At 47.5% G+C, this 576,716-nt stretch overlaps 3 protein-coding genes across 6 annotated transcripts; 2 read left to right on the forward strand and 1 right to left on the reverse strand.

Annotated features, from left to right (window-relative positions):
* Positions 1-53,573: 53,573 nt before the first annotated feature.
* On the forward strand, positions 53,574-438,228 carry SH3RF3 (SH3 domain containing ring finger 3). 3 transcript variants are annotated; one of them, XR_015550333.1, is made up of 11 exons: positions 53,574-54,131; positions 281,214-281,489; positions 294,590-294,685; positions 324,425-324,760; positions 344,988-345,067; positions 356,644-356,814; positions 359,010-359,263; positions 373,710-374,044; positions 424,604-424,938; positions 430,009-430,197; positions 435,109-435,153. XR_015550333.1 is itself a non-coding variant. In XM_087426348.1 (10 exons), exons 1-10 carry the CDS (start codon positions 53,574-53,576, stop codon positions 435,275-435,277), a joined length of 2,610 nt encoding a protein of 869 aa, XP_087282474.1. In that variant the 3' UTR covers positions 435,278-438,228. The 3 variants fall into 3 exon arrangements, 2 of the variants coding, with proteins under 2 accessions (XP_087282474.1, XP_087282475.1); XM_087426348.1 differs by lacking the exon at positions 430,009-430,197 and having other exon boundaries at positions 435,109-438,228; XM_087426349.1 differs by lacking the exons at positions 294,590-294,685; positions 430,009-430,197 and having other exon boundaries at positions 435,109-438,228.
* A 54,212-nt stretch (positions 438,229-492,440) lies between these two features.
* Positions 492,441-549,639, reverse strand: SEPTIN10 (septin 10). Of its 2 annotated transcripts, XM_087426351.1 has the most exons (11): positions 548,555-548,724; positions 525,355-525,423; positions 519,986-520,106; positions 519,383-519,578; positions 512,355-512,541; positions 508,506-508,667; positions 506,822-506,918; positions 505,473-505,641; positions 499,678-499,810; positions 494,283-494,470; positions 492,441-494,206 (listed from the first exon to the last, which is right to left on the reverse strand). In XM_087426351.1, exons 3-11 carry the CDS (start codon positions 520,074-520,076, stop codon positions 494,047-494,049), a joined length of 1,383 nt encoding a protein of 460 aa, XP_087282477.1. In that variant the 5' UTR covers positions 520,077-520,106; positions 525,355-525,423; positions 548,555-548,724; the 3' UTR covers positions 492,441-494,046. The 2 variants fall into 2 exon arrangements, with proteins under 2 accessions (XP_087282477.1, XP_087282476.1); XM_087426350.1 differs by lacking the exons at positions 525,355-525,423; positions 548,555-548,724 and adding an exon at positions 549,421-549,639.
* A 641-nt stretch (positions 549,640-550,280) lies between these two features.
* SOWAHC (sosondowah ankyrin repeat domain family member C) lies at positions 550,281-554,567 on the forward strand. Its single transcript, XM_004435893.3, has one exon. It carries the CDS (start codon positions 550,394-550,396, stop codon positions 551,972-551,974), a length of 1,581 nt encoding a protein of 526 aa, XP_004435950.2. The 5' UTR covers positions 550,281-550,393; the 3' UTR covers positions 551,975-554,567.
* The last annotated feature ends 22,149 nt before the right edge of the window (positions 554,568-576,716 follow it).

Here is a 576,716-nt window from a genome sequence, read left to right on the forward strand (position 1 = left end):
GTATTTGAATACCTAGGGTTTCTGGGGTTTTAGGCAAGACATTTGTAGAGATGTCAATTTCTGTTCCTACAATGTTCATGTGAGAGAATATCACTATGCATGATAAGATCTAATTAGTTCCCTTCAATCAGTCTTCAGTGTCCCCCGTACACCTACCATTTTAATACTTTAAACTAGAGCCATTTATTTTTCAAGAAAAGGGTCAGCGTGTTTTTTATTTGATCTATGGCTGTATGAATTATGTAAGGAGAAACCGGATTTCCATATTTTCAGTGATATAAATGACAATATCATACCTCAAATTATTTCTAATGGGTCTTAGTGATGGATGACAATTCCATTCTTGACTCTGACATTTACGGTCGGATAATCGCCCTCTAATAAATATCATGTACCTGAAGCAGCGAGCAGATGGTGGAGCTGAAGGGCACAGCGTCTTCAGGTCCTAGGGTGTCTCTCTCACTGAACTTGGTGGGAGAGCCACTTTCCGCGGTGGGCTTCGGGCCGTCGGTGGCTAGTCAACCGCAAAAGGAGTTGAGATGAAACCCAACTGCCCATCCTTGCAGAGTCTCTGTTAGCTGCTTTCCCTTTTTGGGCAGCTGGTGGCTGAGGGGCTTGGCTCTCCACGGTGAATGGTGCACCCCCGACTCCTCCTCAGCCCGATGCAGACTTGAGAACAGACCTTCGCAGTCTGCAGTTACCGCATCCTCTGTATGTCGGCCCTCCGTATCCATGGGTTTCATATCCACCGATTCAACCCACCGCAGAGGGAAATTTCGCGGAGATGGAGGAATTGAATGGAATCTGCGGATGTGGAACCCCTGGATACGGGGCCGACTGTCTTCACTGTACTGTGCCATTTTATATCAGGGACTTGAGCATCCGTGGATTTTGGTATCCACGGGAATTCCTGGAGCCAGTGCCCGGCGGATACCGAGCCACGACTGTATGTGCTTTCCTGTCTGTGTCTGTCCGGTTGCACCCCTGTACGGCTCCAGTACTGCTCCAACAAGGTCCTTAATAGCTTTTCAAGGAAGATGATAATGAGGTACTTCGGTAGTTACTCATGTTTATTACGTGCTTATTAAGCATGGCAAGGAGAGGCCTTTGCAGTGGTGGAGGGCTGTGCCGTGGCAGGAGGAGGATTTTCTGCCGAAACTTAAACTAGAGATGCTTTGGGCCCCCTGCAGGCTTGAGGGTCACTGTGTGGTGGCCTAGGCCAGCCAAGTGGCCAGGAAGCTGCGGCTGGCCTGTGTACCAGCAGCAGAGGCCACGAGGCCCATCCTGCCGCAGCTGCACTGTCCGTGGCAGGTGAGGGTGTGGGGTGGGGGGACTCAAAGAGCCCCATCTGCACTGGGGAGGTTGAGCCGCCCTCAGTGCCTGCCCCTTCTCGCGGCGTGATAAATGACACATCAGTCCTCTGGTGGTTTAGCCACGGTGTGAAGAGGGGGCAGGCTTAACAGACAGCTGCAACCAGACTGGAGGCATCAGATGTGAACCAGGGTTTTAAAAACCTCATGTTCTTATTGTAGTTTCTGCCAGTGTGCCCTGTTGGGCCTGCTGTCCCTCTCCAGGCTCTCCACAGGGCAGTGAATTTACCCCAACTGGTGCCCCACGGCCCTTTGGAAAGGCGGCCTCCAGGGAGCTCTGAGACGTTGTCTCAGCTCTCTTTTCCTGAGATATTTATAGGCCCTTGGAAGCAGAGAGGAGATTATGCAACTGGCCTGAGATATTTGCATAAAGGTGGTGCTCATTTAATGGTTTTGTCCAAGCCGGGCATCTTCGCCCTGCTCTGGCCCAGGTCCTCCATTATTCTGCACTTATCTCACCATTTTTGTGATGCGGTTCATTAAACAGCGACAATTCTCACTCAGGGCTTGTGCCAGGATGCTGCTGTGTACTGCCCTGTCAGCCCAGGGAACATCCTATCAGGATTTGGAAACAATCATTTTTATAGACTTGGTAATTACGATAAATACTTTGGGCTACGGAAGAGTCAGAAGGGTGGAATTGATTAGAGTGGAGGGAAGGAAGTAAGGCAGGGCTCTAGGGAATGGAAGGGTGACATCTCAGGAAGAAATGGGGGGCAGCCAGTCAGAGCAGAGCCAGAAAAAGTGTGGTCTCCTAGGGGGTCACTTTCACCCCTGCTGTGAGCGCCATGAACAGATACAGTGGGAGGCAGAGAGCTGCCCACAGCTGGGAGGCGGAGCGGGACACAGAACAGGAGAGGCTTGCGAGCAGCCAGAGGCTGTGGGGCAGGACAGTGGACGGAGGGGAAGAAAGCAGTGAGGAGATGGCCTTGCAGGACAGAGGAGCCACCGGCCTCCTCATTCCGAAGGATGGGAAGGGAGTTAGAGGACCCTCATCCACAGCTGGGACCTGTGAGCCAGTTTCATTGAAGGCATAGTTAAGGAAGCAGAAGCCACTCTATTGTTCCAAGGAATTAGGAGCTCACAAAATCACTGGATGGCCCAGAGGAAGGAAAGTTAGGCAGCCCCCCTGCCCCAACTATTAGTGTCAAGGTCGGACTGCAGGGCCGTTCTCCAGGGGTCAGGCAGCGGCAAATTCCTGCCAGTCATCGCCGTCACCACATGTCCTCTGGTACTGGGATGTGAGACCCAGCACCAGAAACACTTTGTCTGCTGGGCTCACTCATCAGCCACCAAGCTGCAGGATGAGAGCCTCTGTCCCTGGTGTGACCCACACCTGATGGCCACGCATCTTGCTGGCAGAACCTCAACTGCAACTGGAGCCCTGGGAAATTCGGTTATGGCTTTAAGCCCCACGATGTAGGGAAGCGGAGGGTGCACTCGGACACAAGCCACAGCACCCCAGAGGACCAGGGGACAGTGGGTAGCATTCTGCTGCCCCACAAACCCCAGTGTGGTTGATACTGGCTCAACACAAGGTTGACTTAAGGGAAGCCATATTGTAGAAAAGAAACCTGTTGTAATTTTTTTTTTTTTTTAAAGATTTTATTTATTTTTTTATTTTTTCCCCCCAAAGCCCCAGTAGATAGTTGTATGTCATAGCTGCACATCCTTCTAGTTGCTGTATGTGCGACTCGGCCTCAGGATGGATGGAGAAGTGGTGCCTCGATGCGCACCCGGGATCCGAACCCGGGCCACCAGCATTGCTGTGCGCGCACTTAACCACCAAGCCACAGGGCCGGCCCACCTGTTGTAATTTTGAATGACCTCTGACTAACTAGCCCAGACATGCTTTGTGGATTTTATGTCCCCTTCCAGCTGCTATAAGTTGATAACTTTGTTCTCTTGAGTTCCTTAGGAATGTGATGACCCCAGGGCAGAGAGTCTATGCTGATAGCCATCAATGAGGACAACTGAAAGATCTGGGTATAGGGCATTGCTCTGGTCTCTGATGCATATCCAGTAAAACCAAAGACTATCAGGAACTAAGATCAGATGTCTGCCCCCACCTGGAGGTAAGATGGATGCCCCACCTGGAGATCAAATGGAAGCCCCCACCCAGAGAATAGATGTCTGCCTCCACCTAGACGTCAGATGGATGCCCCACCTGGAGAGCAGATGTCTGCCTCCACCTGGAGATCAGATGGATGCCCCCATCTGGAGAGCAGGTGGATGCCCCCATCTGGAGAGCAGATGCCTCCTCCACCCAGAGACCAGCCCCCTATATACCTGGCTGGTAATCTTTGTTCTGGAAGATGGTTCTTTCAGACATTAGTCAGCCATCTTCCCTCTTGCTAGCAAGCTGTAATAAAAAGTCCTTTCTTTCCTACCACCTTGCCTCTTGACTATTGGCATGTCTTGCGGTGGGCAGACGACCCCACCTTGGGCCATAACATCGTCATTGCCCCGCTCCTGGCTGTCAAGACTGACCCAGGTCCCTCAGGCTCCCAGATGCTGCCTTCCCAGACCTGCCACTCATCAAATGAGAATCTGATTCCCACCATGGAGTTAAACATTTTGATAACGTGTCTTCTTGAGATATGCTGAGTAAATCCTTAGAATATTTTGCAGTTATAGCTGATTAAAAACAGAGAATTTAATACGTGTATTTAGAAGCAGAAAATGCAGAAACAAGGAACTGAACTAGTATATGCCTGTCACCTTGGCCCCATCTCCTGGAGCCATTTGTCTAGTTTCACGTTGGATTGGTTACATGGTGCATGAATGTCCCTTTGGAACAAGCAAAAAGCTGAACTGAATGTTGACCGAGCTTCCACGTGCTGTGGTAAATTAGGTTTCTGGACCCAATTCCAACGTGTGTGCGTATGTTGGGGTGAGGTGGGGGGCTTCCCACACAACACCACGCAATTCTTGGACACCAGCAGGGTCTTCAAGAATTCAACTCAATTCTGACACTATCTACCTGGAGATAGCATCAGCTCCCATAGGTTAAGGGCTCAGTCCCACAAGACTGACTCCCACCCCCTTCAGATGCCAATCGCAAGCCCAGGTTGTTACCTGTGCTTCTGACCAACTGGCTATAGATCAGAGGTTTCCAAGACCCCCTCCTCAGGTTCGATTAATTTGTTAGAGTGGCTCACAGAACTCAGGAAAACACTTTACTTACTAGATCACTGTTTTATTATAAAAGGATGTAACTCAGGAACAGCCAGATGGAAGAGATACATAGGGCAAGATATGGCGAAAAGGCACAGAGCTTCCATGCTCTCTCCAAAGTGCCGTTCTCCCCAAATCTCCAAGTGTGCACCAACCCTGAAGCTCTCCAAACCCTGTCCTTTTGGGTTTTTATGGAGGCTTCATTACATAGGCATGATTGATTAAATCACTGGCCATTGGCAATTGACTCAACCTCCAGCCCCTCTCCCCTCCCCAGAGGTGGGGGTGGGACTGAAAGGTCCAACACTCCAATGTCATGGTTGGTCCTCCTGGCAACCAGGCCCCATCCTTAGGTGGGGTCCAAAAGTCACCTCATTCACATCACAAGAGATACCTTTATTACTCAACATTTAGGAAATTCCAAGGGTTTGGGGAGCTGTGAGCCAGGAACTGTGGACAAAGACCAAATATATATGAGAAATGTATTTTGATCATCTGGAAGACGAAATATATATTTCTTATCAATCACAATATCACAGATGGTTTCCACACTCTACTAAACAGGGAGCTCCTGCAGGAGAGACATAGCTGCCCTTCACCCGCCACCTCCCAGCCCTGCTTAGACGGGCCTGCTTTGCTCTCTCCCATGCTTGCGTCTCTCCATAGCCTTTTGAGAACCTTGTGAGTAGATCAGACTCAATTCTCTAAAAAATTTTCTATGAAGATCTAGTAAAATCAGTGTCTGTGCCAGGAAGTGGTAGAGTTGGGCTCACCTGAGTGCAAACTGCTCTCCCCGCACTGGCTTCACTGAGCAAATGTGCGGGGACCACACACAGCACATCCACCACTCCAGGCCCGGTGCCCCTGTGTCGCTGGATGATGGTTTTCCTTTTGGGCTTTTAACTACTTTCTCACGTTTTATGACTTTCTCTGAGATTAATGGTCCCATTGTAAGTGTAATATACACACCTATAGTTAATTTACACGCTCGTTTTAGAAAATTTGGAAAAAGCCAAAAAGGTAGGAAAAGATCATTCACAGTCCTAGCACCCCAAGGAAGTCAATATTGATGTTTTTAGATGAGAGGGCATCCTTCTAGTAAGACAGCTCTTGAAACTCGCTCCATTTCTAGGAAGAACTAGGTATAAAGAAACCTATTTGTCCCCTGCCCGAATACCAGTTGCTTCGTATATATATTTGAATAAATATATATATATATATTCATAAATATATATATAATATATATATATTTTTTCTTTCAGGGCATGTCACTAACTAGTGCCCCAAGGAACTCAAGGATGGGTTTGGAAGCATTTAACTGTTTTTCTGTTTTTTTTTTATGGTAAGGAGATATAACCAGCAACCACCCTGAAGCTAACCAATCTTCCCTGCAAGAGCTACGCCCATGACCTTGCCTTATTTTTAATTTGAAGATCTCTTCAAGAGGAGGTTAAGCCTCATTACCATAATCTACAGTGTACCTGCCTCTCCCTTTTAAATATTCATTCCCCAACCAAAATAAAAGTTCCTGCTTCCCTTTGTTCGGGGACGCCATGACTTTGGAAATGATTCCTCGTGGCCTCTTATTTGCTGCAAATACACTTTACACTTTGCTTTGTGAGACTACGTCCACTGGTATAGAGTCTTATTTAACTCGCCAGGAGGCGAGCCCACTTGGTTCAGTGTCCGGCAGGCTTCCTTTTCAGCTGTGATGCTGACAGTGGTTGTCAGCATCTTCAAGTCCTCACAGGATTCTGAGTCCCACACTCTCCATGGGCCTCACGGCCTGTTGTTGTTCTCCAGAGCTGCGGGACTCAGCAGCCCTCTGAGCTGTGGCCCTGAAGCCTAAATTAAGGGAGAGTTGTATCACACCTTCTGCCTGATTTTTGGTCTTAGTTCTTTTGTGTTTCCTTAATTTCCTTGGAGTTCTGGGGATTTTGCTGAGGTTCTTATTTGCTTTGAAAAGTGAAAGCAGAGGGCCACAGCTGGTGATCTCAGAGACCACCTGTTCTGTGGCTTCCTTTGACAGATGAGGAAACTGAGGCCTCTGAGGTGGGGCCCAGGCCCCAGCACAGGAGTCCAGCCCAGCGTCCTGACCAGGGTTGGCCTTCTGCCTTCTGCCCAGCACAGCTGCGTCCTCTGAGTTCAGGACGATGCCCTGGCGCCTCTATCCACATGAGTCTATGGGGTGTAGATTACTCAGGTCAAGGCTCTGGGGAACCCTGAGAGTGGTACAATGTCGGTGGATGAGTGTGTGTGTATCGTTGTGCACACACCTGTGCACACAAGGATCCCCAGGCCTAGGCTGAATTCCCCCTCACAGCAACATTGCTGGGAAATTCTAGGTCTGTTTGTAAACATAAAAGCTAAGGGAAGCCGAGTGGCTCATCCAGCACGGGAAGATTTGCTCTTGTCACGTGTCATTGCTGGTTTTCCCTCCCTCCAGGTCGTCTTTCCCATCAGTCAGGTTTCATTTGCTTCTTTGGTGGGTTTCCCTGCAGCCCACAGCCCCTGCTGGCCTGCAGAGGAGGGAGGCATGGTGGCAGCTGTAGACTGAAGCTGTCGCCTCTCAAACTTACGTGGAACGATTTTTCAAATACAAGTAAAGTCATGGCCATAAATGCAAAGTAATTTAAAAATATCACCAATTCATAGTAACTTTGGACATTATGAATTTTCTACTAAGGATACAACTCCTATTACATGGGAGGATAATTTGGGGCATCAAAATGTGGGTGTGAGCTTCCCCCGGAGCCCACAGTCTAAGGAAGGCCTGGTGAGTTTCTCTCGGGTTGGTTCACACGCGAGCAGGGTCCCCCGGAGCTCCATACACACCCCAGCAGCCAGGACCGGCCGCCCTCCCTCGTCAGGGCCCAAGCCCCAGCCCTACTGGCAGAGGGCCAGGCAGGGCACTCATTGCTTCTTGATCTGTTCCCCTCCCTCTCCCAGAGGGAGGAGCACAGCTCACTACTCCCACCCACCTTGACTTCAGCTTCAGGCAGAGTTATGACGTGGGACAACGTGTTAGCCTTCCCTCTCCACCCCTGGCCAGCTCTCCTCTGGGATAGGAGACAAGCACACTTCCTACTGTAGCTATCGCTGACACAGCTTTAAACCAAAGGTGTTCATCTGTAACAGCAGAATTTCCAGCATCAATGCCAGCGGAACAAAGGTGGAGTGACTGTGTCTGGGGAGGAGACATGCCCTAGGCCCCTTAAGCCAGACCACGCTGGAGGTAGCCTCTCCCGCTGAATTCTAAGGCAGTCCCTTATTTGCACATGTGGTGAAGTGCACAGTCTTATATGCAGAGCTGCGTGAAGGTTTACATACGTGTGCACCCAGAGAATCACCACCCAGATCAAAACAGAAGGTTTCCAGGACCCTGGAAGGTTCCCTGACACCCCCGCTCCCGCCTCCACAGCCCCTCCTCAGCTGGAAGTATTGGACCCATTTACAGACAAGATACCTGAGGCTTGGAGAAGGCACAGCTCTGGATGGGGGCCGGGTCTGGTCCCGCTGCACGCCCTCCTCCCAGCGTGAGCAAACCCTTACTTACGCCGCCCTCTCTTGTGTGGCTGAGTACAGTGCAAGACTGCTCTTGCATCCCCGGGAAAAAATCCGGAAGCTTTTGGACCCCAGGGTGCTGGGATGGTGCGGGGGAGGGTGCTGGCAGCCCCTTGCATTTGTCTGCCTCAGGGCGACCACCTGTGCAGAGAGAGCCCCTGCCAGCCCCCAGCAGCCCACCCACCCACGCTGCCCCTGTGCCAGGCTGTGCAACAGGGGAGGGATGGCGTGCAGGTGGGCCTCTCGGGACAGGAGCTGCCTCCCGCATCTCCCCACCCCTTCCTCCTCCCTTCCCACCTTGTCTACCTGCCGCAGTGTGCACCTCCCACCCCCACATGCCAACCTGAGAGCCACAGTGCCTTTCCCCGGGGCTGGCTGCCACAGCCCTCCCCTCCACTGTGCTTGTTGGGTCCCGGGTCTGAGTGAGATCTGGAGCTTTTCCAGCTGTGCTTGTATATCCCCAGGGGCTGGGGAAGGCGGGAGTGTGAGCCACCCACTCCCAGCTTTTCATCCTGCTTCAAATTACAGGCCGAATCTTGGAGTGTTTCCTGGCTCCCTCCCTCCCCAACTGCATGGTACCCGGGTTTTCCTTTCCCTTCTCCACGTGTCCCCGGGCATCTTGACACTGTGGGGCTCACACCTGCAACGTTGGCCTTTGCCGCGGCTTCTCCTTCAGCCAGCAAGGAGCCTCCCATCAGCTCAGGAAGTGAGTGAGTGGAAGGGAAATGTAGCAGAGGCCCCAACACACAGCTCTCCGGCCAGAAACCCCAGCCGCCTGCTCCCGCCGCGTGCACTAGGGGAGAACTCTCGAGTCATCTTGCCCAATAACGAGGCATAGCATTGGCTTGTGAACAAACAGCCTGAACTTTCCTGCAGGCACCTGAGTACACACCCACCCACACACGAGACAGATATACCCCCACACATGTGCTACAAACTTCTAACTGATTTTCTCTCTTAAATGGAGATGCAGCTTATGACAAATCATATCTGGTTAGTGGTTAGAGATAGGGCAGGCTGGCTAAAAGGGGCAACTGCAAGTAACTGAAAAACCAGCTTAGTGCCTTTAACAAATAGGATTTTTTTTCTCATATAATGATGCTAAACTGTGGCTTTGGTTCAGGGGTCCAGTGATAATTGTTGACTAATTCTTACGGTCTTATCCTCATACTTCTTGCTGCACAGCTACAAAATGGCTGCCCTGGCTCCAGCCATCATATCCATTCAAGGTGGTTGGGTTGGTTTCTGGGTGTGGCACACTGAATTTATAAGAGAAGAGACAACATGAATTCTAAGTGCCAAGCATTGTACTTATGAGCTCTATCTCATGTAATCCTATGATAATTCTATAAGGCAGGTACTAAAGTCGTTCCCATTTTAGACATGAAGAAACTGAAGCTTAGAGAGACAAAGAGCTGGTAAGTGGCAGAGTTTGGACTTGAGCCCAGTTCTCTCAATGCACTCTTGACCTTTAAATGTGAACTGAGCCTTCAACACAAGGTAGGGAGTTAAATGCGCTCTAATGGGAATGCATAGAAAGTGTTATGGCCGCCCGCCCAGTCGTGTAGTGGTTAAGTTCACGCTCCGCCTCAGCAGCCCGGGGTTTGCAGTTTTGGATCCCGGGTGTGGACCTAAGCAGTGCTCATCAAGCCATGCTGCGGCAAGCGTTCCACATCTAAAGTAGAGGGAAACGGGCATGGATGTTAGCCCAGGGCTGATCTTCCTCAACAACAACAAAAAAAGACAGTTACGAAAATTGTTTAAAGAGCGAAAGATGGCTTCTGGCTGGAGAAAGGAGTGAGGAGGTGGTAGAGAGGCAGGGTCTCGGGGACGGGCATGACGGGGCAGGGGGTGCATGGAGGAGGGATGGGCGTCCCCCCACTTGGCTTCCTCCTCCTTCTGTCCAGGAGAATGACTTGCAGTCAGTGATGGCTCCAGCCAGAAGGCACTTCTCACCGCTGTGCCGTCTTCACCCCTGGAGCGGGTGCTTCTGCGCCCACAGCCCTGCTCTGCACACTGCAGGGTGCGACCTGCCGCGGCCTGGAGACACGGCCTCTCAGCACGTGGGCGGCTCTCGGGAGCGAGGGCGCAGAGATGGGGAGACAGCATTAGCTCAGCGTTCTGAGCGGGAAAGAGAGAAATTAAAGAAACTAAAAACCTCTTGCGTGAAGTCAATTTTCAGCAAAAGTCTAGAGTAGATTTTTAAACAGAGAAGTCAAGCCAAAATAAACTACTTCTTTTCTGAGTGCCATCTGCTGGGGCGTTAGACGCTTGTGTGGTTGTAGCTGATGGATAAACGCACCCACGGAGCCAGAGTCACTCCAGTGGAGGCCTCTGGTCATGTGCCTGGGCTCTGTATTGATCCAGTCCTGTCAGACACTTAATCAATAATTTTAAGGAAGACATAGACAGGAGGCTTTAGAAATCACAGAAAACACAGATCTGGGAGGGATAGCTTCTGAGCTGGAGTATAAAGTAAACCACAGGAGCCTTGGGGCTTAAATAAATAAAATGGACTATGATAGGATTCATATAATGTCAAGCACTTCGATTCAGAGAGTGAACAGAGGCGTACAGGGGCAGGAGTCCTGCTTGGTCGGTCAGCCGGATGGAAAGGGCAGAGCTGACCACAAATCCAGCACTAGCCGGCACAGTTGGCCCCACGTCCAGCAGAGCCAGCCTCAGCAGCGTGTGCTAAAGGCTGCGTTCTTTGCTGTGTGTGCTCTCGGCCGTCTCTGGTCCTCTAACTTGTGGCCAGCTCCTGGTTTGACGGAGATTTCCTTCAACACTCTCTTTTCTTGATTTGGCATTCGCTTGCTTGCTGTAAACCTTTGACTATTTTCCAGAGTTCCAACAAGGTTGATTCTGACAGTTGGTGCTCATTTTTTCGAGGTTCTGTGGAGGGATGGGCCCTTGGAGCCGCCCACTCTGAGGTGTTTGCTGTGGTCACTCCTGTCCTTGCTGCCTTCTGTCTGGAATGTAGGTGACAGCTCTGCGCTGCCCCCAGCCAGTGCTGTGTCACATGCAGCCCAAGAGCCAGGGACCAACTGGAGGTGAGGAGGAAGTGGACACACGGAGGCTGTTTAAAAATCGTATGGGCCTGACATCTGTGTAGTCCCCAAGAGAAAAGTGCGGACCTGGGTGGGGGGCTGCAGAGACCTGGAAACCTCGTGCAGACGGGGAAGAGCCTACCTGGCGGCAGCCCTGCGCCTCGGAAGGTGCTGCAGCAGGCGGCCTGGGAGCCCTGCGGGCAGGGCCAGCGACGGCGAGGCGTCCATCCTGAGATGCTGTCCTCCTTGTCCGCTCTAGTCCTCAGCTTCTGTCACCAGTTCGTGCCGATCCTTCTTCTAAAGGCCTGTCCAGTTCAAGCCTTCTTCTCCACCCACGCTGGACCGCCAGCCCCCACACAGACTGCCAGGAAGCACCTGAACTGTCCCTCTCCACTGGCCCCTCCCCAGTGTGGACGGAGCTGGTGCTCCAAACTCCACTGCGACTCTGTCTCCCTCCTGCTGAGCAAATGCACTCAGTTCCTGCTGCCCTCAGAATCAATTCTGAATCTTCAGGGGAAGGCCATTTACAACTGGCCCAGCTGCCTTTCCAGACCCAGGTCCTGCGTGTCCCCTCCGCCCCATTGCTGCTCAGCCTCTGTGGAGATGGTCACAACGCCATATGGTGGGCGCCTGGACTGGGGTGGAGGAGCACAGGGGATGGAGGCTGGGCCAGGACTGCCTGAGATGACCTTAACCTGGGCCTTACAGGAAAGACAGCCAACAGGTGACCAGGGGACAGAGAGCAGCCTCAAAGGCACTGAGATCCCCTTGATGGGTCAGACTTCTCCACATCCGCGAGATGACCAGGGGCTCTGTCTTCTATATGGAGGCGCTCCAGTAATAGTATTGCCTGTCCACATGCTGATGCCCACCCTCTCTGAAGTGCTCAAGAGGCAGAACAGAAAACCTGACGTTTCATCCTGGGCATAGCCTTTGAACCTTTCTCCACAGAAGACAACAGATAGCAGAGGGGCAACATAAAAAGGAATACAGAAAGAAAAAAATAAATAAAATCCGACGTGGCAAAGAAAGAACGCAGAGGCCGGGAGAGGCCAGCGGGTGGGCTCGTCAGCACAGCGCGGTGAGAAGGACGCAGGCGCTCCTCTGCCGGGTCCAGGTCCGGCGTGCTGTTCCAGGGGAGGCGGCGGAGCTACGGAGGAGGCAAGTCAGCCGGTTTTGTCCTGCTGGATATGGCTACCTCTCCATCCATGTAGCCATGAAGAATTAAAGTGCTCATTCATCCTGAAAACCACAACGGGCAGCAACACCTCCAAAGATGGTCACTGAGTACTTTCAGAGGCTCTCGCTAGGTGTGGCTTCCACGGGGAGACAGCAGTGACACGGGACCACTGTCGTTAGTTAGTCATTACGGTCGAGAGCGGGGCTTGGGAGCTGCTTGCCAGGTGCCAGTCTCCCAGCTCTGTGTGACCCTAGGCAAGTCACCTCACCCCTGTCTTCATCTGCAAAGTGGGGGTGTAAGTGTCCATCTCCTGGGGTGTTGAGAAGCCACCACGAGTCTCTATCTCTATGCAAAACACTACATCTAACAGAGGCCTCTAGCTCCCGGTGAAATCAAACCGCACTCCTCTCCCCAGACCCCTTCCTTTCCTGGCGTCTCGATACTTCGGCTGCTCAGACCAAGATTCTCAGAGGCATCCTTGATTCTCCTCTTCCCCCCACATCCCTTATTGAATCTGTCAGCAAATTCTGTTGGCTCCAGCTTAAAATTTACCCAGAAGCCCCCCTTCTCCCCACCTCCGTCACTGCCACTCTGCTGTGACACCCTCATCTCTGCCAGTGCTCTCCCTGCCTCCATCCTTGTCCCCACAGAATTTTCTAAGCAGAGAGGCTTTGGTATGTGCTTCCTCTGCCCACACTCTGCGGGGTCACCCATCTCACCAGCAGAGGAGGATGTGTCTGGCTCCCTCCCTCCCCTCCAGCCACACCTGCCTCCCTAGAAGGCCTGCTTTGCTGCTGCTTTCGGGCCTCTGCCTGGACCGCTGTGTCCCCAGACTCCTGCCTGCCCACACTCTCTCCCCGGCAAGCCTTGCCCCAGTGTCACCATCCTAGGAAGGGCCCCCTTGACCGTTGCCACCCACGCCACCCACGCTCCAACTATCCCTCCTTCCTGGCCCATTTTCATCCGCAGTGTATATTAACCTCTAGCACACCATGTCAGTTACTTCTTCCTTTTCCTGCTGACTTGCTCTTCCTGCTAGAACAGCAGTTCTCAACCTGTTTGAGGACATTTGGCAATGTCCGGAGGCGTTTGGGGTTCTCATAACTGGGAGTGGGGTGTTACTGGCACCTGTCAGGTAGAGGCAGGGATGCACAGGACAGTGCCCTGTGTGTTATCCCCCAAAGAACCATCTACCTAAAGGAGTCAATCATGCCCATGCTGCGAACCCTGATGGAGAATGTAAGCTCTCTGAGTGCAACAGTTCCTTTCCCCTGTTTGCTCACTGTTGCATCTCTAGCTCTCAGAACAGGGCTTGATATCGAGATGCTCAGTAAATGTGGAGCAAGCAGAGATGGCACATCCTTAGCACTTAGTAAACATTAATTTTGGGTTTGTGTAGTTTCCATGCCTAGGGTTTTCAGAAAAGTCTCTACCCTCCTGGGCACCATGACAGAGTGGGGAGGATGCTGGACGTGGAGTCAAAGCTGTCTGAGCCCCAGCTCAGGGGCTCACATTATGAGCTGTGTGTCTCTGGACAAGTCCTTTAACCCCTCTGAGATTTCATTTCCTCATCCATTAGATTGGGATAAAATTTTTTTTATTTTTATCTGGAAAACTGATAGGATGAGCAAATACGATAATATTTCGAAGTGCTTGTAACCACTGAATACCTTTAAATTATTGCCATTATGTGGTGCCTCCTACAAAATGGAAAAACTAATTGATTTTACCATGGCTGACAATCTTACATTGGTTACAAGGAGCCCATTATTCAGAGTCCATTTTTCATAATTTGAGAGAGTTTCCATTTCTGCCCATATGGCACTCCTTCCTTAGACAGGTATCTTAGAAGAAAAGGAGCAGACAGACCTTTAAAACGCATTGCACATATATTTCACTGAACAACTGTTGCATTTAAAATTCAGACAATATGCTCAAAATGGTACTAATAAATTTTCTATCTTGGGTAAATTTTCTCAGACATGCACCAAGGGAAAAGAAGTGAAGAAAAACCCAGTAAAATAGAGATTGTAAGGTAAAAGGAGGGGATTGTAAACCAAGGGCCTGGGCTTCTAGCTGTAAGTGCAGCGCCTTTGAGGGCAAGGCCCCCCGAGGCTTGGTTTGGACACACACGTTCTTGCAATGTGATCACATTCTTCTAGTGACTGGAACAGTAAAATGCACGTGTCCCAGACGCCAGCGTGCAATAACGCTGGCAAACATGTGAGGTAAGGGCGGAAACGGCCAGCGTAGGGCCCCCTCTGTCATTCTGGAAGCTGTACATGCAGAGCCCTGGAGAGCGCGTCTGCCCGCCGCTGGCAGTGAGCAGCCTCCCTGACCGGTCGCCCAGGGGCCTCCGGTTAAAGACCTGCAACATCAAAGAGCGAGTGGCGGGGCCTGGCCAGCTCCTGAGATGCCGCAGCTTGCGCCCGAGCACAGAGCACAGATCACGGCTTCACTTTCTGGCTTAGTGGGGATTAGACCTGAAAGAGCCTTTGGAAAGTAGGATATCAAACGAATGTAAATATTATTTACCTAGCAACATAATTCACATCTTTGTTTCTTCTTCTTTCATCTGGCTCCTTCAGAGAGTCATTATTTTTTCCTCAAGTCATCAGTTCATTTATTCATTCAACAATATTTATTGAAATCTTATTTGTACTGGGCAGTGTTCCAAGTCTCAAGAATCTTGTGGAAAACAAGACAGACAAGTACGTTGCCCTCACGAAGCTTATAATCCAGAGATAACAAACTGATAAACAAACGAATGAACAGTACAATTTCAGAATGTAAGAAGTGTTCTGGAGGGAAGAGGCCGGTCTGGAAAGTGATGTTTGCCGGAGCCGAGGCCTGAGTGGGAGAGGGAGCCAGGCTGCAACACCCTGGGCAAGCAGTGTTCCCAGAGAGGGTGCCGTGCGTTCAAACGGTCTGAAGTAGGAATGAGTTAGCAAGAGGCGAGCCGAGGGCCTGGGATAGAGTGAGTGAGGGGAGAGAAGCAAGGGGAGGGTCTGGAGAGGTAAGCAGGGGCAGGATCAGGCGGAGCCTTGGTGACATGCTGTGGGGTGAATCTGTATGTTGTTTAAGGGAAATGGAACGTTATTGAAGTATTTTAAGTAGAGGAATGAAATGCTCTGATTTGCCTTATGAAAGGAGCTCTCCGGTGTTTGAGAGAATGGATTATGCAGGTGGAGGGGAAGCGGGGTGACCAGCAGAGGCTGTTACACACGGACAGCAAGAGAGGGGGACGCTTAGACTAGGGTGGTGGCTGGGGAGATGGGTTTGAGATATAGTTTAAGGAAGAAAAACAGGCCTCGTCAATGGAATTGTCACAAACCATAATGAAAAGGGAAAATCAAGGATGTCTCCTGGGTCTTGGGCTTAAGTAATTAGGTGCACAGATAGGGAGGCTGGGAGGGTGTGAGATGTCTGTGTGTGCAAACAACAGTTCTGTCTGATGTGTGAAGTTGAGATGCCCGTTAGACATCAGAGTAGAGGTGTCCGGTGGGTAGTTGGATAAAATCTTGAGTTTGGGGAAGAGGTCAGGGCCAGAAATGAAGAGTTGGGATTCCTCAACATGCAGATAGTAAAGTCACAGGAGTAGACAAGATAACAAGGGAGACGGTTAGCTGAGGAGGGCCGGGAGCAAGCAGAGAGCACTCCGGCCTGTAAAGGGTGATGGAGAAGGAGGAGACGGCAGAGATGGCGGGAGAGGGAAAAGCAGAAGAGGGCTATCGTGGAACGTGACAGCAGAAAACGTGTCAGAGAGGAATGTGTTTGAACGTGTCAGATGCTCTAAATGTGCTACAGCAGAAGTGAGTGTGAAGCGCGCTGAGGACACTGAGGGCAGGGTTGCCTCTAGGATGTGGGGCACCTTGAGAACATTGTTGTGGGGCCCTCATCTACCGAAGCAATTTGATTTAAAAATGTGTTACAAATCCTTGGGCCTTTGTATAGTGGTCTATCAATGAAGATTTAGAATAATGGATAGGAAGAGGTACTTACGTATTTGTTTATTGGACAATTAGTGTGTTTGAAGAGTCTTCATCCTGTGCCCAAAGTGAGTGTGTCTCTCCAAATCAGTGCGTTGCTATCACTGTGGTGGTGGTGGTGAGTGGCACTCTCACGTGGTCTCATGAAAGAAATGCTGTGCTGGGAGATGCACACACGCCAGCCGGACTCTCCTGAACAGCCCTGCCCGGGGGCCTGGGTACGAGGGACAGCTGTTGACCACATGCATAGTGTAGAGGAGAGCACCAAAAAGGTCCTGATTTGGTCTCAGGGTGATACACCCAGATGGCACAGCCGGCCCCGTCAGTCCCAGCCGCCAGAGGGGACTTAGAAAATGTCAAGGAAGGTACTCCAAAGGGCGGGGTCTGGGCAGAGGGTCTGCTTGTCCCAGTGCTGCCTGAGGAGAGTGATGCTGAAGAAAGCTTCACAGAAGTGACAACAGTATTGGACAGTCATCGTTCATCAACAGCTTTGGGCATTTACTTCATTTTGATAATCCTCCATGTTCTGAGTCCCGCCTTCCCAAGGTGGAAGCCAGAAGACTTGCAACTGCAGACCCTCCGGTGGGCACGGGACAGTAATGTAACTGGGTTCTGTCCATGGGACACAGACTTAGACTTCGAGTTAGATTCAGAAATGAGCCATCTGAGGAGGGGCCTGCAGGCAGGGAAATCAGTCTTCTAGGGGAGGAAGCTTGGGCTCTGGAGTGAATGACCACAGGCAGGCTACCCCACCTCTCTGGGCCTTAGTGTCTTCAGTTGTGGAATGAGGATAATAATAGCACTGCCTCACGGGCGTTATTAGCTACTATGTGGAAGGCACTTACAGCCACATGTGGCACGTGTGAGAGTCACGTAAGTCTGCCCTCTCTCATTGTGATTCTGGTAAGCCTGGTGGCAGAGGCATCAGTGCTCGGAGTTGACAGGGCAGAGCCCCTGTAATGGAAGCATGAGTCTTGGAGGTGTCCAGAGGTGTTGGCCGTGGTGTGTTTGCTAAAGGAGGAGGCAGGCGTGGGCGGGTATCATCCTTGGAGGTGTAACTTCGGGGTCTATCTGTCTGACCCTCCTGGAGATTTGTGGGTTTATCTTTTAATAAATTACTTTTCTGCTTAGACTCCCCCGAGTAGATTCTTCCATTTGGACTAAAACTTCTGACTGACATGATGACATGCACACTGGGCCTTGAGGACATTGGCTTTGCCGTGTAGATAATTAGGGATGAATGAGGTGGGAGGTCTTCACCAGGAGACAAGGCCCCAAGGCATGAAGCTCCATGGCATGTTGGTAGGGGGACCATATAATTTATCATCTAAACTGGCACCCTTCTCGGGGTGAAAGCGGTACTGTTAACAACTAGCATGGGGCAACCAGCTGAAACTGGACTGTTTTGGGTACATAAGGATGACTGGCCATCCTAGGTGTCTGGAGAAGGGGGAGTTATCTGACACGACCCTGTAACCCGGAAGTCAGCTGATCCAGTCACACAAAAGGCATTAGTGAGCAATGGAGGATTAGTGACAATTTCATAGGGAAGAAAGAATGGATTTGCCTCTCATATCCCATATCCCACAGCTCACATCCAGCAATATTTTTTGTTAGCAATATTTTTTATTTGAAATGTGTCCTTAAGGGGCTCAATCTCTGAGCATTTTATCAAACTATCCCTTTCATACACATAGGGTCCTTTCCCAGAGAGGAGTTTTCATATTAGCTGCAAAGAAAATCTCCCCATGTCTTGCTACGGGGCATAAAGAGCACGGCACAGCAGTAACAGATGATTGGAAAGCTCAAGTGTGACCAGATCATAAGGAACCTTGAGTGCCAGGGTAAGGAGTCAGGGTTGTAAAAATACTTCAAAATATTCCCATTTTTCTTGGAAGGGAAACAGGAAGCAGGGAGATGACTGAGGGGCCTTTGTTTCAGAACGAGCCAAACACGAGGAACATCTGAGTGGGATATAGGAGACATTTCAGAACACAGTGAGAAGAATCTACAGATTGGGATGAGGGATAGCGGGAGTCAAATACGATTTGGACACTTCACACTCATTAGGACGGCTATTATCGACACCTCCTCCACTCCCCCCAAAAAGCCCAGAAAAGAAGAAGTGTTGGCGAGGTTGTATAGAAATTGGAACACCTGTGCACTGTTGATGGGAATGTAAAATGGTGCAGCCACTGTGGAAAACAGTATAGCAGTTCTTTAAAAGGTTAAACATAGAATTACCATATGATCTACTGTTCTACTGTTCTATTGTTCTATGACCTGGCTGTTCTACTTCAGGGTATATCCACAAAAGAATTGAAAGCAGGGTCGCAAAGAGATATTTGTACACCCATGTTTATAGCATCATTTTTGACAAGAGCCAAAAGGTGGAAGCAACTCAAGTATCCACTGATGGATGAATGGATAAAGAAAATGTGGTATATATATTCAGTGGAATATTATTCAGCCTTAAAAACGAAGGAAATTCTGACAAAGGCTACAACGTGGATGAAACTTGAGGACATGCTTCATGAAATAAGCCAGTCACCAAAAGACAAACACTGTATGATTCCATTTATATGAGGTTCCTGGAGTAGTCAAATTCATACGGAAAATAGAAGGGTGGTTGCCAGGGGCTGGGGGCAGAGAAGAGGAAATGGGGAGTTGTTGTTTAACGGGTACAGAGTTTCTGTTTTGCAAGATGAAAGAGTTCTGGAGATTGGTCGTGCGGCAATGTGAATATATTTAACAGTACAGAACTGTACACTTAAAATGGTTGAGATGGTAAATTTTATGTTATGTGTATTTTAACAATTTAAAACAAAAATGATTTGGAAAATTCCTACTTGAGTGAGTGGGCAAATGGTGACATTGTTGAATAAGATATGGAAAGCAGGAGGAGATGGGGGTGTGGGGAGGAGAAGGAGATACTGTCAGGGATGCCAACGTGGGTGGCACCTCATAGTTGAGGGCTCTGGCAGGCAGAAGAGTGTGAGCACTGAGGGGGAGGAGGTTGGGGGCAGAGAGAAACAGAAAGAGAAGGGCAAAAGGGTCAACGAGGATCTTGACCTATTTATAATTTCACTTTTCATTTACTAAGTATCAGATGAGCTGTTACGGTGCTGCACATTCCCAGCTATGTGCTAGGAATATAAAGATGGATAAGGCCTTATCCCTGAATTCGTGGTAGAGAAGACAAATACCTCCCCCCCCAAACCTGCAGGTGTAGACATGGCTCAGGCACTGATGGAGCCCATCCAACTGGGCCCCAGGCCAAAGGGGAAGGCTTCCTGGAGAAGAGGATTGCAGGGGGAGCAGAAATTACCGACAGGGGCAGGCGGAAGTTTCAGGCGGAGGGGAGAAAAGGAAGGCTGAAACGCACTGGGGGCTGGAGGCCACTCGGCCACTGGAGTGCCACCTGTGAGGCAGGGTATGACTGGAGACCCACAGGGGTGAGTAGTGGAGGGGAGAGAGGCGGCATCCCTGGGGACTCAGGAGTCAATCTGGAGGGCCACTGGGCCTGCTAGGGGCACGGGTGCACCCTGGCTGAAAGGAAGTCAGCACAAGGTTTAAACCAAGAAGTAATCAGAATAGAGCTCTAAACTCATCCTGACGACTGAGGATAGGGGCTTTACAGCACGAAAGGCTGAGGCTTCACATGAGGCCACTGGCAGAGGAACGGAAGAGGGACACGCAACCAATGAATATTTGCAATTGGGCAAAACGCAGCAAGATTGTAATGGTTAATTGAAAATGGGAAGTGGTTGGGAGAAAGAGGAATTAACAACCATCTCCGGATCTGGTTTCCAGGATGGTGTTGCAGCTGAGAGAGGGAAGCCAGGGAGGAAGGAGCTGATTGGGAATGGTAGTGATTTCATATGTTGAGTGTTTGAATTTATTTATTTATTATTTTTGTGTGTGTGTGAGGAAGATCAGCCCTGAGCTAACATCCACGCCAATCCTCCTCCTTTTGCTGAGGAAGACTGGCCCTGGGCTAACATCCGTGCCCATCTTCCTCACTTTATATGGGACGCCGCCACAGCATGGCTTGACATGCAGTACGTCAGTGCGCGCCCGGGATCCAAACCGGCGAACCCGGGCCGGCACAGCAGAGCGCGTGCACTTAACCGCTTGCGCCACCCGGCCGGCCCCTGAGTGTTTGAATTTAAAGTGTGATATTACAGTATAGATGTCCAGCAAGCAATTGGATGTCAAATCTAAAGATTAGAAGAAAGGTCCAGGATTGTGAATCACTTAGGATTGCTCTAATGAGTATGAGTGACAGAAGGCTGGGCAAAACAGTGACCTAAACAACTAGAGTTTTATTTTTCTCATGTAACAAGAAGTCCTGAGGTTGGCATTCCAAGCCTCAGTGACGCCGTCAAGGAGCCTGGCTCCTTACTTCTGTGTAGCTATCTGGCACGTGGCTGTTGTCTCCGTGCTCTCTGCTCTAACACGAGTCCTTGCTCAGGCAGGAAGAAGGAAAGGAACGAGACCAAGACGCATGCCTGCCGAAATTTCGTCCGCAGTTGCTGTCCCGAAGCCCCACTGAGCAATTTCCTGTTTCATCTCATGTCCGGGGCTGTGTCAGCGGTCACCCCAATTGCAAGGGAAGGCATATCCCCAACACCCAAATCAGAGTTCTGTGATCAAGGAAGACTGGATATCGGGTAGGCCGTGAGCAAGATTGCCATAGACTCAGATGAAATGCTGGGAGCCGTCAGTGATGGGTATGTGGGAATTAAAATGATAACGATATGAGACACAATCACTCATGGAGAACGTCTTGAGTGAGCGGAGAGGTGGGGAGGGGGGTGGCTGACAGAAATTGGGGCACACCCACATGTACTGAGCAGCTGAAGGAAGAGGAGCCAGAAGGGAGATGAGAAGGGCAGTGAGAGCCGAGAGGGAACCGGGGTCCTCCGGAGAAGGAAGTGCCGAGTCAGAGGGAGTGGTCAGCGATGTAAAGGCCCCGCGGGGTTAAACACCTTAGAGCAAACACCGTGGGCTCCGACAGCATGGTCACTGTCAGTGTCGGCAGCACGGTGGAGGGTGAGGAACGGAGGAGGCAGGAAGGAGGGCCGCCTCTCTCAGGAGCCCGACGTGAGACGGGAATGGAGAAGGGCTAGAAGGACGTGGACCCTAGGGAGAGGGTTTGGAGGGATGGAAGAAACTGAAACCTGTTGATAGACCAAGGAGAGACCGTGGAGCGGGACCAACTGAAGAAACAGGAGAGGCGGGAATGATGGGAAGAGCCGCCCCAAAGACTCTTGAATCTTCTGAGTCGTCCTCTGTCTTACTTTTATCTAATACTGGACAGGACATCTACAAATGTGTGTGTGTATTTATTATAAGGTGCATTTTTCTGGAAAGAGTGACCAACTTTTCAAGAATTATTTTTGAGTATGTTCTATTCTTTAATATCTGTGAAGTGAACGTTATGGAAGCCTTTACAATGGATGATGTATATTTCAGGTTAACACTGGGAAAACCTACAACATTAAAAAGCCTGTGTTCTAGCAAGTAAAATGATGTATGTGTGTAATCTTGTTTCTACATTCAGAAAATCATTTAAATAGTAGGGGGGGGGTGTATTAATCAGATTCTCAGTTGCAAGCAACAGAAACTCACTCTGGATGATTTAAACAGAACAGAAATTTATTAAAAGGATATTGAGTAGTTTAGAAAATCTCCAGGAGAGGTGGAGAACCAGATTGGATGCTATGCCACTGAAAACGATATTTAAAATCCATGAATTCCATTGCTGGTGCTGCCCAATATGGCAGCTACTAGCTACATGTGGCTATTGAGCACGTGCGATGCGGCCAGTCCTAGCTGAGATGTGTTGTCAGTGTAAAATACATGCTGGATTTCGAAGACGTCACCATCTTGGAAAAAAGAGTGTAAAATACCTCACTAATACTTTTAAAATATTATGTGTTGAAATTATAGTATCTGGATACACTGGATTAAATATGTTAAAATTTCACCTGTTTTTTTTTTACTTTTTTTAAGTGGAGTTAATAGAAAATTTTAAGTTACATATGGGAAACTGGCACATCATCATTTCCTCTGTTTTCTGTTGATCAAAGCAAGTCACAAGGCCACTTCCGATATCCAGGGGGAAAGGAAACAGACAACAGCTTGGACGCAGCTGTCGGAGGCTGTCTTTGGGAGTATCTGAGTGTCTCCGACAGCAGCGCTGCCCCTGCTTTCTTTATTTTTTTTTGTGAGGAAGATTGGCCCTGGGCTGTGTGGGCCCTGAGCTAACATCTGCCTATCCTCCTCTTTTTGCTGAGGAAGACTGGCCCTGGGCTAACATCCATGCCCATCTTCCTCCACTTTATACGGGATGCTGCCACAGCATGGCTTGCCAAGCTGTGCGTCTGTGCGTGCCCGGGGTTCCGAACCGGCGAACCCCGGGCCACTGCAGCGGAGCGCGTGCACTTAACGGCTTGCACCACTGGGCCGGCCAGCCCCTGCTTTCTTGATGAGGATGGGGATTGGTGTCTGTGGGCTGACTCAGTACTGGGCTTGGGAGAGATGTGACTCTCGCAGGACAGGTCAGGTCTAGCCTCTGTCACGTCTAGAGTTTTTGTTATACACATCATGCAGGGCCTTCCTGGGCTGCCCATCTCCTTCGGTCCTAGAGAAGCAGCCTCAAGATCAGGTCTTCACCACACTCCCCATTACAGGTCAGAGCCTCTGGTGACCATGTCCACCCTCCACCTGTTATGGTGGCCTCACCCCTCCTTGCTCTGGCATCCAAGTGCCACAGCTTTGCCCCTGCCAATTCAGGACCTCACATCCTGCCCAGACCATGGAGACTGCTGCGACTGCTGCCACCAGCAGCTCAGCCTGCAGAGAAGGCCACCTTGGCACCCCAGTGTGCATGTCGACAAAGCGTCTTCTGGGCCCTCGAGGGATCAGGATTGGAGGACGGTAAGCAGTTTTCATAGGATCCTCCACTCTGACATTCCTAATTCTTCACATCTTCTTTCCTCAACATTGTTCAGGTGGATTTCTGGTATCTCCATTTCAATAGGGATTGTCTCTAGGTTTCAGTCAACAAATAATGCAAACTGTTAAAACCACCTCAGCTGATGGACCTGGCACACCCAATCCAGAAGCTCCCAATCTACAATTAAATTCTTCCATCCCTGTTCTAGCATACCCAAGAACCCATGCCCTCATGCACTCACCAGACTTGGTGGCTACAAAATAGGAACAGTTTCTAAGGCTTTGGACATGCAGGACAGCTCCTCCTGGGCTCCACTCTCCTCAGACAGCAGCTCTGAACAAAGCTGATGACTCCAAACCTCAGCCAGCTGCCAGCATTCCATGGCTTTCCTTTTTAAAAATTAATATTCTTTATTGTGACAACATAAACATAATACAAAATTTACCATTTAACCATTTTTAAGAGTACAGTGCAGTTCTGTTCAGACTGCTGTGCAATTGTCACCACCACCCATCTCCAGACCCTTTTTTCATCATCCAACCAGCAACTCTGTACTTATTACACACTAGCTTCCCATCCTCTGCCCCCAGCCCCTGGAAATTATCATTCTACTGTGAATTTGACTTCTCTAGGGAACTCCTATAGGTGAAATCATACAGTATTTGTCTTTTTGTGACTGGCTTATTTCACTGACCTAATGTCCTCAAAATTCCGTCCATGTTGTAGCATGTGTCAGAATTTCCTTCCTTTTCAAGGCTGAATAATATTCCATTGTATATATGCATCAAGTTTTGTTTATCCACTCATCCATCAATGCACACTTGAGTTGCTTCCATCTTTTGGTAATCATGAATAGTGCTGATATAAAACATGGGTCTATAAATATGTTTTTGAGATTTTGCTGTTGATTCTTCTGAATATATACCCAGAAGTGGATTTGCTGGGTCATATGGTAATTCTCTAGTTTTCCGAGGACCTGCCAGACTGTGTTCCACAGTGGCTGCGCCATTTTCCATCCCATCCACAGTGCACACTGTGGCAGTCCCCTTTGCCCAATCTCATTGCCTCTCTGTCTTATTTTCTTTCACAGCTTTTCCAAAACATATTTCAATTTCCTCAAGCTTCTCTCTTTCCTGACTACTATTCCTCCTCCAAAAAAACAAAAACCAAAGCCCAAACCCCATGCTTGCCCAGTAGACAATTCAGCCTCATTGTGAAATTCCTGGCAACATTAGTGGTTTTGAGTGACGTTTACATTTTACCCTTTTGCATTGATCTTAAGGCTTTGTGCCGCCCTCCCCCCACCCCAGGCGCCCTAGGAGTACTGCAGCTGACTGCAAAGTGGACGTGTGTGGGACCGGAGTAGTCAAGCTCCTCATACAGTTCGCTCCTGAGTAAGCTCCAACCTGTGTCTTCTTCTGTTGTCTCTCAAAGACCCTCCTTCTCCCTCTTCTGGAGGAAAACCTACAATGAAAAGATCCCAGATAGAGAATGAACCAGCTCGGTGCCAGCACGCCCTTATTTCTCCAGAGTTCTAACTTCAGGTCGATGTCAACCAGACTCCCCTGGCCTGTTGATATATTAAAAACATCTAGGCAAGTCTTCACATTGTGAGAAGGGTGGTGAAAATTCGGAGACTGAAGAGCTACGGAGATTTATTTTCAAATGAGAAAGGCACCTGCAAAGCCAACGGCACGCACTGTGTTCACTGAGAGCAGCTGCGGGTCTTTCAGGAAGACAAGAGGCAAATGTGAAAGACCAGACAGAGCAGACTCCCTAGTCCTTCACATTCCTGGAACTCTCTACAGCAGGAGTTGGCCAGAGACCCAGTTGAGGCTGGCTGTGACATTGCCTCCCTGAAGGAGTCTCAAGAGAGTGGGCGCTCATTGCCACCTCCTGCAGAGGTGAGGGTGGTGGGGTGACTCAGATTTTGTCAGAACCATGCTAGGGAGGTTCCAGATTAGAATGAGCTGAGCCTTCCGAAACTGTTAAGAAAAACACAAGAGGGCTTTCCTGACCCTGAGGTGGAGGAGGAAGGCGTAGGGCCCACTGCTTGTCGTCAGAAGATGACAGTGTGAACACAGAAGGACTCTACTCATATTTCGTTTGCTTTCTCTATCCAAGAGCACTATCTTTAAATGATGGAGGTCAGAAGGGACACCGTTAAAGAGGAAATTGAAGCCTAAGGTAGAGGAGAAGGTAGCTAGCTGCAGGGAAGTTCACCTCCACAGGTCTTGACAATTTACAGTTGGGTATTCTGAGAGAATTGGTGGTGATGATACTTGACCACTAGTCGGCCATCCTTGGGCAATAATAGAGCAGTTGTTCTCACCCAGAGGGCATAAAATAATCACCTGGGTCTTGTTAAATAATGCAACTCTACCTCCTGCCAGTTAGGTAAAGACATCCAAAAGAATAAGAGAATCCACAAGGCTGAGGCAAGAAATGTCCTAAATTTTAACAAGGGGGAAAATGTAGACTCAGGGAACATCCAAATGTTTCCCACCAGACAGAAGCTCTGCCTCTGTCCTGAGAACTGTGGTAGCAGCTTCCTCGGCTGAGAAAGTCCTGTGGGAGCATCTGAACCACAGTGGACTCAGGAGAGTGTGGGTAGGAGAATGCGGGTGTTCGCAGCCAGGCAGGCCCTTGCTGGCTCAGGCACTTCTGGCTCAGCTGAGAGGAGCTAAGCCACTGTTCCAGTCCAGGGGCTGAGTGGTCTGCTTCAGGCTTTGCATTCCACAGTGTAGGCACGTCGCTGATCAGATCATCGATTTTTTGTGTGTGTGTGTGGTAAAACATACATAGCATAAAATTTACCATTTAACAACCATTCTTAAGTGTATGGTTCAGTGGCATTAAGTACATTCACATTGTGGTGTAATCATCGCCACTATCCCCTCCAGGACTTTTTCATTATCCCAAAATGAAACTTCATACCTATTAAACAATAACTTCCCATTCCCTCCTCCCCCAGCCCCTGGTAGATCCCGTTTTGCTTTCTGTCTGTATGAATTTGACTACTCTAGGGACCACATATAAGTGTAATCATGCGCTGTTTGTCTTTTTGTGACTGGCTTATTTCACTTAGCGTAATTTTCTCCAAGTTCATCCATGTTGTAGCATGTCAGAATTTCCTTCCTTTTTAAGGCTGAATAATATTCCATTGTATGTATATATCACATTTTGTTTGCTCATTCATCTGTCAATGGACCCTTGGGTGTGTCCACCTTTTGCCTATCGTGATTAACACTGCTACAAACATGGGTGTATAAGCATCTGTTTGAGTCAGTAGGGTATCATTTTAAGCATAGTGGTTCATTCCTGCCATTGACAGAGTTCTTGGAACTCTTGGAAGCAGGAAGATTCTGTGTGAAGTCCTTTTAAGTATGTGATCTCATTTAATTCTCCAAACAACCCTAGGAGCTAGGATGTCAATCCATTTTACAGATAAGGATCAGGTTGGAAACTTGCCAAAGATCTCGTGATGAAAGGTGACAGAACCCGGATGCCCACCAAGCTGGGCTCAGGCTCTGGCTTCTCAGCCATCCTTCATCTGCACATCGAGTGAGTCTCCTGGGACCTAGTTAAAGTGCAGGTTCTGTTCCAGTAGGTCCCAGGCTTGAGACTCTGTATTTCATAAGGCTCCCGGAGTCATGCCAATGTTGCTGGTTGAGACCACGCCATGAACAGCAAAGGTTTAAGTAGTAGGTCCTGTCGCCATTCCACTGTTCTGGGAAATGCTTTCTTCCTCACCATTTCAGCTGCACACTTGCTGGTGTGTGGTCACATCTTTTTTTTCCATTGAGCTGCCTTTGCTCCTTGGTCAAAGATCAGTTGATTATACTTGTGTGGGTCTATTTCTGGACTCTCTTTTCTGCTCCATTGATCTATTTGTCTATTCTTTCACCAGCACCACACTGCCTTGATTACAGTAGCTTTATAGTAAGTCTTACAGTGGGATAGTTTAATCTCTGCGTATTTGGGGATTTTCCAGCTATCTTTCTGTTATTGATTTCTAGTCTAATTCCATTGTGGTCTGAGAACAGATATTACGTGATTTCTATTCTGTTAAATTTTTTAAGGTGTGTTTTATGGCCCAGAATGTGATCTATCTTGATGAATATTCCACGTGAGCTTAACAAGAATGTGTATTCTGCTGTTCTTGGATGAAGTAGTCTATAGTTGTCCATTATATCCAGTTGATTGATGGTGGTGGTGTGTTCAGCTATGTCCTTACTGATTTTTGGCCTGCTGGATCCGTCCGTTTCTGATAGAGGGCTGTTGAAGTCTCCACCTATAATAGTGGATTCATCTGTTCTCCTTGCAGTTCTATCAGTTTTGCCTTACATATTTTGATGCTCTGTCGTTAGGTGCATACACATTAAGGACTTTTACGTCTTGGAGGATTGATCTCTTTAACATTATGTAATGCCCTTCTTTTTTTTTTTTTTTGTGAGGAAGATCAGCCCTGAGCTAACATCCATGCCAAACCTCCTCTCTTTTTGCTGAGGAAGACCAGCCCTGAGCTAACATCTGTACCCATCTTCCATCACTTTACGTGGGACGCCGCCACAGCATGGCCTGACAAGTGGTGCATTGGTGCACGCTCGGGATCCGAACTTGGGCCGCCAGCATCGGAGCACACGCACTTAACTGCTATGCCATGGGGCCGGCTCCTGTAATGCCCTTCTTTATCCTTGATAACTTTCCTTGTTTGGTCTGTCTGAAGTTAACATAGCTACTCCTGCTTTTTTTGATTAGTGTTAGCATGGTATATTTTTCTCCATTCATTTACTTTTTTTCTTTTTTATGAGGAAGATCAGCCCTGAGCTAACATCCATGCTAATCCTCCTCTTTTTTTGCTGAAGACGACTCGCTCTGAGCTAACATCTACCGCCAATCCTCCTCCTTTTTTTTTTCCCCCAAAGCCCCAGTAGATAGTTGTATGTCATAGTTGCACATCCTTCTAGTTGCTGTATGTGGGACGTGGCCTCAGCATGGCCGGAGAAGCGGTGCGTTGGTGTGCGCCCGGGATCCGAACCCGGGCCACCAGTAGCGTAGCACGCGCACTTAACCGCTAAGCCACGGGCCGGCCCCTCCATTCATTTACTTTTAATCTATATGTGTCGTTATATTTAAAGCGGTTTTCTTGTGGACAACATAGAGTTTGGTCTTGTTTTTTGATCCACTCTGAGAATCTGTCTTTTAATTGGTACATTTAGACCACTGACATTCAAAGTGATTTTTGATATAGTTGGATTAATCTCTACTGAATTATTGATATAGTTGAATTAATGTCTACAGTGTTTTCTATTTGTTGCTCTGTTTTTTGTTCCTATTTTTGTCTTCCACTCTTTTTCTGCCTTTTGTGGTTTTAATTGAGCATTTTTATGATCCTATTTTCTCTCCTTTCTTAGCATGTTGTTTATACTTCCTTTTTAAAAAATTATTTTTTCGGGGCCGGCCCAGTGGCATAGTGGTTAAGTTTGCATGCTCTGCTTTGGTGGCCCGGGGTTCACCCCTTTGGATCCTGGGCACTGACCTATGCACCACTCATCAAGCCACGCTGAGGGGGCGTCCCACATAGAGCAACTGGAAGGATGTACAACAATGACATACAACTATCTACTGGGGCTTTGGGAAGGGAAAAAAAAAAGGAAGAAGATTGGCAACAGATGTTAGCTCAGGGCCAATCTTCTTCAAAAGAAAAAAAAAAAGGAATGTTAAAAAAAATTATTTTATTGAGGTCATCTTGGCTTACAACATTGTGTAAATTTCAGGTCATCACCATATTATTTCAGTTTCTGTGTGGACTGCATTGTGTTCACCACCAACAGTCCAATTTTTATCTGTCACCATACATATGTGCCCCTTTACCCCTTTCACATTGCCCCCACCCCCTTCTTCTCTGGTAACCGCTAATTTGTTCTCCTTATCTATGTGTTTGTTTTTTCTTCCTCATATGAGTGAAATCGTATGGTATTTGTCTTTCTCTGTCTGACTTATTTTGCTTAGCATAATACTCTCAGGGTCCATCATATTGTCGCAAATGGCATGATTTTGTCTTTTTTTCTTATGGCTTAGTGGTATTCCATCATGTGTATGTATATATATATATATACACCACATCTTCTTTACCTATTCATCCATTGATGGGCACTTGGGTTGCTTCCACATCTTGGCTATTGTGAATAATGCTGTGATGAACATAGGGATGCATAAATCTCTTTGAATTATTGATTTCAAGTTGTTTGGATAAATACCTAGTAGTGGAATAGCTGGGTCATATGGTATTTCTAATTTTTTGAAAAAACTCCATACTGTTTTCCATGGTGGCTGCACCAGTTTGCACTCTCACCAGCAGTGAATGAGGGTTCCCTTTTCTGCACATCCTCTCCTACATTTGATATTTCTTGTCTTGTTAATTATAGCCATTCTGATGGGCATGAGGTGATATCTCATTGTAGTTTTGATTTGCATTTTCCTAATAACTAGTGATGTTGAACATCTTTTCATGTGCCTGTTGGCCATCTGTATATCTTCTTTGGAAAAATCTCTGTTCAGATCCTTTGCCCATTTTTGGATTGGGTTGTTCATGTTTTTGTTGTCAAGTTGTATGAGTTCTTTATATATTTTGGAAATTAACCCCTTGTCAGATATATGATTTGCAAATATTTTCTCCCAAATATTTTCTTTTGTTGTTTTAATTGAGCATTTTATATGATTCCATTTTCTCTCCTTTCTTAGCATGTCACTTATACTTTTTTTTTTTAACATTTTTTAGTGGTTGCCCTAGAGTTTGTAATATACATTTACAGCTAATCTAAGTCCACTTTCAAATAACATTACTCTGCTTTACAAGTAGTGTGAGTACTTTATAATAACAAAATAATCCCAGTTCCTCCCTCCCATCCGTTCTATCATTGCTGTCATTTCCTTCACCTGCATGTAAGCATACATAAGGATATATATATGTGTATATATATGATATATACATAAGCATACATAATTGAATACATTGTTGCTATTATTTTTAACAAATTATGTTAGATAATTAAGAATAAGAAAAATAAGTTTTATTTTACCTTCATTTATTCCTTTGATGCTCTTCTTTTCTCACTTATTTCTAAGTTTCTGACATATTAGTTTTCTTCTCTCTGAATAACTTTTTTTAACATTTCTCACGAGGCAGGTCTCCTGGCAACAAATTCCCTCGGTTTTTGTTTGTCTGAGAAAATCTTTATTTCTCCTTCACTTTTGAAGAGTATTTTCTCACAGTACACAATTCTAGGTTGGTGGTTTTTTCCTTGCAACACTCTAAGTATTTCACTCCACTCTCTTCTTGCTTGCATGGTTTCTGAGGGGTTGGATTCTCATCTTTGTGCCTCTGCAGGTAAGGTGTTTTTCTCCTCTGGCTTTCTTCAGGATTTTTTATTTATCTTTGATTTTCAGTAGTTTGAAAATGATATGCCTAGGGGTAGTTTTTCTGACATTTATCTCACTTGGTATTCTCTGAGCTTCCTGGATCTGTGGTTTGGTGTCTGACATTAATTTGCGGAAATTCTCAGTTATCATGTTTCAAACATTTCATTTGTTTTTTCTCTTTTTCTTCGCCTTCTGGTATTCCCATTCCATGTATGTTACACCTTTTGTAGTTGTCTCAGAGTCCTTGGATATTCTGTTCTATGTGTGTGTGTTTTTTTTTTTTTTTTTCCAGTCTTTGTTCTCTTTGCTTTTCAGTTTGGGAGGTTTCCATTGATATATCTTCAAGCTCAGAGATTCTTTCCTCAGCCATGTCCCATCTACTAAGTCTACTAATAAGCACTACAAAGGCATTTTTCATTTCTGTTATTTTTTATTGCTAGCTTTTTTTTTTTTTTTTTTTTTGGTTCTTTCTTAGGATTTCCATCTCTCTGCTTACAGTGCCCATCTGTTCTTGCCTGTTCTCTGCTTTACCCTTTTGAGCTCTTGGCATACTAATCATAGTTGTTTTAAATTCCCAGTCTGATAATTCCAACGTCTCTGCCATGTCTGGTTCTGATGCTGGCTCTCTCTCTTCAAATTGTGTTACTTGCCTTTTAGTATGCTTTGTAATTTTTTCTTGATAGCCCAATATGATGTGCCAGGTAAAAGGAACTGTTGTAAATAGGTCTTTGTAATGATGTGGTGAGGTGTGGGGGGAGGAGCACGTTCTATAGTCCCATGGTTAGGTCTCAGTCTTTAAGTAAGCCTGTGCCTCTGGACTGTGAATTTCAGAGCGTTTCTCAGGGCTTTTTCCCTCTGCTTTTAGGTGGGAGAGGATGGCCAGAGTGGGCTGGAGTTGGGTATTTTCCTTCTCTCCTGCGGAAGGTAGAGCTGACTGGAGTTGGATATTTTCCTTCCCGCAGGTTAGTTAGATTCTGATAATACTGCAGGAGGTTAGGTTCTGGTTAACTAGTTTCTCCTGAGGGTAGGCCCTTGTTAAGAAGAACAGAGTAACTTCATCTTTGTTACTGTGTTTTTCATTCCTGCCATTTCCATTGATTCTTTCTTATAGTTCCCATCTCTCTTCTGAAATTATCCACCTGATATTGCATAGTCCAACTTTTCCATTAGATCCTTTAATATATTAATCATAGTCATTATAGTTATTTGTCTTATTGTTCTAAAATCTGTGTAAAATACATTGATTTCTTTGTCTTTTGGCAATGTGGATATGTTCTCTTGCTTTTTTGCATGCCTTGCAGTAGTTTGTTCTGGGGTATTTCTTTCTTTCTTTTTTTTTTGTGAGGAAGATCAACCCTGAGCTAACATCCATGCCAATCCTCCTCTTTTTGCTGAGGAAGACTGGCCCTGGGCTAACATTCGTGCCCATCTTCCTCCACTTTATGTGGGACGCTGCCACAGCATGGCCTGACAAGCAGAGTGTCGGTGCACGCCCGGGATCCGAACCCAGGCCGCCAGCAGCAGAGCGCGCGCACTTAACTACTATGCCACGGGGCCAGCCCTGGGGTATTTCAAAATGGTTCCTTTTTCCCTCCCCCCGCTGGAAGCACAAGGGGATATTTCTCCAATATTTACTGTGGGAACCTGGTCAAGCTCCTGGAGGTAAATCTCACAATCTTGTGTGCCGCCCTCATGATTGGGTCCCCCTGGAGTTTTTAACTCTGCCTTGTCCACACTGAGCCTTCAGCAGTGCTTCAGTTATAGGTCGGGCTTTCCTACGCGGCACTGGTTCCTGTGGTGGTTTCTGCTTGTGTCTCTGCTCCGGTAAGCCATGACTCCCTGTATTGGCCTGTCTGTCTCTCCAATCTTGGGGACAGTGGTGTGCCCTGTGTCCTCACCTCTCTTACGGATCCAAGAAGAGTTGTTGATTTTTCAGTTTGTTTAGCTTTTTATTTGTTTTTAAGATGGTTTGGAGACTTCTAAGCTCCTTCCTTACATCTGGAACTGGGGATTGGAAGTCCTCTCAGATCCTGCTTTTATTTAAAATTTTGATGTTTTTTTCATCACAGATTTTTCATATTAATTCTGAGTTTTAAAAATAAATATTGCATTAATATATCAATCACTTGAATGACTGAGTATTCTGCCCCTCCCCTTACATTTTGTGCACGAGGTGTGTGCCTCCCTCCCCTACCCTAGTCCTGACACTGAATGGAAGCTTCTAATTTACATGGATTTTATCATTTTTTTCCCTTTGTAGTCAAAAATGTTTGTGTAGTGTTTAAGAAATTTTTGCTTACTCTGAAGTCAAGAAGATATTCTTTTTTTTTTTCCATACTATAGGTATTTATTCAAGGTATAACTTTCTTTTTTTTATTTTTTGTTTATTGCGGTAACATTGGTTTATAACATTGTATAAATTTCAGGTGTACGTCATTACACTTCTGTTTCTGCATGGATTACATCATGTTCTCATGTTCACCACCCAAATACTAATTACAATCCATCACTACACACGTGCGTAATTATCTCTTTCACCTTCCTCCCTCCCCCCTTCCCCTCCCCCTGTGGTAACCACCAATCCAATCTCTGTCTCTATGTGTTTGTTTGTTGTTGTTATTATCTACCACTTAATGAGTGAGATCATACGGTAAAAGAAGATATTCTTTCAGAAACTTTATTGCTTGCCTTTCATATTTAGAATTACAATCCATTTGAAATAATTTATTTTGTGTATAGTGTCATTTTGTGACACTATACACAAAATAAAAGTTTAAAAGGTATCACTCCACTAAATTTTGACTTGCATCGTTTCTTGACAAGAAGTCTCTTGTAATCTTTGTTCTTTTGTGTGCAGTGTGTCTTTTTCCTTTGGCTACCTTCAAGATTTACTCTTTGTCTTTGATTTGTAGTAGTTTGAATATGATAGGCCTAGAGATGTGTGTGTGCAGGTTTGTGTGTATGTGGGAATGTGTGTGTGTTGGTATTTATCCTGCTTGGTATTTCTCAGCTTGTGAGATTTGTGGTTTGATGTCTGTCATCCATTTTGGAAGATTCTCAGCCTTTTTCTTCCCAAATAATTTCATCTGCTCCACTCTCTCCTCTCCTTCTGAAATTCTAGTTACATATATGTTAGACCACTTGACAATGTTCAATAGTTCTCAGATGCTCTTCTGCCTGATTCCTTTCTTGGCTTTGTCGAGTCTGCTGATGAAATTTGGAAGGTATTCTTCATCTCTGTTACTGTGTTTTTCATTCCTACCATTTCCATTTGATTCTTTCTTACAGTTCCCATCTCTCTGCTGAAATTATTCACTTGATATTGCATATTCAAACTTTTCCATTAGATCCTTTAATATATTAATCACAGTTATTATCATTATTTGTCTTATAGTTCTAAAATCTGGTCATATACGTTGATTTCTTTGTCTTCTGGAAATGTGGATCTTTTCTCTTGCTTTTTTGTATCCCTTGTAGTATTTTGTTGAGTGCCTGACATTTGTGTAAGCCAGTAGAGACACAGGAAAACAGATTTTGTGCCTGGAGATGGATGCACCTTCCTTCCTCTGAGCCGCTAGTGTGGGCAAATTGGTCTAGTCAGGAGCTGAGCTGGTGTGGGAGTTGTTGTTGCTGTAGTTGCTCTGAGTGCACCACAGGCTTTAAATTCCTCTAGTGTTACCTTGTTACCTGGGGTAAGGTGGAGCAGGAGATGGGTGGCTCCCTGTGGGAGAGCTCCAGGGAAAAAGAAGGACTCAGAAGAGTAAATTTTATGATATAGTGCTTTTCAAAAAAATTGAAGTTATAATAAAGGCAAATAATGTAAGAAAAAGGGAGACAATAGGAATTCCAGAAAAAACAAAAACAAAAGCAGAACCAGAAATTCATAGTTCAAAGAAAAGACAATAAAAAGCTAAGGCTGCTTTCATCACCAGCTTCTAAACCCCTAGCGGGGCCCTGCTGTCAGCATTGCTGGGGCTGTAAGCAGAGTTCAGTCAGTTCTGTCATGTTATCAGTGAACCAACAGAAGAGCTACAACAGGAGGACGGACTGTCCAACGATCGAGAAGAGTGGGTGAGGGGAAGCGCGAGGGGGACCAAACCCTTGTTATTCCAGATGACTGCCCGGGGTCTATAGCCAAGAAGGGTAAGGGTGTGAGCTAGACTTCAGGAGAAGTGTGCAGAAGCACAAAGACGGGAGCAGTGGAAGTGGAGTGTGAGGGGAGGGCGTGAGGCTGTGGCGAGTGTGGAGGCAGCTGCTTTCACACTGAGCTCTGTCGTGCTATTTTATTCATTACCTTGTACCTACTTACTTTGATAAAAATGTAAAAGAACCCCATGCTGGCTAATTCATCAATATTATTTATGGAGTTACTGTGTGCAACACATTGTTAAAAAGATAAAAATGAAGATCCAGAAGCAGAAATAGTGAAGAAAAGAGAAGGAAGGAGAGATCTGTTGTCAAATCGGGTCAAGATTATAGGAGAAACGATGGATCAAACAGGAGTAGAGGCCCGTCCTAAAGGCGTCTTGAGAGGGAGGAGCTTTTGGCTGGTGCCCGGCAACAGAACTGTGGCAAATTCAGGCATACAATTTGTTGCTCTAGATTCTTTTAGACTCTACTGAGCCCAGTTTTGTATCCAAAAGGTGACTAACGCGGTGCTTCCAGAGACTGGGTGCCTAGACTGGGTGGTCTTAAGATTGTGACAAAAATCTAAAGTATGTATACAGTAGCAAAAAAAAGAAAAGACCAGAATGGCAAAATGTATAACACTGTGTATTTCTAAAAGAATCTACCTTTAAAAAAAAAAAAGAAAAGGAAAAAAATCCAACTAAAATAAAGCATCTCAGAATGTATCTTAAAGGGCTGGCCCTATGGCTTAGCGGTTACGTGTGCGCGCTCCGCTACTGGCGGCCCGGGTTGGGATTCCGGGCGCGGACCCACTCACCGCTTCTCCGGCCATGCTGAGGCCACGTCCCACATACAGCAACTAGAAGGATGTGCAACTATGACATACAACTATCTACTGGGGTTTTGGGGAAAAAAAGGAGGAGGATTGACAGTAGATGTTAGCTCAGAGCCGGTCTTCCTCAGCAAAAAGAGGAGGATTAGCATGGATGTTAGCTTAGGGCTGATCTTCCTCACAGAGAAAAAAAAAAAAGACATTAAAAAAAAAGAACACTCAAAAAAAAAAAAAGAATGTATCTTAAAAATAAAAACTCTGCCAAGTTTTCCTTAACCTTTAATCCCAAAATACTTAGATAATTTAATGAGGAGAGAACAACACTTACAAATTGTGCTCCATTGACATAACTCTTCAGTAGTTAGGAATAATAATCTTAAAGATCTAGAGGTATTTTCTCAAAACCATCACCTGTCAGAACGCACATGGCGGAGCCTGGCAGGAGAGCGAGGTTGAGGAAGAGCCCTGAGCCTGTCAGCTGATGAGTACAAGGCGCTCCTTCTCTCCTAGCCTTGTGAGAACTTTAAATTTCAGAAGACGTGTAACAGAGGATGATGCAGGCTACTAAGAACTTTCGAGAGAACAAAAGTATTCCATAAATTATTGAATGAATTGCTTTGCCTAGAAAAAGGAATTTGGGAAGGGAGTCTGATGGGTGAAGGGAAGCCAGCTGAAAGGCAATGAAGAGTCTCGTAAAATCTTCAGGAGAGGAGTGAGGCATGGTGCTGGAAACAGTTTTGAACAAGAACCCTGCAGCGCGTTGCATGACTGAAGAGAGAAGGAGACTAACATTTGCTGAGCACCAGCTGTGTGCCGGTGCTGCGCTGGGCTGTCAGCGCACAGCGCTCAGCCGTCTGCTCCTGGCGACGGACACCCGTGGTTGGAGACTACGGCGCGGACGGCAAAGTTGGGCGGCTTGTGTTCTAGCCTCAGTGAGACCCTAAAAGTGATAATGATCATGATGGTAATAAAACGTAATGGTCACATGTATGGAAAGCTTGCTATTTGCCAGATCCTGTACTCAGTGCTTCACACACATTAACTCATCTAGTCTTTGCGAGAACTGCGTGTGGGTGGTACTATAATTACCGCATTTCACAGATGAAGGCCTATAAACTACTAGCTATAAATGTAAGTGAGCCACATAAATTGGTTCAAGAACTGTACTGTGCCTTTGTACAGGATCATGTCTTGTACGATAACCGTCATGGGTCATAATGCATCTAAGCAAATCCCCCAACTTGTCCTCAAATAGAACGGCCCCCCTGGGCATTCACGACCACCTGATGGGGAGCATCTTCTTTTATTTGTCAACTCAACTTCTAAAATTAGCCACTTTTTCAGGGAAAATAATCCTATTTCCTTAGTTTCTTTCCCCACTTTTCCTGTTTATTGTTGATGTTCTGTGGGCCTTCTCCATTTTCTGTAGCTGCCAAAGACTTTTAGTGTTCAAAAAGACCTCAGTGACTTGAGGGAAGGGGACAGAGTGAGGGATTACCACCCCTCGAGTGTGGCTAGACCCACGCTCCCAGGAGTAAACACAGGTCCAGACTCGGAGTCTGCAACTGGGGAGGGAAGACAAAGTGAACATAAAGACAGGAAAGTGGAACGAGCCAGGCTTTCTCACCTGGGTCCTGTGGGGGCGTGTCTGAGTGGACCAGGAACAGTGGGCACGCGGTCTCCTGTCGTATGACCTCCAGGACCCTGGAGGAAATGCAGGTACTCTGCCACCTGTGTGTCTTCCTCGGGAGCAGACCGGTTCCACGTCTCTCTTTACCTCCATTCAGATCTTACTGATGCGGTTCTTACCTCTGCATGGCTTATGCTTATCAAGCCGTGACCCAATGGTCCGGTCTCAGGAAGACTGGATCAAAGAAACTCAGCCCCAGCAACAAAAAGAAATTTCAATGTAAATTCTTGTGCCTTTAGTTCTGTGAACAGGATATTTAATCCACAACAACCGTTTAAAAATCCCCCCCTTTCCCATCAATTTATACTTAGGTGAACAGTGTATCATTTAAACCAGGAAGGAGCACTAGTAATAATTGTGCTGAGACAATTGTGTGGCCAGGGTTTGATTAGAGAAGCAGAGCCACTAGGAGTGGTATAGAATAAGGATTTGCTATAGCAACTGGACCTATGTAATTGTGGGAGCCGATGGAGAAGTCCATGTGAGGCTGTTGCCTCTGCTGCTGGTGTTGGCCTGAGGCTGGTGAGTTGGGAGGAAAGACCACGCGAGAGAGAGCAAGGGCACCTCTGGACCACCTGTCTCTCGCCAGCTCCAACCTCAGCCGCGGGGCTGACCGGCAAGAGCAGCCGCGTGCTTCCGGCCAGCGACACACACGCACCTGGCCAGGACCCAGGGGTCCTGATAAGCATAACTCATGCAGAGGTAAGAACTGCATCAGTAAGATTTGAATGGAGGTAAAGAGAGACGTGGAACTGGCCCCAACAACACGACCAGCCCTCGGATCAGGGTGGGGGTGCAGGGGCTCCTGGCCCTCCACCAACCTTCAGCGCGTCAGAAAGCAAGCCTGCGGCTTGCCTCTGCCTTCCAAATGCGGCACACGTTTGTTTGTTTTGTGCCAACCTTACCCTGGAAACATACAGGAAAAGGGATTCTGGCAAGCAGAGCCCCTGCTCAGCCAAGTGGACGCAGTGCCAAGTCACTGGAAGAGAAGACAGAGCTGGCAGTGTCCTGGCAGCCAGATGTGTGCTCACCCTGCTAACACACAGCTCCGTGGTCCCCTTCCTTTCTCAACGCCTCAGACCTCCTTTCTGAGTCTTTGCCCACCTACCTCTGGGCCTTCCCTTGGGGTGCCCCAATTTCCTCTCCTCTGTATCACAAGGCCCGAAGAACTGGCCAGAAAATCTGGTCTGGGAGGGCGCTGGGGCAGAGCCGAACTCTGTAGCCCCAGTGAGAGGGAAAGGCTGGGGGGGGCCATGCATTAGCAACTCGTCTCCTCATATCAGGGTACAGCTGGACATTTTAGGGTATTATGCAGCATAAACGCTGCCCAATTCTTACTATGTGCTGTTAATTTTCAAACTTCTACCACTTTATTACTTGAATCATTTATTTAATAAATGTTTACTTAGTGCCTACTCTTTGCTGGGCAGTCTGCTCCCTGTACTAGGGGCAGGGGGAGTCCTGTCTTATTGGTATTGGGTCCTTAGCAAGCGCCTGACTGTGCTCGGTATGTTTTCAGAATGAACATAATGGAGGGCTCTTGAAAGGTGAGGACACCTTTCTGAGGAGGTTCATTTTTTTCCAATGAAAAGTGTGGAGAACGTTCTGAAACTTTTCCTTAAGGGCATTCAACTTAAGCACATGCCCCTCATGGCCCTCTCACATGTAATGCAGGGCACAGAGCGACCTAAAGGAGTTGCAGATAAAAGTTAATTCAGGACCTTAATGGCATTTTAACATGGGTTTTGTATGTAATTGTAGATAACATAGGTAAGTAAGGCAAGCAATTACTTAAAGGCAGGCAGACACAGGAAATCCGAGGGCACTAATAGGTTTTTAATGACTAGTTATTTATTATATTGCAAGTTTAATTAAATTACTTCCTTCAAATGCAACTCACTGCTGATTAATAAGGATATGTTTTCTATCTATGTGATATGAGTGCTTTTTATCCCATCGCACTTCACAGGCCAGATCAGACTTCATAGATGTGGTGCAGATTGCATTAGCTTGTCCCAATAGATTAGTCACCTCCACTAATCCTGATGCAACTAGATGAACTTCAAAGAACATTGGATCAACTTTCTTTTCCTGAAGATAATAGTTTTGGAATGATTCTTACCTTTTTTATGGTCCTTATACTCTTATCATTATAAAAAGAACTTTTGATCTTAAATTCTGCCACCCTAAATATGGAAAATTGAGCACACAAATCTCACAGCTCTCCCTTACGCTGGCTCTGTGCCAAATGTTTAGACTAGGCGCTGAAAATTGACGCCAACCATTTGTGCTGAGCCACACCTGTCTCTCCTCTCAGAGATGGAAGATCCCAGGATGGTCCCTTCCTCTGCCTCCCTTCTGTCTCTGAGTCTTGCCTGCGACAAAGTGTGGGGAGGTGAAGGAAGGCTGCTGGAATTGATACACACGGGCATTTTTGTACAACAGGCATAGAGTGGGTTATAAATGAAATCCTACTTGCCCAATAATGCCTGGGTATCTATCCTCTTGGGGTACTTGGTAAGCAGGATTCATTGCTTACCTTCCTGGCAAGTAGCAATAGCTCTGTGACTGGTGGGACTGCTCCAGGGGCAATGGGGTTAGGATGTCGGCCTGACTGACTCTGAACCACTAACACAGGCAGAAGGCGTTTACCATCAATGGGACTTGGCAGATTCCAAGATATCCATGTCCTTAATCTTGTGATCACTTATCCACGGCACTTGGAGATGGTCAGGGTATGAAGGTTCCCTTCCCAGCCATACTCCAGAGCCACAAGGGAAATGAATATCATCATCCACCAAAATAACACTGAGTGAGATATCCTCCCTACCCCTGTCTTGGCAATGTTGAAAATTTAAATATACTATTGTGAGAATTATAGACTCTTAGAGTTGTAGGGACCTTGAAGATAATTGGCCCAATCTCTTGGCCAATGCAAGAGTTCCATTTGCAGTCTGACTGTGTCAGAGCCAGTTGGCTGGTCATTAAAAGTTCAGGTTTCTTCTTCCATGGTGTGGAGTTGTCGTGGGAGGCAGCTATCCACGCCCTCTTGCATTAGGTGAGCTCAGGTGACTAGTTCACACCAGTGCATGAGAGTGGAGGGGATGTGTGTCACTCAGGCACAGTCCTCTGGCTGGAGGCAGAGGGCTCCAAGCCCTGCAGCAGGGCAGAGCGGCACGACAGAAGGGGGGACCCTGCATCACCCTCCGCATCATCACCCTGCCAATAGGGATAGCCACGGTGGACATGAGTCAGAAATAAACTTTTATTGTGTTAAGGCATAAAATGAGGCTACAAACTCACTGTATTTGTGAGAAGTAATTGGGAGATTTTCCCAATAAAAGGTACAGCAATATTTTCAATCCCATACGTTCTTCTAGGAGCTTGCCACTCCTCCATCAAAAGGTAGAGTGTATTTCTCCAGCTCTTTCACCTCGATGAGCTCTTGTGACTATTGCCGGTGACTGCCTGGATGAATGGAATGCAGTGGAAGCAATCCTGGGTGACTTCTGAGGTAATGAGCCTTCCGCCTGGCTCGCTTTCTGGGGACACTCACCCTTGGGACCCAGGCCACATGGAGAGGCCACATGTAGGTGCTCTGGCTGACAGCCCCAGCCAAAATCAGCCAGGCCCGTGGGCCTTCCTATGACTCCAGGTCCCACCTTCAAGATGAGCGGAGGAGGGACATGCTCTGACCCAATGACAGATGTGTGAACAGAATAGATAGTGCTATTGCTGTAAGCCGTTACATTTTGGGGTGGTTTTTCACTTGACAATAGATAACTGGAACATTTCCCTGTGACATCCTATGACAAACCTACATATGCCTTTCCTGTTCTGGGTGAGTAAGACAAGCATGGCAACAGAGTTCACACCAGGCCCACCAGATGATTTCCCCGCAAAGGAAACCAAAAAAGTCACGATTTCAAGTACTTGCACAGTCAGGTGGTCAGGGACCACATTCATTCCCAGGTGCTTGGAGAAGGGAAGACAGGTAAAAGTTCCTGGAAGGTGGATTCTGTTGGTCACTGGCAATGTCCATGCAGAGGTGTGTGGCCACCGTGCTGTAGGAGTGTTGACGGGAGGCGTGAAGGCTCAAGAAGGGGACATTTCAAATTTGATTTTGTAACTGAATCCCCTCTGCTGCCTTCGCAAATCTCCTCTGGGAAGCATCATCCTAGGCACACACGAGGCTGCGACCTGGCTTTTCAAAGACTGTGTAAGACACTTCTTTCAATGGTAGATCTGAGGAAATGCTGAGAACGGTGTGTCAGCCCTGGAATCTCTGGAAGTGATGTTCATCGAGGCACATACAAACTTTCGGTATGCATTTTCTAGAAGGGTCTATGTGTTTCCCCACAGCTCAGAATAAACACAACTCTTGGCTTCACCATTCACAATTCTCATCTTTCCTCAGAAGGAGGCGAGTATCTTATCCATGAAAAGAGTCCATTACTCTTTCTCATGAGATTGATTATTCTTCTTTAGCTCTATATCTCTCATAAAGTATTTCACATTTTTAGAGAAAACACATCAGTATTATTTATAACTGACAATCTCCTCTTGGGTGATTTAGGATGTACTTCTGCCAAGACATGAATTCAGATATTAAATATTATTCAATGTCAATTATGGTGTGATTATTCTGGAAGCTTTTTTTATATTCAATTTTAATTCATTTTGCTTATGACTGTGATTTAAATACAGGGTTTTCTTAATTGTGTTAACGTATCACCAGGGCAGTGCTTTAGCTTAATAACTGTACCATGCATGTGGGTTTAAGTATTTTTCAAGATCTCGAGCCAAACTAAAATAAAGTGTGCTATGTCTCCAAATTGGAGGAGAGAATTTATTATAATTCTTTTGAAGACTGTGAAAGAAAACAGACAACTGCAGGATTATTTTTAATACCCAAAAAAGAATTTGAAATATATTTGTCCCAGTGCTATGGAAACTGCAGCCGTTAATGAGGAGCAACCTCATCAGGGTGAAATGTTCACTGCTTTACAGTTGAAGAAATAGTGATTTATTCATTTCATTGAATGACCTGTTCCATCGTTTGAACAAATTCATGTTCAAAACGTCGTTCATGCTTCAAAGAATCACTGAAGCCGGCCCTCCCCCAAGCCCCCCCCACGGCCCCGTTCCCATCAGATCAAGAGAAGTGCAGAGGCTTGTCTTGGGACCTCCTTCTGCACTCTCTGAGAATTACCCCCTCTGGAGGGGCAGCTCTGTTTCCAAGGCATGCAAGGTGGGAACTGGGGGGTGTGAGGGCCCGCTCCAGGCCCCTGGCACCTGCTGCCCTTGCTCCTCATGGTGGCCCTGCTGGCCCCAGCCATCCTGCAGAGTGGCAGTCACCCTGCCACTGCTTGTCTGTGACAGAAGGGGGAGGACCCCAGTGTATGCTCGCCTGGCATGACCACCCCTGCCAGGGCTCTGGGCTCACTCTGTTACAACCAGGGCAGTGGTGGATGATCACGAGACATTCCAGGTGCCAGTCCCTCCCCTCAGGCTGCCGTCAGCCAGCAGGACTCTCCAGGTGGCGTCTCTTGAAATTACCCTCGCACGTTGTCCCACAGGATATTGGGTGGGGAAGGTCTTCCAGCCTCAGCCACACGCTCAGTTGGGTCAGCCGTCCCACGACCACCAAGACCTGCGTCATCAGACCAACGGTGCTTCTCTGTGGATGAGTAACCACTTGTGCTCTGGGTGGGTGGCCTCTCATTCCAGCACACTTCAGTCAAAAAAGCATCTTGGTAAAGGGCGGAGGAGACTGTGGAAACTCACTCATGCCTCTCAGCTCTATATACCAAGAGGTTCAGGGAGGGGTGGCTTTTGTCAAGTCACAAAAATGGTCCTATTGACTTTGCCCTGGGCAGCAGATACCTACCTGTCTCACCTGTCCAAAACCAAAGGGAACACTCAGATATTTCCTCCCAGCACAGAGAAGCCCTGCCCGAGGGCACCGCGCATCCTCACCTACACAGTCAAGAGGGCGCCAACTCACATGGGGCAGTTGACTCAGGATAGAAAGTAGTTCAAGTTCTGCCTCAGCAGGTCCAGGCGTCTCAATATTTAAAGACAAAAGTAAGCTTTGGTAGAGCAACAACATACCCTGCCCTTGAACTAATGATATTTACATCGTAATTATCTGGAACAACAGCTTCAAAAATGAAATAAATGCATGGCATATATTTTGCAAGCTTAAGAATGTTCCCCTGTCACCCTCTCGGCAATGGGAATGGTAACACTGGAGCAGCACTAAATCACATCTGTAAAGGCTTTTGCAAGCTGCAGCTGGAAAGTGTTATGAGTAACTGTAAGTGACTGATGAGCCCCCGCCGCAGGCTCCTTCCCTGTCCTCCAGTGAGAAGTGGGGAAGATTCTTCCCTGCAGGAACTGTACTTATTCTTCTCACCCGCGGCTTCATCCATCACCTCCAGGAAAATGACTCCCACATTCACATCCCTAGCTCTGATCTTCCTCGAGCTCTGTTTGAATCACATCCCTAGCTTCCAGACAGCTGCACCTCCCTGGCCTGCCAGCACGTCAAACTCCTGTGCTTACATTAAAACTTGCTGCCTGGCCCCTAACGTTGGTCCCTCTGGACTCCCCTTTTAGGTCGAGGTTATCCATGATTCCTCCTGCTCTCTTCCCTCCTGTATCTAACCAGCGACCAAGGAGGTGTTTCTTTTTTCATGTGTGTCTCCAACAGCGTTTACTGAATACCTGCTGTGTGTAAAGTGCCGTGCTTGCTGGTGGGGAGGATACAAACTTGAATCTGGTTACTCAAGGAGCCTAGATCCAGGAGAGGGAGACAAAGTGTCTCTGTTGCATGGGAGAGAGGGACAAAGTCAACAGGAAAAGAACCGAGATAGTTCTGAGGAAACTGGGAGGGGACACACTTTCAGTGAAGGGGGTTCACATGTATCAAGTGCCCTCTCTGCTCGGTGTACTGCACACTGCTCTGGTTTGGGTTTCCCCAGAAGCAGATCCAAAGAGAAAGATTTGAGGGTGTTACCTGCACCAGTTGGATCTCAGCGGTGAGGTCCCAGGTTCTTGGTCCACAGACACATAAGAATTTGAGAGTGGACAGTCAGCAGAAGTTTTAACAGAGGAGGATTTATTAGCAAAGCGAAAGTACAGCCCCAAGGGGAGGGGTGGGCAGGCTTGAGGGGGAGCAACTGCACCGAAATTGTGGTGGTTAGTGGCTTTGGAAGGTCGGGTCCTGGGGGTGGGTGAAGGTCTTGAACGTGTGCCAATCAGGGCATTGTCTCCACCCCCATGTCGAGAGGGGGAGATTTTTTCCTTACATAGGCATCTCCGGAACTGTCATGGTAGTGATCCCCCGAAAGGGGGGTCAAAACCGCAATGCAAATGAGGGTATAATGAGGCTTGGGGCTACTCTCAGTCAGGGTCGGAGGGAATGTTGCACATCTGAAGAGCTGCTGCCAGGCAATAGGACGCTGCACCTGGTGGAGTGACCTTGCTCCCAGTTCATATCTAGCTTCCTGCCTATCTCAAGGGCAGGTGGTTTATTTGGGAGGGAATCCTAGGAGACATCTGCTGGGCATAGGAAAGTGAGCAGAGAGGGGAAGTCAGCCAACAGGGTTCCATTGTGGGCAAGTGAAGCTCAGCCCTGCGGGGGCTCAGGGAACCAGGGTAGAGCTCTCCTTCCCAAGGGGGCAGTGAGCTGTCCTTTGGCAGTGTTGAGGATGGCTCTGGTGTCAGAGCAGGCTCTGGGCGGCCAGAGAAAGCTCCCAAGTTCCGAGGCCACCAGCGCAGGGCACGAGCTGGGCAAGAAGGGCCGAGAGCACGTAGGCAGGGCTATGACAGCCTCCACCCACTCGCATTGTCCCACTGAAGCCTCTATCACAACGGCAAGGCAGGTTTAACTCATCTCACTTTATTTATTTTTTTTTATTTTTTTTGTGTCTGAGGAAGATCAGCCCTGAGCTAACATTCACGTGAATCCTCCTCTTTTTTTGCTGAGGAAGACTGGCCCTGGGCTAACATCTGTGCCTATCTTCCTCTACTTTATATGGGACGCCGCCACAGCACGGCCTGACAAGTGGTACATCGGTGCACGCCTGGGATCCGAACCCGGGCCGCCAGCCATGGAGCGCACTCACTTAACCGCTACGCCACGGGGCCAGCCCCATAACTCATCTCACTTTAAATTGGTGGCCGAGGTCACTTGCACAAAGACAGTGAAGTGGTCATGGCAGGAAGAAGCCTGACCCCATGGCGGGTTGACTCTGTGGCCACTATCCCGGTTCCGCAGCACACAGCTGGGAGATGCAGCAAGCTGCATGGGGAGGCGCCCCCAGAGACGGTCGTGACTGTGCGTGGCTGTCCAGAGGCCTGCAGGTTGACGCTGCTGGTATCAGCCATGGCTCTGAGTCAGTCATACCCTCACACTCGCCTCTCTGTTGTGTGCCAACCAGTGAGGTGACCCTCTCTAGTTCTTTTCCGACCCTTGCGGCCATTCCGTCTCAGTCTTCACTGTTGCTTCTCCGCGCCCTGAAGTGCTGTGCTCTGCAGGGCTCTGCCTAGGAAAGCTTCCTTTCCTCTTCTCCACGGATGAAAGCATCTACTCCCTGCGGCTGCCTACTGCCTATAAGCTGATGACTTCAAGTGTGCATTTTTAGCTCTCACCTTGTCCATCAGCTCCGGGAGTTTGTCGATATAAAATAGACTCTGGAGTTCCACCCTCTGGAAGCAAATCCCGGCTCTTCCACTGAGCAGCTGTGTGACCCTGGGCAAGGGCCGTAACCTCTCTCTCCTTATCCTCAGAGGGTGTGTGGAGGACTACATGATCCACACGGAGGGCCTACGACTGAGCGCCCAGCTGGTTCTCACTCCACGAGCTTGCACGTGCTCTTCCCTCTGCCCTGGGGTCCTCTCCCTCCTGCAGCCCAGGTCAGTCCAGCCCATCCCCGAGGCTGCAGCACCTCCTCCCTGGAGTGCTCCTGGCTCACTCTCTCCTTTTGTCCTTCCTGGTGACGTGTTTCAGCAGCTGGCCTAGCGTCACAGACAGACTGCACATCCTGAAGGTGGGCTGTGAACTTTCTACCTGCTGATTCTCTGAGGCCTGGGACAGCACCCTACAAACCGAATGGGTGCTCACAAATATGGGTAACGGACTTGAAGGGCTAATTATACCAGGGGGCTTGCTCAAGAGAGTGGAATGATAGCTAAGGATTTGGTGGGGCAGATGTTGAGTGAAGAGAAGTCCACGTGCTTCGCAGAGGAGAGAGAACTGATGGCAAATGTGAGGCATTTGCCGGGAAAGTCCCAGGCCTGTGGATGGCATGGTGGCTGAGGCTTCCTCCCACCATCTCTCTAGCCGTGACAGATGCAGCCATGATAAGTACTGGAAACTGTGACTACCATAGCTATTATTGCCTCACACCCACACACACAGTGCATACTATGTGAAATTAACTTTGAGAGCTTCATTCCTTTTTATGAAAAGAAAGTGCAATAGAAAGTCCAGATCTCAGATGCTCAGAAGCATTTATGATGATCTCATGCAGTCTTGGAGTGAAAGGGAACTTAGAGGTCAACCAGTTCAGCCTCTTCAAATTCAGTTTAGCCTAACTCTGCAGATGTTTATGAAATGCCTGCTATGCTCAAGACATTTCCTGACAGGTCTTAAGGACCAATAAAACATAGTCTGCCCCTGAGGAGTTAGTGGGCTGGGAGAGACTACATTACATTACAAAACAAATATAAGGTAAGGCAGAATGCGAAAGAGGTAGGAAAAAAGAGCCAAGTCAATTCAAAAGAGAGCAATCAGGAAAGGTTTCCTGGAGGAGGGGGTCTGTGAGATAGATGGGGTGTCAAAAGGAGCAGAAAGATGCAGGACGAGTTTACACACAGAGGCGGGCAAGTAAGGGGCGGGTCTGGGAAAAAGCCTGGAAGATGAAGAAGAGTCACAGCTGAGGGAGAAATGGCTAGAGGGGAGGCGGCAGCCCCGTGAGTTGGGGAGCAAAGCTGGCTCCACAGTGTAGACGGATGGGCGGAGGAGAGGCCGAGGATGGAGGAGCCAGGGTCCAGTTAGAGACAGTGAGAGGTAGAATTGGTGGCAGTGGAAATGGAAATGGGAGACACTTGGGGGACATGTCTATGACGACGTTGGAAAACTGCAAAAATTGGCAACTAGATACATATGAGGGACTGAGGTTGGGGAAGGCTTAAAGGTGTGCTTCTGTTTTAAACTTGGGTACCCAGGGAAATGATAAGGTCAGGGCACCCACAGGAAGGTGTGCTTTTGTTGAAATTCTTTTGGTTGAAAGTGACAGAAACCCACCTCAAAATAGCTTCAGCAAAAGTGAGATTACAATGGCTCATGAATGCTATAGACACAGCTTCCTCCATGGACTCAAACGGTCAATGATGTCATCAAGGCTCTCTCTTGCCTCCTCCTCCTCCTCCTCCCCCCCTCCTCCTCCCCCCTCCTCCTCCCCCTCCTCCTCCTCCCTCCCCCCCCTCCCCTCCTCCCCTCCCCTCCTCCCCTCCTCCCCTCCTCCTCCTCCCTCCCCTCCTCCTCCTCCCCCTCCTCCTCCTCCCCCTCCCCCTCCTCCTCCTCCCCCTCCTCCTCCTCCTCCTCCCTCCCTCTCTCTCCCCCAACCCCTCTCTCCTTTCTCTTCTGCACTTACCTACGTTCTAGCAGGCCTTCTCACCATGGCAGGAAAGATGGCCACTGAAACCCCAGGGTCTACATCTTTTTGTGTGTGTGTGTGTGAGGAAGATCAGCCCTGAGGTAACATTTGTTGCCAGTCCTCCTCATTTTGCTGAGGAAGACTGGCCCTGGGCTAACATCTGTGCCGATCTTTCTCCACTCTACATGGGACGCCGCCACAGTATGGCCTCACAAGCGGGGCACAGGTCCGTGCCTGGGACCCAAACCTGTGAACCCCGGGCCACCGCAGCGGAGCGCACGCACTCAACCACTACGCGAACAGGCTGGCGCCCAGAGTCTACATCTTTAAGGCTTGGAATCTGAAAGGAAGAGAGAACTTCCTCCCTGTTAATGTCTATACCTCATTATATACCAAATTTCAGGTTAGAAGCTCACTGGTGCTGCTCAGTTACGTGCCTGCCCTGAACTGCTCATCTCAAGGGTGAATGACTCTGATGGGCCAGCATAGGCCACAAGGCCTGTCGGGGACACAGGTGCAGGCACTGGCTATCTGCAAGGGCCATGTGGACTGGGGATGCGGAGGCTCCCCAAAGGAAGGGAAGCTGGCCTGACCAGCACCCTACGTCCACTAGAGAGGTGCTTTGTGGAAAGGGTAGAAGAAATAAAAATTGATCTCTTTTAAGAGATTCTTTACAGACATAATTTGTGCTTGAAATCTTTCAGTGAGGGGGGCTCCTCCTTCACAAGACTGCTGATGCTGACAACTCAGCCTATTAAAAAGCCCTTCTCTATGCTGAGCTGAAACCTGCCTCCCTGTCACTTTAATTCATTTTAGTTTTCCCCCGAATAACAAGGCAAACCAAATATACTCTTCCAACGTGTTATTCAATCTTAGAGATTCAAGGGCCTCAAGCTCTAAGGAGATGAAATATTTTCATCTTCCAGTTTGCAGAAGATGTAACTGAGGTTCGCAGACGTCATGTCACTTGCTAAGTTAGCCCAGCTGGGGTTCCTGCAGCCCTGGAGACAGGCTCCACTCACGACGTCACACTGCCTGTTGTGGTCAGGAGGCTCTGCTCTCACCCACTGCCTGAGGCTGGAGAACACACTCAGAAACTATTTGTGAATGACTGAACAGTGCTCTGAGTGGCTCACCTGGACACTTTTCCAGCAGGAAGGCCAAGAGCAGACAGTGACAACTGGCTCACATTGAGGGCCTTCACTGGTGTCTGATTAATAATAAATAATGTGTATCAATTAAGGATCCCTGTTGAAACAGCAGAAACTGACTCTGGCTGATTTAACAAAATAGGAACTAATTAAATAAAACTGGGAAACCCACAGGATCACCAGGAAGGCTGGCAAAGTGGTGCAGGCCACAGCCCAGGCTCACCACCCCAATTGTGCCCTGGCTGGTCTGGAATGACAGTCACCCCTTGTCCCGAGACACCAGCTGGCCAGCCCCAGACTCTGGGTGCTGCTGCTGCTGGCCCCGCCAGCCTCCGCCACCTGCCCCTGCAGCTGGAGCGCCACGATGCTGCATCTGCCTCACTCCCTCCACCCCTCAGGGCAAGGGGCGGTGAGGAGCAGCTTTTGACTGACTAAGCCTGAGTCACTTTCCCGCACACTAGCTGGAAAAACGAATATCTGACTTCCACCAAGCAAAGAATCTCCCAAATCTAAGAAGGAGTTCAGACCTTGGGCAGCCAAAAACCTGACACAGTCACCCTATCCTATTTCCTCTGATCTTTCTCTTTGGACAGATGCTCTTCCTTTATCCTAAATTCAGGGACAAGCCTTCTAGATCCCTTGCCACCCTGTTCCCGTGATTGAAAGTAATGAGGTCTGACAAGCCCGAGGTACAAAGGGGTCATTTCTTTCCATATCCTGACCCTTCACTTCCGTGAGCTCTTCATAAGACCTCATTCCTTTTCCAGGCAGCCATACTACATTGATGACTCATGTTGGCTCATATTACTTTTGTGGTCGACTGCATTCCCAAGATCTTTTCATATGAATGGACATTAAGCCAGGTCTTCTCAATCATTTGCTTATATAATTGGCTTTTTGAACATGTGCAACCTTAACTGAGTAACATAAAACTGTATTTGTAATACTTCACCTATTTAGTTCACACCCTTAAATTCCTTTATACTGTAGTACATTTTACTTGGCTGCTTCAACCAGAAATTTCAAACTGGTGGCCTATGGGCCAATTTGGCCACGCATTCACTTTGTTTGGTTATCATGGTGTTTTTTTGAGAACCAAATTGGTTGCCAACTGTGGAACATCGGGATATCTCACATGAAAAGCAGGCCTTCCAACTTCTCTGGAGAGGTGGACCAATCTGGCGATCCTAGGCCCTCATTTCCTCACAGCGAGGCGTGACCGGCTGGGGCTGAGTAGCAGCCACGCCCTTTGCCAGGCGCAGGCCAGGTCGCTGCAGTCCCCAGCACCCTCTGCCGCTTAGCCTACCGCTTGTCATCAGTTTCCACGTGCAGCCCGCCTCCGACTCGTTTGAGGTGCGGCCTGCCTGTGCTGTGGGAGGTGGTTAAGGCAGGGCTAAAGGGGTAGAGGGGGAGCAGGGGAGGTCTGAGGAAGGTGGGTTCAACAGCCTGCGTCTGCGCGCGGGTGGCCTGGATTGTGCATCATAAAGAGGAAGCTGAGGGCAGAGGCGTGTGTCTGGGCCCCTGGCATGGGCAGCTATTGGTCTGTCCACCTAGCATGCCACTTGTTCCAGAAACTCTCACTTCTCCTTGTGTGTGACTCCTGAGGCTGCTGCCAGGTTTCAGATGATCTGCTCCTGTGCCAGCACACACTGGTCCAGAGAGTGACCACCTGGGCCAAGCTAGGCGATAGGGGTTTAAAACTTCCCAATAGGACAGTGTCAGATGAGTGTCCTTTGTCGGTGGCTGAAGCCACCAGACGAAATACTTCTGGAGCTTTGGCTGCATGTCCTATCCTGTGGGCTGAGAAGTAGAGGCAGTGGTACAAGAGAGGGAAGGAGCATGTCATCGTACAGAGAAGGCTGGAGAGCCAGACACGTGGGGTCCCACCTACAGTCATCTGGCCCAGCTCTTAGTCTGGGGTCCTGTGAGGTGCCTCTGATTCTCATAATCTTTTCTGCTCCTTTTAGAACCCAGCGAGAGCTGGTTTCTGTTGCTCACAACCAAAAGCACCCAGGGCATGTCATCACAGGCAGCCCCTGCCTCTGCGAGCCTTCCCAGTATCTGAGGGCGCCCCTTCACGCTCTCCCTTGTGTTCTGCGTCCATGCCGCCTTCTTTTGGATCAAGCTTTCTGGGTCCTCTTGAAAAGTGTCCTTTGTTGACCCCCCTAGCAGGGGTCAAAGAGTAAAAGGAGGATAACGTGAAGCTGCTTCTGTGCACTGTGATGTGCATGCCCTTCCTCTGGTCCTCCTGGGAAGCCTGCTCCCAGGTTCCAGTGAGCCTTCCATCTCAAACGGTTGCCAGCGCTGAAATGAACAGTACACGCAGAAATCCGCACTAGTGAGAGATTCCACGAAGCAGGTCGGCATGGCAAAGCACCCCACTGCCCCCAGGATGAGGTTTCCAGGCACTGGCCCCCTGCTGGGAGCTCAGGCTACCTGGACCTGAGATGCTAAGCTCTGCCTGCGCTCAGATCACTGCTGGGTGATGATCCATCCGGAGACCTGTTTTTCATTAATTCAACAAACATTTATTGAGCACCTACTGTGTGCCAGGCACTGCCCTAGGCACCAGGAATATTACAGTGTAACATTACAGAAGCTCATATTTTAAGGGAATGCGATGTTTTCTATGCGTCAGATTCTGCAGACAGAAATTAACAACATTCAGCGTCAATGACGTCACAATTACAAGCCTCATCTTCCTTACATGTAAAGTGCGGTTAGAATAATCTCACAGGACCGTTTAGAAGATTAAATAAAATAATGCATAGGCATGTTCTTGGCATTTAAGCCTCAACAAATATTACTTCCTCCCTGAAAAGTCAAAAAAGTTACACTTTACTTCACAAAGCACAGGTTAGCCTGTCCGGTCGCCGGGCCCTTACCGCCTCTTCTGACGTCAGCCCCGGCAAGAACGCACGGCCCTGCAGCGTCTGGCCCAGGACCAGGGTTTGTGCAGGGCGGGGACGAGGAACCGGAGCGCTGGGAACACGGCGGCCACGAGGGGGCAGCGCGCGGCAGGGAATCCTCGCGGTCGACCCCAGCCCACCGCCAAACTTCCCTGCGGCTCCCGGTCCTCAGTACGTACTTCCGTTGCTGTGACGCTCCCAGAAGCCGGGGTGTCGGGAAGGAGAGCGCGAATTCCCCTGCCTCTGCGCCTCCCGAGGAGACACTGGAGCGGGATTCGCGAGGCCGCGCCGCCGTGGGAGCTGGAGTCCCCCGCACTGCGCCGGCAAGGGCGCGGCGCGGAGTCGGGTGCCCGCGCGAGGGTGCGGGGCGGCGGGCAGTGGGCAGCCCCCGACCCAGACTCCGGGGAGCGGGGCTGCCGCCGGGAGGAGCACGAGCCGCCCCGGGGCGCCCCCGCCAATCCGAGCGCCTCCCCCTCCTGCCTCGCGGGGCCACCCTGTACCCACACCCGCAGCTCCGAGGTTCTTCGCGCCGCCTCGAAAGGAGACCGGAGCGGGAGCACTCTGGGGAGTCGTCGAGGATCTGCCGTGGCGTTGGCTATGTCCCCAAGCTGCTTGCCGGCGCTGGCGAGGAAGGCTGTCGGGATAGCACCGCCCAAACTTTCCTCCGCGGCAGTGTCGGGGGGGAACACCCCTCGCGGAGGCTCACCGAGAGCCGAAGGGAAGACTCAGAGCACCTGGAGGGGACAGGGCCGAGCCTGCGCAGGAGGGCGCGCTCAGAGTGCTTCGGAGCCCTGAAGGTGTCCTAAGGGGCAGGACTAGTCGCCAGCGTTGGCCCAGGCAAAGGGAGCTCCAGCGGGCGCGGCATCTCCTTTCCTGCGCCCCGCAGTGACCGTGACCTCCGCGCGCTCCCCGCGCACGTGCTCGCGGCCGAGGAGGAGGAGGAGGGGTCTGGCTGAACCCGCCTGGGGGCAGCGACTAGCGGGCAGGCCCAGGGCGCATGGAGGCGCCGCGGGGTAGCGCGCACGCAGCGCCCCTGCCTCCGCTGGGGGCCGACCGGCCGCTGCTCGCATTTCCTGCCGCGGGGCTCCGGGTCGCGAGCCGTCTCTCTCAGCGCAGAACCCGCTGAGTGTGGTGCTCGCCGCGTCCCTGGACCCTGGCGCGGGGCGGGCGCGCGGCGGGACAGGTGTAGCCGGCAGCCTTGGGCGCCGCGCTCCGAAGGACTGGGTGGCCTCGGCTGGCCGCGAGTTGGCTCGCGGGGCGCGGAACTCCGGTCCCTGCCACGCAGGCGGGTCGGCGCGTCACTTTGCACCGCCGCGGCCGGAGCCTTGGGCCGCCAGCTTGGGTGAAGGAAGTCGCGGCGGAGCACGGCTCTCCGGCGGCTGCCCGGCCGCAATCCTGGTGCCCGCTGCTCGCGGCGGGCCCCGCGCCGGCCCCCGGACCTAGGCAGCTGCGCGCGGCCGCCGCCGGCGCCTCCCCCATGCTGCTCGGAGCGTCCTGGCTGTGCGCGTCCAAGGCGGCCGCCGCTGCTGCGCAGAGCGAGGGCGACGACGACAGGCCGGGCGAGCGGCGGCGGCGGCGGCGGGCGGCAGGCGAGGACATGGATGAGTCGTCGCTGCTGGACTTGCTGGAGTGCTCCGTGTGCCTGGAGCGCCTGGACACCACGGCCAAGGTGCTGCCGTGCCAGCACACTTTCTGCCGCCGCTGTCTGGAGAGCATCGTGTGCTCGCGCCACGAGCTGCGCTGCCCCGAGTGCCGCATCCTGGTAGGCTGCGGCGTGGACGAGCTGCCGGCCAACATCCTGCTGGTGCGCCTGCTGGACGGCATCCGCCAGCGGCCCCGCGCCGGCGCCAGCCCGGGCGGCAGCCCGCCCGCGCGCACTGCCCCCGGCTCGGGGGCGGCCACCGCGCTCGCGGATGGCGGGGGCAGCGCGGCGGGCAGCGCTCCTGGCTCTCCGGTCTTCCTTTCCGGGTCGGGGGGCAGCGCCACCGCCAGCCTGCGCGAGCTGACGACCACCAGGAGCGCGCCGGTGGCAAAGGTGGGTGTCTGCTTCCCGGTGCAGCGCAGAGGGCTGTGTGTGGACACGCGTGGATGTGGGGGCAGTGATGGCGGGGGGGTAGACCAGAAGTGGCTCCACAGTGCTCCTTGCCTTGCTCTTCTTTCTCCGACTTGCTTTCTTTCAGGGACTCGTGAGTGTAATCCTTCAAGTCTCACTTGTTAACTCTTGGACACCTTGTCTCCCTCATCCCGGCCCCTCCCCGCTGAACTTCCTGTCCGCACCTGCTGCCCCTTCATCCTCTCCCTCTGGAATCCCTTTTTTCCCCACGTGCACTTGCTTTGTGGCGGTCTGTGGTCCTAGGGAACCTTGCCACCTGTCTGTATGTGTACCAACACCCCATTCTCCCGCGGGGTGGGCACGTCTTTCTGTCCCCTCCTCACTTCCAGTCCCTCTGCTGGCCCGACGTGTTTCCTTGCCTTTTTAAGTTTGCTGGGCCCCCCTTCTTCCCAGAAATAGGTCTTTTTCCCTTGAACCCCCAGACTAGTTTTCTGCACACTCGCGGCCGGCCTGGGGTAGGGTTGGTGCTTAGTGTTTCCCAGGTCTGATAGCTGGGAACACCGTGTCTGGTAAAGGAGGATTGGGCAGAGGCAGTGCGAGCGAGACTGGAGGTTGGAAGGACACTGATTACAGACTGTGTTTACAGGAAGGAAGGAATCAGCTGGAGACCGGAGGAGTGGTTGGCCCTGGACTTGGTCGGCCAGGAAGCCCTGGGCCTCTCTTGGGCTTCTGGGCGGGGTTGCATTCCCGCGTGGGTCCTTAGTTGAGTTTTTTAATGCAGCGACCGACATCATGTGGCGTCCACTGCTGCTGTTTTAGTTGAAAGACCTTATCTTTAGGATTTCAGTGATTTAGTTTCAAAAGCTTCTTAGAATGTGGCATCTCATACCCTTTGCCACCTTGGGAACTGTTATTGGGGGGGAGGGGTAGCCCATGGGACCCTGATTTAAGTGAGAAACAAGGTACTCGTGTTTTACATTTTCTTTGCATGTAGAAAAGCCCCATTGAACGGTAAAAAAAATACATTGTTGATCGATTGCAGTTATCATTCATTTTAGAAAACACAACCTTATTTGTCTATTTTTGACCCTTTGAGGAGTTGGTGGTACGTAAATCGTTTAGATAATCCTTCCAACATGTATAATACTGATATGCTGGGAGAATTTTCCTGTCTGAATCACTCAGTCCTGCAGCATCTCTGCGGTTAGGAACTTAAGCCCATGGATGTTGAGCTTGAGTTAACTGCTGTTCTCTGCCAAACGGGGTTTTGCTGTGGATCAGGATGAACGGACAGTCAAGAGGAGTCAATGACTGTTTATACTTGGGATCACTGCTGAAGGAGAGTTAAGTAGTTTTTCTTTGGTTTTAATTGTGATGAAATCCAGTTACGTGTGTTTTTGTTACAGATTTTTAAGCTTTTCCTTCCTGTCCTTGCTGTGTTTATCTAAGGTATAATAATTAAAGGTCTTTATTTGCAAAATAAGTGGGTTACCTCCTCCTGCTCGGAGAATTAAATGATTTTTGGAATGATGCTTCTAGTAAAAGATGAGGACATTTTGACAACGACGTGTTGCAGTGGCCTCCCAGTTCATCTCAGGTGAACAGTATTTGATCAGGAGGTCAGGCGGTAACCTCTGAAACATGAAAGGCCGTAGCCTTGAGGCAGCTCTTGGAACTCAGTGGCATTTGTAGCATTTAAAAATATTTGTCAGAGGGGTTGACTCTGTAATGTTGAGTGCTGATGCACAGTGACAAAGAATTGACTTTCTGTTGTCTGGGGTTGTAGCTAACTTTCTCTAGAGGCGCATGTAACTGTCAGACTATGTTGATGCCCTCTGTGCTTTAGGAGACTTGAGACACATTTTCTTTCTTTTTGTTGTGTTAACTAAGTGTGACCCTCAGTCCTTTTTTCACAGGCCCACCTTATAAGGACTAAGTTCAGGGTCTAGGAAGGAGTCTGAATTATATTCACATCATTTTCAGAGAGGAAGAAGGAGTGGAGGTGGTGATGGTAATATCATCCAGCTGTGTATCCACTGAGTTTTCATAGTGGTGGGTCTTCCTGGGCATCCGGAAGACCTGCATGCCGCACTTGTCCCACCACTCTGGGTGAGAGCATTCAGGGCCTACAGCAGCATCTGGGGGACAGGGGCAAGGTGGGAATAGGGAAAGGGGTTGTAATAGAGTGTTGCACGTTAAGCAACTCTAAATTTGGCTGGCAAAGATGTCAGCTGAAAATTACTTCCAAATTGGCTCTTGGTGCTTTACTGTCCATTCGAATTGCTTTGACTCCTCTTAGCAAAGCTGAATGCCGGCTGTTGCTGCACGTTGTTTAATAGATGGGCACTCATGTTACCATTCAGCAAATACCATCTATGCCTTAATAGCAGGTGACTGTAAATAGAAGACAGCCTCTGTTTTCCCAATGAGAGGCTCTCAAATCTTCTTTTGGGCCAATTGGGATATGTAAACTATTTAGGTATGCAAGTAAACAAATATCTGGTTAGAGTGTTTATAAATGTAGTTACAGTTAGGCATTGGGAACGCATGGTGTATAAAATGTATTCATTCCTATTTGGTTCTACTTGAAGTTCATGAAACATTTTTTTCCCAAACTCTTCACTTGTGTCTTTTTTCATCCGAGTTTTGGTCGTCTCCAGAGTCATTTGGAATCCTCTGATCGGGTTAGCAGAGCCTCTCAGATCTGCTTTCACCTGAGCCATTTGAGATGAGGCGTGTTTTAAAACCATTAATGATGCTGCCCCTGGAAATTTTAAACCAAGTTACAGGTACCCACTGCCTAAGGTTAGGACTGTTGGTCCCTTCATTTGCCTGTTGGCACATCCTTGTCGTTATGTGTTGCTTCTTAAAGTGAGCTTTAAGAAGCTGTGTTTTAATGATACTGTCCATTGCAGTTGCTAAACGTGCGCTCAGTTTCTCAGCCCAAATTGTTGGTTGTTTTATTTTATGGTTTAGCAAGGTGACCCTTTTAACACCCCTAACTAGCATTGATCGGGGTATTTCAGGGCAACGTGTCTTTCTAAAGGGGTTTTGGGGTTACAAATTGAGTCATTCAAAGAGTACTTTTTAAATATGCTTTACTCATATATAAGGCAATTCCAATTTTTTTCTGAATGATTTTTCTTTAAATCCCTTGCCTTATATTTGGGCGTACACAGAATTTCTTATGGACTTACCCTGTGCCGGACACATTCTTAGTAAATGGGGCCAGCGTGGACTCTCTTTACGGAGCTGACGTTAAGGGGCTGGAAGCTGTTCTGCTCTTGGCTCTCAGGAGGTGCCCTTGGGCACAGGATTGGTGTCAGTCCAGAACTCCATGAAGGGGAAGAGGAAGGACATTTTCACAAATTAAAGAACTATAGGAAGCTTGGGTAATGCTTTTGATGATATAAAACGTGGACATTAGGGGCCTAATTAGTTTGTTTGTATTGTGTGTCTTGAAGTACTTTGGGATATGTTTAACCTGGAAATCTCTTTTATCTCTTTCAGCCATGTGACTGGGACCCAGTCATGGAAAAAGTCAAACAAACTGGAATATATCTATTAAGTATTTTATGTTATAGACGTACACATATATGTGTTTGTTCACCATTTTTTGGATGCAGGGCTAAGGACTTTTCTTTGAGTTCAAAATTGTCTTTCTAGCTTAAACCACAGCCGCAATTTATGATTTTTCTATTTGTTTTTTTCAAATGGAGGCAGAACTAAGAGACTTTCAAAGAATTCTGAGTGGAGTACCTTCTGGATTGAAATAATGCCCCCTCCGTGTTTTGTGTCTTGCTCAGGCCGACTAGACGGTTGGAAGCTGTCTGCCTCTGGTGAGCCTCTCCCAGGCAGGTGCTTTTCCGAGGAGTGACTTTTTTTGCACTCACACTTCTTTAGTTTACATAATATTTAATTAAAATGTGTGTTGACCGTTACAGGTGTGCAGATTCCTGGTAAGCACAGGCCGCCGGGCAGGCCTGACGCCTGGACAGCAGCCTTCTCTGGGGACGGGCGCCTTGGGCTGTCTTACGGAGGAAATGGAGTGTTGGCTGGTCTAGCTGGGCAGCTAGCTGGAGTCCAGTTTAGAGAGTGTCTGCGCTGTCTGAAGCAAATCAGCGTGCTCTTCAGTTGTCGACAGCTGAGCAGTTTATGCTTGAGACTTTTGTTTTCATGGTTACCAAGCGCCTACCAAGCGCTGGGCTTTTGGCGTGTCGCCTTATGAAAAGTTCACAGTGATCCTGCGAGGTGGGTGGCATGGTTACTATTTTGAGACTTAGAGAGGTTGATCTATGGGCAGAGTGGCAGAGTCAAAGGGCCAGGAAGTGACTGGGTCAGAGTGTGTTCTTAGGCTCCATCCCTGCCCTTTCTGGGCTGCTGGGCCGTGTCATGGGGGTTTGGTTGTTGTTGTTTGGTCTTGGATGTAATTACTCCAGAAGAAAAGGCCCAGTGCCTGCCGTGTGCCAGGTGTTCCCTGAGTGCCTGCCGTGTGCCAGGTGTTCACTGAGTGCCTGCTGTGTGCCAGGTGTTCCCTGAGTGCCCGCTGTGCCAAGTGTTCGCTGAGTGCATGTGGTGTGCCAGGTGTTCCCTGAGTGCCTGCCGTGTGCCAGGTGTTCACTGAGTGCCCGCTGTGTGCCAAATGTTCGCTGAGTGTGTGTGGTGTGCCAGGTGTTCGAGTGCCTGCCATGTGCCAGGTGTTCGCTGAGTGCCTGTGTGTGCCAGGTGTTCCTGAGTGCCTGTGGTGTGCCAGGGGTTTGCTGAGTGCCTGTGTGTGCCAGGTGTTCGCCGAGTGCCTGTGGTGTGCCAGGGGTGAGTCAGGTGATTACAGGGTATCTCATCTAGTCCTTACTACAGCTCAGTGAGGAGGTGAGTTACATAAATGGGGAACCTGAGGCTCCAAGGTTTCCTTGCTCAGGGGTACACAATTAATAGGGGTGTACTTGAAAGATAAACTGTGGGCTGACTGGCTGACTGGTCTTGTGGGTGGAGGATTCCTCTCACTCTCTGACAAAGTCAGTTAACTAGAGACCAGGGTCCCAAGCTTACGCAGCACTGACCCCTTAGATCCCCTCTGCCCCGGGGCTGCGGATGCTCCTCCAGTTCCAGGCTGCCGCCCTGTAGAGCCAAGCTGTGAGTCTCAGGGGCAGTTGGCAGGAACTGTGCCGAGTGGTGTGGCCCTGAGGAAAGAGCGCCGTATCACTTATGGCTTTGGCAGCAAGTAATAGGCTGCCCCACGCAAAGGACGTGAGCGGTGTCTCTGGAGTCTGAGTGGGCTGGGTGGCTGTCTAGGTGGCTCTGTTCTGTCCTCAGGGAGGCAGACTCATCCATCCTGCTCTGCCACCCTCAGCGCCACCCACTAGGTCTCAAGATAGATGTCGTGGCCTCAGGCATCACTTCCTCGTGATAGTACCCAAAAGCAGAGAAAGGAAGGTTTCTTCCTCTTGTGCTCCTGTTCCAAGTTGGTGAGCAAACCGTGACGTGGCTAGCCTCACACACTTCCCCTCACACCTCTGGGGCCAGTGCTGCATCCCAGTCTGGAGCCTGGACCAGCCACAGCTTGGCCAGGGGCTTGGGACACAGGATTGGCTTCCCCTCCTGGGGCTGAGGTCCCACCAGCTCCGCTGTGCACATGGCTGTAGACAGGGCAGGTCCCTGGGCTCTGTGGAGCCCCATGAGGAAGGAGGGCAAGGGCGGGTGGCCGAGAGTGGCACAGGGGCTGGGTGCCCAGCACAGGTGGTTTTAATCCTGACTTCCTCACTTCCTCCCCATGTGCCCCTGCGCAAATGGTCCAGCTCTTCTGAGCCTTCTTGTCGATGAGTTAGGGATCCTCTCTGCTTTATTGGGTAAATGAGATGGCATCCCTGCAGGGCCTGGCACGCATGGCCGGCTGTCATGTTAGTGCCTGTTACTACTACAAGAATCTCGAAATTCCGTCTTACCAATGAGGCACACTTCACAGGGCCCACCTTACTGCTAGTGGGTTCATTCATGTGGTGTCCTGAGTTGAGGGGTGTCTGTGTGTGTGGTCTGATCCACGCTGTGCCTCTCTATTTGAAGTCGGCCTGTGTTACAGGGACCGGACTGTTGAGCATTAATGGCATCTAAGCCAAGTGCTTGAATCTGTTTGTTTCGACTTTTATCTTTGTTATCAGAGGTCGTGTTCCTGATCCTTACAAGCTTCGTTAAAGTGAAAGAAGTCCACACTATAATTTATTTTAAAAAGGCGGCAGGGGAGAGCGGTCCTGCTCAGTTGCTGACGCAGCTGGTTGGCAGGCTCCCCAAAGACGCAGCTCACCTCCTCGTCCGGGACACGTCGCTTGTCTACAGCTGCCTGGAATCAGGCTGCTCCGTGCGGGTGAGCTGAGCAGAGTTATATCCCATTGTCCCTTCGTTCCGGCTGCTGAGAGCCCGCTTGCCTGCTGGAGCGTGACGAAATTGGGTCTCAATTATGCGTTTGCTTCAAGTTGTATTTCAGTCAATCTGTATTTAATCTCTGTTTTTTTGCACTTAACATGCTGTTTTTCGAGGTACATTTGTGAAATAAAACAGCAGCAAGGATTTAGTTAGGGGGAAACGCTCTTTATAGCATCATTTGAAGAGGCCAAGGTCACTTTCTATCAGATTTGCCTTGCTTGGAAGATCTTCAGATTTGATGAATTAGAAATGCGTGCTTGATGTGTATCCTGTTGGAATTCTAATTAACCTTAAAAGAACAGGGTGTCAAACGGAAGGTGTTGGCAGTGGTGAATGGTTTAAAATTGTGCTGGCACACCATAATGTGGGCTCCGTTTTCCCATTGAGTGAAGCAAGAATAAACAAGCATATAAAATAGTAGCACGGTTTGGATCTGCTCACAGACTGCTGCTTTCTTCTTTAAACTTGACTTTGGCTCTTGATGGCTTATGGATGTTTAGAGGCGCAGTAGTCCTTTGGGAGACCCAGAAGAGCGTCTGGGAGGAGTTGCTGTGGTCGCTTGTTTCTCTCATCTGCCACATGTGTTTACATTGTTAACTGCTACGATGGTCATCTGCAGACATGAAGATATTATGATATTTGCATTTCTGCTTAATGGAATGTGTGCATGATGCTCATGTGAATTTATTTGAGTGAGTTAGGATTTGCCGCAGGAATTCAGGTAAATAGAAGTGGTGAGAGACTTGAAGAACAGGCCGGCACCAGGAGTGGGTGTGAACGTTCTGGAGCCAGAGCACTGTGAGCCGGAGAGCAAGTTCTCGGCAGCACTCAGATGAAGGAGGCGCCCAGGAAACCAGGGTGCACTTCGCAGGGAGGCTGTGACACCGCGGTTCAAGGAGCAGGACTGTGTTTCCTGTCTCTTCTGCTTCACTGCACACGTATTTGTGTACCTCCTGTGTCCCAGCCACTGCAGGAAGCACCGGGGGTACTTGGGATAAAAATTATATTGGTCTTTAGGACGTGGGATCAAAATCTGCTTCCCACCTCGCCAGCAAATGGAGCACCAGGCTGATTTTTAAAGCAGCACTGCCGTCCTGGCAACGAGAGCTGCTGTGCCTTCTTGGACGGTTGCACTCCCAAGCATTCATTTCTTCCACACACAGAATTGAAGCCCCACCACCTTATCTCTACATGGTTTTTAGAAATGTCTACATAAGAAATAAATATTTACTGTTTATGGATAAGCCATTGGGTTCCTTAACTCTTTTTAATAATTACCTCAATTCTACATAACTTAAAAATTGCACCTATTTCCCCTTCCCAAGCATAGCTAAAGGTAATTAAAGCCAGACGCGTTTGTGCAAGATGAAGCGTGCAGGGTGTCAAGAATGGTGTGGGCACACAGCCCGTGCTAAATTAACATCACTGTAAAACATAACCAGTGAGACTCGCCTGTACCTACCAGGTTCTCGATGCCTGTGGGTTGTGTCACTGGCCGTAATTGTCTGGACCAAGTTTGGAGTCTAAACATGTGCAGAATGAAAGTACTTTATTGACCAGAGATAGTGACTCATAAAATGTAGCAACAGTGTCCACCTAACTCAAATGACAAGGCTGGGTGAAGAGCACAGGCCAGCAGGCTTCCCATTAAAGCTGGGCAGGCCTCCCTCCCGCCGCCCGTTGGTGCAGTGGTGGTCCCTCTCAGCCCATGAGCCGATGTACATGGGGGGACGCCCCTCTGTCCCCGCATCAGCTGCTCATGCGTGCTTCATTTGTCGTTTGTAAACCATAATTCTGTTTAAGGTCCCTTTACATACTGATGTTCTTCTGTTTTCTCAAAACTTCAGCAGTTTCTTGCATTTTTAAAATTTAGGTGTTATAGGAAATAGAATTTTCTTTTTTCTTTTCAGCAAAAGGCATATGTACTCTACACGGTGTTAATGTTAGTCTGTGAAGTGTGGTTTATAATCATTGTAGCATTTCCTCTGTGTCCCCAAACTAATCAGTGCATCAGCTTTAACCACCCAGTACCTCAGTCTGGCCTGGATGGACCAGTTTTCCACTAAATGCTTCATTTACCATAAACAATGTCCTGGGCTTCGAAAACCTTTCTTCTATAACCCCAGGCTGTCCATTTGGGTTGTTACGAACTGAACAACCCCTAAAGCACCCCTGATGGCTAGGCCCTCTGTGGGTGGTCCTGGGGCCAAAAGGGACGTCACATGCCCCCCCAAGACACCTGGGGAGTTGGGTGGCTTCTGGGTTGGTGTGGGCGGCTTGCGTTGTCTATATGGAAGGGATCATTCTAGGCCAGGTTGGTGAACCAGGTCCCGGTTGACTTCATCCAGGTGAAGAGATGTTGGCCAACACACCAGCCCACCTAAGCAAGCCGCCCTCACAGCCCCTTCTTTTGTCTCTTCCGGGCATTTTCTGGTCCTGTTTTTGTTTCCTCAGGCTGTTTTTGGTGTTCTTTCTTCACTGTTCCTTCTGTGGGCTGCGCGTTTTCCTGACAATCACTGCTTTGTTGGCTCTTTAAAGTTTGGATCTTCTGGCTTCCCAGAGGCAACAGTTAGTCATCTTGCCTCAGCTTCTCCTCCTCCAGCTTTCTTAGTGATTGACAGCCTCACTGAGGTTGTGCTCCAAGAACGGGCCTGAGTGCCTGCACACAGCCTTGGACCAGCCCTCCTTCCCAAGTGCCCAGGGCTCGCCAGGGAGCTGAGCCCCAGAGCTGCAGAGATCCTTTCCAGATGCAGACAGAAATCTGTGTGAATTCAGGGTGCAGGTCTCAGAAAGGGTGGGCAACACTTGGGGGTGACAGTGACTCTTGAGACAAGAGTTAAACTTCTACGTCAGCATCTCCCCAGAGAAAGCAAAATATTCATTTCCTAGGCTCAGGGAACAGGTCTCCTGGAGGCATCCACGGGAGGTCAGACGTGGAGAGAGAGGGGGTTCTGAGTGGCCGTAGGGGCCATGAGGAGTGTGTTCAGGCCAGTTAATTCAGCTCAGTAAGACGTGGACTTCATCTCCTTCCATGTTTGCTGGGCCACTGTGTGGCCTCCACTGGCTCTCCAGGTGTGATCACACTGAGGATGAGGGCATCCTGTTCTACGCAGAGGTAGTGCCCCGGTGACCGAGGACATCCTCTTTCTGATTGCCCCACTGTCCCATGATGTTATCATTGGCAGTGGTTTTGGCCTTTGAGAAAACACGTCTGGTATCCACAGCTGGGAATGCTCCTGGCTGTCGCCCTTGCGAGGCACCCAGCAAGGTCATGCCACCCTGAGAGGTGGCTGCATGCAGCCAACTGGCCGCTTCCCCTCTGCAGGACTCCTTAGGTAGCACAGAGCTCCCTGCTCTCACCAGGAGAAGTTACAGAGGAACTTCCTCTGATGTCACTCCCCCTCACATCCTTCCCCTACCACCCTTCCGCTGCCGGGTCTTTGTCAAGTTCCATGAGTCTCCTGGGGTGTCTCAGGGTGTTCCCAAAGGGCATCTCTGATCTCTTGCTCCGACCTTCTGCCAGTCCTCCCTGGCCTCCACCCGCCAGCTGCCCTCATGGGAAAGCTGCTGCCTGCTGGATGATATCTCCCAGCTCTAAGGAGCCCACCGTGCTGAATTGCCAACGTGTTCCAGAATCCCTGTGGGTGGACTTGAAACACCACATAAAACGTTGACCAGCTTAAACTAGTTTTGCTTTCTTAAAACAGGTTATTAATTCATCAGACCTTGCTCAATAACAGATAGCACTGTGCATGTGCCAGGCAGGAACCCATGGCCCCAGGATGACCCTGGAACCAAGGATCTTCCTTCAATAGGGAAAATCTGGCTGCCAGCAGTCCAGGAAGCTTGGTTACAATATACAGACTGATTCGAGACTAGCCAGTCAGCTCACATTGGTCCAGCTGTAGCTTAGTAGCCTGGTAACTGCTTAAATTTTGCTCTGAACCTTGGATTGGAGAGACAGATTTGAGAGCCTTGCCTCCTGTCTCCTTGCCAGTTGACCTTGCAATAAATAAAGCCTTTTCTTTCCTCAAAACCCAGTGCCATAGTATTGGCTTCAATATGTGTCAGGGAGCAAGCCCTTCGCTCCGTAACAGTTTCTGGTGACTGTGAAGGGACCAGGGTCCTGTGACCACCTGCCTGAGGATCTGCAGCCTCAGATCGGGCAGCCTCAGATCAGGCAGCCTCAGATCAGGCAGCCTCAGATCAGGCTCTGCATCTCCGTTTCTTTGCCGGCTGCCCCCTCCCCACCCATACCCTTTCTGCTGATGTTCTTCTCCTGTGTTTATTTGTGGTGTTATATTTTCTTCTTAAAAATTCACATGAATGTTGTGTTCTACTTTAGAATGTGCTTTCTCTGATTTTCATGGTTTTAATCATGGGCTTATCTCCTCAAACTTGGAATCAGATGTTTCCCGTGACTTCCCACAGCCCTGGCCCACCCCAACTCCCCTCTTGGGTTCCCCATCTTGTTGGGCAGAGCTGTGGGGGGCTGAGCTCCACTGAGCAGAGTGGGGGTGCACTGGCTCCTACCAGCAAGAAAGGGCTGCTGCCCAGGACAGCTTCTCTGAAGATGAGTGGAGCAGTGTCTCCTGTACCCTAACGGTGCTGTTCACTAAAGCAAGGTTTTAGATGTGACTTTTCTGTGGGCACTTGCTTTCTTCTCTGGATGAAGAGCTGCCGTTGCCCTGTTACACTGCATGCCTCTTCTTTCTAGAGTGAGGTCAGGCCGAGGTTTATTTTCTGATAGTTGGTGCTCAATTGGCCTTACCTGCGAAGTCATCAGGGTTTGCTTTTGAGTGGAGGAAGCACTGTGGGCTTGTCAGTAGATGTGGGGAAAGGTGGCTGTCATTTGGGGATGCTTTTACTCCAAATGTAAGTGGGAAAAATTCTGTCAGGTTGAGGGATTTTCAAGGGTGTCAGTTTTCAAGGTAGACAGTTGTGTTGACAGACATAGTGAGGGGTGTTACAGTGGAGTGCCGAGGACTAAGAAGTGGCATCCTGGCTGGTGGAGTGTGACCTGGCACGGAAGACAAACGAGGAGAGTGCCACGGGGGTGCTGGTATGTCTGGTGGATGAAACCCTCCCTCAGCAGAGTTGGGCTGGGACCCCGAGGAAGGACGTGGGGCACAGATGGGGGACCCCACAGAGTCTACCTCTGGGTACCTTTTCTGCAATCCTTCCTTCTCCAAATTACAGATGCCCTTTTTATCTAGTTCCGTATCACCCACCAGTCCAGACATTTTAGGGAGCTCAAGGTAAAGTAGTGTTCTTGTTAGGTCCCACCTCTCACATCTACACCACCACTACCTGCACTCTCCCTTGGCACCCGGAAGAGGCCATGTGCACCCAGAGGAGTTGGCTGGCTGTGGGGCAGGGGTCCAGCCATGGACAGGCCGTGTCTGTCTCCACAGGAGCCTCGGTCTGGCGTTTTGAGGGTCACATGACGTTGGCTGTAGCCTTTCTGAGTGTGGTGGGAGACCTAGCGACCCCTGCCAGTCTCTCAGGGGGTCTTGGGGGCTGTATATTCTCTCACGCCTCCTATGGCTCAGGGTCTCTGCCGCTGCAGGATTAGTTCACTTCCTGTGGTCCTGTGGATGCGTTCAGGGACTCTTTCAAAAGGCATCGACTCAAAGCTTTACTGAGGGTCGTGGGCACTAGAGGGGCTTCACACAGCCTCACGCCAGCCCTGTCATGTGGGACAGCCTCCCCCACTTGTTGGTGTCGCCTCATTCCTCTCCCCGCTCCCCTCCCCTTTCTCCCAATTCTATCCCAGTCTCAAAGTTCTGTTAGGAAACTTCCAGCAGTTAACTCTTTGTTTTCCTCTCTCCTCCCAAAGCCTTTTCTGGAGCCCCATCTTCCAACACTGACTTCTCAGGCTTTCTCCTCAGCCGAGGCTCTCACCTCTTTCGCAGCTGTTCAAACAAAGTTCTTTCCCTCCCTGTCTCTCATCCTTTTTGCCCTCATGGTGACCCTGGAGTGAGTCAGAGAATAGTGGTTCTCTTTGTCCAAAAGGGAGAGGTGTTGGCTGGCACCTTCCTAGAGGCGCCTGGAAGAAATGGCCAAAATACCCATTTCTTGCCATCACAACCTTCATTTGCTCCTGAGAGGTTTGTTGGAAGGAACTAAGAATAGGGAGACGATGCTGCAGTCTGTCAGGGAGCACGTCAGTGGATCCGGCAGGCTTTTACAGACAGTATCGGATCTGTGCGTTGACAAGTAGCCTTGCTGTCACTAGGGCCAAAAGAAGGCAGCTCTTGAATGGTCACTTCAGTGTGCTGTTTGCACAGTAAAGAAACACTGTATTTGTGTGTATTTATTATTTTCCATCTGCTGCTTGGTCAACAGATCTGATAAGAAGCCAACACTTGAGTAAATTATCTTGCAGTGCTAAATGGAATTCTAAACATAGTCCTGTAAATGGTCCAAGAAGAGACGCTTTGTCAGTTATTCGAGAGGGACATATCAAGGTCTCATAGCTCATCACTGATTCCCATTTCTTTCAAACATGATTTACTTGTTAATTGTCCATCAGGTGACCTTTCCAGTTATATTTTCCTGCTTCTAGGTCTTAGGGCACTTGGTTTAGTCATTTGAGTTTCTCTTGTGAGTATGCAGAAGTCAATCATCAGTTGTTTAGATAAAATGTCCAGAATTTGAGGCTGACCCTTTCATTTCTCACCCAATAATTAATGCATTTCAATATATATAAATACATTTATATATAATACACATATGCATTAATACATATAGAATGTACACATACATTTATAATTTTTATAAAGTATGCATTTACAATTATTAGTTGCATTGGCAGTTTATTGCTTTGAATGAAAGTTTGGGGACGAGCTGATTTCTGCTGATCTTTAGGTTTGTTTCAGATCACTCAGCTGCTCAGAATATGTTGGATAGTGACCAGGGTGGTCCAGGGGGATTGTGCTGTGGTGACTGTGGGAATCAGGTTAAGGAGGGCCCCCCGCGGGGGACTGCCGCTCTGCCACCTGCCTGCAGCAGGCCTTGGGCAAATCGCTTACCTAACGGAGGATGCATTTCCTCTTCTGTTCAGGCCACCTGTGCAGAGTGTGTGCTGGGATGGACAGGGACGTGTGCACGGCTCCCAGGGAGAGCTCAGAGCACCATCAGTAGTGAGTAGTGTCACTGGGCCAGGACTCACTAGAAAGGCGGGTTCCTTAAAAAATAGTTTTTTTGTTTGCTTGTTTGTGTTTGGTGAGGAAGATTGGCCCTGGGCTAACCTCTGTTGCCAATCTTCCTCATTTTTTTTTGCCGAGGAAGATTAGCCCTGAGCTAACATCCATGCCCATCTTCCTCTATTTTGTACGTGGGACACCGCCACAGCATGGCTTGATGAGTGGTGCGCATAGGTCCGTGCCTGGGATCCGAACCTGCGAACCCCAGGCCACCGACGTGGAGCATGCGAACTTAACCACTACGCCACCAGGCCAGCCCCAAAAGATAGTTTTTTCTTTTTGGACACATTGGTAAGAGCTGTGGCTCAGACTGTGTACAAATTTCTGCACGTGCAGGCTGGTATTTTTGAAGAATAAAGGAAGGGGTGAGTAATTGGCTCTGAGGAATACTGTTGCTGACTGGAGCCATTTCGATGAGCAGTAGACCCCATTAGATCACACTAAAATACTCGATGATGTATAATTAAAGATGGCATTAGTCAGGCAGAAACTGCAGCATTAAAAACGTGAAAGGGATCGTTTCTAATGCTGAAAGTACATTCACGACTTAGGAAGCAGAACATAATGGGGTGTATTTGAATCACGAAGTTACTAAGATGCGGTTATAGACAGGCTGCTTGTTTGCAGGACAGCTGGTCTCCTTTTAAGTCTCAAATATTTGTAGTGACAGCGACCATGGTGGTTTAACAAAAGTATTTTAGGTGAATTAACAGCTTGTGGAACAGTTGTGATTGATGCTTTTACCAAAAAAAGAAGTCCTCTTTTTTGTTCTTTGTGAAGTAGGCGGAGTCAGGAAGCTTTGCCGGAGCATCTTTTGCAGGCCAGACACGGTTTGGGCTCCGGGGAGAGAGCAGCCAGCCAAGCCGAGCTCTGCGCACGGAGCCCACGCCCCAGTGAACACAAAACACGGGGAAGGCGCGCCCCGACAGGGAGCGGCTCGCTGTCTTTGCCCTTCGTCCACGCCTGGCTTTATTCAGGCTTCTCTCGTCAGCCGGTGAGAGCAGTCCCTGGTGCCCCCGCAGGTCTCGGGCTCGAGCTCCGTCACTCCATTTAATCAAGAGTCAAGTGTCTGGCAGACGACTTCAGCTATGAATAATGCTGCTGTTAATATTCATATTGACAGTCATTTGCACTTCTAAACCTCTTTCATCTCAAAGGTTGCCACAGCATTTCATAAACCGGAGATGAGGGACTTGAAACAAGGCACAGGGCTCTCTCCCGCGCTTGCCAGGCTCGGCAAGGAGCAGCTCGGGGATCCATCTGCTTAATGGCCAGGTGCTATTAAGCCAGCCTGGGCCTGTCTCTGTGCACTGTGCAGGTGTGCTCCCGGGCCCGAGCTCCTATCACCTGCGTCTGGGGGGAGGAGTGCTGCACATCGCGTCGAGGTGTCCATGTGTGTGCCGGGCAGGGGTCATCGTGCTGGCGACACAGCAGAGAGCAAGATAGCCTCTGACCTCCGGGAGCTCACATTTAGTCGGCGTGGTGGGGGTGCTAGCAAGAGACTGTGAATAAAATGCCAACCGAAGAATTTCAGATACAGTGGAGATGTTTTGTAATGCATGATTTTTATATTCTAATTGGACTCAATTTAGATTTAAAAAAATCAGTGAGTTCTGTTTGCAATCAACAGATGATTTTTTTTATCCTATTGGAAGATTGAAATTATCTTTTAAAATACTGCAGCTCTCTTCCTTTCCTAACCCAGCTGGTCTTGATGTGGGCTGCAGGTGGAAATCCCCTGGGGGACTTGCCCAAACACGAAGTGTAGTCCCAGCCCGGAGGTCCTGATGTGCGTGATCTGGATGCAGCCTGGCATTGGCTTGTCAAAGGTCCCCAGGTGAGGCTAATGCCAGGGTTGAGCAGTACTGGTCTAGACCGCAGAAGGCCTAGGAAAGTTGGTCGAGTAGAGGAGACTTTTCCTGGCAGCCCATTCCCAACTTGCAGGGACGTGTAAAGGGTTGTCAGAGCAGAGGCTAGGAGAATCCTACAGATCTGTGCCTGGAAGGATGAGTAGGACCTGGCCAGGTGAAGAGGGAGGAAGAGAGTGTTCCAGCGCAGGGAACAGCAGGCACGGAGACCTAGAGTACTGAGGTGCTTGGAGCAAATGTGGAACTGTGAAAGGAAATGTTTGGGGCCCCATGAGGGGCCAGGAGTCCAGCTTGGGATACAGTTAGAGGGGAAGGTGGAGGCAGATGGTATAAGACCATGCTAGAGAGTTTGGTCTTTTACCTAATGACAGTTGGAGCCATTTTATTTATGAGCCTGGCACTATTCTGCTCATTAATTCAGTTAAAAAATAATTCCTTAGAAAAATAATTTTGTACAAAAACGATGAATTCAACTCATTAATTCACTTATCCTTATAACAACTCAGTGAAATAGGTAGTATGATTACTCCCATTTTGCAGACGGGGAAGGTGAGGCCCAGGGAAGTTGAGTAGACTGTCACACAGCCAGTGGGGGGCTGCAGCTGGGACCGGAACCCAGAGACTCTGGCTTTTGCTTTGGGCTCCATGTTTTTGTCAGATTGGTGCTATGAGCCTTGTTTCACAGAGCAAGAAACCAAGGTGTGAGCTGGGATTAGAAATCAGTTCTGATTGCTTCAAAGTTCACATAATAATCTTCCTTACTGGGCTGCCCAGACTGGGGGGAAAATTAAAATATTTTATGTTATCTTTTACAGTATTGTTAAAAAAAAATAGTGCATGCATAAAGGTGCAAGCCAGTGGGGGAATTTCATAGCTGAACATAAAAAGCATATATACATAACGAGGAGCTGATGAGAGAAGGGATGGGAGAAAGAAGATTCCACCTTTTCTGTTGCTGAAATGCTGATGAATCTGGCCCTGTTTTTGGGCTTAATGAAGGAAGAGGCTTTCAAAGGTAGTCTTGTGTTGTTGCACAGAGGCCGCTGTGACATGGGATGTACTTGTCCTGTGTTTGGGGAGGTGAGGTGCTTGGGTTCTTGCTTATGTTCGAAGGGTTCTTGATTCACACGGTGAAATGAACATGGAAAATGTGTGCACAGTGACCCAGGATATCCTGAAGTGTCAATGCCATCTTGTTGTTCAGTTTTCTTACATAGGTAGCCTCTCCCTGCCATCTCAGTCTCCATTCCTCTTGAGTCTTAAAATCAGGGCCAGATGTTTGTGGGGCTCCACATTTGTGGCCATGGAGACGGAATGAATACAGATTTTTTTTCCCCTGGACATCTGCGCTTACTTGTCTCAAAAACATTTACAAAAAGCTAATGGATTAACATGTGTTCAAATAGTCTTTTGATGGCTTGAATTCTTCATTTTATATTCCAAAGCAGCAGTGTCCATAGCAATAGAACGCGAGCCACATGTGTAATTTAAAATTATGTAGTAGCCTTCTTACAAAAGGTAAAAAGCAACAGATGAAATTAGTTTCAGTAATGTGTGTTGTTTAACCCACTGTATCCAAAATGTTAACATGTAAACATTAAGTACTATAAAAATTATTAATGAGGTCATTTGCATTCTTTTCTCCAGGCTTAGTGTTTCATACTCGCGGCACCTCTCAGTTCTGACGCCCCCTTGCAAGTGCTCGGTGGCCACACGGGGCTGGTGCCTGTTGGACGGTTGGGCTCTAATGGATTAGAACACTCCGGATGCTGGAGTACAGGTTCTGACGCTAACATACTTTTTATGACTCTAACAGATTTGTATCCACATAATGTACTTTCAGAAGATTTATAAGCAACAATGTGAAGTTTCCTCTGATTTCTGAATTGTCATTGTGATAGAATCTGCAAACAGCTGCAGGAATTTTTGGTTTAAACTTAATGTAATAAAAGCCTGGAGGGCTTATAAAAGGCATGCTGAGAAATTGGCCTGAAAGCCAGAATATGCCTGTTTTTCATACGCAGCTGATGATTCAAATTTCCCAGCGGGGAGTTCTTCCTTCTCTGAGGAGTCTCCTTGTCAGCAGGCTCTTGTCAGTGGTCTTGATGGACGTGGAGTCTAATGTTTTTTTCTCCCAGCCCCTTTTTGGAGGGAATGAAATTCAGTATCTGGATCGACATTCCTTCCTAGGAAGAGTGCTCAGTGTGTCAGACGTTAAGTGGCTGCGAAGCTGTCATCTGCCAGGTTGTCCCTCTTCACAGTTTTGCGTGGGAGTGGCCTGCGCTGTCCCCGAGTACAGTGCTCTTGATGGCTGACGCGCACGGTACGCTGAGTAAACGATTCTGGGCTCAGTCTCCAGTAAGAGCCAGTGTGAAAGAGCCTTGATCCGGGCCCCATGTGCCTGCAGTAGCCTGATAGCGCTTAGAAGGAAAGCTAGTTTAATGGGAACAGCGGAGTGTTTGAATGTTCACTATGTGGAAATTGGATTTTTGCCTTTTACTTACATTGTATATTATCAGATTTATATTTAAGTCTGTGGGGATTATCATTCTCTTTAAATGGCATTATTTAATAAAGAATTAGCATTTCATTGGAAATTCAATTAACAGGTTTGGGCAGGAGTGGGCCTGGCTGGGGACCTGGCGTTCCCTGGCGTCCTCGCCAGGCTGGTGGGGGTGCTGGTCACCATCCCCTGTGCAGCCGCCTCTCAGCGTTGCGTTGCTCAGCGACTCACCTTGTCTTTCAGACTTGAAAGGTGGCTCTTAGCACGCACTCCCCTTCCCTCCAGTGGAGGCCCTGGGCACCCTGTTGAAAGCTTTAATCTTGGGGACAAAAACCCCTGGTAAAGGTAGCACTGAGGCCATTGCTGTGACAGTGCAGCTGCGTCCGAGCCCCTCTTGGAAGCAGGTGCTGATGGGCGGAAATGGGCCTCGTCCACAGGTGGTAACTGGGAACGTCTCTTGGAAAGCCTGTTCCCAGCAGAGTGGAACCCAGTATTGTAGCAAATATTTCACCAGAACAGAACTAATGTTGGCCAAAACCTGTGCACTACGCTGTTAGCCCTAAACCCTGCCTGCGAGTGAGGCCAACGAACACATTCCTTTCTGAGAAGAGAAATTAAAGCCATCCTCGATGGTAATGTGGGCGTTTAAGGAGTAACCGAGAACCCATCACTGAGAAGAAGCTGAATTGTATGTTTTTTTCTCTATCTTCTTAGTGATTTTTTTGTGTGTGTGTGTGAAGGGGACTAGCCCTGAGCTAACATCCGATGCCAGTCCTCCTCTTTTTGCTGAGGAAGATTCGCCCTGAGCTAACAGCCGCGCCCATCTTCCTCTACTTTATATGGGATGCTGCCACAGCATGGCTTAACAAGCGGTGCGTCGGTGCGTGCCCAGGATCCGAACCTGGGAACCCCGGGCCGCCGAAGCCGAGCGTGCACTTAAGCGCTTGTGCCACCGGGCCGGCCCCCTTAGTGATTTTTTAATTTATATTTTTGTTGAGAGTTGGAAAGGCAGTTACGCTGATTTTGCCTGAAATTTGGACAGATCGGCTCTGTTGAGAAGGAAATGACGAGGGTATTAAAAGGGCATAAAATTTACTGTGATTTGCTGAGAAATATTAAGGTCATGTGTAGATGAACACCAGACTCAGCCCAGTGTGACGTGCCTGGTACTCGACTTGCCTGCTTCTGCACACTGGACCAACAGACGCTATGTCTGTGTGTATGGGAGCCACTACAGTGGAGGGGCATGTCATAGGAAAAAGTTTACCCAAATGACCCTGCTTCTGACACACTGGGAATGAATCGTGACTCGGTCCTGCCGAGGATGTACTTCTCACTGTGTATTTTATTCCAGCTGAGCTGGGATTTCCTGCAGACCTGCTCCCGCCGTGCCACCCACCCGTCTCCCGGCACTCTGGGACGTTCGTAATCAGGACCCGGTACATCATTTGTGGGGCCCAGTGCAAAGTAAAAGTTGGGGCTCCTTGCTCAGAATTATAAGGAGCTTTACCATGTGACCACAGAGCAGGTGAAGGGGCCCAGTCTGTGACTCCCATGCCTTGGGGTGCAGACTTGCAGACCCCAACCTTCTGTGTCAGCGCATCAAAGTATGGAACTACAGTAGGCTGTGGTTCCCACCCCCTGATCTCATGAGTTTAAAGCTCTTGCTAGAGTGCCTGCCTTGCTTCACTTAGGGCTCAAAACGTCTGCCCTGCATGGGGCGTGGCTGATGGGTCTGGGCAGCTGAGCTGCGTGCTGGTGTGGGTGGTGTGGGTCCTGCGTGGTGCTTTCCGTTGTTGCTGTGCTTACCCAGGTGACCATGTTGGCCTGACGTTGGGAAATGCAGGGACCAGGCGAGGGAACACCCCACACTTTCCCGACATAGGATTGGGTTTGTCCTGGTGGACGTGGCTTCGGGGATGGTGTGGGGAAGGTGGTATAGGTGAGGTGGAAAGCGTTTCCCAGCACTGCTGCCTCTGTCCTCCAGTGGGGTAGCAGAGGCTTTGCTGGGCGGGGCTCCTGAGAGGGGCCATCAGCTCTTCTTGGGGGCCAGGGCCTTGAAGGACCCCTCAGCCAGCTTTAATTTTTCATCAGTGGGAAATCAGGGCTCACTCTTGAAATTAGAATTGTCCCTAAGTCGTGCCCAGACAGCTCAGCTGAAAGTCGCAGGCTCCAGGGGTACCCTCCTCCTTGTCCTAGCTCTCCTGGCTTCCAGGTGAATATTTTTGGCCTCATAGTTGAGCCGCCCCCTGTTGGCCAGGGCCACCGTGGGGCCAGGCAGGTTTGGGCTCTTGCCCAGGAGTCTTCGAGCACATGTTTTTGGAGGCTGTTCCCCAATTTGGGCTGCTGGCGTTCTCGCCCTCGTCCCTAAAGATAGCTTTGCACTTTCCATTTGTCACCTTGACTGACTCCAGCCAGTCGTTTTTCTGTCGGACCCGTAAAATAGAACGGAGTGTGTTTCATGGGTGCAATATGGCATGCTGAGGCTACTGCTGCTCTGTGGGGGTCAAGGTGACTGTCGAACAAGCTGGGAAAAGGTGTTTATAAACTGCAAATTGCTGTGCTAATGTGAGGTGGTGTTCTCATTGATATGTATCTAGTGTTTAGGCCTATTTTATGGTACTTGTGCTATAATTTTACTACTTTAAATGATTATAGAATTTTGAAGTTCTATCGTTGCTTGGACGACACATTTTTGGTTATTTATGATTTATTTCAAGCACAGTGCCTGACCTGTAATTCATCCTCTGTTATAACATTGGACTTTGATATGGCTTCCAGCAGTACTTTAGAACAGAAGTGAACACTGCCAATGCGTGTGGTACAGTGTTGATGTGTATAAATAACATAAAATGGAGTAGACGCTTACTCTCAAGTTGCAGGGTCTTATTGTAACTATTTTGTTGGGCGTCTGTCTAAAATTGTTTTATATACACTGTACCAAGTGTATTGGATTGGGTTAGGTTTGTTCGGTGACTTGGGGTCATTCTGCCTGTCAGTCACTGAGGGGCGTCCCTGGGGGCTCCCCAGCCCCTGCACGAAGTAGCCCGTATTGTTGAAAGCAGGGGTCCTCTCTCCACCTCTGCTGCCACTTTAGAGATTGCTGGCTGCTGGCCGTCCTCCCAGTCTCTACACTCGCTGACTTGCAGTCCGCCTTAGCAGTCGGAACCAAGCTTGTAAAGTCGATGAACTTGGCGCTGGGCATAGAGTTAACCTGATGAGTTATCGACAGGAGGCTCAGACACAGTCTCACCAAGGTCATGTGCTTGCGCTGCTGGTAGCTTCCCTGGGTCTGGGCTGTTGATCTTTCCTACCTGAAATAAGGGTCTTGCAGGGGGAGCGAGTGCCCACCGAAGGTGTTTGTTTAGGGACCTTTGAATGACTCCGGGGAGAATCACTAAGGATGAACGCTAAGGTATGAATTTTAAGTTTTTAAAAAAATGACGTAAGGGCTAGCCTGGTGGCGCAGCGGTTGAGTTCGCGCACTCCCCTTTGGCGGCCCGGGGTTTCCCGGCTCAGATCCTGGGTGTGTACCTACGCATTGCTCATCAAGCCATGCTGAGGCGGTGTCCCACGTAGAACTAGAAGGATGTACAACTATGACATACAACTATCTATTGAGTTTTGGGGAGGAAAAAAAGGAAGAAAATTGGCAATAGATATTAGCTCAGGGCCAGTCTTCCTCAAAAAAATAAATAACTAAATGAAAATAAAAAATGATGTGAAGGTTGTTGCAGCTGACCTGATGCGAGTGTAAAACTAGTCCTGCGCTGAGCAAGGGGGCCGAGGGGACGTTCCTGATTGTCGGTAAGGGCTGAAGTTCGAACACCGTCTCTTATTTAAAGACTACCAAACAAAGGTGAATGAAGGTTGATTTCCCCCTGAAATCACACAGAGGTTGCATATGAGTTCACTTGCTTCCTCCACGTGGAAGGGTTTGTGTCTCTGACCTTGGGAGGGGCTCCAAGAGTCTCTGTGGTGAGCAGAGGCGGCTTCATGCTGATGGCACGAGCGCCTGGGACGTTCTTCCCAGTTAGGATGAGAGCTCTTGAATTTGGTTTTCCAGATTGTTATAATGTTATCCAGGAGAATTATCTTATTGACTGAGGACCTGTACATCTTTCGTCTGACTCATTTTATTCTATAGGTTCCTGTGCTGTGTGTTGTCCGTAGAATCATGAAGCAGGACCCCCATTTTACAGATGGCAGCAGAAGTCACAAGAGGTTACATGATCTGTCGAGGGTCCCATAGCTAGTGAGAGGCTGAAACAGGATTGTGACCTAACTTGAAGGCTCGTGCAGTTTCCCACTAGGGCACCGCGTCAGGACTGAGGCTGGGAGGGAGGGCCTTCCAGGTGGTCATCAGCAAAGCCAGGCTCGCAGGACTCCCACGCAGCTCTTTGTGTTGTAAGTGAAACAGCGGTGGGGACAGTCGCCCCTCAGCCCTCGAGCAGAGGTCTCCAGTGCTCACTTGGTCCATTCGTGGGCTGCAAGTGTCGGGGCGGCGTCTGGTCCCCGAGCCTCAGTGCTCTTCCTTCACATCACCTGGATGGCAGTCAGGTTTGCAGGCTTCACCTCATTTAATTCTCATAGTAACTCAACGAGGGAAGTGTGTTTGTGAGCCCTTATTTTCCAATGAAAAACAAAATGAGGCTCACCCAGGTCCCAGAACTCAAAAACAAGGAGCTAGGGTTCAAACTCACCATCTCTGACTCAGAGGCCACGCTCCACCCTCGGCTGGCACCGTTCTGGAAGCCAGGTCTGGAAGGCCCTTCGTGCTGGCCCGGGAGTGTGGACTCCACCCCAGGCTGAGAGGAGTCGCTGAGGCATGGCTCCCGGAGATGCACGTTTGCATGGGGCCGGGGGCTGGGAGGTGGGCAGGCTGCAGGTGGGCCCCCCGGCAGTCATCCAGTGCACGGAGGAGGAGGAGAGCCTCAGCCAAGGGGCCAGGCCGAGAGAGGGTGGGGTGGGTCCTGGGAGGTGGGGCCTGCTGGGAGAGCTGAGCCCAGGTCTGCCTTGGATGTGGAAGGCCATAGCTTGGAGAGGGATGCAGAGGCAGGTACCTGTGAGCATGAAGCAACAGACTGTTTCCTTAGGAGAGAAGCCCTTTGAGGCTTCCTGATGTGCTTTTTGCCTGCTCCACATGGAATCACGGTCAGCACCAGTGAGACTGTTCTGTGGCTTGCAGTAGCAGATGAATCACACAGGGCAGCTGAAGGGCACGGAGATCCTCACCTTCCAAGTCGGGCATGTCCATGATGTGCAGTTTAGGTGAGTTTAGGCCACTCGGGGACGTCAGGACACTGCAGGAGTCAGGCATAAGGAAGGAGCACAGAGGTGGGGCCAACTCAGGCTCATCTCTCCCACCGCCAGCTGTGTGACCTGGGAGTGCGGTGCAGCCTCCTTGAGCCTTCATTTCCTTTCTGCCCAGTCTGAGCGGGAAGCTTCCTGCGGGTGTGAGGATTCGGTCTCTTGTATTGCATATCACAAGGTGCTTAACGTGTCCATGGTGTCGGCGAGCACGGCGCCTGCTCCAGCCTTCTCCTCGGGGGCGTCCTCAAGATACGGAGGTGCGTGGGGGCTGGTTCAGGACTCTGCTGGCTGGCAGATATGGGAGCTGCAGAAGGATACCACTTGTTTCCTCGACAGATGCCTTTGGCACTAAAGGGGACTGTGGAGAGACCAAGGACACGTGCCCGGAGCTCGCCCACCTGTGTGCCTAGGGATGGCCTCCATAGACGTCACCCACCTATGTGCCTAGGGATGGCCTCCATAGACGTCTCATGAAGACGAGCTTGCCTTCTCTGAGCACGGGACAGCTCAGCTCGGCTGTTAAGATCCCTGCGAGGTGCTGGTGTAGATAAACCACCACGGGAGGTCGCTCTGAAAACTCACGAGCACAGAGCTGGGGCCGCGCTCCCCTCCCCCAGGGGTCCCCCCAGCCTTTGATGTGAGAGGAACGGTGAGTTCCTCGACCAGGTCCTTCTTAATTTTGGTGCCACAGGGCTGGAGACCGCAGACAGTACTGGAAGAAGCAGGCTTTTCATTAATTTTGTTTGGTCATGAGACCTTCTTGGCTGCTGCCTTTGAAGACGGCCGAGGTTGTCACCTGTCTTAGAGATTTACAGTCTCTCTCAGACTGAGAGGCTGCTCTGGTCTGGAGGGAAAGAAGCCCTGGGTATTTATAGCGATAGAGAGGCAGGGCCTGATGCACAGGTTCTGCCAAATAGGAGGCTGGAGTGGAGTAGACTGCAGTGGCGACCTTTGCTCACCTTGGCAGCCCAGGCGGCATGGCGGCCCCAGCCGCCAGGGCCCGTGGAGTTGAGGGCCCAGCTCACCCTGGACACAGGAAGAAGACCCTGTGGGCGCTCTTGGGCTCAAACATGGTTCTTTTTTGGTGTATGGTGTGTTGACTGTAGGGCGCCACCTTGGTTTCTTCTCTAATGAAATAGGTGCTTACAGTGTTGGAAAAAAAGAAGCTGTAAGTGGAGTTTTAAGGGCCATCAGAGGGCAGACAGGGGCTCTTCCTAGACTCACTAAGGACAGATGTTCTGAAGCTTGGAAGTTTTGTGACTCCATAGTCAGTAACTGATACACAGTCCCGTCGGTACATAGTTGGCAGCTCAGCATAAGAAGGAAACGTCTTAGGAATTGCTCCGCTTTGCTCCTAAACAGTGTGTTTTCCGTGATCTCTCTGGTCTATTACCAACTATTTGTGGTTGGACCAAGTATGAATGGAAGAATGCACTTAGGGTTTGGTAGATGGGCTGGGCTGATTTCAGTTTCGTGATCTGGCTGTGTTACTTCTCCTTCCCCTGCACCCTCCCTGGGCCTTTGACTCATTTAGTACAACGAGATTCTGATCGTTGTGTTTACGTATTTGCCTCTAAGATGAACCCCACTGGCTATGGGGGGAAGAGGGGCTCTCTCTTCTTGGTTTGAGACAACTCTTATGCCCCTTTTCTTTTATTTTTTCTGTGGACCCTGTGGCCAGACCTGGCTGTCTCCTGATTTACTGCTAGTATTCACTCTTCTACATATCCAGCTTCCTTTTCCATTACTTTCCCAGGGAGTGGTGTTCTGATAAAGGTTTAAAAACTGGATCTCGGGCCGGCTCCGTGGCTTGGCGGTTAAGTGCGCGCGCTCTGATGCTGGCGGCCCGGGTTCGGATCCCGGGAGCGCCCCGAGGCACCACTTCTCCGTCCAACGCGAGGCCGAGTCCCACGTACAGCAACTAGAAGGATGTGAACCTATGACATACAACTATCTACTGGGGCTTTGGGGGGAAAAAACTGAATAAATAAAATCTTTAAAAACTGGATCTCTGGGAGGGGAGAAAAAAGAGCACTGATTTGTAGCATTTGCCAATTTTCAAGGTGTAAAGACTCTCATCACGGTCAATTCATGCTACTAACATGATGTTGCCTGGCTTACAAAACCTCTGAAAATTTAACAGTCTGCCCTTGAGTTGGTGAAAGCTGGCCCCGGAACCCTGCTGTGCCAGGACACAGGTTTCTAATGATGCTGCAAGTTGCTTGAAGCTTCAAAGGGGTTGACTGATGACAGTCACTACACCACAACTGGACCATTGCAAATGAAAATAAGAAACAATGGGGAGGTCGTAATTGTTTTGCTTTTCAAAGCCTCTTAATCAGAATCTTCACTGGAACGTAAGTGAAGATGGCTGGTTTCCTCCCCGGGATCGATTCCATTTTCACTGGCAGTGGGCCTTGACAGAACTCAGTGTTTCTCTCCTGGGGTCCCCTCTTCTCTTTGGATAAGGACAATGCAGCTTTAGATCATCAGCTGCCTGCCAAATCCAGTAAAACCATCACCCACAGACGCTGAGGGAAGAGGGTGCTAATCCCACAAGCAGATCTTACTGCATGGGTCAAGATGGTTTATTTTTGTCTTGGAGGAAAGAGTAACGGCTGGCGTGGGCTGCCCATCTGGGGCCATCCCAGCGTTTCCGCACACACGCCCCCTCCTTCCTGCCTCAAGTAGGGAACACTGGCGGGAACGAGGACGGTGTGCTTCGTGAACCTCGTTGCACTGTTAGAAGAAAAAGGAGGCTTGGGTGGGAGGGGCGCAAGAAAAAGCCCTAAAACGAGTTGGCAACCTCCAGCCAGTGGTAGTTGGAACAGTGCCACGCCCGCTTGTTTACTTATTGTCTCAGGCTGCTTTCCCTGTACAGAGAGCTGCGTGGCTGTGACAGAGACGTGGGGCCTGCAAAGCCTGGGCTGTTTGCTCTCTGGCCATTCTGCAGGCTGTACTGCCACGGGGATGGAAACGTCACACCCAGAGCCTGACTGGCAGGCCCCAGGGACACTGCTGGACGGGGGCTTTTCACTGCCGGAACTCCGCCTCAGTCTTTCTTTTTTACATACACAAGAATCGTCACTTGGTGTGAGTGGGATGCACACATTTACTTTAGCACATTTCAGTGTATCTGTGACTCTGTGTGGATGTTTTCACGTGTGCCCTCGGCTGGGCGCTGTGCCGTGTTGTTTGAGAAATGGACAGTGACTGATTTTATTTTATAGGTTCTGACTTAAGCTCTGTCGTCCTTTCCCCTCTTTTTCCACTATTGGGTTACTCATTTTCCCTTTTCCTCCAGTTTCTTGCTCATTCTGTAGATAAATACCCTTGCAAGCTGCATAGCCAAGCTGGGGGCCTTTCAGAAGGAAGACCAGCAGGGGCAGAGTTTAGGAATGGGCCTTCACATGGTTGTCTCTGTCCTAATTCTAATGTTAAAGGAAATACACCCCTTTCCTATTGTATTGAGTTCATTTGTTGTGTTACATCTCTCTCTATTGAGATGTTATCACCCATGCTGCATCGTAGCTGAGTCAGTAAGAAAAGATGATTCAGGAAAAAATTATTCCAAGTCGTTATTTTGGGGGAATTCCAGTGGGGGAGGTGAAGGGGAGAAGTCCTGAGCAGAAAGAATATAGGGAACGGGAAATCAAGAGAAAACCTTAAATTCTTACTCAAAGCAATGTGGAATGTCTTTTTTTTCCTTTCATCTTATTGACAATTGCCATGGATTCTGGCATTTTATAAGACTTGAGCTTCAGTTTTTAACTATATATGTTGAAACTATAAGTATGAAACTGTACTTAACTCTAAAACTCTGTGCCCCCATACATGATTTTCAGAAAGATTATTTTTAGCTGTAAGTTATGCTCAGATCTTACTACTTGAACGAAAACAACATCACTGTGTGTGTTATACAGCCAACATGATGTGTAAGTCTGCCTTCTTGTAAAATGCCCATTCCCTCAATCCGGCCTCCAGCAAGCCAGCTCGCATGAGCAGTGCCAGGAGGGCAGACCAGCCTCCCGCGGGTACCCCGCTCCGCCAGTGGCGATCCAGAGTCGGATTAACAGCAGAGCTGGCTCAGGAGTAGTTCTGAGTATTCCTTTATGATATGGTTCTTGGCACATGGGATTTTATTCTTCCGCTTTGCCAGAACCAATGTGGCCCTAAAACAAGGAGAGAAGTGGCATTTTAGTCCAAGACATGGCTGCCAAATCATTTGGATAAGAGAAATCACAGGAGCGGGAGTTGTGGTCGAGCGATTAACACAAGAGGGCTTCTCAGCATTGGCGGCCCACAGTGTGACTTGAATTATGAGCTCTCTCTCCTCTTGGCTCGTGTTTGATTAAAGAATATGTGGAGACCTGATGGCTTGCAGCCTGGTGAGAGGCATCAGTGGGTAGGAGCCCCCACCCTGTTTGCGTTTTCCTTCAGGCACACCTGCGCTCCCCGTGGACCGTCACGGCTCGTCTCTATCCGTCTGTGTCCAAATTCCCCACTTGACTTGAGCCTCATGAGGTAGGGAGCTGTGGCTTTGTTCATTCTGACGTCTCGCCTCTACCACAGAAACATTTATTAAATGGATGAGCATGTAACGAGGTGATCCCTCTAAAGGGTGACTTTGGAGAGAAGCCTGTTCTGTGCAGGGTCTCTCTGAAACTTTGATTTGCTAAAATGAAATCCTACAAACCGAAATACGGTAGGCCTCTTATGCTTAGAGTATCTCCTTGTGAGGCTTAAAGTGTCTCCTTGCAGGGAGTCAGAACAGTGATGCATACTCTGATCTGCAAACATTTCATCACGGGGTTACGAATTCAGAGCCTTTCTGGAGGGGTTGAAACTACACATTTTCATCATCTGCTGGAGAGTCTGGCTGTCGGGAAATGACACTCCTGTTCTCACCGTCATCGTGGCCATTTGGTGGTTGATCTCAGAGCACAGTGCTGGCAAGAGTCGTCCGGGGCTGTCCTGCCTTTGTTTAGATCCCAGCTATGGGGGTGACAGGAAAGGGACCCTTGCTAGTACTGGTAGACTCCAGGGCTTGGGAGGTGGGCTCTGCACAGGAGGGAGGAGGGGCCCTGGTCAGAAGGGCACCACCTGCAATAAATCCTTGTGCTTGACTGTCGCCTCCTCGCGACTTCTGGTGGCTTGTAGCTGTCCGTGGTGAGCTGAGCCAGGCCTGACGCGCCGGGCCGGGGGCAAGGCCAGGTGGAGCCCCCTTGCAGCTGTGCTGCAGCAGCCGTGATGTCGCCCAGACTGACTGCTTGGGCTGCGCGTGGTGGTTATGATCTTGCAAATCCTTGCTCGTCAAATCCTTGCTCGTCTGGGTCATTAAATTCTCTGAGCTCCGACTTCAGGTCACGTGGGTTAAAGGCAGCTTTTCCTTCAAGCAGTTGGTGCTCTCGTGGGGGAAGACACTACGCATTTGAAAACAGATGCAGACCTCACCGATGTGTGTGTCCGGGGTGAGTTTCGTATCTCATGCACCTAATGAGGAAGGTGGGAAGAAGGAGCGGGTGAGGGGGCGAGGCTGCCTGCTGGGGTCACTTGGGGCGATGAGAGACGACAGTCCTCTGAGGCTGTTGTGTGACCTCTGGTGTCACTCCTGGGGCTGGGAGTGGCTCTGCCTGGAAAAACCCACTTCGTCTTCAGAGTTTCCCTGGTCATACTGTTAGAATGAAGAGGCAAATCATTTCCAGACTTCTAGGTTAAGTTTATAATTTATTAATAAGCCTGTGGAAGCCGCGCAAGTAGGTCCTCACTGCCTGGCTGGGCTTTGGCATGATTTTCACGTTAAATCCTTGTAGGTTAGGGTTGATTATAGATCCTTATGAGGATTTGTTTAGTTTTTATCCTCCAGCAAGGATGGGTATCTCTGCTCTCCAGCCGTGGACTGGCAGCCGCGTGAACTGAAACCGATCGGTTCAGGAGCGAGTCCCCTTCTTTTTTTCTTGACCCCCTTCACCCACCCCATCTCCTGCCTCTGGCAAGCACCAATCTGTTGTCTGTATCTATGAGCTTGGTTTTATTTATTTTAAATTCCACATATTATGTGAAATCTTATGGTAATTGTCTTTCTCTGTCTGGCTTATTTCACTCAGCATAATGGCTTCAAGGTCCATCCATGTTGTCACATATGGCAAGATTTCCTTCTTTTTTATGACTGAGTAATATTTCATTGTATGTGTGTGTGTATATATATATATATACACACCACATCTTCTTTATCCATTCATCCATTGATGGACACTTAGGTTGTTTCCATATCTTGGCTATTGTAAATAATGCTGCAGTGAACATAGGGGTGCATGTATCTTTTGAATTAATGTTTGTGTTTACTTTAGATAAATACCTAGAAGTGGTATTGCTAGATTGTGTAGTTCTATTTTCACTTTTTTTGAGGAAGCTCCATACTGTTTTCCGTAGTGGCTGCACCAATATACATTTCCACCTGCAGTGCACAAGGGTTTTTTCCACATTCTTGCCAATACTTGTATCTCTTATATTTTTGGTAATAGCCATTCTGACAGATCTGAGGTGGTATCTCATTGTCATTTTGATTTGCATTTCTCTGATGATTAGTGATGTTGAGCATCTTTTCATGTGCCTTTTGGCTGTCTGTATGTCTTGTTTGGAAAAATGTCTATTCAGATCCTCTGACATTTTATTTAATCAGATAGTTTGGTTTTTGCTGTTGGGTTGTGTGAGTTCTTTCTATATTTTGGAGATTCACTCCTTATCAGACACATGATTTGCCGATGTTTCCCCCTGTTCAGTAGGTTGCCTTTTCACTCTGTTGATGGTTTCCTTGGCTGTGCAGCGTGTACCCCCTTTTCAGCCTGTTGTGATGCCTCTTGGGACTGACTTGGTGAGGGGCCATCAACTCTGGAAGGTTTACGGCTTTTGTAAAGAAATGGTGCCTGAAAAGAACATTTCTGTCTTCCCCGTGTTAAGATCCCTAGTGAGAATGGCCTCTGCAAACAGATGATGCCGCCGCACCCTGGCGGGCCCTCTGCTGGGTCTCCAGAGCGCCTCACCAACCCCAAGCTTCCTCACGGCCTTGAGGGGTCACAGGGATTGAGGGCTGGGAGAAAGGCAGCCCATAGGTTTGTGTAAGGGAACTCTCCCTGGGTCCCTGAGGGCTGCTTGCTCAACACCTCGCAGCTGAGGAGCCCTTGCAAGAGGCAGCCTTTTCCACAGGGCAGCGTTGCTGGGGTCTCTGCACATGTACTATCTAATGTTACGGAGTTGTAACTTTCTTTGTGGTTAAAAATCAGCTGTGAGACAATGCTGGTCTGTCTCCAAGAATTCAGCCTCATTTGAGTGTATTTGTACTTACCAGGAGGTAGTATATTGTTATTGCTGAGTTCATAGCGCCTTCCATTGGTGGCATGAAGTTAATTTCTGAGCCCACAGAAATTTCAGGGGCTCCCTTGCTCTATGCTGTGAGGCTGATGATGTGGATGATGAAGGTGATGATGGTGGAGATCAGCACCCCCAGCTCCCTGAAGTGGAGGAAGGGTGTAGTCACAGGGAGTGAAGGAAGCTGCAGGGGGCTTCTTGTCTGCTCTGTGCTAACTTGTTCGCTTGTGCTAACTGCTCTGTGCTAAACCATTTTCTTTTCTACTTCCTCTAAGGGGTCCAGACTGAAGGCATAAAATTACTTTTTGCTGAACAAATTGACCTTTTATAGCAAGTGGGATAGCTCTCTGTAAGTATGATAGATTTGGGCAACATGTCTGGACACAGTAGGTATTTCATTGTTTCTCTGACTTTTTATTTAAGTGGCAAAAATATGTGTATTTCTTTAACTTAGAGACCTTAATGTGTTAACTGGTAAAGAACTATTACATGCCGTTTCCTTGACGGTACTGGACTTAGGCCTTTGTTTTCGTATAGCCCAGAGCGATTACGGTTTTGACAACCATGGCATTTTGGCCAAAACACTTTAGCAGAAACTACAATTCCCATGTCTTTAAAACTTTCCTCAGGATGTAAGGTGTTCCAGAGTGTGGTTCGAGGGGGGCAGACAGGACTCGGTTCAGAATGCCTGGATTCCAGGACGCGGTTTGCCATTAACAAGGCTTGTAACTGTACACACACCTGGTACCATGGTTGGCTCTTATTTCCTTTACTGCAGGTGGCTGGGGTGACATTTTCTGAGGATTGGTCCTGCTCCAAGTTGAGGTAGTTACTCATTCATTACACAGTTGTTTCTTGAGCACCAACTATGTGCCAGGACTGGTGACAGTGGTGGAGAAGCCCTGTCGGCTGCCTCAGGAAACTCCCCTTTGGTTGCACAGGGCAGATTTCCAAGTGGGCAGAGAGATGGCGGAATCTTTCTCTTGGAAGGCCACCTGGGCTCACCTGCCCCCATTCAGAGAGGAGTGAGGGGAGGCCTTCTCATCAGACGGCAGCCCCTGCCCGCTGTCACCACACAGGGCTCAGGGCTCAGAGCACCAGAGAAGCAGGATGTGCTTCCCAAGAGCACTGGGCCTCGGGGAGGTGTGGATGCTGATGCCATGCGGCCAGTTCTGCAGACAGCTGAAGTGTGTCCACGCGTGGGGTGGGAGGGAGTCTGCACCCACCTCCACTCACTGAAGTCCTGCTTTTGTGTAGCCTGCTTGCTACTCGACTTATCTTTTCCTGGTAATTGACAGATTTTAAATCAGATGTTTGTTGGTTGCGTATTTGTCTGCTTGCATGTCCTTTTATCTCCTTGCCATATCTGTGTCTTATCTATAGCCTGTTAAGAATTTAGAGCTTTTGTCATCTTCAAACAAAATGATATGATTTGCTGTTAGTTACTGTGCATGTGCAGGGAAAATTGGATGTGTATCAACTTGAAATACTCTTTTATACCAAAGGTGATTTCCCCAAGCTCCGTGCTTGTGCTTCTTTGTGTCTCTCTGATGAGGACACTCGGCCTTGGGCTTGCGGGCACTGTTAGGACTCTTATGCCCGTGGTGGGACAGGAAAGTGCCTTAGAACACAGAACAGATGGTGTCATTTCCTTCTCGCCATCTTTCTTCAGTGCAGAACCGCCTCGGAGACATTTCTTGTTGGGGACTAACATCCAGGGCTCTCCAGGCTTGTTTTTTCTGGGTCTTTGGGAGTTTGGTCCTGGTGATGCCTTCCAGAGGCTCTGTCCCTCAGAGTGCCACCGAGGCTCAGCCCTCTCCCCAGATGGCCCTTCAGGGCACGTGGGGCCCAAACACACTCCAAATTGGGAGGAAAAGAGTGGATTGCTTGCTCCGAGTTGGCATCTCTTTCATGGAATGAAGACGTTCTATTTGTGTTTTTTATGGATTCATCTGTGAAAGCCTCATTTTGTTCCCATAAAAATACATGAAGGTGCAGAGAACTGAGTCATGACTCCTTCCGCTGGTTGTGGTAGAATCCTTCCTCTCCAGCGCATTTGGAGCTGAGTACCTGTTTCCTGATCAAAGGCCGCGTCCAGGGCTGTGGGCTTCATTACGGCCTGTTGCTTTCTTTGGAGCAGGGGAAAAGCTGATATGCATGGCATTTCCATTGAAATGGCCCGAGGCAGAGTGGGGTGGAGAGCATTTCTCTCCCTCAGAGCTGTCTGGAATGTGCTGATGAGTAAGCTGGCCATCAGCCCCAAGTGGCAGGATTCTCAGGCATCCCAGTTTCTTGAGCACAGCTGCTGATGCAGTGAGTCAGCAACCCTCTCATCTGCAGGACAGGCTTCTCGGACCCTGTCCTCAGTGCTGGACGTGGTCTGGAAAAATACCTCCCAAACTCCCCTAGGATTTAACCAGGCAACTGGTGGGTCTGAACACCTCTGTTCGCGACGCACTACCTCTCTCCCTGTCTGCTGGTCTTTCTTTTCTGTGGTTCTGGTTGTAACTTAAAAGCATTTAAAAGGAGATATCAGTCTTTTATCCTCCTTGGTGTTACAAGTGAAAAATACCCTTTAATTGTGTAATTTTCCCCTCCCTCTCCTCTCTCCCCCTCCCTGCCTCCTGTGGGAGATCAAGGTTGGCCACCCTGAAATATGTCTCTTTACCTTGATTGTTGACCTCTCCCAAACTGCCTAAAGGAATTATAACTCTGGGTGTAGACAGACTGGCAGGGTCCTTGCTAAGCCCATTCTTAACAAAGTTCTGTTTACCAAATATTTACATTTGTAAAGGTATCTCCCTCTGTGTAGTGGGAAGAGGGGGGATGACCTTATCTATGGAAACTCTTAGCAGGACGGAAGAAGAAGACGACTTAAATCTACATACTCTTGATTACTGTGATTTCTGTCTCTCCGGCCACATTCTCTATAGGTGGCCCTGCAAGGCATTGTCTGACAAACATTTACATTTCCCTCTTCATGTAAATTGTCTTCTTCCCCTCTAAATCCCAAAACACCACCCACCCCCAACATCCTCCTTTGTCTTTAGCTGAAGATAGTATTTAAGATGAGAATCGCCGCTATTATGTTGAGAAACTCAGTTTCCCTGGTTTCGCCCATGTATACATGTTTATTAAACTTGGTATTATTTTCTCCTCCCAACCTGTCTTTTAATTATTTGGCCAGCCATAAGAACCTTAAGGGAAAGGGCGGAGGGGGATTCGCCCTCTTCCCTGACACTCGCTTCCCAGCGCTGTCATTCTGCCTACTGTGCGCTGCTCCGCGGTTCTGCCCTACCATCGTGCTGATGTTTTCAGTCGGCTGCACAGTTGGCTGGAGCCCATGGACGGGCAGCAGTTGCTGGGGGTGTGGCCAAGCGCTGTGCTGGAGCTCTTCCTTCCCCTCCTTTTCCTGGAAATGACGAGGCACATCTGCTCGGGGAGAGCCCTGCCTGGGTGCTGGAGCACAGAAGTGGGCTCCTTGCTTTCCTCGTCCCAGCACTTGACCTCAGCTGGTGTATATTATAGAAGAGCATTGCCTTGGGTGAGGCCAATGTTTCTTTCCCAAAAAGAACATGCAAGTTCTGAGTCCTGCTTGGCTGTGGCTATGACTGTGGCTGCTGTGTTTGTATAGAATGTTGTGTGTCTCTTTACACAGGTGTCAGCAGGAAATCACCAAGATGCTGTGTCGGTCATCTCTGGGGAGGTGAGACTTAGGAGAAGTTTACCTTTCTTTTCATGTTTTTTTGGTCTATTTAAGTTTCCACCGTGAGCATATATTATTTTTTTAAATTCAGATTTTAAAAATTTTCTTTCAGAATCTTTTTTTTCTTCATGGAAATCGAATACACATTGAGTCCCAGGTTTTAGAATAACAGAATTGTAATTTTAATTTTATTTATTTATTTTTTCCCCCAAAGCCCCAGCAGATAGTTGTAGGTCATAGCTGCACATCCTTCTAGTTGCTGTATGTGGGACGCGGCCTCAGCATGGCTGGAGAAGCGGTGCGGCGATGCGCACCCAGGATCGAACCCGGGCCGCCAGCAGCGGAGCGCGTGCACTTAACCGCTAAGCCACGGGGCCGGCCCAAGAATAACAGAATTGTAGAGTTGGAAAGAACCTTAATGACGGCTGAGTTCAGAGCCTGTCATTCAGATGAGAGGTGGCAGAGCCTACCCTTGGGTTCTCGCCTTCTGGTTCCAGCCCCTGTGCCCTTTCAACCATCAACCAACCCATCCCTGATCTGGGCATCTGTATGTGACATTTCCAGATGAGGTTGGGTTACTCTGGTTTGGGATAATTCTTCATTTCCTTCACAGCTAAGGCCAAACTCACAGACAACTCAAGATTGGGGCTTGGCAAAGTACGGCCTATGGGCTGGCCTCCTGTTTTTGGAGATAAAAGTTTTTATTTCTGGAACACAGCTGCACCCCTTTGTTTATGTATGTCTGCGGGTGCTTTGGGGTTGCAACAGCAAGGTGTGAGTAGTTGCAACAAAGGTTGCATGGCCTGGGAAACCAAAAGTAGTTACTATCTGGACCTTTCAGAAAGTTTGTTGACACCTGTTAAGACTCATAAGATGGTAGAATCTTAACAGGAGACCTGTGACAAGGACCATCAATGTCAGAATGGGCAGTCTACTCTGTGGAGTAGAACTTTCCGGGAGGAAACAGAGACTAATGCTTGCCTGTGCTGTTTTCGATGGTCTCAGTTTAGCTCCCCTTGACCAAAGGTGTGAGATGGGGCTGGAAAGCTACTGTTGTCCTTGGGAGTGGATGTTAAAACCCAGCTCTCTTGAGCTTCTACAAGGCGAATGAAACCAGGATCAAAATGAATAGACAACTAACCAGCTGGGAGAAAATATTTGCAAATCATATATCCGACAAGGGGTTAATCTCCATAATATATAAAGAACTCACACAACTGAACAACAGAAAAACAAACAGTCTGATGAAAAAATGGGCAGGGGATATGAACAGACATTTTTCCTAGGAAGATATACAAATGGCCAGCAGGCACATGAAAAGATGTTAAACATCACTAATCATCAGGAAAATGCAAATCAAAACTACACTAAGATATCACCTTACACCCGTTACAATGGCTATAATCACTAAGACAAAAAATAACAAATGTTGGAGAGGTTGTGGAGAAACGGGAACCCCAATTCACTGCTAGTGGGAATGTAAACTGGCTGCAGCCTCTATGGAAAACAGCATGGAGATTCCTCAAGAAGTTAAAAATAGAAATATCTTATGATCCAGCTATCCCACTACTGGGAATCTGTCCAGTGAACCTGAAATCAACAATCCAAAGAGGCTTATGCACCCCTGTGTTTATTGCAGCATTATTCTCTATAGCCAAGAAGTGGAAGCAACCAAGTGTCGCTTGACTGATGAATGGATAAAGAAGATGTGGTATATATATACAATGGAATACTACTCAGCCATAAAAAAAGACAAAATTGTCCCATTTGCACAACGTGGATGGACCTGGAGGGTATTATGTTAAGTGAAATAAGGCAGAGAGAGAAAGACAAACACTGCATGATTTCACCCATATGTGGAAGATAAACTAAGACAGAGAGAACTGTTTGGTGGTTACCAGGGGCAAGGGGGTTGGGGGGTGGGCACAAAGGGTGAGGGGAGGCATTTATATGGTGACTGACAAATAATAATGTACAACTAAAATTTCACAATGTTATAAACTATTCAGACATCAATATTAAAAAAAAACCCCGTTAGACTACAAATGGATGAACCTTGAAAATATTATGCTAAGTGAGATAAGCCAGAGACACACATACACACAAGCACACACACAAACCCAGCTCTTTTGCTGTGTTGCTTCATCTGGAATGTTCTCATTAGGAATGTGAACTCTGGTGTGGGCCTTTAAAGCAGACGTCAAGCTTAGGTGTGGGTGCTGAGTGCTGGGGACTGGCATCAGCAGTGGGAAACACTGTTTGGGCTTCGGTCAGATTAAATATCAGAGGACAGCCAAGCAGTGCAGTGTGATAGGCTGCTCCTGCAGTGTCCCCACAACCATCCCCATGTGTGCAGTGTCCCCCGTGCCCTCAAGATAGGAGGGCAGTGCACACGGCAGGGCCTCCCAGCCAGAGGCTGCTGGACGCTGGGGAGTCCCCCAGGCCAGTCTAGTGTCTCCAACAGTAAGTGGACACTTGATGACGATCTATGACAGAGCAGCACAGGCAGAAAGAAAGGTCACGTTGCTTTGTTTTGGCAAAAGGAGAAAAGGAACACACGTTTGGGTTCACTTCCTGTGTACCGGTCAGAGTGCTGGATATTTTTATTTCGTCTCCTCTTTCCTTTCCCGATACCTCATTGCGATTGGTAGCTGATATCTCCACTTGGTAGCTGGGGTGTGTGGGGGGTGGCAGAGCAGTGCTGAAGCTCAGAAGTGAGGCGTCCGGGCCACACTCGCTCAGTTGGTGAACGGCCCGGCCACGACTACAGCCCAGTGCTGTGGTCTTTCTGCTGGATCCTGTGGATCTGGAGTTCCCTCAGTGTGGCAGCAGTGCTCACATCCAGAAGGGCAGAAGCCTTGATTGGGAATTGTATGTGTGTGATACGGAATGGGAATATGAATGCTTAATAAATGTGATTTATTTGGAGGGTAAAATCTTTTCAAGGTAGAGTTCATGAATTGAGGTAGGGGATTTTAGTGGTGTCTACAGAGGAAACGTTGGGAACTTAGCCTCATTGCATAGAATAATTCCCTGGAGACCTGCGGCCAGACCCTGGGAGGGCAGGGGCTTGGAGGGCAGGGGCTTATAGGGCATGTTTTGGGGCCTGCAAGAAACGGGCAGTTTCTCTCTTGCTCTCCGCATATTTCAGATTGTCTTTTGGGCTTGTTCAACACTGATGTCATCTAATGGGGAGATTCTTTCCAGTTGCCTAAAAGAAAATATACTTAGAAGGTGGTTTCTTCCTTTTTTCAAAATAACGTGCAGTTGTCTTTAGGCTTCCTTGAGTAGACTTTATTTGAGTCTAGCAAGAAAAATCCCTACTTAAAGGATTTTGAGATTCTGCTAAAAAATGCATTCATGCCTGCTTATAGTTCTGGTCCTAGTCAATCCTAATGAAGCCCTGGGACCCAGTCTCAGCTCAGACTGGGATCTGACTCATCATTTCAGCCTTGACGGCGAGATCGTTTGGTGCCGTGGGCTGTGTAGCTTCCCTGTGGCTTGGCCTGCTGCTTCCGTGTTGTCGTTTCCCCTTTGGTGCTCTAATCTTTGCAGCTGTATTTTGATGAAATCTCTGAGGGGTCTGTATTTCCTCCTGTGTCATGGAGACAAAGAAGGTTAGCTCACTGAAAAGTAAATGCTGGAGAAGTTAGACACCTTTGAAAGTAAATATAAATTCTTGACAGTTGTCTGTTCAACCAGGAAGCATCATGATTGGCAGGTGGTTTGTACATCCATTTGTTCATTTACTCATCAAGTGTTTACTGAGAGGGAACAAGGGTGAGCTCATAGCTCCCCTTAACAAGGCTAGTCCTGTGACTGCTCAGTGAGCAGCAAATCTGAAGGCTTACGTTATTGCTTTGGCTTAGAATGAGATCTGAGCAGAAACCTTGTTTTTAAGGATATCCAGAATCAGTAAAAAGGCACATTTCAAGTCACCTTGATTAAGGGTCTTTTCTAGGTAGAGTGGACTGGAGTAATTTTGCACAATGTGACCTATAGGCTTAATAGAAAGACAACCTGCAGTAGGGGTAATTTACTTTTTACCAACTTTAAGCTGTCATTCCTGTAGATTAGTTTTTTTTTTTTACATGCATTTTAATTATTTATTGGATAAGCACTGACTTATTTTTTCCTGGAAGTTCTTTGAACATTTTATGATAATAGTTCATTTATCTGGATCACTTTCATTGGAGCAAATCAGAGAGCAAGCAGAAGAGATTCCCGTGGTCCAAATGATACTCTGTATTTACGTCCATGAGAGACCCTGTCTGCACTTGGGGCTGTCTCCTGCTTTTGGTTAGCATATTGGAAAAAATTCACTTAGTTGACCTGCATTTCCTGGGTGCCTGCTGTTTGCTTGGCACAGTGCTAAATGTTGAGAATTCAAAGGAAAATAACCAATATATAACTTAGTAGGGGAACAACAGACTGTATGATAATTATTTTGTAATGCTTGAGTTAAGTGGTAATTGTAGCGGTTCATAAAATATATAAAAGTACAGAGAAGGAAGTCAATTAATTGAAAGGTCATTTCAGAGCAGGCTCGATGGAGGTGTTTTGAAAGAAGACGAGCGAATAACAATGAAAGAGATACTCCAAGTAGAAAGAACACCGCTGCAAAGGCATGTTATGTTTCTAGGAGACCAATACTTGTTTACAATTTCTGGATCAAAAGGCGTAAAGGGCATAGAGCAAGAAAGGAGGTTGTTATGTAGGCAGAATGAGGCTCAGCTGTGAGCCTTATTTTGTAGGCGACGAGGCCTCCTTGAATGGCTTTCAGCAGAGGTGATGTGCATTTAGAGGAGAAAGATCCCTGTGGCTGGAGGGTGGGGTGGATTTGTCAGGTGAGGCTGGTGGAAAGAGATCACATATGAGACTTCGTGTTCTAGATGAGACATGACGGCCTCCACTAAGGTTGTGGTGGTGGGAAGAGAAGAGAAGTGAGGACCAGACAATGGTGTAGTGGAGAGAGTCCTCCACTGGGGTTGGGTGACCAGGCTTCTCCCAGATTTGTCACCCTCTTGCCCTGTGATCTGGGGGCAGTTACTGTTAAATGTTCCAAAATCTGAGACAATAAGCTTTATTTTTCTGGAAAGGTCACTTATGTGGTGACCTATTTGTTAGTGATGGTTAGATTAATCTCAAAGAGAGGTCTTTTCCTTACAGACGCACTCAACCCTGGGGTCAGGACAATGGAGACTGTTTTCTCATATGTAAAAACAGGAGGAATGATAACCACTCTTCAGGATTATTAAGCAGGAAGATTAAATGCCTAGCCTTGGGCTGGTGCATAGAAGGTCCCAGTGAATGGTGGTTTTTTCTTTCTTATCTCCAAGGATATTTGTGGTGTAACCAACCAGGTCCCACCTCACGTGAATTAATTGGACATGAAATAGTTTGGGGCAGGGATTTCTTACCTTGGGGCCTTTGGCTCCCTAGAGGGTCCATGAATTGACTTGGAAGCCCCATGACTCCTTGGGATGGTATGTGACATTGATGTTACCATTGCAGGCTCCTGGATCTTTTGTTTTCCTGGGGATGGTGGCCATCAGATTCTCATGGAGGTACATGATCCCCAAAAGGTTAGAGTCAGTGATCTAGAGGAAGAAGAAGGATCACAAGGTGTGTGGGTGGGCGCTCTGGGATCAGGCTCTTGTAAGGGAATCTAAAAACTCTTCACATAACGTAGGATAGGTATATTCCGGAGGAATGTACAGGAGCCCCCTTCACCTTGGTCCTCTAGTAGATGTTAGATGTAAGGAATATCAAAGCCTAGGAGACAAGGCAATCCGTTTGATTTATTTTGGCTGACTGCCTGACGACTTGTGGGTCAAGAGTGAGTAAGCTTGTTTGTTTAATCCATCCTCCTCCCTTGAGGTAGGATTTCATTACTAAACTGGAAGTTTCTAGGGAGCAGAAGTCTCATTTAAGTTTTCTTTCGGTCTCCAAAAGCATCTAAAACAATCAGAAAGCCGGAAGACCTAACAACCTAAATCTTTTCTCCTGATTGTTCAGGTATGTCTCCATGTTAAAGTAAAGCAAATAGACAAGCACATCCTAAAACCAAAAAGCACCTTCCCTCCCTGTTTCTAGACAAATCTGTCCTGCTGGACTCAAGTCCAGCCCTTCTTTGGGTGAGAAAAAATATGAGGCACCATGCTACCAAGCAAAACAACTCCGTGTGTATTTCTTCCGTTGCAAAGTCATCTTCCAGACTTCCTTCAGGAACACGAGGGTCACATGTTTCTCCTCCTGTTCGCTTTAATTTTTAGAGCTCTTTTGTGAATGTTCTTCATTCCAGTTTGAAGGGCCTAAATGATATGGTGCCTGCAATAAGCCTGGCACACCCTGAGCATGTTGGAGGGATGTTGGTGGGTCCTCTTCAATTTGCCTCTGTTCTGTAGCAGGGCACTGTGGCTCAGCATGAGCCCTGGATCATCCTGTGGTGGGTGCTGTAGAGACATCATATTTGGATCGTTTACATTCTCTAAGTATATTACTCAGGGATTATTCCCAACATTGCTGTATATCATTTATTATGTCAACTTTTTGTCCCAAGATCTTTGAACTCAAATATGATATTTTTCAGAGTCCGTGATGGGAGAGTAAGGCAGAGCTGATGGCATGGCTGATGGCTTACTTAACATGGCATGTTCTTCCTTGCCCTCCCTGGAATTTACTTTGTTAAATTTCTTGTGCTGTTCACTTAGCTCTAATTAACATTTTTGATTGGCTTGTTGTGTAGTTCTGGAAACTGCTTATTAGATTTCTTAGGTGTCTCTGGCAGCACAACATGTTTAAGGAGCAAAATAATTGTGTTACAGTGAAATGAATATGTACATATTCACTGACTTAATAAATGAATTAAATGATGACTTCATGGAAACCTGAGAAAGTGGTTATGGACTGTCTTCTCAGTGTAAGATTGAAATTGACTTTGTGTGTGTGTATGACGGTTTTGGAGGAAATAAATGTGCTTTTTCTTTTAGATTGTAATAATATTTTGTGTGTGTGTGTATGTGTATTTACGACAAGAATGAGAGTCTGTAAGTAAAAAGGGATTCATGTCCTTTGACTGAGCCTCAGAAGAGTGTGTAGAATGCCCTGGCTGCAAAGAGGAAGTGGGTAGGATGTGCAGTGTCTCTGACCAGGGAAGTAGATACCTCACAGCTCTGTAGAAATTGAGATGATCAAAATTAAGTTTACTTCCTGTTTCATCAGGCAGCCCTTTTCATTCTCTGATTCTGGAGGTGATGGCCAAGAAGTAAGAGGATGATGTAAAGAAAGGTGGTCAAGAGACTTTGGAGCTGCTGAGACCAAGTCTAAACTCAGCCTGCAGTGGATGAAGAAGCAGAATCCTAGAGGTCCTAGCTTGCCCAGCATCATAGTCCCTGAGCACGTGGAGTCCTGAGAGCTCTTAACCGCCAACCCAGGGCCCTCTTGGCTGAACCATCCTGACTCGTACCCTTCAAAGTGTTCGTTGTAGGAGGAAAATAGGGGGACCAAAAAAAAAAAAAATCAGTGAAGAAAGAACAAGGGCTGTCAAACAAGCCAGAGGTTGGATCATTCTGGCCCAAAGGTATTTTTTAAAGATTCTTTTGGTCACATGAAACAGACTCACTCAAATCCTTCAAGTGGTGGGAGCTTATAGTAAGGGTTCTCCTGCATGGGGACCCAGGCACAGCTGAACACTGGGCCTCAGGAGGGGCAGGAACCACAGGAGAACCCAGCTGAGGGGCAACTGTCCCCTTGGGTTGTGGGATTCTCTGTTCTGCTAGTCACATGGCTGGGCTGCACCCACCTGTTAGCTTCTCTCTCTTCCTGTCCTACCACTGACTCCTCCCACCTCTGTTCTGTTCCCTCCTCTTTCTGCTCACATTCTCTGCTTCTCTCTGCCTCTAGTTCATGCCACCTTTCCTGTTTGGGCGGATAGTGTCAGTGGCTGTCCTTGTTCTGTTTCCTGATTCTAGTTCCCAAAAGGGACCATCATAATGGCGGCAGGATCATTTCACAACAGCCGCACCAGAGGCCATCAGTCAGCCAATGAACTGGCTCCCCTGGGGCCAGTCAGCTGACAGGGCAGTCACCTGGGCCTCGGGGGCTGAGTGCAGGCTCGCTGGGGAGGGACTGCGAGGCACACGCTGAGAGCACTGACAGAGGCTGTTTCCGGCCTCCTCAGGCACGCAGTAGGTGCACTCTGAAGCAGGCTTCTCAGGTTGACAAAGTTCTAATCCCGCTTACCTCAGTATCTGTCCCTTCTTGACAAGTCCCCACTGATGGGCTGGCCTGCTGTGCTCATACATATGCCAGGATAAAATTTTAAATTATACATACAGGAATTCTCAGTACTGTTTTTTCGACTTTTCCATAAATATAACATTATTCCAAAATAACAAGTTTATTTGAAAAATCTGACACGGAAGTCCAACACTGAAAGCAGATGAGCCGGAAGGGCCTGCCCACTGCACTCCTCCCGCTCACTGCCTCCTGCCTCGGCCCCGGTGGTGGTGGGGTGTCCCTGGCATATGTATGAGCACAGCAGGCCAGCCCATCAGGGGGGACCTTGTCAAGAAGGGACAGATACTGAGGTAAGCGGGATTAGAACTTTGTCAACCTGAGAAGCCTGCTTCAGAGTGCACCTACTGCGTGCCTGAGGAGGCCGGAAACAGCCTCTGTCAGTGCTCTCAGCGTGCGCCTCGCAGTCCCTCCCCAGCGAGCCTGCCCTGTACTCAGCCCCCGAGGCCCAGGTGACTGCCCTGTCAGCTGACTGGCCCCAGGGGAGCCAGTTCATTGGCTGACTGATGGCCTCTGGTGCGGCTGTTGTGAAATGAGCGAAATGAGCGGGAGGAGTGCAGTGGGCAGGCCCTTCCGGCTCATCTACTTTCACTGTTGGACTTGCGTGTCAGATTTTTCAAATAAACTTGTTATTTTAGAATAATTTTATGTTTATGGAAAAGTTGAAAAAACAGTACTGAGAACTCCTGTACACCCATCACCCAGTTTCCCCTAATGTTAACATTTTACGTTACCATGGTACATTTGTCAACACTAAGAAATTAACATGGGTACCTTGCTGTTAACTGAATTACAGACTTCATTCAGATTTCACCGTTTTTTCCACTCATCTCCTTTCTCTGTCCCAGGATCCAGTCCAGAATACCACATGGCATGTAGCTGTGTGACATTTTGTGTGAAGAAAGGATTCCGCTGCTAGACACACACATGTACACACGTACCACCACCACCAGCACAAGGAACCTGAGAGTCTGCAGCCCCTATCTCCTCCAATCCATATCATACCACAGACTCTTACCAGATTCCTCTTTGTTAAAAGCTGCTTTCGTTACCTTCCTCTCTGGTTTAAGAACCTGCAGTAGAGGCCTATTGCTGAACACATCAGATCCAAACTCTGCACGCGGCCCCTGGGCCTCCGCCCTGTGACCTAGCCTCTCCCGCCCGCCTTCTCCTCCAGCGTGGGGACTGGATGCTGGGGTTCCAGCCCTCCCCGCCTGTGGTTTTGCTGTCTGTCTCTTTGCATCTCTGAGCCTACTTCCTCCATGTCACTTTCTGAAGACCGTTTCTCCATGAGCTACACCCCTTTTTTTATGTCCTGGCAAGTGTTAAGTTGACATTGTTAGTATAATTCTCTGGTTTTCCTTTGAGATCTTAGTGCAGCTATCTTGTCATGTCTGTAAGGGACTTGAGTGGGCCTTCCCAGACCTCCGAGCCTGGCAGTGACGGGAACCGTGAGCTAGTTCAGTGATGTTCACTCCTTCTCAGGGGAGGAGGAGCCTGATTTTGAATTTAAAAAAAATTCTCCATGTGATAAATATGTATATGCTGCAAACTAGAATAATGTTTAAAAGTGGGTTAGAAGCCAAACCCGTGGTAGCGTGGAGAAGTCGCAGAAAGCTCTCTGCACAGTCTCGTCTCACAGTTAGCTGTTTCTCTGGGTGTGCTTGGGATGTGGAAGGTGCACAAGGCATCTGTCGGGTGAACCAGTGAGTAAGGGGATGAGTGAAGGGATAAATGATGGCTCCAGTTAAATTCTGAGGCTTTGAGGCTAGGCTGCTGATCACATCCTTTATATCATCTACAATATTTGTCCGAATATAAAACGACTCTCAATTTAAATTATTCCCTGTTTTTCCTATGTGACGATTAAAAAAAGTGTCAGGCCAATTTGGACATTTGAATTTCTAGGAATGTAAGTGGAATACTCAAATATCTGCTTTTCATATTTAGTTTATTTAATTATACATATTAAAATTATGTACTATTATATTCAAAATATTTTTTCACCCTCACATTTCATAAAATAATTTAATTCAAAAATTTCCCATGAGTCTTTGACATTGGTGGCTTTAACATCAAAGAACTCCTTTTTGGGGCTCGTAACAGGTTTCAGAGCAACATCGTCCTTACATATGACTGCATTGTGGGATGTTGGGATGTATTTCTTTTGCTTTTTTTAAATGAGTTTATTTCATTTATTTATAAAACTGCACTCATTCAAAGCCTCTGTGAAGTTTGAAAAGCAAAACACAAAACAACAATAGAATACAGACAGAGAAAGCTCAGATTCCATTACTGGTCAAGAACTTCGAGCCCATCTGATATCAGACTAATTGAATGGCTCCTCTTTGAGTTACGGCTCTTTCACCAGGAGAGTATTTTCGACAGAGTTGAGACTTCGTTCTAGTGTTTTAGATCAGTGTTGCCCAAAAGAAATACAATCTAAGCCACAAATGCAAGGCATATGTATAATTTAAAATTTTCTAGTAGTCACATTAAAAAAAAGTAAAAAGAAACAGATGAAACTAATTTTTTTAAAGATTTTTATTTATTTTATTTTTTTCCCCCCAAAGCCCCAGTGGATAGTTGTATGTTGTAGCTGCACATCCTTCTAGTTGCTGTATGCGGGACTCGGCCTCAGGATGAACGGAGAAGTGGTGCCTCGATGCGCACCCGGGATCCGAACCCGGGCCACCAGCATCGCAGAGCGCGCACTTAACCACCAAGCCACAGGGCCGGCCCCTAATTTTTTAATAGTACATTTTATTTAACCCAATATATCCAAAATGTTATCAATTCAGTATAGAGTCAACATAAAAAATTGTTCAGCTGTTTTGCCTGTTTTTAAAACTGTCTTCCAAATTTGGGATGTGTTTTACCCTTCCCTCATGTCTCAGCTAGGACAGGCACGTTCACGTGGGCAGTGGCCACACGGGGCGAGTGGCTGCTGTGCTGGACAGTGCCGCTGCGGATGTCACTGAGCGGGGGTTGGATTCAGACAGACCTGGGTGTGCACGCCTGTTCCATCACTTCTTTCCTGGCTGACTGTGAACAAGGCTCCGTCCTCCAGAGCAGTAATGAGCCTGAGGTGAGATGAGTCACATGACAGCGCACCTGCCCAGCATCTGGCCTGCAGGACGTGGTCAGTGTGTGTTAGTTCTCTTCTCAGCTTTTCACACTGAGGGGAGAGGGGCATGGGGAGGGGGAGGAAGGCAGAGACTCGAGAAGCAGGAAAACCTGGGTGAGTCTCCCCACTGCAGGAAGAGCTGAGCACAGATGCGAGGACTGGGTGGTTAGAGAAAGGGTGGAGGTGCCTGCGTGAGCAGATGGAGACCGACGGGCATCTCCAGAGGAGTGCTGCATGGTTCCTGCAGAAGCGGGGGCTTCTGTCTTCTCTGTGCTGACTAGAACCTTAGGCAGGGCAGCTCTGTTCAGAGTGCAGCTATCAGGGGTGATGAGATGACTCTAAATCGTGCCCTGAAAAGAGTGGTTTGAAGGAGGTGGTTATGTTTCCATGGAAAGAGAGAGAGAGAGGCAGGAGAGGACTGGAGGAGAGCATGACATTTCTCTTCAAATAAACCAGCTTTGTCTGGCCTTAAGAGGCAGCGCTCCTGTGGGAGCTACAGGAAAGAAGAGTGTAGTCAACCAGCAAGGACTCGTAGGCAGACGTGTTTGACAACGGGACGGGTTGCCTTGTAAGGTAGGAGCGTTTTATCAGAAGATGAACTACCACTTTATGCTTGATAGGAATACCATGAGGAGGATTGAGTCAGCAGCACACATGAAACACTGTGATGTGCTCTATACCAGTATTGTTATTATTAATGTCAGGTAACGGCGAATTCAGTGACCACTTAACACAGGTGTGTTGGAACTAGATGGACTCAGGCCCTTTGAATCCCCAGGGTCTCTAATCACTGCTCCTTTCTTGGGACGGTTGCCTAACTGTCCAACACTGGGCTCTACACTCTTTTTCAAGGATGTGACATAAGAGAAACTTGACTGTCTTTTCTCTGACTCTGTGTGAAGATTGACTTCCCAAGGATCAAAGAGAATTCACCTTTTGCCATCTGATGAGCTTTTAGTTGCAGCCACATAGGCGTCAGTGTGTCTCTTAGCATGACGGGCCCTGGAGGAGTTGGAAGGCTGTCCTGTGCTGGGGCTGCACGTGTCGCGGTGTCTCCTTGAGAGCCTCTCACACCCTGGTTTCTGGGTGCCTCTTTCTCCTGGTCGTCTTCCTGCTTCTGACCCCATCTTCCCCGATCTCTACTCCTCAACCACAGAAGTTTTGAGGGTCTAGTCAGGCCCCATTCTCTGCTCTCTCCCCAGCGTGATCTCACCTATTGTCTCTGCCCTGCTCTTGCTCCCACATCTTTTCTCTGAGCCCAGATTTCCACCTGGAGCTGCCCACCTGGTGTCTTCCCCCATGCCTCACAGCCTCCTCTCACCCGGCAGGCCAGACCTGACGCCTTGTTCCCCAAACCCACCCACCCTCCTCGGCTGCTCAGCGGTGAGGGCCACCATCATCAACTCAGTTTATGACGTATTTTCTAACCATTTTTATCCCAAGCTACAATGACCAAGTCACCCAACACTGGGATAGTTAATTTTTTTTTAAAGTGATCTTTAAAGGGTTGTTTATAATATAATCCAGCACTTGGAATTGCGGGTCATTCCTTTCTGGTTAATTACTGACTCCGTTAACTTTGTCTCTTGTATAGTGAGTATCCTAAGACAGCTGTTGATTGAGTTAGTTTCAGGCTTGCATGTTTCTTCCAAATACTACTATGGTGTTGCTCATAAAGTCACTGGTAGAGTGCTTTGCAAGATGAGTCTGGTAGGAAACCAAAGGGAAGGTGGCTCCTCTCTTGCTGCCTGGTGATTCTGGAAACGAAGCATTACCCTATATCTAGGCATGTAAAGCACTTCAACTCCCACACCTGAAAGATCAGAGACTGAAGCCTGGAGAGGTTTCAGTGGCCTTTGAAGGCTGTGGCTCCTGTGTGTGAACCAGGACTAGAACATCTGAGTCGTCCACCAGCTCTTCACAGTTCAGTCTTACCTTTTTTTTTTTGGTGAGGAAGACTGGCCCTGAACTGATATCTGTTGCCAATCTTCCTCTTTTTGCTTGAGGAAGATTGGCCCTGAGCTAACATCTGTGCCCATCTTCCTCTGCTTTATATGTGGGACACTGCCACAGCATGGCTTGATGAGCAGCGTGTAGGTCCACGCCCGGGCTCCGAACCTGTGAACCCTGGGCCGCTGAAGCGGAGCGTGAGAACTTAACCACTATGCCAGCGGGCCGGCCCCCTTAGTTTTTTTTTAATAGAAGAATCTAGAAATTCACTTCTTTCTATCCTGCTTGTCCACTCACGCTTTGATTCTGAAAATGTTGTTAACCACCCAAAACAAAACTCAAGCGTCTGCAACTTGCCCGCACTTTCCTACATGAGTATTGGAGCCTCACAGCAGCTCAGTCAGGTCAGGAATAATGGATTCACTTTATGGATAAGGAGGTAAGGCCAGAGAGGTTCAGTTACCTGTCCACAGGCATACAGCTAGTAAGGAGTGGAACCAAGGGCCCACACCAGGTCACTGTGTTGTCCCGCGGGGCCACACTCTCTCTGGGGCATCATGCGGAGGAGTGTGGGCTCCAGAATCCCAGAGCTCGTCTCTTAGGAGCTGGAGGTGAGCTCCTCAGCATTCCGAAGCCTCAGTTTTTCTCATCTGTAGAATGGAGATGTAACAGTCTTTTGTGGGCTTAAGTGACATGACTCGTGTTGAGTCCCGGGAGCTGTCCTGGGGACCATGGTCTCTCCACGGATGTGGTGTGTGTGTGAGGCTGCATGGTAGCGTCACGTGTCATGCTTCAGGGCGCTGCTGGGCCTGCCTGCTGGCGCCTGACTGTGGTGTTTGGGTGGATCGGTATCTCCTCCTAGGGCGGTCAGAATGTCTACTCTCTCCCTTGGGAGTTCTGGGAGACTTTGCATTGGCCAAACCACTGTTAAACTCAGTCTCTGCCCCCCTCTTCAAATGAGGAGGTTCGGATCCCTGTTCCTAAAAATAAACATTTATCACGCGAAGGCCTGGAGTTTCCTGGCGGGATGCAGCATGGAAAGGGAGTGTTCCAGTGATGAAGGCAGATAGAGCAGGTGTAGGCTGTGCTACCAGCAGCGGTTCCTGGGGGGAGCGCTGTCCCCAGGGGCTCCACTCAGTCCTGTGGGCAGAGGTGGGAAGTGGGGGGTCTAAACCATGGTTCAGCCTCAGGCTCCCTCCTTCCCAGGTTGTGTGCTCACCTCCACCCAATCCTGGGGTGCTTGTGTCCCTTCATAAGGGAGCATGTCCCCTCAAGCCCCCGCCCCACACTGGGATGGGTCCCCCCCCGCCTTCGGGAGGCAGCTCCCCCGTCTTTGTTCTTCCTCCTGAGGGTGTGCCGGTTCCTGCCCTGCAGGGCTTTCTGGTTGGGGTTTGCTGAGCTGGGGCGCTGCGCCACGTTTGAGATCGTATTTGCCAAGCCCAGTGAGGCCGTTGAGTGGTTGTCCAGAAGACTGGGCAAAAATTGGTGTTTGTCATTGAGGCAGGTTCTAGGAGACAATGGCCTCATCCAACAACAGAGAGTGTGAGAGATATTTACAGTTTCCATTTATTTCCGGGTGGAAAGCATGAAGACAACTGTAGGTGTCCATGAAGAATATGTAATCCCCTCACTGCAGCTGCAGCAGCCGTGATTAACATGTGGAGCCTGTGGATCAGCTGTCTGTGCTCTCCCTTCCATTCGGGCCCAGTTAGGCCGTCAGGGTCATCAAGTGGGATCAGAGTAGACTGCGTCTGCTGGAGGACAATTTGGATTGCATCTGGAATGTTTTCCTGATTGCTAAAAATTCTCTCCTGTTAGGGATTTGAAGGGTGATTAATTTTCTGTATATTGACCGGAATAACTTGGCAGACACATACATACTGTCAGGGAAATGGTTCCTTTTGAGTCTATGTGAATGAAACCCCATGTAAGACAAGTTCAGTGTGTGTGCATTTTTTTTTCCCAACAATAAGCCATTGGATTGTTAGAGCTTCAGAGAAGAGGAAAGACAGCTGTGTTTGTTTTCTTTGGGTACTTAAATAAAAAGTCTTGTTTTAAATCCTGGATCTGAAGAGGTAAACTAATTCAACAGGATAGAGGGAAGACGTCACGTTTACTTGAGAACAGAGTGTGTTGAGAAGCGTGGATGCCACGAGGCAGAGAGAGACATGGGGGCCTCTCAGTGTTGGGGTGGGGTCCCTAGTGCCTTTGGGCGGGACTTGGTGTTCCTGCCCCCGGGTGGCAGCGAGCTAAGGCCTGGATGGATGGCCAAGGACGCCCCGAGTTCCCTCGGTTCACTGGGCACGCGGCTCTAGGGGAAAGATATGTTTTGGACAGGAAGTGGAACTTCATAAATTTTAGACAAAAAAAACTCAGCCAGAATTTTATATTGTGATTTTAGATGATTAAATTGGCACCTTAATAATTTTGTAATTAACCCTCTATACTACGGAGGAGAAATGGGGTGACAATGTCCTGTAATTTAAAGGCTTTCTTGTGCCCTTGGAAGCGGCCGAGTCACTCATCAGTGTAGACACGGTCTGTCCTGCTGTTAGTCATTGTCCCCACTGGCTTCGTGCCCCTGAGCTTGGCCGGCAGTGGTCTGGCCTTGGCCGCTGTGAGCACGTTCCACACCATTCTCTGTGGGTTTTAGTCCCTCAGTCACTGGGGTGGCTATTTTGTACACTTAACCCAGTGTTGTCGCCTGCGTTTCACATTCCCAAGTGATCTTACTCAGAAGAGGACAGGCCATGGCTCTGCGTACTGGACATGTGCCTTCAGTAATCTTCCTGGTGTTCGGAAATGTCATTACCGAGACTTACTGAAACGAAGGTGATGATAACTGGAGTACTTACTGCGTTCTTAGTATTTGCACAGATTAATTCATAGAATCCTCACAACAACCCTAGAGGTAGGTATTGCCATCATCTCCATCCTGCAGATGAAGACACTGAGACGCAGAGAGGTTGAGTAACTTATGTGAAGTCACACAGCACCAAGAGGGAGAGCCAGGATTTGAACTCCGGGAGTGAGGCATTAGAGTACATGCTCTTTACCAACATGCTGGACCGCCCTTTGCAAGTTCAAGTCATATGTAAAATAAAAGTAGTAAAAGTATGTAGGGCCAGTTACTCAGACTTCAATTTGGAAACTCATTTGTGTTTAACATTTCCAACAACTGCTAAAAAAATACCGCCCCCCCCGACCCCCAAATGAACCAAAAGACAGTTCATATTTTGAATGGGGTTTTAGATCGAGATAGAGAATCCTATGATGTCGCTGCAGGAGATCTATCTTATTAGCTTTTCTCCTAATAAAGGAACCCCATATGCAACTTCGAGGTGAACACTTCTTACCGCACATTGGTGAGGATTTAGGAGCATGTGGAGAGAGAAGCCACCTGGCAAATATTACTTGCATTATATTCAACCTACCAAGTTAGCTTCTGTCTTACTTTGCAGCTGTTGGGCCCGAGTTTAGTTGCATTTTGTGATTCTGTGGGTCTACTTATTTTCGCAGTTGATAACATAAAAGAATGTCAGAACTGGATGAAAACCTGAGGCTCTTAGCTGGCTCCTCGCCTGTGGACCTAGGAGGTTTGTGTGGCTCCTGCAGGCCCCTGGGCCCTGCTCCCCAAAGCGCGGCCCACCTCTCTGGTCAGTTTAAGCTCTCTGTTGAGCAGCGTGGCCACTCTCTGTCTGGTCTGGAGCATGGTTTTCTCTGTCCTCTCTCCCCCAAAGGGATCGCTGCCTCCTCAGTTCCCAGGGGGCTGCTGTGCTCCCAGGGCTGAGGCGCTGTGGGCTACCGTTTACACCTCAGGACTGGACAGCGTGTGGCACTTCGCCCTCCAGGGCTTGTGCTGTCTCCAGATTTGGCTCATGTGCAGATGAAGGACCAGGTCCAGAGAAACAGCACCCCCGTCGTCACGACTGCATCTGGAAGGGGGCGTCAGGTGGTCCTTTCCTCTCCCTCAAACAGCTCTGCTTGCTGGTGACAGGGAAGCCATTCTTGTCCCGGGCTGCCTATGGGACCATTAGGTGCCAAGTGCTCGGGGCTGCTTGAGGTTTTCGCCATCACATCACGTGGTGCTTGTTGTCAATGTGGCTTTTGAGACTTTCTGAGAGACATCATTGCAAAAGCAGAATATTACAATTTGGTTTTTTATAGACAACCATGAATAGAATAAAAATGGTTCCTGCTTTCTAGGCTGGTTCTTTGAGTGCAATGGAAGGGAGAAAGGCTTTGCTTTTCTGGGGCATTGTATAGCAACGGGCACGTATTCTAGCATTTTTTAGTTAATAAAAGAATCTGAAACTATGTTTAAAGTACTCTTTTCAGTCTGAAAAATAGAGGCTGCTTCTGAGGGAAGGAGGCAGCTCCCCACCAGTGCCCTCCAACTTCCCCACGGCTGATGTGAGGGGAGAACGTAGGTGTTGACTCTAACAGAGACCTGCGCGCTCCAGCTGGAACCTTCTGGAGGCTCACAGATTTGGGGCAGGGGCTTCCGCGACCCTGCTTGCAGAGGCTTCTGGTAGACTCTGATCAAGCTGACAGTATCGTGTTTCTTCTGGGATGGAAAACGCTGCTTATGATGCCCCGCAGTGATAGAGGAGCCTCAAGTGTCTTAGGGAGGACGCAGAGTGAGACCTGGCCAAGAGCGTGTGGAGTTACTCGCCCCGGGAGCGCGGGCAGCAGCCCGAGCTGTGGGTCGTCAGGCTCCCCCTGACACCTCACTACCCCGGAGGTGTGAATGTATGTGTTCAGCCCTTTGACTTCCTATGTCATACCTCTTGGAGATAAATGACCCTCTCAGTCAGATTATAATTTCTCCCCAAAGAGTTTTATTTAGCAAAATAAAAAAGCCTTATGTTATTTTTATCAATGTTCTCCATTTTTTATATTCTCCCACCAAATGACTTCCTAGCTTATCACAAATATGTACCTTGGAAGTATATCAATTTGATATCTTATTAAGTAACCAAAGTTGAAATTAAAAGCCCAGTAAAAGTAGCTTTTATGTTTGCATCACTGTCAGCTCCTCGTCTGGAGCATCTAGCAGTTCTGACTGTCTTTCATGAATTCCCCCAAAGTGATGCCCACTGGGAAAGACTGGTCCGAGTTCTCAAGCTGACAGGGACAGAGGTCCCGTCTGAGGCGCAGCCTGGGGTTGCCCTCAGGTTGCAGATCGTGCTCTCTGCACAGAATTGCGTAATGATGCCTCCAGGAAGCTGGAAGCAAGCTGTGGTTGTGTGAAACGGGTCCGGAATGTTGCTGTAACAGATCTGTTCAGTGCTTATGATAAAGGAAGTTGGCAGAACTAAAAAGGAGAGGAAGCTTCCATTGTAACTGTCGTTGCTTTCAACTTTCCTGTCATCGAGTGGGAAACTTGTATGTGTGAGCTTTGACAAAAACCGTGATGGCAGTCGTCTTTCCCTCTGTTGCAATCAAATCGGCATCTCACTTTTATAGGTTGTTGCTGATGGGTTGTAAACTTCCCAAGTGTTGATTCTTTTCCTGTGGAATTGTATAACACCTGAGTGAACAGATTGTTAATGGAGATGGTAAATTACCAAACTCCCATTGCACCTAATGAGGTTGCGGCAGCTTACTGCAAATTTTTCTTCTTGTTTTATTTCCACAGCCTCTCTGCACTTAAAATCATCTGCAATGTTAAAAAAAAAAATTTACCAGATGTCTAGTGTCTCTCTTCCTTTTCTGGTCAAAAGACTTGACCCTCATGGGATGGGATAACCAAGAGATGTCATACACAAGACTGAGGCTCAAATGAATCACTTTTTAGAAAGTGTTCAATTCAGAAAACATTTGATTAAACACTTACGGTATGCAAAGCGCTTTGCTATACATAATGAGAAAATATAAAGAGTATTGTGATATTTCGCTCACTGGAAGCAAACATTTTTGTGGGGGAGATAACTCCCATTAATTTTAGTAATGGCTTTAATACCGGAGTCAGCAAATCTTTTCTGTGAAGGCCAATAGTAAGTATTTTAAGCTTTGTGGGCTACATATAGTCAGACCTCTGTTGTAGCAGCTGGAAGGCAGCTGTAGACGGCATGTAAGTGAATGGGGACGGAAACGAGGAGAGACTGCAGGTGAGCGTGGGGGGGTCCCTGAGTGCCACTGCAGGGCAGAGGAAGGATGGTGACCATGCCACTTGAAGGGGCAAAGTGGAGGGTGTATGCTTGACCCGTGGACGGGACATCAGAAGGAAAGGGGGTGATTGTGAAATGGAGAAGGAGGTGTTTGGTGGCTGATAGAGAACCAGCTGGAGGTTCCATGAGGATCCTGCAGAGGCCTTGAGGTCTCAGCTGAGGTGTTGGTTAGCTTGACTGTTCGGTACCTACCGTGACTCCTGTTTAGAAGAAAGTGGGATCAATTATGAATCGATGGATTTGGGGTGGAACAGTCTACATTTTTGAGTTATTCCTGATTATTCTCAGCAGCCTAGGAGTAGGGAGAAGGGAGGCCAGGAGGCCTAGGGTGATCACTGCCATGAAGAAAAGGAGCCACGCCCTCTGGGCGGCTGCTCCGCTTGGCAGTGTCTCTGTGTGATATTGCTGGAGGTGCAGGCGTTTCCCACCTTTTTACGTGAAGAAACTGTACTTGAGGAAAATGCAGTCCAGAAACGTGGAGCGACTTGCCCATGGTCATCTAGGTAGGTAATATACTGGGCAACAATGAGCTCCTTTCTCATCGTATGTGCTCACTCTCGAGGAAGCTTACATTCTGGTCTCCGTTGTGGATCACCAGTCATTTGACGGACAAGGTTAGCAGGCTGAGTCTGAAGATCCCTCTTCTCTGTGGTTAGAAAAAGAATGGCCTTTCAGGATCATTTAGGCCAGTGTTATGGAAATCTTTATTTATGTTTTCAGCAGAAGATTCCTGTGATTAACAGAAACAGTTGAAAGTGGAGCTTTCCTGGTTGATGAAAGGGGACTCAGTGTCCAGCTCCTTCAACCCCTGCCATCATTTTGGGGGAAACAGTTTCAAAGACATTGACCTTGTCTACCCATGCTCTCATTTTGCAAGTGAGGAGACTCATCAACTGAAGTCAAATGGGTTCATTTTGGACTCAGGATTCTTAATGCCACCCCATTTTAGTTCCTTGAGAGCAGGTTGGCATATGGCACTGACCTGTTTGTTCAACAGGTTGCCTAACTTCTTGATGGTTGTGTCTGTCCTAAAAAGGGAGCTTTCACTGGCGCTCAGTCTCATGGGGAAGTTTGGGGACATCATGGCTTACCAGAAAGTGATTTGAGATGTTTGGCCACAAAAAGCAGGACAATGAGTTTTAAAAAAATCTCTTTTCTTGAGCAGGTACCATTTTAAAAATGTCAAGTCTTTATGGCATTTATTACCCATGGGAAGAAGACTTCAGTCACTGGGAATGGAGTTTTCATCAGCCTGGTGCGCATTGTGTTGAATGTAATTTCTGTAACTGTGCCAACGTGGTGTTCAAGTTGGATTTCTATCTTGGAATGGATGCTGGCCCTGATAACAGTTGCTCTGCGTTAAACCCGGTCATCACCTTCCCTGGTTCTTTAAGTTACATTCATATGTAAATATTGGCTTTTTTTTTTAAAGGTCTATTTCTTTTATTTTTTCCTGTTTTTTCTTTCTTTTTTTTTTTGTGAGGAAGATCTGCCCTGAGCTGACATCTGCCAGTCCTCCTCTTTGCTGAGGAAGACTGGCCCTGGGCTAATCTCCGTGCCCATCTTCCTCCACTTTATATGGGACGCTGCCACAGCATGGCCTGACAAGCAGTGCGTCAGTGCACGCCCAGGATCCAAACCTGGGCCACCAGCAGCGGAGTGCGCACTTAACCGCTTGCGCCACCGGGCCGGACCCAATATTGGCTTTTTTCAACCTTTGTATCAGATAGAAGTTTGTATCAGATAGAAGTTACAAATTGTTAAAAGCCCAGGTGGCCTCACGCTGGGCTCACACTGAAGTTTTGGCTTATTACTGGTTCTTGAGGTTTGTTACAAGAAACTGATAACCAGAGAATATCAAGATGCTGAAGCCTCCCAGACCCCAACTCCTTGGCTTCCTGGCACCAGAATCCACCCTCCACCATGGAGGCAGACAACCAAGGACACCCACCTGCGGATTCCCCTGTCTCGCCATCCTCCTCCCTGCCAGCAGCCTCACAAGGCCAAACGCAGGCTGGTGGGAAAGCGCCACAAGCCCAAATGCGGCCAGGCCACAGGCTCCCCTCCCTACAAGGAACCGCATTCCTCACAACCGTTAAAACCCCTTGCCTCCCATCTTTGGGGCAGACGAGACAAATTTGAGGGCTCACTCTCATCTCCCGGCTGACGTCACCTGAAATAAAAATCCTTTCCTTGCCATAAGCCTGGCGTTCCAGTTTTTACTTGGCCCCTCTTGTGTGGCGGGGAAAGAACCTGCATTTGTGTCTGGTAACAGAATGGCGTGTGAGATGAGGAGGAAAGCCATAACTAAATATAAGAAAGATACTTCAAACATGCATTCCAACTGCAGAGCAAGACTTTGTTGAGCTGTATTTTCCAAGGACTTACTTTAACATCTGGAAACTTGTTTCCGTCCCTGGGGCCTTCGGTGCTGCCACCACAGGGGAGGTTTGAGTGGTGACAGATGAGCTCGGACTTGGACAAGTAGGAATGGACATCGGAATTACTTCAATTCACCGTGGAGCTATTGAGCGCCTGTGTATGTGATTTTATGAATTTTCAGTTTATGACATTCTTCTGGTGAGATGCCAGATGCCTGCTCCTGAGGGAGCAGGAGTTAAATTCAGGGCAGTCCACAAAAGGAGGAGAAGAGTGATGAACGCTTTTGTGACGTGGAAACGTGTCACCTGGGAAAGTTATGATACAGATCTATTGACGTCTGAAATGTCAGTGTGAAAAGAAGCGACTTAATGTGGTTCAAAGGTGAATAAATAGAGGTAATAGATGAACATTATGAAGAAAATTTCTTAATAGTTATCACAATTGGATTTTGGATCCTAAGGGAATTGCCAGAGGTCTCACATTTTAAGAGAACTGGAATCAGATTAAACACTTTCCAGTCCCTAGGAAGGTAAGCTGAGGGAGTGAAAAATAAATTCCTGGTCATTTCACCTATGTTTACTGTTTTTTTCTTTTAACAGTTTTATTGAGATGGAATTCACATACCATACGATTCACACACTCAAAGTATACAATTCAGTGGTTTTTAGTATATTCACAGATAGGTGCAACCATCGCCCCAGTCAGTATCAGAACATTTCATCACTTCAGAAAGACACTCTGTACCCTTTACTGTCACTCCACTGCCCTCCGCCATCCACCACCTGCACCCCCAGCCCTGAGCAGCCGTGAAGCTACTTTCTGCCTCTGGATTTCCCTATTCTGGGCTTTCATAGGAATGGATTACAGAGTATGTGGCCTTTTGTGATTGGCTTCTTTCACTTAGCAGAATGTTTTCGAGCTCCATCCATTGTGGCATGAATCAGTACTTCATTCCTTGTCGTGGCTGAATAATATTCCATTGTGTGTATGTATCACATTTTGTTTATCTGCTCCTCCGTTGATGGATACTTGGGTTGTTTTCTCATTTACATTTACTTGTAATGATTGTGTAGAAAGATAAATATACATGATACATTTTGAGACCCAAATCATTCTTTTTTCTCACATGAGAACTAGCTGTCCATTAAAGGGAAAATAGTAATATAATGCTTAGTTCCTAACAAAGGATGTTTCCTACACGGCACTTCACTAACTCCTCACCTAACCCTGGGTCAGACTGGTTTAGCAAATTACAAGACTTTCCCAAGGTCTCCTGGCCAGTGAACAGTGATGGCAGTTTGGACTCCAAATACAGTGCTCCTCTGGTGTACCCAAATGAGTGGTTGATTCCTAAAAATAAACTCTGAAAGCTTTAGAACCATTTCTTCCGTCTGTGTATGTACAGTACGCCTAATCTCCGTGTCAGGGTATTCTGATGAAAGCTCCCCAGGACGGTAGATTCATGGACAGTGGCTGTGGTGACCTGTCCTTGAACTTCCCCACACTCTGGCCAGCTCTCCGAGGAGTCCCTGTGGCGTGGCTCAGGTGCTTTTGTCTCAGCGCGCGTTCGGGAGCTTGGCACCGGTCAGCTCAGCCCACGGGCGCGTATACGCAACTGGAGCCGCAGGCTCCTGCACTTCCTGCCTCCGGGAAGACTTTCTAAAGCTCAGGCAGGGACCGCCCTCGGACGTGCCCCTCCCCACCTTCCCCTGCTCCCGGGACCCCAAAGCGCGTGGTTAGTTGTGAACTCTCCCCACATGTGCAGGGCCCCCATGAGCCCCGCTCTGCCGGCACGGCGCCTGCTGTCCCCTCCTGGTTTTTGAGGGGCAGGCTCGCTTGTTTCCTGTGGTCCGTTCTGGTGCCACCTCACCTCCCTCCAGCACGGTCTTGGGCTGAGCTGTCACCTGGCTAATGGCAGCCGTGTCACAGCTACTTGTCATGGAAAAGCCCACGGCTGTGCCTGGGCCCCTGCACGTCTGAGGAAGAGGGTCGTTGCTCCGGCAGCTGGTGAAGGACCCCGACTGAAGGGGTGGAGTGTCCGCTCGGCAGAGGGGATGTGCTGGTGAGGCAGTGCCCGCACGCGTGGACACAGACGTGGGCTCGGTCATTCCCCCAGTGCAGGCGTCAGCAGGGCAGGTGACGGGCTTCCTGGTCTCCACCCCAAAGACTGCGGGGTACGCAGGGGACACTCCCTAATGCTGAGTGCCTGGGGCAGCCAGGGCAGTGAGAACAGGAGCTCACAGTGCTGGAGATGCTGAACAGAGGCCCTCACGCTCACGGCGTGAGGCGAGTCCCAGAGGGGGAGAAAGAGGAGGAACCTGTGGAATGAGACGGTGGGGAAATGCCGCCAATCTCCGGTCCCCGGGCCGTGGATGTGCAGACACACGGCTGTGTAGAAGCAGGGGGAGATGAAGATGAAACAGCGAGCTGATGTTTAAAATGAGCCCTAATATTTTGGCTCCTTGACTAAAAAGGAAAGCACTTTACAGATGTATTTGCACCTGGTAGATGGTAAAAAAAAAAAAAAAGACACATTTGGTTCTCTCTGCAGCGAGGGAAGCTCACTGGGTGCCGGTCTAGGTAAACAACAGATGTCTCTGGCTTCCCGCTCACTCCGGTCCTCCGGCAGCAGAGCGGTGGTGAGAGCGTCTTCAGGCTGGGTTATGTGCCGGGCAGTGGGCTGGGAGGTGACCTTCAGTGCCCTGGGAGGGACAGGAGACAGAGGAGCTGCTCAGGGCTTCCTCGCCCCCATCCGGGGCGACCCTGGCCCTGCAGACAATGGTGTCTGCTGTTCATTCTGCCTGTCCAGCCCTCGGGCACCTCCCCTGTCCTGGGCCTGGGCGTGAAAGAGCTGTCTGTTGTATTTGGGAAGCCACGTTCTCTGGAGACCTGTTTAATCAAGTTCCCATTTGCACCTAACCCTCGTTGAAACTATGTTTAGGTGGTTTTCTGGAGAGATGCCACTTTCCCTGCAGACAGCCTTGACTGTGTGCCCGATAGTCAGCTTTTGCATTTTATTTTTCTGAGCACTTGCTATTTTTGTCCTTTTTGGTATTCATTTGACCTGAACTTCTGATAAGGTGTTTTAAAGTAGCCTTTGGACCTCCCACCTGCTTTTTGTGATTGCTTAACTCTGGAACGGAGTAAGTCCAGGTATTTGGAGGGTTTCTCTAGTTTCCTTTCCACCTCCGGGTGTTAACTTGCTTTGTTACCTAGACTCATTCCACAGCAGAAGGGGCCAGGTGACATGTCTATCTTGTGGGCCGTCTGGAAACTGACACTGGAAACTTCCGCAGGGAGGTTGCATCTGCTGCTCTGTAGGAGCACGTGTTTTCAGTAGAGGGAATCCCTGTTATGTTACAAGTCTACAAGAGGCATCTTCAGGCCATCTTCTTCAAAGCCTCCTTTGTGGGATGAAGGACAGAGGCTAGGAGGGGTCATGGCTCACTCAAGGTCACTCAGGGTCACATGGTCGGTCATTCGTGGTGGAGCTGGCTATCTGGAGTCCCGTCTACCATAGAGACCGTGTCAGGTGGTGTTTGGGGTGGTCCGTCACTGAGACCGTCACAGGGCCTCCTCTGAGAGGGGATGAGGGTCGAAACTGTCTCTAGGCTGTGGGTGCCATCCCACCCCTCCCTCACCCAGGGCTTCCCTGGCTCGCCTGGGCTAGGTCACAGCTGGGTCACCCTCACGCCTGGCATTTTGGTCGTGGCCTGAGTCCTGCCCCTGGCATTCGCTGTCATTGAACCCCTGGCATGCAGCCTTCGGCCCTGAGTCTGGTTGCTGCAGCTCCACTGCTCCCCTGGGGCAGCCCTAACGGGCAGAGGGAAGCAGACATTCCTGCCATTTGGTTTGGAGAGTACCTGGGACCAGCTGCTTAAAACATGTGCTTGGAAGGCCAGGCTTTGTCATCCTGTGAGGGTGGCCCAGGTATGGGACTGGATTTGGACGATGCTCATAGGACCCAGCCTCGCAGCTCCAGGAGTGCTGCTGTTGTGTGGTCTCAGGCTGCACCCTGAACCAGGTGGCTGAGTCTGGGCACTGTGACTGGGGTGGATCCTGGTGTGAATCTTGTACGAGAGTTTGCACCAGCAGGGGGAGGAGGATGCTGCACCACATACCCTTCCAGGCCCACCTGTGGCCACGACAGAAAACCGGGGCTCAGCGGACCAGACCGCATTGCTGCTTACAATCTGACTCCTGACTTTTTGGGGCACAACCCTAGGCCGCGGGATTCCTGCACAGAGGCGCAGGTGAGCACAGAGGAACATCCTCTGAGACCCTGCGCAGGTGTTAGAGGCCGACGTTACCTGCCAAGTAGTGGAACAGCTCCCACGTAGCCACCAGGGCTCCCGCGTGCTGGGCCCGGTCACAGAGCACACCTTAACTCATTTAGGCTTCGCCATCGCCCTGAGCGGGGGCTCTGTGTTCCCTTTTATGTATTTATTTATTTTTTTTTTTGTGAGGAAGATCAGCCCTGAGCTAACATCCATGCTAATCCTCTTCTTTTTGCTGAGGAAGACTGGCTCTGAGCTAACATCTATTGCCAATCCTCCTCCTTTTTTTTTTTCCCCCAAAGTCCCAGTAGATAGTTGTATGTCATAGTTGTACGTCTTTCTAGTTGCTGTATGTGGGACGCGGCCTCAGCATGGCCGGAGAAGCGGTGCGTCGGTGCACGCCAAGGATCCGAACCCCGGGCCGCCAGTAGCGGAGCGTGCGCACTTAACCGCTAAGCCACGGGGCCGGCCCTCTGTGTTCTCTTTTTACACACACGAAGGCACAGTAAAGAACTTACTCGGGTAGACGTAGGGTTTGAACCCAGGCCGTGGTGTCGGTGCACTTCCCACCATCCACCGTAGCCTCTCCACGTGGGACTTGGATGCCCCCGTGCACACAGGTGCTCCTCGACGCAGGTCGCCTGTGGTGGTGCCTGAGCAACAGGCTGCCTGGAGAAGCAGCAGCAGGCCCTCAAGGGGACCGAGCCTTACAGCTCTGTGGGTGCCGTCGTAATGTTCTTTATATCTTATCTTGAGTTTGTGTTTTGTGAGGTACGAGTGGACAGTGGGCCCCCACGTGGTCCTGCCTCTCCAGGTCAGCTGCCCCCACTGCAGCTGCCACCCAGCAGGGCCTCGTCCTTGTCCAGGGGAGGAGGGCGCCTGCGGGGCTCTGCGCCAGCCCTGCCTGGTCTCCTGCCGGGGGACCAGCATGAGGTAGCAAATAGAAAACACTATGACAGGTCACAGGTAGGGAGAGAGACCACGGAAGAAAGGAAAAAAACCTTTTTCCTGCTGTTTGCACAAAGGACCTGCACTTAGATTTTGCACTGGGTCCCGCCGGCTTTGTGGGTGCCCCAGTTGGCAGCCTCGGTTATTTGGGATCTGGGTGAGGGCTGAGAGGAGAGAGGTGGGTTTTCCTGGACCTGTCGTTAGTAAGAGTCAGGTTTCCAGAGAGGCTGCTGCTAAGTTCAGCTCCTGTGGGTGGACTCGGCAGCCCGTCAGCTGTGCTGAGCGGTCCAGCCTGGTGGGGTCAGCGCCGCTCTCGGGAGGTGCTCAGGAGCATGGGGCCCTGTGGCCAGCACTTCTCTTAGTACCTGAACAGCACACGTGGAGGTCCCTCTCAGGTACCAGGGGTGGTCACATCAGGGACCTTCTGGGACTGTAAATGACAGTGACTGCATGGAGTCGTAAATGAAAAAATAAAATAAACCCATGATCTAAACCCTGTGAGATTACAACTGCAGAACAGTCTACATGGCAGTAAAATTTATGGCCCTAAAGAATAAATTCTCAACAGTGCAAGACAGGGATTACTTTAAACACCCATGTGACAGATAATCTAAAACTCAGTGAGCTAGTGGTGTATGTGGAGGAGGGCACAGTGGGCTGCCTCCCAGAGTGGGGAGACCGGGCCCTCAGGGTGTGGCCCCAGGGACATTTGGCAGGGTCTGGGACAGTTTTGGTTGTCACAGCTAAGGTGTGCACTGGCATCTGGTGAGTGGAGCCTGCAGGTGCCGTGGAGCACCCCACGGCGTACAGGACAGAGCCCGCCCCAGCAGTGCCACCCGTGCTGAGGCTGCAGACCCAGCATCTCTCTGTAGAGCCTGTGCGGCGGTTGCCCTGGCGAGTTGGGAGAATGTTACGTATTGTCTCCACATACTCTTAACACAGCCCTGTGAGTACAACCATTTCCAGTTTACAGAACAGAATGAGAGCAGGAACTCCGACACCCGTCTGCAGAGATGACCTCTGAGGGGGGCTGTGCCTGCGCCTGGGGTTGGGCCTCTGCAGCAAGAATCCCTGCAGTTTGCTCGAGCACCTTCACAGACCCCAGAGCAGACGGCAGCCTCCTCCACCTCCCACGGAACCTGGCCTTTCCTCGCAGCCTGTCCTCCTCGTGTTTCTCGTCTTTTCTGGCCCTCCCTTGCTCTCTGATGGCTCAGTCTCCCTTTTGGTCCCTGGCTGTGGCTCTGGCCCCGTTTCCTGTATGGTCCCCGTGTCCGGGTTGGTTCGAGGGCTCGGAGCGCCTGCCCTGGCCTGTGTCTGCAGCCCGGGACTCCAGCCCTGCTGGTCCAGTCGCCTGCCGCCCCTCTCTGCCTAGAGATGCTGCCGGCCCCCAGAGTGAGCTTGGCCCACGAGCCTCCCTGGCACAGTGGCAGCTTCTCCCTGATAGCTGCCCTCTTGGCGATACTGCCATGCCTGTGCAGTGGTCTGCTCCCAGTGTCGGTGCTGTGCGGCCCCTCCTCACCCCCACATATCTACTCCATAACTGGGCTGGCTACAAATCTGTGGGGCCTGGCGCAAAATGAAAAATAAAGTACAAGGCCCTTTGTTCAAAGAGAAGGAGAAAAGCCTTTCCTTCTCCGTGGCTCTCGGCCTCTCAGCCTGTCATGGGATTTTCTATGTGGAGGCAGTGCAGACCTTCACAGGAACCCAGGTGGCCCCCTGTGCCTTGGCCCAGGGCCAGGGGCCAGACCCCTGCCCTCCCTGCACTGTCGCCTGGGTGCTGGTGGGGACAGATGGTGTCAGGGGAATGGGAGTCGGGGGCTGAGGATCAGACAGTCCCGGGAGGCAGGCGGGACCACCTGTGAGCTGAGGCTGCGCGCCCGAGCCGCAGACCCCAGCATTCTCTCCATTCACCCCCGCTCCCTCAGCTTGGCCCTTCTTCTGTGTCAGGTTGCTGCGCTGGCTGCACCTTTACCTGTCTTCCCGCTAACCCGTCCCTCACGTGACTGCAAGGCTAAGGGACCTCTTGTCTCTTCTGCACTTCAGAACTTACTGCGCACAGTGAGCACGCATTGGCCCCGTGTGTAAACCGCCCACAGACACACCTGGCGCTGCTCTGCGTTGCTTCTGCTCCGTGTGCTGTCAACACGGGCACAAGCCCTGGCTTTGGGCCTCCGCCTCCCACCTGTGTGGCAGCCTTTCCCGCTGCGCCCTGTCTCTGAGGCCTGGCTGCTCACCACGCACGCCCAGCCCCGCTCTCCCCTGAGTCACCCTCCGTTATCTGGGAACAGTCTCCACTCAAAGTTCCCCTCCCCCTCCCGGTTTGAGGGTCTGTGAGGACGTGGTGTGTGTGTCTCTCCTGGGCCTTTCACTCCATGGCCTTCATTAAATCTATGTAATTTCACGAGTGAAATCGATCTGTTCACGTGTTCCTCAGCTCAGCCCGCGGAGCTTCGGAAGCAGCTGCACTCCGCAAAGCAGATCCACAGTGAGGGGTCTACACAGTGGGGTGAATACTGCTTTGGGAAGCCAGTGTAAATGCTGCTCGGCAGGGGAAGCCAGTGTAAATGCTGCTCGGCAGGTCTCTTCACGTTCTTTATACGGGAAGGGAATGCTCTCCTAAGAGAATTACGTCCTGTGTTGCTAAGCCAGCCAGCATCCCACCAATTCATCCAGCCTGCTTGAAATCAATACTGGGGTGCATGGAGTCGAAAACAAAGTGTTAGTTGAGGAGCATATGTGTTGATGCAAGTCACTGGTTATATATCCAAAGAAAATAGGGACACAAGTGTGACTGCAGCCACATTTAGGTTTGCCTTGAGGCCTGGCCGGGTTTGTCACTGGGGGGCTCAGAACAGGTACGCTGATGTTCCCTGGGAGGTGACCTTGGCCCATCAGCTGTGGTCAGTCAGAGAAGGTGGCCACTGTTCCTCTCACACTCCCGGGACAGAACAGATGGACACATCGACAGCTCGTAGACAGAACGGAGAGTCCTCTTCTGCTGTCCTGGACCACACAGGCCCCCGACCGAGCCCTCCTGTGGATCGCAAGAGCAGCTCGCAGCTCTGGCCTGGTGTGTCGGCATCCACAGGCTGCCCGAGTGTCCCAGTCTGGCACAGCCCCAGGAGGTTTAAACGTCACCTGTTTTTCAAGTTTAGGAAGGCAGGGTCCTGGACTCCTTTAAGAGAGGGGTTGACAGTGAGATTCTCTGGAGATTGTGTTTCAGCTTCTCCAGGGGCTTTCCAGCGTCCAAGATTTCCGGGTGTGAAGCCGTGATGGGATGAACTTAGTGTGTGCTTTCAGTTGTGTTTTCTCTTGGTGTCACTGGCGCTGTGCCCCACGTGTCTGGGTAGCTGGTGGACGATTAGCAGGCCATTTACTCCCCTGGCCCCCTCCTCTGCCTCTCCCTTCCTCCCTCCTGGCAGTCAGCAGGATTGTTCCTGGAAGACCTGCTTCGGAGCTTGGAAGATGGAGCATGGGGCTTGGCCCCGTGACCCTGGATCCCGGGTAAACCAACCGGCAAACTGCCTTGGGTGAGCGCTCTCCCTCCCTGGCCTCGACTTCCCCATCTGTAAAGGCCACATGACAGCACCTGCCTTGGGGGCTGCTGACAGCCCTTTCTAGGAACCGCAGTTCTCTTAGGCGTCTGTGCGCATTCAGTGTTGGGGAGAGAGCCTCCTTCCTGGGGAAGGGCTCAATTTGAAGTCTTTGTTGCAGAATTCACAGAAATAACAACTGCTTGGCTCATTAGCACATTTTCTGGTCCTGATCATAATATTTTAGAGCGTAGGTTACATGGAAGAAATGAGAATGTGATCTCACTGTGGTGTATAGTGGGAGTCCCATCTTGTCCTAACTGGTGTCTCTGGGGGCATAGGCCCCGGTCATAGTGTTGCAGTGACGACAAGGGAAGAAGCTCTCTAGTCAAGAGCATGGCGTTGGGCCCTGCCCGCAGCCAGCCTGTGCCCCAGGCCTGCTCTGCTCTTGCCCTCATCCGTCAAGGAGCACAATGACTCCATGGGAATGCTTTACTCCAAGAAGGGGAGGTGAAGAGAAATGTGCAAGCCTCTTCAGGAAGCTGCGGGACAGCCGTCTGGAAAGGCAGAGGCATCACTGTCATTAAGAGGCTGGAAGTGGCTTCCCTGGCTGGACCACAGGCCACGGTGCAGGAGCAGAAGTGCTTTCTCGTCGTCAGTGCTACCCTACTGTGGAGTGGATGGCCTCGTCCCGGGTGTTTCCTCGTGCCTGCGAGTGTGTAAGCCATGGCCAGGCGATCATTGTATCACTGCTGGAATCGCGTTCCTCAGCCACTTCTCTCTTCCAGAGTCTGAGGCTCCCCACTGCCTCCTGAATAGAGCCGCCCTGATCCCCTGTGGGCCCCCACAGCTGCCTCCTGTGCTCCAGCTGTATCTGACCCCACTCCTTGTCACTTTGGTGCAACCAACATCATCACTCTTGCTGTTCTCTTTTGCACCCCCTGTACTTTCCCAGTCCCGTGGCCCAGAAGCTCCCTCTGCTAGTTCACACGTCCACATGTGCCCGTCCCGGAGGAACCAGCATGACTGCCATGTCTTACACGAAGCCTTCCCGGGCCTTTTTTCTGTACACACAGACCTGAACCCCTGTAGCGTTTCTTCCCTCCATGTCTTGTTGCTGTGATGGATTGTCACTGTCTTGAGGGCGGGGGCTGATGTGGGCAGTGCAGGCCTCTGGAGCCTTCGCACAGAGTGTCCGCAGGGTACTCAGATGCACAAATGGTGACGTGGAGGAAGGGGTGCTGAGTGTAAAAATCAGAATAGTCTACATTTGTGGAAATGGCAGAAGGCCATTTGCCTGAATTTCTACCTTCCACCAAGTAATTGTCATGAACCTTTTCAACAAGACGGAAAGATGAAAGAAAAATCAGGAGAATGTCTATATCTTTATCACTTATATTCAACTATTAACTTTGCCACATTTGCTTTTTCTTTTTATATGTCAGTCTGTCCATCTCTGTGTCTGTCTGTCTTGGGTGAACCGTGAAACTTTTGTTTTGCAAATGTCATGTTGCCTCATTGCTAGATAATGCAGCATCCACCTCTGAAGAATAGGGCTCTTCTGTCACACTGTTACCCACCCGAGAGAACAAACACCGATTGCCTAATATCAATCTCAAACACCCGGTTCACGTTTGCTTTTCCCCAATTCTTCCTTAAAAATCTCTTTGTAGGTTCTGTTAAAACTAGGTGCACTCATTGCCATGCCCTTGACTCTCTCTGATTCTAGACCAGAGTTTGTCCACAGCCGCACTGTTACTCAGATGCACACAGATGTGTGTGCTAAGCAGCATTGCTGGCTCCACCCTCCACGTGCAGGTAGCACCGCCTGCCTCCTTTGTGACAACCAGCACTGCCTCCAGACACTGTGCCCGCTGGCACGCAGAATGCCCTGGTTGGAGAACCACTGTTCTACAACAGTCTCCCCAACTTTGTTTTCCAAGGCATTGACCTTTTGAAGACGCAGGCCAGTTGTTTTGTAAAACATCCCACTTTCTGGATTTGGCGGGTCATTTTTTGGTGGTGTCATTTAACTTGTTTCTCGATTCCCTGTATTTTCTGTAAACTGGAAGTGGGGGCCAAACTAAAGGCTTTATTATGTTCCAATTAAATAATCTTGGAAGCCTAACTTTTAAAATAGAGCAATTTATGTTACTGTTTATGCTCGCAATGGAAGTACCTTGTGGGGGTGGAGCAGGGCACGTTTCTCACACGTGGGAGAGAGCAGCCGCGGGGGAGCTCCTGGAGCAGGGCGGGCGGGCACTGTTGGGGACAGCTCTCTTGGGGCCGCAGGGCTGTGGCTCGCTGAAGGGAGGGCGGTCCTCTTCTGTGTTGCCTTGCAGGTGGCCACCTGAGGCAGGTGAACAGCTCTGGGTCTGTGTGCTTAACACTCGTGGGGCTCAAGCTGAAAGTTTTTCCCCTCTCCCTCCTGTTTCTCCATGGAAACCAACTGCAGGGTTGTGTATTATTTGTTTACTTAAAAGAAAGGGGGTATGTGTTTCTCTGGCTCCGTGCACTACTGAGATGATCATGTTTACGTTTTAAAAAGTGTTTGAAGGCGGTAGCTGGGACGCCCTGGGTGAGCGGTTCCTCGGGCTCTGAGGTTGCTCTTCAGGCAGGCGTTGCGGCTCTGGGTGTTGCATAAGCTGGAAGTGTGTGACTAGGAGGGCCCTCTCCCTCCCTGGGGATGCCGCCTGGTAGCGAATGTTATTACGGGGCCTCTTTGGGGTGTTGTTGTTGACTGTGGTCACAAACTAGAGGGTTTGTGGTAGGGACACTAGGAGTTGCTGAACTCTTGCTGTGCTGTCCCTATACCAATTATCAAAGTTAATTGAGATAATTCTTAACACCTTTTCTGCCCAGTTCTGGGCCATGAGCTTGCGTTTGGGTTAGTGAGTCTGTTACGTGGCTGAAATCACCCTTGGCACACCTGTGATTGCTGAGCTCTGCCTTTGCAGGAGGCAAGAGTTGTACACGAGTCCCTGGGCCCCGGAAGCAGGGGCTGTCCTGGATCATTTGAAGGAAAGGGCGTGGGGGGCTGTATGTGCCCAGAATGGGGGGTGATGTGGCCGTGTGTGGTTACAGAGGATGATAGACAGGGGATGAGGGCGCAGGGGTGGTAGAAGATGAGCACTGTGTTTTATAATTATACTCTTGTCGAGTGCAAACAGAGAGGTCTGTAAGAACCTCTGTAAGAGGTTCGTTTTTATGAGCTACAATTATTATTTTTGAATAATTTTGGTGTATGGTGTATAGTAATTATTAGAGTAAGCTATGTATCAGATTAAAGAATTTGTCTCTAATTTATGCCAATTTAAAGATGTCATCTGTGTTCTCTTTGTCTCTGGGGAGGGGAGGCAGGTTGCTATGGAGACAACATAAGTAAAAGTGACAGGCGAGAAAGCTTAGCAGTGTCGATTTTGAAAATATTTGTGATGTAGGTAATTATATATGTAGTAATGTTATGCAGCAGAGCCATCTGGCTTTGGAAAGATGTGTGTCATGGAATTTTACGGTAAAATAGTGTTTCTATAAGGAACAAAATGCTATTTGTGTGTTATTAGGATATTGAAATTGTGAACAGTACAGATAGAATGGAGCTCTAAAATTGTCTCCGGGATGCAGCTGCTGTGTGATGTAATATGTCACCTATAGAATTCGGAAAGCTATTTTCACTTGGAAATAAAATGTTTATATAGTAAGACTTACCCGAGACTAATTGAGTGTGTAATTTTGTAAGCAGCTAAAATCAACTTTACTCTGGTTAATAACTGATTTTGGTCTGTAAATGGCACATTTTTTTCTGTCTCCTTTTTTATTAAAGTATATCTCATATTGTTTGCGGACCAGTTTAACAAATTGACATATGGCTGTTTCCCTCTATCATTCTCCCAGGCATTTCAGGTTAGTTTTGCTCTAATTTGGAATTCTTTCTTTCACTTATATGCAGTTGGAAATCTCCTCTCTCCCCCACCCTGGTTTTAGAATTCTGATGTGATTTAAAAGAAAAAGAAACCTTAGCGCAGACTTGTTAAACTTAATGATTCAGCAAATATTTATTAATGCCTATGCGGGGCACTGTCCTGGTTACTCAGTCTTTATGGAGCTTATGCTATAAGTTTAAGCTCTGCTAAGACATGATGTGACTGTCATATGGTTCCTGAGTGACAACTCTGCAGAGCTGAGGTTGTGTAGTTCACATCTTAATGTGGTAGATGTGAGATGGATGCAAATTCATGGACATTCTGATACCGAACCAAGTGGGCTCGCCTCCTAGTGAGTTAAATAAGACTCGACACCAGTGAAGTTGTCTCACAAAGTAAAGTGTATTTGCAGCAAATAGGAACCATGAGGAATCATTTCCAAAGTCATGGCATCCCCAAACAAAGGAAAGCAGGAACTTGTATTTGGTTGGGGATTGAATATTCAAAAGGGAGAGGTGGGTATTCGCTTGCGCAGGCTCAGCTGGAGAACATGCTTAATCAACCCTCCAGGAGGAGGCCTAAGCTCCTCCTGGAGAGATCTTTGCATTAAAAATAAGGCAAAGGTCATGGGCATAGCTCTGGTGGTGAGGCTTGGTCAGTTTCAGGAGGGCTGATGGTTACATCTGGTTAACAGACAAAAGGAAAAGAAACAACTTGGAAAAACAGTTAATTGCTTCTGTGGGGGAAGAGGGAGAATCCATCTCCGCCCTTTCCTTAACGTTCTTGTGGCTGTCCAAATAATTACAAGACAGGTTAGCAGGAGAAGATAATACCAAGTTTAATAACATGTATACATGGGAGAAACCAGGGAAACTGAGTTTCTTAACACAATAGGGGCAATTCTTATCTTAATTACCATCTTAGCTAAAGACAAAGGAGGATGTTGGGGGGATAGTGGTTTGGGATTTCAAGAAGAGGACAATTTACATGAAGAGGGAAATGTAAATGTTTGTCAGACAATGCCTTGCAGGGCCACCTATAGAGAATGTGGCCGGAGAGACAGAAATCACAGTAATCAAGAGTATGTAGATTTAAGTCGTCTTCTTCCGGCCTGATAAGAGTTTCCATAGATAAGGTCATCCCCCCCTCTTCCCACTACACAGAGGGTGATGCCTTTACAAATGTAAATATTTGGTAAACAGAACTTTGAAAAGAATGGGCTTAGTGAGGACCCTGCCAGTCTGTCCATACCCAGAGTTAAATTCCTTTAGGCAGTTAGTGGGGGAGGTCAAATGTTGTCTGTCAGAGAAAGTAATCAAGGTGAAGAGATATATTTCAGGATGGTCAATTTTGATCTCCCACACTTCCAAACCCACCTTTGAGTTTCTCAGATCACCTAGTTGGTGACAACTCCTGCCATCTAGAGGTGGGGGCATGTCTCTTTCCCTTGAACCTGGACTCTGGCTGCTCTAATAGAATACAGCAGAAGTGACTTTGTGCCAGTTTCTGGGCCCAGGCCTTCAGAGATCAGCAGCTTGCACTTCCCGTCTCTTAGAACCGTCGCCCTTGGAACCCAGCCATCCTGTGAGGGAGCCCAAGCAGCCCGGTGGAAAGGCCCACGTGGAGAGGAGCCTCAGTTCCAGCTGACAGTCTCGGCTAAGCTCCAACAGCCAGCACCACCGTGCCCCCATGCACGTGAGCTTCGAGAAAAGGCTCAGGCCCCATTGCCTCACCAGCTGCTCTCATGTGGAGCAGAGACGCGCTGTACCTGCCAAGCCTGTTCAAGTGGCACATTTGTCAGCAAAACTGACTGTTGTTGTTAAGCCACTGAGTTTTGGGCTGGTTTGTTATGCAGCAAGAGATAACCAGAACACTTACATTTTTCTCTAACCTCTGTACTGTTGCTCTGGGAATATGCCAGTGTTGAATAGTCTTGTCATAGGAAGTGAGGTAAAGGGAAACCTGCCTAGAAAATACACACATTGGACAGATGTCTCAAGGCTGAGATGCACAAGCATCTCCAGTAAAAAGAAAATCAGGATAATTATCTCTTACCAGGAACTTTTGTCTTACTGACCTGCTAGAGGAGATCCTTAAAGCGGGCCAGAGTGGGTGGATGGAGAAGGTTTGAGGGATGTAGGTCACCTGACAGAGATGCCTTTGGCAGAGCAGCTCCCATGGAGGTCCAGCATTGATGGGGACACACCCAGAGTGGACAGAGCTGACCCCACCAGCTGGCCACATCAGCTTTCCATGGCAGTGGGCGCCCCAAAGCAAACCCACAAATGTTGCCCCATGTCTTCCTAAATGCTGCAGGTTGGACGAGGTCTTGCTGTATGCACAGCCAGTGTTCTCAGTGTGCTGGGCCAGGGTTCTGTGTTTACTCGGCCGCCTGCTCTGCCCTGCGCTGAGCATCCTCAGGATGAGCGCACTGGGCCTTTGGTGAGTGATGCGCGCAGACGGGGTGAAGAGGGGGCATTAGTTCCCTCTCTCTCCCTCTGTGTGGTGGTCTGTCTGGCACTGTAGCTGTGTGACCAGGCCGATGGTCTGATGTCCTGTAGAGTCATAAGCTCTTTCCGGGCTGTAGGGAAACTGAGAGGTCATCAAATTCAGAAGTTCCCTCATGCCAGGGCATGTGCAGGTGACTTTGGCAACCGTGACCGAGTTGCCTCAGCTTCTCGGTGTGCTGGCAAATGTTGAACAGTCAGTTCTCTGGGAAAAAAGCCCTGATAGCAAATGCCAGTTTTGGGGTGTGAATACTCCTGCCATGGCCGACTCCAGGCAGCTGACGTGGTGTCACTGAGTAGGGAAGAGACGTGCACACACGAGTGGCTCTCGCCTGGGTACAGGGAGGGGCGTGGGAACAAGGTGCTGTGCGCCTGTGTGCATGCAGGGCCTGTGTTAAATGTTGTCTGAGTAAGGGCACCAGCTGTCCTTCCTTCAGTTTGAGCTTTCTATCCACTCCCCATTTTTGGTGTTAAAACAGCCTTTCTGTTATGACTTGGTGGTAGGAGTGGATGGTTTGTTTAACCCTTGTGCTAACTCAGTAGAGTGACAAATTGGAGACACCAATATTTAAAGATTTATTATTATAATTTTTATTATGGTAAAATATACATAACAAAATTTACCATTTTAGCTTTTTTTTTTTTTTTTTTTTGCTGAGGAAGATTTGCTCTGAGCTCACATCTGTTGCCAGTTTTCCTTTATTTTGTATGTGAGCCACCATCACAGCATGGACACTGATAGACGAGTGGTGTAGGTCCACGCCCAGGAGCCGAACCTGGGCCGCTAAAGCAGAGCGTGCCATACTTAACCACTAGGACACTGGCACTGGCCCGCCATTTTAGCCATTTTTAAGTATACAATTCAGTGGCATTAACATTTACAATGTTATACAGCCATCATCATTACGCTTTCCAGAACTTTTTCATCATCCCAAACAGAAACCCTGGACCCAGTCGGCAGTGGCTCCCCATTCCCACCTCCACCCAGCCCCTGGTAACCCCACTTCTACTTTCTGTCTCTATGAATTTGACTACTCAGATAAGTGGAATCGTGATATTTTGAAGCATGTGTCGGAATTCCCTTACTTTTTAAGGCTGAACAACGGTCCACTGTATGTATAGACCACATTTTGCATATCCATTCATGCATCCAGGGACATTTGGGTTATTTCTTTTGGCTACTATGAATAACGCTACTGTGAACATGGGTGTGCAAGTATCTGTCTGTGTCTCTGCCTTCTTTTCCATTTAATATATACTTAGAAGTAATATTTGAAGATTTTTAATGCAGCTGGCCTATTAAATCCAAAGTGGGGGACCACTGGTCTTGTCTAAGCTCTTCATTTTGTCTATGGGAGTCGAGCCCAGAAAAGGCCGTATGCTCTTTTCACAGTTGCCCAGCTAATGACTAGCACAGTGGTTGCTGGACCCCGAGTCCCTGGGGAGCAGGGTCGGCGGGAGTCACTGAACAATTGGAATGGGACATCTGAGGTTTCACAGAGCTGGAGCCAGTGGCCTGAGCAGGGCGGTTGTTGGGTTGTCCCTGACACTGCAGGCACAGGCAGGAGGAGGCTGTGGGCAGCCTGTGTCCCAGCTCAGGCCGCACCCGGCCCGAGCCTGGAGTGGGGAGGGGGAGCCTGGCAGGTTTTGCAGGTGGGAGTCACAGAGAGAAAGCTGGGTTTCCTACCTTAGTTCTGTCCTGGTTCCAGCAGGGAGAAATGCTGCTTAGCTTTCAACTGCTCCTCTGGCCAAGTCCCTGTTTTTAAAGCATGAATCACAACAAAACATGATGCTTTAAATTAAAAAATCAATTAACAATCCCTAGGTGAGAAAATTTCTTTTTCTTTTTTTTTATTGTGGTAACATTGGTTTATAACATTGTATAAAGTTCAGGTGTACATCATTATACTTGCTTTTCTGCACAGACTACATCATGTTCACCACCCAAAGACTGATTACAATCCATCAAGGAAAACACCCCCACTCTGCAGGTGGTGGAGTTACTGTGGTCTTCCATGTCAGGGGCATCCTTCGCGGGGGTTAGATTGCAGGGGTCGTGAGCTCCCTCTGTCAACTCTTTATCCTTCTCAGGGGTGGGGATTGCTGACAGCGCTTGAGTCAATTTTGTTTTGCTCTGGTCCCCTGTAAAGAACGCATCTACTTTGGTTAGTACACCCATTTATGCATGTCGGTGGGGCCTCTGGAGAAAGCATTACTTGCAGAATTAAGCGCAATTAAAGGAGAGGTGAGCCCTGCCACGTGGCCTGTAAGCTGGCGGGGAGGGCTTGCTGCCAGGGATGAGAAGCAGGAGGCGGCTGTGGTGAACAGCAGCACAGAGGAGGGCGGGGCGGCCCGCCATTGCAGCAGGCATTGCTTACAAGCCTGGGTTTTAACATCTTTATTAATGATGCTGGAAGCATCAGTAAATAGCAATTTAATGAAATTCACAGATGAAGCTAAATCGGGAGGTGTTACAAACAGCAGTGAAGGCAGGGCGAAGCCCTGGAGAGGTTAGAGATACGGAGAGGAAATAGCACGCGCCTTGTCTAAGAAAGACTCGGGTGGGCACAGCTGGAGTGCAGGGGTGAAACCTGCCTGCAGTGTTTATTGGGCGAGCTGAGGACCATCATGGAGGAAGGGGAGATGAGCTTAGAACCCCAGGCCCGAGGGCAGCATTGGAGAGACAGACACAAATGATGTTCCTTCCTGGTTCTCCACCCCTCTGTTACCTCTTCCCTGAGACCTGAACCTGAACTCCGTTGGACTCAAGAAAGAATTCAGTGAGTACTTGCTTTGGTGCAACTGGGCTAGCTTCTGAATTCCAGGAAGAGGTTGAGACTTGGAGGGCTCGTTGGGTGACTCTGTGTTGGTAACTGGGCCGGTTGGTGTGGCTTGCCTGATGGTGGCTCAGAATCGTGCCCCTGCACGGGGGTTTGCTTTTGTTTGGCTTCTAGCTGACTTGTCAGGGTCCCATGCCGCTGGTGCCTCCCCTGGAATTTTCCTTCTCCTTCCCTTACTCCACATCTCCCTCCAGTCCCACGAAATAAGGCTCCACAGACAAGGCTGAGGAAGGTCAGTTGGCTTACTATAGTGGGGAAGAGTTTTCAATTAGACTGATACAGTCCCCTAAGTGGGGGAGCTGCTTCGGCTGATTGTAGCTGGTTATAAATCCCAACTGGACAGCATTTCATTTAGGACCCCCAATAAGGAAAAACAATATAAAAACCTCAAAACAAATCCATTCTAGTTGTTGTGGCAGCTTGTGGGGCTTAATCACAGCACCAGGGCAGGCCTTGGCGTTGCTTTCCTGGCTGGAGAAGTGGGGTCAGCTGATGAGATCGTGTGGAGGAGCCACTGTTCCAGGCTGGGCACTGGAAGAGCAAGGAGGCCCAGACGCAGGGAACTTCTGTCTGCACGGAAGACACACGATTGGAATACAGTGTGGTCAGAGAGAAGACGGACGCCTGCCCAGGCTCCCTGCAGGAGGCCTGCACTGAGAGGTGCTTGGGTGGGAATGGCCTTCTAAGCAGGCAGAGGACAGGGCCGGGGGAGGCTCAGAGCAATCTGATAACACAGTCGAGTAGAGAGGTCATTTGGTAGCTCTTGGCTGCAAGTAGCAAAAACCCAGCTGGACGTGGTTTATTTATTTATTTTTAATTTTTTTGTGAAGAAGATCAGCCCTGAGCTAACATCCATGCCAATCCTCCTCTTTGTGCTGAGGAAGACTGGCCCTGGGGTAACATCTGTGCCTGTCTTCCTTCACTTTATATGGGACATCGTCACAGCATGGCCTGACAAGCGGTGCCACGGTGCGTGCCCGGGATCCATACCTGGGCCGCCAGCAGCGGAGCGCGCGCACTTAACAGCTATGCCACGGAGATGGCCCCTGGACGTGGTAGGGAAACTCATGGCCTCGTTTGGCAAGATCTCTGGGCGGAGGTGGTGCCACTTTGGTCCTGGGCTCACAGATGTCATCAAGGATGCAGGCTCTTCCCACCTCTCTGCCCTACCTGACAGTGCAAGATGGCGGGTGCAGCCTAGGCATTGCATCCTTCAGTGACAATGTCCGACCATAGGACAGAAGGGCCAGGGCTCCTGGAACCGCTTTCATTTTATTAGGGAAGAAAATTTCCCCCAGAGTGGCCAGTACACTTCCTCTTGTATCTCACTGGTGAGAATGCAGCCATAGGATCTGCAAGAGACTCTGCGAAAGTGAGGATCTGGCATTTTCAGCCTCTGTCATGGGCTCTGGGCTCTTAAAGGAAGGAGGAACAGGTGGGTGGGGGGACGGGACTGGGTCTTGGGTGGGTGCCAACTGTCTGCCACGGCAGGCACCTCTGAGCGCTGGGTGTCAGGACTGCAAACCTGGACAGGCAGGTGGGGCTGAGGTCAGCGGGGGCGTCAGACGCCACATTACGGAGCCTGGCTTTATCCTTTTCCTGGAGTGGGAAACCATGGGGCAGTTTGAAATAGCAGCAGGCATGCTCACTGTGCTTACGGTGTGGTCGATGGCCTGAAGGGGGCACACGTGAGTGATGGTAACAAAGGCACAAGGGGGCAGCCCGATGACACCTCTAGGAGGCTTGAAGCCAGGCACTGAGGCAGGATTCGATGACTGGGTTGGATGTGGGGGCCAGGGGAGGGAGAAGGTCTGAGATGAGCCCTGTGTTTTTGGTTTGAGTAAATAAAACAGGGAGAACGGGAAGGTGATCGAGATTGGAGAGGGGAGGAAACAGTGTTTTCTGTGAGTCGTCTTAGATGTGCGGGCTGGCACCTGTGCGGCATGTAACGTCAGCAGGCTGGTGGACAGAAAGGGCCAAGACGTAGACTGGAAATGGCACTCTCGCCTCGTGGTTTGTAGTTGAGACCACAGGAGGAGATAGGTCACCGAAGGTGGGTGATGGGGGAGCTAGGCAGAAGGATTCATTCAGTCCTTCCGGGAGCACCGCCATGATGGCTGGAGGATGAGGAGCCCAGGGCCAGCCCGTGAGTGAGGAGAGGGCCCGGGAGGCCGGGGCTGGGAGCGCCGCCCAGGAGTGGAGACATCGAGAGAGGAGTGAGGCAGGGCTGCAGGTGTGGGGAGTCTTTGTGAAGAAGGACATCTGACTTGGACTTCCCCTGGAGACACTGCCGGTGCTCCTGTGAACTCGACAGTCCAAAAGCTGGGGTCTGGTTACTAATGAGCTGTGTGACCTTGAGCCAGTCACTCCCTGCCTCAGCTGGCTTCCTCACCCACCAAAGGAACAGCGTCCGTCCATCTGTCCGTCTGTCCATCCGTGCACCCCAGAGGCCTGGGCTCAGAGGCCTGCTGGGGAGGAGCGAGCAGGGAAGCTTTGGGAAGTGTAAGGCCCAGCGGGGAGGCACGGAGACACAAGGGCAGAAGTCCTGCAGCAGAGCTGTGGGGCCAGGCGCCCAGGCCTGGGGGCCCTGCCCTAGACGGTCACACCTCTCCTTAGTGGCAGAGGAAGGTATCAGAGAATCTGGGAAACAGCGTTTGTACTCCTGAATCTAGTAATTCTGGCCTTTTAAAAAAATGAGCAGCATTAAAATTTCAGCTCCATTTTTAACTTCCATGTGTCACAGTTTACCGTGCTGACGTCCACGTCCCCGTCTCTCTGTGTCTTAGCGTGTCTCACGTGTGGAAGAAGGGAGTCTGTCGCTCAGCCCCTTGCTGATGCCAGGTGTGCAGGGGCTGGGCCGGGAGAAGGCGGCTTTGGGTCAAGGGAGGAGAAGGGAGAATGAGTCTTCATTGAACAGGTGTTTTCTTGGTTGAAGACAACAGTCAGTTGAACCCAGCGGAGGGGAGGTTGCTCTATCAAGAAGAAGCGTTTGGACAAAGATCAATGAACCTGGGTAATCTGTAAGATATAGGCTTTAGGTCCAGCCTCTTCACAAACCACTTCAGACCTTGGGAGGAGGAGCAGGAGGAGATGAGCCCCAGTTTAACTAGCGTGTCCTCGGAGCGCATGGAGTCCTATGTGCGTCCCCTCTGTGGAGAGCCGCCTGTCTCCACCCTCACTCGTTGCTCTGGCGAGTGCCTGGTGAGGGCTCCGGGCTCCCAGTGTGGGAGGTTTGTTCCTCCCTGGAAGACACTTGCTGGGCTGCTGCTTCGGGAATGTACCGTGTCCCATGCGCTTGACCCCACAGCAGACAGTGCGTAGCTGTCGCCAAGGACCGGGTGGTGGCTGGAATTGGCCCCGTGTGCAGACTGCACTGGTTTGTCCCACTTCCTTCTTCTGACATGGAAGCGGGATGTTAGGAATCCCGAGACACGTGCATGTGGGGCCCATTCAAAGCTGCAGATGTGCTCTTGGCTCCTCCGTTGCCAGGGCCATGGGAGATGGCGTGGGCCTTCAAGCCCTGGTGCCGACTTCCCAGGGCTCCTTAACTTCTGTGCCTCGCTCTTTACCACCTACACAGTCGGGGGGCAGAGGGGGTTAGAGACAGGTGACACTTGTTAGTCCGAGGAGCTGCAACGCCAGCCTCCAGAGGGTGAGCCCAGAGCGGGATGCATGGGCTCAGGTCCCCAGCCCAGCATCAGATGGTGGGCCAGGGCTGCTGTGGGTCAGCCGGGCCAGCAGTGGGCGTGGTCTGTCTGTGAGCTAAAGGCCTTCCACAGAGAGACTTAAAAACAACTGGCTGAGCTGCAGAGAATCAGTGTTAGATATCTTGTGCTGGCAGTCAGCTGTTCAAAGGCAGGTTTCTCAGGCCATCTGCTCTTCCCTCCCTGCCCACCCACCGCTCATCCCACACATACCTTTCTCCCGTTTCCTGCCTGTTCTAAATGAGGGGAGGTGTCCCGGGGTGTGCTGTCCTCTGCGCAGCCTTGGCTCCTGGCCCTCTGGCTGTGCCTGTGGTTCTTGGCAGGCCAGCACGCCTTCACGCCAGTTAGCCTTTGTCACCACAGTGAAGCGCAGTTCACAGGGCACCTGGAGCCTTCTGCAGACCAGAGTCCTGCCTGTCCCCGATGATTGATGCGGGGGAGGTGGTCCAGGGCTGCCCGTGCTCGCTTCCCTGGGGCCCATTCTGACTTGCCCCTGGTGTGGCTCAGACAGGCTGAGCTCTCGCACAGACGTGATTGTGTTGAGAGCATCCTCCTCTGGCTCATTTGTTTATGGCTTATCTAATTTCCAACTTTGAAGCTTCTTACGAGGAGAGAAAAATACAGTAGAAAAGGAAATACAGGAAATTCAGTTCCTGTTGAAAGTGGGAGCGTGGGGGCAGCCTTTAGGGAGGTCTCTGGACTGGGAGGCGCAGGCCTGGACCCGCGCAAGCCCAGCACGTAGTCAACACAGAGCAGCCAGGTGGCTCCAGAAGGACTGCTGTCCCAGTGGTCCTCATGCTGGGGGCCTCCCCCCAACACAAGGATCTCCGTTGTGGCCTGGCCCCAGGGGAGCTGCTTGACGGCTCAGCCAGGAGCACACACTCAGGCCCTTTTCCTTGAGGCTTTCTGCTGTTGCTCCTGTCACCTGCCTTCCCTTGGGCCTGTGGACTTTGCAGAGAATGAAGTACGCATGAGGTTGGGGCATGGTGAAGATGACCACAGGAGTTGGGGACTAGAAGGTTTTGGAAACTGAATTGAGACAGAAACTGTTTTAATCTCCTTTTCTGCCCTAAAAAAATATCCTGACTGGCCTTACCAGCTTTCCGAGATGCACGACAAAACCTAGTTTTAATCAGGGATCATTCATATGACTTGGCATATAACAGGACACTTCAGTATTTAGAATTTCTTGGCTCTCCTGCCCTTGTTTTTGTGGCTTAAAGGAAGGTGTGAATTTCTTCTACTTCACCAGAAGTTGTCTTTCTTTTGGTTTGACATATGAGCTTCTGAGTTGCTGGATAAAAAGTTATAGCAACAGCCTTTGAGTGACAGTGTTACACTTAACAAAACTGGGCTTTCCATTTCCACTTCCTTTGTGCTGCTGTACGCACCTACATGATGCTGCTTATAGGCAGAAACACAGGAGCAGATGGAAGGGTCTGTTACTGGCCCCTTCTGACCACAAAGTCAAACAATAGACCTTTTTATCTCCCGGGCAAAACACAGCCTCATCACCTCCCCTCTTAGTCAAAAAGCCATACACAGGTGCACTTTGGTGCAGGCGCGGTCCCGCCGGCCAGTGGGGTGTGTGGGGTGTTTGCCCTCTTGCGGTGGCCTTCTCCAAGTGCGAACGGAAGAGACACTTCCTGGGGCTCTGACTGTACTTGCTGTTTACTTAGTGCTCCTCTGCCTGGCTGAAAATACATCCGGGGTGATTTATTTTTAAAAAAACCTGTGATTAGGGCCGGCCCTGTGGCTTGGCGGTTGAGTGCGCGCGCTCCGCTGCTGGCGGCCCGGGTTCGATCCCGGGTGCGCACTGACGCACCGCTTCTCCGGCCGTGCTGGGGCTGTGTCCCACATACAGCAGCTAGAAGGCTGTGCAACTATGACATACGACTATCTACTGGGGCTTTGGGAGGAAAAATAAATAAATAAAAATTAAAAAAAAAAACCTGTGATTAGTGCAGTTAGAAAAATGTAGATGAAGAAGGAGATTAGATCAAAGAGGAAGAGGAGGTGAGGAGATGATGTGTACCCAGAGAAGAGTCAGGTTAAGATTCAACCCACTTTCCAGATTCCAAGTTTAGAGCCTCTTAGCGGCTAAAGAGAAAAGGCGGGTTGAGAGTCCCAAGGAGCTGGGTGTCCACCAGGCCGAGGCACGCCGTCTCCAGCAACAGGAAGACATGCGGGGGCACTCAGGGCAGACGGGCCTTTCCGTTTTGATCCTATGAGAGCCCACAGTGTTGACCACCGGAGTGTGGCCCCCAGTTCCATGGAGGAGATGGACATGGAAGAGAGTGAGCAGTGGTGAGGATAGCTGGGGGTTCTCGAAGGCCAGCTCTGTGCTGAACCCTTCATGGGCAAGGCTGCCTCTCCTCACAGCAGTCCTGTGACGGAGGGATGTTTCATCCCTATTCTATACTTGAGAAACGGGGTTCAGAGAGGTTAAGCAGCCTACCCACGTAGTCACAGCCTACCCACACAGAGCAGAGATTTGACCCTGGAGACAGGTTAACTGAGGCCGTGAAGCTTGTCTTCACACCTGCAGGTCAGAACCAGAACCTGTGTGTGTGTGCCGAGTGGTGCTTCTAACACTTGTGAACGGGTCGGGGCCACCCCGGGCTTGTGAAAATGCAGATCGCTGCCGCCTTGAGTTTCCCATGCAGCAGGTCTGGGGTGGGGCCTTGTTAGAACCTGCCTTTCCAGCAAGTTCCCAGGACCCTGCTGCTGCTGGCCCAGGGACCCCCCTCTGAGAGCCCCACTCCTCCTCTGCGCCCGTCACTCCCCTTCCATTGGTGTTGGGGTTGTCATGTGTTTTGTTTGTTCTCCGAGGTGGGGACCACTGATCTAGACCAATCCCTCCTTTACAGGTGGTGGGACTGAGCACCAAGGCTGCAAGGGCTGTCCCCAGGTTCACAGGGCAAATCCACACAGAACTGGGACCAGAGCCCTCGGCCTGAGTCCAGGCCAGGGTTTCTCTCACTGGACCACAGTGAGCAGGACTCCTTCCTGCTCGGTTAAAGCGTCCCAGCCTTGCCTGGGTGCTGAAGGAGCAGGGGCACAGTGTATCCAAGGAGATAAACGGCATTGGGTAGGGTTCAACTCCCCATAGGTATTAATTCAGGTCTTGTGTCCCATGGCTCTCCACTAGTGACGTTGTATTGTAGAGTGCAGCAGAATTCTCAGAGCAGTGTTGCCTGCATTGCCATATTTATCCTCAGAACACTCTGTGGGTGGGCTGGATGGGCTGGGTGTTAGCCCCACTGTGGACATGAGAAGGCAGGGATCGGGAAGCTGACCAGCTGGGAGCAGGCTCACTGCTGTCAGTGAGGCACTCCACTGCCTCTCTCTTCAAATCTTAGGGCTCCCATCCTGGTCTGAGTCTTCTAACGCCTCACCGCCCCTCCTGAACGGGACTCTTGCCCCTTCCCGCTGCCAACTTCTTGCCCTCCAAGCCTTTCTTGCTTGCCACTGCTGCCTGTCCCTGGCCATGTTTCTCAACATGTGACACACATGAGAGAGGTGGGATTGGGGAGAGCAAGGGGCAAGGCTCCCTAAGGTCCATGTGACCCTTGGGGGCCAAAAGTGACAACGGGACAGGCGAGGGGGGGATGGCATGGTCATCCTTCTGTGTGAGAGGAAGCACATGCCAGCCTCTTCAGAGCCCCCATGTGCTTCCATCTTGTTTACTCCCCTAGAACCAGATGAGAGCTTTGCCCTAGCATCTAAGCTTGTAGGCTGGCATGTCTCTGTTCCTTTCTTTTCTGGGATTATGCCCTTTATGGGAACTGATCCTCTTCCTTGGTTAGAGTGCTCTTTGGGGCTCAGGTCCTCCCTTACTGAGCTTGATTTGGATGATTTCCAACTTGCCCTCCACTGGCATCCCACCTGATTGGTCTTGTGGAGTCCCCACCTCCTGCGTCTCACGCCTCACCTGCAGGAGGCTTCGGGGGCATGTGGGCTGGAGAAGCAGAGGATCACAGGCCTGCAGGGGCTTCCCTGAGACTGTTTAGCAGTGTTGTTATCACACTTTTGTTTTGATCAGTATTTGTTTTGGCTCATGTCCAAAATGCTGTGTATGCTATGTAGTTCCCAACCTCTTCATTTTGCCAAGTAAAACATAAAAAAAATTTCACCATCATTTACTAAAATAGTGAACATTTTGATATCACAAAAGTAGAAAGGACAGCCATTTCTATTCAACATAGTAGTGGAAGTTCTAACCAGAGAAATTAGGCAAGAAAAAGAAATAAGAGGCATCCAAATTGGACAGGAAGAAGTAGAATTATTTCTGTTTGCAGATGACATGATCTTATGATAGGAAACCCTAAAGAATCCTCAAAAAAATTTTGAGAGCTAGTAAATGAATTCAGCACAGTTGCAGAATATGAAATCAACACTCAAAATTCAGTTGTATTTCTATACACTCGCAATGAACAATCTGAAAAGAAAATTTTAAAAAATTCTGTTAATAGCATCAAAAAGAATAAAGTACTTAGGGATAAATGTAACCAAGGAGGCAAAAGACTTGTACATTGAAAACTACAAAACATTTATGACCCAAATAGATGACACAAATAGACTCCCTTCTTCATGGGTTGGAAGACTTAATATTGTTAAGATGACAATACTACCCAAAGTGATCTACAGATTCAGTGCAATCCCTATCAAAATCCCAATGGTGTTTTCTGCAGAAGTAGAAAAAACCATCCTGAAATTCCTATGGAATCTCAAGGGATCTCAGATAGAGAAAATGATCTTGAAAAAGAACAAAGCTGGAGAACTCACTTCCTGATTCCAAAATGTACTACAAATCTACAGTAATCAAAACAGTGTGGGACTGGCATAAGAACAGGCAGTCCAACGGAATAGAAAAGAGCCAAAGAATAAACCCTTGCGTGTGTGGTTGGGTGATTTTCGACAGGGTGCCGAGACCATTCGTTAAGGAAAGTTCTAATCAACAAATGGTGCTGGGAAAACTGAATATCCACATGCCAAAGAATGAAGTTGGACCCTTACCTTACACCAAATATAAAGTTTAACTCAAAATGGATCCATGACCTAACTGTAAGAGCTAAAACCTAAATATAAGTGTTTTATAAAACTCTTAAAAGAAGACACAGGTGAAAGTCTTCTTGACTGTAGATTAGGCAATGCTTTCTGTTTTTATTTTTTTTTTTAATTTTATTTACTTATTTTTTCCCCAAAGCCCCAGCAGATAGTTGCATGTCATAGTTGCACATCCTTCTAGTTGCCGTATGTGGGACGCGGCCTCAGCATGGCCGGAGAAGCGGTGCGTCGGTGCGTGCCCGGGATCCGAACCCGGGCCGCCAGTAGCGGAGCACACGCACTTAACCGCTAAGCCATGGGGCCGGCCCAGGCAATGCTTCCTTAAGTATAACACCAATAGCACAGGCAAAAAAAGGAAAAATAGATAACTTGGACTTTATCAAAATTAAAAACTTTTGTGCATCAAAGGACACTAGTAAGAGAATAAAAAGACAGCCCGCAGAATGGGAGAAACACCTACAAATCATATATCTGATAAGGAATTAATATCCAGAGTAAATAAAGAACTTGTACAGTTGAACAACAACAACAAAAACCAAGCCAATTAAAAAATGGGCGAAGACAGCCAAATGGCCAATAAGCAATGAAAAGGTGCTCAACGTCACTAATCATCAGGGAAATGCAAATCAAAACTGCAATGAGTTACCACCTCACGCCCCTTAAGATGGCTACTATTAAAAAAAAGCAGAAAATAACAAGTGTTAGAGAGGATGTAGAGAAATTGGCACCCTTGTGCACTTTTGGTGGGAATGTGAAATAGTACAGCTGCTGAGGAAAACAGTATGGTAGTTCCTCAAAAAATTAAACATAGAATTACCATATGATCCAGCAACTCCACTTCTGGGTATCCACTTCAAGACCCTGAAGGCAGGGTCTTGAAGAGATATTTGTATACCCATGTTCCTAGCAGCATTATTCACAATAGCTATAAACATGGAAGCAACCCAAGTGTCCATTGACGGATGGGTGAATGGGTAAACAAAATGTGATATATACATACAATGGAATATTATTCAGTCTTGAAAAGGAAGGAAATTTTGACACAGGCTACACAACATGGATGAACCTTGAGGACGTGATGCTAAATGAAATAAGCCAGACACCAAAGGACAAATATTCTATGATTTCACTTATATGAGGTCCCTAGAGTAGTGAAATTCCTAGATAAAGAAAGTAGAATAGAGATTACAAGGGGCCAGGGGAAGGGGAAACGGGGGGTTATTGTTTAATGGGTACAAAGTTGTTGTTTGGGAGGATGGAAGAGTTCTGGAAATAGATGGTGGTGGTGGTTACACAACAGTGTGGATGTACTTAATGCCACTGAACTGTGCACTTAAAATGGTTAAAATGGTAAATTTTGTTATGTGTATTTTATCACAAAGAAGAAATTTTTTTTAAGTAGTAAGGACATAATCTGAATGTACAAGTCTTCCTGAGAAAAGACCCTGAGCAACTTTACAAATACATCCTAAAGAAAAGAAAGAATGTGTTAGGTTTGAATGGAGAAAAATTGCAAAGTAAAACGTCAATATGTGTAATTGCTTTCTTGATACGAGATTTTCAGTTTGGGAGCGTTAATCGAAGCTTGGTTAAGCTCTTCAGTTTTTCTCCATTATGGCCCATAATCCGCTTTAAGACAGGTGTGCCACTGCACAGAAGCACACAGTCTCTCCACACAGTCTGGGTTGTTCACATGGAGTTATCGCACCCACTGGAGCCAGGGCCTCAAGCCCCGCTCCTGCAGAACTCTGGGTGAAATGGGGCCGAGAACGTGGTCAGGGGCCCCCAACTCAGAGTTATGGAAGTGGGCTTTGATTGGGCATTCCCAGTCTGGTAACAGGAACCCTTTCTCAACATCCACGATGAGATTCCTGCAGAAAGCATGTGGAGACCCTTAGGGCACTGGCCTTGCCGCAGGGCCCCTCTTGGGCCCATGGCCTTCTCTCTCCAGCAGTGCTGAGTTGTGCCAGCCGCATGCACGTTGTGCACAGTAGGACTGGGGACTGGTCTCCAACAGCTCAGAAATAAACAGCTTGGCCCTCGGCACAGCGAGTCCACAGCCGCAGAGTGAGGTGGGGTGTGGTGAGTGAGGCTGGGAAAGGAGGGCACTTCACTGAGCTGCCAACATCCGCGGCATGGGCATCCTTGTCTAGGGACCTTGGAGGGAGCGTGCTGCCCTAACAGTCCGGGGGCAGGGGCTTGGGGACGCTCTGGGGACCAGTGCCAGCCCTGCAAGGGCCTCCCTGCTCCTGGCCTCGGCCTTCTCTCTGTAAAACCCTAGGACTACATTGGCTCAGCTCTTCAGATGCTGACATCCCAATGTTTCTGTGAAATCAAGTGATTTGCCGAAAGACTTTTCTGACTGCCAAAAAACGAAATAAAACACATAGCAGGTAAAGTGCATTTCCCAATTCTCAGCCAGAAACTGTTTTCCTGGACTGCATGGTGTTCCCCAAAGGCATCCTGGCTTCTGTGGGTGTCCCCTGCTGAAATTCAGCCAGTGTCCCCCATGACGCTCCCTGTCAAGGCACTGCGCCCTCAGTGTGAAGGGAGGTGCTGGGTTCATCAGATGTCCCGATTCTGTTTCTCGGCAGAGGCTGGCACTCCCTGCCCTGCTGCGTCTCTGTCCACAGCGGGTTGGAAGGAAGTGGCTGGAGGGAGGCTGGAGGATGTGGCTGTCACCTAATTACCTAAAACCAAACTTGTGCTGGTAAGGATGAGGAATGCTTCGTTCCACTCCCCTGCCATTCCACACACGGTCACACGTGCCTTAGAGCGAGTGCTGGTTATCGCTGTGACTTCAGAGCCCTCAGATGGCCCAGTTCACCCTCCACCAGCTTGGTGAGCAGCCCTTGTGGGTTTGTTTCCCAGGCCCATGAGGTATCAGAAGTGTTGCAGGAGGTGCTCTGGGCTGGCTTGGACTGAGTTGTGAAGTGCTTTGGTTACCAGATTATTTAAGGCAGCCCCCTTTGGGAGGAGGAATGGCCTGCCCAGGCCAGCCTCTAGGTCAGCAGCTGGACATAAGCTGTCAAGAGTCTTTCCTCTCAATAGCCTGGAGGTAGGTGGGCACGTGCTCAGCTGTCCGCTCAACTGAAGTATTCTAAGGGCCAGGGGCGTGCATGGGGACAGCTGCAGTCACTCAGAGCCTGGTTGAGTGCCCCTTTGCAGCCCCTCCATGCCCTCCTCACCATTCTGCCCATCGGTGTGACAGCGTTCTGTGTAGTTGCCTCTCCTGGTATATAAAGTGCTCAGCACATGTTTGTGCAAGAAGTAAAATGAAGATTTGTCAGCTCGGCTCATATGTGGGTAGGATGTTAGAGCTGCCACATGCCCAGGCCCCTCATTTTACACAAAGAGAAACTGAGGCCCAGTCTCCTTTCTGCCTCTTGGTTGGCAGATGTGATGAAGCGTGGGGGCATATGGAAGGAGTGTGTTAGTGAGAGAAGACTTTGCTTGTGTAGCTAATCAAACATATCAGATTTAGACTTTTACTTAGCAAACCAAGACTGACTTGGCATTATTATTAGTATCATGCTAAAGCTGTATGTTGTATATTGGTACATAAGACGTGTCCATATACATGCAGGTTTTCAACTGCATGCTGGGTTGAGTCCTTTTAACCTGCGTTCTCTTCTGTCAAGGGGCCTGACGGTGCCGCCTGGGAGCTGTGCACGTCTGTGCTAACGGGAATCTTCCAGGTGTGTTCTGTCTAGTACAGTGGCCACTACCACCTCTGGCTGTTGAGCTGGTGAGATGTGGCTAGTGAGACCCAGGAATTGGATTGTAATGATATTTACTTGTGATCAGTTGAAATTGAAATTGAAACAGCCACATGTGCTTTGTGGCTACTCTGATAGGGGATTGTAACGTGATCTTGTCTTATCATTCTTTTTTTTTGTTTACTTTTAAAAGGAATTTTGTGGATTTGAAGGAAAGATTAGGTCTGGAAGAAGGTGGTGGCCAAGCTAGGATTCGTCACCCCTGGTCTGGAGCTTCTTCCTTGATCCACCTCTTATAGCACCTGACTCAGCTGGATGAGGTCAGAATTGTCACTTAACCTCTCTGGCTTCATGTTCCTCATGTTTAAAGTGAGGTTCCAAGGCTGCTTCTAGTTCTGGGAGTCTGTCTCATCTTGTTCTTGGCTACTGGGGACTCAAAGAGCTTGATTTTAGTAGTAGTAGTAGTAGTAGTAGTAGTCAAAGAGCTTGATTTTAGTAGTAGTAGTAGTAGTAGTAGTAGTATACAATAATAATAATAATAATAATAAAAGTTTACTAAAGACTTGGTGGCTAGGCTGGATATTCCTTAAGTTGCTTCCCTCTCAGCTGGGTGGACAGACCTGGAAATAGCCAGGATGATTTCAAACTGCAGGTTCCTGGACTCCACCCAGATGCTCTCAGAGGCAGGAAATCTGCATTTTGACAAGTTTCCTAGCAATTCTTACACAAATGACCCCCTTAAAGGGAGCTTGAGGGTCGCCTGCCCAGCCTGGTCAATGTGGGTGCTCAGTGTGGAGTGTTTTCCTGAAAGTTGGGGCCAGAGGATGGTTTTCCGGGTGGGATACTCCAAGTCCCTCTCCAGGACCAGCCAGTGTTAGAGCCTCAATTACCTTCATGCTGGAATTCAGGAAACTGAAAGTTTGCCTCATTCTTTCCTATAAATATTGCAAACAGGGATAAGAGCATGTCTGTGTGTTTGTCCTTGCCTTAGCTTTAATGTTTGTGAGTGAGCTTCAAGTTTGCTTTTAAAGAACCCTATTCTAATCTCCTATTGTTGGAGAATAATAGGACTCTATTACAGTGAATCACCAAATGGGATTTTAATATTAGAATATTACTTTGTCTTGAAAAACAGACCTAAACAATTTTTCTGCTTACCTGTGGTCTTGTCATTTTTTACTCAGGCCAAACCACGTCCTCATTTCTAGGAGGAGATGTAGGAGGCATCCGTCCCAAACAGAAGCTCTTCTCTGTCTCCCAGCCCTGTCAGCCCAGTTCCCAGTGCTACTTGTCACCGTCTGCAGAAGGAACCTAGAGAGAGATTAGCTCCTTTTACATGTCTTAGGATAATAGTTGATGTCGGATCTGCCGTGTAAACAGATCTCTGAGCTCACTTTAAATGTGACCTTGCCAGTGATTTCAAAGCTAAGGGCCCACTGGATTCTGAAAACGGGAGTTCTCTTGGCCGTGCCGCCAGCCACAGAGGACCGGCAGTGTCTGGATGAGCACGGCCCATCGCAGGCGCTGGGTTAAATGTGTCCTGCTGACCTCTCAGGACCTGCATCCAAAATCAACTGTAGCAGCGACCTCTTTTAAGCCCTTTGAAGGTTTAGTTCTTTCCTGTTCTTTAGGATGACTTTGTGGCTCGCTCTGGATGACTTTTTGGTCTCTCGTAGCTTTTCCTCATTTCTGCTTGAATCCCTGCTCTTTCTGAGTCTCTCTTCATCTCCCTCCGGCTTCTCCTCACTCAGCGGCTCACTTCAGTCCTGGGAGCTTGCAGGATCCACCATGTGGAGGGCGTTATGCTGGTTCTCTGGGGACACTGAGATCTGTACGACATGACTTATACATTAAGTTTATGGCCTAGTAAAAGAAATAGCTGGTTATAAAAATGAACCAGGATTCTTACAGTTGCAAGAGACAGAAAATCTAATTTGAACCAGCCCAGACGAAGAAAGAAAGGAAGAAATGTAGTGGCTGAGGGGACTGAATGTCCTGAGGGGGGTGGTATCTGTTGGGGCCGGCTTCATGGTCCAGGTGATGCCTTCAGGACTTGGTTCTTCCAGCGCTGGGCCTCACTCGAGGCTCCTTATGGTGCCCAGGGCTCCAGGGTCATCCTCATGGGAGCAAGATGGTATAGGGTCTTTGTCCCTCTGGAATCCTTTCTGGAGTCTTTTCTGGCAGCCTCTTCAGAACACATGAGTTTCACTCTGTTGGTGACTGTGGCAGCAGTTGGCTTAGACTTAGGTCCTGTGTTCCCTCTGGAGATTGAAGGGATTCCACCCAGGCCTGACAGTTGGGGGAGGAGTGGGTGTGTAAGAGAAGATGGGTGGCTGTTGCCAGAGGAGGTGAGTGAATGCTAGGCTAGGACCATACATGACCACTCCAGGACATTACTATACTAGAGACTTTAGAAGAGTCACATGTCAAGTAAAAAACACATGTAATGGAAGTGCTGAGGACGGAGACATTGGGAGAAATCGGGGACTGTTAATTTGGGTTCCCTGGGTCTGACCAGGTCCCTGACCTTCATCCACACCTATTTCCTTGGGAGAACACTGACCTTTCGGGATCATCTTGGTGTGGAAGATTCCCCTCCAGTTAGCGTGGCTGTGCCACCGGCTCTTTGGTGTGCTCTGGCAGCCCTTCTCGCCCCCTGCTGCCCTGTCACATTGTCCACTCCTCTGCAGGTACCAGAATTCCACACAGTCCTTCAAGGTCCAGCTCGAAAGGGCCTTCTTCTGGTAGACCACCCTCCCCTGCCAGCTGAGGTCAGTGCTGCCTTCCCTGAGTTCCAGCTTACTCTTGCTGATCATCCTTGGCCTTCCTGGTGGCTCTTCCTTTGATCTGTGGTGTCTGCAGTCACACTTACCTCTAAGCTCCCATGGATGGTGGCCATCACTTGTGATGCTCCGCCAGTCTCCTCCTGGCCCCCAGCCCAGTAGACACTGATTGCGCATTGGTGCCATCCTGGCTCAGAGGGGCCTGGGATTTACGTCTGTTGTGGGTGGCAAAGAGAGAGGGAGCAGCTCAGTATTTTCCTTTATTTGTAGGATGGTGGTCCCTGGACACTGCTGCATGTATCTAGCCTTGATACTTTGGCTCTTTCCTCATATGTACAGACCGTCTCAGTGGTAAATTTTCGTGCTGCACATCACGTACTTGCAGTGTTGGGCAAACATTGCACCACTTGCTTATAATACTGTCAAAAATTCAATCAGTGGCCTTCACAGTCCCTGGAATGTGCTTGGTGGCAGGTGTTACATGGCACGTCTATTCCCCGTGGGCTTTTATTGTCTCATTAATGAGCAGGTGTGATAAACTGTGTTGTAGACAGCATCTCTGTTAGTCTGCAGATGTTTGGGGGGTGTGTTCTATCTCCATGTCACCCCTTCCCTTTCCGCTTTTTAATAACCTTTTTATTTTAGAATATTTGTGAATGTAGTGGAGACAGTCCCCATGCGCCCACATCCCATTCCCACATTGTTAACCCCTTACATTAGTGAGGTGCTTTTGAAACATCATTATTAACTAACATCCGTCCTCTACTTGGGTATCTTTCGCTTCCCCCCGACGTCCTTTTTCTCTCCCAGGAGCCCCCCAGGAGACCACATCACATCACATCTCGTCCTCATGTCTCCTCAGGCTCCTCTTGGCTGTGACAGTTTCTCAGACGCTCTTTGTTTTTGATGACCTGGACAGTTTCAAGGAGTGTTGGTCAGGTATTTTGCAGAATGTTCCTGAACTGGGGTTTGTTGGATGTTTTCCTCATGATTTGGCTGTGGCTATGAGTTTGGGGAGGAAGACTGTGGAGGTGAAGTGCCCTTTTCATCACAGCATATCAAGGGTACATGCTGTCTTCCTATTGTTTGTTTATCCATCTGTCTATTTATTTATTTTTATTGTGGTGAAATTACATATACACAGCATTTACCATTTTAACCATTAAGTGGCATTGAGTATATTGACATTGTTGTACAACCATCACCACCTTCCATCTCCAAAACTTTTTCATCTTCCCCAACTGAAACTGTCTCCATTGTACACTGACTCCCCATCTCCCTCCCCCAGCCCCTGGCAACCACCATTCTACTTTCTGTTCTATGAAATTGACTGCTCTAGTGTTTTAATATAGATTTTATTATTTTCAGGTATGATGAGACCAACAGACCAGGAGGTGACTGCCATTGAAAAGACAGCTGTTACTTACTGTTCCCAAGAGGAGGGGGCACACCACATTGTGCAGGGCCACGTGGGGAAGCACCAGGGTTGGTCAAAGGAGTGGGAGGTGCTGTGGGCAAGAGCCTTTATTGTGGTTTCTGGGGAAGAAAGCGGTGAGGCAGGGTAAGCAGGCTTAGGATTGGCTGATTTGAATGATTTCAGTGGGCTCTGGGGCATAGGGGCTCTCCCTAGTTATCTGGTACCTGCCCTGGTGTGATTATGGCAGATGGATAGTGGTCTGGAGTGTGAGAGCCCCATGGAGGAGCTGGGGGTGGTGTGGGCTCTGCACTGGTTGCTTTGCATTTGGAAGGCACGCTCACAGATGAGCTATTTACTATCTCTAGAATTGGCTGATCCTGGAAGGGGCAACCCCTCCAGGGTCAGCAAGGCCCCAGATGTCTCAGCATCATAACACAGGAAGTAAGACATGGCTAATATGTCTAGGTACTTATATAAGTGGAATCATATAACATTTGGCCTTTGGTGTCTGACTTATTTCACTTAGCATAATGTCTCTAGGTTCATCCAGGTTGTAGCATGTGTCAGAATTTCCTTCCTATTTAAGGCTGAATAATATTCCATTGTATGGATATACCACACATTTTTTTTATCCGTTAAATATATTTATTTTTAAAGAAGACAAAAAATTCCATTTTCATTTCTAAATCTCCTGGGAATTCCCTGGCTGATTGGCTTCTGTTTGGGGGCTTCTCCCGTCTCAGCTAGGGGACAGCACACGCAGGAAGGCAGGAAGGGTCAGACTCACTTGGGGTAGGAGTCAGGCTGACTGTGTGAGACAGAAGTGCACGTAGTTATGTGTGGTTAATCCTCACGGGTCCTGAATGCCAGCCTTCACACGGGGCAGGAGAGTTCGTTTCTGGGAAGCAATTACTGTTTGCCAGGGTGGCTGTAAAGAGGCCTTAGGTGGCTTGCCTTACCTCTATGCACGTGACCTGCCTGTCTCACCTCCAGGAGGGCCTGTCCAGAACGCCTCTGTAGAGGTCTCGGGCGGACTGTCAGGCTAGAGCAGTTAATTCGTCCAGGGCTGTTTCCTGCTCTAATTGCTGCTGTTTCTTGAACAGCTGAGAAGAATTGGTGGGCAGATCTGGGAAAGGCCAGCTAATGTGATGACGTTTTGACAAGTGTGTTAAAAAATAGCTCCCGTAGGAGAAGGTTAATGCAGTTATCAGCCACGTTAGCATTGGCGTCCTTAGATTTGTGTCTCGTTGGGGCAGAATGCTTTCCTCTTCTCGTGCAGACCAATCTCCCTCATATTCTAACGTATAGTGCTTGAATTCTTTTTCCAGAAACATCTACTAAGAGTGAATATTGCTATCTGTTCGTCAGTTTGTCCTCTGGGGGTCTCTGCTGTATTTCTTTATTCTGTGATAGGCTTCTTCTTTCCACTTCCCTGTTAACTAGGCTGCTTCCCTCTAGTCTCACCTGACATGTAGCCAAGGACTACATGCTAATTTTAACATTAGCCTAAGTAAAAATATAGTTAGTGTGAAAGTCTGCTTCCAAATTAAATCTTAGCATGCATTCTAAAGGCAGCTCGAGTATTTGGGATTTATTTTTTGTGTTGGATCTTCTGTTCCTTGTTCTCCTCTTACTCATTTTTAGTAATGTAGAATTCACTCTAACTGGGGTAGGTACAGGCCATTTCTTAAAACAGCCTTATTGAGATGTAGTTCATTTAGCATATAAGTTGTCCACTTACAGTGTATGAACCAATGGCTTTTCATGTCTTCACAGAGTTGTGTATCTATCACCACAATCAACTTTTGAACATTCCTTCCTTTTATTGCTGAATCATGATCCAGTGTATGAATATATCATAGTTTATCCATCCATTTACTAGATGATGGACATTTGAGTTGTTTTCACTTTTTGACTATTCTGAATGATGCTGCTGTGAATATGCATGTATAAGTTGCTGTGTGGACTTATGTTTTCTTCTTTCTTGGGGACATACCTAGAAGTGGAATTGCTGGATCATGTGATAACTCTGTTTAACCATTTGAGGAACTGCCAGACTGTTTTTCAAAGTGGCTGCCTCATTTTACATTCCTCTCAGCAATGTATGAGAGTTCCAGTTTCTCCACATTCTTGCCAACACATATTACTATCTGTTTTGTTGTTTATAGCCGTCCTAGGTGGTATCAATTTTTTAGCGTTGGAAAATGATATAGAGTTGCCAGGAGTATGGATATGGGTTCAAGTTACTGCTTGACCACTTACCTGGGTGAGTTGCTTCATTTCCCTGAACCCTGGTTTGCCTGTCTATACAGAGAAAATAACTATACCTGTCTCATAGGATGCTTGTAAGGATCGACAGAGGGAACGTGAACCAGCATGGCGTCTCACACATCTCAACGCTTATAAATGTGAGCCTTTATCATTATGCATAAAATGATGCCAACTATGGGTGCCTACCCTTTCCTTCTACCCTGTCTATCCCTTCTTTTTTTTGAATGGGGTAATGAACTAACTAGGTTTTAGAGAAATGTGGGATCATCCCACATGATCAGCCTCATGTGGGCTGAGCAAAGATGGGCTAATTGGATACATGAGGTGATGGAAACCAGGAGCTGTAAGGGCCGTCCCTGGATTTTCCCTGATGATGCTTATAAAAGCGTCACTTAAACACATCTGGCCCTTCATTTTATACCTGAAACTAAGTTAATGATACAGTTTTTATTGAGGTGTCATTTATATACCGGAATTCACAATTTGGGGTTTACAGATCTGTGAGTTTTGACAAATAATTGCAATTGAGTGACCACCACCACAGTCAAGATACGTAAAACTCTAAGGTTTGTCAACTCTGAACACTTCCACCCTGCCTCTTTGTTGTCACACTTTCCTCCCACCCCTAGCCCCTGGCAATCCCCGATCGTTTTTCTGTTCCTGTAGTTTTGCCTATTCCAGAACGTGATATAAAAGGGATCACATAGTATGTAGCCCTTGAGTCTGGCTTCTCTCACTTGGCATACCACATTTGTGATTTGTCCATGTTGTTGTGTCTGTCAGTAGCTTGTCCCTTTTTACTGCTGGGTATTAATATTCCACTATATAGATGTACCACAGTAGTATGTCCATTTAACATTGAAGGACATCTGAGTTGTTTCTAGTTTTTGGCAATTATTAATAAAGTCACTGTAAACATTCACATAAAGGATTTTGTGTGAATATAAGTTTCCGTTTCACTTGGGTAGATATTTAGGAGAGGGATTGCTGGATCATATGGTGATGGATCATATGGTGAGTGTATGTTTAACTTTTTAAGAAATTGCCAGATTGTTTTCCAAAGTTAGCTATACCATGAAATTAATAATGTTTTAACCAGGCCACTGAAATCCCTGAATTGGTTACTAATCAGTTACTGAGAACATACTCATGTCTTGATGTTCATATATACTTTTCTGAAGTGACTAGAGTTTTGATTCTCAAGCCGTTGGTAGGTCTGCTGTGAAATGCTCATTCTGTGGACAGATTCATGGAGGAAAACTTGAGGTTAAATAAAGTTCATCTCTTTCTTTATCGCAAGACATTGAGTATCTGACTAACACTTGGGGCCCTTCAGCAGGGAGATGAAGGTAGATAGTTTTTCTAAATTTATTTGACAACAGATGTCTTATGGAGCCAGTGTCCTTTGGAACCAATTTTGGGAAACACTAAGCTAGGGACACAAATTCCTCTCAATGCGTTGTTCTCTTTTGTCTGAACTCTGTATTGGTCAGGATGGGCTATGTTGTGTTATAGTAACAAGCAGCCTTTATTCGCAGCTGTCTAAAACAATGAAGGTTTATTTCTCATTCCTGCTATATGTTTGTCTCAGAAGGTGAGGGCTCTGCTTCTTGTTGGTCGCACCCAGGGGCACAGGCACATAGCACTCTGGCTCTTGAAGGCTTCTGTCTAGAAGTGACACATGCCACATCCACATGACCTAAACAAGTTACATGACCACACCTGACTTCCTGGGGAAAGTCAATCATAACATGTGCCTGGAAAGGGGAGAAATGGAATATTGTTGAACAGTTCTTGTTACCACCTCAAATTCTAAAGGGCTCAAGCAAAAGGCTTTTGTCCTATTTTATGTATTTCTGTATTTGAGGATTGGACGAGTGCCCTGACCTCAGCGCCTGTTGTCACTTGATCCCGCAATTTACTGGGCTATTTATTGGGTGTGTGTGTCGGGCACCTTCGGAAGCTGCCCTAATTCCTTCAGGCCAGTAGGATATCATTTTCTTCTTTTTAGGAGGCAGAGCTTTAGAACCAGACCACAGAATGATACTGCTTTAAAGTTGGGGGGGTCCCTTGGAGACTGTGTAGCCTATGGTTTCCAAACACATTGCAGGAGGAGAAATCTTTCTTCAAGAGAAAGCTTACAAGGAAAGTTAGCGTGTAAAATAGAAAAACTCTGAGTGGTTCTGGGAGAAGTGAGGTGGGGAGGCCCAGAACCCTGACCCTGGAGTCTTCCTTCTCCCTCTCCTCCTCCTCCATCCCAGTGATCTCTAAGGGCCTCAAGAGTCCAGTTTGAGAGACCTTAAACTTTCCTAACCCTTTATCTGGTAGCTGAATAGAGTAAGCATGTACCAAACAAATCAGGACTCAGGATGACAGGTGTAAGTGGGCACATCGGACCGTCTGGTCACCTAGAGCTGAGGACACAGGTTAGAAGTGACTGGGAGGAGGGCCTACGGCTGGATGTGAGGGACGCTGTGGGCACTGGGCCTGCAAGGCTGCTGTCTGTTGAGCTTTTGCTGTTTCACAGTGTCGGTAGAGAGAGAGAGGGAGAGGGTACTTGTCTACTGCTATAGAGATTTCAGATCTGCGGTCCAGGTGTCCCTGGCAGAAGTGTGGGCTTTGATGACAACATTTATATGACTCTATCATGCATCTCCCTGTCCATTCTTGTCTAATCTGCACATTCACCCTGCACCTGAGTGTCCCTCCTCCCTGACCTGCTCAACCACATTAACCTCTTAACTCTGCAAAACTAAATTGCCCAGAGGACAGTCTCCCAAGTTCACGGCCCTTACTGTGAGAGGCTGTGGGGTTTCACTGTGACCTCCTGGAATATGCATTAAACCTATTTAAGCCTTAAACCTCTCCAAGATTAATGATTTGTTTCTGGGGGACATTTTTCAAGCAGTTAATTACTCTGCCAAAAAGAAAGAATCTCTTCTGGAAGTGAAACTGGCTCTCGATGACAGTGTTCCTTTGGACCTTTCGCTAATGACCAGACTCCCCTGGGCCAGAGGGACCAGGGCATTTCTGCAGTCATGTCTGGAGAAGGTGATGCCCAGAAGGTGCCTGCGAATCTCCCAGCGAAGCCCTCTGGGGCGCTCTGTGATGTTCTTCCCTTTCCTGTGTGGCACGGAGCATCACCAGTGAGGGAAGCCACTTCCCACCGTTGGTGTAAGCTGTTCCTCACGCCCACTCTCTTCCTCCCTGAGATGTACCATGTGCACTTGATTGTAAGCCCTGTTTATCAGGAAGCAGGAAAGAAAGTCTTCTTGGGTCAGTGCAGTTGAGGAAATAGATGGTACATTTTGTGTGGTTATTCCTTTGCATGCACTTGGTTGAAGACGACAAGGAATGAGGGCTCTGTTTTGTTTAGAAACAGGGACAGTGCTGTCCAACTCAGTGGAAACTGGAAGAAGCTGCTTAAATGGGAAGTTTAAGGAAATCTCAAGGTCAAGGTTGAGGAAGGGAAATCCTGACTGACCTTACCCTGCCCCTTATTTTATTTTCACTTCCCGACACCCATGGAAGTGTTTCCTGTTTGCAGATTGGTGTTGCGGCTGAACTGTGACGTCGGTGGATTCACGAGCCTGAGGAAACAGCCCACACAGTTAGGGGGCCTCCAACCGAAGGTCAAAACCACAGTCACGGGCCGGCCCCGTGGCTTAGCGGTTAAGTGCGTGCGCTCTGCTACTGGTGGCCTGGGTTCGGATCCCAGGCACACACCGACACACCGCTTGTCCGGCCATGCTGAGGCCGCGTCCCACATACAGCAACTAGAAGAATGTGCAACTATGACATACAACTATCTACTGGGGCTTTGGGCAAAGAAAAAAAAGGAGGACGATGGGCAGTGGATGTTAGCTCAGAGCCGGTCTTCCTCAGCAAAAAGAGGAGGATTAGCATGGATGTTAGCTCAGGGCTGATCTCCCTCACACACACACACACACAAAAAAAAAACCACAGTCACCGTGACAGGTTGTGAAAGCCTGTGGGTGACCTGTGCTTGTGGGCTCAGGTGACAAGGCCAGACTGTAGCTAGAGGATGGGGAGAAGCAGCCCCCAAATAAATTTCAGCTGGACCAAGGGGTACATACTAAACCCGCCACAGAGAGAGCGGAAGAATCAGCGCCTGGTGCAGGATAGCTGTCCAGACTTAGAAGGGAGAGAAGGCAGCGGGTGAAAACAGTGTGGTCATGTCGGCTGCATACAGTCGGGAACTAGCAGCCGGGAACTACCAAACAGAAAAATACACACGGGAAGAGATGTTTACAGAGTATATTTCAAAGAGTTAATTTTTTTTTAAAGTTATTTTAACTTTATTTGTTTATTTATTTTTTCCCCCAAAGCCCCAGTAGATAGTTGTATGTCATAGCTGCACATTCTTCTAGTTTCTGTATGTGGGACACAGCCTCAGCATGGCCGGAGAAGTGGTGCGTCAGTGCGCGCTGGGGATCCAAACCCGGGCTGCCAGCAGCGGAGCGCGCGCAATTAACCGCTAAGCCACGGGGCTGGCCCTAAAGAGTTAATATTTTTAATAAATGAAGAATTTGTTAAAAACATTTGTTTAAAATTACCAAAACCTGATCATATAAAACAGCAAAGAACATATATAAATAATTCATAATAGAAGAAATGACAGTAATTAACGTTAGAAAACATTTGATCTTGGTAATCTGAAAACATATGGAAAAATGTTTGATTTAAGTAATCCAAGAGGTACACATTTAAGAAAAAATAATAAAATGCCATTTCTCAACTGTCACATTAGCAAAGAATGTAAAAAAGTGCAAAGTCTTGATAAAGCTGTGGTGAAAAGTAAGTTGCATGATCCTTTTGGGACCCAGCGAGGTGGACTTTAAAACGTGATTATACTTGGGGATCCGCCGGGAGAAAATAATCCTCAGAACAAACAAGTACAAAAATGAAACACGTTTTACACAAAGTTTTCATTTTAGTATTATGAATTATAGCAGAATAATAATATTGAGGACAACCTCAATATTATTAATTAATAGTAGAGATTACTAAATAAACTATTGTATATGCAATTAGTTCAATGTTATACACCCAATTTAAAGTGATTCTTATTAAGACTAATTCAATAGGGAAGTATTGGCTGTTAAAAAGAAACAGGATACCAAATGGTATATACACTGATACTATGAAATTTTTAAAAATCTTGTAGACCTATACACAGAAAAAAGGCTGGAAGACAGCTAACAAAGGCATCAACAGGTAGATTATGGTGCTCTAAAACAAATTTCACATTTTGTATATTTCACAGTTTTCCTAATTATTATGTATTCTTTTGATAATGATGAAAATAAAACTTAATCTTTAAGCTCTTGACTGCCAGCTATGCAATGTAGTGTCAAGATGTCCTTGTTCTTATATAAAAGGTTGGTCTGAGGACTCCTGACTTAATAGCGGTTATGATGTGGATTCCTCTGCCCAGTAGCTGAGAATTAGTAGTTTTGTGTGATGGTCATGGAAAAGTATTTTGTGCAAGTGTCACTTCCCTTTCAAGGCAGCCCTCACCCATGTAACAGTGCTTGGGAGAAAAAGGTGGGTGAAGAGGAGGTCCCATGGGGGCTCACCGCTGGGCCCTACATGTCCAGCAATGTGGTGACCGTTAGGAGGTGGGAGAGAAGAGAGGAAGGAGCGGGAGCTCTCGGCCGCCTGGCAGCTGAGCTCTGCATCAGCCCTGCTCACCACAGATACTCCAGGGGCACGGAGCCCACTAGGTAGCAGGGAATGAAGGCTAGTTTTCCAGACTTTGCTCCATGCGAGGTGACCGCAGCTTGGAGAAAGCAGAATGCTCTACTTTTTGTGAAGCGTGTTAGCAAACTGTGTGTGACACCTTATTTTCCCTAATTAGAAAATATGGGGAGGGGTAATTTTTCTACAAGAGCTATTTTTAGCTTTATTGATGCCTTTGTTTCAGAGCTTCTTAAACCCAGAGTGTGGTTTAAGTAAAGGAGATGGCTTACGAGATGGTCTCGCTCAGCAGTAAATAGGGGACGCGCCCTGTCCCTCCAGCATCTTTTGCTCGTGTTGTTTCGTGCGTTGTTTGCCTAGTAAATGAGGGGAAGCTCTGATCTCCCCAAACGGGCTGGTGAGGAGTGATGTGCCCTGGAGGCAGCAGCCCCAGGGCTCTCCTGAAGGGGTGGTCTGCAGCTCGGCGGCGGTCAGCCAGTTCTGGGAACAGCTGGGGACCAAGAGGCTGCCGAGCAGCCATTGGAGAGGGAATCCCTTCATTTGACTTTTCTGCTTCCTGTTCTTTCTACTTGTGGAGAAGGAAAAGCTCCTGTAGATGGAGCCATGGGAAATGCAGTGGGAATAAATGAGTGCGCTGGGTGTGTGTGCAGGCTGACCTGCAGGGTGCTTTGCACGTTTAGGGATTCTGTGGCTCCACAGCATCCCAGAACTCCGAGTCCTGTGAGCGCGCTGAGGTTCTTGCTCTAGCACGTGGCACCAGCTCTGCACAGAGTTGGGAGTCAGTAACCAGAACTTTGAATCGATGACAAAGTTCCAGCTTGGTGTCTTGTGTGGAGGTGTCTCCTGAGGCCTCTGTGTGGGACCTTGACGCATTCCTGCTGCTTCAGGGGGGTTTTGTAAGTCTCAGTGGGTCCGTTCCAGGGTACACGGGGTCACGTCTTTCTCCTCGCACAAAAATGGACGCAATAAGGATACATTTTGTGAGTGAAAAGCTGGGCCTTTTTTCCCCTATCAAGTAAGAATTTTTCAGATCAAATGAACTGTGCTATTCTGAAGAGATTTTGAGTTTAGACCTTCATTTGACTTTAAATCTGACCGAGAAATGGGGTTAATGTGCAGACACGTTGTTTGCAAATAAGAGGCTGGTTGTCGAGCTCAGGTTTGATCATCCCATACGGGCGGATGAGGGGGCTGATTGTGAGGGTGTTCTTAGTTGAGTCATAGATTTTAGGGAAGGCAGTGCTCTGCCCGGCATTCCAACTCAGCAGAGCCACCTGTGGAGCAGAACTGGCTGCTCCACTCTGGTGGTTGCACATCCGTGGGAGAGAATTTCCGTGGCCACCTGCCTTTCATCACTAGAGGTCTAGAACTGAAGCAACTGCCTTGCACAGCATCTTCCAGAATTTCTGACGGTTTTCCTTTGAGGTTTAAAAATACGTGTTCTGAGGGATGAGGAGTCATTCGATCCCCGGGAGCCTGGCCATCATGACTTGTTTTGGACGTGTTTTCTGGTTAGTGCTGGGGTTTGCAAAGCAGGATGCTGGGCTGTTCTCAGAGGGCTTGCTGGCTAATAAGATGGATAAATCACTTAGTCCCTCAGGGGCTGCCAGCCTCTGGCCCAGATTCCTGTCTTAATTTGCTTCCTAGCGTTAAGGATGTTGTATTGCAGAGTGGGATGAGCCACACCTGAGGATTCCAGACTGGCTCTGTCATTTCTTCCTGGAGAACCACAGGTTACCCACCTAACACCTCGGGGCCTCAGTTTCCTCACATGCAAAATGGAGGTTGGACACGATGGTCTCTTTCCGTTTCCTCAGTAGGAGGCTCACCTGCTACAGACCTACAGTCCTTGAACTTAGTGATGAAAGGGTTTTCACGGCAGGGTTTCAGACCTTCCGCGTCTCTAATCTCCCCTACCCCTGGCGCACTGATTACTTCACACACGTGCAGGAGGCCGTGAGGTGGGAACGCTCTCACCTTCCCTCTGCCCACCTCTGAGCTTGTTCGTGTTTTCTCCGGTGGTCCTCCTCTCTAACCCGAGAGGTTTCCTCTCCTCCTGGAAGGCCAGATCCTCCTCCTGGACTCTCGAGTGCACCTTGCCTCCTTGGGAGCTTGACCCACTGATGGACACTTAGGTTGTTTCCATGTCTTGGCTATTGTAAATAATGCTGCAGTAAACATGGGAGTGCAGATGTTTCTTCAATATCCTTTTTTTATTTCTTTTTACCTTTTGAAATTTCTTACAATGAGCTTGTATAACATTTTTTTAGCAGAAAAATCAAATTTAAAAAGTGTCCTTCTCCCTCTCCTTTCGCCCCTCACATGTACCCCTCAGCCCTCTCTCGTTCCATCAGCTCTGCGGCCACCCTCTCCCACTTGGCTTTTTTCAGTGCTTTCCCCCATCCCTGAAATTCTTTCCTCTTTGGCTTCAGTATCTCCCAGTTTTCTTTTCTCTGTGTGTGTGTTTCTCTAGTCTCTTCAGGAATCTTTTTATTCTGCTTGGGTCTGATACCGATGGCCCCAGGGAGCTGTCCTCATGGTGGTTTAGGTGTCTGTCCAGGTGCCCTTGAGCCATCAGACTCGGACTCCCAGTATTTCTTCTGGCAAGTGGCTGACTTTTGTATGAAAAGGGGTGTCATATACAGCCTGTCAAATCGATAGTTTTCCTTTTAATGTTAATTCTCTGTCCTTCCATTTCCCCTATCATAACCTGCTCCCACGCAGAATCAGTTCTCCCATCCGTGCTGCTGTCCTATCTTACCTCTCCCTTCCTCCCAGTGTTCTCAGTTTTGGCAGCACATTGGTGTCACCTGGGGGAGCTTCAGAAATCCTAGGCCTGGGTCCCAGCCCAGTGGTTTCAATGTTATTGGTCTGGGTGGAAGCGAGGCACAGGGTGTCTTAAAGCTCCCAGGAGTGTCCGTTAGCAGGGCTGAGAACCTCCTTCTGGCGTCTCTCTGTATTGTGGATGGTCACATGCATGGCGCACGTCAGTCTCTGGGTCCTGACCCCTGGATGTCAAGAATGCCACCAGGCCTTACTGCTCTACAGATCCTGGTGCTGGGCACTGAGTGCTTACTGGAAAAACTGAAGTGAATGGAAACGAGCCCGAGCGAGGATGTCTGTGTTTCTGCGCTGACCGTCCTGCCTTGGTACTGGTCTAGCTGGGCATTTGGTCAACCCAAATTGACCTCTGGCCTTGGCTTCACCCCACTGGGGCTGTGCCTACTAGCAAAATCAGCTCTGGGTGCACCTCGGTGAGAGGTGAGACCTCTCCAGGGACTGATCATTGGTGGCCATTACTGTGACCTAGTACAGGTGTGATGGCACAGATGCTGGCTGACGCCATTGGAGTTGTTCCCTTGGCCTGCTAGCCCAGGGTCTGCCCCACCCACTAGAGTACTGACTTAATCCAGCTCAGCCAGAGTAGGCAGCCGGCACTAGGGACTGGCCCCACCCAACAGCAAGCCTTCAGGCAACTTGTGGGCCCACATAGGCAGGGTGCCTGGAACCTCTGCAGCTGGGCCAGTGGGCCTGCCTCTGCAGGGCAGGGCATGCGTGAGGAGCGGGTGGAGTGTGGGGGGCATTGGTGGAGTGTGTGGGGCCTCTGCTGTGGGGTGACAGGGTCTACTTCAGTGGGTCAGGGCGCAAGCATGGGGCAAGACTGTGTTGACAGGGTGTGTGGCCCTGTGGGCAGTGGGGCCTGACAGCTGCAGCATATTTGTGCTCCTCAAACAGCCACATAGGGGATCACCCCCACCTTCCAAAGCCTGAAGCAATTGGGTGCTCCCATGTCTGGGGCTGGCCCCACTCAGCTGCAATCTTGAGAGAGCTGACAAAAACCTTGCAAGCCGGAGGCAACTGTAATCCCCTGAACTTAGCAACGAGCCATGCTGGGGGCCTACTCAACAGAAAAACTGCAACAGGAATGTGCTATTAGACCTTGCATCCAACTGTGCTGGGGCTCCCCATGCTCAGTAAAGTGACTGAAGGGTCCATAGCAGCCACATGCAGCTGAGCATTACAACCAGCCAGCCAGGGAGACAGCCTAGCCACCCTGGGTGCCTGCAGCAAGAGCAACCCTGCCACAACAGAAGGACACACATAGCCCAGAGAGGGGACACTCCTGGAACATTTGGAACTGGTGATGAGAGGGAAGCACTCTGCTGGGTCTCATAAGGCATCTCTTATATATAAGGCCACCTCTCCAAGATCAGGAGACGTAGCTGACCCACCTAATACATAGATATAAGCACAGAGAGAGGCAAAATGAGGAGACAGAGGAATAAAATCTAAGTAAGGGAACAGGGCAAAATGCCAGAAAAAGAACTAAATGAAACAGCAATAAACAATCTGCCTGACAAAGAGTTCAAACAAAAAGTCATAAGGATGCTCACTGATCTTGGGAGAAGAATGGATGAACTCAGTGAGAATGTCAACAAATAATTGGAAAATATAAATAAGAACCAATCAGAAATGAAAAATACAGTACTGGAAATGAAAAATTCACTAGAGGGACTCAATAGCAGAGTATATGATACAAAAGAACGGATCAGTGAGCTGGATGAAAGACTAGAGGAAATCACCCAAGCTGAACAGAAAAAAGAAAAAAGAATTAAAAAGAGTGAGGACAGTCTAAGGGACCTCTGGGACAACATCAAGCGCACTAACATCGATGTTATAGGTGTCCCAGAAGGAGAAGAGAGACACAAAGGGGCAGAGAATCTATTTGAAGAAATAATACGTGAAAACTTTCCTAACCTAAGGAAGGAAAGAGACATCCAGGTACAGGAAACACAGAGTGCACCAAACAAGATGAACCCAAAGAGGCCTGCACCAAGACACATTATAATTAAAATGTCAAGAATTAAAGATAAAGAGAGAGAATCCTAAAAGCCATAAGAGAAAGTCAATAAGTTACATACAAAGGAAACCCCATAAGGCTATCTGCTGACTTCTCAGCAGAAACCTTACAGGCAAGAAGGGAGGGGCACTATGTATTTAAAGTGCTAAAGGGAAAAAAAACCTGAAGCCAAGAATACTCTACCCAGCAAGGTTATCATTCAGAGTGGAAAGAGAGATAAAGAGTTTGCCAGACAAGCAAAAACTAAAGGAGTTTACGCCAATAAACCAACCTTACAAGAAGTGCTAACGGGACTTATTTAAGTGGGAAAGAGAACATCATGAATAGGAATAAGAAAATTATCAAAAAAAGAAAAGCAATAAAATCACTGGTAAAGGCAAATATACAGTAAAGGTAGCAGATCAACCACCTATGAAGATAATATGAAGGTTAAAAGACAAAAGTACTAAAATTATGTGGTTCCATGATAAGAGGGTAACGGATACACGTGTGCAAAAAAAAAAAAAGAGGTAAGATATGATTTCAAAAACATAAAATGTGGGAGGAGGGAAGTAAAAGAGTAGAGCTTTTAGCAAGAGGTCAAACTAAAGAGACCATCACCTTAATATAGATTGCTATGCACGTAGGTTATTATATATTAACATCATGGTAATCACAAACTAGAAACCTATAATAAATACACAAAAAATTAAGAGAAAGGAACCCAAACATAATACTGAAGAAAGCCATCAAACCACAAGGGAAGACAGCAAGAGAAGAAGAAAGGAACAGAGAAGAAGTACTAAAATACTGAGGAAAAAAAGTTTAAAAAATGGCAGTAAGTACATACTTATCAATAGCTACCTAAATGTCAATGGACTAAATGCTCCAATCAAAAGGTGTAGGGTGGCTAATTGGATAAAAAAACAAGACCCATATATATGCTGCATACAAGAGACACACTTCAGACCTAAAGACACTCACAAACTGAAAGTGAAGGGATGGAAAAAGATACTCCAAGCAAATAGCAATGAAAAGACAGCTGGAGTTGCAATACTTATATCAGACAAAATAGACTTTAAAACAAAAACTGTAACAAGACAAAGAAGGGCACTACATAATGATCAAGGGAACAACCCAACAAGAGGATACAACACTTGTAAATATCTATACACCCAACCTAGGAGCACCTAAACATATAAAGCAATTTATTATTAACAGACATAAAAGGAGAAATAGACAGGAACACAATATTAGTAGGGGACTTGAACACTCCACTTACACCAATGGACAGATCATCCAAACAGAAGATCAGTAAGGAGACATTGGCATTAAATGACACACTAGAAGAGATGGACTTAGTAAATGTATACAGAACATTCCATCCAAAAACTGCAGAATACACATTCTTTTCAAATGCACATGGAACCTTCTGCAGGATTGGTCACATATTAGGCCACAAAACAAGTCTCAGTAAATTTAAGAAGACTGAAATACTAAACATCTTTTCTGACCACCATGGTATGAAACTATAAATCAACTACAGGAAGAAAATCAGCAAAGCCCAAATATGTGGAGATTAAACAGAAGGCTACTGAACAATGATTGGGTCAATGAAGAAATCCAAGGAGAAATCAAAAAATACAAAAGTAAATGAAAGGAAACAAAGGTAAATGAAAATAAAACGTGCCTGAATTTTATGGGATGCAGCAAAAGCTGTTCTAAGAGGGCCTTTAGTTTGTTGAGGCCTACCTCAACAAACAAGAAAAATCTCAAATAAGCAGTCTAACAATGCACCTAAAGGAACTGGAGAAAGAAGAACAAACAAAGCCCGAAATCAGTAGAAGGAAGGAAATAATAAAAGTAAGAGCAGAAATAAATGAAATAGAGACTAAAACAACAGTAGAAAAAATCAATGAAACTAAGAGCTGGTTCTTTGAACAGATAAACAAAATTGACAAGCCTTTAGCTAGACTCACCAAGAAAAAAAGAGAGAAGGCTCAAAGAAATAAAATCAGAAATGAAAGAGGAGAAATTACAATGGACACCTCAGAAATATAAAAGATTATAAGAGAATACTGTGAAAAGCTATATGCAAACAAATTAGATAACCTACAAGAAATGGATAAAATCTTAGAATCATACAAGCTTCCAAAATTGGATCAAGAAGAAATAGAGAATTTGAATAGACCAATCACCAGTAAGGAGATTGAAACAGTAATCAAAAACCTCACCCAAAATAAAAGTCCAGGACCAGATGGCTTCTCTGGAGAATTTTACCAAACATTCAAAGAAGACTTAATACCTATCCTTGTCAAACTATTCCAAAAAAAAGAGGAAGATGGAACATTTCCCAGTACATTCTACTAGGCCAACATCACCTTGATACCAAAGCCAGACAAGGACAATACACAGAAGGAAAATTACAGGCCAATATCCCTGATGAACATAGATGCAAAAATCCTCAACAAAATATTGGCAAACCGAATACAGCAATACATGAAAAAGATCATACACCACGATCAAGTGGGATTTATACCAGGACACAGGGATGGTCCAACATCTGCAAATCAATCAATGTGATGTACCAGATTAACAAAACGAGGAATCAAAACCATATGATCAACTCAGTAGACACAGAGAAGGCTTTTTGACAAGATGCAACATCCTTTTATGATAAAAAACTCTTAACAAAATGGGTATAGAAGGAAAGTACCTTAACATAATAAAGGCCATATATGACAAACCCACAGCCATCATACTCAATGGGAAAAACTGAAAGCCATCCCTCTGAAAACAGGGACAAGACAAGGGTGCCCACTCTCGCCACTCTTATTCAACATAGTACTACAGGTTCTGGCCAGAGCAGTTATGCAAGAATAAAAGGAATAAAAGGAATCCAAACAGGCAACTAAGAAGTGAAACTCTCGTTGTTTGCAGATGACATGATCTTATTTATAGAAAACCCTAAAGAATTCATTGGAAAGCTATTAGAAATAATCAACAACTGCAGCCAAGTTGCAGGGTACAAAATTAACTTGCAGAAATCAGTTGCATTCTATATACCAACAAAGAACTAACAGAAAGAGAACTCAAGAAGACAATCCCATTTACAATTGCAACAAAAAGAATAAAATATCTAGGAGTAAATGTAACCAAGGAAGTGAAAGACCTATATAATGAAAACTATAAGACATTATTGAGTGAAATCAATGATGACGTAAAGAAATGGAAAAATATTCCATGCACTTGGATTGGAAGAATAAACATAGTTAAAATGTCCATACTACCTAAAGCAATCTACAGATTCAATGCAATCCCAATCAGAATCCCAATGACATTCTTCACAGAAATAGAACAAAGAATACTAACATTCATATGGGGCAAAAAAAAGACCCCAAATAGCTAAAGCAATCCTGAGAAAGAAGAACAAAGCTGGAGGCATCACAATCCCTGACTTCAAAACATACTACAAAGCGATAGTAATTAAAACAGCGTGGTACTGGTACAAAAACCTACACACAGATCAATGGAACAGAATTGAAAGTCCAGAAATAAAATCTCACATCTATGGGCAGGTAATCTTGGACAAAAGAGCTAAGGACATACAGTGGAGAAGGGAAAGTCTCTTCAATAAATGGTGCTGGGAAAACTGGACAGCCACTTGCAAAAGAATGAAGGTAGACCATCCTCTTTCACCATACACAAAAATTAACTCAAAATGGATCAAAGACCAGAAGGTGAGACCTGAGACTATAAAGCTCCTGGAGGAAAATATAGGTAGTACACTACTCATCATCGGCCATAAAGGAATCTTCTTGAATTCTGTGTCTACTCAGACAAGGGAAACAAAAGAAAAAATAAACAAGTGGGACTTGATCAGATTAAAGAACTTCTGCAAGCCAAATGAAACCAGCATCAAAATGAATGGGGAACCCAGAAGCTGGGAAAAATTTTTTGCAAACCATATATCTGACAAGGGATTAATCTCCATAATATATAAAGAACTCACACAACTGAACAACAAGAAAACAAACAACCTGATCAAAAAATGGGCAGGGGAAATGAACAGACACTTCTCCAAAGAAGATATACAGATGGCCAATAGGCACATGAAAAGATGTTCAACATCACTAATCATCAGGGAAATGCAAATCAAAACCACACTAAGATATCATCTTATACCCGTTAGAATGGCTATAATCACCAAGACAAAAAACAACAAATGCTGGAGAGGCTGTGGAGAAATGGGAACGCTAATCCACTGCTGGTGGGAATGCAAACCAGTTCAGCCTCTATGGAAAACAGTATGGAGATTCCTCAAAAAATTAAAAATAGAAATACCTTATGATCCAGCTATCCCACTACTGGGTATCTACCTAACGCATCTGAAATCAACAAATCAGAGAGGCTTATGCATCCCTATGTTCATCACAGTATTATTCACTATAGCCAAGACATGGAAGCAACCCAACTGTCCCTTGACTGATGACTGGATAAAGAAGATGTCATATATATATATGCCATGGAATACTACTGAACCATAAAAAAAGACAAAATCGTCCCATTTGCAGCAACATGGATGGACCCGGAGGGTATTATGTTAAGCGAAATAAGCCAGAAAGAGAAAGACAAACAGTGGATGATTTTACTCATATGTGAAAGATAAACCAACACATGGACAGATAGAATTATTTGGTGGTTACCAGGGGCTAGGGGGGTTGGGGGTGGGCACAAGGTGTGGAGGGATGCACTTATATGGTGACTGACAAACAATAATGTACAACAAAAATTTCACGAGAAAAAAGAAAAGAATACAATCCCATTCACAATTGCAATGAAAAGAATAAAATACCTAGGAATAAACTTTACAAAGAGATGAAAGATCTTTACACTGAAAACCATAAAAGAAATTGTTGAAAGAAAATAGAAGATAGAAAGAAATGGAAAGATATTTCTGCTCTTGGTTTGGAAGAATGAGCATAGTTGAAATGTCCATACTTCCTAACCTAAGGTAATCTACAGATTCAATGCAATCCCTATCAAAGTTCCAACAACACTTTTCACAGAAATAGAACAAATAATCCTAAAATTTATATGGAACAGCAAAAGACCCTGAATCGCCAAAGCAATCCTGAGGAAAAAGAACAAAGCTAGAGGTATCACCCTCCCTGATTTCAAAACATACTACAAAGCTATAGTAACCAAAACAGCATGGTACTGGCACCAAAACAGGCACACAGATCAGTGGAACAGAACTGAGAGCCCAGAAATAAACCCACACCTCTGTGGACAGCTAATTTTCAACAAGGGAACCAAGAACCTACAGTGGAGAAAGGAAAGTCTCTCTTTAATAAATGGTGTTGGGAAAACTGGACAGCCACATGCAAAAGAATGAAAGTAGACCATTTCTTACACCATACACAAAAATTAACTCAAAATGGATTAAAGACTTGAATGTAAGACCTGAAACCATGAAACTTCTAAAAGAAAACATAGGCAGTATGCTCTTCGACATCAGTTTTAGGAGCATATTTTCAAGTACCATGTCTGACTGGGCAAGGGAAACAAAAGAAAAAATAAACAAATGAGACTACATCAAACTAAAAAGCTTCTGCACAGCAAAGGAAACCATCAACAAAACAAAAAGACAATCTAATAATTGGGAGAAGATATTTGCAAACCATATATCTGATACGGGGTTAATCTCCAAAATATATAAAGAACTCATACATCTCAACTGCAGAATAACTAAGAACCCAATTAAAAAATGGGCAAAAGATCTGAACAGTCATTTCTCCAAAGAAGATATACAGATGGCCAACAGGCACATACATGAAAAGATGTTCAACATCATTAACTATCAGGGAAATGCAAATCAAAACTACACTGAGATTTACCTCACTCCCATCAGAATGGGTATAATTACCAAGACAGGAAATAACAAGTGTTGGAGAGGATGTGGAGAAAAGGGAGGTCTCATACACTGCTGGTGGGTGTGCAAACTGGTGCAGCCACTATGGAAAACAGTGTGGAGATTCCTCAAAAAATTAAGGATGGAACTATCATATGATCCAGCTATTCCACTGCTGGGTATTTATCCAAAGAACATGAAAATGCTAATGTGTAAAGATTCGTGCACCTCTATATTCATTGCAGCATTATTCACAATAGCCAAGACTTGGAAGCAACCTGGCTGTCCATCAAGGGACGAACGGATAAAGAAGATGTGGTATATATACACAATGGAATACTACTCAGCCACAAGAAATTGTGAAATTGGGCCATTTGTGACAACATGGATGGACCTTGAGGGTATTATGCTAAATGAAATAAGTCAGAGGGAGAAGGTCAGATATTGTATGATCTCACTCATAAGTAGAAGATAAAAACAACAGCAAACAAACACATAGAGAGAGAGATGGGATTGGTGGTTACCAGAGGGGAAGGGGGTGGAAATGAAGGGGAAAGGGGTGGTTAGGCACATGTGTATGGTGATGGCTTGTAATTAGTCTTTGAGTGGTGAACATGATGTAATCTAGACAGAAATTGAAATATAATGAGGTACACCTGAAAAGAAAAAAAGCCAGATGGGGGCAGGCGACATGGTAATAATTAACATTATAGGAAAATATAATGGAGAAGGGCAAAATGATGATTTTTATGTTTGGTGGCCCGGGAACATCTTTGAAGAGATGATGTCTAAGCCAATAGCTGAAGAGCTGAGTGATGAGAAGGAGCCAGCTAGGCAAAAATTAAAGATGGGGGAGGGGACACCTGGAGCAAAGGTGCTATGGTGAGAACGACCTTGGCATTTTACAGGAACCACATAGCAGCCTGAATGGTTTTGCAATCCAGGGAAGGAGTTTGGATTGTGTTCTCAGTGCATACGGAAGTCATTGAAAGGCTTTAAGCAGAGCAGTGCTTCATCTGACTTGCTTTAGAAAGATCTTTCTGGGTGTTCCCCAGGGGAAAGATTTGGGGAGCCAAGTTTGAAGCAGGTGACCAGATGTAGGTGATTACAGTATCACAGGCCAGAAACGATGATGACTTAGGCCAGGTTGTAGTAGTAGAGATAACAATAAGTGGCCAGACTTAGAGTTTGCTTGGAAGAATGATCAACAGGCTTGTAGATGCATTAGATGTTTGGCCTGAGGGTGAGGTAAATCAAGGATGACTCCCAGAGTTTTGGCTTCGGCAACTGGATGGATATTAATATTACTTGTCAAAGTTGCAAAGACCGCTCAATATCTAAAAGGAATATAAAAATTTCTAATTGGAGCATGTGAAGGTTGAGGTATATGTTAGACGTCAAAGTAGAGATGTTAGTAGTCAAGTGGTTATACACATAGAGACATAGATTGTTGGAGTCAGCGGCATTTAGAAAGAGTGACGGTGTGTTCCTGTTTTCCCAGGACAGTCCTGGTCTACGCCTGTTGTCCTAACATGGTTATTAAACCTTTTCACTCTCAGCAGCAGACCTGTTTGTGCTGTAATTTATATCATCATCTTTTACAGAGATGGTATTTCATGCCAGGGGAGAGAGGATGTAATATAGATAGAGCACTTTGATGTGTAGATGTGGGAGGAGACCAAGGAAGCAGCCACCAAAGTGAGAGAAAAGTCAGAAGGAGATGGCTCATCCCAGCCCAGAAAGGAATGTGCTTGGGAAGGAAAGAGTGTCACGTGTGACAGAGTGAGATGAGGACACACAGTGAGCATTGCATGTGGCAGTCTCATAAGGACACTCCCAGTGGCTGGGGAAAGGTGGAAGCCCACTTGGACTGAATGAGGAGATTGCTGTGGATGAGCTTGCTACATTCTCCCTGTCCTCCACTTTTCAGACCAAAATCAGACTTACTCTTAAGGAGCTAATTTCAATGTCATCTTCTCCGTTGAAACTTACCTCAGGTTCCAACAACTAATTTCTTGGACTTAATTGCCCTTCTGTGTTCCCATAGTACTTTGTTTATAACTTTTCATGTGGCAGTTTCTTATTATTCGTTGTATTATAGTCACATGTACATGGCTATGTCTCCTTATTAGACTACAAACCACTTGAAGGCAGGGATTATTTCTTTTCCATCTTTATCTTTCCTCTCAACCCTAGCCTTCACAATTCAATGAAACTATCAGACATTTGAGAAATGTTGCATGGATGAGTGACTGGATTTGTGAATAAATGAGTGAATGGACGAGTTAATGAATGAATGGACCAGCAAGTGAATGAGTGAATGAGCCAATGGATGAGTGAATGGTTGAGTGAGTGAGTGGATGAGTGAGTGAATGGATGACTGAGTGAGTGAGTGAATGGATGAGTGAGTGAGTGGATGAGTGAGTGAGTGAACGGATGAGTGAGTGAATGGTTGAGTGAGCGAGTGAAGTGTTAGAACCCCAGGAAGTCGGTACCAAGTACACATGCAGCGTGACAGCCATGGGCAGTTCATATTTCTGTTTCCCCCTGCCCAACTCGTTTGTTCCTAAGCAAAAGCTTCTGCTGCCAGCAATGATCATTACACACTGCAATGGATAATTGAAGGGAGGTTATTTTCTATTCTTTTGGTCCTAGGCTGCCTATAATTCTGAAGGAAACAGTGGTTTCCTTGAACTGAAAATTTAGCAAATCCTCTTTGGCTATTTTTCTGTTTTTCTTATACTGTTTGAAGGATATACTATTTATGGGCTGCAAAACAATAGATTCTAATCTGAGCTAGAGATAAACTGTAAGAAGAGCATGAAACATTTAAGAAGCACATGCGAATCACAACAAAGCATTATGCAAAAGCTTTGAGGCAAATGTGCGCATTCTGCATTAGGGGCAGCTCAGCAAAGCAGCAGATAGCTGATGTGTTGTAACATATAAACCTCTGGCAGTATTAAGAAAATAAATGCTACAGTAAGTCTCTAGGCAAAGCCATCAGGACTGGTTTTCACTCGTGAATGCAATCCTGTCTTCCTGATGCGTTGGAAATATCCCAAAACAAATGCCAAATGTGAGAATGAAAGTTAAATTCATAGAGCCCTAAGCTGTGGGGAACTATGTTTTTAAGATGAGAGCTGTTCCACCTAAAAGTTGTTCTAGGAGTAAGCTGGCAGAATGAGGAAAACCCAAGAATGCCAGTTAGTAAGAGATGTTGTCAGAATTTCTGTTAGGCACATAGAGGGAGGAAATCTGGGGATAGTATTATCTACAGCCCTGAAAACCACAGCCTCAAGAAACTGGAGTCCAAGACGTGCAAAGCCTTGATGCTTGGCCCTAGAAACAGCCTGTGGCCCTGTCACTGGCCTCGGCGGGGGGGTGCCTGAGAACAGCCCTCCCTGCAGGAGCCAGGTGAGGTCTCACACACTTTGCACACTGCAGCCTGCACTGCCGTCACCAGTGGGGTCCTGTTCTGTTTGGTGCAGACACAGGTGGAAGCAAGGCAAGTCGGCCTGGGGCCTGCCCTTGGGTTTCACCCCTCACACAGATGTCTGATGTCGCTGAGGAGGTGAGTGGAGTTCTCGCTGTCCTTGCTCTTGGAAGGCATCCCCTTGAAATGTTCTGTTCTGCTGTTCTGGGCAGCCTTCTGCTGAGGGACGCACTGCCAAGGCCCTCGTCTGCCCAGCTCTCTGCAGAGGGGAAGGAGTCGCAGGCTCCTCTCACCAAAGGCTCCCAGGGCCCGGCACAGCTATGCATGTGAGGCCCAGTCCCTGTGCTCCCAGGGGACCCACCCACCCCGTCTCTCTGAGGGTCAGCTTGCAGCTCTGCTGAGGTTTTCAGACACCAAGACGGTGAGCAGAGCTGCCCACTGCCGTGCTCACAGTGAGGCCATGCCTGTGGTCACTTCCTTCTGTGGCCAGCTCACGGCCAGCATCGGCCTGCGCTCTAAGTAGACTCCCTCTTGGTGCTCAGATGTAATTTTTGTTTGCTTGTGGTGATTTCAGTCTGGATACTCAGACCCTCAGAGTCTGGAAAATCACTTACACATTGGTTCTTCCTGTGCCAATGGGTAATTTTCCTCTCCAAGTGTCAACTGGAAATTGAAAGCAAATTAATTTTACTTTTCTTTGACAAGCTGCACCTCTTAACTGACTTCTTATTGTGGGAAGTTGGACTTCGAGGGAGACAGCTAGAGGCTGAGAATCTGCATGTCTTCTCACCGTTGCTTCTTATCCCTTGAGCTGAGACCAGATTCATTAAGAATTTCCTTCCAAGTTGGCCACAGTAAATATATTAACCAATCCGGGAAACTCATCGTAAGTCATTATTTTTGCCATAACTCCTTGCCCGTCAGATTTCCCAGTTAAAGTTGCCTCCAGGAGGGGTTTTTACGGAGTCCGTGAGCTCCTTGAGGCTGAAGACTCTTAGACGTGCAATCTAGAGTACTTAACACGATCCTGGCATTGTTTACTGGACCCGGGAAATCCTTTGAGGGAACGAAAAGCTATGCCCTGTAGTGAAAGTTGCTGATTCACAAAGTGGCTCATTCACACAGGCGGTGGGGCTGGAGCGATCTTGTATTCAGGACACCTGAGTTCCATCTCTTTCGTCCCTAGGTCTGTGGTGACAGTGGGCAGGTGACTTAGCTTCTTTGAGCTTCTGTTTCCTTGACGTAGGAGGGCTGGGGAGTCCTGCGTTGGTGTTGCCTGTCGCTCCTCCATGTGCAGAGCTCCTGTCCAGCTGCACGCAGGGCCTCTTCCCCGGATGACCGTAATGTGGTGTCCCAGCTCCTGCTTTCCGACAGACTGGCTGTGGAGTCAGTTCTTCGTCAAGGCTCCCCTTACTGGTGTAGTTGTATGTATGTACGTACGTACGTACGTACGTATGTATGTGTGTATTGTGAGGAAGATCAGCCCTGAGCTAACATCCATGCTATTAATCCTCCTCTTTTTGCTGAGGAAGACCGGCCCTGAGCTAACATCTATTGCCAATCCTCCTCCTTTTTTTTTTTCCCCAAAGCCCCAGTAGATAGTTGGATGTCATAGCTGCACATCCTTCTAGTTGCTGTATGTGGGATGCGACCTCAGCATGGCCGGAGACGCGGTGCGTCGGTGTGCGCCCGGGATCCGAACCCAGGCCGCCAGTAGCGGAGCGCGCACACTTAATCACTAAGCCACAGGGCCGGCCCTACTGGTGTAGTCTTATTTTTCATATTAGCAAACTGAGCTTTTAATTATTCCTCGCAGGTATTTTAAAAATTTTTAATTGTGAAATATAGCATATAACAAAATAACATGTAAACATTATGCTAAGTGAAAAAACCAGCCACAAAAGACCATATATGATATAATCCCATTTCTGTGAAATGTCCAGAATAGGGAAACCTATCGACAGAAGTAGACTAGTGGTTGCTTAGGGCTTGGGAGGAGGGTTGGGGATTACTGCTAAAGGGTATAAGGATTCTTTATGAGAGGATGAAAATGTTCCAAAATTGTGGCTGTGGTGATGGTTGCACAGCTCTGTGACTACACTAAAAACCACTGAATCACTTTGTGGGTGATTTTTATGGTATATGAACTATATCAATAAAGCTATTAAAAATGAAGGCAAAATAAAGATATTTTATGATAAATGAAAAAACTTATACCATTTAAAGGACAATAATAAAATGAACAGCCATGTACTCACCAACTAGAACCAAGTAGAACATTACAGCCCCCAGAGTCTCCCGTTTTACCCTCCCTATCCCGGTAGGTAACCACTGTCCTGTGTACTGTGTTAATGGCCGTGTCTGTACCTATCCCTAAACTAGGTGTGGGTTAATGTTACCTGTCGGTGAACATCGTATGTGTGGATTCATACAGTACCTGTTTTGTGACGTGCTTCTTTCAAGCACTGTGGTTCACATGTGTGTTGTAGAGGATTATTCACATTCAGTGCTGCATATAATTCTAGTGTGTGAACACACACAGTCCAGGCACCCAGTCGAGTGTTGACAGCATTTCAGTTGTTTGCAGTCTGGGGCTGTCATGGTCATTGCTGACATAAACATACTTACATTTACCTCCTGGTGCACATGGGCACGGATTTCTCTAGAAATACCCTTAGTAGCAGAATTGCTAGACTGTAGAGTCCATGCATTTTCATCTTTGACAGATAACCACCAAACATTTTTTTTCAAGGAGGTTGTACCAATTTATACTCCCAGTTGATGCTCCACATCTTCAACAACACCTGGTATTCTCCATATTATTAATTTTTGCCAGTCTAGTGGATGTGAAGTGGTATCTCCGTGTGTGCATTTTCCTGATTGTCAATGAGACTGAACATCTTTTGTTTCTTTTTTTCCTGTGTTGGTTAGCATTTACTGCAAAACAAATATCCCCAGAACTTAAAGCTTAAAATAACATCCATTTAGCTGACAATTCTGTGTGTTGGCTGGGGTTACTGGATGGCAGGGACGGCTGGGGCTCTTTCCACGTGGCTTCTTGTCCTGCAGCGGGCTGACCTGGGCCTCTTCATGTGGTGGACTAAGGGTTACAACAAGCAGCACGGGGGGGGGGGGGGGGGGCAGACCGCAGTGTGCAGTCACTCTTGAACCCTCTGCCTGCGTTGGGGTGTTGTTGCCTCATTGGCCAGAGTAAGCCCCGTGGCCGCCCAGGCAAGGGCAGTGTGGAGGGAGCTCTCCAAGGCCCTGCAGGGAGAGGGAACCCACAGGAGGCTCTTCCTATGTAGCCCCCACAAAGCCACTGCCTTTTTCTCTTTGGAGTTGTTGGTCTTTTATATTGATTGGTGGGAGTTCTTTAAATAGTCCAAATACTAAATCTTTAATAGTTATGTGTGTTGATTGTGGATCAGTAGAAGTTTTTAAATAAATGAGGTCAACAAAATAATCATAATAATGGTGTGTTTTCTGGGCTAAATTTACAAAACTTTGCAGTGTAAAACAAATACAACTTTTTTATCTCAAAGCAGGCACTGAGATCAAACTACTAGAACTCACCAAATCCACCTTCTGCATCTGCTGTACTTCATAACCAGCTATTTTAGGAAGGGTCCCTAAAAGGAGATGTGGGTTTGCAGGACTGGTGAGGCAGAGGAGCAGCTTGGCGGTGCTGGTTAGGGAGGGCAGCACCCCAGCACTTAGGGGAGTCAGCTCAAATAAGTGCACCTCTCTTTGCAAAGTCTCTTCAGAATTTCTAAATTAACCGTGTTCATTTAGGAATATACGTTATATTCTGCATAACTTGGTTTTCATAAAATTATCTTTAATACAGAATTTAATATACTAAGAGAAATGCGAAGTTTTTAAAAAATGTTTTCTAAAAATACGCTGAGGTATAAGAGGATGGATATTAAGGGTCTAGCTTTGAGTTCTCTTCCCCTTGTGCTTAAGTGGGCAAAAATACCCCCCAAAGCCAGGCGGGTACTTCAGGGTTGCGTCACGCGGCGCCCGAGGGCGGGGTTCCGCGGCCGGCGCCCTGGGAACCGCACTTCCCCGCCCGCGCCGGGCGGGGGCGCCGAGCGGGGGGCGCGCGTGGCCTGTGCGCCCGGTGGTGACGGCCGGGGGACACGGGGGGAGGCTGGCGCTTCCTCTGGAGATGTGAGGCGTCGCCAGAAGCAGTTTCCGTCTTCAGAGAAGGGTCTGCGTGCAGACTGCAGGTGTGCAGGCTCGAGCGTGCACGGCTGAACCGTGCCCTGGCGGCGGCCTTCGAGGGTCCCGGGGGTGCCCGGGCCGCCGCTTTGGCCCCCGCGCAGGTCCGGGGCTGGGGGCGCGGTCGCCCCCCGGGAGCGCGGACGCAGCACGTGCCCAGCTCGCCTCCGCGCTCGTGCTGTCTGGCGGGCGGAGCGTTTGCGAGGCCGGAGGCCCGGCGGTCGTGCCGTGGGGGGGGGCGCGGCCGTGGGGACGGCCCCTGCGGCCAGCGCTGACCGCTCCCGGGCCGCGCTCGCCCCTCGTCGGGCGCCATCGCAGCGCGGCCCGCAGCACGGCGTTCGTGCTCCAGCCGAGTTTCGAAGCAGCCTGTTCTGATTCTTTTCGTTTAGTAGTCACTCGGATCCGATTGTGCTCTGGGCCGTACTGAGAGTTTTGATAAAAATTGATTGTATCTGGGTCGTTTGAACAGGAATTTGTGTGGAATGGAGACTGTAGAGCAAGTGGTTACTAAATCACCAGGCCAAGTGCAGCTCACGATTTCTTTGATTTAGATGCAAATATTGCAACATGGATTAACATATAAAGATTCATAATACATTTTAAGAAGATAATTATTCAGGAAGTAGAAACCAGGAAGTGACATATGAGCATTTTTTCTTAACTGTATTTTCTTTATTCTAAAACCATTATACTCTTTAATTCCCTTCCCATAGCTTGGAGGGCTGCCATGTGAGGTTGTGCAGGTTGTGCACTGCACAACTTGGAGGTGGGCATTCACATTACATTCACCTGAGATTTGACGTGAGAAAGGAGTGCTTTTTCTGACTTGTGCAAGAATGCTCCTGGGCAAGTGGCAGTCAGTGTGACTACCTCCCCCTGCCAACAAAGGTACTTAGAGGAAAACATGAAGGAAATCAAATTTTTCTTCTGCTAATATTTTGCAGCCTTCTCTACCCCCACTCCAGACCTTCATGTCTCTAACCTCAGCTAGCTGATCTGTGCGTAGTGGTATAGAGCACAGAGCGGGGAGCCAGGGCCACAGTTGTCTACCTGCATTATCTAGGGGAAATGCTCTGTGCCTCAGTGTCCTCGTCTGTAAAATGAGGAGGGGACCTTCGTCAGTGGGCCATTGGGAGGGTTAAATGAATGATAGTGTAAAGTATTTGCAGCTGTGCCTGACACGCCACATGTCCGTGTTCAGCTTCCGTCTGATGTTGCTCTCACGGCGCCTGTGTGTAGCAGGACCGCATCTTAAACACGGATGAACCTTTGAGGGCACAGGTAGAGAACCCACTATCTGCTCCCTTGATCCCAGGAGAAGCAGCCCAGGTAGATAGTCGATTTCTTTGCCTGTTTTCTTCTGGGTTTTGCTTCCCCCTGTCTCAGCAGTCCTCTACCTGGTGTGTAGTTGTTTATGTGCCAGCCTCTCCCATGAGATGGAGCCTCTTCTGTGGCAGAAGCTTTGGTTCTCGGGCCTCACGGGCACGTGGCAGGCTCCGGGGCGTTCGAGGTCAGTGCGTGGGTTGGCGCTCCTTGGGGTTGGGAGGCCCTGCCTCCTAGGGCAGTGTTCTCTCTCTGTGTCCTGATCCTCCTGGGCAGGCTCAGCAGGGCAGCGCTTACCAGCTGCCCCATTCTGCTCTCGACATCTAGAAAATGCTCCGGGAGGATGTTGAACGTGCACGCGGGCTCTGTGTTCAGATTAGATCAGGGCATGCGTGTCATCTCCGTCAGAGCCGAGATGGCAGTTTTGACCCTGGATCAGAGTGAGGAGACCTCTCTGAGGCTTTGTATAAGCTCACAATCCTTGTGCGGCCAAAAGAGAGTATGTTGTGCCTGTGGCACTGTGTGGGGTTCTAAAGATTGGTGTGTGTGCACGCACACTCATCTGATTCTTTCTTTGTGTGTGTAGGATTTCTCTTTCCTAATCAAATGTGGGCCACCCACTGGGGCCACAGAACAGTGCCTTCAGGGTTGCGTTTCTTCTCACTGTGAGTCCGTTGCGGACTCGCCAGGGTGCCGGTAGACACCATATCATCCCCTGAATGAAACTTGAGTAGAGCTGCTCGAAGAACACAGAGCATTGCACATGTCTTTTTGTCACCTTTGCTATTGATAGTGAACCTCTGGGTTGTTCTCATGTTAGTGATCTGTGTTATATCTGTCTAGTGTTAATATAAAGATATATGAGGTTGTGGACACATTTAGAGTCCGACAGGGGTTTATATCAGTCAACTAACTGGATATCTTTAGTTATCCAGTTATATCCAAAAGATACAAAAGTAGCAAATAATTCCATTAAAATAATCTTGACAGTTCTTATCAGAGACGCCATAACCTCTGTAGGTACAAAAATGTTAAATGATATGGGCCTGAAAATTTGGATAACGTTTTTTTTTTTTTAATGAGGAAGACCAGCCCTGAGCTAACATCCATGCCAATCCTCCTCTTTTTGCTGAGGAAGACCGGCTCTGAGCTAACATCTGTGCCCATCTTCCTCTACTTTGTATGTGGGATGCCGCCACAGCATGGCTGACAAGGGGTGTGTAGGTCTGCACCTGGGATCCAAACCTGGAAAACTTGGGCCGCTGAAGTGGAGTGCATGAACTTAACCCCTATGCCAGTGGGCTGGCCCCTGTGCCCCCATTTTAAAGAGCAAGAAACTGAGGAGTCAAGAGGACCACTGAACCATGTGAAGCCGGGGTTTCAGTAAAGGTATCTCAAAGCTCAGAGCCCATAAGCTCTGTTTCCCCTTGGGTGTGGGGAGAGCCTTCCTGGGGGTCCTCAACTCACTCCTGTCAAGGCCAAGCCTACCTCGTAGACTGGTGAGGGCGGTGAGCAGCCGAGTGACGTGGGCATGGTGTTGCCAGCTCGAGCCTCGGCAACCGAGGCACGCTCTGCTCCTGACGCTCGCTCCTGCCCTGAGGCGGCAGGCCCCTTGCTCCTCCGGAAGCCCTACTTTGGCAGCCAGTGGCTGAGCCATGGCTGTCTGAAAGTTCCAGTTCGTAGTCCACGTGCACAGAGTGGACGCTGCTTAAACCAGGTCTGCTCTGCTGTTCATCACTCTGAGTGCAGGCTCTCTCCAGGCCAGAGCAGGCTCGTGTCCAGGCACAGTGGCCTGGACCAAGCTCCCAAGAGAAGGTGTTTGAGCCCCTTGGCTGATTGTTGGGGAGCTGCCGTAAGAGCTAATTGGCTGTGCTGTATTCTGCCAGGACATTCTGTGTTCAGGGCTTCTGCCTCTTGTGGGAGATCAAGATTTGGCCACCCTGAAATATATCTCTTTACCTTGATTGTTTTCTCTGAGGGACATTTGACCTCCCCCACTAACTGCCTAAAGAATTTGACATGGTGGCTCCTTCCTGGAACAGATCTTCTATCGTGATGGCTGTAAAGATAATGTAGGATAAATGTTACAATAGAAAAGGCACCAACAAGCCCATCTTATCAGAAGTTCTCTCTGGCCACATTCTCTGGATGGCCCTGCAAGGAGTTGCCAGACAAACATTTACATTTATAAGGGAAATCTCCATTTGTAAAGGTATCTCCCTCTCTGTTTTGGGAAGAGTGGGGGATGGCCTCATTTCTAGAGGCTTAGCAATGTGGAAGGTGAGGCCTTAAATCTGCATAATAACCTTACTCTTGTTTACTGTGCTTTAGTGGTAATCTCCTGTAACTGACTCCCCCCACCCCCAAAATCCTCCTTTGTCATTGGCTGAACGTGGTATTTAAGACGAGAATTTCTGCTATTGTGTTGAGAAACGCAGTGTCCCTGGTTTCTCCCATGTATACATGTTATTAAACTTGGTATTATTTTCTCCTGCTAACCTGTCTTGTTAATTACTTGGCCAGCCATAAGAACCTTAAGGGAAAGGGCAGAGAGGGATTCTCCCTCTTCCCCCGACACTCTCAGCAGGAACTGCAGAGGCTGTCTCTAGGCCACTGCTTTCCTTGATTCTGTCCGTTGGGTGCCCCCGTGCCCTCTCTACCTGGGTGAGCAAGGGAGAATGGCTCTGCATCTGCTTGGGGGTGAAGGCTGCCTTCAGAGAGGAGTAGCGTGGCCTTGGGCTAGGAGGGGATCTGGCTTCATGCAGCTTCATCACAAGGTTTTTGACACAAACCTCCTGCCAGATCATAAATGAGAGCCACCACATAGCCGCACAGCTCGAGGGTTAAGTCACTCACAAAAGCTGGTGTTACTGAACCAAGTGGGCTCGCCTCCTGGTGAGTTAAATAAGCCTCTACACCAGTGGAAGTTGTCTCACAAAGTGAAGTGTATTTGCAGCAAATAGGAACCATGAGGAATCATTTCCAAAGTCATGGTGTTGCCGAACAAAGGGAAGCAGGAACTTTTATTTGGTTGGGGAATGAATATTCAAAAGGGAGAGGCGGGTATTTGCTTGCACAGGCTCAGCTGGAGAACATGCTTCCACATAATGAGGCCTGAGCTCCTCCTGGAAAGATCTTTGCATTAAAAATAAGGCAAAGGTCATGGGCATAGCTGTGGTGGTGAGGCTTGGTCAGTTTCAGGATCGCTGGTGGTTACATCTCCTTAACACACAAAAGGAAAAGAAACAACTTGGGAAAACAGTTAATTGCTTCCAAACCCACCTTTGAATTTCCCGAGGCGCCTAGTCGGTGACTCTGGGTCGTGACTCTGGGTCGTGACTCCGGGTCATGACTCTGGGTCGGTGACTCTGGGTCAGTGACTCCGGGTCGTGACTCTGGGTCGGGGGACGGGAAGGCTTGGCTGTCACATAGGGGTGTGTCTGTGTGCTTGTGCCTCTCCGGCCCCTGGGGTCAAGTGGAGGGCGCCTCTGGGCTCCGGGGAGCACCCCAGGCCATGCAGGTCCTGAGTGAGGCTGTGGCTGGCTGAGTGTGCACACAGAGGCCTGGGCCTGACACCCTCTGGGACCGCCACCCAGAGCTGTGGGGGTACTAAAACCTGCAAAGGGCAGGCTGGGGTTCCCATGGCTTCTCTGTTCTGATTCTCCTGGGTGGTGTGACTCAGTGACACGCTGACCCTGTGGACCTGCTGGGACTTGGAGTCCTTTGAGAGGACAGCTCCCTGGCCCATGGTCAGGCTGCAGTACCACCCCCCAGCCGCACTGCCTGCCCCCAGGGCTCTCCGGAGTCCTGTGAGCTTTAATATCCTAAGAGCCTGTTCATAGAGCACTTTTTCTCGAAACGCCCTGGAGATAGCTTGTTTCAGAGGCACTTTATTTAGAAGTTGGTGACAGGGAGGAGAATCTGAGCTAAATTAAAATATAATGATTTCTGTACTTGTTCTCACCGCCGACAGAAGAATTTTTTTTCTTGATTTTGTTCATTTCACTTTTGCTACACGGAGGCTTCAAATAAGTGCGTGTGGAGGGAGCCGTGTGCCAAAATGGGGCTCCCCCCGACGTGTCTGGGAGGTCTGTGCCGCCCGGCTCCGTGAGCCTCCAGTGTTTGCACGGTGTCTAGGCTGGGGGACAGGACACTGGGAGTGTCCGAGCTGCATTTGTGACCTGCGTCTATGAGCAGGGGCCCTGGCTGATGCTGCCGTGTCTCGGGTGCCCTGGGAGCCACTGCTTCTGGTCTCTTCTCCCCCGGCCAGAGAGAGCCTTTGCAAATGGTCCTCTGAATGTTTTCGCTAGAGAGCTGCATGTGATATATCCCAACGCTTTTTGAGAGCAGAGAGGTTCTTTGGATCTTTTCCTTCTCTGAATTCTCAGGGCGTTTTGAGAGTAAATGCCTTCCTGAGACTCTCCTGGTGGCTGTTCCTAAACTGCGTACACTAACTAGGTTTGGCAACCCTGTAATTGAGCCTTCCTCTCCTCAGTGGAAAACCACACAGACTGTCTCCTCACCTCCCAGCCTGGTGCGCAGTCTCTGCCGACCCTCAGGGGACTGCTGGTGAGGGAGCGAGAGGGCACGTGTGACCTGGTCAGGGAGCTGCGTGGGCCTCCCTGGTGGACACAGGCAGAGGGTCCGAGTGCTCGTGGGCCCAGGTGGGATTCAGTAATGAGACAGCAGGCCGCTTAGCAGTGAGACTGAACCCTGCAGCAAGCTGCAGCCAGGTGGCGGCAGCGCGGGAGGGGCCTGTGCTGCAGGGAGCCGTGGTGTGCCTCTCGTGGGCTCTGAGGAGGGGTGTGGGCAGGACTGAGCCCCGGCTTCTCTGGGAAGCTGGAGAAACAAGCTTCCCTGTCCGGTCTGGGGTGGGCTTGGGCCGAGGGGAAGGGGGCAGGGCTGTCAGGATGCCCTGCCCATGTGAGCCTCCTCCCCAGGTGAGTCCTGCTCTGAGCACTCACATTCGCCTAATGCTTGAGGTTCAGAGAGCACTTTCAGAGAAGGTTCTTCCTCCGGTAGAGCCTCTGCGGGGCTGTGAGGCCTTGTGCCAGTTGTCACCTCTCTGCCTGTCGGGGCGGGGCCCGGGGCGTGCCCCACGAGGCGCCAGTTCCAGTGCACATCCCTCTGGGAGCACCACAGTGGCCCGGCCCCGAGTGGAGACGAGCAGGTGGAGTCAGCTGTGCTGGCTCAGGTTTGGGCCATGGTGAAGACAGCACTGCCCCAGACCTGCCGACCTGGGATTAGTCCCCACCCTGTGCTGTTGTGGACGAGCCGCTAGACCTCCGCTGAACTCGGGGTTCTCCTCTGTCAGGTGGGCACAGGCACGTCTTTCATGTAAAGTGCTGAGCCGAAGGGGGTGATTATGGATGAGAGCTGGAGGGTCGTCTGGGGCTGGAGGAAACGTGGGAGAAGCTACTGCCGCCGTCCGTGGAGTGAGACCAGCCTCCAGCAATCCGAGTGGCAGAGTGAACAGAAGCTTCCGGGGACCTGCTGTTGTGTCTACACAAAGTGCCTGAGTGCACGGTCCAGCGTGGTGGCGAGTTTCTCCTCTCCAGAGAACGGCAAGGGTGAAGGGACCGGACTAGATGGCGCCTTCCCAGCCCTGCCTGTCTAGTTCTGGAATAGGAAGTCCACTCTGTGAAGAACCCTGCATGGCTGGTTTGCATAAGCCTCCTGAGCGCTCGGTGAGCCCTGATCTGGGTTGTAAAGCCTGTCCCTCCCGCGTGCCCTACAGTGGGCTAGAATACATGATGTGGCATTCAGACGTGTCTGCTCCATTACACAGGTCTGGCCGGTTCACCCCAGAGAGTGACCTTCCATTTGTAGTGGTGAAGATACAAGGAGAGAACCCTCTGTTGATGGCTTTTCCTATCAGGAACAAAGCATTGATGAAGTGACTGTCCCCTCCCCAGGGCCTGGGGAAGCTCCCATCCTCACATCGTGCTGAGCAGCACGCAGCAGGGGTGCTGATCAGTCGCGAAGAGTGCATTTTGTCTGTGCTAATTGTGATGACAGCAGAGCAGTAAGCGCGCTGCCGGTGAAATTAAACTGGCAGAGCCAGGGTGAAGACGACACGGAATGACGATGGTCAAGACAGATATCAGGGCAGGGACCCTTCACGGCTCTGAGAACATCACACGCTATAAAAGTGGCACTCGTGAAGTACCTTCAGGTGGCCGAGACGAGTGCATGCCGCCCCTGCCCTGTGTGGGGAAGGGACCAGGAGTCTCCCTTCTGCAGTGAAGGACTGGAAGTCTGTAAAACACCAATAGACCCTTCCAAGGGGAGGGATCCTCAGATGGAAGTGTGTGGGGCTGTGAGACGTCTTTACCTGGTCCTTGACCATTTTATATCTGGCTGTGACAGTGTGTGCTGGTGAGCCCCCGGCTGAGCAGGTGAAGTTAGGACCCTGCTAGGTGGGCGGGAAGCCCCTTGGCACCCCACCTTTGCTCATCACACACAGCAGAATCCTAGCACTTCCTTCCTTCCCTGTTTTGTTTAGAGATGCAGGTCGCCCAGGCTGGATGTGTGGATGTGTGCGCATCTCTCCCAGATGGAGAGGAGAGGTTTCCGTCCATTCAGCCTGGAGTTGAGAAAGTCATGTCTGTGCTGTTTGGCTTTATTCCCATTGACTGAAATCCATGCCACATCATGCAGACCTTTGCTGCCCAGCACCGGTGTGAGGAAGCGGCAGCCCCCCTTTGAGCTGGGTGATGACAGAGCAAGGAAAACATATACCATTGGACGGGATGGGCCCTCCACCCAGAGCCCAGGCCAGCTGCAGAGTGGCGGGCACAGGAGCAGTGCAAGAGCAGGCATGGGCAATGGATGGCACCCGTCAGGATGTGGCTGGGAGTGGATTCAAGAAGGGGCCTGGTGGGCCTCTGCCCCTGCCCCAGAGCGACCCTGCGCAGATATCTTATGGGGTAGCCCACCTGGCATTCAAGCAACACCCAGAGAGTAGCTGGGGGTCTCTGGTTCTCTCTGTGAGAGACGTGCCCATGTTTCTTTCTGAGCTGTTGGAGCAGGGCCAGAGGCTGCAGTGAGTTAAATGCAAGTGAAGTTGTGGATGGGACCAGTGTTCTAGGTCCATCTGTCCACCCTCACGTAGGAGCAGTAGTTGAGAGCTTCTTGTCGGGTAAGAACTGGTGACTCCTCACACACTTGCCCCGGCTTTCTGGATGTTTCCATAGTGTCTCTCTGCTCCATGGGAGTCAGGTGAATGATCCCCATCCTCCAGAAGTGGGAGGGAGCCCAGCAAGGTGCAGTCTGCCCAGAGAGCCAGGGTCCAGTGTGACGGAACTAAGGAGCCGCGTTTCCTTTGAGAGTATTGCAGAGTAAGAGACAAGAAAGCAGAACAGAACTCCCAGCTCTGGTAACTCCATCTGTAAACTCTCTTTGTCCAGCACGCTCATTTGTGACTATCTCCTGCTCTGTTGAGTACGCATAGCACCAACTGGGTGCTTCACTTGCCAATGAAAATATGCGCCCCTGTAACATCTGTGCTATTTCCTGCAAGACTGTTACGTCCTCAAGTGTTCACGTCCTGTTTCTTCCCTAGATGTTAGTTGCCTGGAAGGCAGAGAGCCTGTTGCCCTCTGCATGTTGAGATCCCTAAACACTGCTGAGATTCTGTCACTGTCCTGCCTGGGAATTGCCTGGAGAGGGTGAGAAATTCCTGTTTCATAAACAGGGATTTGTGTGCTATTTGTGTGCATTTACTGGTCACTAGTCTTGTCAAATGGGGCATGTCTGTAAAGTTTGGCCTGTTGAGAACCAGTGTAAATGGTAGGCATTTCCAGGCCTGCGTCATGGACCCATGCAGGTTTGGGAGCTGGGAGTGCCCTGGAGGCCAGCTGCTCCAGCCTTTCCTCCTTACAGCAGGGAAACTGAGGCCCTGCTATGTTCTCTCTACTCTGTTGCCACAAGAGACATTCTGATGCATGAACTATGATCTGTATTAAAAACCCTTCAGTGGATATGAATATGCAGCACTTTATTTTAGGTCAAGAGGAAAGGCCATAGGATTCCACAAAACCAGGTCCCCCGCAGGACAAAGTGTGGCCAGAGCAGGAGGGCAGCCGCCGATCCACGCTGACAGGCTGACAAGAACACATGAGCCCACAGGATCCTCTGGGCCCTGGTGTGAGAAAGGCTTGGGACTCTTACTGCAATGCTGGGGTCTTCTCATTAAGATTGCAATTGTATTTTTCTAACAAAGTCTTATTTAAAGAAGACCATCATTAAGATTCTGCATTTAGATATCGGAGGCTTGAGAGCTTGTAGAAGAATCACGTGGCTAACTGGTTTTGCAAATGTGAGAGATGCATGTCATAGGTGAGCATAATTCAGAAGCACCCGACAGATGTCGTAATGAGAACCGGGAGCTCCTCACCGCACGCGGGGGCCAGCCTGGTCTGACTGCAGAAGCGCTGAGGTCACTGCCTCAAACTCGGCTTTTGATGCCCGCTGTGGTAGCCTCCCGGGGTGCCCCTGGGGAGCCCGAGGGCCCAGAGAGCAGCGTTCAGCCCCCACTCTCTGCAGACAGGTCAACCTACCCAGGCCCTGCCCTTGAGCCTGGGATCTGAGGCTGATTCAGGCCTCATCCCTTCAGAGATTTGTGAGAGCAAGTAATTAAGTGGCTGGAATATGGAGACTTGTAAGAAACCTCTTGTGGGCTAGGGTGCTGAGGCGTGGAAAGATTCATTCTCTACGTTTTTTTCATGAGGAGTCAGGCAGAGAATTTGCTCAAGATTTCCATTGTCTGAGCAAAGCCGACTGATGAACTTAGCTCCTTCTCCCAGGAAAGCTCCTCAAGGAGGAGACAGCACTGAGAGGGCTGTGAGCTATGACATGTCAGGCCCCGATCGGGAGCATTTAGGAGCCTCACGTGGTCTGTGGGTGCTCCCAGTCTACCTTGACACCGCCATCCCCTGAGCCTGTGGGTGCTCCCCGTCTACCTCGATGCCACCATCCCCCCGAGTCTGCGGGTCCTCCCTGTCTACCTTGATGCCGCCATCCCCTGAGTCTGCGGGTGCTCCCTGTCTATCTCGACGCCGCCATCCCCTGAGTCTGCGGGTCCTCCCTGTCTACCTTGACGCCGCCATCCCGAGTCTGCGGGTGCTCCCTGTCTATCTTGACGCCGCCATCCCCCGAGCCTGCAGGTGCTCCCCGTCTGCCTCGACGCCACTATCCCCCGAGCCTGAGGGTGCTCCCTGTCTACCTCGACGCCGCCGTTCCCCGTGTCTGTGGGTGCTCCCCCTCTACCTCAACGTGGTCGCCACATGTCCCACTTGGCTTCCCAGTGATCTGGTGCTCACGCTGTGGAGTCAAGGGTATCTGTAGACACAGAAGATTTTGTTAGATACTCAGTTTTTATGCATGAATAGGTATATTTTTAAGTTTACTTGCTGTCGGAATGCCTCAAGGAAAAAGCCCACGAAAGACTCCGGGAGCCAGGAGAAAGAGCTAGAACTTATTAGCCGAGAATGGCTTTCACTTAGCAGAGCATGTCCTTTCCACCCAGTGGTGACACACCTTCCACAAGGTTCCACCCTGGTCAGTGAACTGGTTGTTCCTGCTTCCCAGGGTAACTCAGGTCAACTGCCCCTGAAGCAGAGAGCAGATTCTCGGGGAGAGGGGTTCACCATCCCCCGAAAAAGTGCACTCTTAGTAGCTTGTGGTGGATTGTCTCCACAGTCATTCCAGCAGTAACTAGAACTCTAGCGATGACTTACGTTTGTTCAGGTGAAACGTTCACTATCTTCCCCAGCCCACCACGAAACTCAAAGACATATACAGATTGGTCTCTATGTCTACGTAGTGGGGCAGAAACCTTGCTTCTTACCCAAAGGATGTAATATTGTTTGGAATGGTTTGTTGAACGTACTTCTCTTCCTCTCCAGTCTCACCCTTTAGAAAGTTGTCTTCTGTCTGTCTGGGTTTGCTCACTTATGCACCTAAGAATGTCTACAGTTACTGATGCAGTACGACAGTAGCTCCTCGGTGATACATAGACTTCAGGGGTCTCCAGGAAGCTGTTTTTCTCCTCTTTGTTGATGTTTGGGGAACATAATATGCTCCAGTGTGTGGAGTGGTCATCAAGCCCAGATCCTGAAACTTGCACGGATGTATCCCAACCCCAACAAACTTAAAAACAAACAACCAATCATAACCTAGACTCCAGCATGTTTCTAGAAGCCATGGGATCTACCTGGGAAGAGAAGCAGTAGATGGATGGTGCTGAGAGTGGCGTTAGTGGGATCACTGCTCCACCCGTGCCCGGCATTCTCATAGGCACCGTGCATCACTTCCCATCTTTGCAGCAGCTCAGGGAGGTCACTGACACCCCATTACAGATACACTGAGACCCAGGGAGGTGACATCCCTGCCCAGCAATGTCTGCTGTAAGTGGTGAGCTGGGAGTCACATCGAGGCCCGTCTGACTTCGGAGACGTGACTGTGACTGTCCTGTGGGGACCTTTGACTCCCTTTCCTAAGACAGCAGGGCCCTCTCTCCTGCATTAGGAAACCTGCTGTAGAGATCACTGAGTGCCCAGTCCAGCGCCTGCACGGCCTGGCAGAGGGACCCCACCTCTACCCCTCCCCGCCTCACCCCTCCCCGCCATGCGCCATCTGGCACGGGGGACTGCACCGGCCTCGTCCTCACATGGTGTTCTGGGATCAGTGAGAGGTGGCTCCAGCAAGCCTGGAGGTCTTGCAGTGGTGCCTGGTGGTCACCATGCACCCTGGCATTACACTGTTACCAACTTTGAAGTGTGAGAGGAGTTTTGGGCAGTTCTTACCAGGAAAACCTGACTTGAAATAGATTCATCCTAGGTTTCATTTCCTCTGTCTTTTAGCACAGACAGGAATCTTCTCACAAATCTGGAAGTGTCCTGCAGCAGCTTGCCGGTGGACGGCGCTGCAGGCCCACCGTAGCTGCACCGTCACTCGGGTCGCCGAGAGGACGAAGGTCAGTGAGTGCACGGGGGACCCCAGCGTGTCATAGCTGCCTGTGCCTTCCTCCTCCCTCCTGGTCGCCACGAAAATATAGGCCCTTCGGAGGCAGCAGGCTCACTTATCACGCAGTTCCCACTCATCTCAGGCCCCAGGGAAAGGGGAAGTTGGTATCACTGTTCGCAACAGAAAACCCAGGGCCCTAGGCTTCCACTACAGAGAAATCTGATCCTCCTTGGACTACTTTGAGATCAGCTTTATTTATTTATTTTTAAATTATTTTATTGGGGTCATAGTGGCTTACAACATTGTGTAAATTTCAACTGTACATCACTATATGTCAGTTTCTGTACAGACTGCATTGTGTTCACCACCAACAGTCCAGTTTTTATCTGTCACTATACATATGTACCTTTTTACCCCTTGCACCCGCCCATACCCCCTTCTCCTCTGGTAACCACTAATCTATTCTCCTTATCTATGTGTTTGTTTATTTTCCACATATGAGTGAAATCATGCAATATTTGTCTTTCCCTGTCTGACTTATTTTGCTCAGCATAATACCCTCAAGGTCCATCCATGTTGTCACAAATGGCACAATTTTGTCTTTTCTTATGGCTGAATAGTACTCCATTATATACATATACCACATCTTCTTTATCTGTTCATCAGTTTATGGGCACTTGGGTTGCTTCCACGTCTTGGCTATTGTGAATAATGCTGTGATGAACATAGGGGTGCATATATCTTTTTGAATTATTGACTTCATGTTCTTTGGATAAATACCCAGTAGTGGAATAACTGGTTCATATGCTGTTTCTATTTTTAATTTTTTTAGAAATCTCCATACTGTTTTATGTAGTGGCTACAGCAGTTTGCACCCTGCAACTTTACTGTATTCATTGATTATTTCTAATAGTTTTCCAGTGGATTCTTCAGGGTTTTCTACATACAGAATCATGTCATCTGCAAATAGTGACACTTTTACTTTTTTTCCTGTTGTGATCCCTTTTATTTCTTTTTCTTGCCTAATTGCTCTGGCTAAAACTTCCAGTACTATGTTGAATAAGAGTGGTGAGAGTGGGGACCTTTGTCTTGTTTCTGTTCTCAGAGGGGTGGCTTTCAGTTGTTCCCTGTTGAGTATGATGTTGGCTGTGAGTTTGTCATATATGGCCTTTATTATGTTGAGATACTTTTCTTTTATACCCATTTTTATTCAGAGTTTTTATCATAAATGGATGTTGGATCTGGTCAAATGCTTTCTCTGCATCTATTGAGATTATCATGTGATTTTTATTCTTATTTTGTTAATGTGATGTATCACGTTGATTGATTTGTGGATGTTGAACCATCCTTGCATCCCTGAAATAAATCCCACTTGATCGTGGTGTATGATCCTTTTACTGTATTGCTGTATTTGGTTTGCCAATATTTTGTTGAGGATTTTTGCATAGATGTTCATCAGCAATATTGGCCTATAATTTTCCTTCTTTATGTTGTCCTTATCTGGTTTTGTAATTTTGGCCTCATAGAATGAGTTAGGAAGTGTCCCATCCTCTTCAATATTTCAAAATAGTTTGAGAAGGTTAGGTATTAACTCTTTGAATGTTTGGTGGAATTCACCAGAGAAGCCATCTGGTCCTGGACTTTTATTTTTGGGAGGTTTTTGATTACTCTTTCAATCTCTTGTGATTGGTCTATTCAGATTCTCTATTTCTTGTTGATTCAGTTTTGGGAGGTTATGTGCTTCTAAGAATTTATCCATTTCTTGTAGGTTATCCAATTTGTTGGCATATAGCTTTCCATAGTATTCTCTTATAATCCTTTGTATTTCTGTGGCTACATTGTAATTTTTCCTCTTTCATTTCTGATTTTATTTATTTGAGTCTTCTCTCTTTTTTTCCTAGTGAGTCTGGCTAAGGGTTTTTCAATTTTGTCTGTCTTCTCAAAGCACCAGCTCTTAGTTTCATTGGTTCTTTCTATTGTGTTTTTAGTCTCTATTTTGTTTATTTCTGCTCTGATTTTTATTATTTCTTTCCTTCTACTGACTTTGGCCTTTGTTTCTTCTTCTTTTTCTTGTTCTTTTAGGTAAAGTGTGAGATTGCTTATTTGAGATTTTTCTTTTTTGTTGAGATGGGCCTGTATTGCTATAAATTTCCCTCTTTATACCACTTTTGCTGCATCCCATAAGAGTTGGTGTGTTGTATTTTCTTTTCATTTGTCTCTAGGTATATTTTTTCCCTTTTGATTTCTTTATTGATCCAATGGTTATTCAGTAGCATGTTGTTTAGTTTCCACATATTTGTGATTTTCCCAGCTCTTTCTTGTAGTTGATCTCTAGTTTCATAGCGTTGCATTTGGAAAAGATGGTTGATATGATTTCAATCTTCTTAGATTTATTGAGTCTTGCTTTGTTTCTCAACATATGGTCTATGTTTGAGACTGTTCCATGTGCACTTGAGAGGAATGTGTATTTTGCTGTTTTTTGATGGAATTTTTATATATAGCTATTAAGTCCATCTGGTCTAGTGTTTCATTTAAGGCCACTGTCTCCTTGTTGACTTTCTGTCTGGATGATGTATCCATTGATGTAAGTGGGGTCTTAAGGTCCCCTATTATTATTGTGTTGCTGTCAATTTTTCCCTTTAGGTCTGTTAATAGTTGCTTTATGTACTTTGGTGCTCCTGTGTTAGGTGCATATATATTCATAAGTGTCATGTCTTCTTGTTGGAATACCCCTTTTATCATTATATAATGCCCTTCTTTGTTTCTAGTTATCTTTTTTATCTTGAAGTCTGTTTTGTCTGATATAAGTAAAGCTACACCTGCTTTCTTTTTGTTGCTATTTGTTTGGAGTATTGTCTTCCATCCCTTCTCTCTGAGCCTGTGTTTGTCTTTAGAGCTGAGATGTGTCTCAGCATATTGTTGCATCTTGTTTTTTCAATCCATCCTGCCACTCTGTGTCTTTTGATTGGAGAACTCAATTCATTTACATTTAGAGTGATTATTGATATATGAGGGCTTAATACTGTCAGTTTATCTCTTGTTTTCTGGTTGTTCTATTGTTTCCATTGTTTCTTTTCCCTTGTATTTCTGACTGCCATTTAGTTTGGTGGTTTTCTCAGTTTTCTCTTTATTTACGCTTTGTGACTCTGCTCTAATTTTTTGTATTGTGGTTACCATGAGGTTTGTATAAAAGATCTCATAGATGAGATAGTCCTTTTTCTGATAGCATCTTATTTCCATTAGCTTCTGCAGATTCTGTCCCCCTCCTCTTCCCCTTCTGTGTTTTTGTCACAAATTCTTTTTTGTGTTGTGAGTTTGTGAGCAAATCATATTTGTTATAGTTATTTTTGATACTTTCTTTTCCCTTTACCTTTTATAATTAATTGTTTTCTATCCTATTCTGATATTGACCTGCAATTTTCTGATTCTGTCTGGGTATTTATTTCCTTGTTCAAGGTTTTGTAAACCTTTGCTTTTTAGTTTCAGGTAGGAGGACTTCTTACAGCATTCTTGTAAGGCAGCTCTAGTGGTGATGAACTCCCTCAGCTTTTGTTTGTCTGGGAAAGAGATCGGCTTTATTTTTATTTATTTTAAATACTATTATGTATTCTGGTTTGCTTGTTTGAGTATGTGTGTTTCAAGGGTGATAAATTGTAAGGAAAAAAACCCTAACTACCCATGTGGCCCCTAGAGGGAGAAGAGTGAGGGGCCCTGGGTGGGGGGACGTTCATGTCCCCTGAGTTGGGAAGGCCATTGCATACACACACACACCACTCTGCCCAGCACCCTCGTATTAACTCCCCTGGGCTGCATTAGTGCAGCACTTGGCACTAATCCCTCTTGCTATGTTAGGCTCCCTGGAGCTTAGGTGCCTGAGTTGCCATCAGAAGCCGCAGACTTTCTTTGTCAGAGTTGGGACTCCCTTTGTCATTTCTCCAGCATCTGTGGTCACTGTTGGAGGAGGCCCTGTCCTGACACAGCAGCCTGTAAGCCTGGGGTGGGAGGGTGCAGTGGGAGACAGATGGACTTCCTGGACAGAGGTGATGGCCAGCCTCTGCCTGTGGGATCTGGGGTCCAAACAGTATTCCTTGGCAGGCCTACCCACGTGACTGAGGCCAGCCCGGCCCAGCCTGGGTTCTAGCCCTTCCGCCCTCTTCCCTCTCCCCAGTGGGGATGGACCTGATCACCAGGCATCATGTCTAGACGCTGAGGAGGAGCTGCACAGCACCTACTGTGAAATTGATGGGCCTTGACAAAACCACTGGGGCGTTCAGACTCTCTGGCTTGTAGTAAAGCCCTTTGATTGGTGGGTGCTCACGTCACTCAAACTGAATCTTTCTGCTCCTCGCTCACTAGTCATTCGCATTTCACTCAGGCAGGGAGAGATTATAGCTCAGGCTCCCGGAGCCTGAGGCCAGGAAGCTTGGTGCCTCTCCCTCAGTGTCTCACGCTTCGTGGGTGCTCAGTAGATAAATGAGGGCTGAATTTGTTGAATGAATCAAGTCTCAAGGCAAGTGCCACACTCTGTTATAAGATCTCAAGGTGGGATTTCAAACCCAGGTGCACAGGCTGCCAGTTGGAAGTCGGAGTCTGGGTGGTGGTGGATTTCCTCAGGGAAATATGACAGTAGCCACTCAGAATACGGCCAGAGCTCTCCTGAGTGCTTTCTCTGCAGACCCCCCTTAGTGCCCGTCTCAGCCTCCTGGTCAGCACCCTCGTTATTACCCTGACTGTGTGCATGAGAAGACGGAGCCTCAGGGAGGTCGAGGAACTTGCTGAGGGCGGAGCCAGGCTCAGCTCCACGACTGACTCTGAGGCCGGGGCCTGTACCCCAAGGCTTACCCTCCCTGGCCTCTCTAGAATGAGGTTTCTCCACTTCCCGTTTGGCAGTCTATTTCCAAACATCTCAGACTCTCTTCCAGGCAAAGTTCTTCTTGTAAAAAATCTCGGGTTTTGGGGGAGGCAGTGCATCATGGGTAGTCTTGTGTTTTGCATTTGAGGCACCATCAGTTTGGGGAGCACACAGCAAGAAGGCCTGCTCCCCAGAGATGGTCCTGTGGCTTAGATTCTGGCTCTGGAGGCTTTTTGGGATGGGATGGTTGTCTTTTCATGTTAAAAAGGAACAGATGAGAAAGCCGTGAGGGTAGTTGGTGGGAAGGAAAGTGTGGAGAACAGCCAGGCATTAGGATTAAAAGCCCAAAGCTGGAAGAACCCGAGGCAGCTATCAATGGCAGCCTGTGGGCTATGTCCACCAGCTGCTGAAAGGACTGAGATTTGAAAAACAAACCTGATAGTGCAGAATGGGAGAAAAGTTGACCTTTCTTATTGCTCTTTTTCTTCATGTAATTAAAATCTCCTAAAGTCAGATGGTGGAAACAAACACTCTGATTTTAGACATCAGCCAGATACTAACATTGAGCCTGGTAATGGCACCCGTAATGTCAGAGATGACCCAGCGCAGACCACTGGGATTCTGCTGCGAGTCCTCGGGGGATCCGTCTGTGAAATGTGAGGCTGTCTGAGGCCAGTGGCCTGGCTCGGGGTCCCCCAAAGCTCAGGTCCTGTTCAAGGCGGTAAGGGCTCCTCTCCCCGATGATGCAGACAGCACACAGGAGCCCGCATTTGCCTCAGTGAGACGGCTGACCCTGACACACAGTGTGTCTTTGCTTTGGGTTGAATTTGTAGCCACAGGTTATCCCATTATAGTTGGAAGCTCTGATGAGCAGTTGCAGGTTTTTTATTAATAAAAATGGAAAACTATTTAATACAAGATATTGATGCATAAAAGCTTTAGTATGTATGGTCTGGAGGGCAGTGTGGAATACCAAGAGGTGGACGACAGAGGTGGAAACTGCTGAACTGGTCACTGAGGTGCCTCCAGCTCCAAACATGTTTAGGTCTGAAATATTTCTGGGGATTGAAAGGAGGTGGGAATGACCTGCCGAGTCCTGGAGAAATTCTTAGGAGTACAGGAGTTTGCTAGTGTGAGTGCATACACATGTGTGCATGTGCCTGTGTGTGACCACAGGAGATCCAGCCAGTGCATCAGATCAGCTGCTGCCTGAAGCCAGAGCATCCTCTGACACAAGGAGTCTTGTTCGCATCCAGAGGACATGACAGGGGACCCATATTTCGAAATGCTTCCCTGGAGGCATCTGTACTCTGTCTTTCTTCACTGCCTCCTGCTCTTGTCACTCTCCCAGACACAGTCGTGCGTCGCCTAATGACAGGGTTAGTTCTGAGAATGCATCGTTAGGTGATGTCGTCGTCGTGTGAACATCTTAGAGTGCACTCACACAAACCTAGATGGTACAGCCTACTACACACCTGGGCTATATGGTACTTATCTTATGGGACCACCATCGTTTTTGCAGTCCGTTGTTGACCGAAATGTCATTTTGCAGCGCATGACTGTGGAATGAGACCCTTTAACCACTGGTGACACCGAGGGTGCCCGTGGGCCTGACACCGAGGCCGCATGAATAGCACTGCTCCAGGCGGGCTCAAGGACAGCCTGTGAGTCCTTCACACTCAGAGGTAGCTCAGGAGCCAAGGCAGAAACGGATTTAGAAGGCCTTCGTTTCAGGCCTTCCCTTCCCTTTGTCACTGAGCAGTGGTGTGGCCCCCAAGCTTGCTTCATTAGCAACATACTAATATGTACATCAAAAGTAGAATGACTAACTAAACTCTGGTTTATTCAATTAAAAAAAATAAGAAGGAAGAGTGAATGTGTGTGCACATGCATGTGTGAGCCTCAGAGAGATTTATCCCACGTTATTTAATCACCCTCCACATGGTCAGAGCTAAAGACCAATGCTGTAGGTAGCCGTTCCGCTAAGGACAGGGTCCTTTACGTCCACCGAGCAGTAACCGTTATGCTCTGTGAGCCAGTTTATTTACAAATCTGTATAAGCAGCAACTTCTGATTCACAAAACTATAAAATATTTATATGACTTAAAAAGAGAGTAATACTACCTGTAGACAGACATGGATGAAAGTGTTGATCAATAATTTCCCAGTTTTATTGAGATATAATGGACATATAACATTGTATAAGTTTGAAGTGTATAACATAACGATTTGATATATGTATGTATTGTGAAATGATCACACAGCAGGGTTAGTTAACATCCATCACCTCACATAGATACAAAATTTTTTTTCCCTTGTGATGAAAACTTTTAAGATCTCTCTGAGCAACAGCATTTATCAGTAAGGAAGTTAATGATTAATGAAAGCATCCTGAATTCCTTTGTCCCTGAAGGGGCCTCTCATTAGTTGTCAGTAACCAGCTGGGGAGGTTGTTGCATTAGGAATCCCTACCTATCCGTGATTTTCCCTGTGTGTGCTGAGATTTGTCATTTTGTTAGGAATCTCCCTCCCTCCAAATAGGAAATAGATGTCAAGACAAACGGAGGAACCAGGCAGAGCCTCCTGTTAGATCTGTGGGAGGGGGGCACCCCTTAGGGAAGAGGGCAGGGTGCGAACACAAGCACTGCCAGCAAACCCAGATGATGAAAACTGTGTGGCTTGTAAAAGTTCTGAGTGTGCCTGTGTGGCCGCGTGCACAGTTGAGCAAGCAGTGCAGGATAGATTGCAGAGATACCAAAGAAGAGACTTGGAGACGGTGTACAAGACATAAGGGTTTATTTGTTCTTGCAAACAGAGTGTCCAGGGGTGGCTGGCTGGACGGAGTTGTGCACCCGCTACTGTGGGCAGAGAGGGGCTTGCATATATAGGCAGGGGAATAAGGCTGCGTGCTTGCCAAGAGGGACGGGCCTTGGTACGACCAGCATTCCCAGGAACAGTAGCTCACGTGGAAGGGCTCTGTGTTCCTTCAAGACGTGTTGTTCTTTGAGTGAGAGAAGTTAAGATCTGGGTTGGCCAGGCCCTGGATTGTTACACATCCCAGAGTGTTGGAGTTGCGCCCAGAAGGGGGCCAGAAGAACACATGGCTGTTATAGGGCACATAGGCTAGTGTCGCTATAGTGCCAGAGGAAGAAACGATGAGCAAAAGAGAGATGATCACTGCCCCCACTTGGAGAAAACCTTGTTCCTAGGCTTTGTATAAAGACAATATCCGTGTCCCTAAGAGAAGGATGAAAAATCTGACTTTTGTGCTTATTGCATTTGATGTCTTCACTGCCTTTCCACAGAGCCCTGTTCCTCTCAGGGGGCTCCTGAAGGGAGGGGGAGGGTGTGATGCATCCATACAGGGGGAGAGGGAGTGGCGGCCGACTCAGTTCTGGGAGCAGGAATCCCTCCGGGAAGCCCTTCCCCCTTTCTGTCTGCTCCTGCAGAGATCGTCTCTGTGAGGGGAGAGTCAGACAGACACCTAGCTGCGGGTCTGCCGGGAGGCCCTGCCTGAGGACTGGAGGTCAGAGGAGAGCAGCCCCTGCACAGGAGGGCGAGCCTGCGGGGCGGGCGGCAGGGCAGGTCTCCTTCGTGGGGGCGTTGCTGGGGGCTGGCGTGCACTGGGAGCTCGGAGCTGCAGTGGTGCTCCCTGGGCTCTGGGCTGGAGGTGGTCACGCTCCCCAGCTTTCAGTCCTGGCTGTGGGCTGTGGTTGAGCTGGGTGTCCAGTGCAAAGGAAGATGGGGAGGCAGGGAGGAGGTGGGGTGGCTGAGGGTCAGCTCCAGAGGAAAAACTTCCCTTGATATTCGCTTCAGCTGATTTTTATGATGTTAAAAAAGACAGAGGGAAAGTAGCAGGCTGGGATAGATTCATCTTCTCCAAATGATTTTGATATGGAATTGAGAATCCTGAGTCCTGATTGTTGAAATGATATGTTTTTTCCTTTCTTTGAAAAAATTATTTGTTTTTGCTTTTGGTGTCAAATCCAAAAAATCATCACCAAGACCTATGTCAAGGAGCTTACAAACCTATGTTTTGTTCTAGGAGTTTTATGGTTTCAGGTCTTACATTCAAGTCTTTAATCAATTTTGAGTTAATTTTTGTGTGTGGTGTAACATGGTGGTCCGGTTTCATTCTTTTGCATGTGACTGTCCAGTTTTCCCAACACCATTTATTGAAGAGACTGTCCTTTCCCCTTTGTATGTGCTTGGCTCCTTTGTCATAAATTAATTGATCATATATGCGTGGATTTATTTCTGGGCTCTCTATTCTATTCCATTGATCTGTGTCTGTTTCTTGGCAGTACCATACTGTTTTGATTACTATAGCTTGTAGTATAGTTTTAAATCAGTAAGTGTGGTGATTTATTCTTTGTTCTTCTTCCTCAAGATTGCTCTGGCTGTTTGGGGTCTTTTATGGTTTCACACAAATTTTAGGATTGTTTGTCCTATTTCTGTGAAAAATGCCATTGGCATTTTGATAGGGATTGCACTGAATCTGCAGATTGCTTTGGGTAGTATGGACGTTTTAGCAATATGAATTCTTCCAATCCATGAGCATGGAATATGTTTCCATTTATTGGTGTCTTCTTCCATTCCTTTCATCAGTGTCTTATAGTTTCAGTGGATAGTTCTTTCACTTCCTTAGTTAAATTTATTCCTAGGCATTTTATTCTTTTTGATGCAATTGTAAATGGGATTTTTTCTTTTTTTGACAAATGTCCAACAAGGACTTCTCAAGCCATAAAACATGCAGTGATATTGATGACACTTATACAGAGCTCCATCTCTAGGTAATAGGTTTTTCTTTCAATTTCCACGACGCTATCACCTTACGTAAACACAGGCACAGGAACCGTATTTGGGATTTTGAAATAAGTAGGCTGTGGAAGAGTGTGCCTCGGAGGCAGGTCAGAGGGGTCAAAAGCAGTATGTTCTCTTTCGCTGTTGTCTTGGGAGAGGCTACTGGGGATGGAGTCAGATTCCTGAGTTCTCATTCGTAATTTTTTGACAGTGATATAAAATGACTGTCAGTAAATCAAGAATGATGGCAGTGAAGATTGGATAACCTTGCTACTCCCTTGGGAGAACAGAGAGAAGGCCTCTAACAACATATTGTTATTTCCAGAAAACACTGATGTCTCGTCATTGCTTTGTTGACCATGTCATTCTGGGGTTTTCTTGTTGGCTGACTAAGCTCTACGATTTCCTCCTGTTAACCCTTTAAAAAGCCAGCTCCCCTTTCTTCTGATTTTAAGCGCCAGACAAAGATAGTTGCCAAAATACTTGCACATTTTAGGAATTGGGACCAAGACTCAAGAAAAAAACTCATCAGTTTAAGTCCCACTATCCCCCCACAAAAAAGCAAAATGTAACGACTGCTAATAAGCTGGTTGTACAGAGAATTCTTGGCTGTACAGAAAATTAATGAAGCGCTAGAGAAGGGAATGTGATGAAATACTTAATAGATATGGATTGAAGCTGCTAAAGGTCCGGATCTGTCCAACACTGAAAGAAGAAAACACCAGCAGAGTTTTTCCAGTGCATCAGTTCCCTGCCAGAGGGCCGGGGCGCCACACCCTCCTCTCCTAACCCTGCCACCCGCCTTCCTGCAGTCCTGGCACCCTCCCCAAGGGCCACGGAGGTGTGTCTGCTGTGGGTTTAAGCTCAGCGAATTGGGATGGCATGCAGCCAGTCAGAAGAACGATTTGGAGGGAGTGTAAGTTAAGCTGGAAAACCTGAAATGTGTGTCCTCCTGAAAGGGAGTCTCCGGTCACCTTGGGATGTGGAACATAGCCCTCTCCTGGGTGGAAGGGTGGTCCTTCAGAAAGCAGCAGGCTGTGCAGGGACAGGGAGGGCAGCTCAGCAGGTGGTCATGGCTTGTGCCATTGGATGGCCAAGAAAGCCTGAGGCTGCCACAGGGAAGGGGAGGTTTCCTCTTGCTTCTGCCACGTCCCCTGGAACTCAGATCTATGTGACTTACGTGGGCAGAAGGCTGAATAAGAACGCACGCCTTTCTGTGTGCTGGGTAGCCAAAGCCCAGGGCAGTGTGAGGACAGCAAGTCAGAACTGACGTTCTCCCAAGACCCTCGTGGCGGCGGGAATGTGGCTACATAGACGTCAGCATCTTAGCCTGCCTCCAGGCCGCCCAGGCCTGTGTTGGGAACTTCCTTTGGGGATCAGTCCTGGTTTTCCGACTTTTTCCTGCTCCTACCCAGTTTTACCTTTCCCTAGTGGGAGTGGGGGCCAGCCATCCTCCCTGGGGACACCAGGCCCAGAACTGTGTTAGGATGATGTGATGGCGGAATCTACAGCGAGCCCTCTCCAGGCTTATCCACGGAGCGGCCCGCGGCCCACACAGGCAGAGAAGGTGCAGGCTGGGCTCTCCATGGCTGGTGTTGTCCTGGGCCTGCGTTGCAATTTCTTTTTAATTTTTATTCAATTTTTTGTCACCGTTTGTTGAACGTTTACTATATGTCTGACACTGTCCTGAGTAGAAGTTAATCTAAGTCTGTCGATCTTCGCTTTATTCCTTCCCACCTCCACTACCCACCAGTGAGCGTGGGGAGCAGGAGCCTGTGCTGAGACAGCGGGTGCTTGACTTCCTTGAGTGTCTGCCGGTGGACGAGACAAGGTGTGTTGACTTGAAAAGGAAAAGTCACAGGAAGCCAGCAGTGAGCTGCTCCCAAGAAGCCTCTGGATCCTCTCACCATGCGTGGTGTGGGGTCTGTCCTTAGATACTTGACTCGGAGACACTTAACCTCTCTCACAGGGGACCTAAATAGATGTGCAGAGAAAACTGAAAGCAAAAAGATCAAAAACATGTGTAAAACACCCAGCATTTGGTTTTTTGGAATAAGAGTTAAAAAAATTGATTGAGACCATATTGCTCATCCCTTTCCCTGAAATCAACTGAGGGTCTTGCTACCAGGCCATGGTGAGAGCAGTGAAGAGAGCTGTTTGGACACCCTTGAAACTGATTATAAACTGATAGACTGTGATGATGGTATCGTAGCCGGGACTCCAGCCATGGGGGGCCTGTGCTCACTAACGGGGCTGCACTGGGACCCTCGTACCAGGTCCTCTCCTACGGCTCACCCATTGCCTGTTAGGCACCACAAATCCTGTGTGACCTCACTGGACTTCTGTGGTATCACTGTTGAAACCCAAGATTGAGTCTACCATCCTTAAAATGTGGTGCAAATCTGAACTATGTTTATCCTATAACTTGATTACTGAAAATGGCTAGGAAAATCCAAAGGGGGAGCTGAAATTCTGACTGCTACCCACATGCGCTCTCAGTGCAGGGTTGTCTTTCTCATGTGTTCTTTCAGGTGCCTGTTGATAGTTTTCAGACCATGGGACCTTCGGGTTCATCTGGTGTGGGTAAGTGCTGAGCAGCTGAGTGACCCTGTGGTGCCCTGTGTCATGGCTGGGCCTGTGCCACCCACCAGCCTGGGCAGCCCCATCTGTCTCGGGCCAGCTGTCTGGACTGGCAGAGTGGCCATCCCTGGTCTGAGGGATCAGACTTAGCAAGATTCGGATCCCCGGGGGCCCTCCTCCGCTGACGGTCTGACAGTCCTTTTCCTATTAAGCAGGTGCTTGCTTTTCCAGACCAAATCTCTAGCAGTTGCTGAACCAGAAACTGCTTCTTGGGGCCAGTGGCTCCACATCCCGTGAGGATGCTGCCTCTGAGAAGCAAGAGCTTCTGCAGAATGGAACCCAGAAGAACCGGAACCAGAGCGGACCATGGCCAGACTCACCTGGGGCTCCCGCTGGCACGGTCCCTCTCGTGCAGTGTACTGCGGTGCCTGTCCCCAATAGGTGCTGGTGGCTTGTTTGTTTGTTTTCTTTTAATGATGCTTCTATTTGGGCTGAAAGGAGCTTTTGTTCCCATGGAAATCCTGCCTCAACTGAGGAAAAGCCTCTGCTTTTAGACCCACATATAGTCACTGACAGTTCTCTGTGACCTGCAGTCTTTAGTCGTCATGGAGACGGTCAGGCCAGGCTGTTTGTGGTCTGCGAAGGGCAGACGGCCATGCTGACACCCTGTTGGGGAGTGCCGAGATCTCACGCATTTACGGAGTTTGCTGGGAGGGTGGGTGAGTGAGAGCATCTGGGAGCATCAGAATGAATGCATCTCAGTAAAAAGTACCTCTAAGTACTATGGTGCGTGGCGTGACGTCGGGCCTTGTGATCGCAGGCTTGAGGCTTGCTTTCTTCGTTGGCAAGTGCTCTTGCATGTCCCCTGAATCAGGGCGTGCTCACCTTCAGAGCAGAGGAATCACAAAGGGCCCATTTGTTTCCTGTTAAGCTGCTGAAAGAAATTAAAAGAGGAAAAGAAGATGGTTACTTTTTAAAAATTGGTCTTAATTTTACCAGTGGGGTAGAGACTAGTCCAACAGAAGTTGTTTACTGAGTATTGAGGGTTGAAGAAGTATTAGTTCTTGAGGACCATCTTGGTGACTTAGGACAAACTTTTAAATCTCCTGTATAGAAATAAAGGCACTGCCCATTAAGTAGCGAGATCATAGGCCTGTTCCAGGATTATTACGTGCTTGTTGTTACTCAGTGCCAACTGTCGGGCTGAGGAAGGCCCACTACATGTGTCCCTGTAGACAGCAGGGGCAGGTGGGCACAGGGCCCTTGAGGCAGAGGCTTTCCTGGCCTGTCTGGGAGGAGTGTGTCCTTGGGCAGCCCGGGTGCCATCAATGAAGGAAAGTCCTGAACCACGAATGAAGAGGAGCAAGATCCTAAAGGGGACATATGGATCCTTGTCTGCCCCTGAGAGGTAGATGAAGTCGGACCTAGGTGATTGAGAAAAAGGTAGAAACTGAGAGCCTGCAGGCTGTGCCATTCGAGGAATAGGTTACTGCAGCCCTGCTCATTCAGCATGTGCTCAGTGAGTGCAAGCAAGGTGCCAGGAGTCGTGCCGTGCGGGGGTTTGGTAGTGGGGCAGGCACAGATCCCTCCTCTCCTGGAGCTCATGGTTTCCTAATGACAGACATTAAACACAGACAACTGCTGAAGGGGATCCGTGAGAGCTATTGCTTGCAGAGTAGGATGTCATGGGGTTTCCCTTTCATGTGGTGACAGGAATGTGCATGGTGACTTAAATCCAGAAAGTACTCAGCATAAATACTGATTGCTTATCAAGGGGTTCTTTGATATGCTTTGTAAAAGGTGGCCTACTATTAAGAATATGGGCTCTGGAGTGGTGGGGCAAGTTTAAGACTCACTGGCAGTGCGCCTTTCTCCATGAAAAGTGGGAATATGTAATAGTACTGACAGGTGCACTACTGAGCATAGCGCTTGACTTACAGGAAGTGTCAGTCACTGTTACCTTCTATGTCTTGTTATTGCCATTGCTATTATTATTGTCTTTGTTGTCATGTTGAGCAGAATTGCCTTTGGTCCTGTACCAAAAGCAATCTTGTAGCTCTAGAAATCTTCTAGGACCTTGATTTATTAGAAAGTTGAAAATTCATCATCCCTGGGAAAAACTTTCCAGGTTTGAGATTTCAAGTTTATCAGTCCTAAGCATACTGTAACACTGGGTATTCTGTATATCAAGAGCTAGTTCTAGCAACTCCACTTCTAGGTATATGCCCCAAAGAACTGAAAGCAAGTGGCCAGATAAGTGCTGGTTCACTCATGTTCACAGTAGCACTAATCACAGGAGCTAAAAGGCAGAAACTACCCAGCGTCCGTCAGTGGATGAGCGGATCGACAAATTGTGGCATATATGTACAATGGACTATTATTTAGCCGTAAAAAGAAATGAAGTACTGATACATGCTACAACATGGATGAACCTTGAAAACATTATGCTCAAGGAAAGCCAATCACAAAAGGTCACATATGATTCCATTTATATAAATATCCAGAATAGATAAATTCATGGAAATAGAAGGTGGGTTGGTGGTTGCCAGAGGATGGGGGGAGAAGGAATGGAGAATAATTGCTTAATGGGATTTTATTTTGACAAAATGAAAATATTTTGGAACTAGATAGAGGTGGTAGTTGTACAATGTTGTGAATGTGCTAAAAGCCACTAAATTGTTCACTTTAAAGTGGTTAATTTTATGTCACGTAAATTTCACCTCAATAATAAAAAGCTAGTTCTTAAGTACCACTTACATTATATTTGTAGATTACCATAATACCTCCTTTATATGACTTCAACCTTTACAAATAATGCAAAATTGCCCTCTCTGAACATCCCACTCAGAGCAACTTCCATCATTAAAAACAAATGTTGTCTGTGCTTGTCTGCCTTGTTCCACCAACAGCTAGGAGCCCAAGTTTAACCTTTTATGAAGCTTTGGATAATCACCATGAGTGTGTTTAACATACTTTGCTGCAATATGGTGAGGCTGCAGGGGCTGCCAAATGAGACAGATATCCACCCTACCCCTCTTCTGATCCCGAGAAGCAGAAGAGACTTGGCGCATCCCCGGGGAAGTCAGGTGACCAGACTCCACTCTGCACGTTTGTGATAATATTGGTGAGCTGCTCAGAGCCGTGCCTGGCCCATAGGACAGCTCCCTGGCTGCTTGTTATGTACTCTGAGGAGGGTCCCGGGACCCTCCATTTGGTCCGACAGACACGGGAAGTCTGCTGGGGGCCAGGGGCTGTGAGGGACTGGATTGATGAAGGAATCAACAGCCCCTGCCCTCTCAGGCTTTCCCATCTCCTGTGGACTATGGGGCAATGGGTTTTCTTACTGATTTGGGGCACTGTTTGTTTATTTTGGGGTTGTAGGTTGTTCGAAATGATGGAGGTGACTAGAAATCTTAATAAATGTGTAAATCAGTTGATAGGCACTCAAATTGTACCCTGCACCTACCCAGCCGCCATCGTTTTCTTCCCCTGCCTGTGGGATAGTTGCCACTTCCAAGTTCAGGGATCAGCCAAGGTTATCTGGGCACTTGATTAGCTGAGGCATTATTTTAAGCAGTCCATCCTTCATTTCACTGTTTGCTGGCCTCCCTTCCTCTCCATTTTAGCCACCTACCTGCTTCCCCTCGCTAATAGTAGTTGATGGAGCGAGGCGTCAGTGAGAGAGATCTGAGGGTTCAGGTGGAGCTGGTAATAGGATCGAGGCTTTCCCTTCAAGGTCAGTTGGTTTTCTAAGTCCACTCTAGGTTTATGGAGAGTAAAATTCATTATACTCTGACATTCTTTGGCTGCAGTTATGGAATGGATTTATAGCCCATGTCAGTTACAGCTGGGTGAAGGAAGACAAAACATCCTCCCGTTTGGTTCTGGTGGCAGAGCCCCGTGTTTTCACCCTGGGGAGGATTTCATGGTTGGGTGGTCAGAGAGTAACTCAACACCCGCTGGTTCAGAGGGCGTTTGCTATCCCCAGTGGCTGAGCTCCTGACTGGAGATGTTGAGGGCGTCTTCTGGCGGAACCTGCCCAGCGTTAGAGTTAGGAAGCCCTTGTTCTCCAGGGCTGATGTCTGACTCTACAGGAGCAGGCATTCACCTGAAAACCAGGGAAGGCACAAATATTCTCCCACATGACCAGGTGTGCAGTGTGGGTGTTCTTGGAGAAGTACAACTCTCATATCTTAGAAGAATAAAAAGTTATTCTAGAAAAGGGTCACGCTTAGACCAAAATGGGATTAGATCTTTGGGATACGAATGGCAGTGATGAAAAATATGTCCCTCAATAACCATAGCAGCTATTTTTGGGCAAGCCCAGTGGCAATGGCCCGAGAATGACTCTGTCAGGGTCCAGGCCGTCTAAAGAGTGTAAATGCCCTCCAGGACCCCCAGAGAGCTTGACACCTTAGTCCAGTCATTGCTACATGGAGGGCCTTGTTCAAGCCACTTAGTGCCTTCTTTTCTCTATCTGTAAAATGGATGCAGTAACTGAAGAAATCTTGTATTTCACGTCTGTATTGTGAAACCAAATGATACATTGCTATCATTATGCCGTGAGTGCTTTGAGCTAAGGTGCTGGGCGGATCTGAGCTGTTTGACTATGCAAATAGTCAAAGTCTGATAGAGAACACCTTTAAAAAATCACCTCCTTTGTTCCAGCATTGTTAACATCTCAGCTTCCTCTGCTGTTTTGTATCTGGAGAAGTCAGTTTTGATTTACTTACATATATCCTTCCTTGTTTCTGCAAGGATTTAAGGTGCCTTATAGAAATACTACAGTGAAATCTTGACATGAGAAAAGAATGAAGTGAAGAGAGTGGAGATGAAGTATGACACATTCAGCCCAGCTCCGTGTTTGGGGGAGAGTTTAAGATGGGGAGTACTTAGCTCGAGAGCACTCTGCTCCCTGGAAGGAGGGTTGGATGTGTGCACGTAATCCGCCAGGCTTTCGCTGAGCACCTGTTGAACGTTCAAGGCCCGTTCTGGGTGCTGGGTGTACACGTGCAGTCGCACGGCTGGCGCTCAGCTGCTTAGAACCCTCAGGGCCTGAGTAGGGGTGGTGGCTTGGCCCTCCGGTTGTCTCCATTATTTAGTTAGAAATGGATTCCCAGGATTTTAGCTACATGAGTGCCAGGTGTGTCCGTCATCTTGGCATTTTCACACTGGCCTGTCCTCCGTTGGTGTGGTAACCTAAATGTGGTTCTGCGATCCATATTACTGAGGTTTGCAGATAATGGTTTGATTCAATTTTGAACTGATTCTTTTTCTAGCGTCATTTCATTTAAGCCTCTTTATGTGACCCATGACTTGGTTATGGAAATCAGCTTCATGCTCTCAGTTACTACAACTGTGTAATTTCATAAGATTTAGTGTCTTTTGTGAAGAGTCCTACTTCTGTTAGGGCATTAGCAGCTGCCTGCACCTCTGAGCAGTCCATGGAATACCGAGGAACAGGCGTCGATTCAGTTGACAGTCCCTCCCTGAGACTTCCTGTGTGCACTGTCGGTGTTTATTCCCTTTGCTCCTCTGCAGCACGACTCAGATTTAATTTGGGATTAAACGGTTGGTGCTTGGGTTGGGACACTCAGGGCACCTCCTGTTCTTGAGGAATCCCAGATGTACTGTGTGACAGCAGGATCATTGACCCCATGCATAGCTGGGGGAGGATGTGTAGGTCTTGGGAAATGATTACATGGAAAATTACATTCTTCTGCCTGATGGTCTCACTTCTCGAAAATGGAGAAACAGTGGCCAAGTAACTTAGACTCTTCCCTCATGAAAATGAATTACAAGGACATTTCTTTTGCTTAAAGCGGTTTCCATAATTCACCCGGACTATTTTGTCTGCATTCATTTGTGGAGGATGTTTCCAGAGTCCACAATGGACACCTCATTGGCAGGGCTGGTGCAGGTGCAGAGCAGGCTGGAACCTGTGGTGAGTGTGGCCAAGGAGCGTCGAGTTGGGGCTTCTTGATTTGCAGCGGTGACGACACTTCTGAGAGAACGGGGCAGTTCTTCTGCCTCGGTGTTCAGTGCTCTCTGTTCAGCTAAAATAGATGTGCCCAATGAACAAAGGCCCGTGGTTGCCAGTGAGGCACATCGATTTGACAATGGGGAAGGCTGACTGTGTGATTGCAGGAATGCGAGACAGTCTGTCAGTCCACCAGGGCCCCAGTAATGCTGCATAACCATCCACCCAAGAGTGCCTGGCACACAGCAGGGAGCATGTACTGCTCACCACACTCGTAAGTTTTGGCTGACATGTGCTGGGCTTGGCTTCAGGCAGGCTGTGGTTGGGTCCAGTCTACTGCATTTGACTTTTACCTTCTTTGGACCAGCAGCAGCCTGAGCCACATTCTCATGACAAAAGGCAAGACTGCAAGAAAGCAAGCCCACCTGTGCCCACCTGAAACACATTTCAAGCCTTTGCCTGTGTCTTGCCCGTCAGCATCCCCTTGGCCAAAGCAAGTCACGTGGCTAAGCCCAAAGTCAAGGGGGGCGAAGGCACCCCACGGAAGTGGAGGGGGAGGAGTACTTGCTGAGGAATGACCTACCCAGGCACTGTGTGAGCGTGTACTTTCAGCAGTAAAGGGAAGACTGAACATTTTCGGCTTGTAGGTTTCCTCATCCCAAAGTTGGTGGGGGTGTGCTTGACTTGGAGGTGATTGTCCTGCCTGGGTGTGAAGCATGAAAGACAGTCAGGGGGTCTTGGAGACTGCTGTGACCATTAAATTTACAGCAAATGCATTTATTACTTAGAAGATTATCCACGTGGTGTTGAGGGGCAGACTAAGAGATGTGGTCTCAGATTCCATGCATGCCTTTTGGGAAGAGGCTTAGCTGTTCTGTGCTAATTAGCTTGCTGGGCGGTTTGCTCACTCCTGAAGGAGGTGACTTACCTCCACCCTTTACACCGTCTCTGCTGCTTTTTCAAGGCTGACGGCATGACAGGACTCCAGTGGCCAGTGAAGGGCTGGTGACGTCGTGAGAACATGAGACGTGAGGCCGCTGACAGTCAGGCTCAAGCTGCAGCTGCAGGGTCTTGTGGGAAATGCCGTCGCCTGGCTGGAGGCCTCCGTCTCAGGCCTCGTCCTTCCTCCGGCTCCTTCTCCCCCTCACTTTGATGCTGTGAGACCCCTGAGGCTTTGGCTGCGGAAGTCGCCCCTCCCCTCACTGACGTTCTGCCTGTCCAGGGCTGGAGTGAGGAGCACACAGTCGCCTGTTTGGTGGGATTTCTGCATTCCTTTCCCACCCCTCACCTTTTCCAAAGATGTCCTCACCACCGTTTCCTTTTGGAATTCTGTTGTTGGACTTTCCCATGTTTGCAGCTCTTGTCAGCTTCCATTTGCCTTGAAACTCAGTACCCTTGGGAACAGTGACCCCAGACCCTTGCACACACTGACCTGCTTGCCAGCTCCACTTCTGCAGATGGATTTCAAGCTAAAACGGCTCAGAGCCAGGCCCGGAGAGGAGGACGAGGAGGACTGCCTTTGAGGGGAAGGGTTGGGGATCTACGAGTATTGTGGGACACAGGCAGGGCCTGCCCTGTAGTGGGGATTAGGGGTGGGCCCCTGGGGGCCACTGGGCAGCCGGGGAGTGAGAGGGGCTGGAGAGGACAAGGCACCAGAAACAACTCCTGAGGCCACGCCCTTTCTTAGGCTGTGCTGCTTTGGGGTAAGAGTGGTAGAGACTGGGGACTTCAGGCTCCCCCCTTATTTTTTTTATCCTGGAAGACAACATAGTTCTTTTTTCTGTGCTTTTCAGGGGCTCCTTCTTTCTTGCTGCAGTGCACAGAGTCATAAACCGCTGACCTCTACGGTTAACTCTAATGATCTGCACTAGCGGAGGGAAGAAAAGACACATGAAACACACACCACCTGGTCCCTGAGAACTCGGCATCAAGTCCTAGCCTGTTAGCACTGCTGGGGAGCCAGAGGCCTCTCCGTTGAACCCCCTCATTTTACACACAAGGAACTGAGGCCCAGTGAGGGGAGGACTTCCTGGGTCCCAAAGCCCAGGTGGCAGTCAGCTCTGGAAGGCTCTGGATAGCAGTGTTCCTGCTGGCCGCTGCTCCGTGCCCCACAGCCCTGCACTCGTGGCGGGGCAGGGCCGTCAGGGCCCCAGCCTGATGGACAGTCGGCAGTGGGGAAGGGGAAGCAATGGGGATCCCTGTCTGGGGGTTGTTGACCAAATGGGGCTTGACTGGGCGTGATCCAGATCCCACCCCAGGAGAAAGGAGATGCAGGGATCCAGTGTCCCGATTCTGGAGAACCTCACGTAAGGAGTTTCCACAACATACTGCACACCGGTAGACCAGCCAAATCGTCTCAAAAGATTATTTTGAGACGATTTGGGTGATATAAATGATTTTTCTGCTGTTTAGCACTAAAAGGTGAGAGTGCCTGTGTGATATGTCTGGATAAGTTGAAATGAGGTTCACCCCACTTGGGCCGTGAATCCGTGACTCACAAGTGTTGAGGATTTCGTTTAGACGAGGACCCCGTTCTCCCCATTTATTGAGCACCTGCTGTGTGGTCAACTGTACCATGTCCATTACACATTATCCTGCACAGTGTATGATAAGCCTTTGGGAGTAGATGCATTATTCTCCTTGCAAATGCAGAAACTGAAGTGCTGGCCCATTAGGAGCTTGCATGGGGTCACATAGGTAGAAATGGTGATGCGGATTCAAACACACATCTGCGCGGCATCCCTTGGCCAGAGCAAGCCACGTGGCTGAGTCCAAAGTCAGGGAGTGGGGAAGTGCACCCCAGGGAAGTAGAGAGGAGGAGGTCCCCACAGCCGCAGAGTCTCATGCTCCTAACAGCTGAGCCACGTTAGAGAGAGACGGAGAGAGAACTGATTACTGGGAGACAGCAATGGACAGCTTCACCCATGTGATAAGAAGGAGAGTCCCCACCTTGGCACAGTGCCGGGCTCTCTCCAGTCCTTTGTGGAAGGTTTGTTGGGTGGGAGTACTTTCAGATACCTCCTGCCTCTTCCAGGTGCCCCTTCATTCTCCATCACGAATTCCATTGCCGGGGCGAAGAAGTGAGGAGAGGGGATGGCCCGGCCTCGCTCTGCTGGTGTAACATGCCTGGAATGGGGCTCCCTCTGCCCTCCATGCCAAGCACCTGGGTCCAGCGGAGTTGGGCAGTGCTTGCGGGTGTGACTCTGGAGCCTGCTTTTCTCCGCTGTTGGGCAGCAGCAGGGCATGTGTGAAGCGGTGGTGATGGGTGTTTCCATGCTGGGGAGTTAAGGACGGGAACCTCTTAATCAAGCTCTAGGTCTGCTCGTTGGAAAAGTGCTATACTCAGCTTGAACATAGTGTGTTCTGAAAGAACAGCTGCCACATTTTCCACAGTTCTCAGACTCAGGCCAGAGCTGAATCGAAAGGCTCTGTCTCTGGTTCCACGATGATGGGGTGGCTGCAGACCCGAAAGGCAAACCTGCAGGGTGATCCTGTGCTGATGAGCGCACCAACCATCCTGGTTGCGGGGGGGACATGCAGACAGCACAGGGAGGTGTGGGGGGCACACGGACCTACCTGGGTGGTGGGCTAGAGCTGACCTTTCCTGCCTCCAGGGAGGAGAGCCTAGATTGGTCGTGAGCCTGGAGCTGGAAGGCCGTGGCTGGCCCTGGGTTTGGAGAGCAGGAGCCCTGGAGAAACCTTCCTGGCTGAGCTGATGGTGCAGCCGCCTTGGAGGTGAGCCAGCACTCAGGTTCCAGATGCTCCCTGCTGTCGGTGTCAGGAGACGTGCGGAAAGGACCTGAGCTGGCTCTGCCCTGGCCAGAGCCTGTCTCTGGGGTGTCACAGCCCAGGGTGGAAAGGTATCAACTATGAACATGACTAAATAACACAATCCCATCTACACACATCCGCAAAGCATCTCTCTCCCTTCCTTGATTTGTAAGGATGAAGGTTTATCCCAATAAACACGCGTGGCAGTATGATGAAATGAAAATAGCTGCTATCCATCATCAATCAGGAATTGCTCCCTTGGGAAGGTAACAAAAACCAAAAACTGTACAAACAAGCAAGCAGACAAAAGCACAAGTTGTCTGCTTTTTCTTAACCAAAAGAATCCACCTAGGGGCCGGCCCGGTGGCACAGCGGTTAAGTTCACACGCCCTGCTGCAGCGGCCCGGGATTTGCGGGTTCGGATCGCAGGCGCACACCGACAGACCGCTTATCAAGCCGTGCTGTGGCAGCGTCCCACATATAAAGTAGAGGAAAATGGGCACAGATGTTAGCCCAGGGCCAATCTTCCTCAGCAAAAAGAGAAGGAGTGGCATTGGATGTTAGCTCAGGGCTGATGTTCCTCACGCAAAAAAAAAAAACAAATGCACCTCCGGGAGGCAGTGAGCTCGGGTTTTGCTGAGATGCCAAGACACAGGTGTGGAGAAGTGGGCTAGCTAGAGGAGTCCTCCTGCCCTGCCCCACGGCCCCCAGTTCTTGACCACATCGAGAAGGCACTGGGTTCTCTGAAACAGGGACCCCCCAGGCCTTCAGAGCCCTCACCTGTGCTGGGAGGTCCCTGCTGGTATAGGATTGGGCCCAGATCACTGCAAGGCGTGGGGACCGTCAGCTGGACAGATAGTGTAGGGAGCCACTGGACTCCTGTGCTTAGCCATGATGAGGATGTGTGTGCACCCTCATGCACTTGGATTAAGTCCCTTAAAGTGGGTTTGGCTGACCATTTTCTTTTACTTTTCAACTTTGTTTTTTGTTTTATGATTTAGTAATCCGAAAGGCCAAAGGAGAAAGATGCAGAAGAACGGCATCAAGACGCGACAGTCCATTTCTGTGTGCTCTAGGGTCAGCCGTGGGCGAGGTGAGGGTGGGCTGGAGGCAGCGCACCCCTCGCCCTGGGCAGGACAAGCTGGAGTGGTCCTGACCTAATGGGAGGAGTCTGGTGGCCCACTGTGGACACAGGCAGGTCCATGCGGGGCCTTAGGAAGGCATGGTGGAGACGTGGTATGTCAGCTGTGAGGGTCATGCGGCGGGCTGTTCATCCCACTGAGCCCCGGGTTCCTCACATGTAAGAGGGGGTCAGAGTGAGTGCATCAGGGGTTGGATGAACATTACGCGGAACTGTGTTCAGATAGAAGGGGAGTCAAGGCTTGGCCCAGGGCTGGGTTCACGGGCGGCAGTGATGAAGGCCGTGGGATGATAAATTCTGAAAGTGAATTGAAAACAACTAGTTTTCAAAAGTGGCTGGCGTATTCCGAGGAAGATGCCTGGGCACTGTGGCCCAGCTCTGCTCTCTGCCTTCTCATTCCCGACACAATGGTCTTCCCACTGCAGAGCCTGGCCAGCTGCCTCCCCTCCACCGGAAGGCCCTCTTCTTGGTGGCCCTCTTGCTAGTGTCCTCAGTATAGCCCACTTTTCACTAGCTGGAAATCTAGGCTTTGAGTGTCTTTCCTCCTCAGCTCTGAGCTCCCTGAGGGGGTGGGAACTGCACTACCCCATAGACAAGAACTCAGAAGTGCGGGTGACTGTGAGGTCTGGGTTGCTGCTGAGGGTGGCATAGGGTACGTGGGAAAGGGAGGGTGGTGATAGCGGTGAATTTGGGCTCTTTTCTAATAGTCGGGGCCGTGAGAGAGCATTTGCAAGGGAAGTGTCCTGCGTTGTGTCTTTCAGTGCTCACAGTGACCCTGGAAGGGGAGCACATTAGCTCCTTCTGTAGATGAAGAATTTGAGAACTATGTTCAATAGCTGTCCCAAGTCACAGAGATGTTATGTGGTGGGCTTGGGATTTGAGCTTGGCTCTGGCTGGCTCCCGTGTTAGTTTTCTTAATCCCCTCATGCGACTCCCTTACGGAGTCAGGAGCGTCCGTGCCAGGGAGGATTAGCCAAGGCTGGGTGCCTGGGTGGAGGGTTCTTTCGTAGGTACTTGCAGTGAAGTGCGCATAAAATGACTCTCAGGTTCCATTCAATGTGAACGTTCTGTTTCAGACCCCTTCTCTGCCCCGCGGCTCTGTTTAGAGGCGTTAATCTATGAGAGCTTGAGCCTGCCATAGGAGAAAACGGGGGGGGGGGGGGGGGGGTTGGGGGGGGCGGGTGCAGCAGTGATGTTACTTCCGTGTACATCCAACTCCCCATTAATGTTGTCTTGAGTGTTCCTTTGTTGCTGGCGAATCGCCTTCCTGTCTCCACTCTTAACCAAGGATCTGAAAGAACGTGATCCCCGGGTCCTGAGCCCACAGGTCTCACAGAGGGGCAGCCCTGGGCGGATGGGTGGGGCCTCCAGTGTTCTCATCTGTGGTTTGCCCCTCAGGGATTTCTGTTTTGGAGGTCACATCATTTGAGTGTTGTTGGTTTTCTGGAACACCTTCATTCCCCGGATGACAATGAATATCACTAAAGGGCGTTTTTGTTCCTAAAGCATTCAGGCACTGATAGTGACCAAAATTATAAAATAAGTTGTAAGAGGTGAAATTTGGTGGTTGTCGGGACAGGCTCCTGCCTCTAAGGCTAGGACTTTATTCTCGAAGGTAGCTAGTCTTGGGACCGTGGGTTGGGAGGTGGGCCCCTGAAGAAGTGGCACAGCCCTCCTCCCCTCGCATTCTCACAGTCTGGCCTTCATGCCCCCAACTTTTGGGAAGCCGCTTGAGACATTTTTGACTGCCGGAGACCTTGTGTTTGAGTGCCCTGCGGAGCAGTGACAGGGTGGTTCTGGCTGGAGGAAGGGTGTGGAGTGGGCTCTGTGAGCATGTGGGAGACCACTACCCATTTTAGGGGCCCAGCAGTGTTGTTGAGGCTTTGGTGCCTTGTTGGAACTCCGCCCCGGGCCAGGCGCGCAGATCCACGGAGACACTGATCTCTGAGGGCCGCCCCTCTGGGTGGCTAGTCTCTGGGCTCCATCTCTGTGCAGTGTGTGTGTGTGTGTGTGTGTGTGTGTGTGAGAAAATGATCTGTGGCCCTGTGTAGGATGATGCTCCTGAGTATACTGAATTAAAAAAGTCCACTCTGGGCCAGCCCTGGTGGCCTAGTGGTTAAGTTCGGTGCGCTCTGCTTCAGCGGCCTGGGTTTGGTTCCCGGGCATGGACCTACACTACTCATCTGTTCGTGGCTATGCTGTGGCAGCGGCTCACATAAAGGAAAAAAGAGGAAGCTTGGCAACAGATGTTAGCTCAGGGCAAATCTTCCTCAGCAAAAAAAAAAAAAAAAAAAAAAAAATCCACTCTGGTTCAACGTCTGCTTTCCTGATGATGGGGATTTGGGAAAGGAACGGAAGACATCCTGGCCTCGCAGTGTCGAAAGTGAATGCAGTGTAGGAAACAGTGGGCTTTCAGCATGTGCTGCCCGTTTACCTTGCTGCACGTGCCCTCACTCTGCCGCCAGGCTGCACCTGTCCTATCCTTGCCCAGAGGAAGAGCGAGGCACAGGAGCGGTTTGTCCCACCCACTGTGGAAGACCCCTGGGGAGGGGCTGTGTGTGAGGCGGGGCTTTCCATGGAAGCTGCGCTAGAGAGAAGACAGATGGCTGTCCTGCCCTGGGGAGCGTGATGTCCGTCACATGCGGGGTGCCATTCAGTGTGGAGCTGAGCCCCCGGGGCTCCGGGCGGGCTGAGAAGCGTCTAGCCGGATTAAGCATGAATCCATAGCATGCCTTTCCAAAGCAGTCAGACAGAATGTTCTGTTTTAATGAGACTTAAGGTAGGACCCATTGATTCTCCTGTGTTCTGCTGTCTGCCCTTCTGTGAGCCTATTGGGAAGGGGCGTGTTCACAGTGCATGCAGGGCACCCATACTTGCGGGGGCTGGAGTGCTGGCGGCGGGTGCACAGTGGGCTGGGTGGGAAGCTTGTCTGGTCATGCCCTGGAGCGTGGCCGTGCTCTGCCCGGAGCCTGATGTGTGTCTGCCTTGTCTGTCCTGGGAGTTCTGTGGGACAAAGGCGCCACGTATGAAAGTTTCTTTCTGCATCTGTCAGGGACCCATGGTCCAGTGTGAGGAAGCCACGCCTCTCAGACCCAGCGCTCTGTGAGTCTGAGGACTAGGGACGGTTGCCTCCGTGCTCGTCCTGGCCTCGCTGGCTTCATGTCTGATCGTGGAGACCACGCATCTACGTGGCTCATGAACTCTTCTGCCTCGCCCGGGCACCTCTCCACGGCATCCCCGTTTCTCCCTGCACTCCTGTGGGAGTGGTCTTATGTGCCCAGTTTTCTCTCTTCCTCTCTGGGTTCCAAGGTTCTGTGGCCTTGAAGACAGTTAGCCTAAGATGAGCTGTGGTAATTAAGGGAGGGCTTGGTGAACACCTGAGCTCGCGCTTGCGCGTAGAATGGGGTTTGTGACGCTGAGAGGTGGGTGTCTGGGCGAGTGTCATGAAGTAAGGGGTAGACAAAAGGATGAGACAGTTTCCAGTCACTCTGAGGGAGGAAACTTGAGTAAAACACAGATTTAGTTGTGATGACTAAAACGTGATTGAGGGATGTTTTCCGTCTTCCTGGAAGAAACTGGAGATGGCACTCTGCCTGGCCGTGTTGACCCACACCCCACCTGGCAGTTTTGAGGCTAAGTGACAGACCAGAGGCCTAGTGTGCGAAGCGGGTGGGCCTATTCGGTGTCCTGTGGTCTCTCAGCACCATCTCCCACAGTCTCACAGAGGTTTTGCAGGAGGCTGTATGTCCTACACCGAGCAGGGCAGGTGAAGTCGCTAAGGCCAGGCAGCCTCCGAGCCTGGGCAGGAGCTTGGACGCGGGCCCTTGGGGCCGTGTGGAGGGCAGGGTTCCTCACAGCTCAGCCCCGCCGGGCCGCAGGGCTTGGGCTGAGCATGAAGGCTGGCTCCCTGCGGTCCCTGCGATGAGCGAGTCCTCGATTAGAGTGCACAAGGAGCCTCCACACAGGTCCTTCACTGTAATTCTAAAACCCCAAAAGCGCTGAAGACTGACAGGTTTTCTCCGCTATGTTTGGCACAAAGTCATTTCACAGCAAAACTTGACCTGTGCTGTCATGAGTCCGTGTGACTTAGTGATGCCTAAGTTTCCTTGCCCAATAGCTTGCGTGGCAGGACCTATAGGGAGGAATTATGTAATTATAGGAGAGGGTGCTATTCTCTCTTTCCAAAATGCAAACGTTTTTGAATTCCTGGGCCCATCTGTCCCCAAGGGCCTTCGGCAGTGATGTGGGTCTGCATTTGAAAAGATGAGTATGCAGTTTTCTGATCGCGCAGATCCCGGTGGTGCCAGCCTCCCCTGACTGGGAACCCTGTGAAACACGAATTGCCCACTTTCCCCATGCTCAGCCCTCCTGAGCTGCTGTCTCCAGGTTTCAGTTACTTATCTGTAACACTCAGGTCATGACAGTGGTACCCACCCCGTGGGGAGGCTGTCAGCTTGTCAGAGATTAAAAAGAGGCAATGATCATGTGACACAGATTTTGCATCGGAAATTTACATTTTTAAAATTTCTTGAAGGGACTGCTTTCTGCTGAGGTCCCGTGAATAGACGCTTGGTCTCCCTTGTGAGGGTGTATGGTGGCCCCCAAACCTGCCCAGTGATCGCAGGCGTTCCCCGATTCCTGGTACCCTGGTAGAAAAGCTGTGCCAGTGTCTGCAGACCATCTTGGCTCCAAACCACAGCTGTGACTCAACAGACACGTGTATTTGTGGGCTTATCAAGAGCAGAAGAAAATCATGTTTTTGAGGTGCTCGGGCATCAAGAGGCTGCCCAAGGGTTTCTGAGAGCACTGGGCGTGGGCACCACTCTCAGGTGGTTTCCACTGGGTTCTGCAGAGCCACCCTCCCCCTTGACCCTGTGTGTGCCCAGGAGGCTGAGTGGTCAGGACCACATCCCGGGCACGGGGTTGGATCTGTCTGTTAGTGCAAGAGGAGGAAGCATGGACCAGGATGTTTACCTCCCGCTGCCTCTTTCCGTGGACCTCCACTCCTGTCAGGAGACCCTCTGCATGGGGCGCTTCTCTCTGGGCTCTGCAGACCTTTCTCTCCTCCCCCTCTGGGCCCGGGGTGGTCAACATATCCTACTGTTGCCGGTCCTGCACTGCCCCTGATGCAATTTCCCAACCCTGCCCACACTCCTGTCAGTTTTCCTTCTACAGACTCTCCTCAGTTACCCAGTGGAGTGTGTCCTCTCTCTTCTTCCAGGACCTGCCTCATAAAACTACCACGCCAGAAGATGGTTCAGTTCTTGGCGTTGGCAGTCCTGTGGCCCTCTGGCTGATTGCCGCCAGTGCCAGCAGGTTGAGTTGTCTTGTTGTAACATTGTTAGTCTTAACTATTGCATCAGTCTCATGCCCCTAAGCTATCTTGTTTGCTGAAAAGATGAGGCTACCAAGAAAACACTTTGAATTTCTGTCTCCAAGAAGAACTCAGGAGACCTAGATAAACTGCACTTGCAACCATTCAGAAAAGGCAAAGGATCCAAATCCCTGGGCCTCCTAAGAAAAGGAAGTGAACAATCAGAATGACTGTCATTAGCTGTAATTGCCTTTGCATGACTCGCGCGAGAGTCACAGGAGGCCTGGAGTCCCGAGGTTGCCTGAGTTCTTAATGGATTAGGGCACAGGAGCACTCGGAGGTATTCTCCTCTGAAGACCAGTTCATGAAGGAGGCAATTTAATGTGCATATGCCAGCTCTTAAAATTGGATGAAGCCAGCAAGTATATTAGCCTACAGAGATGTCATTAAAGAAATTTTTCCTTCCCTATGTTATTAGGCACCTCAGGTGACTCCTAGAACAGAATTTTTGTCATGTAGGACTAAAGTCGTCTCCACTCCCTTTCTGTCGAGGGTTGTTATGCATTTCCTGACAGCACACTGGGATTTTTGCAAGGCAAGGCATTGTCACCAAAGGAGACTGACTTATTTTCACTCTTTGCTGCCATTTTTTTCCTTGCATGGTGGAATCCTGCCAGAAGCCCCGGAGATTGCTATCTCTGATCCTTGCCTATAGAACAGGGGCAAAAGTGGTTGTCATGATGGAGGACACATGGGATAAGATGGCAGATGGCTAGAGAGCTACTACAGGATGACTAAAATCACTTTCTGATTTAGTAGCTTCTGGAAATTTTTATGCCCATGTGGTAGAAAAACAGATGGAGGTACCATAAAGAAAGCGGTACCAGTGTCTGCAGAGCATAAGAGAATGCATCTTGACTCCAAACCACAGCTATGAATAAATTGACGAATTTATTTGTGGGCTTATCAAGAACATAAAAAAATCATTCTGGCTGACAAATGAAAATGGCATTGTGTTGCTCACTAACATGCGTTTGTCAACTGTTCTTGGAATGGGTGTTAAATTAGAACTGAGGAGCTGGCATTATAAAGCTGAACTAGGATTTTCCAAGCTGTCAAATGAAAAGAAAATCATTAACTCTCTCTCTTCTTCCGTCCTTCCCCTACCCCCTGCAGGAAGAGCCCTTTCTCCGCTGTCCTATGACTGGGCATGCACGCTCTGTGCACAGAGTGTTGTAATGGACGCCATGCTATCTCCAACTGGCTGGAGGTGATTCTTCTCAGTATTTAATCCCAAATGGAGGAGGATTTCAAATTCTTTGCTTCTACACAAAGGAGTCTTAAAAACAACCATTTCAGATAGATACTTGACGTATCTTCTGTAGAGAAATTGTTGTTTGTATATGAATTTGGGTTTTCTTGATGATGTATATCTCATTTTGACAGGAAATGAGTCTAGGAGGTGCCACTCTTACAAGAAGTACCTTTGGCTAAACATTGGGCATAGTGGAAATCTGTGTAAAGATCTCGTTAATCATGGTTATCGTTGAGGTGCGCTGGGATGTCTCACCTTGTGCTTAGATGTCTTTGGTTTTGCTTTTGAGGCACAAGGGAAGCTGTGTTGACTTTCGTCCCCTCTGAGACTTTCTTGCTCTGGGTGGCACAGTTGGTGTGGCTTCATGTTACAAAATGGAGGATGAAGAATGGTAGGCACTTGATTCCCGGGAATGCATGCTGAGGGAGGGTGTGCTGTCATGAAATAACACCTTGTTGTTGATGATTTGGGTTTTTTTAGCCCCAAACTGGATGGCAGTGAAATCTTCAAAAGGTGGAAAACTGGAAAATCAGTTAACTTCTTCAGACCTTGGTTTCCTTATCTAGCACCTTGTGGGATTGAACCAGATGATCTCTGAGGTTCCTTCCAGGTCTGCTTATAATTCTTAGATTCTAAGCCTTTGGGGCTCTTTGACCTGGATCAGTGCTTCTAATCTTTAAGAGGCTAGCAGACCACTGGGGGATCTTATTAAAATGCAGATTCTGATTCTGTGGGTCCAGGGGGACGCCTGGGAGTTGGCATTAACCAAGGAAGCTGGTGACGCCAATGCTGCAAGTCCACGGACCACACTTTGAGTACCATGAATGTACATGGCCTATGTTGTGGGGTCCTGGGCGAGCCAAATCCTTTCTTCATCTTCAGATTTTCAGTGCTCATCACGTTATTCCTTCTCTTTGGCAATAAAGAGAAACAAGGAGGGCAAAGTGAGAACTTCTGTTTCTAGTGATCCAATGCATTGCACCCAGGCACACAAGAAATATTTCTTACATTAGTTGAGTGGGAGAAGACGTGTGTATTCAGGCATAAAATACTCAAAGTTTCCCCCTACCTGTTCCCCTCCTCCCCCTATGCATGCGTGCTCTCGCTCTCTCCCTCTCTCCCCCTCTCCTCCTCTCCTCCTCTCCTCGCGTGTATGCGCGCGCACACACACACACACCAGATTCTATTACCTGGAATCCCCTGTTACACATCCAGCTCGTGTCTGTATTCTGCAGTACTCAGCTTCCATTTTCTTCGCCCCTTTCTAGACATACATTTCCTCTGACTAAAATGTCTCTTCACCTACCCCAAGCCTGTCATTTTTCTAGATTAGCTCACATCCTAACTCCTCCTTGAAGCCCTCTGACCCCCTTCCTGTTCTACCCTGGTCTTTGGGGCGAGGGTGCAGACCTTGGCCTGGTCCCTGCTCTGCCCTGGCTGTACCCCTGCTGTTGCTCACACACCTCTCCTGGCCTCAGGAGGGGGCTTCAGCATCCTTCCCAACACAGTGCTCTTGATAGCCTCTAACAATTGCTTGAAACATCTTTTCCATCTGGTTTAGGGCTCAAATATTATCTTTATTCTTCATGTATGTATTTTCTGTCTCTTTGGCCAGATGGTAAATTTGTTGAGGATGGGGACTGTGTGTTTGGCTATGCATTTTGTTGCTGTTTCCCTGGGGCGCCTGGCAGAGTGCTGGGTGTGTGGTGGGTGCACAGTAAGTGATGACCTGACCACCTGGGGGTGTTTCCCTGGGGCAGTGCTGTTTCCCTGGGGCAGCTCTGGGTCCTGCATCCCCACGTGCTCATCTAGTTCCTGAGGGAGTCCATAGTCCCCTTGACCCAGGAAGTGTCGAACTGGTCACTGAACATGTCCAGTGGAACCTAGTCTGAGACACTTGTTCTCACGAGTCTGCAGTGGGAGGGAGGGCACCACTTAACACGAGTTCTTTGAAAATGCTGTCAGGATAATACGGAGAAATGCCAGAAAAGCAACCACAGAAGGCTGTCAGGAGAAAAAGAAGCTGAGAAACTTCGGCTTTTTTGCATTATGTTTGAGGAGGAGGGAAGTTGTTTTGATTTTCAGTGTTCTACTCGCAGCTGCCTCTATCATGTTTGGTTGGACAAGGCCCATCTGCCACAAGGCGAGTGCAGATGGTGTGTTTCATTTCCGGTGATTGCTGGGAGGGCCTCGCTGCCGCACAGGGTCGGGAGGGTGGGGCTCAGGTTCAGGTGGCTCTTGGGCAGGATGCTTCTGAGGAGCGCCGTTTCCATCCTAAGAATGCTCTTGGAGGACGCTGCTGACCCCTTGGTCTCCTGAGCCCGGGCTACCTCTGCGTGCTGGGGAGATGGTGGGAGGAATTTGGGAAGACTGAATCACTTTGCAATGGGGCATGGTGCCCGCCTGCTCCCACCAGTTCCTCTCTGCTCCCAAGCTGCTCCTGGGCTCCCGGTTCATCCACAGACTTCAGAGTGGGGCATCAGCTTGGCAAGGACACCAGTTTCCAGTGAGTGCTGCATCTCAGCTCCGTCGAGGAGCTGCCAGAAGCTGAGCCGTTTGATGTCTCTTCAGTCTGAAATAATTATATTTTAAAATGTTTCCTAATTAAAATCATTATTTATGCTCACTACAGAAAATGTGGAACGTATAAATGTATAAAAATAACGTTTAAAGAAGGAAATAGAACTTGCCCTTTCCATAATCCTGAAAAGCCCCTTGTCGGGGGAAGAGGGAGAATCTCCCTCTGCCCTTTCCCTTAAGGTTCTTCTGGCTGGCCAAATAATCAACAAGACAGGTTAGCAGGAGAAAATAATACCAAGTTTAATAACATGTATACATGGGAGAAAGCAGGACACTGCGTTTCTCAACACAATAGCAGAAATTCTCGTCTTAAATATCTTTTTCAGCCAATGACAAAGGAGGATTTTGGCGGTGGGGGGAGTCAGTTACAGGAGATTACCACTAAAGCACAGTAAACAAGAGTAAGGTTTATTATGGAGCTCAAGGCCTCACCTTCCACATTGATAAGTCACTAGAAATGAGCTCATCCCCCTCTCTTCTCCAAACAGAGAGGGAGATACCTTTACAAATGGAGATTTCCCTTATAAATGTAAATGATTGTCTGGCAACTCTTCGCAGGGTCATCCAGAGAATGCGGCCAGAGAGACAGAACTTCTGATAAGAGGGCCTTGTTGGTGCCTTTCCTATTGTAACATTTACCCTACGTTATCTTTACAGCCATCATGATAGATCTGTTCCAGGAAGGAGCTACCATGTCAAATTCTTTAGGCAGTTAGTGGGGGAGGTCAAATGTCCTCAGAGAAAACAACCAAGGTAAAGAGATAGATTTCAGGGTGGTCAAATCTTGATCTCCCACACCCTCATTAATATCTTGGTGTTCTACATATGCGTTTGTTTTCCAAACGCGATTGGGATCATGTTAAACATGAAGTTTTGTATCCTGGTCTTTCACTTAGTGCTATATTTAGTTAGAATATTTTTACTTCATTAAAATGTTTTTAAAATGAGATATTTAATAACTGTGAAACAAATCATTACAAATATTTCCCATAATTTGTGTAACTATTCACGTATTAGATATTTAAGCTTGTTCCAGTTTTTCTCTCTTTTAAATAATGTCCCATTTTTCAAGTTGTATTTCCTAATTTCTGTTTTGGATGTTTTTCTTGTGTATACATTTATCTTTTCCCTTTTGCCAGTGTTCTATCCACATGCTTGCCTGAAAAGCACCTGTCTTGTTGAGATGGTATGGGAGGGAGGCCCCACCTGCCTGGTTTGCTTAATGACTGTTGGACATTTACGCGGAATGTGTCAGCCCCACAGTCACAGGGGGGCTTGTGGAGGCATGGCCCGGGGCTGCTGCTTTGTGGCAACCTCTGAGAGGCAGTATCCGTTAGGCCCCCTGGACGGCCCCACGCCAGGAGACGCACCTGCAGTCTGTGCTGCCTCGGGGTTGGCACAGTGGGGGAGGGTGAGGAAAGTCCTCTTCTTAAAAATATCTGGAATGTAGTGCAAATACACAAGTCCACACAGCTAACTGGAGTCTCCTTCTTCCTGCTGGGTTTGCACTATAACTTGTAGGACACGGCAGTGTCCATTCACGTGGAGTCAGAGGCCACCAACATCTGGCAGAGAGGCTACGGCTCTGGTGCTGCTTCTCTTGACCCATGTTGGCATTCGGTGCATTGCCAGTCACTGACAGGCCAGACCAGGCCACTAGACAGGTGAGAGGCTGGCCAACCACGGGACAGAAGGGGGCCAAGGAGGGCTCCCCCTTGCCTCAACCAACCCTGGTGGAAGTCAACTCCGCCAGGTCAGATGGCATCATTGCTGAGCCCACTGACCACTAGAAGACGAAGGGCATGAAGACCATGCAACCCAGGGAGCCCTCTTCTCAAATTAAGTTCCGTTTCCCAGACTCATTTAGTTGTCTTTGGGGCAGGGTCCTCTGCAAGTGCGAGTGTGTTACGCCCGAGAATCAGTGTTGTGTCTTAGCGTTCCTGCTTGGCTGTCAGCTCTTCTTGAAATCACCTGCACAGTTTCAATGGGGAGCAAAATACTCCCTTGCCCAGATTTGGGCAGAATGCTTGGGATTTATTGTCAGACCCGGAGTCAGGATAACCAGGAGTGTGGCCCAGGATCTACTGCTTGTGCACATGTCCTTGCCACGAAATGGCTGTGGCTTGAGTAGCCACGGGGTCCAGCATCTAGGGGCCGTGGCTTGGCCGAGTGGCTGGTGATGTTGTGTCCCTTCTCATTGTGGTCTTTTCTCTGCCTGAAAAGTGACCATGGATTCTTCCTTCTGACCCACTAGGAGAGAGCTGTCTGCGGTTTATGATTGTTCCTTGGGCCCCTCCATGAGATAAGGTTGCTCTAGTCAGTTGTCTTCCTTCCACTGTTTCAAAGGAGGAGTCTGTGTGTCAGATAAGATCCCTTGGTAGGAGATTTTGCTCGAGCCATTGGAGAGCTTCTCTGAAGACAGGTGTTCTGTCTATATAAAGAATTGTTGTTACAACCATCCTTGCATTCCTTCACCTGATCGTCAAATGTTTTAGCATCTACTGTGTAATCTAGGACTCAGCTGGGAAGAAGACTCAGCTGGAGGTGCAGGGCCACACCCAGGTACACAATGTCACGACCCAAGGGGAGGACTGCTCCGAGGGAGGCCCACCTGGAGGAGGTGCTGGCTCGACAGGGGTCTCAGCCAAACCCCTGACACAGAGCCCAGCACACCGGTGTGCTCAGAAGAGGTGCTGAATGAGTGAGAAAGAGGACTTAGCGAGGAAAAAAGGGGCGGGGGAGGAGGAGGGTGTTCGGCAGTGGACACAGCATTTTCTGAATTGTTATTTTAGCTAATATTTGTTGAGTGCTTACAATATGTAGGCTGCAATATGGATGAGCTAGGCCTGGGAGCCCACCCCCAGGGTCTGACCGTTTACCCATTTCCTCACTCATTCATGTAGGACTCACTGAGTGCCCACTGTATGCCAGGCATTGGGGCTGGTCCTGAGTATGTGGTGGTGAGTGACTCAGCTCCGATTCTGCTCTCAAGGGGCTTCTGGTTCAGGGGGGAGAGACACCCAGGACGGAAACACCTGAATACACGTGGTAAGTGCCGTGAAGAACGCGAGCAGGGAAGAAGGATAAAGAGAAGCAAGGAAGAAGTCTGCAGAGTGGGCAGCAGGAACAGTGTCTCTGAGGAGCTGACTTCCAGGAGGAGTTTGCTGTTGACTTGTTCCCTTTTCATTGACATTATTTTTGTTACTACTAATGCTGTAAATGATAGAAAAGACTGATTTCTGTTTGCCTTCTTTGAGGATACCCTTTGCTAAAGCAGTTGAAAGGAAGCCCACAGAACGGGGGAGGGGAAGAGGTGAAACTCTGCCACCTGGGGGATCAGACTCTGAGCAGTCCCCTGGAGAGGAGGCGCCCTGACCCTGCCCTTGCCCGGCACAGGTCACTGCCCCCCAGGCCTCCAGGTTTTCTCCTGAGCAGACCAACAGCCATGCCGTATGTAGTGTGGCATGAGAACGTGTCCAGCAGGAGTGTCCTCCGCTGGATAGAAAGGGACTGTCCCAATCAGACCTTCTTAGGGGAGGGATCCAGGATGGGCAGGGTGGCAGCGGGGGAGGGACAGGGTATGAGCTGGTGGAGGTGGGCGTAATGAAGTCACCAAATAGATGGAGGGAAGGAAGGGAGAGGCAGAGCGCGCGGGGCATGCACACAATCTTAGCTGTGTTTCCAAGGTGGGGCTGCGTGGGGGCTGGAGGTGGGAGGAGAACTGCCTGTCCATGAGGTGTCTCATCCAGTCAGGTTTCTGCAGTCAGCAGAGAGGTGCTGGCTGCCCTGGGCCCCGTGGCCTGAAGGAGCCAGAGAAGGAGAGTCTCCACAGCGCAGGCAGAGGCCGTTTCTGAGGACAGGCTGGGTTCCTTTTCTCCCGGGCAGTGAGCCCTGCCCTGACTTTGGCCACCTGTGCTGTGCCGGGCCTGGTGGAGGACGAGCCCCGGGTGGTAGAGCAGCTGCGTTCATCAAGTGCTCCCCGCAGGACCCACATTCTGGTGCCACAGCTCTTCTCCCACGAGACAGGCCATCACAGAGGCCGGTGACCCTGGCCCCCTCTCTGTCCCTTACCCTGCATTGGCACACCCGTCAGCTTTCCCCACGAGACACCCATGGTCTGGCCACTTCTCTGGCCACCTTCTCCTCTTCCCTGGATGGTGGGGCTGCTCCTGACCCTTTCCTCCTCCTTCCCTTGCCCTACATCTGTTATCTCAGGGTGCCCAGAGCGATCCTGTTAAAACAGAAGTCAGATCATGCCAGTCCTAGACTCAAAATCCCCCAGTGCCTCCTGTCACAGTCAGAGAAAACTCCAGAGCCTGTAAAACGGCCTACGAGGGCCTGCACCTCCCACCCCCCGCCACTGCCTCTCAGGTCACTTCTCTCCATTCTCCTACTCCCTCACCCCCTCTACCCACTGCAGCCACACTGGCTCCTGCCTTTCTTGTAACTCACCAGGCAGGCCCCCACCCCAGGACATTTGAACATGCTGTTCCCGTGGCCTAGAATACCCCCTCAGCCCCAAGTCATCTTCTCAGTGGGGCCTTCACTGACCACTCTTCTTAAAATTGCAACTCTGCTTCTGCGTAATACTTCCCGTTCCCTTTCTCTTTGTTAATTCTCTCTAGAGGACTTCTCACCATTTAGCCTTCTCTGTATTTTATTTGTATATTTTGTATTGTCTGTCTTTTCCCACTAAAATTTGAGGTCAAGGAGAGCAGGGATATTTCCGCATTTTGGTAGATGCTGTAACCACATATTCAAGAGTGGCACTTGGCACACAAAGTCCTCGACACACACTTGGGTGATTGACCATAAGGTCTGAGGGAAGTCTGCCTGCCTCCGGGGCGTTTTGAAGCAAGGGGCCATCCCCGTGATTCACCCCCCACAGGCCTTTGACCTGTGCTCCCACCCCCCCACAGGAGGACTGCTTCCCGGGGGAAGCTCCGGGAATCGCCAGGGGGTGAAATTGACTTCCATTTCATGAATTTCCTTGAACTGTAAGGCGCCTCTTTTGCCCTATACTTGATGAATCTAAACGCTAGTTCTGTCTGGAATATTCTAAATAATCGGAGATAAAAAACAGAATCCTCAAGCAAGGCTTTTCTCTGCTCACTCTCTGCTCTGTCGTCAGCACCAGATGGCGGATGTGGCCCTGGTACAGACTAGTTTATTTATTGATTAAAATGCTACAAAACCCAGTGTGTACAGCCAAGCTGAACATTCAATTAAAAAGACTGAAATGAAAAATCAGAACTGCTGAATGACAAGTAGGATGTGCAGAACCAGCTAAGAAAAGAATAAAATGATAAAACTTAAAGCAGGTGAAGATTTATTCTATTTATTCACCTTGCCCTTTCTCGTACGGTTTGGAAACTGGAAAGCGCGTAGTCAGTGAGTGAGTGAGTGAGTGAGTGACAGCTGCACAGTCAGGGGGTGACCAGCTGTTCCGTGGAGCAAGAACATGAGAGCACAAAGTTGTGAGCGCGGGCACCGCTGCGTGAGCTCCTGCACACGGGTGGGGGAGAGCAGTGACCTGAGGTCTGCTCTTGAGACGTGGCGTCGTGCACCACTCTGGCCCTCGCGTGAGGAAGGACATGAATGCGCACCCCAGGGATGCTGGGCATCGCCTCCACGGTGGGTGGCGAGGGGTGCGATGGGTGGAAGTGCACTGGGAAGTCACCCTTCCTCTGACGGCTTCCTCTTCCTCCTCGCGCTCTGCCTGCAATATGAGCAGACTTCAGTCGGCAGGTGAGAGTGGGCTCAGCGGGGGTTGCCCGCAGCGCATGTTGCACAAGTGAGCGTGTGGTCCGCCAGCCCACAGGCCGCCTCACCTCCCTGGGCTCCTGCTGACTTGAAACAGCCCTTGAAAGAGGCAGTGGAGAGCTCTGCCCTCCACGCCCTCCTGACTCTTGGGGGCTGCCGGGCTGTGGCCCGGGGTGCAGAGAGCAGAAGTAATCTGCTCTCATGGGATGTCAGCAGGTCTCTGTCCCCCTCTGGTTGCTCAGAGAGCTGGCAGGAGAATTGGGGTGTGGGCGTGCCTCCTGCCTGGTTGGTTTGTGGGCTCGCTGGCTTACGAGAGCACCAGGGTCAGGGTCCTCACAGTCAGCCCGCAGGAATGATCCTGGAGATGCTCATCAGAGTCTATCTGTTCTTCAGACACCAGATTTCACCTACTCCTCAGAGGCTGGAATTAGTTAAATGGGGGCAGTCTGGAGTGGAAGGGAAAATTCTGGTGATCTCTACACAGAATTTGAAACTGTATTATCTGATTTCCTTAGTTTTTAAACTCCACTGTAGCCAAGGAAACTTGAGAGATTGACCAGCTCTCACAGAGGAGTTTCTGTCTCTGTTGGGGCTCCTCCCCACTATGGGTGCTTCTGAGTGAAGTGCCCGTCGCCACAGGATCCACCGACGACCCACATTCAGTTTGATTGAGGGTGAGCACTGTTCTCATTTCGGGCAAGGCTTTTCTCCTCCGGCTCAAACTACATTTTTAGTTAAGGTGATCTTTGTGTAGACTCATAGACTGCTGCACACTAAAAGTGATGAAACTTTTTGTTTAAGTGAAATATTTTTAGGCGTAGGATGTGGCAGCCAGTACGTATGGCGATCCTGAGATGCTTTCTGTTCCCTCTGAGCATCAAGGAAGAGAGCGCAACTCTTGTCGCATGAGTGACAGGGATAGGGCTGCTACACAGGTCCAGCAAGACGTCAGGGAGGTGGGCAGAGCCGTGCGGCCGGGCTCAGGCCCATGTCGTCTGCTGGGCGTCCTCTGTCCTCTCTCTGGTGGCTTCCTGAGTCTCCTTCGTCCTTGCCCAGGGCGCTGGCACCAGTGAAGGCCTCCAGAGAAGCGTTCGCTGAAGCTCTCAGCCCCGTTAGAACTGCCCTCTAGCTTGTTAGTTTACGTTTTTGGAGCTGCGCTGCCCAGTGCAGTTTAAAGCTCTTCAAATTTGAATGTAAAGTGATTAAAATTAGATAAAATTCAGTTTCTCAGTTACACTAGCCACTTTTCAAGTGCCTAAGAGCTAGTCACCATGTCCCACACAACACGGATGAGGCGCGTGTTCATCATCTCTGAAGCTCTCTGTCCAGTGCTGCTCTGCACTGTGAGGCTTTGCCCAGCTCATCGCTTTGAATCGGGCCACGTTGGGGCGAGGGTCTGGCCAGCCAGTGGAGGGAGCCTCCTGGATCAGCTCTCCTCTACTTTGCAGTCGGTCCTGGCTGCTGTCATCAGGGCTGCCATTGGTGGGGTTGATTTTCGGAGAAGTAGGGCATGGGTGCAGCAGCTGCCCTGCAGTGTAGTTATTGTCTTGACCCAGATTGAAAATCTACTTCACAGTAGTGCTGTCAGTCATGCTCGGTAGCAGTCTGTTCCCACCTCGGTCCCCAGCACAGTGGTAGGATTGTGTAAGTAGAGCAGAAAGGACCCCTTGAATCAGCTTGATGTGGGTAGTCAAACAGAAAACTAGCATTAAACTATATGTGTTGGAGTCCTTTGAATCAATAGGGTCCAGGGAAACCTTGCCCACTGTGGGAGAATTCTGCTGCCCTGGCCAGTGCCCTGAGGACACCAGGGTTAAGGGAACGGTAAACGCCAAGCCAGCAGATGTGAAGGGCCAAGCTCCAGCCTGAGTTTCCAGGTTTCTCTTGTGAGCAGCCTGGCCTCCCTCTGGGGAGGCATTTTGTCACCGCCCTGCTCAGCCCCACACTTGCCAACAGCGGCAGGTGGACCCACTGCTCTGGAGCACAGAGGAGAACGGCTCGGCCAGCCAGCGCATTCTGTCCCCCGGTTGGGTGGGTGAGTGCCCAGCTGGGAGGGGTCTGTGTAGTTGTGACCCGGAGCAAACCTGAGCAGAGATGGCGCTCCCCGCCCCCACCTCAGTCACAGTTGCGAAACAGGAGGTGCTGGGAAAGAGCAGCCACCGAGAGCAACCTTAGGAGGCAATGAGAATCGCAGAGACACCTTGAGAAGACAAGGGGGAGCTGCTGAGGTCACGGGTCAGAGCTAAAAGCCACCTGGCTGGTTTCAGTCCCATCTGTAAAGTCAGCATCAGCTTATACAAAGGAACGTGTGATCCGTTCATCACCTAACTTCTTGAGTCGTCTGGTCGCTTGGGTACTTCTCAGGCAGGGGGTATTTCTCCAACTGAATGTTATCTGGGTCCATGGAGTGAAATTGTGCCTAAGACACTTTTGATTACTTTGATATTATTAATCTCTTAGGAAGGAGTCCACAACTGGGGTATGTTGATCTTCTCCTGAATTAGCTCCCAGAGTGGTGACGTTTTAATATATCTGTTCTTTAGCTGTTTTAACCTGCTGACTGTTTGTTTCTCTGAAATATGGTGACGTATACTAAAGTGGAAAGGGTTTACTGAGGCTCATTGTAAACTCTACCAAGAGGATGGAGTACCATTTCCCTTCTTGCCTGCTCACACGGGTATGGCTTCCCCACACCTGCGTCTTCCCGTCAGTCACTTCACGGAAGCAGGAGAACATTGATAAGCCAACAAATATTTTCATTACTTAAGGACTGCAGAAACATATATTTCATTGTGTTACCTACAAAACCCAAGTTTCCTGCCCTGAAACACTCAAGATAAAAATTAGGGCACAATCATCAAGGAAAAGTTACATATGACAGGCCATATTTGGTGATGTAGTTCCGCCAGACAGACAGGTTTAGAAGAGGATACCTGGCAGACATAACCCAAACATATATGGTCAACTGCTGTTTGACAAGGGAGCCAAGAATACTCAATGGAGAAAACACAGTCTCTTCAATGAATGGTGCTGGGAAAACTAGATATTCACATGTAAAAGAATGAAACTTGACCTCTATCTTATATCACTCACAAAAATTAACTCAAAAGGGATTAAAGACTTAAATTAAATGTAAGACCTGAAACCATTAAGCTCTAGAAGAAAACAGAAATAAAGCTCCTTGACATTGGTCTTGTCTGTGGTTTTTTTGGAAATGACGCCTAAAGCAGAAACAACAACATCAAAAATAAACAAGTGGGGCTATATCAAAGTGAAAATCTTCTGTACAGCAAAGGAGACCATCAACAAAATTAAAAGACAACCTATGGAATTAGAGAAATTGTTTTCAAATCATATATCTGATATTTGGTTAATATCCAAAATACAGGGCCAGCCCCGTGGCTTAGCAGTTAAGTGCACATGCTCCGCTACTGGTGGCCTGGGTTCGGATCCCGGGCGCGCACCGACGCACCACTTCTCTGGCCATGCTAAGGCTGCGTCCCACATACAGCAACTAGAAGGATGTGCACCTATGACATACAACTATCTACTGGGGCTTTGGGGGAAAAAAAAGGAGGAGGATTGGCGATAGATGTTAGCTCAGAGCTGGTCTTCCTCAGCAAAAAGAGGAGGATTAGCATGGATGTTAGCTCAGGGCTTATCTTCCTCACAAAATAAATAAATAAATAAGTAAACAAAATACATAAAGAACACACAACAGCAAAAAACTAAATAATCCAATTAAAAATGGGCGAAGGAACTGAATAGATAGTTTTCCAAAGAAGACATACAGGTGACCAACAGGCACATGAAGTGGTGCTCAACATCATGAATTATCAGGGAAATTCAATTCAAAAGCACAGTGAGGGGCTGGCCCGGTGGCGTAGTGGTTGAGTCCGCACGCTCTGCTCCAGTGGCCCTGGGTTCACAGGTTTGGATTCCGGGTGTGGACCTATGCACCACTCATCAAGCCATGCTGTGTTAGGCATCCCACATATAAAATGGAGGAAGATGGGCACGGATGTTAGCTCAGGGCCAATCTTCCTCAGCAAAAAGAGGAGGATTGACAACAGATGTTAGCCTAGGGCTTATTTTCCTCACCAAAAAATATATATATATAAAAATAAAACCACAATGAGATACCACCTCACATCTGTCAGCATGACTATGATCAAAAAGACGAACAAATAATGAGTTGGTGAGGATGTGGGGAAGAAGGAACCTTTGTGTGCACAGCTGGTGGGACTGTAAGCTGGTGCAGCTGCTATGGAAAACTGGAGTCTCCTCCAAAAGTCAGAACAGAACTGCCATGTGATCCAGCAGTTCCACTTCAGGGAATGTATCCAAAGGAAATGAAAACACTAACTCCAGAAGATAACTGCCCCCCATGTTCATTGCAGCGTTATTCACAATAGCCAAGATATGGAGGCCACCTAAGTGCCCACCGACGGATGAATGGGTAAGGGCAATGTGGTGTATATATACAATGGAATATTAGCCAGCTGCAAAAAAGAAGGAAATCCTGCTGCTCGCAACAACTTGGATGAACCTTCAGGGCATTATGCTAAGTGAAGTGTGTCAGATGGAGAAAGACAAATACTGTATGATCACACTTACATGTGGAATCAAAAAAACCCCGCCAAACTCGTAGAAAAAGATCATCTCTGGTTACCAGAGGCGGGGGGTGGGGGGGTGGGGGTGGGGGGGGCGGGGATGAAGATGGTCGAAACATACAAACTTCCAATTATAAGGTAAATAAGTACTAGGGATGCAGCATACATGATGACTACGGTTAACACTGCTGTACGTTATATTTGAAAGTTGCTAAGAGAGTAGAGCCTGAGAGTTCTCATCACAAGGAAAAAGTTTTTTTTCTGTTTTTCTTGTATCTTTATGAGATGATGGATGTTAACTAAAGTTACTGTGGTAATCATTTCACTATATATGTAAGTCGTCATTTTACTGTACACCTTAAATTTATACAGAGCTGTACGTCAATTATACCTCAATACAACTGAAAGGAAAAAAAAGAAGAGGGCACCTGGGCGCCAGGGGGCACAGCTGCCCGGCATGGGTAGCAGGATTTTATGGGGCGTGGAGCACAGAGGGGTGATGTCGCTGCAGCTGCGTGGGGAGGGTGCTGAAGAAGAGGTGGGATTTGGGCTGAAATGAGTGGAGAGGAGGAAGCCAGAGGCACGAGAGTGTGGTCTGGCCAGGTGAGAGGGGCAGGCGTGGGGAAAGAGGAGGGAGGAGGGTTCCGGTCATCATGCAGGCAGCCTGGAGCAGGGAGGACGGCTGACAGGCTCCAGCTTCCCCCGTGTGAGTGTCTGCCCTGAGCCCTGGCGGCAGGAGCCAGGACAATGAGAACTGCACAGCATGTTTCTTAACTTTATTATGCTTGATTAAAAAAAAAAAAATAGCACCACTCCCAAACAACAAGAAAACCCCCCACCTTGCTTTGTGATTAAAACCAGTAAAATGAACAATCGTTGTTAGAAAGAAGAGAAAAGAAAAAGTTGCCTAAAAGCTTACTGAAACAGGGCCGGCCCTGTGGCTTGGTGGTTAAGTGCGCGCGCTGCGATGCTGGTGGCCCGGGTTCGGATCCCGGGTGCGCATCGAGGCACCACTTCTCCGTCCATCCTGAGGCCGAGTCCCACATACAGCAACTAGAAGGATGTGCAGCTATGACATACAACTATCTACTGGGGCTTTGGGGGGATAAAATAAAATAAATAAAAAAAAAAAAAAAAAAAAAGCTTACTGAAACAGAGCTGGATCTACTTAGGATCTAAACCCGGCACACCCCTCCATGGTGCATCTAACCCGAAGACCAGGACACCTGAGAGTGCCGAGTGCACACGGGTCCACACCAAGTCCCACTGCTTTGTCTGTGGCACTTCCCAAAGCTGGAACGGAGAGGCCATGCAGCCCAGAGAATGCCTGGCAGCGGCTCGGCACTGGAGTCCTGTTCTGTCTCTGCCTGCCGTTTCCTCCCCACGTGGCAGGACGGAGTGGCGTTCTCTCAGTGGGCCTTGGGTTTAAGCCAACGTGGCAGCAGGATGTGCCCCAGACGCCGGCCCTCCTGCGCTGTGTTCTGTGACCATGTCCCGGGGGTATCATGCAAGCACATGGCGTTGTATTGGACGCTGAGGGTGTGTTCCGTTCGTGTAGGATTCTGCGGTGTGTTGTTTCTGTATGGCACAGAGCTGGGGGACCTGTAAAGGAAGCTGTTGCAGGGGTCTGTGAGCACAGGGACCAGAACTAGGCCAGCAACAGCAAGGACAGAACAGATGCTGATCCCCTCAGAAGGGCCTGGGATTGTCCACGCACACTTTTTGTGGCACTCCTCATTCCACCTGCTGTCGTAAGCTGACCTGACCTAGACGTGGATGAGAGCGGGAAGCCCGGGCAGGCCTTTGTGATGCTGGGCCCCCCTGGCAGCAGGACTGGTCAATTCCAGTGGGCACCGTCACCTTACATTTCTTCCTGCGCAGCGAGGACCTGAGATTGGGGAGGACGCACATTCCCGGCAGCGCCCTGAGAAGCCCCCAGGCTTCCTAGATGTGGTCTTGGTAGCTCTAATTGAGACCAGCGCGTGTGACACAACAGAAGGAAATCCACGTGGAGCCCTCCCACATGCCTGGTGCTTCTCTGGGCTCAGCCTCTTCGGGCTGCTTCCCTGGCTGTTCCTTCCTCCTTCAGCCGGCACAATATTTTTTGAGCTCTCAGTAGACCCAGGCATTTCCGAGTTGAGTGACTTCAGGAATGGCTTAGTGCCGTCTCCTGGGCTCATACTGGCCACGGTGGGATGTGTCAGGAATATTGCTTTTGTCCTGCGTCATGCTGTGGTTACATCATCTAACACCAAGGAAGCAGATGTCGCATCATCTACATTCTCCTTTCAGATAAAAGCCACACTAGGCAGGATCCATTAAAACACTTGGAACAGACCATTTCTCAGAAGAGATGCAGAGTCAGCAAAGCACAGGCCCCAAGAAGTGTCAGGGTGGGGGCTGGGACACAGGATGCCTGGAGGGTGCCCCTACACGCAGGCTTGCAGCTGTCCTGTGCCGTTGGTCGCTCGCAGGACGTCTGTCCCACCTTGAGCAAGCCCGTGCTCCGGCAGCACTTGGCAGAGCTCTGTGATTCCTCCTGGGAGCGTGCCCAGGCACCTGTTCCCACTCTTGCAAGCAGGTTACACATACAGCAGAAGGTGTGAGGGCAGAGCAGAATGAAGGTGGTTTTAGGAGAAACGTTCTCAGAGAGAGCCTGGCAGGGCACTGTTTTTCACAGGGTTCCCCTCACTGTCATTATCTGCCTTAGCACTTGAGGTAGTGAGATGAAGACTCCCCTTCTTAGCACCTGGTGACAGGACACATCATGAGCAAGCAGACGTCAGTGTGCATGGAGATACATTTCTCCAGCTGGGATCCTGGGCCCTGCCCCCGACCAGGGCCAGGACCTTTGTGACGGGAGCAGCTCGTTGTGATGATGCACTGCGGTTTTAGGGTATACCCACCTAGAGCCAGCCGCAGGGCCATGAGATACCTCTATCTCCCATGACCCGTGGAGAGAAGCAAGGCAAGTTCCCTCTGTCCCTGCATCCATGTCCTATGGATGTGTTCTCTCACTTGCTGTGGTCGCTGGTGGTGGTCTCCACGCGAGAAGCTGCCTGCACTGACCACGCCCCACTGTAATTTAAGTACACAGAATAACTTCAGAGTTACCAGCCAGTTGACTCCAAATGCATCCAGCAACCTAGGACATTATTTACAACAAATCCAACCTGAGATGGGAGGATCACATTTCTTGTTGTTTGGTGACTCTTTTAGGGCATGGTCCAGGAAGAAACTTAAAAACCACAGGGCCGTTTGGTGGATTGGTTGATAGTGTAGCAACCTGGGTTGAGCAGGTGGTGTATATTTTGAATAATCAGCGAGAGAGCTGAAGCGTGGTTCCACCGTGTGCTCGGCGTGCACTCCACACCCCAGCTGGTTTGTGATTTGGTCATAGAGGAAGGCTTGGCTCAGGTGTTTGCATTTGGTATGTGGCACTTAAGGGACATGATTGAAGGCACTGTGATTACTGCAGTACATTTCTAAGATGTATTTCTTGATTCTGTATGTAATCAACAGGAGTTCTTTATTTCTCTTAAAGTGGTTTGAAATAGAAAAATACTTGTGCCTTCCATACTATTATCAAATAATGTTCACATTTAGTTTCCATTGCTGAGAGATGCCTACTTGGGGATTGAATATACATAAGTATCTTGTCACAAATTGAACTTTTATGTAGCCAAATTGATTTAATTCTTAAATCCGCATTGTAATCTAACATTGAAGATGTTCTGCTATGACCATTACAGGAGCTCTCTCCCGGGGAAGTCAGGAAGGTGTCATGTTGAGGGCAAGCAGGATGTGCCTTCTCCGCTTGGCTCCCTTCTGTGTTCTGTGCTATAGCTTGCAAGACATGTCTATCCCAGGAGTAGTGGATGTTGAAGGATGATTTAGTGCTTGACTGGAGGTCAGGTCTGTGGAAGTACCTTTCCAATTGATGTGCCCTGGTGGTGGTTGTGTTTTTCTCTGTCTGGCTTCACTTTGACAAGGGCACTGATTTCAAGTGATGCACGAGTCACATCAAGGCTAATCTTATGGCACAATTAGTGAACTTTACTAAAATAGTGGCTTCTCCTGTTCTTCTGCATTATTATTATTATTTTTTTGTGAGGAAGATTGGCCCTGGGCTAACAGCCGTGCCCATCTTCCTCTACTTTATATGGGACGCCTCCGCAGCATGGCTTGATGAGTGGTGTGTCGGTCCCCCCCGGGAATCCGAACCTGCGAACCCCGGGCCGCTGAAGTGGAGCGCGCAAACCTAACTGCTACACCACCGGGCCGGCCCCTGTATTAATTTTTAATGATAGCTTTGAAGCTGTTTTCTGATTCTCCTCTTGCCGCAGCTGCACTGTCTTCTAGTGGGTGGCGTAGAGTCATGTAGACTCTAGAGCTGGTGTTTCTACACATCACACCTGTGCTTCCATCCAGAATGAACTTATGGTGAGTCCGGCCCAGGGGAGGTCAGCCGCTGTACGCTGTCCTCTTGTTGTGCTAACCTAGGCATCACGGCGGCCAGTCCAGCAGTCAGACGCCGACCAGGGGGACGTTGGGCTGTGTGTTTCTTGGTTTCTTTTAGCGTTGTCGTTGTTGGTTCAAAAACATGTCAGCTGTCTGGAACTGGCAATTTGGTTATTTCGAAACTCAAACTCTTACAAAGAATCACAAAGCATTAATAAATGAAAAATACAAGGCCTAAAGGACAAAAATATCGTAGCTCAGGTTCTAAATCCCTCTTCTTGTGGACAAGGTACTCACTCAAAGTCCACTTGTTCCTGTCTGTGATAATTCTAACAAGTTTAGTTTTTGGGTTTTTATTATTTTTTACTGTGGTAAAATACGTATCATATAAAATTCACTATTTTAACCATTTTAAGGTGTACCTTTCAGGGGCATTTAGCACGTTCACAATTTCGTGCGATCATCACCTCTGTCTAGTTCCAGAACCTTTTCATCACGCCAGAAGGGAACTCTGTATCCATTAACCTGTTACTCCCCATTCCTCTCTCCTCCCAGTCCCTGGCAGCCTCTATTGTTCTTTCTGTCTCTGAATTTGACTTCTCTAGGGACCTCATGTAAGTGGAGTCATACAGTATTTGCGCATTAGTGTCTGGCTTCTTTCACTTGGCATAATGTTTTCAAGTTTTATCCATGTTGCAGCGTGTGTCAGAATTTCATTCCTTTTTAAGGCTAGAATGCCATTGTGTATATGCACATTTTGTTTATCCATTCATTCACTGACGGACGTTTGGGCTGCTTCCACCTTTTGGCAATTGTGAATAGAGCTGCACTGAACATTCCTCTGCGAGTCTTTGCTTGAATACCTGTTTTCACTACTTTGCAATATACCTAGGAGTGGAATGGCCAGGTCATATGGTAATTCTATGTTTTTCTTATTGAGGAACTGCCATAGTGTTTTCCACAACAGCTCTTGGATTTTAATTTTCTCTACAGTAAAGTGGAAGGAGAAGAGGAACTGAGGGTTAAGGTGGGCACGTCTGTAGCATTGAGAAGAGGCATAAGACAGGGAACTGAACTCAAGCCCCCACCGCAGTAGGGATGTGTGTCCTGTGTTCATCGGCCTCCTCTGTGGGTGGCCTGGGCTCTGAGGCGCCAGGGGAAACCTGGAAATGGGTTAGAGAGCTGGTTTGTACAACCTGGTGTGATGTCAGGACCCACTTTCCTCCTGATGATGTCCAGGCCTTACCTAGACCCACTGAACTGCATCTCCAGGGCGAGGCCTGGCATCTGTGTTTCCTGTTGCGTTTGCTGTTGATACAGTAGATGATGGTGCACAGCCAGGATGAGAGCCACAGCTGAAGTGTCAGATTGTAAGGCATGTTCATGAGAGACACTGATACTCACATCTGAGTGCTTGCCATGTGGGGGACTGCCCGCCACCCTTGATGTGTGGTGTATCAGGTGGTCCTCACAGTAATCTTATGAGGTGAGTCTCTATTAGCACCCTTCTGCAAAGGGGGAAACTGAAGCCTAGGAATCTCCGTACTTAGCCCAAGGCCACATAGCTGTGAGTGGAAGATCTGGGGCTCTAGCTGGCAGTGAGACCCACTGCAGGCAGCCCCAGCTTCCTCTCAAGCTCGACAGCCACAGGAGAGGTGAGAAGGAAGGATTCTGGGGTCACAGAGAGATGCATTTTCCTGGCTCAGAGAAGGGACCCCTTTCTGCAGGTGGTGGCATTTGCCTTAAGACCTGAAAGATGCTTCCAGTTTATTTGTGGAGATGGAGGGGCTGCCACTCCACACAGAGGTGGCAGCCTGAGCACAGGGAAGGGGCTTGCCGTTCTGGGTGCGTTTGGGGAAGAGCGAGTGAGAGGGCTTGGCTAGAGCAAACGGGTGTGAAGAATAACGATGGAGAAGGTAACGGGAAAGGTGCTCTGGGGCCTCGTACTTGAGCTGAGGTGTTTGGACTTTTGTTTTGTAGGGTGTGAGAGAGACAGTGGAGGTTTTGGAGTAGGGAGGAAGGTGACCAGAAAGAGCCAAGGACCACAGGATGCTTGGAGAGGAAAGAGGCTGTGGGGAAGCACGGGGCCATGAGGACCCAGCCCGTGTGGATCTAGGGGCACCACAGTGGAGGAGGGCAGCTGGCTGAATGTGGGCTGTGAAACAGGGTGGCGGCAGAGGGGACGCTGGGCTGTGTGCCAGGGGACCGGGAGGTGGAGGTGCCCAGGGACAGGGCACAGTGCCGACACTGGGCCACATACGTGCAATGCAGTCTGTTTAAGAAAGCAGAGCCTGGGATACAGTTTAGAAGATTTCTTTCCCCTGAAATGGTTAAATTGATAAATCTTTAATTATCTCCTAGAGGCTAGGATTTCAAAGAATGGATACTTTAAAGGGGTGTAGATATCAGGGATGTTGTCCGAGTGATAATAACGATGCTCTGGTGCAGCCGCGAGGGTAGAGACCAGGATCCCGGCCGGGAAAGTGGGTCAGCCCTAGATGGGCTCACCTTTGACTTTACCTCCCTGCAGGAATGAATTCTCCACCGTGTGAATATTATCGCTAACTTACTCATTTTTGTTATTCCTGTACCTCGTGAATACTGTTTTCATCTTAATTTGCATGTGTCTGTGACTTTGCATGGTCTTTAAGGTTGCATATCAATTTGTAAATTAGTCCTTCTCTACATGCACAAGGCAGACTTGCTCCTTAATGAATCATTTGATGAATCTTTTTAAAAGTGAATAATCTTCACCAGCCTCTTTCTTTCTTTCTTTTTTTTTTGGTGAGGAAGATTAGCCCTGAGCTAACATCCCTTGCCAATCCTCCTCTTTTTGCTGAGGAAGATGGGCGCTGGGCTAACATCCGTGCCCATCTTCCTCTGCTTTATATGTGGGATGCCACCACATCACCATAAGCCATGCTTATCAAAGCATGGCTTTGATAAGTGCGTAGGTCCATGCCTGGGATCTGAACCTGTGAACCCTGGGCCGCCGAAGCGGAGTGCGCGAACTTAACCGCTACGCCACCGGGCTGGCTCCTTCACCAGCCTATTTCTTACTCTGTAAATTCTTTTGCTGTTTTGGTTTTGTTTAACGTGGAATATAACTGTACTAGCGTCAAATTTCTCTCAGTGAGTAGGGAAGTCAGACCACCAGTATATCAGGCCCATCCTATGCCTGTCTGTGTTGTAGGAAGTGGACATAGAGGAAACATCTCTGGGGATCACAGGAAACTCACAGCCCCCCATGACTGTTATTCTTGGTGAAGCCCTTAGTTTCAGAACCCCCAGCACTCATTGCAGAGCCGTGCAGGTAGTGCACAGGTGGCCACTAACCACACTTGGACAGCACGTGCCGACCGTGTCTGTCGGTGCAGAAAGCTCCACGGATGGCACTGCTCTGGAATGGTGACGACAAAGGCAGGAAGTTTTACTGGACCGAGTGTTATTGGCAAAAGGTTTTGTTTTATGATTTACTCTTTGGGGTCCCCCTTAAATGTGAACCCCCACAGTGTGTCAGAGGACTACCAGTCTCTCCATAACAAGGCAGAATTGTCCAACAGGAAAAGTCCAGTGATTTAAAAGGCCCTGGGTCCAGCCCCAACTGTGGGCTATTAATTGAGTAACACTAAGCGAGGTAAATTGCTTTGTTCCTTGAGTCTTAAAATTCTCTTAAAAACAAAGCAAAATAGCGCCGGCCCCGTGGCTTAGCGGTTAAGTGCGTGTGCTCCGCTACTGGCGGCCCGGGTGTGGATCCCTGGCGCACACCGACGCACCGCTTCTCCGGCCATGCTGAGGCCGCGTCCCACATACAGCAACTAGAAGGATGTGCACGTATGACATATGACTATCTACTGGGGCTTTGGGGGGCAAAAAAAAGGAGGAGGATTGGCAGTAGATGTTAGCTCAGAGCTGGTCTTCTTCAGCAAAAAGAGGAGGATTAGCATGGATGTTAGCTCAGGGCTGATCTTCCTCACCAAAAAAGAAGTTACAGTTAAAAAAAAACAAAGCAAAATAAACCTCTGCCCCTATCTCAGAAGGAGAACGTGAGGAAAATAATAGCTTCTATCTGTGGAATACACAGTATCTTAGCGTGAAACAGAAATATGCAGAAGCACGGTCAGTATTTGGTGTAAGCAGAGGGGACACTGAGTGTCCTAAGACGTCAGAAGCTGGAACAAACGAGGACATCTGTGAGAGGGAAGGTCTGTGTGGGTTCTCCGAGCTGGTGAAGGAGGCGCCTCCTATCTTAGTCGAGGCTTTGCCATCAGAGCTGTCTCCTGGCCTCTTTCATTCTCATTGTCCTTGTGACTTTTAGGGAGGGGGAGGGGAGTGCTGTTTGCTGCCTTGGCACAGACGAGCCTCTGTTGGTGTGGACGGGCCGACGGTAGCACTGCCACCCTGGATGGCCCTTCACCCACTTGGACGTGTCCGGATGTGATCTAAGTACTGAGGCACCAGCCACCAGAATGTCACCTGTTACCAGAGCAGGTCTCTGGCCCCATATTGTACTAGAGAATGGGGGCCTTTTGAGATATGATTGAAGGTTTTTTGGTCTGTGTGAGATTTCATGTGAATGTTTCATCTAAACTGCAAACATTTCTAATATTTAGGGGTTTGATGTGGTTAAAAAATATTTTTCTAGCATGTGGTTCTGAAGCAGAAAAAAAATGAAGGTTTCAAAGGAGAGAGAGGACAAGATGGGGCTCGGGGCTTGAGAGCCTGGAGGAGGTTCCCCTGAGGTCCCGGTCTGGGTTTTATCCCTCGTGCACGGCTCCAGGGTGCTCCCAGCGCTGGGGGGCCTCTCTCTGGGGGCTTGGTGGATGCAGGAAGGATGACGGAGGGAGGGATGAAGCCCACACCTCCCCTCCTGGATACTGAGTTGATGCTGACGCTGGGGAGGTTGCCGCGTGCTGTGGCTGGCTCTGCATGCTCCAGCTGGTGGAGAGGGCTCAGTGCACGCGCTGATTCTCCTTCAGACACTGGCCTCCTGCCCATGGCAGGTGAACCATCCGGTGTGATGTCACTGTGGTCATCGCTACATGGGTGGCCTTTAACAACACAGTCCGTGACATAAAGAGAATTTGTCACTCGTCTTAGAGAGTCCTTCTGCTTTTCTAAAAAAAAAAAAATAGACTTTATTTGTTAGAGCAGTTTTAGGTTTACAGCAAAATTGAGAGGAAGGTACTGAGATTTCCTATATACTCCCTGCCTACATGCAAAGCCTCCCCATTATCAACATCCCCCAGCAGAGGTTACATTTGTTATGATCAGTGAACCTACACTGACACATCATTGTCATCCAAAGTCCATAGTCTACATTAGGGTTCACTCTTGGCGTTGTACATCCTGTGAGCTTAGACAAATGTCTAATGATGTACATGTACCTTATAGTAGCATGTCGAGTAGTTTCACCACCCTAAAAATCCCCTGTGCTCTTCCAATCTATCCTTTCCTCTCCCCCAGCCCCTGGCAACCACTGATCTTTTTACTGGCTCCATAGTTCTGCCTTTTCCAGAATGTCATGTAGTTGGAATCATACAGTATGTAGCCTTTTCAGATTGGCTTCTTTCACTTAGTAATATGCATTTAAGGTGCCTCCATGTCTTTTCATGGCTTGATGGCTCATTTCTTTTTAATGCTGGATAATATTCCATTGTCTGGATGTTTATTTATCTGTTCATCTACCGAAGGTCATCGTTGTTGCCTCCAAGTTTGGGCGATTGTGAATAAAGCTGCTATAAACCTCCGTGTGCAGGTTTTTGTGTGGACATAGTTTTCATTCTCCGTTTTTATGGTGTTGGGTTCGTGAGATCCCAGTAGTTTTCATTCTCCGTTTTTATGGTGTTGGGTTCGTGAGATCCCAGCTACACCTCTCACTTGGATGTGCGGTCTTGGCAAAGTGGAGTCCTAGAGTGACGGTTCTGTTCACAAGCTGATTGATGGTAGTTCCGCGCTGGGTCCTGCCCGTGGTCAGCACGGTTGACTGTGACTCCACTCCCAGCCCTGGGGGAGAGAAGGGGCAGGGAGGAGAGGCCCCAGGTCTCTGTCTCCACCTGTTGGACCTCAGCAAAGAAATTGCCTCAGTCCTAGGGAGCATCCCCCCAGCTCGCAGGTTCCGAGGGAGGCATGTCACGTGCCGTTGTGAGTGGCCCAGGACTTCATTCTGGTCTGGTTTCTGCTAGGCGTTGCCTCCTCTGTTCCAGTGCCCCTTCTCCAGTACAGGACAGTCAGAAAGTCCTCTTGGGTTTCTGTGAATTGCTGTCCCTGGGAAAAGAGAACTGATCCGTGTTTAAATGACTTCAGGTACATAATATTAGTTACCTTTATTTTTGTGTCACAGTATTAAAGTAAGAGTGCTGCTTGCCTTTGAGAGGAAAGGTTTCACCAAATGTAACTCTGCTTATGCCTGCCTTTAGTGTCCTGGTGCTAACTGGGGGACACGTCGTAGGACCTAAGGAACAACCCTGTCTGTCTGGGTGTAGATTTCTCAATGAGGCGAATACCTGGAGTCTGGGTCGAGAGGCAAGTCGAGTGTGGTCAGTCGCGTCTCTCGCGGCTTGAGAACCGAGGGGCCTTGGCAGCTTTGCCGCCTTTCCTGACCGCAGCTCGGCAAAGGCGGGGAAGGCCTGCGTCTGCACAGAGGCGGATCCTGCGAAGCCGAGGGCAGAAGGCTGCTGCTGATCCTCACCCTCCTGGTTCTCTGAACTGCCAGCAGGCCGAGCTTCGGTATGCCTAACCTCCCTTTAAGTGGAAAAATCATTTCAGTGATGCTGCGAGTGAGACATGAAATCCTTGCCTAATTTCAGATTAGGCAAAACGTAAGCATTTGGCAAATGCCGAGATTGTGAAGTTGTGCAAGCAGAAGAATCACTTTGAAATTTGAAGCGCGGCCCCAGATGTTTGGGAGTGTTTCCATTCGGCTGCTCCTCCTGGCATGACGGGCTGCATACCTCCCAGACGCTCGAATTTGGCCACGTGACTGCGCACGCTTGTGTGTGAGGAAGGAGGACCACCAAGTGCCGGCTGGTTAACAGAGACTCGTGTAAGGGGGAGCACGCCAGGCTTGCTCTCAGAATACTCGTTTATCAGAGTGAGTACATCGCAGCATGTGTGAACTCTGCATTTTGGAATTTGTGAGGAAAACGATGTCAGACAACTGTGGTTTGCTCTTGTGGGGGTATTGGTTCAAAGTCAGGGTGAATATGACCAGATTCTGATGGGAATCACTTGCGTGCTGACATTCAGGGAGCGGCATTTGTTCCTTGAGCTTGGTTTGTGAGACTGAGGTCCCCATGAAGCCAGAATGATCCAGAAGCTGGTGCTGCCCTGGCTAGCTGCCAGCAGAAGTCCAGGTGCTGGGCCTCCCAGGTGTTACCATCCAATCTAAAGAGGAAGCATAAAAGATAAGCCCCAATTAGCCTGACCTGAGGCTACCCTTCAGTTCAAAGGCAGAGAGTGCATTTAGAAGAAAGAGGGAGAGTTCTGGAACCAAACCCAAGTGGAATTTCTTGCCTCTTGTAGGTAGAGCCAAGTGGATTAAATATGCAATGAACTGTTACTTCAAAACTTCTCTGAGAACAATTTTATTTAAAGTCTGTGTTCCAGAACAGATCAAAAGCACTCGTCTGGCTGGGATTAAAGATGGGAAATGAATTGGATCTCCATTCCCATGGGGCGCCGGCCTGCTGTGTGCGCTGCCCGATACAGCAGGCCACTGGTGGATGTTGCAGGACCGGAGCTCCCGTCCCTGCCTGGGTGGGCATGTCTTGGTTTCCTCTCGGGTACCTTCTTCTTGGTTGTCACCCTAAAGATGTTACATGGTGACAGCGGTACCAAGGACCAAGGATGAAGTTTGTTGCATTATTTGGAATTGAAAAAGAGTCGGTCCCTAGAGCATCCTGATAGACACTCTACGTTTATTTCCCCTTTTCCTGAACCTGTGAAGGCAGAGACCAGAAAGAGACAATGGTCCTCACCTGTGTCTGCCACAGGCCCAGTGGGGACCTGTAGAACACCCAGTGCTTTCCTTAAATGTCCTGGGCCCAGAGCTTGGATTTACAAGAGCTTTGCTTGTTCACTTGCAGCTTCTTGGGGTGGTGACTGGTCAAGAGAAATACACGTGAGTACAGATCTGTATTCCCATGCCCACATGGAAGGGGGCCCACATGGCAGAAAACACCCCGTGGGGCTTGTTCCAGAGAATAAAGTCCCTCCCCTCCCCCATAGTCTCTTGTCATCTCTGTTGTGTCTAAACATTAGCTTTATCCTCCTCCCCTCTTTTAAAATGTGCTGACTTGTAGAAGCCTGGCCAGAGCCGAGTGAGTGTGGCTGGCTCCCTCCCAGGCCTGGCCTGCCCCACTGTCCCGGGCATTGCAGCCATACACTCCCTCTCATCATCCTGCTTGGGCTAGTAATGATAGTGGTCCATTTGCCCTGCATTTAGGATTTAGAAATCTCCCCCTATGCTTTATAAAGGGTTAGAGAGGGCAGTGACGGGGTGTGTTGTTCTGGGAGTCCCAACGTGAGCAGCCTCTATTTTAAATCTTCAGTGAGCTTCTGCTTTGAGCCTCGCCTGGAACCAAGTCCCGGGGATGGCGAAAGGATTCATATGCTAACTTGGATTTCAGTTGGCTGGCTGCCCACTCAACAACCTGGAAGGAGGGGAAAGCAGCCCAGTGGCTGCCAGCTTGGAGTTTCACAGGTGGTCAGAACGCTCAACAACACCTCTCCACCCCAAACAGCTAAGTGAAATAGCCTTGGGATTGAAAGTGTAAAAATGGGTTGTTTTGTACTATGCGAATGACTATGGCTGCAATTTACAACGTATAATTCTCTAAAAAGACCTGAGGACTAGTCCCTTAGTGATCCTTGCATCCCTGCCTTGTAGCTCTGCCCCTCATTACCTATTTATGATGGATGGTCGAGCTGTTTCTTCTGCACTACTCCTCTCCTCTGCCTGGTAAATTTCTACTCATCTTTCGAAACCTAAAATGTGACCTGCTCTGTGAAGCCGTCTTTGCCTACTGCAGCTCTTTAGCTGTTTGTCTGCCCCTCCCTTCAAGCCTTCACTGTGGTCCCATGTTCCTAAAGACACTGGCCATGCTGTGTGGCCTGTCTCGCATGGGCTTTTGGTGAGAACTGAATGCACGTGACTGTACGCCCCCCAGAGTACAGCAGGTGTTCAAGTAATGTTTATGAATGAGGGTGACTGTTCTCTCTGCCCAGTGTTTGTGGCCTTACTGTGCTCGCCCCAGCTCCCGTGGCTCTCTCCGAAGGATCAGTCCTTGTGGGGAGGAGGGGCAAGTGAGAACCAGGAGAAGAGATTTCCTTCCCCTTCTCCGCACGGTTGGCAGTGGCCTCCTTGGCTGGAGAGGAAGATCTGGGCTCTTTTCCTTTCCTAAGCCTATGTGCGGCAGCCAGGTCTAACCTGTATAACCACGAGATGCTAGGTCTAACCACAAAGGGCACAAAACGGTCTTTCTTGCTAGCAGAGCAACCCCAGTCCAGGACCGTGTTACTTGCATCCTCAGCAGTAAGTCACAGCTTCTTCCTTGCATTTCCTCATCTTAGGCCAGTTTCCATGCTAAAAGGATGTTGTTCTACCTGTTGGATCCACGTTTGTTATCTGGAGCAGTTTAGGCCTAGCCCACCTCAGCAGAATGTCTAAGCCCCCTCCTTATGAGGTCAGCATAATCCGTATGGATTCTAGCTCTTTAATACTCAACATGTGGAACTGCTGTTCTTGTAAAATTATGGGTATTTCTTTCCTGTGAAACGTCAGCACAGAGGCAGATGCTACAGGTGAACAAACAGAGCCATGCAGATGGATTTACTACTAAAGGAAGATCAAGCTGTCTAGGCACGGAGCTTTGCTGGACACAGGTGGAGAGGCAGAGTGGCCCAGTGGGATGACCAATGACCGTGGAGTTGGGTGCCAGACCTGGATTCAAGTCCCTGCCCTACTCCTGTCATCTGTGTAACTGTATGCAATTTTCTTAACCTTTCTGAACCACAAACACGTGATCTGTAAAATGAGGATAATATTGCCTATCTTGTAGGGTTTTTTTTTAATGAGGATTAGAATGTATGTAAACCATCTAAGATTGTTTCATAGGAGCTCAAAAATGGCTGCTATTAACGATAAGCAATATAATTATAGCAATGTAAGTAATGATTGTACTGATAGACATTACTGATAAGAAATAGCACTCATGAAAGAAAGACACATGGACACACAAGACTCCAGGTGCAGGAACACATCTCTGCAACTCTTCTTTGCTGTTCTTTGCATTCTTTGAGGTCTGCAGTCAGTAATGGAACTCAAAACTTACATCCTCAGATTCACTTTTAATTAGACTATTCTCATCAAAACACCATTCCTTTACTATCTTGCCACTTAATTTAGTAAATTGGTAGAGCAAATGTGGCATGCAAATTGCCTCTTCCTCACTACAGAACATGGTTTGTTGCCAAAGCCAGCATGGATTTAGAAGCATTTGAAGTGGAAATTAGTTGAGTTAGTATAGACAGTTGTAGAATTTTGATTATCTGCTTAGAGTATTTTAGAAATTAGATTATGCTTTGTTTCCATTTAACAAAGGAAGGAAAATGTTGGTGGTGGTGTTTTTATTAAAATAGAAATTTAACAAACACTCTTCAGTGACTGGATGGATTACAGGAGATGAGACTAATCAATAGAGGATTAAATTTTGCCTGGCCAATTGAGGAGTCTTGTCTAGACAAGCCCCCTTGTGGCAGAATAGATCTGGTGAATATGAACAATTGTGTAGCAAATGTCAACCCTGGTCTCCTGCCAAGCAACTAAGGAGAGGTCTCGTGGGGAGAGGGTCTACTTCCAGCTACCATTACGGATGCTAGAAGATACGTATAAGTAAGGGACGGGCCATGTGCTGACATCTAAGACTGGCCACGAAAATCCCAAAGTTTTGACCAAATTCCCAGGGTTATTACTGCTTACCTAAAGTCCTGGTGTGGGCAGTACTTCTGTGAACTGGAGATGGGGCCACATTCTGGCAGGTCTGAGCTCTGGAGATTATCAGTTCTGATAATTCAGTACCAAAGCAAATACCACATTTCAAGGAGTGGATGGCTCTTTAAAAAACAAAATCACCTTGACAACTGGCAGGCACAGCAAGGAAAGGGGAAGGGGAGGGGCAGTGATGGAGGGAGGAATAGGGAGAAACGGGAAGGAGAGAGATGGGTGAAGGGTGTAGGAGAGAAGGACAGACAGGCAGAAGACCTGGCATGGCTTCTAACAGCCTGGATTCCCTGAATAATCGCAACCTCTTCTCCTGTTTTAGCAGAACTTTGTATCTTTTGTGTTTCCTGTTGAAGTCCCGAATCCACATCCTCCTCTGTAAACCCACAGAGTCTGAGGGCAGCCAGGCCAGGCAGAAGCAAAGCCAAACCTGTGAGGTGGTTCCCAAGGGCAGCCTTGATGGTGGAGGCCGAGCTAAGAAGTGAGCTGAGAGGGCTCAGCACTCCTTGCCTTAGAGTTGAGCTTAAGTCAGCCAATAAAATTGTCAGTCTTAAGGAAGCTTAGATTTCTAAATAAGGCTATAAATAATTTCATAAATGGGGCCTGTGCTGTATAATAGTGGGTGCTGATTTTTGAGAGCTACTGTAGGAATGAATTTGCTGAATGAGTCCATCTGCAGTAGCTGCCAGTCACATGGGAAAGGATGGTCCAATGCAGAAAAAACCTTTCAGAAAGGGTGCATTAACTGAGCACAGAGGGGACCCACGCAAGTGATTTCTGATTCATTAAGGGATAGGCTATCAGCTCATTCTTTGGTTTTTCAGCAGATAAGAATTCAAATGAGGATCCTTCTCCAACTTGGAAATCAAGCTTCTGGTGTCTGCATATCTCACCACATTAGAATATGGGCAGACAGCTTTATTGCCATTAATTAAAGTTCCATGCACAAATCTTGTACTGTTAAGATGAGGCCACGAGGTGGCTTTTCCCTGGCTAGATTGGGATTTAATGAGAGTAGGCAGACATCATAAAAAAGGTAAATATGGGATGTGGGCATGGCTGTTAAGCTGTGTTGAGGAGGGGTTTTCCTGTGCTGTGTCAGTGTTTTTATCGTCCTACCCCCTGAGGTTATTTCATTAAATGCTCTAGCAGAGACAGGAAGGGCCATATACATGTCTGCTGCTTCTGCTTTTGCTAGCCGTGCTTGGGCTCCTAGCATGCGCTCCAGAGAGAGGCCTTGGCTTCCATGGACAGTGCAAAGGAAGGAAAGGGGAAGTGTGTACTTCTGAAGTGGGAAGAAGAGCCAGGGGGCCATCAGGACCCTCTGGCTCATTAGGTGTTGGTCTGGAAGTCGTCAGGTGTTCAGCAAGGGCTGACACAAGGGCGGGTACCTGTAAAGCAGGTACGCAGAGAAAGCTGCAATGAAGGGGAGACCTGTGAGATTCTAGCTATGGGCTCTGCATTCTTTCCATGTATAGGGACTTACTTGTCTGAATTAAAAAACCGCACATGCACACACAGAAGCTCACATATATACATACCATCCCCAAGAATTTTCAGTGAGATTTAAAATCGGAAACAAACAACCAAGTGAAGTCTCTGTAATTTGTAGCGCCCCCCATGCCCACCTCTCTCTCCAGAAAAAAATTATAAGTGGTGATGGACGCGTAAAATTTAAGCCCCCCAACATAGCTGCCTCTAGTGACCTGATCTGAACGCGTGTCTGCACCAGGATTAGTGGCTCCTGGACGCCCGTAGGGTCCACATGTGGGCCTGGCTGTGTGCCCTCCAGGAGCAGTGGGAGGAAACGAGGAATGACGATGGCGCCTGTGCTCCGGCCCTCCTGCCAGTGGCAGTAGAGTTCAGAAGAGATCCTGGGCGTGAAGACAGTGTTCTAAACTGTAAACCTGCTTTATGGATGTTAACTGTTGTTTAGTTTAGGTCCCCAAATATCTCAGAGTGCTAATCTCAGATTTTTTAAGTTTATATTTTATCGTTTTAAAGTGGTTATTAGTATAGTCACAAAGTCATGCAACCAACACTGCTATCTAGTTCCAGAACAATTTCATGACCCCAGAAAGAAACCCCATACCCAACAGCAGTCACTCTATTCTCCTGTGCTCCTGGTCTCTGGAAACCAGGAATCTGCTTTCTGTCTCTATGGATTAGTCTATTCCCAACATTTCATATAAATGGAATCAGATAATGTGTGTCTGATTTCTTTTACATAGCATAATATTTTCAAAGTTCATTTTGGTTGTCACACATATCAGCCTGTCGTTCTTTTTATGGCTGAATAATAATGCATTGTACAGATGTACCGCATTTATTTATCCATTCATCAGTTGATGGACATTTGGGTAGTTCTCACTTTTTAACAATCGTGCTAGTCCTGCTATGAATATTCATGTGGAAGTTGTGTGTGGGCATACGTTTTCATCCATCTAGGGGTGGAATTGCAGGTCATATGGTAACTCTGTTTAATCTTTTGAGGAACTGCCTGTTGTTGTTCAAAGTGGCTGAACCATTTTACATTTCCACCAGCAAAGCATGAGGGTTTCAGTGTCTCCACATCCTTGCCAACATTTACTATTGCCTGTCTCTATGGTTATAGCCATCCTTGTGGGTATGCAGTTGTTTTGATTAATCTTTTAGATTTTAAAATAATAATGAAGGTTATAGTCACCACTTACTTTGGAAGGAAAACCATGTTGATAATCTGTCAACTCGTATTTATAAAGTGCTAATAGGTCCTTTGAAGATAGTATTTTAAGAAGGCAAAGTGGATCCTTTATTCTGGAATTACTTGCTCAGAAGCTGTTGATGCCTTCTGGTGGTAAAGTGGCTGAAAATCGCAGTCGCTGTGTAATCCCTGAGTGATCCTGAGGAGAAGGAGGCTGTATGGGCAGGAATAGAGGCTGACTCCCATCTGCTCTGATTCCGAGGGCCAGCGTTCTCCCTCCTGTGCGGTGTCTGCATCTCTGCAGTGTGCGTGCACGCATGCTGGCGCATCGTCTCCTGCAGGCAACAGCCTGAAATGTTGCTTCCCCCAAACCCTCTCTTCTTCCCATTTCTAAATAGTAATGACTAATACAGAAAAATTCAGTCACACAATTTTGGCATGGAAAAGTCTATTCTGGGACAGGCTTTTGGCTTGTGTTAAAAAATGTTTTTAAAATGTGTGTGTGGTTTTTGCCTTTTTTTTTCCCTAGAGGCTGCAAGGGAGGATGTCATGACTCTTACCAGGCCCCAGAGGTCGGCACCGGGGTTCCTGGCCACATTTCCCTTGCTGTGCTCGGAAACAACGCACTCGTCTTTAATTTTCTCTGAAGATGAGTGCCTCACTGCATCCCTCCAGCTGGCACTGCTGGAGTCAGGCTGGGTTGGTTTACACAGAGCAAGCCAAGAAATAAATCTAAGAATCTCGGGACTGAAGTGGATCTCAGGACCACCTCCTCCGTTTACCTTCTTGGTTTCCTCTTACTGCGCCCCACCCCGACTCAGCCCCCTGTACAACATCCCCCAAAGTGGCTGTTCCAGGTCTACCTGGGACCCAGACACACCCATGCGCAGAGGCAGCCCATTCCATCTCAACTCTAACTGCTAGAACGTTCTTTTCTATATGAATTCCAAGTCTGCAACTTGCTTCTTCCACTCAGCAAAGAGTCAGCCATGGTGACGTGTGTGGATGTCGTCCAGTCATTTTTTCTACTGGGTCGTGTTCCCTGATTGGAATAGTTCCCATGTTATCCACCTTACAATTGATGGGCATTTCGCTTGCTTCTGTTTTTTTGATGCACGCATAGAAGTGCGTTCTTGCTCTAGAGAACACAAGGCTGTATTCTTTGGAACTGAATAGCTGGGTGATAGGACACCACTTTCCACTCCCACCAGCAGTGGTGACAGACGCTGTTCAACACCCTTGCCAAAACTTGGTCTTGTCAGACTTTTTAATTTTTGCCAGTCTGCGGGTGTGAAATGGCATCTCGTTGTGGCTTAATTTGCAGCTCTCTGATTACCAGTGCTGTTGAGTATCTTTTCATGTATTTGAAGGTGAGGACCCTGAGGGCAGATGGAGTCCCTCCCTTGGTATCCCCACTGGTAGGAGCAGGGCAGGACTGGCAGCTGGCACCCTGTCTCCTGACTTTGCTCCTCACCCTGCACGGTCTCTCACTGAATTACTTATATATTCTGGCTGCTAATACCTTGTTTCTGAAATGTGATGTAAATATCTTCTCCCAGTTTGTGGATTCTCTTTTTCCTTTCTTTTTAGTGTCCTTTGATGAACAGACGTTTTTAATTTTAATGTTGTTGAACTGAATATGTTTTCCTTTATGGTGAATGTTTTGTGTCTAATTTAAAAAATCTTTTCCTACCTTGGAACCTTAAATTAACTTCTATAAAAGTTTCATAGTTTTGCTTTTCACATCTAAGACTTTAATTTGGCTAGGAATAATTCTGTGTATGGGGCCGGCTCTGTGGCTTGGTGGTTAAGTGCGCGCGCTCTGATGCTGGCAGCCCGGGTTCGGATCCCGGGCGCGCCCTGAGGCACCACTTCTCCGTCCAACGCGAGGCCGAGTCCCACGTACAGCAACTAGAAGGATGTGAACCTATGACATACAACTGTCTACTGCGGCTTTGGGGGGAAAAAAATGAATAAATAAAATCTTTAAAAAAAAAAAATTCTGGGCCGGCTCCGTGGCTTAGCGGTTAAGTGCGCACGCTCTGATGCTGGCGGCCTGGGTTCGGATCCCGGGAGCGCCCCGAGGCACCACTTCTCCGTCCAACGTGAGGCCGAGTCCCACGTACAGCAACTAAAAGGATGTGAACCTATGACATACAACTGTCTGCTGGGGCTTTGGGGGGAAAAAAACTGAATAAATAAAATCTTTAAAAAAAAAAAAAAAAATTCTGTGTATGATATGAGGTGGAGGACCATTTTTGCCCATATAGATAATCCAGTTTTGCCAGCACCATTTATTAAATAGCCCAGCCTCTCCCTGCTGATCTGGGTGCCCATGCTCATAAATCAAGTCATCTCTGTGTGGTGCTGTTTCTGGACTGGTTCAGTTCCCCCAGTCTATTTGTCTATTCCTGATTCCATTATATGTTTACAATCACTATAGCTTATTTAAAGCCTCGATATCTAGTAGGACAAAGAACTTTGCTGTTCCATATAAATTTTGAATCAATATTTCAAGTACCTTAAAATCCTGTTGAAATTTACACTGTAAATGCATTTGAATTATACATCAATTTGAGAGAAAATTATAGCTTTTCTGAATCTCCCTACTCAAAAACATAGTATTTCTTTCAATTTATTTAGGTCATCTTTAATACCTTTCAATAAACTTCATAGTATTCTCTCTATAAAGGGAATGCACATTTTTTGTTAAATTTATTCCTAGTACCATTTATAATAGCAACAAAAATATAAAGTATTTTTTAAATTATATATTCTAACTGCTTGTTGATTGTGTATAGAAAAGCAGTAGACTTTTGTATATTGGTGGTTGTATCCAATAACCTTGCCAAATTCTTATTAATTCTGACAATTTCTGGGTGGTATTTTTGGGTTTTTACCTAGGTAGTCATATCATCTATAAACGATTATAGTTTTGTTTCTTCCCTTCCAATCTATTTTTATTTCTCTTCTGTCTCATGGCATCCCCGGTGCACTGTGGAGCAGGAGTCATAGAAAAAGCATCCTTGCCTTGATCCTGATCTTAAAGGTAATGTGTTCAAGATTTCCCCAGTGAGGATGATGTTTGTTGTGGAGGTTTTGTTGACATTCTTAATCAGGTTAAGGAAATTCTCTTCTGTTTTGGTTTACTAAGAGGTTATTTTAAAATTATAAGTCAATTTTGAATTTTATCAAATGATTTTTCTTTTACTTTTGAGAAGGTATGGTTTTTCTCTTTCAATCTTCAATGTGACAAATAAGTAATTTTTCTAATGTTAAACCGACCTTATATTCCTGGAAAACGCAAATCAGGCAGGATGTGCTCTGATTTCTTATGCATTGATGGAGTCGGCTGGCGAATCTAGTGTTCAGGAGATTGGCTTTCAGTGGGGCTGGCCTGTTTCTCATTCTTGCTTCCCCTCAGGGTGAAGCCTGTGAGAGCCAAACTTTCTGAGGTAGCTCTTGGCCTCCCCATCGTGATGGGCCCGAGGCTTCACAGCCCACCCCCTTGCCAACATCAAATGGTTCAGCAGAAACCTCTCAGTAGAAACTGGCTTTGGTGCTAGCTTCCCAGCGTTCCCATGTTCACTTTCGGCCTTTGCGTAATCCTTCCTTTCATGTCAGCTCAACAACGTCTTTCTTTTCTTGTTATTATGGACACTTTCAAATATATGAAATAGTGGAGGGTCTAATATAAGGACCCTGGTGTATCCAGCATCAGTACTTATCAACATTTTCCAATCTTATTTCATATCTCCTTCTACTTTATTTTGAATATTTTAAAGTAAATTTCAAACATATTATTTCACCTGTAAATGCTTCAGCATGTATCTCCAACAGATGCAGTCTTAAAAAGAAAATAACCACATCATCATCATCACGTCTTTCAAATTAACAATAATTCCCTAATATAGATCCATGTGCAAATTTTAGAGAATTTTTTTTTTAATTTAATTTTATTATTTTTTTTTCCCCCCAAAGCCCCAGTAGATAGTTGTATGTCATAACTGCACATCCTTCTGGTTGCTGTACGCGGGACGCGGCCTCAGCATGGCCGGAGAAGCGGTGCGTCAGTGCGCGCCTGGGATCGAACCCGGGTCACCAGCAGCGGAGCACATGCAGTTAACCGCTAAGCCACGGAGCCTGCCCTAGAGAATTCTGAAATGTGTTTTCGTGACTTTTTGTTTGAAATAAGGTCCACACATGGCCCTGGGTTTTGTCTCTTCCATTTCTTTTCAACTTGAACAGTTCATGCTGCCTCTTGGTGCCATTAGTTTGGTGAAGAAACCTAGTCATTTGTCCTATAGCATTCCCACATTCTTGACTCTGCTAGTTACATCCTTGTAGTGTTATTTGTCATGTTCCTTCATCCTGGTATTTCCTGTAAACTGATTCCATTAGATGTGTTTGTTTACTTACTTGTTTGTTTTTCCAAGGGCACTTCCGTAGGTGGTGCTGGAAACCTCCAATTTCGGCAACGCATTTCAAAGTCGGTCTTTGTACTTTTTAATCTGGCATTTTAGTTGCTTCAATTAGGAGGGTTGTCCAGGATGCCTAGATCATGGCATTGATAGAAATGCAAGTCCAGAATAGTTTCTGGTGATGTGACTGTTCTCCATTTTAGGTTTCTGGTTGCACGTTGTCCTGTGATCTGGCAGCATGTTTCTCCTCTGCCCCGATCTATATGTACATGAACCAGAGACTCAGGATCACTTTGGTCGCAGGGATGTGACAGTCCCTCCTGTGAGCACTAATGTTATCCAGAGCTGGCGTGCACGGCTGTCAAAGGTGTGAGCTCCAGTCTCTTCTCCGCCCTGATGAGGGATGGTGAGCTGAGCCTCCCCTCGGGGTGCTGACCTAGTGGTCATGAAGGGCCTGGGCCACTTCTTCCTCCTACATCCTGGCTGGCCTCTGTTGTCTTCATGTGTCCACAGAGGCAATCTTCTTAATATGGTGACCTGGAATCTTCCTCACATTTCTTCTGAGAAGACTTACCTCCTCTTTTACTTCACATTTTTCTCCTCTCAAAAAATTGTTCCTCTCGCTCCTATTTCGGTGTCTTTCAGGTGGCCATCTTTACACATTTCTTTGGTATTTGACCCCCACTCAGTCCTCTCCCAGTGTTCCTAATTTCTAGGCCCAGTCACTGACCAGACCCCCACAGACTTAGTGAACTGTTTCTAAATCTTTCCATCTGAGAACCATCCTGGAGATTTCTGAGGAAAGATTAACTCATGGGAAAAAGGGCTTTTGCCTTGAGAACAGGTCCCCATGAGGACTACTTCTGGGCCCAAAGAATCAGGTTGATCTGCAGGCAGGGTTCTTCACTAAGACTTTTTCAACGGATGCAAATCATTGGATTCTTTGCCTTGAGAGAAAAAACCAGTGGTTCTAGAGATCATGACTAGAGCCAGTGCCTGTTCCCCTCCCTCTCTGGGACTTAGCCTTCCTCAGGCACGTTTCAGAGATGGATAGCTGATTCCCATGAGTCCTGAGCTGACAGGCCTCTGCCAGCGGAGGAAGCTTCAGCAGAGAGGTTTACACATCTCCAAGGCTGCATGGGGGCCACGCTCAGCTTAATTTAGAGCTGAGATGCAAGAAAGCAGAAAGGAGGGTAAAATAAATTGCAGGAGCCTGACACAAACTAGGCAAGAGATGTTTTTTCTTACCATGGGCCCGGCTTCTGCCTTCAACCCATCTGTTCTCCCATCTTAGGCAGTTTTGCAATGTCTGGAGCTCAACAGAAGAAGAAAGTTACATGAAAGTGAAGGGTTTCCAGAAGTCTCTCTGAAGAACCTTTTAACGTTGGGTCCAGATAAACCACATCATTTTCCAGTGGGTTCTTGGATCACCAGTCATTGAAGTAGGCATTAAGAAGGGGATACCACAAGAAGACATCATTCCTGGCCCTTGAGAACAGTTTAATTTTGTCTAGATGAAGCAAATGGTGAAAAAATTTAAGAAGCTACATGTGTGATGAAATGTAGCCTGTGCAAACCATCTGTCTTCTCCCGTGCCAGGGGGCTGTGGAGGTACTCTGAGGGAAAGTGCTGGAGAGAATGTCCTCTGTCCAGTTTCTGTCATACTGGAATGTGTGTGGTAAGTCTGCCCGATTTTGTGGCCCACAGAAAGAATGTTGCCTTTTCCTCAATTTTGGTTTGCATTTCCAATGTCATTGCCAAACTAAGGAAAAACAGCAACTGTCTTCTCCTGGTGTTCATCTCTCTGCCTCTGACCTTTCTGTTTTTCTCTCTCTCATCTTGGCGTATCTCCAAAGTATCCAAGACTTTTATCCTGGGATTTTTTTAAGTCCTGTATGTTTTATATCTTATTATATGAATAAACATTCCATCTTCCTTGCAAATATTGTGAGAATGGAGGACCGTGTCAGCCTTAAACTTTTGTATCTCTAGAGCCTCACACAGTATCTGGCACAGAGAACGTGGTCAGTAAGTGGGTGGATGGGTAGATGATGGATGGATAAAGATAGATACTTCAAATATGTACACAGGTATACAAATATACACTACCACTCCCCAACTCCGCTAAAGAGGTGTGTGTGTGTGTGCTCACCCTGGTCCCCATCAGTAAGGGAGCTCTGTGTTAAGGGACTGAATTCCTCTGGTAAAGGTGTTCAAGTCACGCATCTCTACATCACTAGCACCTTGCACAGTGTTTTATGATAGGAGTAAATGTGGGGAGTAAATGTGTGTTGAACAGAGGCTGTATCAGCTTGTGGTCTAAGGCCCGTGTGAAAAGCTAGGCATTTGGAACCTTTTTAGTGTCTGTTGACTTTCGACTGAAATCTAAACAAGGCTCCTCAGCTCTTCCTTGAGCACAGGAAGGTGCTCTTTCCAAGATGACCAGAAGATGAATGGAAAGGCGGTTTCTCATTTCTCTCCCCGCCCTAGTCTGATCGCTGTTTGCTTGAGCATCGGGAATGCTGGTGTTTGGTTTGACATGGCCTGACACTGTGCACAGATCCTCCCTCTCTTTCCGCCTCGCGGGGCTGTGTGCTAGGGCGAGATTCAGGAATTGGCCATCCCGGGTTCCTCCTTTGTGCTCAGTTAACAGCCACCCAGCCTTCTTTCTTGCCTCATCCCCTCCCCCTTTTCTCTCCTCTTTCTGCATCATAAAGAAACTGAATTGAGTGAGAAGAGGAATTCTCAAATGCGATGGACCTTACCCAGGCATTGCATGCAGGTCCTCCCCGCCTGGAGCCTGTCCCCTAGAAACGGCGGGCTTCCCGAACCCTCCTCCTTCAGGTTCTTTCCCCTGGCTTAATTTGTGGTTGCAACCCCACGCCCACCGACACTTCCTGTCCTTTTCCCATGTGGGTATATTTTCTGCACAGTACTTACTGTCTTCAAATGCTGCGTGTATTTGATGCCTTATTTTGTATCTGTCTCTCCCCCTCTAGAATGTTTGCTCCCTCAGGGCAGAGATGTTTTTTGTCTGTTTTGTTTGTTCCTAGAACTGGGTATGGCACATGTTAGGTGGCCAGTGCATACTCAGTAGATTAATGACTATATTAATAACTGTTCATGAAAGCCTTTTTCAGCCCGTGTGGGAGGGGCTGCAGCTCTCTCCGCCGTTCCTGCCGCCTTGGTGGTGAGCTGGCCCTGACAGACTTGGCCTGCCCGGCAGAACTGGGCCCGACCCTCTTGCAGGTCTCTCTGGGCTGTGCCCGTCTGCACTGGGTCACGGATGCCAGCCGAGCCTGCAGCAGTCTGTGCCAGGACTCTGACTTTCTGCTTCAGCTACAGTGGGAAGACTGTGTGCTTTTCGCCAGTCTTTTGGGTGCTCTTGTTTGGCGTGTACATTGGCCAAGGCTTACTGTAAATAGCAGCAGAAGCTCTTCACCGGAGAGGGCAGTGGCTGTGGCCGGGAGCCCTCCCTCCACCTGCCTGTGTCTGACCCAGGTCAGGCCTCCGGGCTCTCTGGTTCAGGGGAGGGACAGCCCCCTTACCTGCTGTTTTCTCTTTGCGTCCCAGCTACACCCACGAGAGCTCAGGCTCCTGATGGCATTTCTGCACCAGGTATTGTGAGGGCTGAGCGCTCCAGCCAGGGCTGCTTCCCCAGAGTTTGCCCTCCCTCTGACAGGTGGGCGGCTCCTCTGGCCCAACATGTGGCACACAGGTCTTCCCCGAGGGCCTCAGGGCCCGAGCCAGACAGGAGCCGTGCGAGGGCGTTAATGCTGCGCTGACCCAAGGCTGCCTGTGGGACAGAGAGAGCCTCTCCTGCACCCACTGCACACCAGCGCCCCAGGCGCACCTCAGCTCAGCCCCTCCTGGACTGAGACTGTTCTGCCTTCAGTTCGGTGGGCATGCCTTTCTTAGCAATCCTTGCAGTTGTACGGAGGCTGGGCTGCCCGCAGTGGGTGGGATGTGCTCTAATCTGTGAGGGCGTTGGCATCATTCTGCTGAACAATTCTCACAGACCCCAGGAGGTCAGAAGGCAGCGGTTCAGGTGCAGTGTGGGCAGCGAGAACTAGGACTGGGGCACGTGCTCTTGAGTTTGCGTGGTCTGTTAATTGTCCTTACGAATGTATTGAAGTATTTCTTGCCCTGTGGCATAAATGATTAGAAACCGATGGTTCCTTTGCACTGGTCTGATGAGGTGGAAATAAACTGTGGAACCAAAGTCCTGGCAGCCCCTGTCAGTGCAGCATACGGAGCAAGTGCAGCCTGCCGCTGGGGCGTTCATCCCCATCAGTGGGGGGTCACGTGGACCGACAGCCTGGGCCCTGGGAGGGTGAGGGTGACCAGGCCTGGCTTGGCTGGAGCAGTGCGCTCTCCTCTCGGGCTGGTTCCCTGCAGGCGCAGCTTTGCCAGGAATGGAGAGTGGCTGCAGAGCCTGGGCCGTGGCCCAGGAGCTCTTCCAGGAGAGACCTCAGTTCTGAGCCCTGAGCTCGCTTCCCAAGGCTAACAGGGCCTGGGCTCAGTCTCGTTGGCAGCCAGCGCTAGGCCTGCACCTCAGAGAAAAATGGTGGATTTGCCTTTATTTGTCAAGTTCTGGCATTCTCCTGCCTGCAGTTGAGAATTCAAGTTAAGGGCAATTCATTTTACCTTTAAAAAATCTCCAGCATGTCTTTGTTGGACATGTTAATATTGCCTGGTATTGGCTGAAATGCACAAGAAACTGTATGTGACCAATCTGATGCATCAGTTTGAGCATGACATTTTAAGAAAGTCAATCCTGGGGCCAGCCCAGTGGCGTAGTGGTTAAGTTCACACGCACTGCTTCGGTGGCCCTGGGTTCGCAGGTTCGGATCCTGGGCACAGACCTACGCCACTCATCAAGCCGTGCTGTGGCAGCGTCCCACATATAAAGTAGAGGAAGATGGGCACGGATGTTAGCCCAGGGTCTATCTTCCTCAGCAAAAAGAGGAGGATTGGCAACAGATGTTAGCTCAGGGCTAATCTTCCTCGCTCTCCACACCAAAAAAAGAAAAATAAAGTCAATCTACTGGTTTCTTGCTTTTGAAACCACAAAACAAAACAAATCTAGCCAGATTCTCCATTAGCACAAACTTGAGACCAACTTGAGTGTGATCACATTTTGCATGACCCAAAGTGAGACACACAGCACTGAGGAACAAACCCCAGCCTGAGGGCCAAATCCTCCCCATTTCCTGTTTCTGTAAATAGAGTTTTATTGGCACACAGCCACACCCGTTCATTTCCGTATAATCTGTGGAATCGTGGCTGCTTTCGTGCTACAGCAGCAGAATTCAGTAGCTTTGTCAGGAGACCCTATGGCTTGCAAAGCCTGAAATATTTACTGTCTGGCTCTTTATGAGAAAGGTTTGCTGACTCCTGCCAAAGAGAATAAGGACTGGCTGTGTGATCTTGAGCAAGTTATTTAACTTCTTTGTGACTCAGGTTCCTCATCTGTAAAATGGAGATAATAGTAATACTTGCTTTATAAGGTTGTTATGAAGATTAAATGAATCAGTAGTTGTAACATCTTAGAACAATTTCTGGCAAGTGGTAAATTTGTTAAATGTTTACACATGTGGGCAGGTTTCTAAGACTGGAAAAGTCCAACCGCTTATTCAAGTCTCAGGCAGCTCCTCATTGGGCACTGACCACGTGAGGACCACGTCGTTTTTCCGGCCCCCCCCCGGCCCCTGTGAGGCCTCCTCTGGTGGAAGATCCTGCTTTGTGAGGCGGGTAGTTCCTGTCTCCACTGCCCTGGATGACTCTTCCTGAAAATTAGGGTAGAGACTTGATTGGCTGGAGGAAGGACAGCTGGTGTGGAGAGCCAGCGGGCCCTCTGCCAACCGGCTGGGTGTAGACAGGGCCCGAGGGAGGCAGCCGCAGTTCCCACAGGGGTGTGATTCCAGCAGGGGGAGGGACGTGGGCCTGGGGGTGGTGCCCCAGCAACAAGAAGGCGTGGATGTCAGTGAGAGGGGGATGGACAGGAGGGAGTCAGGCATGGTGGTAAGCTGCAAGATACCCCTCAGCTTTTGAGAACAGACCGTGGGGCTTTTCTCTCGCTGCTGAGTGCCTCTGTTCCTGCCTCTGCTTCTCGGCCTTCTCAGGCTAGACCTTTCCGTCACCTGCTCTTAGAGAGCACTTCTGAGGCAGAGTCTTGAAAGCAGGTAGACTCCATGTTTGGAGAACCCAACGTTTCTATTGAGAAGTCTCTGGGTCCCCTTTCTTGTTTTTCAGGCTGGATTTTCTCAGAAAATTGTGCTTTTAATTATTTTTATGCATTCTCAGGCCAGGTCTCCTGATTCGAGGCTCCGAGAATACGATTTATATCACGGCGTGGATGGCTCATGTACTTATTGATCATTTGAGTCGAGGTTTTGTTTCTCCACAGGAGAGTAATGATTACACCACTACTTGCTTCGGGACTAAAATCCGTGTGTTCCTAGTGCAGGTTCATCAGGGTGTTTTATAGCATCCTGCCAGTAAGAATGTTGCCTCGCCAGCCTTCAGTATTATTCTATTCCTTGGCCTGATTTAGAATGCCACCACTCAACACTTCCAAGGAGGAGCTTCAGGACTCCAGGCCGCACAGCCTTTCACCCACCCCAGATGAGCAGAATGTCTCTCCTAAGATATCCTCCAGAGAAGACACTTTCTCAGTGTCTTTCTTTACCCTCTGCCTATGCCTCAGTTTCCACATGGAAAGCCCCAGAGTCAACCATCCCCTTCCCTGGTTTATTTGCCCCTCCCTCAGCACTCACCACTTCCATCCTCTCTAGTTTACCTACCTGGATATTTTCCTGCTGTTCCCTGCAGGAACATACACTCCATGAGGGCAGATGCTTTATTGGGTTTGTTCACTGCCAGCTCCCCTATGGCCAGAACAGCACCCCCCAGAGTGTGCACTCCATACTGATTTATTGAATAAATGTATGCAATTTACTAAAACCACTTCCTACCTTATAGGGTTTTTGAGAGGATAAGAATGAAAATTAAATAAAGCCTGTAAAAATGCTTAGAGAGTTTAAAATGCTAAATGAATATGAAAGGTATAGTTATTAAAGAAGCAATTATAACAGCAAGAAAAGAAGCTCTTGGTGGGGCTGGAGGTGGGGTGTGTGGTCAGACTGACGGTGTGATGTCGCCGAGGCCTTGGGGCTGATTTAAGTGACTGCAGAGTCTAAGACTCATCAGAAACCGGTTAGAGTAGATGGGGGTCGTCTCGCTCATTTTTGAAAATTCAGACAGGCCTAGTAAGCTCTGTAATATTTTAGGAAGCTCAACAATGCTTAATATTTTAGGAAGGTCAAAAATACTCCTTGGCCCAGAAGTCAGCCAGTGGGAGAAAGACCCTCCCTATGCAGGGGACGAGGCTCCATGCTGGACAGGCAGTCTTGTTTCTGGGCGGCATGCAGGGACAACTGAAGACCCGCTTCCACTTTTAGATAGGTTTACAGTCACATAAAGGCACGCAGGCTTCAAGAAGGAATTTCTCATAGGTCTTGTGGGAGATCAAGACTTGGCCACCCTGAAATCTATCTCTTTACCTTGATTGTTTTCTCTGACAGACATTTGACCTCCCCCACTAACTGCCTAAAGAATTTGACATGGTAGCTCCTTCCTGGAACAGATCTTCTTCTGATGGCTGTAATGTAATGTAAAATAGATGTTACAATAGGAAAGCACCAACAAGCCCATCTTATCGGAAGTTCTCTCTCTCTGGCCACATTCTCTGGATGGCCCTGCAAGGAGTTGCCAGACAAACATTTACTTTTATAAGGGAAATCTCCATTTGTAAAGGTATCTCCCTCTCTGTATTGGGAAGAGGGGGGATGACCTCATTTCTAGAAACTTATCAATGTGGAAGGTGAGGCCTTAAATCTGCATAATAACCTTACTCTTGTTTACTGTGCTTGAGTGGTAATCTCCTGTAACTGACTCCCCCCACCCACAACATCCTCCTTTGTCCTTAGCTGAATGTGGTACTTAAGAGGAGAATTCTGCTATTGTGTTGAGAAATGCAGTGTCCCTGCTTTCTCCCATGTATACGTTATTAAACTTGGTGTTATTTTCTCCTGCTAACCTGTCTTGTTAATTATTTGGCCAGCCATAAGCACCTTAAGGGAAAGGGCAGAGGAGGATTCTTCCTCTTCTCCCACAGTATAATAGAAAATAACTGGATTGACTGTCTAGCATACAGAATACATTTTGGAGCCAAGCCGCCACCAGTACGTTTCTCCCCTGTGTACACAGGTGATAAATGCAGAGGCTCGCTGTGGCCTCCCTTCTAGCTGAAAGCTGCTGTTGAATGAGCCAGTCCCTGCATGAGGGGGTGATGGGCCCCGGCAGCCTTCCTGCCACACGGAGACACATGCTGCTGGCAGTGATTTGGAGACCCTTGCTTGTTTCTCTGTAGTGAGACTATCTGCACTAATCATTTATTTATGAAGTTCACCTTAAGTCTATAAAAGTGACTGCAACATCCAATTTTGAGGTAATTTCCAGTACAAAGTTAGCATAGCATTTTGTAAATATCTAAAGTTAACGATTTCTGTAAATCAACATAGAAGTGAAACACCAAGGGACCCTCTCCAGCTCCAACTGTGTCCATCAAGGCTGGTGCAGTGGAGAATCCTGCCCCAGTGTTCGCCTGTCCCAGGCAAAGGTGGTCTGAGCCCTAGACAGGCTGCTCTCCTATGTGGGTAGAAAATGACAGAATTAGTGAAAAGCAGGTAAATTCCATATATGTGTAAATTAAACCCAAACGATTAGCTATACTTTGATTCAGGCTTAAATTTTTTTAAACTTAATAGCAAACCCTGTTTTGTATTGAAGGGGAGAAAGACTATCCTCTACCCATCTGGGTCCTTTCTGCCTGGGCTACGAATTAAATTGACGTGAGACGGAATTGCAGGAGAAAATCAAACAAGGCTTTATAACATGTATACATGGGAGAAACCAGGGAAACTGAGTTTCTCGACAAATGGTGGAGGTTTTCACCTTAAATAGCATTTTCAGGTAGACTGTCGGGGGAAGAGGGAGAATCTCCCTCTGCCCTTTTCCTTAAGGTTCTTATGGCTGGCCAAATAATTAACAAGACAGGTTAGCAGGAGAAAATAATACCAAGTTTAATAACATGTATACATGGGAGAAACTCAGAAATGAGCAACTCGTCCCTCTGTCTAAGCTGCTTGCTTAAGTATTGCAGCTAAAGGCGCGGAGCGTGTTGGGGGCGGGTAGTGGCCTGGGACTTCAGAGGGCAGGAAGACAATTCTTTTCAGGGTCATCTATAGATAATGTGGTCAGGGAGAGACAGAGTTTTTGATAAAAGAGGCCTGGTGCCTTTCCTATTGTAACCTCTGTCCTACATTATCTTTACAGCCATCATGATAGAAGATCTGTTCCAGGAAGGAGTTACTATGTCAAATTCTTTAGGCAGTTAGTGGGGGAGGTCAACTGTCCCTCAGAGAAAACAATCAAGGTAAAGAGATATATTTCAGAGTGGCCAAATCTTGATCTCCCACAAGACAAAGGAGCATGTTGGGGGTGGAGGAGTCAGCTGTGGGAGAGGACCAGAAAGCACACCAAAGAGTGTGCAGGTTTAAGTCTTCATCTTCCAAACTGATAAGAGTTTCTAGAGATAAGGTCAATCCCCCCTCTTCCCAGTACAGAGAGGGAGATACCTTTACAAATGGAGATTTCCCTTACAACTGTAAATGTCTCTTACAAAGGATAATTTCTACTTTTATTTGGAATGGGCTTAGCAAGGACCCTCCCAGTCTGTCCATACCCAGAGTTATCTACAGTGATGTTATCTACCAGGTCTTCTATCTTAGATTCTTTTAGGCAGTTGGTGGTGGTGGCAGCGGTGGCGGGCAGGGGGGGTGGGGGGGTGCGGGATGGGGAGTCAAAGTTTGTTTCTGACTCTTCTGAGCCTTTATTGTCTTCAGCTCGAAATAATCCACATCCCAGAGTGGCACATCTTGGGGTGGCCTGCCCTGCCCCCCCCACAATGGCAATAACAATTCCTACTTCACAGGGTTCCTGTGGGCAATAATCGAGTTATCTGGAGTGTCTGGTGTGGAGTAGCAGCTAAATAAATGGTCGTGTTGTTATCTTTAGGAGACAGTATAAGTGGGAGTCAGACCACTGGGGTTCCGATCCTGGTCTGCTGTTTTCTTCCACTTCTGGGACCTTCAGCAAGTTCCTGAGCTTCATTGTGCCTCACTTTCCTGTCTGTAAAGTGTCAGTAATATAAGACCAACGCCCTAGGGTTGCTGTGAGGACTCGGTGGTCCCCTAGGGAGAGTGTGGGGAGCAGCACCTGGCAGGTCCCGGCTGCTAAGGAGAAAGTGGCTGGTCCTTGTGGTGAAGGGGCGACAGGGCCCGTGGCGGTCAGCGTGGAGAGTGTCGTGCTGGAGGGAGGGGTCAGTACTCCTGGAACCTGAGCCAGTGCACAGAGACTGCGTGAGTGGCCAGGGGGCGTCACACAAGGACAACACACTCGATTCCGGCTGATTTTACTTCTGCCCGATGCGTGACTGAGCCGATGTGAGCAGGCGCTGGGCGTCCTCACCTCCCCATCTGGCGTGTACTCCCATATAGAGTTAGGGCTTGTTGTTGGCCGTTTCCTGTGCTTAGAAACTGCTGCCTTTTCTAGCACCGGCATCTAGGTTCTTGGAGCATGTGTTTGCCTCAGCAAATAGTCTATGACAGTCATTCTTATATAGTACCTTCTTCATTAACCGACAGAAAGCTCGTCACGTTGCGTCAATTTTATTCTCTTGACATTACTAGGAAATATAGGACAGATTTGATTATCTCCAGTATATGGCAAAATGAAGCCTCTGAGAATTGAGGTGCTTCGTCAAAAGGCACATTGCAAGGCCACCTCCAAGCCAGGGCTGTCCCCAAATCCCTGCTTTCACATCAGAAGTGGTAGTGCTACTCGTAAATGTAACACACACTCCACTTCCACAGAGGAGTCTCCCAGCTGTGCCGCTTTCCCTGGAACGAGTGGAAACTGTGCTCACGTCTGACCTTGAGCCATTGCTAAGCTTGACACTCTGTTCCAGGGGTCGGAAGACCTTTTCTGTGAAGGGCCAGGTAGCACATGTGTTTGGCTTTGTGGCCCATATGGTCTCTGTTGTAAATGGATGGGCGTGGGCGTGGCTGCTTCACCATAAATCTTGACTTACAGAGACAGGAGGCAGGATGGATTTGACCGGGGGCCATGGTTTGCCAACTCCTGATCTGTGCTAATATTCCATGCGTTCACCTTCCCTTTCTCCTCACTGACTTCAGAACAATAAACCTGGGTCAGTGGTGGGTGGATTATGTTTGAGAAACAGTTTGAGTGTGTGTCTGTGGACGTGCTTGCGTGCATGCTGTCCGTACATGCCCCTTTCAGTAACGGAGTATGACAGGTGGGTCCCAGGGCCTGAACTAGGCATTCAGGTCTCTAAATGAATACCTACAGTACTCACTGAAGACCCCGAGATGGGACTACCAACCCTGGCTTAACACTTCTCCAGGCAATTCTAATTTTTTTCATAATTGTCAGAACAGAATTACTTTTGATTTCCTTTATGAACTAGATGTTATAGAGTATTCTTCACACTTTAAATAAAGCGCAAAGGGGCCGTCACCGTTCCCAGAGCAGCAGGGACCTCTGGAGAACTTTAAGGTCGCAGAGGCAGATGGTGAGAGTGGTGGTTCACAGGCAGCAAGGGCAGCGAGAGGGCGGGGCTGAAGGAGGCCGTGGGAGCTGGGGTTGTGTCTGATGGAGCAGAGGCAGCGCTCTCCCGGGGGTTGAAAACCTTGTTTTGTTAGCCTTTGAACCCTTTCAAGCTCTTGTGTGGAAATGTGCTGTGAGAACGGGGAGAGCGGATGGATGCGGTGTTGGAGGTAGGCGAGTGGGGCGTGGTTGCCAGGCTGGAGAGTCTGGAGGTGCTTGGAAACCAAGGTGGCCAGTAGAGCCTGGCTCCTCCAACATGGGGCCCCGTACCCTTAAGCTGACCATTTGCACAGTCGAATTCCGCCTCTCCCAGCTAACGGTGGTGGCAGGTTGTCCGTCTGTGACTCAGGGAGGCTCTGGGCTGGGCGTGCACATTTCGATTTCAGTGAAAGGATGCCATTCCATGCCCCCTTTCCAGCCATACTTCTTGTTGGTCCGTCTCCTTTGCAGCTCCTGTGCATCTTCTTGTGTCACTCTCTGCTCTCCAGATGGCACGTGCAGCAGGGCCAGGGCACCTGCCGAGGTCTCAGCCTTCACCTCCCCTTGCTCTCCTTTTCGTAGAACCTCCTCATTTTCATTCCCAACTTTGAGCTATTCCACTGCTCGTCCTCCACCCCCATCAGGAGGAGAGAGAGGAGGTGGGACTTGCATGGGTCAGGGCCCCCGTGTGGTAACAGCTCAGTGCACTGTGTGTCCAAGGCCCTCTGAGGGACCCAGGCAGAAAGATGTTCAGCCGGCAGGGCTGAAACAGGTATTAACACTGAATGCTTCCCTCACCTGCACCACAGTGTAGACAATCCACAGTTGGACATCATACGAATTCCTGAGAAGCTTCTCCCAGGGCATCTTTATCTTTGCAAACCAGAAATGGAGACATTGCTGGTGGAACAGAGAGCTTGCTTGTCTGACCAGATTGCAACAGCTTATTGTAGCAATCCTGTAGAAACTCTGTCAGACCAACCAACTTTAAAAACCTGGTGCTCAGAAATGCAATTGTGCGTTGTCAGAAGCTGCTCAGACTTTGAAGAATGTGTGGGTCTTAAAGGGAGAAAGGGCATGTATAAATATGCATCCTTGGGTCCCCCAGTCTGTCCTGATAGGCAGCACGAAGCTCCACGGCACCCATGTGAGCCCACGAACCAGGGCCAACGGTGGTCTTGGGCTAGAGGTCAGGAGAGGCTCTCGTTGTTCGGTGACCCTGGGCTTCCCGTTATTCCTCTTCACATGGGTAGTGAAGAGTGAGCTCCTGGCCATGGCCGGAGCACGAGTGTGGCAGCCCATGGGTGTCCTTGCTGTGAGCATGCCCACTCCGCGTGTTCCCCTGGGACAGAGGGTAGGGTGCTGGGCGGGCTGTTCGTCTCACATAGGTGCTCACTATCTCATGGGAGCAAACTAACTGCCCGGGACCCTCATCAGTGTGAATGCTGAGCAGAGGCCCAGCCGGTGAACACGTCTGTGTGTGTGCGTGTGTGTGTGCACGTGCTTTCCACAGAATTTTCTTCACTCTCCACGTTTTCATTAATTTTGGCTGTAAATCTACCAAAATGGAAAAGCAAACAAAACAAAACACCCCCTAACTGAGCTATTTCCTTGTCAGGAGCAACTTTTTCTAAGAATGGTTCTTCAGTGTGCTTTCAGACGGCCTTAACTGGAATCTCACCTTCCCTCTGTTAGACTTAGTTTGATCCGAGTGTCTATCCTCTTTCCAGGGTAACATGTGTGAGTGGCTTAGAAATTGGCTTCCTATCCTCAGAAGGGTGAATTGAGCTTTTTAAGCATAAATTCTTTGAAGAGGAGAGTGCTGTTTTGAAAAAGGTTTATTTCTTATGACATGATGGTTTCATTATGAAGTTGTATCAGCTAATAAGATGTTCAAAGAGCCACATCCCTTATATGACATAACAGTGACATTGCTTTATATAGCACTGTTCATCTGGAGGAACCCAAAGCGCATCACACCTTCCACGTACAAGTGACTCTTCCATCCCAAAGTCACCAGATGTCTCTAAGGCAAAATACAGCCTTCCTTAAATCATGCTTCTCCCAACAGTGCAGAATGGGAAGTTAAGCCCTACCACCTTCTAGCAAAGTGTCACTAACAGCAGCGAATTGACTGGCCCAAGTGTGTCGAGCAGCAGGCAAACTTGAGAAGAGGACCTTTGACAAAGTCTGGGAAAAGAAAAAAATAGGAAAGAAAAAGAAAAGTACATTTGCTTTTTAATCCTCCCTAATCTTGCTGAAACATGAAGTTTAGCTAAAGGCAGCCCAGTTGTATCACACAATAACCGCTTAGGGGTGTCCTCATCTCACCTGTGTTTGGGGACAAATTGTGCATTTCTCTTTTGCTGCATTTTTCAGTGAACTTCTGCATAAAGGAGTGTATCTTACTCCTCCCGTAGCCTAGAGCCTGGAGTGGGGTCTGGCATATCATGGTGTTCCATAAATGCCTGGAAGAAGGAGTGCACAAATATGGGGAAGGAAAAAGCCATCAGAATAAAAGAGTGAAAGAAACAAAAAGCCAGGACCCAATGGATAGCTCTTAATAGAAAAGGAAAGAAGGAACTTGAAATGTCACCAGCTGTAAAATTAAAACCTGGGGACCTCCTGGCTGGAGTGTGACATAGTAACAACTTTATCACAGATTAAATTTGTAAAGTAGAAGATAGGGACATTCTGGTTAAACACGTTATGAACACATGATAAGGCCAAGGAATCATGCTTTTCCAGGTAAGTCTAAATCTGAGAGTGCTTATGTTCTAAAAAGAAAATACATAAGTGATAGCCCCCACACGTGATCTTGAAGTAAACACTTGGGCCTGAAAACTGCTTAGAGCTAAAGAAATCCTCAGTTGGACTTCAGATCCCCTGAATTAGTCAGGATACGGGCTAAGCTGCTAATGAGAAGACCCCAAAGCATGGCGGCTCAGGTATGATAGAGTTTCTTTTGTCTCATGTCCATCTGGGGCTCTGTTCTATAAGGTCACCCAAGGACCCAGCTTCCTTCCTCTTCTGCTCTGAGGGGAAATCTTTGTGTGGAAAAGCCTGGCTCGCCTTTCCAGGCCGTGCAAGGGGAGAAACAGGAAGTGGAGTTTCCGTATGATGTCATTATAAAACGTGGTCCAGAATTTGAGCACATCACTTTCACTTGCGTTCCATTCACTAAAATCTTGACACATGGTCATGGCTGCCTGCAAGGGAGGCTGGAAAATGAAATCTTTAGCTGGGTGACCTTGACCCCAGTTGGATCGTGGAATATCTTACTGACAAGAAGAAGGAACAAGTGGATGTTGCTGGGTAATGAGCTGTCTCTGCCGCCTTCATGGACGCTCCAGTGCTTGGTTTGTTTGCAGGCAGGCAGTCTCCCCTCTTTGGCCTGCTCACCAGCCCTGGAGCTCGCCATGATTCGTTTCCCCAGCACTGGTCGACTCTGCCATATTCTGTGTGAGGCAGACCTGTGTCTGTCTCCAACTCCATGCTTTGCTTAGGCTGGCTCCGCCAGCCGTAATGCCCTGTTCTTCATCCAGCAAGCATTGGGGGTCCCCCCATTCGTCCAGGCCCCCTTCGTTGCCCAGATTTTGGGCAACATAGACACTAAACCGCACATCCTGGGAAGAATAATGTGCAGGGAAAGTTCCTCCAGCCGGAGACTCTTCACCCAGGCGCTAACCCACAGTAGTCCATACAGTCATTGATTCAGTCGGTCAGTATTTTGAGCGTGTGATCTGTATCAGGCCAGGGGTCAGGGATGCAACCTCAATCAAAACCAGGCACAGCATCTGCCCTGGTGGGGCTGGTGGCCTGGGGCCTCCATTGGATCATGGAGTTAGGACCTGACAAGTGTGGCCTGGGAAACCCTGGATAAGGGAGAACGGGTGACTCCTTAGAGTCTAAAGGATGAGTGAGCTCTTTGTATGCACTCTTCACCCCAACTTGCTAGAGATCTGGGGGAGAGAGACCTGACCCGGGCCAAGCTCCCCTGCACCCCCAGGCTCCAGGCCTGCCGTGGCGCCTGCGCTCACTCCCAGGGAAGCCAGCACGACTTAGAGCCACGTTGCAGCATGGTGTAGTGGAAGCACATTTGTCAAAGCCCGCTGCCGTGTCGACTGCAGTAGAAGATGGAGATGGTGCTGCTGTGCATGCGTGAGCACCCATGTCTCGACGGGATAGGATATTAAGCCTATAGTAAGATTTGTGTGCTACATCTGAGTAATGAGCCATGAAATTGACATTATAAATTTTAATTATTATTAATGCCTTGCAGGGCGGCTGGTGTTCATTATCCTGTAGGCATCCAGATGTATTTCCCGTTTTCCTTTTATTTCCTTTTCTTAATGTAGTGAGCCCATATAATGGCAGCTCAGTGGCAAATCGGAATACAATTCCTCCAGAGGGGAGCACACACAATGTGGGAGAGCTTGTGAGGAACAGTCTGGGGCAGAAAGGGGGTGGCTCCAGAGAAACTGCTCATTTTCCTTGTGCTGGGCTAGGGAAGCTGCCGTTAAGTTTGCAGAAGTCTTTTCCCCCCATGATAGCATTCCCCTGCCTCTAGGCCCTTGTTATGGACTAATTAGTTCATCTTACAGAGGGCTTTGAAGATGAAAGCCACTGTGGAGGTGCTGAGAGGCATCATTTCTGAGCATTTCCTAACAGCGGGAACCAGGTTCTGACTCTTCTGCCCCCTGAACATACCGCCTCTCGACGTTGTCCCTGACTTTTATTTTTTGCTGTCAGAAATGTGTCCTGCATCTAAAAAGGCTTATTGCCCTCTCAGCACTGCTCTGTGAGATGCTGATCTTGGCAGTCTGAGGAGGGGATTGGTGCAGTGGGGTGGGCTCCCTCTCCCCCTTCCCCTTCCCCACTGCTTGCTCTCTCCTCTCGCCGCCTTCTCCTTGCCTACGCACAGGAGCTGACCAGAGTGGCTGCCTGACCAGACGTCGCTGGAGCCAGCGAAGCAGTGTTGTGTGCTCCCCGCCCTGCGCTCTGACATTGGGGTCAGGGGTGGTTGGCCCTGTCTCGGCCGCCCGTGGAGCTGTGGCGAGGGGCGGTACCGTCCCTTCCTGCCCGCTGCTGCTGCTCCAGAAGGCGTCTGCCCCGCCTTTTCCCCGGGGTTCACGTGCCAGAACAGCTGCTCTTTTGCTCTTCCGTGCCGAGCTGGGATTGGCACCCTTTTCCTGGATCTCTGTGAGGCATGCTGGTTTACAGGTTGTCCTGTCAGATCTGTCTGTCGTTTCTAACTTTCCCCACTCCCGGCCTGCCCAGGCCTTTCTCAGGAATAACCTGAGCTGCCTTGAATTCACAAGCATGGATGGGACACCTACCTGTGCCGGGACCTCTCCTCGGTCCCGGGGTAGTCAGGCAAACACAGCACAGTCCTGTTCTGGGGCCTTGGTTTAATAGGGGCTAATGCAGTGGGGAGAGTGGTGGACTAGAGAGGCTCCCAAGAGGCAGGAACACAGCCTGGGCTGCTGCTGAATTTCAGAAGGAGAGAGAGTGGGCAGAGGAGGTAGCAAAGACCTGGAGGTTCCAGAAGCACGTGCTCTTTGTGAGTGAGGATGCTGCCACCGTGGTTGGACATGGGAGTGGGGAGGAGTGTTGAGGGCAGGGCTGTGGCTGGAAGGTATGCCAAGGCCAGCCTGGCAGATGCCATGCTAGGAGCTTGGGTACCCCTCCCCGAGGGCGGTAAGTACCCCCTGAAAGCTTGTAAGTGGCAGGGTGGTAGGATCAGCTCTGTCTTTGGGCATGCAGCCTCACAGTGGGCTGATGGGACCTAGGGGCTCGCTCGCAGAGGTTTGCAGTGGTTTAGGTGGGAGGAGTGAGGATGGAAGCATGTATGGGGTTTCCTGATGAGAGCTTAGACGTGGAATAGACAGAATTTGAGGACTCGTGCTGAGGCTGAGGGAAAGGGTGGGCACAGGGATAGCAGAGGGGGCTTGCTTAGCAGTGGGTGGGGAGTCCACGGCCAGGACGAGGAATGCCAGGGCTGGGGGCTCCAGGACTGATGGTGGCTTCAGGGAGCTGTGGGACGTCTGGGCAGGGATGTCAGGCAAGCAGTTAGACGGACGTAAGTCCGGTACTCGGAAAGGGAAGTTGGGAGCACAGAGAGATTTGAGAGTCACAGCCTAGAGGCAGGAAGAGGCAGCCGTGAAAGTGGTCAGCTGGCCCGGGAGGCCTGAGGCCACAGTGCCCAGACAAGCGGCCGCCATGTGCTTTCTGAGACTCAGTGAAAGGTGGAGTCCCCGGAACGTGAGGAGTGCACGCCTCACAGGAACCGTGAAGACATACTCCTCAAGAGCACGAGCCCTGGGGCCAGGCCCCCGCGTGGGAGGGGCCCGCTTTCTCTTCTCTACACCTAGGCCCTTCCCTGCCACACTGGGCAAGTCGAGCCAGAGTTGCACATCATGCATGTGAGTGGTGCGTGCAAGTGCCTTCTGTGTCAACCACGCTAGTAGAGCTGATGGTGGGCAGGCCACTGTGGAAATGCAGCGTCCCCTCCACACGGGAGGATGGGGAGGTGCGTCTGTTCAGATAGCATGACGGTGCACAGAGTAAAGCAGAGTCCATAGGAACTGTTGATGCAAATAATCTATAATCAATCTGTAAATCAAAATTGGGATCAATTTATTATGAGCCAGATCTGAGGACCAGCCTAGGGTCTTCCTTCCCTAAGGAAGGAAGGGCAACAAAGGAGTGGGGTGTACACAGTGGTTATATACCATCTTGGAACAAAGAGCATACATCACATATGACAGGAATCTCTCTCTCTTTTTTTTTTTGGTGAGGAAGATTAGCCCTGAGCTAACATCCATGCCCGTCTTCCTCTACTTAATATGCGGGATGCCCACCACAGCAGGGCTTGATAAATGGTGTGTAGGTCTGTGCCCAGGATCCAAACCTGCGCACCCCGGGCCACCAAAGCGGAGCGCACGGACCCAACCACTACACCAGTGGGCCAGCCCCAGGAGTATCTCTTTTACTACCGTCACAAGATGCTTAGCTGGCACAGCAGGTTGGTGGTCAGCAGGTCAGTGGTCACAAGGTGAGCACAGCAGGTCGGTAATTAATCCTTAGTTCCTCAGAAGGGATGCTGTTACTGCACAAAGGGCACGATCTGCTCACCACAAGACAAAAGCCAATGGTCAAGAGGCAAAATGGTGGAAAAGAAAGGGCAGTTTATTACAGCTTGCTAGCAAGGGGGAAGATGGCCAACTAATGTCTGAAAAAACCATCTTAAGGGGGCACAAAATCTTACAACCGTTGGGTTATTGGGGAGGGGGTTAGGAATGTTGACCTTCTGCTGTTACAGACTGGGAGTGCCACACCAGATCTTTCAGTTTCGTTGATGATGGCTATCAGCATAGACTCTCTGTTTGGGGATCAAAACATTCCTAAGGAACTCACAAGAACAAAGTTATCATCTTATCACAGCTGGGAGGTACATGCACAAGCAGGGGTCGTAAAATCTACAGAGCGGGGCCGGCCCCGTGGCTTCGCGGTTACGTGCGCGCGCTCCACTACTGATGGCCCAGGTTCAGATCCCTGGCGCGTACCGACGTGCCGCTTCTCCGGCCATGCTGAGACTGCGTCCCACATACAGCAGCTAGAAGGATGTGCAACTATGACATACAACTATCTACTGGGGCTTTGGGGAAAAAAAAAAAGGAGGAGGATTGGCGACAGATGTTAGCTCAGAGCTGGTCTTCCTCAGCAAAAAGAGGAGGATTAGCATGGATGTTAGCTCAGGGCTGATCTTCCTCACAAATAAATAAATAAATAAAATCTACAGAGCAGTTAGATCTCCTGGAGGGTGCATATCCAGCTGAGTTAGTCTGTCAGAGGTCATTCAAAGTTACAATAAAGTTTTTGTTTTCTACAATATGGCTTCCCTTATGTCAAGCTTGTCCTGGGCTGGTATCAATAGCCCCCTTTGCTGTTTAATCCCTCAATCTTGAGGGATATCCTGTTGTTCCATCTTATTGAACCAGTCTCTTAGTAAGATGGTGATGCAGGTGGGCTCCCAAAGTTAAGCCTATATTGTGGAAGCAAGTAACCAGGTAATTAATAAGAGAAAAAGAAAAACAAAGTTAATGGTGGGAGCCAATTATAAACCAGTTTCTGAGTCCTGGGGACAGCCAGTCAAGATTTCTAGATGTCAGAGTTAAAGCATCTTTTGCAGCTTAAAATGTCTCTGATGATGTCATTGGGTATTCAGGTACCTTTCTGAGTGGGTTACATAGCAACAGACATGAATCTCTCTTAAGTTTATATCAAGTCCTCCAGCTCCAGTTTGCAAGGCTTCAGGAAAAAGGGGAGGTTCAGTTCTCAGTGATTCCAAATGAAAATGACGGAAAAAAGTCGAAAACATTAGTTTAGAGATTTGTAGCCAGATATTTCGGGAGCCTAGAAGATTTCAGGATCCAGTCCAGTTAACACATATAAAACAGAAACCTCAAAGACAATTATCAGAACTAGAACCTAATATCCATGAATGTGTACTATAGTTTCTATTGAAACATATATTTTTCATTCTAAAGTCACTCTCATTTTATAAAAGATAGCCAAATTAAAACTAACTGGTTTGCAAAATAAGTTTAGTTTCAATAAACTTGGCCCAGTTATTTACATGAGTGCAGCAAGAATAGCAACTGATCATATAGGGTCTTTTAAATCTGCTTTGCTGGAACTCTTTATAAGGAATCTCAGATTGAGCTTTAAAGGCCTCTCAAGGCCAGGAAAGCCAAGCCAAGGACTTTGTCATCAGACTTTGCCTGCAATACCTACAGATTTGGGTGAATTCCTCTCTTCTCGAGGTCCTCCAAAATATTTTGAGGTTCCTTGCACCTGCCAGATAAGTGACATTCAATACTTATCCAGTAAATGCTGCTTGGAGCGCTGAACATAAGGTACCAGGCCAATATTTCCACATGGCTTTATTCCATAAAGTCCCGTCTTTGTCTCTCAAAAGCTGTCTTGTCATATCTGAGTCTGTATGTTTTTCTCAAATATAATATTTCAGTTGAAGCTTTGGTAATATAACCAGTGTTTCCAATTGTGTCCTGCTGTAAGGAGAACAGATTCTTATTGAACTTATGCAAATAACTATATTGCCATGAAAACAATCCTCACTCACTAAGAGTTTCCAAATCCTGGATGGATCAGGTAGGGAGAAAAAGATAAATGTTTCAATTCTTCTCACAAAGGTATAATTTTCCAAATTGCCATAAGTCATAGCCAGCTCAGGATAAAAGAGAAAAAGTTTTCCTTAAATCTGAAAAAAAAAAAAAAAACCATTAAAAAAATCAGCAATATTTCAGACAAATGTCATAAAAATTATAATCATCCCCATCAGTTCATTCAGTCCAGTGTAATCGATTGTTGATCTTAATCTTGTTAGAATTTCGTGAAGTCAGCTGTTTCTCTGTTAGAGTTCTGTTATTTCTTACCCAATTCAGTGTTATGATCTGAAAGTTTATCAGAAACCTATATTCTAGAGTAAGCGCCAGAGTCCTTTCCATGTATGTCTCTGACGATGAAACATATTTTTCAAAAGCATCAGAGCAAAGAAATAACTGTCTGTAACCAACAAGACCCCAAAATGGCAATTGACAAAGAAGTTTGGTTAATTTTGTGGCATACAATACATTATCAGTCCAGACTGATAACCAGGACAGATCAGAATTTCAGTAATGTTATACAATTTCAAAACACCTATTCAATCTCATTCACCCACACAATATCACCTAAGAAGGTTTCTCAACACTTATTTGACAATGCTTTCCATGTAATTTAACATACTGAATAAGTCTAGTAAGTTTAGCATCTTCCTCCTTATAGGAAGAGAGCAAATTTCTTTGAAAAGTTCCAGGGGCCCTTTGAAAATTCTCAAAGAAAAAAGTCAAAAGAAAGACTTTATTTAAGATATGAATTTGGGAGAGCTTGTCAAAAATATCAAAAGGTTTTAAAACACTTGATCAAACAAGAAACAATGCTCACTGTGAAACAGTTATCCATTCGAAGTGACAACAGAAACAGTCAAGGGCAAACAGAGAATTAAAATAGTCAAAAAAAAGCTTAATAGAGAGACCTCAGTCCTTTTGATTATGAGAAATTGTTTCAATAGTTTTTCTTTTAGGTAGACTTATTCAAAGGTAAAGAAAAATCATTTATAACCTCTTTATCAAGTTCAAGAAAATTATCCTAAGAGAAAGAAGACCAAATTTTAATTTTGTACCAGCTTACTTTTGATATTAAAACTTATTTACTTAATTAAATTCATTTTAATCTTAGCCAACTTAACCATGCATAAAACTCTTTTCCGAGAATTCCTCTTCCACAAACCCTTTATAACTTTCCTTTTACATTCAGAATTTGTCCCATGCCTTCCTTTCTTCTCTTCTAGTACTTTAGGACAAATTTATCTTTCTTAACCAAACAAACAAAATATTTCCATTCTTCGTACCTTCTTTATGGAAAATATACATCTTACTTTCCTTGTATACGGAGGTGTTTTCCTTATTAATTTTTAGTAACCTTAATCACAAATATTAATTAGAATTTTTAACCCTTATAGACTTTGCTTTCTAAGTAAAACTAAGTAATAGGTTATAAACTTTGTTTTACATTAGCATTCTGTGGCTTGACAAATTTATAAACACTTCAAAATTTCTGGAAACATGTTACTTTATAATACATCCTTTTTTTTTTTTTTTTTGGTGAGGAAGATTGGCCCTGAGCTAACATCTGCCAATCCTCCTCTTTTTGCTGAGGAAGACTGGCCCTGGGCTAACATCCATGCCCACCTTCCTCCACTTTCTATGGGATGCCGCCACAGCGTGGCTTGCCAAGCGGTGCATCGGTGCGCGCCCGGGATCCAAACCAGCGAACCCCGGGCCACCGCAGCAGAGCATGCGCACTTAACTGCTTGCGCCACTGGGCCGGCCCCTATAATACAATCTTTTAATAAAACACAAGACATGTTTACTAATAGACCCAAACACCTTTTAGTTTTTCTGTAATAAGCCAAAAGTAGATAAAGTTAGATATGTTTAGCATTATTGTTTCAGTATTTTATCTTATTTGAAAATGTCCTGGATACTCAACGAACTTTTATCATTAACTTAATTTAGCAAAACTCTAAAGTTTTAACTTACCAAAAGGAATTTGGAAGCTGTTCTTTCAAGTGTACAGACCATAAAACATAATTATTGTACCCCAAATCTCTTACTCATTTTCATCTATCTAAATCATTTGTTTCCAACAATTGTCAATCAAACCAACAAACTTAAACCAGCTTTCATTTACCAAAGATGACTTTATGTCATGTTAACATGAAAGATATCCGGGTTAATTGCATTTGGAAATAATGTTTGTAAGCACTTACTTCAAGTTAATTGAACAGAGCTCTTAATTTTGACCATACCATCCGGAGGGAAAATACCACACATAGGTAACAGACACACATACACAGAGACTGCACAGCTATTACTGCTGTGAATCAGGTACAAGGCTCCCCAATTGTGAATCCAAATTTTTGGTTTAAGCCTTTTTACTAATATTTGTGGAGAAGACACTCGAGAGGCTAGATTTTTGGCCAGGTGCACTCCTATGGCCTTTTTTTGGCCTTTTTACTTTTTTTTTCCTTCAGTCCTAGGAATTAGTGATGGGCCAGATAACAGTTCTCAGAGAGGCGAGGTGATAGTCCTTTTTGATATAAAGGAACTGGGTGGACTCTGAACTGCCTCTAGCGCTGCTTCTCCAGTCTTACGAGGATTGTTTTTAAAGGACAGTTGCTCTTAACTTCTCAGAAATTGGGTTGCAGCTGAAATGACATTATTGGTTGATCTGCCTCTCCAATTACATCACAAAGGCGCAGAGAAACCACTCAAGTTTTCTCCAAGATGGAGTTTCTTAGGGATATTTGCCTTGTCAGTTTTTAATGCCCCAATATCTGCAAGCATTTACGGCTTAACTATGGATGAAAGAGGCGTCCCCAAAGGAGAGTGCAAAAGGAGCAGCCCTCACAAGATCCAGAAAGTTCACTCACAAAAAAATAGCCCAAGAAGGCAAAGGCTTCCGCTGCACAGGTGGTAGTGCGCTAACAAACAGCAAAGATTAAGATGACACAGGTCCCCGATGGACTGGGACCCCTCATGACTAAAGAGCTCACAAAGCCAAGCTCTCAAGACATAGACTAAGACAAAAAGGGGGGAAAATCCCTCATCTTATATGCACGTTAACAGCTTTAGCTATGCCTTGGTTCTCTCAGAGCCAGACTAATACCTAGGGGGGCGGTGCTGCGGGGTAGGAGACTGTGTGTGCTTTACAGAGTGCCTCGTTATTGCACAGACATTTTCTTGAAATTGGTGGGGGACCTGTGTCAGCTACCCTGTTCAGTGACCAACTTATCCTTTCACAGGAGACTTCTGGAGATGGCGAGCACCCTAGTGGCTGTTAACTACTCGACCCGCTCCCACCAATATTGCTGCTCTTTTGGCTTCCATGATGCCCTGTTAGCAACAGCTTCCACCCTATGCGCATGCTCCACAGGCGGGCCCTGCGGCAAAGTCTACTGCGGCCCACCCAGACAACAGGCTTGTGGAGCTGCCTGCGTCTTGCTCTAAGGGTTTTCCTTTATGACAAATGACACAAAAAACAGAAACAAGGATAAATAGTTACTGTCTCTGGGAGTAAGGATCAGTAAACCAATGAGTACTCAGTAGCTCCTACTGCTTACCTGTAGCTGCAAGTCACCCAATTCAGGAGAATGCAGCCTAAGGGGTTTCAGGTAGGGATCAAATTAGTGTTTCCCATTGTTTCAGAATTTAGACATTGCTGGTCAAAAGTATATTTATGCTGCAGCTAGAATCAGATTGCGAAAATTTCAAGCATCCCCCAAATCAAGACCCTTACAATGAAGGCTGACCAAGGCTTTCTTCTAATGGCCAGTGTAATTCCCCTGAGGCTGATGGCAGTTTGGTAGGACTCTTAGCCACAAACAGGAGTGCAGCCCGCATTTTTGTCCAACCATCTCTGACCACAAAATGAGATGCAACCATATTCTCGTCTGACCATATTTTGGGACCCCATCCCCCACAGGCTGACGATTATCAGGCCAAGCCCTCAGGACACAGAACAAGCTTGGTAAGATTCTGCTGTTCTCTGTAAACATTTACAGCTTCTGGAAACTTTCGGTCAAAAGGTGGAGCCCTTGACTCTTTAAAGATTTTTCCTTGTTCCTTGGTTTGGAGGCTCAAAGAGCCCAAAATGGCCACTGTAATTTTAAATTATCCTGGGTTATCTTGCCAGCCATTTACAGTTATCTCACTTTTATCAAGGTGGCTGCAACAAACAAGGTCTGATAGTGAGCTAGTGGGAGCAGCTCCCCCAAGAATAATCAAGGGGTCGGCTCTTTCTCTTAGGTGTCCCGGCACCCACAAAGTTCAGGTGATTTAAGCCCCGGAGGAGCGGCCGCTGCCGATTGCCTCACCACGAACAATGAGGGCTCAGTAAGATATGTTCTTCAGGAGGGGTCCCTATGAGGCCGTTGCGTGTCACTGGCAGACACCCCGACACCTTGGTAAAGTCCCAGTCACCTGGGAACGTCCCGAAGGACCAGAGGGAACAGTGCCTCTTTTCTTGGGAGTCAGAAGACACTCATAAGATTAGTCTAAAAGGCAGTTTGTTAGTCACTGAGAAACTCAGTCCCCAAGGAGGCAATTTTAACAAATAACATAGTCAAACATAGACAAACATGAACAGATACAGAAATCCAATACTCTGAGGCCCTACCCCAGAGCTCTGGACTCTAACCCGATCCTTTTGAGTGCCCCACTGACTGTAACCTTTATATTATCTCCCACAATCCTAACCTTGGGACTTTAACCCAGCAACCAGATCTCACCAGTGGGGCCTCTAACCCACTATCCTGATGAGATATTAGACAATTTTAGGTACAGGCACATTTTTTTTTCTTTCTTTCTTTTTTTTTTTAATGATGTCATAATAGTTTATCACATTTTATAATATTGTGAGATTCCAGTTGTACATTATTATTTGCTAGTCACCATATAAATGTGCCCCTTCACCCTTTGTGCCCACCCCCTAACTTCCTTCCCCCGGTAACCACCAAACTATTCACTCTGTGTGTTAGTTTATATTCCACATATGAGAGAGGTCATACAATGTTTGTCTTTCTCTGTCTCGCTTATTTCACTTAACATGATCCCCTCCAAGTCCATCCATGTTGTTGCAAATGGGACGATTCTGTCTTTTTTTTATGGCTGAGTAGTATTCCATTGTGAATATATACCACATCTTCTTTATCCAATCATCTGTTCATGGACACTTGGGTTGCTTCCACGTCTTGGCTATAGTGAATAATGATGCAATGAACATAGGGGTGCATAAGCCTCTTTGGATTGTTGATTTTAAGGTCTTTGGATAAATACTCAGAAGTGGGATAGCTGGATCATAAGGTATTTCTATTTTTAATTTTTTAAGGAATCTCCATACTGTTTTCCATAGAGGCTGCACCAGTTTGCATTCCCACCAGCAGTGGATGAGGGTTCCCTTTTCTCCACATCCTCTCCAACATTTGTTACTTTTGTCTTAGTGATTATAGTCATTCTCACAGGTGTAAGGTGATATCTTAGTATAGTTTTGATTTGCATTTCCTTGATGATTAGTGACGTTGAACATCTTTTCATGTGCCTATTGGTCATGTGTATATCTTCCTTGGAAAAATGTCTGTTCATATCCTCTGCCCATTTTTTGGTCAGGTTATTTGTTTTTTTCTTGTTCAGATGTGTAAGTTCTTTATATATTATGGCGATTAACCCCTTGTCAGATATATGGTTTGCAAATATTTTCTTCCAGCTGGTGGGTTGTCTTTTCATTTTGATCCTGGTTTCCTTTGCCTTGCAGAAGCTCTTTAGTCTGATGAAGTCCCACTTGTTTATTTTTTCTGTTGTTTCCCTTGTCCGAGTAGACATGGAATTCTAGAAGACCCCTTAAGGACCAATGACGAATAGTGTACTGCCTACATTTTCTTCCAGGAGTTTTATAGTTTCCGGTCTCACCTTCAGGTCTTTGATCCATTTTGAGTTAATTTTTGTGTATGGCGAAAGAAGATGGTCTACTTTCATTCTTTTGCAAGTGACTGTCCAGTTTTCCCAGCACCATTTATTGAAGAGACTTTCCTTTCTCCATTGTATGTTCTTTGCTCCTTTGTCGAAGATTAGCTGCCCATAGAAATGAGGTTTTATTTCTGGGGTTTCAATTTTGTTCCATTGATCTGTGTGTCTGGTTTTGTTTCAGTACCATGCTGTTTTGATTACAATCGCTTTGTAGTATGTTTTGAAGTCAGGGATTGTGATGCCTCCAGCCTTGTTCTTTTTTCAGGATTGCTTTAGCTATTCGGGGTCTTTTGTTGCCCCAAATGAATTTTAGGATTCTTTGTTCTATTTCCATGAAGAATGTCCTTGGGATTCTGATTGGGATTGCATTGAATCTGTAGATTTCTTTAGGTAGTATGAACATTTTAACTATGTTTATTCTTCCAATCCATGTGCATGGGATATCTTTCCATTTCTGTATGTCATCACCAATTTCTTTCAATAATGTCTTATAGTTTTCATTGTGTAGGTCTTTCACCTCCTTGGTTAAATTTATTCCTAGATATTTTATTCTTTTTGTTGTGATTGTAAATGGGATTGTATTCTTGAGTTCTCTTTCTGTTAGTTCGTCGTGAATATAGAAATGCAACTGATTTTTGTAAGTTGGTTTTGTACCCTGAAACTTTGCTGTAGTTGTTGATTATTTCTAATAGTTTTCAGATGGATTCTTTAGGGTTTTCTATATATAAAATCATGTCATCTGCAAACAGCGAGAGTTTCACTTCTTCATTGCCTATTTGCATTCCTTTTATTCCTTTTTCTTGCCTAATTGCTCTGGCCAGAACTTCCAGCACTATGTTGAATAATAGTGGCAAAAGTGGGGACCCTTGTCTTGTTCCTGTTTTCAGAGGGATGGCTTTCAGTTTTTCCGATTGAGTGTGATGTTGGCTGTGGGTTTGTCATATATGGCCTTTATCATGTTGAGGTACTTTCCTTCTATATCCATTTTGTTGAGAGTTTTTATCGTAAATGGATGTTGGATCTTGTCAAATGCTTTCTCTGCACCTATTGAGATGATCATGTGGTTTTTATTCCTCATTTTGTTAATGTAGTCTATCACATTGATTGATTTGCGGATGTTAAACCTTCCCTGTGTCCCTGGTATAAATCCTACTTGATGATCTTTCTAATGTATTGCTGTATTTGGTTTGCCAATATTTTGTTGAGGATTTTTGCATTTACGTTCATCAGGGATATTGGCCTGTAATTTTCCTTCTTTGTATTGTCCTTGTCTGGCTTTGGTATCAGGGTGATGTTGGCCTCATAGAGTGTGTTAGGAAGTGTTCCATCTTCCTGTATTTTTTGGAATAGTTTGAGAAGGATAGGTATTAAATCTTCTTTGAATGTTTGGTAAAATTCTCCGGAGAATCCATCTGCTCCTGGACTTTTATTTTTTGGGATGTTTTTGATTATTGTTTCAATCTCTTTACTTGTGATTGGTCTATTCAGGTTCTCTATTTCTTCTTGATTCAGTTTTGGGAGGTTGTATGAGTCTAAGAATTTATCTATTTCTTCTAGATTGTCCAATTTGTTGGCATATAGTTTTTCATAGTATTCTCTTATAATCCTTTGTATTTCTGTGGTATCCGTTGTGATTTCTCCTCTTTCATTTCTAATTTTATTTATTTGCTAGCAAGGGGGAAGATGGCCAACTAATGTCTGACAGATCCACCTTAATGGGGCACAAAATCTTACAGCAGTTATATATAGGCCATTGGGTTATAGGGAAGGGGGTTAGGAATGTTGACCCTCTGCTGTTACAGACTGGGAGTGTCACACCAGATCTTTCAGTTTTCACTGATGATGGCTATCAGCATAGACTCAGCTCAGGGGTCATCACATTCCTAAGGAACTCAAAAGAACAAAGTTATCATCTTATCGCAGCTGGGAGGTACGTGCACAAGCAGGGTTCATAAAATCTACAGAGCAGTTGGATCTCCTGGAGGGTGCATATCTAGCTGGGTTAGTCTGTCAGAGGTCATTCAAAGTTACAATAGAGTTTTTCTTTTCTACATTATGGCTTCCCTTATGTCAACCTTGTCTTGAGCCGGTATCAATGCTTATCCTTAAGGAATTGCCAATATGGGGAAAATTATATCCCTATCTTTAAGGGCATCATTCTTGTCTTTGGGACATAGTAAATATTTAAAGCAGACGTACAAGGTGTGCTCAACAGGCCACATCATGCCCTTTTGGAAAGACAAGGTCAGGCTGAATTAGTTTTAAACCAAATGGCTTCCTCATATACTCCAGTATGTCCTATCACTTTTTATTTATTTATCAAAACAAAAGTGCAGATCTATCGAGTCTTGCTCTCCATTGTCATCGGTAGTAGCAAAAGTTACCACACAGCCTCAGAGTCTGTGAGCGCTGCCCCTTAGTGTGGGATGGAAGGAAACGAGCCTGTTTGACGGGTGATGTTTCCTTTGGTCACTGAGTTGAGGCCACTTTTCAAGTGTAACAGTGTTGACGTAAAGAATCCATAATCAATCTATAAATCAAAACTGGGGTAAGTTTATTATGAGCCAACTTTTGAGGACCATAGCCTGGGGCCTTTCTTCCCTAAGGAAGGAAGGGCACCAAAGAAGTGGGCTGTACAGAGTGGTTATATACCGTCAAAGAGCATGTATCACATGTGATTGCAATGTCCCTTTTATAATAGCCACAAGATCGCCCTGCCAGATTGCCCTGCCAGAATAGCTATTGATGGACACAGTGGGGAGCGGGTCTGCTGTCTCGATGGGCATGGCTGGTGTCAGATCTGTTGTCTCCAGCTGGGTGGTCACAGGATGAGCGCAGCAATCAAATCCTAGCCTAGGGAGAAATGCTTATCCTTAATGAAATTCCAATGTGGAGGAAGTTGCATTCTTATCTTAAAGGCATTTACTCTTCTTTTTGGGACATAGTAAAGCAGATACACAATGCATGTTCAAAGGCCACAGGCCCTTTTGGGAAAATAAGGTCAGGCCGAATTAGTTTTACACCAGATGGCTTCCTCATGTGCTCCAATATATCCTATTGCTTGTCATTTATTAAACAGTAAGTTCTTTTTTCACTGGCCCTGTAACACCTGTTACCTCCACACATGTTTCAGCTTCCCCATGTGGCCAACAGTGAAAATTCTCCCTCCACAAAAATAAATGTTGTATTTCACTTAGGAAGTTGTGATAGACTAAGTTCAAAGAGAACAAGGAAGCTGTTCTGTCTTTTTGTAAATTTAACCTAACTGGCTGGACAGGTTTCTGACCCCTGGCACTGTGGACATTCCAAGCGGGGTCATCCTTGGTATTGGTGCCGTCCTGGGCATCGTAGGATCCCTGGTTTCTACTCATTAAATTCTAATAGCTTCCCACCTCCCAGTTGTGACAATGAAAAATGTCTTCAGACATTGCCAGATGTGCCCTTGGGGACAAAATTGTCCCTGATTGAGAACCCTGGGCCAGCGGCTGACCAGCCCTTGTGTGGCAGTGGAATTCTTCTCGTGGCCCACAGCCAGCAGCCTCTTCCATTCTTTTCTGATCGCAGTCCTTGTATTGCAAATTACCCCTCCACCTCAGCTCCCTAAAATCCGGCCCGTGACAGTCTATTGTGCTTGCAGTACAAAGCTAGCCAGGGTGAACATTATTGGAAGCAAACTGATTTTTTTCCTCATCGAGTTTTGTAAGGCAAATCCTCTGGTGTTACTATTTAATTGGTTGGTGGTGGCTGTTTGTCAGTTGGCCAGCAGGTTCCCTCTTAACTGCTGTCATGTGACGTTGCTGAAACATAAATGCAGAGTGATTGAGTTGCCAACATGCTGTTAAGTCCTCTACAAAGAGTTTTTTGGTGCACTACCGCTTCAGGCTTTTGTGCCTCTATTGATTGATTCAAATACTAAAGAAATCCTTGGCATAGGCAGCCCTGGTGAGAAAATGAGGCTTTTGTTAGGGAAATTGTTGGGTGTTGACACAGGGACAGTGGTTGCTGTTTGTTTGGTTTTCCTCTGGCATAGACTTGGCCTTTGACAAAGCTTACTCAGTTGAGCTGGTCTTGGCCACTGGTAAGAAGAGGAAGAGAAACCCAGGCGGCCCCTGGTCTTTATGAAACAGGCCCAGTTAAGTTAGAGGACCCCAGGAAGTGGACGATGGTGTTAGGTCAAGTTTCATTGTGGTTCAACAGACTCCTTATTGCTGAAGAGCAGAAGATCACCAAGAATTCTGCTTGGGTTTCAGAGCTGGTCTCTAGTGGAGGCCAGAGACAGCCGATTGCTTTTGGATGGGTTGGCTAATCTTTGACAGGATGACAGGAATATCCCATGATGTTAAGAGGATACTGTTTTATGCTCTTGAAATTGTACTTCTGGACCAGACTGCCGTATGCATCAAAAGCTATGTGTCATGGTTGGGGGGTCATTGACAGCTGGGAACCACTTGTTACAACCTCTATTGCACTGGGGACCAAAGTCCTGGGGGTGGCCTCCAGCTTCCACAGCAAGGCTGTCCGTCTGGGTGGACATTGTAGGCATATTCCACAGGTCGTGAGCTCACTGAGTGGGAAGGGCACAGCAAGGTCGGTGCGGGTCTGTCTCCTCAGCCATGACGCGTGTTCTGAGTTGCTGTGAAGGTTCAGAGACAAAGTAAGGGCAATTTTTGTTGGATAATAATTGCTGGAAATCTGGAAGCCGGAAATATCACCCAACGGAGGACAATTCAGCACTGAGTAGCGGGTGAGAACATTCCAGAGCCAGACCACCTGGGTGGGCATTCTGCCCTACCTTTACAGGTGTGGGGCTTTGGGCCAGTGACCTTCTGTCTCTGTGTCTTAGTTTCCTCACCTGTAAGTGAAGATAATTTAGCTCCTGCTTCAGAGTCCTACTCAGCGCAGAGTGAGTTAGACCTTGTAGAAGGCCCCGGACAGAGCCTGGCCCCCCTCACCTGCGCTGTTTGAGAGAGAATTATCATTGTGGCGACCCTCTTGTCCAGGCAGGGCTCACATGTCCCACTGACAAGGTGCCTGTTCCTGTGAAATACTTCCCACTCTGGGGCATTCTGGACGTGCCTGCAGACATGGGCCCTGGTGCAGGCCACTGGGCGCATCCGACCGGGCCGTGGGAAGGGCCCCCTGAGTAACTGGTGTTTTGTTTTCTTTCAGACTCTTTCCCAGCTCCCCTATGGCAAAGCCCTCTACAGTTACGAGGGGAAAGAGCCTGGGGACCTCAAGTTCAACAAGGGCGACGTCATCCTCCTGCGGCGCAGGGTGGACGAGCACTGGTACCACGGGGAGTTGCAGGGGGCGCGCGGCTTCCTGCCCGCCAGCTACATCCAGTGCGTGCGGCCCTGGCCACAGGCCCTGCCCCAGGGCAAAGCGCTCTATGACTTTGAGATGAAGGACAGAGACCAGGACAAGGACTGTCTGACCTTCACCAAGGTAAGGGGCCGTCCTCCCATGCAGTTCCCTGCCAGAAGCCTGGGGCAGAGCACGCACCCGCACCTTCCTGCGGGTTCAAACCCTGCCTCCTACCTGACATCGGCCCTCCCTGCGCCTCCCAAGTGCAGAGAGGGGTTGTTTCCACCTCCTGAGCTTGTCTGGTGGAATGAGACGACACACAGCCTGACCCAGCTCCCCAGAACGGACAGGGCGCTCCTGGGTGCCAGAGCGGGAGCCTCTGTGACCTGAGTCAGTTCTGGCATCTAAGCGGGACTCAGGTGCGAAGGCATGGAGTCTTTCCAGGACTCCCAGGCCCTAGGAGAGGGCTCATGGGGAGAGCTGCTCGTGGGGAAGAGGGAGGCGGGCCCGAAACCAGCGTGTCACAGCCTGGTCCTCCAGCATACAAGGGGCTCCAGAGAGAGGGCAGACACTGGTGCTGAGGGCATTTGAAGAGGCCAGGTCAGTCTCTCCGAGAGGGACCCGCTTGCTGATGAGCTAAATGGTATTTTCCGGTGGCATTGTCCTAGGGGAACCGAGTGAAATGCCAGGGGCCTGGTTTCCGGCTGTCCCGGGCATCAGAGGTTGTCAAACACCCAGAGAACAGAGGTGATGGCCCTCAGGCCGTGATGGTCCTTTCTGACCATAACCAGCGAGCTCCATTTGTGTCTTTGGGCATCGCTCCTTCCTGGGCTTCATCCTCACACTCTCCTCTGGGCTCTGGGAGCGTGAGTCCACGTGGAACCCCTGAAGCTTGCTGTCTGCCTGACGGCAGTCAAAGCACTTACCACTCATGAATTAATTATCTGTGCCAGGTGCTTTACCAACACGCTCGTGCTGTGTCTTCACAACCACCAAGGTTCCCAGGGAAGTCCTTGGAGCTCCTCTTCTTGATGTGGGAACCACAGCTCAGAGGCCCTTACCCAAGGCTGCTGGTTGGCTCTCCGTCCTCATCCTCCTGTCTCTCCTCTGCTGCCTCCACCCCTCTTCCTCTCTCTCCCTCCCTCCCTCCCTCTTTCCCTCTCTCCCTGTTTCCCTGTCTCCCTCTCCTCTCACCCACTCACTCTCTTCTGCTCAGTGCAGAACTTGGCTGTGGCACTGAGCTCTCTGGAGGGCTGCTGCAGTACCATGCACACCATATTTGAGCAAAATTGGCATCTCCTGTGCACAGCTGCTATTAATGTCTTGTTCCGTTGTTCAGCCTGACAGTGAATAATCTATTTTTCATTCAGGGATTCAACTCTTGCTTCCTTCCTTTCATCAAGGTGTTCTGATGCTAATTCTGATTGTCATCTGGCTGATGCAGCTTCCCAGGAAGCCCACATCCAGGCCTCCCTCTCTTTCTCTCTTCCTCTCTCTCTCCTTTTCCCTCTCTCTCCCTTTCCCTTTCCCTCTCTCTCTGTCTCCCTCCATCTCTCTCTCCCCCTTTTTCTCTTTCCTTCTTCCTTTCCCTCTCTCTCTCCTTCCTTCTCTCTCTCTCCCTCTTTCTCCCTCCATCTCTCTCTCTTTTTCCTGCATCTCTCTCCCTCCCTCTCTCTCTTTCTCCCTCCGTCTCTCTCTCTCTTTCTCCCTGCATCTCTCCCTCCCTCTCTCTCTTTCTCCCTCCATCTCTCTCCCTGCATCTCTCTCTCTCCCTCTCTCTTTCTCTTTCCCTCTCTCTCTCTCCTCCCTCTCTATCCCCTCCCTTTTCCTCCATCTCTTTCTCAGTGCAAGGGCAGAGGGGCAGGCTGCCCAGAGGGTAGTGTCAGGCACACAGAACCCCCACTTTGCTCACTTCTCTGCCCAGTGGACTCTGGAGATCCTGCCCTGAGAGGAGAACCCCCAGGGGGCCCGTCGTGCTCTGTGCTGTCACTTGTGACCAAGAGCAGGGACTCCAACAGCCTCTGGGAGTCTGGTCAGGCCCTTGCTAAGGAGACAGATCCCGTTATGGCTCCAGGCTCCTTCGAGCTCAGCTTAGGGACAGACATGAGGCCCTCCTTCACAGAATTTCATCAGAGGAGGCTCTCGGAGCCAGGAGAGCTCACTGTGGAAGACAGAGCCCTCCAGCCTCCAGCCTCCAGCCTCTCCTGGCGTGAGCCAAGGCGGGCTCTTCTTGCCTTCACCTAACCTGCTCTGCTCTAGGACACTTGACTCCAGGGTGAAGACCAGAGCCCACTGGACAAGAGGACAGAAGGGCTTGGTCTACTTATCAACAAAATGTATGGGGCCCCACCTCTGCTGGGAACGGTGCTGTGTCTCAGGACACAGACGGACTGGCGCCCTACTGCAGCCTGAACCTAGTGGGAGAGACAGGAGCAGCCAGTCAAGAAATAAGGCTTCAAAAGACAGTTTCAGGGAATAATGAGCTATGCTGGTCACCCAGGAGGCAGACTGGACATTTAGTAAGCGTTCCAAAACATTCAGTGATAGAGTATTTGATATATCAGAAGAAACAAGAAAGCAGTCCCTGTGGGAAACGCGGCGCTCTGCTAGGCTTCCTTAGACTCCTGCTGTGGTTGGCACTGTTTTTACTTTGAATTACGTCGGTGGGGGGTACCGTGAGGTCCCTGGGGTGAGCGAGCATCCCTGGGAGGGGGTGTACTCACAAGGGCTCTCTGGGGAGGTGGCATTTGAGTTGAGATTGAGGGGCCAGAGCGCCAGCTGTGAGAGGGCCGGGGGTCTCCTGCAGTGGGACGTGGTGGCTGTTCCCACAGGAGGCCTGGTGGGAGGTGCTATATCTTGGCATGTTTTCCAAGGACTTGCTTTTCTTGAATTCTGTGGGTTAATGTGGAGGGTTAGAGTCCCCTGGGTGTGATTCCCAATGAAAACAGTGCTGTGACCCCTGCCATGTTCACATGACCTTTTCACCACACCCGCTTCCACCCTCCTACCTGGATCAGGGCACAGCCCTACTATGCACCCATTCTGTCTACGTCTCTCGCCTCTAAACGTCTCCCAGCGCAGCCTCCAAAGGACGTGGGCGACTCATCCTGACTCTCTTTCTGCTCAGTTTGTATTTGCTGTTGCCCCCACTGCTTGCCTGAGATTTTCCTTGCACATGCCTCTGACCCCGTTCATTGCCCCCAGCCTGGAATGCCGGTTCTATCTCACATCTCCGTTTATATTGCACCTCAGGTGACCACATGGCTGTCTGTGCTTCGGCACTGCTGGCTGGTTCAGGCCAGCTTGGTTTTGCCTCCAGAGAAAGCTTTATTGTTTGACTATGTTCCATTCGAGTAACAAGGAAGATGGGTCTCTAAAATCCGCGGAGGGTGCTAACTCACCTTTAAAAAACATCACTATGATGGATTGATTTGGTTTAAAAAGGCATGAGGCGGGGAGATTAATGCAATTTTTACAGGACTGTTCAAAAGCCAACACCAAAGGTAAAAATCTTGCTTTGATTAAAGTCATTCTAAAACCAAAGTCTTTGTTTCATATAAGAAGAGAATGAATAATTACTTTTCATAAGGCAGCTATAAAAAGCATATTTTATAACTTCTTAGTCCCTCTCCAAAAAGCAGCAAATAAGGAGCCTAAAGGAAAAAGTGCCGTGTCCCCACGCACTGCCAGCCGGTTTCCCACACGCTCTCACGGGAGGCCTCGGTGGGCGCTGCCCTCCGAGTGACAGGGAGGGGTGGGATTGGTGTGGAGGCACCGGGGTGCAGGCGGTGAGGGATCCCTGTGGGACCTGAGGAAGATGCTTAACCTTGCTGGGCCCCCGGCTCCTCCTGTTCAAGGTCAGGACGCTAATATCTGCCCTGGGGTGTCTAGAGCAAGTCAAGAGCTGAGCTCAGGGCTTGGCGGCCTTGAGATCCATTCTTTTTGTGGTGGCTTACTCCATGTTATCTTATTTTCACTCAACTACAAGACTCAGCAAATATTTATTGAGCCCCGACTATTTAAATGTCAGTGAATGAGAACATTTTCATCACCTGGCCGGGGACCTGTGCTGGATGTGAAGGGCCTGGGGCTGCCCGTTGGTGAATTCACTCTGCAACGCTCAGGAATCGTCAGAGGCCATGAGGTTTTCTCAGGCAGCGCCTGGCCAATCACAGAAGCACTTTTGTACCCGACTTGCATCAGGGACCCGAGGTTCCCCACGTTGGCCCCAATCCCACCACGCTTGCTGCGTGGAGGAGCTGCGGGACTTGTGGGCACAGGGACAGCTGCTGGCAGTCCTCTCACACTCGCCCTCCCCAACCCTCCAGGGCCAAAGGGATGCTTCGAGTTGGCAAAAACCCTTTGAAAACACCCCACAGTTTGTCCTCATCTACTCAGACTTTTCTCCTTCCATATGATCCTCTTACGCTGCTGAGAGTTTAATCATCATTTCCCAGAATTAACCATCATCTCTCTCCTTTGTGAATTAATCCAGCATTAACCCCAAACTATGTTCTTCTGATTTGGGGGCACACTTAGATAAAAATAAAATCAAATGTAACAGAGGTTAGGCTCCAGAGTCAGGCAGACACGAATCCAAACCGTGACACATTTTTATTATTATATGGTGACTTTGGGACCTTTTCTTAGTCTTTGAGTCTCTTTTTTTAACTAGAAAATGGAGTTGATAATAGGATTCAATGAGCAAAGGCATTTAGAGACTGAGCTCAAAATAGGCTTTCGACAAATATTTGCTTTCTGCCGTCTGCTTTCTTCCTGCTTCAGGAAAAGCTGCAGTTCTCTCTGATACACTTTTTATGTTAGCCCAGAATGCTCGCAGGAAAATAAACATCCTTCCTAAGACACATACTTCGTGGAGAACTGAGAATTTCGAGGGCTAGTCTGCTATACTGTATTTTCTTCGTGGCTGAATTTCGGAGGGAATTGCTCCGGGGTGTGGAATCCACTCAGTCGCTGTGTCAAGGCTGCTGACCCCATCTCTGGGCACCCGGGCCTGCTGTTTCTCTGCTTATTCCTGACGGGCAGTTGGGAACACCTTCAGGGCTGGGAAGACTCGGGAACTTTGTGACCATGGACCAAGGTGGGATGAGCCTGAGGAGAGCTGGGTGGCTCCTCCTCCTTCTCCCTGTCCTGAGCACTGCGCTCTGCTCAGGCCACTTCACCCTGAAAAACCCAACCAGGTTCATTTTGCCCACAGCACGATTATGCTGATCACTGAGATGACGAGTTTGCTGCAGAGAAAGGATTTAATTCACAAGTCAGCCAAGTGAGGAGACATGAGAACAAATCTCAAATCTGCCTCCCCAAAATATGGGGATTGGGAATATTTATGAGAATAAGGGCCAGGGTAGTCTGAAGTGTGGGAACAGATGATTGGAGGTGAGGAGAAGTGAGGTAATTGATGATCTGTGCAAGCGTAGTCAAGCTTCATGGCTCTTTGTAGGATGCATGTCCACAAAATGGCAGCGTCACCATAATCGGAGGGTGGAGTTTTCAGCCCTCTGACATCAAAGGGTTACTTATTGGTCATCCGTACAGCCCAAGTTGGTGAGCTGGGGTTCTTAAGCAGCCTGAACTGGACAAGGGGTCAATTCTCAGTTCCTGAAAAACTCAAGCACTGGTTACCATGGTGACCCAAGGCGCAGAGATATCTGTAGGGTGGGTTTTAGTAATGCATTATCTAACCACTTTTACAAACAGACGACTAACTGAGTATAGTTAAAGCAAGTCGGCCCCCGTTTTCAAACTCACCAGAGAAACTCAGTCACTTTCTTGGCTGCTGGGTCCTGGACCCCTCCTTCCAGTTGGGCAGCAGCCCTGCAGCCACCTGAGTGCCCACGGGGCCTGTGTGGTTGAGGTGCCTTTACTAAGGTGATCAACTCGGAGGCAGAGAGGAGGTGGCGGAGCGGAGGCAGCCTGAGGGGCTGCTGCGGAGTGTCCTCGCCCACCCCCTTCTTTGACATCAAGGGGGAGGTCGGGGAATCTGTACAGGGAATCATTTTCATTTGCAGGAAAGCTTGGGATATATCTGAAGCTTTGTCAGGCAAGATTTTCAAGCCTCTCCAGGAGGTGAGCTCTTCTCCCAGGACAGGCCTCACACCCTGTGTGCCCCTGTCCCCCTGGCTCACTGTAGGCAACCCCCCGCCTGTTCTCCCCTCAGCAGCTGGAGCGAGCAAGCCTTTTACCTTGTGTCGGGGTGCCCCACCTCTGCTCAGAATCCCCACTGGCTTCTCCTCTTCCCCAGAGCTGACGTGAAAGTCTGTGCTGCCTACAAGACCCGACGTGGCCCTTCGCCTGCCTCCCTCCCAGCTGGTTTCCAGCGCCTGTCCCTGGCTCACTCCACTCCCAGCCGTACTGGCCTCCTGGCCTCTTCTCTCTCCAGTCCAGCCTGCTGGCTCCCCCAGGGCCCCCCAGCCTGGATGCCCTCCCCATGTGTCTGCAGGCCCTCGGAGCCGCCCTGACCCCCTTGTCACGGAGCCCCCACTTACCCAGCACTCCACACAGCATTTTCTCCTCACAAGAAAGTATGATTCATATTTACATAACATTGTCTGCCTCTCCTGGCTGGAATGCAGACTCCCCAAGGGGAGGATCGTCCATCATCTACTCTCTGCCTGTCCCCAGCATGGGGACTTTGAATCCATATTTGATGGTGCATCTGGGTGCAGGCTCTCTGCCTTGCTAGGGAGAGTATTAGTTTATTCTCGTCCAGCCTCCTTGGTCCATTCGTTCATTTTTCAGACGTGTGTTCAACCCTGGACTGTGTTCCGGGTGCTAGGCTCAGTGCCAAGGACAGTGCATGGGCACAGAGTCCCACCCTCAAGTGCTCACAACCCACAGTGGGCAACTGGGACAAGGATTATCTGGTCTTTGAGCCATGCCTGCTGGAGGGTGTGTAGTGGGGAGGGTGTGGCACCTGACCTTTGACCGCTCCACTTCGAACTGGGCCCACCCTGTGGCTGCAGGTTGCCACAGCCCTGAGACCCCTTGAGCCGTCTGCCTCTCCCTCATGCAGTGTTGCCCTCTGGGGTGGTTCTAGGCCTCTGGTAGCCTCTGGAGTTGAGACTAGGTGATGAGACAGGAAGATGGGAGAAAGCCCCCTGGGCTCTGGAAGGTCATGGCTGCTGAGGCCTCAGCAGGACAGCAGGGGATTCATGGCAGCTGATTCCGTTAAGAGCCTCACCTAGAACTGCCGACAGCTACCAGATGGACAATTGTGTGTTATTTCTGCCACAAAAGGTTGAGGGAGTTTGTGAGCTTTTCCCTTTTTAATTTTCCCTTCTTTCTGTGAAACAATGACTTGGGTTCTCTGTCTGTGGTTGGTGTGCGTTCTGACGATGAAGGGCAAGGCCACGGAGCTGGGTTTCCAAAGGGGCGTCTCTGGTCTCCGGCACGTTACTGCTTCTCGGAAGCCACTTGAGTGTAGGTGGAAGAGGGGAGCAGAGAAGCTGAAGTGCTCTCCAGGAGAGCCGTCTGCACCCTTTCATGGCCCTTCAGGGACCGTTTCTAGGGGTTTTTTATGTGATATTGCCCCACAGCTCATTTAGGAGAGTGAAATGTTAGGCTCTTAGAGGTTGCTTTATCCAGAGCTGCTGAAGGAGTTCTCCAGGGTTCTCAGTGAGCATAGCGTCTCAGGCTGAGCCCTTGGTACGTGAGCTCTGACATTTACTGAACGTACCTTTCAAGTGGTATTGAGGGGCAGTGCGCTCGGCCAGCACCTTTAGTGGCCTCCCTCAGAAGGCTTCTGTGGGGACACCATACACCAACCCAGACAGGGCGGGAAGGCAGAGCCTCGGTGCACTGCTCTGCAGCGTCTCTTCTTGACGGAGCCCATCTGTGTGCAGCTGTACTGTTCCCCCAGTAGAAATGAGCGCACAGATTTTGGGGAGTTAGGTAAATGAATTAGAAACACAGTTAAAGGCCCCTTTTAGGTGGTGGGCCTACCATGGTACTTGAATCCTTTGCAGATGTATTACCCACTGAGCCTTGGGAATAAAGGCAATGTACCTTTTTCATAACCATGTTATGTTCATAGCGCAGACTTACAATCATTTAGGACCACCTGAGACCACCTGAATACTAAGGAGAGCCACTGCCATACAGTGATGGCATTTGGTGTATTTTCAAAGCTTGAAAATTTCAGGGAACGGGGAAGACAGCATATGGAATTCTGCTGACCCACAGAGAATAACAAGCACTTTACATGCAACTTGTAAATGAAATTGAGTCGTGCATCTGAAAGTGAAGTGACGTCGTGGAAACAACTTTCATTCATAAATCCTCAAATGTTGCCATATTGGCCCAGCAGCTCATCTGCCCCTCTGACTGTCAGCAATGTCTGTGGTGGCTAGTGAGATTGTGTTTACTCCTCTGCATCAAGCGAGGGTGGGTGAACGAGGGCTCACAGGCCAAATTCTGTCCACCTGTATTTTTGTAAATACAGTTCCATTGGCATGCAGTCGAGGGTCCTTTATTTATGTGTTGTCTCTGGTTGCTTTCACCCTAAAACAGCAGAGTTGAGTACGTGACAGAGACAGTGTGCCCTGCAAATCCTGAAATATTGACTATGTGGCCCTTTCTCGAAAGGTTTGCTGCCCTGTGACATGGAGCACAGCACTACAGAGGCCAAGCACATGGTGTTTGCTTGCACGTCCCACTCAGCACGGCTTTGTTCTGAGGCTGCCATGGGACCCAGTACTGCCCCCGTCAGTATTTGAGCCAGAACAGACACCTGCCACCAGGTACCACCAAACCACAGCTGGGACGACACTGGATTTGCATCTGATAGGCAGATGGGGCTGTGTAGGTTCCACCTGCTCATTTCACTAACATCACAATATCACATTTGACATGATTGGGTGTTGGACCCCACTTACCACGTTATGGTGGGATTTTACTGACCCTGCATTACAATGGATAATGCCTGTCTCTGTACTAGAGGGCCTCCCCGACCAAGTGCTGAGCTCTTCTTGGGAAGGGATCATCTCCTTCTCATGCCTGGCGCTTAGGGCTGCTCATATGTTGGTGGCTGGGTGAGGAGCAGGTTTGCACTACTTAACCCTTGGAGTGATGGCAAATTCTCTGGCCTAAGAGTTGGTGCTTGTTTTTGGACAGCTCTCCCTTATGTGGAACCGTGTCTGCTTCTCAGGAACTTGGAGCCCTTGGTGCTAATCCCACCCTCCTGGATGACTCGGAGTGAGCCCTGCTCTTCAGTGTGGTAAAGAAGCCAAAGCTCGAAGACAGTAATCACACCCCTACAACCCCCTACACACACGTGTGGATGCACACGCGCGTGCGCGCACACACTCAGCTTTAACATTTCTCAGGCTCAGCGATCCTACTTTCTTCTCTGGCTTTCTGTGACTTGATTTCAGACTGTTTACGTAATGGTTGGCTTCCTCAGTATATGATGTCCCTTTGGAGATGTGTTAGGACCAAATGCTATATTCAAGGTGCGCCATGCCTTGTCCATATCCAATGGACTGTTACCTTTAAAAAAAAAAAACAAAACACTTTTTATTTAAGTATAGCATAATATACCAAGTCCAATAATCAAGATTATGCAGCTTGATGAATGAAAAGAATGTATCCTTATAATCACTACCCAGTGGACAAATGGTGAGGTATCAGCGCCCTAGTCCACCCATACTCTCTCCTCCCACGTCTTTTAATACCATCGATAAGTTGTGTCTGTTCTTGAACTTCAAATAAATGGATCATGCAGAATATATTTTTGTGTCCAGTATATGTGTTTTTTATATTCTATCACCCATACCACACTGTCTTCAGTTACTGTAGCTTTATAGTAAGTCTTGAAGTCGGATGGTGTCAGTCTTTGTTCCTCTCCTTGAGTATCATGGTGGTTATTCTTTTCTTTTGCCTCTCTGTATAAACTTTAGAGCCAATTTGTCAATATCCACAAAATAACTTGCTGGGATTTTGATAGTAATTGCATTGAATCTATAGATCAAGTTGAGAAAACTGACATCTTGACAATATTGAGTCTTCCTGTCCATGAACATGGAACATCTCTCCATTTATTTAGTTCTTCTTTGATTCCATTCATCAGAGTTTTGTACTTTTAGGTGCAAGTGGAGAGGTCAAAGGCGGGGAAGTGTTCTATAGTCCTGCGATCCTATGATTAACTCTCAGATTTTTAAGGAGACTGTTCCTCTAGATTGTGAAATCCACATGCACTTCTCCATTTTCCCCTCCTCCTTAGGTAGGACAGGATGGCTAGAGTGGGCTGGAGTTGGGTGTGGTATTGGTGACAATACCATAATTTATTTAACCAATCCTCTTTTGCTGTGCATTTGCCTCTAGTTTTTCTCTAGTTGGACAAATACTGTAATGAACATCCTCAAAGCTAAATCTTTTTGCATATCTTTGATTTTCTTAGGATAGAGTCCCTAGAAGTGGCGTTGTTAGATCGTATGTAGGCTCTAACGTTTGCTAGGAATTGCCAAACTGCCGGCCATAAATTTATATCCCCACCAAAAATGATAACGTGCCCATTCCCTGTGTGCTGGCCAGCGCTATGAGTTGGCTTTATGTTCATCTTTGCTAATTTGATAGGCAAAAGAGAATAAAGAAGGAAAAAAGGAATCTTCTTGTATAAAATTGTATTTTTTTGATTACTAGTCAGGTATAACATTTTTAAATGTTTAATGGCAATTTGCTTTTCTTCTTTTGTGATTTGCCTGATTTTTGCCCTTGGCCTATTTTTCTTTTAAGATATTTGTCTTTTTCTCCTACTGTGTCTTTAGGTCCTTATATAGTAAAGACTCTCATACATCCTGCAAGTATTTTTCTGATTTATTTGCCTTTTTGCTTTGTTTCTGCTGTTTTTATCATAGAGAATTTAGGTTTTTTTGTAGCCAAATTTTTGTTATCATACTTCAAAAGACCTTCTCCAGCTCAAAATTGTATATCTATTCATATTTTCTTCTTGGATATTCAAGTTTTTTTTCTAACATTTAAATCTTTAATCCTTATGGAATTAATTTTGGCATATACAGTGAATTAGAGAACTAACTTTATTTTTTTTAACGGTTAGCCAATTTTAATCACATTTTCTAACTGATTATTTCTGGTAGATGGGAAAAACAATCATTTTTATGTATTTATTTTAAAATTTGAAGCCTTTCTCAAGTTCTTACTTATTCTAATTTTTTAGTTGATACTCTATTTTTCCAGGTAGAAAATTGTATACTCTTCTTTCCAATATTCATACTTCTTGTTTTGTCATCTTTTATTTCTTGGCTCTAATTTCTAGACCAATGTTAAATAATAGTATAGATATTATGGCATTTTCTTGTTTTTAACCAAAATGAAGCTGGTATTTTCTTCTTTTTAATTTTATAAAATTCAATTTTTGTGTGTGTTATTTTGCTGTTGCAAAAACTCAGACTTGTAGGAAGTCTGCCATTACCTTTTCCTTTGCATGGTCAGTCTTAGGGTCTCCCTTTGGCTAAATCTGAGCTGAGTTCATCGCCGGGTCAGGACTCTCCTAGTTGCGACCATGAGAGGTGAGCAAGGCCAAGGGGTGAGGGAGCGTTCTCTGTACACCTCTCCCCAAGCCCCTTGGCCTCTTTGGCCCTAATGGTTGTCAGAAAAGCCCACACACTCTAATGGCTGAGCATTTGCCAGAGGGAAACCCTTGTAAATGTTATCCTGTAGCCGAAGAACCAGCTACCCTGTAACATGTGAAATGGTAGGATTCCCTGAGAGTGTCCGTTGCATTTTTCTGGCCTATATCAGTTGGGAAAAGTCACAAATCCTTTTGTTATTTGTTATTTTTTAAAGTGGGAAATTGGAATTGAGGACAGGGAAAAGGAGGGGTATGATTGCCCCTAAGCTCTGCTCTGTACTCCTGGAAGAAGAGAGGTTTGGAAGAGACCTTGGAGGAACTTCCCAATACAGATGCTCGTCCTTGCTTTTCCCTCTCTGTGTCTCTGAAAGGCATATCGAGTTCCCATTAGATCATTCTATCTCAGCCTAGATGAACACAGCAAAACTGTATGGTCCCTCAGCTCACAGTGAAGCAGCTTCTCTGCTGATTTCATGAAATCTACAGCCCTAAAATGTCCCTCTGACCCTGAGAGAGGCCTACAAGTCCCATGTTATTGCTTTATGTTAAAGTATGGAAGGCTCATTGGGAAGGCAGGTGGTACATTCAAATCCAATAGGGGTTACCCCATTAGGCCGCTCTTGGCCATCAGCTCCTCAGCACATTAGAGTCCCAGATGGGCCAGCTGGTCTCCTAGCAGATTCTTGAGGGACAAATGACAGGTTTTGATGTGGTGTGGCGGGGGTGGCGGGTGGTTGGGTGGACTGTCGTTGTGGGGGTTCCCCTGTACCCCTGTGTGCTAAAAGAAGGATGGTTACTGGAGAGGGAACAGAGGCTAGCCAAAGAGCCCTGATGTCGGCACCAGTTTGGCCCATGGCATCCCTGTCTGGCCCTCTTGACCCTGCTGCAGCCTGTATTGTCTTTCTCTCCCCTGGGGGTTCCTCCTGGTCATTTCCCCCTTTTGTTCTCCATCACTTCTCAGTCCTTTCTCTCTCTCACCCTCCCTTCCACACCCCCGCCATTTGTCTCTACAGCTCATGGCACCTGTGAAGGCATCCTGGGTCTGTCCTTCCTCATCAGCTGCCTTTCTGCCAATCTCCCCACAACAGTCATCTTTCCTCCTTGCTTCAGGCCTCTTCCTTTCTCTTTCCATCTGTTTCCACTTTGTGCATCTCTCCTTGGTATTGTCTGGCATGCCAAATAATTTAAGAGGGTTATTCGAAGCTTTCTGTACCTGTGACTCTAAATAAATGCAGTTTGATTGGGTCATTTTTTTGTTCTTTAATGGAGTCAGAAACTTAAAAGGTTTTATACTTAGTGAATTTATATTTATTCAAAATATTTTTATTTCATTAAATAAACAATGGGAACGTGAATTTTAAAATACTAACTATATTGTGAATTGCCATGCTTTTCCATTTCAGAATCTTTGCAGCTGTAATCAATACACGAGAGAAAGAGAGAGATCCTGGGTGAAGATGTAAGGGTTGACTGTTTTCATGTCAGATCTTGGAATGAATAGTGACTGTTCTTCGAATCATTGCTTGGAATCTTTTCTTAACCTCAACGATACTAATGGTCTGTTGTTTTCTTCTTTGTTGTGTGTGTACATCCCTGTGCTTGTGTACATGGTGGGCTCTGGCAATTCCAGGACGAAGTCCTGACCGTGATCAGAAGAGTGGATGACAACTGGGCAGAAGGAATGCTGGGGGACAAGATTGGGATTTTCCCTCTCCTGTACGTGGAGGTAAGGTCCCACTGTCACACTTGCTGCTTCTTTTGCCCTTGTTTGTTTCACTAGACCAGGGGTGATGTGACTTTAGACCGGGGGTGACCTGACCTTGGAGCCCCCTTTTCCAAGAGAGAAAGAAGCTACTCCACAATAATCTGAGGTCAGATAGACTTGTAAGATTCACAATTACCCGAACACCTTGTAAGCCTCCACTTGTGCATTTGCTTCAGCTCCTAGGGGGTGTTCTCCATCCTGCTGCTTAAGATCTGAGAACTTGATGCATGAATACCACTGACCGTGCAGTCTAAAAGTCAAAACTCTGAGCTCCCAGACATTTTTAGCCTGTGGAACTTTTTCCCAGGCTGACTCTTACAGGGATACTCAAAGACATATATGAGAATGTTCACAGAAACCTTACTATGATGGCCGCAAACTGGAAACACTTCAAATGTCCATCAACTGTGGCATGGATAAATAAAGTATGGTACGTCCATACGATGGAATGCTGTCCAGCAGTGAAAATGAACGAAAGATTACTACATTTTCTACATTTTTGAAAGAAGCGAAACACAAGAGAGCGTATGCCATATGAGTTTTTAAAGGAGGTTCAAAAGCAGGCGTGACTACCCGAGGGCAACAGACAGCACAGCGGTGGTTTCGGCAGCACGTTAACTGGAAGAGGCAAGAAGGAGTCTTCTGGGACGTGGAGATGTTTCATAGCTTGGTTTTGGGAGTGGCTACACGGATGTAGCAGCTGGTGTCCAGTTAACGTTGGTGCACATTTTTTTACACTGCAATTTAAGAAGCTAGGAAAAAATGTTATGGGGAACCGTAACAGGTAACAGTGGCATCCACCCCTTGCTGACAGTTGAGTCAGGCCCGTCAGCTACCCACTTCTCTGGAAGGGGCTCAGGCATTGTCAGGGAGGCCGAGAGCATGGGCATAGAGCTGGAAGACCAACCAGACACACGCAAAGGGCAAACTGGCAGGTCGCCCATCTATGCCTTCCCAGGGTTGATTGCCTAGTCGCTGGAGATGTGCCTTTCAGATACTCCTCCCTCCAGGATGTACGGAGGCTCCTTCATCACTCTGGCCCTGTGGCCCTTCGTGCCCCACGCCTCCCCTTACAGGCCCCCCTCTGCTCTGGGCTCAGCCTCCTTACGCCCTGTGTGTTTCCTCAGACGGGACGGCCCCATGGCCCTTGAGGCTCAGGGGCTCGGCCCTCCTCCCAGGAGCTGTGGCAGGGGTCTCACTCCTTCCTCTCCCGCACCTTCCTGGGCAGGGCTGCGGCCTGTGCCGTGCCCAGCCCCACACCATCGCCTGTGGAGCCCTGGTGCAGCCACAGCACTGCCTCAGATGCTCGGAAACAGACTTCTAGGTTCTTAGCAACAACCAGTGAAGACAAGAAGCCCCAAACGGGGATTTCCGGAGACTGTGCTCCGGGGTTTTATGTCGATTCCCTTTTGAGGTGCTTGAGGTTTGAGGTGCTTGAGGTGTGCAACAAAAGCCCACCATGACTCTTGCCTCGCATATGGCCTTAGGGTGCGTCTTGGTGGGTTGTAAAGTTCGCGATTAGCTGAGACTGTTGTCCTCTTTGAGGCCGAGCAGGCAGGTCAGATCAGAGTGGTCGGAGCTGGGGTCCTCCGCAGGGTTGGAGCCTGAGCCAGCTTGGTGTGCCAGGAGGGGCCGAGGCTGTCGTCTCCGCTGCTGCTCAGGCAGACAGCCCCGTTTGGAGTGTCCTTTATCCGAGAGATGAGCCTGGTGCTTCTGGAGGAAAGTGGTGGAGTCGTGCTCCTCACAGGACTGGCTGACAGAGAGCTCTCCTCCAGCCTGTCCAGCTGGGGTTGGAAGTGCGTGCGGGGCTCAGGTCTGTGCTCAGGCGTCTGGCTGTGGTCCCGTGGGGCGCCGAGGGCCTCTGCCCGCCCTGGGCTGCCCACCAGTCAGTTCAGGCCGGATGCTTGATGGACCGGGGTGGATCTGTGAGAAGTGGGTGAGAACTTTTGCGCTGCAGACTGTATAGTCCTCTCCCAACAAGGGCTATTTCTTTGCCCTGGGCTTTCTGGGCAGGCGCAGTGGACAAATGGAATAAAACCGCCTGGAGCTGGTCTGACCTGCTGCTGCCGGCAGGCTGTTTCCTGAGAAGGCAGTGCTATCTCCAGGAGTGTCTGTACTTCCTGGTGTGCTGTGGGTCATCCTCTCAGCTACTATCTCCACAGCCCCCAGCTGCCCACCTGCCCATTGATCACGGGCACTCAATCTGTGTGCACCTGCCACCTCGCCCTGTCCTTTCTCCCTGCCCCCGTGCGCCTCTCCTGCCTAGGCCTTGATCTTCCTCATTGCCCTTCTAGCTCCTCTTCCTGGCCCACAGTCCTGCGTCCCGGAACCTGCCTCCTTGTTCTTTGCTCCCCATCGGTTTTGTGTGCCATCAGCGCCAGCGGCCATCTTCACACCGGGACTGATGGCACGTGTCACTGACACCTGTCCGTTTGTCAGAGGACAGCTGGGCAGGGCACCTTCGCTGGTGTCCACTTGGGACAGAGAGAGGAGCAGACAGGGTGCTCTTGTCCTCGCGGAATAAACCCAAACATAAGACAGGGCCTTCCTTCTGTGTCTCCAGTCCTTGAGAGGGCAGAATTATTGCCAGCATTTTGGTTCTTCAGAGTGCACTGTTCTAAGAGAAGTGAGGATGAGTCAATCTGAGGGAATTCCTCAGGCCCAGGGGCTGGGGAGCCCTGCTCCTCGGTGTGTGAGGGCTGCAGTGTTGCTTGCGTGGGTCAGTGCTCTGCAGGAACACGGGTGAGGCTCTGTTGTTCCCGAGTCCTGCCATGGCTTGGCTGGGTCCCCACCCTGTAGCGTGAGTGCCCCAACCTGAGGTCCTGCCAAGCCGGCCCCATTCTTCTTTTCCCCGGGGCTCCAAGATGGCGTGCCTGGCGTCTGCCACTCTTGAGAGCAGGGCCCGTTCCTCATGGGCAATGGCAGCCCCAATGGCAGGACCTTGAGTGGGCCGCGGGGCAGCTCAGGACCTCGTGGGCTTCAGAGGTGGACCCAGTGTGGCTCAACACCACACATGAGACACGTGACCTTTGGCAAGTTCCTTACCCTCCCTGAACCTCAGTGTCCTCTCTTCACGGGCAGTGACATGGACCTCTGGGGTGGTTGTGAGGCTTAAAGACAATAACGGAGTGCACAGACCGGGCCGGCACGAGGTAGGCTCCTTGCAAGGGCCGTCTCTTTTGTTTCGTTGCTATAAATGTTTGCTGAAAGAATAACTGCTCACTCGTGTGTTTGTTGAAGATCTGTGTGTGGTTCCTGGGCTTTGACCACACTCGGCCTGTGTGGCTGAGTGTTTTCTCACAAGTGCTCCTGTCGCTTCCCAGGGGGTGGGCTCTTTGGGGGCAGGTGTGCCCCCATGTCTATGCAGGCACAGCAGCACCGGCTGGGGAATTAGCGGTTGGATAATGCCAACAAGACAGGAGACACGAATGTGCTGTGCTGCGTGGTGGGAGAGGCAGCTCTCTTGAACGCCGTCTTTGAGCAGCACTATGGGAATCAGCTCACTGTGGAGAGGTCCAGAGACAGGATGCAGGGCTGTGCTCTCCTGTCCTGCAGACTCTTGGTGGGGACTTGCATGCAGACTTAGAAGGCACGTTAGCAGGTTTGCCTATGATGCTTGTCCGTGAGGAAAACTTCTCCGCGGGGCCAGAATTAAGATGCCAAAGACACCAGAATAGGCTGGAAACACAGTTGTAAAGAATGGTGAAATGGAGTAAGCATAAATGTCAAGTTCTGTCTTCATGCTCAGAAAACCAGTTGTTCAAGCAGCGTCATGAGGAGACCTACCTCACCAGCAGTTAACGAAAAAGACCCCAAGTCGGTGGATGATATGCTGGTGCTTTGTTTATACCGGGTGGGATATTTAAAAATCAGCTCCTCTGCGTGGTCGGTGTGTAGATGGTTACCTCGGTGACGTGTCGTGTAGGGCATACCCTCATGTAGACTCGTGCCCGCACCACGCGCAGGAGCAGCCCGCATCGCCTCCTCCCTGGCAGCAAACGGGGAGGGTGTGAGGAGGGTCCTGCCTTCCCCACTTGCCCTAAGTGTCCCGGGTGGCGAGGGAGAAGATGGCTGTTGTGTGCTTCACGTGGCCCCACGTCTGCAGCGTGACGCCAGGCGGGGGTGGCGGAGGGTGTGGAGCACCCTGTGCCTAGGCGTGCTCTGCTCAGGGGGAGGGGAGAGCCCCTTGGCGTCCGGGCGTCCTGCTGCCTCAGGGCTGGCTTGGGAGAAGAGAGGGTAGTGGTGCCCTGCGGGACGGCCTCCCCTCCCCTCCGCTACCAGTGCTCCGCAAGAGCCCTAACCGTGCATCCCCGGTCTGCTCGTTCATCCTCTGCTTTTATTGGCGCGGCTCCTCAGGGGGTGTTACGGGTGAGAGGTCATCCTCCCATTTGGCTGGTAAGGAACATGAAGCCTGACCGGGATGGCACTGGGCACCGGGCACTGGGCACTGGGGCTCGGCCACCTGACCTCGGCCGGGTTCTTTCCCAGTGTGGACGGGCATGCACCGAAGGAGGGAGGAGTTCTCTTGACCCCCTGGAGGCCTGGCTTGGTGCCGTGGAATGCCTCAGGGCTCTTCTAGAAATGAAAGGTTTCAGGGAGCACTTCTCTTGTGAATCCAGGAGGTCTTGCTAAGCCCAGCGTGTGTGCACATCTGCACGCAGAGTTGGCTTGAGATGGGAGAGGTTGAAGCACGTGGTGACCGTGGGTCAGGGGCAGCCCCTGTTGGGCTCAGAGTTGGGAAGCGGAAACAGGGGCACGGACTAATCAGCGGAGCTGATGGTGACATGTGAGGGTCTGATAATTCAGAGAAAGCCCCTTTGCGTCAGTGGATTTACTAAGATCCCCCTGGGATCTGGAGAGAGTATCTGGAGACTTTCTCCTGCCTTCTGTGACCGTGGCTGTGTGAGCACGAGGGAGCACGATGCCCTGGCTGCTGCCGCACGTTTGCTGTGGACATGGGTCCCTCCACCTTTCTCCCCAGTGCTGGAGTTGGAGATCCAAGAGTTTGCAGGCTTCCTCTCTGTGGCTTGTCAACCCCATTGCTTTGGGGGAAAGAGGCAGATAGAATTTCTGTGGTGGCGAAGCATACTTTACACTTGCACCTGGCCATGGCAGATGGGATGGGATGGGCTCAGAGGCGCGCCCATCCTTGAGTGCTGCTGCAGGGGAGTGGTCAGGTCTCATGAGGAGGCCCGAGCAGATAGTCTCCAGGGGCCTCTTGTACAGAGGGGACCCCAGTCGAGAGGAGTCCAGAGGCCTGGCAGGAATTTTCAAATGTATCTGCAGCAGCCGCTTTCTGAGTGCCCATCCCACATCTAGCAAGCCTGTGCCTTGTGTGCACTGTGGCGGGCAGGGCCATGGGCGAGCTGGGTCTGCGGTTCATTTCCCCCTGGAGACTGTGTGGGTGGAGTGCCACCACAGGTCCCCAAGAACCACCACTGGGCCTGCAGCTCCTAGGGCTGACTCCCCAACCCCGCCGCTGCCCTAAGCTGCAGGCTCAAGTCTGCAACCAACTGATGAGGGCTAAGACCCCCGGTGTCTCCAGCCCCTCAGCTCTCACATCCACTCTGGCGTTGCCTGGCCCCTCCTGCTCCCTCTCGGCTCCTCTCTTGCCCACCACACGGGATGGCACCAGTGTCTCCCAAACTGCAGCGTGGGTTCTCTCTGATCCCCTTTCCTCCCTCACTTTCCAGATATACTCTGCCCTCGGTTCTCATCAGTTCTCTCTCTGAAACTCCTTCTCAATTCAGCAAATACAGATGATATATGTCAGGCACTGGTCTCACTACTTCCCACGTCAGGAAACAGGAAATGGTCTCTCTCCTCAGGGAATCGCCTTTCTGGTGTGGGGAGCAGACAGCAAAGAAGATACGTAGGTCAGTTATGCAAACAAATTAGAAAGTGATAACCACAGTGGGAAAACAATCAAACAGAAGGGAGACGGGGAGTGGGTGAGCGTTCCAGACGAGGGAGCAGCCTGCACAGAGGCCGAGGCAGGAATGCCCCAGGCCTGAGTGAGGAGTAGCAAGAAGCGCCGAGTGGCTGGAACCGGGTGGGCGGTGGGCAAGTCATAGGAGATGAGGGCGGTTGTGTAAAGGGTCAGATCACGTAGGCCCTTGAAGGCCTTTTATTTTTTAATTTTTTTTTATTGTGGAAACATTGGTTTATAGCATTGTGTAAAGTTCAGGTGTACATCATTGTACTTCTGTTTCTGCACAGATTACATCACGTTCACCACCACTAGTTACAGTCCATCACCACCCATGTCCTTGAAGGCCTTTTGAAGAACTTGGGCTTTTGCTTTGGGTGAAACAGGAGACCCCTGAAGAGCCTTTGCAGTCGGTGACCTGACTTCAGTTTTGGGAGCATGCCTTTGGTGCCAGCGTCGAGCCTAGATTGCACAGGGGCCGAGGGCGGCAAGAGTGGAAGGAGGTGGTGAAGCTACTGCCCGTTCGAGGTGAGAGGTGAGGCTGCCTCGGGCCCGGCTGGTGGCCGTGGAGGGGCAGCATCACCAGATGCTGGGCGCTGGTGGACCCAGCGGCTGTCCTGAGGCTGGCTGTGAGGTTACGGTGTCACAGGAGTCATGGAGCTCCCCCGTGCCCCGGCTGAGCAGCTAGAGGGGTGAAACTGCAATCAACTGAGGTGGGAGATGGGGTGTGAAGGGGGGGCGTGCAGAGACCAGGAGTCAGTGCTGGGCTCACAGAGCCTGAGGTGTCTGTTAAACACCCGAGTGGGGATGTCAGATAGGCAGGTGGACGTAGAAGGATGACGTTCCTGACAGAGGTTCGCGCTGGAGATGCTAACTCGGGGTCTTTGGCATGAAGATGGAATCAGCCTCACGAGCCTAAAGCAGACCCCCGTGGGAACGGGTGCCGGCTAGGCAGAGGCCAGGAGCGGAGCCCTGCCCTAGATCAGGTCTTCGTGCCTCTAAAGAGACACGTCGTGGTGTCTGTTTAGAATAATTCATGCCCCCGACCCCCACTGCCCGACACCAGCCTCCCCCACACTAGTCCGTCCTCCTCACTATAACTGAAGTTCTGTTTCTCTCGAATCTTCCTTGCCCTGCCCTCGCCTCTAAGTCCCAGCCCCCTTCTTCCCTCCCAGCCTCCCTCCTGCTGCCTCCAGGGTGATGGTTTCCAAGCCTGCCTGAGGCGCGGAGGTCCCACATCCCGGCCTCCTGCCCAGCCTCCCAGCACTCCCTGTCCCTGTCCCTGCACCTTAGATTCCAGCCCCCACACTTCACCACTCCCTCCCCAAGCTCAGGCCTCTGTGCAGGGACCTGTGGAGCCCCGTTCACTTTTCTAAACCGACTCAAATGCCCCTCCCTCCGTGAAGCCGTTGGCTGAGCCCTGAGACCCTGTGCACATTGTGGTTTCTCCAACCTTTTCACTCCCTCCTGCTCAGACCCTGGTCCTCCGAGTCAGGGACCTTCTCTTGTTCATTTTTAACATCCCAGTGCTTAGCAAAGTGACTGCACACCATGGGTGTTTAATAAATGTTTGACTGCAGGAGTGACAGCTTGTCAGGAGATTAGCAGCCCAAGAATTAGCCAGGAGCCGTTTTTGGATTCAGCAAAACACAGCAACTGTCCAGAGCCCATGGCTATTTGGGGGTTTTGGAGGTACAGACTGGGGGGAAGCAGGGCGTGAGGGAGAATTGGTGTTGGGCTAGTTTTTAACTGAAAAAAAATATCTGTGAAATTCAGAGGGGGTGAACACTGTCTGGGAGCAGTGGGAAGAGTGCGGTTGCCTCGCTCCTGGGTTTGGGTGTTTGCAGAGATCTCCCTCTCTCAGCTCCAGCAGACTTGTGCCACCTGCCGCTGCCGGCACAGCTGTGCGCCTCTGCTGGGTCTCGCTTCCCGACTCCACCTCCCCGAGGTGAGCCGGATGGGAACACGGCTGGCTGTGTGGGCACAGCTCCCTCCTGTCTGAGGACAGTTTGAGGAGGGCATGGAAACCCCTTAGTCTCACTTCCAGGCCTTTATTCATGCAGCTCCTGTGGCTGGCCCCCACGCCCCTCTGTGAGGAGACCCCTGGTTTGATCCCCTGGGTCAACTGGAATAAGGGCTGGAATACTGGAATAAGGGCTTCCTCCATGTTCCCACCGTGCTCTGGGCTCCCCCAGGTGTAGGGGCCAGTTACGTTCTGCCCCTCCAGTGCCAGAGCTCCCTGCAGGTGGGACTCCATCTGTCTCCTCGTGTCCCCAGGGCTCAGCACTCAAAGAGGGTGCAGTTACACGCAGTTACAGCGGGCAGGTGAGCCGCTGAAAACTTGCCTTTCCATGCTCTGTGCTGATGCAAGTACGCAAAGAAGGCACGGACGAAGACTTTGGCCCTGTGGACGGATGGTGACGCCTGACGGAGGGGAGCTGTGCTGTTAGTGCTGAGCGTGCCTAGGCCCGAGGCCTGCCCCACTCGCCGGGGAAGTGCTATTCTGTTTTCCTGGCCACTGGCAGGACTTCTGGGTTGAAAGTGGTGCTCTTTCCTTCCCTCTTTTGTATGGCATATCTCAACCTTTATTTAACTTAGACATGTTAATGTGTTTCCTTGTTTTCTGCTCTTGCATTTAAACATGGAGGTAAGGAGATGACCCTCTGGGTGAACAAGCCAATTGAGGGGGGCTTGCCCCAGTGATCTTGATGATCATGTATGAGTCTCCACATGTGGAGGGACAGTGGCTGCCTCTGGCCACAGCATGAAAGGACACAGGGTGACTTGGGGACGCACAGTGCTTCTCGTGTGCCCTTTCCCTGGCGACCCCCTTCACCCCATAGGTGAAAGGAGCTGATCCTGGGGAGATTGAGTCAGGAGAAGAGGGTCAGGAAGCAAAGGTGTGGAGGAAGAAGGGGAAGCTCAGAAGAGGGATTGTGAGCGTAGTAGTGGAACACAACCTGCCGTGACAGTAACCCCTGAAATCCCAGGGCTTACACGGTAGAGGCTTCTGTCTGGCTGCTGAGGGCGGGTGGAGCTCTGCCTCGCACAGGCATTAAGGAATCCCGCCAACAGGGGCCCTGCCGTCTTTCACGATGGGGAGTGGAGGATAAGTGGGAGTTTTATGGGCCAGGCCTCGCAGTGGAGTTCAGCACCACCGCCCACAGGCCAGGCCGTGGACAGAACTCAGTCACGTGGTTGCCCAACTGCAAGGCCCACTGGGAGCCACGGCCAAGCTGTGTGCTCAGGGGGACGAGCCAGCCTCCGCCACTGCAAGGTGGGGAGGAGTGCATCCTCGGAACAGGAGGGGCCGCCCATTTGGGGCGTGTTGGTTGATTTCATTAGGGCTGAGCAGGAAATGACATGAAACGACAGGCCTTATTCAGAGGACGCCTAAGGAAAATCTCTGTGGAAGTGTCCCTTCCCCACCAGCCTGTAAAGGCGTTTGATCGCGTGGCGGAATGAAGGTAAATCTGGAGGGACGGGTGGGTAGAGAAGTAAGCTCGGATGGAGGTGAGGAAAGGGACATGTCTTAGGAGGTCATCAGAGTTGAGGGAACATTTTGCTCAGTTTTCTATTGGGGGGGGCACTCCGAAGGAAGAATGCTGTAAGAGGGAAAAGATAAAACCCCAGGGAACAGAGGGGACGTTGATGGCTTGCCCTTCGAAAAGAGATGGGAGGGAGAGGAGAGGAGCTTAGATGAGGGCCACCCTTGACGTAAAGAAGAGAAACTAGCCCTTCAGAGTGAAGAGGAGGTAGATGGGGAAGACACTGAGACACACTAAGAACTGGGGGGATGTTGAGAGTTTATGCCGAGTTGTCCTGATCTCAGCTACTTGGCAGAAGATTATTTGTTGAGAATGACAAGGACTTGAGAGTAGAGGTGATTTGGGGAATTTACCACAGGGAAGATGATAGCGGCTTTGAGACCCGTGAGAGATGTGGGCAGCTGAGGGAAGGAGTGAAGGATGGGCAGAGGATTCCCGGGTTTGGGGCCCAGCAGTGTGGGAACGCTAGAAGGACAGTGTGCATGGCTACAGGGCGCTGGGGTGTGGGTAAAGTCACCAGCCACCAGCTGTAGAGCGGAAATGGGGATCATTGAGGGCGGTTTGGAGAGAAGAAGTGGACCAGAAGACAGAGAGCTCCCAGGCTATGAGTTATGATGGGAGAAAGCCCGGCTCCAAACAGGTGTGAGGTGCTGGGAAGGTGGAAGGGAAGAGCTGTGATGGAGGAGGGTATCTCTGAGCTCGGCTGCAGGTGTGGAAGTCAGGAGTGTTGTCCTCTCTCACTCTGATGCTCCTGATTGGATCACAGACAGCTCTAACGTTCACCATTCCACACTTAGCTGGATGCATCCTGGGGCGGCTTCTGCAGAAAGCGGTTCTCAAACCTGGTGCCGAAGTGTGGGCGCATGGTGGGTCTGTCATCCGTGTCCTGCATCCTTCCTTCTCCTGCTCCCACATGCCAGGGATCAGAATCCTTCATGCCCTCCCAAAATGATGGCTTGTCCTCGCTGACCCGAAGGAAGGAGCCCTCAGGGACTCCAGGTCCTCAGGGCCCTGCAGGCACATCTCAGGGAGGCTGTATTCTGGACGGTAGGAGAGATGGGGAGGAGGGGCGGGCTCCAGAAAGTAGGGGTAACCTCATCCCAAGGCCAGTGGGAGCCCAGAGAATTCTGACTTTGGGGAACAGATCCCAGCCCTTTGTCTGTTGGTGTTAGTACCTGTATGCGTCAGTTTTGTGCGGAACGAATCCTATGTGGTGTTAGGGGAAACTGTTGATGGGATGCTATTTATGGAGCCTGGAAAAACAATGGAGGCAAAAACTATCATCTTGATTTAGCCAAATAAATGTAATACCAAAAACAGTGGTGGTATTTACTAATGACAATTATTTCCCATTTGACATTCCTTATCTTCAGCACAATAATTATAATGTACACTGTTAGACAATTTTGTTCTAAGCCTCAGCTGATTGTGATGTTGAACTCAGTTCATCTTGCTCATGTAGCATGGTTGTCTCCTTGTTGCTTTATTTTTTATGAAGAGAGAATATTATTTTGAACCTATGTCTCTAAATATGATATTAAAGCACTTGGTAATAACTTATAGGCACAACTGACAGCTTTCAATGAGAACAAGATAACTTTGAAGTTATTAATTATGTGTGCTCTGTACTATTTTAAAATTGTGAACAGCTGTTACATGCACTGGGTTTGCCATCTCCCAATGCAAAAAAGAGACTGCTTGTTATTTCTTCGACTTGATCTTGGTTTCTCAGCTCCTTGACTGGGCAGGCATATGTTTTCAGGGAGGAAGGTGAGGGGAGTCTATGGCTTCTAGTGGAATGACATGCCCAGGTTCATGAAAGCAGCAGCAGAGACACTGGAGTTCAGAGACCCCCTTTCTCCTCTTCAGTGCCCTCCACAGACTCCGCATTATGTTGGGACCTGGGGTGGGCAGATTTGCAGGTGAGTTCCTGGTTTAGGGAGCTCAATCTTTTTTTTTTTTTTTTTGGTGAGAAAGACTGGCTCTGAGCTAACATGTCCTTTTGCTGAGGAAGACTGGCATTGATGTGCCCATCTTCCTCTACTTTATATGGGACGCCGTCACAGCATGACCTGACAAGTGGTGCGTCGGTTCACGCCGGGGATTCGAACCTGAGAACCCTGGGCCGCAGAAGTGGAACGCGCAAACTTAACCGCTGCACCCCGGGGCCAGCCACCTAGGGAGCTCATTCTTAGTTGCCAGTCCTGGTCCTTTCTTTCCCCTCCTCCTTCTCAAAGAAAAGCCCTGCAGGTCAAGGAACAGCAGGGGCAGTGGGAGAGGAAAACAGATGTTCTAACTTTCTTCTGCCAATTGACCTTCTGCCCCTCCCTCCTGTCTGAGGACTGGACTCGAGCTTGGAAGGCCTGCTCTTGGTCTTGACTCTGAAACTGGAGGTGACGTGGGCTTTATTGAGCTGTGTGATGCTTCTGCACTGAATTTCTCCCTCTACAAAATGTAGACCGTGCCACATCAGAAAGTCATGTCAGGAGGGTCCAATGAGATAACAGGCACAAGCCGTGTGTGGATGGTCCAGCGTTCCACAAGTGGAAGTAATGGTTTTGTAGCCGCTGGCACCTGCGTACAGGCACTTCTCAGGGTGACAGAGGCCTCTGCAGGAGGCCGAGATTTCCTGACAGCTGCCGAGAAACATAGCCAGCCGCTCCCCACGCTCTCACCAGTCCCACCAGTGGGGCAGTGGCTCTGAGACAAAGAGACAAAGGGGCTCTCTCTCTCTCTTTTTCTCTCTCTCTTTCTCTCTCGCTCTCTCTCGCTCTCTAGCTCTCTCTCACTCTCTCTCTTGCTCTTTTGGATAAAGGACATCTTCTAGTTACTCTTTCTGTCTTTCCTTTTCTTTCATCATGCTTTACTGCCTACAAATCACTAGCTCTGCAAACTTCTATGGAGCATTGGCAGAAACTCACCCCGGTGCTAATGCGAGGATGGATCACGTCTCCCTGAACTGCTTCTCCCCACAGGTTACCTCTTAGAAGTTCAGGGACTATGTGCAGACAGGTGGGGTCTGGAAAGGGTGACACTGAAACCAGATACTCATTGGGGAGCCATGAAAACCCCCAAGTGTCAGCTTAGTGGCCTGACAAAGCTTTAATATCATTTCACCCTGATGTGGTTTTCAAACCAGTGACTTTGTTACTGCACCGGGTACATTTTTGCCCGCCACCCAGAAAGCCAAACACCAAGACAATGAGGTTGCTTCAGAGAGAGAGGGTGTATTAATCACAAGGCAGCCAAGTGAGGAAACAGGAGAGTGAATCTTAAATCCACTTCCCCTACAATAGGGACTCAGGGGTATTTATGGGGTGGGGGGCAGGGTGGTCTGAAATGACTGGAGGTGAGGGGAGATGAGGTAATGGATGATCTGTGCAGGCGTAGTCAGGCTTCATGCCTCTTTGTAGGACCGTCTTCACAGAATGGCGGTGTCAGCATGCCCTGAGGGTGGAGTCTTAACCTCTTGCTGTCAAAAGGTCGCTTATTGGACATAAGTCTGCGTGGGCACAGTTGATGGGCTGGTGGTCCTAAGTGGCCTGAAGTGGACAAGGGGTTCCAATTCCTGAAAAATATAGCTCAAACACCTGTTACCATGGTGACCCAAGCTCCAGGAAGATGCTATCTGTAGAAACCTAGTGGGAGTCAGATAGCATATTGCCTAAACAGCACAGTTAACAATGGGTAAGTTTATCATGCAGATTTAAGTCCTAGCCTTCCATTCTGATAAGTTTCTAGGTAAGGCCATCCCCCCTTCTTCCTGGTGCAGGGAAGAAGATACATTTACAAATGGAGATTTTCTTCACAAATGTAAAAGTCTCTTACAAACGGTAACCAGAACTAAGCATGGGCTTAGCATGGACCCTCCCAGGTACCCAGAGATGTCTATGGTTACAGCCTGTTCTGGGGGCAGGCCTCCCATCCCAAACTCCTTTGGTCAGTTAGTGGGGGTGGAGGCCAAAGTGTCATTCAGGCACAGACATATTGTGAGATGGCCAATTCCGACCCCCCATAGTTACTAGCTGCTTAATCATCAAAGGCTAACTGCTGGTTTCAACTTGAGCCATGTGAGGGAAGAGAGAGAATCCCCCTCTGCCCTTTCCCTTAAGGTTCTTATGGCTGGCCAAGTAATTAACAAGACAGGTTAGCAGGAGAAAATAATACCAAGTTTAATAACATGTATACATGGGAGAAACCAGGGACACTGCGTTTCTCAACACAATAGCAGAAATTCTCGTCTTAAATACCACGTTCAGCCAATGACAAAGGAAGATGTTGGGGGTGGGGGGAGTCAGTTACAGGAGATTACCACTAAAGCACAGTAAACAAGAGTAAGGTTATTATGCAGATTTAAGGCCTCACCTTCCACATTGATAAATTTCTAGAAATGAGGTCATCCCCCCTCTTCCCAATACAGAGAGGGAGATACCTTTACAAATGGAGATTTCCCTTATAAATGTAAATGTTTGTCTGGCAACTCCTTGCAGGGCCATCCAGAGAATGTGGCCAGAGAGACAGAACTTCCGATAAGATAGGCTTGTTGGTGCTTTCCTATTGTAACATCTATTTTACATTACATTACAGCCATCAGATAGAAGATCTGTTCCAGGAAGGAGTTACTATGTCAAATTCTTTAGGCAGTTAGTGGGGGAGGTCAAATGTCCCTCAGAGAAAACAATCAAGGTAAAGAGACATATTTCAGGGTGGCCAAGTCTTGATCTCCCACAGCCACGTCTCTGCACTTGGCTGTGAAGCAATGAGGTGAGTTTACGTGGCTGCAGCTGTTCCCCACGACTCTCCGGTTTCATGAGGGTCTAAAGGCTTCCAGGTTGCCACAAACACTTGTCCTCTGGGCCAGCCCCTTATAGACAAAGGCAGCCCGTCCCTACATCACAGCCCTTGTAGGGGGATGCCCTGCCCGGTGTCCCCAGGGAGAGCACATGTAGCCACATTCGGGCTTCTCGAATTCAGCCGTAGGACAGGAATCCTCCTGCCCCTGTGGGAGCGCTGTCTGCAGCTGGGAGGTCGTTCCTTCTGCTCTAGGTTCCTGCTGGCACATCTCAGCCCTTGACTGAAAGCAAGTTTCCACCACTATGATGTTCTCCAAACTGTATCTTCAGGCCGCCAGTCAGCCACCACCATTCATTCATTCATTCCATCATTCATTCATTTATTGAGCACCCACTATGTGCTGGGCCCTAGGGTGCAGCCATGAACAAAGCAGAAGAGAATCACCTTGAAACCCCCATTCTAGTGGGAGACAAACAATAGAGAAAAGGAATAAATTCTAGAGGGTAGTCTATTCTCTATGGAGAAAAATAAATCTGGAAAAGTGGGGGAAGGGGCTGGGAGGGGAGGGGAGCTATGATTTTAATTGGCATGCTCAGAAGGCCCCACTGAGGAAGCGACCTTTGAGCAAGGAGGTAAAGGGGGTGAGGATCGGGCCGTGGGGTTCCAGGTGATGGCTCTGAGCTGGCATGTGGCAGAGGCCCAGGAGGCCAGGGTGACCGAGCAGCCTGAGTGGGGAGGGGAGAGAGGTGAGGTCAGAGAGGCGGTGGGAGGCTGACTTGACAGGGTCTGCCAGGTCACTCGAGGACATTAGTGTTTGCTCCAAACACTCACTACAAGTGGGCGAATCTGGGTCTGGGTTCCTCTCCCTTCCAGACCCTCTCCCTGCTTAGTGCATACAACTGTAGCCGGAAAAACCCGGGACGCTGTCACGGTAGCCGAATCAGTGAACACAATGACCAGGGATCGAGGAAAAGAAAAATGGTTTAATTTTGCCAGCAAAATGAGGCTGCGGTGGGCTCATGCCCTAAAATCCACAGTCCTCCTAAGGCATTAGGAGTTGGGGTTTTTAAAGGAAAGTTTGTGGGAAAGAATATATCCTTGGTGACTGATTATTTGTTGGAGGAGGGATCCCAGTCTTCTGGCGCCAAGCTGGCTGTCATCTCTATCTGCAGCAGGAGATCTAGGTCTCCATCAACCAGTCTTCTCGCATCACCTGAAATTTGGCCTTGGGGAGTGGACGGCGACTGCCACCAATTAACGATTACAAAGTTTACAAAGTGTTAGGTGGGGGAGGGGAGCTGCGGCTTTGCAGTTTGGCGTCCTCCCATCAGCCTGCATTTAGCTGAGTTAGGGGAGCTGCAGGTGTCCTCTGTTTGTCTGTCCCTGTGATGAATGGTGGATTCGGCCCCAGGAACCAGGAGTTGGGAGCTTCAGCTTCTTGATAATTTTGAGATCTCAGTCTCCCTGTAACAAACCTCAAGAACTGGTCATTAGCCAGAGTTTCAGTTTGTAGCCACCTGGGCTTTTAATAATTTATTACCTCCACTTGCCTTGTGGAATTCAGGCACACACAGGATAAAACAACCACCATCTACATGTGAATGTAACTTAGAGGCAGGGAAGGGGGAAGGAGTGTGTTTTGGTTTTAACCCCATATATGCTGGGTTCACCGCAGGGGAACAGATATCAGGACCGGCATCACAACCTTTGTCCCTGCGTCTGCTGACCCTCCCTGACCAAGGCCTTGTTTCTAAGCCCACCCCTGCCTTTACCTAGGGGGGTTGATAGTGTAAAATGAATATAGAGAGAACCTTCTAGACCAAAATTTTCAAGCTGTGGTGGTCAGAAACTCACAGGGTCTTGGGCCTCTCTGGAGCAGGAAGACTGAGGCAAAGGCCAAGACCAAGGGGTTAATTTATGCTCCTGTAAACCTTTTTGTATTTCAAAGAGGAGGAATGTGTGGTTGAGACTCTGCTCTTGTTTGTTTCTTGTTGCTAAATTTGCAACAGAGTTCACATGTTGATGTTCTTAAATATATAAATTTTGGGGCGAATTTACTGGGTTATCCTTGGGGTTTTAGTCGTAGTAAGTCTTCATACCCTGTTCTTGGATCCAGCTGAGAAAAAGATGAGTGTCTGAGAGATGGAAATTGAAATGTTCACTTTATTATCAATAAATCTCAGTAGGAGAATACGTCAGATCTGGGACAAGGGAACTTGCTAGTTCCTCACCCTCGAGCATATACCTTGGGACCTCCCCACCTGAGAGAATGGGTCAAGACTAAAAACTGACACCTGCCTATAATTGCTACCTGAACTAGAGCTGGGAGACTGGAAAGAAGAGACTGTGCCCAGAGCCTACACCTTCTGAATAGACTAGTTCCACCTGGCCCATGCAGATGGCCCACGACTGTGGAGATCTCCCTCTGTCAGAGATGCATGTTGAGCATTCACAGATGAAACTGTATGGTTTCGGCAGTTTGCTTTAAAACACACCAGAAAAACGGGAGGAGGGCAGACAGCAGATGAGACAGGAACGGCAGAATGATGGTGGTGGCTGACGCTGAGTGATGGGTACATCTTTCTACTTTTGTGTCTGTTATAAAAAGTTAAAAAATCCTGTGTCAGACCTTTCCCCCCAGCAATCAGATAACTGAGCGGGAGGGATGAGAGAAGAGGCCATGAGTGCTATCCAGGGTGGGTTACCTCCAGCTCTACAAGGCAGCGCTGTCACAACAGTAGGCAGACAGGCGTGGTGGTGTCCCAGACACTCCTGACAGACAGGCATCAGGCTGGGACTGGCCGACAGGCAGAGGTGTGCTGCCCTCGCCCTCGTCCTCTGCTCACCTCTCTCTGCTTCCAGTTCCCTTCCTTTTTGGCCTGGTGGATTCCTTTCTGAGCTCTGGTGCCCTCGTGGCAGCCCCCATGGGAGCATGATGCCAGGAAGCTCCCTAAGGATTCTGGAGTCTCCTAAGGCGTGTGACCCCGGGTCTGTGCTCCCACATCAGGACACCGCCACTCAGCGGGGCGAAACCAAATCAGCCAGGAGGAGGAGACCCTTCCTGGGCCTTCCTGGAAGCGTCCTGCTGCTAAAGAATGACTGTGTTTTCACTGAACTGAAAACACCCAAGTCTTCTATGGCAACTCACACTTTGTACAAAATGGAAAAAAATATGTTACTGCCACAACTCAGGAAATCTCACCATTGGTTGATAGAAAGCCCAGCCAAATCTGCTGTTTTGTTTGGTTTTTAATGACTTTGTGATTGTAAAAATAATACCTAGCTATTATTCAAAATAGGGAGATTCAGAAAGTGTAAAGAAGAAAATTAAAATCACTTATAATCCTACCACTAAGTGTAAATATATGTCTAGGAAAAGAGTGAAATGTTAGCATATTGTTCCATTTCCTTTATTCTTACCTATGTATAAATTTACATATATTTTGAACAAATTTGGGGTTGTGCTGCATCAGTATTTCTATCTTGCTTTTTTCATTAAATTGTGAGAATTTTCCAATGACATTGTTGCAATAGCTTCAAAGATCCTCACCTCACAGTCTGTTCTCAGCACAACAGTCAGGGGTCCTGTTGAATGTGTGTCGGACGGCCCTCTGCTGCCTGGACCTCCGTGCCCGTCCCCTATCTCACTCAAGGAAAACCAGGACCCCCAGATGCCCGAAGCCCCACCTGGCTGATCCCCGTCACCTCGACCTCACTCCACCCACAAGTCTGCTCCAGCCACTCTGGCTTCCTTTTTTCTCCCCAGACACACCAGCCCAGCCCACTCCCACTGCAGGGCCTTTGCACCTGCTGTTCCTGCCTCTCCGTCCCTCTTCCCCAGATGTCAGTCCCCCTCCCGTGTCTCCTCCAGGTCTTGTCTCACAAGTCATTTCCTCCAAGCCCCCCTGTGTAACCATGCCGCCCTCCCCACCAGTGCATCTTCTGCTCATACCTTTTTCTCCGTATACCTCTCACCACCTGACACACTAACTATAATCAAATACTTACGCCCTTACTCTCTGGGTCTCCATGAGGCAGGAGTTCTGTCTGATTTTTTCACTGATGTACCTTCAGTGCCAAGCAGAGGCCCTCGCATGCAGTAGGCATCTAATACATGTGTGCTCTGTGATCAGACCCCTTCTCCTTCTCTAACACCAACCCCTGGTGGTTGGGGGTCTGTCCTTTCCTGGCCAGTCCAGCTGGTCTCAGCCCCCTGCTGCTGCACTGACCCAGGAACCCTAACAACCCCGCCCAGACCTTCCTCACCAGCGTCTGCACCAGCTCCACGGACGGCACCCATCCTTGCTCAGGAGCTGACTGAGCCTCAAGTCACAGCCGACTCCCATGCAGCCTGTAATCTGCATGACGCGGGCCACTCACTCTGACCCTGCACACACAGCGAGTGCACACACACACCCCCACGCGTGTTCTCATTCCTGCCTGCGTCTCTCGCCTGCCTTGAAATACTCATGTCACGTTTGCCCCTGTCCATAACCACTGAAATTAAGTTCCTTCCCACGTAGCCCAATCTTTCTCTAATAGATCTTTTATTCAATGTGCATTTATGATCTGGCGTTCCGGCCTCCGCACGCCGCCCAGCAGGCTGGGCCCTGGGTGTGGAGTGGGTGTGAGTCAGCTCCCTCGAGGAGCTGAGGGAGGCACGTGTGAGCATGATGACGGACTCCGTGACACGCGGAGGTCAGCTGCGTTCATGCACTGACTGCGTCCTTACTGAGCACCTCTGGTGAAGTGAGACAGCTGTTTGTCAGAGGACGAAAGAGGCTCTGATTTTCAGAATTCCATATCAGCTCGGAGGTCCTGATGGTCTTGTAGTTACCGAGGTGCTCCTGAGATCTGAGTGAGACAGAGAGAGGGACAGAGAAAGAAAGAGACTGAGGGAGAAGGAGAGGGAGAGACACCGAGAGGGAGGGAGAGGGCGGAAATGCCTGCTATCCAGAGGCTCTCTGTGTGATTGGTGGCTTCAGGGAAGTGGTGGTGAAGTGCCAGGTTGGCTGTCGAGCCCGCAGTAGCAGGAGAATTCAGTGAAAGTCTGGCTGGTGCTCCGTAAACCATGGCCGAGCATTTCTCTGTCCCTCGGCCACGGTGGGAGTCTCCATGGGCTGATTTTCTGTCCCAGAGATGCTGCGTGTAGGATTCGTGCCAGATGCGGATGCACAAACATCCCATCGCCTTCCGAGGCGCCCTATGAGGACAGATGGGGCCCTGAGCACCCGCCTCGGGGTCATAAACCCAGCACAGCTGGCAAGTGTGTTCAAGGATGGGGCAGGGGGACACGAGGGGTGTTTCCAAACCTGTATCCTCTGCAGGCAGCCTGATGCTGAGGTCCCCCAGAAAGGCTCCTGCTGTTGGGGCACATGCGGGGGTCCAGGGCACTGCTCCTTGCTGCACAGATGTTGACTTCCCACCTGGGCCGATGGGAAGAAGAGGGCTTCTATTTCTCGCTGTGTCTCTTCTCCCCTTGATGCTGGTGGCCCTCAGTGTTTTTGGACTGAGACTCCTCGTGAGAAATGCATTTACATCCCGACCTTGGGTGCACGCCCCGGTGCGGCCGCGAGCCTGCACGGACGCCTCGCGGGGCTCCTTTACCCTGAGCACTCTGATGCCTTCTGATATTCTCTCTTCGAATCCGGTTTATTTTTTAAAAAGTGGTGGTCAGTCAGGGCCCACTAAATCGATAGTTTACAAACCACTGCTCTTAGGGGTGCATGCAGCTCTGTAAGGAAAGGTAATATTAGAACTTCTATTCAAATTTATTATTTAAAAATTTTTAACTCAGTTTTAATTTCTATTTTGTGTGTTTTATAAAGTATATAATATAGTGGCACACTAGAAAATATGTGTCATTTACCAGAGGTTTATGCCCAGAAATGCTTTCCTGATGGGGTGCACAGTCAGTGAAGAGGTTAGAGGCCCCTGGCCTGGGTCCTCACTGGTGGCCTGGCCCTGGGATCTGTCAGTGAAGCTGGCCCTGCTTCCTGAAGCCTGAGCTCTTTACCAGCCACATCTTGTCACAGTGCCTCCTCCTCCTCCTTCCTCAGCTGCTTGCAATCTGTGACTTCTAGAGCAGAAGGACCCTGTGAGATTATTACTTCAGTCCTCTGGTTAAAAATGGCCATAAATGCCTGTGCAAGCACACCCAGGGTCTGACGTTTCTGCGGGAGGCCACGCGGCCCCTGCTGGTGCCCTCCAAGGTCTGCCACCTTCCCGGAAGAGAGATGCCCCTTCAGGGGTTCTGGCAGAAAGTGAATAAGTGGTCCCCTTTTGTGTGCTTCTCTTTTCCTGAAAAACAACCATTTTGTCTCCTTTTAAGTTTATCTTCATGCAAAATTATCATAGGGTCATATTGCTAATCTCAACACTTCTGGTAAATGGTCCCTCTGTCACAGAACACACTCTGCCTAGGCACTAATCCTCACTTTTTGCTGCTCATGGGCCTTTTTCTGACTTTCACACATTCTTAGCAAATGAGTGAAGTTGTCTGTTTTTTTTAATTTTAATCTGTATCAGACTCTTTCTGGAATCTTCCTTCTCATGGGCCCTGTTACTGAAATGAGAGTGTGCTGCTGGCACAGGAAGGGAACATCACCCAGTATCAAGAGGCTGAACTCAGAGAGGGGAGCCACGTTCCCCATGGCAGTTGGGTGAGTGCCTAGGAAAGGCGGGGTGACAACTCTGCACGCAGGCCGAGAGAGGGTTGCAGTGTGTTTTCTGGTTGTAGTGAGGGACCCACTCACCAAGCAAGGACGCACTGACCTTCTGTTGCAGGGCGGCTTGGGAGGCCCACGTGGGACTGGCGGTGGCTGCGAGGTTGTTCCTGGGCTTGCGGCTGTGCCGCAGGTGTGGGTAGAGGACAAGGGCGCCCCTCTGTCTGCCAGGGCCAGCAGCAGGCCTTGGGGTTACAATGTGAATGCCGCTGTCATCCGCATGAGAGCCAGGGGTGGGAGAAGATTTGCCACCGTGGTCCATGGCTCTGCCAGACTGCCCCAGAGCTGCCAGCCGGCCGTCGCGGCAGCTGAGGCAGCCCCTTCCCCACGTGCTCTTCCAGGGGCTGGCGGCATGGCACAGCCCACCGCTTGTGGGAAGCGCCCCGCGTCTCACAGAGCTGGGGCTTTGTCCAGTCCCAGATAACGGGATGCTCAAATGAAGAGCGCTTCCCCATCTCCTTACTTTAATTTTTAGACATCATCTCTTCCAAAATCCTTGCTTGTGCTCAGTCTTTGCACGCCAGATTAGGTAGCTGTTGTGCAGTTCAGGTGTACACCTACGTTTGTCTTCTTTGCTGGATAGTTCTTGTCTTAAACTTCAATTATCTGAATAATTGCCTCAGTTCGTCAGCCCACCTTTGGCAACGTAACTACAGCCTCACCTGTGCACTTTAGTCGCCTCAAGAGGGGAGCAAGGCTTGAGTGCAATACAGAGAGGCCAGAATGGGACACAGGCAGCTGCCCTACGCTGGGTGTGCTGTGGGCCGCAGCCCGGACCACTGCCCCTTGTCTGGGTCTCCATTACACTGCTGCAGGGCTTCTGGCTCTGCTTACTGCTTTGTAAAATGTTTAGTTCTGAGGATGGAGATCATCTCAAGGTAGAAGCCTCTCCCACGGCAGGTGCACAGCAAACAGTGTGGAGTGAGTGGGAGGTGTCAGGCCAGAGTGCTGGCACTGGTGTTCCAGGTGACCAGGGTCCATCAGCCCTGATAAACACAAGTTTGGCATTGTCAGCAGGTCTCAAGGTCACCCCCACGGCTTTGACATACATGGAAGGGCGCAGAGATGACCCTGCCTTGGTACCCGTAGCTGGAGCCCTCCCAGTGTGGGAATCTGCCTGCCCTAATTTTCATGCTGACAAAAAGGTCTGATTTTTAAAGACCCATATTTGAATCTCCAAGATGAACCCAGCTCTCTCCGGTTGCCAAAGGCATAGATAACCTCAAAGAATGTATTAGTTTTTAGTCTAAAGGTGTAGCAAGATCAGAAAAGCATCCTCATGCTCTGCAGTAAAAGCAAATGACAGTAGATCCAGTGAGTGTGGTGGAAAAGGGGTGAGCCCCTGAACTGTGTGATTTGGAACACGTTATTTAAACTCTCTCAGCCTGTTTGCTCACCTGTAAATGGCCATGTTGATATGGCCGCGGACCGTTGACATAGGGGTCGCATGAGCCTCTGTGGTGATGAAGGAGGACCGCAGAAGTGCTTGGCCAGTGGCCGTCACCAGGCCGCTTGCTTTGACAGCTCAGTCATTCAGCCGCTGAGAGCCCTTATTTCAGCCTTTCTCCTCCCAAGCTTTAGCTGTGCTGCAGAAGCCACCTTTAGAGAGGAGGGTGAGAGGTGCCAGAGTTGACAGGAGATCCTCTGTCCCCAGCAGCCCCTGCTGATGGTCAGCCGTGTAGAGCATGGAGTGTGTTACAGCTGGGAAGCGCTGATGGAAATGCAGTGCGGCCGGCTGTGCTGCCCGTCTCAGTGAGGCGGGGAACGCCTGCGGTCTCTCCTGACACAGGTTCTAGGCAGGTAAAGGCCGTTCTTCATCGGCTCCTGCGTTTGTGAAGCTCTGAGAAATCACAGGCCGCCTGCCAGGCTCCGTGACCTGTGCTGTGCTCGGCCCACCGGGGAGGGAGGAGTGGAGCAAAGGCAGTGCCCGGCCAGAGCCGCTGATGTTGGTCATGTGGACATTTCCGGGGGAGGCGGCCTCCATTGTGAAGCCGAGGTTGCAAAGCAGTGTTCTAGAAGCTCACTAGTCAGAAGGGCCCACCGAGAGCGGCAGTGTCATCTCCTAGGAGCTTGTAGAGTTGCAGAAATGAGGGCACCGTCCCAGACCTTCTGAACCAGAATCCGCATCTTTGAAAACTCCCTAGTAATTCAACACACACTGAAGTGTACACTCCACTGGACCAGGCTCTCCTGTTCCCCGCAGCGTCCTCCTGACCTCGCACAGGCCTGGGATGTGGCGGGGCTCAGAAAATGTCGTTGTCTGATGGTGCATCTGCAGAGGCACTGGTTGCCTTCCTGTTGAGTCGTAGGCACCTGCCCTGCAGCCTTCTTGCCCCCTTGGCTGCCTGGATTTCCAGGAGAGGGAGACACATGTCCTTCCCTGGGTCACGGTCCCAGCCCCATCACCCTGGGCGGTGGCTGTGCTGAGCCTGGACTTCCTGCCTCTGGGTTAGGATGGAGGGTCGGTGTGCACATCCTTTTCTGATATTTTTCTTGAGAGCTGCTGGGCACCTCCCACCCCACAGTGCTTCCTTTCATGTTATACGTGATACCCTCCCGTAGGTCTGTCTTTCCAATCTTATTTCTCCTTTAAAGATTGCTCCTACATGCCTTCAGTTTAAAGTCCTCTTTGTTGGAACCATGGTTTCAGGGTACCTGTACTCCGCACAGGACCCCAGGTCTGGAGCTTTGCTCGACCAAGCTCCAAAATCCGGCACTGGCCTCGGGCTCAGCATGGTCCTGTGGCTCCTGTGAGCCTGCAGGTGAGAGCCTCCTATATTTAACCTGGTCCCCAAATTCAGATGCAGCTGGGATGCTACAACTAACTCTAATTTAAGAGACTGTCCTGGGGAACTATTTAAACAATGGAAAGAGGAAACTCTTCAGTTCATTTCTACATTTCTGGATGCTTCTGTGGTTGGAGGAAAGAGTGGTTGTGGGGCTGATAAAGTTGTTGAGACAAAGTCCTGGGAAGAGAGTCGCTAAGCGCGAGGCAGAACAGAGTCCCAGGCGGGAGAGCGAGCCTGGCTGCCCGTTACTGGCCCATTGGCACGACTGTGCCTGTGGTGGAGGAAGCACGCCTGACTGTAGCTGACCTCCCCCGTCTGATGCCACGTTCCCAGGAGCATTCGATCGCAGGTTGGCTCCTAGAGAGGGGCTTGCACAGAGCAAGGGTAGCAGGCCTGTGATGTGGCCTCCTTTCCAGTGCCCATGACAGGCCTCATGATAACAAATAAGCTCATCAAGACTTAAATGTTGGTGCTACCACTGTTTCCATTTTGTATGGAAGTTGAAAATGTTCTCGATTTCCATCAGCATACAATCACAATCAGAGTTATTGGATCTATTGGTCAATCACTGATTTTTTGTTACGTGAATGAAGAGCATGGTCTCTGTGCGTGCCTCTCCATGTGGGCGGGAAGCATCCACTTGAGAAACAAATCAGATGACTACACACATGCGGCCGGAGCGGCAGAGCCCTTTCGTTTCTAGATGAGCATCCTGAGGCAGAGTCCCAGGAAGCACCCGTCTACCTCACCACACACCACCCCTTCACAGCTGGCAGTCGGCAGCCACTCACAGAACATTCTAACATTGTGATTGTTGAGGGACTGAGGAGGAAGCTTCCAACATTCGTTCACTGCCTCCTCGGCCCTCCCCTAAGCACTTGGGCTACTGGGCCAGCGTCCCCCGGCCTGGGGAGGCAGGGCTCCAGTGCCCAAGCCGGGGAGACAGCCGTCTGGTTTTCCTGCAGTGGTGGAGGCCTGTGGGTGGGAGGAGTGTGAGGTAACAGGAATGTGGCGGCTCCTCACGGGTCTGATGCAGGAGCTGCTGTCACGGGCAGGTGACGGCATCCTGCGATAATGGGCCCCCGTGGATGTGTGCAGCAGAGAGGCATTCTCACTGGGACCGCACCAGTGGGGCCAGCTGCCAGGCCCAACCTTGAATGCCGTGCGACGTGGCTGATTGGAGCTTGTTGAGAAGATCATGACAGCTTCCTCGGCCCTGAGTTTTGCCTCTAGGACCGCGTCACAGAGGACCAGCACTCAGCTTGGGTTCTGCTGGGCCCACGGTCTATCTGCTTGCCACTGTGTTTGTCCAAGTCTAGCAAGCCAGGGTCTCCAGTCTTGGGTGGTAAGTACTGGTTAATGCCGTATATGTGTGGCTCCAACAAGAAGCCGCTGGTCACAGAAGCAGAGATTCAGAGAACAAGATAAAACCGGACTGTTTTTCTTCACCAGGAGGGTCCTTCACAGAAAGTTCCCTTCCTCCTGCAGAGGTAGATGGTAGGGACTCTGAGCTCCTGATGAAATACTCAGAATTCACCACTTGGAAGCAGTTTCTTACTCTTAATACTCTTACTTTGTTGAAACCACCTATCTTTAATGGAAATTTATTTGCCCTGACTTCCAGCATGCACCCTGGGTTTTAGATTATTAAGGCGCGAGGGAGAGAGATGTGTGCCCCCTACCCTGGTCCTCCATCAAGGAGGGGCAGAATGGTCCCTCGCCAGCAGCCTCTTGGGGAGATGTGCCGGGGACTGACGCGTGCGCTGGTGAGCCGCCTGGCAGTCGGTAAGCGATTGCAGAACTCTCGGCTGCCGTGCCCGTCAGCTCAGATTATGGTTCCATGTGTTCTGGACCAGCCTCCACCTGACCTGGATTTCCTGATTTTGAAAATAGAGTTTCTAATACCAACTCAATAGAGTCACAGGGGGACTAAGTGAGGTGCCCTGGGTCTGTTGCTTTGGGGAGGAGCAGAACGATTTCAGCCCAGCCTCAGGCATTATTGGTGCTGTTATTTCTGTATAAGGTTCCAAGTGGAGACACATGGCAGGGAGTGGTTCACCGCGTTCCGATGCCGGGAAACAAAGGTGGTGTACTGTTGCCTCCCGCTGCTTTGTTCGGCTCCTGGCTGTGCAAGCGGATGCAGAACACCGGGGTCCAGGAGGCTGACCTTCAGGTGTTTGGAGCACCCCACGCAGGGCTGTGGAGGGAACAGGACTGGTTGTGCTTTGAGCTGGCACTGCTGAGGAAGCAAATGAATAAGCCATAAAATAGAGCAACACAGCTGAGCCTGGCTGGAGGACACATTTCAAAGGAAATAATCCTGGACTTAGATCACACATTTTGGGGCCTGGAGTGACTTTTTCATAACCTTCCTCTGAAAGACAGGTATTTGTAATGGAAATGCTGGCAGCCCTGCGCCTGGGCCGTCGGCAGGCGGCCGGACGTCCAGCTGCTGCTGACGTGTGAGCTCCCAGACGCAGCAGCCCCCTCACTGCTGAAATTCACGGGGCTGTGTCTCTTGTTTAATGCATCACGATGCTGCCAGCTGCAGACCCTAGTAGTGTGTGCTGAGTGAGGACCTGGTCTGTCCTCCACCCTCACAGGGCTGAGGGGAACTTCCTAACCCAGGCCTGATGGCAGACTGCACGGATGTGGGGACCCGGCCCCCCACTCCAGCCCAGAGGACGCCGGCGTGGTCCTGCCAGGTGCCCTGCTGATCCACAGCCATCTGGTCTGCCTTTACCTGCCTGCTGGGACCTCCTGCCTCTGTAGAGCCCCTGACACCCTCGTCTCCCGTCCTGTCTGAACCCTGTGTGCCTTCCAGACCCTTCCAGGTCCCTTCTCCTCTGGAGGCTTCAGCCTGCCCAGGGCCTCTGTTGACCACTCCTCTGTAAACTGACCCTTGGATGGGGCCTGCCTCTCAGCACTAAACCGTGCACTCACCATCTTTGCTTTTGCTTCCGTTGACCCTCTGTGTGCCTACCTGGCTACAGGTATGTTCAGTGTTCCAGGAGGGCCGTGTTCTGCCTCCTCCCCTCCCCACTCGGGCAGGCAGCCACCCTGGCGTGAGGGCCAAGGGAGGCGGCCAGGCACTCCAGGGAGGTGTCGGGGGCTGACCTACTCTGCTCTGCCGGGAGCCTGAGCCCTCTCCACGGGAAGTCCCTGCAGGCTGGGCAGTGGCTGCGGTGCAAGGGAAGCGGAAGCAAGGGGGGTGCCACTGGCATGCAGGGCATCCCCTTGCTGAGCGTTTCCCAGGACAGCACAGCTTGGCCAAAGTGTGAAAAAGGGAAGTTAGTCTGTGGTGTGCCCCACTCCTTTCATCGTCCGTCACCCCTGCCCTTGGTGGTACCTTCTTGGACACTCCACACCATAGTTGGGCCCTGGCGTAAGACTGTGGGTGGACAGTCCCGACCAAAGTGAGTCCTATCCCAGACCATACACGGGGGACTGACTCCAGGGCCACCTCTGACCCCATGGCACTCTTTTGGGGAGCCACTTTGGAGGGGGTTCCTCATGCCTTGGGGCACCTGCTTGGCCTTGACCTGGCATGACTGCTCTGCCTGGACACACCAGAACTCTGGGTCTCTGGGCCTAAGGCCCCCTGGTCAGCTCAGCCCTTCTAACCTGCGACGTTCAGTCTGTGGTGGGAATGCTGTCTCTACCTCCTGTGCATGGGTGTCATCTAAAGCCCACTCCCCGACATTGCGGAAGGACTATGGGCTGTCCTGTGGATGGCGTCTCGAATCCCAGGAAGTGGTGGGGTCTATTCAGCCTTCTGGACTGCCAGAGACAGTACATTTCTCTCTCTAGTCCTCCTTTTTTCTTTTCTAATTTTCCTATCATGGTGGCAGGGGCAACGTGCAGGCACATGTCAGGTAGCTCTGTGCCATCAGTAAGCACCGGCCTACCTGGGATAGCTGACCAGCAGTAGCATCGTTCCCACCCGACCCCTGCTCCCTGCCCCAGGAGCCACTGCAGACCTCTCTCTGCAGGCCTCTCGGGGAAAGGCTCGCCTGTGCTGGCCTCGTAGGTCACACAGGAAAACCATGGCCAAGGCCCAGATCTTGAAGCAAATTTTAGGAAAACAGGAGCTTCTTTAGAGTGGAGGGACCTTCCATCTCTGAGCCCAGTGAGAAGATATGAACTGGCTGGAGACATCCCTGTATGCTGGGAGCGCACAGCAGTCCTGGCTCTTTCCACCTCTTCAGCGTCAGGCAGGGAAGTGAGTGCGGGGCCATCGCCTGCAGAGCCTCAGGCTTCTTTGTTGCCTCCTGTTCAGAAAGCAGAGCTGAGCTGGGCAGTGACTGTCCTCAGGGCATTTCCCTCTGGGGGCTACACAGAGCTTATGTCCACAGGCTAGAAATTTGGGAATGTGGTGTCTGGAGAGAAACAAGAGGGAGCAGGGATAGAGACTCAGCCGGTCCTGGAAAGCCGGTGGTGTGCTGCCGGGTTCTGCTCCAGCTGCAGTCCAGATCCAGCCGTGTGCAGCCTGTGTCAAGAGGCCGAGCTGGGGACCCACGCCCTGGCATAGATGTCACTGCGGCTGCTGCTTTCCAGCCAGCAGAGCCGACTCGTGCTGGACAGAGACCGTGGGCCAGGCCTGCTGGAGCCCAGGACTTCCGCAGCCGTTTCTGTTGGGTGAGGAGAAAATAAAAAGCAACAGCTTGAGTTCCCTCATGTTTAACTCCATGCTCCCTGAGGTAGGTCCACCAGAGGGCTGCTGGCATTTACTCAATTTCTCCTACTTCTGAAAAGATGAGGGGGAAAGATGGCATTTGACGGATGTGTACGAGCATAATGGCATTGATTTAACCTGTCTTGTGGAGGTGGTCCCAACTGATTGTCACATCACATTTTCTCCCTGCCACACTGAAGATGTAATATCCAGGTCCCTCTGCTCCGTTCTTTCAGTTGCCGAAAGCTCCCCTTTAGGTATGAACTTAGGTTGAGCCAAGCGCAGCCTAACAGGGAAGGGGCTGCATCGTACACCTTGAATGAAGAACTTGCTGGAGATGTGGAAGTCGGGGACATGATGGCTCCTAGATGGTGAATTGACCTTTTATCCAACCTGAGGCCCCACAGACCCCCCGTGTGAGCACAGGCTCCTCCTCAGCCTCCTGGGGCCGCCCAGCACAGCCAGAGACGGAAGGCCGCATTAGCGGCCTAGACACTGATTCCCCGTTCCCACAGGTGCTCACTGGGTCCAGCCTCCATCCCACCTCTCCTGATAAGCACCACCCAGGATCAAACCTTTGCCAGAGCAAACTCTTCCCTGCTATTTTGTGGAACAGGTCGGGAGAAAAGGGAAGGAGTAGTGTCCCGAGTCCTTGCAGAATCACTAGACGTGGGTCAGGTCAGCTCTGGGTCCTGACAGCCTGAGTGGAGCCTCTTCCTGGAAGGAGCATCCATGGCTCCCACTCACCAGGCCTGCTGTCCTGCCACCTGTGGTCCCAGCGGTTAGAAAGTGCGCTCTGGTCACAGGCCTGGACTTCTCCTCCCAGAGTGAGCAGAATCGTGCAGAGCAGGCCAGGAACCTGTTGTTGCAGTGAATGTGGGGCCGCTGGCTGTCGTTTCTTCCCCCCCTCCCTCTGGTCCCTCGCTCTCTGCAGGTCTGCACCTCGCACCCCAGAATGGGCAGCCGGGAAAGGATGGGGGCTACACTGGGGTAGACGCGGTCCCTGGCCCTTGGAAAACACAGCTCTCCAGGAGCCTTTTCCATACAGTCTGCCGATGTCTCTCTGGCCTTCCTTGTGCTGTCACAGCACCATTCTTACTGGATGCCCCATTAGAAAGACCTGACCCATGTGAACACATTGTCCATTTTTAAATGTGGGCGCAGGCTGGGGGAGCGCAGAGAGCTGGACGTAGCCGTGACCGTTGTCTGATGAAGCCTCCCTTCTCCCTTTCTCTCCTAGCTCAACGACCCCGCCAAGCAGCTCATGGAGATGGACAAGCCGTGCCCCGCTGCTGTGTCTGGCAGCCACGCCTCCTTGCCCTCTGACCCTGGCGTGGAGCCCAGTGTCAGCAGCATGGAGGCGGTCAGTGCCTTCCAGCGGCGCGTAGACAGCAAGAAGAATGCCAAGAAACGCCACTCCTTCACGGCGCTCAGCGTGACGCACAAGTCCTCACGGGCCGCCAGCCACAGGCATTCCATGGAAATTAGCGCTCCGGTTTTGATCAGTTCCAGCGATCCCCGGGCCGCGGCCAGAATCGGGGAGCTGGCTCATCTGTCCTGCAGTGCTCCTGCCCAGGTAACATCCTCGAAGTGTGAACAGAGAGGTGCCAGGCCTGCATCCCTGGGGTCTGGGGGCTCCATGCTCAGCGTCCTGTCCCCTAAACTAGCGTGAAGGGGGCCACGGCAGCAGTGCCCTTTGGGTCAGCTGTGGTTCCTTCTCGTGGCCCAGCCTCAGGGACCCCCTAAGCCTTGGGAGGAGGTGTGTCTCCCTGTCACAACCAAGGTAAATATGTGACTGGTACTCTCAGCGTCAGAAGATGATCTAGGTGGTGTGGGAGGTACTTTTCCATGGCCCACAGTGACCTTTGAATTATGTTGGCCCAACACACAAGAGTTATCCCTTCAACCCATCTGACTGTGTCATGGAGAAACTCTTGGTTTGGTGCCAGTGTGCTTTTAGCGTCTCTATAACACTCGCTGACTTCCTTCCCTTTCCACAAATAGAGAAGAGCCAGAGCTCGGAACCGGAATTAACTACGTTGTTTAGTGCTCTTATTATTTGTACAGATTCCTTCTATTTCTAGACATGGCACTGGTTCCATTCCACTAGTAAGATAAAGGAGAGGGGAGGGACCTTTTTCTCAATCAAACAGCCAAAGGCGGCCCTGGAGCCCCCAGGCCTGTGCTCACCCGCAGGGTATCTATCTGGTCTCTATGTCCTGTAACTCGTGTAACAAGTCCAGGGCCCAGGCTCCCTCAGCATCCCCTGGGGCTTCTGAGACAGGAGCGAGCAGGGCCCATGGACATTAGCAGAGATCTCTGGCCTGCGTCCCGTGGGCTCTGTGCGCCTGGGTGTGGGATCTGGTTCTCTCTGCCTCTTTCTCATCCTCCCCATTCTCAGCCCTCCTGCTGCTGTGGCTCTGAGAAAATAGGAGCAGAGGGAGTGTTCCTGGGCTCTGCAGTCTGAGTCTACTGTAGACAGCCTTCAGGACAGGAGGGGAACAGGTTTTTTAAAAACATTTGTGCCCTACTTTTTTCCACAAGGATTTAAGTGCTGAATTAGCTTGTTGTTAGAGATGACTGTTTTCCAGCAGTTACACTGTTTTCCAGCAGTTACACTGTTTTCCAGCAGTTACACTTGAGGTGAAAGTTGTGACCAGGCTCTGGACTTCAGTGAGGGTCATCGAAAAGGGTGAGAGGTCAAGCAAAGTGGTTTCCACCTGTCTCCGTCCTGATTTAACTCAACTCTTGGGAGATGTGGGGGGTGGCATTGAGCGCTCTGAGCTCAGGCAAGCGCCCCATGCTGTGGCCTGTGGGTACCTCATACTCTCTGGTCGGCTGCACCCAGAGACCGCCCCCCAGCTCTCCACCCGCCCTGGCGCTGCCTTCCTGCTTCTCTATCGCTTTGTTGGCCTCGTGCATCCCGCCAGGACGGCCATGCTCTGGCCCACCTGAGGACTTGCCTAGGGTTGCTAAGGTTGTGCCAGGCAGGTCCTGCAGTTGGCCATGGTGCTGCGTGGATCCTCACTGTTGCGCTGGACACGCTCTGGGAGGGGACTCAGTCCCAGGGTTCTGTGCTTGGGGCAACCTTGGGCTTTGTGATCATGCACCTGGAGAAATCCAGCATCATTGCAGGCATGTATTCATCCACAAACCAAGGCCTCCGCATGCCAGGTGACATCGTGGGGATGGGCTCTGGGCTGGCAGAACAGAAGCACTGAGGCTTCTCGGGACCCAAGGGCATGGGGAGATGCTGGCCCCAGCGAGTGTCCAGCCAGCCCCCTCCCACCCAGCAGCCCCTCGAGACTCCGGGCTGTGACACAGAATGTCTTTACCTACAGGATGAATTCTTAGCCCCCATGAGATGAACAAGGCTGGTCGTCTAGCACCAGGCTGGGTCTGCTCACACCTCTGCACCCCTTACCTGCACACCCAGGCCTTTTGGGCTGTGAGGAGCAGAGCTTTTGTAAGACCTCGAGTCATGGGTCCTAGTGAATTTCTTCTGGAGAGCAAGGGTGGCTGTTGTCGCTGACAGTCATTGACCCTTCACTGAACATTGCACGGTGTTCCATAGAAAGTTCCAAGCCGCAGGCCTGTCTGCCCTGCAAGAGCAGCCAGCTGGAGTGGAGAAGAGGCCTTGGGTAAGTGGCTCCAGCTGAGCCCCCTGTGAGCCAGGCTCTGAGGGTGACACACACCTTGTGTGCAGGTGACTACAGATCAGAAAGGGCCACCCAATGTGAGATGATTGTGCTGCTGTTTAATTGACTTGATTCTAAAACCCTGTGGAGGCAGATGAACCAAATGCAAACCAAATACACTCACACCCACAGGAGCATCAGTGTGGGTGATACACTCGGGGGGGGGCCGCGTGTGGATAGGGACCCCTCGGTAGCTGGCTTGCCGTTCATCAACATCACTGCCTCTTCTCGCACTCTTTTGTGTTTCTCCAAAATGAAGAGCTAGTGGGAGCTGTGGTTTCTATGGAAATGGCTCTACAAAACAGTGCCATTTCCCTGCTTCTCAGACAGAATGCAGTGAGCACTATTAAACCTGAAGCCTCGGGGTCCTAGTGCAGGGAGGCACCTCCTGAGAGCCTGGGGTGTGCTGTCCGGCTCGTCTGTGGCTTGCTCCCACAGCCCCGCCCTCATCGCCTCCCCGCTCCTCTGTTGATCTCACCTCTCGTCTGGGCTTCTTGGCACATCTCAGCTTCCTGCCCTGCGTGGCACATCTCACCATCGGGAGAGCCAGGAGGTTTTATTATCTCTGTTCATAGATGAGGAGACTGAGGCCCAGAGGGTGTAAGTAATGTCTCAGCCTGTGCTCGCCCGGAAGCCCTCCCTGCCCCCTGGCTCCCATCAGGAGTGGTGTGGACATGAGTCCAGGACATGGATGTCACTTAACCCTTCAGCTTTCTCTTCTGTAAGATGCAGCAGGCTGACCTCAGGCCAAAGGAGACAAGCAGGAACATGCCAGCCAGTCTCTGCAGAGAGCAGCTGGCACCCTGGAGAGATGGGCCCGCCTCTCCTTCCCCTTCTCTCCTAGTCTGGGACCTTGCACTGGGCAGTGTGGGGCAGAGAGTCTGGGATGAGGTCCTGGCTCCCCTGCCCACTAGCTCTGTCACCCTAGGGGAGTTGCTGAACCTCTCTGAGCCTAGAGAGTTGCCATTAGAGCCGAGTTCAACACCATCCTCGCACCTCTTGACCCTGAGGAAGCTGCCCAGTTTCTTCTCCCAGAGCCTCAGTTTCCTCGCCTGTTAAATGGAGCAACAGCAGTCACATTGTCATGAGGGTGAAGTGAGTGGACACAGGCTGGCCTGTCCTCATCACAGCACATCATTGTTGGCTGTGGTGGTTCTCTCTGCTGCTCAGGGAATCGGAACAAATCACTAGCCCCAAGATGTCAGATGTGACACTCAGGGCTCCAGGTGGCTCTTCTATGCTAAGTCACTGCTCTCTGCTGCAAGATTCTCTCTTTGCTGTGGCGCTGTGCTGGAGCCCGGAGGTTCCAAAGGCTGGTGGTAGACAAGGGGTGGGTGGGGCCGAGGCTGCCTGCCGTCACAACTCCTGTCATGGGAGCCTGGCTTGATTAGTGTCCCCATAAGCCGATGTGCGCCCCCGGCTGTCAGGTGCTCACTGGTCTGTCCCCAGTGATAACCAGGCCAGGGTGGTGTGGTCCAGTCCCCCTGGCTTCCAACATCCACCAGAGAAATCTGAGGACCCCACTTGGAATCCACTGAGGTGAGTTCCAGCCTTGGCTGCACATCATTATCACCTGGTGGATTGAACAAATTCAGATTCCAGGTCCCCCAGCACAGTCCTGGCCTCACAACACTGAGGTGACTGGTCTGCGGTGCGGCCTGGGTCTGGGGACTTTATAGCCCCTCCCCCACCGGGTGGCAAGGCCAGGTCGAGAAGTACCACCCATCTTGGAGAGCAGCAGTGCCCTTCTCTCACACTCTGGCTGTGCCATGGGCCATGCCTGAACCTGGGCCCAAGTCCACATGGGGTGACCAGGGTCCTGGTACACCCAGGACTGAGGGGTTCCCTAGCTAGGCCACAGGACTTCAGTGCTAAAACCAGGTCCAGGCCCAGCGGGACAGTTGGTCACCCTGCAACATTTCTCTTTTGCTCACCAGGCTCCAAAAGGAGGTGTCTGGAGGTTTCCGACAGAATGTGATGTGGTCCCCTGTGCAGCACCTTTGTTGGGTCCCAGAGACCCCAGCGCAGGGAAGGCCTGGTCGCTGCTCCTGAGGGCGACAGTGTAGGAGATGTAAGCGATGGCAGGAGGCACTGCTCCAGGCCTGGGCCGTCGCTCCAGGCTGCCTAAACCCCTGTGAGGTGTGTGTCATGCCACCAGGGAGGCCTGTAAAACTTTGTGAGCCCAGGGCCTACCCCATCAATGAAACCCGAGTCAGAGAGGGAGGGGCGCCATGGATCCGTGGGGCCTGTGAGCAGGGATGCTGTGTAACAAACAGCCAGCGGGGCCTGGGAGCTCTGCGGGGTTTCCCATCCAGGCAGGCTCAGGTCTGCTCCACAGGCCTCATTTTGATGCCCAGGCGGAGGGCAGAGGTTCCCTGGGGCTTGAGATACTTGCCTGGCCTCTCGAGGCCTAGACTTGGGCCCAGCAGTGGGCAGGGGACCACACTGATGTGGTGGAGGAGGGAGGGAACAGTGCCGAAAACCCTGTCCTCTCCTCGGAGCTCTCCAGCGCCCTCTAGGTGATTCTGCTGGGACTGTGTGCTGGGCCTGGGTCGCAAACTGTACAAACAGTTTTTGTACAGCTCTTGCATTAAGAATGACTTTTATATTTTTTAAAGGTTGTTTAAAAAAGGTGGGGGGTGGGGAAGAAGGGTGGCTAGGAGAGGAAGAGGAAGAAGCAACACTGAACCTGAAATACTGCCTCCCCGGCCCTTTACAAACAAGGCTGGAGGCTGCAGCTGTGCCGCTGTGGGCCCTGAAAGGAGGAGCGCGTGGTGGTGAGAGGAAAGGAGGAAACGTGCGGGTGTGTAAGGGCAGCTGAGGCCCAGGCGGGAGGAGGGACTCCAACAGAGGCAGGGAAGAAGGCTTGGACTGCGGGGCCTGAACTTGAAAAGCACGAATTTCCTGTCCTCGCCAGTCTGGAGCTTGTCTGCCTGTGGGGGGCGTGGTGGGGGCAGTGGGAGATTCTGGAGAGTGCTCCTTTCTCCCTTCCGATATCCCGTGGGACAGCAGCTTGGGTCTTATGCAGGTTTCTGCACACCAAGTAACCATACGAGAAGATGCTAGAGGCTCCAGACTCAGGGCCCCAGTGATGTCTTCTGGGAGCCACAGGTGCAGGGAAGAAGGTGTGGTAAGCAGGGGGCTTGAGGGAAGGTGGCCGCGCGGCGTCCCTGGCGTTGCTGCCCCTCATGGAGGGTGCCGTGGGCACTGTGAGGGACTTGGAGATGCGGTGCCAGGCTGCTGGCCGTGGCGAGGAAGGGAAAAGGGGGTTGACCCCTCTCCCACCGGCGCGGTCTTCTCCCAGCACAGCTGCTGCTGGAGGCCCGGCTCGTTCTTCTCTCTGCCTCTAACGTGCTCTACTTTCTCACGTTGGATGCTCCACTCTGCAAGCCGACCTCTTCCCCCACCCCTGCTGCCAAACCCCAGCTGGCCAAGGTCACAGTCCTGGGCCCAGTGTCCTTGCTCCATCGTCCTCCCCCTCGACCCCCAGCAGCCTTGGACACTGGGGACAAGACCCCCTTCGAGAGCCTCTCCTGCCTTTGCCTCTAGGACCCTTCTCGTGCAGTTCTGAGCACTCTTCCTGCCCCTCCGTGGACCCTCTCTGTGTAATCTCACGTGAACCTCCATGCTCCCCTGGCGTCCCTTTTCCATCTTGTGCACGCTCTCCCATGGGGCTCTCATCTAGCCAACAGCTGACCCCCAAAGTGTCTGAACTGCCCTGCAGGACCTTTTCTGACCTGTAGGTTCTTTTTCCTACCACCTGATGGCTTCACCTGGAGAGGGGCCTCAATTTCAGTAGATACCAGAAAAGAATAATTGTTCTCCTCTTTCCTCAAACCTGTTTCCCCTTCTTTATTCCATCTTAGCACAGATTCCCGTAGTGAAGACCCTACATCTTCCAAACCCTACTCTCCCTGTCACCTATGCCATCCAACCAGGGTCTCAGCTCTAATTCCAAAACTTTTCTCCCATGTATTAGTCAGGATGAGGCAGGTCATTAGCTGTGACAAACAATGCCAGACCCCAGTTGCTTTAACACGGTGAACGTGGGTCATGTGCTTAAGCAACGGGTCAGGTGGCTCTCCTGAGTGGCGTGCTCAGGCTGGACTTGGTGTCCAGCCTGCTTCCTCCTGTGGCTCTGCCATCTACAGCACATGGCCTCCAACAGGAAGGGGAGATAGAGAGGTGCTTGGACACTTAACTGCCTCAGCCTAGAAATGATGCTCATCACCGCTTCTCTCAGTTCATTCGCCAGAACTAGTCACCCAGCCCCAACTTAACTGTAAGGGAGCTGGGGCATGTGGAGCAGCGTGTGCTGGCGTGTCAGGAAAACTGGAGTCCCTCCTCTGCGTGGCACGAACCCTGGCTTGGTTCAGGCTCCCCTCAGCCCTCACTGAGACTGTATCACCTGATTCCTACCTCTCTGCTTCTGGGGTCCCCTTGATCCCTCTGTAATAAGGTTGATCTTTCCACAAATGCGTCTGGAGATTCCCCAATAAACTCTAACTCCTTAGCTGGGCCTGCAGAGCCCTTCACACTTGGCCCCAGGTTGTCTTCCCAGCCTCCCCCACAGTTGCTGTCCACTCCCGCACCATCTGCACAGACCCACTGCCTGTGGGCCCCACACTGGTCTGGCTCCAGCTGCCTCATGCCTCACAAGCCTGCGGCAACTGATTCGTTTGCCCAAGCTGTTCCTGCTTCCCACTCGCCCTCTTCCCTTCTCATCCCACCCACCACACAACACCAGACACATCCCGAGGTAGAAAATTCCTGCTCACCCTTCGTAGCCATCTGAAATTTTCACTTCCCCTCTACAGCTTTCCAGAGCTCCAGATCACCTTTCCACAAACCAAGTTAATTCCTCCCTTGTCTCTGTGCCTGCGGGACTTTTTCCATAGTCTATCATGGACCGTATTGCCTTTGTCATATGTATATATGGCTGTTCCCCCCCACCCCTGGACTTAGAAGCCCTTGAAGGCAGGAACTGGGTGTCATTCATTGTATCCTGGCACCTGGCCCACAGGAGGGTTCACACTCATTCGCTTTCTTCTTGGAGGACCATGGGATCCGAGTCAGCCACGTTGCGGACTGAATGGTCTTGCACATCAAACAACAAGGTGCCAGAAGTGCCATGTGGCCTTCCCCACCATTACCTGGCTCCCCCTGGGCTCCAGGTCCTCATCAGTGGCTGCAGAGGGGGTACAGCTGCAAGGTGACCAGCTGAGGGTTCCCAGGGGTGTGTGGTCGGGCTGAGCCTCAGGTGGCCCACCCTGCTCACATTTGCACCCTTATGAATTACTTCTCCCTGCCATTTGGAGAGGTCAGAGGGGCAGCTCCACTCCTGGTGAATAAAGGAGCAGCACTCCTGGGTTGCCTTTCTGCTGGAGACGGAGGATTATCAGAGCAAAGGAGAGGTAATGAGGCCGTTCAGGCGGACTCCACTTTTAAAAATCCAGTTACTTGCTTGTAAAGGTCATTGGATCAAATCAGGAACTGATTCTCTACATTGTAGAACAGTTCTCTCATAAACCGAATAAGAAACCAAGCAAGGTCCTAGTCATCACTGAGGAGGCTGCAGGGTGCGTGCGGCTCTGGGGGCCCGCATCAGTCAGCAGAGCCGGCTTACACCCTGGTAGCAAGCAGCCCAGACCCTTGGAGGCTTGCTTTCCCCCATGTTGCCTGTGCCTCTCAAGCAATCGGGGGCTTCTCCACAGTGCCCTCGCCAGGGACACCAGCAGACACCCACAGCCGAGCCTGGCCCGCTACCGGTTTCTGTAAATAACAGCTTTATTGGACACAGCCACGCCCGCTCATCTGTACATTGTCTGTAGTTGCACAGTTGTAACAGATCACATGACCTGCAAAGCCTGAACCATTTATTTTCTGGCCCTGTACAGAAAACAATTGCTGACCCCTGGTCTAGAATGCCTCCAGTCACTGTGGCGGGGGTGGGAAATGTGGCAGTGACTGCAGTGGCCCTTAAAGGCTTCGCGTGGAGGTGACCCGCTGACCTCTGCTCATGTTTCAGCGGCCGAAGCAAATCCTACAGTCCTGCTCTCCTTGCAGGGGGTGGGGAGTGAAGTCCAGTGAGTGCCCATGAGGAGGACAACCCGATGCTGGTGAATGGCCCCCATGACGCCGTTCCCCCCTGGAGTCTCGGTATTTGTTTGTAAATTGTTAACACATTAACACAGAGGCTGGGAAACTTGAAGAGGGAGAGCTGCTATCTGAAGATAGCGACTGTACAGGAAGGGCTGACACCTTTAAAAGTTGAAGCCCGGATTTCTATGCTAGTTGATCTTGGACTGCCCATGTGGCGCACACTGGTTCTGTGGGACGGAGCACCACCTTTGGGAAGGGCCCTCCAGCAGGCTCTGGGCGCTGCCTGTGACGTGGCCAGGATTGCACGCAGGCCGACCCCGTGCAGCCGAGAACTGGCTCTCTCACCAGACCTCGCCTGTTTCTCAGCTTCAGAGAGCCTGATGGCTTACAAATCAACTTCAGATAAGCACACAGAAACCCTCGAGGTTAGGCAAATGCCCTTCAAAATCAGTGGAAGAGGAACTGTTTGAAACCCAGAAGGGAAAACATCAAAAGAGAACATTTCTCAAGTGTCTTCCCTGTGTCTGAGAAGTAAATTAGAAGGACTCTGCTTGGAAGCTTCTGGGGCATCTTTAAAATGCGTCCCCACCTGTCACAGGAGGGCGCGGTGTTGTCTCTCCTCCTGTCTCCCACAGGATGGACGCCCCGGCAGGAGGAGGTGTGGGAGACCCAGCCTTGTAGCCTCCTGGCTGGAGCACTCACCTGCAGAGCACAGGCTCCAGAGAACCGGCACTTATGTTTAGTATTTTCAGAAAGTTACAAACTTAATTCCATGCCTTACAAGAAGCCAAAAAAAAAGAACCAAGTGAACATGTGATGAATAAATTCCCATCCTGAGGACGTTGGGCGAGAAGAGCTTTCTTCAGCAAGTCTGGGAATTGCTGCACGTCCATGACTTAACCAGCCGTGCCTTTAAGGTGGGGACAGAGAACACTGGGACTGCCCGTGGCTTGGCTCTGTTTTCATCAGCTGCCAGGCTGTTCCGTCCACGGGGTCAGGTGCCGACTACGTTTCTTTTGCTGCGATATCCACAGTTTCCTGCCTGTGCCTCAGGCCTGTGTGCTGGCAGATGAGGGAGGGACACGTCAGGGAAGGCCCCTGGCCTCCCCTTGGCACCTGGTGAGTGCCCAGGAGCTCTGGGCCGGCGTGTGCCGGCCCAGGAATGCAGGTGAGCTGCTGGTTCCCTTGCTCTTTGTTAAAGGAGTAGCCCATGGCAAAGACAAGGACCCCAGCCTCCAAGGCCCCACCCGGCCTAGCAGGAGAAGAGACCAGAGGCCTGTGTCATCAAGGGTAGAAAGTAGGAAGCACCGTGGATCAGCACAGGGAAAGGCCATGGCAGGTCAGAGGAGGAAACGAGGAAATGAGGCAAGAATGGGCACCAAGGATCACTCAAGTCGGGTTCCTCCGGGGTCTTCCACATCTTCTCAAAAGTCTGGTGCAAAGGCACATTGTTCTTGGACAGGAGGAGAGTAAGGAAGTTCAGAACCGTCCCCACCTCACCCTGGATCTCCTAGCTACCTCAGCCCTCCTCTCCTCCCCTGCCCCAGCCCAGCCCCTTCCCAGAGAACGTCCTGCCTGTGCCCTCTCCACGCTGAGCTCTGGGCCGCCTCTTCCCCAGCCCCGGCATCATCTGTGTGGGGTGGGGGCCTTCAGCAGCCTCCTGACTTGCCCTCCTTCCCCTCCCGTGAGCTTGCACAGCCAGAGTAGCCGTGGCTCTCATAATGTCTGGCATTGGCTGTCAACAGGACTGCCTGTGAGCTTTGCTAAGACAGAAGGTCTGCTTGCCCCTCTTGTACCCTCAGTGCCTGGTGTGGGGTGCTCTCAGACGTGTGGATGGATGGGTGGACACACTGAGTTAGAGTTGAACAGAAGGAGTTTTGGAAGCCCATCCCTCCTCAGCCTCTCTGTATAGGAGGCCCCATCTGTTTGAACACACAGGTCGTTGGGATATGAATATTGTACATTTTGTGCAAAGCCAGGTGAAGATGCCTTTGGTCTTATGGACTCACACAGAGAGGGGGGTCCACAGTAGCTACTGGCACCTTCCTATGGCTAAAGACCCCCAAGCAAACTGGCTCTTGTAAAGGGGAAAAGCTAGAGGAAGCAGTGGCTGGAGACCCGCCTGCAGCTCTTCTTGGTGAGGAAAGTCTCCAGGGCTAAGTGTTGGTCCAGATCCGCACGGAATAGGTCCTGTGACCCCTTTACAGATCCCCCTTTCCTCGTTGCTGTGTTGACACTTTCATTCCCTAAACTGGAGCTATTTTGTGGTTGCTGCTCTCCCACATGCCACCACGCTTTTTTTTGCACATCACTTGAATAATGTCTTGAGGATGCCTTGTTACGCTTTTGGCACGGCTGTGGCTTTCATTTTTTTTTTTTTTTTTTTTTTGAGGAAGATCAGCCCTGAGCTAACATCCATGCCAATCCTCCTCTTTTTTTTTGCTGAGGAAGACCAGCCCTGAGCTAACATCTATTGCCAATCCTCCTTTTTTTCCCTTTTTCTCCCCAAAGCCCCAGTAGATAGTTGTATGTCATAGTTGTACATCCCTCTAGTTGCTGTATGTGGGACGCGGCCTCAGCATGGCCGGACAAGCAGGGCATCGGTGCGCGCCCGGGATCCGAACCCAGGCCGCCAGTAGCAGAGCACGCACTTAACCGCCAAGTCACGGGGCCGGCCCCCAGCTGTGGCTTTTTGGTCTCAACTCTCGGCCCGGTAGGATGAGGGCAGAAGCTGGAGGTTCATCCTCTCCTTACACCTAGAGCAGGAGTTGGCAAACTTTTTTCAGTAAAGAGCCAGAGAGTAAATCTTTTAGACTTGTGGGCCATGTGGTCTCTGTCACAGCTCCTCAGTTCTGCCAGCAGCCAGGGACAACAGTAAATGGGTGAGTGTGGCTGGATGCCAGTAAAACGTTATTCACAAAAGCAGGGGACAGCCAGCTTTGACCTACAGGCGCGTCTGTCACGCCTGAGCAGACCATGGAGACTAAGCGAGGGCCTGTTTGCACAGCCCTGCAGCCAGCAGCTCAGATGTTGGACAGTCAGACTCTTGTGTTGGATGGGGCTCCTGCAGGAGGAGGGTGGGCAGTGGGCAGCATTCAAGGTGAAGTTAGGTCCCTTGCAGCCTCCATCTCAGGCGACTAGCCAGCTTTCCTGAGGGGTTACGGAGAGAACTGTGGAGGTTATGTGGGCACAAGGCACAGCCCGCTCCTTCTTCGGGGACAGACCATCTTGTTCAGGCTCCTTGGCCTCTGGCCTCGAGCTGCCAGCATGAGCTCAGCCAGCCCAGGCCCCTGTCCCCCAGCCATGCCCGGCCTCACCAGCCCAGATTCCCCCGGGCCAGGGAGCAGGGGGGCACCCCTGGGCCCTCTGGCCCTGCAAGCTGTTTGCTGTTCCTTTTGGAGCCAAGCAGAAGAATCAGCCGTACATGTTTTATTCTGAAGTTTTCTTTTGGAAGCACCTTCCTGCGAGTCTGATTTACACTGTGTTTCAGAGTGGTGGCGTGTGATGAATAAAACATGCTCATGTCCCTGGTCCTTGGGGTGATGACACTGTTTTCTGGACTCAGATTAAAAATTAAAACGAGAAGACGTTGCTTCTCAGGGTCTTGGTCTGTGCCACTGTGTCAAGGAAAGCGACTTGGATTCCCTGTACGGCCTGCCACCCCACAGACCGCCTTTTTCCTTTCTTATTAATGCCAACAGGAAAATAAAATGGCCCGCTTCCCAGCTCTGGCTCAGGGGCCCCGTGAAAATGCAGCGGCAGGGTCTCCAGCGTCTGGTAACAACCGGACAATTTAGATCAGGGGTTCGTGACTGCAGCACCGCAGCCGGAAACTGACGCTGGGCTTCAACCAGCGGAGGCTGGGATCATACGAAGAGGCATGCAGGTCACAGTAAGAAATGATAGCCGAGTTTTTACCGACTGTTGGCTCCGGGGTGTGTGAGCCGCTCACCTGTGCGGTCTCAGGCAGTGGCTCTGTCTTTTACGGGGAGGAAAAGGAGGCCTGGAAGGCGAGCAGCTTGCCCCAGTTCACGGGAGTGCATAGCCTGCCGGGGCTCTGGCCCCCTGACCCCTGCATGTCCTTGAAGGGCAGTAGGCGAGTGGCACCAGGGAACAGCATTGATGGGCTCCTTGGCCTGCTTTCCCTCTGTTTGCTTGCCCCATGGTAAGTTCCATTTGATGAAGGCATCATCTCCAACTGGTGACCCAGCCAGCTGACCCCGCACATACTTGACTCCTGTTAAATGCTTGTGGGCTGTTTTTGAACATTAGGCCCAAAGGGATTGCTGGAGTGATCCATTCTGTCGGGTCAGTGGCTCCGAGGACAGAGCCATAAGCATCCTCTCACTGTTGGCCAGCTCCCCCAGATGGGGGTGTGCCCACTTGCCTGGGCTGAACCCCAGCACGTGTCCATTGCAGAGTCATCTGAAAAGAACACTGTGGGAATCTACCTGATCACAGGCAGCAGCCTTTCCCGTAACAGGCCGGTGGCACGGCTCCGCAGTGCACAGGGCTGGGCTTGGCTTTGAAGTGAGGGCAGAGATGTCCACAGGTGATTATGGAGACGGGGAATGTCTGTTCAGGGGCTGGTTCCCAATGATTTCCATCTGAAAGCAGCCGGAGCCCCTCTCCTTCCCCGTGTTTGTCCCTGCCTGATTTCTCTTATTCCTGCCAAGGCTTCACTGATCCCTTAAGGCCCAGAATCATTTAAAATTAAGCCATTAAAAATCAAAGCAGTATCAGCAACGTGGATCTCAGCTAGCAGGAAACAGGCCCCATTCCCGGGGCCCAGGAAGCCCCTTCCAGCACTGTGGAGCTGGAAGGGGAGGGGCGCAGACGCCCTGGTGTTGCATTGAATCGACCTCAAACCGGACTTTTCCTGTCCCGTGTGTTCTAGGCGTGGTTCACAAAGGTGTGGTGGTGCCTCCAGTCAGCGCAGCCCTCCCGAGTCTTGGCGGAAGGCTGGTGACGGGGAGCCCTGTGCGAGGCCTCGCGCTCGCGCGGTTCTAATCACAAGCTCTTCACGGAGAGCCCCTTTTTGCTGTGATACCTGCCAGGGGGAGCAGCAGCCCGGCTGCCTCTCAGGGCTTCTCCTTGGTTACATTCTGCTCCCCTGGGCCTCAGTATTCACAGCTCAGTGGTCAGCGGGGTCACCACTCCACCTCCGCCACCAGCAACGTTGCTCGTCACCTCATATCCACAGTCACAGAAACGAAGACCTGATTCAGAGGAGGGTGGATGGAGCCCCAGGCTACATCCAGAAGTCACAACACTGTTCGCCCCTCTATCCCTGAGGGCAGAGCTGGCCTCAGCAGGACTTCGGGCCAGGCCTTAGACCTTGGACTCTGCACTGCAGGGTCCGGACGGGAACGCGCTCAGCCGAGTGTCAGCATTAGGTACTCTCCATCTTGACCTTCGGAAAACCGTCTTCACAAGTGTGGCCTCTCTCTGCTCCTCCATTCCAGCTCAAGTGACACTTTGCTGTGACATCCCAGATATCTGCTTTGTAGCACCTGTCATACCAAGTTCCAACTGAGGGTCAGGTTTCCAGCAAAGCCGCCAGGACGCCCCTGCCCTCCAGCTTTCCTTAGGTGCAGTCCTGTCTAGGGGCGGCTGTCGGCTCCTGACGTCTGTGTGCCTGGCTAACACCCTGCCCAGTCCTCCCTGAGCCCCTAACACCTGCCTTATGGACGGAGTGGTCTGTGTCCCATCTCCCAGGGGAGTTGGCAGACGTCGGCAAAGGTGGGCTCTTGAGCCCTGATGCTGCATGCTCCGGCCCAGGCCACAGTGCCAGCCTGCCTCCTCCCTCTGCTCAGCAGACGGAAATTAATCTTCCTCTCTTCTGGCCACAGACATCAGTGCCTCCTATTGAACTGTGGCTTGAGGCCCCAGGGCGTCGGGAGGGGGAGACCCCAGGCAGGCTGCCGTCCAGCCGCAGCAAGACTCCGAGCAGTCTCCCCCCGGGTCCCTGGTGCTCTGTGTGCCGGTTTTGGTGGTTCAGTTCACCTGGATAGAAGGCATGTTGACAAAAGTAGGGTCGTGGGCTTGTGCTCCGTCTAAGCTGGTCGTCTTGTGCCTCTGCTGCCCTGCTGCCCAGCCTACTGCCCTTGACCTGCGTGCTGCTGCTGACACCCACCGACTGGGCCTGGCAGAGCGGCCAGTTAGAGGGTCACCTCCGCAGTCCTGTCCTGTCCCCTCTGGGCATCCCCCAAAAGGTGGCGTGTGTGGAATCCAAGAAGACATGGGGTCGCTGTCAACCAGAGCTTGATCTTAAAACAGACCTCAAATAATTGAAACTGTTATTCTTTTTATATTACTTTGAAAATGTACCTGAAAACCATTGTCACTTGTTCATATTAAAATGATGAAAAATTTGAACATACAGATTTTTAAAAGAATATCCCAAATCCCAGCTACCCTAAATACCAAGGTTATCATTTGGTATGTAGATTTCCAGACTTTTTTTCCATGGAAATACGTGCATCTTTTACAGAAACGAGATAATCCTACACGCCCATCTCTCTCACCTCCTTTTCCATTTGATGAACCTGCACAGCCATCCGTGCCCATCAGTGTGGACCCCCCACGTCACAGCTGTGTGGTGTCGGTCGCATCATCTCATTGAACGCTCTACTCTGGATGTGGGCTGCTTCAGTAGTCAGGTTTCTCGTGTTATAAACAGTGCTGCAGTGAACCATTGTCTGTACCTTCTTTCAGCCTTGTTCAAATGTTTCAGGTTCGAATCTTAACAGGAAACTGCTGGGTCAACACATTCTTCACGCCCCCCTACCCCTGAACTGACAGAAGTTTTGTCTGCAAGCCCAGATAACTAGAATTCGGGGCTAACTTTGTGTTAGAACTACTCTGGCCCACAAGCTCCTTGCTCCTGTCCAGTTCTTCTCCTTAATCTGTAAACTGGGTACCCCACCTGGGGCATCCCCACTGCACAGGCATGTCATGAGGGCTACAGCCGAGCAGGACATGATTTAAAACACAAGAAGACAGAAGCAAGTGACCAAGGGTCGCCTGCACAGGCCCATGTCTTTTGTGTGTCCTGGGAGGCGGGGTCAAGGAGTGTGAGCCAACCTGGGCATCCATTAGTGACAGTTGCCAGCCATGTAAGCACACTGTGCATACCCGCATGTCCAAACTGAAGGGGTCCTTCCGGCTTTCAGCTGACTTGACCTTTCTGCAGCATTCAGCATGGTTGACACCAGCTTCCCCTTGGAACACTCACCTCTCTGGACCCGGAGATGCCTGCACTCCTGCTTCTTTCTGTCCCCTTGCTGGCTCCCCTGTGTCTTGGAGTCCACAGGCTGAGTCTCAGGGCATCCTCTCTCCCCACTGCACACGTTCTCCCAGGCCATCTCATCCACCTCCCGGCTGGCTTCAGGAAGAATGACAGCCAGCATTTATTGAGGGCTTACTATGAGCTTTAAATTACCGCGTTTAATATTCCAACTAACCTGGAGGACTGGAGCTTTCATGACCCCATTTTCCATCCCCCCAGGGTCTCTGTCCTGCACTACTTGATTTCCAAGGTCCCAGGAACCATCAAGTCACATGTTTTGTCAGATTTCTCAGTTGTTTCGGGGAGGAGGGTACATCCAGCCCTGTGATTCCGTCGTTGGTTGAGAGCAGAAGTCCATGACTCCATCTTAAAGATGAGGAAACTGAGGCCCAATAACAGTGACTTGCCCAGGGTCACACAGACACAGCCCCTCACAGTTGAGAGTGAAAGCTTAACTGTGAGGGTGCACTGCCTGTAGATGGACTCTATGCTCATGACCCTCTGGGCCAGTCCCCTCCTCGGAGCTCCTGGCTGGCGTCACTGGCCGCCCTCATCCTCAGGTTCTCCAGGCAGGTCAAACTCAACACGTCCAACACTTGGCTTGTGCCCTCCCCCAGATCTCATACTCCTATCTCTTCAGATGGCATCTCCATCTGGCCAGTCACCAAGGCCAGAAACTTGGCTCATCCTCCTTCATTGTGCCCTTGAATCCACCAGTCCTGTTGGTGGGGGAGGGAATAATGGCCTCCCAAACGTGCACATCCTAATCCCCAGAACCTATGAATATGGTACCTCACTTGGCAAAAGTGATAAGGAAAATAAGATGGGGAGATGAGCCTGGATTATCCAGGTGGGCCCAATGTAATCATAGGGGTCCTTATAAGAGAGAGGCAGGAGGTCAGAGTCAGAGAGAACATGAGAGGATGGAAGCAGAGGTCAGAGAGAGAGTTGAAGATGCTACACTGTTGGCTTTAAAGATGGAGGAAGAGGTCACAAGCCAAGGAATGCAGGCAGCCCGTAGAAGCTGGAAAAGGCAAGGAAACAATTCTCCCCTTGAGCCTCTGGAAGGAACACAGCCCTGCTGACACCTTGATTTTAGGACTTCTGACTTTCAGAACTGTAAGAGAGTAAATATATGTTGCTTTAAGCCACTAAGTTTATGGTCCTTAGTTACAGCAGCCATAAGAAACACATACAGATGGCGTGGTGGATAAGTGCGTGGCCTCTAGCACCAGCCTGCCTGAGTTCAAGCCCAGCCTTGGCCACTTACTGGCTGTGTGAACGTGAGCCATTCACCTAACATCTCTGTGCCTCAGTTTCTTCATTTTGTAAAATGGTGATAAAAAATAACACTCACTATACAGGCTTATTAGGAGGATTAAATGCATTATTCCAGGCGAAATTCTCAGAGCAGGCACAGTCCATGGTGAGCTCTGTTTGAGGGGAGTGGTTGCTCTTACCCACGGCCTCCTACGCATGTCCAGACCCCCCACAACCCCCAGCATCATGGCCCCGGTCCAGGCCTGAACTTCCTCAGTGCCTCCTGACTGGCCCCCTTGTAAGCCGTGGCCCTGAGCCTATCTCGCCCTGTCTCCTGCCGGCCTTCCGTGGCATCTCTTGGCCCTCAGGGTGAGGACCAGGCACCTCACAGTGGTCCGGGTGGCCTCGCACGGCCCGCTGTGCCCACTCGAGTGGCCCCCCGTCCTCCAGCCGTTCCTCTCTTTCAGTGTCTTCACATACGCTGAGCTTGCCTTTCCCAGCCCTCGCTGCTCGGGCCTCTCTGCAGCTCCCTCACCACGTCGCCCAAGGGGCCTGCCTCCTGCTCGCAGAAGCCTCTCTGGCTGCGGCCCCAGGTGAGGTCCCTGTTCTGTGTTCCCGTGGCCCTGCACTTGTTGGGACCCCACGTGTCTATAATGACATGTCTAACAATTGTGCCCCCCAGTGTAAGCCCCACGCTGGGATCAGAGGCCGTGTCTGCACCCTGAGCCGGGTCTGACAGTCAGGTGGTCAGCAGATGTCCATGAGCACCTAGACCATGCCCCATGCAGGCAGAACAACCCTGCAACTCGACCTGCATCGCGCCACCTTCTTGCTCACGTGGCGGGGTGAGGGGGGCTTTTCTTATCAAGTCACTGACCAGCTCTGACCTTGCTTAGCTGCTGAGCTTCATGCTGGAGGTGCTTGGCGACGTCTGCTGACCGCCTGCAGCGTGGTGCCAGGCCTGCCCGTGCCTGAGGGAGTGAGGGAGTGAAGGGCCCTTGTGTCCTGCCCACACTTGTCTCCAGTGACCAGACAAGGAGAGCTGTGGCTCCTCAGAAACCAGCACTAGGGGTGCCTGCTGCCCTTGCTCAATACCCCAGGGGAGGGTGGGCTTGGAGCAGGTGGCTGTACCTGTAGAGGTCGCCGTCCCGCTCCTGCCTGAAGCTCTGTGGAGGACGGTCCCTGGCCGGCTGTGGTGAACTCTACCAGAGACTATCTTGAAGGAAAGTAATCCCAAGCCTTGATGGGGAATGCCTCCTTGTCTCTCTCCCCTCCCTAGGGAGGGCAGTTGTGATGAGCAAACAGAAGTCCCCAGAATCTGTCAGCAGAAGGAATATCCCCGCCTTTTAGCCCAGTTCCACACACACTCTGGAAACATGACGTCCATGCATTAGCCCCAGGGAAGAGATCTGTGACAGGCACTGCCTTTGAAAATCAAAGTTTTCTCTCACAGGTGTGGGAGCGTGGAATGGGAAGTCCTTTGAGACTTCAAGTTACCTTGGAGACACGAGGGAAGCTGTGCTTGTCTATTGCACATTCTCATTCTGCAGGCATTCCACTGTTGAAACAAGAGGAATTTCTCCCTTCTTAGAGGTTGTGGACAGCTGTGATTTCCGGCCCCGTTTGTGATTCCTGGTGGAGGAGGGCAGTTGACCACCTGAGGAGGGAATCAGGCTGCCTTAGCACGTGGAGCTCATCAGCTAAGCCTGGTCAGAGCTGGTCGGTGGGCTGATGAGAAATGCCCCCTCACCCCTCCGTGCAAGCAAGAAAGTGGTATAATAGTCAGCCAATCGTAGGGTTGTGCTGCCCGCCTGGAGTGTGTTCTAGGTGGATCTCTCATCCCATCTTTGTGATTTCTGCTTCTAGCGACCTTGGCCCACCTGAGCACCCACACATGGTCCACCTCCCAACCAGAGCCCTGGGCAGCCCCTCCGCAGCCCACTTCCCTACCTGCCTTCTGCCAAAGCCCCAGAAGCTCCTGAGGGTTCTGCTCCAGCCTGCCTGGCTCGCTGTTCGTCTGGTTCCAGTGTCCTCCGGGATCCCAATCCTGTCCCTGGTGGAGGAGCCTAGAAGGGATCCTTGAGGAAAGGAGGAGACCCCTGGCTCCCTCGACTTTGAGGGACATGGACCCCACTCTCCTCCAGGGACCCCTAGATGTCCCCATCTGTGTAGTTTCCTGGGGCAGCTATAATGCACCACAAACTGGGTGGCTCAAAGCAATAGGAAGTTATTCTCTCACAGTTCTGGAGGCCAGAAGTCCAAAACCAGCATGTTGGCAGGAATGGTTCCTTCTGGATGCTGAGAGAATCCATCTGATTCCCTTCGCCCTGCTTCTGATGGCTGCCAGCCATCCTCGGGGTTCCTCAGCCTAGAGCACGTCACTCCAATATCTGCATCCGTCTTCACACGGCCTTCCTTCCCCTCTGGGTGTCTGTCTTCTCCTTTTCTCTCTCTTACAAGGACACCTGTCTGGATTTAAGGCCCACTCTAATCAAGGATAATCTCACCTCAAGATCCTTCCCTTATATCTGCAAAGACCTTTATTCCAAATAAGGTCACCTTCACAGGTTCCAGGGGCTACGACTTAGACATATCTTTTGGGGTCACACAGTCCAGTTCACTGTGCCGTCTAATACCTCTGAACAGGAAGAGCCCGAGGAAGACTTGAGGCCGGGCGATAGACATGGGTGGTGAGGGGATTTGGGGCCAATGTTGCCCCTCACTGGGTCTGCAGGATTCTCTGTGCAGGAGTTGCCTGGGCACGATCATCGCATGGCCCAGATACCTCTCGTGGCCCTCACCCGCTTCCCTCAGCCAGCTCAGCGTGCACCTGATGCTTCCCGGGAGCCATCTCTAAGTAGACCATTCCTCCAGGGATCTCCTTGCAAAGTAAACTCTTGAAGCTTTGAGCCCCTCAGGGCCTGAGGTGGGAGATGCTGTGTCTGTGAATCCTGTCACCCTGCCCCTCTGTCCACTGCCAAAAGACCAGTTTTCTTGAGAGATTAATCTTCAGTTCCTGGGAATGTAGTTTTTAAATAAGCTCATGCTTTGTAGCATGAAAGGTTTTGTCTGGATTTTCTTTGACAAACACAAGAATAATTAATTCAAGTTCTAAGAATAAAAACAGGCCTCCCCATACTGCCTTCTTCCACGTTGAACACAGTGTGATACTGATCAACCCAGACGCAGGCCAGAGTGATTTCTGAGCTGCTCCAAGAGGGCTCTTGACAGCTGCTTCGGGACAGTGTTGCTGGCCGCCAAGCTCTCCAGTGGGCTGAGGAAATGTTCTTAACGACCAGGCCAGCAGAACCGGAGCTTTTTGGAGGTCCCAGGATCAGTCAGGCCCCTGAAGGGAGAACAGATGCCTCTGGACTCCAGCCCACTTTGCCTTTCTCCTCCCGGGGCGGGAGCCTCCTGTCCACTCACTCCTGTCTCCTCTTGTCTGTTTCCAGGACTCCTCCTCCTCGGCCGGATCCACCCCAGCGGCTGAACAACAGGGCTCGGCTCCCAAAGTCCAGCTGCCCCTCAACGTGTGAGCTGCTGTTTATGTTTCTGGGGCCCTTTGTCTTCGCATCTCCCTCCCACCCCTGCTAGCATGTAAACATATGGTTTCTATAGGGTTTACTATTTTGTTACTAGCTGGTCAGCTTAGTTTTGTGCATCTAATAATACCACTGACAGGAGAGTGTGGAAAACAAACGTCTAGCAGGTTCTTTAAATGTCATTATCTCTAGACATTTATTATAAGCAGGGGGTCTATTCAAAATATTTGATGACACAGGCACTGGCCAATCAGGAAAGGAGCAGCCTTAGAACCGACAAGACCCCAGAGGCCCCTGAGAAGGTCTAGGGGGCGGGCCCTGGAGGGCAGAGGGTGGCCAGAGCCCGGGGGCCTGGAGCCTGCAGCAGTCGCTAGTTACCAGCCACTCAGAAGCAGCTCAGTATTGTAACAACCGAAACTGTCATCCACGCACAGTGGCTGCAGGCTATCCCCAGACGTAACCAGATGAGTCACTGCTGGGCAGTGAGAGGCTTACCTTGTTTAGAAAATCTGCTCTTGTTAAATTACAGCTCTTAAAAGATATCTGCAATTTAAAAATTCCCTGTTTAAATAGTGTTCTGAAGACTTAGACTGCCTTGTACTCTATTTGCCAAGGAGTTCAGTTACTTGAATGAACGTTTTAAGGTGGAGAATATGAATTTGGTAAACAACATGACGAGGTAGAAAGTGCCATAGATCCAGTGTGGGTCAAAGGGACACTGAGAACCTGTGTTGTTGCAGAATGGAATGTACTTCAGGCAAAAAATGCTGTTTGAAAAAGCAACTTGCCAAGCTTCAAAAGGTTTCCTAGCAGTAGCTTAAGGACACTGGTACCCACTCACCTGTCTCTCGAAGCCCAGGCGAACGTCTGCGTTATCTGGCAGCAGACAGGAGACCCCTGCACGTCCTCCCTGTCTGCGCACTCTGCTGTGGTTAGGTCGTTACCACAACCAACTAAACAAAGGGAAAGTGAGACTTAGCTGTTTGTTACCCAGCTTCTGAGGGGAACGTAGATTAATAAGCTACCTTCTAGATGTGTTTAGGGTGAAATCCAGGTTTTCACCAACACTGGACAGAAGATGCTCTCCTCTGTCTCCGTCTCCTGGACAAGCTCCAGTGGTGTCCACTCCCACCTGGGGGCTGAGGAGCTCACGGGGGAGGATGGGCGGTGATGGAAGAGCTGGATGTGGGACCCTATCCCTGAGGAGGTGGAGCTGTGTCCACAGGAGACCCTTGGACCCTAATGTAGTTCCCCAAATGAGAGACGGGACACGATGAGTTCTTCAAGGACAAGGCCCAGGTGTTTCATTTTGGGGTCGCCCCCCAAATGAATGCCTCACACGCAGGCTCTCAATGACTGTTGACTTGTTCAGTGCGAGCCAAAGCCTTTCCTGTCCTGGGTGCGCACGGCTCCTGGTGTCGGCCCAAAGTCCCCAGCTCTTATGCGTCAGGTCAGCCCCCCAAGAAGGCTGCTCTGTCTTTGAGGCCCAAAAGGTAATAAGTTCCAAGAATATCACTCTCCAAGTGTTGTGAGTACATTCTGGAGGCCTCAACCGTGCACAGACCTTCCATGTCATGGAGGCCTTTTTAATTTGGTGCAGAGTATGGAGGGACCTCTTTCTCCCCTGGCCCTGCTCTGCCATGGCGGACAAGGGGGTCACTGTAGTCCTCAGCCCTCTGCTCTCTCCCTCTCTGCCTCACTCCTAGAGCATGGCTGTCCCTGTTTGGGTTGACATTTTCATTTGGGTAACACAAGGGAGACTTACGTGTCAGATAATGTTCTTCAGAGGATGGTGAGTGATTTGGCAGGATTGTGTCCGCTGGTCACGGTGGCCATCTGAGCAGCAGATGAATCGTGGCTGGCGTGACTACGATTGGCTGTTGTAAATTCAATGTGTGCATTCCCTGGCTGTTTATACCAAGTAACAAGCATCATGGCAAGTCCTATCACGGACGTTACAGTGCTGTGCATGATGCACTTCGAGAGCATGACCTTTGAAATCACATTTTTCATTTTATTCCTGGGGAGGGAAAGATTACATTGACCTCAGTGGTTTATCAAGTAGGGGATTAGCCTGAGCACTCGCCCATCCTGTTTAGCTCCAAGAAGTTAGTGGCCCCATGCTTAGTGGTGACAGGTGTTTGGGGTGGGACTGTGGAGGCTCTTTACCTGACTGTTCTTCCCAAACAGTACCAGAAGTCCTGTTCAGAGGTCTGAGACAGTGTGAGGGGCACTACCTTCACATAAACTGCGGTGAGCAGGAGAGTCTGCCAGCGGGAATGGCCCGGGCCTCCAAGGCGTGCCGGCGGGGCTGAGGGAAGGCCAGTGACAGCCCCTCGCTCTGCAGTCCTCTGCAGCATGTGGGTCCAGTCATGTGCCTTGAAACGTTAGCCCGTGCAGTTGAAAGGCCTGCTTTCTCTGGTCGGCACTGGCGGCAGGATGTTGCTCTCGTCCTCTCCTCCTGGCGTGTGAAAGATTTCCGCGGGCACTGATTTCCTGAGGGTGCGGTGGTGCTGAGACACATGAGGGCCTCTCGGTTTGCCCACCCAGTGCATGGAGGTGGCTGCTCATCTTTAGGGACCTTGATGCACTCAGACCCACAGGATCCCACGCCCTGTCTTCTCACCTCATCGGGCTTGTCTGCTCTTCATCTGCCTGACCTGCCGTGCTTCCCGGGGGCAGAAATGAGTGTCTGGTCCTGGAGGCCATGCTGCGAGTTGGAGGCAGCCCAGATTGCTGGGTCTGAAGATCTAAAGGTCAGTAGGGAAGACTGTGACGGGGCCACCACTCAGGCTGGGGGTTATGTCTCACCTCCACTTCTCCGTGGGCGTCTCAGAGCCAGACAAGGAGAGGGAAGACCACGGGGGCAGGAAGAGAGCCGAGGACAGGCGAGGATGGGTCTGAGCCACCTCCACAGGCATCTGGCACCTTCAGCAGTTTGGCCAAGTCTCCTGAAAGCTCTGCTGAGGAGTCATGGCGCTGGAGGTGGGGGAAAAGCACAAGGGTCAGGTGGACAAACCCAAGTCGGACTGCCACTCCCTAGCTCTCCCACTGCCCGCGTGAGGGCTCCTAGAGCCTCGCTCTGGGGAACTGAATGCAGCTCACCGTCTGAGAAGGAAACTTCCACAGGCAGATGAGATGAGTGAGATTCGTTCCTGTGGGAAAACCAAGAGCCTCCTGAAGTGTGTGACTACCTGAATGCCACCTGGGTGGCCTGGAGTCTCATCAGGGAGGCCGGAGAAAGACGAGGAGAGTGGGAGGGGGTTGCCTGCAGACCAGGAAGGGAAGCCCGAGGGGCAGCAGGCAGCATGTTCCTGCCAGTGCACGGGGTGGAGGGGCATCCCTGATCCTGTGCCGGAGCTGCTCCTAGGGGACCCATCTGTGGCCAGGGCAGTCACACAGGCCAGGCTGTGGTCGCCCTCCTTGTGCCCCCACCTCTGTTAGTCTTGAGGGTCAAGAGGTTGATGAGCTACCTTCTAATGACTGCGTGGCCCCCGTGTTCTGACATTAAGAAAGAGACTGGTGAGGAGACCATGCCCCGCACAGGAGAGGGGAGTCTTCCACAACACATCCGTCACATGGAGGCTGGTTCTGTGCTCCCATCTGCGATGGGCTTGATTAGTGTGAGGTCAGTGCCCCAGAACCCAGTAACATAAGTCCCTGCCGAGGCCACGGTGAAGCCACCATCCAGCCTTTTCTGACAGCGCCTGGCCTCACCGTCCCCGCCTCCAGGATCATGGCACCCGCCCCCAGAGTGTGGAGAAGGTGACCCCTGCTGCTCAGATCACCTTTAAGGAGAGAGCAAACTAGGCCCCAAGCAGGGAGGGAGTGGGAGAAACGCATGTGGGAGCAGCAGGACCCCCTGAGCAGATAGGGGACTCTGGCAGGCAGAGATTGGATCCTGGGAAAGGTGCTGGCAGGCCGGCAGGCAGCGACAGAAAGGAGCTACTCCTGAGCCAGTGCGAGCCGGGTGGGCGGTGGGAGAGTCCCCAGCAGCACCAGGTTTGTCCAGGTCAGGTTTCCTAGAAGCCGACCCCGAGGCTGAGGCTTGCTGGGGGCGGCTCCCAGAAGCCGTGCCCGTGGGGAAGCGAGGCTCTGAACAGTGGCTGCAGGAAGCCCAGCTGACCCTCTGGGAGCTCTGGACCCTGGCAGCCCTTCAGATTCCCCACCCAAAGCGAGCCCATGTGGACTCCAGGCTGCCCTTGGAGGGGCACGGTGAAGCTGCGCCCTGCGGGAAAATTCCCACTGAGGGGCACCGCGGCACCGTGAGCAGCCGTGGCCCACTCTGAGGGACAGTGCTGTGGCCTTGGGTGGGGACCAGGGCTGGGCATCACCACACCCAGACAGAATGCAGCAGAACTACCTGGAGGGCTTGTTGAAGCCCAAATTGCTGGGTCTCACCCAGTAGCTCTGGGGTGAGACCCTGAATGTGCATCTCGAACAAGTTCCCCAGTGATGCGGATGCTGCTGCCTGCCCCTTAGGGGTCGCTGCTCTACAGCCCCGCAGGCACACTTCCCGTGAGTTCAGTGTGGGAGAGACGCCAGTCCCTGCGCCGGCCTCCCAGCCACACTGCCCCCACCTTCTTCCTTCCCTGGACTCCCAACATTGGGTTCCACTGGGAGAACCTTGTCTGAACAGCTGCTGAGTTCTCCCTGATTCTCTCCTCTGAGCACCTGCACCCACAGTTAGCCCTGTCTGCAGTGCCTCGTCACCTCACAGCCCCCTCAGCTCAGCTGTCACCTCCTTCAGGAGGACTTACTGGCCTTCCGAGTGTGCGTGGTCCCCTCCCAGGCCCCGTGGCATCCTGTGTAGACCCTAGCATGGCACCTTTGCCATCCATCTCCCCCTCCCCAGGAGCTGGCTGCACCTGGCTGTCATTCGGTAGACATCTATTGAATCAACAATCAATGAGTGGGCACGTGTCTCACTAATCTGAGCCCGTGTGGCCCTGGCAACCAGAGGAGCAGGAGCACAGATCTTTGCAGGAGGAATGGGAAAAATCTTTCACATATTTTAGAAGACACATGAGTAAGCCATCACATAGAGGAGAAGGGGCGAGAAATTAATGAAGGCACTGAAATCCTGTCATTCCCTCCTTGATGACAGCGGAAGGGAAGTCTGTAGACAGTTAACAGCAAGTGAAGATCTTGCTATAGAAATGAGCGAGTGATTCAGGGAGTGCTGTGCCCAGATTCCCAATAGGCTGCATGTAAGAACAGACAGTGCGCGATAGCAAGCTGAGTGTCACAGCTCCCGCCGTGTCCAGCCTGTGCCCTGTCTGTGCGAGGGCGCCTGGGGAAGGCGGTGTGGGGCCTGGCGCTACACTCCTGACTCATACTTGCAGGGCTGCCTGGAGGAGTGGGCACCTTTTCCTAATTGGAGTAAAAGCCCCATATTGGCTACAGGGCGATGGGGAAGAAGGCATTCTGAGCCAAATTCTCCTACTATTGCCTTAAATAAGGTATTTTTAGTACCAGCCTTTTTTGTGTGAATCCACAGAGGTGAATTCTGGGCCTGGAGGGGCAGCCCCTGTCTGATCTATGTGTGTTTTTGAGACCGCCCTGAGCCCTCCGTGGAGGTCTGCATAAAGCTGCCAAGGCCTTTCGAAGGAACAAAACGTGAGAGTCGGGCCCTGGGAACCAGAAGGACGAGCACCATGTGGTGCCACCTGCTTCTGCCCTGTTTCCCAGCAGGCCCGCAGGCCCGCGCTCGGCTGTGGCCCCCGCAGGCTCCGTGAGGACAGGCCTGCAGCTCGCCCAGAGACTGCCAGCACTCGCAGTGCTGGCAGGGCGCGGCCGAGGGGACGTGGGTGGAAAGGGAGTGGAGAGCTGGCACCCCTGTGGCCGTCACTCGGAGCCTAGACTGAGTGATGTGGTGCCCGGAGCAGGGGCTGGGAGAGCTGCAGGTGTCCGGCTGAGAGCGGGCTGGGTCATCCTCTGTTCAAGTGTGGTCCGTCTGGTGCTTCTTCTTGAGTCATCGGAAAGGAAAGCAGACGCCCTGTGACATATTCTCTTCCTCCAGGCCAGCGCCCCGCCCAGCACGAGCCAAGTGCCAGATTTACAGAAACCACACGCAGAAAAACGACCTGGCAGATCCATCTGCGTTTGGTTTCCCCCCGAGGCACCCAAAGGAAAAATAAGTAGGAGGGGCAGAGATTTTTCAAGGTGAAGTCAGATTTATTTATATCCCAGTTCCCCCGGCAACACATAGCTAGAGGGCACACTTGGAATATTGAGGCCAGAGGAGGGATTACTCATCGACAGAGTAAATTTAAAATAAAGATGAGGCCGGCTCCGTGGCTTAGCGGTTAAGTGCGCGCGCTCTGATGCTGGCGGCCCGGGTTCGGGTCCCGGGCGCGCCCCGAGGCACCACTTCTCTGTCCAACGCGAGGCCGAGTCCCACGTACAGCAACTAGAAGGATGTGAACCTATGACATACAACTATCTGCTGGGGCTTTGGGGGGAAAAAAATGAATAAATAAAAAATCTAAAAAAAAATAAAAATAAAAAAAAATAAAATAAAATAAAGATGAAAAGAGCAAGCGCGTTAGTACCCTAGTGCAAATTGGTGCAGGACCCCCTATGCTGTGGGCCCCACGGCTCCCCGTCTCCAGACCTGGCCTCGCCTGGGCAACCTCAGCGGGCCTGCCGGCCTCCTCCACAGCCTCACATGGGGCCCTGCCCGGTCCTTGGGGCCACAGAACGCCACCTGCCTCTAACTTGCTGTGTAAGCACAGATGCTCCATCTTCTTGAGCCTCGGTTTCCTTAGCTGTGATATGGGGGTAATCCCAGCCTCAGAGTTCACGTGGGGCTTGTGTAAGACCGTGTGAGAGGCTGGCCCATGGTAAAGGCCAGTTTCCTGCCCTCTGCCCTTGTCTTGCCTCAGCCCGTGGCTCATGCACCTGGGGTGGAGGTGCAGCTCTGCACAACTGTCCATAAGGCCCCCATACATCAACTCCTGACAAATAAGGTAAAATCAGAGTTTTTTATTTTATTTTATTTTATTTTTGTGAAGAAGATCAGCCCTGAGCTAACATCCATGCTAATCCTCCTCTTTTTGCTGAGGAAGACCGGCTCTGAGCTAACATCTATTGCCAATCCTCCACCTTTTTTTTTTCCTCCAAAGTCCCAGTAGATAGTTGTATGTCATAGTTGCACATCCTTCTAGTTGCTGTATCGCGGCCTCAGCATGGACGGAGAAGCGGTGCGTCAGTGCACGCCCGGGATCCGAACCCGGGCCACGAGTAGCGGAGCGTGCGCACTTAACCGCTAAGCCATGGGGCCGGCCCAAATCAGAGTTTTTGACTTTGTTGACTTTGAGAGCTGTGCTTCGAGGAAGAGGGGCATGTCGCCCCTCGGGTGCGATGGCGTTGATGGCATCCTTGGAAATGGCACTGTCTGCCCTGCCTGTTGTTAGGCCCTGAGAGTTGTCTGTCTCATGGGTCATCTAATAAATAAAAGGGCTGAAATATCCACTTCCCACTGTGAGGAATCTGGACTGTCCGTGTGAACAGGCATGATGAGGATAAATCCAAATCCACCTCTGGCAAACCGACCTAAAGGATGCTGTCTCTCAGCAGGTCCTGTGCCCACTTGGGCGCAGGAGGGGTGGTGCTGATGTCCCTGCTGCGCGGCACTGTGGTCCACACACGTCGTCCAACTTGAACAAACTGGGCAGCAAACGTCCAGCCAAGTTCACCTCTTGGCTGCCTGTACTGCTGCCTTTATTACTTCATTAGGAACCATGTCTGTGTTTATCTAAAATAAAAATGGAATTTGAAAGAAGACTTTGCTGACTTAAAAGTCTTAATCAAGATGGCTTGATGCCCACAATCTAAAGAATCCTCATTTTTCTTTTGATGGGGAAGGATGAAAACAGCCCTTTTATGCTGAGAAGTGAACACAAAGCCCTTGTGCCCTTAAATGGCATGGGGATCCTAAAATGCTGAGTGGAAGATGATCAGCTCATTCCCGAAGACAGTGAGCTCTCAGTTGTTTGATGGCTCCTCCCCCCGGATCACAAACGTGATTGTTAACAGTTCAGATGCTTTGTAGGGTATTTATTGCAGTTGCTAACACTTGCTTTATTTTTAAAGTCTGGAGGGTGAATTTCCCGCCCTGGAAGTTGGGTGCTCGTCGACATGGCTCACTGAGCCAGCTGTGGGAGGTGCGGGCCCCAGTCCCTGGGCTGCTGAGCCAATATGAGCCGTGTACACTAGTCACCTGGGGTCTGTCCTTTCTCTGGCAAGGACAGCTTCTTGTTTGGCAGGTGATTGGGAGCAGGGTCCCCTTGTCCATAGCTTCACTCTCCACATGGCTGACGGACGGTGCAGATGTCCCTCTGAAGTCACCCAGGTCCCAGAGGCTGGAAGGGTAGGTGGAGGGGTCAGGAAAGAAGTCCCAGTCAAAGACACCCTTTTCTAGGCCACCCGCCATGCCCTGTTTAGAGGGACCCTTGACACCTCCGAGGGCTGGAAGAGCCTGTTTGGCATCTCTGTTAAAAGAAGCTCTTTCAAGTCCAGGGTCTACTCCCCTCTGTGGCCCACCTCTCCTCCCTCCACCTATCTGGGTCATTTCCCCCCCTAATATACAGTATATATTCCTTGGTAAAGCTTCCCTGAGCCAAGGTTTGCTGGGTCCCCTCAGCTAGAGATGTGTCTACATGGTCCCCTTCCTCCAGGCTGGACTCGGGTTTCCCTCTGCACTGGCACTCAGCCTTCTCAGGATGTAGACGTGGCCACAAGTCAGCAGGTGGCTGCCTCTTGATGGGATCCTAGCTAAGGACAGGATGATCTGTCACAAGAGGTCACAGCTGCTCAGAATTCCCCAGATCCCACAAGAGTGTGGTGAGAAGTGGGGGAGATGAGAGGGGAGGGGAGGGAATTGAAACTCTCAACCTAGTACCCTCCCTGAGGAGGTCGGCCCATGGTGAAACCTCCATGTACGAAAGGAGCCTTTGGAAAAGGGGTCTTCAGTAAGGCAGAGCTCTGGACAACAGCCCCCGGGGCTTGGCTGGCAGGAAACCTGAGGTGTAACACTTGCCCTGTCGCGTGTTCTGTGATCTGAGGCCACACGTGCATGGCGCTGCTCAGGTGGACGGAAACTCCGCACAGTGCCATTCCAGCACACCAAGTGATGGCCCCGTGGCCCAGTCCTTCCAGGGACGTGTTCAACAGCCTGCGGCCGGCAGTGACCCAGAGGGCGGAGAAGGGATGTACGTGAGGCCCACGGGACTCGATCTTCTCCTGGGCCTGGCGGTGGAGGAGCAGGGCTGGCGGAGCGCAGGCCGTGTGGTGGGGCCAGAGTCCACTCTGTGCTGTCCAGGCTCCGCACAGGCCCAGGAGTGGGTGGCACAGAACCTCAGTCCCCAAGCCTTGTTTAACAAGCCGTGGGAAGAGAGCCCGTGTCTGTCCGTACGCTGTGCAGAGGGAGCAGGGCAGCACATGGTTCCTCTCTCCCTGACGGAACGGGACTGTTTGGCGTGGTCTGTGTTCCACACACGCACGCCCCAAGGAGCCGTCACCCCGGCTTGGCCTTCTGCTCCTGGCCGCCGTGCATTCACCGGCCACAGAATCAAAAAGATTGTTCTCACATCAGGAAGAGACAGAACAAGGCAAACAAACAGGATTTATGCTTCAATTATGTTTCCTTGAGAGCAGGCACGAAAAGTTGTGCATCATCTTTATGGGGTCGCAGGCCTCCCACAGACCCAGCCTTCTTTTCTCTTTTCCTCTTTCCTGTGCCTGAGCCCCAGCTGTGGGGGTCCCCTCCTCCTCCTCCCGGAATAGGAGAAGGACACACAGTGTCCGTGGTGTAGAGGCAGTGTTCACGTGACTTTTCCATTTGTAGCCATTCTTCTGTCGCCATCAAAGAGCTCCCTGGGAGTCATCAAATGTGGAAACACAAAGATGCCACCGGGTCTCTTCATTTGTCACCTGGGCACTGCGTCAAAACATGGATCTTTACGCCCATGAAAGCGAGGTGTCCTCGCTGGTGACGGCTTCGTTTATCCGCCCTGAAATGCAGAGTCCTTCCTAGTTGTCAGTGTTTATCTTTTCAAGCAGAGAAAGAAGTAGAGATGTGAGCCACCTTTCATCCTGCGATGTCCCTACGGGGAGGGGCTGAGGGTGGGAAGCCTGGAGACAAAGCAGGTCAACAGGGCTCCTCCCTGGAGGAAAAGCAGAGGTTGTGCAGGCAAAGCGGTCTGTAGGATTAGGAGGTTGGAAGGGGTGGCAGATTTTATTCTATTTTACCTTATTTTACTTTATTTTAAGACCAAGCCATCTTTACTCTCTTCAGGATTCTCATTCTGTTCTGGCATATTCCTCACTAGGCCTCCTAGACCCAGGAGGCCTCCTCTCTTCCACTTGAACCCTAGTGAGTTCTGTCCCATTTCTGGATTCCCTACTTAGAAGGCCCTCCTAGGGTCAGGAGGGAGCTGGGGGGTTGGGGAGCCTCCTCAGAGCCCCAGAGATGCTGCCGTGCACGAGCCCCAAGGAGCCACAGCCCTGGGAAGAGTCAGCGTGTCCCCCAAGTAGTCCATCCTGGTGGGAGAGCCAGGAGATGACACATCTTTAAAATCCATCTTTCGTCTCCTACTGATCTGAAGCCACCACCCACTCTCCAGCCTGAATCTTGTAAGCAAATATAGTTGCCTGATCCAGTTCTCTCCATCAGTTCAAAACCAGACATTCCCCAGACCCCCAAGGTAGGAAAGCACTGTGCAAGGATTACCCAGCCCTTACAAGTACCCGGGAGGTTGGGGACGAGGACCGCCGAGTACTTCACATGAGTGCTCGCCCAAGGTCAAGGGCTAACTTCCAGGCACAGCTTTTGAACCCCAGGCTAGGATTTACAACACTAAGTTTGTTCTTTGCATGTCTTCAAAGAAAAATAGAATTTAAATAATTAGTCCTGGTACAAATATTGCAAGCAAGAATGCAACCAAGAATTCCCTTAACTAGACTCTTCTTTAAAAAGGGCCTCTGAGCTCTCTTCCAGCTCAGATTGATTGGCAAAGCCAGGCGGGCAAGCCAGGGCCAGGTCAGACTAAATGGGGAAAACCCACCCAGACTTGCTTAGTTCACTCTCCATTTTCCCTATAGTTTTCTCTTGACAATCAGGCTTTAGAAAAAAAATGGAGGGGCCCTAATTCCTGACCCCCAGGGATCTAGTTCTGCCCCAACCCCAGGGCCTTGGATGAGGCGCATAGCCTCACTGAGCCGTCAGATGGAAGGTGGTGCCGAGTGCCCCCTACCAGGCCCTCAAAGGGCTGTGGAGGGATTGTGGGCTCTAGGATCACCAGGCAGAGCCCTGTCCCTCCCTGTGCATCCTCCCAGAACCTGGTTCTGCTGATGTGCCGTGGCCGTGCTGGGTGCCCCCCCACTGCCTCGCCGGTTATATTGTGAGCAGTAGGTCAGATGCAGTGTGTGAGCCCCACAGCATCAGCTACTCTTTTCAGGTTGGGTTCGTCCACAGATGAGCTCACATGTGACCAAGTGATGCCACGTGGCCCTGCCCGCCCGGCCAGCCTCCCTTCATCCTCGGCCCTGCTTCTGCCTGCAGGTACCTGGCGCTCTACGCCTACAAGCCCCAGAAGAGCGACGAGCTGGAGCTGCGCAAGGGCGAGATGTACCGCGTCCTGGAGAAGTGCCGGGACGGCTGGTTCAAGGGCGCGTCCCTGAGGACCGGGCTCTCTGGGGTGTTCCCGGGGAACTACGTGACGCCCGTCTCCAGGTGAGGCCATCACTGCTGGGGGGGCACGCCCCACATCCCCTGCAGCTGTAGTCACTGCCTGAAGGGGCCACCCAGACACACCGTCCAGAAGGCTTCCAGGGCCCCTGCCCAGGGCTCGGCCCTGGGAGCTCAGAGCTCCCCTGGAACCAGGGGTCTGCCTGGCGAGCGTTGCACCTTCTGAACTGGGTTTTGCTTGTCTTTCCCCCAGCCTGCGTGTCATCACATATAGACCTGTTGTACATAGTGCACACACATGTGCATATGTGCAAAGGAAAAATTATATATTCCCAGAAGTTAACAGTTGTTATTGACTGGTAGCATTATGTTTTGAGTAATTAAAATTTCTTTTCCTCCTGTGCTTTCCTGTGTTTTACAAATTTTCTGTTATATTATTTTTATTTTTATTTTTTTGTGAGGAAGATCGGCCCTGAGCTAACATCTGCCAATCCTCCTCTTTTTTGCTGAGGAAGACTGGCCCTGGGCTACCATCTGTGCCCATCCTCCTCCACTTTATATGGGACGCCGCCACAGCATGGCTTGACAAGCGGTGCGTCGGTGCGCGCCCGGGATCCGAACCTGCGAACCCCGGGCCACCGCATCAGAGCATGCGCACCCAACTGCTGGTGCCACCGGGCGGGCCTCTGTTATATTATTTTTATAAAATAGAAAAACGAGTTTTAAAGATTTTGCTAAAGAGGTAATCTCGAGTTGTCTGAGAATTTTCCATTGGGATGAGGGGTCAGCTGCTTGACTTGATTTCTGTCAGCCTCGCTCATGGAACCCTTCCCGGCACAGCCCTGTGTTGACACTCCAGGACTCCCACACAAACTGAAGCTGCGGCCCTTGGGTTCTGCTCTTTTTGGAGCAAGACTGCTATGAAAGAACCTCATGCCTAGACCTTGCAGCGGTGGCTACACTGACTCACACTTTTCAAAGTACCAGGAAGAGTAGGGCCCGCCTGGAGATGGGCTCGCTCACCACCTCATCTGATGGCCTTCTTGGGAAGGCCCGTAATTTGTGAGCCCACTTTCTTCAGTTTTTAAAAATTATTTCCTACGGTAAAATTGAGTTCAACAGGTAGCAGATGTAATTTAAAAAAAAAAAATTCGTGGTTTTGGCTGGCCAGCTGGCAGAGTTCCTTGCTAGAGGAGAATTTCAGGGCAGCTCTAAGGGCTAAGGAGAGAAGGTGCTGCCCTGTGGTCCCTGGACGGCCAACTCCTTTTCCAGGAGGCCCTTCTTCTCGCGGCTATTGTGCAGAAGCCCTGACTTAGTGCCGCATGGGCTCTTCCCTGAGTGAAGTCACGGCCCAGTGGTACCGAGCCATATGGAAGTGAGGCCCTCTGACCCGGCCCAGGAGCCGTGGGCCTGGCAGCGCCTGTTCTCTCGCACATGTGGCTTCTGCTGTCTCACAACTGAGGTCCTGAGGGGACAGAAGGGGAAGTTCACCTGGTTCTTAGACAAATGGAAGATGTTTGATCCCCCAAAACTGAACCCATAGAAGCTTCCAAGCCCCTGGACTCCAGTGGTGCAAATACGTGTAGGGCGAAAGGGTTAAAGCCTGCTTCAGAGTTGCTGTGCTCCTCTTGTATTTCTTACACACTCTAAACTGGTTTCTTCTGGAAACTCTGGGGTGAAAGGGCGTCTATTTCTGGTCTGAAACTGCCAGTTCCCTGACATCCCTCAGAAGGACGCAGTCTGTCTGTGCCTTTTCCCAGAGGCTGGCAGAAACAACAAGGTGGCCATGTCCAGAGGGAGACCGGTCCTTGCTGTCACTTCCCATCACGTGCCAGACGTGTCAAAGCCTTGGGGGATGTGGCTGAGTCATCGTTCCTCCTGGGCGTGTTTGGGGACACAGCTGTTTGTTAGAATTAGTCCAGGCAGTAGCTCTGGTACAAAACATTTGATAGACTGGGGTCATTCCTCTGTTTCTTGGGCTTCTTTACTATCTCTTAGATTCTCACGTTGAGAGTCGGCCCCTGTGAAGGTCTTGTAAAGCGTGCTCTGCTGCCGAGCTTGAGCCCTGGGCATCGTTTGCCTACCGGGGTGATCCTGTCATTGTTTTAGGATCTGCACCTTGGGCTGCATGGCCTTCATCTCTTGGAGCCAGCAGGTACAAGCAGGCCTTTAGCAGTGGCCTGTGTGGTGTGGTTTCAACCTGCGCCCTCACCTGACTTGATTGTGCTTTATTTCCTCAGGGTTCCTGTAGGAGGGGCTGGGCCACCCCGGAATAATGTGGTTGGAGGGTCTCCACTGGCCAAAGGGATGGCCACAACCATCCACCCAGGCGGTGGAAGTCTGAGCAGCCCAGCCACTGCCACCAGGCCTGCCTTTCCCCTCACCACACCCCAGGCCCAGGCCCAGCACCAGGCACCCTCTCCTCCGATGGGCAGCTGTCTGCGGCACTCAGCACAGCCAGCGGCCAGCCAGGCCCGGAGCACCATCCTCACAGGTACGGACCAGGCCCCCAGGGACCTCACTCTGCCAGAAAATTTGACAAGGAAGTGTCTCGGGGACACAAATCGTGAGAAACATTTTTGCCCAGGTCTCAAGCAGTCCACAGTGGGGCAAGTTGTATTTGCTCATCAGAATCATAAACTTCCGCTGATCTCCGGGAAATGTACTGACATCATATTACCCTGTGCTGGCGGCTGAAGTGGATAGAGAATTGACAAATATTCATACATTTCATCGTAGCAAGAGGACCGCGTGAACTAGTAAGGTTAACGTTGGCGCCTCCGGACACCCCAGTGGGGTGGGGGAGGTAGCCTCACAGGCCTTCCGTGTGCCGGGCCCGTAAGGGTTTCCTGGTCAGGCCACATCTCACCGGCCGGCCTGGGCCTGAGACCCAGATCCAGGGTCTTCCCTTTCTGAAATGCTCTGAGGCTAGGAGGAGTGAAGGTTGTTGATCCTTCACCTTCGTGCCAGCTTTTTTTTTTTTTTTTTAAGATTGGTCCTGAGCTAACATCTGTTGCCAATCTTCGTCCTTTTTTCCCCTTTTTTCTCCCCAAAACCCCAGTAGATAGTTGTATGTCATAGTTGTACATCCTTCTAGTTGCTGTATGTGGGACACCGCCTCAGCATGGCTTGATGAGCAGTGTGTAGGTCTGCGCCCAGGATCTGAACCGGCGAACCCCACGCTGCTGTAGTAGAGCACGAACTTAACTGCTACACCATCGGGTTGGCCCCTTGTGCCAGCTTTATCAATAGCCAGGCTGACATAATTTAAGGAAAATCCAGTTTGTTCCCAGTATGGTGTGAGATGAAGAGAAATTATGGGGTGGATCTTAAAGCAATAAAGAAGGTAAACACATCTTTCTTGGAAGCTTAACACTGAGCTAATAAAGTAAGCTCAACTTACTTGATGCTCCTGGGAACCCACACCAGTAACCTTCTGAAACCATAGAGCCAGCGACATTGTCACTGTGCAGTGAAGGGAACACAGGACAGGACGATGTAACTCTGAATGTCATTAAATGACACAGCCCAACCTTATTCTCTCAGAAATCATCTCTCTTCTCAAAGTAAGGCTTAAAGGACAAAACATGTAAATTCTTTGGAGCAATAAAATACGCTATTTTTTGGAATTTAGCCAACCAGAAGACAACCCATTAGAAGTGCTCCAGAAAGCATCTTCTCGAGTGTGAAAAGTCGAGATAAGAGTTAACGCAGCAGGGGCCATATTTTCTCCTGAGTCACTGCTGATGGGCCGGGGGGGCAGGGGTTAGATGTCTACTCGCTCACCCGATTACTCTTTAGGGAAGGTGACCTGCATGTTCCCACGCTGATGCCAATCCAGGTGTACACGCGCCAGGAGGAATTGCTGAGCCCTTGCAGGAAACGCTGAATGTGATGTAAATCACCCTGAGTGTTGTTGAGTGTGGTCCATTTGTTAGCACACCCGCTAACAAAACAGGACCCGTCTCTGCTCTCAGTTGTCAGGGAAGCAGTGCATCTGGCTGGGAAGGCCGTGGGGCTGTGCAGGAGGCTCTGATGTGATGGAGGCTGGGAGGATCGGAAAGGCTCCTCAAAGAGGTCCATCCCGCAATGAGCAGCAAAGTAACACTCAGGTAGGAAAACAAAGAAGGGCGCCATTTGAAGCAGGAGGAAAGGAATAGTCAGACCAGCAGAAGTGGGAGAAAGTGCGTTCTTACTCAACCAGCTGCAAGCAATTCAGTACAGACAGAGCCAACAGAGGTCTGGTTGAGGCAGAGCACGGGAGGCAGGCAGACCTGGGTTTGAATTCTGGGGCTGGCATCATGGCTGTCGCCTCGGTTTCTTCCTCTGTAAAGTGGCGCTTCCCTCCGAGGACATTGTGTAAGGACCATCCAGCACGGCTTGCCTAGTAATCAGTACATTTAGCTATTTTTATTCTTTTGTTAGAGAATAAGAATATTACTTGAGTACTCAATGCGTAAGAGTCAAAAAAGTAAATAGAAATTGTTACCAAAGATCTAGGGCATGAATTCTCTCTTAAAGGCAGTGGGGACCCACCGAGGATTTTAAGCCAGAGGGACGACACTTTATCAAATATCACCAGGCACAGCAGGAGGAAGAGTTGGCATGGAGCAGCCTGAGGCCAGGAGCCACTAGAAGGGTGTTGCTGTGCCCAGGTGACAGGTAGCAATGGGCCCGGACCCAGTGAATGGGGTTGCAGAATTGGGATAAAATAATGAGATATTTAGGGGGCAGAATAGTTATGACTTGGGGATGGGCTGGATGGAAGTGTTCAGGGAGAGCAAGAAACCAAGTCCAGTTTCCAGGTTTCTGGAACCAGTTGACTGGGAGAATGACAATGGCATCCCCTGACCTAGAAGAGACCAGAAAGGGACAGGTTTACGGGGGAAGATAATGACATGTGGCTTTGAGAGGTGCCATGGGTGTTGGTCACACTGTGGCCCGCTGGCTGACTTGGGACAGCCTCCCTACGTGGGGCTCACATCCCATGTGTGAATCTTGCCTCCCCATGGTAGAAGGCAGACCCTCCTCCTCCAGCCTGCCTTATAGGTACCATGTAGACTTGTGACCTAGACTCTGGGGACAGATCCTCCTGCATATGACTTCCATTCAGAAGACAAAACATGAGAGGCCATGTGGATCCCTTTTGCGGGTGAAGGTGGTGGTGAAAACATCCACCTTTACAGGGGAAGCAGAGTGGACTTCTGGGGTCCAGTGCCCAATGCTCAGTGGGTGCAAGGTGGACTTTGGGGTCCCATGCCCAGTCATTAGTGGGTGCAGGGTAAACTTCTGGTGCCCAGTGTCTGGCGTCATGCTGGGTAGTGTCCGTGTCCAGCTGTGGTGGGATCTGCACCAAGGAACCCTCACGGGTGGGCTTGGCACTGCCGTGGCTGCAGAGCCTCCAAGACTGCCTCTGCCATCCCAGAGACTCTGTAAGCACCTAATAGTCTCTCATATATATCTTTTTCATTTAAGTTAGCCAAGAGTGAGTTCTGTGTCTTTTCAGCTTTGGCCTGCAGGGTCCTGGGGAGGACCGAGCTGTCTTTGCCTGAAAGAGCTCTGTAGCAGCATCACCTGGTGCCGGACCTCTGGCCCCAGCCACCACCTTCTTCTTAGCCGTGCTTCTGGCGTGGTGCGAGTTCACCTGATGGTGCTTCTTGGCAGACTGTCTCTAGGGACACAGCGTTGTAGTAGCCAAGTGATCCAGTGAGCCCACAGCAGAGCTTCCTGGTGTGCACGACTTGGTCAGAAGTACACCAAGATACCGATCTCCTTGGCCTTTAGAAGCTAACGTCCCAAACCAGGTCCCTTCTGGTTATAAACATCTCACTCACTTACCCCAGCATGCCACACAGATGTTTCTTTGTGCACCACGACATGGAAAGTTTGGGCAGCCCTGCTCCTCGCTGAGAGTGAACATCACAGCACGGCAGCCCTGGGTTATCTGCACAAAATGCCAGTAAAATGGCATTTCCTTCCTAGCCACTTTCTCAATTCAAAGAAGAAAATGAGACCTGCCAGTCATTTCTCCCTCCATGAAATAACAAGCAGAATCAAAAGAAATCGGCATGGCTAGCAGCAGTACAGCATTGCGTCTCAGTCATCAATCACCATAGTAACCACTGTGGTGTGACAAGCATTCTCTTCCATCAGTTTAATTTTACATATTGGAAGCGTGAGGCACAGGATGGTTAAAACGGCTTCCCCAGTGCATTCCAACTTAATGCTGTCCCCACACTATTGCTGTCACAACCAGGTTAAAGAATGGCTCCTACAGCGTCATATCAGTAAGTTAAATGCCACCGAGTTCCCACAGCATTTTCCACTTCACTCTGCATTTCAAGAGAGAAAAAACACTGCTGACAGTACAAGTAATGGATTGTTCACTGCGATGATTGCCCATTTCAGCAGACCCGAACCCAGGCGGTTGAGAGGCGTTTCATCAGTGTTCTCATCTCGAGCCAAAGGCAGGCAGTTTCACAAAGGTTTAATTGCATTGCCCATAACGTCCAATATGATTTGTCCTACTTGATTAATAGAACTCCTTTTTCCAAGGGCAGATCTCTCCCTGTAAAGTGCCGTTGTCCACACAGCCTCATATCAGTGCTTAGCAGGGGCAAGAGCCCTGTATGGCCATTTATTCATCAGCAAAAAAGCACTGCAAGAGAGCTAGATACACACAAGGCAGTCTGCTATGATCTGGGAATACAGAGAAGAACCAGATAGACCCCATTTGTACCCCCAATTAGAGATAAGGATAAGAAAACCAATTCTTAAAATAGAGTTTGGAAAGCACTGTGGTGGAGGCATCTGTAGGGTACTAGAGCATGGAGGAGAGAGATCTTGTTCAGATTGGGGAGGAAAGTAGCAGAGGGATAGGGAGGGGTTTATGGAGAGTTTTCAAGAGGAGGTGATTTGCCTTGATACTTCAAGGACAAATAGGAACTATCTTAGCAGACAAAGCAGAGAGAGAGTTCCATCAGAGGGACCAGCAAGGGCAAAGGCATGCAGTGAGAAAGACCATAGCCCCTATTTGGGTAAGATTATTTAGTTTGATATGACTGAGACAAAAGGTATGGAAGGAGAAGTATAGTGTCTTGATGACAATTTCTCCGCTGAGGCAACATTTCCTTTTAGATCTCAAAGATGGTAGAGCTTAGCATGCAGCGGGGGTGAGGTGAGAGTGCAAACGTGAAAAGCCGAGGCTGCAGAGGACTGGTGCATCTGAGGACTGAAATAAGGCCAATGTGGAAGAACGAGACAGCAAGAGGATGCGGGCCTTGAGGTAGAGCTGCAAAGGCAAGCGGGGCAGGTCATGAAGGTTCTGTTGGATCACGTCAAGGAATTTCAGAGTTTATCTCAAGGGCGATGGAGACATCAGAGGCTTTTAAATAATAGATACAATCATGTTTTTGTATCTAAAAGGTAAAGCTAGACTTCTGCTCAGATAAAGTAATGAGCACAGGATTTACCCTCCCACTGGAAACAACTGAAAAACAACAGACAAATATATAAAACAACAGTTTGCAAGGCAGTAGATATTTAAAAACCAAGGACAGTGATCTGTGAGAGCTGGGAAACAAAGAGGCAGGCCCAGCGCGCTGCCTGGAGAGAAGTTCTGGGCTGTGGCATGGAGAAGGAAACCCCAGAGATGCAGAGCATCCCTCCTGAGTGGTACACTGAGAACTAGTCAGCATGTGCCTGTGAGGAAACTACTCAAAGCCAGGAAAGAATGAAAGAAATGATCAGTGCTGTCAGTGCTGTCACGCTAGGCATGCAAAGGAACAGGAAAATATGACCAACAATGAAGAGATAAATCAATCAAAACTGACCCAGCACTGACACAGATATTAGAACTAGCAGACAGAGACATTAAAACCCGTATTATAGTTGCATTCCTTGTGCTTAGAATGTTAAGTAAGGACATGGAGATATTTAAAAGACCCAAATCAAACTTCTAGAAATAAAAACTACGGTGCATGAGACCAAGAATATACTTGATGGAATTAATGGTGGATTAGATGTTGCTGAAGAAAATATTAGTGAACTTGAAGATATAGTAATAGAAACTATGAAAAATGAAATACAGAGATAAAAGAGAGCTTTAAAAAATGAACAGAGCATCAGTGAGCAATGGGACAACTTCAAGTGGCTTAATATACGTGTGATTAGAGTCCCCAAAGTAGAGGAGAAAGAAGTGAGAGAGAAAAATTATTTGAAGAAATAATGACCAAAATTGTTCTAAATTTGATGAAAACTGCAGACTCACAGATCAATGACAGTTGGTGAACCCCAAGCACAAGAAACATGGAGAAAACTACACCAAGGCAAAATCTGATCAAATTGTTCAAAATCTGTGATAAAGAAAATCTTAAAAGCATTCTACTTTATATAGAACATAAAGTAGGAAAAAAATAACAATGACAGATTTCTTGTCAGGAACACTTCAAGTCAGAAGACAGGGGAGAACTGAAAGAAATAAATCTGTCAAGTTAGGACTCTACAGCCAGCACAACTATCTTTCAAAAAGGAAAGCAAAATAAAGAATTATTCAGGCATTGTAAAGCTAAAAGTTTTCATCATTAATAGACCCACACTATGATAAGTGTTAAAGTTCTTTAGGAAGAAATAAAATGGTACCAGATGGAAATGTGGGTCTTTACAAAGGGATGAAGTGCACTAGAAATAGTAACTACATAGGTAAATATATAAAATTTTTTCTTATTATTTAGATATCTTTAAATTATAACTGACTATATAAACAAAAATAAAAGCAACACAGTTTGGAATTAAAATATATATAAAACTAAAGTGTATAATAGCAAATGCACAAAGGTTGGGAGGGGAAAAATGGAAGTACATACTGTATACTATATTGTAAGGTACTGTAATATATTCTTATACTATATGTGAAGAGTTATGGGATCATTTGTAGGTAGACTATGATAAATTAAAGATGTAAGCAACCACTAAATATGAAAATGAAGAGTTACAGCAAATAAGCTAACAGAGGAAATAAAGTGGAATCACAAAACTTCCAATTAATCCAAAAGAAGGCATAAAAAGAGGGGAAAGGATACAAAGAATACATGGGTCAAATAGAAAACATGTGGTAAAATGTAAATTTAAGGCTGGACATATAAATCATCACGTTAAATGTAAATCGTATTAATAACCCCAAATAGAATGCAGAAATTGTCAGTTATTAAAAACAAGAAAAAGACAAGACTGAACCATATGCTGTGAACAGGAAACAGATTTTAATATTAAAGTATATATAAAGTATATAAAAATGAAAATAAGTTAAAAGTATAAGGCTGGAACAAGATATACAGTTGATTCTCATTATTCACAGTAGTTATGTTCTATAAAGTTTCCATGAACGCTGAATTAGTGAATATGGAACTATTGCTCAGTGAAATAGGTGCACGTGTGTGTGTGTGTGTATCTCACATAGATTATAATCTTAAATACTAGAAACAACTCATCCTGGTAGATTCTTTTTTTTTATTTTAAAAAAGAGAAAATGAGGTTCATAAGTATTAAGTGACTTGCCTGAGGCCACTCCACTAACCAGTGATAAAATCAGGATTCAAACCCGCCCAGCTGGCCCCGGAGCTGGAGCTTCTTGCACTGCACTGCCCTGCCCTCTCCCAGCTCTGGCCCTGGGCACCTCTGCATGAGCTGGCACAAGAAAGCAGAGTGTCGTCTTATTGTACTTCAGCTGGGAACATATGCCTCAGTGACTCAAATTTTTAGCTAATCTGCGCATGTCTGAGAATGACCACAAAGGCACTGTAAGTACTGATTTTGGGTTACAAATCAATTTTAGCTAGTAGGTAAATTTGCAAATATGGAATCTGTGAATAATGAGGATAGACTGTACCACGCTTACTAATCAAAAGAAATCTGTAGTGGTTGTATTAATCACAGACAGAGTAGAATTCAGAACAAAGAATATTATTATTAATAAAAAAGGCAATTTCATAATGATTAAGGGGGTCAGTTCATCAAGAGGACTAAATATTTATGCCTTGAATAACAGAGCTTCAAAGTATATAAGCAGTTATTGATAGAGTTACAAGGAGAGATAGATACACAAATCCACAATTGTAGTCAGAGATTTTAATGCTTTTCTCTATAACTTAGAGAGCAAGTAGACAGAATATTGCTAAGAATATAGAACATTAGAACAATACTATAACCAACTTGACTTAATTGACGTTTTTGGAGTACTTCACCCAACAAGAGCAAATTACATGTTCTTTTCACATGCAAACAGAACATTTACGCAAGAGAGACCATATTCTGGGTCATAATATATAAATCTCAATAAATTTTAAAGGATTCAGGTCACACAGACTACATTAGAGTTGAATTAGAAATTAATAACACAAAAGTATCCCCAAATATTTAAAAACTAAATGGTACACTTTGAAATAATCCATGGATCAAAGAAGAAAGCAAAAGTAATATTATAAAGCATTTTGGACTAAATGAAAATGAAAACACCGCATTTCAAAGTTTGTAGGATGCCACTTAAGCAGTACTTAAGGGGAAATTTATAGCACTAAACATCTATATTACAAAAAAAAAGAAAGATCTCAAATCAATTACCTCAGTTTCACTTTGAGAAACTAGAATAGAAAGAACAAAGGAGCCACAAAGGAAGTAGGAAAAATCAGTGCAGAAATCAGTGGAATAGAAAGCAGAAAGACAATAGAGAAGATCAATGAGACCAAAATTTGGTTCATTGAAAAAAATCAATAATAAAATTGATAAACCTCTAGCCAGAGGGATAAAGAGTAAAGAGAGAATGCAAAACTTTTCAATACCAGTGATAATAGAAGTGACGTCACTTCAGATGCTACAGGATAATAAGGGATTATTATGAAAAATCTTATGCCAATAAACTCAACAAATTAGATAAAATGGATAAATTTCTTGAAATATACAAATTTATAAACTTCAGAAGAAGTAAATAACCTGAATAGGCCTACATCCCTTAGATAAATTGAGTTACTTAAAAACCTTTCACAAAGAAAACTCCAGGCCTAAGTGGCTTCATTGGTGAATTATACCTAATGGTTAAGGAAGAAATTATAACAATTCTATGGAAACTTTTCCAGAAAATTGAAAAGAAGGGAGAATATTGTCTCACTCTCTCTATAAGACCAGCATTACCCTCATACCAAAACCAGACAAAGACATTAAAAAGAAAATAAAACTACAGACTGATATCACTCATAAACATAAATGTAAAAATTCTAAACAAAATTTTAGCAAATCAAATACAGCAATAAATCAAAAGGATAATACATCATGACCAAGTAGAGTTTATCCCAGGAATTCCGGGTCTGATTAACATTTGACAATCAAGATAATTCACTGTATTAACAAACTAAAAAATGAAAATAATATGATCAGTTCAATAGATGTGAAAAAAATTTTTGACAAAATTCAACATACATTCCTGATAAAAATTCTCAGAAAATGAGAAAATAGAAGTGAACTTCTTCAACCTGATAAAGGGCATCTGTGAAAACCCACAGCTAACATCAGACTTAATGGTCAAAGACTGAAAGCTTACCCCCTGAGATCAGGATCAAGACAAGGGTGTCCACTCTTGCCACTTCTGTTCAATATTGTACTGTAAGTTCTAGCCAGAGCAGTTAGTTAAGAAAAAGAAATAAAAAGCATGCAGATTGGAGGTGAGGGAGTAAAACTATCTCTATTTGTAGATGACGTGATCTTGTATATAGAAAACCCTAAGGAATCCACGCACACACACACACACAAAGCTTTTTTTAGAGCTAGTAAATGAGTTCAGCAAGGTTGCAAGATACAATATCAATATGCAAAAATCAATTGTATTTTTACATATTAGCAGTGAATAATTGGAAATTGACATTTTTTAAAAAGATGCCAATTTTAATAGCATCAAAAAATATAAATGACTTAGGAATAAGTCTAACCAAAGATGAGGAAGACCTGCACACTGAAAACTAAACAAAATATTGCTAGGAGAATTGAAGAAGACTTAAATAAGTAGATGGTTATACTTTTTTCATGAGTGATAAGACAATATTGTTAAGGTGTTTATTCTCTGAAAATTGACCTATAGATTCAATAGAATACCAATGAAGATCCCACCCAACTTTTTTGTAGAAATTGACATCTGGTTCTCAAATTCACATAGCATGCAAAGGACCTAGAATAGCCAAAAACAACCTTGAAAAGAACAACAAAGTTGGAAGGCTAACACTGATTTCAAGACATGTTATAAAGCTACAGTAATCAAGTCAGTGTGATACTGGTGTCAAGATAAACAACTAGATTAACAGATACTTTTTCTGAACACAGAAAAGTATCCATTAAATTTGGTGACAGGTGGAGTCATAGTTGATCTTGTCCAGATAATATTTGATAGAATGAGGGGATGAGACACCATGTTTCAGTAGACCAAGAGGTGAGTGAAGAATTCCTGGACAGTATGGAAGAGTGAGCTTATGTAGAAATCCCCTACTTTCTCTGTCCTCAACACAGAGAGGTTTGTTTTTAAATTTTTTAAACATCAACTCTATGGATCTAAACAAAATGGAACACACAATAGCAAGTGGGGTTGAAGTGCTGGCCTACCAGGCTCCAGGATCAAAAGCAGGTGGTATTGGCTGACTTTCAACTCCTGCAGGAGGATATGGACAGGAAGACCCTGGTGAGTGTCACGTGCACTGGTTCAAAGAGCTGCAGCCTCTTCCTGGGGAATGGTCAGTGCTGAGCCACTGCCTGGGTCTTGGAGGGAATAGAGAGTCCCACCTGGGCACAGAGCTGAGTTTGGCTCTGGCCTGAGGACTAGATCTGCACCGTCCCTGCAGGACCGGAGCTCAAACCGTCCTCCTACACCTGGTTCTAAGAGGAGGTCCCAGAGAGCCATGCAGAAGCAGTGATAGAACTGCCAGACCCGGAGAGGTGAGCAAGGAGAGGAAACCACAGCAGTAAGACACTTACACCCAAGATGAGCTTGCACACTAAAATCTCAGAGCACAGGGGGAGAACTAACACATAAAAGAGAGCAATAAAGTGAAGAAATGGGAGAGAAATGAGAGAGATCTGAAAAAGCCTTTGCTGTCAGTATATTTAAGATCTCTAAGAGGAAGAAGAAAGAATAACACCCACCACCCCCTAAGAAAAGAAAGAAAATCAGGGTCTTATGAAGAAAAAAATAACAGATAGATAGCTATGAGTCAGAAACCGCTGGATATAAAAAAGAACCAACTTGAAGTTTTGGAAAGAGAAAAATATATTTATTTAAATACAGATCCTCCATGGGTGACATAAACTCTATACTGGACACAGTTGAGGATGGAATTAGTGACACTGGAAAGCCATACAAAGGAATTTATCCAGAACACAGAGCCAAGATGAAAACTGCAAGGAAAGCAAATATAGGTCATACAGAGAAATGAGTGAAAAGAAAGAGCCAGTGTAGACACTTTCAAGAATATTAAGCAGAAAGAAAAGCAAGAAAAGCAGGTACTAGCTAGAGGAACACAGGGTAGAGGAGGAGGCCTGTTGTTTACCTGGGAGAGACTTGACTTGGTTAGTAAACCATGGAGGAAAGCCAATAGAGGAGTTGAATGCAGGAGAGAAGGGGATGAGCCAGGGGAAAGGATTGAGATGAAGGTGAAGGGGTTAACTGGTGAGATCCTATATCCTGCAGACCGGAGGGAGGGTGGGTCTGGATGTGGGTGAGTTGAGAGAGAGGTTGGCCTGAAGTTGTGGGAGTTGCCAGTGTTCATTTCATCCATGAAGTGGGAAGTGATAGACTTGGGAATAAGGAAGGGACAAAATTGATGATAAAGTAAGTCATTTATTCATTTAACTACTCATTATAAAGCACCCACTGGGTGCCAGGAAAGTTTCTAGGTCCTGGAGATAGAACAGTGGACTGAGTGAGGGCTCATGGGATCAGGGACCAGAGTTACTGAAGCATGCTGAAGGTTTACAGAGGAGAGGAAAGGGGGACCAGAGACTGGGCAGTCATAGCGTTTTCTCACACAGCCTGCATCTGTCAAGAAGATTCTTTGGCATTGCTAACTAGTAGGATCACTAGCGGGTTGTAGGCTAGGTCAGCACAAGGTTGGGTGACACAGGGTGGGTGAAATGGAGGATCACACCTACTGAAGGCCACTGGAACCCCAAATTCTTCCACCAGCCAGTGCCAGGAGTCATGCTTCTCTTTCTCCTGGGTATGTCTTTCTTCCCCGGTCGTTCAGTTCTGTGAAGTCTGCAGAGATGTTGTAGCTGATGTTCTCTTTCCTCAAAGACTGGTTCATTCATTCAAAAAGTTTATGAAGCACTCGCTACATGGCGAGCACTGTTCCTGCTGTTTGGAATTTGTTAGTGAATTACACAGCAGCTGTTCCCGCACCTGCCCCCCACCCCCACCAGAGCTCACCCTGTGGGGTGGGGACACAGACATGAACAATCGATACATAACACACAGACCACTAAAGGAGATGAGTGCCTTGGGAGAAAAGGAAAGTGAGAGCAGGCCAGGGGGGCTGAGCCCCCCAAAGGCGGGTGGCTTGCTCGGGGGTTGGTTAGGGCAGGCCTCTCTGAGAATGCAGCTGAGCTGACTGGAGGCAGCCCGGGTCCTGCCGGGCAGCTCTCTGGGGGAAGAGCAGTCCGCGACAGACTGTCCGGCCCCAAGTCCCTGAGGTGAGAGCACCTGCATGTGTGAGCGCAGCCAGGGCCAGAGTGGGTGAGGGGAGAGGTTAGGAGATGACATCAGAGAGCTTGCGTGGCAGACAGGCTTAGAACTTTCGGGAACACACTCTTTTGCGTCCAGTTTAGCAGAGTGATGTGGCAGTCACGTGGAAGCTGGCCAGAGGTGGGGGTGAGCTGGGTGGGGCCCGCAGGAGGAACCTGGAGCAGCCCTGCAGACTGAGTTCTGGGCCCGAGTGTGACTGCCCTTCCCTAGCTGAGCCGTCACTTCCATTCCAGGGGCCGGTGGGTTGGGGTGAAGGAGAGTGCAGACAGCAGGGAAGAGGGAGATAAATGGCCCATCTGAGTCACGAGTCGCCTCGGGGTGATTAAATGACCCCACTGGCTTCATCTATCTGCAGAATGGACCTGGTCTTCCTTTTGAAATGTGGAGCCACATTGAGTGAGGATCCAAACCCCTCCCAAACCCTGAATAGTTTTTTAAATATCTTTCTTTTTTTTTTTTTTGGTGAGGAAGATCAGGCCTGAGCTAACATCCATGCTAATCCTCGTCTTTTTGCTGGGGAAGACCGGCTCTGAGCTAACATCCATTGCCTAATCCTCCTCCTTTTTTTCCCCCAAAGCCCCAGTAGATAGTTGTACGTCATAGTTGCACATCCTTCTAGTTGCTGTATGTGGGACGCGGCCTGAGCATGGCCGGAGAAGTGGTGCGTCGGTGCGCGCCCGGGATCCGAACCCGGGCCGCCAGCAGCGGAGCGCGCGCACTTAACCGCTAAGCCACGGGGCCGGCCCCTGAATAGTTTTTTTAAAACCATAAATCAGCCTTTATATATTTCACCTCCTGGAAACAAGGACACAGCCTGAGTCTCAGAGAACCCACGATCACATAATTAGATCTCAAAGCTCTTCCCACAGCCTGCCAAAAGGAAGGAGGCCTAGCTCGCAGGTGGAGGGAGTTACTTCACTGCCTGGGAGAAGCTGTTAGGATTTATGACTACATTATCTATTCAAGGCGTATTTGGGGGCTGAGGTATTGTTTTATTGCATGAACTTTTTGTGTCTTGCTGAAGCCACGAATTCTGGTGGTAGAAAATAGCAACAGCGTGATGTAATTTTCCTCTGACGTAACAATGCGAACATGGCTGTATCTGGGTTGCCTGGTGTGGATCGGACACGGTGTGAAGTGCTGTCTGCTGCCCCCACCTGTGTCTCTCCTTTTGGGTCAGAGCAGCCCAGGCTGCGAGTCACTGTCCCTCCCGTGTGGCTCATCCTCTCCCCCTATTTTTTTCATCTGTAATTAGTAAGGAGACAGTTCTTCAAAATTTCTAACACAAGGTATGGCAGGATTAATTTTAATATGGCGCTGTTTAGAGAGAACTTTATCTTTTCAAATGGCCGAGTTTTACAAGTGTTGTGCCTTTAGACTCCTGACGTCCTCAGGGAGCGTTTTTGCAGGGCAAGAGGGCGGGTTCAGAGTTGTGAGGCTCCTGCTCAATAAATCCAGAAACTCTGTCCCTTCACGTGCAAGCAGGACAACGCCCGCAGGCAGATCGCAGTGGGAGCAGCGCTGGGCTTCACCCCGAGGCTGCAGTGGGGAGAAAGGCCCCTGCTTTCTTCCTGTGATGGATCGTCCCCAGCTAAAGCAGGCTCACACGCTCGGCCCTGGCTCAGCCGCATCAGGTACCAAGAGTGAGAAGCAAGGACTGGGTGGGCCATCACAGTTCTGGAGTCAAAACTGACCAGAGTTGAGCTGTAGAAAATGATCACCTTACAGGCAGTGGGGTCTAATAATTCAGGGCATCTGGAGGCTTCTTCAAGATTCTTTCACGGGCTTTACTTTTATGAACATTCCAACAAAGGTGTTTTTAAAAATCTTCTGAGTGTGTTAGTTCATCACAGCAGAGAAAACCAGTTCAAAGACTTCACGGAGCACTGAGAACGTGCCCGCACTCACTGCCAGCTTGGAGAAGGCATTTTGGCTGCTCCTGAGGGAGGGCTGTTTTGTGTGGTGGCAGGGCTTTGGGAAGAAAGGAATGCCTTTTCAGGACTGCTCGGCTTTAGTCTCTCGCCCTGTGAAGTGTGGCCGGTCTGGAGAGACTTCAGAGCCAGGCTGTGGGCACTAGGAGGACGAGGCCGAGGAAAGAGTCCGTTGCAATTGCACTGCAGGTTGCAAACTAACCTTTCAACCCTCTCTCTCTCACCCCCTGCTCCAGCTGCCCACTCGTCAGCTCAGGCTCAGGACCGACCGACGGCCACAGTGTCACCCCTGCGCACACAGAACTCTCCGTCCCACCTGCCCGCCGCCAGCCTCAGGCCCCACTCTGTGGTGTCCCCACAGCACATCCACCAGCCCCAGATGCAGACGGTCCTCGGGGCCCAGTGCCCCCGGCCAGCCATCCCCCTCACGTCAGCAGCATCGGCCATCACACCTCCCAACGTCACTGCTGCCAACATCAACGGGGAGGCTGGAGTGGGGCCCGTCGGTGGCCTGTCAACATCTGGCCCTGCCAACATGGGACACAAACCAGACGAGAAGAAAAGTGAAAAGGTAAGTGGCCCGTCCTGGGCGAGCCCTGGCCCTGGCGCCGCTGGTTACTGTAACTCTTTGGCACCAGATCCCAAAGACGTTTTGTACAATTAAGACTTGAATGTGGGCACCGAGGCCCTGCCCTCAGAGGCACCAGGCACGCGGCAGAGATCGGGGGTCAAACCAGCACAGCCGCTGGTCCTGGATGTGGAATTCAAGCGGGTCTCAGGTCAGGTAGGGCTGACAGGGGCCCAGCTGCATTTTCATGGAAATCAGAAAACCGGTATCTCCTGCCCAAGACACTCTAGTGCCGTCCATTGGAAAATCATTGTAATACACTCATTTTGTCAAAAGAAGATACTTACTGCCATGTGCCAGGATATTATAATAATAAGTACACAAATCTGCTTATATGCAGTGTGAACAGCACCCCTCCCTTCAATGTATCCTCCTGGTGCAGTCCACAACCTGCCCAACCACCTGAGACAGGCCGCTCTCTGAGGAGAAGCGAGAGGAGGATGGCGCCAGATGGTTTCCTTCACTTCCTGTGAAGGAAAGTGGGCTTGTTTCACAAAAGAAATCTGAGTCCAGTGTACTTGCCTCAGTTGCCACCCACCTACACATTGGATTAGCCAGGATTCAATCCAGATTTCTAAATCAGTGCTGTCCAATAAAACTATAGTTCAAGCCATGTATCTAATTTAAAATTTTCCAGTAGCCACGTTTTTAAAAAGTTAAGATAGTTTAAAAATAAAATTAAGAGATAAAATTCATTTTAATGGCATAATCTAGTAAACCCAATATCCAAAATATTATAATTTCTACATGTAATCTATGTAAAAAATGTGTTGATGAGATGTCTCCCCTTTTGTCATATTCAGTCTGACAGCAGTGTGGAGTCCCATGAGACATCCTCAGGGCTCAGGGGCCTGTGCGCTGTCCTCGGCTACACTGGGCAGTGTGGGCCAAGACCTTCAGCAGGGAACCCCTCTCTTTATCGGCCATGCTGTATGAACGGTTGATGCTCATTCTCTCTTAGCTTTACTACATTTTGTGGATCTTTTAAAACCTTTCTATATAAAGCCAGTCTTGAGTAGAGCATGCTAGCCAGGGTTTGGATAGGACCCTCAATACTAGATGCAGTATTCAAAGTGAGGACAGCCTCTCTTGTTCCTTGGGGACAATACCAAAACCAGCATTGCCAATTCAGGCCATCACCCTAGGATCCCCTGGAGGCATGCCCACCCAATCACTACCCCGTGATCTGCAGGAGCCCAGGTCCCTCACACCCCGTGCTCCGCAGGAGCCCATGTCCCTCACAGAGATGCACACCCAGCCTCCTCAGGGCCTCCGGATCCATGCTCAGGCCTTCTCACCACCCGTCTCGTCTGGTCCAGAGGAATGTTATTCCCAGCTCACTGGTATGGAAGAGGCCTCTGTCACAGCCACTACTGCTGCACTCTCAGCCAGCAAAGCTCATCTCCTTGAGACCAGTGGGGCACCTGGGCATGACATGAGATGGCTGCTCTGCACGTTGTGTCCATGCCTGCTTGAAAATCACAAAGTCTTGATCTGCTCCTTGCCACCTTACAGCCTTGTTAGGAGACGAGCTGGGTCTCGTCAGGAGGCAGAGGTGGGGTTTGGGCCCACCCTCTTACTTGGACATCCTTCCTGGAAGACAGATCACCTAGGCCTCCGAGCTGCTAAGAAAAAAACAGGGGGATGGGCTTGGAGAGAGAAGAGCTGTGTTAGCTCTATAAACATTTCTGGTTCTTTGCCAAAAAACTCCCTCTGTCTTTGTGGAACAGACAGGGCTGGCTTCAACAGGGCTGCTGCTGAGCAGAGTCAGGCTGGCAGGACTCTACATGGGGAGCGATACTGGTCACTGTCTCTGCCCTCACATGTGTGTCGCTAACGACACCAGCGCTGGGCGGCTCTCAACATCTGCCTGGTAGACGCTTAGCAGGTATTTTGCTTTCACTCAAGGCTTACACTCTGCTAACAGTTCTCTTCCCTCAGCAAGGAACAGCTGAGTCCAGTGGACCCCCGAAAGGTCCCCCTTGGTGAAAGGTACCTGGAAGGAAGCCCTACTCCCAGACGGAAAGCAGCAGATGTGTCAGCTTCGCTCTGACCTCTCCCCAAGTCGGGCCTGGCGGTGGACACACACAGTCCAAACCAGCCTGTACCCACACTGCTCTCGCACGGGGAGCCGTCCGTGCTGTGGTCCCAGGGAGGAAGTGAAGTGGACTTCGTGGGATGGAGTCAGCATGTGTCCATAGGTACAGCAGCCATCGTCAGTGTCAAAGCCCAGAAGAGAAGTGTATCTCCTTCCACATGTTACGTGTGGTTTTCCTTTCTCACCTCTCAAACAAAGCAAAATACAAAGCACTACTCTGAAAAAGCACCTGTTAATGTTCCCCTCTGTATCCCCAGTTGAAGTTTTCCTCCTTTGGAGTAAGGTGCGGAGCGTCCACAGTTGCCGTTTCTAGGAGAGGAGCAGACGCTGGCTGCTGGGGTGAACTGGGTGCTGGGCTCCGAGCCTGCAGTGCTCTGGCAGGACCCTGCTGCCTCCCCTTGCCCCCACCATGACCACAGCTCAACACATTTGACCAACTTTGAGAACAGAGCTATCGGCTTCAAATCTGTTTCTGGGTAACCCCATCGTAGATGTGCACATGTCTGATTACAGTGAAAGGATTTTTTAAAGTAATTGGCAGTATTCTCTGGGCTGTTGCTGTTATTGAATTTTCCTCGAGGAAAGACAGTGCGCTCCCCCGTCCACAGAGACAGGGACCTCAGCGTCTGCCGGTTTTCATGGTGCCGAGCTCTGCTGAAATGTGCACGAGAGAGAGCCGTAACTGATGGGGCCCCCGGCGCCGAGGTAGGCTAGGGGTGGCTCTCTCTCAGGAGCCTGGGAGATTTATGCCCCAGCGTCCCTTCTCCCCTGGAGAAGGAAGAGGCCCAACCCAGCTTGTGCGTCAGCCGCAGTGGTGGTGACCCTGGGAGGCTGGTCCTCTTCTGCTGGCCTGTGGGATTGGGCCTTTCCGCCCTGCTCCAGGCAGGCCCCGCCTCTTGGCCCTGCGTGACCCAGTGTTGGGCAGGGGAGGCCTGTGGAAAGACACGGTGCTGGCAGAGTGGGGATTCTTCCTGTAGACTGGGTCCTGAGCCAGAGCTCTGCTCTGGGCCCCTGGCTTCTGCCAGGGTGCAGCCGCCCCCCGCCACCGAGCATCAGGCTGCTCACCTTCCTGCCCCGGGCCGGCCGCCAGCTCCCCACAGCTCCACCTCCTGCCGAGTGGTGCACAGTCCAGCAGTGTGCCCGCGGGCCCTCACCCTGCCAGCCGCAGTGACAAAGACGGGGAACGCCGGGGGTCTGTAGCCACAGAAGGCTCAGCCCTGGCCTGGAGGAACGCAGACTCCAGTACAGGGACAGGGACAGAGGCTTCCTGGGGGCTTCAGCCTGACAGCTGGGAGGCAGCAGGTGACCCTGGAAGGGCCTCATTATCCGCCTCGCTGTTCAGCGATTTGAGTGGCCTGGCGCTGGGCAGAAGGGTGGAACTCAAGGCCTAATGGAAGGGCGTTGCTGTGCCCCTCCCCTGCTCTGAGTCCCCGGTGCCTCGCTGTCTTGCTCTCTGTCTTGCAGGGAACTGTCCCCTCGGAGGGTTCTCCTGCTGGTGCCTACCTGCACCTCCTGCTCCCCTGGTGAGCGTGCTCACGGGGCATGTGCCCTTTCCTGTGATCTCGACAGCTGCATCTTTCAAACCACGTGTTTGAAAATGACCCATTCATGAGGCACGAAACCAATTTAGTGTATTTGGACCAACATTTTTATTTAGATCCAATAGGCTGCATAGACTGGAATAGATCAGCATGCACAGCACACAGTAGGGGTCAGTATATTTGGTGGAAATGGTGGTGGTTGTTGCATGTGCTGTGTCCTGATATAAAACTTATTTCAAAAAAGCCCCCGAGCCCTGCCTGACAGGCCCTGAGGAGTGCCTTGCTCTCAGAAGGCATCTGTGGGTGTCTGGCAGAGAGCTGGGACTGCTGCTGGTGAGTGCTCACTCCCATGACGTGGGAGAAATCCTGGACGTGATGGGCCAGAAGAAAGGTAACTTTCTGCTTATGGGTGAGCTAGTTTCAGTTTCACAGAATAATGGAATATTGGAACTGGAAAGAACCTCTGATGATCTTTCCATTAAACTGTTTATTTTCGATGGTGCTCCTGAGGCTCAGAGATGCTGAAAGACTTGCCTGGGTCACACAGCACTGTGTGGAGCCAGCATAAGAACTCTGGTCCCCAACTCCTATGTCAGTGCTATCTTGGCTCCAGTGTGCTGACTTGTGGTGGCCTCCCAGTCCCTGTGAGGCCGTCGCCTGGTGTTTTTGGCTTGACCAGGAGTTCTGCAGTGAGAAGTCTGGGTAGCTGCTGGCAGGAGGCTGTGAGGGCAGCCCAGGAGAGGGGAGTGTGAGCCGAGGTGTCTGCTTTCTGGCTCTACTTTGGCCTCAGTTGGAGCCGGAGCCCATGTGGTAGTGAACCACATGACCAAATCCACATGGATGGTGTGGCCTTGATGACTAAGGCTTTGGGGAGCAGGAGAGCTGGCAGGAGGCGCACAGCAACAGCAAGGAGGCCTGGCCTGTGGCGGGGACCCCTGGGAAGTGTGTCTGCAGGTGAATTTGTTCTTTACTGTCTACACTCCACCCGTTTAAAAGTATGTGTATATATGGTAGTTGATAAAAGGGCACCTATTAATAGGGTTACAATTATATTTTTAATGAAAACAGGAATGTGCAATCTAAAGAGACCTTGAGGAGGAAGCTCTTTTCTGAGGGAAGAATCCCCGGTTTGTGATGTCTTTCCCTCCCACTGGGGCTGCCTGTAGTAACCAAGCCTTTGCGTGTGCTGTTTCTAAAATGTGGACTGGGAAGGGGGCTGCTGTAGGCTCTGTAACCAACATCTCCGTTGCTGCCAGTGCGTCCCCAGTTTAGGGACAGGCAGGCGTGTTCCTGCCATCACAATGAGCTGGGTGCGCCCCACCTGCCCAGCCGGCGGTGGGGAGTGTCCTGCTGTGTCTTCTCACAATGAGCTGGGTGCGCCCCACCCGCCCAGCCGGCGGTGGGGAGTGTCCTGCTGTGTCTTCGTGGACTCGCAGACAGTAAATCAGAGATGGGAGTGGGCTGGGTCTGACCTTGCCAGAGCTGAATTCCACCGCAGGCCTGACCCTCACACTGATCTCGAGGAGTCTTGCCCTGGCCTGCTTGTGGGTGAGGCCCAACCATGCAGAGACCCTCAGACCGGTGCTGTGTCTCAGGTGCGGCCTCAGCGGAAGAGGGTGACGCATGAAGCATCGCTGAGCCCACAGGCCCAAGTGGCACATCCCTGTGGGCTTAGGGAGCCCCCTCTGCCCTGCAAGTGAGTCACAGAGGACTCCAGTGGGCAGCTGGTCAGTTGTGGTCTGTGGATACCCGCTTCCTCCCAGGGACGCTCGTGCTGGGCAGCTCTGCCTGCCCCTGGCACGAGGGTTGGCACTCTGGTGGGCAGAGGTCCCCCTTCTGACTGCCGGGGGCTTCTGGGAGCCCCAGGGACTTCAGACCTTCTGCTCAGCTCCCTTTAGGTGGACTGCCTTCTGTGGGTGAAGGAAGCTGGCACTGGACTGATGAGTAATTTTCAGGATGAAAATGAACCCATCCTGCAAGCACAAATCCCAGCTGTTGAAACCACAGCATTCTGAAGTTCTACAGGAAACTTACTTTTAGATGGGGGCATGCTGCGGGAGCGTCACGTCCCTGTGATGGGGCAGCAGCTTCTTCCTCAAGCCCCTCAGGGCACAGACCTCCGAGTGGGGCAGGATGGTGGCCCCACCCTGGTCTGCAGGGAGCTCAGAGGTGGCCTGGAGACCTTCTCTTGGCATTTGCCCCCCCGCCCCAACAAGAAGGTGCCACAAGGCCAGGCCGTCCCCCAGTTTTTCTCCAGCCTCTGTCCTGGGATGAGACTGCTGGATCTCGGCTTGGCAGAGTGAGTGCTGGTGACCCTTTCAAGGTCAAATGTGGATGTGGAGGTCCAGAGAGCAAGGTGACCTGCCCAAGGCCCTGCAGCTGGTAATCACTGGGAATAAAAACTCGCCTTGCTGCTCAGGGGAGTGTCCGCTCCCTCTGCTCTGCTCCTATTTCCCAACTTTTCCTACTGGGTCACCCGCGGCCCATCCTCTGAGCATTCAGGGTGTGGCTGGGGATGAAGAGAGGAAGCAGGAGCCAGATTACTTCAAAAATGAGTGAAATTTGTCTTTGGTGAAGAAGGCACAAATGGACTAATTAGACAGAGGGTGGGTCTGGGGTGGGGCTGCCTGGGGTAGATCAGGGCTCTTCTGTTGACTGACCGTGTGACTTCGGACAAGCTCTTTTGCCTTCCTATGCCTCACTTTCCTCATCTGTAAAACAAGGATGGCAGCATCTACACCCTGAGTTTTGGGGAGGAGTAAATTAGTTAATCTCGTCAATGCTTAGCATAGGATTTGGAACAAAAATATTAGAAATCATTCTTAAGAATTTGATATTCATTGAAGACCAGATACCATAAGAATTATGAGATAGATGCAGATGTAAAACTTATATTCCTGGGGCTTCTAATGAAAGATTAAAAGGAGATTGATTTTGTAGTTTGATAGAAAAAGACACCTGACATTGCCAAATTGAGACATGTAGGCTACTCAAAAATGAACCCGAATTGGCTGGTGTTCTCTATTTGCGAAATGATATTTATTCATCTCCTCAACCACTGGAGCTTCCCTTTCCTAGTTCATTTTTTCTATGCCCACCAAGAAACACGGATATAAAGAGTTTGTTTAAGGTGTCAGTTTCATACCTGACATTTAGCCTAAGTGATGTGTGGAGCCCAGGAGAACTATTTTAGTCAGAAGTTGTGTTTCAACTGCAAAGCGTTAAACCAAAATTATTTTTTTTAAATAATAATAAACTCTAGAAATGGAAAAGAATTTGTGAATCAGCTGTAACAGCTGTGGGGGTTCTGTAACCCTTCCCAGAAGGCAGAGTTTACCATAACTAGTCAGGATTGTTGGGGAATTTTGCACTCTTCTGACACAAGACCTAACGCTCCGGGATAGCCGAGAGATGAATATGATAGCGTGGCTTGTGAGGTAGAAAGTACACATTCAAGTGGCATTCGGGTGGCTATGAGCCACTGAGCACACTTGATTCCCACATCAAGTTTGAATTCTGTTCTGCAAAATTCTACCACTGTTACCACCTTCCTTTTCGATTAACATGTCCTCACGTTGCTCGTAAAGACGTGGGATATTGTTTGGTCTTCAATGCCCAGATCTCAGCTGATGGAATCAGTGCAAAAGAAAAACATATACAGACACCCCGTAAACCACACCAGGAGATAATGCCTACAGAGTGGACCCAACAGGCTGCCCTTCCCAGAAAGCAGACATGTCAGCATGATGGGGCATCTCTAATGTTCTAGAGAACTCGTAAGTGCTTTTCCGTTTTGTCCCATAGCTGAGGGCAGTGCTGAGAAGAGCAGAGTGCTGGTGTCGTCGTTTGGTTTGTTATGGTTTTATTGAACACACAGACCGTGCTGGAGGCCAGGGGCATTCTGTCCCCTCAGCGGGGGAAGACAGCTTTACACTGTCATCTCCTCGTGGTGAAGTCACTCTTGGGCAGACTTGATTTTCATTTGCCTGATATTTTATGTGCTTAGTAATTCCTTCCAGGCCACATCTAAATAAATTACACGACATATTTACATATTGCATGAGAATAAAGTTCATTAATCTTTTTAGAGGAGTCATGCTCTTTCTATCCACATCTCAAGTAGAACTAATGGGTCAGTGTAATGAAAATGTTCCTGTTTTACAATTTCTTTGTAAGATTAGCAGTAATGGCTAGATTTCTGGCTTGTATCAACTGCCTTCTGACTCTTACTTGTTCTCTCCTTCACTTTATATCATCTTAGACCCGTCTCTTAGACTTCAGTTTGTTTAATACTAAGATGGGAACACAGGCACACCTCGGAGATGTTGCAGGTTCAGTTCCAGGTCACTGCAGTAAAGCAAACATCGCAATAAAGTGAGTCACGTGAGCTTTTTGGTTTCCCAGTGCCTATAAAAGTAGTGTAAACACTGTACTGTAGTTGATTAAGTATCAATAGTGTTATGTCTAAAAAAACAATGCTTTCATTAATGCTTTCGTTAAAATACTTTATTGCTAAAAAATGCTAACCATCATCTGAGCCTTCAGCGAATCATCGTCTTTTTGCTGGTGGAGGGTCTCGCCTCCATGTTGATGGCTGCTGACTGATCAGGGTGCTGGTTGCTGAAGGTGGGGGGCTGTGGCAATTTCTTAAAATAAGACAACGATGAAGTTTGCCGCATCGATTGACTCTTCCTTTCGCGAATGATTTCTCTGTAGCGTGCAATGCTGTTTGATAGCATTTTACCTACAGTAGAACTTCTTTCAAAATTGGAGTCAGTCTTCTCAAACCCTGCCACTGCTTTATCAACTAAGTTTATGCAATATTCTAAATCCTTTGTTGTCATTTCAACAATCTTCACAGCATCTTCACCCAGAATAGATTCCATCTCAAGAAACCACTTTCTTGGCTCATCCATAAGAAGCAACTCCTCAACCATGAAAGTTTTATCCTGAGATTGCAGCAATTCAGTCACATCTTCAGGCTCAACTTCTAATTTTGTTCTCTTGGTATTTCCACCACATCTGCAGTTACTTCCTCCACTGAAGTCTTGAACCCCTTAAAGTCGTCCATGACAGTTGGAATCAACTTCTTCCAACCTCCTCTTAATGTTGATGTTTTGACCTCTTCCGATGAACCATAAATGTTCTTAATGCCATCTAGAATGGTGAATCCTTTCCAGAAGGTTTTCAATTTACCTTGCTCAGATTATCAGAGGAATCACTATATATGGCAGCTATGGCCTTATAAAATGTACCTCTTAAATAATAAGACTTTAAATCAAAATTACTTCTTGTTCCGTGGTCTGCAGAATGGATATTGTGTTAGCAGGCATGAAAACAGCATTAATCTCGTACATCTCCACCAGAGCTCTTGGGAGACCAGGTGCATTGTCAATGAGCAGTAATATTTTGAAAGGAATCTTTTTTACTGAACAATAGGTCTCAACAATGGGCTTAAATTATTCAGTAAACCATGTTGTAAATAGATGTGCTGTCATCCAGGCTTTGTTGTTCAATTTATAGAGCACAGGCAAAGTAGGTTTAGCATAATTCTTAAGCCCCCTAGGATTTTTGGAATGGTAAATGAGCATTGGCTTCAACTGCAAGTCACAGCTGCATTAGCCCCCAACAAGAGAGTCAGCCTGTCCTTTGAAGCTTTGAAGCCAGGGATTGACTTCTCCTCTCCAGCTATGAAAGTCCTAAATGGCATCTTCTTCCAAGATAAGGATGCTTCATCTACACTGAAAATCTGCTGTTTAGTGTAGCCACCTTCATCCATCACCTTAGCCAGACCTTCTGGATAACTTGCAGCTTCTAGGTCAGCACTTGCTGCTTCTCCTTGCACTTTTATGTTATGGAGACGGCTTCTTTCCTTAAACCTCATGAATCACCCTCTGCTAGCTTCAAGCTTTTCTTCTGCAGCTTCCTCACCTCTCTCAGCCTTCGGAGAATTGAAGAGAGTTAGGGCCTTGCTCTGGATTAGGCTTTGACTTAAGGGAATGTTGTGGCTGGTTGATCTTCTATCCAGACCACCAAAACTTTCTCCGTTTCAGCAATAAGGCTGTTTTGCCTTCTTATCATTCATGTGTTCACTGGAGTAGCACTTTTAATTTCCTTCAAGAACTTTTCCTTTGTACTCACAACCTGGCTAACTATTTGACGCAAGATGCCTACCTTTCAGCCTGTCTTGGCTTTCAACATGCCTTCTTCACTAAGCTTAATCATTTCTAGCTTCCAATTTAAAGTGAGAGATGTGCGACTCTTCCTTTCACTTGAACCCTTAGAGGCCATTGTAGGGTTATTAATTGGCCTAATTTCAATATTGTTGAGTTTCAGGGAGTAGGGAGGCTCAAGGAGAGGGAGAGAGATGGGAAACAGCTGGTCAGTGGAGCAATCAGAACACTCACAACATTTATCAATTAGGTTCCAGTCTTATATGGGCATGCTTCATGGCGCCCTAAAAAAATTAGAATAGTGCCATCAAAGATCACTGATCACAGATCACCATAAGAATAGAGTAACAATGGAAAAGTTTGAAATATTGTGAGAATTACCAAAATGTGACACAAAGTGAGCAAATGCTGTCAGAAAAATGGTGCCGATAGACTTGCTTGATGCAATGTTGCCACAGACCTTCAATTTGTAAAAAACATAGTTATCTGTGAAGCGCCATAAAAAGCACAATAAAGTGAGGTATGCCTGTAATGTTTTCTGCTAACTACTAAAAAATTAATTATTGATTTGTATCAGTCAGTGTTCTCCAGAGAAACAAAACCAAAAGGATATATAGATAAAAATATTTCTTTTAAGGAGTTGGCTCATATGATGATTGTGGAGGCTGGCAAGCTGAAAATCTGTGGAGCAGGCCAACAGGCTGAAAACTCAGGCAGGAGTTGATGCTGCCATCTTGAGGCAGAAATTTTACTTCTCCAGGAAACCTCAGATTGCTCTTAAGTCCTTCAACTGATTATATGAGGCCCACCCACATTGTTGAGGCACATGCTCTAAGTAATCTCCTTTACTTAATTTGTTGTAGAAGTTAATCACATCTACAATGTACCTTCACAGCAACATCTAGAGTAGTGTTTGACTAAAACTGGGTACCACAGACTAGCCAAGTTGACATAAAATTAACCATTACAGTCAACCTCTGTCAACTTGGCACCCATACTCATCTCTGTAAACTGTACTTAGTCTTCAAATAAAGACAATAGTGAAGTCATGCTTCTGCCTAACATGATACAACAATTCTGGGTACAGCTGAAAATTCACTAACCCTTTCCCCCGAAGAGGATCCAAAGTCTTTAGGTGATATTCACTCTTCTCTTGATATCCTGTAATTTGAATACTGTGAGGTGAAGTTAACAAATACTGTGATATAAAGTCAATACAACTTATGTTACATGATAAGGGGATAAGAGAGTGAAGAAAACAAAGATATTTTATACACACACACACACACACACACACAAACGTATTCACAACAAAATAAGGAGGAAATTCTCATAACCGTACAGTCCTCCTTTCTCTTGCTGGTCAGGTAGTCATAGCTGGTATTCATAACCACCTTCTTCCACTACCCATTTTATATTCCCTTTGCCATTGGCAAGCACCTCAGCTAGTCGTGGTTCTTTACCTGGGGGCGGGACACTCAAACCTTCATTCCTGAAGAGTCTAGGCCGTTAGCAGTCCTGTCTGAATTGGGTTGTTGTATTTTTCCATTGATTTTTAATCACAGGGCATGGTAATACTAAGAGATGCCCTAAGGGAGCTCCTGTATTCCAGACATACTCTTCCTTACCTCCACTGAGGAGTAGCCATCCAATTTCCCCTTGGCAGTCAGGATCAGTCACCTCATCCAGGACGGTAACTTCCTTCTTTGCCTGTTGATTTAGATGCATGAAAAGCCCAAAGTGGCCGGGCAGCAGTCTTAACTTCCAGTTCAATGGAATCATTGCCGTGTCTCCTGGCGGAAGCATTCCTCCCTTTGGAAATAAGCCCTCTAGGCCAGCAGAGCATAAGGTCCCAGGGACAGAAAGCAGAAGTTTCGCTAGTGGGTCACTAGGAGTAACAGTGAGTGGTGCCACTCCTGTTTCCACCCCTTGATTCCTGGACCTGTGACTCCTGGCTATGGGAGGAATACTTACTGGACGCCGATTCAGAGCATATACAGCCTCCTGGAGAACCTTGCCCCAGTCCTGCAAGGTATTGTCACCTCGCTGGTACTGTAGCCAAATCTTCAAAAGGCCATTCCACCATTCTATCCAGCCTGCTGCTTCAGGATGGTGGAGGACATGGTAACACCGATGAATTCCGTGATAATGGGCCCATTACCACGCTTCATTTGTTGTGAAGTGAGTTCTTTGATCAGAAGCAATGCTGTGTGGAATACTATGATGGTGGATAAGACATTGTGTAAGTCCATGAATGGTAGTTTTGGTGGAAACATTACATTTAGGAAAGGCAAATGCATATTCAGAGTAAGTGTCTAGTCCAGTGGGAACACAGTGGTGCCTCTTCCATGATGGAAGTGGTCCAGTGTAATCAACCTGCCACCAGGTAGTTGGCTGATCACCCAGGGAATGGTACCATATTGGGGGCTCAGTGTTGGTCTCTGCTCCTGGCAGATTGGACACTCAGCAGTGGCTACTAACCAAAATGGCCTTGGTGAGTGGAAGTCCATGATACTGAGCCCATGCGTAACTTCCACCCTGCCACCATGGTCACTTTGAGAGGACTGGCTGGGGAAAGAGGATGACTGGTATCCTCAGAATGGGCCATTAAAATCCTCCTCTGCTGTAGTCAGCCTTTGGTGGCATTCACATGGAACACTACTTTATTTCCACTTTTTTTTCCCATTCATAGAAGTCTATCCATATACCATTTTCCCAGACCTCCTTGTCACCGATTTTCCAATTACATTTCTTCCAAGTTCCTGACCACATGCAGCCTATGAATCACTAGACAATCACACCTGTAGCCATTTCTCCTTCCAAGCAAAATTACCAACCACGTGTGCTGCTCCAAGTTCTGCCCTCAAAGTGCATTCTCTGCTAAGGCCTAGTAGCAAGCCAAAAGCTGTTTCTCAGCAGGAGAGTAACTGTTTGAAGAGGCTGGCAGGGCTTTGCACCAAAAGCCGAAGGGCCTGTGCTGCAGTTCACCTGTTAGGACCTGTCAGATGCTCCAAACAGCATCCCCAACTACCACTGACACTTCAAGCACCATGGGGTCTGCTGGATCAGATGGCCCAAGTGGCAGAGCAGTTTGCATAGCGCCTGGATCTGTTGCAGAGCCTTCTCTTGTTCTGGGCCCCACTCAAAACCAGTAGCCTTTTCAGGTCATTAAGTAAATGGGCTACGTTAGCACACCCAAGTGAGGACTATGTTGCCTCCAAAATCCAAAGAGGCCCACTAGGCATTGTGTCTCTCTTTTGGTTGTGGGAGGGGCCAGCTGCAACAACTTACCCTTCACCTTAGAAGGGATATCTTGACATGTCTCGCACCACTGGACTCGAGAAATGTCACTGAGTGGAAAGCCCCTGAATTTTTGTTGGATTTATTTCCCACCCTCTGAATGCAAATGTCTCACCAACAAGTCTAGAGTAGTTGCTGCTGCTTGCTCAATAGCTCCAAGCAGCATAATGGTCCAATCAGATAATGTCACCAACGTAATTAATCAGTGTGATGTCTTTTGGAAAGGAAAGGTGATCAAGATCCCTGCAAACTAAATTATGACGTGGGTCTGCAGAGTTCATACACCCCTGAGGTACAACAGGGAAGGTGTATTGCTGGCCTTGCCAGCTGAAAGCAAACAGCTTCTGCTGGGTCTTATTAATAACTGTGGAGAAAAGAACATTTGCTGGATCAATAGCTGCACACCAGGTACCAGAGGATGCGTTAATTTGCTCAAGGAATGAAACCACGTCCAGTACACCAGCTGCAGTTGGAGTCACCACCTGGTTAAGTTTATGACAAACCACTGTCATTCTCCAAGACCCATCTGTCTTCTGCACAGATCAAACAGGGGAGTTGAAGGGGATGTGGTGGGGATCACCACCCTCGCATCTTTCAAGTCTTTAATGACGGCACAAATCTCTGCAGTCCCTCCAGGAGTGCATCACTGCTCTTGGTTTGCTATTTTCCTGGGTAGGGGCAGCTCTAACGGCTTCCACTTGGCCTTTCCCACCATTACAGCCCTCACTCCATGGGTCAGGGAGCCAATGTGGGGATTCTCCCAGTTGCTGAGTATACCTTCTCTAGTTATGTATTCTGGAACTGGGGGAAAAAAACTCAAAATGGGTTCGAGGACCCACTGGACCTATAATAAGGTGGACCTGAGCTAAATCTCCATTGTCACCCTACCTCGATAGGCCCCTTACTCTGACTAGGGGACCACAATGACATTTTAGGTCTCCTGAAATTAATGGCAGTTTAGAGCCTGTGTCCAATTGTCCCTGAAATGTCTGATTCTTTCCTTTTCCCCAGTGCACAGTTATTCTGGTAAAAAGCTGTAGGGTCTTTTGGGAAAGGCCGGGAGAAAGATTAACAGTATAAATTGTTGGCAATGTAGCAGGGTCCTTCCTCAAGAGGACCTACCTTCCCTTTCATTGAAGGGGTTCTGGGCCTGTAAATTGTAAGTCTGGGAATTGACTGAAGGGCTGTAACTTGCTGTTTTTATGATTCTAATTAGTCTTCTCTTCACTAGACCTAGAACTCTTCTGCTTATACAGATCAAGTCAGAATTTAGTAGACTGCCCAGCTACTTCTGTTCTAGGGACACCGTGATCAACCACCCAGTGCCGTAGGTCTGCACACATCAGACTGTTTGACTCTGCTGTCCGTTATGGTAACTGTGCCCACCTTGCCTTTGGCAATGGAGTACCTCCACTTGGTCCCTGCCACCTCAGGGTCCAGTTACTCCCGTTCCATTCAGGCTTCCCAGTTCAGTGCTGCAGTTCCCACTGTGAGGTCTGCCCATGGAGAAGGGTGATCACAGAGCTCTGCAAGGATGCTGCCGCTCTTCTCACAGGTCTGTCCTCTGGACCAGCGTGGGATTGTGAACAGGCTCACATGGTAAGTCCGCTCGAACATCTCAGGCTCCCTAAGTTTCTGGGTGCCTTCTTCTACAGTATACCAGGGCAGGTCTGGCATTTCAGCCGCATTTACTGTAGGTCACCTTTCGGTCCATGTTTCAGCTAACCAACCAAACAAACTGTTAGAGCCCTTTCCATACCTTGAGCCATAGCATTAAATCCAGAGTCTCTGTTAGCCAACTAAGGCCCATTATCAACAAATTTGGCCTGCTCTAACTGTGTTTCTTTCACCATTATCCCACACCCTTAATATCCGTTGCCACACATATTCCCCAGATTTATTTCTGTATAAATTGGAAAAGTCATGCAGTTCTGTTGGAGTGTAACACACTTCCTCGTGGGTCATACTTTGTACCACACCTTTCGGGGCCTGCTCAGACTTGAGTCTAGTTATAGGTCTAGAAGCATAAAAGGATGGTGGGGTGGGTCCTGCGGAGAATCATCAGTGTTACAAGGCAGCTCCTTCAGGGGAGGCAATAACGGGTTCCTCAGGCAATGCAGCGGTCGTCAGACAGGGATGGAAGGGCTGCTTCTATTGGCAAAGAAGACTCAGCAGAATTTAGGGGTTCAGTGTCCCTAGCTTCAATAGAATCTGGCCATATGTTCCCATTCCAACTTTCAGGATCCCATTCCTTCCCAACCGTTGCCCTCAGTTAGACAACAGACATCCTGCGAGGGTGGGCATTCACTCAGCATAGTGGTTCAGCCACTCCAGGATGAAACTCCGGGTTTAATTTTCAGAGATCTCAGCTCTGGGGCTACAGGAGACAGGATTTCTTTCAGGGCAGAGATAGAAACTTTCAGGTCACTTATGTGTCACTTGAGCTGGGAATTTGAAATCCTGAGCTCATCGTTTGTCCAGCGTAGTTAAGAGCAACCAGCCAATCTCATTATACTTGTGAGTTGGACAAAATGTTCTAAGGTCTCCTATACATGGTCATCCAGCCCCTTGCCTCCTGAGACTGTTTGATTAGGAGTATCCGATGTGATACTTCGCGTGTCTCTAGTGCCACATCTTACCATGGACGATCGCTCTTTAACACTATGAAAATAGAGTCACAGCGTGTTTAGATCTAATCAGCTTAGAGAACTCATTCCAGAAAACATAGAACCAATTCACAGACTCATGTTTAAGATTCTGCTCCTCTAGAATCACTCCTGGTACCCAAATCTCTGTCATTCAGGGTTCTCCAGAGAAACATAACCGAAAGAATTGGCTCACGTGATTGTGGAAGCTAGCAAGTGTGAAGTCTGGGGAGCAGGCTGGAGACTCAAGGAAGAGTTGATGTTGCAGTCTTGAATCCAAAATCTGAGGGGCAGGCCCACAGACTGAAAACGGAGGCAGAAGTTGATGCTGCAGTCATGTGGCAGAATTTCTTCTTCCCCAGAAAACCTCACTTCTTGCTCTTAAAGCCTTCAACTGCCACCCGCATCGTGGAGAGTAATGTTTACGTGAAGTCAAATGATTGTGGATGTTAATGATGTCCACAAACACCCTCCTGGCAACCCTGTGCTAGCATTTGACCTAACAACTGCCACCATAGCCTAACCAAGTTGACACCTGAAATTAACCGTAACAGAGTAATCAGTAGAAAACTATTAACTGATTAGATGAAACATTACTAAAAATTTCCAAGGTCAGAATTACTCAGATAAAATTATGAGAGGTGTTGCCAAGGCTGGTGTTTTATTTTCCAAGATTTCACAGTGACTATGCTGATGTCAGCTGTTTCTTATTTATAGCTCTACAGAGTCATCTCTGGGGTGATTTGGGGACTAAGGTTTAAACTTGTTGTGTGAAGTTATAGGGAAAGTAAAATGCATCCTGGTGGGGAAGGAATATAAATGACTTCAAATTTCTGATTATCGTGCAACAAATCACTGATTATTTGCTGATTATTTAATCATTTAAATTATAATTTAAATTATTATTTAAATAACTTCTGATTATTGTGTAACAAATCAGTACTTTGGAAGCAATGGAGAAGAAGCCATAAATCTTCCAGGGCTCACAGAAAAGAAGGGTGTTACCAATCGTTTCCACCGCAATCAAGCTCTCTAAACCACTTGACCTGACTTCAAATATTTATATTAGGAAAATACTAAGATCGTTATAAAGGACGTCCAAAGCAATGTCCATTTCTCACTGCAGACAGCTGATCGTTGCTCAGTTGGGTCCCCCTTCTCCCTCAGAGCTCTTTCTAACTCCCCAAGCTGGGCTTTCAGGATTCTCAGAGCTGGAAGGGGACATAGATGAGGCAGGAAGCGAACATTCAGGGTCTTCTCTCAGGAAAAGGCCCCTGTGTAAAGTGGTCCTGGCAAGAAGTCACAAGAGATGATGCAGAGACCCTCGCGCCTGAGGGCCCCAGATTCACAGAGCTTAGCACTAGAAGAGAGGTTCGCTGTCATCTGAGCTACGCAGACCCACCAGGCCCCCACCACCCCAGCAGTCCTGTCTGCAGCATTCCCAAAGAGGGGTTATTTGGGTTCTGCCAAAATACCTGTGGGGACAGGAACTTCCTTTGATGAAGGAGCCGATTCCATGGCTGGACTGATCTATTGCTAAAAATCTCGTCCGCTTGATGAGTCACAATCTACAGAGGCTACACGTATGCACGTGCACACCTGCATATACACATCCACATGTGTACAAACACACACATGTGGACACACGCACACCAGGTACACACGTGTGTAAACACGCACACACACTCACATGCACATATTCACAAAGCGTACATACACAACTACACATCCTGCATAGCTGATCCACTTGTGCAGTTCTGCCACCTCACACTCCATTTCCTCTTCTAAAAATAGCCCTTCTGATATTGTGTCATCCTCCCAAAGACTTTTTTTTTTTTTTTTGGTGAGGAAGATTGGCCCTGAGCTAACATCTGTTGCCAATCTTCCTCTTTTTTTTTTTGGTAAGGAAGATTGGCTCTGAGCTAACATCTGTGCCCATCTTCCTCTGTTTTATATGTGGGACTCTGCCACAGCATGGCTTGATGAGCGGTGTGTGGGTCTGCACCCAGGATCTGAACACGTGAACCCCAGGCCACTGAAGCGGAGTGCACAAACTTAGCCACTATGCTACCAGGCCAGCCCCCCAAAGACATATTTTTAAAATTCTTTATTTTTTAGAGCAGTTTTAGGTTCACAGCAAAATTGAGCAGAAGGTACAGAGATTTCCCATATACTCCTGCCCCTACACATGCACAGCCTCTGCCATTTTCAGCACCCGGCCTAGTGTGGTACACTTGTTACAACTGATGAACCTACATTGACACATCATAATCACCCAGAGGCTATAGTTGACATTAGGGTTCACTCTTGGTGCTGTACATTCTATGGATTTGGACAAATGTATAATGACATGTGTCCACCATTATAGTATCATACAGAATAGTTTCATTGCCCTAAAAATCCTCTGTGCTCTGACTATTCATCCCTCCTCCCCCCAGCCCCTGGCAACCCCTGATCACTTTACTCCCTCCATAGCTCTGCCTCTTCCAGAATGTCAGATAGTTGGAATCGTATACTATGTGACGTATTCAGACTGGCTTCTTTCACTTAGTAGTATTCATTTAGGGTTCCTCCATGCCTTTTCATGGATTGATAACTCATTTCCCCTTATCACTGATTAATATTCCATTGTATAGATGTACCATAGTTTATTTATCCATTCGCTTACTGAGGGATTCTTGTTTGCTTCCAAGTTTTGGTAATTACAGATGAAGCTGCTGTAAACATTGTGTGCAGGTTTTGTGTGGACGTAAGTTTTCAGCTTGTTTGGGTAAATACCAAGGAGTGTGATTGCTGGATCATACGATAAGAGCATGTTTGGTTTTGTAAACTGTCAAAACTGTCTTCCAAAGAGGCTGTACTGTTTTGGATTCCCACAAAGCCGTGAATGAGAGTTCCTCTTGCTCCACATCCTCCCCAGTATTTGGCGTTATCAGTGTTTTGGATTTTCGCCATTCTAAAAGTTGCATAGTAGTATCTTATTGCCATTTTAATTTGCAGTTCCCTGACGACATAGGATGTTGAACATCTTTTCATAAGCTTATTTGCCTGCTGTTTATCTTCTTTGGTGAAGTGTTCAGATATTTTGCCCACTTTTTAATCAAGTTGTTTGTTTTCTTATCGTTGAGTTTTAATAGTTGTTTGTATATTTTGGATAACAATTCTTTTATCATATTTGTCTTTTGCAAATATCTTCTCCCAGTTTATGGCTTGTCTTCTCATTCCCTTCATGGTGTCTTTTACAGAGCAGAAGTTTTTAATTTCAAAGAAGTCCAACTTATCAATTATTTCCTTCATGAATCATGCCTGTGGTGTTATATCTAAAATATCATCGCCAAACCCAAGGTCATCTAGATTTTGTCCTATGTTATCTTCTAGGAGTTTTACAGTTTTGCATTTTACACTGAAGTCTATGATCCCTTTTGAGTTAATTTTTATGAAAAGTGTGAGATCTATGTCTAGATTCTTTTTATTTTCTTTTTGTATGTGAATGTCCAGTCATTTCAGTACCATCTGTTGAAAAGATTGTCTTGTCTCCGTTGTATTGCCTTTGCTACTTTGTAAAAGATAAGTTGACTATGTTTGTGTGGGTCTATTTTTGGGCTCTCTATTCTGTTCCCTTGATCTATTTGTCTATTCTTTTGCCAATACAATTCATCTTGGTTCCTGTAGCTTTATAGTAAGTCTTGGTGTTGGCAGTGTCAGTCCTCCAACTTTGCTTTTCCCCTTCAATATTGTGTTGGCTATTCTAGGTCTTTTGCCTCTTCATATAAACTTTAGAATCAGTTTGTCAATATCCACAAAATAACTTGCTGGAATATTGATTAGGATTGTGTTGAATCTATATATCAAGTTGGGAAGAACTGACATCTCGACAGTAGTGAGTCTTCCTGTCCACGAACATAGAATATCTCTCCATTTATTTAGTTCTTTGATTTCATTCATCACAATTTTGTAGTTTTCATTAAATAAAACTTGTACCTATTTTGTTAGATTTATACCTAAGTATTTCATTTTAAGGAGTGCTACTGTAAATGGTATTGGGTTTTTAATTTCAAATTTCAACTGTTCATTGCTGGTATCTAGGAAAGCAATTAACATTTTTGTATTAACTTTGGATCCTGCAAACTCATTATAATGCATATTAGTTCCAGGAGTGGTTTTTTTTTTTGTCAATTCTTTCAAATTTTTATGTAGACAATTATATAATCTGTGAATATTTTTATTACTTCCTTCCCAATCTGTGTACCTTTTATTTCCTTTTCTCGTCTTATTACATTTGCTCAGACTTCCAGTATGATGTTGAAGAGGAGTGGGTGAGAGGGGACATTCTTGCCTTGTTCCTGATCTTAGCAGAAAAGCTTCTAGTTTCTCACTGTTAGGTATAATGTTAGCTGTAGGTTTTTTGTAAATGTACTTTTTCAGATTGAGGAAATTCCTTTCCATTCCTAGTTTGCCAAGAGTTTTTATCATGATAGGTGTTGGATTTTGTCACACATTTTTTCTGCATCTATTGATGTAATCATGTGACTTTTCTTCTTTAGCCTGTTGATGTGATGGATTACATTGAGTTTTGAATGTTGAACCTAGGATATATTGCATACGTAGGATAAATCTCACTTGGCTATGTTATATAATTCTTATATATATATATATATATATATATATATATAAAATTCTATATAATTTAAACATTGTTGGATTCTATTTGCTAATATTTTGTTGAGGATTTTTGCATCTATGATCATGAGAGATATTAGTCTGTAGTTTTCTTATAATTCTTTTGTCTGGTTTTGGTACTAGGATAATGCTGGCCTTATAGAATGAGTTAGGAAATATTCCCTCTGCTTCTATCTTCTGGAAGAGATTGTAGAGAATTGGCATAATTCTTCCTTGAATGTTTGGTAGAATTCATCAGTGAACCCATCTGGGCTGGTGCTTTCTGTTTTGAAAGGTTATAATTATTGATTCAAATTCTTTCATAGATATAGGCCTATTCATATTGTCTATTCCTTCTTGTCTAAGTTTTGGCAGCTTGTGTCTTTCGAGGAATTGGTCCATTTCATCTAACATCAAATTCGTGAGCATAAAATTATTCATACTATTTATTATCTTTTAATGTCCACAGGATCTCTAGTGATGTCCCCTCTTTCATTTCTAATATTAGTAATTTGTGTCTTCTCTCCTTTTTCTTAGTTTGCTTAGCTAGAGGCCTATCAATTTTATTGGTCTTTTCAAAGAACCAGCTTTTGGTTTCTTTGATTTCCCTCTTGATTTTCAGTGTCATTGATTTCTGCTCTAATTTTTATTATTTCTTTTCTTCTGCTTAATTTGGATTTAATTTGTTCTTCTTTTTCTAGTTTCCTAAGGTGGAAGCTTAGATTATTGATTTTAGATCTCTTTTCTAATATGTGCCTTCAGTGCTATAAATTTCCCTCTAAGCAGTGCTTTCACTGCATCCCACAAATTTTGAGGTTGTATTTTAATTTTCATTAAAGTCAAAATATTTTTAAATTTCACTTGAGATTTCTTCTTTGACCCATGTGTTATTTAGAAGTGTGCTGTTTAATCTCCACATATTTTGGGATTTTCCAGTTATCTTTCTGTTATTGATTTCTAGTTTTCATTGTGGTCTGAGAGCAGATATCGTATGATTTTCATTTTAAATTTGTTAAAGTGTGTTTCATGGCCCAGAAGGTGATCTATCTTGGTGAATGTTCCATGTGAGCTTGAGAAGAATTTGTATTTTGCTGTTGTTGGATGAAGTAGTCTATAGATGTCAATTATATCCAGTTGACTGATGGTGCTGTTGAGTTCAAGTATGTCCTACCGATTTTCTGCCTGCTGGATCTGTGTGTTACTGACAGAGGAGTGCTGAAGTCTTCAGCTAAAGACTGTTAAATCTAGATTAAACAAACACCATCACAGAACAGTCCTCACACAATGGGGCTCCCAGCACCCTGGGCATTTATTTCTCTCAGAACTATTTGGTGAGTACTGTCTCTCAGGCAAGTTTCTAAGCATTGGGACCCAGGGGTGAACAAGATTGGCAAAGTCCCTGCCCTTGTGGAGCTGGCATTGTGGTGGAGGAAAGACAAACATGTACATAAAGAATTAACAAATATCCTTCTAGGTGCTTTAAGCATTAGGAAGAGAAATAAGCAGGGCACTGGGGGAGGGATATTGTGTTTTAGACAGAGGCCTGAATGAAGAAAGGAGGCAGGCATGCAAGGGGGAAAAGTATGTTTCAGACAGGGGGACAGCCAGAGCCAGGGCCCTAAGGAGACCAAGCTTGGCACAATTGAAGAAGGCTGGGAAGACTGGTGTGGCCAGAACCAGGTAAAGGGAGCAGCAGTGGTAGGGGAAGGGTACCAGAGGTCAGCAGGCCATCCAGGAATACCTCATGGGCACAGTGGGGAGTCTGGATTCCAATGGAAAAGCAGTGCAGAACCTTTGGTGGTTTTGAATTAGTGATATGGTCATATTTACCCTTTTAGAAAGATCAGTGGGTCCACTGGGGGAGGCAGGGGCTGGTCGGAAGTGTGTAAGGGTCTCAGAAAGAGATGGAGGCAGTGTGGACCAGGATGGACACTTTTCATTCTGGAATAGGATGTAAATAGCAAACATAATTACATTACTGTTACAGATGGGGAAAGGGAGGTAACAAGAAGGTAACTGACTTGACCATAGAGACAAGAAAGCTATTTTGTAGTGAAGACGGGGCTAGAATTATCTCTACAATAATGTGCCTATTTTTATGTAAAAACTTACTCTTTAATGTGTGTGCCTGTGTGTGTGTATGTGTGTGTGTGTCCATATTCAGTGAGGGAGAAAAAGAGAGGCTGAGTATTTGAAGGATTAGACAGAGAACTCTCATTCACTGGTGGTAGAAATATAACATGGTACAACCACTTTGGAAAATAGTTTAGCAGTTTTTAAAGAAGTTAACCATACCACCTCTGACCCAGCCGTTCCACTCCTAGATATTCACCTAGGAGAAATGGAAACACGGGCCTATATAAAGGCTCCTATGTGTGTGTTCCTAGCAGATTTATTTGTAAGAACTCCAAACTGGTATCAACCCAAATGTCAGTCCGGTGTTGAATGGATGAACAAACTGTGGTGCATCCACACGATGGGCCACTGCTCAGCAATAGAAGGAAGTGAGCTGCTGATACATAAAATGATATAGCTGAAGCTCACAATCATTTAAGAAGCCAGACAGAAAAAAAGAATACATACTGGATGATTTCATTTATATAAAGTTTTAGAGAATTCAAACTAATCTATAGTGATAGAAAGCAGATCAGTGGTTTCCTGGGGCCAGGGGAGAAGCAAACAGTGGACTACAGAGGGGCACGTGTGAACCCTCGGGGCAGTGGCAATGCATGTTACCCCGACCGTGGTGAAGTTTCACAGGGGTGTACCTGCGTCAAAACCTATCAAGATTGGGGGTGCACCCCACGGCCAAGTGGTTAAGGTTCCTTGCACTCCACTTTGGTGGCCGGGTTCGCGGGTTCAGAACCCCAGGTGCGTACCTACATCATTCACCAGCCATGCTGTGGCAGCATCCCACATACAAAATAGAGGAAGATTGGCACAGGTGTTAGCTCAGGGACAATCTTCCTCAGAAAAAAAACAAAACTTATCAAGTTTATAAAAAAAGTTAAGACAGCCCTTTATTAAAAAAAATTTATGTATTTTTGTGAAAATATACATATTAGAGCCAGAAGAAAGAGTGAGCATGATTTGCGCATCTGTTTCACAAACAGCACGCTACTTTGATACTACGTTGCCACTTCCCTTCCTGATCTGATACGAATATCTGTCACAATAGGCTATGCCAGAACGTGAACACCTCACACAGCTGTTTGTTTCTCAGGCAAACCACATGTCCTTTGCCATTTAACTAAAGTCACTAATCCAGGTCTCCTGGTCCCAGGACTCAGGCTGATGGATCTGCCAACATGACCATTGCTGGCTGCTGTGGCAGTGGGAAAGAGGCTCCTGGAAGGTTCCCCAGGAGCAGCTAAATGTTTCAACCCAGGAGTGACACGCATCACATTTGCTCACAAATTCTCTCACAACTTATTGCTCAAAACCAGATGCATAGCCCCACCCAGTCCCAAAGGGGCCGGGAAGGAAAATGTTACGTGTGCCTGGAAAGCAGAGAGGACAAATGATTACCTCACAGAATAACAGAGGAGCAGAACACAGAGCTGTCTCCCTGGTGAGGTTTGCTCACCCGCTGAGGCTGTGACCCTGGGGCTTCCTTCCCACTTCGTGGGGGCCTCCTGTGCTACCAGATGCATGTAAAGTTCAAGGCATTGAAAGCTACTGGCAGGCTGTGTTACTTGCCTCTTGGCCCAGAAGGCTTAGGGAGCAGATCAGGTGTGAACTGTGGTTTTACCCAGAAGCAAGTCCAGACAGCCCTCAGCAGTTGGTTCTGTGCGAAGTCTGGGAGCAGGCCCTTGTCCACTGTAAGGCAGACAACCTCAGTGGGGTGTCCATGGAGCATCTGAGCCTACACAGCAAGGGTTCTCAAAGCATTTTCAGGAAGTTCAAGCAGCAGAATGAACCCATGAGCACTTGCGTGAATTACCCTGCTGAGTGGAGTTACTTTATGTTGACCGTGTTAATATTAGAAAATCTTATTCAAGGTGGTTATCATAACTGAGCCCTCAGGCAATGGGCAAGCACCAGAACTGTCTTCTGGTGAGGGAAGGCAGATCCACATTCCCACCCACTTGGAGTCCTCCTGTCCCCTCTAGAGTGGAAGGGCCATGTCCAACAGGCTAATGGCATCCCCTCATCACAGGGCCCAGGGACCTGATCACAAAAAGAAAATGAGCTTCCCTTCCTGTGGGATGACTTACTTCCTCATCAATGAGTGACAGGATTTGAAAGGATGATCTGCAAAGCTCTCCCAGCTCCAAGGATAGGAGCTGTGAACCCATGATTGTGTTTCTGACAGGCTTCCGCCCACTCACGCCCCATCTGTAGATCACCTTTTCCAGAGCTTTGCTGGATCTCAATAAGAAATCCCTGGAAAGCACCATATTAGTCAGCAATTTCCAGAATTCACCCTTTTCCGTGTTGCAAGTCTGGGGAGACACAGCCCACCATTAGTGCAGTTGCCCTCTGGTCATTCATTTATTTTTTTCATCCACTGACAAGAAAGTACTCGTGGAGCATCTACTTTGCGGTGAGCCCTGGCTTAGTGCTCCTGCCCAGAGCTGAACGAGGGGTCTGGAGGAGACACACCTTTGCACAGGCAGCTCAACTGAGCTGTGTGGACTCATACTGTCATGGACAGGGCACCGTGGAAACCCAGAGGCAGAGCCCCCATCAGGGGGGCAGCAGTGCAGACGTGTAGGAAACATGGCCGGAGTACGAGGCCCTGAGCTGTCCCCTGCTCCATAGGCTGCAGCCTAGGGACACCCTTTGCAGAGAAGTCTTCACTCTAAACACAGAGAAGCTCACAGCAAGTAAAGGATACTTGCCTTTCGTTCCTCTTTGCTGATTATAAGCAATCACTTTTGTCGCCTCAGGCGGGGTAGTAACAAGATTCACCAGAGGAACAGCCAGCGGGCCAGGCACTTGGCCTCCCTTCTTTCCTCCACGTCTGTGGTTGCACTTCACTGGGGAAGGGGCTGCCTCTATTCACCTGCTCCAGGACGCACCCTGGGATGGGGTCCAGGGGCCTTCCTTTTCTGCTAACCCCTCCCATCTCAATCTTCACGTCCCCGGTAGAAAATGGTGCCAAGAGTGCCAAGAGAAGATAAGCTACCCCATAACCACGGAGAGCTTATCCTACCCTTTGCACAGAGCACTTCTTGTTAAACTGTTCCCACATTCTCCTTTGTTGAGACTATTTGCACAGGTAAAGGAGATGTCTGGCGGCACTCCAGAAGGTCAGAGCTGTGTGGGCGGTTGTGTGATTGGGTCTGGGAGGTATGCCATTTTCCTTCGTGATTAGATTAGTAATTCAAGGAAGAGCAGAGTGTGGGGCCCCTGGATTGGTGAACCTGCAGAACTAGTGCATCTGGATTCTGACAACTCAGCTTCCTTCAGATTTCCATCCTTTTCTAATCATCTTAATGTGATAATAACAAGCATGCATGACCTTGTGATGGTGGCTCCTTAGAAGAACTCAGGAGCAGTTGCCAGTTTAAGATTGGACGTGGATGAAAGCAGAAATCAGGGCGCCGGTTCAGGGAGGTGCTGCCTGGCCAGGGTCTGGGCTGCTCCCAGCGGGGTGGCGGCAGGAGAAGACCCCTGCCAGTGGGCCTCCCTGAGCCCTTCCTTGCTGCATCTCTGAGGTGGTCCCCAGGTGAGATGGGCGTCTGACGTTTGCTGGAAGCAGGCTGTCTTGAGAAGCACGCAAATACAGGGGTAACATCTACATCATCCCACAGAGCTTGCAGGCCCCTGTCAGTGCCTGGCATGCTGTTGGCCCGCTGTGAGTGCTAATGGAGAGAATAGCTTGACTCCTAACTGAGCCTCAGAAATCCTGCATCCTGTTGAGGAAGCATGCTGCTCTCTCCCAGTAGAGCTGACCACCTGTTGCTGCCTTTCTGGTTGGGTGAGGTGATTTCTATCCATCTGTTTTGTTTCTATCCATCTGTTTCCATTGTTTTAAAAAAAAATTCAGAAAGTACATGAGCTTGGCATACCTGAGTAAATAAAGAAGTGTTTAGTCTTTCTTGTTCCATTACAGAAATCCTTCAGAAGAATGCCAGATTTTACGAAGATTTCATCTGAATGCATTTCATCTAATCTAATAGTTTGTGGTAGCACTCTATTTGTTGTACAGAAAACACCCCAGAGGCCTGTTGGAAATCCAAGTGCAAGTCAAAGGTATCCTAGTGGGACAAAGCTGTAAGACAGCCCAGACGCGTCCTAGAGCACACAGGGCTGGTCCGGTTTCTTATCTCTGTCTATCTGCCTTTTGGCCTAATCTCCTTGGAAGCAATTTTAAAGAAATTAATGTTGTGCTATAAATTCTACTAGGCTAGCGGGGCCTTCCCACTTCAGTGAAAAGATGACAGCATTGGGATGAGATAGCAGGGAGCAGGGTCCCACATCGCTGCAGCTTCTCAGGTGCTGAGTTTAGAAGAATTTGTGAAGAAGTGAAACTGCAGCATTTTAATCCTCCCTCATTTAACACTATTAAACCAGGTTAACTGTGTCTCAGCTCTGTGATAGTTTGCCTAGGGATGGCGGCTTCTTGCCTGGAAGTGTGAGTGCCACACAGAGGTCTGGTCGGGTCCCATTCCGTGCCCAGCCCCCTCTGAGGACTTGGAGTTGAGCCTTGGCCCTGCCTGTGCTGGAGCCTCCCTTGTGGTGGGGGAGCAGCTGCCCTGGCTCACGGCCAGTTATCCAGAGCATGTCGGCATCACACTCAGAATATGGAGGGCGCTGGGGGCACCATCAGTATTTGGTGCCAGACAGCACGGATACGATGAGGTCTGCGTCCTCGGGGTCCTTTGCAGGGAGGTAAAAGTAGCAAATACAGAGGCTAAAGAGGCCTGAACCGTATAGACGTGTGCGGGACAGAGCAGAGGAGAGAGAAACAAACCCTAAAATGCTCGTCGAGGTTTCAGAGAGGAGATGTCTTCCAAACAGGGCTGAAAGCTCGAATCGGGCTCTTGGGAGGGGTGGAGGAGGACTGCACCTCCCAGTGGAGAGAGGAGAGGATGCACCCGTGTCCTGCTGCCAGGATGCTTGTCCACCTGCCCCAGCTGGCCTCCTGCCCCCCAGGTTATGTCCTCTCACTGCCAAGCCTGCCCTGGAGCGAACCAGAGTGAGCCTGTCAGAGAGGCCCCCAAGCACCGGGCTTCCTCTGGGGCACAGCTGCTGCCTTATCCCCACAAGCTCTCTCTCCTGGGGGGTCTCCTAAGCGCTCTCTTGTGCTGCTCCCTGTCATCAGCAGACCTATCCTTACTCCTAGGGTAACATGTCACCGCATACTAATGCCGTCCCCACTGAGGGTCGGGAAGTCCACATGGATACTGTCTTTCCATCAAGGGTGCTGGAGAGCACGGTCATGGAGTGGGCCATGCTGCTGGGAGAGTCTTCCATGCCTGTTTGCCCTCATCACCGTGGAGTTGGGGTTGTGGCTTCCATTTAAGATGTTTAGTGCAGGGCTGGCGTGGGGGGCAGAGGTTTTGGAGCTGGCAGGTGTGCAGAAGGCACAAACGCCAGGGAAGCCGAGCTGCACGGCTGCACAAGAACACACGCTTGTCCACACACGTGCCAGAACCCCGGCTGCTCTCAGGGAGGTGGCTGTGGGCGCGGCGTCTGTGGCTGTTCTTTCGGGGTAGGAGAAAGGGGTTGCATTATAGGTCTGCTGGTTATGTGTTAGGCTGGTTGAGAAAGGAGAGCCCTCAGGTTTCTGTGGGTCATTTGGGCTACAGATGCGAGCTGATCACAGGTGTTTGCATGCTAACATCCTAGCGGAGCCCTGGGAGAGGGTGGGGCTGTGTCCACTGTGGAGTAGGGCACTGTTGATGGAAAATGTGGGCACAATCAAGAGCAGGCTGCGTCCCACTGGGGACACGTGGCAGCCATATGTCAGGCCCACAGCTGGCCTGGGGGTGGGATTACAGTAAGTACAGCAGAGGGCTCACGCCAGAAGGACACGTACGCGTGTCCTCAGCGCTTCAGCCTGCCAGGAGGAGACCGCACATGGAAGCTGGGAAGCTTCTTGCTGGCCTTCCCTGGGCAGCATTAGGGCCAGGCCCTGTCCTTTATCCGCAGTGCCACAGATGCTTCTTTGCTGTCACAGAGAACAGCGGGCAGTACAGATGGCTCTGGAGACCCACAGTCCCTATGCTCCAGAGGGGACGTCAGCAGGGCCCGGGGCATGTGCTCAGGTGCAGTGCAGACTCCACACTCACTCTTGGCTGGAGAACTCAGCAGCCTTCCGAGAGTCAGCCCCAGCCTGCCCGCTTCAGTGCCAGCAATGGCAGCACCTCCTCCCCTGATCACAGAAGTTAAAATAGTGCTTTTCAGTGTTATCTGTGAATCTGCAAGGGCTTCTGGCTCGTTCTGTCTACCAAATGCACTCTTCGTCACCCCTCCACTTCCTTGCCTCCCAAAGCAAACCCACACAAAGCGGCAGCCAGGCCCCCTGCCTCCCAAGAGCTGTTCCAATCTCAGTACCTGCAGCTTCCCAGGTCTTAAAGCCAAAGCTGGGAGAGAAATGGGATGCTGAGAGGCAGTCTGGGTGCAGAAGGCCCACCCAGCCAAGATCTGCATTCTACCACAAAATGACCACAGGAGAGGGACAGGGACAGACACTCAAGTAGAGCCTCACACCTATCATGTAAACCAGGGCTTCTCAACCTTGGCACTATGGGGGCTAGACACAGTTGTGGGACTGTGCTGTGCACTGTAGGATGTTGAACAGCACCCCTGGTTTCTACCCATTAGATCCCAGTAGCATGGCCACACCCCAGTTGTGATAACCAGAAATATCCCCAAACATTGCCACATGTCCCCGGCTAGCAAAATCGCCCCAGGTTGAGAACCCCTGATGTATAAACCAACTGTGTCTCTGGAACCACGAATTGGGTATGAGACCCGTGGGGCCGAGGCCTGGCTCTGCCCTGAGGTTATGTTGATAGTGATTATCTTGGGCAACTTTACCCTTTCCAAATCTTCAGAATCCTTACCTTTCCAAATCTTCAGAATCCTTCCTTCCCTTTCAAAAGAGCCCTAGGCCTGCCAAAAAAACTCCTGCAGTAAAATTTAGCTTATTAGAACTTATTCATACTTATGTCCATCAATAAAGTTTCAGTTAAGCAAGATGAATTAGTTCCAGCGATCTGCTGTTACAACATGGCACCTATAGTCAACAATGCTGTATTGTCCACAGTACTGTATTATCCACACAAATTTACCAAAATAAAATTTAATTGAAAAAATTTAGCTTATTAACATAGCATAGGCTGGAGAAGGTCCTGCAGTGGAGAAGGCTGTACCTTCCTTTCATCCCAGCTCTCCTAAAGTGAGTTGACCAGGTCAGCCTTGCTCACACCAGACCTGCTAACATCCTGCAATGCGACGTTCTTGGGAACACCAAGGATGCTGGCATAATGCGTCTTGGGATTTGAGTGCAGATCAAATGAGATTATGTATGTGTGACTCTTTGACAATTATGGCATAACACAAAGGTAAGGTGCTAGTACTCAGATCATCTCAGACAGTTCATACAGTGAGATCTAATACAAAAAAATATTTGAACTTTCATGTTAATCTGGACTCTACGCTGTCAAAGACTAAGAGATATTAGTCTTTCTAATGCCTCCTAAAGTGCCCTTGGGCTCTGCATGAGCCTCAACAGGTGATTATGAAGAGACTGAATGACTGTAAGCCTTGGAGAAAACTGGAAATCCTTGAAGCTTACACCCTCTTCCCCCTGATCAGGGGGCCTCTGGTTGCGTAAACCTCACATTGTTACCAAACCAGGTTCATTTTTCCTGTCGCACAAAAAGCCAATCACCAAGACGACAAGTTTGCGGTAGAGAAAGGGTTTATTCACAAGGCAGCCAAGCGAGGAGACAGAAGAACAAATCTCCAATCCAACTCCCTGAAAATGGAGATTAGGCATATTTATGGGGTAGAGGGTCAGGGTGGTCTAAAGAGTGGGGATAAATGATTGGAGGCAAGGAGAAGTGACGTAATTGATGATCTGCGCAAGCACAGTCAAGCTTCATGGCTTTTTATAGGGTGTGTGTTCACAAAATGGTGGTGTTAACATGATCTGAGGATAGAGTTTTTGGCTCCTTGACATCAAGAGTTCATCTATCGGTCATCTGCGCAGGCCCAGTTGGTGGGTTGGTGGTCTTGACCAATCTAAACCGGACCACAGTTGATTCTTAGTTCCTGAAAAACAACCCTGGCATCCATGACCATGGTGACCCAAGTGTCAGGGAGCTTTTATCTATGAGAAACCTTGTAGGAGTCGGATAGTATACTGCCTAAGCAGCACAGGCAACAATGGGGGGTGAACAACTAAAACTACAAGTAATAACTGCCTAAAAAGCTTTAGTTTCTAGCTACGTAATCATTAATGGCTAACTGCCCACTGATTTCAGTCCCTCCTGTTCTTCATTCATCCCTCATTCTTGAGGGATTTGGGGCAAAGACCAATCTAGCTACTTCCTGCTGAATCAGGACATAGATCTGGGTTAGAGGAATGGAACTGTTTAGCACTCATTTGGAGATACTCTCTTGTTCCTGACTTCAGGTTGACATTTTGCATTTATTAGCATTTTTGTACCTTGTTCAACAGTTTTGGTACAACATCTGAAGGCATAGTTTATAATCAAATATATGGCCAGAAGGACTATAAGAACCCAAATTTTAATAGTCCCGGGAAAATATATCTAATCCCTTGTGAAACCCAAGAAAACAGTCCTGAAAACCCGTCTAGACCCGGCACCTCTGGGGATACTTGCTGTAGCCAGGTAGCTTGTTCTCTGATTGCATAGGTGGCCAGCTGAACTCTGTATGTGACGTATTTATAGATTATGTTTTTAATTTCTAAGGGGGAGAGTCTGGTGACATTATAAACTGGAAGTATCAAGAGATCCCCATGGTCATGCACGGAATAAGGTTTCGGATGACATACCCAACATCTAGAAGTATTGCCTGCCTTTGTCAATGTCTGAGAAATTCTACTCATCAGATTGTCCCTCCAGGCTGGTCAAGTCAAGAGGGAAGCATAGTAGCAAAGGAAAAGGGCAATCATGTTTATAGTCCAACGTGTGTCTTCATCTCACTGAAGCTATAGTGGAGTCTTTTGATTAGGTTCACAAAGGAAGTGGTTTAGCCCTTCAGGTAGTAAAAAATAAATGAACAAGTAAAAAGTTAAGAAAAGGCAAGCAAATAGTCCAACAAGTAAGGTAAAAACCTGGGAGTCATTTGTTACTTATTTTTAGGAGATCGTTTTCTGAACAGTAACTTGAGGTCTGTCAGGGGTTCGCTTGTCCATTCGGAGAAGTCAGGGTCTGGAGTATGAAGCCAGCTAAGGTTTGGGTGCTCCAGGTTGTGTTGTTCTTCTGTGTTGTAGTTCCCATTCTCTGTGGCATTTCTCATATGGTCCCATCCAGTGGAGATGAAGTTGTGCTTGGGCTTGGGTGCTTGTACTTCCAGGATTTCAATAGGACCTAGTCTCCATGACAAAGATGGTACAAAGGAACATCTGACAGTATCTAGTTCCTTAATTCGAGTTCCCTCCAAGTTTCCTGGATCATCTCTAGAACATAGGAGGGGTCTCCCAAAGTTAGGCCTATATTGTGTAAGCAAGTAACCAGGTATTTAATAAGAAGCATTTCTATGGAAACAAAAAGAAAAACGAGGATAATGGTTGGAGAAAATTATAAACCAGTTTCTGAGCCCAGGGGGCAGCCAGTCAAGATTTCTAGATGTCAGGGTTGAAGCATCTTTTGTAGTTGGAAATGTCTCTGATGATGTCATTGGGTGTTCAGGTATCTTTCTGAATGGCTCACACAGCAACTGGCATGAGTCTCTTTCAAGTTTATGTCAAGCTGCCCAGCTTCAGTTCGCAGGGCTTCAGGAAAAAGGATGGTTTCAGTTCTCAATGATTCCAAGTGAAAATGATGCAAAAAATGGAAAATGTTAGTTTGGAGATTTGTGCCAGATGTTTAAGGAAACTAGAAGCATTCAGGATCCAGTCCAGTTTACAGATAGAAAACAAAAACCTCACAGACAGTTAACAGAACTAGACTCTAATATCCACAAATGTGTATTATAATTTCTACTGAAACATGACTTTTCTCTCTGAAATCACCTTCATTTTTACCAAGGATAGTCAAATAAAGACTCATTGGTTTGCAAAATAAGTCTAATTTCAATAAAATTGGCCCCATTATTCACATAAGTAGAGCAAGAATAGCAACTGATCATAGAGGATCTTTTAAATCTGCTTTGCTGGAACTTTTTATAAGGAATCTCAGATTGAACTTTAAAGGCCTCTTGAGGCCAGGAAAGCCAAGCTGAGGACTTGTCATCAGACTCTGTCTGCCATACCTATAGATTTGGGTGAATTCCTCTCTTCTTGACGCCCCCAAAATATTCTGAAGTTATTGCACCTTCCAGGGAGTTACCTTCTTTACTCACCTTGGTAAGGTTACTGGGAACCCTGTAAGCAAGGTACCAGGCTAATTTCCAAGTAGCTTTATTTCATAAAGTCAGTATTTGTTCCTTAAAGCTATTTGGTCGTATCTGAGTCTATGCATGTCTCTCTCAAATATGACATCCCAGTCAAAGCCTTGGTAAGATAACCAATGTTTCCAATTGTATCCTGTTATGAGGAGAACAGATTCTTATTGAACTTATGCAAATAACTATATTGCCATGAAAATAAGAATACTCATTCATCAAAGAGTTTCCAAATTCTGGAAGGATCAGGTAGGGAGAAAAAAATAAATGTTTCAATTCTGCTTACATAGTTAGCTTAAAAGAAAAGAGAAGAAGGTTTCCATCAATCTGGAAAAACAAAACATTAAAGATCAGCAGCATTTCAAATTAAAAGGCGTAAAAGTTACAATCATCCTTATCAGTTCATTCAGTCCTATCTAATCAATTCATGATCTTGATATTCTGTTAGCAGTTTTATGAGACCATCAGTTTCTCCATTAGAGTTCTGTAATTTCATACGTAGCTCAGTTTTATAATCTGAAAGTTTATCAGAAACCTGCATTCTAGAGCAAGTGTCAGAGTCCTTTCCATGAATCTCTCTGAAGATGAAACACATCTGCAAAAACATCAGAGTAAAACAACAACTGTAAATGACAAAAGACTCAAAAATGGCAATTGACAAAGAAACTTGGCTATTTCTGTGGCATACAACACTTTAAGATGTAACTAGACTTATGATTGACAACTAGGACAGATCAGAATTTTAGGAATGTTATTTAATTTTTAAAACACTTGTACTAATAATATTCACCCATGCCATATAACATAAGAAGGTTTACCATCACTTATTTGACAATGTCCCCATGAATTTAACATACCAAATAAGCCTAATTAGTTTAATATCTCCCTCTATATAAAGAGAGAACAAATTCTTTGAGAAGTTCCAGGGGCCCATTGGAAATTCTCAAAGTCCCTTTCAGGTCAAAAGAAATAATTTATTTAGGATTTGAATTTTGGGGAAGTTTGTCAAAAATATCAAAAGGTTTTAAAACACTTGATCAATTAGGATCATAGCTCACTGTGAAGCAATGCTTAGTTATCCATTTAACAAAAGTGACAACAGAAGATGTTGACGGCAAACATACAGAATTAAACAGTTAAAAAAAAAAACCTTAGTTTTTTTAATAGAGAGACCTCAGCTTTTTGAACATAGGAAATTATTGTAACAAAACACAGATCTTCTGTCTTTTAGGTAGACTTACCCAAAGGTAAAGAAAAACCTTTTATAATCTCTGATGGAGCAAACTAAAAGTTCAAGAAAATGATCCTTTTAAGAGAGAGAAAACCATTTGGCACCAGCTTACTTCTGATATTAAAACCCATTTACTTAATTAAATTCATTTTAATCTTAGCCAACTTGACCATGCACAAATCTCTTTCCTCAGATTTCCTCTTCTACAAACCTTCTATAACTTTTCTTTTTACATTCAGAGTTTGTCCCATGACTTCCCCACCCCCACAGTGCTTTAGAGCAAATTTATCTTTTTTAACAAAACAAACAAAAATGTCTCCATTCCTTTAAATATTCTTTACTGAAAACATACGTCTTGCTTTCCTTAATTTTTGTGTTGGCATCCTGTGGATTGGCATATCCACAAATACGGTCTAGAAACATGTGCTTTCTCACAGAAAATTTCTCAGCGTGGCACAAAATATGTTTATCAATAAACCCAAGTATTTTTCCAGTTTCTCTGTAATGTGAAGCCAAAGGTAAATAAATCTATGTTTAGTAATTAATATCTAATATTATATCTTATGTTAAAATGACCTAGATACTCAATAAATTTTATCATTTAACTTAATTTAGCAAAACTCTAAGGTTTCAAATTACCAAAAGGTTTTGAAGTTATTTTAAGTACATAGACCATAACACATAATTATTGTTAAAATGTTCACCCAACACTTTTATCTTTTCACATCTATTTAGTTTACTTGTTCCCAATAATCATTTGGATTGCTTACAAAACTTTATGAGGCATTAGACAAAATTAGCTATATTCTAAGTTATTATTTTTGCTAACAAGTTTCATAACAGAGATAACATGAGCTTGTTTGACCAATAAACCCAGGTAGAATAAAGGCTGCATGTGTGTATCATATCCAATGTTGATAACTCACATTCCTATTTCAATCAAGCCAACAAACTTCAATAAGCTTTCATTTACCAAAGATTATTTTATATCATGTTAACTTGAAAAATATTTGGGTTAGTTTCTATTGTATTTATATAAGCACTTACTTTAAGCCAATTGAATAGAGCTATTTTAGAAATTATACCATCCAGAGGTAAAAATATCACACATACGTGACATAGACATACATACACAGAGACTTCACAGCTATTGTTTTAAAATTGCTGCCATGAATCAAGTATAGTAATACAAAGTTCACCAGTTATGAATCCAAATTTCATTTTAAGCTTCTTCTATTGATATTTTGGGTAACTTTATAACTTAATTTTTTCCTTTTGCAATACACCTTTCAGTAAGGTTATTTTGGAATTTTGAAGCCTTTGCTTTTAAGTGCACTTCTTAAGTGATCTATCGGAATGTTCCTTCTAACGGCCACTGTGACTCCCCTGAGGCTGACAGCAGTTTGGTAGGACCCTTAGCCACAAAATGGAGTGCAACCCACATTTCTGTTCGACCATATCTGACCACAAAGTTGGGTGCAACCGCATCTTTGTCCAACTGTATTTTGGGACTCTGATGATTATCAAGTCAAGCCCTCAGGACATGAAACAAGCTTAGTAAGATCTTGCTGATCTTTGTAAATATTTACAGCTTCTGGAACCTTTAGGTTTTGAGCAATTGTGCCAGAAGGTAGCGTGCTTAGCTCTTTAAAGATTAAAGATTTTCCTTTTCATTGACTCATAGCTGAAAGTTGCCCAGTTTTGGAGAATGCAGCCCAGGGAGCTACATGTGGGGATCCAATTAGCATTTCCCATTGTTTCAGAATTTAGACATGGCCAGTAAAAAATATATTTATGCTTCTGCTAGAACAAGATCTCAAAAAAACAAACAAAACCAAGAGACCTTCTGTGAGCAGATCTCCTAATTCTTCCTTAATACCAGATGTCTCTGAAATAAAGACCCTCACAATATAGACCAAACGAGAAGGAAAAAGAAAAAGAGTCCAGTCACTTGTGCCAAAGTTACTCACCAAAAAGACATCTTCCAAACCCAGAAACCATTTCTCTGTGGCAAAAAATGAAATTATGCCCCAAGGTCGGTGGCACCGAGCTGGGGAAAATCATGGAACGGTCCCTGTGACAAGTGGTTCCAGCAGCTGCTTAGACTCATCCATAGGCTCTCCACACCAGCAAGGGGCTAACAACCACGGGCAAAAGGTCCATCCGGACTTTCCTCCTGGCTAGCTCGCCAAATTGTTACTGAACCAGGTTCATTTTGCCTGTCACATGAAAAGCCAGTCACCGAGAAGATGAGTTTGCAGCAGAAAAAGAGTTTATTCGCAAGGCAGCCAAGTAAGGAGACAGAAGAACAAATCTCAAATCCACTTCCCTGAAAATAGGGACTAGGAATATTTATAGCACAGAGGGGCAGGGTGGTCTGAAGTGTGAGAATAGATGATTGGAGGTGAGGAGAAGTGAGGTAATTGATGATCGGCACAAGTGTAGTCAAGCTGCATGGCTCTTCATAGGATGCATGTTCACAAAGTGGTGGCATTAACGTAAAGTGAGGGTGGAGTTTTGGGCTCCCTGACATTAGGAGTTCACCTATTGGATACCTGCGAAGACCCGATTGGTGGGTTGGTTATCTCGGCTGGCCTGAACCGGACAGAGATCGACTCTTAGTTCCTGAAAAAGAGCTCCGGCATCTGTTACCATGGTGACCCAAGTGTCAGGGAGATGTTATCCATGAGGAACCTAGTGGGAGTTGGATTATATATTGCCTAAGCAGCACAGCTAACAATGGGCAGGCAAACAACTAAAGCTACAATTAATAACAGCCTAAAAAACTTTAGTTTCTAGCTACCTAATCATTAATAGCTAACTGTCCACTGGTTTCAACATCACATGTTGGCTGTTAGGAGCTGACCCAAAGGAGAGAAAATTGCTTCCCACTCCTCCACAAAGTTGCTCCACACCCAAAGACCAGGTCACTCTCCGCCCTCCAAGAAAGAAATAGCATGGTCTATGGGGTCTACTGCAAACCACTCGTTTCCTGCAGCCATGGTCCTTAGGGGGCTCCCATGCTTCTCTTGCCAACCCAATCCTGAAGTCCCTAAAAGGAGAGCAGAGAGTTCTTCTCCCAGCCATGGGCTGAGAGGCCCTCTTCCACCCAGACACATGGCAAGGAGTGGTGGGGGAGAGCTAACCCTCTACTTGATGGACTCTCCCAGCAGGAGAGGTGGGATTAAAGTGATTGGATCACAGCCCCACAGAACCGTCCCCTCCGTGTGGACCTACACAGAGGAACTCTCTCCCCCTGCTGGCAGGGTTCCTGCATGCTCTGCCTCCTCACATCCCCACCCTGGTAATGAAACATTACTTGAATGATTACAAGGTTGAGAGAGACCCTTGGGGAGAGGGTTCCCTGAGTGTCCTATCCACTGATAGCCATGAAAGGGCCCACCAAGGGCTCTGAGCTAGCTGAGCAGTATCTTTGCAGAGAGAAATGAGCTGCTTGATTGGAAGTGGTGTCTTGGGCAAGTGATTTAAATGCTTTTGGGTCCTAATGGCCTTGTTAAGTTTCACGTTTCCATCTTTGTGGCCCTTGCTCTATTTTCATTCCTTCTCTCTTTCTCAGTTACTGTAAAGCTATCTAGCTGTCTCTGATACATACAAACTTGCATGGTTTAGATTCCCCGGGCTGGCTAAAAAATGCATCCTCTGGGTAAAACCCTTCTACTTTAATTCCCAGTTATGCCTTAAAATCAGGACAGGGCCTTCTAGTTCCTGAACACCCCGAACAGTGTAACATGCTGTCTTGTTGGTTTTCATGACCCTGTTATCTGGTTTGGTTGTACTGGGTTATCTACAAGTCCTCATGTTTCCAGTAAAATATATTGAAGTTCAGTTCTTGGCGCCTTTCCTCACAGAATTCTTCTCATCTATTATTTAGATGCCTGGTTCACCTTCATTGTACATATTTCCAATATTTCTGTAAACTTTTCCAAAGCAGTCTGTTGGGATGTGCTTTCATTTTTCCATCCCACACTTATTTATCAAAAATATTGTGTGTGTGTGTGTGTGTGTGTGTGTGTGTGTGTGTGTGTGTGAAGCTCATATGTAAGATCTTATACTCAAAGGTGGCAATGCCAGCAGTCTCATTGTGCAGCCTAGTCTGGACTGGGAAATCTCCTGGGAGTCAGAGTGAAATCTGCAGCAATTACTCTTACTGCAGAATGGGTCACCCCAGACTCAATGGCTTCAAACAACAATCACTTTGTTATGTTCATGTTATGCTCCTGGCCTGTGGGTCAGGACCTTGGGCAGGGCATGCCCGGGAGGCTCTCTCTGCTCCACCATATCTGGGGCCTCAGCTCAGGGGGTGACGGATGGTGTGCCAGCTGGGCCAGAGCCATCTGGAGGCATGCTGGTGCACTCATGTTTGGCAATTGATGCTGGCAGCTGGCCGGAACCTTGGTTGGGCTGTTCGTCCCACACCAGTATGTGGCCTCTCCATGTGGTCTGCATGTGGGCGACCTGGGGCTTCCTTGCAGCCTGGAGGCCGGGTTCCAAGAGTGAGCGTGTGGCATCTCCATGCCTTGGAGTCATGAGTGGCATTTCCGCTGTGCTCTATCAGTGGAGACTGTCACAAAGTCTCCTGGCACATGGGGAGGGGACGTGGCTCCTATCACTTAACAAGGGGAATGCCAAAGTTACTTTGTAAGGAGGGTGAATGGGAGGGGAGACAGTGTTGTGGCTGTTTTTGGAAAATACAATTTGCCATGTTGCCCAAGGTCCCCTTTTAGCTATGTGACCTGTCACTCTTTCCTTGAGCTCAGCCGGAACGTTTCTTGTCTGTTACAGCTCCCTCTGGTTCAGTACTTTTTAATTAAGAGCAAAAATAAATTCTGTTATATCTGTTATCTCAAGGAGCCAGGCTTTCCGGCTTCTCCTGACATCATGGGCAGAGGAAGCAGTGGCCTGGGGTGCCAGGCGCCCTCACATGCTGGACTCCGCAGCCCCGTCCATGCCTGCCGCTGTTCAGTGTTGGGCAGGCACACACGCCCCTTCACCTCCTTGTTTTTCAATTGAGTGAAACCATCAGTTTCTTAATTTTAGGGAGGGGGGCGTGGACACCTTTGAGACCCTCCTGAAGGGTATATATGCACACCTACCTCCAGCGGTGCAGCTGCAGGGGTGTCGCAGACCCCGCACCATCCACAGACCGCTGACTAAGACCTGGGGGCTGGCTGACACCTGAGGCCCTTCACGTTCGAGCCCCTGACGAGCCCAAGGCATTGGGAAACAGCTTCCGGGAACTCTCCTTCCTGCTCTGGCTCTGCTGACAACCCCTGCAGCTCAGTGCCACGTGGGTGTTGTGTCCCCTCAGGCCACATGTGTTGTCGCAGCCTGTGGGAAGCAGCGGCTTTGCCCTTGCGTCCAGTGAGGACCATTCTTAGACAGGAAAGGACTAGATCCTGGCACTTTTCTTTTGGCCGAGAGGTGTTACTTTGTGTTCCAACAGTAAAGAGCAACTGTGGTGTGATACTCAAGTCTTGCTCATAACAAGACTCATTCCTACAGAAAGAAGGCATTATGCCCAATATCCCTGTGGCAGCGAACATCTGTGTTGTAACCACACTAACGTGAAGGCGTCTCCGAGGTGTCCAGCATCTTACCTGTGCTATTTCATTTGATCCTCACAGCTCTCTATGGTAGGTACTGTTGATAGCCTCATTTCACAGATGAGGAAACTGAGGTACAGAATATTTAAGTCCCTTGTTCAAGGGCGTGTGGCTGGTCAGTAGTGGAAGTCGGATTAGTCGTTTCCTGCTCTTTGCCGTGGTGCTGCGTTGCCTCTCTTCCCTTCATTATCCAGAGTCTTCGCCGGGTCTCTTGGTTTCAGAATGAGCATCCTGGCGCCCCATGACAGGTCATTTCCCAGTGCACACCCCAACAAGCCTCTACCGCGTGTCTTCTGAGCTGTGCTGGTCCCTGCTTCACTCAGCAACTGCCGATGGTGGGCTGCCCTGCTGTGGCCTTTGTGACCCCCACCCAGGGCGCTGTGATCCTAGCCTTGCCTGCTGTGTGGAGTGACAGCAGCATAGGACCACGCTGCAGAAGCTGCACATGTGGCTGCAACAGGCTCTGATCCCCTTTGTTCAGGGCCTTTGTGGAGTGCAGGGATGCGTGCAACCCAAGTCTGCCCTCGGGAAGGCTGTGATGGCCTGTGGGCCTGAGAGGAAAGAAAGAGAACCATGCGGAGAGGAATCGGGGGTGCCAGCCCTCTGTTCCTTTGATGGATCAAGTGTCGCAAGGGAGGTGTACATCAGAATCCCTTCTGCCCTCCAGACTGGCTTACCCAGCCATCTCAGCAGAGGCCAGGAATAGAGATGGCACTGTACCAGCAGAGACCCTGTCAGTTTGAACGAAAGGGGACAGAGAAAGCAGGACGGAATGAAGGATGGCTGTCAGACTTCTTGGATTCTATAAGACTGGACCGTCAAGCTGTTTGGCTGCAAACGTGTGCTATTCTGCAAGGAAAGGGAAGAAGAAGAACGCCGAAGGTGATTCAGAGGCCATCAGGACCACCACCTTGGTTTCAACAGGCCAGATGGCCTCTGACTGAAGCTGGGCCTGGAAGGCAGGCATTGAACCAAAGAGGATTATTCTTGAACTTTAGGATCTAATGGAGTTTGCCTTGCTAAGTTTTGGACTTGCTTAGGACCCATCACCTCTTCCTTTTCCTATTTCTCCTTTTTGGGATGGGAATGTCTATTATGCCTGTCCCACCATTGTTTGGGAAGCATATGGCTTGTTTGGTTTCACAGGTTCACAGCTGGAGAGGAAATGTGCCTCAGGATGAGTCACAGCTTGAATCTTCCTCTGGTATGATTCGGATGACACTGAGATGAGACTTTGGACTGTGGACTTGAGAGTTGATGCTGGAACAAGTTAAGACTTTAGGACTGTTGGCATGGAGTGAGTGTATTTTGCATGTGAGAAGGATGTGAATTTGAGGAGTATATTTTGCAAGTGAGAAGGACATGAAGTTGAGGAGTCAGGGCAGAATGTTATGGACTGAATATTTGTTTCCCCCCTCAGTTCATATGTTGAGACTCTAACCCGCAATGTGACGGCATTTGGAAATGAGGCCCTAGGCAGGTGATTGTTAGATGAGGCCATGAGGGTGGGCCCTTGTCGTGGGAGTAGTTACCTTTTAAGAAGAGGAAGAGAGATTTCTCTTTCCACGTGCGTGCACTGAGGAAAGGCTGTGTGAGGACACCGCGAGAAGGTGGCTGTCCACAGCCAGGAAGAGGCCTCACCAAGAACCCCGGCGTGCTGGCACCCTGATCTTGGTTTTCCAGCCTCCAGAACTACGAGAAAATCAATTTCTGTTGTTGAAGCCATCCAGTCTGTGGGTAACTAGACGGTTTCAGGGACTTGGAGGACATTCTCAGCCTATTATTGCACAAGAGGCTTCCAGAAGATGGTGGATGGCAGCTGGCACATCAGTCCTATTTGCATCCTCCTTTCTGGGTGAATGACATGTGCTTCCTCTGAGCTCAGTCTTTGCTAACAGGAAGTGAATGCTGGCTGAGGGCCAGGCAAGCAGATGAAGAGCTTGGCTTGTAGCAGCACCATAGCTCAGCACCCTGACAGCTGCACTGTGCTGAGTGCTTACTGCGCACTGGGCGCTTTGCTAGGTGCCTTAACGTGTCGTCATCATTAGCCCTCCCAATAGTGTGGAGGGGGCTGCTATCGATGTCCCGTCTTGAAGAAGCAGCCCAGAGAGGGGAAGTGCTGCCCGTGTCACAGGGTGATATGAAACTGGCCAACCCATTGTTTTATCATCATGCAGCCCGTTAGATTCTGTAATCATCACACTATGTAAATACTTCAGTGCCCCTCCAAGAAGTGACTTAAACAGATGAAAATCTGAGCAGTGTGTGATAGGGGTGTCTACCACTTATTGAGTGCCATACTGGGATTACGTGCCTTGTCGTATTTACTTCTCATGACAAGGCAGTGGAGTTGTAGTTAAAATTTGGAATCGAATCCTGGATTCATCCAGAGTATGTAACTTTCTAGTTGATTACCCTGTGTCTGTGTTTAGTATCTCAGAGACTCCATTTTTTCTATGAGGTTGTTTTAAGAGCCGAATGAGCTAAGGTATGTACAAGACTTAGAACAGTGCCTGGTTCCTATTTCTGAAGAAATAGTTTCCAGTACTGTTTTATGTATATATAATTATGTAGTCCATTTTACATATGAGGTAACTGAGTCTCAGAGCAGTTAAATAACTTGTTCAAGGTCAGTCAACTAATAATGACATTGACCCCCAGCTCCATCTGTCTCCACGGCTGTCATGATGTGGCTGTATTCATCTCAGAGGTCCTCAGGAGACAGTCTCCTCCACGTCGGGAGCTCTTTCCTGCCATGTTGAACTTGGCTGGTCACCCAAAACCGCTTGCCAGGAGGCCCAGCTCCTGAGTGTTCTTCACTCCATTTCTGAGTCTGGCAGACTGCTGTGATCACAGGACCTGTGGCTCTGCTCTCCGGACCAGGATACCAGGATCTCCACCTCCACTGCGCCCCTGTCCATTCAGCTCCCACTCGCACGCACCCAGGGCCACGGAGAGAAGGGCCCGGAACAAAGGCTGGACCAGCAGAGCTGCGTCCCTCGGGAAGAGCAGGAAAAGCAGTGCAGTGCGGCAGCGTCTTCCCGGAGAAACTGAGGCCGCAGAAGCACAGTCAGGCCGCACGCGCCGTCCGCCGCTTCCCTCCCGCGTGGTTTTCATGAGTCAGTCTTCTTTATCTTCTGTTTTTGTGAGGGGAATATTTTTGAAGGTGTGTTTTAAAGTTTAAAATAGCCAAGAGCTAAATGCATAATTTTTGTCTCTTTTAATTAGCTTGTCAACTTCTTCCTCTTTATTTATTATAGCTCTTCTATTCCTCTACCCTTTCTGAAACTGCATTGCATATTTATATTGTTATAAACCCTTCTCTGCTCTTACAGTAACTATGTTTTCAGGCATAATCAGAGATGTGCCTTTCCCCATCAAAATTCTAACAGGCCATAGCTTCTAATTACCCTTTCCCCATCTCCAGCAGGAAAGTTTCCAAACGTAACATTCCAATCAAAAAGCTTCCAAGTGTAGGGGCCCGCCTGGTGGCGTAAGCGGTTAAGCACGCATGCTCCGCTGCGGCCGCCTGTGGTTCGCTGGTTCAGATGCCGGGCACGCACCGACGCACTGCTTGTCAGGCCATGCTGTGGCGGCGTCCCATATAAAGTGGAGGAAGATGGGCACGGGTGTTAGCCCAGGGCCAGTCTTCCTCAGCAAAAAGAGGAGGATTGGCAGATGTTAGCTCAGGGCTGATCTTCCTCACACACACAAAAAAAGTGTAACTTGCTGGCCCAGGAGCCAGACTCAGTAAAGATAAGGACACACTGTGTCCCTTGGTTTTTATTCTGAATATCTAAGGGCTCCTTACAGCCCCCAGCATTATTTGTCATGCCAGATTCATGTGGACCAGTCCTCTGACCATGGTTCAGTGTCACTAGCCCTTCCTAGATGTACAGCTGCAGGTCAGTCTAATAGGTGTGTGAGAATTAAAGAGCCTGCCTTCTCCGGGCTCTGGCCTTCCTGTAGACTCAGACGCCTGCCGCATGTTTTTCCTGGCTCCCCATAGGTTGATGTGGCATCTGAGAGTTATTTGACCATCTTCCTAAGTTCATTTTGCTTCCTTTATCATTCTGTCTGTTGATGTCATTCAACAGATTACTAATGGTGAGAATTACCATAGGGTTTGGCACAGTGTCAAGGCTGGAAACAAAAAGGAGTCCACCACGGCCACGTGGGCACAGAGCACATTCTCGTGGCTGCCGCCCAGCAGCACAGCCTCAGAGCCCACGTCTCTCACCTCCTGTCTCCAGCTGGCAGGAGCCGGTATCACCTTCCCTCTAACCTCTTGGTGACTATCACCGACACTGTCCGTGGCCCCACGTCCCCGCTCAGACTCATCAGAAGCACTGCCACATCAATGGCTGCATCCTGCAGGCCTGCCGCTCTGGAGTCCCTCACTCCCTTCCCAGCACCTCTGCCTCCAGCGCAGCTCCTGGCAACTCCCAGTGTCTACCCAGCGGACTGCCAGCTCCTTGGCTGGCCCCCAAGGCCACCAGGATGTGCTGTCCACCTGCCTTTCTCATCTCACCAGGCACCATGCATCTTCTCTTGGCTGGATCTGCTCCTTCCACACCTTCCGCTCCCTCCCCTGGACAGTATCACTGACTAGCCCACCCCTTTTCATGATGCCCACATCAGCGCAGCTCTCAAGGCCACCCCACTTGCCCCCTCCTATAAGATCACCTCCTTCTCTACAAGCTGATTAGTAGCAAAAATTCTTTCTGGTTCATCACATCTAGTACCACTATGTTCAAAGCAACAGGTTGCAACTTTTTCCTTTGTTATGTTTCCTCTCTTAAATTAAAAAGAAATATGTGTTAGACGTGATAATTCAAACACTACAAAAGTGCATAACAAAAGCTAAATTCTGCCCCGAGTTCCCCTCCTGGCCCTGCTCAGCCCTGTAACTGATATTGACAGTCTGGGGGGAGTATTGCTGTGCTTTCCTCAGACAGTCCGCAGGCGGTCCCAGGTCACTGAGTGGCCACACGTGATCTGAACGTGACCCGTGACCCATGGCCACTCTCTCCTGGGTCTCAGCTCATGCAAATGACATTTCGTGCATCTGGCAAAGTGAAAATGTGTGAAGCCACCCCTCTGACGTTGAAAAGAGCACACACCCATCCACATGTGCAGTCAGTGTGGGATCCTACAGGTTCAGGGTTTCCTGGATCTCAGGGCTAAGCCTTGCAAATCAAGTCCGTGTCTGCGTGCTGCCCACCAGCTCTGGCCCACTGTCCAGCGTGTGCCTGGTCAATGATTTTAGATGTTGCCCTAAGCAAAAAAGAATTAAGAAGGTAAATCTGTTTGAGGGAAATGGTGCCGTGGCCACCTCCTTCAGCATGGGTGAATGAAGGAGACAGCCTGATAAGAACGGGGCACTTAGAGGTGACATTTACAGGTTTACTTCATTTTAATTAAATGAATTGTATCCCTGAAAAATTTAATGTCACATTTTATAAATCAAATTCTATTCCCCTTGGCTTCTTATAATTTCATAGACCCTGTTTCATAATTTCCAATTGACTTTTAACTGGCAATGGTTCTTAATTTAAGCTTTTAATTTCTTTTTCCTTTTGCCAAGCTTTTATATAATGTTCTATGAAACAATTGAGACCCCTAGGGAAACCTCTATCTCAATCATAACGGAAAAACTATTATTTCATTATTTGTAAAATGTTTTACAGTTTTCCTATAAAGAATGAACACTTTCAAATATCTCTTTTTTTAATTGTTAGATTTCCAGATGATTCTTTAAAAGTAGTATATGACTTTATTTCAGGCTGTGTGTGTATATGTGTGAGAGTGTGTGTCTATAAGTGTGAGTGTCTGTAAGTGTGAGCAGGTGTGCATATAAATGGGAGTGGGTGGGTCTATAAATATGAGTGTGCATGTAAGTGTGAGTGTGAGCCTATTAGTGACTGTGTGTATAAGTGTGAGTGTGTGTCTATAAGTGTGAGAGTGTGTCTGCACACATAGCTTTTTCTTTGTGTAACCCACGGGCTCTTACTTCTCTACATGATGCTCCATGTACATGCTGAGGGAGGCTGTCAGATCTGGGTGTGTATCTTCTGGAATAGCCTCATGTCATGCCTGCAGTCCTTCGCTGGCGCCTGTCCCTCTGCCTGGCGTCCTGCCCTGCTCACTGAGCTCCTGCTCACACATCTGCCCTGGCCGCTCTAAGTGCGACCAGGGTGGGCGGGCTTCCCTGGAAGCTGCTGGACAGCTCAGCCCCACAGATGGGCCTCTCTCTCCAGTGCACCCAGCACTCGAAAGCACTACTTTAAAACTCACATTGTCCCTGGGCCTGGGGACTAAAGAGGTGCTCAGCAAACCATGGTGCCCTTCTTTTGTTACCTTCCCAAGCAGCTTGTCCCTTGTCTGTGTCTCTGCATCTCTGTCTGTGGTCTTCTGAAACCACTTAGGTTGCGCAGATGACCATTGGCTGCTAATTGATCACTTGCTGGGCTCTGTATCAGAATCACTTTTTTGTCCCCATTTCAGACATACTGAATCAGAATCTTTGAGGGGTCCTTGTGTAGGCCCGTGTGCTCTCCTGAGGCAAGGCAAGGGTTAAGGTGAGACATCACGTTGTGGAGATGAAGTAATTTTATTCATTTAATGAAAAAGTATTGGGAGCTCACCAGGTTGTAGGTGTTTTGCAAAAACTTAAAAATATCCAAAACATCATAGAAACAGCAACATAATCAAATATTTGTGAGATACATTAATAGTTTAAAAAACACGCTTATATTTGCCATCTTAATAACTTGGTGAGGCAAACGGTTCCCAAGGGGCTGGACTCAGGGTGCAGAGCCGGCGTGCTGCGAGCTCAGGAGAGTTGACGGTGTGCGGAGCTGGGGAGGGCTTCCTCACTGGGCAGCAGTAGCCCCGCACGCATTTTGGGTGAAGACGGGAGATGAGGGCGCCTTTCTCTGCAGAGGCACCTCCTCCCGCCAGGACTCGTGGGACATGGAGGCATTTTGTTCCCACATTTCAGTCTGTTTTGGGCCCCCCAGCAAGGCTGAAATGACTGGACCCTGGCCATTCAAACAGTCATAGGGGTGGAAAGTGACCCCTCCTCAGGAGAGGGAACTTTAAACCACAAGTGGAGACAGCAAACTGCTGGCGGGAAAGCTGTGTAGGAAAGCAGTGACCCCCCAATCTTGTGTAGGAAAACAGTGATCCCCGAAAACGTAACAGGGACATCACTCTCGGCATCTCACCAGGCTCATGAAGGTCCCTCATTTGGTCCTGGTCCCAGGAGGAACCCCAGGGAACATAAACTTCTAGCCCAGATCAACCCTAGCCTGTGTCCTCTAACCCTCTTATTCTCTTATTGTCCCAGTGTTGCCCCATGACTGACCAGTCAGCCTTTTCCTGACACCCCACAGTGCCATTAGCTGACTCTTAGCTGCGTCACACAGAGCAGGACTGCCAGCAGGGAGGTGCTTGGAACACCTGCACCCTCGTTCATGGACCCCATGTGCACCGTGGTTGCTAGGACGTGGAATTCCACAGCTGTCTGTTGGGACTGGATGCTTACGGCCTTAGCAGAGTTCTGTCGTGGACAGCAGACCTTTTGGAGAGGGGTTTCCAGCCATAATATCAGTGTTTGTCAAAGCCAAATTAAGAAAATGATCAGTGATATTTACTCATGCAGATCTGAGACAGGAAAATCAACTGTCACATCTACACGCCTCTTTCTACACATGCAGCCAGGCTGGACTTCACTGCAGACGTGCGAAGTGGCCCAGTGGCTTTATCTTTTCTCTCATGCACATCCCTCTAAGGCTCAGCCCGTGGTGCCAAGGCTTTCTGTCCCGTGGTGGCACCCTGCAAGAAAGCGTTTGTTGATCGACTCTGTCCTTTGCTCATGAGAAAGAGGGGTCCCGCACAGGGGCCGTGGGAGCTCTCATGCTGGCTGAGCTCGCTTCCTACGGCGTCGTTCACCCCGAGCACTGAGTGCCTGCTGTCTTCCAGGCGAGGCGCTGGGGTCCTGCGGAGAACAACAAGGACACATCCCGGCCCCAGTGTTTCTGTTCCGGAGGGAGCAGAGGAGGGAATGGAAAGTCACCTCGCCCGTCTGGGGAAGAGGAGTAGGGCTGGTCAGGGGAAGCCTGGTGGGGAGCACGCTGGTGGGGAGCAAAGGCAGGTGGTGAAGGCCGGGACTCAGGGGTGGGCTCTGATGGCTGGGCCCAGAGGGCTGTGGCCCTTAGACACCCTTCATACCCTGCTGCGTCCTCCCACCTCTGTGTCCTCCCCTGTGGTCTCAGGTTAGGAGACAGTCCTCACGAGGAGCCAGACACACACCACCAGCTGTCTGGTGGCCTCAGGAGCCTGGGCTACTTGGGGGACAGGGAAGCCCTGAGGCCACCTCTGAGCTGTGTGACGCCCCCTGGTGGCCAGATGACTGAAGCTCCCTAGGTGTGCCCCAAGCACCTCTTCCTCTGGGCAAACAGATAGGGCTGCCCTGAGCCCACCGCTCCCTACCAGGCCCAGGGCTCACTCAAGCCAGCCTTTCCTCATCGTGGGCGGTATTGAGGACGTCTGCTTCTGTCCTTTCTATCAGTATCAGTGCTAGGAGAAGAGAAAAACACATGGATTCATTCATACCAAAGTGTTGCTGACTCAGTCTAAGAGCTGCCCCATCCCTAGACGTGAGGGAGGTTTCAGCACCACTCACTCCGCCAGTAGCTTCACTCATGCAGATGAGAAAGGCGGGAAGAAGAGACTTACAATCTATCCACCTCGGGCTCTGGCCAGCCCTGTGACCAAAGTAGATTCGGGTGGTCTTCACTGACCCGGTGACTATCGTTTCAGACTTCCATGCACTGCCCGCATCTTACACTGTGTCCCCATATCCCCCCTGCCACCTAGCTTCCGTTGAACGTTAGAAAACTAACTTCCAGTAAAGCCGTGAAAATTTCCAAATTCCAAGGCAAGCACATTGTTATAAAAGCACCTCTCTGTGTGTACACACTTTCTCCTTCAAACATACACATCACTTATACACACACACAACGCACTCACACGTATGCAACTCTATGCACACACACACATGGACCAGCCTCAAGTGGATGTGATTCTTTTCTCACCTGAAATTTTCCTAGAGTGTCAGTGGCAACATTTTAAGCGTTTCCATGTGACCACCACAGGCCACTGCTGAGGGAGGCTGCAGTGGGGTGCCACTCACCGTGCTGCACAACATGCAGAGCAGGGAAAAGTGGCAGACGAGGTAGTCGGGGACCGGGCCAGTCAGGGACACTGCCTGGTCCTTACCTGGGTTGGTGTCACCGCCCCAGCCAAACTCTCAGTTATTATCTATTGAGGGCGTGCTCCGAGCCCCCATGACGTGAGCCTGAGGGAGGAGCTGCAGTGCCCTCTCTGAGAAGTCTGGGCCCTTTCCGAGCTGTGCTGGATTTCTCTTAGGACCCAGGCCGGGCAGGCAGGTTCCCTGTCCATTCCGCCTCTGAAAGGGGTCCGAGGACTGCATCTGGGGTTTTTGCACCTGCCGTCCAGCCCCAGCGCTGCTACTCGCCTGCGTCATCTGCTGGAGTGGAAAGGCCTGGACCGACCTCCCAGACTTGGGCCTCTGTCTTCAGGAACAAGGATTCTCTGCCTGGATTTTATGTCAAGCCCAATTAATTGAATGCATCTAATTTTTTTAAAAGGCCAGTTTGGAAAAAAAAGAGAGAGCCAAGAGAGTGCAGAATCTGGGACATCGGATGAAGACCTTGTGCTGGTCTCTGCCCGCAGGTGGCCATCTGAGCTGCTGCGGGAATCACCGTGGGAACTGGGCATGGGCTATGGACCTGCAGAGGGGTCTGGACATCCTGGGGGATGACTGTAGGGCAGATCCCGTCAGTTATTTCACTGTTCTGTGTGTGAGGCCCGTGGCCTGCCTGTTGTCACACCCCTTACAGCCCTTTCTCATAAGGTAGGGAAGCCGCCCGCCTCTGGGTGAAAAGGTTGTACCAGGACATTTCCCAGTGAGGGAATTCAGGGCGGGAGGGGGAACTACCCTCACTCGGGGCTGCCCTCAGCTCTGGGCTGAGCGCTGCTCCCTGGCCTGCAATGGCCATCCTAGGGAATGGACAAGATGCACACGGGCACGTGTACACGCGTGCACGCGCACACTCTGCAGGTTCCCTGTGTGTGATGAATCATTCTGTGCAGAGGGAAATTGACATGTGCTGCCCAGGGTGCCAGGACCCATGGCCTTTGGCTCTGGAACCCAGGGTCAGGGCAGCTCATCTCAGGAAGCCTAATGGAGAATTATTAGCCCCCAGCTGCAAAGTACACTTAGAAAAACTGGGTCAGGAGAAACCAAATTATGCTGACTGCTGCTTCCTCCGACAGAGCAAATGAAGTTGTCAGGCTGCGACATGGTCCTCTGATGGCGAGGGGCTGTGTTGTCAGGACCGCCCCCCGCAGCATCCTCTCCTGGGCAGGGTGGCTTCCTGCCTGCCCCGGGGTCTCCGGGGTCTGCTTTGGGCACTTCTGTCAGGTCTGGGGAAGGAAGGAAAACAAGAGTTGGAAAAGCTTTAAGTCTTGGCTTTGTTTTCTTCCTCTAACCAGCTTGACAAGATTCTGTTTCCAGTTTCCAGACGAGATTATCCTTCTCCCCTCTCACTAACAAGGGCATTTAGAAGCATTAACCCATTTGATTTCAATTTTGGTTGTCTCTCCAGAAAGAGAAGAAGAGTGGGCTGCTGAAACTTCTAGCTGGGGCATCCACCAAGAAGAAGTCTCGCTCCCCTCCGTCCATCTCTCCGACCCACGACCCCCAGCTGGCAGTGGACGCCTCGCTCCAGGGTGCAGTGGGACCCGAAGTGTCCTCTGGGTCCATCCATGGTCGGGCAGGGTCCTGCCCCATAGAAAGTGAGATGCAGGGAGCGATGGGGATGGAGCCGCTGCACAGAAAGGCGGGCTCCTTGGATCTGAACTTCTCCTCATCCCCTTCCCGGCAAGCACCTCTCTCCATGGCTGCCATCTGGCCCGAGCCCAAGCCGTTGCCCAGAGAGAGGTAAGCGAGAGGTGGGTGTGTCCTCTGGGTGTGGGTGTTCTCTCTCCGAAGTCTGGAGCCACTTTTGGGGAAGCGGGACAATGGGGATTTTCTGAAGATGAAATTTACCAGGTATCCCTCACTATCTGCATCTCCTCAGCTCCTGAGCTTGGGAAGTGAGCATTGGATAAAATGAGTTTGGGGTAGATGGGAGCATATTTCGTGTTCTGAATCCGTGTGGGTCCTGAGCTCGGACCCACAGGAAGTTTGGCAGAACTGGTGGGGTACTGAGCCCAAAGAGCCAGGGAAGGGGCAGTGAGGGGACTTTGTCCCCTCAGTGCTGGGGGCACCCTGGAGTGGACCCCTGGGCTGAGTTCCTGTGGGCCTGTGTGCCCCATGCAAGGAACAGCTTTTGTTGAGGTGCACCCCACTCTGACATCTTAGAATCATAAAACATTACCCCAAATTGGCTTCCACGGTATATAGTCTGTTGAAATTGCCGATATTCATCTGTTTTTTCCTACCAAAACTAGCAATTTCATGGAGTTCAGGCTAGAGTTTTACAGGTCAGGAATCAGTCCAGCCCCTAGGTGGGCGATGTGGCCCACCTAGGCCTGGGGCTGTGGGACTGCGGGTGCTGGGGTTTCACAAGGGGTCAGAGGCTGGCACTTTGCTCGGTGGGTCGACCCGTTTGAGTTAGTCCTCAGGGAGCTTCAAGTAAGGGCCAGAAGGCACTGCAGAGAGAGGGGGCGGTGTCAGATTAGGACAGCTGGGGACACTTTCCTTCCTAAATTTCTTCTCGGTGGAATGCTGCTTAAATAGTAAAAAGGTGAGGGACCGGCCCGGTGGCGCAGCAGTTAAGTGCGCGCGCTCCACTGCGGTGGCCCGGGGTTCGCAGGTTCGGATCCTGGGCGCACCAACACACCGCTTGCTAAGCCGTGCTGTGGCGGCGTCCCATATAAAGTAGAGGAAGATGGGCACGGATGTTGGCCCAGGGCCAGCCTTCCTCAAGAAAAAAGGGGAGGATTGGCATGGATGTTAGCTCAGGGCTAGTCCTCCTCACACACACAAAAAAAAGAAAAACAAATAGTGAAAAGGTGAGCGGTCTCCCAAGGAGACAATCCTGGTGTTGCTGTGAGGACCCTTCCCCTGCCGGCCACACTGCCCGCTGGCCAGCTCTTCCACGTGTCTCCCGGGCCTGGGACCTGAGAGGGCCACCACTGTCCTGAGCGTCTGCTAGGTCCAGCGCCGTGTCCGGGCTTGCAGAGGCTCCATCTCGATCAGGTCGGACGCCTCCCCTGTCGAGGGCCAGGGAGGAAGGACTGCAGGCGCTGCAGGTTGCAGGGTGTGTCACACCACTCACCTCAGCCGTCATGGCATTGAGGCAGCCACAGACGACACAGAAACAGCGCGCGGGCGTCCAGTCAAACTCAACGTGTGGGCATGCAAATTTAAATTCCGTAAAATTTTCTTGTGTCATGGAAAAATTATTGTTCTTTTGATATTTTTTTTCTTTTTTTTTTAAGTAAAGATACTTGGGTTTTTGTTTTTTTGTGTGTGTGAGGGAGATCAGCCCTGAGCTAACATCTATTGCCAATCCTCCTCCTTTTTTTTCCCCCAAAGCCCCAGTAGATAGTTGTATGTCATAGTTGCACGTCCTTCTAGTTGCTGTATGTGGGACACGGCCTCAACATGGCTGGAGAAGTGGTGCGTCGGTGCGCGCCTGGGATCCAAACCGGGGCCGCCAGTAGTGGAGCGCACGCATTTAACCACTAAGCCACGGGGCCGGCACTTGATTTCTTTTTCAACCATTTAAAGTATAACAACATTCTTAGCTCTCAGACCACACAAGTTAGCTGCAGGCCACAGGGTGCCAAGCCCTGGTCCAGATGATGTCCTTGGAGTTGAGCTGATGGGGTGGCGTTGAGATCCAGGGTCACTGAGAGAACAAGTCTCTCTCCAGGGCGGTGGAGGGACACTGTGGGCCGGCACTTATGGATTTCTGATGAACGGGTCAAGTGTAAGTTTGTATTGACACCTGCTTTTAGAATACTAGCTAGCATTCATTGAGCTCTCTGCAGGGGTGATGCTCAGGACACTCAACAGTTGCTGTAGACACTGGCCATGACCATCCAGGATGGCCATGCCGTGCACGCAGCTTAGCATCTGCTAGCGTTTTCCCCACTGCCTTGTGTTATCTCAGCTAATCCTCCCAAGAACCCTGTGAATTCAGTGTCCTCGTTTTATAGATGAGGAAACTGAGGTTGAATAAAAGGCCAGGTGACTAGTTAGCTGCCAAGCCAGGGACTGAGCTGAGCCCTTTCCCTCAGGAGCAGGAACAGAGCCCGGGCTCTGCCTGCTGTGTGAGGGGCACGGCCAGCATCACCCATGTGCTCACCTGGTCCACAGAGGGATCCAGGGGTCTTCAGCTTGTAACCAGTACGAGCGTGTCACAGCCCTGCCAGCCTCTCAGTGTCAGCTTCTGGATCTGCCGCAGTGGAGCAGCAACACTGTCCATCTGAGGGGCACCTGTGGGCCCGACCCAGTCATGGCTGGACCCAGTACAGTGAAGACCCGTCCCACAGCAAGTCCAGGGCCCCTAGAAGACTGGATTCCTACCACACACACAAACACACACCACACACACACACACACCACACACACACACACACCACACACACCTACACACACACTCTCTCCCTCTCTCTCTTCCTCCACTTCCCTTCCCAAGGGAGCCTCCCCCAACTTTGGGCAGCTCTTCCGTTTCAGAACCTTCTTCCTTCTATGGGACCACCCCCAGCTGCCTGTGATTTCTGAATGTGGATCCCCCCTCCCCAGTCACAGAGTTGGTGGCTCCTGAGAATGACAGACTTCTAGATATTTCTAAGCTGCTCCCATGTCTCCCCTAGCGTTCTGTCCTCCCCAGATCCCTCAACTTTCAAACTCCTCAGTAAAAGATCTTAAAAGACCCTGTTCTGAAAAACCATGGATGTCTATGATTCACTAGAAAATTCAGGGAATTACTCCCAACCTCTGAATATTTTGTCTAATTGGGAGGAATTATACCCGGAGATTCTTGGTGCCTTCCTTGTCCCCAGCACTCTACACAGCTCATTAGTGATGAGAGTTTTCAAAATACAGCCTGAAACCAAACCAATGCCTAATGAGCCCCACCATGCTGCTTCCCTTCCCCCAGTGCAGCCCGGGGGCTGCCTCCCGCCCGGGCGCCCAGGCAGGTGGAGCCGAGGATGTGGCAGTGGAGATGCTTCCTCTCCAGGTGGGGCGGCTCCAGATGGCACTGGGCTCAGGCTCTGCAGGCTGGGGAATAATACTCTCTTCACAGCTGAGGGGAGCAGCAGGGACAGGAATCCCTGCCCCGGAGGCCCTGTGTCTGTGGAGTGCTGCTGTGGGCACGGCCACTTTGTGATGACGGGGTGGGAAATGGGTGAAGGGCAGGCGGGGGCTCAGACTCCAGGTTTCCAGCGCCAACATGCCAAGGGGGGGCCCTCTGCCCTGGCTCAGGCTGGGCTCCCGGTGGACCATGGTGCTGCTGCCTGTGTGTCTGGGCGCCTCCTGTGTACAGCCTCTCTCGGGTCTCACCATTTCTTCCGGAGGATTTGAGAAGACCAGGGAAGCAACTCTCCTAACTGCTCTGAGGAAGGAAGTTCAAGTTGAAGCGTGCTGTAGCGGGAGGCTGCCGAGGGGAGCCAACGTGGAGAAGGCCCCCAGCTGGGCTGGCCAGGCCTGCACATCAGCTACCTGGAGGCCTGACTGCAGAGGACCTGCAGGAGCCAAGCCCACAGCCTGATGTGCAGACCCAGTGCAATTCCCATCCCTTCCTAGCCTAACTCCTGGGCCGTCTACACGTACTCATGCCCTGTTGACAGTGTGCAGGGAGCCAAGTTTCTGGAAGTTGCTTGGGGAACTCATAATAGGGGTGTAGTTATGGGATCGGCTAAAACTGTCTAATGCCCTGTCTCCCCAACAGGGATGTGCTGACCCTAGACAGGTCTGGCTGAATTCTTGAGCTAGCTGACCCCATCCTCTGGACGCCTGCCTCCTGGCTCCTTGGCAATAGTGCACAGTGGCTCTGAGCAGTAGGCACACTTGCCACTTATCAGCCATTTCACCCCGAACAAGTGCCTTCGTTTCTTTGAGTCCCAGTTCCCCCATATGTAAAATGGGGATGATAATACCTACCTGATAGTTATAATATTGTAAAACACTTAGATTAATACCTAGGAAATTATGAATGCGTAATAAATAAAAACAACAACAGCAATAACAATAATAATACATGAAATGATGTATATAATAATATTATCCGATATGATGTCCACACTAATAATAAGATGGTGATGATGATGCCTCCAGTGCTGCCTGGCACAGCCTCCTCCCCTGTTGATCTACACAGTCTTTTTGTCCCGTGTGTTCACACATCAATCTGTCCAGCCTCACCTATTGCTGACCTAAAAGTTGTTTGGCTTTGTTAGGATTTAAAAGATTTTTGTTTTGATGTATTATGTGTCTTGTTAGGCAGAATAATGACTCCAAAAGACATCTAGGTCATAATATCAAACACTGTGACTATGTACCCTGCATGGCAGAGAGGAATTAAGGTTGCAGATGGAATGAAGGTTGCTAACCAGCTGACTCTAAAATAGATTATCCCAGAGTATCTGGGCAGGCCCAGCGTGACCACAAGAGTCCTTATAAGTAGGAGAAGGAGGCCAAAGAGAAGGTCCAAGCGATGCCTTGTGAGGACTCAGCCGCCCTCGCTGTCTTTGAAGATGAGGAAGAGGCCTCCAGCGCAGGAATGAGGGCAGCTTCTGGGAGCTGGAAAAGGCAAGGGAACGCCTGCTCCCCTAGAGCCTCCAGGAGGAAGGCAGCCCCGCCGAGACCATGATGTTAGCCCTGTGAGACTGTGTTGGACGTTTGACTTGAAGAACCGCAGGATGAGAAGTTTGTGTTGTCTTAGGCCCAAAGTCTGGAGAAATTTGTTACAGCAGCAATTGGCAACTGACACTTGTGTTGATATTAGAGTTCAGTGTCCAGGGTGTAGACGTGTCGTTTTCATCTCCATGTTCCTAGCGGGACACTTCTCTGTGATCACATTCCACCTACTCGGAGACCACTCATCCTCAGCTGTGCTGCAGCAAGAGCCCTGAAGCCCACCGCCCGGAGGGTCCCCTTGTGACCCCGTTGTCAGGGAAGGGAGCAGACACCACGGGAGGAGAACGCTCCAGACCTCACACATAAAGCATCTTGCAGTGTGCAGTGGTAAGAATTCACTCTGATGTTGAGCCTTTTGCTCCCCCGTGTCTTATGTCTGACAATCAGCTATGGTTGACATACCCTCAGCTCTGCAGAGGAGAGGCTCTTACTGATTTATGACAGCACAATCGTGACGCAGGAGCAGCTGCTGTCCTTAACTGTTCATTTGGCCCTTTGTGTCCATAACAGGGAGTATCAGTTACTTCATGCAGCAGGAAGAATAGCTCAGAGTCTTGGAATGATCTGGACAGAAACGCTAAATGCTCATCTCATATGCCTTCAGCCCCCATCATCCATCTGGGCTCATTAAATCATTGAATTGCTCAGAAGTACCAAATTACCTTTTGTCCCCCTAACAAATTACATTTTTAAAGTTGCTGGTTTGTTTCACATCTGGCAGTTGAGGCAAAAGCCAAAAGTTGTGTTTGGAGTCTGAGAAACCCTCTCACCCTTTGCCCGAGAGCTGAGAGCTGAGAGACGGAGGCAGGTGTCTGGAGAGGAGTGGAGGAGGCAGAAAGCCACATAGGACCGGCGCTGGTCTTCGTGGCGGCACACACAGCCTGAGTGTGGGGGTGTGGGAATGGCGCAGTCTGAGTGCTGGCTGATGTCACTGACCACTGCTGCATCCTGGCGGCCATCTGTCCTCCTCCGGGGAGTGGCCGGCAGGCAGCTGTTTGCAGAGTTGCTGGGCTGGGAGGAGGGTGGGAGTTAGGCTTTCCTCCCTCTCCTCCACACCCTGAACGCCAGCATCTGGCCCCAGGGATGGCAGTGGAGACTGGCCCAACCCTCCTGCACCCGTGGCCATTCCGGGACACTTAGAGCGCCTGGCCAGCCATGCTTCCTCGGCAGCAGGATACCTGCACACCTGCCAGGTCGGCCTCAGGAGCCGCCTTCCTCTCTGCCCTGCTCTCACCACCTGGGGCACGTGGGGCTGGGAGCTTGCCAGGGCTGGGCCTGGTCTTTTCCACCTGTGCATCATCCGAGCCCCAGTGCCAGCCCCAGCTGCCCCAAACCACGGCTTCCCTGTCCTGACCTAGCCAGGCGGTGCCGCAGGCTGTGTGAGCATGTGGGGCTGAGGAAGGGTGACGTCCTCCTCAGCGCCTTGATTCTCAGCAGCGTGCAGACGTTTGCCTGAGGATTTGTGGAAAATCCACATTCCTGGCCCCTTTCCGCCAGAGCCTCTCAAGTAGGTCCAGGATGGAGCCCAGGAATCTGACCCAGGGTCCTGAAAGCCCATGGGCCACACTTTGAGAAATGCTGTCTTAGGAGCTCTTTTGTTTTACAATGAATGTCCTAGTTTCTTAAAGACCAGAATATACTGGGTCAAACATAGAGCCCCTTGAGGACCCTCAGGGCAGCCAGCTGCCGCGACACCTGGATGATCTCCTTCAGGGGCCATTTGTGTGGCTGTGGCCGATGAGAGAGTCGGGGACCAGGGGCAAGCTTTCACAGCCAGCTGGCAGCCCACAGAAGACTGAGGGTAAAGGATTCTCCCACCTTCCCCCACCCAGCTAGTGGGCCAGGACCATGGCCTGGGCACTGCCCGGGAGGAGGGGACAGCAGGGCCTCCTTAGGGTGGCCCTCTAACAGAGGTCAGGCCACCGCTGCCCGTGCAATTTGTCAGGATCCTTCTCTCCATTGGGGGCTTTCGGTAGCCCTCTTCATAGGAAGGGAAAGCTGGAAGGGCCCAGAGCCAGGAGACTGCTAGGCAGGGCCGGGCGGAGAAGAATGGGGAGTGTGTAATCTGTGTAACTGCCCACTCGGGGGATGCCACCTTGGGGTTTGCAAGACTCAAGAAGAGGATCTGGGGTCCTGTGAGTTGGGCAGGTACCACTACACAGGAGCTGCAGCTGCAGGCCTGAGGGCAGGGACAGCAGAGGGACAGGCCTCAGCCCCTAAGCAGAGGAGCTGCAGGACAGGCAGCCCCGTGAACTGCTCTCCTCACCCAGCCCACTGCACACACCTCAACTCCTGTTATCTGCCATTGCCCACAGGAGGGGTGGCAGCTGGACTGATAACTGAGGAGCAAGAAGCAATGGCCTTCTGGGGCCTGGGTCATCAGTGAACATGAGACAAGTTTATTGGGAGGTTTATGGTGGAGCCCTGCCCACTGCCCAGCCTCCCCCTCCTCCCAGCAGCAGAGCTCCTGGCCCCCAGCTGGCATTCATCCGGTTGCTGCTGCCTCTGCTCCTCTGACCCCCCAGCAGCTCTACCCTTCACCTAGCAGCTCCCCTTCCAGGCCTCCAGCCTGCCCTCCAGCACATGCTAACAGTGAACTGACTGGACAGCTCTTCGCTGAACTGCTGCTGTGTGCTGGGCCTGCTCTCGGCACTGAGCGCACAGCAGGGAGCCAGGGCCAGAGTTCCTGCCATCATCACCAGGCTTGCCTGCCAGGGGGAGAGACCTACAGTAAGTGCAGTAAGTAGGTAATGGCAGGGCCTGCGAAGGTGGGAGTGCTCTAGGGACAGGGAGGGAAGGGGCAGGCTTGAGGTGGCTGTGACAGGAAGAGCTTTCAGGGCAGAGGGAACAGCCAGCACAGGAGCCCTGAGGTGGGCATCCTGGGCCACAGCTGGGGGAGGTCGCAGAGCACCGACGTGCTCAGAGGGCGATGGGAACACAGAAGCCGTTTCCCAACTTTGGCTTCTACTCTGAGAGATGGGAAACCATTGGAACGTTCTAAGCAGAGGAGGGCCATGATCTCTGCCTGTGTTTTCACTTGTACAGCTGCTGAGTGGAGAGCAGGCTGAAGAGGAGTAAGGGTGAAGCAGGGAGCCCGAGTGGGGCAAGTGCCAGGACCCTGGAGGACCCATGAGAGACGAGTGATGAGGAGACTGTGATGGGGAGATGCGTGATGGGGAGGTGCGTGATGGGGAGATGCGTGATGGGAGACCTGTGATGGGGAGACCATGACTGGGAGACCATGATGGGGAGACCAATGATGGGGAGACCGTGCTGGGGATATCCGTGATGGGGAGTCCGTGATGGAGAGACTGTGATGGGGAGACCGTGATGGGGAGAAGCGTGATGGGGAGGCCGTGATGGGGAGACCTGCGATGGGGAGACATGTGATGGGGAGACTGTGGTGGGCAGACGCGTGATGGGGAGGCTGTGATCGGGAGACCGTGGTGGGGAGATGCGTGATGGGGAGGCCGTGATCGGGAGACCGTGATGGGGAGGCCATGGTGGGGAGATGCGTGATGGGGAGACCGTGATGGCGAGGCTGTGATGGGGAGACCGTGATGGGGATATCCGTGTTGGGGAGACCGTGATGGGGAGGCCGTGATGGGGAGGCTGTGATGGGGAGACCGTGATGGGGAGGCCGTGATGGGGAGACGTGTGATGGGGAGGCCGTGATGGAGAGGCTGTGATGGGGAGACTGTGGTGAGGTTGCGGGGGAATGTGTCTGAGAACGGTTGGGTGTGTGCTGTCCCAGGCAGCCCTCGGAGACGTTGTCCAGTCAGTCCGGGAGCAGCGGTCAGTCGGGGAGCAGTTATGGAGCACCTTGGCCCTGCCGGCCAACCCGCCCAGCGCCGCCTCAGCCCATGGGTGTCTGTAGCAACTTGGAGCTAGGGGTTTTCAGGGAGTGAGAGCACCTACACCCGGCCTCCCACAAAACCCATCCACATTTAGATTTGCTCCAGAGCCCCAGCTCACCTGTGCCCAGCAGGGGGGCAGTGTCCGTGCTCCCTGCATGCCGCAGGGTGAAGGGTGCAGGGCCCAGGCAGCTGTTGGGCACACGTGCCCCTGCGGTTCCCTGAGGGCCAGGGGAGGCACGTGGGCTGGAGTGGTGGGTGGGCGATTCCTGTCAGGCCGGGCAGAGTGAGGGACTCGGCACCAGGGGGCTGTGCGGATTTGCCCCTGGTGGTGATTCAGAAGAAGGCTGGTCTTCCGTGAGAGCGCAGCTTCTCTTTCTAGCTGCCTGCTCCTCCCTCGAGGCCTCCTCTGGGGGATGGGGGGCCTGGGTGGGGTGTCGGGCCTGCCCTGTGCTGACCCGAGGACTCTGGATCCTTGACAAGGTGCTGACCAAAGGGTCAGACCCTTGTCTCAGATCTGGGGAGCTTTTGGGGGCCGCGCCTGGCGCCTGCCCACCCGGTGGACCTGCTGCGGCCCAGAGGGGCCCTCAGGGGGTCTGTGCTTGGTGGGAGGCCAGGCCTGCAGCACCCCCTCTAAGCCCCTAGCAGGTAGAGGCGTCCCCGGGGGAGGATTCCTGTCTCTGGGCGAATTATATGTCACATTGATCTGAAAACGGGACTCTCCTGAGGCCTCGGAGGCTGCAGGGAAGGCCCAGGTTTTGCAGGAAGGAGGTGGATGACAACTCGGGCCTCATTTGTGATGTGCCTTAAGCCGTTCAGGCGCTATGGCCACAACAGCGGGTGACTTTTGCAGCACATTTAAAAGAGTGACCATTTACCAACATTGTTCAAAACACCTTCACACATCATGTGGGACAACCGCCCCAGAGGTGTCCTCACTTGCTTGCTCTTCAGACAGAGACATTGACACTCATGAGGACAGCCGGCCCAGGATCATGCAGCCAGGACGGGACAGAGCCGAGGACACAGCAGTGTCCTGCCCTTACCCACCGCCTGTCAGGACTGAAGCGGCCACCCCTGCCCCTGGGCCGGAGGGAGGATGAGACCCACACGGAGGGGCTGCTTCGTGGGCAGAAACATTCCAGCTGCATAGATTGGTATCCAAAAGGACACCAAGGGGAAGAATTATTTTTAAAAAATTAAAATGTTTTGGAAAAATTAAAAGTAAAGATAAGTAGAGTTTTTTTTAAAGTGGGAAAAGTAGCCCCGAATTACAACAGTTTACATCAGAAGGAAAAGGAAAAGAAGTGCACAGAGAGGCGGCCTGGGCGGGAGGCAGGCCTGTCTGGGTCGGGCTCACCCACCGTGCCGTGTGTCCCCCCAGGTACCGCGTGGTGGTCTCATACCCACCCCAGAGCGAGGCGGAGATCGAGCTGAAGGAAGGTGACATCGTCTTTGTGCACAAGAAGCGTGAGGACGGCTGGTACAAGGGGACACTGCAGAGGACCGGCCGCACCGGCCTCTTCCCGGGCAGCTTCGTGGAGAGCTTCTGAGGACGCGTTCCCGCACAGCTCACAGGGATGCAGACCCCCGGGAAGCCCCGGGCACGAGGAGAGGGAGCCACGGTGCCCCAGGGTCCCAGGTCCCTTCCGAGGCGCCTGGTGGGGCCCCCTGGGTGGGGTCGGAGCCTGAGGTGTGAAGGGTGTGCTTTTGCCCCAGACCCCTGACTGAGCACACCCTGGGGTCGCTCACCCACGAAATGCCTCCTCTGTGTAAACTATAAAGAGATGTCGGAACAGGGAAGACGATACTGATGTGGCTGATGGCCCTGTGGAGCTGCTGTGTTCTCGTCGCCGCCCGTGCCGGGCTGGAAGCTGCGGACCAGCTGTGGGGCGGGGGGCCCAGAGAGCCTGGAGAATGTCTTTGCCAGCTGCCCCGGGCTTCACGTGGGGTCACGTTGCTCCATCACCTCTCTATATACCTCAGTCACATGCCGCCTGGCTCCTCAGCCAAGGGTGTTCCTGGCCCAGGGGCCTTCACCGGCCGAAGTCCTGGGAAAGCACCCCCTCCACGGCTCCTGTTGGGTCTGGATCCCACAGGCTTTGTCTCCTGCCAGTATTCTAAGCAGCATTTGTGTTTTGCCACCACGGTCCCTTTGCATTGCTTCTTTCTTACATCTTTTTAATGTATAACTGTTAGACTTCATATATTTCTAATAGGTCATACATTCCCTATTTTTCACACATCTGGTGCTGCCTTTTTGTAAAACTAGTAATGACTTGGTTGAGCTTGAAAGAAAAAAATGTGTGAGGAGACATCAAATGGGCAGAATTTTTATATGTACCATGTGCATTTGGGAGAGCTCTGAAAGCCCAGGTCCTCGCCATCACAATGTTGGCTACCGCTCCGTGGGATAAGAGGGAATCCATTTAGGTGGTTGGAGAAAGTTTGGCAAAAGCCAATTTCTTTAAACCTTACCAAAGCCCCATCCTCTGTCTAAACAGTGATAATTATTATTCAAGAACTGGAAACATTTTGAGGAAAGGTCACTATAATTACCTTTTGTGTGGCAGTTAAAAGAACATGAAGGTTGACCCCAGCCCAGGAAGGCAGAATTTTCCTTTTATTGCTTTGGAGAGAATGACTACAATTAGCATTGTCAAAATATGATTTCTCACTATTGAAATGTACAGTTTTTACCACAGTTCAGATTTGTTGCCTTGTGAAGGTTTTGTCTTTTTTTTTTTTCCTTGGTTTTTTTTTAGTAAATAACTCGTCCTCTGTCAGACAGTGCCAACCTTGGTCTCGATACTAGAGATACAGTGAGGTTAACAAAGGATTTGAGGCATTGCTGCAGACTCACAGGACCCGGGAGGCAGGGAGGAGAGGGCGCAGCTCTGGTCCCCGGACCTCCCCGCCGTGGAGTCCATGAAGTGAGTCCACGAAGTGAGTCCATGAGTCCAGCAGCTTGCGTCCCAGCTCTGGTGGGAGGAGCTCTGTCTCGAGGCAGCTTATTCTCAGAGATGCACACCTTAGGAATGCATTCCTATCAGTTCAGAGTCACAATTCATCAATCTGCTCTTTCTATATTTTTACAAAATCCCTCAGGTTTAAATAGGCTGAATAAATTAGCATTTGGTAACATAGAATCTCGCTGGTTTCTAGGAATTCAACAAAATCCAGAAACCCATCCCCTTGCCTGGCATGATGCATTTGAAATACGGAACACTTATTTTCAGAGTCTCTATTTTGGAATGTGACTTGGCTGTTTGTCACTGCCAGGTGGCTACGGTGCTGCTGGGATCATGCCTAGAGAAAGCTTCTTTTTCTCTCTCCAGATGATAATCGATTTAATAGACTTAACAAATTTTTTCTGAATCAAATTTTTTAAAAGTCCAATTTAAACGTAAGGAGGCCTGTGCGCTGAGTAAATGACAAGCAGAGGCCATGCGTTGGCCATCAGTTGCCAGATTAGCTGCCTACCACGCACGAAAATCATGTGCATGTTTCAAGTCATGTCATCACCAAAAACGCACATGGATTAACATGCTGAGGGAGACACACATTCTCCAGTGAAACCAGAACTGACTGAAATCCCCAGATATAAGGAAAGTCATTTTATTCTCAACAACGGCAGTTACCAAGCAACAGAGCAGACTAATTTGGATCTTCTTTCCTCTTTCGCCGCCCACATGATGCTTGTGGTAGGTAGGAATTGCTGAACAGCCCAGTGACTGGGGCAGGCGGCAGCCCCCCGGGGCCTAGCACCCCCTTACAGCAGAGAGCTGGGGCAAGTAACCAGCTGTCTCTGTGAGGTATTAGGTGGCCCTCTCATGGCAGAGTCAGGGACAAGCGTGTACTGCCTTGGGAAGGAAAGCAATGCCATAGGCCTGCCAGCACGAGGGCATCCTTTCAGGCAGGGCTCCCAGAGAGCAGGGACATGCAGGACCAGCCCCTGTGCTTTGGGCTGTTTTCAAACACGTTCATTCAGACCCATCAGCCTTCATGACCATTTAACCCCCAGACGAGAGCAGGAGCAGAATCAGACCCTTCCTTCGGGCCGTCTTGCCTGGAAGAACACACTCTTTGGGCTACTAAGATGAAACCAACACTTGTCTGAAACCCTCACATTCCATCCTGGGCCAGGGACTTACACATCTTGGTTGTGCAGTGGCATTTGCAAACCAAGGTGACTTGCTTTGAGAAGTGCAGTAGAGTCCACAGTCCACTGAATGAGGTCAGTCGGTGGACACTGAGGGGACAGGGACATTCGGGCCACCAAAAGGCCACAGGAGTGCAGTGGGGAGACAGCAGACAAGCCCTTCCCCAGCAGCCTCATGGTATGAATGCCAGGCTCCAGTGCCCAGACACGCTCAGCTGACTGGCTGGGAAATTCTATGTACTTTGCACAGTACACAGAGACACACACACACCCCGCAGTGTTTTTGTTATACACAAATGTCAGTGTGTGATTTTGGAAGAATTGACAGTGATGATGAACTATGATGCCCGTGTTTCTGAGTCCTTAAATAAAAATGAACGTGCAGAGGTCCTGCGTCTGGATGGTGGGAGCAGTGAGAGGGGGCAGAGGCTGGGGCGCCTGGGCAGAAACACCTGGCTGGGTAGGAGCAGAACCAGGCAGGCACCATCCTGTGTCCCTGTGGCCAGCCTGTTGGCTCAGACAGCTGCCAAGTCAGAGTGCTTCCATGTGGGGGACACAGGGTCTGTATCGGGGGGTGGGCTGCAGAGGAGACTGGGAAAGTCAGATAGCCATACCCCCACAGGCCAGAGATCTGCTGGACGGATGGTAAGATTGAGTCACAGGCTGGCCAGGCATAGAGAACATGGAGGACCTCTATCTCCCCTCCAGGGGTTCGTCTGTCAGAAAGAGCGGGGTGACCTTCTACAGACGACTCACTTTCCTTTGTGGGAAAGCATTTTGTGTTGGTAGTTATTCAAGTCCCTGTCAACCAAGAGTGCCTGGTATTGACCTCCTGACCAGCACACTCACGACCCTGCCCTTGTGTGTCTGGCCCGTGGGGTGCTCGAGCCATGGGGCACTATTTTCTGGAGCAAGGGGTGGAGAGTGCCTCGAATTCACCAACAGGAGGGACTTCAAGAGGCTGCTGACCTCCAGAACGGTGGGCCTGTCCCAAATCAGGCAGACGGATTGACCCCTGGCAGAGGCCTGCCCTGTGGGCCGTAAACACATCTGGGTGTTTCCTGAACTAGGCTTTCCCCGCCTTCCCGGCCCAGATGCATGGCCACAGTCTGACTCTCATGTGTATACTTGATCTGGAAGGAAGCTTAGCAAAGACCCATTGTACTCTTCCATGAAAGTGAAATGAACTTGTATAAGAGTAAATAGCACACCGTGGGTTCTGAGGGGAGGACGGTGAGGGCCTGCACTACCATGAGGAAGCACATACGTGCTCACTTACTTCTCCCAACAGGCATGGGGAAAGATGATCTTATCTCATCTGCTAGGTGAGCAGTCAAGGTTAGACAACCGACATGAATTGCTGCAGATCACAAAGCTCAGTGGAACACCAAACTTGAGACTATTTCACCAGCTCCAAAAGCTGGGTGCTAAACCTATATAGAACCTCTATAGAAATACTGTGTCACGCATGACAGTGTGGGGAGACGGGCCAGAGGACACGTAGGTGTGCAGTGCCCACCACAATCTGTCGGGACAGGGTGTCTGGTGGCCAGTGCAGCAGGTCTGCTGGGCAGGGATAGCCTGACTATAGAGTTGGATATGGCAACCCCTCAGGGCCTGGTGCCTTTTTACATTCAGAGCGTGCAACTACTCCCACTGTCCTGAATGCATGCTCACTAAGCAAACAGGACTAATTTCCCTTCACCAGTTTAACACTCACGGGGAGAACAGTGTGCGAGTCAGGGCAGTGCGACTGCTCAGCCTGGGTAGCAGAGACGTTTCTCGTTGTCCACCAGTGAGCTGGGGCCCCAGTTGAGGCCTCAGTCCCTTGGCCTTTATGAGCAGGGGTTGCATCTCTGCCTCTAACAAGGTGGCACATCTGCACTGGGGGAGTGTTGGGTCCTCTTTCCCAGGGGAGCAGCTCCACGGGCCAGCCCTTCATTTAAAGTTCCCCATGAAGAGCTACACTGGGTGCTGCAGGGAGCAGGGAGAGCAGCCAGCTCTCAGCAGAGCTGCAAAGACAACACACCACTGTGGGTAATGAGAGGGGCTAATCTGGGAGGAACGCCTAAACAGAGGCTTGTGAAGATTTGCGGAAGAGGGAGCCAAGCCTGCAGGAGGCCTCCCGCGAGTCTCTCCCTAGTGTGCTTCCTTTAAAGGGGGGCAAGCCAGCACCTGGGGGCTCTCCAAATGGCGGGGCTGAGATACTGTCCCAAATCTTTATTTATGAGGTATTTTCACAAATATTATCTTAGTTCATCCTTACAACATCCCCGAGGTGTAGTCTTTATCATTCCCAATTTACAGAGAAGAAATTGAGACTCTGAGAAGTATTTTTATTAGCTCTGGGTTAAATGAGTGGCAGAGCCAGGACTTCTGAATTCCAGTCTCTGGCTTTTTCTGGAATGCAGCAGAAATCCTAAAATGACGGTTATGGTAGCCAACACTCACTCTGCTGTCAGCACTAACCACCTTATGAGGTGGGCATTAGTGTCATACTGTTTCACGGATGGGGAAACGGAGGGAGCACAAGGCCTGGTGCCTGGTTAGCACCACACAGTGGTACGTGGTGGAGCTGTGGCTCACACAGGCCCGACTGCTGGGAGGAGCCGTGCTCAGTCCCCCGGCAGGGGCTGTCGACAGTTGTGGACCTGCTCTGAGCTGTGCCTCAGGGAGCTTGGCGTGGGCCTGCACTACAGGAACGAGGGCAGGAGCCCCTCCAGGCCCTTCCAACGCTAAGATAACTGTCTCTCCTTGTGCTCAGACCCTACATGTCCAGGTAGAACACAGCACCCCCTCATAAAGCCTGTGCTGCTCAGAGGAAGCTGCGGAGGCCCTGAGGCCCTCCCTCCCCAAGCCAGCCCCAGCTCCGGGCCTCACAGAGCCAGTCGCCGTCTCTGTGGATCTTGTCAGGATCTTTATTATTTGAACATGTTGCTGGAGTTCTCTTCTCATTTCCACTTGACGTTGCCCTTGCAGATGGTTTCTTACTCTCTCAAAGGAGGCCACATCTGGCCGCCCACAACGGAGTGCATTGGTCCTGTGAGCTAGAGGTGCCCTGACTCAGGTCTAGCTGTTGTCGCCCAATGTTCAAGGCTGGCCCTGCCATGGTGAGGCTGTCCCTCTGTGTTGTCTTCTAGGACCAGGACTGGACAACTTTTTTTTTTTTTTTTTTTTTTGAGGAAGATCAGCCCTGAGCTAACATCCATGCCAATCCTCCTCTTTTTGCTGAGGAAGACCGGCCCTGCACTAACATCTATTGCCAATCCTCCTCCTTTTTTTTTTTCTTCCCTTTTTCTCCTCAAAGCCCCAGTAGATAGTTGTATGTCATAGTTGCACATCCTTCTAGTTGCTGTATGTGGGACGCCGCCTCAGCATGGCCAGACAAGCGGTGTGTCGTGTGCACCCGGGATCCGAATCCGGGCCGCCAGTAGTGGAGCACGTGCACTTAACTGCTAAGCTACAGGGCTGGCCCCCTGGACAACTTTTTATTTGTCTATGTTGATGGTACCTGTGTTGGCCATTGGCTCTTCTCTGAACTAGTCCTGTGCTCTGACAGGCTACACCAAGATCAACTGGTCTGCTGAGATTAAATCCCAGATACCCAGAAATGTTGTGACAGAGTGTCATTAGTCAGGGCCCTTCCATTTGAAAATGTCAGAAAACCCACTGGAATAAGTAAAATGGGGAAATTCTTGACTCAAGTAATTGAAACGCTGAGGACAGTCATCTGAGATATGTGGAAATGATGGGGGTGGTTCTGGTTGTTACAGTGACTAGGAAAATGACCCGCATTTTGCTTGTGGGAGCTGCGGATATTGAACATATTGCAATGTGTAGAATAATCCCACACAGTGCAGAATGTCCTACTCGAAATGCCAACAGTGTACCCATCAAGAAACTGGTCTAGGTATATTTTACTTCAGGTACACCTGCATCCAGGAACTCATATGCTGTTCTTGAGTATTTCTTGCCATGCTCCATGTTGGCTCCTTTCTCAGGCAAACTCTCCCCACATCTTGGCAATATTGTCACCAGCAGGTTGAGGATGACTAACACCTTAGCCATCCCTGCAGCAAAAGAGCTTCTTTCTCAGTGGTCCCAGTCAAAATCCCGGGATTGAAACCTCCACTGGTTCAGTCTGGGCCCATGCTGACCTCCCTGACTCAGCCTTTGTGGACAGAAGACAGGAATATGCTGACTGCTGGGGCCTGAGATGAAAGCTGTCCCTGAGCTCTCACCCACCCAAACTACGTGGTTGAAGGTGGAGATGAGAGGACACCACCATAGTGCTGGTAGAAAAATGGAAGGAAATCGTGACCAGCCAGGTAAGAACAGCAAATGCCCACTCCACAGGGCTGCCTCCCCCCAAGACACAGCCCCCAGAAATACCCCAGCAAAGTCTGAGAAGATAGATCATCAGATGGTCATCATACCGTATTTATGAAGATGAGATATAAAAACCAGATCTAAAATAAGTCTGACAGGAAATATTGACAGACTTGGACACAATTATGAATATGGAGAAAAAGTCTTAGTTTAGAGGAAGTCGTGTTCTTCAGTGTCCTAAAAGATGGAACCAGATAAAAGCTAGGATACAGGAAGGAAATGTTGTGGAAGAAATCCACCGGTCCACCCTCCATCAATGGCCCCAGTCTTCATCCTCCCATTCACTGGGGAATGTACACTGATAGAGCATGCACACGTGCTGGGCTGGTCCTAGTGACGGGGCAAGGAAGGGCTGAGTTGGCAATCGGAAGAGGAAAGTCAGCGTTGAATGAGTAACTGCAAACATGGTAAGCATGGTGCCCGAGGGGAACGGGCTTTGGAAGCACCTGGCAGAGGGATCCAGCCCACTCATGGACAAGATTCGAGCTGTTTCCTGCCTAGAGATTCTCAGCAAGAGTGGGCAATGTCGACAGAGTAGGCAAGGAGCTCACTCCTGCCCAGGAAAGGGGTAGGCTCATTTCTTCCAGAAGAAACCTGAGGATGGGACCCATTCTAGTAAGGTCATTTGAGGACATTTGCTCTACATCTCTGAGCCTTCTCCCTCCTCTCCCACCTGTACTCATTCACCCAACAGCTGTTTCCTAAGACTCCTTGTGCCAGGCCCAGCATCACAGAGACAATGGAGGCAGGATGGCCCTGCCTGAGGTGCTCAAGCCCCCTGGAATTTCTACCTGGTAGTGTCTTGGCCAGTCCATCAGAAAATACTGTGCTTGGTGCTGTGGACATGGGGTGAACAAGCCTTGGTGCCTGTATTGTTACTGCACAAAGGGCGTGATCTGCTTGCTGAGAGACAAAAGCCAGTCGTCAAGAGGCAAGATGGTGGAAAAGAAAGGGCAGTTTATTACAGCTTGCTAGCAAGGGGGAAGATGGCCAACTAATGTCTGAAAGAACCAGCTTAAGGGGGCACAAAATCTTACAGCAGTTATATAAGCCATTGGGTTATAGGGGAGGAGGTTAGGAATGTTGACCCTCGGGTGTTGCAGACTGGGAGTGCCATACCAGATCTTTCAGTTTTCATTGATGATGGCTATCAGCATAGACTCTCTGTTCGGGGGTCATCACATTCCTAAGGAACTCACAAGAACAAAGTTATCATCTTATCACAGCTGGGAGGTACATGCACAAGCAGGGTTTGTAAAATCTACAGAGCAGTTAGATCTCCTGAAGGGTGCATATCCACCTGGGTTAGTCAGTCAGAGTTCATTCAAAGTTACAATAGGGCTTCTTTTCTACAATATGGCTTCCCTTATGTCAACCTTGTGTTGAGCCAGTATAAATTCCCCCCTTTTATTGTTTAATCCCTCAGGATTAAGGGATATCCTGTTGTTCCATCTTATTGAACCAGTCTCTTAGGAAGACGGTGATGCAGGTGGGCTCCCAAAGTTAGACCTGTATTGTGGAAGCAAGTAACCAGGTAATTGATAAGATGAAAAGAAAAACAAAGTTAATGGTGGGAGCAAATTATAAACCAGTTTCCGAGGACAGAGCACAGCAAGTCAAAAAGATTTCTACATGTCAGAGTCAAAGCATCTTTTGCAGTTTAAAATGTCCCTGATGGTGTCATTGGGTATGCAGGTACCTTTCTGAGTGGGTTACATAGCAACAGACTTGAATCTCTCTTAAGTTTATATCAAGTCCACCAGCTTCAGTTTGCAAGGCTTCAGGAAAAAGGGCAGGTTCAGTTCTCAATGATTCCAAGTGAAAACAATGGAAAAAAATTGAAAATGTTAATTTGGAGATTTGTAGCCAGATATTTCAGGAGACTAGAAGAATTCAGGATCCAGTCCAGTGAACAGATATAAAACAAAAACCTCAAAGATAATTAAAAGAACTAGAATTTAATATCCATGAATGTGTACTATAGTTTCCATTGAAACATAATTTTTCTCTCTAAAACCACCCTCATTTTTTTTGTAAAAGATAGCCAAATTAAGATAAACTGGTTTGCAAAATAAGTCTGGTTTTAATAAAACTTGATTCAGTTATTTATGTAAGTGCAGCAAGACTAGTCATTGATCATATAGGCTCTTTTAAACCTGCTTTGCTAGACCTTTTTATAAGGAAGCTCAGATTGACCTTTAAAGTCCTCTTGAGGCCAGGAAAGCCAAGCCAAGGACTTTGTCATCACACTTTGCCTGTAATACCTACAGATTTGAGTGAATTCCTCTCTTCTTTTGAGGTTCCCCAAAGTATTGAGGTTCCTTGCACCTGCCAGATAAGTGACATTCCTTACTTACCCAGTAAGGTTGCTGTTTGGAATGCTGTAAACAAAGTACCAGGCCAATATTTCCAAGTGGTTTTATTCCATAAAGTCCCATCTTTGTCTCTCAAAAGCTATCTGGTCATATCTGAGTCTATGCATGTTTCTCGCAAATATGACATTCCAGTCAAAGCCTTGGTATTATAATCAATGTTTCCAATTGTGGCCTGTTATAAGGAGAACAGATTCTTATTGAACTTATGCAAATAACTATATTTCCATGAAATAAGAGTATTTAATTACTAAGAGTTTCCAAATTCTGGAGGGATCAGGTAGAGAGAAAAAGATAAATGTTTCAATTCTGCTTAAAAAAGTATAATTTACCAAATTGCTATAAGCCACAGTTAGCTTGAGAGAAAAAAGAAAAAGTTTTCCTTAAATCTGAAAAAACACTTTTAAAAATCAGCAATACTTCAAACAAAAGTCAGAAAAATTATAATCATCCTCATCAATTCACTCAGTCCTGTGTAATAGATTCTTGATCTTAATCTTCTGTTAGCAGTTTCATGAAGTCAGCAGTTTCTCTGTTAGAGTTCTGTTATTTCTTATCCAGTTCAGTTTTATGATCTGAAAATTTATGAGAAGCCTATATTCTAGAGTAAGCACCAGAGTCCTTTCCATGAATTTCTCTGAATATGAAACATATTTTGCAAAAGCATCAGAGTAAAACAATAACTGTGTGTAGACAACAAGACCCCAAAATGGCAACTGACAAAGAAATTTGGTTAATTTTGTGACATACAACCTTTTAAAATAATAACCAGAATTATGACTGATAACCAGGACAGACCAAAATCTTAGTAAAGTTATACAATTTCAAAACACCTATATCAATAACATTCACCAACACAATATCATAGATCCCTAAGAAACAATGCTTAGCTATCCATTTAGCTATAGTGACAACCAAGGTCTTGAAGGCAAACAGAGAGAGCCAAATAGTTAAAAAAAAAAAAAACTTAATAGCGATAACTCAGTCTTTTTGAAGATAGGAAATTATTTTAACAAAACATAGTTTTTCTATCTTTTAGGTAGACTTACTCAAAGGTAAAGAAAAACATTTTATTACCTCTTTACCAAGAGCAGATTAAGAGTTTAAGAAAATTATCCCTTTTAAGAGAAAGAGAAAACCATATTTTATTTTTTTCAACAGCTTACTTTTTATGTTAAAACTTATTCACTTAAATTTAATTAAATCTTAGCCAACTTGACCATGCATGAAACTCTTTTTTTAGGGTTCCTCTTCCACCAACCTTCTATAACTTTCTTTTTACATTCAGAATTTGTCCCATGCCTTCTTTTCTTCCCTTCCAATACTTTAGGACAAATTTATCTTTCTTAACAAAACAAACAAAAATATTCCTATTCTTTATACCTTCTTTACTAAAAACATACATGTTACTTTCCTTGAATACAAAGATGTTTTCCTTATTAATTTTTTAATAGAATTTTTAACCCTGGGACCAGCCCCATGGCGTAGTGGTTAAGTGTGTGCTCTCCACTGCTGGCGGCCTGGCTGTGGGTCCCGGGCGTGCACCGTCACACCGCTTGTCAGGCCACACTGTGGCAGCATCCCACATAAAGTGGAGGAAGATCAACATGGATGTTAGCTCAGAGCCAGTATTCCTCAGCAAAAAAGAGGAGGATTGGCAGGGATGTTAGCTCAGGGCTGATCTTCCTCACAAAAAAAAAAAAACAAAGAATTTTTAACCCTTAATGACCTTAGTAAAAACTAAAAAGCAATTATGAACTGTCTTTTATTTTAGCATTTGTGGCTTGGCAAATTTATAAATACCTTTCATAATTTCTAAAAACATGTTACTTCATAGTACAATCTTTTAATAAAATACAAGACATGTTTACTAATAGACCTAAATACCTTTTAGTTTCTCTTTAATAAGAAGTGATCTAAATATTTAATGAATTTTCTATCATTCAGTTTAACCTAGCAAAACTTCAATGTTTCAAGTTACCAAAGAGATTTTAGAAACTATTTTAAGTAGCCATGTTATAAACTAAAATTATTGCTAAAAGTTTACCTATAAACTCATTTCACTTACATCTAGATCATTTGTTTGTAACAATCATATTTAGATTACTCACAAAAACTTCATGTGACACTAAAGCAGTTAGCCATCATCTTAAGTTAAGTACATACATCATAACACATAATTGTTTAAAAGTTTCCCTAAAAACTTTTACCCTTTTTATATTTATTCAGTTTACTTGTTTCCAATAATTACTTAGATTGCCTATAAAACTTAACGAGACATTAGACAAAATTAGCCATTATTTTATTATTTTTGCTAACCAGTTTTGTGGTAGAGATAACATCAGCTTATTTGACCAATAAATATAGAATAAAGGCTGCATGTCTGTATCATAGCCAATGCTGATAACTCTGAGGACATGTCTATTTCAATCAAGTCAACAAATTTAAACAAGATTTCATTTACCAAAGATTATTTCATATCACGTTAACTTGAAAGACATTTGGGTTAGTTGCATTTAGAAATAATTTTTGTAAGTGCTTACTTTAAACCAATTGAATAGAGCTCTTTAGAAACTATAGCATCCGGAGGTAAAATATCACACGTATAACGTAGATATAGACACACATACACAGAGATGTACAGCTATTGTTTTAAATTTATTGCCATGAATCAGGTACGAGCCTCCCTAGTTATGAGCCCAAATTTTGTTTTAAGCCTTTTTTTACCGATATTTGTAGAGAAGACACTCAAGATGCTAGATTTTTGGCGAGGGTGCTCTTATGGCCCTTTTTTGGCCTTTTTCCCTTTTTTTTTCTTTAGTCTTAGGAATTAGTGATGGGCTAGGTATTCCCCAGAGGATTTGCAAGCTCTTTAAGATAAGGGAAATGGGTGGAACCTGAACTGCCTCTAGAGCTGCTTTTCCAGTCTTACAAGGATTTTTTTAAGGACAATGGCTCTTAATTTCTAGAAATTGGGTTGTAACTGAAATGACATTATAGGTTGATCTACCTGTCCAACTACATCAGAAAGGCACAGAGAAACCACTCAAGTTTTCTCCAAGATGGAGTTCTGGGGGCATATTTGCCTTATCAGTTTTAAACGTCCCAATATCTACAAGCATTTATGGCTTAACTATGGACACAAGAGGCATCCCCAAAGGAGAGTGCAAAAGGAGCAGCCCTCACAAGATCCAGAAAGTTCACTCCCAAAAATATTCCAAGAAAGCAAAGGCTTCTGCTGCAAGGTGGTAGTGCCACTAACAACAACAACAAAAGGTTGAGACGACAAAGGCTCCCGATGGATTGGGACCTCTTATGACAAAAGAGGTCACAAAGTCAAGCTCTCAAGACATAGCACTAGAAAAAGAGAGAAAAAAACCCTCCTCTTATATGCACATTAACAGCTTTAGCTATGCTTTGGGTCTCTCAGAGCCAGACTAATACCTAGGGGGGAGGTGCCACAGGGTTGGAGATTGTATGTGTGTTGCATGGACATTTTCTGAGGTTGGCAGGGGAACTAATGGTTCTTAACCGCTCAACCTACGCCCACCAATATTGCGGACTGTTTTTGGCTTCCAAGATGTCCCTTAGCAACAGCTTCCACCTTATGCACATACTCCACAGGTGGGCCCTATGGCAAAGTCTACTGCAAGCCCGCCCAGACAACAGGCTTATGGAGATGCCTGCATCTTGCTCTGTGGTTTTTCCTTTATGACAAATGACACAAAAAACAAAGAAAAGGAAAAAATAGCGACGGTCTCTGGGAGGAGAAGGATCAATAAGCCAATGAATACTTAGGAGCTCATACTTATAGCTGAAAGTCGCCCAGTTCAGGAGAATGCAGCCTAAGGGGTTACACGTGGGGATTGAATTAGAGTTTCCATTGTTCCAGAATTTAGACACGGCTGGTCAAAAATATATTTATGCTGCAGCTAGAATTTGATCGCGAAAATTTAAAGCATCCCTGAAATCAAGACCCTTACAATGAAGGCCCAGCCAAGGCTTTCTTCTAATGGCCAGTGTAATTCCCCTGAGGTTGACGGCAGTTTGGTAGGACTCTTAGCCACAAACAGGAGTGCAACTCGCATTTCTGTCCAACTATGTCTGACTGCAAAATGAGGTGCAACCATATTTTTGTCCAACCGTATTTTGGGACACGCCCCCCCGCCCCGCCAACCTGATGATTGTGAAGTCAAGCCCTCAGGACACAAAACAAGCTTGGTAAGATTCTGCTGTTCTCTGTAAACATTTACACCTTTTGGAAACTTTCGGTCGAAAGGTGGAGCCCTTGACTCTTTAAAGATTAAAGATTTTTCCTTGTTCCTTGGTTTGGAGGCTCAAAAAGAGCCCAAAATGGCCACTGTAATTTTAAATTGTCCCAGGTTATCTTGCCAGCTGTTTACAGTTATATCCCTTTTAGTGGGCTTTTCCCAAGGTGGCGGCAACAAACTAGGTAATTTCTAAAGAAAGTTTGTTATGATCACCAAGAAACTCAGTCCCCAAACAGCCAATTTTAAAAAATAAAACAGTCAGACATAGACAAACATGAACAGACACCAAAATCTGATATTCTGGGACTCTAACCCAGGGTACTCTGAGACTCTAACCCAGATCTCAGGACTCTAACCCGATCCTTTTGAGTGCCCCAGCGGCTGTAACCTTTATATTGTTTCCCAGAATTCTCCTTGGGACTGTAACCCAGCACCCAAATCTCACCAGTGGGGCCTCTAACCCACTATCCTGGTGAGACATTAGACAATTTTAGGCACAGCCACATTTTATTTATTTATTTATTTTTGGTGAGGAAGATCAGCCCTGTGCTAACATCTGCCAATTCTCCTCTTTTTTTGCTGAGGAAGACTGGCCCTGGGCTAACATCCATGCCCATCTTCCTCCACTTTATATGGGACACCACCACAGCATGGCTCGACAAGCGGTGTGTCGGTGCGTGCCCAGCATCCTAACCAGCGAACCCCGGGCTGCTGCAGCGGAGCATGCGCACTTAACTGCTTGTGCCACCAGGCCGGCCCCCACAGCCATATTTTAATGAGGTCACTCACCCAAACCCAAAAGACGTCTGATCCTGGAGCTCTTTACAGACACAGACACAGACACAGACAAATGAGACACCACTGAACCTAGGAATGGTGGACACCAAGTTCCTAGATTCCAGGTGAAGTCCTATACCTCTTCCCACTCTGGCAGGGCACCCTATTAACCAGATGGTCCCCCTTCTCAAAGAGGGGACGCCAGATGGAGCTGTAGGAAAGTTCTTGGTGGTGCACCACCAAAGCGACATACCCTACTCCAAATGTGAGCCCGTAGACCCACCAGAAGTAGCCATTTCTCTTCCCACCATAGGGAGCATTAGGAGGCAGCTGGTGTAGGCACAGGAGAGCAGGTAGGGCAGATCCCCAAGACAAAGAGAGCCTCAGCAGCCGCTAGGGATTTACCCGACAGGTTGCCCATCCGAGGTTGGCTGGCCACCAGCAGGACTTAACATCCCACCAGAGTCGCCAGATTTCTGTTACCACACAAAGGGCACGATCTGCTCTCTGCATGACAAAAGCCAATTGTCAAGAGGCAAGATGGTGGAAAAGAAAGGGCAGTTTATTACAGCTTGCTAGCAAGAGGGAAGATGGCTGACTAATGTCCAAAAGAACCATCTGAAGGGGGCACAAAATCTTACAGCAGTTATATAGGCCATTGGGTTATTGGGGAGTTAGGAATGTTGACCTTCTGGTGTTACAGACTGGGAGTGCCACACCAGATCTTTCAGTTTCGTTGATGATGGCTATCAGCATAGACTCTCTGTTCGGGAGTCATCACATTCCTGAGGAACTCACAAGAACAAAGTTATCATCTTATCACAGCTGGGAGGTACACGCACAAGCAGGGGTTGTAAAATCTACAGAGCAGTTAGATCTCCTGGAGGGTGCACATCCTGCTGGGTTAGTCAGTCAGAGTTCATTCAAAGTTACAATAGGGCTTCTTTTCTACAATATGGCTTCCCTTATGTCAAACTTGTCTTGAGCTGGTATCACTATTAGTTTGCTGCCATAACAAAGGACCTCAGCTTGGGCGGCACACACAACAGATGTTCATTTCCTCGCAGTTACACAGGCTAGAAATCTGAGATCAGGTGTCTGCAGGGGTGATTTCTTCTCAGGTCTTTCTCCTTGGCTTGTAGATGTCCGTCTGCTCCCAGTGTCTTCACATGGTCTTCCCTTTGTGTGTGTCTGTGTCTAATTTTCCTCTTCTGATAAGGACACCAGTCGTATTGGATTAGGGCCCACCTCAATTACCTCATTTTAACTCAATTACCTCTTTAAGGACCCTATCTCCAAGTCCAGTCACATTCTGAGGTCCCCAGGGGTTAGGACCTCACCATATGAATTTTGAGCATAGTGCCTATGCTCATGGGGACCACATTGTAGTGAGGAAGTCAAAAGTTAAATTAAATAACACAACTAGACAATAGTTACTAGGCAAATAATTACTATAGAGCAGAGTATGGAGGGATCACAGGAGATCGCATCCAGCTGTCGGGGGGCAGCATGGCAGGTCACTGAGGTCCTTCCTTAGAGAAGGAAAGAATGTTCTGGCAGAGGGAACAACATATGCAAATACCCAGAGAGGCTGAAGAGAGCTTGGCTAAAACTGAGAGAGAGAGGAGAAGGCGGGGAGGGGCAGAGGAAGGATTGAGATGAGAACAGGCAGGAAGCAGGGCCAGCCTTCTAGGCTGAAGGCAAGAGGAAACCTGTAAAGAGTATGAAGAGGGAGGGTGAGGCAACCATATCTGTGTTTAAAGCTCCCTCTGTCGGCAGTATAGAGACTAGATCGTGTGAGTGTGGGGAAGCCAATGAAGAAGCTACCGCAGAGGTCCATGAAAGAGGTGATGGTGTCTTGGCTTAGGGCAGCACAAGGACGTAGAGAGAAGTGGGAAGACCTGAAGGACCTCCCAAATAAGCCCATGTGGAGGCCAAGGAAGAAGCTCTCCACATGTCCTAGGGCGAGACCACTCTGAAGTAACTCTTCTCTCATTTGCACAGTTCTTTCTTCTTCTTCTTTTTTTTTTTTTGTGAGGAAGATCAGCCCTTAGCTAACATCCATGCTAATCCTCCTCATTTTGCTGGGGAAGACCGGCTCTGAGCTAACATCTATTGCCACTCCTCCTCCCTTTATTTCCCCAAAGCCCCAGTAGATAGTTGTGTCATAGTTGCACATCCTTCTAGTTGCTGTATGTGGGGCACGGCCTCAGCATGGCCAGACAAGTGGTGCATCGGTGCGCGCCCGGGATCTGAACCCCGGGCCGCCAGTAGTGGAGCGCGTGCACTTAACCACTAAGCCACGGGGCCGGCCCCCCATACAGTTATTTCTTTACAAGACTGTGGAGAGAGGGATGAAGGGAGGGCTGCAGGATGCCCAGGAATGCTCCCAACGATGAACCTATGTATTAGTCAAGGTTCTCCAGAGAAACAGAACCAATAATATCCTATATAGAGATATATAAGAGGAGGTTTATTATGGGAATTGGCTGACATAATTATGGAGGCTGAGAAGTCCCACCATCTGTCATCTGCAAGGGGGAGACCCAGGAAAGCCTGGGGTGTAATTCAGTCTGAGTCGAGTCCGAGAACCAGGAGCTCCAATGTCTGAGGAGAACATGGACGTCCCAGCTCAAGAAGAGAGAGACAGAATTCACCCTTCTTTTGCCTTTTTTTTCTGTTCAGTCTCAAAGGAATAGATAATGCCCACCCACCTTGATGAGGGCCATGTACTTGACTCAGTCTACTAATTCAAATGCTAATCTCTTCTGGAAAACAGAAATAATGTTTTATCAGCTGTCTGGGCATCCCTTAGCCCAGCCAAGTTGACACATAAAATTAACCTTCACAGCTATCATGGCCCATCAGGATCCCCTTCTTAGCAGGCCCAAGGGGACCACTGGGTTGGCGGTTGCCAGAAGCCCCTCTCTGCATACTGGTGGAGACTTGTACTTTACTAAAACGAGAGGTGAGACTCCATCCCTCCCCCTCTGCTAGTCTCCAGCGGTTCATCCTGGTCATGTTTGGCCCCGATGCAGAGGGTGATCAAAGGCCTCATTTCTATTCCTGGCCAGGACCAGAGGCTCTAAGCCCAGCGCCGCTTCGGAACAAAGCAGCCAGCAAAGCCTACACAGTGGTGGCCTTGCTATGTGCCATGTGACACCCCTCCTCACCATCTGACAGGAGCTGGACTCCTCTAGCAATTAGCAGCAGGGGCAAGGGTTCTGCCCAGAGGTGAGTGAGTGGGAGCTCCAGACAGATTGTACAACCAAAGCAAGACACTGAGTGTCTTGGGGACACTGTGTGCAAGATGGGGGAGAGTGTGGCAGCCAGGGAGCAGACGAGAGCAGTAACGAGAAGGCCTTGATGTGGGAGGTGAGGATACCTGGGCCCCAGAATCCTGCTGCGTCCTTGTCCAAGATGACAGTGCATGTGGATGAAGTATTAGGTGCTCACCCTGCTGGACCCTTGCTTAATGCTGTACATGGTTGTCTCATTTTTGTGCTCACATCAGCCTTAAGAGGTGGGGACTGTTCTCATGCCCATTTCATAGATGAGGAAACTGAGGCAGAGACAGGTTAACAAACTTGCCTCAGGAGGTGGCAAAGTGGTGCCGCTGGGATTCAAACCCGGCAGTCTGGCTCCAAAGACCACACTCCTGACCCAGGGAGGCCTAGCTCCCGGCATCCCTGGGGGTGGGGCCGTGGGTGTCACATCGTCCTCCACTGGCTTTGTGATCCTGGTGAGGCCGGGGCCAGAGCTCCTCATCTGCTGTTCAATTCTCTTCTATCAAATTGACCAGATAAACCCTAGTTGACACTTGCGCTGTACTTTGATATCAGCTTCCCTTCCCTCATAAGGAGGATGACCAGAGAGACTCACACCAGCTGGCAGAGTCCCTGCTTGCAGCATTCCCACCCAGACTGCTCTCAGGCTGGCGCAAAGTACAGATGCTCATCCCGTCCGCCTGGGTCCCACGCTCACGGCCCCCCCCAGAGGTCCCTCAGCTGTCTGTGAAGGTCGGCCCTCCACTCCCCTCTAAGGAGCTGACCCTGTTTCCTTCCCATCAAAGGACCTTGGGGACCCATGAGCCATGCTGGCTCCTACTTCCCATCTCTACCCTGTCTCCCCATCGGATGCCCCGAAGGAGCACTGGGGTCTAGCTGCCGATCCAAGGACTCTTCAGAGTACACAGCCCTTAGGGTCCTCCTGGCTCTGCAACGCTCAGAGAGCCCACCCTGGATACTGGCTGTCCATCTGCATGTCCGGGGTCACTCTAAGTGTCTAGAGGGCAGAACCATACCCCAAGGAGGTCAGCCCAGCTGAGGCCTGAGGTGGGAGAGAGAAGCAGAGGCTGGACCCCCATCCCTTTAGGTCTTGGCTTTCCATGCTGAAGTCTTATAACCATTAGTGTGACCAGAACACTAGGTAGGAGGCTCCCAGAGGCTGCCCAGGCCCTGGCCACTAGGGAAGGCCTCTCTGAGGGCATAGGACAGAGTCTGGGTTCTCAGGGGCCAAGGGCAGAGGGAAGAATTAGACCTCCTCCAGCCTCAGTCCGAGGCTCAGATTCATAAACCATCACTTGTGGCCACGTTGACCTGACAGTTGCCAAGCCCACCAACACAAAGAAGAAGGCTACATGGGGATGTCTGCCCTAGATGTGCTTGGCCTCACCTGCCCATACCCACCTCTTGGCCACATGGGAGCCTCCACCTGCCCTGCACCTCTGAGAGCCCCATCACATGTGATGATAAATTGGGGTGACATAAGTCTCAACATAAGAACCAGTTTCAGACCATGAGGTGCCCCTCATTCTGGAAACTCTACTCTTGGCTTCTGGCAGTGACACCTCTGATCCTTCTCCAGCTGGGCCTGTTTGGTGTCCCAGGCCCCACGCTCCTCTATCCTCACGCATGCCCGTGGCGGCCTCGCGTGCTCTTGGCGTCTGAAACGTCTCCTGTGACTGAAAGACACAAACATGCATGCCTCAGCCTCTGCTCTCCCCTGAGCTGATCACAGGACCTCACTGCTGGCTGGACACATCCCCTCTACATGTCACAGGCACCCTGCACCTCCCCCCGGACCCCCTCGTAGTCTCGGCTAGTGGGATCCAGGCAGAGCCCAGAGGCCACCCTCTATATGTCCTTCATCTTCTTCCTAATGTCCAGCCAATCTCCACATTTGGCTGCCACTTTCACCTTCTAACCTGCGGCCCCAGCTCCATCTTTCTGCCCCCATCCTGGGTGTGCCTAGGTACAGGGTCGGTCCCACCAGGTGTACTTGGCCCAGTCTGACGAGTCAGGGTCTGTTCTCTTCTGTGCCGGTGGCTAAGGATTTTGAATGTCACCCCTGCTCACCTCTCTCCTAATCTGCTGCAATTGCCCCTGCCTGGTCTCATCTGCCACTGCGTGTCTCTATCTCTGCGCCAAGCGTTTTCCGAGAATCCTTGACTGGAGGGGCTGTGCTGAGTCGAGGCAGGAGCAGGCATGCTGGGCCCCATGTGAGATGAGTTAGCTGCAGAGGCTGACTAAGAGAGGGTGAGAGGCTCGCCCTGCACCTGGACCCCCAGAGAGCCTTTGGTGCTGCCATCTCTGACTTTGCAGCCCCTGGGTGTGTCCATCTCTTGGAGGTCCTCCACCTTTGTGCCCCTGAGACCTACCTGCTCGCCAGAACCCCATCCCCACTCCCCTTTGTCCTGAACCACCAGCCAGGGTGGCAGTGTGCTTCTTGAAAGCTAAGTCACCCTCTGTGTCCCACTCCCATCCTCTAGGCCCACCTTTACTTCAGCCATTGCCATGGTAGCCGCCTTTGGTGAGTGTCACCTGACCACCCTTCCCCAGCCACCTTGGCTGCACCTCTGTGTCCTGGGCTTTTCTGTCACCCCAGTAAGGGGAAGCCTGCGGAGTCTATACAGCACTTACATATGCGGGAGACACCTGGACCGATGCCCCCGGGACCAGTGGGTAGATGCCCCTCTCTTTCCATGGGGCAGTTCTGAGATTGCCCTCCTTCCCTGGCTTGCCTTCCGGGTCTTCCACTCCTGTTCCCTTGACCTACCGCCCAGAAGAAAGCACTGACACAACAGCCCCCATCTCAGCACCCGGGCCCCACTGTTTCACACCTGCCCCCCGCCACACACACCCCTCCTGTCTCTCCTTGTAGCACTCCTGTATTGGGTGAGGATTAGAGGAGGACCACGTGGAGGGAAGAGTCAGGGCAAGCAGGGAGGCTGTGGTCTGTGCCCCTCCCCTGCCCAGGGCCAGCCTGGAGCTGCCAAGCGTGTCACCAGGGGTGCAGGGAAGCGGGTGTCTCCAGGGACCACGCCCTCACTCACAGCACGTCCTGTGGGCCCTCCCTCCTCCTCCAGTGGGGTCGCAGGATGCCTGCCTGCTGGCGAGGAGCACATCCTGGAAAAGCAAGCAGCCCACCTGGAAGCCCGGGCACCCACCCGGGCCTGTGGGCCCTCCTGTCCCAGTGAGTCTACAGCCCCAGGTCAGAGTTCTCTGCTGCACCTAGAGTGAGGACAAGAGAAGGGCCTTAAAATGGACACGTCCCCACATCCCTCAGGGAAGCCGCAAGCCCAGTTTCTGTCTCCACCATCAAAGTGCTCTCACTGCTCTGAGAGCTGTGTGCAACCTAACTCCACATCAGATTCCTCGGACCAGATTCCGAACTGACGTGGCTCCCTGGGAATTCCCATGTGTTGGGCTGGCTGTTCCTAGAATCTTTTTTTTTTTTTTTTAATTTGTGAGTTCAGGCCAATTCTTTTTTTTTTTTGAGGAAGATCAGCCCTGAGCTAACATCCGTGCTAATCCTCCTCTTTTTGCTGAGGAAGACCGGCCCTGAGCTAACATCTATTGCCAATCCTCCTCCTTTTTTTTCCCCTTTTTCTCCCCAAAGCCCCAGTAGATAGTTGTATGTCATAGTTGCACATCCTTCTAGTTGCTGTATGTGGGATGCCGCCTCAGCATGGCCGGACAAGTGGTGCATCGGTGCGCCTGGGATCTGATCCCGGGCCACCAGTAGTGGAGCACGTGCACTTAACTGCTAAGCCACGGGGCCGGGCCCCCTAGAATCTTATTATGATTTGTAACTTGCTTATGGACATGGAGCCTCAGTGCCGCTCTGAGCTGGTAAATACAGAGCATCCTCTTCGGACTCAGAGAACCACGTTATAAACCACAGGCTGCGCTGTTAGGAGCATGCAGCCCAGGTGTGCGAGCTGCCCCTGCTCCTCCGTCCAGCCCTGCCACCCCCAATTCTAGTAAATTCAGACTTGTGAACAGTTCTGTCCTCCTCTAAAGAAAGGCAAACCCTCGGGACCTGTACAAATTAAGTTCAGGACATCTGGCCATGTCTAGGGACCTGCCTGGGGCCGGGCCAGGCAGGCAGCTGTTGGGAGGGTGCAGGTCACCGGGCTGTCCCTTATTCCTTACGGTGAGTACCTCCCCTATGTACAGGCCCCTCCACCCACAGGCCTCGGGCATGGAATGTACTTCCTGTCCAAGCCCAGACCTCTGCTCTCCCAGCCGGAGTGGACAAACGCCAGCGTCCACAGTGACCTTGTGTGAGGCCACAGCAGGACTGGAGTATTCTTTCCTGCCACTTTCCACTTTCTGTTACCATGGCCCGATCTGTGTCTGGAACTCTTCTCACCGTTTTATTACATTTCATGAAGTCAACGGCTTGGCTCTTTTGCGGGCTTTGGGCGTTGGGGAAGAGAATGTCCACTCCCCACCCCATGCCTGGGCTGCCTCAGCTATGCCGCTCAGAGACAGGCAGTCGCTCCCTCAGATGCCTCCTCCTCTCCAGGCTCACGATCCTCCCCTCCTTTCCTCCCCTCCCGCTCCCTCTCACACGCACTCTTCTCCCCAGACTCGACTTAATTAGCCAGAGACACCTGGAAGGCATAGCCAATGGCTTCTCTGTACTTCCCACACCCAGCGCTCTGCCTGGTGGTAGAACATGAGTCCAGTGAGGACGTTTGCCCTAGAAATCACCGGTGGCCTCCAGGACCGAACGCCTCTGCCCCACGGTCTGGATCTGCACTTGGCCCTGACATCTGGCTCGGCATGATGACCCAAGGCAGAAGATGTTCTCTAAGCATCAGGCAGAGCCTTCATGGAAACTCGGCAGCACCCAGTGGCCAGTGAGCTCGGCAGGACCTGTGACTCCAGATCCAGACTGTTTGCCTCAGACAATCTGCATGCAAAGTGAAGAGGGTTTGGAGGCAGCAGCTGAGAGAAGGGAGCCCAGCAGCCTGCAGGCGTGGGGACGGAGCCAGCGCTTCCTCCTGGGCGGCAGGGATGGGCAGGCCCTGCTCACTGCCCGCAGCAGGAGGCTGCCGTGGACCCGCGTGCTCCCCAGAGGACAGGAGCCATTAGCAGCATAGCACACCCTTTCCATCCTCTCCTGTAGCCCTGGTCTCATGCCCATCTCCCCACTGTGGGACTCAGGAAGGCTGAAGTCCCCCAAGAAGCCCACTTGTCCCCTCAGTGAGGTTTCTAGGCCCCCCACAGGGCCATCAGCTGCAGAGATGCTTCTGCTCAGGGCAGGCCGTGCTTGGCCTGACTTCCCGTGTACTGCTCCGCACTCGCACGCAGCTCCAGGGTCTCCAGCTGAATGGAGTGTTATGATTAGTGATCTTCCCGGCCAAGGGATGTGGAAAGCGCCCTCTGAACCAGGTGCTCCCCTCCTCACTGACCAGCGCAGCATGCCGCCTCCCTCCCCTGCAGAGGAGGTCCAGAGTTTGGGGACACCGATGTTGAGAGCCCGCAGGCCCTGGAGCCCCAGCAACCCGCAAAGTGGGGCTGCTGATCCCTTGACCCCCCTTCTGCCCTCCAGCCGTGGGCCCAGCCTGCCGCGACTGGCCTTCATTCAGAGCTCATGTCACCCAGGTGTTTCCTGGGTTAGAAAGAGCCAAGTTCAGGTACTGACTATGTGACCTCAGGCCAGAGCTTCTTCATCTAGAAAAGGTGGACATGATGGACCTACTATCAGGTTTAAGGACTAAGTGGCATAATCTTGGTGAGGTGCCTTTGCAGGAGAGGCCACCCAGGCCCTCCCGGGTACCCAGCACAGTGGCTTGCCCCTGCCACCACACCCCCCAGGGCCTGCCCTGGACAGCTCAGGGCGCGAGGCGTCGTTACTCATGACCCTGGGGAAGCCAGAAAGGAGGTGACGCTCTTCTGTGGGTGGAAATCGGGACAGACCTCTTGCAGGAGCCCCCAGGCCTCAAAACAGGGAGGCGTGTAAGCTCAGGTAACTGCGGGGCGGAGCTCTCAGCTCACCAAGAGCAACGAAATTTCCTCGCCTCCGGCCTTCAGATGAAGATCTCCTCAACAAAGCTTGCCTTTTCCAGAACAGACAGTCCAATTATTTTCCCATAATAACTTTTTTAAGTGCAAAAAATAGTTCATCACTGCTCCTCATCAGTCAAAATGGATCCCGGTTGCTGGGAGTAGGGGGCAAGTCCCCTGCAGAATTCTTCACCTCTGCTCAATGAGCCCCTGAAGTTCACGGTTCAGTAAACGGTGATGGCAGGTTCTGCTGACCCAGAAAAGGCCTTCTAGGAATGCCAGCCCCTTGCCTCACAGGCCCAGAACCAACCAGAACCACTGTGTCCTGGGGGATGGGGTCACTGGGGTGAAGCCTTGGAAAGCTCCACGCGGAATGTGCAAAGGGATGCAGAAGCCCTGATGACCCCAACCTCTCTCTGAAATCTGCTGCCCCCCTGCAGCTCAGGTCCCCTGCCCCACCCCCCAGATGCCATCTGTGTCCCCATTTGTTTCCATGCCTGCCCCTCCTTAGCAGGGACCACCAGTGCCCAGGAGCTCAATCAAAGGTTGAAGGGGTGGTTGATCATTAATGACTCAATCTGAGACCTTGTAGGGACCTCTGCTCAAATGTTTCTCCTCAGAGCTTCAGCGTTGCCTCAACGAAGAAGGCCAGACAGGTCAATGGAGACCAAAACCTGCAGGTTTGGTGCCCACAATGCCCCGGACACCCCAGCTATTTGCTTTGTTGCAGTCCATTAGAGGTATTGGAGGAGGTGGCTTTGACAGGTCCTGGGGCGCTGGACCACGGCTCTCCTGCTTCCCTGGCTCCACCTGCGGGCTCTAAGGGAGGTGTGATCTCACATTGCCCTGGCACCTGTCTGCCCACGGCCTCACTTCTTCATTCTCACTGATTCTCCACCTTGGCCACATGCTGCAGTCACCTGGAAGCTTTCAAAGGTCCAGACTCTGGATCCCTGCCTGGGATTTTGAGTCTAGGGGTCTGGGGTGGAAGTCTCCCAGGTGACCTAATGCTCAGCTCAGGTTGACACCCACTGCGTGTGTACCGTGGGCTCCAGGGGCACGCTCACAACCACGGGGCAGGTGTTCCACACGAATCATGCTGTTTCTGGGGTGACCTCAGGAGCCTATAGTAACTTATGGAGTGGGTCCTGGATTCTTTAGGGTGGACATGTGTTTGCAGCTCCAAAGTCTTCAAAAGCTGGCTGAACACATGTCCCATAAGGGCGGTGAGGGAAGACTGTGTGGAACGCCGGCATCGCGTCTCATTTTATAACTTCAGAGAGGCAAACACGGACCAGAATGGAGCAGGCTAACGTGCTGAGGTCCTGCTGCCAAGTGAGGTGCTTTGTCGAGCTGCAGATTCCCCATGCCTGCTCTAGAGCTGTCTTCCCAGCCCAGCAGTTGGTTTCTCTATTTGGCCTCATTAGAATCCTTAAACAAAATCCCTAGCAAATAACTTCCAGGACAGGAAAATATATGTGGGCAATTGTGTTACTTTTCTAGTTTTGATCGATGTAGCATGAATCTGTTTCTCACTCTTATGCAAGAGCTGTTTGCACACAGGCATATTTCTCCTGCTGAGCAGCACGCCCCTCGAGGGAGTGGAGCATTAGCTACTCTTTCCTTTTTGTCTCTACACACAATCTTAGCTGTGTGGATTGAGGACTGAGCACCTTACACGATGACCTCATTTAATTTTATTAGCACTCTACACATAAGTACTCCTGTCACGCTGTTTTACTGATGGGAAAGCGGAGGTTGAGGGAGGTTAGGTAACTTCCCCGAGGCCTCCCAACCGGCAATCAGCTGAACTAAGAGTGAGACCCTCCCGGCCACCACCTGTGCTCATGCATTCAGATCCACAAATACTCATTGCGTCGACAGTCTGTCCACTCCGAGAGAGAAGGCATCTGCTTTACAAACCACCACTGTGCAATTGCTGATGGACATTTTCATGATTAACATTCATCAGTGAAATTATATGTAAAGCAAATATGCATATACCAAATCAAATTTCCCACTGAACTTTGCTGGAATTTAAAAAATGCTTTCTTACAGAGAGTGTATGGGATTCAAATGCATATTTATCACTCTACAATTCGCCCAAACTTTCATTTTCAGGATCACTGACCCATATGTCATTCCTACTGTTAGGACAGGAGCAGCCCAGTCAGGAGGGGTGTCCAGAGCTCCCGTGGCCACCAGCCGGTCCTCACAGCTGTTGGGGAGATCACACTGGTCTCTTTTGACCTGAAAACGCTATATTTGCACCTTTTTTCAATAAAAACGACAGACATGCATTAAAAATATATATAATAACATGCACACAGATGCCACGTGGTTAGTTATTTCATTGACAATCGTCCCTGAATCCTAATCACTTTTAAAGGGGGAGGAGGGAGATTGCCCACAGAGTTATATCTAGAATATATAAAGAATTCCCAAAACTCAAGAATAAAAAACCAAACAATTTAATTAGAAAATGGGCAAAAGGCATGAAGACACATCTCCCCAGAAAGGATTCACAGATGGCAAACAGTCACATGAAAAGGCATTCAGGATCATCAGCCATTAGGGAAATGCAAATTAAAACCACGGGATACCACTGTACACCTAAAAACCACCTGGCTAAAATAAAAAATAGTGATAACACCAAAAGCTGGTGAGGATGTGAAGAAATTGGGTCTCTCATACATTGCTGGTGGGAATGGAAAATGGTATGACCACTCTAAGAAACAGTCTGGCAGTTTCTTAAAAAATTAAACATGCACTGCCATATGACCCAGAAATTGCACACTTCTGCACATTTACCCTAAAAAATGCAAACTATGTTCACACAAAAGCCTGTACTCTAATGTTTTGTTCATAATACCCAAAATTGCAAAAAATCCCAAATGTCCTTCGATGGCTGAGTGGTTAAACAGACTGTGGTACAGGCATCCCGTGGAATATTAGCAGTGAAAAGGAGCAAACTGTTATACATCAACAACCTGGATGCGTCTCAAGGGCATTATGCTGAGTGAAAAAAGGCCAACCCAAAAGGTCACATACTGTATGATTCCATTTATATAACATCCTTGAAATTATAAAGTCATAGAGGTGGAGAACAGATTAGTGGTTGCAAGGGGTTGGAGGGCGGCAGGAGGGAGGGAGGTGTGACTATGATAGGGTAGCTGGGGGATCCTTGTGCTGATGGAGCTGTTCTGTGTCTTGGTGGTGGTGACTATAGATATGGGATTAAAGGGCATAGAACTAAATGCGTGTGCACACACACACAGACTCACACTCAGACACACACACAAGTAGAGCTGGTGAGATCTGAATAAGGTCAGAGGATTGTATCAGAACAGGTTCCTGGCAGGAATATGGTGTACGGCTCACAAGATGCTACCACTGGGGAAACTTGGTGAAGGGCGCATGGAATCTCTCTGTATTATTTCCTAAAACTCCACGTGAATCCACAATTATCTCAAAATAAAAAGTTTTAAAAAGTGGGAGAGGAGTTGGAGCTCAGTTTACAGCAAAAAGATGACACAGTGGGTGGGGGGGTTGGAGCAGTGCCTGAGGCTTAGGATGTTGAGGATGAGAGACGGAGGCGGCTGGATGCTGTCAGCAGCGCGGCCTCAGCTCTGCCGCGCCTGCCCCATCAGGGAGCGTGAGCTTCAGAGGAGCCAGAGCGGCACGAGGGAGGGAGGCGCTGCGCGGAGGGCTAGCTGTCCAGTGCTGCGCTGGGCGCGGTGCTGGTCAAGCCGCACCACACTCACCCGCCGGCCGCCGTGCCGGCCGCGCGGGCTCAGTCTCCCCTGTGAGGCTGCGAGCGCGCTGGGAAAGGTCCAGCGTTTCCTTCTCGCTCTTCGGCAGTGCCCCAGCCGAGGCCTGGCAGAGCGCGCTGGACCTTAGACGCGTCCAGGAGAGCGGGGGACGCCGCGTGCTGCACCGGCGGTGACGCCCATCAGGTCAGCGCGTGCCTCCGGGCCAACGACTGAACTCGCACTCACGCCCACTCTGTTCTACACTGTTCTGTTCCTTGCCACCCCCTTTATTTGAGTCTTGGTGTTTTTAACAACGAAAAGAAATCACTGGCTGGAAAAGTAACCTGGAAACACCCTTTCAAACAGGAAGGAGCTTGCATCCACGGGAAACAGCTTTGTGTCCCTTTAGCAGACCCGGCAGCAACTCATCTCCTTGGCGGTCCTGCTGTTAACACTTTTATTACAGCTTTAATCAACTCGTTACCTAGACACCTCTTATTAGTACCTGTTACAGCAGGTGTTAATTGAAGATGAGTTTTCTGCAAGGACAGGGCAGGTGGCTCGGTTGGCAGCTGCTGCTCTGCCTGTCGGGTCTAGCAGCCATGGACTCAGCACTGCTTAGACTCCATGCCTGTCACCTGGCAACAGCGGCATCTGACTTTGTAATGTTTAAAGTTTTGGAGGCAATTTCCTTCGAAATTTAATTTTAAAAAAGAAACCACTGAATGAATATATGCAAATTGAATTGAGTCTCCTACCGGTTGAGATCAGTAAAAATTTAGCAAAATAAGTTTTGAGCGGGGCATCTTTGATTCTCCAGCTACCTGTACATGTGGTTCTCAGCCCCAGCTGAGTATAAGCATCCTCGGGAAGAAAATACCAGAGTCCAGCCCCACCCCAACGACTCTGGTCCAGTGGGCCCCAGGTCAGTCTAGGCATCACCATCTTCTACAAGCTTCCCAGGGACATTAATATGCCGCCGAAATTAAGAAGCATTGCTCTCTATCTTCATTTAAGGAAACAACTTGGCCGTCCGCTGTGCCTGCAGCAGAGCAGCTAAAGTACAGCCAATGGACTGACGAGAAGGCCAGAGAGAAGGAGCACGTCACCACAGATATGCATTTACATAGGGCAGCATACATTCCAGTTCCGTTTATGAATTGTAGATTGCCCAATTTGAGTAAGTGCTAAAAGGAACAAACATGCAAGTATATGTAAATGAGCTGTCACTAAGTTTCTTGTTGTTATTGATCTACACGCTCAAACATTCGCTGGGTTAACATTCTCCCTCCAACAGACTGCCGGTGTCGTTTTCACGACTGCTGGTTCCACTGCCTTCAGCATCTATGTTTTACAAACCTTTATGGAACATCTCCTCTGGGCACAGCGCTGGGGACACATGACCTGCAAAATGCCATCTGTCCCCTAAGCACTTGGATGGGGGCTCTCTCAGGCTCTGAGTGCCGACCTTCCTGCTGTCTGGAGTATCTCGCCAGGCCCCGTCTTGAATGGGACAGGTCCTTGCTTGGCTGTCCAGCCTCTGAAGACACCAGGGGAGGCCTGCCTTCAGAGAGTTGCCCGCATGCTGTGGAACTCCAGTCGGGGGCCCCCGAGAGACCTGAGATGGGAGCCCTCACCAGTACACATGGCTCCCCGACAGGCAGGAGCCACCCCCAAAAGGCCAGCAGTGGCTCTCGGCAAGTTCACCTTTTAAGGGCTGCCTTTAGCGTTAGCCAAAATGTGCCAAGAACCTACATATGTTCATGCTCTTTGACCTCTTGGGAAATCTAACCATGGAAATAATCAGAGATGCAAACAAAAAGCTATGTCAAAGGATATTTGCTGAAGCATTATCCGTAATAATGAAAAAAACCGTAAATGCCCAACCTCGGGAAATCATTTAACTCGTCTGTGACATGCAAGAATATCAGGCAGCTGCCAAACACTGTGTCTATGGGGCTGGATTTAAGATCTAGTATTAAGCAAACACAGAAAAAAATCATGCTTAGAGAAAAATAAATGGAAGACATACATCAAATATTCACTCTGGGCTTGAATATTACTTGTGGTTTTCGTTTACTTCTTGATTCTTTTTCCTTATTTTCTGTATTTTCTACAGTGAGTTCTTCTCTGATTTAAAAACTCAATAATATTAAAAATAAAAGGCATCTTTACCTAGTGAGATGGTAATACACCAATAGACATGCCTGTTCAAAATGCTGGTCGCCCATACCGCGCAGGACCCGCATTCTGTGTGGTCCCCTCACACCCTGGCCTGGGGCTTGCCTACGAGGACACCAGTACACATCATCCACACGGAGGTTGAGAAGTGTTTGTGCCTTAGGGTTTACCCTCTCTTGCTGCTGGCACCTCATCTGCCACCTGGTGAGGAAGCCTGCTTGGGACACACGGCCCTGCTGACTGCCAGGTGACTGCACCTGCATGGGGGACCCCGGGGGGTCAGCAGAACTGCCCTGCTGAGCCGAGCCCAAACTGCAGACCTGTGAGCAGAGAGTTGGGGCATGTTTTGAGCCATTGCACTTGGGGTGGTTTGTTATGGAGAAGTAGACAGCTGAGTCAGCAATCTTGCCTTGACTCCAAATCCTGCCACTTATTAGTGTTCATAAGGCTTCACTAACTAAGCGTTATGCATGTTGTGAGGGGGCAGAGTGCACAGAACAGACCCAGCTCTTGTCTCACTGCTAAGGCAAGAGCCAGCCCAGGAACCTGGAGGGCAGGGGTCTGCCCTGTCCCCCACCCTGTGCCAGGCAGCAGCTGTGATAAAAACAGCACCACAAGGCAGGGCTGTGTGCCGTGGCTATTTACAGATGCTGGCTCAGTAGAAACTGCTGCAATTAGAGCAGAGAAGCAAGGCTGTGAGGCACAAATAGAAAAATCTGAACCGGGATAAATCTCGAGCTGAATGGCAGTCCCTGTCCCAGTCTCTGAGGCATTAGCCACGTGTGGGTGGCATCAATGCTTGCCAGCCCTGCTGGGAATGTGGCCAGGCAGCTCAGAGAGACGGGAGGCAGCTGCCCACGGCTTCCAGCTGCTGGGTGAGCGTGGGCACTGGGGAGGACAGGGGGCCATGTGGTTTCCATCCCACAGGTCATTCTAGAGAGTTAACGAGTTGATATCTCTAAGGTGTCTGGCACAGAGTAAGCACCCAATCAGAGAAATCAGTGGAAGAGCGTGCATCTACATAGCACGTTTCTGGAGGAGACCACTCATGCACAGCCCTGTCGGTGTGGTCTGTGTCCCTGGCGTGGGGGGGGCCATGGCAGGCAGTGGGTCCCTCTCTGTGGACCAGGTTCCCTCCTGAGACAGGCGCTGCCCCTGCTAGTCCTGTGGGTCCTGTCAAGCTATACAGGGCCACACTGTGGGGCTGGGTGCCCGTTCCCCCAGCATTCCCACAGGGACACGGCCCCCTAGCACTTTACTTGGGAGCTCTGCTGTGTCACCTGCCTCCCTTGTCCCAGGAGGCCTCTTCTGACCAGATGTTGAGGAACTCCCCCCATGGAAGAGTGCGTTAGCACAACAGCCTCGGGCCGAGTCCCGGCCCAGTGGAGGGAGACCCTCAGGCCTCATCAGGTAGACCCACCTGCGGGCCTCCCCACACCTACGTCAGGAGCACAGCCACAGCAGGCACCCTCCTTCCTGTGCTGGCCTGGGAACAGCACAGCCCGGAGACCTGGATCTTCCTGGACACTTCCCCCAGGGCCTTTGAGACCCTGTGACCGGGGTGCCAAACATCCTTCTCTACCAGTTGATCACCTCCATCTAGATTAGATGCTGGCCTCAGGCACTTACTGAATTTGCAGTTCTCCGCCCCACAGCTCTGGGTGGTCTGGGACCACCTCTGGCTGATGCTAAGAAATGCCCTTTCAGGACGGCAAAGTGAAATAATCAGACCCTATCCTCTCCTGCCACAATGGTCACATGCTGAGCTCTCTAGGAAACTAAAGGAGTTTCTCAGGCTCCCAGCAGCTGCTCCTCTCTATTTATCTGCTACTTATCTCACCCCAGCCTTTGCCTCCCTCGCGAAGCCCGTGCCACCCAGCCCGGCCCTACACCTCTAAAGCTAGTGATCCTCGACATCCAGTTCTCTTCTGGAAGCAATGAGTTTGAGCCGGGTCTTGAAAGAGCCACAGATGCGTGCTGTGAAGAAGTTGCTGGACCGGCAACGTGGGGCCCCGCGCCGTGCCCGGTCCCTGAAGAGGGGCAGCGCTCCTCGGATTTGGGGTCCGGAGAGTGGAGTGTCCCTGGGGACTCCTTGGTCACCTGTTGGGTAGCTGGGGACAGGCTGCTCAGAGCCGGCTGTCATGGAACGCGGAGGAGAAAGCCCCGGGGCTTGCTGGCCATTGCTCTCGTCTGATTATGAGAAACGGCCACCCTTCTCAGAGCTTAGCGCTGTGGCTCCTCCTCCACCTGCACCTGCCTGTGCTCAGGACCACGGGTGCACGCTGGCTGCGGCTCCACTTCCCCGCTTGGGTCTCGGGGTTCCGCCGGTCCCCTCACTTTTCGTCTGATGTGGATGAGGGACCGCTGCTCTTGCGAACTCTCCAGCTTAATCAGAAGCCTCAGTGTTAACGGCGTCTAAACCACGGCCCTGGGCGGCAGAGTGTGCAGGGAGGAGGCCGTGCCAGGTCACAGGTCATAGGTTACAGGGCCGTAAGCATCCTGCACTGAGGAGCTGTCTGCGACCCCCCGGCGTTTGGAGCCCCCACTGCCGGTTCCCATCTGAGCCTCTGGCAGCCAGGAAGCTGGGTGAACTGAGCACGCACTGAAACTTCGTCCTGTCCTTCCACAGGTTGTCACTTCTCATGGAGGCTTCCTCTGCCGGCCTCTGAGACCTCACATTCCAGCCACAGGCTTCCTCTTCTGGAGTTTAGACCTCAGGCTGCCTCCTGCTGACTTCGTGGCCTTGGGCAAGTCACCACCTCTCCCAGCTCCTTTCACCTCATCTTTAGATGAGGACACTATGCCTGCTGTCTGAGGTCTAGGGATTAGAGAAATTGTGCAGAGTGTCTCTGGTGTGGGACCTGCACAGAGGGACTCAATGGATGTGACTTCTTTCCGGCTGAAGTTCTCCAAATGCACCCTCTCTCTCACCTTCACCTGAGACCCACCCTTGGTCCCTGTCACTCCCTCACTCCTGGTGAATTCCCCTTCAACGCCCCTCTCACAACTAAGATGTCACTTCTGGGCAGCCCTCGGTGCTCCCAGAGCCACGGTGTCTGCTCAGCCAGCAAGCGTTTGCTTACCACGGAAGACTGGGCCGCCCCAGGGCAGGGAATGTGTCTTGTTTCTCCAGGACTTCGTATCATGTCTAATCAGTGCAGTGCTTGCCATGAAGTTCACACTTAATAAATTTTAGTTGAACAATTTAAATGGCTTGATTTGACTCATAGAAATAACTGACTTTTGCAGCAGCTATCTATAGAGGCACCCCCACTCCTACAAGTGTTTACATACACGTGCAACACCTCACACCTGCTCACAAACTAGGTTCACTTAGGTACCTGAGCCCAGTGCAGCCAACAGTTATCAATCCACTGCCACATGCAGACACTGCTGGTCCTGGAGACGAAAAGATGGAGAGGGTGTGAGGGACTCCAGATGGCCACATCCATGGAAAACCAGCCATGTGCACAGGAAGGGTGACGCTACACAGAACATGGTCTATTGTGGGTGGGATGGTGTGTGCTTCCTTCCTCTCCTCGGTGGGGAGTTTTGGTGAGAGACACACACATGTTGCACGCGCTTCTCCGCAGTCAAGATGCACCTGACAAGGTCCTAACCACAGGGAAAGACTGAGGGGCTGTCACTTTGTCTTGGAGGAGACAGAGAGGCAGCACAAGTGCAAAGTGGGATCCTGGGCAAGAAAACGGACATTAGTGGGACAACTGGCAGAATTCAAATGAGTTTAGTATCGTATCAATGATACGGTTCTGATTTAGACAATTGTACTGTGGTTTTGTAAGATGATAACGTTAAGGGGAGCTGGATGAAAGGAATATGAGAGTCTGTACTATTTTTGCAATTTTTTGTTAAATCTGAAATTATCTCAAAATAAGATTTTTTAAAAGAAAATAAGCAGATGTGGCTGACAGGCTGTTAATCTTAATGTTTGCTTTGCTGTTGATTCTTTTTGAAGGACCTCAAGCCCTCGTCAGAGTCACCGGGGACGGAAGCCTCCTTCCCAGCTCCATAAAGAGAAGTGAATGGCAGTGGTGACTGAGACTGTGGGAGAGGGCAAGGGGAGAGAGGGCGGTGGAGAATGAGGGCAGGAGAGCATAGCCCATCCAGGTGGACTACTGGACTGTCCACTAGTCCACAGTCCACCCAGACAGTCCATGTGGGTTGGTGGTCAACTCCATGGGAAGAGTCCAGAGAGTCGGGCCCCTCCGGGTGTCCTCTTTGAGGATGGTTCCAGCTAGTAAAGGATGCACATGGCACAAGGGCTGTAAGTGTGTGGGAGGCCCGGGTGACGCCATACCCGGGTACGTCAGCAGGTACTGGGGCAGGAAAAAGGCTGTGCAGAGGAAGACAGACTGGAGGTGGAAGAAAGGACTCAGGTGTGGTGAGAGGTAAGCGGTGTGTCAGGGTGCAGAGGACGTCTCTGGGTTACTGGAGATGCAGGCTGCCGGGCACCGGGGCCGCAGAGCAGAGCAAGAAAGCTCGCTGGCCCAGACAGGCTCTGAACGCCCACCAAGCATCTGCTCTCTTCCGGAGATGTCCCAGAGATATTCAAACACGGAGTAGCCTGATCATAGCCCAGGGCAGTCCATCAGCTTCCAAGTGGGACACCCCGGGAGGTCTGTGCTCCCGGGCTGAGCCCAGCAGGGCTTCTGCAAGGACAGATTTGGGGACATGTGTCACCAATAAAAACTTAGCTGTTCAGTGGCACACAAAACAGAAGTCCTGCCTCCCTCCAGCCTCTCCCTGCTCTGTCCCAAGTGCCGTCACTACCACCTGCCCAAGCCCCACTGCAGAGCAAGGACTGTTCTGGGAATTATCCATAAAAATGGGAATGCTGAGTGTTTACAAGTTTGCCTTTTTAGGCTATGTCAGTCCAGAGACCTGTGCATTCCCAGGAAGACTGGAGCCAGACCTCCAGAGGCCTGGCGAGGCTGGCCAGTCACAGGGCTCAGCCTGCAAGGGACAGGGGAAGGCCTGTGGTTCAGAAAAGTAATTCTGGGTAAGAAAGGGGAGAGTAGGGCCCAGGAGGGTTGTGACGAAGCTCCTACAACGGGCAGGGCAGAGGTCACAGGAGAGAAAGCAGGGGGGTGACTGGGAGATGGCAAGGACAGGCCAGTGCCAAACATCCTGCAGACAAAGCAGAACCATGGCCCCTAGAGGGTCTTAATCCCCAGAACCTTCTAGGACAAGACTAAGAGGGATTCGGGCTGCTAATCACTGACCTTGATTATCTGGGCGGGCCCAACCGGATCACAAGGTCCTTGCAAGTGGATGAGGGAGGCAGAAGGGTCAGTGTGGGAGAGATGCTATGTGAGAAGGACTCAAGCCACCATTGCTGGCTTTGGAGATGGACGAAGGGACCGTGAGCCAACAAATGCAGGGCTTCTAGAAGCTGGAAGAGGCAAGGAAATGGGTTGTCCCCTGGAGCCTCCAGAAGGAACACAGCCCTGCCGACACCTTGGTTTCAGCCCAGTGAGACCCACTCTGGACTCCTGGTCTCCAGAACTGTAGGATAACTTTGTGTCACCAGCACCCAGTTTCTGATGTTCTATCACATCAGGCACAAGAAGTGAACACAGTGGCCATCGCTGAGGTCACTCGCAGGTGCCCCCTGAGTGGCCTCAAGCTGATGAGCCCCCGTTCCTCCAACTTGTGATGTGTCCTGACTGACTCCAGGGAGTCCTGGAGTCCCTGCGGGGCCTGGAGGGCCGTCCAGCGTGGCCTTTCTTCTCAGGAGAGATGGAAGTGGATCTGTTTGAACATGGACAGGACGAGGGGCCAGCCAGGAAAAGGAGGCTGGCAAGCAAAAGCTGGCGCAAGTGTGCAGAGGAAGGGGGGATTCCTGATGTGGAGTGACCATCAGCATCCCTGAGGACACAGAGGAAGCTTCAGGAACAGAAGGAACTGCTGAGGAAGAGGCTCCAGAGGGAAGGTGGCATGGGGCCGGGAACACGCTAGAGGACGGAGCCTGTGGAGCCCCCCACGGGGGAGGTGATCGCTGTGACTGGGCTGAGGAGAGACTACAGGGGAAGTGTTCCAGCTCTGGGCTGGGCACGAGGAGACCCTGGCCATGTGAGGGTGGGACGGGAGGCAGGGGCGAGATGGCACTGGGAGTTGAACATGGGCAATGGCTGCAGAGAGCAAAGCGGTGGGGTTTTGTTTGCCTTCTTTTGCAGGACGAGGGAAGCTGTGCTGCGTGCCGTCCCTGGGAAGGTGGGGTGTAGAGGGTGTCGTGGAGGCTGCCGGGGTCTGTGGGAGAAAGACCCAGAGCCTTGGCAGAAGGAGGGATGGATCCTGAGCGTTTCCTCTGTCACTTCCGCCATCACACCCTGGGGCTCAGCCCGAGGAGGATGGTGGGGGACAGCTTCCTTCTCAGGGATCCTCCACCCCCAAGCTGTGGTCCCCACCCCTAGACCCCCTACCCGCCATTGGATGAACCTTCTTGCCCTTTGGGGCATGGAAACTTCTCCTAAATCATCACACATTCTTCCCCACTCTATTGCTTATGGAATAAATCTCCTGTTCTGTCCCTCAGGCCCTCAGCCTTTTGGCAATCAAATCAATTGTTTTCTTTAAAAAAAGAAAAACAGGGCCGGCCCCGTGGCTTGGTGGTTGAGTGAGCGCGCTCCACTGCTGGCGACCCGGGTTCGGATCCCGGGCTCGCACCGACGCACCGCGTCTCCGTCCATGCTGAGGCCGCGTCCCACATACAGCAACTAGAAGGATGTGCAGCTACGACACACAACTATCTGCTGGGGCTTTGGGGGGAAAAAATAAATAAATAAAATCTTTAAAAAAAGAAAAACAGCTCTTGCTCTGACTTTCGAGAGTGATGTTTCTGCTTTAGGTCTAAAGAGTCTAATGAACAGACAGTTCCCAGAAAAGAAGTACAAATGGCCCTCACCATATGAAAAGATGCTCAGCCTCACTCACAGTGAGAGAAATGCAAATTCAAACGATGCAGAGACATCACTCATTGGCCGAAATCCACAGGTTGGACAGCACTCTCAGTGGCGGAGGCTGCAGGGAGCCGGCATTCCCCCACCTGCTGGGGGGTCGCAGGCAGAGCAGCGCCAGGGAGAGGAATGTAGCCGCACGGACACACCTGTGCACCAAGACATGACAGCAGCGTTGTAATATTAAACGACAGGAAACAACCAGGTGTCCTCCAGCCAGGGACCGGTGAACGTGGCCCATCCACACCATGGAGCCCACGCAGCTGCCAAACTGACACTGAGGTGAGCACGGATTTGCAGAAGTCTCCACATAGATTGCTAAATGAAGAAAGTGAGGGCCAGAACAATAAACATGTACATACATCTTTTTGTAAGAAAGCAAATTTTTAAGTAATAAGTATATATATATATATTTATATATATATATAAAAGTAATAAGAATGTATATATACTTTGTATTTGCTTGGTTTTGCAACAGAAACACTAACGACACTAATGATCAACACAGTTGTGATAAAAATAGTCAAGGAGTTGGAAGAAACAGGACTTCGAGCCGAGGTGAGCACCGCATGTCTTTGGATGTACCTTTTCACACGGTGTTTACTTTTTACATATAAATGGCTTACACACTCAAAACGTAATTTTCTTTTTATTGAGGTCATATTAGTTTATAACATTGTGTAACGTCAAGTGTACATCATTATATTCCGGCTTCTGTACAGACTGCATTGTGCTCACCACCAAGAGTCTTTCATCCGTCACCATACACATGTGCCCCTTCACCCCTTGAGCCCTCCCGCCACCCCCTTCCCCTCTGGTAACCACCAATCTGTCCTCTGTATCTATGTGTTTGTTTGTCAAAACCTAACTTTCAATTTAAAAATCAAGTGACCTGTGCTGAAATGCAGAAGCTGAACACTGACTGCCTCTCCGGGTGCTGTTGAATAGGATCCCTACATCCAGCGTCTGTGCCGCCTGAGACCTTTGGGAGGAAGGGCTGGGCTGGGCTGGCTCCTCGTGGCTCGTGGCCGTGGAGCAGCCTTGGAGCTGTCTGCTGAGAGGCGGGAGGCGAGGGAAGGTTGAGCCCTCGACACAGACACAGTCAGAAACGGCTTCAAGGAAACGAAATAGAGACTCTGGAAGAGGGGAAAGGATTTCCAGCATCAGGAAGCTGCCTCCTCCACGTCCTCCCCCCTCCTCACTGGGTCTTGTCACACCACGCCCTCTCCAGCCCGGGAGCGCGTGAGCAGAGGGGGACAGGAGACAAGGCCAGGAGACCACCCTTCCACCTGGGATCTTTGAGGTCTCCGCAGAAGTGCCTCAATCTGTGGCCTCAGAGCTTGTCCCTTGGGTGTCAGTGCTGTCGGGGGCTCTCTCTTCTTTTTGATGTTCAAAGCTGCAATCTTGACACTTGGTTTCTGATGTGGAAACGTCTCCCTCGCCAGAAGTCTCCGTGTGTGATGTCAGCCTTTCCCAGGATTCAGGACGAGCTCTCTGGGGAGACGCGGACTCTGCAGCCTCGCTCGTCGCCACTTCTCGTCTCCTGTGTCAGCTGCTGTGGCGCTGAGCACTTCAAAAGGGAAGGAGGGGGCAGACTCTGCAACATGGCAAATCCAGTATGTCACCCTGAACTCAGCCCTTTCATGTGCTTCTTAAATGTGCGTCGCAGCCCTAATAAACGTAAATCAGACTGGGAGTGACTTTTCAGCTGTTCATCTGGATCATCACTGATTTATAGTTTTTCAATTAACTTATCAAATGACCTAGATTTTAATCAAAAGCTTCAGAATCTTCTGTGGGGCCAGGTCAAATCACTGTCAATCTGAAGAGAGGTCTCTAGTGGCATACCGCAGGGCTCTGCCCAGTAGTACATTCTATAATCTAGACGAAGGATCAAGGCATAGATATCACATCTATCAATTACCCAAAGCCTAGTGGGACAGGTAGATATAACAGTTGACAGAATCAAGGTCACAGTTACCTCAAGGGAAGAAATTAATGCACCAATCTGAATAACTGTAAAACCAGCAATTTATTGCACTTGACCAAAGATCATTTGCAGAATGAGTGAAGTTCCTCCAAAAGGATGATGTGATATAAGTAAATTGAAAACTGCCCACATGGGTGCATGTAGAGGGTGCCACTGCACTCTGCACTGGTCACCTGCCCCACAGACAGTCCAGCTGAGCTAGCTGCACGTCGTGGGGGCAGGTGGGGAACCACCAAAGGCTGCGCAGCTGTGGAGCCTGGAGCAGGGTTAGTGGTGACACAGCGCTCTTCTCAGGGTCAGGGGCTGGAATCGCCTCTGACCATTGAAAGGGGCTCCCAGGATGAATAGGCAGAATTCACAAGGGAAGTAGGTTTCTCTTCCATTACAAACGGGGTCACCTTCCAGGCTTTGGAATTAGCTGTTAATACTAGCATCCCCGTTGCATCCACCACGTAAACTGTGGAAGAGCTGCTTTATACTTTGTTTTCAATACCCTAGGACTAGTCGTTCAAAAGAAATCTTATCTGGAAGCTTAGCGTATAAACTAGATGAAAGCAGAGTCATCCTTCTTGAAACAGGGGTGGGGGCCCAGATGCCCCTCTGCATGGGCACCCCCACATCTATGACACTCATGAAGGCCTTTGTAGAACAGCTCGAAATCCCTGATAACAGAGGTCCTGGACCATGTGGCACTTGGCTCTTTCGTTTCTCCTGGGAAAACAGAACACTTTTGCAATCTAACATTTCTGTAACAACTGACAAGCTGCCAGCTGTGTGGGGCATGATGTTCTAATACACTCTTGGAGGATCTTGCAAGGATGTTTAGACCTAAAAATATGATCCAGAATTGATATCACAAAATTTAGTTAAACAGTTCAGCTATCACACACAATGCCTGCATTTTATATACAACATAGGTTATATTCCCAGAATGTCTCAGGATTTGATTTTGGGCCAAATCTCTCAGGTTTATTCATTCCTCATCTTCTCTTACTCAGTATCAGGCATGAGACCATCGTCAAGGGACATCCCTATAGAGCCATTTCACAGCCATGAGATAAGTGGAACTGCCCCATCCCAAACAAATCTTCACTGGCCAGCTCCTGAAATGCCTAGCCACTGTTGGTGCTGCCTGGTGAACAGGGTTTGTGAAGGTAAGTGCACTCCTGCTTCCCATTTAAGAAGCTTCTTCTCCTTTCTTACCAGATAGAAAAGTCTCACGTGTGTAGCATCAACTGCTACCGTGCTCCCTTCTTCCCCAGGAACAGTCATTTTATCTGAGCACCTGATGGCCCCCAAATGCATTTCCCAGACTGCCCTGCAGTCAGGCCCAGCCCTGAGTCGGGACATGAGTAGAAAGCTGCACGCAGCCCCCGCTCCTTCCTTCCCTCTTTGCACGGTGGAGCATGGATGTGTAGAACAACATCTCTGGCCATGAAGACAGGAGCAAACGCGGCAGATGGGAGAAGAGTGAGGAGGATGGAGCTCTGACGAGCCAGTGGCCGTGGCTGGCCTGCCCGAGGTGGTCCGGGAGAGAGAAATTGGCTTGCATCTGTTTAAGCCACTCATTAGAGTCTCTCGTTAGAGCGGTCTAGCCTTCCTCCTCTTGTCTCTGTGTTTCTGCAGTCTCCATTAGGCTTCCTTCTAATTGGACATTCCATGAACAGTCGTCTAACTTGGATCACAGAGCTGCAGCAGATATTGCTGAGTAACTAAAATCTGGTTCTGACTTCCACTTATGGACATAATGGAAAAACAGGAATTGGATTTATTCTTCCACCTTACATAACTAGAAAACCAGATAAAATATAGGACATTAGAACACAAACATCACAGAACAGTGATTTCTGAAAGAAAGGAACCAAATGAGACGTATTACTTTGCTCGGGCTGCCATAACAAAGTACCACGGACCAGGCAGCTTAAACAACAAAAATTTATTTTCTCACATTCTGGAGGTAGGAAGTCTGAGATCAAGATGTCAGTAGGGTGAGCTTCTTCTGATGCCTCGCTCCTTGGCTTGCATATGGCCATCCTCTCCCAGTGCCTTCACATGGCGTCCCTCTGTGTGTGTCTGTGTCCTAATCTCCTCCTCTTGTAAGGACACCAGTCATATTGGATTAGGGCCCTCCTCAATGACCTCATTTAACCTTACTTACCTCTTTAAAGGCCCTACATCAAATATAGTCACATTCTGAGGTACTGGGGGTTAGGACTTCAAAACAAATTTTGGAGGGGACACAATTCAGCCCATAACACAAAGTGAGCTCAGCAAGTGCCCAGGTCACTGCCGGGAGAGTTTCTAGGCTTCAGTACGTGAAACAGGAACCCACACAAAGCCTATAGGACCTACTGAGTTATGGAGACAGAGGCCAAGGTGAACTGAATTTGTGAGACAGAGTACCATAGAGGAGGGGACTGTATAGAATGAGCAAGCTCTAGAGATCTGCAGAGGGGCCCCTCAAATCTTTACTTGAGTACCAGTCTGCAGATGTAAGTTGGGAAACAATGCAAGCTGGGGAAAGAACCACCATAAGGGAGTAGACAAAACAATCGCAGAATTGACACAGGACCAGGAATGGCTTGTGCTCCCACAAGCAAGCAAGAAGCGATCTCCTAACATAAGAGGTCGTTAGATCCCTCAGAAGTGTGTGGTCTCAGTAATGGAATCAAATTAGCCAGAATAAACCCATCGGGACAATGCTCAAACACAAGTCTCAAGAAGATTAAACTGATTTCAAGGAATTTAACTGCATCTAGAACAAAGCAAAAACTATTTGAAGGAATACAACAAACTCCAGTACTCCATTTATGACAATGTAAACTTCACAATATCTGGCACCCAATAAAGAATCACTAATTGTACAATCATACAAAGAAGGAGGAAACTATGAGTCACAATATTAAGAAAAATAAACCAATAGAAATAGACCAGAAAAGACACAATTTATATAATTATAGACAAAAACTTTAAAACTACTATTATAAATATAGTCCATAAGTTTAAAAAGGTAGAAGAAAGCATGAACATGACGAAAAGAGAAATGGAAGATTTGTTAAAGACACAAATTTAATTCATAGAGACGAAAAATACAATATCTGAAATGAAAAATACATGCTATGCTCCTAACAGCAGATTAGATGATTCATGAGAAAAGATCAATGAACTTCAACACAGAGCAGGAGAAACTATCCAAAATGACACATACAGAGAAAAAGACTAAGACTATAAGAGAACATCAGTGAGCTATGGGACAATATCAGTGGACCTAACACACATATAATTGAAGTCCTAGAAAATCAGAGAGGTGGACAGAAAAAGATTTTGAAGAAAAAATTACCAAAAAATCTTCCAAATTTGATGAACTACAAATTCACAGATACAAAAGGCTCGATGAACCCCAAGCAGAAAGAACACGAAAGCATACACACACACACACACAGACACACACATACACACACACACACACACACAAACCATAATCAAACTCCTGAAAATCAGTGACAAAGACAAAAGCTAAAAGCAGTCAGAGAAAAAAAGGCACATTACATAGAGAGGAACTAAATTAAGAATGAAAGAAGACATCTCATCAAAAACAATGCAAGCCATAAGAGAATGATATATTTTAAAGTACTGAATAATATATGCATATTTCTGTATCTATATCGATATATATCAACCTAGAATCCATGCCAGTGAAAATATTATTCAAAAACAAAGGCAAAATAAAGACATTGAGACAGACAAAAGCTGGAAATATTCATTGCTAGCACACTTAGATTACAAGATATGTTAAAGGAAGTTCTTCAGGCAAAAGGAAAATGACACCTAAAAGAAATTCAGATCTACACAAAGTAATACAGAGCACTGGAAATGGTAAACATGTGAGTATCATAAAAGACTGGTTTTCTCATGTTTAAAAATCACTTTAAAAGGTAACCAATTGTTTAAAGCAAATAAAAATATATTGTGGACTTTATAACATATGTAGGTAAAATATATGAAAACAATAACACAAAGGCTGAAAAGGGTAAAATGGACATATACTATAATAAAATGCTTAGAAAATATGTGAAGTGGTATAACATGAAATGGAAGCATACTATGACAAGGTGCTTACAAAATATGTGAATTGATACAATATTTATCTTTAATATCATGATAATTATCAATGCTAATTAAAGATACATATTGTAAACTCTAAGGCAATCACAAAATTTTAAAACAAAAAAGTATACCTCTTAGAACAGTTTGGTGGTTACCAGGGGGAAGGGAGTTGGGGGTGGGCACAAGGGGTGAAGGGGTGCATTTATATGGCGACTGACAAATAATAATGTACAACTGGAATCTCACAATGTGATAAACTATTATGACATCAATAAAAAAAATATAAGCAACAACAACAAAAAAGTATGCCTCTTAAGCCAAAAACTAAAATGGAAACATAAAACATACTAAATTAATCCAAAGAAGTCAGGAAAAGAGGGAAGAAAAAAAAATGAATAGATGAAACAACAAAAAAATAGCAAGATTGTAGATTTAAACCCAATTACATTACTATAGATGGTCAAAACACTCCAACATTAACAGGCAGAGATTGTCAGATTGGTTTAAAGAGTAAGATTCAATTATATGCTGTCTACTAAAACACTACGTTAAATATAAAGACACAGATAGATTAAAAGTAGAAGAATGGAAAAAACATATATCTTGAAAACATGAATGAAAAGAAAGCTAAAGTAGCTATATTAATACAAGAAAAAGTAGACTTCAGAACAAGGAATTTTATCAGGGATAATTTTATCAGGGGTCATTTCTTAATGATAAAGGGGCCAATTCATCCAAAGAACTTATCAGTCTTAAGTGTCTATGCACCAAATAACCTAGTTTCAAAGTACATGAAGCAAAAAAGTGACAGAACTAAAAAGAGACCACAGGGCCGGCCCCGTGGCTTCGCGGTTAAGTGCACACGCTCTGCTACTGGCGGCCCGGGTTCGGATCCCGGGTGTGCACCGACGCACCGCTTCTCCAGCCATGCTGAGGTCGCGTCCCACATACAGCAACTAGAAGGATGTGCAGCTATGACATAACAACTATCTACTGGGGCTTTGGGGGAAAAAATAAATAAATAAAATTATAAGAAATAAAAAAATAAAAAGAGACCACAGATCCCGTAGAAATGAAAAGAACAGATCCACTAGGGTAATTAGAAACTTCAACAATGTTCTCTCAGTAATTGATGGAACGAGTAGACAGAAAATCTATAAAGATATAGAAGACTTAAACAATGCTATCCATCAGTTTGCTCTAAGTGACATTTATAGAACACTCCATCCAACAACAGCAGAATGCACATTCTTTTCAAGTGCACACAGAACATTCACCAAGATAGACCATACTTCTGACCGTAAATCAAGCCTCAATAAATTTAAGAGGGTTGAAATTGTATAAGGTGTGCTCTGTGACCACAGCAGAATTAAACTAGCAATCAATAATGAAAAGATATCTGGAAAATTCCTAAATATTCAGAAGTTAAACAACACACTTGTTAAAAGCCCATGGCTCAAAAAAAACTTAAACAAATTTTGAACTTAATAAACACAAAACACACACACAAAATTGTGAGATGCAGCTGAAGCAATGTTTCGAGGGAAATTTATAGTATTAAACACTTAAAGTACAAAAGAAAGTTCTCAAATTAATGATCCAAGTTTTCACCCTAAGAAACTAGAAAAACAAGAGCCAATAAATCCAAAGTTAGCAGTAAGAAGAGAATAAGAAATATAAAAGCAAAATCAGTGAAATAAAATGTGGAAAAACAACAAAGAAAATCAATAAAACCAAAAGATGTTTCTTAGAAAAGCTAGCCAGATTGAGGAAGGAAAAATGAGAGAATATGTGAATTACCAATATCAGAAATGAAAGTAAGGACATCACCACATATCCTATAGGCATTAAAGGAATAATATGGAAGTATTATGAATAAAAATTGATGCCAACAAATTTGATAACTTGGATGAAATTTACAGATTTGTTTGAAACATACAAACTACTGTAGCTCACTCAAGAAGAAATAGATAAACTGCATAGTCCTGTGTCTACTTAAGAAATTGAATCCATAATTTAAAACCTTCCAACAACAACAACAAAAATCTGCCCAGATGTCTTCATTGGTGAATTCTATTAAATATCTAATAAAAAAGCAATATAAACTTTAAATAGACTCTTCCAGAAAATTGGAGAGGAGGAGATATTCCCCAACTCATTCTATGAGGCCAACTCATTCTATGCTAATAACACTGATACCAAAATCAAACAAAGGCTTTAGGAGGAAAGAAAACTACAGACTGAAATCGCTAATGAACACAGATGCAAAAATTCTTTTAAAAATGTAGCAAAACAAATCCAACCACATATAAAAAGGATAGTATATCATGATCAAATGGTGTGTTTATCAAAGGGATGTAAGATTTAACACTCAAAAATCAATGCTATTCACCATATTAATAAACTAAAGGCGTAAAGTGACATCAGCATCATGGAGGTGTAAGACATTCCTCCTTTTTGTCCCTCTTTTCAGTAATGAATTAGACATCCACTCATGAACAGAAACACCTCTGTGGGAGTTGTGGGATCCAGCACCATACGCCAGGGGACCCGGGAGGAGTCTCACCCCAATGTGCATCTGGTAATAGGCAGACAGACTTCTGTATGGGTTATGGAACCAGAGGAGCCAGCAACCTGCCCCAACTCCTCTTCCTGCATTCGGGACAAAACCTGGAGAGTGCCGACCTGAGCAGGTACCCATGGATGAGAGAGAAACTGCAGAAGTGAACAAAGCTGGAGAGGACTGGCTGCGGGCAGGGCAGGTAGGATGAGAGAGGGGCAGGACTGGAGAATAAATCAGAGAACAATTTGCCCAGAAGCCAGCCTGTTCTCAGAGGGTCGGTCAAGACGGCTGTGCGCTGGCTTAGGTTCAAGCATTTTGTTCTGATCAATCAATCAGTGGGGGCAAGAAGTTCACCTAACATTTATGAGACAGGCAAAACATTTGGAGGGTCTGTGTCTGGCCTTGTCCTCGGTAAACAGGGGGCATCATGAATTTCACACAAGTCGATGGGGAAGGGGGTCTTGGCAGCATGTCCTTTCCTGGAACACGGAGGGTAGAGGGGTTTCCCACCCTTCGCTGTTTACAGGATCACAAGGTTTGGGTAAAGTTCAACATTGTCACTTTCATCTTTGAGGTCCTCTTGGATGTTACCACATGAAGAGACAGAGAGAGAGAGGCGGGTCAACAGGCTGATGCTGACCCTCACTGTGTCCTGGCTTCTCTCAGCCTTGGCTATGGCTGCCGACCACTACCTTCCTTGTGTTCAAACTCTTAGGGAGAGTCTGACGGGGTTGTGTGGCCGACAGCTCACATCCACCCTCCCATCCCTTCCTTTGCAGCTCCACAGCCCATATTTTAGCTTTGCAGCAGCTTCTGATGAGGCTTTGCGGAGGGGCAGAGGAGCACAGCAAGGCGAGAGGGAGGAGAGGGCCAGCTCCTTCCCCAGTAGCTTGCTGTTCCCATCAGCATGGCCCCTGGAAGACTCACCCCTTCGCTTCTCTGCCCTGGGGTGGACACTGCCCTGCAGCTGCTGTCTCATTGCTCAGTGTTCCCTTTTGCTCACCAATATGCGCGTAACCAGTTCCTCATATTACACTCTTTGTGAACTCCCTGGTGTGGTTCCCTCTTCCCAATGGATCCTCACTGACCAGACTGCTAAGTTGCTGTGAAATAGTGTCAGGTCCTTCTTTCACTCCCTCTTTCCCAAAGATGGATTAATCCCACAGGCTGCTAGCCTCCTGGACATGGCTGTCATGGGTCACAAGCCCTCTTGGGTTGAACCAGCCAGGGTTATAAGACCATGTGAACCAAGGGGAGCAATTTCTGGGCAAGGTGCTACCAGAGGCAGGTGGGGCAGATGTCCAGGGTCTCATAGCCTCCTTGGCACAGAGCTGAGAAGGGGGTGTTACCCAGAGGACTGGGGGACCCATGTGGGAGCCCAGGGAAACAGGTTTGAGCAACTGGACAGATGGTGTCCCATTAGCCAGACTAGGGCACTGGGGAGGAGCAGTGGGGAGTGGACATCAGGAGGCCCATTTGGGACTGCTGAATTTTGGGTGCTTGTGGACCACACAGGTAGATATGTCCAGCAGATGGTTAGAAATATGATCTGGTGCTTGGGAGAGAGATGAAGGCCCCAAGGACAAACATGGAGCCAATGGATGTGGCCTAAGTAAAGAGTGTAGTGAGCGCACAGGGAGGCTGAGGAGGGGGAGGGGAAAGGGAGGGAAGCTGAGAGTGAAACCATGCAGGGGATTGAGGCAGCTGGTCCAGCACAGGGGATGCAGAGTGAGGAATGAAAAAGGTGGGAGAAGTAGGTGAGAGTAGGTCTTACTCTTCCTGAACTTGTCTCATCCTCTTTAAAAGGGGAAGAAAAACAATGACTTTTTTGAGTCTTCTGAGGCTGAATGAATAATAATGTAATAACATAATGCACTCGGTGCCTCACACAGAGGATGTGAACCAGCGTTATATCAAATAACAAACAGTCTTAAACTCAAGAAAGGCAGGGATTTTAGCTCATTCATTCTTATTACTCCTGAAAACACCACGTAGAAAGTAGGAACTGAGGAAGACATGAATAGATGACGTCTGGCTTATCTGGATGTGGGAGGGGAGTAAATCATTTAGCAAATGGGTGCTAGTCCTGTCATCTAAAAAAAAGGAGAGACAGTAATCTGTCCATCTTCACACATCAGAGAAAACTATTGAGATCAACAGTTTATCTAAGCCTGGAAATTATTTTTATAGTTAGTATGTCATTACTTTTGTTTATGAATACCAGGCCCTATTTAAGTTTCAATGTGGCACTTACATGTAAAGTAATCATGCATCTTATTTTTTCCCAAATGATAGATTTCTAAAAGAGATCAAGAAGTTTTCCTTAAGTCAGCCATCTCTGGGAGTATTCCATTATGTTTTGTAACACTCTTAAAGCTCTCTCAGGTCTTTCTGGAGAATCTCAAATGATTTACTAAATCCTTCCCTCTCTTAAATTGGCATTACCCACTTTGACGCTAGGTAAGCCTCACATTTGTTCAGAAATTTGCACAGGACCATTGATGCCCATCAAGGAGACAGCTCTCCTAACAGCGTGGCTAAGACACACAGCCACAGATGACTCACAGAGATTTCTTAGCAGCATCTGCTGGTGGGAATCCTAAACACCCCAGATTTGAAAAGGAAATTATTTTGGTTATGACAAACTGTATCTATTTTCACTAGGAAAATTCTAGCACAGGAGAAAGAATTTGTTACTTTTTCTTGTTGTTGAATAAGAAGAAAAAAATGAAAATGGCTCATATTTAAATGGATGGTTCTTTAGAAGTAAGCATCTGAAAAACCAATATTCCCATTTACACTGTGAACTGTGTGCACACGGGTGAACTGGGAACCACAAAAGGAATAGCAAGGCAGTGACTTATCCTTTTTTTATTGTGCTATTCTTTATATCCTTAAAATACAATATTAAACACATATTTTTTCTGTTGGAAAACACAGTTAAGTTTTATTTGCATCTAGTAAGTCAAGAACAGCAAAACACTTACCTTCTAAAGCAGAAATTTTGAGTTCCACAGGAAATGCTCATAGAACCGTGGACTGAGGAGGCTGTCAGATGGGGTAACATGCTGCGAGAGGTGCCTGCCTTCCAATAATACTCTCCACCCAACGCCACATTCAATGTCAACTGCTGCTGTTCATCTTTTACAGAATAACTTTTAAAATATGTTTTAGAAAGGAAGTTATCTCTCAGCAAATAGAAAGAGGTAAGAATTAGAGTGATGTAGTGTCACATGAACTGTGAGTCCACTTAATTTATGCAAACACAATTTCTAACCAGAACAGAAAAACATCCTTTCCTATGATCAAATTAGATAATATGAGGTCCTGGGAGGTGCTTTCAAAAATTTCCCGGCTACTGATATTCCTGAAATCCCATCATTTCAAACTTGTTTGAGTCTTGAAGATTTTTCGTTCTTTCAACGTTTCTTTTTAAGGGTAATTTTTTTCCTTTTGTGGGGTAACACCTTAAAACACTGAAATTAGTAACTCTGCAATGAGCAATTGGGAATAAACAGCAATAAATGAGGAATACAGGGACAAACCCTGGAGAATACCACACAGCGTCGGTAGGAGAGGCAGGTCACCCTCTCTCCTGATGCTGTCTAACCTGAGGGACATCACATGCTGTCTCCAGGTGCCCCAAAAGCAATCCCCCTTCAGCTCTCTTCTTCCTGGAGACAGTCTTTCTATGGACAAGCCTGTGTTGATGTGTAAGACTGTCAGAGCCAAGCTCTGCGGACAAACAGCTACGCTGTTCACTTGGAAAGACTTAGAAATGCCTGGTTTCCTTAGCCTGAGTGGACGGCGTTAACACTAGGAGACAGGTGAGATCAGATTCTGATTCCAGCTCTGCCGCTGTCCCCTCAGGTCACTCACTTCTCTAGGCTTCAGTTTCCTTACCTGTCCAATAGGCATAGTAACACCCACCCACCTGCCTCCTTTAGTTCAAACAGGAGTATAGAAATTAAATGAGCTGAAAATTACTAAGCGCTTTAAAAGCAACTCAGAGCTGGGAGGACACCAAAATAAGCAACTATATTTAGGCCAATGCTGTTGAAATGTCTAAGACCAAATGTTTCTTGTTTTTACCTGATTGAAGTCAGCTAGTTTGGGTGAGTTGGTGTTGGATGTAATTCCCAGAAGGCCTGCACTCAATGCAGCACTGCAGGGAGTGCAAGGGGGTCTCCCTGATTCTGGGCTTCCTTTAACAAGCTCATCTGGCTCTCTGTCAGCAATAAAGGTGATAGTTTGGCCTCCAGCTACCACATTTTTAGTTTTCAATTTCTTTCAGAACTCAGGTGAGGAAGATGAGGGCTATCTATTAGGCCCCTGAAAACTTCTAACATGTGGGGCGCCGGTCAGGAGCACTGAGAAATGCCACAGAGAATGGGTGATGCAGACCAAGTAACACACGGGGAGGTTTCGTGAGACAGGTGGGTAGACCTCAGTATGCGGGCATTTTTCTTCCTTCTTTCTGAACGTTTGTTGAAGTACTGCAGAAAGTGCACATATAAATGCACAGCTTGACAAATTTTCACAAAACAGTAATGCCCACGTAACCAACACCAAGATCAAGAAATCTACCAGTGCCCAGAATCGCCCCTCAGGTTCCGTCCAGTCTCCACTCCTCACCTGGAGTAACCATTACTTGGACTTCTAACTACACAGATTTGACGTGGGCGGGTGTCGTGGCCTGGTGTCCTAAGATTGTTCTTAGCTGTGCAGCTGGCTTTTCACTTCTAGACTTGGGCAGGAGAAGTGAAGGTTTAGGGTGCACACAGCTATGACCTTGTGGGTGACTGCTTGCTTGTAGTGGCTCTCTCCACAGGTGAGTAACTGTTTCTACAGAGGCAGGAATTTAAGCGAAGGCTGCTTAGGCCTCAGCAAAGGCACAAGGCCATTTGCATGAACCCAAGAGAGGGTGGGCATTGTGGAGTACCTTGACCTTAATCCTGAGCTACAGTTGGCATAGCTGTGTGGCAGTGGGAGCCTGAGTACAAAACCAGTAAATGCAAGACAGCTGTTGAGGCTGAAGGACAAAGGTGAGACAGAGCCAGGAGACAAGTTAGGGGGAAGAGATTCTTTGCACAGGGAGTGGCTGCTTTTCAACTTCAGGCATCTAAGACCTGCATGAGCCACAGACCCCTGTTCTCAAATGATCAGGTAGGCAGTGGTACTCCACAACCTTCCTGAACTCGTTATTGGTTCTAACACTTTGTCGAACACTTTGAACCTTTCCAGGCCACCTTCCTTTTCTGCCTTCCTGCAGTGGCTATAACCGCCAGTGAAACGTGCAATGGAAGAGGGCGATAGTGGCGATCCTTTGCTTGTCCCCAGTCTGAAAGAGATGGCTTTCAACATTTTACCAGTAAGTATGCTGTTTGCTATGGGTTATCTTTTGTAGAAATCCTTAATCAGATTGAGGAGGTTTCCTTCTATTCAGTGTCCTTTTTTGTCTGTTTTTTAAATCTTGAAAAGATGCTAAATTTTATCAATATTTTCTGGATCTACAGGGATGACCATATGATTTTTCTTTTAATATTCATGCTATGAATTACATTAGTTAATTTTCTAGTGTTAAAACAACCTTGCACTCTTGAAAAAACCAACATAGATATGAAGTACTATCTTTATATATTCCTGGATTCATTTTGTTAGTATTTTGTTTAGGATTTTTGCATCTCTGTTCATGTATGAGATCAGATTATAACTATTCTTTCTCAGAATGTCCTTATTAGGCTTTGAAATGAAAGTCACACTGGCCTTATAAAACGAGTTTGGGAATGTTTATTTTACCCATTCTTAGGGAATGTATTTGTTTTCTATTGCTGCTGTGACAAATTGCTAGAAACATAGTAGCTCAAAACAATATAAATTTATCTTATAATTTGGGTGGTCAGGAGTCTCACCGGGCTAAAATCAAAGTGTCAGACATGGCTGAGTTCCTTTTGGAAGCTCTACGGAGAATCCATCTCCTTGCCTTCTCCAGCTTCTGGAGTCCATCCACATTCCTTGGCTCATGGCCCCTCCCTCCATCTTCAGAGTCAGCAACGTTGCATCTCTCTGAGCCCGCTTCAGTGGTCACATCTCCCTCTGACTACAGCCGAGAAAGGCTCTCAGCTTTTATGGACCCAAGTGATTAGCCTGGGCCTATCCAGACAATCCAGGATCATCTCCCCTTCTCAAGGCTGTAACCTTAATCACATCGACACAGTCTCTTTTGCCACGTAAGGCAACATACTCACAGGTTCCGGGGATTAGGGCGTGGACATCTTCGGGGCCAGGGTGTGGTCCTACCTGCCACAGGGAGGGTTTGTGAAAGAACGGCTTTCCTCTTTAAATGGCTTTCCTCTTTAAATGTCCGGTAGGATTCGCAGATGAAGTTATCTCAGCCTAACCTTTATGGGGATTTTAATTATGATTACCTTTTATTATGAAATTCTCTATTAATTCTTATATCAGTAAGTTAATTTTTAAAATGAATTTACCTTTCTTCTATATTTTCAAATTTATTGACAACGTTTTAATGTCTACAGGATCTGTAGTGATAGTCTCTTTTTTTCATTCCCATTGTTTTTGCCTTTTAACTTTTACTTTTTAAGAAAAAAATCAGGCTTATTGAGGTATAATTTACATATTGTAAAAAATTTTCTAGGTGTCTAGTTGCACGAGTTTTTACAAACGTATGTAGCCATGTAACCACCACCACAGTAGATATGGAGTATTTCCACCGCTCCAAAAGGGTTCTTTATGCGCCTCTAAAGCCGACCCGCCCCTCCCCTCTGCAACCACAGCTGGTTTCTCTCCATGTACCTGTTTTGCTCTGAGAAACATGTCACATAAATGGAGTCATATAGTATACAGCCTTTTGCGTCTGGCTTGACTTAGTATAATACTTTTGGGTTTGTTCATGTCTCTGTATGTATCAGTAGTTTGTTCCTTTTCATTGTGTGATGAACCACAACTTGTTTATACACTCATCATGGGCATTTGGGTTGTTTCAAGTTTGGCAGATTATGAAAAAAGCTACTATAAACATTTAAGTACAGGTCCTTGTATGAACAAATATTTTTATTTATCTTAAATACATCTTTTAGGACTGGAATTGCTGGGTTGCATGGCGTGGTAGGCAGAACAATGTACCCCTAAAGATCTTAACGTCTGGAAACTCTGAATGTTAGGTTACACGGCAAAGGGTAATTAAGGTTGCTGATCAGCAGATAGGGAGATTATGCTGGTGGGCCCAAAGTAATCACAAGGGTCTTTGAAAGTGGAAGACGAGGAAAAGGTCAGACTGATGCAATGTGAGGACTCAACTCACCCTTGCTTTGAAGATGGGGTAGGGGTTGTGAGCCAAGGAATGTGGGCAGCTTCTAGAAGCTGGAAAAAGCCAAGAGAGGGATTTTCCCCTAGAACCTGCAGAAGGAACACAGCCCTGTCCACACTTGATTTTAGCCCTGTGAGACCCACGTCAGCCTTCTGACCTCCAAAACTGAAGAACACTGTGTTTTTAAGTCACTGGGTTTGTGATAATTTGTTATAGCAGCCACAGAACACTAACACACATGGTAAGGGTATAAGAAACTGCCAAACTTCCAAAGTGGCCAACCCATTCTGCATTCTCACCAGCAGGACAGAGTGTTCTAGTTGCTCCACATCCTTTTTTTTTTTTCGTAGTGTCAGATTTGTTATTGTTGTTGATTTTTCATTTTAGCCATTCTATGCCTCTTTTCTTTCTTCTTGGTCATTCTTCCCATGGTTTATCAATCTTACTAATCTTTTAAAAATATAAGAACTTTCCATTTTCTTTTTCTATTTCCTTAATTCCTGTTCTCATCTTCATTATTTTTCTTGAGGTTTAGTTTACTATTCTTTTCCTAACTTCTTGAGATGAATACCTAGTACATTGGTTTTCAGCCTTTTGTCCTTCCAATGGTAGCATTTAGGACTATAAATTCTGACTCTAAGAATGACTTTAGCTGCTTCTCACAAGTTATGATACATAATATTTTCATTGTCATTCAGTTCAAAATATTTTCTAATTTCTTTTTTGATTTCTTCTCTGTTCCATGGGTTATTTAGAAATGTATTTCTTAATTTCCAAACATATGGTATTTTTTAGTTATGACTGATTTCTATCTTAATTATATTATGATCAGAGAACATAGTTGGTATGATGTAATTCCTTTAGGAGGTATCGAGGCTTGCTAAATAGTCAAACGTAGTCAATATTCATAAACGTTCCAAGTGTTCTTGAAAACAGTGTGTATTCTGTGATTCTTGGGTACATTGTTCGCCAGGCCAAGGTTGTTGAATGTTTTCTTCAAGTCTCCCACATCTGTACTAATTTTTGGTCTGCTTGTTCTATCACACACAAGAGGTGACTTGAGTGTGGCTTAGCATATTTCTCCATGTCTTGTCATCAATTTTTGCTTTCAATATGCTGTTACTGTATTATGTACACATAAATTTGGAACTGTTACCTATTCTCTTATTTGACGTGCACATCTTCATCCCTAACATGCTTTTTTGCCTGAAAGCTTTTTTTAATATATAGGAAATACAGCTACACATTAGCATTTGGTGAGAGTTCACATGATGTAACTTTTCCTCTGTCTATAAAGACAGAGAAAGTTTTAGACCTCTCTCGTAAAGTGCATAGAGCTGATTTTTAAAAACTTTTATCTAAAAAAATTAGAGCATGTAATTGCTGATTTATCTGGATCCAAACCTACCACGTTACTAAACGCTTTCTCTTTGTCATACTTGTTCTATTTCATTTTCTTGTTTTCTTTTGGATTATCACTTATCAGACTAGTTTTCCTTCTACTAGCTTGAAAGTCATACACTTTCCCCAATTTACATGCACTCTTACTAAGGCTCCCTGATCTGGCTGACTGGGACTTCTGTCCTCACCCCAGATAACTCAATTTACCCCACTCCCCAACTTGCATGCTACCAGTGTGGTATTTACTTAGTTTTCTCTAGATTTCCAACTCCACAAGACATTATCAGTTTTGTACAGTCATTATTCATTCAGATTTATCCACATGACTACCACTTCCATTACCATATATTCCTTTCCTCATCAGTGGTTTCTAGACATTGCTTACGTCGTTCTACTGTATACTCAGTGTTAAGAACTAGTGGCCTGGACTGTAGCTCCTGACCTGGGGAACCCTCCTCCCCCAGTACATCTTTCCGATGGAGAAGAGGAATATTCTGGAGGAATATCTGATGACCTGAAGTCAACTCTTCCCATGGCTCCTACTGCCAGCTGGATTGGGTTTATAACTCTTCCTTGATCTGTTCCCTACCTACTTCTAAAACCTCACATTTACTCACGACCCACATTTCTCCATACTGGCTATTCACATTTAACTACTTTCCAGAGTACAAAGGTTCTATCATAACGTGCTACGGCTAGTACCTGAATTGCCTTTCTCGACTCCCATATCTGAGAAAGTGCTTCCACTCCTTCAGGACCCAGTCCCTTCCCTGGACGCCCCCTGTGCCCCTCCAGGGCCCAGTCCCTTCCCTGGATGCCCCCTGTGCCCCTCCAGGGCCCAGTCCCTTCCCTGGATGCCCCCCTGTGCCCCTCCAGGGCCCAGTCCCTTCCCTGGACGCCCCCTATGCTCCGTGGCTGGAGGGAGAGCTCTTGTGAGGGCACTCCAGGCACAATCTGCTCTCTTGTCTTGTTGCTGCTCTGGTTGCTCCATGAGGGCACAGACAGTCTTAAGTATGTTTGTGTCCCCAGTTCCTTGCCCAATAGGAAAATGGGGCCTAAACTGAGTTTATTTTTAAAATAGGGATAATAATAATCCCTGTAACGCCTTTTCCTTTGTGGTGTTTGATGTTGAAATCATAGTCCATGTGAAAGAGCTTTAAAAATCAAAGGCGCATGTACAAATAAAGATTTATGGTCGGTGGGCTGAGGCAATTGTTTCACATGCTTTATGGAAAAAAAAATTTAAAGAAAACATGTCTAGCTTTATGTTGTTCCCAGTAAATTTATGAACTTAAGCATCAGTGGATAATACGTCACTTTGTAACTAGTGCCTGAGTAGTGGAGAATAAATTAGCTTTGTAAGGAGAACTTGAACATTATAGTGCAATTGTTTAAAAATTTTCTTTTCTTTGCATGGCAACTCTTTTAAAATAAAATCTTACATGAATCCCAATACATGAAATAAATTAAAGATTCACGATGTGGTTGAAGCTCATGTGGTGAGTCTTTCTCATAGCATCACTAGTGTACAAAATGATTACCTTTCTGTTAGGCTCAGAGTCATAGGCAGATTTCAATAATCTTTTCAACTAGAAACTTGAATCACTTTGTTTTAACATGCCAACAACCAAGATGGCATTTAAAAGTAATTTTATTACAGTTTAGGATAGCTGTTTTAAACAGTTTGATATAATGTGGCTACAAATAACCACCACTTGCATCACGCCAGGCACTCACTCCCGATGTGACACTCTCCTCGGCTAATGCTCAGTTCTGGGCACGGGCGGGCTCTGTAGGACAGGTAACCTGCCCTCAGGGGCTCACCAACTCTCCTACTACCACCTTCCAGAACTTGGGCTTTATTGATCCTGAGAAGAAAGTGCAGAGCTTTTTCTGTGATACCGATAACTTACTTTACTAAAGTTTTAAAAGCTTAAGAGACATTTGTGAATTTCAAATGCAAAAATGGAATTTAAAATGTCCAGATAAATTGTGCTATGAAATAAAGGTTTTATTTGCAACTTATACAACTTCATGAAAAAATACATTGCTCAGAATCTAACATAGGCTAAGTAAAACATTTTGTTGTCTAAAAAATACTGGTAATATACTTCTGTCTTAAAATAATTCAAACATATAATTAGATGAACTAATTTTGATAAAATGTTTCTTAAGATGACGGTTTGCAAAAAGAAAAGTTAAAGTAATTTTAACACATTTTAGTAAATATGTAGATATATTTTTTAAAGAGTAAATGTCAGTTTTATCTAGAATATTCAAGTACAAAATGTGAAAAAATTATATACGTATGACTGTTAAGAAAAAAGTCAGAAACCATTAAATTGTTCTGAGAATACTACTAAGGCACTGACTTCAAATATCCCTTAAGATATGAATTATCTAAATTCTTGTATCTTTAATATTCAGATGTTCATAGTTATTTTCTTAAGAAATAGTTTTAAAAAGATGATTCAACCTTATTATTTTTTCCCTGGAAGATAGTTTTAAACAACAAATATGTAATACACCCTAATTAAAATAGCGTGATAACATCCAGGTTCAAAAGTACTTGCCACTAGAAAAAGGATTTATATACCTGGATGTTTTTACTTTTAAACATATTTTGTTTCATCACAACAATACATCAACCACAATAAGGCATACCAAAGCATGGAAGGCCATCATGTTATATAATTTGATGCAAAAGCTTAGATCATGTTACCAGTTGGATAACTGTATCAAAAATTAAAAAGTCCTATACAACTATTGAGAGGTTAGTTTCAGGTACATAATACATTTTAAAACTTATTCCTAAAGCTTGACCTTTAGAACGTACAAAAAGTTCCATCTTGGAATATGACAGCTGTAATATGAATGAATTCTGTATATTCAGCAGCGCTGACACTGCTCTGCGGTACAATGCACTGCAAAGTGACAATAACTGGGCAGCAGGAGAAACAATCTAGATCCATCACAAACCAGCAACTTAAAAACTTGTAACAACACTGAATATGTAAGTGATATCCACTCTGGCTTATGTATTGCCCTTATACTTAGAAGTATTTTTTCCATAAATGACAATAACTGTGGCCATTTGCCAGATATAAGCGATAGAGCAAATAAAAACAGCAAGAAAATCAAAGCACACTTCTAACATTTTAATAACTTTTGCTTGTGATGACTTTCTGTGATCTGGAACCTTTGTTTTACATAAAATTGGAGCTGGAAAGAGAAAAAACTTCTGATTGGTACAACAGAAAATCATATATGAAATAAAAATTACTAGAATCATTAGTTTTACAAAGCTTTTATAGAAAGAGCAAATATACATCTAATATACTATAGGATATTTAGCTATGGGATTTTAGAAAAGAAAAAACAAAAAAACACCAAACTGTTTTCTTGAGAATTAATTAATTCTGAGCTCTCAAAAAACTATGGGCTTGGCCGTGATTTTGTAAACAACAGCACATACTAATGATTCTCAAGTGGAACAGGGTGACAGTTTTTACAAGGTAAATTGTCTTTCGTTTATGGAATAAAATTGGGGAATCCAATTTTAGTAACACTGCATTAAGATGAAAGGATAAGAAGGTAAAAGTTCCCTTAGCTTTATAATTCAAAGAATATTGAAAAGCAGTAATAAATTATATTTTTAGTTTACTTTTTGAAAATCAGTGCTTGAATAAAACATAGCTTTTATGAATTGTATTCATTCTTTCGACAAATGATTGCATGCCTACTAAGCACCAGGCACTGTTCTAGGAGCTGGGGGTGGATACGTCAAGGAACAAAACAAAGATCCACGCCCTTGTAGAGATTACATTAAAAGATCATACATGAAAATTCCTTCTTTCTTCCCCCAAAACTATAAAATTCACAGGCCAACTAAATCCACCCAAACTCTGTGGATTTACTTCTCCTTGGTTCAAAAACGGAACGCCACCATGGGAGAAGGCTATGTTTTCCTAACTATTTTGAAGTTGAATTAACAATATCTGAAAATGCTACATTTGAAATAAAATGTGGTGATAAAATTAAATTAGAAGTGTTGCTCCATGAGGAACATAAGGAGGATTGGATGCTGCTAAAGCACAGGTAGTTGGAGTAAACTGAGGCAAAGACCCACAAAGGAGCATTCTTGATAGAACAAGTCAACAATGAATTTCAAGAACAGTCAAATAGGCAAGCTGACAAGGACATTTTAAGTGGAAGAAATAAAATGAAGCACAAGAAGTACAGAAGAGGGAAAAAAACTTATTTTCTAAAACTTTGGTAACTTTGATTTTAACACATACCCCACACCTATAAGCCTTGAGATTATCATCCAAACGCTACTCATGGCCGCCCCATTGTACTGGGGCCCTCTCTACCTTCCTCTGCATCTTTACGTCCACCACTCGTTTCACAAGCTCTGACATCAAAGCACAGGAGTTCGAATCGATAGCCTGGTTCCCTTATTAAAATAAAAATTCTCACAAAATCATTATCAGTAGAATTTCTTTAAAAAAAAAAAAAAGTGAACCTAAGAATTAGTTTTGCTAATCAAGTATTATTTTATGCCTATGATTCCCCAACAAAGTGCAGCTTCCATTTAGATATGAAATTCAACATATCTACTGGGAAGGTCAGCAGTTACCAGGTGTGTACTAGAGCCACAGGCTGGGCCAGGAAATAAGAGCAGCCAATTTTTTTCCCCAAGGAACTGACCCTTTTTTACATTGTGATGTATTTTTATTTTGTTCATTCATTTATTTACTCATTTTGGCAAATATCTGCTGAGCACCTAATATGTGCCAGGGCTGTTCCAGAGGAACAGTGAACAGGAGGGACAAGGTCTCTGCTCTCAAGGAGCTGACATCTGAGTCGCAGGAGGCAGACGAGGAGTAAGGAAGCGGACAGTGAGCAGCACTGTGAAGGGCAAACAGAGCCATGAGACAGACAGTGACGGGAGGGGGCTCCAGAGACAGGGTGGGGGCTGGCTTACTTCTTACGGTCCTTGTCCCTCTTCAGGTTGCTGCCGGATGCCATAAAGCTCTGGTTCTGGTATATCTCGGAGGTAGCTTTCTTTTTGGAGAAAGCAATTATTTCTTCTTCCAAAAGTCTTCTCTTTTCTTCAAGCTTCATTCTCTCTTCTTGGTGAACTCGTTTAAGGTGCTCAAATTTGGCCTGTAGCTGTGAAACAAAGGTGCAATTCTCACTGAGGACACAGTGTGGCAGCACATGCCCAGAAATGTTCTCTGCTCAAAACACAACTCACCTCCCTACACAGTAATCTAGCTACACAATCTTCCTGATGTCTCGAAAGTTCAAGCTTCAACCAAAAATTTATGTATACAATTGCCTTGGTGACTTCAATTTTAAATGATTTCCTATGCAAACTATGCATGAACAAAACATAATAAAAAACCATAGCCTCGTGAACAAACCTCAGTTTTTAAAACATTTGACCTTTTAGAGTTTTTATTTTCTTGCTCTACATTTTCCCCACAAAGCTTCTTCAAATAAAGTTTCTAAAATCCATGGTCAATAAATATGAGGGACACAAATTACAGAAGCAAGTTGTCAAAAAGGAAAAAAAAATCTCTTATTTTCAAAAAAAGCTTTTGTGTAGTGCAACAGTTGTTGAAAGTTATACTGGTAAACTTGTTGGGAAAGCAAGTGTCAATTGTCAATTTAAATCAAGAATCTTAAAAATCTGTCACATTTTTCCACAGTCATTCACTTTCTTGAAATCTAAACTAAATCAAGAAATCCTAAATTCAGAGAATGTTTTATACATTAAAATACTGACTGTAGTAGATTTTATACCATGATGGGAAAAAATAGCCTGTGTCTAATAAAATCAAAAAATAAATTTATGCTAAATACACTCAATGCAGCCATTAAAACGAGTTTTGCAAAAGTTCATAACATTACAACATGAGATTTTCCTGGTTTAATTGTTGTTTATCTGCAAAAAAAAAAAAACAAAGTAGGGACTTGAGCAGACTCCTTATGAATCAGCTGTGTGCCATGCCTGCCAAGAACACAAGCACAGCACAGAGAACCTACATCAAAAAAGAGAATTTTTTTTGATTCTCTAGTCTGGCTAGATAAACTTCAAATTAGTATTTTCAGTTCTGGGGAGGAACCTAGCATTCATACTAAAAGTAGGACTTGGTTTCTAGGAAAGATGAGGAAATACTTCACTAAAAATCATAGGCTGAGGGTAGAAACCAGAGAGAGCTAAACTCCATCCTAATAACAATTCAATGATCCAAATACGGAAGAGGTTGTCTAGTGAGGCCTTACACCCCTGACGGGAGAAGTATTTAAATAGAGGCAGACCAGGACTGAAATAGATTAAGTACAGCCCTTCTACTCTAAGATCCTTTCATTCCTTAGGAGGTCATTTCAGAGAAGCATCAGTTCCTTAGTATTTGCTTATTCAAATGGTTCCTTCTTTTATAAAGAGATACATAAGTGTGTGTATTTAAAGGGTGGGACTTATCCAGATGTCATTCAAATCAGTGTTATAAATGAAGAGTCACAACCCTCTGAGCATGTGTGTATCCCTTATACATTTGGGAGAGGAGGGGCATGGAGGATAAAGCTTGGAAAGGGAGGATACAGGGGCAGACTTATATTATGTGAATAGAGATATAGCTCTGATTACTTAAATGGAGGTTGCATACTTAAATATCTTGAAAGGTTATAGAGTAAACTTCATATATCACTGAGGAGGCTGACTAAAAATTCCAGGAAATGTATAAAGAGAAAAATGTTTTAAAAAGGGAGGATGGGGAAGATGTGAATGTGACTATTATTCACATGATGTGGAGTTGACAGCTTTGATAGCAGCAATCTATTTCATACACATTAAGCACTCACTCATGGTTCCATTATTCACTACAATAAGGCATTTATTTTTTTATTCTTTTTTTTAAATATTTATTTATTTATTTATTTTTCCCCCCAAAGCCCCAGTAGATAGTTGTATGTCATAGTTGCACATCCTTCTAGTTGCTGTATGTGGGACGCAGCCTCAGCATGGCCGGAGAAGCAGTGTGTCGGTGCGCGCCCAGGATCCGAACCCGGGCCGCCAGCAGCGGAGCGTGCACACTTAACCGCTAACCCATGGGGCGGGCCCTATAATAAGGCATTTAATTCAAACATATTTTCAAATACTCAGAAAGTTAAAAACAGGAGACCTTTTGTGCTGTTGATAACTACTCAGCAATGCTCTTAAGACCATATTGCCAATATGGTACACTGCTGTATCTTTTGTAAACACTACTTTTAAGGATATTATACAGTCTGTTGTCCAATGATCCTTTTAAAAGTATCTATTTTTAGAAATAAATGTGAGAGACAACATTCCTCTCTTATTGAACTAGTAAATATCTTTAACCTGAGCTCCGTACCTCACTGGGGTCCCTGCCTGAAAGGCAGAGCTGTCTGTGTGTTCACGAAGTAACCTTCTGCCACAGCTCTCAAGTGCACCTATGTGCAAGCCCCTCCTTCTTGTCCTGTTTTATAAGGCTCCTGTACTCTCATGTTCAAGCTTATAATATAGCTGTATTTTTTTAATTGAAAATTATCTTGGATACTTTCAGAAATGGGAGAGGCATAAACATTAAATGAAAAATTAACCGGGCTGGCCCCATGGTTTAGCGGTTAAGTGCGGGCGCTCCGCTGCTGGCGGCCCGGGTTCGGATCCCGGGCACGCACCGACGCACTGCTTCTCTGGCCATGCTGAGGCTGCGTCCCACATGCAGCAACTAGAAGATGTGCAGCTATGACATACAACTATCTACTGGGGCTTTAGGGGGGAAAAATAAATAAATAAAATATTAAAAAAAAAAATTAACCAAAAAATAGACTTACATATAAAATTGGGAAGTAGTAATATTTTAATGATGGTTATGTACGTTATTTGAGGGATAAATATAAACTGTGTACTTCTTCTTATAGTGGGGGAAAGGGTGTGAGAAATCTGTGTGTCAAACATGCCTTATTAGCACATCTAGAATGACATTAATAAAGATATAGAAAAGATAACATTTAAACAATATTTTGAAAGATAACGTTTGTTCTGTGCATCTCGGTACTCCAGGAATCTGATGTTCACAGCATTTTCAGCGAACTATATATGAAAATCCAGATTTATACAAAAGATAAATTAAGGGGTATTTGTTTTACAACAATATTGGTAAGGATATTTTAAATAACAAGGTACTCTAATACAGAATTAAATAGTGTTTTGGGTTATCTTTTTATCAGTGACTGCCAGTATCTTACTGATATAACTAGCTTTTGAGTGACCAAATGTCCCAGTTTGCACAGAATAAGCCCTGGTTTACACCTACCTGTTTATACCTACCTGTTGTCCTGGTGTAATTATTAATAAGCCTCCTCTCCCTCTAAAACCATACTAATTAAGACAATGGAGGCCGGCCCTGTGGGGTAGTGGTTATGTGCACGAGCTCCGCTGCTGGCGGCCCAGGTTCGAATCCCAGGCGCGCACTGACACACTGCTTGTCAGCCCATGCTGTGGTGGCGTCCCACATAAAGTGGAGGCAGATCGGCACAGATGTTAGCTCAGGGCCAGTCTTCCTCAGCACAAAAAGAGGAGGATTGGCATGGATGTGAGCTCAGGGCAGAAAAAAAAAGACAATAAATTATATGGTCTTCCTTAGTCCTTGAGGTAATGATTCTTGGTCTCAGGGAGCGATGATGATTGATGGACGCCCTTCAACAGACTGACCCTGACTCTCAAGTGTTAACAAGACTAGCTTCACTGTGTGAAAACTGGTCATGAGTCCCTTGTGATACTAATACAACCAGGCCAGTAATCGACTGCCTCTAAAGCAATATAATTAGAAGTTGAGAACTCTGTGACAACTTTGGTTGTTGGTGCCTTAGGTTTAAATTAGCTTCATCATTAGTCTAATATACACTCAACACAAAAAAGCACTTGAACCATAAAAATAAAAATCTACAAAGCATCTATTGACAAAGAGTATTTCTTTTTCTTTCAATCATTTGGTCACTCTGAATTTTCAATTTCCTTTTAAGTAATACACATTTAAGCAAAACATTTGTTGGGGTTTTAAAAAATAAAACTCGATCAGAAACCACTTCTACATCTTCTCTCCTCACTGGAGAAATTAAGAATCATGACACATGAGGGAGAAACTCCTTTTAAGGGTTTTACTCTGCTATCTTTAAGACGGTAAAAAAACAATAAAAGACAATCTTGGGACAACTAGGGAAATTTGAAAATGGACTGGAGATTGGGTGAGATTATGGCATTCCTATTAATTTTCTTAGATGTAATATATGGAGGAAAATGCACCTAAGCTTCAGAGATGCACACTGAATTGCCTTGGGATGAAGTGTCATGATGTCTACATCAGCTTTCAGATGACCAGGGAAACACACACACACACACACACACACACAATAAAGACGGCAAAATGTTCACTGCTAAATCTAGGTGTGGGAAAGGGAAGGGACACAAGTACCCTGTACTCTTACTTTCCTGTTGTTTGAACTTTTTCAAAATAAAAGATCAAAATTCAAATCATAAATGATATATTAGTAGATTATTAATTTTACAAAACCACTTACTATACGGTTCATTTAAACAGCAAGTACTTGAAATAATAAATTTGTAAAATTAAATTTCCTTTCAAATAACTGTTCAGGAATTCTTATATTATCAAGTTCATTTGTATTAACATTTCCGTCTTCTCTGAGAAATTCCTTTTTGCAGCTCATCCTTTTTGACCCTCATCTTAAATGTGGCCATTTACCTAGAAATAGCCATTGCAATTAGGTCTATAGGTCTACAGAAAACAGCTTAACTCAAATAAAACTAAAATTAATGCTTGAAGAACTAGAAGCAAACAAAACTATGGAAATTCACTGCTGATGTTTTCTGTGCCAAGGCTATCCAAAAGGCGTCTATATGACCTAATTAATGCAGAAAGCCTGAGTTCAAACTCAGAAAGCTACTGAATAGCTTTCATAGTTACTCATTTCAGGCAGACAACAATCTCGACAACTCTCAAAAAAAGCTTTATCAAGCCACAGCTAAAACATTCTGGCTCATGGTGAAGATATTTAAAACTCTTCTTAGTAGCCTAGTCCATTACAAGTCCTTGGTAAACCACTTCTAATGGACAACTATTTGCTCAAAAAGGCCAAAATTTTTACTTGATTTCAGACTATGATTTTTTAAAAGTCTGTATCCAGACTATGTGTTAAAATAGCTACTTTTTAAAGAACAACAAGTAGTCTCCAAAAGCATCTCAACTAACTTCTTGAGATAAATTCCCCAAATTAATAGGACACCTAAAAAATAACTGCAAATCACAACAAACCAGTGTACTTGCCTCTCTTTCAGCTTCTTTCAGTATGGCTTCTTTCTCCTTTACTCGCTGCACAAACATCTGCTTCATTTCTTCTTCCTTCCTCTGACGTTCACCATAAAATTCATGTCTTTTGGCTTCGTAGGTCTCTTGAAGACTAAAAAGTTATTTGTGGTACTCTCAGGTTAAAGAGAGGATGTAACAAACTTGCAAGAACTCAAACATCGCCAAAGAACTCAAACATCTCCGTTTAAGCTTCAAACTATAACGTGTACCAATGTGCTCTTACAGGGAGCAACTCAAAATGTGACATTTCCTATAGCCTGATACACAAAAAGCTACCAGTGCTACAGTTAATACAGAGTACTGGAATTTCGAAATCTCTGCTTTATCAAGTCCTTCACTAGAAGTACTCTCATTTCAACCCAGACAAATTCCTCTTGCAGTCTTTGTCACTGGGCATCACTGTGTCGGGAAACCTTGAGGTCCTGAAGTCCTCTTTGACTTCCCCCTTACCCTGTCTCCATATGTGATCACCAGTTCAGCCTGTGACCTTGACATCAATGACGTCCAGTCTTCTTTTGATTTCTACAGAGATCCTGTTACAGCCCAACTTATCTTTGTGATTTTATACCTTTACTATTGCAATAATCTCCTAATTGGTCTCTGGGCTTTTTCCTCTTTCTTTCCCTTTGTTCTTCTTGCCACTCCTAAGATTTCCCACCCAAAACTATAAAAAATTAAAGTTACGTTATTTACAGAATAAAGTCTCACCTCCTTTAAATAGCACTTAAGAAACTTCACAATCTGGCCTAATTCTATGTTTTCAGACTCATTTCTTACCAAAGCCAATCCCCTTAAGGTTCCCGTCATATCAACCCATTCACTGTCCCTAAAACATGCCACACATTTCATGCTTTAGTCTGGTGTATCTCCTTTGCTTTCAAAGCCATTGCCCACTTCCCAACCCCTCATTCTACCCAGCTAATCCTCTATCCCTCAAGGCCAAATTCAAATACAATTTCCTGTATAAAGCCTTCTCCAGTCTCCCCACTTGTAACTATCCGTTCCTTCCCAGCACTTCCATGGCACTTTGTTATACCTCTTCCTTGGCATTTGTATCCTACTTGCCTCTCTTTTCTAATAGATCATGACCTTTGTAACCCGACCATCCAGCAGAGCTCTCTAGACATTTCAGTTTCTTCATAAACGTTCATTTGACGAGAGAAATTGCTGGGAAGCAGAGCCAGATTTAACCAAGCAGAGCAAGGACTGTCCTGGAACTCTATGGCCAGCTGCCCTTTCTTCTTTGTAGCTTTCAGGGGTATAATAGGCCTTCTTATACGTCAAAAATGCTGAGCCCTCCCATTTTAGTTAATTATGAGAATATCCCAAAGGTTTAAGAAGGAACACAAATCTACTTTCCAGCTGTGTCACAGTTAGAACTTTCTACTGCTTATAAAAATATTTTATATCTAAAGAGATTTAAAGTATGATAAATTAAGGAATTTTACTAATCTTAAATGTTATAACTGGATAAATAAATCTTTCAAGTACAGAATTCTGTAAGTTCAAGGAAAAACAGAGTAAGAAATGCTGCACAAAAGCTGTTAGGGCTGATATGAGGGTGTGGTATGCACAGCAGGTATTCCGAGGAAGAGCAGATTCTAAACATTATCTTCAAGAGCAAAACTTAGAAACGCACAAAATGCCCTAGATAACCACATAAATGCCTCGAATCTCAAGGAGGCATTTTACTTTTTACCAGGTTTTTTATTTTTCTGTGTTTGTTTTAGTCTTATTTTAAAGAAGCTTCTAAATCTATCAGGCTACTTTCACCCTTTTCAGAAACCTCACTACATTTCACTGGTCCTACACTCGACTGATGGCCTTTAATGACAAACTTGGTTTAAATAATGTCTTGAATTCATATCAAATGTCAGTTTAAAAAAGTTCTCATTAATCTATTTATACAAACACTTGAGTTGCTTAGGAGGAAAATAAATCTAGCCGGCAAAGAGAAAAGATCTAACATTTGTTGAATAGCTGCTACCAGCAAGGTCCTTTTCCGGACTCCTTTCACTATCTAAGTCCCACATTAACAGTGAAGAACAAGCACTGATACTCTGTTTTACAGGTAGGAAAACTAAAGCTCAGAGAGGGAAAGTAATTTGCCCAAAGTAACACAGTTGGTGAGTAAAAAGCTGGGATTTGAACCAGACCAGACTTGCTCCAAAGCCCATATTCCTAACCACCACAAACAAGACTGTCCTGAAGTCAAGTCTCTGCAAAAGATACAAAAGTGACAGACTGCTCTTGTGGAAATTCTGCCACATCACGCTGCTTTCCAACTGGACCACATCAATTTATAAAGTCAGAACTGCACATAAAGAAACCCGCACTATGTTTCAAAAGGTGGTTCTTGCTATCCTAATTCCTGTTCTAGCATAAAAGTAGCTTGCTGTCATGAATATTTAACGCTATATACTACTATAGTTGCAAATATCACTGACAACACAAAGTTGAAAACCAAAGAGGAAGAAAAAAAAAATTCTCAGATGCTGATGTTCATCAAGAAAATGACTCCAATCCCTTCACTAGGCCCTCTTTGTGCTTCATGTACAGTTCTAATAAGCCTGGTGAACTTTTTCCAATTCTACTGTACACTAAATGCGGAAAGTAAATAACTATTTATTTCTTGAGAGTTAAAAGACACAAAATTTTCTGACACAAAAAACTGTCAAACACTTGAGCAACTATAAACTACTACAAAAAATCTTCCTTTCAAAACTATAGGTCCTACAACACTTCAGTGACAGTGATTTTGTACTCAAATGCACTGTGGGAACAAGACTGGTTATGTTAATCTAAAATAAGTTGGGGATTTAATAAGGCTTATGAAAGTATGTTTCATATAGTTTAAATAATTAAAGAGAAATAAAGGACATTCTAATAGGTTCACATAACTATTTTTTTTATTGATAGATATAATATTGAGGGACAGATTTTACATGCCAATCAAATTATAGTGACTATTCTTATGTACACCCCAAATTAAATGGGGGACGATTCCCCAGAGAATAGAATGCAACTTGTTAAAACTATAAAAGTAAGGGGCCAGCCCCGTGGCATAGCAGTTAAGTGCGTGCACTCTGCTGCTGGCAGCCTGGGTTTGGATCCGGGCATGCACCAACCCACCGCTTGTCAGGCCATGCTGTGGCGGCGTCCCACATAAAGTGGAGGAAGATGGGCACAGATGTTAGCCCAGAGCCAGTCTTCCTCAGCAAAAAGAGGAAGATTGGCATGGATGTTAGCTCAGGGCTGATCTTCCTCACAAAAAACAAAACAAAACAAAACTATAAAAGTAAAACTTTTCTAAGACATCATCAGGCTAGGGAACTATAGAAGCTTTATCAAATAATTTATTCACAAATGAGAAAGCTTCCCCTATAAGAATGTAAACTCCATGAGAGCCAGGACTATGTGATCTCGTTCGGTATTACATCCCCAGAGCCTTGCAAATAGCAGACACTTTAAAAATACTTATGATTTTATATAGTATATTCACTGTTGACTCTCAAATTATCTCAGCCCTAACTTAACCTCAAGAGATTTATTTATGTAACAACCTACTCAAACTCTTCACCTGAATATTTAATCAGCAACTTACATTTAACATGTCCAAAACCTCTCAATTACCAACCACATTCCTGAAATCTGCTCCTTCCCTAGTCTTGCTCATATCAATAAACAGACCACCATTCACCTACTTTCTCAGGTCAAAAACTGGACTGACTGGAGTCATCCTGGATTCCTCTCTTTCCTTTACATCCCATACCCGAACCATCAGTGAGTCCTATTAACTTTAACTTCAAATTACATATCCTAAATATGCTCCTGACCACCTCTGCCACTACCACAACCCAAGCCTCTATCTTCTCATGCCTGGACTACTACAGTAGCCTCCTAACTGGGAGTCCTCACTTCCACTTCTGACCACCCCCATACTCTTTTGTCCTCTTAGGGCCAGAGTGTCTTCCTCCCACCCCCACCCCAGAAGCTCTACAAGGGCAGGGTCTTTGTTTAATCCCATAGTGCATACATAGCCAGTGACTAGCATGTTGCTGGGAAGATGGCAAACAAACAGTAAATATCTGCCCAATGACTGAATGGGAACTTTAATTTAAATGCAGATTCTTAGGCTCCATCCCTGGAAATTCTGAACCTGTATTTCTTAATCATCCACAGGTGGCTGATGATTGATCCACCAGGCAATCTGAATCCCTCTTCTCCGAGGACTTTAAGGCTGTCCCATTTGCTCTCACTCAGGATCCGTGTCTCATTAATGCACACAGAGACCTCTGAATTGACCCTTGGACTTGAAAGAATGAGAAGCAAAGCCTCCTCTGGGAAACACTAGAGAAGCCAAGTCTAGATAATTATTTTCTTTTTGTGAGGAAGATCAACCCTGAGCTAACATCCGTGCTAATTCTCCTCTTTTTGCTGAGGAAGACCGGCTCTGAGCTAACATCTATTGCCAATCCTCCTCCTTTTTTTTTCCCCCAAAGCCCCAGTAGATAGTTGTGTGTCATAGTTGCACATGCTTCTAGTTGCTGTGTGTGGGATGCGGCCTCAGCATGGCCGGAGAAGCGGTGTGTCAGTGCGCGCCCGGGATCCAAACCTGGGCCGCCAGGAGCGGAGCGCGCGCACTTAACCGCAAAGCCACGGGGCTGGCCCTAGATAATTTATTTTCAAGAGAGAAAATAATCCTTTTACCAGAACTGGCCCATTACTGGAAGCATAGCATGCCTGAGATTGGTGAGGAGGGGTTAAGTACATATAATTCTTAAATTTATTATGCTACTAGAGCTAAAACACTAACTAAATACACAGATTGAAACAATTTAACCTCATCTATTATTAAATCTTCCCAAAGGTCACAAGCAAGAGCAGCACTGATTTAATGTTCTCCTTCTCTTTCCTTTTGTATTTATTCTGGTGCAAATACTAACAGCCAGGAAAATGACTGAAATGCAAATAATGGAATGGAAAAGGAATCCCTAGTCTCATAACAGAGTTTATAATAGTGTTTGTCCTAGGGATCTCATGCTTTCCTCCTTGCAAAAGTTGTTCTGGAATGTTCCATCAAATCAAATTTGATTTAGTACATTAAGGATTAAAGTTTCATGTTTACATATCTCAATCAAAATAAACTCAGGAATGTACTAGCATATAAAATTACCAAGCAAGTTTATAATAACATTTAGTGCTTTAATCACTGGGCAAGAAGGTCATCAAGTTCTAAAATTCTTGTAACTAATATAATATTTTGAGAAACAGTCTAATCTCTGACTCCCTACAAGCACTTTCATTCTTCCTTCACAAGATATTTTCCCAAGTTTAAGTCATTCCAAAACTTTCATCAGGATAAAAACCAACTGTTTTTTAGTTTATATAATTCACATTCCAATCTTCTTTTATAATAATAGATACTTTTATCTTTTTCAGATAAATACAAAAATAAAACCAGATGAGAGTTTTTCCTTTAGTTATTTATTTCAGCATACACTGAAATATGGGCTTTTGCCATATCTTCTTTCTTCTACTTAACTCCTCGAGTCAGATGAGGACTTAGAGACCCTTCAAAACCAAAAACATTTCAAGTGATTTAAGAAGCACAATAATTAATGATTATCAAATGATTCTACTTCAGGTTTGGGAGATTTCTGGAAAACACATTCTCCATCATCCTGGATATATAAAAAGGTACAATCCTCTCTAACTTCTTTGGTTGGCTTCTCAGAGAAATCCCCACTTACCTGAGTGGCTTATTCTCTGGGCCCACATCTGTAAAGCCCATTTCCTCCAGTTTGCAACGCCTGTAAAGTTCATAGTGCCTTGTGTGGGTCTGTTCTCGCAGATCCTCCATGTTTGTACAAATGAGCATTTCCCGGAGCTTTACAAAGTCACAATGGTTTTCATTTTCCACTAGCCAGAAAAACAAGAAAACAGCAACACCAAGTTGTAATTCCTGACACACAATTAGTATGAATAAATGAACAAATGAAAACACATCTGAAATAACAAAACAGCAAAATGATCAGTCTGATTAATAGCTACGATTGTTTTATACAAGTAACCAAGGAAGAAACTCTTGCATTATATACACTGAATTATAGGCAATGTTAATTAACAGACCGGGAGATTTGCTTTAAATTTAGTAGCCATGGATAAACAGGAAATAGGAAAGAAATATGTTATATTATGTTACCATATGTTCCAGTTATTTCACTAATATTCTGTTAGCAGTTTACAAACCATCCTCAGGACATTTCACACAGTACTTAAAAAGAGTATATAACATTATTTCACTAAAATTTCAAAGTAGTAAATTCTACATATTCAAGAATACCATCTGATGCTATAATTATCAAATTCTTTTTATACAATGCCACATTTATGATCCTGTTAGACACTATTCAAAATTAGTGAATAAACTTACATGGTCCTCCTTCTATGTTTAGAGTGACCAGATGACTACAAATAAGTATGTTATTGTGACCAACAGTTTTAAGTATAATTATTATTTTTACATTTTTATACATTAAATGTTAAGTGTTGTCAATATTTTTCATTAATTACAAAATTTGTCAATTTAAGGAAAGCAGCATTGGGAAACCAGTACTAGTAAGGATAATCCATCCCCCATTAATTAGCATCACAAGTAAATACACCAGATAGTACTAATTACTTACTCATTATAATGTTAGATAAATCCTAAAATTTTTTCATTGGCTGACTAGTTTGTTCTGGAAATAGTTGGCAATATTTTGATGAGTGAAAATATACAAACTTACAAGATGAGTTATTGTGCCCTAGAATTACCTAGTAATTAGTTTATGCATCATGCTGAAACACCACCATTTACACTCAAATTTTGTTTAAAGGATCCAATCTTCCCATCTTCGAAATGCCTTGGTGCACCTGGGCAGGCAATGTGTGTGGTATAATGCAGAAAGTGAGGAGGCTCTGCCTGGCCTCTACACAGCCAACTCGTCTGACAACCAATCATAATCCAAAATAAGCATCACCCCAAAGAATGCACTATATGCATCTTTCAGACTATTAGGCGACCTACCTATTTCTAGTTATTGTTTACCTCATTTACCTTGTACAACACCCCAAGGGTACTGGCGAGCTTTGACCATCTTATTTCCAACTTTTACCTCATCCATACTTCCTACCACAGCAAACGGCAAATGTCCCTGGAAAGGAACCATGATATCAATCACATCTCACACCAATGTGATAAATGCCTACCTAAAAAGTTTTATGAAAATAACAGAGAAGAGAAAATTTATTAAATAACAGATTTGTTAAAATCAGATGATCTTCTATGTCTCAGATTTTAAAACCTGGCAGTGAATATGTGCCAACTATTCTACAAGAGTCATTTCCAGGCCCTACAAAGAAAATTATTTACCGAGCATACCCCACATGCAAGGCATTATGCTACAGGAATACAAAAAAAGAAAGAATTCCAGTATAGGTATCATTTCCTTCAATATTATCTTTACCCTAAAAGACAAAGATAATGTTGAGGAAAGATACACACACATACACACACACACACACTATATAACTAAAGTATATATTTAGTGCGTGTATAGATATATGATACTAATACAAGGTAACATTTAAGTCCCAAACTAATGCTAAATACAGTAAATGTTATAGAAATTTAGAGGAATGAGATCACTGTGAGCAGAAAGATACCACCCAAACTGGAGATGAATCAAACAGAGTGGGAAGAACTAGCCTACGTAAGGAGAAGATTCAGAACAAAGATACAATAGCTAGATTTAGGGGCAGTGAGTAGACTGGCCTGTCTGAAGTTGTGGATTAACACAGGTGAAAAGTCTAATGTAAAAAGTATTATGTTTAATATTTAATAATTGACATTAATCTCTTAATTGTGCCTTTCTAAAAAATTATTCCAGGTGGGCACAAGAAATAAAATTAGATCTAAAGACAATTTAACACATAAGAATTAAGATCAACTCATTTACCTTAGTCAGCTTTTTATATATTTAGTTTAAGTATCTTAATATAAACGGAGCATGAAAAATCAGAAAAGGAAAAAAGGAAAACTGGAAGGAATAGTTATTGAATGTCACTGTGTTAGGTGGTGAACAAAGGCTGTATCCTCACAACAACTCTTAAGATAGGTAACCCAACCACGTAGATAAGTTAACAGTCTCAGGGAGGTTAGTAACTCCCACAAGAACATATGGTGAAGTCTGTCTGACTCCAAAACCCATGATCCTTCAAAATATAACCAAATATTTAAGAAATCTGGTAGCCTGAAGAAAGTAACACAAAGAACTTAGTCATCTTCCATTTTATTAAACTAAAAGTTATGTGAATGTTTACTATGTACATGTGACACCGTATGGGAGAATGAGCTTAAATACCAGATTAAAAAGATCTCCTTAAAGATTTTAAGATTCTAAAGCAGTCTAAGGGAGGCTATAACGTCTTCTCATGTTTTTAAAGACAGGATAGAAAGGCTAAGGCAATTAAGTATGGTTCCACAAAAGGTGATTCCCAATCTCACAAATGTATCACTTTAGGTGAGAGTAGGGAGAAAAGAAAATACGCTCAAAAATATATTCTTATTATACTTTTTTCCAACTCTAGAAAACAAAACATTTTCCTACCCTGGACTTTTTGAAAATTTATCTTGTTCGAAGTCTTTTTGGAAGACATAAGTAAAAATGTTACTCAGTAGCAATGTTACTTATTAATTTTTCTTTCACATGTAAACCAGAAATATTCAATTAGGATCTTACATTCATTGAGGCATTGATTTTAGCAATAGTTTCATCATCTGTTGGGAACTGGTATATCTGGACACCATTGCTGACCAATTCACTCATGAGCTTGATCTTAAACTTCTGTAATTCAGTTTTAGAAACTGCATCTGCTTTGGCAATCACTGGTATAATGTTCACCTATTAAGAATAAAGAAAAACAAAATCTCATAATCGAGGACTTGTTTTTTAATACTGTAGTTTTTACATTCAAAACCACTCAGTGTCTGACAAGTTTCCTTAACCTAGATCAGGGGATGGGCAGACTACAGTCCAGTTCACTGCCTGTTTACATAAATAAATATTTATTGGAACATAGCTAGGCCCATTCATTTACATATTCTCTATTGCCACTTACATTCTACAACAGCAGAAATGAGTAGTTACATCAGAGACCTAAAGTACTTACTACCTGGCTCTTCAGAGAAAAAGCTTGCCGACTCTTGACCTAGATAATCACTGGGTGTCATTCTTACCTATACCCCTATCTAATCATTCCTACAGATGCTGGCCCTACAATAACTGCCTTTAAAAAGCAGAGCTCTCGGGCCACCCTGGTGGCCCTAGTGGTTAAGTTCGGTGTACTCTGTTTCAGCGGCCCAGGTTCAGTTCCCGGGTGTGGGCCTACACCACTCGTCTATCAGTGGCCATGCTGTGAGGGCAGCTCACGTACAAAATAGAGGAGGACTGGCAACAGATGTTAGCTCAGGGTGAATCTTCTTCAGCAAAAAAAGAAAAAGCAGAGCTCTTATAACATTAATCTTTCATCTGAATTTAGGTTTAGAAATCTCACATTTTCTTCTCTCCTCTCAAAGTTTTTTATAATTCTATCACATACAAAATAAGTAAAATGTAAGCAATAAGCTGAAATCGCCTACTTAATTCACTAACAATTTTTTATTTCTTAATAATCTAAGCACTAAGTAATTAGGGTGATTGATCGCTCAGCAAGACTATGAAACAGGTGAAGTTTCTCCTGCTTCTCATGTCAGCAAGTCCCCTTTTCCCAGTGACTCTATCTGATCTGGGCCCCATTGTCAGAGACTCTTACCTAGATGTCAAAGGAAGGAAATTTTATGAATACCAACTAAAAGTGTTCAAGACTCAAAAGAATAACTTTCTCAGTATCATTTAAAGTCCTATCTCTGGCCAGAGAGGGAGGGATTTGGGGTCATGATGACCTACTAACTGGTAAAGCTAGTTCTACAAGACTAATGTCTCCACAAAAGACTGGTATCTCCGCAAATTCAAGGGTTTATAGGTTTTTTGTTCTTTGATTATTTATTTAGTTCGTTTTTAGTGGAAAACTTCAGGCTATCCAGTCGTGTGTCGAGAGAGAGATACCAACATAATTTTCAGAATGAAAGTGAAAAGCAAAAATCATAATTCCTATTCTATTCTTAAATTTCTTTCTCAATTTCACACTGATTTACTATGTATATTTGGATTTATTAGTCTTAAGTATGCCCCAAAGGAGATAAAGATTTTTCCAACTATCCATGAAATAAATGGCAGAAACCTTTCCAACAATTGTGGGTAGAAAGCTTTCATGTTAAATTAGTCAAAGCACATAAAAATTTGATGCCAATTTCTTGGTTTCAATATTATATACTAAGATATTCCATAAATTATGCCAAATTAATAACTGATAATTGCTTCCACAACAAATAGCAGAAGCAGGCTATAATGTAAGTGCCTGATATTAAGCTTTTTGATTGTAATGAAAGCACCTGACATTAAGCTTTTGATTGCTGAGGTATTCATTTCAAAGACATCCTTCTTGAATAAACATATTGCCAGCTGTATGACACAGCTATTAGCAAACCAACTGGATAAGAAACCCTGATGTCCCCACCCATGAAGTCCCCCTCTTAGAAAGCCTGGAGACCTAGACAACTGACTGCTTGAGTGTTTCCATTTCTCCCTTCCCATGCCTGAATTCCCGCTCTTATGCTGTAAATTCGCCAATAAACAGTGAACTTGCGAAAGCCTAGACACCTCACTCTCAGACCCTAATAAAGGCAGAGCTTAGCTTCGCACTCACCCCCACCCCACTTTCCACCTCACTGTGTGTGCTGTGTACCCTCCAGGATCTGTGAGTAACAAATTTTGTCCTTCAAAGTAAAGTTCCCCGATGGTTTCTTGCTGAAGTCCGACCAGAGATCGTAATAAGAACCACAAAGGGGGCGGGCCCGGTGGCGTAGTGGTTAAGTTCGCACGCTCTGCTTTGGTGGCCTGGGTTTGCGGGTTCGGATCCTGGGCATGGACCTACACCACTCATCAAGCCATGCTGTGGCAGCGACCCACATACAAAATAGAGGAAGACTGGCACAGATGTTACCTCAGGGCCACTCTTCCTCAAGCAAAAAGAGGAAGATTGGCAAGAGGTGTTAGCTCAGGGCCAATCTTCCTCACCAAAAAAAAAATAACCACAAAGGCTGGCTGAGCCCAGATGTTGGCCCTGGTGGTGGTGCGGAAATGCCTGTGGGGCTCACTATGAGTAAATACAGTCAGGGAATACCTCCGGCTTTCCTAGCCAAGAACATCACTATCACTAGGCTGGGAGGACACAACTAGACTGCTGAACACAGTGTCATCTGTAATATCAAGGGAGGGAAAACAACAGATGTTTCCCACTGATGATAACCCGTCACTATTTGCATAAGATAAGGTAACTTTCCAGGTTAAGCAGTGGAGTGCTCCGCTTTTAGGAACAACACAAACTATCAATTCAATTAATCCTCACATCTGCCCCCTGAAGTAGGTATTCTCCCTAGTTTTTATTTTAGAGGTAAGGAAACTGAGGCTCAGAGGGCTAAAGAAATGCTCAAGAACACATAGCTATTAAGCGACAGAGCCAGCATTTAAAACCAGCCTCTACTGACATCAAATTCGATGATCTTTATACAAACTACATCATCTTGCTTCTGTCTAGCTAAAACAAAGTTGCACACTCTTGTTTTTATGTTCCTTTAATAAATCTGAATTTCCATATAATCAGACTCAACTAAGAAAATAACTGGCTAAATGATTAGAATATCTGATGAGATGAACAGACTACCATATAAGCTTCATCAACTTTTTGCTAAAGCCAGGGGACTGTGCAACTCATCAAAAGTCACTCAATCTGTGCACCAAGACTTCACCAGCAGGACTTCATGCTTTTCCATACCATTTTCTATATAGAAAGTCGTAGTAGTCAGAATGCCCTTGCTTTCTGAATCCTATCTCATAAAATAACTAGCCAGGATAATGAAAGCTGCATTTCTCACACCATCAGAGATTATAAGAAAACTCTGGAGATTTTTTTTTTTAGTATAAGATAGTAGTCCTTAAAGATCTTTTAAACAAATAAAAAAGTCTGAAGTGAGTTAATTTGTGGATAATATCTTTTTACAGCTCCCTAAATTTACATATTGCTAAAAAATTCAAAAACAGGTTTTCTTGATATGGTTCAAATTAAAATATAATTTATTATAACATAGGATGAAACATTAGACCTTAATCTTTGTCAATGAACTCTGTCTCACTTAATAGTGTCATAAAGTAAAGTTAATGTCAAATAAATTCTATATTTTAAAAAAATGTAAATGAATACCCATATTCTGGCATGCAATTTAATCACAATAATTTTATGTTAATGTTTTTTTCTTTGCATCTCATCTTCCAAACTGAATATCTATGGAAAATAACCTAAGATTGAAGCTTATAAAAAGTGTTTTAAAAATGCACAGAGTAAAACAGTTATGATATATATATCATAAAGATATTTTAATAGTTCAAAATAAATATTAAAGCATGATAAGTTGATTTCTTTTCCAAACCCACTTTGCTGTCAAGGCTCTTCATGGTTAAGAGATCAAGTGTCTTCAGAGAGTGGCCTGTTGGTGAGATGAAGTAGAGGCACACATGGATACGAGAGTCATGGTAGTTAAAGAGAGAACGCTTAATCTTCAGTTCTTCTTGGAGATAGGCCTCAAACTGAGCATCTATGTAGTCAACTACTGGTTGGTAGCTGAAAAAATAATTATTTAAATATTTAATATAATATATTCATGCCACCTTAATAAGATATTTGTGTAACTCTCAAGTTGGAGATCTGTATTTTCACCAGTCAACAGAAAGTTAATATCTATGCTAAACAGCTAAGTTTAATAATAAAACAAATTGTGCAGAACATGCATGTACAAAGGTAGTACTTTAAAACCATCAGGACAACCTGTGCTTTAAATTGCTTTATAGAAATGAGATTGAATTTACATTGATTTATTCTCACATTCATTCATCCACTGGATCCCTTCCTGACAAAGGTTCTCACACCTGCCAGACTCCTGAATGAGGCTAGGCATCTAACTACACATGGCATATTATTTAACTGAGAAAAGCCATGAGTATCAATAACTTAAAAGCTATTTAAGTCACATTCTACGACTTCTTGCTTCTTAAATCAGATTCGTCAGGCATGAAAAGCATTAACATAGTAAGGAAGGAAGGGCACACATCAAAGGAAAGTATCTCACTAGGACTGTAGGCCTGGTTTTATTCTCATTTCACTATAAACAGTGGAAAGGCACATCACATTCCATGCTCTGATCACTTTTCCCTGGCATGCTTTCTTCCCTTTAGCTGTTACAGTCTACTCATTCTTCAATATACAAATCATATCACAGTGCATGTGCAGAGCACTGTGCTCATGTGGTTTCAAGATTAGTCTATGAATGCTCCACTTCATTTGTTTTTTGTGTGCGTGTGGAAGATCAGCCCTGCACTAACATCTGCCAATCCTCCTCTTTTTTTTGCTGAGGAAGACTGGTCCTGGGCTAACATCCGTGCCCATTCTCCTCCACTTTATATGGGATGCCGCCAGAGCATGGCTTGCCAAGCAGTGCATCGGTGTGCGCCCAGGATCCGAACCAGCAAACCCTGGGCCGCCGCAGCTGAGCATGCACACTTAACCGCTTGCGCCACCAGGCCGGCCCCTCCACTTCATTTTAATGTGCTAAAGCACTGCCTATGCAACTCAACTTTCTACTCTTAACTATTCTCATTAAGCAAATCTGGGTTTCCATGTGAAAATAACAGCAAACAGTTCCTCTGTCAAATTCCCTGGACACATTTATAAGTATCTTTGTAGCCCCTGAATGGAGCAGTACCTTGTGCGGCTGAGGTACTCAAAAATGTGTACAGAACTGAGCTCTTCCATAAAGCTGCCTGACTCTTCTTGTTCCTTGAGGAACATCACTTCTTTTAAACTCATAGAATCCTTGTTCTCCCCATGGAGATGGTAAGCAATGTGAGGACAGAGACAGTATCTTACATTTCTGTGTTCTCCACCACATCTAGCATAATACCTTGAACATGATCAGATGGACTATTAGGAACACCAGTGTTCACTATTAGGAACACCATCCTTGGGAAGCTGTCTGAATGTGACCCAACATGATTCCCTCCCCAAAATAATAAAATGGTAAAAATTAATCTGTAAGTACATACTTAACATAAAAATTCCAAAGAAGCTTTTATTAATGATTTAAAATGGCTCAGTAATATGACCTAAATAAATAGCCAGAAATGTTCCTCTATCTGAAGGCTTTGCATTATGCTTGTCATAAATGAAAACCATAAACATTTTCTGCTAAATAAGTAATATGCCATTAGGAATTCTTCCACAGAAATTTGCCCTATGTTTCCATTCCCACTAAACTGCAGACTCAGTCTTTCAATGAAATGAAAGACACTGGCTTAAAATATAAAAATCACCTCCTTAAAAACATAAAAGTACTCTAAAGCAGTAAGGAACTAACCAGGTCAAATTTGAAGAGAGAGTAGAAACTGAGAGAGCTAAGTAGAGGATTAGAGCAGGAATCAGTAAATGGGCCAAATCCAGGCTAATGCCTGTTTTTGTAATTAAGGTTCTACTGAAAACAGTCACGTTCATTTGTTTATGCATTGTCTACGGCTGCTTTCTGCTACAATGGCAGAGTTGAGCAGTTTGGACAGAGACGATATGTCCTGCAAAGCTTGAAATATTTACTCTCTGGCAGTTTACAGAAAAATTTTACTAACTCTGCACTAAAAGCATCAATGATAGTTTCATTCTGAGGCCATGTGTCAATTCAGTTCTTGGGCTTTGCTCCTAAAGGACTCACAGGACAGGAAAGAAGAAATCAAAGGCCAGGGCTCACATAAGGTGGAAATCTATTGAGAGGCTGCGTCCCCACAATGAGTGACACTCTAAAAGCTTACACCTCTAGGGTAAGAATGAACTAGAAGTAAACCTACAATTCCTCCCCTCTCCCCAAGAATCTGTAGGGAAGCACTAAATGAAGCATGGAAAATAAAAAGAAAAGAAGAAAACAATCCCATCCTTGAGAACTTGTGGCCCCACAGTCAGCTCTTACACATAACTGCAGCCCAGGTTCATACTGCATCTTTGATTCTGGGAGCCACAAGCCACGAAATAGGCTTAGGGATCCTCAGAGTATTAATGTCCAAGGGGCTGAACATAAGCAAATCCAAATCTGTTCAAAGGAAGACATCTTCATCTTAGACCTTAAAGTATCTCTACAAATCATTTGTCAAAGACCATGAGAACTACGATAAAAATAACCAGGCACATAAGAAAAGAAAAAGCACAGTGAAGGAGAACCCAGGAACAAACAGATATCAGAAAAAATAATTGCAAAATTTTAATATACTGGAATTATAAGCTATAATTACAATAGAGACAAAAGAAATAAAAATAAAAGACAAACTTGAATATATTGTGCTGGGAATAGTAAAATAGTAAGAAGTGATCCTACAGATATGAATATGAACCACACAGAATGTACAGACTTGAAAAACATAATAACCAAAATGGAAAACTCAATGGATTAGTTTAACAGTATATAAGATAAAGCTGAAGAGAGAATTTGTATACTAGAAGATACATCAAAAATAATTACCCGGAAAGCAATAGAGAGAAAAAAAGATAAAAATATGGAAGAGAGGTTAAGAGTAAGAGACATGGAAGACATAATGAGAAGGTCTAACATACATTTCATCAATGTTTCAGAGGGAAAGGAGATAGAAAAAGGGGCAGAAGCAATATTGAAAGTGACAATGTCTCAGATTTTTTTAAAGAATTGATGACACTATTCAGACTCAAGAAGTCAAAGAAATCACAAGCAGGATAAATTAGAAATTAAAAAAAAAACCCCATATATGTTATGGGAAAACTGGAGAAAAACAAAAACAAAGATCTTAAAAGCACTGGAGGAAAAAAGGAAAGTATTCTGAAGGAGAAGATAGACTGACAGATGACGTCTCAACAATAAAAACACAAGCCAGGAGACAGTGGAATGGCATCTTTGATGGGAAAAAAGAAAATTATTGCCCACCCTGAATTGCAGACCCAAATAAAATTTCAAGTATGAGAGCAAAACAGAAATTTTTGGTTAAGAGGGTAATAAATATTGGCCACATAAAGTAATAATAATAATGTCTTGTGTGGTTAAAAAAGAGAGATAAAACATATCACAGGGTAAGTCAGAAGATGGGGGTTAATGGAGTTTAAGTATTCAAAATTTCATTTTATTGTCTATTTGTATCATCAGGGAAAAGTACAAATATTAATTCATCTTAAACTTTGATTAGGTTAGAGATTATATTTTATAATTTCTAGGGTAATAACTACAAGAAGAGAAATCAAGCAAGAAAGGAAAAAGAAATGTGGAACTGGCAGGACAAAAAGAAAATGGAAAATAAGATGATGAGTTTAAACCTAAATATATCAGTAACTACATTAACTAAATGTGAATGAACTAAATGCATAATTAAAAGATAAGCATTGTCAAAGTAGATTTTAAAAAAGCAAACAATATGCTCAATAAGAAACATATCTAAAGCACCAGTGTACAGAAAGCTTGAAAGTAAAGGGGTAGGAAAAAATACACCATACATAAGCAAGCTGATGCACCTATACTCAAATCTGCAACATAGACTTTAACACAAGAAGCATTCCAAGAGAAGAAAAGGCCACTACATAATAAAAAGTTTTGACTCTTCAGGATCAAATAAAAGTAGAAATCAAAAATTAATTTAAATGGGCAATACTATATATTAAAATTTGTGGGATGCAGTTAAACCTATACTTAGAGGGTAATTTATAATCTTAAATGCATAAGGCTGAGAATCAATGGGAAATTAGAGCAAATTAGATCAAAACCCAAAGACAAGTAATTACAGATATAAAAGCAGAAATTAATGAAATGAGAAAACAAAAAGTATAAAATTGAGAGGATCAATAAAACCCAAATTTGAAAAGACCAAAAAAACTGACAACACTTTGCCGAGCCTGATCAAGGAGACAAGAAAACAAGCACAAAAAACGAGTATCAGGACAGGAAATGCAGGTATCATTACAGATGATGTAGACAATAAAAAGATATTAGGAGTAATCTGTCAATATTCTTAAGTAAATCTATTTGAAAATTTGGATGAAATGGACAGATTCCTGGAAAATTGTAGCTTATCACAACTGTCTCAAAACACAACTCTAAACTGTCATGTAATCATTAAAGAAAACTTATTAGTAACTCAAAATCTTCTCAGAAAACTCCAGGCCCAGACGGTTTTATTGGTGAGTTCCACCAATCATTCCAAGGAAAAATTAACTTATACAAATTTTTCCAGAAAATCGAGTGAAAAAGTCCCAAAACTCATTTTAGAAGGCTAATATAACCTTGATAGAAAAAAGAGAGAGACAGGATAAGAGGAAAATGCAGGTTGAAAACCTCACTTATAAAACATAAGATGCAAAAATACTAAAAGAAAAAAAAAATCAAATATAGCACAATGTAAAAAGAATACCAAATGGTATCCAAGATTGCAAGGTTAATTCACCAAGAGAAAATCAGTTACTGTAACTCACCTTATTAAAGGAGAGAAATTACAATCTTCTCCACAGAATGCAAAAAAGAAAATCTGATAATAATATCTATTCATGATTTTAAAAAAACAAGTCTTACTAGTAATATAAAGTAACTTGCTTAATTCTAACTTAAAAAAAAAAAAAAAAAGAAGGCAGCATAATACATGGTAAAAAATAAAGCTTTCCCTTTGGAGTCAGGACCAGGCAAGGATGCCCACTATCACCAGTGACCATCCAACAAAATATTCTAAGTCCTACCCAGTGCAGTCAGGTATTAAAAATGAAAGAAAGAAAAATAAAGACTACTGTCTTCAGCCATGATGGGGTAACTGGGATTGGATTTACCCTCCCACTTTAAACAACTAGAAACTTGGACAAAATATATGAAAAAAGGTTTTCAGGCATTGAGCAACAGGCATTATAGAACTGTGATCACTGAGAAGAGAAATGAACGAGTGGAGCTCTCCAGTCTCCTGAGCATACGCCAGGAGACCAGCCCCCAAGGCACAGCACAAGACAGCGCAGACCTGGCAGACCCGCCGAGTGGGGAAATGCAGACAGGAGTTCAGGGAGGCCAAAGCAACAGAATGTGCAGGAGAGAACCCTGGAGAGAAGGGAGCTGCACTCACATAAAGTGCTCAAGATCTGGAGGGAGTGAAGCACTCATCTGTGTACACACATGGTGAGGAAAGTGCCCAAGGCTGTGGACATTTCCTACATTATAGTCGGGCTGGTGGGTACAACACTGTACATTTGTCAAAATTAATTGAACTGTATACTTAAAAAAAAAAATCAGTGCATTTTATTTATATAATGTAAATTATACAGCAATAAAACATTTAAAAAGAAAACAAAAGAACTGAAAAGGAAGAAATACAAATGTCATTATTTGCTGGCTATACTATTACATATATAGAAAATCTAAACAAATTTAGAGATGAATTGTTGAAATTAATCAGAGAATTTACAAAAATTGCTATCTGCAAAATCAAATTTCCATACACCAAAGAGAAAATGAAATATTTTTAAAAGATACCATTTATGAGAGCATCAAAATTGCGAAGTATCTAAGAATAAATTTATGCAAAGCTATATAGATCTCTATATAGAAAATTATAAAAAAATTAATAAGATTCAAAGCAACCTGTCACAGGTCTTTGCCTCTGCCACTAATCTGCTTCTTCCAGAAAGCCACACAAATCATTTCTTGAAATTTAAAGCAGAACACACAAATGTGCTGAAAAGGCTAATGTAAGTCACATAAAGAGAATCATTATGCAAAATATTTTCCCTCTAAAGCAAACTTTAGGAAACTAGGAAATTACCTCTACCAATGAAAATATATACATTTCAAAAAGAAAAAAGAACAAAAAGTTATTGCTTTACTCCAATCTACTTCTCTTTTTCATATTTTAAATTTCATGTAAAATCTATAATCAATCTTTACAATACCATAGGAGAAATAATGACATGAAATATAAATAAAAATTTTATCATCAAACTTTTCTTGCAATGCTTAATAATGCACCTGGTTGATTTGGCTAGAATTTCACAAAAAAATTCATGCACCAATGATCTGGCCATTGTATGTTTGCCACTGTATGTCTGTCTCTCTTTTTTTTTCCTTAACAAGATAAGTCCTCCTAAAACTTAGTACAAATCATTTAATATACACTGAATTAGCATACCAGGAAATAATTAAAAACATTTTTGCTGAAATACACATTTTAATAATGTGATTCAAATTATTCTAAAGAAATCAGACAACTGGATAGAAAAATGTCAATTAGAACAAAATATTGCTTAATTATTAAAAAAATTAATGTCTGAGAGGACAGAAATAGATTTCCAGAGCAGAAAATCAAATCATAGCTTATGTGGCAAGATGGCAAATGTCTTGAAATAAGAAAAATTTGTTTTTTTACAAGAAGAAAACACGTACCTCTCTTCTTTGTTTATTTGGTCACCAAATCCCACTGTATTCACAATGGTCAATTTTAATCGAACATTACTTTCCTGGAGTTCATATGTCTGAGCTTTAAGTTTAACATGTGGGTAAAAATGTGAGGATTCATGGTCTTCAAAATTAGTATTAAACAATGTATCAATCAACGTTGATTTTCCAATTCCAGTCTCCCCTGAAAGAAACAAACATACATCTTCACAGGTGCACAGGACAGACGAGAAAAAATAGAAGTGTAAACTCTTAGTGGTTTCAAGGATCCCAAATATTTCAAAGGTTGGATTGGTCATGAAAGAAATACATGCTAAGGCTGGCCTACTGAGTCATTTGCAGAGCATGAAAATGAGCAGGTATGCTAAGTAACTCACAACTCTGAAGAAAGCACTGAAATATTTAAAGAACAAACAAAAAGTTTAAAGCAGTACAGCTAAGAAAAACAAAACTGATAGAATTTAACTAACTGAACAAAATCTGTGATCATGATCTCAAATTGATAACATGAACATCATGCTGGTTATGACAAGAATGAATTGAGCACAAGAAATATGAAGGAAGAATTTAAAGGAAGAGTTTGGCACTTACCCACACAGAGAATATTAAAACAGAAGCCTTGCTGAACGGATCTATTGACCAGCTGATCAGGCAAACTCTCAAAACCAACATGGCCAGACATAGTTAAAGAACGAATATTTTCTCTTTTTTGCTGAAGGAAAACAAAAACAACAGGGACAATGAAGAAAAGTTTTACTAAAATAGGACTAGGCACATTTGAAAGCTTAAATATAATTTATCAAAGAAACTAAAGATTTTATGATCATTACACCTCCTTTAAGATACAAATGATTAAGTAAATTTGTGTCCAGACTCTCAAAACACGTATTTCTTATTCTCTTCATATGATGAGAGTCCAGCACTATTAATAACAGTAAAATATTTGATTCCTAAAAATAGGGAAATAGTCAAGTAAACTATGGTGTATTTATTCACAAAATGGAATGTTTAAAGTCATTAAAGATGTTTACAATAAATTTTTAACAACTTAAATTCTTACATTAAAATGTCAAGTGAAAAAAGTATAATACAAAATTATAGATACAGTTCCAGCTCCTAGTAATAGCAGAGTAACTTATGTCACACTTCCCTGCTAATAAATATTATAATCAATTCTTTCAAGGCACTGGAATGCAATCAAAGGCAGAAAGACACTGGAGGGAATGAGACACGAGAGAAGGAGACCATGTAAGGCGAGAGGCAGATTTTCTAGCTCTTCCCCGAGGGCACTCCAGTCATTGCTGCACAAAGAAGATAAAGCTCAAGATGGAAGTGGTAGTCTTACTGGGTTGAGAAGTCAGTTGGAAATAAGGGCAGGCAGATCAACTAAAAACTGAAGAAAACTCCAGAAAGGAGAGAGTACAAAATCTGCAAACACACTCCCCTCAAATCTTTGGCTGACTGCTGAACTGCACATGTACTGGGGGGAATACAAAAAGCCTAACAGGGAGGAAATGGGAATTGGAAGGAGCTATGTAGACTTTTCAGGAGTGCCATCCTAGGGAGCTTGAATTTTAAGTCTGTAAGTTAAAGGGGCTTTGTAAACACTTCAGGCATTCCCCTGAAAACATATGGGCCACATTTTAGGAGTAAGGATCACATCTCAGGAATCAGAAATGCTCCCTAGTACTGAAGGCACCATTGAAATAGACCTGCCCTAACAAAACCTATACCCAAGACTCAACACGATCAGTGTCACCAGCCAGTAATTTAACTGCCAGCTAGAACAAAGGTCAACACTCTTTGGAAGAAGAAAACAGAATCTAGCACCTCTACAATGCAGCATCCACAATATCTACTCTATAATAAAAAATTATTACAGAGGAAGAAGCAGAAAAATGTGATTCATAATCAAGGGGGAAAAAAACAAACAGTCGAGAGAAAGAGATCTGCAAATGAACCAGATGTTGCATTTACTGATAAGAACTTTAAAATAACTATGATAAATATGCTAAAGGAGAAAAATATGCTCTTTTTCTACAGGAAAAAGTGGTGACATGACAGGGAATTATAAGAGAGATATGAAAGCTCTCAACAACAACAACAAAAGGCAACAAATGGAATTTCTAGAATGGAAAAAATGCAACATCTGAAATAAAAAAGTTACTGGATAGTATTAAGAGCAGATCAAACAAAAGAAGATTTATTCCATAATTATTATCCAAGGTAAATATCTTTATCCAAGCTAAAAATCTCTTATAGGACAGATAAAACTACAACAGAGCCTCAAAAAACTGTGGAAAAGTATCAAATGGCCTAACATACCTATAATTGAAATATCAGATGGTAAAGAGGGGCGGTAGCAGAGGGAGGGAGAAAAGAAATAGCTAAGTAATAGTGACTGAAAATTTTCCAATTTTCTAAACATGAACTCAGAGATCCAAGAATTTCAGCAAACAGGAAAAATCCAAAGGAACCCACAACTAGGCACATCAGAGCAAACTGTTTAAAACAAAGATAAAGAAAAACCTTACAAGCAACTAGATGTGGGGAGACATATCACACACAAGTAAAATGTATAAAATGACCACAGGTTTCTCATAAGAAACAACACAAACCAGAAGACAACAGAACAACATCTATAAGATGCCAAAAGAAAAAAAAATGACAATCTAGAATTCTATATCCAGTGAAAATATTCTTTTACAAATGAAGGCAGAATGAATACATCTTCAGACAAACAAAATCTGAGAAAATTCATTGCAAGCAGACCCACACTACAAGAAATGTTAAAAGTTCTTCAAGAGAAAAGAAAATGACAGATGGAAATTCATATCTACAAAAAGGAATGAATATTGAAAGATAAAAATGTGGGTTATTTTAAGAAATTTTTTTGCTTCTTGTAATTTCTTGAAAATATAATTGTTTAAAGCAACAACAACAATGTATTACAGGATTTATAAAAATGGATAAGTAGAATGTATGAGAATCACAGTACAAAAGATGGGAGAAGGAATGGAGATACATTGTTGTAAGGTTTCTGTATTATTCTGTATTATATGTATATTCTGTATTACAGCCTATGTGGCTAGAGGCTATCATACTGGACAGTGCAGGTCTAAACATTTCAATTAAAAGAAGGAAACTCTCAGATTGGATAAAAGAGCAAGACCCAACTATATGCTGTCAATACAGTAACTGACAAACTGATTCTAAAATTTATATGGAAATGTAGGAGATTTAGAATAGCTAAAGCAATTTTACAAAGGAACAAGTTGAAGAAGTCCTACCTAATCATAAAGCTACAATCACCAAGAAGAGTGGTACTGTGACAATCTAGTATTTATCGATTTGTCTACTTCATCAAAATTAACAACCTGTGATCACCAAGGAATATGTCAGTCACAGACTGGGAGAAAATATTATATATATACAACAAAGTACTTGTATTCAGAACACATAAAGAATTTGTATGATTCAATAATAAGATAACTCATTTTTTTAAAAAACAGATAAAAGACTTGAACAGACACTTCACAAAGAAGATAAAATAGCCAATAAGCAAACAAAAGAGTGCTCCACATTACTAGCTGTCAGGGAAATGTGAATTAAAACTACAATAAGATACCATTGAACACTCACTAAAATGGCTAAAATTAAAAAGGCTGATAATGTCGAGTGTTGGAGATGAACAACAACAACCGGAACTCTGATAAACTTGCTGGTATGAAGGCAAAATGGTACAGCCACTGTGGAAAACAGGTGAGTAGTTTCTTATAAAGTTAAATACACATTACTATACAACCAAAAGCAACCCCACTTGTAGGTACCTAGGATAAATAAAAACATATATCCATATAAGGACTTGGCACAAATGTTCATTGCAGCTTTACTCCAAAAAGTAAAACACTAGAAACAACCAAAATGCCCAACAACTGGTGAATGGATAAACAAATCGTAGTATAACTATACAATGGAATACTAAACCACTGATACATGCCACAACATAGATAAATCTCAAAAGCTAAGTATCTAAACAGTGATTTATTTACTGTGACTTGAATTTAAAAAAAAAGTATATTTTTTCATATATACATGAATATGGATGAAAATGTCTCAATGTTCTACTGTCTTCTGGTTTGTGTTGTTTCTTATGAGAAACCTGTGGTAAAATATGTTTTACTTGTGTGTGATATGTCTCCCCACACCTAGTTGATTGTAAATAGTGAGAGACTATTGAGAGTGGTTACCACTGGAGACTGGACTTGGAGGTTGAGGAGAGTGGTCTTAGAGATGGGGGTGAGAAAAAGTTTCTTCTTATTGTATATGGTTGGTAGAATTCTAAGATGGACCCCAAGACTCATGGCCCCTGGTATACCCACACCTTCTAGTCATTCAATCAAATACTCATCTAGGTGCTGCTGTGAAGTGATTTTGCAGATGTAGTTCAAGTCCCAAATCAGTTAACCTTAGAAAGGGAGATTATCTTGGCTGCACCTGACCTAATCAGGTGACCCCTTAAAAGGGACTGAGAACTTCCACGTGAAAGGGGTTTGAAGCAGGAAAGGGATTCAACATTCGAGTTTTCCCTTGCTGTTTGGATGACCGAGAGCCATACAGCAAGGACCTAAGAATGATCTCTAGGAGCTGATAGCAACCAGCCAGCAAGGAACTGAATTCTGCCAACAACCTGGAAGAGTTAGGCAGGGGAGCCTGCAGACAAGAACCCAGCCTGAGTGTGAGACCCTGAGGAGAGAAGCCAGCTGTGCCACACCTGACCTTCTGACCACACAACTGTGAGCTAACATACAAATTTGTGGCAATTTGTTAGGGAACAACTGAAAATGAGTACACTGCATTCTCTCTCGTGCCCTTGGAATTCCTGTTAGTCATGAAAGCATGTCATCTTCATGATTAAAACAAAGAGAGAGTGAAGAAACACCAGGCTTCCTAGTCATGAACATGTTCAATAAGATCAGAATAACACTTGTTAGAGTTTTTATATGATAACCACATGCTTATCACATACAAGTTGAACTAAATGGCCTGTAGAATCCCCTCTGTTTCTAAAGCTATGTGATTTTAACGTCATGGAAATAAAAGAAGCTTTTCAGAAATGTGGGAGTAGTCACCATAATTTACTGAAGAAGATGGGCCAAAGAAAGTGAGGACTATGCAATGACCACTCAATGGATTGGTCACTAAAAGATTTCAGCAGAGCAATGTGTTAGAAAAGTCTCTGAGGTGATAAAATAAAGATGGAATAGACTATTATGACCAATGAGAAAAAAAGATTAAAAGGGTGTCAGTTTGGTGATCAAATTACGGTTTTTCAAAACTGTGGGGAGCTTACCATGTGACGAGGAAGAGGGAAAAACAAGAAGAGACTTACTGGAACACAGAACTAAAGCAAATTAATTAATCTTATTGAATTATCCACACTTGTATTTGCAATTTTCTTTTAAAAAAATCGACGACTCACCTCTTTCACCAAGTTAAATTTACTCCCTTTTTTTTTTATTATAGATTTCAATATGAAACACCAAATACATCCTCCTGTACAGGCACACTGAGAAGGACCTTGGAAGCATGAAGGTCTGATCGCACACTCAGGAAGGCATCTGACAGGGCCATCCAGCCACTTCCTACCCTCTGTCATTAGAGGAGTTCTCTATATCCACCAAGCTCAGCAAGTATGCCCAGCAAAAGCAGTGCTAGTCTTCCTACTGAATGCTGTGGAAGCAGCTGGAATTTTAATTTGCTTAATGTTATATAAGATAGAGACATTGTAGACACTCAACAATTACTCAACCCATCATTGATTTTTAACTTGAATCAACATAAAAGTTAATTCACATTCAAGCTAAGTACAAACAAAACTCTGTTAGATTTCTGAGTAGTTATTTTGAAATCATAGACATTTGCAGTGTGATATGGATCTATATAAAAGACATACTCACTCTATGTTCATCATCAGATACTTGTGAGGATATACAAGTTGTTTTTGTTGCCACGTGAGACTGAAAGAGCTGAAAAAGAAAAAACAAATTAAAAGAAAACACAGATAGGGAGCCAGCCCAGTGGTGTAGTGGTTAAGTTCGTGCGCTCTACTTTGGCGGCTCAGGGTTCGCGGGTTCAGATCCCTGGCACAGACCTACACACTGCTTATCAAGCCATGCTGTGGTGGCATCCAATATACAAAATAGAGGAAGACTGGCACAGATGTGAGCTCATGGACAATCTTCCTCAAGCAAAAAGAGAAAGGTTTGCAGCAGATGTTAGCCCAGGGCCAATCTTCCTGAGCAAAAAGAGGATTGGCAACAGATGTTAGCTCAGGGCTAATCTTCCTCACCAAAAAAAAAAAAAAAAATATATATATATATATATATATATATATATATGGATGTAGGAAGAAAAAATGCAAACGGTGCCAATGAGAAAACAGTGCAAAGTAAGTTCCCTTCCTACTCTTGCTTCCCTAGTATCTCAGTAGTTCTTTTCCTCAGAGGCCACCAGACTCTTACGCAGCCTTCTAGACAGATGACATGTGTATAAGCATATGTGAATATGCAGGTCTCTTTTGTTTATATAAATGTCAGTGGCCTACTGCTCTGCACTGTGGTGTTTTTGCTTCATCTCTCCTGAAGACCGTTTCACTCGTATGTGGTTCTACCTCATCGTTTCTCTAGTATAGCATTCTGCTCTGTGTACTACGGTATAGATGCATGTTCTATCTTTATTTAAGCAGTTCCCTAGTCCTTAACTTGTTGTTACGTGCCATCACGTCAGCTCCTACTCCTGGTGACCCTATGCATGAGTGATGTCCACAATGTCCTGTCCTCAACAGCCTACTCAGCTCCTGTAGACGCAGGCCTGTGGCTTCCTTTATGGAGTCAACCCATCTCCTGTTTGGTCCTTCTCTTCTCCTGCTGCCTTCTACTTTTCCCAGCATTATTGTCTTTCCAGAGAATCCTGCCTTCTCATGATGCACCCAAAGTAGGACAGCCTCAGTGTTATCATCTTTGCCTCCAGTGATGGTTCAGGCTTAATTTTCTCTAGGACCCACTTGTTGTCTTTCTGGCAGTCCCGGGTATCTGTAGAGCTCTCCTCCAACACCATGTTTCAAATGAATCCATTTTTTTCCTGTCAGCCTTCTTCCCTGTCCCGCTTCTGCACCCGGACACAGTGACTGGGAATATGGGGGTGTGGATAATCCTGGCCTTGGTCTCTAACGACACTTCCTTACACTCGATGATCTTTCCTAATTCCTTCATTGCTGCCCTTCCGAGTCTCAGTCTTCTCTTGGTTTCTTGGCTGTGGTCTCCATTTAAATTGTTGACTGAACCAAGGCAGACCAAAATCTTTTAACAATTGCAGTGTCTTCAGTGCCTACATTAAGTAGTGTAGTTCTTCTGTAGTCATGATTTTTGTCTTTATAACGTTCAAATGCAGTCCTGCTTTTGCATTTTCTTCTTTCACTTTCATCAGAATTTGTTTTGAGTCATTGCTGCTTTCTGCCAGGAAGATGGTGTCATCTCCATATCTTAGACTGTTGATATTTCTTCCACCAATTTTCGCTCCTCCTTCATCTGAGTCTAGCCCAGTTTTTCATATGATATGTTCTGCGTCAGATTAAACAGAAAGGGAGATAAAATGCACCCTCACACCTTTGCCTAAAGGAAACCGTTCTGTCTCTCCATATTCTCTCTTGATGTGGCTTCTTGTCCACAGTACAGGTCACACATCAGGACAGTCAAGTGCTGAGGCTCACTGAGTACTTTGCAAAAGCAAAGTACTTTTGCTTCTTTCAGAGCAGCCCACAGCTTTTCATGATCCATGCACTCAAAGGCTTTACTGTTGTCTATAAAACGTAGACTGACTTTCTTCTGAAATTCCTTGGAACACTCCAGTAGCCAACGAACAATCTCCGTCAGATCTCACGTGCCTCTCCATTACTGAAATCCAGTGTGGACCTCAGGCATTTCTGGCTCCATGTGAGGCAGAGGCCTTTGCTGCAGCACTTTGAGCATTACTTTACTGGCCTGGGAAGTTAGAGCAGTGGGCCTGTAGTCACCACACTCCTTGCACCTCCTTTCTTGGGGACTGGGATGTATATTGAGTGTTCTAGTCTGTAGGCCATTGTTTCGTTTTCATATTTCTTGGCATATTCTTGTTAGGATTTTGACAGATCAGTCTCTGTGGCTTGAAATAATTCTATCAATATCCCATCTACCCCTCGTGACTCATTTCTTCCCGCATTTCCAGGGGAGCTGTCACTTCACCTTCTAGAATTACGGTTCTTCCTCGTAGGAACCTTCTTCAAAGGCATCTGTTGTCCTTTTCTCTCTTCTGTGTAGACCTTCATATACTGTTTCCACCTTCCCTCTATTTTCTCCTGATCAGATAGTGTGCTTCCCTGTTGGTTGTTCAACATTCCTAATCTAGTTTAAATTTCCCTTTGATTTCTTGAATCTTCTGGAAGAGACCTCTTGTTCTTCCTTTTTGTTGTTCTCCTCTCTCTCTTTGCACTGGCCATTAGAGTGCCAAGTGCAGGATTCTAGCCCTGCTTTTAGAACTTGTACTTTTGCTTCTCCTCTGTCTTTAACAAGTTTTAGTGTTTCTTCTGTTATCCATCTTGATTTTTCTTTCTTTTTACTTCAGGCATTGTGTTTTCACATCTTCCTTAATGATATTTCTGGTTGCAGTCCATAGTTCTTCTGGTTCTCAGTCAATTAAGTTTAACAATGCAAATCTGGTTTTTACATGGAATTTACATTCGTCGAGAATGTTGTTTACATTATTTTTGGCACTACGATTCTTTCAGCGCTCTTCTTTAGCTTTACTCTCATATTCAATGTTAACGGTTCATGGTCAGCACCACAATCTGCTCCTGGTCTTGTTTTGGCAGAGAGAATACAGCTTCTCCATCTCCTGCTTCCAGTTACGTGGTCTGTTTGATTTCTATCTTGGCATCTGGTGATGACCGTGTAGACAGTCGTCTGTTGCATTGCTTGAAGCATGTATGTACGATGGACAGATGGTTGGTTTTGCAGAAATCCATGAGCCGGTCTCCTGCTTCCTTTCTGAACCCTAGTACAAATTTTCTGGTGACATTTGATTCCACTTGATATCCTACTTTTGTGTTTCAGTCACCTATAATTATCAGCATATCTTGTTTTGGTGTATGATTGATTTCTTCTTGGATACTTGTGTCAAAACTTTGTTTCACCTTCTTCAGCACCCATAGTTGGAGCACAGACTTGGATGATGGTTATGTTAGATTTTCCCAGAAGTCTGTGATATTCTTCGGTCAGGCCTTGCATCATAGCCCTAACTGCCTGTGCGGCCTCCTGCGTCAGTATTGGAGCCATTCTCTTTCTTCTGAGTCTGTCGTTTCCAGAGTAGAACACTGTAGTTGTCTGACTGAAGGTCCCATTCCCATCCATTTTAGTTCACTAACGCCGAGCACTGTGATATTTACATTGCATATTCCAGTGGTGTGTGTGGTCCAGCCTTTGACTTTCCTTTCACCTTTGTGCGCTTCAGCTGTTGGACGTCCTTCTGGCTTTAGTCTGGTGGCGTCATTAGCAACAGTGCTATTCGTGCTTGTTCTCTGCTCTTCCCCAGTCACTGTTTGAGTGCCTTCCGACCTGGGGTCTTCATCTTCCAGCACTATCTCATATTTCATTTTGGACTGTCTCATCACAGGGTCTTCAACAGTCTTTAATTACAATTAACTATGCTACAATGAACAGTTTTGCCCATATATACCATGAAAGGGAGAACCTTATCGCTGCTACAAGGGAGTGATGCTTCTGGCACCTCAAAATGCACCCCCCACAGACACATAGGTATACATCATGACTGGATTTTACAGAATGCTAACAACAATCTTCCTCTGCTACATTCTGGGTAATACAGTCATGCATGGCTTAACAATTGGGCTACATTCCGAGAAATGTGTCATTAGGTGATTTTGTCACTGTACAAACATCAGAGTGTACTCATACAAACCTAGGTGGTATAGCCTACTACACACCTAGGCTATGTGGTACTTATCTTATGGGACCACATTGTATATACAGTCTGTCATTGACAGAAATGTCATTATGCAGTACAAGACTGTATAAGCTTTTGAAGGCTGGCCTTGTGACTTAACCACTACACACAGAGTGTTTCCAAATCCTGAGTGGCTAACTCAACACATTCTTCCAACATGAAATGACTCCTGTCAGTTAGAAGATACCCCCATTTAAAGGCACACAACAAAAGCTTGTAGACGAACACACAGGTACTGGCTGTGTTTTCACAATTTAAAAAGTGAAAAGTACATAATAATACAAAGCACATCGAATGGGCCTAAGGTTTTGTTTTTTGTTTTGAACTATACATATACTTCACCTTACTCCCTCCAGCCAGCCCCCTGCCATTCTACTAAGCCCCCTTCACCCCCAGTCACTGTGTGGCACATAAGCAATAGATCACGTCCCTCTCCTGTGCCAGGACAGAAAAGTGAGAGTGACTGGAAAAGAACCGTGGTAGTTACAGAGATCTGGAGAGAGAGGAGATCATTAAAGGCCAGAGCAGTTTTCAAAGAAGACAATGATATTCAATGGAGTCAGGAAAGTGGTATAGCATCAGATGAGGTGGCATTTAAGGTAGAAAAAAATCCCTGAGCACCAGAAGGGAGACAGAATTTCATATCTGGAGAATAGAAATAGTGAGTATAAGAGTTGGGTGGGGGAAAAAAAGGGTTTATTGGTCTCCTGCTGCAAAGTTATGAATGAGGTTGAGAAAGAGTTAGGGATAATAGACGAGTAGCCAACTGGGGAAGTGTCTACCTAAAGAGTCTGACTTGTTGGTAAAGGCAAAGAAGTGCTACAGAAAATATCTACTTAGGGACCCTGTTCAGAGCCCTGCGTTAGATAAACTGAATAAGAGAGTAGAACATTCCACGCTCAGTGATACTTCCTGATGTAACATGCTATCTGCTCACACCAGTGATGGAAGTGATGTGCCACACATCTAATTAACAGAAGGCTGTATTATTTCGACTTATCAACTATAGAACTTTCATAAAAATTAAACTTTAAAAAAAGTTATAGTAAGGAAGTAGTTTTCGGTTTTTAATATAATGGATATCATATGACTAGATTTCTGTGAAATGCTGCTTAGTAAGCAGTTCAGTTAAGTAAAATTTGCTTAGAAAAAATAAAATAGGTTTTGTATTCACTTATTAAACTTTGACTAATAAAACTTAGGTTACATTTCTGTCATTTATGTAAGTTCATATCAAATATCTGCTTTTGTTTATTCATTCCCTGTGCTTCTGAACACCTGCCAAAAAGCCTACTTAAAATCTCTGTGGATAAATGTTTTGATCAGGAAGTATGAATGAGTCACATAAAAGTATTATAAATAGTTGTTTTTAATATTTTCCACTGGTACTACCTGACTAGTCAAATTTCCAAAACAAGTTTTAAAATTAAAATGGTTTTTAATAAATTAACAGGACATTATTGAAGGTAAAATAACAAGGGGACAAGAACTGACCAAGTCCCTCTAGCGGCAAACCCTAAATTAAAAAAAAAAAAAAAAAATCTGGAAGTAGAATTCCAGTCTGCTCTGTCACTGATCACTACTTACTACATGCAAATCACTACACTGGGTACTAGGGTCTCAGGAGGAGTAAGACATGGCCCTTGATCTTAAGAACTTATCTCAGAGGAACACAAACTCATAACAGGCAATCACAATCTCATTCCAAGGCACAAGGGAGACTAATAAAATCAGTACCTACATTTGACTACACAATTTGCTTTTCCTGTAGCTTTTATCTTAAATACATATACATTATACATACACAAACACATACATATTTAAATCCATGCACCTACTAACCAGAAGGAAAAAACTTACACAGTACCTTTAACTCTGGCCAAGTCTAACACATATTTATTGTTTTTTAAGTTATAGTATACAATGAATCATAGAAAAATGTGCCAGAACATTTTGGGCTAGCTGGAGGAAAACTAGGTTCTCCACCATCTTCAAAATTTCAGTTTGAGGAGTATGGGCAACACAACAGAGGCAGCACACAATTTGTCCTAGGGTCCCTTGGGAAATATGCAGAAGACGACCACCTTCCTGTCAGCCAATTAGGGGAAAACTGGTGATTCTTTCACCACAGGACCCTAGATCACAACTTTCCTCACCCTCCTTGGAAACATCCCTGAAACTGCTGTATAGCCTCTCTCTAGGTGTAAGAAGGAGCCTTGAGGAACAGCATTCTGACTTGGCTTTACAATAGCTTCATTTTAACTTCACTTTCCCACAATTTTTATCTTTATAAAATTAATCCAAGAAATAGTTTTCAAATTGTCCCCTGGTGTTTCCTGAAGTTCTTTAAAAAAAAAAATGTAAAAGAGAATAAAAGCTGAGAGTGGTCAAAATAATTATCTGGGTCTATTTTATGAATTTCGAGAGGGTAGGTTCTTTGACTTACAGCAATACTTCGAAAGATTACGCAGACTCATTATTTAAAATCATTTTATTATATCTTCAGGTTAAGGAAACTTTAAAATAAAGTTAAGAGTGCTGATCTAAAATTTTCCTAAAAACAAGTAGTAACATTACCTTATTCTAATCATGCCCGTGATGATTTTAGAAGTGGATGCTAATTACAACCCAGGGGAAAAAGAAAAGATTCAACTGAAATCAATAAGACTAGGTCGTCTAAGTCACAGCAACGCACGGGCCTCCCGTGCGTGTCCCGCCGGAATCTCCCCCTGGAGAGTCTCAGCCTGGGGCAGCTTAGCGTAGTCCCAGGCCACCAAAACACTGCCTCAATCTACCATCACCTCCAATAAACATAGAAGTTAAAAGATGACTACAAAGTCTAATATTTTGCCTCAAAAGGTCATCAAGATGAGAAATTCTTGACAGTAGTTCATGTAAAAGAGGAGTTTTAAGCTTAACAAAAGCTTACAGTAACACATGGTTGCTGAAAATACAAACGCAATCTTATTTTGAAATTACTTTTCCCCCCTTAATTAGAAAAGGAGTATTCCACGTTTATTAGAGGAAAAAAACACTGTTTCTAATCGTGTCATTTTAATAACACTGCTATGAACATCCCTCTTGTGGCAGCCAAAGAGGTGCACCACTAAGACTCTTTGGCTATAAAGAGCGCAGTCAGCTGACAGCCTACAGCTGCAGAGCCTTCAGGATGTGCACAGTACTGGACCGAAGACTACTGTCTTCCCAGGCAGCCCCTAGCCAAGGACTGAGCACAGTGGAGGTGTCAGGGCCTGGCCCCTTCTGCTCTATGCAGGCCACCCTAACAGGCAGTCAGAGCTCTCCACTGGGTTGGCCCAGACTTTGCCAGATCTGCATGGCCTCTGAGGCTCTCTCTGCCCTATTTTGCTTCTTAACCTCTTTCCTTCCACAGTTGTCAGGATCTGCATCAGGACCTGAAGGCTTTTCCTCTCCAGTCCTGCTTCTTCTCCCTTTCTCTTTCACAGGCATTACATCCTCTCCCCTCCTCCCACCCCTAGTCAATCTTTAACGCCTAACTCTTCAGCATCTGTTTCTTGGAGGATCCAAATGGCCACACCTGTATGCGTATCAATCATTTTGTACATCTGATAATTTCCTCATGATAAATTCCTAGGATGTAATTACTCATCAGAAGTATAAACATATTGCCAAACTACCCCTCAAAAAGGCTGTACCTGCCTACATTTCCAAAATTAGCATATAAAATGGTGTCCATTTCATTATATAGCCATCAATACAGGATCAATACAGGATTAACAATTTTTAAATGTTTACCAATTTGATAGGCAAAAACTGACGTCTTAGTTGGACTTCGGGTATTTTGAACCTTTTTTTTCAGGTTACTGTCCTGAAAGGTCTATCATATATTTTCATAAATCATCAGTTCATGTTTTCCTCCATTTGCCTTTCAGGGTACTCCTCTTGGAGCTGCTGGATATAACTCCATGCTTGTCATCTGTACTGCAAGTATCTTTCCCGGATTTGTCACTGATCCTTTCAATTCTCCTATAGTACAATCTATCAATCTTTTTCTCTATGGTTTCTTCCTTAAATGTAAAGCTTAGAAAATCTTTCCACATCCTTAAGTTTAAAAAAAAATGCTTCTAAATTTTTTCCAAGTTCTTTTATAGTTTCATTCTTACACATAAGTTTTTAAGCCTTCTAAAAATTACTTTCTAGTACTGTGTGAGTTAAGGAAATCTGACTTTTCCCCAACATTGTTAACCTATTGTACCATCAAGGGTCAGCAAAGCATATTCAATCATCTATAGTCTTTCTTATGGAAATAAATCTCCAAGAGAAAAACTAGGACCCATGAATGGACTAGAGAGGCAAATTTGACACAATGAAAAGAACTTACTGAAGATCTAGAACTGTCTAACAAGAGTGGAATGGGCTGCTCCATGAAGGATTCAGCTGCTGGCCCTGGAGGGCATTCAAACAGTGACAGCAATAACCAACTGGGTAAACTGCAGGGTCAATTACTGCACTGAGAGCAGGAAGCAAAAATAAAGACCTTCTAAAGTCTCTTTCACCTCAGATTTTATGACTGTATGCCTTTGAGCAAGCAATGAGGAAAAAGTATGTGATGGAGACTGAACGATGAGTCATGGAAACTGCATGTACAGATAAGGTGGATTAAGGAAAGCACAGCAAAATTGCACCTAGTTGATGGAAAGACCTCTCAGAACTAAACCTCAAGGTTTATTTAAATTAAAAGTAGATGACTTAAATTCCTGAGAGAGGGAGCATGTTCCACACAGACTAGGTGATAAAAAATCCAATCGAATTTGAGAAGTCATTTATTTAACCCAGGAAGGCAAATGCGAGATGAGCTAAAGAAAAGGGAACTCAAAAGAAACTCATTCAAATGACTTAACATTGACAAGGAACCTTTGGGAAAAAAGAATACTGAGGACTCAGTGTGAAGTCTATCAGTACACACTGCTTTTCATTTATTCCACAAATACACACAATATTTACTCTAAGGTCTTGCATTTTCAGGACAGAATAACAGACCCCAGGCATAGAGGATCAGAGGTGAAGAAGTCAATATCCTTCCAATTTAAATTTAGTACAGGTGAGAGATATGCACACAACTTATGGAGAGGGCACAGCAGTAGCTCGGGGTATAATGAACCCTGCATGATCAGAGAGGGCACTGCCAAAAGAGGCGTGAGCTGAGACTTGAAAGAGAAATAGGAATTTTCCTAGCAAATGAGAAAAGAAGGCAGAGGAATCAATGTGTGCAAGAGCATGCAAGTATACTTGGCATGGGTGGAAAACTGCAGCAAGCTCATTATCGTTTAAGCCTAAGGAGACTTAAGTTTAAGTACAAGGAGGACTCCAGCAGAAGTGAGGCTGGAGAAGGTGATAGAGGGCTGGGCATCCACTCTGCCTTAAGAGTGAGGTCCATGAGCACCTTCAAGTGTCTTAACTAAGGTCACTGGATAGGTGTTACTGTGAAACAGGAAAAATAATATGAGATGAATCAGCACAGGTTTGATGCAATTTTGGAAATACTGAGTTTAAGGTTCCTATGAGCACCTTGGATCCTCCCAGGAACTTTCAAGTAGTCACCTGAATCTTTAGTCAAGTATAATTAATCTAGGGTAATTTTTACATGGTTATTAAAAACAAATACAGTGGTTATTCCCATTTCTCTTGAAGTCTTCATTGATTCCATAAGACTTGAATGCTTTCACATTGGTAAGAGCACTAAAAACTCAGCACAAGTCACTAAGGCAGTCTGGTTTTTGGACTGAACATAGTCAATACCATATCACTAGTAACAGGCTGTATTTCAGAAGGCATTATCTCATTTTATAAGTCAGAAAAAGATAAATCTTCACAAGGAAGGAAAAAGTTGCATATAGTAAGAGTCTATATTGAAATATTGGCTATGGAGAATATTATTACAAAGATTAGAAGCAATAATTATGAAAATTAGGAGAAATGATCTGACTTGATATTAAGTGGCAAAAGAAGAACATAAGACTGTATTGATACCGTGGTTACAAGTAAAAATTATTTATGCATATGAGCAAGAATATACAGAATCTGATTCTTGGGGGAGGAGAAAAGATATTTCCTTTTCTTCTTGATATCCATTAATATTATCACTTATGTGAATTTAACAAAGACTAAAGTAGAAAAAAGAATATGTCTTTCTCAAATATCTATAAATGTGCATTTGTTCAACAGCTATGTAGTGAGCGCCCACTATGTTACAGGAACTGTCCTAGGCAGGGGCTGCATAACTTAACAAAATAGAAAAAAATCCCCGCCATTATGGAGCTTCCACTCCGGTTAGGGAAAGGCAAGCAATAATCAGAGTAAAGCATATGCTATAATATGATAATAGAGAATAACAAATGCATAAGGAAAAATAAGGCAGGAAAGGGGGATAGGAAATGCCAAGGAGGCATGGGTGAGGGGGTGCCATTGTGAACAGGGTGGTTAGGGAAGGCCTAACTGGTAAGGTGACAGTTCAGCAAAGGTCTGAGGGAGTTCGGCAACAGAGAAGGTAAAGAGCATTCCAGGCAGAGGGAATTAACAACTGCAAAGATCCCGAGGCAGCTGTGTGCTGTGGTGTTTGAAGAACAGCAAGGAGGCCAACTTGGCAGGAGCGGAGGGAGGGAGAGGCAGAATGGTCAGAGAGAAATGTAGTGCCAGATCATGCAGGGCTGCTGTGGCTTATTGTAAGGACTTGTCTTTGAAGGGTCTTCAGCATAAGAGGGACATGATTTCTCTTTGTATTAAAAGGTTCACTACAGCTACTATGTTGAGAGTAGACTGAAGAATGGCAAGGCAGAAACAAGGAGACTAGTTAAGAGGCTACTGCATTAATCCAGGAAAGAGATTATGGCAGTATGTTAGCAATGGAAGAAGTAAGATGTGGTTAAATTCTGGATCTACCTCAAAAGTAGAACCAATAGAACTTGCTAAAGGTTCAATGTGGTATAGATATAGAGAATAGTTCCAAAGTTTTTGGATTGAGCAACAGGGAGGCAGATCTTCATTTACTGGAAGTGGGAAGACAGTAGGAGGAGGAGGATTGGGAAAGATCAGAAGTTCTCTTTGGACCATGTTAAAGCGGAGATGCTTATTAGATACTGAAGTGAAGGTACTGAGGAGGTAGTTGGATAAACAAGTGAGAGTGCAGAGCTATCTGGACTGGAGGTAACAATTTTGAAGTCATCAATATATGGCTAGTACTTAATGCCGTGGGATGAGATGAAATCACCCAGGGAGTAAAGGTATTTAGAAAAGAGAAGGGATCACAGAACTGAACCCTGGGGGACTCCAAGAGTTAAAGGTTGGGGAACTGAGGAGCAACAAGTCCAAGTGACTGAGAAGGTATAGCTAAAGAGGGTAAAAGAAACTCACAACGTGTGGAGTCCTGGAAGACAGGTGACGAAAGCATTTTGGGGAGGAGAGAGTGTGTGCCACTTGCATTCCTTTATGCATGGTGTGTGGCTGCTTTCAGGCCACAAGGGCAGAGTTGCACAATTGTGACACAGACTGTATGGCTCACAAAGCTGAAAATATTTACTCTTTGACCCTTTAAAGAAATTGTTTGCCAATCTTTGATCTAGAAGAATGAGAAGGTGAATGAACAAGGAAAATGCAGTAGAATTTTTAGGTAGCAGCAAGGCCTCTTGAGCTTAGTGGTCATGACGTTCAAGTGAGACCACTCAGCATGATTTTCCTCTGTCATACTCAGCTGTGAGGGCACAAAAGGCAGAGTCAGAGGATAGTTTAAGTGGGTGTGGGGTTTTCCCAGAGGAGAATGACGAAGCAAGAGAGGGAATTGAGATGTGCAGGGAAATGATTATAAATGTTACAAGCATGGACTTAAAGCTGGGCAAAAAGGGAAAAGAGGGCATGGAAGATATGAGGGAAAGGGAAAGGTGGTAGGATCAACAGATTAGGCCAGAAAATTATGGGACCCAGAGTACCTGAGGGAGTAAACAGGCAAGGCAGGAGGTCTGGTCAGAATGGAATGCCTGAGGTTACGAGGGGCTGCAGTTATTGGTAATGACAAGGCCAAAGTGTTAACTACACGGAGAGGCTAACGTAGGGTAGAGAACACAAGATACCAAAGGACAGGACAGGAGGTCAAAAATGGAAAGGCAGGGTACTGCAAGGATAATCTCTGGATACTGAAATCACCCAGAATTACAGCAAGTCTACCGTTAGAGAACTACAGGGAGCCTGGAGCTACACCATCAAGCATGAGGGGAGGTGGGGTTTCAGAGATGACTGCAACAAAGAGCTGTTGAGTATACGGTATGATAGCTGAGTGACAGTCAAAACTAGGAATATTTAGGAAGGAGAGGAGGAGAAAGATCTGGAAGTGGCAATGAGAAATAAAGCAGTTGACTACAACACCTCCAGGCTCTGTGCTACAAGGAGTGTCCATTAATGACAGTAAGCTTTGAAACAAAGCTCCCACAGATCCCCTCTGGGAAAAGTTCAGTCAGATGTAAAATTGGGCATATATTACTATATTCTGATTAAAATCACAAATACATAGGGAAAGCTTGATCCATCTTAACACAACAAAAGTAGTGGGCAAAACTTTCCAGGGAGCTGTGGAACAAGACCCAGGTAACAAGCGAAAACTGTGATTATTCCTCTTTCATCCACATTGGCAAAGATGGAATATCATGCCATGGGGATGCCCTGTTCCCTCTCAGAGGCGATCCTTTTGTCCCGGGCCATACTCTCTTCTGGTTCCCACAGCCTCACTAAGGATGGCCAGGATTTAACCAGCATCCACCTCTCCAGCTTCATCTTGCTCCTGATGCCCACTTCTGGCATGTTTCAGACGTGCCAAAGCTCCACCCCACCACAGGCCCTTTGTAACTGCCATTCCTTCAGCCTGGGATGCCCCTCCCATCCTTTGTCCCATACAAAGATTCTTCCTCTCCATGAGCTTAGACTATAGGGAAGAGGAGGCAGTTAAGCAAGAAAGCAAAGTGTGGTAAATGCTATGAAGGAAAGAGAGTGATGTGATCTGGAGCAGTCCAGGTGTTGGTGGTGGGGGGTAGATTTTCAACAAGGTACAAATGCAATGCAATGGAGAAAGAATAGATTTTTTAAAAAATGGTGCTGGAACAATTGGACTTCTATACGCAAAAAAAAAAAAACCTCAATTCACACCTTGTACCACATACAAAAATTAACTCAAAATGGATCACAGACCTAAAACTTCTAGAAGAAAAGGTATGAAATCTTTGTGGCCTTAGGTTAGGCAAAGATTTCTTAGCTACAACACCAAAAGCATGATCTATGAAAGAAAAAATGATAAACTGAACCTAACAAACTAAAAAACTTCTGCTCTTCAAAACACACTGTTAAGAGAATGAAAAAATAAGACATATACATAGATAAAAACATCTGTAAATCATTTATCTCATAAAGAACTTATAATAAGCAATATATATTTTAAAAACTTGTACGACTCAATAATAGACAATAACTCAATTTAAAAAATGGGAAAAGATTTGAACAGACACTTCACCAAGGATATAAGGATGGCAAAAAAGCACACAACAAGATGCTCAACATCTTTAGCCATTAGGTAAATGCAAATTAAATCACCAGATATCACTACATACCTATCAGAATGACTTTTTTTAAGAAGTGACAATACTGGCAAGGATGCAGAACAACAGGAACTCTCAGCCGTTACTGGTGGGAATGCAAATTGGTGCAAACATTTTGGAAAACAGTTGGGCAGTTTCTTAAGTTAAACAAACACTTACCATACCACTCAGCAATCCTACTCCTAGATAGCCATGCAAGTGAAATGAAAACTTATATTCACATAAAAACCTGTATGAGAATGTATATAGTAACTTTATGCAAAATGGTTAAAAACTGGAAACAGCATGTTCTTCAACTGGAGAAATAATGACCAAGCTAAATTGTAGCACATCCATACAATGGGATACTACTCAGCAGTAAAAAGGATAGACAACAGTATGGATGAATCTCAGAAGTACTGCACTTAGCTAAAGAAGCCAGCTCAAAGGCTACATAATGCCATACATATGACATTCTGGTAAAGGCAAAACAATAGGGTGGAAAACTGTGACTGTCAGAGATGAGAAGGACTACAAGGAAGCACAAAGGAATTTGGAGAGGTAATGGAACTGTTCTGTATCTTTGATTGTGGCTGTGGGTACGCAACTGTATGCATTCATCAAAACTCATGGAGCTTTATACTAAAAAAAGGTAAATTTCACTGTACATAAATTAGACCTCAACAAAAAAAGTTAATTCATAAAGATACAACAAAATTTTCTAACTAAAAGTAAGTAATCAATACATGGGAAAGCAGTAGCTAACAAAAACTTAGACTATCTGAGGATAAACTAAATGATTAAGACAATATATATAGGATTATTTGTAAGCAGCAACAAAAAACAAAACATACAGCAAAACATGCAAATAGAAAATGAGATTAAAATATTTTCTCTAATCGTTCAAATTACAATTCAGTATTCAGGTTCTTTTGGCTCCCAGAGTTACGTGGAAACTGTAAATTACAATTCTTTTCTATACAACGGAATCTCTGTTACTATATGACAAGCAGCCTATCTTCTCCCAAAACAGAGGGCCCCTAGAAATTATCTCAATGACCCATGTCACAAGAGAGAAGAGTTAACACGACATCAATATAAATATATGGCTTAAGAAGGCTGTTAGAATTAACTGCTTATGGTGGATGCAGACTGCTGGAGCTACCCAAGTCACGTAGGAGGGCCTGGGGCAAGGAGGAACAACGACACCATGAACAAAACAAGAGGCAGTCTGTTCAACAAAATCTGAGAAAGTTAACTCTCATCCAAAAAAATGGAGATAACAGTACTCAGTCACAAGGTTGGGAGGATAAATGCAAGTAAAGTACTTGCTCTCATTTGGTAGCATTCAGTTATCAAGGCAGATATATTCAAACAGCAAAGGAGACATGCATATAAAAATATATCTTGAATACTTCAATGCTTGCAAACATCTTCAGAAATTACTAGACCACTAAAAAGGTAAAAAACAGATCCAAAGAACTTGAAAATAATGGCTAAAGTTCCCTTGAGTTTTTTTGTAAATATACATTAAAGAAAATTTTAAAGCTGTTTTTTTCATGATTGGTAAATGCAACTGACAGGCATCTCATGCTATTTTAAGGTTGACTATACAGAGAGAGTCTGAGATGATGAATCTTCTTTCTGCCTAAAATATCCAGCCAGTTCTTCTCTGCTCATCTATGGCCAACTCTTGCTTTAATACTTAGCTCAATATTGAGCTTTTGCAAAAAGTCATCACTCTTTACATAAGTTAAAGCTAGTACAAATCATAATCTTACAAACAGGTTGTATTTTCCAAAAGTTCATTTTAGTCAGCTTCTTGTATTTAGAATACAGTTTCCATAGAAACAATATTACAAATAGAGTTAAGGTCCTGAGCAGGTTCACAAATGCCTTATTTAATCCATAATGTACAGTCTTAGACTAAGTTTTCCAACCTAGCAACAGACTACGAAGAAAGCACATTTGATGCCTCATTCCTAGAAAGACTAACTCTAGATCATGCATTCTCAAAGGGGATATTACCCCCCAACACGTAGGTGGTGGAAATTGGTTTTCGGGGGACAAAAAAAAAAAAAAAAAAATCAATGGTTTGTAGGCCTCCAAAGTTTAACCCTATCTGAAAAAAATTTATTCTTTAGTATTGAATTCCTCTCACTAGGGAGAACTTAAAGTTAATTAATAAACTGGATCAATTAATTTAATAAGATTCATTAAATCTGTTCTTAACTAAATTTGATTTAAATTTTTCTGCTGAAAGGGCAATAATGTAAAGAAGGCTGAGAAATACTACCCTGGATAAACCTTGAGACAGGCAATGTTTGCATTTAGTATTTCCCCCCTTCCTTTTGTAGTCCTCTCCCACGCTGTCCTCCTCCCTCCAGTCTCTTCACCCAGTGTGGTCCTAAATCAAAACTGCCTACCTGTGTTCACGCCTAACCAAACTCCTACTTTCTTGATTCCCAAGATCTCACCAAGTGTTAGAAAAGTGACGCACTGATTAACTTTCCCTGAGCTAGCTATACTTTCCAAAGAGGAGAAAAGACGTTTTAATGAGTGGATTTCATGCAATATAAATGGGAAAATGCTGAAGATCATACTGGAGGTGGGGGATAATTCAAACTCTTTGTTTCTGAAGCCCTGAATCACTGTCCTGCAGACTGAGTGGTACTAGCTACCAATCTGTCAATGTGAACAATTTCTCATCTACACATAAAGGACTATACTAACTAACAAATCCTCTTAAAACAAATCTCCTTTATAACAGACTTTTTTTTTAATTTTTGAAAAGCATTCCAGCAATTCTGGCTTAATTCATAGCTCAAAGCAATGTTCCAGCTAAAGAGTACACATTCAACTAAGCAAAAATATCACTGTGTACAACTTACATTTGTCCACGAAAAAACTGGAGTACAGACTACTCACAAAACATTTATGGTATCCATCAATATGTTCTCTACCTAACATTTCACTACTTATGACCTTTTTCTACACATATCATGCTAACTGGAACAAGAGGACTCCTTGCTGTCTCCATAAACAGAGCCCACAGAGGGTAGGATAAACTTGATGTGGTTCTTAAGAGGAGAGGGGAGAAGAGATCAGAGATGTCCCACAGTTCTCCCACTTATCTTTGGTAAGCCCCTTGGTTGTATGACACTAGGCTGCCTGAAACTAGTTTGGAGGGGCTGGGAAACACATCGTGCCTGGCAAGGACCTGCAGGGCCAGCTCGTCCTCCTGCTCCCTCCCTACATCCACATCTCAAACAGAAATTGTCTCTCCTTTCCCCTAACCTTAACCCCTTCTTATTCCTCTCCATGCATATTTTATTTTTTTCAATATATGGCATTCTTTTAATTCATATTTAAATTATATTACTCAGGTCTGACATCTCAGAAAATGACCCTATGCCTCTTATATAATTTCTGCTTCTGGTAATAAACATTTCTGGAACATATCCCCTGTTAACTAAATGATTACTATGCAATCTCTACTAAACTGCCATATTCTTACTTTTACATCTGTCAGCTGCCTCAGGCCTAGGTATTAGAGTATTCAGGATTCTTTAAATGGAAAAAGATTTGGGATAGCCTTAACTCACATATGGCTGAGAGGGTGTCTCTTCATGCCTTGCCCCGACAGAGGTTCTACAGCCTTAGCTCTCCCATGTTCACAGTGCACAAGCCACCAGTTCCTCTTACTTGACTCTCCAGGTGTCTTCCCTTGTACCAGAAAGCAGTAGGAGTGAGACTCTAAAGCCCGGTTCCTTTTCCTCTGCTTCATTCTCCCCAAGGCTGCATTCCAAAAATCTTTCACATGCTTTGTTTGACTTGACCTTTCTTTTCTAGTCTCAGTAGCCGGTTCACTTTTTAAAATTTGCTCCAACAATTTATTTATCACATAATTAAAAATTTTCTAGTGTCTGAAAAAACAAGACTGAAAGAAATCTGGAAGTTCCAGAATTTCCACTATAGTCTATTCATGGTTACTAAGAGAACGTGGTAACCATGTTTCTGAAAACAGATGCCCCAAACACATGATCTAAAAGTCTCCTGGTACTCAGAAAGACAACTGGCAGTGCTGCATCAACCCAGGACTCGGGACTTCTCCCACTAGGCAGACTCTAATTACACCCCATTTGTCTATTATAGTAAGGTTTGCAGGGAGCCAAAAGGGAAAACTGTACATCTGGAGACATTACTTAAATTAACAAAAACAAAAAAAACAAAGAAAAAGAGGCTGCCAAAAAATAATTCTGAACAACTTTAAGACTGGCAAACAAAAATTCACCTTTAAAATGACATGTTCTGGAATGACTCATGTAATGCAATGAACTTGAGTCCTATTACATCTAAACTGCTTCAGCTAAATCCTCAATGAAAAATCTCTGGAATTTTTGAGAAATACAAAGAAAGTAGTTAATTTCAAATAAACGTAACTGTGAAATACAAAATTTCAAAGACAAGAAGAACAAGATGAGCAAAATATGCATATTTACTAAAAGTAATTAATACTAATGAAGTATAAGTGCTACATCCCAGTCTACTAAATCATGACATTTGTTTTAAAGGTATTTAAAATGAAAAGTTTCTAATCCTTGGTTATGTTACTGACACTACGAGAAATGTGATTTCTATTTCTGTAGATACAAATCCTACAAGGTGTTAAATAAATTTTAGAATAAAGCATCATCTAAATCAAACTTCCTCCCAGATATAAGGAGAAGAGAAGTGTATAAATTAAAGTTCTCAATGAAAAAGCTTTGAGAATCAAGTATTTTGTATTAGGAATACTTACAATATTAAACAGAGGAAATTAGATTTAATATGGTTAAAAACGAGGGGCCACAGGGCTGGCCCGGTGGCACAGCGGTTAAGTGTGCACGCTACACTTCGGCAGCCCGGGGTTCGCAGGTTTGGATCCTGGGTGCGCACCGATGCACCGCTTGTCAAGCTATGCTGTGGCGGCATCCCATGTAAAGTAGAGGAAGATGGACACGGATGTTAGCCCAGGGCCAGTTTTCCTCAGCAAAAAAAAAAGAAAAAGAAAAAAAAAAAAAGAGGTGGATTGGCAACAGATGTTAGCTCAGGGCTGATCTTCCTCACACACACAAAAAACGCGAGGGGCCAAGACATATTCTTGAAGAGAGGAAATCTATTCTACACTAAATTACAAAAATCTAAAAGCACCCTTCTTCCTTCTCTCCCACACACCAAAATAAATAAATAAAAATCAATACAAATAGTTACAGTCTGGGACTATGTTAGGATCAAAAGCAGTCTGGGAATACCTAAAAGGTATGATGACATTCCCAGCGTACAGCCTGGTAGAAGTGGGACCTTCATTAGAACATGAGTGTAGACTAACAATTTACGTAGTAACGTAGGCTGCCTGTGAGAATTTATAATTTACGCATTTAACATTCAAGAAGAATAAAACTATTCAAGGTGAACATATTTCCCATATAAAAAATAATCAACACCTGTCCTCAAAGATATATAATCATGGCTATGGAAACTACAAAGAATATTACAGGTTGCTCTTCCTGAAGACAGATCATTTAATTGAGGGGGGAAGAATACAAGGCTCACTAAAATTTAATTGATGTAAAAGTTAAGTAACAATACAAAACATAAAGTAGGAGGTATTGCAAGGTAGCATATGATTAAGTGGCAAACGAGCAGTATGACAGACTACCAAGGCTTAGGATTCTTTGGGAAAGTTCCAGAGGAGGTGGGACAGGAACTTGGGTCTTTCATTATCCCATAATGATTATAGGATCTGGATCAGTGGGAAAGAAGGATGTCTCTCCAAATGGAGAAATGGGAACACACAAAGGCACTGAGGTGATAACTCCAGGACATGAAAGGAAAGAATTAAGAATCACAACTTCAAGACAGAAAGTAAAACAAATGAGGGAAGCCTCTAAGATATAAAAATTATCCTCACTCAAAAATAACTGAAAAAGAAACAGAAAAAGAGTTCAGAAGCATTGCAACTGAAACAGGAAATGACAAATGCAGATAGGAATTGAAAAGATTTAGATATCATTTAAAGGTTTTGGAAGGACAGTCTGAAGAAGCAGAAAATTATGAATGTGTTGCTCAAGAGACAGAAAAAAGTAGTCAATATTACTTCAAGATCCACTATCAGTCACCAATAAACAACTATACAGGCAAGATCTCTTGAACCATAAAATAGGCAATGACTAATAAGGGCCATGCTGGAGATAACAGCAGAGATAATACAGCCAAGAGCAGATCTTGCTATCACTAGCTGTGACTCCTTGAGCAAGATACTAAACCTCCCTGAGTTTTAATATCTACTTCTATTATAAAAATGTCTGGAAATCTGTTAACAATGTCAAGTGAAACTTAACACAGAGCTCATTAAAGGTAGAATAAAAATGAAAATACAACAGACTAAAGTTTGTGGGACACAGCTAACGTCATGCTGAGAGGGAAATTCATACCACCAAGTGCATACATCAGAAAGAAGGAAAAGTCTCAAATCAATGATCTCAGGTCTCCCCTCAAGAACTTAGAAAAGAAGAGCAAATTAAACCGAAACCAAGCAAAAGAAAGGAAAAAAGATCAGAAATCAGTTATACTGAAAATAGAAAAACAGAGAAAAATCAGTGAAACTAAGAGCTGGTTTTTTTGAAAAGATGAATGAAATTGACAAACTTGTAGCAAAACTGACCAAAAAAGGCAAATGACACAAATTATCAATATCAGGAACAAAAACAGGGAATATCACTACAGACCCTGAAGACATCAAAAGGATATTAAGGGAATCCTATGAACAATTCTATACACATGAATCTGACAACTTGGAAGGAATGGATCACAAAACCACACACTACCACAACTCACCCACTATGAAATAATATGAATAGCCAGATTCAGATTAAGGAAACTATTAAGGAAATTAAATTTGTAATTTTAAAACTCCAAAAAAGGACTCTCCAGGCCCAGATGGTTTCACAGAAGAATCCTACCAAACATTTAAAGAATTAACACCGATTCTATACAATTTCTTTCAGAAAACAGGGGAGGGAACACTTTCCAATTCATTTTATGAAACTAACATCACCCTAATACCAAACCAGACAAAGACAGTACAAAAATCCTACAGACCAATATCCTTTGCGAACTTGATAAAGAGCATCTACAATGAAAGACTGAATGCTTCCCTCAACATCAGAAACAAGGCAAGTATGTCTGCTCTCATCATTCTTATTCCAAGGATGCTAGAGGTTCTAGCCAGCACAAGAGGGAAGGAAAGAAATCAAGGAAAGAAAAGGCATATAGATTGGAAAGGAAGAAATAAAACTGTACCTATGTGTATATGACATGATTTTCTATGTAGAAAATCCCAAAGAATCTAGTAGGAGTCCCAACTCCTAGAATAAATGAATGCAGCAAGGTCACAGGATACAAGATAAACATGCAAAAGTCAACTGTAGTTCTATATGGTAACAATGAATATGTAGACAACGAAATTAAAAATACAATACCATTTACAATTGCTAAAAAAGTGACATAGGTGTAAATCTAACGAAACATATGCAGGACATGTATGCTAAAAACTACATAAATGCTGATGAAAGAAATAAAGAAAATATATAAAGAAATGGAGAAAAATAGTGCATCCTTAAGTTGCAAGACTCAACATAGTAGAGATATCAATTCTCCCTAAATTGATATCCAGATTTAACGTAATTTCTATCCAATTCCCAGAAAACTTCTCTGTAGATACAGACAAGACTATTCTAAAATTTATAATGAAAGGCCGAGGAACTAGAATAGCCAAAAAACACTTTGAAAAATAAGAATAAAGAATCAGTCTAGTCTATTTCAAGCCTTACTATATAGCTACAGGAATCAAGACTGTGTGCTAATAGAGAACCCAGAAATAAATCTACACAAATATGCTCAAATGATTCTTTGGTAAAAGTGCAAAAGCAATTCAGCAGAGGACAGACAGCCTTCTCAACAAATGGTGCTGGAGCATCCATAGGCCAAAAAAATGACCCTCGACCTAACTCTCACACCTTATACAAACATTAACCCACCCATGGGTCATGGACTTAAATGTAAAACATAAACTATACAACTTTTAGGAAAAAAAAATAAGAGAAAACCTTTGGGATCTAGGGTTAGGCAAAGAGTTCTTAGACTTGACACCAACAGTACAATCCATAGGAGGAAAAAGAGATAAAATCGATTTTATCAAAATTAAAAACTTCTGCTTTGCAAGACTCTGTTAAGAGGATGAAAAAAACTACAGTCTGAGAGAAAATATTTGCAAAGCACCTATCAAGAAAAGACTAGTATCTAGAAAACAAACTCTAAAATCGACACTAAAAAAGAAAAAAAAAAAATCCAATTAGAAAATGGGCAAAAGAAACGAAAAGACATTTCACTGAAGAGTACATGCAGATGGCAAATAAGCACATGAAAAGATGTTTAACATCATTAGCCATTAGGGAAATGCAAATTAAAATCACAATGTGTCACTACATACCTATCAGAATGTCTAAATAAAAAATAGGAACACCAAATGCTGGTGAGGATGTGGAGAAACTGATCTTTCATACATTGCTTCTGGGAATGGAAAATGGGACAGAACCTCCAGGAAACATTTTAGCAGTTTCTTATAAAACTAAACATGCAGCTGCCATATGACCCCACAACTGTACTCCTGGGCATTTATCCCAGAGAACTGAAGATACATAATGTTATGTTACATTATGTGTTACTGTACACTAACATTTATAGCAGCTTTATTCATAATAGCCCAACAATGGAAACAAACAAGATGTCCTTTAAATACAGTATAGTACATCCATACCATGGAATACTACTCAAACAGGGAACAAATTAACGACACACCCAACAACGTGGATGAATCTCTAGAGAATTTTGCTGAGTGAAAAAAATCCAAACCCAAAAGGTTACATACTGTGTGATTTCATTATATAACAGTTTTGAAATGACAAAATTATAGAAATGAAAAACAGATTAGTGGTTGTCAGGGGTTAAGGAGGAGGTGGGGTGGGTGTGGCTATAAAAGGCAACCTGAGACATCCTTGTGGTGATGGAAAGTTCTCTATCTTCACGGTTTCAATGTAAATGTCCTGGTTGTGGTCTTGTACTATGGTTTTGCGAAATGTTATTATTAAAGAAAACCCAGCAAAGGGTACAGGGGATCTCTATCTTACAATTGGATGTGAATCTACAACTATCTCAAAATAAAAAGTTTAATTAGAAAATAAAGGTAGCCTTATTATTGCAAAATAATAGAGCAATTGACAAGAAATCCAACATCAATTAAATGAAGTGCTCTTTTCAGTCCAAATTTAATTCTGAAGATTACTCTAAATCAGACTTTATAAAACACATTTTCTTCACCCACACATGCACACAAACACAGGAACCGTAACAAGGCAGTCCAGATAGGAAAGCAGACTTCTCTAAATACAGGAGAGAGTGGACAGACCTAGGCTGAAACACGGCGAGAAACCCCTGTCCAGGCTCCATCAGAGACACCGGCGTAAACTGGGGACACGTCCCCTAACTCCTGCTGCCATCTGCATTCTGCTCCCACGATCAAACTTCCAAGTGAGGAGTTCTCAAACTTCTTGGTCTCAGCCCCCAAAGAGCTTTTGTCTACACGGATTACAACCATTGATGTTTATAGCATTAGAAATTAAAGCAGAAAATTTTTAGCAGACAGGTATACACAGGGACACACTCGAGGAGCCCTCGGAGCCGAGAAGTCACTCGGCATCAGGTGGCCCCGGGACACTGCACGCACACTCGAGGGAGCGAGTGGAGAAGGCACACGGCAGGCGGTGGTGCCCTGAACACGCCCGCGCCCACGCGGAGAGCCGCTGGCTCCCAACACAGGAGACAAACGCAAACGCGACAGGAAAGGCGCCAACGCCGAACAGACGAGGCCGTGCATTCCCGCGCGGTGCAAGGGCGCCGAGGCGAGGGCTGCGCGGCCACCGCACGGCTGGGCGCAAGGGGGCTGCCGAGAGGCCGCGGACTGAGGGCCGGGAGCCCCGCCGCCCGGGGTCGCCGCTGCTGTGTCCCCGCCCCGCGCATTCAAACCGTTAGGAACGCAGGACCGCGACCGCGGCTCCGGACCAGCGGGGCAGAGGCGCGGAGACCTGCGAGAACTCCGGCCGTCCCGCCCGCGCCCCGGCGGGCCGCCACAGCAGAACGGGGGCCCCAGCCCGCCGAGGGGGGCGGCGCGGGTCTCACCACCGCGGGGCCGGGACGGCGGCCGGCCGCGCCCGCGCTGAGGAAGTCCGTGGGGCCGCCGGGGAGGGCAGGAGGGCCGCGGGCGGCCGGACTCACCAGGTGCCGCGCCCCCTCGGCGGCCATGGTCCCGCGCGGGAGCTGAGTGCGGCCGGGAGAGGGCCCCGAGCGGCGGTCCCGACGGCTGACGCAACCAGGGGGGCCGCGGAGCGCTCACGGCGGGGACCCGCGGCGGAGTAACGGGAGGGCCCGGCCTCCGCGGGGAGGGGTCCGGGAAGGCGCGGGGCGGGGCCGGGCCGGGCGGCCTGGGCTCGCGGGGCGCGGGCCAGGGGGCGGAGACCCGCCGGGAGGGGCGCGCGCCATCCGGCGCGTCAAGTCGGTGCGCGCGCGCAGCGACCTCCCACAGGAGCGCCCCTCGACAGCTGAGAGGACAAGTCAGTGCCGGGGGCGTGACTGAGGAGATTTCGGGACTGACGCGAGGAAACGAGGCGGCCACTCCTCGACCAGCCCACCGCGGCTAGGGGAGCCCTGCTTGCCGCGCGCGCTGGGCCCGGCAGTGGGCGGGGAGGGGGCGTGGCCGCCGGCAGGAGCAGTGATTGCTGCCAGCGCGGGGACCGGAATGGGCGGGGCGGGGGCGTGTCGACCGCGGCCGGCGGGAGCAGTGATTGCCGCCCGCGCAGAGCCCGGAAGTGGGCGGGGGCGTGGCCTCCGGCCAGAGCAGTGATTGCCGCCAGCGCGGGGACCGGAATGGGCGGGGCGGGGGCGTGTCGACCGCGGCCGGCGGGAGCAGTGATTGCCGCCCGCGCGGAGCCCGGAAGTGGGCGGGGCGGGGGCGTGGCCGCCGGCAGGAGAGGTGATTGCAGCCTGCTGGGACAGGAAGTGGGCGGGGCGGGCGGGGGCGTGGCCGCCGGGGCGCGGCCCAGTGAGGCAGCGGCGCGTCCCCGACCGCAGACGCCGAGGCGCGGAGTCTTAGCGGCGGGCTACGCTGTAGTTGGTCCGCGCGGGCCCTGTGGGGCGGGCAGCGATGGGGCCGGGCTGAGCTGCCTGCCGCTGGACGAGAGCGCGGCGGCGGATGGCGGGTCCGGCGGAGCTGGGCCCCGAGGCGGTGCTGCGCTTCCTGGCGGCGCGCGGGGGCCGTGTTCTGCACGCCGAGCTCGTGCAGCACTTTAGGGACGCCCTGGGCGGCGAGCCCGAGCAGCGCGCGCGCGCCCGCGCCCGTTTCAAGGAGCTTGTCAACGCCGTGGCCACGGTACGCACCGACCCCGCCGACGGCTGCAAGTACGTGCACCTCAAGAAGAAGTTCTTTGAGGCGCCCGCGCCGCCCGAGGCCGCGCCCCCCCGGGACCCGCCCCGCGTTGCGGTGACCGCGGAGCCCGAGACCCCGGAGAGCGGCCTCTGCGCGGAGGCGGCGCCTCCCGAAGCGCCCCCGGGGCCGGCCTGCGGGCCAGCCTATGGGAATGGGGAGCCCGCGGCCGCCGGGCTCGGGCCGCCCAGCCTGGCCGGCGACTGCGGGAGCGGCGGGGCCCGGAGGAAGAACTCGCGGCGCGACGTGCAGCCCCCGCCCCGAGGGCCGGCCCCGGGGCCCGGCGAGGACCTGGATCCTGCGCCCCGCGGCAGCGAGGAGGCGGACGACGGGGGCAGCTCGCCCGGGGGCATCACCGCCCCGAGGTCCACCCGCCAGAACCTCCGGGACCTTGTGATGGGCAGCTCCCCGCAGCTGAAGAGGAGCGTCTGTCTTGGGGGCAGCAGCCCCGGGGGCTCCTCTGCGGGAGGGCGCGGCAAAGGCGGGGGCGACTCGGACAGCGCGTCCGTCGCTTCGTCGTCGGCCGAGGAGGAGAGCAGCGGCGGGGGCTCGGTGACGCTGGACCCTCTGGAGCACGCCTGGATGCTCTCCGCCTCGGACGGCAAGTGGGACAGCCTGGAAAGCTTGCTCACCTGCGAGCCGGGCCTGCTGGCCAAGCGAGACTTCATCACAGGCTTCACCTGCCTGCACTGGGCCGCCAAGCACGGCAGGCAGGAGCTCCTGGCCATGCTGGTCAACTTCGCCAGTAAACACCAGCTGCCAGTGAACATCAACGCCAGGACGAGCGGAGGCTACACCGCCCTGCACTTGGCAGCCATGCACGGGCACGTGGAGGTGGTGAAGTTGTTGGTGGGGGCCTACGACGCAGACGTGGACATCAGAGACTATAGTGGGAAAAAGGCCTCTCAGTACCTGAGTCCGAGCATCGCGGAGGAGATCAAGAACCTGGTGGGAGCCCTGGATGAGGAGGACGGAGAGAGCGCGGCTGGCAGCGGGGGTGGGCGCTGGAGGCTTTCCAAGGTGCTCCCTTCGCATCTCATCACCTACAAACTCTCGCATGTCCTCGAGGACGGAGGGGATCATCACCACCATCACCACCACCACTTGGCTGAGGGATGGGCTGGAGGCAAAGCAAAGGATCCAGGTCGCAAAGTCTTAGGCAGCTCTAGTGGGCGGATGAAACCCCGACTCAACAAAATCCGCTTCCGAACCCAGATCATCCACACCACACCCTCTTTCAGAGATCCGGAACAGCCACTGGAGGAGGGGGAGGAGGAGGAGGAGACCCGGTCTCTTAAAGGCCACTCATCCTCATTCAAATTGAGACCGAAGTCCAATGTATTTGGGTAAAAATAATTTCTTAGGAAATTCTAAGGTTTGTTTGGCTTTAGGAATACAATACTAGATGTAGGCAAGGAAGGTGAGACAGAAGAGATTTAGGGTAAATTCTGCATTCTTACTTGGGGGCTGGAATAGGTGGGAGGAATTCCCCCCAGCATTCTGGGTGAAGTGGATTTCCAAGTGGTTCATCAAACCTTGACCTAGGCCTCTTTTCCCTATGCTCCCACTCTGCCCTGGAGCCCCTCTTTCTAAGGACTAGATGTGTGTCTGCATTGGGGGTACAGAATTGATGACTGAGGGTTCCTTTGAGTTAATCATTACTGGATGCTGTGAGAAGTAAGGAATATTGCACTTTTATGTATGTTTTTAAAAGTGGTTACTCTTCCAAGAGCAACAAGAAATGCAAATTGTAATGAAACTGGTAGTTGTAAGTGTGAACAAAACTGCCCTGTTTTTTTACTGCAGTAATTGCATTTGCTTTTTAAGATACTACTGAAGGTCAGGTCAGAGTTGAAATGCAAACTACTAATTAGAGAATATGAATAAAAATGGGAATCCTGTTGGTATCCAATTTGTATTGTAAGTAGTGTTCAACTATTTTTTTAAAATCAATTTTAGCTTTAATCTCTGAACTAAAGAAATAAGCAACATTCCCTTTTGAGTTAGTCCGGAGTATGGTTTCCTCTTAACTATTTCTAATACCACTGCACTCAGTGTTAAGGTACGTTATTAACTACACAATTTTTATTTAAACAAAATGCTTTTAACAACCTAGGGTACTGTAAATAAAATATCGCCTCTGGTTCTGATTCACACTTGTTTTGCTATTCTAAAAGTTTAAATTTGCCAGAGTTTTTATTGTAGGGATCATATAACCATTGGAATTAGTTGACGTCACCCTATTTGATGGTACTTAACAGTTGAGTTGCCTACAGAAACTGTTTCTGGTTTAGACAATTAGCAAAAATTGACATAAATGTTAGTGAGCCTATGCTTCTATGAAGTAATTATTAAATCAACAATGATTTTCAAGTAAGGTGCACTTTTTATTTTACTAGTAAAATCCATTCATAGTCTCTTATGCTTTGTAGCAGTGTTTTGCAAATGTTTAAAATACTAAATCCTTTCAATTTTCCAATGTTTCCTAGAATCTATTAGAGATGTACAATGAAGTTACTGAAAAGCTGGATAGTAAATCTACCCAGTTAAAAATAGCACTTTATAAAATGGAAAAGAGAAGAGATGGGACTGTTTCTATATTTAAATGCTGCTGGCTATTGAATTCCTTTGTGTATAAATGAAAAATACCATTAAAATTAGAGACTTAAGTGGTTTTTAATTACATTTCTTTCAAATATGTTAGAGTAAATGTCTTTATAATTTTTGTAAAATTTAACTCATAAGCATACCGAATCTATTTGTAACAAGATTCAAAACAACTTTTCTGGGAGACTCATTCCAGCAAGTCCCTTTGCCTTAGTCTTTTTGGTCTTATAATTGCTGAAACCTAAGTACCTGCAACCTATAGAGATTAAGGAGAGACTTAACAGCTTGCAGAGAGAATGAACCAATATATGAATTGCACAGAATTGCAGTGTTTAGAGAGTTCTTAGATCTGTAATTTCCCAAGTTGTAGAAATTTGTGACAAGTTCGTCACACCTTTCTAGATAGCATCTGAATTTGTTTAAAGACTGATGAAAAACACTCTCATAAAATATATAAACTGTTATCCATTTGTGTGCCTTCACTTTCATTTCAGTATTCTCAAATGTGTATGTTAGTAACTGATTGCACAGAATCTGTAATTTGTTAGATCTTTAGAGATTGAGTCAATACTTCATTCAGTTTGCTTTTAACACTAAAGAGTTTAACTTTTTTTTTTGGTGAGGAAGATTAGCCCTGAGCTAACTTGCCAATCCTCCTCTTTTTTGCTGAGGAAGATTGGTCCTGGGCTAACATCTGTGCCCATCTTACTTTACTTTTATATGTGGGATGCCTGCCACAGCATGACTTGATAAGTGGTGTGTAGCTCCACGCCCAGGATCTGAACCTGTGAACTCTGGGCCACCAAAGCAGAGCACGTGAACTTAACCACTATGCCACCGGGCTGGCCCCAAGTTTAACTCTTTTGATAAAATATTCTTTAAATTTTCAAAAGTCATTCGTGAGGGGGAACTACTACTAGCATTTGTTGTCATGATGTGCTTGTGTGAAGTAAATTGAGCATTTTCAGCTACTTAACTCTACATTCCTCTTATTTTTCAATTTCCAAATTGAGATTATAAAAAGCAAGTGATTTGTGTGATTTTATATTTGTGGAGTTGTGCCTACCAGTAATGGGAATATATATGCCGGTTACTTAGATGTTTGTTGATAGGAAACTGTGGTTAGAAAACCTAAGAATGTCCATGTGTTTCTTACAGGTACACTAGAAATGAGTGAATATCACTTTTATGGTATATAAAATGGTACTATCTTAGAGTCCAAGATGCCTTGTCTCATTTTTTTAAGTAAGTGAAAGTTTGGGAGTTTAGAATGTAAAATTTGTAGTAAAGTTTGTTGTGTCAAAATAAAAAGTTCACACTAGATTTTTTCACTGAATTGTCTAAATCTCTGTAGTCCTTTATACTTTTTACCTGTATAGTGTTTTATGGTTCACACAATACTTTTTGAAGTTTCAATTTGTTTGATTCTTTTCCTATCCCTTAAAGTTACTGGCCGTGTATCCCTAGTTAGATAAGGAAATGAAGGTTGATGGCTGTTCAGTGTCACCAAGTATATGGCGGTTAGTAAGATCTTCAGATTGGGTGCTTTTCCACAACATCTTTTCTGCACTTTGTATTGCCAAATTTGGCAAAAGTGCTATAGTTTGGCACCAGTGATGGAGGAATCAATGTAGGGGGAACATAGTACCTCCACCACTACCTTAAAAAAAAAAAAATCCTCTGGCTCTTGCACACACCATCTGCTGTAAACTCTCCCTACCCAGACTGGATCATAAGAAAGGTATGGGAATGCCTTTTTCCATTTTCTTCAATATCCATCAAGCATTGGACATTAATGAATTCATTTTCTCATCAAGGCTGCCTTTGATCTTTAACAAAATTCACCTCCACCAGATGGCAGAGGGAAGTAGGAATCCTTGATGTAATTGTCCACTGTTGCTCTCTCTTGGGAAGATCCCATTATAATTGCTGCTGGAGTTTTTTATTGCTGCCGTTGATTTATGGCAACTTATAAAACATTTTTCAGTGTACCTGAAGAGCTAGTAAGTGTAGTTTCTGTTTCTAGGATGACTTCTTTCCTTAGAAGTATGTATCTTAAAAGAATTAATTGAGCAGCCCACTTGAAAATATCTTTGTAATTTTTCTTAGTGAAAAATTATTTTGCTAAATAAATGGCATTACTTGGAGTTTCTTGTAAGTCAATCCTGAAAATAAATACTCTGGGAATTTGCTGCAAACCGTTGTTCCTTCAATGATGAGTCAAATTTTCATGAAATGCTTAATATTAGAAGGCTAGAAGATGACATTTTGTGAACTTGTTTTTCAAGATATAGCAGTAGAGTTGTTTGCATCACTATCTGATTTTTTTTCCTCTGAAGAACATGGCTTTTGTGTTACCATACTTTTTTCTCCTTAATCTTCTCTTTAAATGTCAATTTCATCTCAGGAAGTAGCTTCCCCATTCAGTTAATTGTCTAACTTTCCACATTTATTGGTAAGGAATATGTGACAAGTGCCCCTACTCGTGCGCAATGCCTGGCATGTTGAAGGTACTCAATAAGTGTTTTTTGTTCGTTTTTTAATGGAAAATGCTCAAGAAATATTTTGTAATGTTGCGTCATATGGATAATTTCAACAATATGCATTCATGCCAAGTGAATCAAGGTATTTTTCGCTCGACGTGGCTCCTAACTGCTAGCCAACTACTTCATCTGCAGCCCAGCCAAAGGAACAATCTGTTCCAATCTTGGAGGTAAAATTGGCTTTATTAGGATTTTACTTTGTGAGCAATTTAAGAAATTTTCAAGAGTAAATTTGATTATAAGAAAGTTTTGCCTTACAAGTTGACTACGTAATCTCTAGGAGAATCCTCTCTAACTGGCTTTAAATATTCTAAGTATCATCATGTATACAAATGACTACTTGTTCTGTGAAACCCCGAAGAGCAAAAGAACAGGAAGATGAGGTTTGGTTTAGCTTAGAGCACTTTCTGATAGTCGTTTTAAACATGCCATGGACTGTCTCATAAGAAAGAACACTCAACCTTTGGAAATAATTGGTCAGAGGTTACATGAGAACCTGAAAAGTTGAAATAGATCATCTTAAAGCACCTTTGTGACTGATTTTGTCTTGAGAAACATTGCTCTAGGCCATATCTATTCTGACCAAAGGTTTAGCCAAAATTGGCCTGACTTAGAATCAAGTAAGTTAACCAGTGAAGTAGGATTATCTAAGTTCTTGTTTAAATCCAGCTTTATGCTGTTCTGATCAAAGAACTTGGAAGTGCCTGTTAGAATACTCTTGTGTGTCTCTAAGAAACTTTTGAGTTTAATGCTCTCGAAATATAATTGAGCATTCTTGAGATTTGTCCAGAAGTTTCTGATATAAATGTGACCTTTGAGTTTTGTCTTACCATTTGGGCTGCTATAACAGAATACCATAGACTGAGTGGCTTATAAACAACACAAGTTTATTTCTCACAGTTACGGAGGCTGGGAAATTCAAGATCAAGATGCTGGCAGATTCAGTATCTGGTGAGAGCCTGCTTCCTGGTTCATAGACAGCCATCTATTCACTATGCCCTCACATGGCAGAAGGAACAAGGGAGCTCTCTGGGGTCTCTTTTAAAGGGCACTAATCCCATTCATGAGGGCTTCTTCCTCATGACCTAATCACCTCTCAAAGGCCTCACCTCCTAACAGCATCACATTGGGGATTAGGTTTTAACATATGAATTTGGGGGGAACACAAACACTCAGTCCGTAACAAGTTTGCATTTAAGAGGCAATTTTTTGGTTAGAGTTAGCGGTTCAATGCCATGGCTGCTTGCTGAGTCCGAACTGAGGAGATTTTAAACCTGGGCGAAGGTTTTCTTTGGCCGTATGAAAATGGTTAATACTTCCAGGAAGCTTACTGTGTATGCCAGGCAAGGTTTTAAGCACTTTATAAAAAGCAAGTTGTTTAATTCTCCTAACTCCCCTCCTCGTTCAATTCTAGAATCTCCATTTTATTGATGGGGAATTGAGGCGCAGAAACTGGCTGGTTGTCCAGGTTCACAAAGCTTGGTAGTAGCAGAGCGTGGCCTTGAACTCAGGCAGCTGGGCTCTAGCGTTTGGGGTAATCACCAGCCTGTGCCACCTCTTCAGGAACGTGAGACACAGGCAACTGGCCAGAAGCTTACAAGCCGCCTATTGATGTAGAAATGATGTAGAAAATTCATCGTTCCTGTATAAGAGACCAAACAAAAACCACGAACAAGCACTAATGACTGAGGCAGATATTGACTTGAACAGCCTAATATTGCTGCACAGGAATAAGAGCCAGTTTTTAGGTGTTTGGTTTTTTCTGTCTCACCTAGGATAAAACTCATTTGGGCTGGGAAAGAATATTTCCTGAGGTCAGAATGGTAGAGTTGCTAAAAGGTATAGGGTGTGGTTATGTTTCTTTTTTTAGGCTCACCTTCGCTCTCCCCAAGCCTCCACCTGCCTTGTCTGAGCACTTAAGCAGTAATGGAAGGGCTCAGGCCGCTTCCGCAGAATCATGAGATTAAAGGTCCACCTGGAAGAAAGCCAGCAACACAGCATCCATTTTCCTTACCATAAATTTCTAAATTTGTAACCCACTAAATCTGACTTTTGGTAACTCATTTTGGAATAGGCAGAAGCTTACCTTTGCTTTATCAAAGGGTGATATTTGAATGTTTTTAAGAACAGAATCTTTAAGGATATTTCCTTACTGTTTGCAAACTGCTCTTAAAAATGAGTTGCTTGCTACAACTTTGATACCCAGATAACTACGCATGTACTTCAAATGAATAAAACTGCCTTGCTTTAATTTATTTTTATATATAAAAAAATGTAATGTATGCGCATGGATTTAAACAAATGACAGTATAGAAGCAGATAGGGTGAAAAGTAAAAACTATTCATTTCTTCCTGTTTACATTCCCCAGCATAACTCCAGCTCATGGTTCCTCCTATACTTTTGGGTATTTGACTTTAATTCAGGCTGGTCTCTCCCTTCGATTTAAAATAATTTATTCACTTTTTACTGGGTTACACCTCATGCAGACACTGAAGAAGTGAAAAAAAGCAAGTGTTTAGATTCTCATCTAAAGGACAGGATAACCCCAAAGCTTCAGAGATGAGAGGAGGCCTTGTTCCAGTTCTGGCTTCCGGGGAGCTCCAGCCAGGTTCCTGCCAGGCCACTGTGCCCTTTCCAGAGGGAGATTTGCAAATGACCATCCGACCATGCCATCCCCAGGCCTTGGACTACTAACAAGGCTCTCCCATCTCTGGCTGACTTGCTGCTTTCTAGCCTCATCTCCTGCCACTTGCCTCCCCCTCCCCTCTTCCACACCCCACCCCCCCGCCCCGCCCCTGATTCGGAGACGCCCAGGTCATAGCGGTTCACAGAACACCGAATGCTCTTTCCAGCCTTTGCGCCCTTTCCCAAGCTGCTCAGATGGCTGGAGCTCGCTTTCCTGTCACTGCCTGGAAATCCCTGGTGGCCTCCTCCCTGATTCCCTCGCCCCCCAAAACCCTGACCAGTTGACAGTTATTCTCTGATTTCCCCCCAGCCCCCACGTGTCCCTCTCTCAGGGGCCCATGGTTTTCTTGCCCACTGTTTGTTCTCAAGAGCAGATGTCTTAGTCATGCCAGCCATCCTGACGCAGGCTTGCTCTCAGGAGCCTTTGAAAGGCTAAAGGAATGAATGGCTCCTCTTGCCAACTGGCCTCCACAACCTATACTTTGCCTCACAGCTTTTGGATTGCTAAAAGGGGGATATATCTGGAACTTCTATTTCTCAAAACCTAGAGTGGCCTGGTGGGTAGCTTCTGGCAGGTGACTCTGGAATGTGTGAGGTGATGTTATTCATTTAAAAGCTATCCCACCCTGATTATCCTTCCCAATGTCTTACCCCCAAAGCCTACATGTGCCTGGATTAAGGTGTCAACCTGTAGGGACTCTGTAGGAAAATTCATAATGCTTTAGTCCATGATCAACCACTAGAAAGCCATGGATTCCTTTATCAAAAAGCTGGATACCACCTTTAAGCCAAAATCAGTCTCCTAAAAGAACTCCATAAACAAGATTGGTAAATTTAGGGTGGAAGGAAGAAAGGAGAAAAGAGAAAAGAGAAAGAGAGGACACAAGGAGAGCGTGAGGCGGGGTCTGGACAGCAGAGGCATGCTCAGGAGGGTCCTGGGTAACATTGCAAAGGGAGGGGCTGGACAGGTTTTTTTCTGTGTCACCTTTGTGCCAATTTAATTCTACAGAAATGTGATGGCTGCTCCTCTGTGCCCTGCAGAACTAGGCATCCCTGTCAGTCTGCAGGCTCCAGGAGCGGGGGCTGGGGCTGCCTCGCACACTCTACACCTGGGGCTTTGCACACGGCAGTTGCTTAGTCAACACATGTTAAAGGGAGGCCATGAGAGCATGGATGCTGATCTGAGGCTGAGACAAAAATAAATGCCATGGTTCAGCCCATCATACAAAATTGTTTGAAGTAACCTCCACTCTGGGGATGCCCCAGAGAGCGTTATAGGAGACAAGCATATGAAAGCAGGTAGGGCTATCTCTTAGAATGCTTTGAATGCCAGGCTGGGAAGTTTATCCACAAACTCTGGGGAGTTTTTTGAGCAGGATGGTAACATAATGCATATTATATTTGAAGAAAATTTATTTCACAGAATCAATTACTTTTATTATTCTGACCAACATTCTGGACCATGATATATGCTTTCAACCCACCTTGCCCATTTCATAAACATTATTTCACTCTTTTAGACTGTTCCTTCAGGTTGCCAATGAAGCCATCTGTAGTTGTCTGGGGAATGTTCCTTGAGGTCTGCTCTACTTTTCCTTCTTTTATGGAAGGATAATGAGTCCCGTGCAGTTCAGACATGTGTGATTCTTATGTTGGTTGCTGCAGGTCCTCTCTCTCCCTGGGTCCTTCCACATGCCTCTCACTGTCTCTTGGTTATACACAGAAAATCTATTTATTCAGATTTGGGCTACGTTGAACTTAAGCTCTTAACTAATTATGAAGAGAGATTTTGGTAAGCAAATCAACAGAATAAAGGAATATTTAAGGGAAACGTGCCAGGTGAAGACCTTAAACCACCACCATGTGCCTTTCATTCCAGGGTGATGCAGGATATTGAGGAGAGAATTCCTGAACTGAGTGGAAAGGTAGACAGGATAAACTTTGAGGTCATTTTAACTGGAAAATTCTGTGATGTAGATGCTTATTCTCATGCCCCAGAAATCTCGCTGCACGTCATGCTCAGCATTCATTAACACTGGGACCTATATTGAAGAAGAAATTTGTCAGTCTAGTTTGAGTTTACTAAATAGAAATGAATTGCACTTGTAACATCTCATAATTCAGATTTTTCGTCAATTCATGTTGATCTGACCCCCAATCAGTGCTGATTATAGTATTTTAAAATATTTACTTAGATATAATCAAATCATGCAAAACATAGATTCTTTCTTTTCTCCTTGAAAGTGACCATTATTTCTTGATCACTGGAAAATTGATCTGCCATTTATGTGCTATTTAAACTTAGGCAGGCTATGTATTTTGAGTTTCGGTAGTTCATTTGTATACTGGAGATGATATATCCTGTACATCCCATTACACATAGTTGTTTTGAGATTCAAATGATATGAAAATGGTTTAAAATACTACGAAGTGCTAAACACATGACATATAGAATTAAAGAGGTCCATTAGCAGGGTTCCTTTTCCCTCCTCTCTCACCAAATCAGGCTGTTTCCTTTTCAAAGACCATGATTATGCACCCAGAACTTCCCCTGGGTAAAAATAAAAGCATGCAGATTTCAAAAAGAAATTGATAAATCAACACAGAAGATTTAAAATGCCTTTCAGAAACTGATAGATCTTGCATTCCAAACTCTGAAAAGGATGTAGAATATCTGAATAACTAAGTAAGCTACTTAATCAATATATTTATAAATGAACCCTATACTTAACAAATTGTTAACATGTATCTTTTCCAGTATACACAGAAAATTTTACAAACATTGACCATTTACAGGTCACAAAGGAAGTCTCAACAAATTTTAAAGAATCCATATCATACAAACCAATTCGTTTACCATAGTGCAGTTAAATTAGATCAACAATAATAGTTTTTCTTTTTTAATAATGTCTTTGGAACCCTGAAATTGTGTTCCTAAAATGCTAATGAGTTTTAAAAAAACCACATCTGAAGGGACAACATACTGGGTCTGGAAGGGAAGTACATTGAAAGTACTATTTACATTGAAAGTACCATTTATATGTGAAGATTTGTATGATGAATTTAAAGTGCTATTTGAGCCAAATTTATAGCCTTAAAGAAATTCATTAAAAAAATTGGAAATAACTAGGTTAGTCACTCAAATCAAACTGGAAATAAAAAATATAGTAAACTTAAAGATGGTGGTAAGACATTATGCTGTAACAATATAGCAACTTGATGCTAACAACTTGAAAACTAATATTAAATAGATAATGTTTTAGAAAAAAATACTTAAGAAATAGAAAATGTTTAAAAATCAAATAACCATTAAAGAAATTGAATTGTTATTTAAAAGTCATTCTTTCTCCCCAACACCATACTCACTTAAAACAAACAAAACACACCACAAACAGATACTTCCTATCATATACTGTTTCAGAGAATAAAAAAGAAACACTTTATGAGTTTGGTGTAATCTTGGTACCAAAATCAGACTGGTAGAATAGAAGAGAAGAAAATTAAAGACTGATCTCACTTCTTAACCTAGATTTAAAATTCCTTAATAATAGCATATCAAATTCAGCAAATTCTAGTAAGGTCCTCTCCCCAGCAATGGAAGGCTGGTTCAAAATCAGAAAATCTGTTTAACGTAACATACCACCTTCAGGTATGGAGAGAAACTGCATAAGCATCTAAACAACTTTAAATTCTTACAATACTAAGTGCTGGTGAAAATGTGGAGCGAAGGGAACTCACATGAGCAGAAAGTGCATAAATTAGAACCACCATGGAGAGTGATTCGGAAACGTAACGAAGTTGAAGATACATATGCCCTTTAATCCTACACCTGCTCTTCTCCATACGTTCCCTACTCAAAAGGTGGCCTTGGGACCAACAACATCACTTCAGAGCTTATTGCAAATCCAGAGTCTCAGGCCCCTCCCAAGACCTGCTGAATCAGCATCTGCGTTTTCACAAAATCCAGGAATTGGCAAGCTTTGGTCCTAGAGAACTCAAGCACAGGTGCTTGCGGTTTTGTTACTGGATTGTTTCTAATAAAAACAAAAAGGGAACAACGCAAATTTCCAACATAAGGAGAACAGATAAATAAATTGCACTATCATGCAATGACATACTATAGAGCAGCTAAAAATAAATAAAATAGAACCATATATACCAACATAGATTAAATTCACAATCACAGTGTTAAGTGAAAAAAAAAGCAAATTGCAGACTGAAATGTAGAGTATGATACACTTTATAAAATGTTTGAATATAAAACAATATTCTCTTTCTCTTGAGGATACAAACATAGGTAGTAATAGTATAAAAAAGCAGAGGAGTGATATATGCCAAATTTAATGTGGTCATTACCTCTGAGGGAAAGCAGAATAAAGGGGAGAAACTTAACTATATCTGTGGTGTTTTGTTTCTTAAAAAGAAAATCAGAATCAAACATAGCAAGATGTTTAAATGCAATAAACAGCTAGGTGATGGCTTACATTTGTTTACTATATTTTTGAAATATTGCACAAAAAAAAGACAAGCATACTTTGATCTTCCATGTCGTGGCTTTTCCATTCTTCCTTGTTTTGCTGTTTATCTGGACTCATTCACAATAAACTCTGAGTGATAAATAGCAATGTCTCTGAGAAGGCTGCCTTTAAGCTGTTAACAGAGTAGGCAGACTTAAACTAAGGAGGCCAAGTCAGGAACAACAGCTAGGGGAAACTGAGGCTGATGTGCAGACTAGTGACACAGTTCCATTCCAACCCCCTGTCAGTGCCTCACTGCGCAAACTGGCTCATTTCTCAGACTTACAACTCTGCCCCTCAGACCCTCCAATCTCAGAGCTTTTATTCAGACTGGCTTCCACCAAATGGCTGCCTTGCAGATTGGGAAGGTAAAGTGAGGTGCAGCTGTTCTGCCTCTGTCATTCCAGCAGGCAGGCGAGCTGGTTATGGAGGTCTTTCCTGGGACTCGGGACCTGATTTGCTCCTTAGCCTTGTGGATGTCTAGAGCAGAGCAGACATCCGATTGGCTGGTGTGGACTGGGGCTGGGGCAGTGTGGGCCTACATCCATGGTTGAGGCAGTGATTTGAAAATAAAATTTTTTTATGGAAGTATATAAAATACATACTGAAAGCACACACATTCCATGTATTTAACAATGACTTTTCGTAAGCTGAACACAGCTGTGTAACCAGCGCCCAGAATAAGACACAAAACATTACCAGCACGTTAGAAATCCCTCTCATGCCCCCTTCCGGTTACTACCCTCCTCATGAGGGTGACGCTATCCTGACTTCTAACTCCATAGATTAATATTGACTGTTATTGTACATTGTATAAATGGAATTATGTAGTAGGTACTCCTTGTGTCTGACTTTTTTTGCTCAACAATGTTTATAAGATTCATCCATATTGTTGCTTATAGTTGTAGATTGTGTATTCTCGTTGCTGTATAGCTGTGTGACCATAACACAGTTGATGTCTTGCACTGTTGATGGTCAGCTGAGTAGTTTCATTTGGGCTATTATTAATAGTGCTGCCAGGAACATTCTAATGAAAGGCTTTTGGTGGACGTATGTTGATATTGCTGGGTGGCAGGTTGTGCATGTGTTTAACTTTGGTGCATTGAGGGCAGTGACTTGCTGCTTCTCCATCTTCCAAACAGCAACAGAGCGGGCAGCTCCAGTGGTCCTTTTCCATGGCCGTGTTCTGGGAGGGTCCTAAAAGCTCAGCCTATAGCTGCCTCTCTCATGCTTGCAAAGATGTTCCAGACACCTAGAGCACTGCAGTAAACCCCTTTCTCCTGGTTTCTGTTACAAGCAACTGATCACTAACCATTAAAACAGATATTTCCCATTATTCCCAATATGGTCACACTCAATTTACTAACATAAGCCTCCCTCATTTGCATCCTCATACTTTCTAGGTGGATGCATGTTTCTGCTAAACTCATGCTTTTTCCCCAAAGCTGTCTGCTTGTTTTAGATTTTTTTCAGTCTATTCACATTTTGTTTCAAAGTGTTTCACCAATATGATGACATGCTGCCTTCTCAAGGCAGCACATCTCAGGTAGTACGTTTTCTTTTGTTTTTTGAAGCGAAAGATTCGCCCTGAGCTAACATCTGTTGCCAATCTTCCTTTCTTTTTTTTTTCTTGCCAAAGCCCCAGAATGTACAACTATGTATGTACATTCTAGCTGTAGGTCCTTCTAGTTCTTCTATGTGAACCACTGCCGCAGCATGGCTACTGACAGATAAATGGTGTGATTCTAAGCCCAGGAACCGGGCCTGGGCCAATGAAACATGAGCGCCAAACTTTAACTGCTAGGCCATCAGGACTGGCTCTCAGGTAGTACATTTAATCTACTTTTAAACAGTAGATTTTTTTTTAACCTTACAAAAATATTTAAGTGAGTTCTGGTTATTATTCCTTTCTTTCTCGAGGAAGCTAGTGTTCTTGGCAAGCAAGTTGGCAATCATTTGATTATAAGTGACTGACTAAATATAAAATACTACTGAATGGATAAATACTACTGAATAGCCACCAGCAAGTACAAACATTACTTGGCCTAAAGTAGTTCTTTTTTTTTAAAATAAATTATATTGATTTTTCATTTTTGTGGGCCTTATTTCTACAAGCTCGAAAAATGATAAATCTGTACCTTAATATAAAAATTAGCTTTACAAGTATTTATTAAATTGAGAATTTATTTTTAAATCTCATTACCAGTCTGTACTAATTTGAATGATACATGTGAAAATATGTGAATACGTATATGTATATATATATATTGCATTTTGCTGATCTTCATTCATTAAAAAGTAACCCCAGAGCTCATACAAGGGGAGCATCAGTGTGCTTTCTCCATAGAGAAAACAATGATCCAGATGTCCCAGGATCTGACCTTAAGGGACTCCCAGTCAGAAGGAAAAGAAAACATGCCAACAAATAGCTGCAGAGCAAGAAAGAATAAGAAAAATCTATGTGGGTTATACAGACAAGGTGATTCTAAGGTTTGGGAGACAAGATAATTTCCAGCTGGAGGATCAGAGAAGACTTGTAGAGGTAACAGTGAAGGATATATGAGGATAGAAAGTTTCCAAGATTAAAAACTTAGAATATATATGTTGAAAATATTCTAAGACTGCTGGTTATTTGAGGCTTAAATAGACATGATGCAGTGTTGTGTGAACTGGCAGTTGACTTTTAGCGTCATAGGATTGCAGATATTATCTTGTCCAGCTCTTGGTGTTGTATGTGGAGCAGCATAGATAAGGGACAAGTTCCACTGTGGCAGAGTTGGGTCTTGGACCTGAGCCTCAGAGTCTCAGCTCAATACTGTTGCCTCCACTTAGACTGTTTTCTGTGGTTTTGATGAATTATACTTTCTTATAATGGAATATTTTGAAAAGAAGTCTTATTCATAGTCCCAAATCTTGTTGGAAAGTGAGCTAAGTATATAGATATATCAATTCATAACTTTAATGACAACATGTGTCATAATTTGCCAAATCCTTAATTTGGGAAACCCTAGTTGCAAATAATGTCCAAATTTAAGTTGTATGCTGATTTGCATCCTAAGACCCCACCACTACTAATATGAGTTTGAAAATCAAGTGCTCTGGAGAGAAGCTGTAAGTTCATTATGGCATCTCATGATCACTGTTGTATAATAAAGACTGTTTCTGGTCTTTGTCCTGGGCTCCTGGCAGGGAGCCTCTAAAATCCCTTGGAATTTCCTGAACGATAGGGGTTTCTTTGTTATGCTAATGGGGTGACTCATGGTGGGCCCCTAGATAGCTTCAGGATGGGGACTGGTCACCAGAAATACCAACGATGTAAATAGTAGAGGGCTGGGACTTTGAGACACCCAGCCTTTGGGGAGGGGAGTGGGGTTGGAAATTGATTTCAATCATGTGGCCCATGATTTAATCAATTTACCCGTGTAATGAAAGACCAATAAAGCTCTGGATGGACACTGAGGCTTCCTGGTTGGTGAACACATTGAGGGTAACATACCCTGATTCCCTGGGGAGAAGGCACAGAAACTCTGCCTTCAGGATGCTCCCAGGTCTTGCCCTCTGTGTATCCTTTACAATGAAACTGCACTCATAAGTACAGCGCTTTCCTGAGTTCTTTCAGTTGTTCTAGTGAATTATCAACCCTGAGGGGGTCACGGAAACCCCTGACTTTGTAGCCAACCAGTCAGAAGTATGGGTGGCCTGGGGACCCCCTAAGACTTGTGGTGGCATCTGAAGTGAGGGCAGCCTGTGGAGTCTCTGCCCTCAATCTGTGGGGCTTGCACTAACTCCAGGTGGCTGGTGTTGGAATTGAATTGCAGCGCAGCCCGTGGTGTCAGACCAGTGTAGGGAAAGAGGGAGAATCCCTCTCTGCCCTTTCCCTTAAGGTTCTTATGGCTGGCCAAATAATTAAAAAGGCAGGTTAGCAGGAGAAAATCAAACAAAGTTTAATAACATGTATACATGGGAGAAACTCAGAAAGAGAACTGAGCAACTCGTCATTCTTTTTTTTTTTTTTAAATAATTATTTATTTTCCCCCCAAAGCCCCAGTAGATAGTTGTATGTCATAGCTGCACATCCTTCTAGTTGCTGTATGTGGGACACGGCCTCAGCATGGCTGGACAAGCGGTGCGTCAGTGCGTGCCCGGGATCCAAACCCGGGCCGCCAGCAGCAGAGCGTGCGCACTTAACCGCTAAGCCACGGGGTTGGCCCTCGTCATTCTGACTAAGCTGCTCACTTAAGTATTTTTAGCTAAAGGCGTGGAAGGTTTTGAGGGGGTAGTGGTTTGGGATTTCGGAGGGGAAGAAGACAATTCACATGGAGATGGAAATGCAAATGTTTGTCTGACCACTCTTTTCGGGGCCACCTAGAGAATGTGGCTGGGGAGATACAGAATTTTGGATAAGATAGGCTTGGTGCCTTTCCTATCTTTCCTATTGCAGCATCTTAATTTACATTATACTACAGCCATCATATGGTAGTGGCTCCTTCCTGGAGCAGATCTTCTATGTTAAATTCTTTAGGCAGTTTGGGAGGGAAACTCAAATGTTCTTCCTGAGTCTTCTGAACCTTCATTGTCTTTAGCTCGAAATAATCCTCATACCAGAGTGGCATATCTTGGGGTGGCCTGCCCTGAACACCATCACCAGTTTGGATGGAGACAGAATATGATGTTATCTATTCAATAATGTCCAAAATGAAGTACGCAATTATCATGTTAGATTTCTTTCTCTTCAAATTCCTTTTGGCTCCAAAATCTTATATATCACCATAAATGTTGTTTCTGCCTTTTTATTGTGCCCATGGTCTATAGGCAATGCTTTGATTTAGGCAGAGCCCTGACAGGAAATAGAAGGCACATTCAGTTGGAATTTTTTAAAAGACCTTTGAAGGAAGGAATGATTTTACAAAGAATAGATGGTATTAGGGGAACCAGCAGAGAAGGCTGAGACACCCAGGGAAGATGTTACCACCCTCAAACCTGAGGTTGTTCGTAGAGAGCTGTGGGAAGGGGTCCCAACAGGTCCTGTTGTCCCAGAAGGATGCAGCCACTTTAGAACCACAGCGATGTGGGAAGGAGCAACCTTATCTCTGTCCTTCCACGCTTCTCAGCAGCTGGATGGAACTGAAGGCAAGATTAAAAAGGAAACCCAGATTTGTCTCCCAGGTAGAGAATGAATCTGGGGGCAAATGGATCATATCTAGCACAGAAAATGAGCGTAGGCTCAAAATAAGAGACTGGTAGATTCAGACTGTCACAGGCTGGTTGATTTTCCAAAAGTCAATGGACATTTGTTTTTTCATGTAGCATGGAGTTGATTCTATTTAATTCTCTTAAACATCTAGTTTATGCAACAGCTGGTATCATATGAATGCTATTTCACGAGAGAAATATGGATTAACTGGTGATTTCACTTGCAATTTATAGCTAGTCATTTTCTTCAGGGAGCCTTTGATGACTTGGCTACATTTGTATGTTGTGTGTTCTCAGTTGCATTTTCCCTATGATATTGTAATTTAGTTTTTCTACCTGCCTATTTTCTGTGCTGCTTGGTGATCTTTTTCAGGACATGGATTTTCTCATATTCCTTTCTGAATACTCAGCACAAAAATGTGAACAGGTAGCAAGAGACTATAAGTTGAATAAGTTTATTTGAAAAATAATTAAACAAAACTCTTATAAATAAAATATATAATAATTGAAATTTAAAACAAACAAGCTTAATGGATAACCTTACACCAGATTAGACATCTCAGAAGAGGAAAAAAATAAACTGGAAGATACATTTGAAGAAATTATCTAGAATGTATCCCAGAGAGACAGATTTTTTTTTTTATTGTAAAAAACAAGTTAAGACACATAAAGGATAGGATGAGATCAAAAATACATGCATTTAGGATTCCAGAAGGAGAGAATAGGGAGAAGGAGGAAGAAGAAATATTCAAAGAAATAATGGCTGGCAATTTTCCCTAACTGTTGGAAAACACCAATCGTTGATCAGGAAGTCCAACAAATTGCAAGCAGAGTAAATGAATAGAGACTCACACCTAGATATATCATACTTATACTTGAAGAACACCAAATACAAAGAGAAGATGTTAAAATAAGGCAGAGAGAAAAGAAAGATTATCTCCAAAAAAATGGAGGGTGGGGCTGAGAGCTAATCTCTTGATAGCAGCAATAAGAGCCAGAAGGGGTGAGGGAGTGATGTCTTCAATGCACTGACAGAAATAACTGTCAGCTATAATTGAAGATGAAGCTGTGAGGTCTTTCAAGACTGAAGGCAAAATAAAGCTATTTTCAGACAAATGAAAATGGAAAGAATTTGCCTCCAATATAGTTACTCATTCAAGAACTATATTCAGAAAGAATGAAGGTTGTTCCAGAAGGAAGGTCTGAGATGTGAATGGTGATGTTGTTAGAGAAGAGGGAGAATCCCCCTCTGCCCTTTCCCTTAAGGTTCTTATGGCTGGCCAAATAATTCAAAAGACAGGTAACATCTATTTTACAGTATATTACAGCTGTCATATGGTAATGGCTCCTTCCTGAAACAGGCCTTCTATGTTGAATTCTTTAGGCAGTTTGGCGGAGATCAAATGTCCATCAGAGAAAATAATCAAGGTAAAGAGACATATTTCGAGGTAGTCAATTTTGATCTCCCACAGTGTACATGTTAATTTGATACATTTATATATTATAATATGATTGCCATTGTAGCGATAGTTAGCACTTATATCTCTTTACATAATCATCCTTTCTTTTTAGTGTTGGAATCATGAAGTTCTAGTCTCTTAGTAAGATCAATGATTATAACACAAGTATTGTTGTCTTTTAGATTCTTTTAATGGCTCTTTCATGAGGACTTGATCTCAGCTACTAGGACTGGTTCTCCTAAAAACAACTAAACTGTTAAAAACCACTAAAACTGTTAAAAAAAAAAAAACAGTTTCGACTGCCTAGGAAATTGCATTGTTGAGAATGATTCTCTTGGTTCTTCTGCCAACCCCCCGAGATGATGTTTCTTGAAATAAATAGAGGTTGGAGACTTTTCCTACTTCCAGTAGAGTTCTGGCCATACTCCAAAATAAAGCCTGGACGCAGCAGATGTTGCTCCTGGCCAGATCCCTTTATGGCAGACGTGGGATCAGTCTGAAAGAGGTGTTGCCTGGATTTTCTATCCGATGTTCTTGGAAAGAAGGAGTGATTGCCTTATGCTTAGGATGCTTTTTGTCATTGTAGAGACCATTTACACGTCAGAGTTGTTCTACCTGTGGCACCTCCTCATTTGCAGAGATTCACTCAGATGTTTTCACTCTACCTTCTGAATTGAGAAATTAATAGTAGTTAGTGATGGATTTAAGCATTAGGGCAAATCTACATTAAGAAAATAAAGCAGATTTTCTCCATCTCACTGGACATTGTGGTAAAGAGAATCCATCCAGAATCTTCTGCAGGTTTTAATTAAGTAGTTATTTGACTCTAGAAATCACGAGAGGAAATTGTTGTAATGTAGAGGCTCTGACTTGCCTTTTATGAAAGGTTATTATCAGGTCATTCGTGTCTTCTAACAGTCCTAGATTAAGAGTAAAGGAGAACCCCAGGAACTTCCTACTCGGAAATGGCTGGGAACTTTCTTTCTTTCTTCTGCCTTCTACTTTTTTCTGAAAGAGTACAGTAAGTATAATGGAGGATTCACACAGCTACTTAGGAATTACATGATTCCTTTTGTTTTCAAAGCTCAAATCTCCCTTAATATTTAGTCTTTCCTTGCAATGGCTCTGAACAGTAAGCATGAATTACGGGATCCCTTTTCTAAAAGCAGGTAAACTCAAGCCAGGGTGGAGTTGATTACTCACTGAGGGCCAGAGCAATGCTAGTTGCCACAGTCTGTCCCTACAACCCTCGCTCCGGCTGCCGGCTTCCTGGCTCCATGAATCACAGGCACACTCTGACCTGTAGAGGTGGGAGGCCCAGATTCCTGGGCTCTGTCTTCATCCTCTCCGACTGCTGTTTACTGAACAGTCATTCCAAATTCTCAAGCCTGGAGACGGAAGCATCTGTCATTGGAATTCACACCCAGGTGTAGCAGGAAGGACTGAATCAGATGGCACGGTGAACATCCACATCCACCTGGCTCTTGTTTCCAAATCAAGCAACTCTGACAATCTTCTGACGCTTAGAGCCTGGTGATTTTATTTGGGGCTTACAAAAGGCTCAAAATTGAGGATAAATCTTTAAGAATTACTTAAAAATTAAGAGGGGAAAGAAGGGAAATATTTGGGATGCCTAAGAAGTATAACTGCACATAATGCCTTCCAAACATGGATTGGGCTGAGTATATGTTCAAAAGAATTGAAAGTAGGAACTTGAGCAGCTATTTGTACACCAATGTTTATAGCAGCATTATTCACAATAGTCAAAAGGTAGAAAGAACCCAAATAACATCGATGAATGAATGGATAAATAAGATGTGTTATATTCATGCAATGGAGTATTATTCAGCCTAAAAAGGAGTGAAATTCTGGCACATGCTACAACATGGGTTAATCTTGAAGACATTAAGCTAAATGAAATAAGCCAGATACAAAAGTACAAATGCTGTATGATTCCACTTCTGTGATGTCCCTGGAGAAGTCAAATTCGTAGAGCCAGAAAGTACAAAGATGGGGATTGTGGGGTGGGGCACGGGGAGTTATTGTTTAATGGGGACCGAGTTTCAGTTTTGCAAGATGAAAAAGTTCTGTAGATGGATGATGGTGATGGTTGCACAACAATGGAATGTACTTAATGCCGCTGAACTATTCTAAAATGGCTACAATGGTAAATTTTTTGTTATGTGTATTTACCACATTAAAAAAAAAAAACATGTGGGGCTGGCCCCGTGGTGGAGCAGTTAAGTAAAAGTGCACGAGCTCCGCTGCTGGCAGCCCGAGTTCGGGTCCTGGGCGCGCACCCACGCACCACTTGTCAGGCCATGCTGTGGCATTGTCCCACATAAAATGGAGAAAGATGGGTACAGATGTTAGCTCAGGGCCAGTCTTCCTCAGGAAAAAAAAAAGAGGAGGATTGGCATGAATGTTAGCTCAGGGCTGATCTTCCTCACACACACACACAAAAAATGAATTGAAGAACAAAGGGACAATATCCTAGCCAGTGGCAGAGACAAGCTTTCTGTTTCTCAAATTATCTTTATTTTCCTTTGGCTGCTTGAAATGCATTTTAAAAAGGAATTAGGATTAATAAAAGGAACTGAGTAATGGCCACTTGATGAGTGAGTGTTTCAGGGTGTTTCAGCCAGATGGTGTGCTGTGGCAACTGAACATGTGGGGCAGGGAGAAGTGTAATGCTGTAAGCAGGAAATAGAAGTCCCTTGCGTGTGCACAAAATGACACTTTCCCTAGAGTCCGGGGGGAAATCTGCTAAGGTCATAAGATAAAATATTCTCACGCTAAGCTCAAAGTATTCAGAAGGTTGTCACCAGGTAATTTCTCTCTCTTGTGGGCAGATTGCCTCACTTCTAACTTTTCTCTTTCTTAACTTTCAGATATCATCATCTTTTTCCTTTCAAAGCTCTACCTCTAATTGAGTGATTACAGCCACTTAATGAAACCATACCGCTAAGTTTCCTATGTGAACCAATAAGCACAAGACAAAGTTTTTGGTCTCAGGGACCTATAACCTAGATAGGAGGAAGGTCACATGCAATGCTCACAGAAAGGTAACTAACATCAGCGCTGAAGGTGAGATACACATACAAACGTGTTACTGATGTTCAGGGTAGAGAGAAGGAATCATGAAATGGGAAGCACTAAAAGGACAGACTTAGAAATCACATACTTAGAGTGATGATGGAAGGATCGGTTCCAGCAACAGGACAATATAATGCATGTACTCAAAGTCTGGAATCTGTATCTCATATTGAGAGACAAAGAATAATCCACTTTGGCTAGAATAAAAGGTGTGTGCTGCTGAGAAGTAGAAGATAAGGTAGGAAACAGGAGTCGTTGTCAAAAGATTGTGTGTCCTCAGAGCTAAAGACGTTATCTTGTAGGAAATGGTTACTCTTGTTGCTGTTATCTCTTCATTTTAGAAAATGTGAAAAACATGGAAAACTGTATATGAATCCCAATGTACCCACAAACCAGGTTCCACAGTTATCAACATTTTGGTCAAATCTTCTTTCATCTATTTCCCTACCACTTTCCCCCATCTCATGTTATTTATTTATTTTTTGGTGAAGAAGATCAGCCCTGAGCTAACATCCACGCCAATCCTCCTGTGAGGAAGACTGGCCCTGGACTAACATCTGTGCCCATCTTCCTTCACTTTGTATGGGACGCTGCCACAGCATGGCCTGACAAGCAGTGCGTTGCTGCGCGCCCAGATCCCGCCCCGGCCACCATTAGCCGAGCACGCGCACTTAACCGCTATGCCATGGGGCCGGCCCCAATCTCATGTTATTTTGAAGCAAAGCCCAGACATCAAAAAAAAAAAAAAAAAAAATGGAGTTCATAAGCACTGTTGAATTGCTTAAAACTGCTGCTGATTATTTTGTAATATAAATTTTGAAATCTAAATGCCAATTTTCTATAAATAGTAAAAATAAAGAACACTCACTTTGCTGCCAAGTTGCACGCTATCAGGGTGTGTGTGCAGTGAGATATATGGAGGTGTTTAAGTTGGAAATGCAGGAGGGCATCATTTCTAGGTAGGCTCCCCATCCACTATGAAATGTTTAGATTTTAAAATTCTTAATAAAACTCAAGATTAAAAAAAATTTGTGTCCCTAAGAGGTAAGTGGGCATGCACACACACATACACACACAAATTTATTTGTTGAAGAAACTGGGTCATTTTTCCTGTCAAGTTCCCACAGTCTAGATTTTCCTAACTGCGTCCCCATGATGTTGTAACATGTTCTTCTGTCTCATTATTTCTGAAAATCAGTATTCATATCTAGAGGCTTGATCCGATTCAGGTTCCATTTTGGCAAGAACACTTCATGTGTGGTGTTGTGTACCTTTATCAGAGACCCACAGTGTCTGTTGTCTGTATATGTGAATGTTATGTTAGTGGGTGTTGAAGATCGGTGTCTGGATCCTTTATTTCATTAGGGATTGCAAAATGGTGATCTTCTAATTCGATCATTCCTCCTTTGGCTATTAGCTGGGCTACTTTTGTTAAGAGAAACTTCTTCTCATCAACTATTTGGTTGACCTGGGTTACAGTTCATATAGGAAAAGAAGGATAAATGCATGAGTTTTTCCCTTTTATTTGCCAATTTTCCAAACAATAAAATGGTTTCCTAGCATCTTTCAAAGGTGACCAGTGAGCTGGAATTTTAAAGGTCACTATGAACTCTGAGCTTTAACATATTAAATGTGTTTCAACCCCCTCTGGTTATTTTTTGATGCTCTAATTTTCATATTATTAGCCAACTTGAGAGGGTCTTTCTGACCTTTGTTTGGCTGTCAAGTTGGCTAATAACTCATTTTGACACAACTCTGGGAGTCTTTGTTACTTTTTTGCTATCTAATATGACAATATGTTCCAAGTTCATTTTATACATTTCCTTCCCTATACCTGGAATTGGACATTTCTCTAAGGAAGACTAGTTTTTTACTGAGAAATGCCATAGGGACATCTAGGGTGCTCATTGCTATTGGGTTTATCATTGTTTCTAGGTCTTTCAGAGGACAGTGTTACAAAAATCCATTTTTTAAATAAAACATATTACTAGCTGTGAGACTTTGGTCAATTTGATTTACTTCTCTGAGCCTCAGTTTTCTGAGGCTTTTTCATCAGCGAAATAAAAATGAATGATACCTACCATCCCATAAGCTTGTTATGGGAATATAACAAGATAGCATATGCTAAGTTTAACTCAGATGTCCTTCTACACGGCTTGGAATGTAATTCATAGACTCTCGTTTGATCTTCAATTATGCATGAGCCCTTATATGCTATTTGGAGGTGATAGCCTCAAAGACCAGTCCCTTCCAAAATACTATCCCTTCCTCTTGATACACACAAGATATCAATCATAATAATGTGGGTCATTATGGGAGTCCCATCGACCTATCTTCTTTTGGGGTGCAGCCTGCAGTGGATGGATTGATGCTGATGGTTAAGAAGACACTAAAGCTGAAAAGACCTATTCCAGAATCTGCCATTTCTTAAACCTAGAACCGCCAGCTCTCCACATCCTCAACTTCTTGCTGACCAAAGTTCTCTGGACAATTTTTTGTAAAATTCTCAGAACTCAAAAGATCTTGTTTTACCCTTCTCCTAAAACAGTCAAGAGATGATTGACCCACTGTTAGTGAGACCAAGATTTTTCAGTCCTTCTCTATGCTGTGAAATAACTGGCATTTTCTCTTGAAAATTGAAAGTAAAAGTCAATGTAACATCTGGCAAGGCCCCTTTCTGGAGAGCACCCACTCTGGGAGTCCAGCACAGAACAAAGGGCTGGTAGGTTGAAGGCAAGGCTTGTACCTGGGAGGGAGGAGAGGATGCAAGTCAAGGTCGAGAGCCCATCTCAGGAGGATATCCACTCAGTGTCAGTCACAGCGGGAGACAGGTGGCCTGTGACTTCTGGATGCCTCACCTCCGTGGCTCTATCCTTACCCCTTATCTTCAACCAGTCCCAACTAATTTTGTTGCTCCCATTCTCCCACTTACTGCATAGCCTCTGGGCTTGGATTACCAAATAGAATTCCTATAGAATCTTTAAAATTATAGTACCATTTCATGAATTTTGACTTGAAAGGGTTCTGAATTGTTGACTATTTAAAAATAAGTAAGACACTTGAACCCACAGATCAACCATAGCTTAACTAAAACTGGGACTATAGACATTACACCTCCTGGTGTGATGCAATAGGAAGTTTTCAGCATCACCTAGGTGGTATTCTTGCTATAAAAATGGAACCTAAATCTAATCAAGCTTGTAGAACTAGCTACCAACTTACAGGAAATAGCAGGGGAGAGTGAAACAATTTAAATGACAATAAGGATGTCATCAATCAATCAGAATGTGGAAAACTCCACAGGACAAATGACCAGGTCCCCCCAAAATTAATAGCATAAAAAGAGAGGGGAGGGATGGTTGAAAAGAGACTTAGGGGGCAAATTAACCAAATGCAATATGTGGAATTTGTTTAGATCCTGATCCACCAGAACAATTGTAAAAATAGGTTTTTAAGACAATATGTACAATATGAGAGGGTTATTGTTAATTGTATTAAACATGATAATGGTATGGTGGTTATGTTTCTTAAAAATTTCTTATCAGTTACAGATGCATACTGCAGTATTTACAGAAGAAAAATGGCATGATGTAAGAGATTTGCTTTAAAATATTCTGAAACAAAGCAAAATACCAGGGTTTGTGTGAAGAAAGATAAAACGAATATGAGCAAAATGCTGATATTTTTGAAGCTGAGTGATGGGTATATGGAGGTTTATTACATTATTCTCTCTACTTTTTATATGTTTGAAACTTTCCATAATAAAAAATTTTTTAAAACAGAAAAAAGAGTAAAAATAAATAAGTGCAAGAGACGGAGGGAGGGAAGATTTTACAATATACTCTAGTGGGAGATGAAGGTGCCTTGTACTCTGGTTCTATCAGTGAGATGGCAAGAATTGAATGAATTTGGGATATATTTTGGGGGAGTAGAGAATTGTTTTCTAGTGGTATTAGGAAAGGGGGAAACCAGTTATGATTCCTAAGTTTT

This window comes from Ceratotherium simum, chromosome 40 (assembly GCF_057802395.1).
Source record: "Ceratotherium simum simum isolate JZ-2026a chromosome 40, ASM5780239v1, whole genome shotgun sequence".
In the NCBI taxonomy this organism is placed as follows: domain Eukaryota; kingdom Metazoa; phylum Chordata; class Mammalia; order Perissodactyla; family Rhinocerotidae; genus Ceratotherium; species Ceratotherium simum.

Excerpts from the sequence above, each read along its gene's own strand:
- SH3RF3 (XM_087426348.1), top strand. The coding sequence starts at position 53,574 with ATGCTGCTCGGAGCGTCCTGGCTGTGCGCGTCCAAGGCGGCCGCCGCT. Across the intron at positions 54,132-281,213 it reads GGAGCGCGCCGGTGGCAAAG|ACTCTTTCCCAGCTCCCCTA; the intron begins GTGGGTGTCTGC and ends GTTTTCTTTCAG. Across the intron at positions 281,490-294,589 it reads ACTGTCTGACCTTCACCAAG|GACGAAGTCCTGACCGTGAT; the intron begins GTAAGGGGCCGT and ends TGGCAATTCCAG.
- SOWAHC (XM_004435893.3), top strand. The coding sequence starts at position 550,394 with ATGGCGGGTCCGGCGGAGCTGGGCCCCGAGGCGGTGCTGCGCTTCCTG.
- SEPTIN10 (XM_087426350.1), bottom strand. The coding sequence starts at position 549,447 with ATGGCCGCCGAGGGGGCGCGGCACCTG. Across the intron at positions 506,919-508,505 it reads AAATCAATGCCTCAATGAAT|GGACATTTGCCGTTTGCTGT; the intron begins GTAAGATCCTAA and ends GTTCCTTTCCAG. Across the intron at positions 494,207-494,282 it reads AGGGACAAGGACCGTAAGAA|TGCTGCTCACTGTCCGCTTC; the intron begins GTAAGCCAGCCC and ends TGCCCTTCACAG.